Source organism: Anolis carolinensis, chromosome 1, assembly GCF_035594765.1.
Source record: "Anolis carolinensis isolate JA03-04 chromosome 1, rAnoCar3.1.pri, whole genome shotgun sequence".
NCBI lineage: Eukaryota > Metazoa > Chordata > Lepidosauria > Squamata > Dactyloidae > Anolis > Anolis carolinensis.
The window spans coordinates 145,453,397-146,030,112 of NC_085841.1; the positions used below are offsets into that span (position 1 = coordinate 145,453,397).

Sequence of the window (576,716 nt, forward strand, 5' to 3'; positions counted from 1 at the left end):
GTATCTCCTCAGTTGAGTTAACACTGTTTGACAACATATATCTGGTGTAAGTACTGGTTAAATGAAGATAGCTATGGATCCTCACAAAGCTTCACACTTGCAGCCAAGTTATTGAGTCAGAATAGTTATTGTTATTGTTATTTCATAGGTGAAAATTGACACAGTAGGCCTTTTGGAGAGTAAAGATCTTTAATGGCACAAAGGTCATCTGGGTGACAGTGTCTAGTCACGTTCTGGCTTGGTTTTTAGGGGATTTTATTTTTACAAAAAAGGCCATTACTAATTTCAAAACATTTAACATACAGTAATACTTATATTGTGCTATAATCTATTCTCAGATCTATGCTCCCTCAATCTTTCAGAGAGTGGTATATACAATACAGCTTCCCAAGTTTCTCTCATCCCTCGTTGTGTCATCTCTTCTTGTTTTCCTTCCACCTGATATGCCTTGCCTTCTCTGTTTTATTCTTCACTCCCTCAGTGAAGTCGCTTTCATCCACAGTCTATGCTTGCTCTTTCTTGCCTCTTCTTGATGTATTGTGTCAGAAGCGAACCGAGGGTCCAAGTTGTAATGTATTTAAAAACACAAAGTTAAAAAACTTGGCATGATGCTAAATGTGCTTTGACCAGTAGCTGGCCACTAGGAGTGCCTCAGGTGTTGCTATAAGGAGGTCCTCCATTGTGCATGTGGCAGGGCTCAGACTGCATTGTAGTAGGTGGCCTGTGGTTTGCTCTTCTACACACTCGCATGCCATGGACTCCACTTTGTAGCCCCATTTCTTAAGGTTGGCTCTGCATCTTGTGGTGCCAGAGCGCAGTCTGATCAGTGCCTTCCAAGTTGCCAGTCTTCTGTGTGCTCAGGAGGGAGTCTCTCACCCGGCATCAGCCACTGATTGAGGTTCCGGGTTTTAGTCTGCCACTTTTGGACTCTTGCTTGCTGGAGTGTTCCTGTGAGTATCTCTGTAGGTCTTAGAAAACTATTTCTTGATTTAAGGCATTGGCGTGCTGGCTGATATCCAAAGAGGTCACTGCCTTGGTCGTTTCATTGCTAGTTGCTACTTCTCGGCGGATGTCAGGTGGTGCAATGCCGGTGAAACAGAGTTATTTCCCCAGAGGTGAAATACTGTGATAATGCGGCATGTCTCAGTATCAATCACCCTCCCAGCATTCCATTCTCTCCCCATCTGACCTCCTAACCAAGACATCTCAGACATACAAGAGCACTTCCCAGATCAAACTTATGGCATCATGCAGGGTAAGATGGGAATGACATCATAGGGGAGTGATGCATTGATCCTGCCCTTACAACCATTGCAGTGAAATTACTACCTTTTCTTTTTGTTCAGTCTGCATAAAGGAAAAGGTTTTCTAATCCTCAAAGGACATCTGTGGTCATAAGAGATGCCTAGCAATCCTATGAATACACAGCAATTTTCAAAAAGAGTCTTTTTCAATGAAAACAGAACTAACTCTAAAAAAAAAACCAATCCAAAGTCTAAACAACTTATCACACTGAGGCTCCTGATACGTGTGCAACTTGTGCATCCTTAATCTCCTTTTGAGGATCTATTAGTCCTTCTGCTTTCAACAAATCTGTGAAGATCCTTTTGAGGATCTATTAGTCCTTCTGCTTTCAACAAATCTGTGAAGAGCCAAAAATATATAGTGTTTAGCTTTCCTAATACGAAAACTATTAGGAAAACTAGAATGCTGTATTTGTTCTCCCTCACCACCATTCTCCCTTTCTTTCACAAGTTCAGTCTGCAGTCTGCAATATCGTTACTGTTTATTACATGGAAAAAAAGCTGAAACAGCTATGACATATAAAAACAAACTGTCTCAGCCCCCTCTGAACCCCACCAATGGTGGATCTGCACCCCACTTGGCACACAGGACCCCCATGATCAACAGAAAAGACTGGAGGGGATTGGGGGTCCTATTCCAACACAGCAGGAGTTGTAGTTCACCCTGCATCCTGAGATGCAATGCGTAGCACACAACATTGTGCAACAGGGACTTTCCTCAAAGGTCCTGTGCATTTGCCCATTTGCCACTTCTGTGTGATAAAGTCCCTAATACAAATAACAGTCTTAAATACATTTGCATAAATCCAATGGTCATGGGTTTTTTTGTGTTTGCTCCTCTTTAACTTTTCAGTCAGTGAGCCTATTCATTCTGAGACACTATGGGATCACCTCATAAACTGAAAGCATCGCAAGAGAATGATGGCTCCCAGGAGTGTGCTCTTATTAAAATGCAGTATAAAATTAGAACAGCAGAGATTTAAAAACTGCACAATGCTTAGCAACCTCTAGATGTCACTCAAAGCTTGACATGCTGCAAGCAAAAATATTAGAAGATTTGTGTGCAACAACTTGTTTTGGGTTTTCCACAAAAGACACAAATATAAAAAATGCTCAGGCTTTTAATCCAGTTTACTTCTTTGGAGCTCACAGAAAAATAACAAAACCAACAGAACACTGGTCCTAGTGATCTTTCAAAATACACTATTTATTTTTATGTTTGCTAAATGGGTGCTTTCTAGAGCCTGAATACCCCAAAGGCACCAATTCCCATCTGGTCTTGTGAGCTAAACATGGTTAGTACTTAGATGGCAGACCCCCAATTATTATAGTGCCAAGTGCTGTAGGCTACATTTCAAAGAAAGAACTAGCAAAATTACCTTTTAGGATTTGTCTAAGACATCCCTATGAAATTCATGGGGCCACCATAAGAAAAAAGATTAAAGCATGTGTGTGTGTGTGTTTCATGTGATGCTGTGTAATTTGGTTTGGCTAGATGGACATATGACATACTATAGTTTTAAGAGAACGGCCAACATTTAGCTTTTTCTTCCTGGAATGAAGCTTTTCTTTGTCTTGCATTGGGCAGTCATGGGAGCAAAGTCAGCATAATTTGGTAATATTCTCTCTCTCTCTCTCTCTCTCTCTCTCTCTCTTTTGTTTAAATTACCAAACAGTAAATTTTAATAGAACTGCATGTTCTCCATTTGTGAATTTTGGTAATATTTTCTCAATTGCTGTTATAATAAGGAGCGCAGGTATGAAAGCACTAGCCTCTTTTCTGTGTTGGCTGAATTATATTGCTGGGCAGGCAATGAACTCATTTCACACAAAACTCAGATATATGGCTTTAAACTGCCCAAATGTGGCATGTACAGTACCTATGAATCCTAATGTCCTGCTTTTTAAATTGCATTTAAAATGTCCCAGTTTTACTCTTCTCCTCTCATCCCCCCCATTGTCCTCAGCTTACTTCCACTGCTGCAAAATAAGATCATCGTGCACTTAGTTAACTCAAGAGGAGGGAGTGGAGAGAATGCAGAATCCTGCCCTTCCCCTTCCCAAGAGGTTCAGGCAAAAGCAAACTGCTGCAGTTTTTCCTAACTTGTCTGTCTTCCTTCTTAATAACTTTTGCAGTATTGACTACACTCTAATGTTGCTTGGCCACATGAGTCCCTTCAGCTGTGAAATGTTGGAGGTTATACAAGGTATTAATAGGACCAGAGATGTCTAGAGAGGTGTTCTTTCTAGACATTTTTGCAGGTCAGCGAGTGCAACTGTATAGTATGTTTCTGCCAGAAATAATTTGTTCAATTAGGACAGTGGTGTTTTGGACTTCAACTCCCAGAAATCCCAGCCAGCTTACCAGCTGCTAGGAATTGTGGAAGCTGAAGTACAAAACACCTGGAGGCCCAAAGGTTGGAAACTACTGAATTAGGATAATTACTAGCAGTTTTTATTCACATGAAGTGCTGTAATGTATCTCCTGCAGGTATGGGCCATCCAACGGTTATTTATAAATGTATATATGCTTTAGACATGTATAGCTGGATGACCATCTGTCAGGAGAGCTTTGATTGTGTGGCCCTTGTGGTCTTTTCTCACTATGCCTCTATATATGCCTTCTCTATAGCTGCTGCCATATTGTGGAAGTCCCCTTTAAAAGAGGTTGGGCTGGCTCCCATCTGCTATCTTTCCACCAGCAAAGAGCTTTCTCTTCAGGCAGGCCTTTGATGTTTCATTTACTAGGGCAGAAGGGTCTTTTAATGGAATGTGTTATATTTCCTCCCTTATTGTGTTGCAAGTGTGTTTGTGTAAACTCTTTTGATTAAGACTGCTTTTTTTTTAAGCCTTTGTATTAAATCATTTTTAGTTGTAATATTATAATTTGTTACCATCTGCCTTGGGTCCCACCTGGGAGGAAAAGTGGAACGTTAGATAAATAAAAGCCGTAATTCTGGCTCTTTGGTGCATAATGTGTAATCTGCTTCTTGTTATTTTTTTAAAATATTGTTACCCCAATAAAAGATGTATTGGAACACATACCTTACAGATGAAATCCAAATATTACAAAATTGATTTCCATGGGTCCATTCATACCACACACATACATTGCAATGATTCCACTTTAACTGCCATAGCTCTTTCCCACTGGAAATTGTAATCTGATAGTGCACTAGAGTTCTCTGACCAAGATCCCATCTACACTGCCATATAATCCAGTTTCTGAATCTAAATTATCTGCGTTGAACTGGATAATATGTCAGGGTAGACTCATATATTCCAGGTCAAAGCAAATAATCTGGATTCAGAAACTGGATTATATGGCAGTGCAGATCCAACCTAAGCATCACAAATATCTTTCCCGAAACTACAAACTCCAGTATTCCATAGGATGGAGCCATGGCAGATGAAGCAGAATCATATTGCTAAAATTATGTAATGTGATCCCAAGATTTACTGCCATTCTGAATAGCATCCTTAAAGTTATGAAATGTAAAAGGCGAAAGGTTTATACGATCTGAAGAGAAACCAGAGTATATGAAATGAAATTCTAAGCACACAAGAAATGCACAGCTGTGCTGGAGTACTGTGCACCATTCACATGAATTTCAATTACATATCACTTGTGTTGCTAGTCTTCAGATATCCATTAACTATTTCAATTATCCCCCCCCCCTTTTTTTTTTTTGGTCCCTTTTGCAAAATTAGAAAAGCTAATGATTTCAATCAATCATCAATCAGTCAAAACTTTATTTTCAATATAAACAATCATAAATGCAATCGTCATAAAATCAATAAAACACAATTACACAAACCACATTAAAACAGTAAAACAAGGTTAAAAGCCATTGTTGAAGATAACCTAGCACACCACAGCCCTCTAAAGAGAGGTGGGAAACATTTCTTAGACTACATTTCCCATCATACTCCATCACTGGCTATGCTGGCTATCAGGGATGGGAGCTGCAGTGTAATCATACCCGGAAGACTCACATATTTCCCACTCCTGCTCCAACCAACTAAAAATTACCTACAGACGGAATATGTTCTTCTCTGTTAATTATAAAGACGAAATATGCAGGTTTGAATTTATCTTTACTATTTGATAGAGTTGCTTTGCTGTAGAGTAAGGTCGATTCTTCCTAATCCCTAAAGAAGACTAGAAATATACTGACATATTATGTCAGTTCTTTTTATAGATCTGTATTTCCCCATTTTTAGTGCATTACCGACAGTCTGGCACACCCTGGAATTTTAAAGCTTACAAGAAAAGAACAGGCTAAACTGGAGACAGATCTTGCAGTTTAAAAGGATATTACTTTCAGCTGCAAAGTACTGCAGTGGAAGGCTCTAAGCAACCACAGGAAGCAAAAATTAAAGAATCTGAAAAGAAATGAGTTGGTTCCTCTTTCTTTTAAATCACATATGTATAATATGGTCATCTGCTGTAGTGATTAATTTGCTTAAACTACTAGCGGCTAAACATTGGTTAAAGGATTTCACTCTAAAGCTACCTAAGGGCCCTTCCACACAGCCATTTAACCCAGAATATCAAGGAAGAAAATCCCACAACATCTGCTTTGAACTGGCTTATCTGAGTCCACACTGCCATATATATATCAGTTCAAAGCAGATAATGTGGGATTTTATTCAACTGTGTGGAAGAGGCCTGAGAAAGTAGATAAACTTAGAAATACAGATCTCATCACTGGGTGCATCTACATTGTAGAATCAATGCAGCTTGACATCACTTTAGCTGCTAAGGCTCAATGCTGTGGAATCAAGGGAAGTGCAGTTTTACAAGGTCTTTACCTTTTTTTGCCGAAGAGTGCTGGATTAATCTTTTCCATTTTAATTGCAATGGTAGAGTTAGAAGATACCACCAAAGGGCATCTAGTCCAATCTCCTTCAGTCATGATGGAGGACACAATCCAATCCTTCCCAACAGATGGCCATCCAGACTCTGTTTAAAGGCCTTCAGAGAGGTATAATCCCTACAGAAGGGGATTGCTGGGTAGCCTCAAGGTTCAAGGGTAGGAACTGCTAGAACATTTATAATCTGCACAATCTGTGGATGGAGTTGTCATTACCACTAAAATGGATCAGTTTCAAATTAAGAAAAGGAAATCTGTTAACAACAGTGTTTGTGATGAAACAAATGGAGTGCCTATAGAGGAAACTACGTAAGAGTCAACTTAGTATTCAAGTGGAAAGAAAACATTTCCAAACCTCATTTATATAGTAAAAATTAGAAGAGTTTAATGCAATATATAATAAAATATAATGTAATATATTTTATTATATATTGCATTAAACTCTTCTAAGGGGTTGATTTAACCTCAAATTTCTAGTAAAATTGAAAGGACGCAGGTCTCAAAGTGTGTCACCCACATAGAAAGCTTGGAAAGCTCTGGTGTAGAAGGACATAAAGACTTATCTGAAGACCTACAGGTTGGGGGCCCTTCCACACAGCCATATAACCCAGAATATGAAGGCAGAATAACCGAAAATATCTGCTTTGAACAACGACGTTGGAATGAGGAAGTGCCGTCACAGTGGATGATGAAGCAGCTGCTTCCCCTTGAGGCCAGAATCGAACATCCCCTCAGGAGAAGGTTAAATTGCCTCTGCGTATGTCTGTCTCTGTTCTATGTGTATATAGGCATTGAATGTTTGCCCTATATATCATGTGATCCGCCTTGAGTCCTCTTCGGGGTGAGAAGGGCGGAATATAAATACTGTAAATAAAATAAATAAATAACTGGAATATCTGACTCCACTCTGCCATATAGTTCAGTTCAAAGAAGATAATGTGGGATTTTATTCAGTTGTGGGTGTAACTACACATGGTAGAATTAATGCAGTTTGAAACCACTTGAGCCACCATGGTGTAATGCTATGGAATCATGAGAACTGTTATTCTGCAAGGTCTGTAGTTTTCTCCTCCAAGGAATGTTGGTTCCTTACCAAACGATGCCTCCCAGGATCTCATAAACATTGAGCCAGGGCAGTTCGAGTGTCGTCAAACTGCATTAATTCTACAATATATATAGAGACACACCCAATGTGCACTAACATCCCTTATGTTGACATCCCATTGCTACCAGAGACCCTCTACTTTATTCTCTTACATATATAAACTCTCTAGAGTTTGAAAACCCTCAGAGGAGACTTTGAGGTTTTCTATACTGCCCTATATCCCAGGATCTGATCCCAGACTATCTGCTTTGAACTGGATTATATGAGTCTCCACTGCCATATAATCTGGGATAAACAGATAATCTGGGATCAGATCCTGGGATATCCTATATCCCATTTCTGTGTTCTCAAGTAATATGCTGTGTCCAGGTTGCTTCATCAAGTGCTCTGCTATGGCTGACTTCTCTGGTTGGACTAGTCTGCAGTGCCTTTCATGTTCCTTGATTTGTGTTTGGGCAATGCTGCTGCTGCATTTGGTATTCCCTCTGTAGACTTGTCCACAGCTGCATGGTATATGGTAGACTCCTGCAGACGTCAGAGGATCCCTCTTGTCCTTAGCTGAATGTACGTAGCATTTGTTGGATTTTTTTAGTGGGTCTGCAGATAGTTTGTAGGCACTGCAGACTAATTCAACCAAAGCAGTCAGACATAGCAGAGCACTTGATGACATATACTTAGGTGATCCCTCGTAGCGTGAGGATGATGGCCCTCCAAGTGTAGTGTCTTGGCAGTGGATGCAAAGGTGGCCGTGGAGACCTATTCATGACCTGCATGTTCTTCCGTAGTGAAGACATTGGTTTACAGACAGAAGGCAGTCCCGGTCAAGGTTGGCTTGATGTGCCACCGTTTCCCCCTTAAGCTCTCCATTTGTGCCTCTTTGAATTCTGCAGCACTGCTGGTCACAGCTGACCTCCAGTTAGAACTTGATGAACCAGCCTGGACACAGCATATGATTTGAGAAGACAGAAATGCTGGACCACTCTTAACAACCGTCTTTTCAGGCTATACAGAGAAGCTATTGAAATCCACAAGCATGGGGACAATTTCAACAGAAAGGAGGAAACCATGACAATGAACACAATCTGGCTCCCAGAATTTAAAAAAACTCTAAAACCAAGACAATAAATAAAGAACAACGCTCGGAAAACAGCAGAATTCCAAATAAGAAATAATCAGGGCCAGCTAACACCTCCTAATAAAGGATTCCCCAGGCAGGAAGCAGCCTGTCCTTGAAGCTGAAAGGCCATTCAATGCTAATCAAGGTGGCCAATTGCTACATTCACACCTGCCTCAAACAGACAAGAGTTTTTTTTTTCTTTTAACCTGGACTTTCCACCTCACAACCTCTGAAGATGCCTGCCATAGATGCAGGCGAAACGTCAGGAGGGAATGATTCTGGAACATGGCCATACAGCCCGCAAAACTACTCACAGCCAACCCAGTATCACTGCTGTTATTATTATCATCCACATCATCCAGCGACTGGGAGCAGATCGCCTTTGGCATGCGGCAAAATAGGCAACTTGGGGTGAATGAATCCACACTGTAGAATTAGAAACAGTTCGCGCCCACTTAGCTCAACGTTATGGGAACTGCTGTTTTGGGAAAGAGCTGTCGCTTTCCCCGCCCTGGCGCCGCTGCAAAGGGGCAACTCCTCCTCAGCCTGTGCTGGTGTGCTTGCCCACGTGGCCCACGAAGGCGGGTCTGTCTTGCAAGCCTCCTCTTGCTCCTGCTGCTGCTGCTGCCGCCGCGGAGTCGGTCCTTCTTGGCCCCGGAGCCGCGATGGGCTCGCTGTTGCTGGACGTGGCCAACGGGAGCACCCTGCTGGCCTGCCTGGTGCTCAAGCTGCCCCAGGGCCTGGCCCTCCTGGCCGCCAAGTCCGCCCGGGGAGTCAGCCTCGAGAGCCTCCTCCTGGAGCTGGCCGGGTAAGGCAAGCCTCCCTGTAGGCGTCGCCCGCTTCTGCACTTGGACTGCCCTGGGATCCTTCGGCAAAGAGGGCTGCGCCAAGCAACAACTCCCATGATTCCACAGCATTGAAAGTGCGTTAAATCTGCAGTGTAGATCCAGTAGAGTTGTTAACCAAAGGCCTAGGCCAGGCATGGGCAAACTTGGGCCCTCCAGGTGTTTTGGACTTCAACTCCCGGTAGGCTGTTAGGAATTGTGGGAGTTGAAGTCCAAAACACCTGGAGGGCCCAAGTTTGCCCATGCCTGGCCTAGAGTCTATAGAATGACTAGGAATGTAAGGAATGGCGTTTCGTTTCTAAAGTGTTTCTAAAGCATGGTTAGTGAAAAATTCGTTACTGTAACGAGAGTAACGAACATTCGTTACTATTTCGTTACAGCAATTGCGCATAATTAATTCCTATAATTGGGGGGCTCCTTTCGCCTCCATTTTTAGTTATTTTTACAGTTATTTTTACAGTTATTGGGGTGTATTATGTTTTAATTGTACATCAAACTGATTTTTTTAGGGCTTGTCCCCATGTGAGCCGCCCCGAGTCCCTTCGGGGAGATGGAGGCGGGTTATAAGAAATAATTTATTATTATTATTATTTGTTACAGTGGTAGAATACATTTACCACTGTTAGCCCTCCAAATTTCAGAACGTTTCGCATATCCACGGATTTTTGGGGAATTTTTTATGTTTTTTTATAAACATGTTTTTGGGTTGCTGTGAGTTTTCCGCACTGTATGGCCATGTCCCAGAAGCATTCCCTACTGATGTTTTGCCTACAACTATGGCAGGCATCCTCAGAGGTTGTGAGATCTGTTGGAAACTAGGCAAATGGGGTTTATATATCTGTGGAAAGTCCAGGGTGGGAGAAAGGACTGTTGTCTGTTTGAGGCCAGTGTGAATGTTGCAATTGGCCACCTTGATTAGCATTGAAAAGCCTTGCAGCTTCAACGTCTGGATGCTTACTGCCAGGGGGAATCCTTTGTTGGGAGGTGTTAGCTGGCCCTGATTGATTCATGGCTGGAATTGTCCTGTTTTTTATTGTTATTTATTTACTGTCCTGATTTTAGAGTTTTTTTTTAAAAAAATATAAGCATGTGGACAATTTCAACAGAAAGGAGGAAACCATGAAAATGAACACAATCTGGCAACCAGTATTAAAGGATTCCCCCAGGCACTCAGCAGCCAGAACTTGGTGATCAATTTCGACATTCACATTTGCCTCAAGCAGACAAGAGTTATTTTCCCACCCCCTGGACCTTCCACAGATATATAAACCCCACTTGCCTAGTTTCCAACAGACCTCACAACCTCTGAGGATGCCTGCCATAGATGTGGATGAAACGTCAGGAGAGAATGCTTCTGGAACATAGCCGTACAGCCTGGAAAACTCACAGCAACCCAGTGGTTCTGGCCATGAAAGCCTTTTAATAACAAAGAATATATTATTATTATTATTATTATTATTATTATTATTATTATTATTATTATTATTATCTGCATTTCTATACCGCTTTTCTCACCCCTGGGGGGACTCAAAGCTGTTTACAACATAATAAATGGCAAAATTCAACGCCTTACAAATATATAAACATATATAACATATCTAAATAAACTGTAGATTAAATCCATTAAAACATCAAACAAAGACATATGCATAAAAACATGCTATTACAGCAATTAACATAGATCCCTTCTCTTCCCCCAGCACCACCCCCCATCTAGGAACAATATATGTTCCTAGTTTGAAAGTATTATTTCCTGTTTAATTTTGTGGTACAGTAGAGTCTCACTTATCCAAGCTAAACGGACCGGCAGAACCTTGGATAAGCGAATTTCTTGGACAATAAGGAGGGATTAAGGAAAAGCCTATTAAACATCAAATTAGGTTATGATTTTACAAATTAAGCACCAAAACATCATGTTATACAACAAATTTGACAGAAAAAGTAGTTCAATACGCAGTAATGTTATGTTGTAATTACTGTATTTACGAATTTAGCACCAAAATATCACGATATATTGAAAACATTGACTACAAAAATGCCTTGGATAATCCAGAACCTTGGATAAGCGAGTCTTGGATAAGTGAGACTCTACTTACTTTGAATGTAGTGTTTCTATGTTGGGAACTTTGTTTTTGTGCCCAAAACTTTGTTAAATGGATGGATGGCAATGTTAAATTGGTGGACTGGAGAGCAAAATGTGCTATAACATGATGTCCCTCATGCAAAGACAAGGTTTTGGCAGTTTAATAAATTTTCACCATGTTTTTATGATAGAACCAGTTAGGAAGAGACATTTATAACCCAGGAACAAAAATCATGGTGTAGAATATAAAATCTCTCTGATGCTGAGTAGTGCACTATATTCTTGGAAATGTAGTTTAGGGTAGGGCCTTTTGAATTCTCTGGCATAGGGCTCCTCCCTTCCCAAACTACATTCCCCAGAGTTCTGTACTGTTCCCAGAAAATGCTGCTCCCTCTTTTCCCCACTCCCAGTGGTGAGACTCCAATAATTTACAGAAGAAAGGCAAGGCAGTAAGGCAGCTTTGCTTTGCTTCCTTGTACTGAATATGAAACTGACTTTGGGAGCCTTCCGACATTTTCAAAAGTAAAACAAAAAGGTATGGGGTAAGTTTTGATTCTTAAATTTTTGGTTCAGGCTACGCCCAAGTAGCGCATATTGTCTCATAAGTACGAATTTAACAGATTTGATTAGAATTATGAGGACTAACGAAAAAAAGCACACCTCTACTGAATATGAGTTTGTTCTCAAGTTGAATTTATATGTAAGTCAAAACAGGTACATTTTAAAAGTGTGACTCCAGCCATATAGCCATATGAGGTGAGATCTTCTGAAGAGGGGCACAGACAGAAAAACAAACCCCATCTGAGGCGCTAACCCTTCCCTACACTATAAAAAGTGTGTGTGTGTGTGTGTGTGTGTGTGTGTGTGTGGAGCCCCGGTGGCGCAGCGGATTAAACCGCTGAGTTGCTGAACTTGTTGACTGAAAGGTTGGCGGTTCAAATCCAGGGAGCGGGGTAAGCTTCTGCTAACTTAGCAGTTTGAAAACATGCAAATGTGAGTAGATCAATAGGTATCGCTCTTGCATAAAAGAGGGGCATTCAGCAAGTGTTGTTAGCTACTAAAATTCCCTATTTTGTGCTACCATTAAAAGTAACAGTGTGGGGTAATGGTTTCAGTGTTGGACTAGGACTCTAGAGACCAGGGTTCCAATCCCCACATAATCTCAAACCCACTGGGTGACCTTGGACAAGTCACACTCTCAGCCTCATAAAGGCAAAACCCCTTTGAAGGAATATTATCAAGAAAAACCCATGATCCTCTGAAGATTCCTGCCACAGATGCAGTCAAAACGTCAGGAGAAAATACTGCTAGAACGCAGCTTGGAAACTACACAACAACCCCCCTGAAAAACCCATGATAGTTTTGCCTTAGGGTGGCCATAATTTGGAAATAAAATCACAGAACCACAAAAGGAAGCTGACAAACGGGATGGAAACAAAGTACACATTGTATTAAATAGTGATAATTGTTTTTGTGGTGATCTATCTTGGATCCCGTTATGGGGGAAAAGGTGGGCTATTAAGAAATGAATACCTTCTTCTTCAATTACACAGTTGTTTCCAACTCTTCCTGACCTCATGGACCAGCCCACGCCAGAGCTCCCTGCCGGCCATCCACCCCCAGTTCCTTCAAGGTCAAGCCAGTCACTTCCAAGGATATAGAAATAAATATAAGGAAAGAAAATCTGCTTGTATCTCCCCCTCCTTTTCCATTTCACTTGTTAATTGCATTGCCAGACAGTCCCCAAATCTTGCGACTTTTTTGCCTCTGACATCAGCATGTTGAATGTGGATATCTGCAAAGGAAGGGCTTTAATTCCTTGATGTTTAATGTGAATTGGAATCAGGTGGTGGGCAGAACTGCATCTTGTGTCGAAAGTTTTTTGCATCTAGGCCAGCTCATCTCAAACCTTTTACCCTGGAGAAATCCTTGAAATGCTTGGTTTTCAAGTTCCAGGGATTCCATAAAATTTACAGCTCAGAAAAACTTTTCAGCAAATCCTGAAGTCATAGCGAATGCTGGTTGAGAAACTCTGGCCAAGACTTTGCTGCTGATGTTTTCACTGAATGTGGATGTTGGCAATAGGAAGATTGCGAGAAACGGTAGGCAGGCCTGTTTCTTATTAATCAGAATATTGCATGTTGTTGCTGTGCAAGTTTCCAGAACTGCAGCTTCAGAAATGATTAGTTTTCTACAAAGTTTAATGTTTTCAGTTCAAACATTGACTAGTTGTGTAATTGAAGAATTCCTTATGGAGTAGCTGCCCAATTCTTGTTCAGCGAGTCCGGTTCCTCAGTTTACTTAACAATTCTAGTGTAAATAATGTTTCTGACTTTCAGTGCTCAGTGATTTGAATGTCACCATAAACAATACTTTTGGAGAATTCTTGGTTAATAAGAGCAAGGGATCATGGTGATGCAATAAACCACGGCTATTTGGCCAGTCATTTATTTCTTACTAGCTTGGGTACCTGGTGTTGCCCGTGTTATTAGAAGAAGTCATTTTTTTATTTTACAAAATGCATAAAGTTGTGGGTGTACTACAACTCACGTCATGTCAGATTAACCCCCTGAAACTCGTATCAGTACTTACAGTTTGTCATGTTGGGCAAATGTGCTCTAGCTGCATTATTGGTGGGGTTCAATATGCTGTCTAGCTGCAGGATGAATTACAACCCCCACCATGGTGGGTCAGTCCCGTCAGATCCTTTCAGTACGTTCAGTTGGTCATGGGGGTTCTGTCTGCCAAGTTAGATCCAGGCCCATCATTGGTGGGGTTTGGAGTGCTCTTTAAACAGACATTAAAACAGAATTAAACACAAACAGCACTAAATCACAGTTAAAATCCATCAAAAACATATTCAAAGTTAAAAACCATGACACAGTGTTGATGTACCCTTGGCCCTCTGATGTCCAGATAGATTGCATGTTTCCATTTAAATGTGCTTAAGACAGTGACTGAAGTTACACCTTTCCTTTCAGCTTCCTTGTATGCCTGCGGTACATGAATTACTACAGCTATCCCCTGCCAACGTATGTAGAGTATCCCATCATCATTGTACAAGGTAGTATATGGATTCAGCCACTTCTTTTTGCCTCACCCTTTGTGTTTCTGCCATGTAATTATTTTTCTTTGTTTCAGATATCATTCTTTTGCTCTTTGTTCTACATTACAATGGCAAACTGAAGCATGCTTTGCCTTACACAGCCATGTATCCTTATTTATCAGTTTCTATATTACCTTTGTATCAGTGGGTTCTGCATTCATGAATTCAACCATAAAATATTAATGGGATAAAAATTAAAAAAGCAAACCTTAATTTTGTCATTTTACTACATCATTGTATGCAATGGGAATTGAGCATCCATGGATTTTGGTATCCACTGTAGATTCTGAAACCAATACAAACCTATTTATACAACTGTTCTGGATGTTTCTTGTGCTTTCCACCTTCTGGAATTAAGTGATGTTTTCTAGTGTGAACTTTTATAATTGGACATGCCCATTTTTGTATCCAAATAATTTCCTGTGGATTACATTGATAAATGCACAACTGAGGTTAAATGCAGCCAGGTAAGGTCTGGCTGAATAAGTCAAGAATTTGGTAAATATCTCCCCTACAGAGAGAAAAAAAAATCCAGGCTGCCTTAAGTTAGGTAGTAGTATTAAAGCTGTCTGATCTTGGAAGCTAAATAGTATAAGTTCTGGTTAATTCCTGGATGTGTATTAATGAATACTAGATGCTGTGGGTTGTGTTTCAGAAAAAAGAAAAGGAAAAACTAATTTTTAAAAAGAAAGAAGCACACAACAAGAAAAAAAATACTTTGAAATTGATGGGGTCACCATAGATGTACTGAAAGCTTGGAGGCTCGCATATACACAAAGCTGTTCAATAAGCTAGTCACCGCTCAGGTATTCCATTCTTGGGCAACATGCCTGAGTGAATAATGCTGACTGGAATTTCCAAACATTGATCGTGGAAATCCATTTCTAGAGTTTAGAAATAACAGGTTACAAGTAATTTAGTTACCTGTAACCCATTCGTTTCCAGAGCCAAAAATAATGAAGAACATTTGCTTCTGGAGACAAAGAAAGAAGCCTAAAAATCCCTGTTTTGGGATTTCTGGGAGTTGTAGGCCGAAAACATCTGGGGACCCCAGGTTGAGAACCACTGACCTAGAACATACCAGGTTCTCTGCAGTGAGAACAAAGTGTTTGCCATGAACCATTTTGGGGGTGTATTCACTCCCTGAAACTCACTTGGGGTGTGTGTGTCTTCTCGTTGCTTGTATACTTACGCAAACACATATTCTACCTGAAGAAAAGGAATAATTTGGGTGCTCATTCAAATAACAGTGGAACCAAGTGCCTTTTTAGTATAACTTTCTAAGCTCTGTTCATTTCAGTCATGTTTTTAAGCTGGTTTCCAACTGAGATGGTGATCCTGATACATGATTTATAATGGGAGCTGGCCAGGCAGAGCCATCCTTGTTGCTTCGGTGGAGATAGAGAAGCATTTGATATCATCCACCAAGGATCCATCTGCATTGCCCTTGCAAGGATTAAGTTTTTTCATAGGGTTTCTGGTTTAGGGGTAGGAATTGTGGAAAGGTGGCATCCAAAGATCACACTAACACATCTGAACTGGATGGCAAGTTATTTAGGATTTAATTTTTGGTCAAGATGTATATGTGTATTCAAGCCAACGTGGGGCTATCAGCTAGTAGAATCATCATGTTCTCCAATAATTATACGTTGATTCTGCCTCCTAAATTTGCCAGTTTGAAACAAAAATGGAAGGCCTGGAGCTGCAAAATGAGGTCCCATCAGTTGCATTTCTCCAGGTGTGCAGTTTTGGGATGTTCCTGGAGATTCTCAAAATGTTGGTATTTACAAGATTTCTTTTAAAGCTTTCCGTGGCACACTCACAAAGCACAGACTTGGGCTTTCAAGTGCCTTGCTTGCGCTGAAACATGTTTACCACATTGCCCTTTATCTGTGGTTGCTTCTGAAACTCAGTGGCAAGCCTGCAAACGGGTGGGCTTTTCATATCATGTGACCACTTTGTGACCTTAATCATGTTGGCTGTCCATTAACTTCTGAGCCTGGTTCAAAATGCTGGTAGTTATCTTTAAAGCACTAAATAGCTTAGGAACAGTCCATCTAATAAATCCTCTCTGTATCATCTTTTCCAAACTGTGAGGTCATCTGTGGATGAACTTTTAAATGTCAGGACTGCATCTTACGTGTTTAGCTGGAACAACAAGGTTCCCTCCAGCATCAGTTGAGTTACCAATTTCATGGAAAGTCTCATCCAGAGATCTGCATTTTTCCGTTTTAGCAGTATATTGTTGCTTATTTTTGAATTTAAAGTAATTTAGGCAGGCTTTTGCTTTGCAGGTTGGATAAATGTAATGTTTCCTGCAATTGAAAAATGTTCAGTTTCTAGTGATTTCATTGACTGCTTTTGTTGTGCTAATGCTTTAGTCATTTCTTTTCCTTAATCACGCAATTTTCAAACCGCTTTAGCAGTCTGACTTTCAAGTGAGAAAGGTGGGATGTAAATAACATTCATAAATGATAATCAGATAGTTTAAGATTGCCAAGTGTCCATCTAATGATTAACATGGTTATGCAACTTAACCCACATGAGTAGATTTGCGTCAGGGTGGTACATGCTAACTCTGCAGAAATGGATATTGGATCTGACTATGGTAAGTATTTGAAGGACTGTGTCTCCGTGTGTAATGGCTCTCATTTTGTGATTCTGGTTTTGGAGAGAAGGTCCCATTCATTGTCTGTTTGGGGAGATTATTGACCTTAAAAGCTGGAAAGTGGTTGTTCCAGTCTCATCTGTTATTCTTCACTTACCTTAAAAGCCATTGCAATGAAGTGTTGGAGAATATCTCTTGAAACCTGTGTTCCTCTGAATTGGGGATGTGGAACAAGTAGTCGTATGAGTGCGGTATCAGTCATTTCTCATCATTGGCTACGGCTGATGGGGACCTATTGGAACATGTTTACCATTCCTACTCTAAATTTTATATCAGCTAGGTAGATTTTATAATGTAGGCTTTCTTAGCCTGTATGTGTCAAGCCAAAAAAAAAAGTGAATCCTTCCGGTTAAGGAAAACTACCCAAAAATATAGCAGAGCATCTGAAAATCAAACAGGATACAAAAAGTTGAGCATTGATCTCATTAGCCAGCAAAGCATGAGGTGCCGTGTGATGTGGCTGTAAAGAATTCAAAGCTTAGGCAGGTAAAGATACTGAGTCCAATCTTAAAAATCACAAAAGGTTTATTTACAATAATAAACCTATACTAAGTCTATACTAAGCTAACTAAACTGTTCCTCACTAAGGGCTTGAGATTTGCACAGTGTGGGGTTGAACTCCCAACACTTCATGCTCAACAGATCATGGAAAAGGAAGACAGCACACATCCCAGCTACTGATGCCAGGAAGGAGCTGGGGAATTTCCCCTTTGTATTGTAGAATCATAGAATTGTAGAGTTAGAAGAGACCTCATGGGCCATCCAATCCAACCCCCTGCAAGAAGCAGGAAAATCTCATTCAAAGCACCCCCGACAGATGGCCATCCAGCCTCTGCTTAAAAGCCTCCAAAGAAGGAGCCTCCACCACAGTCCGGGGGAGAGAGTTCCACTGCCGAACAGCCCTCACTGTGAGGAAGTTCTTCCTGATGTTCAGGTGGAATCTCCTTTCCTGTAGTTTGAAGCCATTGTTCCGCGTCCTAGTCTTCAGGGCAGCAGAAAACAAGCTTGCTCCCTCCTCCCTATGACTTGCCTTCACGTATTTGTACATGCCTATCATGTCTCCTCTCGGCCTTCTCTTCTGCAGGCTAAACATACCCAGCTCTTTAAGCCACTCCTCATAGGGCTTGTTCTCCAGACCCTTAATCATTTTAGTTGCCTTCCTCTGGATGCTTTCCAGCTTGTCAACATCTCGCTTCAACTGCGGTGCCCAGAACTGGACACAGTATTCCAGGTGTGGCCTGAACAAGGTAGAATAGAGGGGTAGCATGACTTCCCTGGATCTAGATGCTATACCCCTATTTATGCAAGCCAAAATCCCATTGGCTTTTTTCGCCGCTGCATCACATTGTAGGTTCATGTTTAACTTGTTGTCCACGTCTTTTTCACACACACTGCTGTTTGAGCCAGGCGTCCCCCATTCTGTATCTTTGCATTCCATTTTTTCTGCCGAAGTGAAGTATCTTGCATTTGTCCCTGTTGAAGTTCATTTTGTTGGTTTCGACCCATCTCTCTAATCTGTCAAGATCATTTTGAATTCTACTCCTGTCTTCTGGAGTGTTAGCTAACCCTCCCAGTTTGGTGTCGTCTGCAAACTTGATGTTAAACAGAACCGGGCCCAGGACGGAACCCTGCGGCACTCCACTTGTCACTTCTTTCCAAGATTGGTGAGCACCTTTTGGGTTCGTTTGCTTAGCCAATTACAGATCCACCTTACCGTATTTTTGTCTAGCCCACATTTGACTAGCTTGTTTGGCAGAAGGTCATGGGGGACCTTGTCAAAGGCCTTACTGAAATCCAGATACACTACATCCATGGCATTCCCTGCATCGACCCAGCTTGTAACTATCGAAAAAAGAGATCAGATTACTCTGGCATGATTTGTTTTTGGTAAATCTGTGTTGACTATTAGCAATGACTGCATTTGTTTCTAAGTGTTTGCAGACCACTTCCTTAATTATCTTTTCCAGAATTTTGCCTGGTATCGACGTGAGGCTAACCGGACGGTAATTGTTTGGGTCGCCCTTTTTTCCCTTCTTGAAGTAGGGACCACATTCGCCCTCCGCCAATCTGCTGGGACTTCTCCCATTCTCCAAGAACTCTCGAAGATGATTGCCAGTGGTTCTGAAATAACTTCCGCTAGTTCCTTCAATACTCTTGGATGCAGCTGATCTGGCCCTGGGGACTTGAATTAGTTTAGAGAGGCCAGGTGTTCCTGGACAACTTGTTTCCCTATTTGGGGTGGGATATCCTCTAATCCTTTGTCCATTCCATGTTGCTGAGGTTGAAGACGGCTTTCTTTTTGTGAGAAGACCGAGGCGAAGGAGTTCTGCCTTGTCCCTATCCCCTGTCAGAATTACCCCATCTTCTCTCGCAGAGGCCCTATCGCCTCCTTATAATAATAATAATAATAATAATAATAAAACTTTATTTATAACCCGCCACCATCTCCCCAATGGGGACTCGGGGCGGCTTACATGGGGCCATGCCCAGACACCATACAATGTAACAAAATAAAACAATATATCATAACACAATATAATAGTACAAAAATAATCATATACATTACAACACAAATCAGAGCAGACAGGGCGGGCCACATGAACATTTAATTAAAAACTCGGGAGAGAGAGGCATATAAGAGAGAGACAGGGGTATAAGATGGAACAGTCCAAACAGTCCAAAGGATAAAATCCAAGGGGAGTAATCAAAAAGGTATATAACATTTACTCCCCGAAGGCACATCGAAAAAGCCATGTTTTTAGATCTTTCTTAAAAGCCAATAAGGTGGGGGCTTGCCTGATCTCAGAGGGCAATGAATTCCACAGTCGGGGGGCCACAGCAGAAAAGGCCCTCTCTCTCGTTCCCACTAGACGGGCCTGGGATAAAGGCAGTGGCGAAAGAAGGGCCTCCCCGGATGAGCGGAGGGATCGAACAGGTTTATAATAGGAGATACGGTCACGAAGGTAGGTGGGTCCCAAACCGTTTAGGGCCTTATAAATGATGGTATTCACCTTGAATTGGGACCGGAAGGTGAACGGCAGCCAGTGGAGCTCTTTGAACAGGGGAGTAGATCTCTCCCTGTAGCTCGCCCCTGTAATTAATCTGGCCGCCGAGCGCTGAACCAATTGTAGTTTCCGGGCCGTCTTCAAGGGAAGCCCCACGTAGAGCGCATTACAGTAGTCCAGTCTAGAGGTAACTAAGGCATGAACCACCGTGGTCAAGTCAGACTTCACGAGGTATGGTCGCAGTTGGCGCACAAGTTTGAGTTGTGCGAAGGCCCTCCCGGCCACCGCCGACACCTGAGCCTCAAGCGTCAGCGCTGAGTCCAGGAGGACCCCCAAACTGCGGACCTGTGATTTCCTTGTTCTTCCTTTTCCTACTGACGTAATTAAAGAAGCCCTTTTTATTGTTTTTAATGTCTCTGGCAAGCCTGAGCTCGTTTTGCGCTTTAGCCTTGCGAACCTTTTCCCTACAGGAGTTGGCTATTTGTTTGAATTCTTCTTTGGTGATTTCTCTCTTTTTCCACTTCATGTGCATGTCTTTTTTAAGTCTTAGACCAGTTAGAAGTTCTTTGGACATCCATTCTGGCTTTTTTGCACTTGTCTTGTTTTTATTCTTTGTTGGCACTGTTTGCATTTGCGCCTTGAGTATTTCACTTTTGAAAAACTCACATCCATCCTTAACTCTCTTGTCTTTTAGTATTGGTGTCCATGGAATGCCGCTCAGTATTTCTTTCATTTTTTGGAAGTCAGCTCTCCTAAAGTCCAGAATGCAGGTTTGACTTGTCTTCGTTTCGGCCTTCCTTTGTATCGCAAACTGCACATGGTCGCTTGCCCCTAAGGATCCGACCACGTCAACTGCATTGTAATATTTGAAGAATCCCTTGGTCATCAAAAAGGGCTAAATGTATATGAATCCCTGGTTTGGTACAGAAGATTAACACAAACAGACAAAGACAAAGAGTAGAGTCTAGCAAGAACTGGTGTTTTGGTAAGATATTCAGTGGCTGAAGTTACTCTGTTTTTGTTTTTAATTCTGCTTTTTTATTGATAAATCTTGCTGGGAAGGTTTAATTAACACACAAATATATGACTATATCCTCATTCAGTACCTTATACATCTCATGCTTTAGGTGGCGTTCAAGTTCCAGTTGGTTTTCCAAAGATATCCAGGTTTGAGGAGAAGTTGCATCTGTGTTGTTTTTACTCCTGCATTTCATTTGGCCTGCATGGTTTGGACAGGACAGCCCCTGCTTTGGGAAGTTGCTATCTGAAGTGCTATTTGCTTTTAAGTGTAATATACATATACAGTAGAGTCTCACTTATCCAAGCCTCGCTTATCCAAGGTTCTGGATTATCCAAGCCATTTTTGTAGTCAATGTTTTCAATATATCATGATATTTTGGTGCTAAATTTGTAAATACAGTAATTACAATATAACATTACTGCGTATTGAACTGCTTTTTCTGTCAAATTTGTTGTAAAACATGATGTTTTGATGCTTAATTTGTATTATAACCTAATTTGATGTTTTATAGGCTTTTCCTTAATCCTTTCTTATTATCCAAGATATTCGCTTATCCAAGCTTCTGCCAGCCCGTTTAGCTTGGATAAGTGAGACTCTACTGTATTTGTCTTTTGGGATACAATATCCTGTCCTATTCTGATTTGTATTAGTTGCCCATCACATCCAGGGCCACCTATTCGGACTAGTGGAAAATCTCAAGGACTCAAGTAAACATTTCTTTCAGCAGCTAGTGCTGGTGATCTTTTCCAATGTCAGTGTCAGGGATCCAGTTTGGTATCTTGCATTGCAGCTGACATGTCTGCTCTTTGTTTAACAGTTACACTGTTTTCTCTGGCTTCTCTGCAGAACCTGAGCACTCTGATCAGCGCAGCAAGTAAACTGGTGCAGCTCCGATATCTCTGGCAGACTAAGGATTCTGGGCAAGTGAGTGCCACGACTTGGGGCTTAGCTATCTACACATGTGCAAGTAAGCAGTCTCTCAAATTCCTCTTTCTATCTTAATCACAAAGGCAAAAGTTAATTCAGTATTTAGATCACCTCACAAGACAAAATGTAACATGAGGTGGAGAAAATAGTATTTAAAACTAAACTTTGATTAAATACAGACTCTTGGATGCTGCATGTGGCATGGTCTGTACGACGCTGCTCATTAAGAAGAGCATCCCAATTTTAAAATACAAGTGGTCAAAGTACAACCTACAGCTGCTTGGAACAAAATTAAAATAGACGGAAAACAATTTGCGATGGATATAGGATTGGATGTAAAAATGTTCTTAAATAGATAGTACATTTTGCATCAAAGATAATTTCTATAAGCCAAACTAGAAAGCCATTGAAGCCCCTGTCCTTTCCAGATTTGGTTCAGGGTCCAATACAGTCATTCTGATTCTAGACTAATTTGTTTTAAAGACCTGAAATCAAATCATAGGTCCTTTCATGGACTTGCAATGGAAGATAAAATAGCTACAACATTTTTTCCATGCAGGGGAGTATTTTTATGGAGATGTGCTTGCAATTGAAGGAGAGAACAATTTAGTTGAATTGCAGATAGATAGTTAATGATGGGGTTTGAATGCTTTGAAAAAGCAGTTTTTAAAAAAATACTGCTCAGTGCTCAGTTATACATATTTATTTATTTATTATTCGAACTTATATGCCGAACAAGAACAGGCTAAAATCTAAAACAATTTAGAAATAGCATTAACAGAAATCAAAAGCCTGCCTAAACAGGTGTGTCTTACATGCCCTGCGAAAGGCTGATAAGTCCCATAAGGCACGGACTTCAGGTGGCAGAGTGTTCCAGAGTGATGGCGCCACTGCTGTTTAGGCTGCTTTTATTCTGATACAAACCCACTAATATTGGAGCGTGTTTGTGACACCTCTAAGGTCTTCTCAAGGTTTGAAATTGGCACCAAGCAGCCAGTCAAAAGAGCAAGCATTTAGGATTTGCTTCATTTCTGAATTAAAAGGAGCATAAACAGGCTGGATTTCAAAGCCGTGAGCAGGTCAGGACAGGTGCTTCTCAAAGTCGGCAAATGGTTAGATAATTCAAGGAGGATACAGACTCAGGAAATCTGAAGATGGATGAAACCAGAATATTTGCTTGACCTTTAGTTTCTGAATCTTTAAAGTATGCTAATCCTTTCTCTCTCAATTACAGCAAGAATATATACAACTTTAGTGACAACAAACGATGCCACAGGTAATGCTATATTACCAAGTTTTTGTGTGTGCACATATATGTGTGTGAATTTAAAAGCAGAAGTTGAATTTTTTCCAGAGTCTATGGCTAAATACTTTGGTAGTTAGTCCAAAAGCCAATACTGTAGTAGCCAGTTTTGTAGTGCTAGCATAGGTAATGTAATTGAAATTTATAATGAAAGAGAAACCAACAGGACAGGGGTGCCGTGTGCGCCCTCTAAATTTTCTCCCCAATAATTTGCCAGTTTTGGTGTAGCTTTTCACCCCTAAAATGGCTAACACAGCCCAAAAGCACATGTAGTATCCCAGTGTAGAACTAGGTCACACCACTTCCCAAATCCTTGAAAGCAAAGTATAACAAAGGAAAGAAACCAGATCTGGAAGCAATGGAGTATCATTTCGAGGGGTACGTGGATGCATCGCTGGGATGAGGGGGTTCTCATAGGTGTAAAAATTGCCCCTGTACCACCTGTGTAGTAGGGAAACGTTCCTCATTGGGCAGCTGCTTTGATAGTAAAATAGACATAAGTGTTTCCATTTACAAATCTCTCCACTGTCTCGAATAGGATGAAAAATTTAAGTTGATCATCCCTTATCAAGAAATAATCCAACTTGTCCACATAGTTGACCATTTTAGGCCATGGTACCTTTGCTTTCATATGATTCAGTGTACACAAGCTTTGTTTCATACACAAAACTAATAGAAATATTATATACAATTACTTTCATTATATGTGTATAAGGTGTACATGAATCAATGAATATGGTGTTTAGAACTGGATCCCATGTCAAGAATATCTTCTTATACAAATACAGATACTCCCCTTCCTTCACAGTATCTGAAATTCAAAACATTTTTGACCCCAAGCTTTGGATAAGGGATACAACCAGTTTGAGATGAGGAAAATGCTGGTTAGAAATGTAATCCCACTTGAGCTGTTCTCATTGAAGGGAAGCTAGCCAAGCCCTTTCCCTGTCCAAGTGCTCTCCGTTCTTTGGAGGGTGAGGCCTACAGTAGTTTTAGGTTTTAAATTATCCTCCATTGCTTGGCATTGCTGGTCGCAAGAGACCCGTAGGAGTGTGGAACAGGTTGGGAGATGTTCCCTCCTGTAATTCTGACCATGTGGGGCTTTGAAAGCCCTCTTATAATCTCCCAGTCAGCTTTTATAATCCACTCTCAGTGTCCTGCTTGTTCAGATGAACAAATTGGTCTTTGCTCCTCAGTACAGACAATTATAGGCATTTGGAAACCAGTTAGGGATTTTTGTGTGTAAAATTTTGTAAAAGCAGTTAGAGCGGCTTCCTCATCTATTCTGAATAAATCTTTTAACTCTAGTCCAGGAAACATTATAGCTGATGTAGGGGTGAGTAATTTGAACGATCATTTTATTATTGCGAATGAATACTGCCTGGAAAACTGGAATGAAACACATTTTCCAGTGCATTCTCTGTAAATAGGTTTTGAAATTGAGTGCATAGTGCACAGTAGTGTTCATCACAATTTGTTCACCTCACCCTTAAACTAACATACCAGTATTAACTGATTACCAGTCCAGCAAGGCAAATCTGCTTCTCTTTTTGGAATGGTCTCCTTTGCTTTCATCTTGTTTGATGAAGGCAAAGGAGCACTGGATAAGATTAATCTTTAATCTTTTATATCTCTGATCACAGAGCTATAGTGTGACCTAGTGATTTGAGTGCTAGACTAGGACTCTAAGGTCCCTTCTGCACTGCTATATAATCCAGTTAAATGCAGATAATCTGGATTTTATAGGACAGTGTAGAAGGAGCCTATCCCAGTTTGAATCCCAGTTCAGCCCTGGAAATGCATTGATGGCCTTGGGCAAATCACAGCCTCAGAGGAAGGCAATGGCAGATCACTGAATAATTCTTGCCAGTGAAACTCTGGCAAGAGCATTGGGACTGACTTAAAGGCACCTAACCACAAATCTCTAAGCATACTCGTACATTTTGACAGCTTATAATAAAACTCAAAAGGGAAGACAAATCTAACGAAATTCTTTCTCTCTCAAAGTTCTTATCCGTTTCATAGTCATGTTGGCTCTGAATACTTGGGTCCTGGCAACTGTGCTATACTACAGGAAGACAACTAAGAAGACTGACTAAGAGCAAACTCTTCAGCCTCTTTCAACTAGTGTGGACCAAAAAGGAAGAATGGAGTCTAAGATAAAGGCCAAAATATAATCTTCTTCAGAATACTGACACTCCATGCAGGAAGAAGTTTCTGATAGTTTTGTAAATAAAGATGTCAGTATGAATATAGGAGCGGAGTTTTGAAATTTGATGGGATACATAGCCAACAAGCATTGCATTATGAGAAACCATAATTAATGGATAATATTTTCAGACTGAACTACTTAAGAACGTATGTGTACTTGTAACTCCTCTGAGATATGTCTGGTCAGCATTTCTAGACCAGTATCTCAGGATCTTTCCACGAAACAACAATTCTTGCTGAAGTTGTTAGTATATTTCTCAAGACTCATTTGTCATATTCAGAGCTGTTATTGTGTACCATGAAAGGATGAGTGATGCGTCATCTTAGTGGATGATGGGGTTACATCTTCTTGAATAGATGTTTTCAGTTATTTTCCATCTTATCTGGGAAAAGAATACCACAATTGTAAATGAATTCATAATTCAATCTTATACTGTGTATAAGCAGTAAGCACTCCTGGACTGATGTCATGTTGGACGGAGAAGTAAATGAGAGCACCTCTTTTAGTAGCCTTTATTGTTATGCTTGCTTGATAAAGCAATTGTCTCTGTTGCTGGAAAGTTAATTGTTCCTAAGTCCCATTAACTACAAAAAAGATTTAAGGTATTGCTACTTTTTATTGGATTGGAGTCCTGTTTTAGAAGCATTTTCCCCATGCCATTATCTCTTTTGTTAAAGTCTATGAAAGAAATAAACAATATGCATGCTTCCACAAAGGTTCTTTCAGAACGGCTTCAGATATAAGAATGTTTCAGCTGAAACATGAATTGAGTCTTCTTATAATAGGGGTAGTATGAAAATCCCTGTGCTCCATGCATAATCCTGTGTTCTGTTTCTCCATCTGCCTCGCTGTAAACTTTGCATAGAATCTCAACTGCAAATTTTGATCACACCAACTCAATTAGAGGACTACTTCTTCAGCTGGAATGACAGCATGTGTACCAGTACATGTTTTTCAGCTGTTTTATGATCTTTTTGTACAAGCCATGGAAATGGTTATGGATAAAAAAGCCCACCATGCAAATAAAAGGTTTTTCTATATTAAATGCAATGTTTATGTGGTTTTAATTCTATACGCGCGGGGAATATTGCTACTTTTGTGTGGTAAGTTGCGCATTTCACATGGACACTGAACATTTCTGTAGTTTTGTTGACAGCCAGTAGATATCCTTGCCAAGACAGCTTGAGACAGTTGGGCAATTCTTTCTTGACGAGAGTGAATGTCATGTAGGAATGAGAGAATTTGTTATTGGAGATCCACTCTCAAAATATAGAATTTATTTCAGCCCTAGTTTGGGCAAGCCACACATCTCCAATCTAGCTTAAACTGCTGGGAAATTCCATTTGGGAAGTCATCTGTAAATATTTCATTCTGAACTCTTTAAAGCAGTGGTTTTCAACCAGGGACCCCCAGATATTTTTGGCCTTCAACTCCCAGGAATCCTAACAGCTGGTAAATTGGCTGGGACTTCTGGGAGTTGTAGGCCAAAATACCCGGGGACCCACAGATTGAGAACCACTACTTTAAAGAGAAGATGGAGCCTTCCAGGAGTTTTTGAGGTAACTCCCCGAGTTTTGGCTCACTGACCATGTTTATGACCTACCCAAATTATCTGCAGAGATTGACTGATGACTCCTGCCTTAGAAATGAATTTGAGATGAATATGACAAAATATTTGATTTACAGTACCAGATGGAAAAGTAGTTCTCCTTTACCAAGGCACTGGGGTGCAAGTATATCTCTCTTGATCATAGTATTCCTTATATGAAATAGTCTTGTCAGCTATTTCTTGAGAATATGTTGGTTATAGAGCCACTTTTGTTTTAGAAACCCCCATCATATATGTGAGTGAGGCCATTTTTACCTCACAGGGCTGTTGTGTTTTTTTTTTCAACAGGAAGTGATTTACAAAGTAACTTCTGGATTCCTCCCTGTTGAAAAAAAAAGGTTCTTTCCTAAGGTGAGAAGTGGCAAAATAGTCTCCATACTCCACAAAGATGAGGTGGAAGCAATTTGTAACCCTTTTTAAAGCAAGATCCAAAATTTCTCCTAGTGACCCCTGCTTTAGGGTGTTGTGGGTAAACAAAAGCAGTGTACTTTCCCACTGATTATATTCAGACTTCTTTCAGCAAAATACACTGTTCTGTTTCCCATTTCAGAAATACAGGATAAGCACTGAACCTCTTTAACCAGCCTCCTTCAATTTAGCATCCAGCAGGTGTGTTGGACAGCAACTCTCATGAAGCCCAGGATGTAGCCAATTCTAGCCAAGCAGCTTGATTGGGGTAACCTCCAAACTAAAGGAACATGAATCATGAATACCTGAATCATGATCACCGCATCTATGGATACCAGTGTTTTCTGAACCTTAAATTCCTGTTACAAAGAGATACTAAGTCCTCATGGCAGGATTATACTATGGACCCTTGTCTGACTACACCTTCACCAGTTCTGTCTTCATAAAACTTCTGCAAGTGCAGTGACATGTCAATTCTGTGGTTACTCCATCCAAAAGTCTCTACTATAAGCCGAGGGTTACTGGAATAGAATGAATTCATGAATCCACCTCCTGCCCAACACTGATGACCGTAAAGGACATACCAGATTCTTTATAGATTCTGGAGGTTGTAACTACGCCAGTCTTTTAGCAACAGGTTACTTGCTGTATTTTCACACATTAGAGCAAGGTATCTTGATCAAGGTCTCCACAAAATGTCATTAGAGTTTCTGAAGATAAAATAATTGGTTGAGCTGCAGATACAATACATTGTATGCAGAAGACCTGAAAAATATTTTACGGATACCTCCTGCTGAGAAAAGCTGCACTAAAGAGCATCTAAACATCAGGAAGCCAGGTTCAAGACACTATCAAAGAATATAATGTGCAAACAAACGACCTATCTGAATGTTTGTTAAAAATGTAAGTCTACTGATTTATTCTGAATTAAGTATGCATCTGATTGAAGTCTAAGACAGTTTTGTTTGTCCATTATGAACTTTATGGCTCAGTGGCCCATTTCTTGCATTTCTTTTCATGCTGGTCAGACCAGAGAGATCACTCTTCATTCTGTGTGCCCTACAATATTTTTTTACAGATTAAGACAAAGGTGGGAATCATGTAGCCCTTCAGCTCCCAGCATCCCAGTGGTGTAGATAGCTGGGAGTTGTAATGCAACATTGGGAAGGCCACCTCTAGATGAGGTTTATACAATATCACTGGCAAATATTAGTGATCTTTTAATAGTTCTGCTGACTATGAGGTTGTGTCCTTCTCTGGGAAGAAAATGTAAACATTCTAACAACTCTACAAATACCAATTTCTGGCATTTAGTGTCTCCTAATTTTGGTTATTCTCCAAGCATTAAACATAAACATTTCTGAATTATATAAGAGCCACCTTTTAAAATTTTGAATCCTAGAAGAAGAATTCTATCAAAAATGTATATGCATACTTCAATTTTTTTAAAATCAACTTGCCAACAACATCAAAGAATATTTTATCTTACTGAAATAGTTTATTTAAAAATATATATATATATTTCGTCCAATCCAGATCTTCCCACAAGTAACAATTATATAAAATATGTATGCCTTCAGTGAAAGGAAGCATTTTTATTGTATACATGTTCAAACAATATGCATTTCTTAAAATATGCTGGATTCTCACTGTGATAAATACTCTTTTGCTTCATCATGGGCTTTCAAGATAGCTGAAAGAAGGTACATTTAAAAATTTTACGTTATGGGTCACACATCCTTTTTTAGATCATCAAGTGTATATAAATAACATAATTGAATACAGAGTGGATAAATCACAGTGTATTGATGGGAGGGGTGCTTCCAAGCTCTGGTCCACTGGTAACATCTGTCATATATGACCTGCTAAAGTGAATTCTAATTAATCTCAAAGGGGTTTAATAAAAGGAGATCCCAGTGTAAAGCAAAATCAAATTCTATGCTTCAAAGCTTTCCAGACCCAAAGAGGAACTGCGCAGGAATCCTGTTTGGTGAACTCTACTATGTAAGGGGAACTGCAAAGTTCACAGTTAAGATATCAAGCAATTCCTGGTCTGCTTTAAACTCTTGCTTTTACTAAAAAAAAACACCTAGTGAAATGTCTCATGCTCTTCACTTAAATGTTAGATTTGTTTATCATAAGCACACAGTCACACAACATATTTATATAGAGATGTGCATATATATGTATGTATACATAGAAAAAAAAAAGAACCCAAGGAAGAAGGTAAAATAATTCTTTTCCTTTTTTACTGCCATCATGTTTAACATTATAGTATATTGTAGTTGTATAAAACATGCATTTTCCGGGATAAATTATGGACATGGTATGAATGAGATCACATAAATTATATTTTATACAAAATTACAAAATAAAATCAAATTAAGTGCCTTCAAGGCCTTTTCCTCCCATCTGTTCTCAAAACACATGCAACTTAAATCACCTTCCTATTCCTAAAGTTATGTGCTAAGAGAACAGGATTCAAAAGAAGTTTAAAATACATCTATAATTCGTTCCATTCTTTAAGGGTTTGTAACAGTTCTTCAATATGTGCGATGAAAAAGTAAAAATAGTTAAAGGTTTTTTTTTCTTCAAAAATAAAAAACCAACTAAGATATAGTATGCAAAAAAGGCAGAATGAAGTTTCATAGCACTTAGTAAGGGTAATATAAAGTTACAACCAAAATGAAGTTTGTACAAAGGGCTGGATGGAAAATTGTGTCTATGTATGAAAGCTATATATTAGGTTCTAATACTAATGGTTCATTGTTTCACGAATCAATACTAAGCTGACCGTCCCTTTCCAAACCCATTAGATATACATTCAGAACAACCTGACATAGATATAAACTATTATTTGTAAACATAGTGCACTATATGGTTCTGCCACAAAGCAAAATTGCATTCTAAGAGCTGCATCCATTTTTCTCTCTCTTAAATATCTAGAATGGGCACAGACTTGAAGGGAGCAAAATTAATTTAAGGCATTCAAGACTGGTAAAACAGGATTGCCCATTAAGTAGTAACTGAAGTGAGGATATACTTGGAGCTTCTCATTATACTTCGTTGCTGAGCACAGACATGCAGCTACACAGTTATGAATGATATAAACAATATGGCTTTATACAAGTGCATAGTTGCAACTGCAGTTCATGGTATATGAATAGTATGTATAAAAATAAAGTGGAAAGTTTTTTTTAAAACCCTCTTGCAGCATTACAGTACAATGTACATATTTACACACCAAAACACGTAACACACACAGTATAATGGTCACTTTTTAAAGATGCAGTCTTCATCAGTGTGACACACCCCTTCCCTCCCACCACCCAAAAACCCCACCCTTTTCTGGCAAACTTGCTGGTGTCGTTTCTCTAAAAAATAATAATAATCAGAACAGGGATAGATTCTTCATGTCTTTGCTTCCTTTTGTGAAATGTAGTGCAGGTCAGTCCAAAAGGTAGGTTTTGTGGAAGAGTTTCAGCGTATCCTTGCACTATGACCAAACATTCCTCATTTCATTGGCCAATCAGCCAAGTTACATTAAGAAAATGCACACAGGATTTGTTAGTAAGCTGTATTGCAGCAAAACGAAACAAAAAAACCACACACCTCCCTGTAAACTTCTGATATATATATTTATATATAACTGTCTTTCAGGAACATATATATATATACTTTTCATAAAATTTTGGGATATGATGTTTCAGTCTTATTTCAATAGGAAGAAAATCACCTTCAACAATGGCTGCATTCACAGAAGGCAGTTAGCTGAAAAAAAAGAAGATGATTGAGTCAGTAAATGCAGCCAAATGTATGGAAAAGCAGGAGAATTAATTCTGGAGAAATTAAGGCGACTGACAAGCCCTAAGACAAACTCCAAGTCAGAAACAGTATGAGGAAATTACTTGATTTCCACCAAGCAGGAGAGAGGCCGACAAAGCAGGGCAACGTCCTGAAATGGCTTTTTTTATGCCTGAGTGAAGAAACGCAAGTCCTTTCCTTTTGACATCGAAACAAGTGACAAGTCAATTCAGTTCCAATTAGTTTAATGGGCACCAAGCAAAATGTGTCCCTCTCTTTCCCCCGTTTCTGCATCTAAAAATGTCCACATCTGCTTCTTTCGAGTTTTGTTTTGGATGGCGAGCCATTATTTTCTTCCAAACGGACTGGTGTAGAGACACCCATTTTGTTCTTGCAAGGAATTATACAATGACTGTTGCAACTGAGATCAATCTACCCTGAAAGTTTACACCTAATACTTACTACATCTCATGGGACAGCGCAATTTCTTTTCTAAAGGGAATATAGCGGGATGGCAACCCCATTAAGATCTAACAGGAAAACAATACATACTGATAAGAAGGCTGAGAAAAGGATTTCTCTCTCTCGTTTTCATTTTTAGCCCTTTCCATATTCATACATGTAAATGGCATCCTTTTTAAGGCCTAGGCTATATTCTCTTTTGAGAATCCGAAAGCACACCCTTCTCTAAGGCAATGACTAGTCTTAATGATAAAATGTGCATAAAAGAAGGAAGATAAGAAAACTATCCTTCCCCTTCTGCTCTAATGTGATAGAAATTTATCTAATGAAATAAAAATAACTGCTAAAATTTGTAATTCACTGTTTTTGCAATGCGACTTCGATCACACATGAACTGTTAGAAAGGCACACCAATGCAGAGAAAGCCAAGGCATAGCGATACCTCGCAGAACAAGCTGCCAGAATGCCATGTGCAAGACACTAGTAAATATGAAAAATTGCACTACATTTCAGAACATTTATGTTGCTGCCTGTCTTGGGCCTGCAACAACATATAAAAAACTGAAAAAGTAGGTAATTTGATTTTGCTCAAAAATAGATAAGCAGAACATTAGCAGCACACGACAAACTACTGGACATGTGGATTTTTAAAAATGATAATTTCAAGATACTTCAGGAGTCATGCATCGTCAGAATGATTTTGAATACTGTTTAAGTCATGAAGTTACTTTCAGGGAATTCTCAACCCACACATTTCATCTACTAGGAAAAATGCAGCATGCTTCGTTTTAAGAAAGCCAATCCACGCTCCTCTCGATACCCATTTACCTCTTCAGAACAAACACGTTATCATCATCGCTATCGTCAAGATCGTTATCGTTCCCAGCATCATCAATATTAAACTCAATATCAAAATCAATATCATCAAATGACCAATCCCAGTCTCTACATGCCATCTCAATCAATCTGTAAAATGAGGTTTTAAAGTTTGTGAGCCACAGTCCACTTTAAAGGCTTCTCAATACGACAGCTATGGCAACACACATTTTTTCTCCTTTTGCATCGTTATTGTGACATACTGGCTGTTGCCCAGAATCCTTATAGATTGTATAATTTTCTATTCCTGCCCATTAGAATAATAAATCAACAACAGTGATCCTATTCAATGGCTATTGGCCAACTATTGGAAATAACTCGCAGTTGCAAAATATATTCATTAAAACAGCAAGCTACATATTTGGAAGTGTATAATTATTATGGTATTCAGCTTTAGAAATCGTTCAAACAAAAGAAAGAGTAAAAACATGAAACAGCAGGGTCAGACTAATAAAACAGAAAAACTACATACAGACTGCTTGACAAAATGATTTTTATCTAATCACATAAACTGAAAGATAACTGCCTGAAAGTAACTACATGAGAACAGATTGTGGGAATAATTTGCACAAGGCTCCTCATGTCTATGTAGCCATATTCAATATGTTCCTGAAAGAGGATGGCATCATAAACATTATCATTAAAATATTAGTATTAGGAAATATTTGTACTCATCCCTAGACTTAATTTATGTATCACCATTTTTAATTCCCATCTTCTGAGCTCCTGCATAAGTCTTGGATGGTATTGGTTATACAAGATTGTGTCTGATTAGTTTTAGAATCTTTTTTCATTTTCTGTATTACCTCTAAAGCATTTCTTTTGTAAACAGAAATGCAATATTGGAAAAAATAGAAATATTATGTCGGCAAAATATTGGTGGTTTATTTCAATAAGGGTTATGAGCTTGAAAGAAAAACAAAAAATCTGTCTACGTGCCTTCAGGTCAACTGTTGACTTCTGCTGATCCCATGAATTTCATCAGGTTTTTTTTAGTTAAGCAAAACCAGAGGAAGGATTTGGTTCTTTCCCCCGAGATCCTTCCTCTGAAATGGAGCTACGGGACCTGGTACTTCTTGGCCATCTCCCACCCAAGTATTAACCAGGACTTTAACTTCAAAAATCAGACAGTATCTGGTGCCTTTAGGACATTTAGGCCAAAGCTGAATGTTTTATGCAAGTTTTGTGTGCTCCACTGCTTTTAATGGAATTTAGAAATGTAGCTAAATTTTTCCAATTGGATTTAAATCTTTCATGTTTAAACAAATTAAATCAGCTTTCAGTTTTACTATACATTTACTGTTATTTTATATGCAACAAGTGCCAAACAGGAAAAAGCATGAAATGCACAGAAATCGCTTTTTATGGCATTTGAGTCATACTAGAATGACAATATTGTTTTTGTTCTCCAGCTAAAGCCACATCTATAATCCTGGTTAAAATGTAAAAGCACTATAACCAATATATTTAAATATTAAAGAAGCGTCCACTTTTTAAACATTTATATTCTCAAGTGATTATTATTATACCAATGTCTTTTAAAATATTGTCATTTAGGCTTCATAGCCAAGTTCTCATGGTTAGTTCTCACAATTAGCGTGCTTCAGCCACAGTCCCTATTACTTACTGTTGAAATGTTAAAAAACAACACAGTACAGAAAAAAACACAATTCAGTGAAGGATAATTCGAAGGAGAGGCCCAGAACTAAAAAATAAATAAATAAAATTACAACTGTCATAAAATGATAACAAAAAAAGCATAACATAATTAAAAAAAATAAATAAAATAAAATGATAACAATCAAAATATGGTATGCGCTATATTAATTTCAAAGGTTTATCATAAGTGAAATAAATTCAGATCCAGAAATCAGTATTTAGGTTTCCAAAATTTCCCATTGAAACAATAATGCCACTAGCTATCCTTTTGAAGGTAATTAAAAGATGGCAGCTAGTATTTAAAAAGAGAATCAGAAAGACCTAACAGAAAGAGATTCAAAGAAAACTTTAACTTTATAGACTTTCAAATCAAATTGAGGATTACCATTTTAATCTACAAAAAATTATGGGATGTCTATCTATCGCCAAATGCACAATGTCACAATGTCACACAATTGTCACTTTCTTAAATGAAGAAAATTGGCATGCTGAATTCTGGCACCTTCAAGAGACCTCTTAATTATTTTTTTCCAGCAAGGAAAACATTCAGGATTGAAAAGCAGTCTACGTTACAGAGTGATGAGTCTATCCTCATCTGAAATTGTAGAAGGGATATAAACAGAATAGCTACTGCCACAACCATATTCTGATATCAGAAAAATTCCATTTACAAAATCTCTGCTATTCTATATACTATTTAAACAGCAGAAAACACTAAAGGCTTCTTTACAACTCTCCCCACCATAGATACTAAATGGGATGCTCTACAGGACCTTGTCTGATCTTTACTGTCTGTTCTGGTACAATGTGGATTATAAATCAAACAGATTTTAAATATAGCTCTCACTTGATTTCTTGGGACAATGAAGAAGTCTCCTTCAGGCTCAGGTAACCTTAACTTTAAATAGAAGACATCACAGGATGTACTGCTAATTGACATCATTAAAACAAAGCATTCTACTGCTTCAATGCTTCAACTAATGCAAAGCCAAAAATAATAGTTCTACTGCTTTGCGAAGTAAGTGGGCTTGACCTGGACTTTGGATATTCTATAACAGCTCCTTTTAAGTATTGACCATTTCTTCCTTTTCTGCAAACACTTGCAAAACAGATTAGAGCAGACATGAGCAAACTACAACCTCCCAGGTGTTTTGGACTTCCAACTCCCACAATTCCTAACAGCCTACCGACGGCTAGGAATTATGGGACTTCAGGTCCAAACACCCTGAGGACCAAAGCTTTCCCATGCCTGGATTAGAGTGTCTCCTGAGAATTATTTTACCAGCAGAAGCAATAAAATGCTCTCATGATGGATGTTAACACTTCAGAGGCACTCAAACGTACATCTAGAAGTCACTAAGTGAAATTTCCAGAAGAGCTACCAGAAGCCTTCACCATTTATACCGCCCATAATAATAAGCATTTCCCATAAAACACTGAGGGGTTCTTAATTTGTTTTTACCTTGGAGGGAAGCCTTCCTTTTTATTTGGAGGAAGCTGTTTGCTTGGCCGTCTAATAGACTGGTTTGGCTGTACCTTCATGGAAGTTCTTGGTGAAGAGCGTGCAAATGGATCTGGTGCCGGGGGTTTCTTGGGGATCCTTTTCCCCAGGCGGCTCACCCATTTCTGTTGATCCTCCATGGAATTGGCTAACAGCAGTAGGTTCTTTGCAGTTGATATATCATAATTCACTGAAACACATTTAAAACCAGCAATTTAGAATGCACATACAGAAAGCCAACTCACTGAAAAAATAAGATTACTTACTTCTTATCATGGGCATGTATGTCCTGCCAAAGTAGGCTAACTTTAAACATGTGCTCAATTAACTCTCCCAAGCAGGCATACATTAGCATGAAACACAATCCAGCCAAATAGCAGTCAAATCACAAAACAGCTCATATAACGACTATAAGGAACGTTTGGAGAGGAGGGGATGGACAGGGTAAAAAAAATATAGTTTGATACTGTCATGCTAGCATGTGCTTATATTTTGAATGCTGCAAGCTTTTAAAGAGTTGTCCCTCCAAATTTGTGTATTAAATTTTTACAGATTTGATTAATGGTCTTTCCTCTTCCAGGGCGACTACCATCAGCTTCAATCAGAGGGATGGAGGGATTTCTTGAGATGTGTTTTTTCAGGTAAAAATGCATTTTTTCTTTCATTTACAGTGGAAGGTCTACTGAACTGACACACAAAGGCACAATGTGGAAAAAATTTATTAACACACATTGTTGGATGAGGGTCAACAAGCTGAAGCTCAATCCTGACAAGACAGAAGTCCTCCAGGTCAGTCGTAAGGCCGATCGGGGCATAGGGTGGCTACCTGTGCTTGAAGGGGTCGCACTCCCCCTGAAGGCGCAGGTCCGCAACTTGGGGGTCCTCCTGGACTCATCGCTGTCACTTGATGCTCAGGTGTCGGGGGTGGCCAGGAGGGCCTTTGCACAGCTAAAGCTAGTGTGCCAACAGCTACCGTACCTCGAGAAGTCTGACTTGACCATGGTGGTCCATGCTCTGGTTACATCAAGGATGGATTACTGTAATGCACTCTACGTGGGGCTGCCCTTGAAGACGGTCCGGAAATTGCAGTTGGTACAACGGTCGGCAGCCAGGTTACTAACTGGAGCTGCTTATAGGGAGCGGTCAACCCCCCTGTTCAAGCAGCTCCACTGGCTGCCGATTATATTCCAGGCCCAATTTAAGCTCTAAACGGTTCGGGACCTGCCTATCTTCGTGACCGCATGGTTCCCTATGAACCCACCCGATCGCTGAGATCTTCCGGGGAGGCCCTTCTCTCACTTCTACCTTCCTCACAACTGCATTTGGTGGGGACGAGGGAGAGGGCCTTCTCGGCCGTGGCCCCCCAACTCTGGAACTCCCTCCCCAGGGAGATTAGGTTGGCTCCCTCTCTACCTTCCTTCAGGAAACAACTGAAGATTTTGATGTTTTGGCAGGCCTTTGGAGATACAGTCATTAATTAATCAGCTCCAGAGGGTTTTTAATAATCTATCCTGTATTTATTATGATTTTACCATTTATGTGTTTTAAATGCAATTTTTTATCCTGTATTTTTGTTTTAATTGATAATTGTATTACTGTTTTATTTTTTTATAGTGTGATTTGTATTATGTTGCCTATATTTTGTCCTATGTTGTTTGGGCCTCTGCCCCATGTAAGCCGCCCTGAGTCCCTGCGGGGAGATGGTGGTGGGGTATAAATAAAGTTTTTTTTATTATTATTAGACTTTTAATAAGCTAATCATTCCTGGCACTTCACAGGATGCAGGAGTTTCACCTGAGTGGTCCAACAGGCCAACCCAAGTAAATTCTGCTGTTATCAGCTAGATACCTTTGCAAGGTGCTATGATCTCTTCTTTTTTATCCATGTGATCTTTATGGCATTTGATGTGGCAGCGACGGCACTCCAGGGCAGGAGGAGGCTTAAACATGTGCCACAAGGGCTTCATACAGGCCTCACAGTTGGTTGGGAAGTGATACAGTGTAGGTATGAATTCGTGTCCCTTGTGGCAAGTATAGTTGGATTTATCTCCTGCTAATTCCGCTTGGAATTCCAGCTCCTTCTTGCTTTCCCCTTCGTTATCATATAGGATCTGAATAATACACAAATAGAACCACATCATTAAAGGTTTTTCAAAAGAATCAAATAGAAAAGAGAAATCTGAACCTCAAGATAAAAAAGGATTTATTCACTTAAAAAACTGTGATGCACTTCAGCCAATTAATTATACTGAGGTCTTCTTTCAAGGCAATGCACTAATACCACTTCCAAAGATGTCCAGCAATCCTTGGTACAACTGCTTCCAATTCATGGAAGATGTCAGTGGGATAAAGAGAAGTGGATAAAAACACATTCCGTGTATAAACTCTCCTCACTCCCACTCCCATTGTGTAGTGTTTAGGGTCTACATACCCATCAACTCAGAAATGAAAAGAGGAATGAAACTAATACAGATTATGAGAGGCTAATTTTTATTATTTAGTAATATATAGACTGGAGCCTCCGATGGCTCAGTGTGTTAAAGCGCTGAGCTGCTGAACTTGCAGACTGAAAGGTCCCAGGTTCAAACCCGAGGAGCGGAGTGAGCGCTCGCTGTTAGCTCCAGCTTCTGCCAACCTAGCAGTTCGAGAACATGTCAATGTGAGTAGATCAATAGGTACCACTCCGGCGGGAAGGTAACGGCGTTCCATGCAGTCATGCCGGCCACATGACCTTGGAGGTGTCCAGAGACAACGCCGGCTCTTCGTTTTAGAAATGGAGATGAGCACCAACCCGCAGAGTCGGACACGACTGGACTTAAAGTCAGGGGAAACCTTTACCTTTACTTAATATATTGACTACTTGTAATGTGTAAATTTATTTGATGTAAAGCATGGATGTTTGTTGTGAAAATACTTTTTTGTTGGTTGTTTTCCACTATACAATGGAGAAGTAAAGGCCAGGAAAAGAACTGGAAAAATATAGGAGGAATAGTTCCCTGTACTTCTGCATATTTATCTCTAAGGACTTTAAAAAATAGTTTCCAATGGAAAACGTGGTGCAATGAAGAAAAAAACACATTTCTTCTCTTCTAGTGCTTTATGTCATTCTGTGCCATAAAATATGCTCTTTGGGACTAGTGGACTTTCTGGAGCAGGTATGGGAAAAAAGATGATATGGTGAGACTCTCCCCCCCCCCCCCTTCACAAAATGACCCTGTGGAATCCATACCCACCTCCAGGGGAAAGTGGCCTCTCGAGAAATTTGCTCGGCCCTCCATGATGATTCCATGGTTCCTCCAGCACAAGCCTATGGTATACTGGGGCTTGAAGTCACGTAATACTATGTAACAAAATTCCTGTTCCTGGTTTGAAAGTGTTATTCCCTATTTAATTGTGCAGTACTTACTTTGGAAGTAGTTGTTATACTCCAGAAACTTTGTCTTTGTGCAACAAATTACGTTGAATTGGTTGAGACTCTATGAGATATTCATTGAAAAACTATACTAAAATGTGCTACAGAATGTCCCTTACGCAAAAACAAAATTTTTGCAGTTTAATAAAAGTTTTCTATGTTTTTATGATAGAACCAATTACAAAATGCCATTTATAACTCAGGAACAAAAATTGTGTTATATAGTGTAATTTAATGGGATTTGGACTTATCTGCAATTTCAGGTAACCGTGGTCTGGCCGGGAACACATCCCTTGCAGATGCATGGATGTTACTGTGCTTCTGCATCATGAGCAAAAGTCTACTTGTGCAATATTGGATTTCTTTGACCATAAATATGCCAAATGCCGCAATTTTACTGAAGTATAAACCAGACATTGGTATGTTATCCAAGTAGTAAAGAAAATTTAGTTTGAAGTAGCAACAATTAAATATAGCATTCTTTATTTCACTAAAAATCACACTAGTTCCCATAGTTTTCTCCTTGACTTAATAAAACCTATGGGGACAGATGCTTGGGCAACACCTCTAATGGAAAAAGACAGAAACAAAAAATCCTTTAAAACAAAGGGGGAGAATTCCTTTCACCCTTCTCCTCCTGGGAGGTGTTCTCTAGGCCCACTTGAGCTTTGGAGGTGTACTCTAGGCCCACTTACCAATGGCGGGTGGCACTTAAACGCCAACAGACAAGATCAAATATAGCAGCAAATTTTAGTTCTGCGAGTAATTAAACATTAAAAGATGCATTTCCAGCTTTTGGAAAGTAAAAAAGAAGTTAACAAAAGCTGGGATACCACCGGCTGTGGAACAAGACTAACCGGGGAACATGACTATCTGGGGAACACTACAGGGCTGGTGTGAGACCTCAAGAGGGCTATATTAGACAATGGAGCTAAAATTCGCCACTTAGTGTAAAAACACCATTTTAAATAAAATTCTATTAGAATATTCTGATTAGTTGCAGTATATCTTCCTCTTTTGCCCATCTTAATCTTCTCGCTAACATTACCTGGAAAATCCTGGGAATATCCTTTGAATCCGCTCTGTATACATCTGTTTGCGTGACAGGCCGGACATGAAATAGTTTGCTGTAATAGCAAGAATGCAGATAAATAATTTTAAAATGTATGATATGAATATTGAAGTACATAATTCTAAACTATAGTCTGTATGGAAACTTTCTCATTTACTTCTTATGATCTTAGATCCTAAAAAACAAACTTAATATTAAAATTGTACTAAAGTAGATTCTACAATTTGTACATTTTTGAAACTGGCAAATACTACCTCCATTAACCTTTTTCTATGTATTCTTCAGACAGTCTGAAGTAATAACAAAAAATGGCTATAAAATGTATGCCATTCATGATTAGACCCAACAAGGAGTTAAGAATCAAAATGAAAATGTACATCAGCTTCATTCTGAAGGTTTAGGCAATAACTCACACAATGCCCAGGCCTTGGTTATGCTTACTGGAGAAGCTGGATGATGCAATTAAAAGCATCTAGAGAGATCGCAGTTATCTTTCCTCCCTTGGGTCCCTTATCACTAGAAGGAAGTAAAGGTGGCTCAAGTAAAGGATTCTCTTTGACCATTTCTTTTCCAACGAACATGGCTCAAGGATGCAGTAACCCACCCATAAATTTCTAACAAGTGCAATGATTCTTTTGACAACTATGGGCTAAATCCAACTTTACAGTTACAGCTAGAGTGGATGCAGTAAATCAGGGAAAACTTTTAAAGTCAACTTTCATGTAATTTCCAAATATTTAATATGTCTACTTTAGCTGGACCTACCAACTGAGTTGAAACCTATTATGCTGTTGAAGGCTTTCATGGCTGGGATCACAGGGTTGTTGTGTGTTTTCTGGGCTGTATGCCCATGTATGACCTCACTATTTCTGAGGATGCCTGCCATAGATGTGGGCGAAACGTCAGGAGAGAATACTTCTGGAACGTGGCCATACAGCCCGGAAAACATACAACACCCCTGAAACCTATTATGTCTGCCCTGTTATTTACAAGTGTTGCTTATAGAATGGAAGATCTGTGCTCAAAAGCGCTGACTATTGGGGACATGCTTTTTTAGCCAAGTTGTTTCTAAACAAGAATTAAAACGATGCATAATTTGCTTGCCCAGTGTGAAATACAAGATAATTGGTATGTGTAAAAAATACAATTCTTTCACCGCTGTCACACACTCTGACTTTTCCATAATCCAAGTAACAACTAACTTTGTAAATCCTTCTTTATAATGAAGGTTAGTACAAATATAAAACTCAACCCTAGCTAAAAACCAATGGTTGGAAAACACAGGGAGAAGGGAGGGATTGGAGTATGTGGTCATGGTTTCTTTGTAAACAGAGACCATTGTGGGTGAACAAGCTGTACAGCAGTACTATATACAGTAGAGTCTCACTTATCCAACATAAACGGGCTGGCAGAACGTTGGATAAGTGAAAATTTTGGATAATAAGGAGGGATTAAGGAAAAGCCTATTAAACGTCAAATTACATTATGATTTTACAAATTAAGCACCAAAACATCATGTTTTACAATAAGTCTGTCACTTGTTTGGGAGTATGGCTGCACTTGTGTTGTTGTTGGGCATGTTGGCCTGCTGCGCGTTGCTGCCTAGAGAAACAGTTGTGGATCCGGGCACGAGGCAGACTGCATTGGATAAGACAGAATGTTGGATAAGTGAAGGTTGGATAAGCGAGACTCTACTGTAATACATTCAGCTTTGTTAACTTCCACTTTTAATTTAACATTCATTCCTCTAATATCTTCATTCAGCCACTGAAACCTATCAGGTGACCTTGGTCAAGTCACACTGCCTCAGCCTCAAAGAAGGCAACGGCAACTGTCCTCAGAAAAAAATCATACCAAGAAACCCTTGTAATATTGTCGCCTTACATCAGAAATGACTTGAAGGCACACAAAAAAGCAACTCTAATATACCGTATTTATCAAAAACAAATCACTTAAAGACATAAAGTCTTATAGGCAATACATACTCAATGTCTAAGACCATGTAAGGGTTTGATTGTTCTTTATCTTGCTCACTATGGTAGAACAGGACCTTCTTGCTGCTAACAACCACATACTGTTAGGAAAAAAAACAAATCACAAATTTTCATTTTGACTAACAACCTCTCTCTTTTCCATGGCAATATTTATGCAGTGTGAAGATGTATCTTACAATGTTTTTTGAACATATTTGGGCACTATTTACATTATTTCTTACTACTACTATACTTATGGTTACTGTTTCCCCTGCTCTTCCCACTTCTCATCCCCTAGGAGAAAACTAATCATTAAGAAGGGAACTATAGGGATACAGACAACCAGCTGGGAAAAGGCAACAAGAAACCCCCCTCCTTTTCTATATCCCATCCCACTCTGTCTAATGGCAGAAGACCCTTTCTAAATTCTTCTGAATATCAAAATACCCAAAATCTTGCATGTTTTAAATGCAGTATGTAACCAACTTCAAAACAGAAAAGCAACCACAAGTCAAAAGCACTAATGAAATTCTGTGTTTTGCTCAGGATAAAGTTACAGAAAAATTTTATATATCAGAAAAACACTTTTAAAAATAGCATTTCTTACCTTTCTGACCCATCCAAATTTCTTTGTGTTGTTTCTGGCAGGCAACGATAGCCAACCCTCCAATCTTGACTCTGAAAGTTAATAAATGGGAGAAGCATTTAAAGCAATGCTATATTTAGGAGTTTTAATTTTATAAAGTCATGCCAAGCTGAGAAAAATGTTTTTTCTAAAAGAGATGTTTTCAGTTGAACCTCTTTTATAAGCTTTTACTGCATCTCAAACAGCTGATACACAAAGGCAAAACCAACAACATTCTAGTTATAAAACTGCCACTATGCATTCCTATTAGTAGAGATTTAACGTCTCATAGCAGACACATAAGAAGCTTTTATTACTGCTGTAATTCATTCCATTTTATTTTTCAAAAACATCAGAACACACACGTTAAAATTTCTTGCTGCCATACTTTCAGGATATTAAACACCCACACTTGTAGTGATGTAATCTTATTACTGAACATCCGCAGTAATACAATCTAAAAAATACTTTAGATAACTTGTTATCATGGTTATCATTTGACCTCACTAGAAAAACCTTTAGGTATGGAGCCATTATTGAGTTTCTTGGTTTTTAGCAGAGGATTCTACAAATTAATTCATTAGAGCTTTTTTATTGCACTTCTTCAATGAAACACCTTCAGAGGATTTTTTTATGGTGATTTTTCTTCAAAATACACATGTTCCTTGCTTTCAGTACTAAAACGTTTTTGAACAGAAATGTGGAAATTATGGCTAGAAATTCTGCAACTCAGGGCCACATCTTGGCCAGCTGCCCATGCCTCACTATGAGCCATTGTAAGTTGGAAAAGGCGGCAATTTTTTGCCAGGTTTGTTTTTGCTTCAATATTTTTCTAACTATTTGCTTGCTAGCGGTTTCACAACAAAAGTCACAAATGTATTCTAAGACAACGTTGCTAATACTGTCTGAAACTCGGAACAAATATATGTTTTACTCAACCATTCATAAAACACTGCAGTTTCTCAAATTTTGATTCTTCTTTCAGCACTGCATGTATGTAAGTAATTTTAAAAAGAGCATAATCTTTTAAATTTTTGGAGGAGGACATTTATGTCACACTGTGCAAACAATCTGGTCATCATTCATTAATTAAGGAATGAGACCATGACAGGAACAGAAGCATGTATGGCAAGGCTGACAGAGAATCTCCTTTTGAAAAAATCCACCCCAGTTCCTTTACTCTGCAGCAAAACAAGTTCAGCCCAAGCTTTTTTTTTAATCAAAAGCATTGGTTATTTAAATATTCTACAGTAGGCCAAAAAACTCTGCTCTGGCTTCAAAAACATGAATGCTATTTAGCTTAATTTAATTAGACATTCCCCTCTCATCCTACAGAAGCAAAAGGTCTGTTTAAAACAGGGTTGGAAAATTTCAGATATTACTGTTATTATTCCTGATTACTGGCCATGATGTCTGGAATTCTTGGGAATTGGTGGGTGCATCTACAATGTAGAATTAATTCAGTTTGATACCACTTTAATTGCCATGGCTCAGTTGTAGTTTGGTGTAGTATCAGTGTTCCTTGGCAAAGAAAGCTAAAGACCTTGTAAAACTATAACTCCCAGGATTTCACAGCATTGAGCCATTGCAGTTAAAGTGGTGTCAAACTGCACTGATTCTACAGTAGGTGCACCCAGGGTTCAACTTCTAGATAGCCACAGCTGCCACATCTTATCTAAAATATGTTCTTCAATGTCTAAACTTCACAGACCTTTCTAATGCTTTCTATGTTGGGTGAATGTGACATGAATGGAAAGCCATCACTAGTTAACTTCCAAAGTTTGAGGCCTTGTATCACACAATTAACTGATGTTGATCCATGTTCTGCTTGAGTTCAACAACTTGGGAGAATAGCAGCTCAATAGGGCATGCCCCCTCCAAATAAACTACACAATTTAAAAAGAAGGAAAGGTAAGGGAAACAGTGTCAAGGCAACAGGCAACACCCAATTAACTGTCCGGTGAGGAGACCTGCCAATGCAAATGTGTAAAAAGTTTACATATCTTCACACCTGTAACAACTGGAAGATCAGGAATGAAAGTTTTTAAGTGGTGGGCAGCCTGTTCCTTTAAATTTGTTGTCTGTAGAGTCATTTTGAATGTGCAACATCCAATCTCTCTGCTTGACACAGTGCGAAATCTGGGAGCATACATGTTTATTACAGAATACTCACCTATCAGCAGCAATTCCTACTGAAGAGTCCCAAGTCATGCTCAGTACAGCTAAATTATATGGATTTGGTGTGTGTCTTTCTGACTACCTTTAAACCATTTTGCTAATCGCCAGCAGCTCACTGCAGGCTTTTTAAATTTGATAACTCTGCTAATACACAATCTGATAAACAAATGTTGGGATTGCAGGGCGAACTGCTCAACGCTCCTCCCCCCCCAATTAAAAATGTCTGTCACTAGATATTTAAAAGATTAAGTCAAATAAGGTTTGGAGCCGTAAGTCTGTTATCAATAGCTTTGGATGGGTAAATGAATGGCTGATAAGGGAATGAGTGTGTGGCATGCATTTCCCTTAATGGCACTCACAATGACCAAAACAGAGATTATAATCAGTGGCTATTGGCAATAACAAGGGGCTATCCTTTCCTCATGCAACACACTTTGGCTTTTCAATTGCTTTCCATGTTAGTAATGCAGAATTAGAGGAATGGCCTTCAAGCAACAACATTTCAGCACTACATTGCTTTCAGGAATGTCACCTGGATTATCAGGCTCTGAAGGGACTTGTGCAGGAGGCAACGGTTCTTCCTCTGAGTCAGAATCAGAGCTGAGAAACACTCGAGAACTAGAGGGCTTAGTGGCAATACTGACAGAAGTAGAAGAGTGTTCGTAGGTAAAGGACATAGACTCCGAAGTGTGGGACTGAGTGATACGGACTGAGCACCCAGCATGAGGGGGAATTCAAAAAGAATTAATGAATAGTAGCTCTGAAAATTTCTACAACAGGGTAATAAAACAAATTTTAAAGAGAAAATCTAATCTTTTCAAATATTAGAAAATGACTTGTTACTTACAAGGTTTAAATATTGGCAAGAAGACAGGCTACAGATCTCTCTGCAACTTCCAAGATTTCAGAGCAACCCATTTAAACGTTTTTATTTCTGTAACCGCCCCCCCCCCCTGCAAAAAAGGAAGACTAACAAGGGATCAATCTTACCCGGAAATCCATCATCCGCCTCTGCTTCCCCTGGGCCACAGCCTATACTAGTGCTGTCTAAACCAATGTGTATTGATTGAAGTTGAGAGCGAAGCTGCTCGATGTCACTATCTTTGCTGTCCAGAGCCATCTGCAGTTCGATTCTTATCTGGCTCTCATCGGCTATTTGCTGGAAAAGGAGATATAAAAAGTACACTCTAGCCTTACCTGCTAATAGAGAGGTTTACCATGTTATACAATCTTGATTAAAGAACTTTATTGGCCTGTTTTCAACTGCTAGAAAGAAGAGGGGGATAGAGGGCCTATAAAGGAGCTTCTATTTCAGTACAGTTTGGCTGCCCAACTCTAAATATTGAGAACAGTGGGAACAGGAGACAGATGGCAATGCAAACACTCTAGTGCCATCTCTCCTGATCTGGTTCACTCAGATGGCTTGGAAAGCATCTAAACACTGACAGAAAGGAATGAGCGTTGTGGTCCAACATCTAAAGGGCATCCAATTAAGGAGAAACTACTGTAATGGTTTTAGTAATGAAAATTCGTTTCAAATAATCAAAGGACCACTAAGTTTGGGAGTGTCTGAAATACTACATGGGAGCCTTCGCCCATCTCCCCGCACTACAGTAAGCCTAGCAGAAGTTTTAGAATGCTTTATGTTTACATTTAGGTACTTACCGCTTGCATTTCATTGATCTCCCTCTGATATTTGATCATCATCTGAGTTAACTTTTCACGTTCAGACTTGAGTTCCATGTGCAGTTTACGATTCTCTTTTTCTTTCCTTCTGACATCAGTGTCAGCTCCTCGTTGGATTGGGTTCTTGCGATTCATGACTTCAGCCAGCTTGTTTACAGCCTGGTTGGATGGGAATAGGAGCACATCAGAAAAAGCAACAGCATTAGGATTACAGAATCAGAAATGATCATTTTAATCTTCACTCAGACATTATCTTCCAAGGTTTTTCTACCTAATCAATACTTAATAGATTTTGGGCTAAGGTTGTATGTAGTCATTATCTAGTGTATCAAAGAAGGATTTAAAATGAATGTGAACATATATTTGTTTGCTCATAGTTCTTATTAGGAAAACAAAACAGAATTTCATTTATCGAATGAGGCTTTGGACAGATTAGGAAAGTAAGCAACAACAAAAACGATAGGACATTAAGAAATTGTTATAATTTATAAAAGGGCTAACTGCCATGGTTCCATACTCAGATACAGTTTTATAGTATTTTGTGTGAAAATGGGTAGAAAATTTGAAATTTCATATATCATAGTCTCAACATATCCAAAATATATTAAGTTTGCTATGGTGAGGATCATATTGTGTTCTAATAGAGAGACATGTAGTTTTTAGCATATCTTTGTTGCTTCTTTCTTGCAAATGACAAAAGAGATCATTTCCTATATAGGGAACTGTTTCCTATCTAACAAAGGCAATACCTTATTGCTGATTAAAAAGTTACAATGCTTAGTATACTTTGTGGGTCACAAGTCATACCCACTCGTTCTATATTGAAGAATAAAGCTGTGGATATTTACAAGACTTCTGTTATATTAATGCCGATTTCTCTGAATTTTCTCTGAATATGAACTAAACCATTCTGTGACAGATTAGAGATGGGAAGGCCTGGAAAAAAGTGGTTTTTTAAAATTTCTTTCCCCAATTTTTCCAGTTTTTTTCGAGGCCTTCCCCAACTTTATGACAGATGGAAAAAACACAGAATATCCCTTACTGATTTTGGGCTCTTGAAAGTAAGGCTAGAGGGAGGCTCTGACTGAAGGAGTGAACATCTGCCCTGAGTCAGGGAAAGAGTTACCTCCCGGTTCAAGAGATCAGAGGAAACTTAAATTATGGGGAAAAACTAGTGGTTGTTCAAAGGAGCATTTGAAACACTCGAAACAATGAGGGCCCTTTTTGTGAACAACGTTCTCTTCATAAGGAAGACCCCTTCTTAAATGACTGCAATTGAAGTAATGGGAGCACAGGCATAAAAACTTCAGGTGTGGATGAGAAAGACTGCTGGGAACAACATCTCAACTTGGCTGTAGCTCCTTGATTCCTCGACTCCTGTTTCTTCAGTCTCTCATCATGCTTTGTCTTGGACTGCCTTGTAACACGTTTTCAAGCTGCCCTTATCTGGTATAGTCCTCTGACTACTTGGACCCATCACACCTGGAATATTTAATTTGGCAGTGATAACCATTTCCCCCTTCTTTGTCACATTGCTCATCTGTAATTTACCTGGGTCTTCATGGTTCTTTCATAAGCCAACTGTTTCTCATACTGAGTCTTAAGCAGATCTATATCATTTTCATCCTCATTAATACGAACAATTCCTGGAAAAACAAATAGTGCCAGTTAAGTTAACCTTAAAATCAATCACTGATCAAAGGAAAGCCATTTTTTAAAAAAAGAGAACACTCACTTTCTTGGACTTCTTTAAGTTTATTATTGAGCTCTTCTTTTTCATTTGCCAGATTTGCCACATCACTTGTTAAAGTCCTATTTGCTTCTTCCAACTAGATCACAGAAATTAAAAGAAGGAGGTGTTATTCATAGGCTTAAAAAACTAGTCAACTGACTTGTCAAGTGAGAGCTGATGCTGCCACCGGGAAAAGCGGGGAGAGAAATGCTGCTACTAAAAGAAGTCATGAAAAAGACTGAGTGGGAGGTGTAAGGACAGGATTGTGAGAAAGATGGAACAAAGGGACCTTAGTATTAAATAAAAAATGTTTCTGAAGGAGAATGTTTCAGAAAAAAATAGCCACAGTTAAGTAATGAGGTTTAAGGGTATGACTAAATGACAAGATAGAAAAATCACAGATTAAGTTCAGAGCAGAATGTTTGTTGCTACTATAAAATTCATTAGAATTAACTGCTGAGGGTATCTGCATTGTGAGTTAACTCTCATAAAGAAAGTCTGCCGACAGAAACCACGCCAGCAGCTTCCTGAGAATTACTTACTGATCCTATGGTGGCATCTTTTTCAGAAAGCTCTTGTTTGTGCCTGGCCATCATTTCTTTAATCTCCAGCTCTTTCATGATCTTTTCTTTTTCCAAATCCGAATATTGCTCCTCAGCAATAGAACGAGCAAGCTGTTCCGAATCTGCTTTGGTTAAGGTAATTTCAAGTTGGGCTGCCAAAGAATCCCTGCAAGACAAAGAGAAGTGAGTGGCACAGTTGAAGGAACTGCAAGGTCCCCAAATTTATAAACAGCCAACCAGCAAAGTTTAACCTCTCGTCTTGCAATTCTTGTATCTTCTGCTGCATTTCTTTACAATGTTTGGTCTTTTCTTCACATTCTTCCTTAAGTTCCCGAACTTGGGTTTTATACAGCGTCTGAAATGTTTTTATGAAGGAAAATTTATGTATCTGTTGTAGGAAGATTGTTGTGCTTTCACTTCAAAATGTGGAAACTTCATAGAGTTTGAGAAAGGTGCTCACATCAAACACAAGCTTTCTGATATTATAAAAGTCAGGGTTCTAAAATATTGTACTGAACCAGAAGTTTCCATTCAACCAAATTGTATTTTAGTTAACAGATCTCTCATATATGAATGTCAGGATAGTCACTTGCAGTAAATCATCATTCATTCCCAGTTCTTGGGGTTCAAAACTGGGAAATTTTCATTTTGAAACCAGGGAAGTTACACAATGTCAATGCTCTTATTGTAATTAATATTTAGAATGACATAAACTGGCAAAGGCATGCTATTGGAAAGCCACACACACCACTGTAAGACTAGTAATTAATCATGGGGAAAATTGGTATTCGCTGCAATGATACAATCACAAAACATATTGGGCTCTATGCTTAAGAGACATAAAAAGATGCCATCCAATACGTACTGAAAAATACTGTTCTGCCTCAAGTTGGTCTTGAAGTTCTTTCATCTGGCCGTCAGCATCCTGACGTTCTCTATTAGGAAAATAAGATATAAGCACATTTTAAAGTACATGTCTTTGACAAGTACTACTTAACAGATTTTGTTAGACTATGTAACAAAATTTGAAAAAAAAATCTGTTCCTGTTTCAAAAGTGTTATTTAATTGTGCGGTACTTACTTTGGAAGTAGTTGTTATACTCCAGAAACTCAGTTTTTGTGGCTGCCACAAACTATGTTGAATTGGTTGAAACTAAATGAGATATTCATTGAAAAACTATAGCAAAAATATGCTGCAGGATGTCCCACAAGAACAAAGTTTTGATGTTTAATAAACTTTGTTCCACGTTTTTATGATAGAACCAATTAGGAAATGATATTTATAATCCAGGAACAAAAACTGTGCTACATAGTGTTATTAATTAGATTCCTAAATTAGATTTCCCCAATCTTCCACTGGTTCTTTTATTCTGTAATGTCTCTTAAGACTCTTGTCACAGAAATAGGCTCCCCCTTGTGAAAAATGCTTATTTAACATGTAATCAAAGCCACTTGTCAGTTTCTGAAAGTAGATTTGACATTTGACAGATACAGCACTGAATTGCATTTTAAAGCAATTAAGATGCTGTAGTTCATTGGATCAGGGAAGAAATGAAATGGAAAAGTTTTGGATTCCACTGCAAATTCTGATTTTTAAAAAATGTTGGAGGGATGGCGCAAATACAACAAAATCAACTACTTGCTATGCCTCCAGTTCTTTATTAATCCATTATCTGTTATAGGACCAACTCTATCCTGTCTGACACCACATTAGCAAGTCTTATGTTATGGATGTCAGTTGAGAGTCATCACTGCTTCAATGCAATACAAAAAATGTAATTATCAATGTTCCTCTTGTTAAACTGACTTACTTGCGAAGTTCATTATTTTGCTTTTCCAAACTCAATTTGATTTCCAAAAGATGGTTATTCTCCTGTTTGAGCTGCTTCTCTGTCATTTTCAATGCATTGACATGCTGGGTTTGCATCTTAAGGTCGTTTTGTGTGAGGCTACGTTTTTGTGTTTCCTGTTCTATTTTCAATGTCAAGTTTTCAACCTAGAAGATAAATTGATTTGTTTAGTACACAAAAAAATTACATGTGTATATAGTTGTTATGATGTGCCTTCAGGTTGTTTCAAATGTAACGGCGACCCTAAGGTGAACCTATCACAGGATTGTCTTGGTAAGATTTGTTTGGAGACGATCTGCCTTTGCCTTCCTCTGTGGCTGAGAGAGCATGACTTTGACAAGGTCACCGAATGGGTTTCCATGGCTGAGTAGGAAGGACATAAAACAAGGAACACCAAATTCAATGTTTGACAAAGCTTTCAGTAATCTAAGGATGTTTCTTTGTTGGCTAGTAATCTGTTTACTTGCAGGAAAATGTCCAAAAGGTCAAATTTCATAATCTGTAGCCAACATAGCTAGCAGTAAGAGATAATGCTACTTGTACTTAAACATCTAAACACCACAAAGTCTCCACTTTGGTACAGTGGGCTCTTGACATCTACCAAGCTTTGGTTATTATTATTTTGATTTGCATCTCACATTTTCTCTCTACAAAAAGAGACTCATAGCAGCTCACAGTAAAACCAGTACCATCTAAACCTAAAACTATACAAACATTAAACTAGACTTAAATATTAACAGTATTAAAAAATAAACAGTTACAACTCTTAAAATTGATTAAAAACCTAACACCACAGCATCCCCTAACTTGATCTTAAAAATCTCATTCTTTAAAAGCCTGCCTGGTTACAGGACTCCTTGTGGATATTAAAATGTATGGATGTAAGTCCCATTACATATAATGGCATAGTAAAATGACCTCCTATACATAAAATGGGACAAAGCTGGCTTTTTGGAATTTTGTTTTACTATTTCCAAGCCATTGTTGGTGGTATGTGAGTACCGAGGTCTCACATAAGTATAAGTAGCAACCTTAAACAGTTACAACTTGTTTAATATTTGTTCATGGACCAAAAATTCAGTTTCAGGATAAAGCATACTATCTAATCATTAGCAATAATAAGATAATTGTTCCTTCAGGTTCCAATCACAGAACTGCTTTCAGCAGGGATTAATGCCACTTGATCCTGGCATAATAACTTTATTTGAAAGACTCACTGACCTCTAGAACCTTTTGCAATAGTGTGTTTAGAACATAGACTTTACAGCTCAATCCTATGCACATTTACTCAGAACAAAGCACCATTATGTTCAATGGGGCTTACACCAAAGTAAGTATGCCATAGATGCAGCATCAGGTCTAAATCTAAATCAAATACGTGAAGGGAAGTCATAGGGAGAAGGAAGCAAGCTTGCTGCCCTGCAGACTAGGACGCGGAACAATGGCTTCAAACTACAGGAAAGGAGATTCAACAAGGAGATTCCTACTACAGGTAAGGAGATTCCTGTAGTTTGTAGTTCCACCAAACTACAGGAAAGGAGATTCCACCACAGAATTTCCTCAGTGTGAGGGCTGTTCGGCAGTGGAACTCTCTCCCCCGGACTGTTGTGGAGGCTCCTTCTTTGGAGGCTTTTAAGCAGAGGATGGATGGCCATCTGTCGGGGGTGCTTTGAATGCGATTTCCTGCTTCTTGGCAGGGGGTTGGACTGGATGACCCATGAGGTCTCCTCCAACTCTACTATTGTATGATTCTATGATTCTAATTTGTTCTGTTGTATAGCATTCAGTTCCATATTTTTTTTATTAAGATGTGTATTAAGATCTGTATTGTGTTACTATCTCACTGTTTATTTGTACATATTCTGTTATCCAAAAGATAAAAAGCTTTTTAAAAATAAAATTTCATATATAAACATTTTAATCAATTAATTAATAAGTAGGTTTAATAAATAATACATGTTTTGCTATTTCAAGTATGGTTCATTTCCTTTAACTTCTTTTGCTTCACTGGTGAATGCCAGAGCACCAGATGGCTCAACTGAAAAAAAAATCTTGGATCCTGCCATTCTGGTTGGAGTGCAAGGGTGAAAGAAATCCAGTTGTAGTGGATTGCTCCTCCTGACCATCCTGAGAATGGGCAATTTTCCAGGCAGGCACTAATATTTTGTACAGCTTTTGAGCTATATATGCACACATATATCCATTCTGCTAATTGTAAACATACAGCCAGTTTTCGAACTAATTTCCATTATGGCTGTGGGAATATTTAAATACACTGACAAACAAATACTGTTTTGCCTTGTCTTGCATTTAATAGTTCACATTCTAAACAACTTACACAGAATATAAGAGTGCAGATTCAGAAATAATGGCTAGGATCCAAAGTACATGCACAAAACAGTTTTCTAGATATAATTAACCTGTGCAGCTAATTCGTTTTACTTTTACTTGTTCTTTCAAGAAAAAAAGCTTCCAACAAAAATTATATGGAAGAAAAAAGAAAACATCAGCAGAAAATTATTTTATCTTACCAAAATGATGCTACATAGATGTAACCAGGACTAAGCTCTAAAAATATTGAAAGAATCCTATTACTTACATCCTCGTTTAGTTTATCTTTCTGCTTAAGAAGTTCATTTATTTTCTGCTGCGATTGTTTCAGATCACAGTCCAACATCGAACATCGCTTTTCAACTTCCAACAAGCAGTTTTCCACTTTTTGTTTGGAAACTCTCTCCTCTGAAAGCTTCTTCTCCATTTCTGGGAGGGTGGGATAAAAAAAATCAGTACTCATCATTTTTAAGAATAATATCTTGGCACAAAGAACTGCTGGGAAGTAAAACATTATATTTTATGGCTTAACCTGAAAACAGTTATTAATAAAGAACCTGCATAACTGGAATCCTCTTTAATTGGGCAGAAAAGGCTTTGAAGTTCTGATTTGTCAAATGCTTTTGAAATTTGTGAAGCTTGAAGCAAACAATTATTTAAGATACATTATATAAGGAAAGCTCCTCTCTTTCAAACTCACTGTCAGCTTTGTACTCGAAGAGAGGTTTGATTTGCTAGCTGCACATACTTCCAATACTTTGTCAAGTAAGGATGTTTGTTTGATGCATGGGTGCCCTAAACTTTTAGGTGGCCATTGTCTTTGACTATGTGTCTGGGAACATCTGTAAGATCATGAACAATTAATACTGTCACTGATCTGAGAAGAACCCAAACTAGAACACAAACACCTTCCCTCGAGTGTTTTAAAATATTATAATGCATCATTCGGCTTCTCTTGGAACTAACAATATACAGTCATCCATTCTTTTTAACTGTGGGGACAAAATTTTAGAAGGATTCAGAGACAAATTCTGTTATTTATAGGAAATCTTACCAATGTTTTAATATCCTCAATCCAAATCTAGATGCTGATGATTCAAATATTCTGATGTGGAAGAGATTTAGCTCAGACCAATGTATATAATAATATAATAATTTATATTAATAACAAAAACAATTAGTATTAGCTAATTAGTAACTTATTAGCAATCAGCTATCCATCTTGACCAGAAAATCTTATTGAGATGCAAAAAATCGATCTCCACCGAACTAGGAAATTAGTTGGGCAGGCTAAACTATTTTATATTATCACTGTAAAGCTAAAGTGCTGCTCTGACTCACTTGCAGAAAAAAATACACAAGTAATGTATAAATGAGTTTACAGAACTCAATACAGTTGATCATCTCAATTAGAGTATACCTGCCAAATCAATGGAATTGACATAAGTGCTGATTTATCAAGTCCCCTTTTGATTCAATGAGCCTATTCTCCTTGGGTCTAGTAACTGGATGCAAGCTATAGATACATGGCATTAAATGCCTACCTTTCATGGCCTCAGATTTGGCTTCCTCAATGGATTTATAGATTTTGTTTTTGTCTGCTAGCCGGGCTTTTGTTGCCTTGTGTTCAACCTCTTCTTGTTCCAAGTTCTGCTGCATGACTTTGAGCTTGTATGTCATGTCAATTTCCATGTTGCTCTTCTCCTGTTAAGAGAAAAAGTGTAATTGTTTGCATATCATCCAGTTATGTGCTATAAATTATGTTAAAAGAACACCTAATAAGTACTGCAGGTGTGGAAGTGGTATCTGACTCAAGGTTTCTAATCTTTTCATTGCTTAACAGATTAAATATGACATACATTTAATATGCTAAATGTACTGCTTAAAACAGCTGTCACTGAGAAATCTTAGATACAGTATATCCATCCAACTGAAATGTCTATTGGGGCACAAAGTAAAAAGGAGGAGATATTCAAGGGGAAAAAGGATGGGACAGTTGAGCACGTCTATATATCAAGTAAAGTATACAAGCCACAGTATGCTTGGAAATTGGACAGCATCAATACTGAGTGAAATGGCAACCCTGATATTTTTGCACATGGCAGTCCATGTCCCCATATCCTAATGTTTCAATTTCTATGTAATTTGGGTAGAGGGGAAGCACGGTTCTTAAAAGGGTGCAGTCTGCCTAAAAGGGTGGTCAGAACTGGCCAGAACTGCCAACCCTGATCTAATCTGCCACAGGTAACCTAATTACTATTAATGCCTATAACTACCATCTCCTATTTGCATTATAGTTCTCTGAGTATGGACTTTATATACTGCCTGAACATCAAAGCTACATTACATTTGATATTAGCTAAAAATGTTCTTAGTTCACGCAGTTGCTTGAAGGAAAAGAGAAAAGCTGCAAGAGATAGCCTTGTGAGGTTGTATAAAATAAAACCGAACACAACATATGCCACACAACATTGGTATATGCAGAAGACGGTGAAGATTACAAAATTACTCTGGAGATTAATATAATAGATAACAGATTAAGAGTATATCAAGAAATAATGTTTTCTCAAATAGACTATATATAGCGTGGCTATTATCTGACCATTATTATCTGTTTTTGCATAAGAAGTCATAAGTAAAACAGAACATAGTGGAAACTCAACATTATACATGTAAAGGAAACCCACCAGTCACAAATTATATCTCTATATCCTTACTATGTATTACTGCTATCAGGGCAATTCAATGTTTTCAAGCCATGAACACTGGTGCATACCTTTTCCAGATCTGTGAACATGTCCTGTAATTGCCTTTTCTCGGTCTCCATTTTAGCTAATGCAATCTTTCCATTTTTTACTTCTTCTTCTAAACTAGATATGCGGCCTAAGGAAAAGATGGATAAATCAAACAGAAAAAAAACTGTTTAATACACACATTAAAGTACAACATTTCGTGAATTTTTAAAAAAGAAAGTACGTACCTTCCAGGTATCTTAAAGAAGTTCAAATAACCTAACAGCAACATCAGATAGAACTTTGGGACCAATTACACAATTATAAATATTATGCTAAATAAAAAGGCAGCCATGCAACATTTCCTATTGGAAGTCCCATCTTTCATACCTTGTAGATCACTGATAATCTCTGACCCGTGATTCCGATCTCTTCTTTCTGATTCTAGAACTGACTGCAGATTGAGGAAGTCCTTCTCAAGCCTAAGCTTAGTATTCTCCAGGGCACAGTTTTTATCTTGCAGATCTCGGTTATTAGCTTCCAGCTGTTGGATCTGCTTTGCACTTTCAGTTTGGTTCTTCCTCAGCCTGGCTGCTGTATCAGACTCTGTGCGCAGCAGAACATTGGCTTCATCCAGCTATTGAACCATAAAAAAAAAAAAACACCAATGGATACACATCAACAAAAGAAGAAAAACTTTAAAGTGTGTCCAAGGTGGCATTACTGCAGCAAAGCGTGTCACCACAATTTTTCTCTAATTGGGATACTAAATCATTCCTCAGAAAAATAAACAGATGGCTTGCCTGTCTTTGTAGCTGAATGATTTTTTCATTTGATATTTGAGAGTTGTGATTTCTCTTTTTCAAATCTTCTAGCTGGTCCTTCAAACTGTTAACTGTAATAGAAACAAGAAATCAATGCAGACTCATAGTAGACTTCTTACAAAGGTCAAGAAACAAAGAAACAATTCTGTGCCTCCTCTTCTCCCTACTGCCACCCCTGTAAAGAAACTGATCTATAATTTTGTTCGTATACCATCATTTTCCAGATTGCGCTTTTTATCTGCTTCGTGTTCTGCTTTCCGCTGGTATTCTGCATTTTTGTGCTGAAGAAGAGCTTTCTCCCTTTCCAATTGTCTTAAGGCAGATTCTAGATTTTTTCGTGAGGTTGCCTAGACATATACATTGAAGAACAGAAGACATATTTCATTTAAAGGAAAATGTCTGAAGTCCGTGACATCTTCCTAAAGTTACAACAGGGAGCACATCAAATTGAATTAATGCACCAAGTTAGCTAAAAATGTTTCTCATATGGCTACAGTAAATATGCTACATAACGCTTGACAGATGTGCTCATGCAAATTTGCAGACAACCACAGAATTTCAAAACAGCAAAGCAGTCACACAATTCTCTTTATGAGAATTGCAAAAAACGAACAAGCCATCTCAGAGCATTGGTGTGAAGACAAAATGTACAATATTGTTCAGCCACATGAAAGTCAATACAAGAAGGGTGAGATGTAAATCTTTCTCATACCCTTCTCCATGAATTCCATTTATAAGGTGATCTCATTGAACCATGAATGAATCACAAATACCTAGATTTAGAGTTTGTGCAGAAAGTAACAAGAGTCAACAAATCACTGGCTGGCTCTACCTTTAAGAATTGACAACGTGATACTACTTTACCTGCCATGGCTCAATACTATGGAACCCTGGGATTGGTAGTTTGGTGCATTCTTTGGCAGAGAAGGCTAAACTCCTTGCCAAACTATAACTCATAGGAATCTATTGCATTCATTCATGCCAGTTTAAGTGGTCAAACTGAATTCATTTTAAAGTATAGATGCACTCTCTGAAACTAGCTTGGGTACTCCCAAATCTTCACAGATGACTTAAAGGGATATAATGTGTCCCCAAATCAGATGCTTTGTCTAAATGTCAATATATTTCCTATGCATCCCATAAGACTGAAATCTCTTAAAACTTCACATACTCAGATGAGACTATTGTTTCCAATCAAATTCAACAGGGAAGAATGAAATCTCAAACTTCCAAAACAAGAAACTGGCTCCTTTTCAAAACTGAAAAATGGGCTGAATCTTAACATTGCTGCATAGCTCTACTGTATTTCCCCTCTCAAAATTCACTTGTGAGCTAGGCAAACATTGATTATAAAAGTATATCATAGTTTGCTACTCTTTCATCAATATACTGTAACTGAAGATTTTTTAAAAATGACAGAGAGACTGAATAAATGCTAAAAACAGATAATGGTTTACCTCTTCATCCAACTCCTTTATTATCTTCTCTAGGCGATTATTAATAGTTCTGGGGAAGTAGTAAAATCAACATTATAGGAAAATTATGGAATAATGCATAAACGTAAGAGTCACTTCTTTTCTCTACTGGAAAATCCTCTATACAACAAAAACAATCCATGCATGAAGCTTATTAGCAGATGCTATATTATATAAAAAGAACAACAAATCCCGCTATTTCTTATTGGTTTCAAAGCTTTTGGATAGAACAGTTGCCAAAAAACTGACCTAAGCTAAGTGGTGAGGGGGTGGATGAGAACATGAGGACTTTATTTCTAATACTCATTCTTATACTCTTAAATGTATAGACAGACTTTAAAAAAAAGGAAAATAACAAGAACCAGCAAAGGTAACATATATTGGAACATAATTAATTGAAAATTAGTTTCCTTTGCTAAATTTGATAAGAAGCAAAACAGTTAAGTTAATACAGAATAGAGAAATTTGTGGTTGTTGATGTGGAAGGAAGAACCAACCACATGGCCTGAGCAGGTATGAGATGGACACAAATGATATTCCCTTGAGCCACACAGGAAGCCTTTTTCCAGGAAGGGTATTAAGCTCAAGAAATACTAGGAATCATGAGATACCAATATATTTGGTTGTGCATTTGATACCACATTATATTTTTTGCTAGAGAACTTTTTCAAGTAGAAAGAAAATAAAATTCTACCTGCATTTTTGCTCAAGCTCCTCTTTGGTCTGTACTTCATTATGAAGCTGATCTTCTAATTTGTTTATTTTTTCCTGAAACTGTGCAAACTAACAGAAGAGAAAGAATAATAGAATCATAGAGTTGAAAGAGACCTCACGGGCCATCCAGTCCAACCCCCTGCAAGAAGCAGGAAAATCTCATTCAAAGCACCCCCGGACAGGTGGCCATCCAGCCTCTGCTTAAAAGCCTCCAAAGAAGGAGCCTCCATTCAACCTATTTATCGGAATGAGCCCAACAGGGAAAGTTAGCTTAGATAAATCTATCAATCATTCAAGTAGAGCCAAAAATTATTTCTACATCGTATATCTTATTGTGTTTTCTAAGATACCACAACTAGTAGTCCATGGGACCATCTAGGGTGACACATTGTATTATTTTACATGTAGATTGTGTATCTATGAATTGTATGAGACAAAGTAAGGCAGAAAGCTCAGAATCATTTATGCCTGAAACTCCTATTTAGCTAACTTTGCACAATTGAAAATCAATTTTTTAGAAGTTGCAAATGTCCATATGTTTTAAGTTTCATTGATAATTTTTCCATTGTTTTGTGCCTTCAAGTCATTTCCAAGATTATGGTGGCTCTAAGGCAAATCTATCATGGGGTTTTCATGTCAAAATTTGTTCAGACGGGTTTTGTCTTTGCCTCCTTCTGAAATGTAGAAAGTGTGTCTTGTCTACAGTCACTCAGTGCGTTTTTACAGCTAAAAAGATATTTGAATCCTGGTCTCTTAGAGTCCTAGTACAAAACTCAAATCACTATACCACACTGCTCTATTAATGATTTACTGCACGTAAATTTGCAAATCTAGATGCATGTTATATGGCCCACAGAGAAATACTTTAAGATGAAAACCCATATTATTTTATACAATATGATTTTCATAGGCACATTCAAGTTCTGTATTTTAGCTGGAAAAAATTCCACTAATATACTACTGAAAGTTTGCCAAATACTGTAAAATCTTCTTAAATAGTCTCCATACTATTTTGTAGACAGGTAGTCTACAAAATAGGGATGCTGCAAACATTTTGATCTGGATGATAAGTATATCAAAATGATATACTTTGTACCACTTTTAAAAATGTGAATGCATAAAATAGATGGCAAATCACAAAAATTAACATTTTCTCTAGTATTTTACCCCAGTGTATGAAATTTTTAACATATGATCTTCTACTACATAGTATTTTAAAATTTTAAGCCCATATTCAAGACTGCTAGTATTTAGCTACTAAAACGGGTTCTTTAAATGTCATCCCATTAAAAATGCAAAAGAGCAACTTCATCCATAGTTTTAAGATCATGTGCTTACCTCTTCGTTGTCCTGTAAAAAAACCCAAAAAATCAGGTAAGTGCAGTTAATTTAAACAAGTCTTTCCAGCTATAGTCTTCAATAGTCCAAGTAGACTGACTATCTTGGTGTTTTAGATTTAAGACTGTTACTTCAAATGCTTCTAAGAACCACTGGTCTTTCTAACACAATAACCATATAATGACCAACAGCTCCAGTCACTATAATAGGACTATTCACAAATTGTTCCTGATTTATTCAGTTAATTCTAACTATTGAAAAACTAACATATATGTCTTGGTCCAAGAACCCACTATGCATAACAAATTTCTTATGTGTATGTAGCACTTATTAAACAGAGAGTACTTGCCTCATTTTTCCTTAGTTCATTTTTCCTTGCTCCATTGTTATTGCAGGGTTCGGCTTCTCTAGAGACCTCAGAAAAGTCACTTAGCAACCTGTTGAAAACAACTCAAGTTCTCAAAAACTCCAGCAACTATGCCAATCAACTCATTTTAATCAATTCTCTCAAGTCTTAATCCCCACTAGTCTCCTCTCAGAATGAAAGCAGTTTTGTTCAGGACTAGTTCTCTTTCTGTTCATTGTAATTGACCCAAAAACCTTTCAGTTATAGGGAAAAGAGGCAGACCCTTTCTCCAACTCACATAAAAATGATAAATGTTTTAAAAAAAAACACTCATTTCTTCATGTATTTTAATACATTTACATATAGGTTCAAAATATATAGTTTACTATGAAAGTAAACTTTTCTAACACTGCATTCTTCCCTGCCCCTCTCTGTCAAAAATAATGGCAGTAGCATGGAAACTTCAAAGTACAATCAAAACTACTGAAATAATATTTCCGACACAATCCTGACAATAGAAGCAAGAGTAATGATCATGAACATGTTTACAGGTATCTCACATACAGGTTGTCTCTAAAGTAAGTAAATCCTATGAAAGGCAACTGGTTTCCAACGAAGGCTTTAGGGACGGGAAAAGTTTCGACATCTCCTTTATCATCTTCAACATCTTCAAAATTGCTGCTATCTATGTCACTACTCAGCTCAGGGACAACTGGTGCTGCAGCTAAATTGGAAATACAGAAAACTATATTAGAACAATATGCGCTCCCCATTAACATGTACACTATCTTCTTTTTTGCCTTGAAAAAATAAATGCTCTGTGTAAGGTGCTTGCTATGTCCTGCAGCATACCAGGGTCCTCCTTATTGAGAGATCTTGCAAAACAAGAAGCTGAAATCCTGAGAATTGCAAGTGAAATGAGACTGTTTTTCCTCATTCCAAAACATCTAATGAGAGGGTAGGCATATGCTTCTGAAGAACATGGCTGGGGAGGAACTTGTGGGAAGCAGGAATAGCTCAACTTTGGGTAGAAGCAATCGGAACAAATAAAAATCTGAAGAGGATGTTCAAGACATCCAAAAGGCTGCAAGCAGGAGTTCTCTTCTGCAAGCTTCCTTCTGCTCACATTTCTCAGGATCCATGTGAGAGGGCTTAATTCAAAACGGCAAAGTAGGATGGCTGCAATACACAACTCTTATGCTACCTGCTGGGAAGGGCTGAAACAGCTCCAAAATAATAATCTGAACAATAATGTTCATATTTCTCTTGCCAAACAAATGACTAAATGGGCTTTGGAACAACCAATCCTTTATCCTGATTTACGCCAATCGGCATAAATGTTTTCAGCAAATGAAAGCAGAACTCAAACTGTTCTGAAAGCCTCTGTCAAACCAATGAATTCATGCTGGATTTTAAGAATAAGCATTTGGGTGAATAAACGTGACATGGTAGGTGTTTTGTCCAACCACCTCTCAAACCACATGGGTGATTTCAAGCTGATCTAGAGTACACTATGCTATTCACAAAAAGGAAGCAGCAGGTGGCTTGTTAGCCTCTTCTTTAAGGATCTAGCTGTAGTGTAACAATCCACTACTCCCTACAATTGTTAAAGCTGTCACTGATTTTTTTTAAATTTCTGATGTCTCAGCACATTCCAGGGACTACAAATGATTATTTGGTTAAGGGCTCTACCATTTTTGCAGCCACATATTATTGCCACTAAGCCCCCTCAATCCAAATCCTCTAGTAGTATTATGCCAAGAGCTTGAGAATGAACACAAATCTGCCCCAAAACAACTTATGTTTACCCCAAAGCAACACAAAACATGTGTCTGCCTCTAAAGACAATGGGCATGCCTGCGCACAAATAAGATCTTTGAGTATATCACACTGGCCTCTGTATAAACAAATACATTAACTACAACCAATAATTACAAGTACTAACAGAGTCATGACAGAATACATAAACTGGATTATTTTAGAATACATAAACTGGATTATTTTAGAATACATAAACTGGATTATTTTAGTAGCTTCTCTGATCTATAACTCAGCTATCAATCAATCAATGTTTATTATGGTCCAAAGACCAAATTTGTTCAGCAAGGAAAGTGCACAGCAGACTCATAAACTGATAACTCAGCTAGAATAGACCATTATGCAAATATACAATAACAAAATCATGTTTCTATCTGGATTTTTAAAGAGTTCTTGCACATATAAAATTCATGCAAACTAAAACAAATCTTTAATGAGTAAATTTTTAAAAGTTTTTTTTAAGTACTTACTGTCTCGAATGTTACCCCAATCCCATTGATCATTTTTAAAGAACAGATGCGATTTAATTTCTTCAACTCCATTCCTTCCGAGACGCACCTCCCTAAACAAAGCAATTAAATCAAATTTTATACTGTAGTCAATAGCTTTCCATTTTCAATTAATGCATTTCTACATTCTATGCGAGTGCTGAGCATGCCTATACACTAAATAAATATGATATAGTTGTGCTTTTTCATTAAAATTTAGTTTGAATCCCCCTGTTGCATACATTGTAACATTTCTCAGAGCTTTCATATACAGAAAATAAAGCAGCTGAAAGTCTCGGTCTGCCACGTGTGGAGTAAAAGATATTTCCAATTGGGTTATGCAGGAAAGGAATGCAGAGGAAAAATGTTCTTTTAAAAAATGTGAACCTAAAGTTTGCCAAACCGCAATACAAACATCTGGATATAAGTGACCAAAGACCTGGCTTCCAAACATAGAGGAGTTGTTCAAACCCTCCTAAAGTATTTCAAAAATTGTATCATTTGCCTCTAAAAACACCCATACATGCATACATATGTACACTTTCCCATAAAATTGTACAATGAAACAACTATGAATGTGACACACTCATTTCTTTTCAAAACAGCTTTTTGGGTGTGTTGCTAAAATCTCTCACAAGAACACACTTGTGTGGGTGAGGTAGCATATCACAAGACAGATAAATCACTCCTTTTCACTTCAAGTGTTTTCAGTGGCAATTGTATATGTTTAAAAGTGGCCTGTTTTAAATAAATTTACTTAACAAGACAATTAACATACATAGTAAGATATATGCACTAGGTGAAAAGAGAGCAGAAATTAAAAATGCAGTCCAGTGTCCATATCCCAAGGGCTGATACCTGCAGTTTGGCTTACCATTAACGGCTCAAGTCCTTCCTCACCTTTTCAATCCATTTACTCTACTGCCTCAGCCAAGCAAGAGGCCTTCATCCCTTTATTCCACTAAGACATGCCAGTCAGCCACGTCCCTCTCAGTGGAATAAAAGGACAGAGGCTCCATGCTTGGCTGAGAAGCCACACAGTCTGTCTATGCCTTCTTGATGGAGTAAAGCAATAGAGGGCCTTTGCTGGAGTAAGACAGGTGTTAGCAGCCTAGCTCCGCCTCTAATGGTGGAATAAAGGGATGGAAGCCCCTTGCTTGACTGAGTCAGGAGCCTACAAAATGACCCCAGCTAGCAACTCTGAGTAAAAAAAAATGTATAAGTCACTATTACCACCAGTTTTGTTTATCTATGCAGTTATGGAACCTATACCCTGGCATCCTAATCCATCTCATTTGCCACCTTTCCACCACTCCTTCACCCTTGAACTTAGACAAAAGTTAATACTACACTTGATCTTACCCAAAAGGATGAGAAGCGACAAAAGTAAATGCAATTATAAAAAATGCCTTTCCTTGAGTTGCTTGCATAGTTGCTTAGCAGACAACATCACCTCAGTTACATTGGCTCAAATCCATAGGGAGAGGTTTTATGTTCATTTCCACTTTTTTCATATTTCCCCAATATTAAACAAATAATGTAGCTATTCTGTGGTGACATTTTAACTAAAATGGTTAACCAGAAAGGTCAAGGACAACACGGTAGAAAATGAGTTGCTTTGGTTGCAGTCAGGCCACAGTCTGGGGAATAACTTTCCTCCTGCAGAATCATTCATGGATAGCATCAGCCCCAGAAATCCTATCAAACACACATACTAAACCAGAAATGCTTGGTTTGGCATTGGAGGATATGTTGCGGGGATGGGGATGTCTGTGCCCTGTCCTAAGCAAAACTACAGCAGCTTCTAGAGATGTCTCGCATTACAAACACGCATTAAAAGCAACTGTCCCCCTACTCTCAATAAAGGGCCTTTGTCATTGCAGAGGCACGGAAGAACCTCTTTGGAGGCTTTTAAACAGAGGCTGGATGGCCATCTGTCGGGGGTGCTTTGAATGCGATTTCCTGCTTCTTGGCAGGGGGTTGGACTGGATGGCCCATGAGGTCTCTTCCAACTCTACTATTCTATGATTCTATGATTCTAAGACCTACAAAAATAGCCTTCAGGCTACAGATAGCCCACAGCTTGTGTTAGGCCATCTACAGGCTGTTTACATTTAGAAATTTGGTTGGCTTCTGTACCATCTTCAGCTGATGAAAACCTCCTTACGTGAGATCTACTTCTCCCTTGCAAATGTTCCCCTTCTGGGCAAGGTGCTTGACCGTTTGCTAGCTGGATGCCTTCATACATTATGAACTATTTGGAGGAAAGATAGGAGAGCACTGCCCTGTTCCTACCCCACGATCTTTCCACAGGTTTTGATTATCTTATGCACTGGTTCTTTAGAATGGGAGTAGAAGACACAGCTGTGGTCGCAATGGTTCCACACTCTCCTTTAGAGTCTATTACTGTGAGGCACTGGGACACAAGACTCCATTCTATCCCCCATGCAGTTTATCATCTACGAAATCAATGGGCGAGATCATCACAAAACAAAAGTTGGTGTCATCAGTATGCTGACACATAACTCTTTTCCTTGTCATCACAGTTAGGCGAAGCTCTAAAAGTGCTGATATTATAATGGTCGTAATGAGAGCCAATAAGCCTAAGCTGAATCCTGATTAGATAAAGGTTTTATAGATAAGTGGAGGAGTATCTTCCCCTGGATGGGGTGTCCACATCAGAAGGGGCAAGTGCACAAATTTTGGGTCCTTCTGAATCCACCTCGAGATCCAAATTACTCAAAATCCAAATTACAATCCATTTATCAGACTATCTGAGCCCAGTTTTACCATTTGCTAAGGCACTATATCCTGTCTGATAACCAGGGGTCAACCTTGCTTAGTACTTGGATGGGAAACAACCAATGAATACCACATGCTGTAGGCTACATTGCAGAAGAAAGAACGGATAAAACCACCATATTTTGACACAAGAGTTAACATGTGGCTTTTTGCTTAAGTTCCTAGGGCCATTAAGTTTCTGGAATCATTGATTACATTGTGATGCTCTGCTATATTGCTTTTAATTTTTTGTACTTTCTGTACATAATCTGAAATCTCAATTCATTGCATAAACATTTCAATTTTTAAAAATAAAAATGACAGGAAAAAATAGAAGGTCTCTTTTGATATTTGAAAAGTAATGTCTGCTTAAAATTATGGATTCCCCCCCCCCCCCAACTTCTTTTACTTCAATGGGGCATAGATAGCACTTTTGAACTAGTTGTATTTCAGTAGATCTCATCAACATCCAGGAAGTGATGAATAGAAAAAGATCATCCCTCTTACTCGGTCATTAGCCAAGCTTTCTAAATAGGTTCAGAAAATAGTGGTAGGCTGAGTGTACTTAATCGCCCTCTATCCCAAATCCATCTCTACCAACACAACCCTTCCCAAAGCAGGACCAGGCAAAGCTCTGGATTGTGCTGGAGACCAGCTGACTAAGAAAGTAAATATCAGCAAAACAAAAATCCACCCTCCTTCCAGGGCTATTCCTTCACATAGCATTCACATCTTCTCTTCAAAAAGCAGATAAGTCAACAGAGTAATACAGAGTTCTCCCTCTTTTTTTCTCCTCCCAATTATTACTGGCCACTTCCCTACTCAAGATTGTGTCTTGAATACTTATAGAGAATATGAAGACTTACTGAAATAACCATGTGAATTACCTCCCAAATTAACTATTTGCTAAGCATGCAGCATTTGATAAACATTGCCAATGCTGCTAACTAGGTTACAAATGTACATTTCATGTTTCTTACACATGGAAACTCATCTGTTACACTCACTGTTTTGTATACAAAGTTATCCTGAAAACATATTATGACAGGAAAGCTTGAGGCAAAAAGTCCAGTTTATTGAGAAAGAAATACCCATGCTACATGCCTGTCTGTTAAAAAGGCACAGATAAGATCCTTTGCATGCTTTGAGATTTCCACATCTTCTGGAAAGTGCAATGAATTTTTGTGATCCATTATTTTACTGTATGTTCCAACCAATGAATCAGCATAAAATGGAGTATCTCCTGAAATTAAATTGAAGATGCACAAGCATTAACTTCAGTCATTTAATTGCTAAAAGTGAAATCAGATAATCAAACATAATTAGAGATGATAAACCAAGTACTCTATGTACATAGGTCTAGAATACATACAATGACTGAGACCTTACATGTACATGCAGCTACACATGTATTGTTACTTACAGGAAGGGGGAGGCAATTCAGACCACAGAGAAGCAGCTGATCTCAGCTCAGTCAGGGGAAGAAATGAGACCATGATTTCAAATGGAGGTCATCTATCTTTTCCTTTTTCCAAGAGCTCAGCGCACCAAGTACTTTGTGATCTGAATTGCCTCCATTCTCCCTCTCTTTCCCTCCAGTAAGCAGCAGCAACCCCTTTGACAGCTTGACAGAAATTGGGCAAAAGAACGGCTCTGTGAACCTTGTCCAAAAAGCCAACTGGAGTTTTCTGACTTAACACTAAATGATGGTTATACTTCCTAAAAGAAGGAACTCACTTCAACATTTCACTCACTCCTCTCTTATTATGTAAGTAATAAGGAACAGATCAAAAACAGGAGCTAACACTTCCAAATTACATAGTCCCACATTTTAACTATTAGTTGAAACAAGCCAGGGTCAAGTCATACTGCACAACTGTGGTTTTTTAAACTAACAACTATTTTCTTGAATTCAGATACAAGGGGGAATTCAGTCTAAGTTCCAGGGACTGATCATGACGTTCAAAGTTCTAACTACCTTGGGACCTAGATATCTGAGTGCATCTCAACACACCCAGTTGTCAGGACCCAGGCTACAGAGCACCAATAACCATGCGCAGAGGCCGGATTCTATCTAATATCTTTATTATAGGAATATATAAAGTCAATAAAAACAAGTGAAGAATAAAGTTCAGAAATAGACCTTTCAGGAAAGGTCAAATATAGTCCAGGAAAATAATGTCCAATATGTGATATTAAGGTCCAAAGTTATAATCCAATAACCGAAACACACACTTTGCCAAGCAAAGTGTGGGGAAATGACAAGGTCCTTTAGTCCATAGAACTTGACAACAAGGCTGGAAACAAACTAGATTCTTGGCAAAACAAGGCTTGATACGAGGCAACAAGGAACAAGAACAGGGTCCGTGGCGAGGTCCGGGAAACAAGGCAGGCTTGGAACTTGGTCTTGGAAACAAGGAACTGGAGTTGCGTAGTCCACACACGATCTCACTCCTCAAGCTGACGAGTTGACTCCACAAGGTTTCCTTCGCGGTAAAACACCTAAATAGGGTCTCGTTTCCCGCCAGAAACCCACTTTCCCTGGAGAACTAGAAGAGAAACCCAACTTTGTCCAGATGCATGACTCCTTAGAATTTCCCAAGGGAAGCAAACCTAATCAGCTAATTGTTTGGCTGCGATTCTGGCGCTCCGGCGTTTCGCCTCCCTATTTCCTCTATCTCTATTATAATTGTCTCTTCGAGAAAACGGGGGAGAATTCTGCCCAAGGCTTGTTTGGCTGACTTCTTGAGGGCAAACATCCTCCAGGTGCAAGGGCTCCAATTCTGGCTGAATCGGTGGGAAACCCAAGTTTTCCTCTTCGTCTGTCACCATAGTACTAGGAACGGGACTACAAGGCCCATGAGACATCACACCAGTGATCTATGGTAGGAAACTGTTTGATGTCCCACCACTGAAAATAGCATATTGAAGGAACACACAGGGTATCCTCAATTTTAGTCACTGAATAATGAGATGACCTTCACTTAGGTTCAACTACCACTGACATGGCCTTCGTTTCAAAGCTAAATTAAAATGTGGCCATTTCCACAAACATTTAGCAACTAATAAGATCATGGTTCTAACTCTAAGCTTTTAGACTGCGGGTTTTTGTTTGGTTTGAAATGTAAAAATCCTTTAAGGTTTTTCAACTGCTTTAAAGTAGATTTCTTAACAGTTTCCAATCTGGGATTTCTTGATCTAGAGCAGATTATATAGTTAATCAGACACTCTGAATAATCAAGTGGATACTTCCAATATCCATTTTGATATTGCAACAAGAGGAACAGAAAGGGGGAACCCATAAGCCTAAGGCATATGAAAGCTTAATGCATGTAACACAAAACCATTAATTTAGTGTTATGTTCAGCCTCAATTATGGGTAGCATCCAGTATGATCATTCTACTGAAGGAACTGATTCCTTCTGCAGAAATGGAAGAGGGATAATCCTCATCTGTATCAGGTCAGCCAGAGTCCTCAAGACCTGCTTTACATGGCTTGGAAACCTTGACATTTTCAGCAGTATAGCAGCACACAAGAATAAAGAAGCCCATACTTTGCAAGGGCACATCTAGTAGCCCTCCCTCTCCTTATGTCTTGATGCTTCTGTGTTTCCTTTCCACACTGCCAAAGCAGGATGGGCACCCAGGAAACAACTGTGAAGGCACATATGGAGTGGCCTCACTGGTCAACACCACCATCCGGTTGAGAAAGAATGAAAAAGACTTAGGGGGTGGGGTCCCCTTCCATCCTGGCTACTTTGTTAATGATGTGGAAAGTGTGCTGATAACTCTTAAGGAAAAACTCTGTTGGTTCTTGGTGCATTACTGTCTTTGTTGTAAATGAGTCTTCTGAGGCTGTGAGTGATAATGGTAGGATCAGGAGAGAAAGGAAGAATCCTCGCGAGGAGGGCTCGCTGGAAGATTTACATAGGAAGAGAATCGGAGATAGATGAGGAATCCTCAGATGAGGATTAATTTGGGGGAGTTGGAAGGGAATCCTGAGGGGGAAATGACTGTTGAGGACCCGGTGGTGGCGGAAGGGGTTGGCATAAACTGGGCATGGGGTCTGGAGGATCTTGGGGAGGAAACTGGGCCCATGGATGCTGAGGACGCTGGAGAGGCTTGGGTTTCTTCAGAAGCAGACCCCACATGGTCTGCCTGGAGGAATGAGGGCGATTCCGCAGGTGTGGACAGGGTTGGGCATAGGCAGAGTGATTTTGACTCTGATGATGAACTTGGGACGCCTGATCCAAATGCGTTGGCTGTTTGGAGCTCGGATTCTGATGAGGAGTTTGGGACACCTGATCCTAAGGCGTTGGTTGTTTGGACGCCCAAGGAAACCTAAATAAAATGGGGGGGGGGGTTGGCCATTGTTCCTTGCGTGTGGCAAGGTGTTGCTGGGCGCCACTGGGTTTCCTGTATTGACTCCGAAGACTGGCTTGGGATTTTGCAACCAATGTAAGTTTGATCCGGGTTATTCTACGACGGAGGGCTGGAACTGTGTGGGCTTTCTGTGTGGACTGCATTGTTATTACTATTTTGCATTAGCTGCTGCTTGCCTCCGTTGTCTTGGCTCTTTGTGTTATTCCGCAACGTGGACCTCGCTGTGATGACTTCACCCTTTGGATCTTGGACGGGAACTTGACTTGGCATATCTCTTCGCTCTTAAACTCGGCTTGGCATCATTCCCATGTTCGTGGCTGACTTCTGTTGCTGACCGCTGGCTTCACCTTCGACTCAGACGCTGTTCTCCAATCCTGACTCTGGACCGGTTTGACTTTGCTACGATGTTTTGTTCCCCTGACATCTGGCTTGGTTTTTGACTCCGCAGCGGCTCGTCGCCATTGCCTCAGCGTTTTCCAACATTGTTTGCCTGCGCCGCTTTTGGCAAAAAACTTTAGCCCGGTTTGGGCTTTCTCTTTAGTTTTGGTCTTTTTGCTGTACTTTTGGGTTTTGGGGAGGTTTTGAGCCTTTGGGAATTCTTGCCCTTGTTTGTTTTGATGTTTTGACTTTGCCTTGCAATTTTGAGCTGTTTTCAAGCACTTTGGTTTTAATCCGGATTATATCCCCGAATAATCCGGATTATATTCTGGTTTGCGTTTTTGAGGTTTCTTGCTCTGAACTGTTTAATCACACTGAAGTTAAAGTGTTGTGAGCTCTCTGGACTTTGTGCTGAGGTTTTTTGAGTTATTTTTGAATAAACTATATTTATCTAACTGGATGGAGTCTGACCTTTGACAGTCTTCCCATCCTGCATTTACTATGTAAATGCCAATACCATACAAAGTATTCCAAAATCTGAAAAAAATATGTTAAACCTTTTGTCCCGAGCATTTTAGATAAGACACACTCAATCTGTAATTAGTGAAGAATAGCAAATGCATTCCACATGCCTAAAGTGTGGATGCTTCACATATTCAAAACATACATGATCCTATTAATCTGGTGATCCTGAGGCAAGGTATACATCAGTTTTCTTACTCGGGAAAACATGATTCACTTACACAACTAAATTGTTGGGTTTTTCAGTTTTAAAAAATAGAAATGCAATAGAGTCTCACTTATCCAACATAAACGGGCCAGCAGAATGTTGGATAAGCGAAAATGTTTGATAATAAGGAGGGATTAAGGAAAAGCCTATTAAACATCAAATTACATTATGATTTTACAAATTAAGCACCAAAACATCATGTTTTACAACAAGTCGACAGAAAAGGCAGTTCAATACACAGTAATGTTATGTTGTAATTACTGTATTTACGAATTTAGCACCGAAACATCACAAGGTATCAGAAACATTGACTACAAAAACATTGACTACTTAGAGGCAGATTGTGTTGGATAATCCAGAAAGTTGGATAAGCGAAGGTTGGATAAGCGAGACTCTACTGTATTAAAACATAGGAAGCAGGGGATTTTCTATAAAGGAGATTGCTATAAAGGAGCAATTTATGATTTCTTTATGATATCTATAAAGGAGATTTTCTATAAAAGGTCCCCCTGGGGGAGAAGAGCAGTATATAAATTAAATAAATAAATAAATGCATTGCTGCAAAGGATGTGAGCAATGGTATTTCACCACATTATTTCAGTAACTCATCAACAGTTACAGAAGAAGAGAGTTTGGAACAGAGTAGTTCATACTTTCCATAAAATTTTCCTTGTCTTCTTAGGCAGCTCCACCTCATAATAGAAGAACCCAGACTCTGATATAAAAAGTGTAATACCCCGTTTCCCCGAAAATAAGACAGTGTCTTATATTAATTTTTGATCCCAAAGATGTGCTAGGTCTTATTTTCAGGGAATGTCTTATTTTTCCATGAAGAAGAATTCACATTTATTGTGGAACCAAAAAAAAATGAACGTTTATTATATACTGTTCAGTAGTTGTCATCACAAACCAGCATGACCAGATGAACTGTGAATCCTATCAAGAATTTCTTGTTACTACCACTATTTCCATGTACAACAATCTATGGTACATACATTTATCGATCCTGCATGCTCTGGTGTTCTGTTTGGAAGGCATGCTTCCAAACAAAAACTTTGCTAGGTCTTACTTTCAGGGGAAGCCTTATATTTAGCAATTCAGCAAAATCCCTACTAGGTCTTATTTTCAGGGGATGTCTTATTTTCGGGGAAACAGGGTAGAACCAAGTTAATTTAGGGACCAAAGTAATTACTATCCTCTCAGGGCATCAGTAATCTATCTAATACATTTGGAGCAATGCATAATCTTTTGAGATTCAACAGAGAGTAAAGGAGGAATTCACTACTTACCAACTAGCATCTCAAACAGAAAGACTCCTACAGACCACCAGTCACATTCCCTTCCATAATAACCATCACCACCTTGTGACCTCAATACTTCGGGTGATATGTAGTCTGGTGTTCCAACAGCTGTATCACAACGCACCATTCCTGTCTATACAATGACACAAGAAAAAAAGTTTTTAAAAAACATAACAATTAGATCCTGTAATTTCATTAATTTTAATTAATTTAAAACACACTAATTTGATTTTTTTGCAAACAATGCAATGAATATAAAGCAGTTAGCTATACTTCTTTTGTATCAGTGCCATTATTACCTATAGGCTGTTTCATAAAACTTATGCCTAAGTAGAAATAAATTTTGTTATGGTAACTGAACAGTTAATGTTAGAGCCAGACAAAGTAAGCAAATGCTGAGAATGTATGCTATGTCCGATTCATGGCCCACAGAGAAATTTCTGTAATAAATTGCAAGAGAGATTTGGAGCTGGTCCTAAAATAGCAGAAGACAATAAATAGGCACACCTCTGTTCAGAATGAGTAACCGAATGAAGCTAGGGCTGCTGTTTCTGTGCTCTTGTAAAAAAAGACCTTTTATATACACAGGCTTAATGAGGATGCAAATATAAAACTTAAAATAATATTTGTCTTTCTAGATGCTTCAATATTTCAATATTTTATTAAATTATATTGTAGCATAGCAGTTAAAAATTAGAACAGTGAACCAGAGTTACTGGTTCAATTCTAGGAGCTAGCAATTGGATTTAGGCTATAATATTCTTTGCTTCACACTGCTATGTTTCAGATTTAACACAAAATTATGGTTTTGTTATATGCTCAAACTAGGCTACTATACCCTACATTGTACAGAAAGTCCTAGCTATAGAATTAGGAATGGTCTGTGTATTTCAAATAAAGGATGATGCCCTTTCTCTTTAGGTTAAACCAACAATAGTCCAAACTAAATGTTGAAATTCAGTGGATATTTTATATACAATTGCAAAACTCAGAACAAATATTTCAAATGACATTTGCCGTATTTAAAAACATCGTGAAAAAAAGAATGAAAATGTGGCCAACAGGAGCAATTTGTATTGGACTGTGATGCTAGAGGCCAGATTATGAATCCCCAACTCTGCCATGGAAACCCCCGAGGTGACCTTGGGCAAGTCTCTTAGCCTCAGCAAATCTCATCTGAACCAATCTTGCCAAGAAAACCCTGTGGTAGGTTCATCTTGTGGTTGTCATAACTGGGAAACAGCTTGAAGGGTACGCAGGTACAACAGGTATCACTTCTCTGGATATGTTGTAAAAAGAGAAGAGACAGGTACTGCATATGTGTTTAAACTTTCATAAGCAAACAATTCATAAACATACTGAGAGTGAGTGGGCTAGTCATCCATCAAGTGCACTATGTTGAAAGGAGTGCAAATAATTTGGAAAGCACGGAAAAGGGGGGTTCAGTGAATATAAAGGAAACACCCAACAAACACCAACACTATTGGAATTAATTTCCAATCATGCTACTTGAATTTGCCCAGGAAAGTGTGTAAGAGGGGCACTGCTCTGTAAAAGGATTTTGCTCTTTCTAGTTTATAAAATGGCTAGCTGTGCTCGGCCACGCGTTGCTGTGGCGTTGTCTAGTGGTGTTGATGAGAAATTTGAGTTAGTGGTGGTATTGAATGTCTGTTGTAAGCTTGTCTTTATGTTTAGTATGTATTTGGTTGTATGTGTACTGTGAAAGTGGTGAGAGTAGAGGGGGTCTTTGTCCCTGTGTAGTATTGTATAGTATTTATACGTTGTCCAAGTGTTGTGAATGCTTAGATTGTGTCCTGGTGCATAGTAGAAAGGGTTGGGGTGGATGGCCCTTAGGGGTGTCCAAACTATTGGATTCTATATTTCTATTATTATGATCATCATCATCATCATCATCATCATAATCATGATCATCATCTTCATTATCATCATTATTATTATATAGTGGGTGGATGGTCATCTTTCAGGAATGGTTGGATTGTGTCGTCTCGCATGGTAGAAGGAGGTTGTACTGGATGATCCTTAGGGGTCTCTGCAAACCTTAGGATTCCGTGATATTGTTATTTATTATTATTATTATTATTATTATTATTATTATTATTATTATTATTATTATTATCAAGAGGCTGTATGGCCATCTGTTGGGAATGTTTGGATTGTGTTCTCCATGGCAGGAAGGGGTTGGACTGGATGGCCTTTAGGGGTCTCTCCTATTTCTGTGACTGTAGGATTCTATTACTATTTTTATTGTGGAGATTGTGGAGATATTGGATGGCCATCTGTCAGGAGTGTTTGGATTGTGTCCTCCTGTATGGTAGAAGGAAGTTGTACTGGATGATCCTTAGGGGTCTCTGCAAACCTGGGCTGTGGGCCCGGGCTGTGGCGCAGGCTGGTGAGCAGCCAGCCAGCTGCAGCCAGCTGCAACAAATTACTCTGACCAAGAGGTCATGAGTTCAAGGCCAGCTCAGAACCTATGTTTGTCTTGTCCTTGTTCTATGTTAAAGGCATTGAATGTTTGCCTTATATGTGTAATGTGATCCGCCCTGAGTCCCCTTCGGGGTGAGAAGGGTGGAATATAAATACTGTAAATAATAAATAAATAAATAAATAAACCTTAGAATTGTATGATGTTGTTGTTATTATTGTTATTATTATTGAGAGGCTGGGTGGCCATCTGTTGGGAGTGCTTGGATTGTGTCCTGCATGGCAGATCGTGGGAAGGGTTAGCTGGCCCTGATTGTTTAGTGTCTGGAATTCCCCGTTTTAAGAGTGTTGTTTTTTATTTGGTGTTCTGATTTTAAGCTTGTTAAAATATTAGGAGTCAGATTGTGTTGATTGTCATGGTTCATAGCATATATTTAAAATATTGAGTATTAAAATGGGTTGGATATTCTAGAAGGTTGGATAAGGGAGAGTGTAGTGGAGATAAATAATATAAATAAATAAAGTGTGTATATATATAATTATATATATAGTATATAATTGTGTATCTTGTAGAGCTTCTGTGTGTCTTTGTGGAGTAGTGCTTCTGTGTGTCTTTGTGGAGTAGTGTAGAATGACTGGTGGCCGGGTTTGCGTCTCTTTCTTTCTGTTGTAAGTGAATAATTCGGATGAGGGGCGGGCTCTAGGAACCAGGGGACAGCTTTTTCCCATTGCCTGCCTTTCCTCTAGCCGGCAAGCTGGATTGTTCTGGTCTGGCCATGAAGCTTCTCCTTCCCCCCAGCATGGCTCCCCGCGTACGTAGTTCTCTCCTTTTAATGAGGGAAAGTGGGTGCCGCCATTGTTGCTCTCGTGGTCAGGAGAAGTAGGAGGAGCAGGGAGAGTGTGGTTGACATGCTGGTCATGGAGGAGGCCAGAGGTTCTGCCGTAGGTGAGACGTGTGGGGTGGGAGACTGGGAGAGGAGAGGGAGGTGCGTGCGCAAGAGGGGTTGGGTGAGTGAATGTGGCGCCATGGCGGGAAGCGCGAGGAGGGCATCTTTGCGCAAGCATAGATGGTGCGTTGTGGGTTTGTGTGATTTTCTTTCCGTGTGGAAGTGTGTGACGTGATCTTTTGTTGTTTCAACCTTAAGGCGTGGATGTTGTATTGTGTGGTTAAATTGATAGGTTGGGGGGTGTTTAGTTTTGTTGTTTTGCTCGGCGCCGGGATTCCATTACCATTTTATATATATATATATATATATATATATATATATATATATATATGTTTATCAACACTTTAAAAACTGGTCACACTAATAGATACCAAAAGCCAGTTTCATGTTCTGTCTGTTAATCATTGCCTCAAGGTGCACAGGAAGGTGAAAACGTTGCTTTGTGGGAGGTTACATGTTAATCAGAGTGGAGTTACTTTTTTAAAGGAAGGGAAACAATCTAGCTTTCAACAGGTCTAACTTCCTCTATTTATAATATAATGTTTTATATGTTGAGAGAAAAAGACTAAAATCAAAAATTTCATTCTGTACTTTCTTTCCCAGTTCCTAAATCTTTGGGGACAATATTCCTAGACTTAGAAATACAGATTAGCTTCTAGACTAGTAGTTCCCAAACTTGAGTCTTCCAGCTGTTTTGGACTTCAATTCACAAAAGGTACAGTCAACTAGACCAAAGCCAGGAAGTCTGGGATCTGAAGCCCAAAACATCTGGAAGACTAAAGTTTGGATTGCACTGTTCTAAAATTCTTACTACACTCAGCTATTCTAGTGCATGTTAAGATGCTTGATGGTGGGTCCAGCAACCCTCTTTTCCAAATATGGACCAGGTCCATATTAAAACTTATTGACTACAATTGTTTATTTCTCTCCAGAAGCCTCTTTTGCATTCAGCAGCAGATAAATTGGGGACTACCACTAGAATGAAGAGTTATGTCCAACATGTTGTATTAAAGTGGCTCTAGCATAGGTAAAGTGGCAAAACTGAAATATTGATAAAGCAATCTCATCATTCTGTATAACATTATATATTCTAAACAGCTAACGTGACTACTGCCTGTGCAATGTACATAGTTCTCACACAAAAAAATATTGCTAGAATATTGTTGCTCATGTGAGGGACAGATGTCACAAATGGCCTAAATTGTCACATACCATCAACAGCTTTGCCTTAGGAGTAACAATCTGCTCACTTTTATGCTGCACACATGTGGAAGATGGAGGCCTACATGGAACAAGCCGTCATTTTGGTTATAAAAAGGGGAACTGCAAGAGCAAGCTATTCCATCACAAGTAATGCAGGAGCCCTCCATACACTAAGCAAACAGCTGTGACACAAAGTGCAATGGACCAATGTCTAGCCTGCTAGCAGGAAACTGTGAATTAGGATTCCAAACTGTGCCAAAACCTCGCCCACTATCAGGCTCCCATGCAAGCAAATCTTAGCTTTCGAATCACACGCTCAAGGTGTGATAACGCAGCTTAAGACATTTTAAATCCAGTATTTGGAATCCGAATAGGAATTAAAAATTCTAAAAGAAACACTTGCAGCTCATATTGGAAAATGGCAAAAAATAATACCAAAATAAAATCACAATATGTAAGTGCATATAACAAACTCATTTATATGATTTTATTTTTAAAGAGGTATTTTTCTATAGTGTTCACAACCTTCCATCAAAAATATTACATATCTCGAATTTAATTTAGGAAAAGAGCCTGTGTTTCAGTGCTGGAGAAACTATTTGAATATTCTGCAAACATCTTTGAAATACAGTAATGGGAAAAAAATGGCAGTTGGGAAGTAATTGTATATAAAGTCATGCTCAATAGAGAGGTCTGCTACAAAAGAAAACAATACAAAACAAATATGAAGTCATAGTCTGCTTTTAAATTGGAGTTATTGCCACAACAGCTGTTAGTATTTTACCAGTTGATAAGATGCTTAAACAGTTCTGGCAAAAAAAACCAAAAAAAAAAACAAATGCAGAAAGGATCCCAATATTAAATCACTATACAAAATGATAAAAATAAAACACACTAGGACGTAAACATCTTGGTGAATATCTCATAAAGAGAATTTTATTTGTACAGATGTGAAACATTCTTGCTTTTCAAGAAAACTACACACAGTTTGGAAAGATGTCAAATTCTTAACACTGGAATGTCCAATTCTGTAGAAAATAAAATGACTGAGGCCAACTGGACAAGGACATGTAAAAATCTTCAACTGTCGAATTCTAATATTTGCATGCCACAGTTAACTGTATTTGCCCCATTTTCAGTCCAGAAACAGATGTCAAAACAGGCAGTGGCTACCTACAGAGGTAGGCAACCAGGTAGAGGATTTCATTGGGGGTCAAAGAATCGGTGATTACATGGATGGGCAGGTTTAAGAACAGCAGTGAGAAAAAAATGGTGGGCATCCCCATTCACCCATCCAGTCCCAAGCTATTAGATAGGAAGGGAGGACTTGAAGATGGTTGTGCACAAGCTGGTAACCTCAAGGTTGGACTTCTGCAATATGCTTACATTGGACTTAATCTGTACCAAGTTTGGAAATTCCAATCAGTTCAAAACATGGCAGCCAGATTGGTTATGGGAACATCTAGGAGTGAGCATATTATACCTGTGCTAAAGTCACTCCACTGGATGCCAATTAGTTTCCAGGGAAAGTTTCCTTTAAATCCCTACATAGTTTGGGTCCAGGTTACCTACAGGATTTCCTCCTCCCATTTTATATGCCTCAAACAGTTCATCTGAAAGATACCTATTGCAACCAGCCAAAGCCTGACTGGCAATGTTCACCCAAAGGACCTTTTCATCGGCTGCCCCACAACTGTGGAACGCGCGGCCAGAAGAGCTCCAACAGCTAAATGAATTGTCAGAATTTGAAACAACTAAAAACCCATTTCTTCTGGCAGGCCTACCCAGTAAATTTTAAACCATGCATTTTAAATGTACATTCTATTCTAATGTATTTTAATCTTTGCACCATATAGTTTAATATATATGGACAGGTTGCTTACCTGTAACCATGTTTCTTCGAGTGTACTCTGTGAATTCACACTAATGGAGAAGCTGCGCCTGCGCAGGTTCCGATGGAAACTCTTCCAAGCTGAAGTTCAAATTTTGGCGGTAACCACGCCCCCCTTCCCAAGGGGCATATAAGGCAGCCCCGGGCGCCCGCTCTCCAGTTCCTACGCCGCCAAGGCAACGAGAAAGGGAGAGGTTTGCCAGAGGGGAAGGAAGGGCGGGTTTGTGTGAATTCACAGAGTACACTCGAAGAAACATGGTTACAGGTAAGCAACCTGTCCTTTTTCTTCGTGTACTCTGTGAATGCACACTAATGGAGACTGACACGCTAAGGTCCCGGATGGTGGGACAAGGCAAACTCGACAACCAGTGAATGTCCAAACATAAGTTTATTAGGACACATAGAGATAACAGTCCCAAGAGACCAGTGCAATAATTTGTCCAAAAGGACCAGTGCAATGCTAGCATGAGCATAGTACAAGAAAACAGAACATATTAGGAAATACTGAATAAACGTAATAGAAACACAGAAATTGCGTATAGTGCATATAAACACTCTCCCAAGGGAAGAGGGGAAAACATCACACAACTTGACACCCCCGTCAGGGTCAATAGAGTGTTACAGAGCAACAGAACAACTTCCCAACACAATTAGGGGAAAAAACATACCCCCAGAGGCAGGTATGGGGAGAAAAACTGGCCCATAACTTGAAGGAGAGGTATAGAGAGTCACCTGCGGGTGAGTATAGGGAGAAGAAGGACGTTTGAGAGTCAGGATAAGCAAGATGAGAGTACTGATCTTGCGAAGGCCGAGTCTTTTAGGGCTTTATTGTCTAGCCTGTAGTGAGAGACAAACGTAAGTGGGTTCGACCAGATTGCCGCTTTACAGATGGAGTCAAGCGGGATACCTCTGAGGAAGGCGGTCGAAGCCGAGAGGCCCCTCGTCGATCTCGGACGGATGGATGGAGGGGGAGGGCGTTTGGCCAGCTCGTAAGCCAACTCAATGGCCTGAGCAATCCAATGGGACAACCTTTGGGAGGAGATGGGATTACCCAACTTGTCCGGGGCATAGGCGACAAAGAGTCTCTGGGTCTTACGGATGCCCCTGGTACGGTCCTTGTAGAAGAGGAGCGCCCTGCGAACGTCGAGAAGGTGCAGTTTTCGCTCGAGAGGAGAGGAGGGGTTAGAGAAGAAAGCCGGTAGAACAATGTCCTGATTGAGGTGGAAAGCTGACACTACCTTAGGGAGAAAGGTAATGTCCGGGCGAAGGACAGCACGGTCGTGGTGGAAACGTAGATAAGGCTCATCGACCCTGAGGGCAGCAAGCTCAGATGGCCGTCGTGCCGAAGTGATTGCCACTAGAAAAGCCAGCTTCCACGAAAGCAAGCGGAGATCAGTTGAGCCTAGTGGTTCGAAGGGAGCAGAAGTGAGTTGAGAGAGTACGAGTTCGAGGTTCCAGCCCGGCGTAGGTGGTAGCGACGGTGGGCAGATGTTGTTGTAGCCTCGAAGAAATGTTTTGACCAAGTGGTGAGAGAAGAGAGACGGCTGACCATGGCGTTGAAAAGACCAGGAAAGAGCTGCGAGGTAAGCCTTAATAGAAGCGAGAGAGAGTTTCCTCTCGACGAGAGTCATAAGGAAGTCGAGGACCACCGATACCGAGGTTGGAAAGGAGTCGATATTACGTGATCGAAGGAAGGCGTGAAAGCGAGAAAGTTTGTAGGTATAAGCTTTGGTTGTAGACGGCTTATGGGCTGCCCGAAGAACCTCTTGTAGGTTTTGCGGAAGGGAGGTTAGGTAAGAATCCTCCATGCAGTGAGATGAAGAGAAGGAAGGTCCGGGTGAAGAATCTGACCATCCTCTCTCGAGAGAAGGTGTGGCGAGGGAGGCAGCGGGCGAAACGTTCCTCCGGAGAGGCGAAGAAGGGCTGGATACCATGGTTGGCGGGGCCAGGCCGGAGCTATGAGAATCGCCGTGACCGAGATCGAGAGGAGTCTTTCGAGGACTTTCGGTATGAGGGGAATAGGGGGAAAAAGATAAAGCATCTCCGCTGACCAGTCCAGCAGAAAGGCGTCCCCTAGGCAGCCGGGAAAAGAGTTCGGGGGAAGCCTCGCTCCGTAGCGGGGTAGCTGAGTGTTCTGGGGGGATGCAAAAAGGTCCAGAGTAGGTCGCCCCCAGTCGAGGAACAGATTGTGGAGGATCTCGGGATCGAGCTTCCACTCGTGAGAGGAGGATGTCATCCTGCTGAGGGCATCTGCCAAGTCGTTTTGGGCACCCGGAAGGTGAATCGCTGAGACCTGGACGTCGTGGGCTATGCACCAAAACCAGAGGCGAGAGGAGAGGTGCATCAACTTTCTCGAACCCGTACCGCCCTGTTTGTTGATGTAGAATACTGCTACCAGATTGTCCGATTGAATGAGGATGGATTTGTGGCAGATGAGGCGGGAGAAAGCTTTCAGGGCTTTGAGGATGGCGAGAAGCTCGAGAAAGTTTATGTGGTTGGTCTTCTCGGATGGGGACCAAAGATCTTGGACCGTCAGGCCGCTCATGTGGGCTCCCCAAGCATAGGTGGAGGAGTCCGTGGTTATGGTCATTGAAGGTAGGGTTGGATGAAATGGAAGGCCCCTGCACACGTTCCGGTGAGACGTCCACCATGAGAGGGACTGGCGGACGTTTGACGGTATCGACAAGTACTTGGAGTTGTGGTGGTAGAGCGGCTTGAAAGTGTCTATAAACCATCTTTGTAGAACCCAAAGATGCAGCCTGGCGAAGGGGGTCGTGAGAACCGTGGAAGCCATATGGCCTAGAAGGACTTGAATGGCACGGGCTCGGATCCTCCGGGCGGATCGACACAGGGCGATCTGGTGGCGGAAAGCTAGGAATCTGTCGCGCGGTAGCGAGACAGTCTCTGCGACGGAGTCGAAGAGAGCTCCGATGAATCGGATTTTGGTCGACGGGGAGAGGTTTGACTTCTCGGCATTGAGTTGAAGGCCGAGAGATTTTAGAAGACGCAGCGTGAAGGAGACGTGGCTCTCGAGAAGAACAGGGTCGGGCCCGACCAGAAGCCAGTCGTCCAGATAAGGAAAGACCGTGATGCCATGCAGCCTGAGGTGGGCCGCTACGGCGGCGACGACCTTGGTAAAGACCCTTGGAGCCGTGACAAGACCGAAGGGTAAAACGGTAAATTGGTAGGTTTGGTCGAGGATTTTGAAACAGAGGAAACGTCTGTGAGCCTCCCGTATCGCCACGTGGAAGTAGGCGTCTCGTAAGTCTATGGAGGCAAAGTAGTCTCCCCGCTGCAGCATCGGGAGAATAGAGGCAATAGAGACCATCCTGAATTTGGAAGGGCGAATGAAGATATTGAGGGCCCTTAGGTCCAGGATGGGGCGTAGCCCGCCCCCCCCTTTTCGGGACTGTAAAGTATCTGGAGAAGAAACTTTGAGGATCCAGTTCGGGAGGAGGGACGGATGGCCCCTTTTTCCAGGAGGGCATCGATTTCGGCCAGTATCTCTGGGGAAGGAGTTGAAGAGAGAATGTGACCTGTAGGTGGGAGCTCTGTGAACTCTAAGGCGTAGCCCTCTTGGACAATGCGAAGAACCCAAGCATCTGAAGTAATGGACTCCCATTGATTGTAAAAGGGGGCCAGGCGGTCGGCGAAGGCACAGGAGGGACGAGGCAGCGTGGGCTCTACATCGATAGCGGACGAGGAGCTTTGGCAAAAGGGGATGGCGTCAGGTACGCCGGTTAGCCTGTGGAGGAGCGGGGGTGGTTCGGCCCCGTTGCTTTTGCGGATGAGGTCCCCGACGGGGTTGGTGATGGCTTTGATTGCTCGAGCCCGAGGGCCGCTTGAAAGATTGGTGCCGAAAAGATTGCGGCGGGAAGCGACGGAAGCGGTGAGGGAACCAGCGGGTGCGCTGTGGCTGCGGTTGGTCGCCACATTTAGACGCAAGAATTTTAAAGTCATGATTAGACTTGAGTTTGTCATCGGTACCGGAGTTAAATAGTCCGAGAGCATCAAAGGGGAGGTCCTCAATGACCTGTCTGGAAGATGAGGAGAGACCTGACGACCTCAGCCAGGCGTGGCGACGGATGGCGATCGCATGAGCAATCATCTTGCCCGCCGTGTCCCCGCTATGTTTCGCCATCTGGATTTGATGGTGGGCAAGCGAGTCAGCCTCTTGTTGGAGGGTGGTAAGGACGGAACGGTCTTCATCTGATAATTTAGCGAAGAAGGGCTGCGCCTTCTCCCAGATAATCTGCTGGTAGGCACCCATGCAGGCTCCATAGTTTGCCATCCGGCAAAGTAAAAGGGCTCCAGAGTAAAGCTTTCGACCCACAGCGTCGAAGCGCTTCCCTTCTCTGTCGGCCGGAGTGTTCAACTGACGACCTGAGGATTGGGAGGCCTTGACGACCAGGGAGTTGGGGTCGGGGTAGTGTTTCAGCCACTCCAAGGTATCGTCGTCGGTACGGTACCAAGTCTCGATCCTCTTCGAGGTCGGAGGAATGGAGGAAGGGGTTTTCCAGGAGGCCTGGATAACGTCCAAGAGATAAGGCAGGAAAGGGAGTAGCGTGGCCGGCGGAGCTTGGGCCTGCACCCTTTTGAAAACTGGATCAGACACTGCTTTGGAAGTCTGCTTGATCTCCAAACCCAGGGCGTCGGCCATTCTGACCATTTGATCAGAGAAAGCACGAATATTGTCCGTAGGAGAAGGCGGGTCCGCCTCATACGCGTCGTGAGGAGGAGAGAGGTCGAGCCCGAGAGAGACTACCGAAGCCGAGAGGACAGATTCTGGGCGGTCAATGTCAACATCTTCCTCCTCAGCCCCTTGGGGGGACTGAGGGGGAGAAGAAAGCACAGTCTCGGGGGGAGGCATGGCCTCACAGGAAGAGAGGGCCGGGAGCCGAGGATCTTTAGAGGCTGAGGCCTGGGCTGCTCGAGCCAGGCGCGCTGTTTGTCTGCCACGCTCCGGTGTCGAGGTGGGAGGGAAGAGCTGTTGGCGCGAAGAGTGAGGCGGCGCAAGAGGCTCCGGCATCGGCACCCTGACCACCGTTTGGGTAGAGTGGTGGGGTGAGTCCTGCAGCTCCCCGTCAGACAGGGGGTGCAATGGAGATTGAGAAACATCTCTAGGCCTCTGGGCTGGCACAATTGGAGAAGACCTTCTCGAGGAGGTTGCCGAGGAGGACGGCGGGTCTCTCCTTGAGGAGGCCGAGGAAGAGGAGCTCTGAGTCAGCCGTTTCTTTGTCGGCGGTTGCTTGGATGCAACCCTCAAGGACTTGCCAGGTGTGGGAGGAACCACAGCTGAGTCAGATTGCGCTCGACGAGACTCCTCGTGAGCCCTTTTAAAGGCTATTTTGATAGCAGAGGAGGACGGAGGGGAGCCGATACGAGAGCGGATCGAGGTCACCGAAGCCAGAGAGCTCGACGTCGAGGAAGGCCCCACCTTTCCGGAGCGGGTCGACACGGTAGCCGTCGTCACAGTACACGGTGGCTTGACCGGTTTAGCGGCCCTGGAGGTCCTGGACGCTCTGGACGAGACCGAGGAGGCTTTAGCTGTCGGAGGCTTAGCTGGTGGCGCCGACATAGCTCTCAGAGCTGAAGACGACGACGTACCCGACGTCGACGGAGTCGGTTCTGGCGCGAGAGATCTTTCGTAGAGCGCCGCTCTGAGCCTAGCGGCTCTGTTCTTTCTGGCCTGAGCCGTGAGAGCTAGGCAGAAGCGGCAAGTACCGACCACATGAGTCTCGCCAAGACAGAAGAGGCACTTGGCGTGGCCGTCTGAATCAGGAATTTTAGCAGCACACTGCGTGCAGCGTTTGAAGCGAGTAGTAGACATGCTGTGATGAACCATGGGCCTTGTAGTCCTGCTCAGGACATTGTAATTCCTGATGAAGATGAAAACTTGGGTTTTTTACCTTCCCAGTCTGAACTGGATTCCTCTCAGCCAGATCTTTCCCAGGCAGATCTGGGAACCTTGCACCTGCAAGAAAGTTGTGCCCCAGAAGTATGTCAAACAACCCCAGAGCCTACTTCTCCCGTGTTCTTGCGCCGGGAGTTTTGTAAACAACAGAGAAGTTTGGATTCAGCTTCGCGCAGGAGTGCGAGGATAGCAGCTAAGAATGTTGCCAATTAACACTGGTTCTCGTGAGAATCTTTAAGGAGTTTAACATCTGGTCTCAGAGTTTAGCTTTCGTTTCTGATTCCCAGAGAACCGCTTTGGTGAGAAAGTTGGACTCTATATAGGTGTTTTGCCCGCGTAGCAACTTCGCGGAGTCAATTCGTCAGCCTACGGAGCGAGTCGTGTCTGGACAGCGCGTTCCGATTCAAGCCTCGCTCATGCTCAAGCCTTGCCTTGCTATCCAGCCTTCGCCTTGCTTCCCAGCCTTGTTTACCTGCGGACCTTGCCTTGTTTCCCAGGACTAATCCTTGCCTTGTTTCACGGATTTTACCAAGTTATTCCACGGACCTTGTTCTTGTTCTTAGTTACCTTGTTCCACGTTCAAGCCTTGTTTCTAGTATCAAGTTATTTCCTAGCCACGCTCAAGTTTTATGGACTAAAGGACCTTGTCATCTCCCCTCACTTTGCTTGGCAAAGTGAGTGTTTCGGTTATTGGATTACAACTTTGGACCTTAATATTTCATATTGGACATTATTTCCTTGGACTAATTTTGACCTTTCCTGAAAGGTCTGCTTCTGGACTATCTTTTACATTTGCTTTTACTAACTTTATATATTTCCTTAATAAAGATATTAGATAGATTCTGGCTTCTGCGTATGGTTATTGGTGCTCTGTAGCCTGGGTCGTGACAGTTTGACTCCGCCACCCTAAGCACCAATTAACCTTGGCCAGAATGTCTACCGGAACCGTACCCGGTGGGCAGCCACTGAGCTACACCATCAGCAAGGACGAAGTGGATCGCATCCGCGACAGACTCAACGCCCAGGATGGAGAAATAAAGGGCTTGCGGGAGCGCGGAATCCGCCTCCCGGCCATGGCGTTGCCTACCAAGTTTACTGGAGAAGCTTCCAAGGTTCATGTTTTCCGTCGCCAATGTCAAGCTTATCTAGAGGCCCGTGATGCCGAGTTTCCCCAAGAAGACATCAAAGTGGCATGGGTTTACAGTCTTCTAGACGGGCCAGCGGCCAACTGGGCGACGGCACTGTTCGACCAAGCCTCTCCACACCTAAGATCAGCGCAACATTTCTTGGACCACCTCAAGGAGACTTGGGGAATCGAGGACAATTTGGAGGCAGCCGGCCACAAACTCCGTCGCCTTTTCCAAGGAGACAGACCTATGTCTCAGTATATAGCCGAGTTCCGAGTGCTGGCCCACAACACCGGCTGGAACGATGTAGCCCTCAGAGGACAATTCCGGGAGGGTCTCAACATTGAAATGCTGGAAGAAATCTCCAAGGTGGATCCTCCCCAGACCCTCGAGGCACTCATTGATCAATGTTTACGGGCTGAAGTCATGATTGCCAACAGGAAACAGTGGGTTCGAGGCCAGGGCAGTAGAGCCGGGGCAAAACCCCCCGCTCCCGCCAGCGTTCAGCCACGTCCAGTGTGGAGACCCCCACCGCCAACCCCATACCCCAGAGGAGGCGAGGAGGTGCCGATGCAGTTGGGCAATGTGCGTCCCAGACTAGATGCCGTCGAGAAGGCCCGTCGTCAACGCTTAAACCTCTGTTGGTACTGCGGGAACGGGGGCCACTTCGCCAGAGAGTGCCCAGCCAAGGGGAAGCCTGCCGCCCGGCTTGCGGCGGCGTCCTCCACGGAGACGAAGACGTCTGAGCCGACTGGCACACAGCCGGCGGGGGAAGCCAACGACCGGGTGTAGAGAGGCTCGCCAACCCGGTCAAAAAATCCATTCAAGAGCCGCCAACCGGGGTCCTGTTCCTTCTCGTGGTCACATTATGGTCAGCAAAAAGGGGACCCGTCATGATCCACGCCATGATAGACTCTGGAGCTACCAACAACTTCATTGATAGAGAGTATGCCGACTCTCTGGGATTACAATATCATGATTTCAAGAATGCCCGTGTGGTGCAAGCCATAGACGGCCGCCCCCTCAAGACGGGCCCCGTAAGTCAATGGTCGGAACCCACCAGGATGTGGATAAGAGAACATATGGAAGAGATTTCCTTCTTTGTTACCGAGGTTCCCCATTTCCCTGTGATTTTGGGAATTCCATGGCTGACTCTCCACGACCCTAACATCTCCTGGTCCAACAGAGAACTGCAGTTTGCTTCACCGTACTGCCAAAACCATTGCCTCGTAGCCAAGGTATGCCATGCCACAGACACCGAGCCCATCATCACCTTGCCAAAGAAGTACTCCGAGTATTGGGATGTATTCAATGAGAAAGAAGCCGAGAAATTACCCCCACATAGACCTTATGACTGTGCCATTGACTTGGTGGAGGGGGCCCCGATCCCGCGAGGGCATCTCTACTCCCTGACTGAACCAGAGCAAGAAGCTCTCAGGGAATTCCTAGAGACAAACCTTCGCAAGGGATTCATCAGACCCTCTCAATCCCCAGCCGCCTCTCCAGTGATGTTTGTGAAGAAGAAGTCAGGGGAACTACGATTGGTGGTGGACTACAGAGCATTGAACAATATCACCAAGCGGAACAGCTATCCCCTGCCCTTAATCTCGGATCTACTGGATCGGCTTCGAGGAGCCAAGGTTTACACCAAGCTGGATCTTCGGGGGGCTTACAACTTAGTTCGCATCAGGGAAGGGGACGAGTGGAAGACCGCCTTCCAGACCAAATTCGGATTATTCGAGTCCCGAGTTATGAATTTCGGTTTATGCGGAGCCCCCGCAACGTTCCAGCATTTTGTCAATGACATTTTTCAGGACTATCTGGACAGGTTCTTGATAATCTACCTGGACGATTTTTTGGTGTTTTCTAGATCACAATCAGAACATGAGAACCACGTCAAAATGGTGTTACAACGATTGCGGGATCATGGACTTTATGCCAAACTGGAAAAATGCGCCTTTGATCTACAAGAGGTAGATTTCCTTGGTTACCGCATCTCGCCTTTAGGGCTCTCCATGGATCCAGCCAAGGTTTCAGCAGTATTGGAATGGCGGGCGCCAACTAACAAGAAAGAGGTGCAGCGTTTCTTGGGGTTCGCGAATTATTACCGCAAGTTCATTCCAGATTTTGCCCACTGGTCTGACCCAATCACTAGCTGCATCCGTGGAAAACAGCCCTTCCGCTGGACTGATCAAGCAGAGAAAGGGTTCCAGCAACTAAAGAAATTATTCACGTCCCAGCCAATTCTACAGCACCCAGATCCTGGAACCCCTTTTGTTGTGCAAGCGGACGCCTCGGATGTGGCAATTGGGGCTGTACTCTTACAACCGGTGGGAGACCACCTTCATCCCTGTGCCTTTTACTCCCGTCAACTAACCACACCAGAGAAAAATTATACCATTTGGGAAAAAGAACTACTGGCCATAAAGGCAGCTTTTGAAACTTGGAGACATTGGCTAGAAGGGGCCAAATTTCCCATTGAAGTCCACACTGATCATCGTAATCTAGAACACCTAAGAACTGCCCGCAAACTAAACCAGAGGCAGCAACGTTGGGCTTTATTCTTTGAACGTTTCAACTTCCAGATCCATTATGTGACCCCAGCCCAAACCAAGCAAGCAGACGCCCTGTCACGTAAACCGGAATACGCTGCAGGTCGCAAGGAGACCTTTGAATCCCAACTGCTACAACCCGAGAACTTTGCCACGCTCACGGTGGGGAACACCAAATCCATTCCCATTGGTTCAACTTCCCCTACTCCAGGACCCATCTGTGCTCAAGAAATCAGGGCTAGTCAGCAAGCAGATGCCTGGGCGCAGGACCAACTTCGCCAAGGTCTGCATTTTCCCTTTTCGCTTAAAGATGGGCTGCTCTGCTATAGAAATCATGTTTATATCCCACCCGGACCGGGCAGGGAAAAAGCGCTTCGCCTGTGTCATGACTGCAAACCAGCAGGACACTTCGGACTATTTAAAACTATGCATTTGATCCTAAGGGATTTTTGGTGGCCCAAGATCCGCAAGGATGTAGAAAAATATGTCAACACCTGCCCAGTATGCCAGCGCTCCAAGATACGAAGGGAAAAGCCCTCAGGGCTTTTACACCCCCTTCCTACCCCATCTCGCCCATGGGAAATAATTTCCGCGGATTTCATCACTGACCTACCACCTTCCTGTGGATTCACCACGATCTTAGTGGTGGTGGACCTTTTCACCAAGTTAGCCCATTTCATTCCCTGCGAAGGCCTCCCCACGGCCAAAGAAACTGCGGATCTATTTCTTCAGCATGTTTTCAGACTACATGGATTGCCCAAGAGTTTAGTCACAGACCGTGGATCTCAATTCACCTCTCGTTTTTGGAAGGCACTACAAAAACTACTGGGCATAGACTCTCGCTTATCTTCAGCTCATCATCCCCAAACAGATGGGCAAACGGAGCGCACCAATGCCACTTTGGAGCAGTATCTTCGCTGTTATGTAAACTACCAACAGGACAATTGGGCTTCTCTGTTACCACTGTCTGAGTTTGCCTACAATAATGGAGTTCAAGCTTCTACAAAAGAAACGCCGTTCTTTGCAAACTACGGCTTCCATCCACGTTTCTTTCCCCCTGTCATTGAAACTTCAGAAGTTCCCGCAGCAGAGGATTGGTTGCAGGAACTCACAGCGGTGCAACAACTTTTGCTCCAGCAACTGGACCAAGCCAAAGAGGACTATAAACGCCACGCTGACAAACACCGCCAGCCGGGCCCTGAAATCAAGGTAGGAGATCGGGTTTTTCTGTCCACTCGCTTTTTGCCCTCCCACCGCCCTTGCCGGAAGTTAGATGCCCGTTTCATTGGCCCCTATCCAGTGGTGGCGCAATTAAACCCCGTGACTTTCAAACTCCAACTTCCGCGTTCAACGCGCATCCACCCAGTGTTTCACCGTTCCCTGCTCCTTCCGGCGGATGGTGTGCGTCCTGATACAGACCAACCGGCCCCCCCTCCTGTTTTGATGAATGGGGAGGAGGAGTTCGAGGTTGAGGACATTTTGGATTCTCGCTTTCATCGCCGCCGCCTACAATATCTCATTGACTGGGTGGGTTTTGGGCCTGAGGAACGCTCTTGGGAAGACGCCTCCACAGTCCATGCTCCTGATCTAACCCGTCGCTTTCATCTGACCTATCCCACCAAACCGCGACCTCGCGCCTCGGGGAGAGGATCCCAGTTTGGGAGGGGCCCTGAGGAGGGGGATAGTGTGATGAACCATGGGCCTTGTAGTCCTGCTCAGGACATTGTAATTCCTGATGAAGATGAAAACTTGGGTTTTTTACCTTCCCAGTCTGAACTGGATTCCTCTCAGCCAGATCTTTCCCAGGCAGATCTGGGAACCTTGCACCTGCAAGAAAGTTGTGCCCCAGAAGTATGTCAAACAACCCCAGAGCCTACTTCTCCCGTGTTCTTGCGCCGGGAGTTTTGTAAACAACAGAGAAGTTTGGATTCAGCTTCGCGCAGGAGTGCGAGGATAGCAGCTAAGAATGTTGCCAATTAACACTGGTTCTCGTGAGAATCTTTAAGGAGTTTAACATCTGGTCTCAGAGTTTAGCTTTCGTTTCTGATTCCCAGAGAACCGCTTTGGTGAGAAAGTTGGACTCTATATAGGTGTTTTGCCCGCGTAGCAACTTCGCGGAGTCAATTCGTCAGCCTACGGAGCGAGTCGTGTCTGGACAGCGCGTTCCGATTCAAGCCTCGCTCATGCTCAAGCCTTGCCTTGCTATCCAGCCTTCGCCTTGCTTCCCAGCCTTGTTTACCTGCGGACCTTGCCTTGTTTCCCAGGACTAATCCTTGCCTTGTTTCACGGATTTTACCAAGTTATTCCACGGACCTTGTTCTTGTTCTTAGTTACCTTGTTCCACGTTCAAGCCTTGTTTCTAGTATCAAGTTATTTCCTAGCCACGCTCAAGTTTTATGGACTAAAGGACCTTGTCATCTCCCCTCACTTTGCTTGGCAAAGTGAGTGTTTCGGTTATTGGATTACAACTTTGGACCTTAATATTTCATATTGGACATTATTTCCTTGGACTAATTTTGACCTTTCCTGAAAGGTCTGCTTCTGGACTATCTTTTACATTTGCTTTTACTAACTTTATATATTTCCTTAATAAAGATATTAGATAGATTCTGGCTTCTGCGTATGGTTATTGGTGCTCTGTAGCCTGGGTCGTGACACATGCGAAGAGTCCGAAGTGAACCTTGCGGCGGAAAAAAAGGAACTGGAGAGCGGGCGCCCGGGGCTGCCTTATATGCCCCTTGGGAAGGGGGGCGTGGTTACCGCCAAAATTTGAACTTCAGCTTGGAAGAGTTTCCGTCGGAACCTGCGCAGGCGCAGCTTCTCCATTAGTGTGCATTCACAGAGTACACGAAGAAAATTTTTTATAGAAATATGTTTAAATATATTTATCAATGCTGAAGAGGCTGCCAGGAAGAGGTGGTACTGCAAATTTATTTTTAAAATTCTGGGAAATAGTTTTTAAAGAAATAAGATAGATAATAAAAATAGAGATAAAATGTACCAGAAATAGTATTGTTATCAATATTTACACAAGAACAACAAGAATTGACCTCTAGTCTATTAATAGCAGCAGGATTGATGGTTGCAAAGAATTGGAAAGATAAAAGGGAAATATTTTAGAAGAATGATATAAAGAAATTTGGAATATAGCGATAAATGACAAACTGACCTGTGACATTAAAGTAAAAAAGGGTATTTAGAAACAAACAGATTTTTGGGACATATGGGGTAAATTTATTGAATATATTGAAGGAAAGGGGAACAAACCTGCAACAGAAACAATGAAATTTTGGGAAAATTAAATAAGATGAGTTGGTCCAGGTTAAGGTGGCACAAAAGGAAGGGGGATATGGGAATAACAATAAAATATAATATACATAATTGGATAGAAAATTGTAATAATACTATACAAATAATATTTTTAAAGAGGGGGAAAAGTAAAAACTAGATGGGTAGCAGGTTATTGTTATGTTCACTATTATTTTAGAGTATGCCAAAGGCTAATATGCTCAATGATGGTATGTATACATTGTATTAAGATGTTAAATATATGTATATGTTTTTTCCCCAAAATACCATGTACCTTCCCATCATAGATATTGGTGTACCTTTGGAAAAATTGTTAACTCTATATTCTGATATTAAAAAATAAATATATATATATGCATCTTCTTGTTTGAATTGTATGGTGATAGCTTTTAATTGTGTTGTGCCCTGCCCCCGAGCTGTGAGGAAAGATGGGTAACAAATTATTATTATTATTATTATTATTATTATTATTAATAATAATAATAAGTGTGCCAGGTCCTCACTCCTTACAGAACAAATGGGAAGTCATAGCATCAATGGTAATAGTGGTTACTGCTAGGAATCATTAAAGAAATATCAATCAACCCTAAAAGGATGGTTTTAGATATACATGTGTGCATAGGAAAAGGATGGATTCTATATATGGGAGATCTGCAGGAAGGAGCTGCCTACAGATGTAGGAGACAAAAGGCTTTGGGTCTTTCAATAAAGTGAACTGTTAACCGATTTGCCTATAAAACAGAAAGAGGAGAAAGCCAGACATTGTACAATGAGAAGCAATGTAATGCCTAAAAGTGTAGGTCACCTAATAATTACCCTGCTTTTATCAGGAAGGTAAAAACCTAGAGCTCCATATAGGGGTTGATGATTATTTGTCAAGATTGGCCATAGGAACCATTTTTGTAAGCACAATTATATGAAATGATTTAAGAAGGCACAAGGCTTGACTCATCTCCCTGACAATAACAAAACCGGATCATTATAAATCATGGTTAAAAGAATGCTGTAGAAATTTTAAATGGCTATTTTAAAATAAAACAGTGAAAAACAGAACTTTCAAACTATTGCATTTAATCTTAATGAGTAGTATAATTGAAAACACATTATCAAAGTTTAGATTTCTTTTTTTATGATGTATTTATCATACATACAAGTATTTACATTTGTATCTTTTAGTAGGACAAAGTACTGGTTTAAATTAACTTTAGGTGCCATATTTGTACTCCCTAAACATTGACTTGTGTTCACATATGCACAGTAAAATTGTACAAGCTACAAACCCAAAGTCTGCAATGAAGATGCATAAAATCCACCCAGTATCATAAATATGTTGTTAGATATGTACAAACTGCAGTTCACGGTGATTTCCTACATTTCCCCTTGTACTCAAGTCCACCTCCCTCCCATTCATACCAAATGGTGTCAAAAATCATTTTTTGACCTTAGGCAACTGAATACTAAATGTGCCTATTTGAAGGAATAGCAGCTCAAATATAACCCCTTGATTCTAAACCACATTTTTTTAGTAAATTGGTAGCTGTGTTAGTCATGAAGTATTCTAATATTCCAATTATACTTGACTGGCTTCAGTAATACACAGTATGGAATATTTTGAAATAATTACAGTTACAAATGAAAATGATATTTCATTTCAAAGAAGCACTATTAATAACGGTCTTGATGACACTGAATTGGAATAAGCTGGAGGATAAATCTTAATCAAATTGTAAAAATATTTTACTTCAAATACAGCTGTAGTGGGTTGAAAGATTTCTTTTAAAGACACATTATTTGAACATCACTAGGGGATGCTGCAAGTGTGCCTGTAAGCAAAATTACGCAAATAATTGTTTTCATTGGGAAGCAAATATTGACACAATACAGAGTTCTCCTTCACCTACTTGGAAGTTAGGTCCCACTATAAAAAGACTGATTTCCAAGAAAAAGCTGTGTGAAATTCAAGAGCAGTCAGTGTACCATGTAGCATGAAAAATCAAGTATTTTCTATTTCCACAAATAAAAAAGTGAACTCTACTAAAGTGTTTTTTTTCTTTTCATCATTAGAAGCAGTAGCATGACTCAATTCATCATATCAGTTAAACAGTATTATTCAATTCAATGAACATTTATTTCTTGCTAATTAGCAGAATTGCAATGTAGGGTGTACAGGAAGTTCAGGGGCTCATCTACATTGGAGAATGAATGCAGTTTGATACCACTTTACCTGTCATGGTTCAATGCTATGGAATCCTGGGAGTTGTACTTTGGTGAAGGACAAGCATTTTTGGGCAGAGAGGGCTAAAGACCTTGTAAAACTACAGTTCCCACAATCCCATAGCATTGAGCCATGGCAGTTGAAGCAGTGTCAAACTACATTAATTCCAGAGTGTAGATGCACCTTAAGATACACTTTTTGTTGTGCTACAAATGTCCTGTTGGCTTTAATTTCCTTGTAGCCTCGTTACATGGCTGCCCCTATCTATGTGTGTGTGTGTGTGTGTGTGTGTATATATATATATATATATATATATATATATATATATATATATACACACACACACACACACACACTAGCTGTGCCCGGCCACGCGTTGCTGTGGCTTAGTCTGGTGGTGTTGGTCAGTCTACATTAGGTTGTATTTATGCTGTGACCTCCACCCTTCTTTATACTCACATTAGTAGTAGTATTTGAAGTCTGTTATCTTCTTCAATTTTTGTGTTGATCGATAATTGCTTGAGATCCCTGTTGTCTTTGGTTTGTTGTTAATCGTGACGTCTGATTCTGCTGAGTGCGGTTTACATCTTCTTGTGGTACAATAGTGTTTTGTTTTGTTTTTTGCCTGTGTAGGTGTTTATTATTATTGTTGTTGTAGAGGTCATGAAGGCTGGATAAGTTAGATGCTACTGTATTGTTTTTTGGAGGCCCAGTGTAGCACTGACTGGCCTCTCAGCCTCAGTGCCTGGCTGCTTCTTGCCTGTGATGGTGTTGATTCTTATTTTTGTTGTTGTCATTGTTAATATTGTAATTGTTTTTTTTGGAGGCCAAGTGTGAATGTAGGGATTGGGGAGGTGGATGAGCACTGAATGGCCTTGTAGACTCAGTACATGGCTGATTCTTGCCTGTGTAGGTGTTTATTATTAGTGGGTGAGTGGATGGATAGATGAGTGGATGGATAGATAGAGTGGGTGCTCTCCTTGTTTCCTTTATTCCTATGCTGTTCCCTTTCTCTGGTCTGATCCTGAGCTCGCTGATAAGAACACACTGGTCAGAAAGGAAGGTAAATATAACCGGATCAATGGCCTTTCTCTCCCTTTTGCTCTTGGCCTTCCGGGCAGAGAGGGAGGGCTCTTGTCCTTGGCGTTCCTTCGCTTCCCTTCCCTCCCTCCTTCCTTCGTTCTATTCGTCCCAGCCTTTCCTGCCTGCGGAGCCATGGAACTGGGTCAATGGGTTGGATGGTGGGGAAAGGGAGAAGGAAGAGGCCTTTAATTGAAATGCATGGACTCCATGCCATGGGGTGCTGGAATTTGTAGTTTGCATCCAGTCCAACCCCTTTCTTTCTTTTTGTCATGGAGGAAGAACCCACCCAAACCTTTCAGACAGATGGCCATCCGGTTTAGTTGTGTTGTTATAGTCACGATGCGTTGTTGTGAGTTTTGTGGGTCCAGATTGTGGTTTTGTGGTTTGTTTGTATTGTTACAACCGGGAGGCAAGGCTTTTGCGTTGTGTTGTCAAGTTTTGTATTTCTGGGGTGTTTAGTTGTGTGCCAAGTTTTGTATTTCTGGGGCGTTTAGTTGTGTTGTTATAGTCACAATGCATTGTTGTGAGTTTTATGGGTCTGGATTGTGGTTTTGTGGTGTGGTTGTGTTGTTACAACCAAGAGGCAAGGCTTTTGCATTGTGTTGTCAAGTTTTGTATTTATGGGGCGCTTAGTTGTGTGCCAAGTTTTGTATTTCTTGGGCGTTTAGTTGTGGTGTTATAGTCACGATGCATTGTTGTGAGTTTTGTGGGTCCAGATTTTGTTTTGTGGTGTGATTGTGTTGTTACAACTGGGAGTCAAGGCTTTTGCGTTGTTTTGCCAAGTTTCGTATTTCTGGGGCGTTTAGTTGTGTTGTTATAGTCATGATGCGTTGTTGTGAATTTTGTGGGTCTGGATTGTGGTTTTGTGGTGTGATTGTTTTGTTACAACCAGGAGGCAAGGCTTTTGCATTGTTTTGTCAAATTTTGTATTTCTGGTGCGTTTAGTTGTGTTGTTATAGTCACAATGCGTTGTTGTGAGTTTTGTGGGTCTGGATTGTGGTTTTGTGGTGTGGTTGTGTTGTTACAACCGGGAGGAAAGGCTTTTGCGTTATGTTGTCAAGTTTTGTATTTCTGGGGCATTTAGTTGTGTGCCAAGTTTCATATTTCTGGGGCGTTTAGTTGTGTTGTTATAGTTACGATGCATTGTTGTGAGTTTTGTGCATCCGGATTGTGGTTTTGTGGTGTGGTTGTGTTGTTACAACCAGGAGGCAAGGCTTTTGCATTGTGTTGTCAAGTTTTGTATTTCTTGGGCATTTAGTTGTGTGCCAAGTTTCGTATTTCTGGGGCGTTTAGTTGTGTTGTTATAGTCACGATGCATTGTTGTGAGTTTTATGGGTCCGGATTGTGGTTTTGTGGTGTGGTTGTGTTGTTCCAACCGGGAGGGAAGGCTTTTGCGTTGTGTCGTCAAGTTTCGTATTTCTGGGGCATTTAGTTGTGTTGTTATAGTCATGGTGCGTTGTTGTGAGTTTTGTGGGTCCAGTGTGGTTTTGTGGTGTGATTGTGTTGTTACGACCGGGAGGCAAGGCTTTTGCGTTGTGTTGCCAAGTTTTGTATTTCTAGGGCGTTTAGTTGTGTTGTTATAGTCATGATGTGTTGTTGTGAGTTTTGTGGGTCCGGATTGTGGTTTTGTGGTGTGATTGTGTTGTTGTAACCGGGAGGCAAGGCTTTTGCATTGTGTTGCCAAGTTTCGTATTTCTGGGATGTTTAGTTTTGTTGTTATAGTCATTGCGCCCGCAACTTTATCCTTTTATATATATAGACTAGCTGTGCCCGGCCACGCGTTGCTGTGGCGAAGTATGGTGGTATGGGAAATAAAGTATTGAGGAATTGGTGGTAGTTAAGGTCAAGGGTAAAGGTTTTCCCCAGACATTAAGTCCAGTCGTGTCTGACTCTGGAGGTTGGTGCTCATCTCCATTTCTAAGCCGAAGAGCCGGCGTTGTCCGTAGACTCCTCCAAGGTCATGTGGGATGACTACATGGAGCGGCGTTACCTTCCCGCCGGAGCAGTACCTATTGATGCACTCACATTTGCATGTTTTCGAACTTCTGGGTTGGCAGAAGCTGGGGCTAACAGTGGGGGCTCTCTCCGCTCCCCCAATTCAAACCTGTGGCCTTTCGGTCCAGAAGTTCAGCAGCTCAGCGCTTTAACACGCTGCGCCATCAGGGGATATTATTTCCTAAAGGTTGTGAATATACAATATTTCTGATTGGGTTTTTTTTTGTTTCTTGGAGGCAAGTATGAATGCTGCAATTAGGAAAAATGATTAGGATGTAATGGCCTTGCAGCTTTAAAGCCTGGCTGTTACCTCTGAGTGATTTTTTTGTTGGGAGGTGTTAGCTGGCTCTGATTGTTTCCTGTCTGGAATTCCCTTGTTTTCAGAGTGGTGTTGCTTGCGATATTTTATGTGCTTCTACTGTCTGTGGCCCTGAGAAAACAGGATTTGCCAGACTTTGATGATGGGAATACTTTGTTGGGAGGTGTTAGCTGGCCCCGATTGTTTCCTGTGTGGAATTCCCGTTTATTTACTGTCCTGGTTTTAGGGATTATATTGTTCTGCATTATTCTATCCCAGTAATTATGTCATATTAAAGAAGAATCTCACTTATCCAACATTCGCTTATACAATGTTCTGGATTATCCAACGCAGTCTGCCTTTTCATAATCAATGTTTTGTAGTCAGTGTTTTAAATTCATTGTGATATTTTAGTGGTAAATTTGTAAATACAGTACAGTAGAGTCTCACTTATCCAACATAAACGGGCCGGCAGAACATTGGATAAGCGAATATGTTGGATAATGAGGAATTAAGGATAACCCTATTAAACATCAAATTAAGTTATGATTTTACAAATTAAGCACCAAAACATCATGTTAGACAACAAATTTGTCAGAAAAAGTAGTTCAGTACACAGTAATGCTATATAGTAATTACTGTATTTATGAATTTAGCACCAAAATATCACGATATATTGAAAGCATTGACTACAAAAATGCGTTGGATAATCCAGAACGTTGGATAAGCAAGTGTTGGATAAGTGAGACTCTACTGTAAATACTACATAGCATTACTGCGCATGGAACTACTTTTTCTGTCAAATTTGTTGTATAATATGATGTTTTGGTGCTCAATTTGTATAACGATTACCTAATTTGATGTTTAATTGGCTTTTCCTGAATCCTTTCTTATTATCCAACATATTCACTTATCCTGCCGGCCTGTTTACGTTGGATAAGTGAGACTCTACTGTATATTGATAATCTTAAATTATCTGTTTAGAACTGGATTATATGAGGCTCCTTCTTCACAGCTGTATAAAATGCAGTGAAGTGGATTATATGGCAGTGTGGAGTCAAGATAATCCAGTGCAAAGCAGATAATATAAGATTATAAATGGGTTATATAGCTGTGTGGAAGGGCCTTGAGTCTACACTGCCATATAATCCAGTGCAAATTAGATAATCTGTGGAAGAAGTCTAAGTGAGGCCTAAATCTGCCTGTCCCCTAACTGAAACCTGGCTGTCCCTTGGTTGCTAGGCAACCAAGTGGGCAGAGATTAGCCCTCTAAACTGGCAGCAATTGGATAAAAAAAATTATTGCTCTCCCTCTAATTAGGACTTTATTTTTCTTTTCTTTTTGTTGTATCAACCTTGAGGTGTGGATGATGGGTTGTGTTGTCAAATTTTGAGGTTGGGGGGCCTGTACTTTTGTTGTTTTGTGAATTGCCGTGATGCCATCACTCTTTTATATATATAGATGGGTGCATGTACACATTTATGAATAACAATCTAAAACCTAAATATCTGAAAGGCACCAGACCTCATGTGATCTTGGAAGATAAATAGGCCCCGGGTAGGACTTGGATGGGAGACAGTCAACAACTACTAGCTGCTGTAAATTATTTTTCAGATGGAAGAATGGCAAAGTCATCCCTGACTATTTCTTGACTAAAATACCCCTATGGAATTCATGAGGTTGCCATAGGTTGATAAGCAACTAAAAGGCACACATATTTCCATATCTTACTTAGAATCATACCCATAGATTTGGAAGAGACCCAAAAAGCCATTCAGTTCAACCCATTCTGCCATGCAGGAAGACATAATCAAAGCATTCCTGACCTCCAAAGAAAGAATTACTATCCTACCATAAGGCAGCGTATTCCAGTGACATTTAACGGCAAAGACTGGTAAAGTAAGTATGTGAGGATAGAAAAGACAATAAAAAAGGGAAAATAAATCAGAAGGTGTACTCAGTGAGGACAGGCAAATAAGATGGGTGGGAACAGAGGGAGAGATGGAAAGGACAGAAGGAAACTTTTTCTTCTGAAGAAGTCATACATAAAACATTCACAATGTGCAATTTTATAACAGCTACGAACAGGAAAATAAAAATTGCACATGCTGTGGGTTTATAACTCATGAAGCTATTTGAATATAATTGATGGTTCAGTTACAAAGCAAATGATTAGTTAAGTAAAAGCACTTTGTTCCAAGATGTAAACAAATGCTAGTAACTATGGGACATGATACAAAGGCTATATATAGTTAGGGTTTCTAAATCTCCCCTTAATGTTGGCAGTGGAATTGGTGGAAATGTTTCTTACACCTTACAGACCAGTGATTCCCAACCTTTGGGCCTCCAGGTGTTTTGGACTTCAGCTCCCACAGTTCTTAACAGCTGGTAATATAGCTGGGATTTCTGGGAATTGAAGTCCAAAACACCTGGAGGCCCAAAGGTTGGGAACCACTGTTATAGACCATTTCTGATATTTGGGGGATGTTGGCAGTGGAACTGGCTGAAAAGGAATAACCAGAAATGAACATAGGAAACATTGCCACCAGGAACATCTGGATCCCTATCAACAGAATGTTTCGTTACAAGATTTCTGAAAACTAACAAAAACTGATAAACCAAAACATTTGCAATACCTTTCCCCACAATAAAAATACTAATAATACAGTAGAGTCTCACTTATCCAAGCCTCGCTTATCCAAGCTTCTGGATTATCCAAGCCATTTTTGTAGTCAATGTTTTCAATATATCGTGATATTTTGGTGCTAAATTCGTAAATACAGTAATTACAACATAACATTACTGCGTACTGAACTACTTTTTCTGTCAAATTTGTTGTATAACATGATATTTTGGTGCTTAATTTGTAAAATCATAACCTAATTTGATGTTTAATAGGCTTTTCCTAAATCCCTCCTTATTATCCAAGATATTCGCTTATCCAAGCTTCTGCCAGTCCGTTTAGCTTGGATAAGTGAGACTCTACTGTACTTACAGAGATTGAGTGTTGTTTACAGTATGTTTTAGAGGTTCCCTAATCTATTAAAATGTTGACTTGGATTTGGTGTTCATTATTCAACACAGAAGTTCAGGTTGTATTGTAAATGAATATACCAACTTTTACTCTTTCTCAATCTTCAAGAACGGTGTTCTACTACAATGCATTTTGCATTTTCTCAGCTCCTTCTAAGAGCAGTTATAGGGTAAACCAATTTCCAAAATATGTCATCCCAAATATGCAAACCAAATTTCATTGGTGTATTTCAGATGAAACAACATAGACTGTTAAACAGTGCTTTAAAAACTAAAGACCTCACTTTGCTCTGCCGATAAAATTTAATAAAATTACATATTGCTTTAGTCCCTGAAATATGTCCATCCCTGCATTTTTCAAATTAGACTGAAAGAAGGCAATTTACCTGGGGAAAAGTGTAAGAAGAACTGAACCGGAAACTTTCATAGCTCTCTTGAAGACTACATTATGTACTCATTGTTAAAATAAGATCTTTTATATATCATCAGAACGCAGACACAGCCCAATACAATGTTTTATCAGGTTCTTTACACATTAAACATTATTTTTGACGCACATCCAGTGAGCCAAATACTTACTTCATCCATTTTCATACAGGTACCAAAATCTGCAAGCTTCAGATGTCCATATTTATCCAAAAGCATGTTGTCAGGTTTCACATCTCTGTGTATCAAGCCCATGGAATGAATTGCATCAAGGGCAAGAACAACTTCAGCAGTGTAAAATTTGGCCCACTTCTCAGGCACATCATAATTGCTCATGAGGTTGACAAGATCTCCACCTGGCATGTATTCCATTACCATGTATAGGTATCGGTCATCTTGAAAGGCACTAAAAAGCTACACCCAAAAGGATGGAAAGTTGTAAGAGACATTTAAAAAAACAGATCAATGTTCATTAACATCCCCGCATGCACAAACATGCACATACTAAATTATTGCAGAATTAAGGCACTTTTCCCCTCATGGCCTTTAAGAATACTTTTGGTGTGGTAAAACAATCATTAAAAATCTCTAGGAGTTTCAAAAAGCTCAATTTACCAACATTCAGCCAAAGAAATAAACTTCTTAAATGCCACTAAACATTTTGGCAGGAAGAACAGTCAAGAAATGAACAAACTTTCCTCTGACTGAGGCAACCATGCTGCGATGAAACTATCACCATTCACAAGTAGGTAAAATGAGAATACTCTTGAGAAAATACTCTCAAGAACAAATCATATTTTCAGAATACAGTAGAGTCTCACTTATCCAACTTAAACGGGCCGGCAGAACATTGGATAAGTGAATATGTTGGATAATAAGGAGGGATTAAGGAAAAGCCTATTAAACATCAAATTAGGTTATGATTTTACAAATGAAGCACCAAAACATCATGTTAGAAAACAAATTTGACAGAAAAAGTAGTTTAATGCGCAGTAATGTTATGTTGTAATTACTGTATTCATGGATTTAGCACCAAAATATCATGTTTTGAAAACATTGACTACAAAAATGCGTTGGATAATCCAGAACGTTGGATAAGTGAGTGTTGGATAAGTGAGACTCTACTGTATTCTCAAAAAGATTATACTTTGACAATTTGTCCTGACATAGGAATCCCAACTAAAAACAAACACTATTTTTTAAAAATAAAAACAAGTAAACTGCCTTATTTTTAAGCACCTGGTATCAAAATAAAATAGAAGGAAAACCTTCAATGCCACCACCAGAGACTGTTCCATGCAGAGCAAGCCACTTCCTGCCTGTGGATCTAGACAGAGACTGCTTGGAAAACTGTCTCTGCTGAACCCACAAACTGTCTGAAATATATTTAATGAAATCTAAAGGGAAAATTCCCAGATATTCTTCCTATGAAAAAAATACCTGAGAATATTTTCCAAAAGATTGTTCTTGAAAATTTTCCTATTTCAGAAATATCATAGGCTATGGCTAATGCCATACTTGAAGCTGATACAGAATTTCTGATAAAAGGTTTTCTCTTTTATTAATCCATATGCCTTACTCCTTCTGGCACTGGCTTTATGTGGCAGACTAAACAGCAAATGTACATAGGAGGAGGGGAAATTTCACCAATCTTCTCCTTTGTGTTTATCTTCCTACAGCCTTCAATAATACAATAATAACAATATAAAATATTTTCCTGGTTGAATGGGCTAGTACAGTGGCTCCCAAACTTATTTGGCCTGCCACCCCCTTTCCAGAAAAAAATATTACTCAGCTCCCCCTGGAAAGGGGGCGTGGCTTAGAGGGGTGGGTGGTGCTGAGCCTCTCCCGTAGTCCAAGATGCAGAGCTGTGAGGGGAGGTGGGCAGGGCCACAAATGGGCGGCCAGGACTGGGATGGGCGGAGTTACGAGCTCTGAGGCAGGGCTGAGCTTCTATCCCTGTCCTGCGGTGCCTGGCAGGACACAGGAAGTGGGGCTACAGGAGGGGGCGGGGCCTCATCCCAAGTGCCTGACAGGGCCGAACCTCTATACCCCACCCCCCTGTTCTAACAAGCGCCTCAGGGGAGGTATACAGAGGCTCAGCCCTGTCTCGCACTCTTGGGAAGAGGCTCCGGCCACACCCCTACCCCCGCCCTTTAGTCCTAAAAGGCCTCTCAGGAGAGGTATAGAGGCTCAGCCCTGTCTCAGGCTCTTGGGAAGCCACGCCCACTCCTCTAGCTCCACCCCCTGTGTGTCCTAACAGGCGCCTTAGGTGCTCAGCCCTGTCTCCGGCACTTGGAAAGAGGCCCCTCCCCTCCCCTGGCCCCGCCCCATGTCCTAATAGGTGCCATCACCGCCCCCCTGGATCGCTACAGTGCCCACCAGGGGGCGGTAGCGCCCACTTTGGGAATCACTGGGCTAGTATAATAAAATGAGGTGGTTTCTAGATGGAGTAGGGTTCAAAGTGACCTCTGCTCTTTGAAGCTCTAAAACAAAATATTTACAAACTGCATGTACTGAATTGTTGCTAGTCCTATCCTATACACACAAATGGAAACTGAAGGAATGTGGCTTTGTTTTCAAAAGAAGCTATGATATTTCTATATGACAGTCTGCTGGCTCTATTCCTTTCGAAAAGTATTTACTTTTCTGGAAACTTCTTGAGATGTAGAAGTATATACTACAAATTCTGGGTACTACTAGCAACTACAATAGCAGCACTATCATGCAAGGATTTAGACTTCTGTTTAATATAACACTATACCCCCAAACTAAAATGGTTGTGGATGGGAAGGGGGGGGGGAGGTTGTGAATTTTAAATATAATTTTAATTGTATTTATTATATTTTCATTTATTTATTTATTCTATTTATATCCTGCCTTTCTCTATCCCGAAGGGGACTCAAGGCAGCTTTACACATGGCAACTATTTGATGCCTTTAGGCAACATACAATTAAATACATTTAAGTTAAAATTTAAAAAATTAAGAGTTAAAAAGCAAATTAAAACATATAAACATTATAATCACTGTTAAAATCACACCATTCATATTCGTAATTTGGGGCCCTGAACATTTTAACTACATTTTAACTGTAAATCCACACAATACTATTTAATTTTTTATTTGCTTTGTTTTAAAATGTGACTACATTATGTGTTTATTAGCCGCCTTGAGTTCCCGCCATGGTGAGAAAGGCAGGATACAAATAAAGTAAATAAATAAATAACAACAATACTAGAATGGAATCATAAAATAATAATTTTCGTTTTTTAACAACCTGTCATTACCAGTGCTTCAAAAAATCCCTATTTTTTCCAGTTTAAACTATGATAAACAAGTCACTAAGTAATAGTACAACCTTTAATACCTGTTTCTAATGAAGAACACACCCTTGTATACTGTTATAATGAAAGTCATCCTCAAAAATTAAACACTTGCATTTGAATATTTAGAAAGAAGACAAACACAGACTTCAAAGTAGCTGCAAGGGGAATTTATTAATATAAAGATAAGGGTAGGTTTTTAATTAGATATTAAGTTCACACTGAGTGGTGTTGGAAGTAATGGCTGGTGGTTCACGGCTATGAAGAGGGGGTGGGTCTGGTGGATAGATTAATCTTTATTGTGTGTATTTGCATTTTTCTCTCTTTTGCATTTTGTATACCACCTTTACATAATAACAATATTTTAAAAATTAAAAAAAATTAAACACATTTTTCACCTCACAAATTTAAACCTACAATTAAAATCCCATTCGACACACTTGTTTATGTTTTCACTATACAGATTGAAGATAATGAGCACTATGAGGTACATAAGAAAATCTAAGTTTTTGAGAAGCAGGAAATGAGAACAATTTTCCATCTGTACACACATTTTACAACATGCATGTTTAAAGTCAGGTGACTACATCTGAAAGAAACATATACATCACAGCTTTGTCTTAAGATGAAGCCCCCTTCAGACACAAAATAATTAAATTAGATAAACATATTGCTTTACATTTTCAATAGTAATTTAAAATTCACATTTGACTACAAAATGTTATACAGGTACACTATTCTTACCTGAACTACCCATGGACTGTTGGCGAAGGCCATAATATCTCTCTCCTCCCAGAAAAAGGCTGAGTCTGATCTTTTGAGCATTTCAAATTTACTAAGAAGTTTCATGGCGTAAGCTTTCTGTGTTACTTTATGACGAACCTGCCAAGAAAGAAACAATTTGATAAGTTTTTTCCTTAATCAATGCCTTATAAAAGGATTTAAATTAAGTCTTTGGAATTTTTATCTTTGAAACTCAGTCAAGAGTAACACAGAAGTCCAACTCTCATCAATAATAGATGTCGCCATATAGGTACTGCCAGTAAACACATAAGACACATAATGTAGTTTAAAACATGAACAGTAATGAAGAATATATAATCAGTGAAAAGAGTATTAACATCCATTTTAAAAGCATGCATATTAAAAGCAATACATTCATAATTCAATAGACTTGAATAGGCCTGCTGGAAGAAAGAGTTCTTGTATGCTGTATTAAACTCAGACACCATCCACATTGACCATTTAATGCAGTTTGAAACTAACTTCAGCCAGATAACTCCCACAAAAGCGTGTGAAATAAATACGTAATATGTATTAGTGTTCTATGGTTTGTGTCATCACCATATGGACCTCAATCTGGTTCCAGGATTTCCTATGTAATTATCTGCACAGCAAAACCACACTCTTCACTGCCAGTTTGAAACTGCATTAAACAGTGGGTGTAGATGGGGCCTCAGACAGCTCTTCAGCTGTCAAAGCTTTTCTATATTTTTGAGAGATATACTTAGAAACTGACATTCAAGTGAAGAAATCATGTTCTAACAAAGAAAATATCTCAATAATGGTTTTTACTGACTGGCAAGAAGGAAGGAAGGAAGGAAGGAAGGAAGGAAGGAAGGAAGGAAGGAAGGAAGGAAGGAAGGAAGGAAGGAAGGAAGGAAGGAAAGAAAGCCAGCCAGCCGAAGTATGGTATCTACCCCAGGCACATTAGACAAAAAATTGCCAGTTCCTTCCATATCTGATTCCTTAAGAAGCACCGCCTTATCTTATCATTTATCCAAGCATCCATTGCCTCTCACTTAATTAATTTGTATTCATAAATTATTTATTAATTTCTAAGAATGAATCCTCAAACAATACTGAAAGTAATCCAAACTCCCAAAAGGATCAAAACACACATAAATTCTCTTTCTCTCCCTCTCCCTCTCCCCCTCTCTCTCTCTCTCTCACACACACACAAATAACAAGGTAGGCGTTACTAATTGCAAACACCTATTGGGATACACAAGTAACCAGTGATAGCACAAAAACTGTAGAATGTGTCAAGATTATAAAATCTAATTAGCCTATTTCTTTTAGACTTGTATCTCTTAATAAATAGAAAGGGTTTCCTCATCATTGGGTTACATCCAGATTTACAAATGTGAAGGTGTCTTCTCTTCTCCAGAGAGCAAAGCTCCTTTGTTGAACCAAGAACCATGACAGCACTAAAACTGTGGAGTGAGCCAAGATATGCAAATCTAATTTGCTTACTTCTTTTAAGCAAAGGAACAACTCTTATTTTAGAAAGGATTTTTAGCTCTTAGTTCAACCCAGCAGCTTTCCTTGATACTTTCACTGGAGAAGAGAGAACAGAGAAGCCCACGTCTTCAGTTATATCACACTTACATCTAAATTTAACCTCCTAGCATAAATCTTTTAGTTAATTCTTTCTGTTAATTCTTCATCAAAAGATGAAATTTGTAATGAGTCCTATGTTCTTGAAGTGCTTTAAAAGATAAAACAGCACTGATATGTGAAACTTATTACACTAGCTTTAAAATAGCTTGCAAATCTTTTTACATTCCAGTGCCATCTGTGACAATGAAGACAGATTTAGAGCATCACGTCCTCAATGTTACAAAAGGATAAAGCATTAGAAATGGAGCAGTCATCTTCTTTTACAAGAGAGCCAGTATATAAAATTAAGCAGCAGGCATTAATTTTATCAGGGACTCGATCCAAAAATAAACTTAAGATCAAGAATCTGTTACTTTAGGGTCATGGAGGGAGGCTCATCAGCAACATGCTGCCATCAGAGCAAGGTACGTGAGATAAACCATGCAAATTCAACAAGAGCCTCCAAACTGTAGGTTAGGAGGACAGAGAAACAATTGCTATCATCATCATCTTTATTTGAATCTTGCTTCCCCCCCCCCCCCAAAAAAAAGGGGGACTTGTGGCGGTTTACAACAAGCCTCAAGTAACATGTATATTGACTGCAACTCAGGCCTTAAGTAACTCGTATATTGAGAGTATTAATCTAGCGGCTTCATATAACGTTAAATAAAAGAGGTGATGTCACTAAACCCAGGAGAGGCCCACACAGTAGCTAAGCAGGCCTTTTCCTGGATTAAGCAGTCATCTTCTTTAATATGTACTAAAAAATTCCATAAAATGCACAAAACATTATAATGGGAAAAGCCACTAAGTCTAGCTAGTGATTCAATTTTATCAACAACTCATGCTGTAGCACTGATATCACAAGCAAAATATGATAGTTAATTCAGGCAAAAATACCAATGCACAGTAAGGAATTTCACACACAGTATTTTTCTCTCACTCGCTACATCTAAAGATTAAATATGATCAGTGGAATAGAAAAAAATGATTTCTAATAAGGGGCCAATTCCTGCTCATGACTGAAACTAGTTATGCTTTTTTAATCTTCTGAGGTATACCTCCTATAATTCCTCATAATAGGCCATTTGGACATTATCAAGTTGCCTATGCTGTAGAATCAAGCAACGACTTCCCTGCTATCTACTGCAGACATCATATTTATTTTAAAATGTTACAGCTTCCCTTTCTATATTGTAACTATAGCAACTGACAGGTTTTACAAGCTGACAATATTGCAATTTTTATGGATCATTATGGCACTTTTAAAAAGCAGAAATAAGCCATTTCATTGGTTACTTGTCAATGGTTTGGTTATAATGCTGACTTAATTGGTGTGGAACTTATTTAAAGACCGCTGATGACTTATTACCTCCTTTTGATATAGGCACATGAGCAAGAGGAAAATTTTGTAGCTGACCTGATGCTGTGCCCCCAAAATTGGTCCAGGCATACCATCCTGTTATATTTACTCCAGTAAAAAGTGATGTACAAACTATTATAAATGAGCTCTTGGTCTGGCCTGCTGTCATTTTATATCTCATTTACTGAGAGTGTTCCCAACACATAGAGCAACCACCTCAAAAGAAATATCCTGCATTATAAGATGTAAGATTTGTTCCTGCCTGTTTGCATACACAGTATACGAGTCCTAAAATTAGAGGGGAAATGTTCAGAACCAGGCAGGCTCATACAATCAGTCCTTCATATTCGCTGGGGTTACAGGTGCAGAATCCCTGTGAAAGTGGAAAAACTGTGAATAAAACGTACTTTTTCTAATCTGAGAGAACAACTCTCTAGGAATCTCTAGGTCCTCCAGTGCAATTCCATGGCCAACTTCTGCCGGAGGTTCACCACAGAGATTTTGGAGGAAATTTACCATAGTCACATTATAATATTTAGAGATTCCTACAGAAACCATATTAATCAAAATCTGTGAATAATCAAATCTGCAAAAGTGAAACCTGCACATGTGGAAGTGTAGCATAGATACTAAGAGTTTTCTAATACAAGAAAACTCTCTTCTGTGTTGTTCTCCCCACTTATCATGAAACTCTTGGGGAAAACCAAATCTAGTTTCATGACCCAAACTGTTTAAATTAAAATCCCAAGTTGTTTCAATATATGTGCTTCAGCAAATATTCACTGAACCCTGATGAGATGGTTGCTTGATTTGGGATATGGAAAAATCAACACTCAATACAATCTCATGGTGGCAGTTTGGTAGGCTCTAAAATTCTACTAAGGCATTAGTATGTTAGTAGCTAGGAGTGTAGGATTAGTTGCCCACAGTTCAAAATATTATTTTAGCCATGAACTTATCAGATAAAATGGGTTGCTTATTTCTAACGGTGGTTATTTGAAAGGTCATATGTGAACTCACACATCACCTGTATACACTATGCACTTTACCATTTTAGAACTTCCTAGTGCTGAATGACCATTTTGCTGCTTCCAGGATGGACATTTAACCCTGTTTCCTGTTCAGTCTTCAAAGATGAAGCAGTAGCCCCAGAATAAAGGAAACACAGGACATACTAGCAGGGTCAAAAGTGGACTGAATGAGTTCACAAAAGACAATTCATAGGACCACAGGATTTATTTTATTTTATTTTATTTTTTTTATTTTTTTGCAATCTGTTCTTCTTATGGTCTCTGTGACTCAGAGGGAAGACTTTTCACCAGAGGAGAATCAGGGTGCTGTTCTGGAGACATAGGGAAAAGAAACGCCTTTGAGGAATATAAAAGAAGCAACTGATACTCTCAAAAGCCCCCAAAAGCAGCCTCATTAAAAAAAAAAAGTTGGTATGGGTCTTTGGCAGGGCTACAAAGGCCAAACTTAAGCATCCCAAATGCTTCATATCAACCATGGACTGTACATTTCTAGAAAATAATTATATATATTTTTCAAAATGTAACCTTGTTAATTAAGCAAAGGATGGGATGTTAAGTTTTTGTGATGTTAGTTGTTATTATCAATGAACTATTTAAGAATTTCCCAAAATGAACCAAAAGTATCAAACACAGATACACAATATCACAATAAAACAATCAAAACAAATGCAGATTGTAGCAGTAAGAGTATCAGAACCAGGAGAACATTAAACATAAATCTGAAGTCCTAGTTTTCTGACCTCAAAAAGAAGTGATATTTTTGGGAAGTCAAAACCTGCATGCAAAAATATATTCCACATTATATGGCAACAGCAGCTGAACAAAGATTTTTAAAATCTGAATTTAAAATGAGAAAATTGACAGGTTTCTTATCTGGAACTAATTCTTTAAATGGTCAGTGAACTCACATGTTAGAACTCTTATTTAAGTGTTTTGGCTCATTTTCTGTGCACTATAAGTTTCTCACCTAAATCCACAGTTCTCTGGATCTTAACAGGAGCCAAGGCTCTAAGGGCAGGAAAGACATGATGAGAGGGTGAGTGGAGTCTGAGTTTACAATTGACCACATGACGAACTAAAGTTACAGAAAGTCAAACCTTCCTCCTTCTTCATGGTCTCTGTAACTCACACAAATGGGAAATTAGCAAATTACTATCCATAGGAGGAGGGAGTGTCATGCCACACAGGAAAAGAGAGAATTCTCCCTAATGTGTCCTCTAATGTGTCTAAGACTGGGCAGCAGCTTTATAGATGTCAGTCAGAGGAATCCCTTTCAAGAAATTGGCTGATGCTACAAACGTCCTAATTAATTGAATTTTGATTTGATGAGCAGGCTGTTTGTCTGCAAATTCATAGGCCAGATGAATGTCTGCTGCAACACATTTTGAAAGACTGTGGTGAGGCAGGAAGTCCTTTCCTGGCAGCTGAGTAACAGGAAAAGGTCTTTGTGACTTCCTGAAAGATGCACTCCATGTGAACAATTCTGGAAATTGTTTGGAAAGCATAGTGGGGCCAGAATGCCATGGCCAGAATGCCAATCAGGAGCAGTTATGGGGACCATATAACTTCTTGTTAAAAAGCTATGCTGACCACTGGTTCATTTCTAAGCACAATTCATATTGCTGGCATTAAAATTCGTATTGCTGGCACTTAAAACTTTTGGGAGGAAATGTTTGACCACAGAACCACTCTATCTCAATGGAAATGGAGGTGAGGCTGATCACCTCACAGAGTATAAACCTATCTGAATCTTCTGGCTGAAGTGAATGTAACATGGAATGCTTCCTTTCAGGGTTGTAATCTTAAGTCACATGAAGCCATAGGCTCAAATGGCCTCTTAGACAGCTAAGACAGAAGTAGTTCTAGGCATATTGGGCCATACACTCATCCACAGCCAGTTACTGATTTTCCCCCCTTTGACTAAGGTTATAGCCAATAAGTTCTGGAAACAGGAGGACTTGACAAAGCATCAGAAATACCAAAAGACAGCCAACAACTAACAGCGACAAGTCCTTGTCCAAAAAGGAACTCAGGGTTTAGGAGGAAGGGAAGTAGACCGGGCCACTGCTAAAATATGAGAGCTCTAGAGGGCTCTGAATTGATACACTGCTCAGTTAGCACATTGAGCCATAACAGCAAAAAGAAAAAAAGGAAAAAAAAGAAAAAAAAATTCAATTAAATCAGAGGCATTTAAGTTAAATTTTCAGAGTATGCAAAAATGTAGCAGCATCTCATAAATCCTTACCAACTGTACTTCACCAAATGCACCTCTTCCAATCACTTTAACAACTTCATAATCTTCTGCTTTCATCTGGAGACCACGGATCTTTCCGACAACTTTCTCATCTGAACAGTTGTAGAGAAGATCATTATAATTTACAAGAGCAGCGGAGTACAAATAGTAACAGTGATTTGTTATCTAGGCAACAAGTTAACATTTTACAAACATATAATTTTTTAATCTCTCCATACAGAAAGTACAATCAAGAACACTCTACACTGATCATTTATTTGTTTTCTCTGTATTATTTGCATACTACAATTCAGTTAAATTTGACAGTGCAACAAAACTATTTTTAGTTAGAAAATTCTACAATTCTACAATTCTATGCAAACTTAATTCTTTATTTTAACGTTACAATTTACAAAGCTTAGGATTCAATGGTGTACTTTAGCAGGATCACACTTCTTCCAGTAAAATTAGCAACACACACACACTCACACCATACTCTAAACATCTGGTCCACAGGACTAGAAAACAAAGGGACAGATTTTGTTGCTAGAGAGGGCTGCAAAGAGGGGAAGAAAGCCCTAATTCATCTGGCATTGGGACAAGGAAGAACAACCACTAAAATACCAATGCACATAAGAGTACAGAAATATGTTGGCCAACAGAAAAAAGCAAACTGACCATGAATCAAAACACACCCACAAAAGGGAACAAAATATCAAATCTGAACATTCCCCAGTGAAGCAAACTAGCAAAACAAAAATATAACCTACATGGAGCTTTTTTGGAATACCATTAGACGCTTGCTGATTCACTGAATTAGTAAACAGATTTGGCCAGCAGAGCTCTTAATAAAAAGGTGCCTCGGCAGAAATGTAACTTTGGCATTTTGAATGATTAGGTTTGGTTGAAGTTGCTCAAAATGCAATGCTCCAAATTCATCATATAAAAATAATCACCTTGGCCTTTGATCTTCTTGTAAAGTATTAGACTCAAAGCCATTTTGGAAAATAATTAAAAGAGTTTATTATGTTTTATAGGTTTCACTGTCAATTAATGAAAGAAAAAAACACAATTTTAGAAATTAGGGTGAAGTCTATTTAAATGGGTAAATAAAAACAAGAGTAACTTCATTTATAGACCAGTAGACACACAAGGGAAACTTACATCTGTTTAAGAAGTTGTCAATATTCTTGTTCTTCCTCAGTGCTGGATAATCCAGATCAAGAACTAAAGAGTTCAAACTATCCTAGAAAAAATATTTTAAATAAAAGATTAGTTGCAATTATACTTTACATAAATCACTTTCTTCAATCTGGCACTTCTTGAATAGATATGGCCTCATTCAAGATTAAGTAAGCTAAAAACAAAGGAGTATATAAAAAAGAAATATCTGCCTAATCTGTAATCCAATTATATGAGTTTCATCTTTTCTATCATATCTTTTAAATTACAATACAACTCCCATTTCTATGGGACTGGTACTTGTAGTTTGACTTGTGCACATCCAACAATATATGCCCTTTCTAGTAGTCTCGTGAATTTGTATGAAATGCTATTAGTTTCCTTTTGTCCCATTCATTTGGTCCCATTTCCATCCGCTGCTTCCAAAAACGGGTGCCTATATGAGTGAGCTTTTCTGTCCAAGGTCCGAAGAAAACCCGAAGATTTTTGGACCTTGGGCAGCTAAGCACCAGGGCCTACATCCGAGCGCATTACGTGCCCAGTACCTGGCTGTAGGCCCTGCCAGCCAGGCCTATAAGCGTTGAGCGCTCAGGACTCAGCTGTAGGCCCTGCCAACCGGGCTTACAAGCGTTGAGCGCTCGGCCCTGCCAGCCAGTGCAGGTCTGGTGCTTGGCTGTAGGCTCTGGCTGGCAGGGCCTACAGCTGGTGTGCCAAAACTCAGCCGAACAAACAGCTACTCTCCCCCCCCTTTTTTTTTTTTGTTTCACTGCTCTTTCCGTTTCGGAGGGACTTACACCATTCCGTGCCATCTGAATGGACGGAACGGTACTAAAACATGAAATAAACTGACGAAATGGTATCCAGGCTCATGACTACTTTCTAGGCATTTCAAGTTCTTCCTGCATGTCTCTATAGTACCCTTGAACTTTGAAGATCCTTCATTTCAATAGGGTTTGCTATTATTGCATTTCCATAACATGAAGTCTGGAAACTTATTTCCCACGGATATAGGGTCATACTGTATATATATGCAATATATATAGCAGTTAAAAATTCATTTTTACACACCATTTAAAAATAAACTGAAAAATAAAGAACACAATAATAAAGGTAACACACTTAAATCCCCTACACACTTGATACTACAATTCTCTATAACAATGACAACTGCTTTCCTTCTCATCCTTCTCATCCCACATCTGCCAGATTTTTTTGGATGGTTTCTAAATATCCTGGACAGGTTTTAAGAGAGAGGGGGAAAGTGACAAGAACAGGGAGATTGGTTTCACAGATAGATGCAGTTCAATTCACAAAAAGGTACTGTCAGATACATCGTTTGGAAGATTCACAAATGGGACTTTCTCCCATTAAATCAGTTGTGTTCTAATTGTTTCTTATTTTTTCAAGGGGAAAGGCTAGAATTTGCTAGTTTTAGTTGGCAGGGAAGAGGGGGAGGGTAATGGGTGGGAATATTTTATGGGGTTATTTTTGCAATTTAGTCTTTTGTTTTGTTTTTTTAAATAAATTATTTTTTATTTTTAATCTGTTGTGAAAATGTAATAAAAATTAAGAAAACAAAGGACTAATCCAAAGGACTTTTGCATCCCACTACATTCTACCCCACTCACACAACCCTGTAACTGTGCTCTATATTCTGAGGCCAGGATAGCACCTTGCAATACAACGAAGAAGTGGTGTATATCCACAAGAGATCAAGTTTTTAAAAAATCAGTCTTAAAGGTAGTGCCATATTCTATTCCTCTTCCTTCCCCCTTTCAATGCTTCAAGAGGCTAAAACAGCTACATCTTTAAAACCTACTCCTAATACACATGTTCATTAATAATGAAACAATTCATAAATGGGAAAAATTCATTTTGCCAGTAAGTGCAACAGGGACAACACACTTTTGGGGTTTACAACATCAGTTTCAAAATTCAATTATCACAGGGGTAGAAAGTGAGGCGAAACGTCTGAACAGGGGCCCAGACAGCAAAACAAACACCACAGGAGTGTCAGCCCTTTTATTATGCTATCCAAAGCATGCATGTATGTATATGGGGGCGGGGGAGCTGGAGTTACACTGAAAAAATGCATTACTCAAGCATTTGCGTCCTCTTGAAGTGGGGGGGGGGGGGGGGAGGAAAGTCCCCATAGCATGTAAATTTTCAAAATATATATTTCAATACGTATATGTAGAAAAATGTTATTTTAACGTACTGGCCGTTTCATAAATTTCAAAGTCTTGAGGTTTACATAGTAAATAGGTTTGCATGATAGGTGAAGCAAACAAAAGTGTGATGCTGCAATACATCCAACTGTTGAAAGAGGACCTTGCCATAGTCATTTGATGTCCTTCCTGTTTCTAAGTTAGTTAAGGGATTCACTGAGGGGAGCCTCTTAAAAATATTCAGGCTAGTAAAAGTTGTTATTGTAAGGATGCTGATTGAAGTGAGATGATTGGAAAAGAATACATAGTATCTGCTATGTTTGATCTATACTTGCTGCTGCCAGGCTGTTTCCTTCTCTCTATACAGTAGAGCAGGGGTCCCCAAACTAAGGCCCGGGGGCCGGATGCGGCCCTCCGAGGTCATTTACCTGGCCCCCGCCCTCAGTTTTATAATATAATATATTGTATATACATATAATATTGATAATAATATTATAATGTAATACAATATAACACTAATAATAATACCATATAATAATATTAATTATATATTCTATATTACATATAATATTACTAATAATATTACAGGATAGTGGTATAGTTCAACATAGTAATATATAATGCTAATATTGTGCTATGCTAATAATATATATATTGTATGTACATATAACTTGTAAGCCACTCTGAGTCCCCTTTGGGGTGAGAAGGGTGTGATACAAATGTAGTAAATAAATGCAGTAAATAAATAATAAATAAATTTTAGACTTAGGCTCGCCCAAAGTCTGAAATGACTTGAAGGCACACAACAACAACAACAACAACAACAACAACAACCCTAATTAACTTGACTATCTCATTGGCCAGAAACAGGACCACACTTCCCATTGAAATCCTGATAAATGTATGTTGGTTAAAATTGTTTTTATTTTTAAATATTGTATTGTTCTTTCATTGTTGTTGTTGTTGTTTTTGCACTACAAATAAGACATATGCAGTGTGCATCGGAATTTGTTTGTATTTTTTTTCAAATGATAATCCGGCCCCTCAACAGTCTGAAGGATTGTGGACCGGCCCTCGGCTTAAAAAGTTTGAGGACCCCTGCAGTAGAGTCTCACTTATCCAACACTTGCTTATCCAACATTCTGGATTATCCAACGCATTTTTGTAGTCAATGTTTTCAATATATCGTGATATTTTGGTGCTAAATTCATAAATACAGTAATTACTACATAGCATTACTGCGTATTGAACTACTTTTTCTGCCAAATTTGTTGTCTAACATGATGTTTTGGTGCTTCATTTGTAAAATCATAACCTAATTTGATGTTTAATAGGCTTTTCCTTAATGCCTCCTTATTATCCAACATATTCGCTTATCCAACATTCTGCCGGCCCGTTTATGTTGGATAAGTGAGACTCTACTGTATTTCCACTCTGGTTTGAAACAAGGTTTTGAAATGCAACTTTAGATTGAGGTTTCTGTTTTTATACTGTTTTTTATATCTATGATTTTTATGATTATGTATTATATTATTTGATCTATATTTTATTGCTGCAAGCCACTATTTTGGCAAAGAAAGTGGGCTATAAAATAAACATATCAATGAATGACTTATATTCACTTTGTACATCAAAAATGTAATGCTGAAACCAAAAACAGATGCAGCCAAATCTTCTAACATTTTAGGATTTTGCTCATGACTCCAGCCCAGTGTTTCTCATATTGTGGGTCCCGAAATTTAATGGGTCATAAAGAGTGATACTCTTTTATTTTCTGATGTAGTGGGATAAGGCAGGGCTTTAAAGGTAAGTAAATTCAGAGAAAGTCTTCTTAAAAACATTTGAGAAGCACAGCTTCAACCACATGACCACTGTTGAGTGATTCCTAAGAGTATCACCATCCTAATCCTGAGGATATTTACTTACATATGTCCCACTAATTTCACTGGAGTTTATCTCCATATTAACATGTTTAAACTCACTACCTGAGGTCACAGATTTCACCAGGCAATTTGAAAGTAAATGTTTCAAGTTACTGCCTACCTTTCTACTACAATTATGAACCTTGATAAGTGTTTGAGGGATAGAGATTAAATAGTACAACAGCCCATTCATACTAAAGATAAGTAATCTAGTAAATGACATATCCTCTAAGTTTCATAGATTTTTAGAAAAACATTGCAAGCAGGAAATATGTTATTAAAGTGATTTCATTGTTCACTTCCTCTTTCCCTTTTTTGTAGAAGTTTAAAGCCAACCCAAACTAAAAATAGCATTGTCTTGCAAAACACATCCAAAGATATTCCAAACACGGCACAATAGCATATATGTGCTTTGAATAATGAGAAAGGTTTTATTTTTCCCTCTCACTACAATTTCTTGAACTAGAACATACCAATCTTTGGTCTATCCTGCAATTCCACCAGGATACAGTAATTTTTTCATGCTTATATACTAATACAAATGATTTGCTCCAGATTCTTCAACATCAACCTATCAGTACTAATGAATATCCAAGTACAGCACAACTCAACACCAAGAAATCTCGCAGGTAAGGTTCAAAATCCTCAGTCGCCCTTTCAGGTGACTCTCTTCGATTTTACAGTTTTGACACCACTTTAGCTGCCGTGGCTCAATGCTATGGAATCCTGGGACTTGTAGTTTCAAGAGGCTGAAGACCTTGTAAAACTACAGCTCCCATGATTCCATCTCATTGAGCCATGGTTGTTAGGGTAATGTCAAATCGCATTAATTCTATCGTGCAGTACACTTTAACTGATTTATTTTAGTATAGGCTTTCGTGGATATTAATTTACTTCTTTCGTGTATCTTAGAATATCACTGAAAAATGCTGGTTTGTGAGGGTTTTTTTTAAATGACACTGTAAAAGACAACCTTGTGAACTTACTTAAAATTAAGATTTTTGCATAGGGCTAAAAACCCAATGAAGATTTCATTTAATCATGTATGAGAACAGAAATAACTTCATGTCTTTATGTTTCTTTATTTTTTTACTTCCCACACTTCATCTGCTATACGTTTTTCTTCTTACAACGTCATAAGTCCTTCTATTTCTACTGCAGTCACGAAGACTGGGTTATCTAACTTAATCTGTTCTGTGCAGATGCCAATATTTTATGCATTCCTTGGTTGGAATTAATTTTTAGACAGCTTACTGACAGAAAATCAGTTAAGAAAAAAATCTCCAAAGAATACCATTACCAGAATCCAAAATTGTAAAATGAGTTACATAAACGGTATGATAGATTCAATATAGGGAAACGATGTGCTATTTAAAGAGAATTGGTCTTCCAGTTATTTCAAGAACCTCAAGAGATGAGAGGAAGGTCATTTGTCTCTCCTGTTCTTGTAACACACATCTTATGAAGTGCTCTGGAGTGCAACTGCACAGATTTCATGAGATGTGTGTTACCAGACTCATGAGGTTTTGGGGGGTGGGGGATGGGGAACGGGGGGGGGGGGGGAGAAAAGCAATTAATACACTAGTTCATCTCGTCCTTTTCAATAGAGTTGTGCTAAAGCAATTTTAATCACTTGCTATTAGTTTTGGATTGCAATCCGACAGGTTAATTAAACCGCCTCCTCTTCTGAGAACATTGTTGAAAGTACAGGCAATCCCTGAGTTACAAACATCCGATTTATAATCCACTCATGATTAAGAACAAGAGTGAAACAACAGGAAGTGTGAGAAATCTACCCCTTGGAAGGGAAATTCACCCCTTTTTCACAAATCCTTGTTTCCACAACAAGCCAAATTTTCCAAAAGCCCCGCCCCCACCCCTTTTGGGGACAGAAAGTGAGATGAAATCTTCTGAACAGGGGCACAGACAGCAAAACAAACACAACAGGGGTGTTGACCCTTCCTTATACTATCCAAAGCTTGCATACACACACACACACACACACACACACACACACACACACACATGAATGAATGTACCTGTTCCGACTTACAAACAAATTCAACTTAAAACAAATCTACAGAATCTATTTTGTTTGTAACTTTGGGACTACTTGTACTTTCTAAGTTTGATTTTACCATTACCTGAAGTTTATTCCTGCCTAATAGTAAAAAATAGGATTTCTGCTATCCCACCTTAAATCCTGTGGGTGCCTCCTTCTAATTTAGTGAGGCTCAGAACCTCTTAGTCTGAGAATTTAAAAGGCTCCTCCCAAAACTGCACTAGATTAAGCAGAGAGAAAATGCAACTAAGAACATGGGTAGAGTTCATTTGGAAGTTGCATCCTAAGATTCAACAGGAGGCAGCCATATGATTTAAAATGGGATAGCTGCACTTTAACAGTGTAGTGTGATAATCTCTCAGTTTCTTCCACCATTTAATTTGGCTTAATTGAAATATGGTTCCAACAGAGACCTTCTGATACCAATGTCTAAAAGTTTTCTGCATGCATCCACATACGCTTTGAAAAGGTTAAATACATGTCAAGTTGGAAGAGACCTCATGGGCCATCCAGTCCAACCCGCTGCCAAGAAGCAGGAAATAGCATTCAAAGAACCCCCGACAGATGGCTATCCAGCTTCTGCTTAAAAACCTCCAAAGGCTTGCCAAAAGGTCATGGGGGACCTTGTCAAAGCCTTTATTGAAATCCAGATATGCTACATTCATAGTGTTCCCTGATTCTACCCAGCTTGTAACTCTATCGAAAAAAGATATTAAATTAGTTTGGCATGACTCAGAACAGAGGAGGGGGTTTTTTTACATTAAAATGTGACATAGAAGCTGACCATTGCTTTTTTTTTAAAAAAAAAAAGTACAAATATTCCAAAATAATTTCTACATAAGTTTCGGATGTTTTGGAATATACAAGTATTTCAAACCAAAAATTCTTAATCAGATAATGAGCTAATTTTTTTGGCTTTGGAACCATTATATGTATTACAATGCTGTTAATGCTAACAATGGGGCAAGTAGGCTTTTTCATACTTCTCTCTCTCAACTGTTACTTTCCTATCAAGAAGGACCAGGAACTCCTTTTTGCCCCAGAATTGTTTCCCTGCTCCCAAGTAGGCAACACTAATATAGCGACATTTTTTTTTGTTTTTGTTTTTTAAAAACATTCTACTTTTATTTCATTTTAGCCAGTTTTTAGACTTCTTTGGGGGGTTTTTTTGGAGGGGGATGTAGCCAGACTTCCACATTTTGGGTTGTTTTGCATTAGTTTGGGTAATTTATCACTTTAAAAAAAAAAGAAATTAGAAGATTTGGTTTGAGGTACATACAACACACCTCTCACAACACTTCTTTAAGGATAGTTAAGATGAAGCAGAGAGAAAATGCAACTAAGAACATGAGTAGCGGTCATTTGGAAGTTGCATTTTCCACACACTACAACTATCCTGTGACTAGTAAAGAAAATATTTCATTAGGTAGTCAAAAACATACCTATCCTTGCAGAATTAGAGCCAGGTTTACTATATATAAAGTTATAATAAATCATTAGCTAAAAATATTTTGAAGAGATCATGGCATACATTTGCTGCATTACTTTAAGTGAAGGACATGTACAATCCAGTATTTTTAATCTCATATACTCACTGCAATGTTTTTCACTGACTATCTAAATAGATTTCTTTTAAAAAAACTTTCTTTGTAATGATTCATGATCTGAAAATACAACTCACACTTCTTTGGAATCACACAGACAAATCTTCAAGTTGACTCATGATTTAAGACTTTGATTCTTATGATCCATAAAGAAGGAAAGCAAATTATTTTAAGAAATCTATCTTATATATCTCCAACTATCAAAATACATTTGGCAATTATGACATTTGATGAAGTGCCAACAAAGAATCTGGCAATAAGCCATACTACACTTATTTCCATTTAATTACAGATAATTAAGGAGCCATTTAAACACAGTCAGACTGTACTGCATTACATATATTAACACCATGGAAGTATTCTGAAAAAAATACTACATTTTACTCTGTATATATGTTCCTTCACATTCATAATATAGCAACTAGTTATTTTCACCAATTCACTTAATTGCCATAGTGCAGTCCTCTTACATTATATATACTGATTAGCATCATTTTTATTTTAAATAAAAACCTAACATGGCTAGCATAAGTATTCCTTTCTCTATGTGACTTAGAAAAAATCCAAGGCTACTGAGAAAGTATGTTTCTATTACTTGGTAAAGGGTACCAAAAATACTTTATACATTCACCTTAAAAGGGGACCTGGAAGTGTTCTGTGCTTTCAGAGGACATGGTGCAACGTATATGGAGATTACTGATAATGAAGTACTGAACTCTGGCTTACAGGGTTCAGTAGAATCATAGAATCATAGAATAGTAGAGTTGGAAGAGACCTCATGGGCCATCCAGTCCAACCCCCTACTAAGAAGCAGGAAATCGCATTCAAAGCACCCCTGACAGATGGCCATCCAGCCTCTGCTTAAAAGCCTCCAAAGAAGGAGCTTCCACCAAGGCCCGGGGGAGAGAGTTCCACTGTCGAACAGCCCTCACAGTGAGGAAGTTCTTCCTGATGTTCAGGTGGAATCTCTTTTCCTGTAGTTTGAAGCCATTGTTCCGTGTCCTAGTCTGCAGGGCAGCAGAAAACAAGCTTGCTCCCTCCTCCCTATGACTTCCCTTCACGTATTTGTACATGGCTATCATGTCTCCTCTCAGCCTTCTCTTCTGCAGGCTAAACATGCCAAGTTCTTTAAGCCGCTCCTCATAGGGCTTGTTCTCCAGACCCTTTATCATTTTAGTCGCCCTCCTCTGGACGCTTTCCAGCTTGTCAACATCTCCCTTCAACTGCGGTGCCCAAAATTGGACACAGTATTCCAGGTGTGGTCTGACCAAGGCAGAATAGAGGGGGAGCATGACTTCCCTGGATCTAGACGCTATTCCCCTACTGATGCAGGCCAGAATCCTGTTGGCTTTTTTAGCTGCCGCATCACATTGCTGGCTCATGTTTAACTTGTTGTCCACGAGGACTCCAAGGTCTTTTTCGCACACACTGCTGTCAAGCCAGGAGTCCCCCATTCTGTATCTTTGATTTCCATTTTTTCTGCCGAAGTGAAGTATCTTGCATTTGTCCCTGTTGAACTTCATTTTGTTAGTTTCGGCCCATCTCTCTAGTCTGTCAAGATCGTTTTGAATTCTGCTCCTGTCTTCTGGAGTGTTAGCTATCCCTCCCAGTTTGGTGTCGTCTGCAAACTTGATGATCGTGCCTTCTAACCCTTCATCTAAGTCGTTAATAAAGATGTTGAACAGAACCGGGCCCAGGACGGAGCCCTGCGGCACTCCACTTGTCACTTCTTTCCATGATGAAGACGATGCATTGGTGAGCACCCTTTGGGTTCGTTCGCTTAGCCAATTACAGATCCACCTAACCGTAGTTTTGTCTAGCCCACATTTTACTAGTTTGTTTGCCAGAAGGTCGTGGGGGACTTTGTCGAAGGCCTTACTGAAATCCAGGTATGCTACATCCACAGCATTCCCTGTATCGACCCAACTCGTAACTCTATCAAAAAAAGAGATCAGATTAGTCTGGCATGACTTGTTTTTGGTAAATCCGTGTTGACTATTAGCAATGACTGCATTTGTTTCTAAGTGTTTGCAGACCACTTCCTTAATGATCTTTTCCAGAATCTTGCCTGGTATTGATGTGAGGCTGACCGGACGGTAATTGTTTGGGTCCTTCTTTTTTCCCTTCTTGAAGATAGGGACCACATTCGCCCTCCTCCAATCTGCTGGGACTTCTCCCGTTCTCCAAGAACTCTCGAAGATAATTGCCAGTGGTTCTGAAATAACTTCCGCTAGTTCCTTCAATACTCTTGGATGTAGCTGATCTGGCCCTGGGGACTTGAATTCGTTTAGAGTGGCCAGGTGTTCCTGGACAACTTGTTTCCCTATTTGGGGTTGGTTCAGTAACTTTCCTGGTGAGATACTCTATCCTAGTGTAAATGTTATCAGCAAAAATTAGCAAGTTATCTGCAACACAGGAGATACAGCAGTGTGAATACATAAATTACATACACACACACACACCACGCCTTTTCAATGCCTTGCTTTTCAATGACGTGTTCTTTCAACCATTCTAAGTTACTACCCAATACATATATTTGACCACATGTTGAATTAATGAGTTCTGGTTTCATCTATTTTTAATAGGGTCAAAAGAGTGGTTTGGCAGCTGCAGCTACCACTGTTCTCAGATTGACACTTTGTGCATCTCTGCAGTCTGTATAGTGTTCAGTACAATGGACCTTGTGGCCTCTCCCTTGTTCTCTTCTCCTCTGATGCTGAGGAGAAAGGTTGGGAGGGATGCTATTCAGCCACGCTCAATAGCACTTGGGAAAGTCAGTAAGCGACTTTGAAGGAGCATTTGGAAGAGAAGAAAAGTGTTGCAAAGGAAAAAGCAGAATAATGGAGTAGGCACTGTAAATGGAAACGTTTGTTCCCCGTGGCTCTGGAAGGTGGGGGCAGATTTAGAAATTGGACCTACCATGAAGATTAATTCTGGGATGACCAGATGAGTAATCCATAATTAGGTTTTCCCCCACATACCAATCCAGAGTTGGATGCGACTAGACTTAATGTCAAGGGGAAACCTTTACTTTTTCCCAACCTGACAAGGCAGGACCATGTTCTTTTTCTGTTACTACCTTTGCTCCACTCCCCTTCTTCGCCAGCTAAAACTTGTTTCAGTACTACTACTAACTACAATGATAAATCTAACTATTAATTTTCCTCCTGCCAAAGGTGGGTGTGAATTATTCCTCCAGCCATCTCAGAATGAACCTTCATGGTAGGTCTGCACTCCTACTCTTGAGATGGCACGGAGGAATAATTCACCACAAGTGGTTATTTTTTCAATACTGCTATTTGTAAAACTGCCTTGCTTGATTTATTCCTTCCTTGTTGGGTTGGCACATAGGAAAGAACTCAATCATGGTGGATTACTCCTTCATGCCATACTGAGAATGAGATGATCCCAACGCTAAAGGAAGGTGTAGAGACAACTGGGTGTGCATGTGTCTGTCAAGGGAAAGAGAGACCACAGGGAGGTAAATTGTGAAAGGGTGGCAAAGATGAGAAAGGTGACGGGGGATTTTAAATATAACGAGTAGTTGAAAGTGGGTACTTCTCCGCTATTGAACCTTTCCTATCAGGAAGGCACTCCCTGCTTATTTGACAGATTAGGGACCATAGTACTATAAAGTCTACATTTCAACCATTTCTGCTTTTTGACAGTGCCCTGGTCCCTAATCTGCTGAATAAGCAAAAGAGACCAATAAGGTAAAGATCTATTACAGGTGAGCATCCTAATATACAAATATAACACCCTAAAATCTGTTTTTAGTCCTGACCCATTAAATCAACATATTTCCTGCATGTTGACTTACCATTCAACAATGGATTGAATGGGTTTATGTTAGCTCAAGTTAGATAACATGTCAACCCATGTTTGTCTGAGTAGCTGGGTATTATACCTACATTATGACATGATGGCCAGGGAAGATGTGTCAAAACGTTGCATCTTCACACAACTCCACAATTGAGCAGTCTCTACAGAACATTCAAAAAGTCACATTAGTTTGTTTTTTAATACAGTGACATTACACAAGGGGCTAGGTCTGTAATAGCTTAATTCTGGAAGCTTGGCAACCTTGTATAACCAAGAGCTTCCTGAAAAGACCCTAAAAGCCAAACCTACCCATCTGGTTAGGAATTATCAAAATTGGCATCAGGGCATGTATGAAAAACTGATAAATTTTGCCAGAAGCAAGCATACTACAGATTTGGCTGCATCTATACTTTGGCTGGGCCAAGGGCACATTGGGGCTGCCACGACTTCACTGTCAACAAACAGCTCCCAACCAGAGACTTGCTGGTACCATTGCTTGTCTAGTCACATGGCTGGTCACCCTGGTATGAAATGTGATGTCACCAACAATCCTCTGGTAGTGAGCTGCTAGTTGGCAGCAATGGGTTTGTCAGAGGTGTGGGCAGTAGATCGACCTGCATTCCAGACCAATCTAGCTGTCCACATCTCTGAAACTTTAGGATCTCTTCAGAGCTTCCTGGAAGCTCCAGAATTAATCCCCTTGTTTTCTCAAGTCACATTAATGGCCTGATGCAGTGTTTCTGCTGCAAATCCTCCCAGGAGTGAGACCTATTTATTCTGGCCACGCAGACACAATTTTTGATATTTTACAGCATCACGTGCTACATATATTGTGTGAAGAGCTGGATAAAATCTCACAGGATCTTTGCCCTTTTTAAAGAACACTTTAAAGTAGTCTACAGTTGGTTACCTGACATATCTGCAACCCATAACTGAAAACTTCAGGAAAGTCTTTCTGTTAAGATGGAGGTATGGAGAAAATTGCTTTCATTTATTAACAAAGAAGTAAAAATTCCAGAAAATTTGAAGACAAACAGAAAAGTTTTCTATGTATTTCTCCCTATGAAAGAATCCAGAAGCTTTTAAAAACTTGGGAAAATGAGATGTTAATGTTCCTGACAGACTACAAATCATTTTGTCACTAGGGGAACGTAAAATACATTCTATACATATGCTACAATTATGCAAGTATGTTTAGCATACATTTATCCTCTTTTGCATATTTAAAAGGAAATTCAGTCAGAGAATAGTTTCCATGTGAATTTCCTTTCTAAGTTTTTAATTTTTGTTACAAATGGAGCCCCAATGAAGCTGAAATACAAGGAACCTCCGTTTTGCCATTTTATTAGGAGCAGGCAAAAAAATCAATAAAACAGAAGAAACCATAAACATTATTAAAACAAAGAAAATTGTTTGGCTCCTCTAGCCTTCCACATTGAAAATCAGTCATAAAGCATACACTTCTAAAAAAATTCCTGAGAAAATTGCAAAAATCAGATGCTATACATCATCGTATATAAGTCTTCCTGTTATAAAATTTTAAGACATAATTTTGGGAGAGGAAATATATTAATACCTTATCTTAAACATTTTAGTCATCACTCTAAATCATTTCAACTCCACATTTATTTTCAATGAAAATAAAAACTTTTGGGGAAAGAAAAATTGGTGGGAGGGTTCCAGAATATTTCCCTTTTTCCCACTGGGCCTTTACATCTCTTCATTAGTATTTGGTTTAAGCTAAGCACAGCAAGAGATAACGGTTGTTTTCCCTGAATTTATATCCTTCCTTTTTGCATATATGTTAACTGAAAAACCATATAATTTTTTACACTGCAGCAACATAAATAAAACAAAATCTTAATACAAATCAGCAGTTAATAGCAATAAAAACTATACCATCTTCTACAAATTGGGGGGAGGATAATGCTACAGTGAGGAAGGAGAATGCAGCAAATGCTGAGATTGCTGATTCAACTACAGTTTACTTGTCAACAGCCATTCCATTCCCCTCTAGGCAAAAGTGTGGCCCATGAAATAAACCTTTTAAGGAGAAGCTTAAAGGACCATTTACTACTATAGATAATTACCTCTAACTGACTTGAAGATACAGGAATGTAGACAGCATTGGGAATTAACACAATATCAGACAACAAAGACACCAGTAAATAATTTCAATATAATTCCATATGAAACAGAAGTTTAAACTTTAGTTGGAGGGAAGATTATAAGGCTTTATTTAGGAGTAGGCTATTCCTGCTCCAAAGTTCTCTAGCATGAAAAACCAAATTTAAGACTCACTCTGTAATTTTTATAACAGATTCTTGGGATGAAATATAGAGGAAAAGGTAAAGGTTTTCCCCTGACGATAAGTCCAGTCGTGTCCGACTCTGGAGGTTGGTGCTCATCTCCATTTCTAAGCCGAAGAGACACCTCCAAGGTCATGTGGCCGGCATGACTGCATGGAGCGCCGTTACCTTCCCGCCGAAGCAGTACCTATTGATCTACTCACATATGCATGTTTTCGAACTGCTAAGTTGGCAGAAGCTGGAGCTAACAGCGGGTGCTCACTCAGCTCTCTGGATTCGAACCTATGACCTTTCGGTCTGCAAATTCAGCAACTCAGCGCTTTAACACACTGTGCCATCTGGGGCTCCTGGGATGAAATATAGCATCTAATAATTTAACACCACATAGAATATGTTTTAAGAATCTTTTGAATAAATAAAGTTTTAAATATCTAAACATTCTGGAATGGAATCTGGTATCTTGAATATTCTTAGGAAGTATGTTATTGCTAAATTGCCAACTCTTTTCTAACTCAAGAGAAGCACTGAGATTTCCCCCAAAAAACTTCAACATAATGGCAAACAAGTTAGAAGTTCTCAGCCTTTCTATAATAGATGTAATGGAAAATATTTTTGAGTTAGATACTGAACAAAGCCAACTCATACTCCAAATTCCAGAAAGGAAGTTTGTCATACCAACACATTTTAAAACAGACTGATCTGTTTTTTGGAGAAGAAAAAAAACACTTTTCCATCATGATGCTTTTAACAGAAATATTTGGGATCATAAAGTTGAATTATAATATTTACCTTTCACAGTAAGTCTTACAAACAAACTACCTCTAAATCCTAACTAGTATTCACAGAACCAAGCCTAACTCACTTCAGTGACCTTATGGTCAATATGGTTTTAATTATGCTTTCCCCCCATCTAAACAAACAAATAAAACCCTGCAATTTTCCTTTTCTGGAGTAACTACAATCTGAAGGCTGTTGCTTGGTAGTATAATCAGTCCCACAGGTTCATTTAGGTTAGGGGCATAGAATCACCATGAAAGTGAAAAACTGCTCAGAAGAGCACAGAGACTGCTAGAGTGGTGTTCTCTCTAGAAATCTCTAGGTCCTCCAGCATGACTGCAGGAAGTTGACTAAGGGCCCTTCCACACAGCCCTATATCCCAGAATATCAAGGCAGAAAATTGAACAATATCTATTTTGAACTAGAATATATGGCAGTGTGGACTCAGATAACCCAGTTCAAAGTAGATATTGTGGGATTTTCTGCCTTGATATTCTGGGTTATATGGCTGTGTGGAAGAGCCCTAAAAATATTCTTAAGAGACAGCAAATCCATAAAAGTCAAAATCACAAATGTGGCAGGACAACTAAATATCTAAGCAAAATTATTTATCCATATACAGTAGAGTCTCACTTATCCAACACTCGCTTATCCAACGTTCTGGATTATCCAACACATTTTTGTAGTCAATGTTTTCAATATATCGTGATATTTTGGTGCTAAATTCATAAATACAGTAATTACTACATAGCATTACTGCGTATTGAACTACTTTTTCTGCCAAATTTGTTGTCTAACATGATGTTTTGGTGCTTCATTTGTAAAATCATAACCTAATTTGATGTTTAATAGGCTTTTCCTTAATGCCTCCTTATTATCCAACATATTCACTTATCCAACATTCTGCTGGCCCGTTTATGTTGGATAAGTGAGATTCTACTGTACCTGGCTCTATCAGAACTTGTCTGAGGTAATTTAAGGTCTTACAGGTCACACTAACATGTTCAGAAGCAAGATATCAGCAACAAGGAACTAACTAGGAATCTTGGTTTGAGAGAGTAAATAGTTTCTTCAACACTGATGTACTCAAATGGAAATAACCTGACCTGGATTTCAAAGTCATATACGGAGAGAAGCAAGAGAAGATCACTCTCTGATACATGTGTACAGGGTTTAGACTGAGTATTCCTTATCCAAGTCACTTGGGACCAAAGTGCTTTGGATTTTAGATTTTCTTCAGACGGTGGAATACCTGTATTTGCATATATGTATGTAATAAGATTCCTTGGATTAGGATCAACTCACCATCTATAAAGTGTCTCCACACGGCTGAAGAAAATCTCACATTATCTGCTCTGAACTGGGATATATGGCAGTGTGGACTCAGATAACCCAGTTCAAAGCACATATTATGGGATTTTCTGCCTTGATATTCTGGGATATAGGGCTGTGTGGAAGGGCCCTCCCAGGATCCTAGAGCCTTGAGCCATGGCAGCTAAAGTGGAGCCAAACTGCATCAATTTGGCAGTGTAGATGCACCTGAGGGCCCTTCCACACAGAAATGTAACCCAGGGCCCTTTCACACAGCTGAATAAAATCCTACATTATCTGCCTTGAACTGGAATATATGGCAGCGTGGACTCAAATAACCCAATTCAAAGTAGATATTGTGGGATTTTCTGCCTTGATATTCTGGGTTATATGGCTGTGTGGAAGGGCCCTTTGTGAATCTCAAACTGAAGTATTTTGAAATTTATTTTAAAAGGCAGCTATAAAGAGATTTCGCCCTTCAATGTTGGTCTAACTAACTGAGGTTTGTTTGCTTACAAGAGATACAAATAATTAAAGCAACTTTACATGAACCAGTGTTCCAATATACTACAGTGCTAGACAGTGTAATTAGTTAAGGTCTGTCACAGCACAGTATTTCCTGACTAGGCTGAAACTGAAAAGGGTTACGTAAACATTTGTCTTGTTTTTCAACTGCTTCTGTCCATGTCATCCACTCAGCAAAAATCCACATGTAACCCAGGAGCCTCTTTTGCTACCAATTAACAGAACATGCAAAGTACCCTTGAAAATCTATAACACAAGCTTTTCAGTTCCTGTCTTGTAGCCTGTTAATGCAAATTCAATAATAGCATTTAACTTTGGAATGCTATCAGCGCCAATACTTCCACAAGCTCATATTTACAAACCAGAGAACACCATGTTATGCAGACATTAACTTAATGAAACTATCATTATAGTATTTGAGCAGACTCGTTTTTTCCAGATTCCTAAATTAGTTAATATGGTCCAACCAATAAAAAATAAATAGGTTCTGGAAAAGAGATCAGAAAAATATTTTCAGACAATGCTCCACAGCTTTTCCAATTGTTAGGAAAGCAATTGACTCTCCCTTTCTTTAATATTATAAGGAAAATAGATGTCAAGATACACAATCTAACAAATGAAACTTTGCCAAATATTAAAGGTCCAGGAATAATTTATTCTGAACATGAAATTGATCCCCAAATATTTTTAGCTGGTAGAATATGCATATGGGCGAGGTCATTCTACCCTTCTCTCTATATGAGCAAAGCCAGTAAAACTCAGTAAACTATTGTTTCCCACTGTAGGTGAGCAAAGTATTAAGGCTAAAAGTTTTCAAACAAACCTGCATTTAGAATTCATGTTTGCTCTGCAGCCACAGACAATACTTTCTGGTTTGCAAATAACAAAGCTATGGTTAACTGCAATTTCCTGCTTTGTGGCTGCACTTAACTAAAGAAAGGAGCATCCCGAAAACCAGAGATGTTTCACTTGGCTTATCGTACTAAAGCTAAGATTTCACTATTCAAATATAACTTTCTGGGAGGAAAAGGTACTGCAGATACAGTGTGATGGTATATATTGTATTTTAATATGTTGTTTATTGCCCTGATCCAGGAGGAGAAGCAAGTAAGAAATACTTACCATCAAGAGCTAACCAAAATGTGTAGCTCTGGCATATTATCACAATGTATCCTTATATTGGGAACAGGCTGAAGTTAAACTACAGTTCAGCCTCAGAACAATCATGATTTTGATTCATTTGAATACAAGTTTATCTTCTAACTCATTATATATTATAGAGTAAGGGTCAGACCTGTAGTCATTCAGGTAACTTTTTTCCAGATGATCATCTGGCACATATATAGAGAAACAATTCATCATGCCATCTGACTCATCCACATACCACTAGTTCAAAAAGTACCTCTCTCCATGCAACTGCTTCCAAAGAACAAAGTCAGCATGAAAAAAGAAATAAGCACCCACACAAAATAAAATGTGAGATCTGACCTGCAAATAAGAGCACACACCTAAGTTGAAAAATTTAGATTACAGTTCAAGTTTGAGTAAAATGCAAAATCAGATTTTACTTTTTAAAACCAAAAACTCTTATCACAAGAATGACCAACTTTGGCAGTGACACTGAGTTCCAGACTGAGAAAAGGGTGGATATAAATATCAGCTATCATTATTTTCAACAACAACATATTACTACCAGATCCGGATAATTTATAAAATGTAGCATCATTTGCTGCTTTAAAAAAACCCAAATCATTCCTTGGTTTATTTAAATTCAAAGTACTGTACAGTTATTTTTTAGTGGGAAGAACACTTCAAGAAGTCTGTTTTTATATTTTTCTGCCATAAGAATCAGGAACAAGAGAGAGAGAGAGGGGGGGGGGGAGGGAGAGAGGGGGGAGGGGGGAAGACAGATCCTGAAGCAGAATGAACAAATATGGTTTTCTTGTTCTCAGACTTCCTGACATCACAACTAGAAATAGTCACATAGTGTATACATAGTCTTAAGGTCAATATCCCTCCCATATAACACACAGAGTTGTATTGAATAGACCTAAGCTTAATTTATCTATCTATCTATCTATCTATCTATCTATCTATCTATCTATCTATCTATCTAAATGGCAAGGTATAATCTATATTTAACTTACAAAGAGAATCACTGATATATCTAAAGACTAAGGGCAGTTTTGCAAAAGTATGTGAAAATATTTTGTATGTTCATCACATAAAAATATGAAGCACCCAATATTACAAGTGACAAAGATTTTGCCACAAAATCAGAACTGTTTCAAGCCAACACAATTATGACAATTGTTGCCAATTGCACTGACAATTACACATTTCATTAAACACAAATTTATTCCTAGGACAGTCAGAATCATCTGCATGTGAAAGAAAACACAGAAAACTGAATGAAACAATCTTGCTTAGCAGCAAATAAGTCATACGACAAAAATGCAACAGGCAATTAAACGAAATTAGGGTGAACTTCTGAGGTGAGTTGACAACATTGACTACACTCTGAGACAAGAGCTATGTGTTATTTGACATTACAATGCCTTCCTGTAGAATCAGAAGCATTCCTTCATGTAATGAACATCTATTAAGGCTGCTCTCACAAAATTTTAAAGCAGAAGTTTTAGTACCACTCCTTGGTTTCCATAGCACAACAGTGACATGTGTGCATGTTTTTACACTGTAGAAGCATTCCAACACAATAAAAGCTGCATCTAATTAGTGTTAGATGTTCACATAGGTGAAAGGTAAACCTTATCAACAGACCTCCTCAAAAATAAAGTAATTTACATTAGCACTTTCTACTGAACCTTGAAGAACCATTTAGACAAGATGCCTTCTGTGACACTTGACTACAGTCAGCTGGCCATATCTATGAATACTGTACTCATTATAATCATAGAAACATAGAATAATAGAGTTGGAAGAGACCACAAGGGTCATCTAGTCCAACCCCCTGTCATGCAAGAAAAATACAATCAAAGCACATTGGCAGCTTGAAAGTATCTTTTAAAAATCTAAAACGCAAACCTTGATTTTCCCATTTTATATAAAGGGCAGAATTCTATTACATCATTGTATATGATAAAACTACAGCATCTATAGATTTTGGTATCCACAGTGGGTCCTGAACTCTAACCCCTGTAGATACCAAGGGCACACACTATATGTTAAGTCTAGCATGCACAGTTCTACTGTACAAATTGTTCTCCTGTCAGAGTTAAAGAATATATGGAACATCGCTTCTTGCAACCTCTTTACTTGCACAGTGTTTTCAAGCATATAGAATACTCCTGAGGGTGTAGCTCAAAAATTATGTTTCATGATAAAACACCACAGCTCCCAAGAGAAAGGCATCGTGTGAGCTATTTAAATACCCACATCAAGATGATACGAGAACGAACTGTCAGCACCTCTTTGCTTTCACAGACAACTCATATCGTCATTTTCATTCACCCACTGCACAAACAACAGAAGAAGGAGAGAAGAGTAAATAATTATCTAAAACTGTTGTCAATAACCAAGGAAATATGCTAGCCTATTAATTTACTGAGGTATTAAAACATTACACCACCACCAAGCTGGAAATGTTGCTTTAGAATAAATACCCAATACTGCAATGGGGTGCAGATTTAGAAAAATGATGTGTCACTACCCACAGCTTAGGTAAAGAACAATGAAAAGAAACAAATTAGAACTGACTATCTGCAAGTAGAGAATTACAACATTTTACCTTCTTGATTGCTTCACAACTGGGCTTTTAGGGTGGGGGTTATATTGCACCATATTAGTTGGAAACATTTCTTTGCCTATTATCTACAACTTCTGTTTGCATGCTACTTAATGACACATATGAATTAGTTGTGGCCGTTAGCTTATTGTATTACAAGATCAGGGAAAAATAATTCTCCTGTCTTAAGATTGGGTAAGTGAATGCCAATATTTGGCAGGTTACCTTCATTTTTTAAAAAAAACAGTAGCAAACATTTTCTTACTTGTATCAATACAAACTTCAGATGTGGAGAGGGATAAGAAATCTATTTTTGAATACTTTCCCAGAATGACTTCTTTTTTTAAAAAAAAAACAAAATCTATATGTGTAGAAAACTACATATCAAATAGGAGCTTCTATCTTAGATTTCTTCCAAAGTTCTATTTGTTAGATATGATCACTTTTAGAAAGTCAGACTTGTACTATAAATTACTGCCTATCATTACTGAATCATCATTAAATTATCTAGTTGGACATTGGTAGAAAGAACATACTCAATAAATTCATGGGCATGTTAATATATGAATGAAACTGGAGGAACAAGCAACTTGCTAAGAAGATGTGGAGAGGATTCTTGAAGAGAGAACCAGCATATGTATGTTAGATTCCCACCTTCCTCGGTACAGTATATCAGGAAAGACAAGGATCTAGCACAGGTAGTAGGTATAATTTCTGAACACATCTAGAATTTTGGGACGATATGTATGTAATATGTAGATGACATTTAACTGTCCTACTTTAACCCAAAGAAGGTGTTTCAAGTTCTAAAATTGTGCCTATCATCACCAACGACTGTTTTTGGAGGAACAAATTGAAATTGAATCTAGGTAAGAAAGAGATGCATTCGGCCAATTGACAAGTTTATCGGGGAAGAAATAGATGATTCGGACAGTGCTGGATGTGTTTACATTGCCCTTGAAGACAAAGAGTGGATATACTCCTAGATCAGTGGTTCTCAACCTGTGGGTCCCCATATGTTTTGGCCTTCAACTCCCAGAAATTTTATTATTTATTTTATTTCCAATATTTCTATCCCGCCCTTCTCACCCGAAGGGACTCAGGGCGGCGTACAATTGGCAACAATTCGATGCCGACACATCATTAAAAACAAACAGCATATAAAATCTATTACAAACAGTTAAATACAGGGATGAATGGCAGGGATGGGCAATTTTGAGCGTCTAGGGCAGTGGTTCTCAGTCTGGGTTTTCCAGATGTCCTTGGCCTACAACTCCCAGAAATCCCAGCCAGTTTACCAGCTGTTAGGATTTCTGGGAGTTGAAGGCCAAAAACATCTGAATCCTAACAGCTGGTAAACTGGCTGGGATTTCTGGGAGTTGTAGGCCAAAACACCTGGGGACCCACAGGTTGAGTACCACTGTCCTAGACTCACTGTCCTTCCTTCAACATGGAAGCTCAGATTTCTGCACAGGCCATAAATGCAGTTGCACAGTTAAGGTTGCGTGCCAGCTGTACCCATTCCTAGAGATGTTGGATCTGGTTCCAGTGACACATGCTTTTGGTTGGGAATTCTGCCTAGTCCAAAGAACTACAGCTAAGTTGTCAACTGAGGTCGGCTACAGAAAACATCTTTGTTACAATGGCTTCATCAACTACTGATTATTATCTATATATATAAAAATGTAATGTGACATTTTACAATGGAGTAAACAACAAAACCACTGAACCCAAATTTGGACACAAAAGACATAGTCATCCAAAATATGTCTTTCAAACAAAAAAAAACTAGAAAAATGAAGTCCAAATTACAGGGAGAGGAAGAACTGTTTTTTCCCCTTGCTGCCAGTTAGAAGGGTAGGCCCCACCCACTTCATCTCCTAGCAAGCCACTCATCCAGAATGGTGCCAAGGGCCTCTTCACTCAGGTCTCTTCCACACTGCCTATAAAATACAGATTATCTGATTTGAACTGGATTATATGGCAGTGTAGACTCAAGGCCCTTCCACACACCTATATAACCCAGAATGCCAAGGTAGGATAATCCACAGTATCTGCTTTGAACTGGATTATCTTGTCCACACTGCCAGTTCAGTGTGGATTTTATACAGCTGTATAGAAGGGGCCTCATATAATCCAGTTCTAAGCAGATAATATAAGATTATAAATGTAATATATAATAATTGCTGTGGTATAATAATACAGAACAATATAATCCCTAAAATTAGGACAGTAAATAAAGAGCAACATTCTGAAAACGGGAATTCCAGAAAGGAAACAACCAGGGCCAGCTAACACCTCACAAACAAAGGATTCCTCCAGGCAGGAACGGCTCTCTGGATAAGGGTGAACTATAACTCCCAAAATCAAGGTCCATTCCCACAAATCCCTGCAGTTATGTTCAGTTGGTCATGGGGCTTCTCTGTGCCAAGTTTGGTCCCAGTCCATTGTTGGTGAGGGTCACAGTATCAGTGAAGGTACTGGAAGTCCCATCATCCATGGCAAGTTTGGTCCAGATCCATTGTTGGTTGGGTTAAGAGTGCTTTCTGAATGTAGGTCAAGTACAACTCTTGTCAATCATGGTGAATTCTCCGAAACCTCTTGTCCAGTTACTGATCCATTCCTCTGTTAACTGTGTGCCATAGGAAAGGGTAGGAAAGGGTTATGGGAGAGGCAGTGGGTGGGGTCATGCAAATTAAGGAACCCTAGGATATCCATTCTAGAAGAAAAACAGAACATTTAGGATGAAATTGTCCCTGAATGAAAGCCTTCATTTGGGTGGGGGCAGAATAGTGTTTGTGGAGGACACGGGCAGGGTTTGGGCTACATGTTCATGGTGCTCACTATAACCTGCATGTCAGTGGAGAGAGGGCCATTGGTGTCTCCAGCTCAGTGGGAACTATAACTGTCTGTGGAGGCGGGAGGCTGTCTGTGTAAGTAGATACTTCTACCACATACGCACATACACATTTTCTCTTTTATTATCTTTATAGATTATAATTTAAACTGCTTACTGTGATACATTAAGTCTTATATGGCTTAGCTCATATTCTCTCATATGATCATGCCTGTATGTAAAGATCTTCAAGTGAGATTCTTCTCTCCACCCCAGTGCCTTAGCAAGTATATATGGAAGGAACAAAGTAAAGGGCCTTCTTGGTGGTTCCTTGCTGCTCTGGAACTTTTTTATTACGGAGGGAAAGGTGAGGACTTTTCTGTCTCAACAGAATGGATTATTCCCGGGGAAATGAGCTTTTCAAAATCAGCTGCATTGTCTACTCCTGCTGTTTTTTTTTAAGTAGTTATACTTTTAAATTGCTTTTAATTACATTTGTAGTTTAATTATACTTCAACTTCTGTATAATGTCAACTTTTATTTGCACCGAGCCCCAGGGCCAAGAAACAACCAGGAAACAAATAAATGCAAGTTTCCATTCTGTCACAGTGACAAACCTGACACTTGGACACAAGAGCCTGGTGGGCATCAGAACTTACAAACAAGATTCCTCTATGTCATACTTGCTGTAGACAACTGTCTGGTCACTATAGATTGCAAGTATCTCTAAATAAACACCCAAATTAGAAATTGCTCTTGTCTAAACTGAGGATTAGAACTATATGCATGGCTGCTATAATACTATGCTCTTTAGGACAAAGGCACATTTTCACCGCTGAATGTGCAGATTTTCTCCATACAGCAAATTGCAACACTTGCAGACTTCATATCGCAACTCACTGATTAGTACAGACACACAAATGATGTACATACACCACAGGCATTTCTGCACATACATGAACACTTCATTTAAGCAGCATGGTCAGTGTGACATTGCTCAACTCAAGAGGAGGGGGATAAAAAAGTAAAATAGTGGTCCAATTTATTACCACACTATCTGAATTAACTATAGAGCTGTAGTCCAGAAAGGCAGCCTGATTCTCACCGACTCTTAAGAGTTCATAACCAAAGAAAGGTAAGAGGAAGATTTGTAAGAACAAGGAACAAATAAGTTGCTTCTGAATGTTTAGTTGCATTGTTACTCTTAGTTCAGTTTTCTTATTGTCCTAACTTCCACTAACTGGAAGGTAGGACAATAAGGAATACTAATGTCATCCTTAGGAATGTACTGTACTGTAACCTGAGTTACTGTTTGTAGGAAGCTGTTTATCAGCCTATTTGTATAGAACAGATTTCTATTTACTAACATTTAACTTTTCTTGCAATAAAGCATGAGGATTTTCCAATTACTCTCGCTGACATCTCTCAGTGTCTTGCTGGCACTATTGTATTTTTCCTCGTTTTATTTTAAATAGTATGTATATATACACATGTTCATCATGAAACTTATAGACTAGTGTACAGAAATAATTAAAACAAGTAATTTAGATCCACTCCACTGAACTTTTTCTACTTTCTCTTTGCTCTCAGCAGTTTTGTATGTTCCCCAATTATGATAGAGAGAATAGCAAGATTTCTTTCCCCTAATGTAGCTACACTCTATTTTCACATCTGTCAGGAAAACTTGTGAACCCCACGCCATTATAAGCTCTTAAGATATTAATTAGTAAAAATGTAAACATTTATAAACTTTTTACAAATTGTAAACATTGTAAATATTTGAGAAATTCCCAAATAAGTTAAAAACAGGAATATCTGTTGTCCTGTAGTCCCAGAAGTTTTGTTTTAGTTATGTTTTTCACAAATATCAAGGATTTTTTTTAAGTAGCCTTGTAAATAAATCCATAAAACTTTCTAATAATCCTATACTCATCCATTCAGAAACAGACTCTTCTCCTGAATTTAACTGGACTGCAATTTTAATATTTATTTCACAACTAATAAGACAGCCTACGTCTACTTCTTGGGAGGAAAGCAATAGCCAACCTTGATAAAATAGTGAAGAGCAGACATCACACTGGCAATGAAGGTCAGCATAGTGAAAGCAATGGCATTCCCCATAGTAACCTATGCATGCAAAAGCTGGACCATAAGGAAGGCTGAGTGAAGGAAGATAGATGCTTTTGAACTTTAGTGCTGGAGGAAAATCCTGAGAGTGCATTGGACCGCAAGAAGATCCAACCAGTCCATCCTCCAGGAAATAATGCCCGAATGCTCACTGGAGGGAAGGATACTAGAGATGAAGTATTTTGGCCACATAATGAGAAGACAGGAAAGCTTGGAAAAGATCATGATGCTGGGGGAAATGGAAGGAAAAAGGAAGAGAGGCTGACCAAGGGTAAGATGGATGGACGGTATCCTAGAAGTGACTGGCATGAACTTGAAGGAACTGGGGGCAGTGATGGCCGACAGGGAACTCTGGCGTGGACTGGTCCATGAGGTCACAAAGAGTCGGAAACAATTATGTGAAGAAGAAGAAAGACAGCCAGCATAATGTAGATGTTTGAATATTGGACCCTGGATGAACTGGGTTCAAATCCCTGCTCAGTCATGGAAACCCGCTGGATGACTTTGGGCAAATCACACTGTCTCAATCTCAAAGCAAGGCAAGAGCAAAGGGCCTCAGATCAAATCCCATGATAGGTTTGCCTTAATGTTGCTGTAAGTTGGAAACAATTTGAAATAACACTACTAATAGGCAGGGCCGGCCGGAGATATTTTTAAATGTTAAGCGGGGGTGCTAAAAAGCGCCCCCGCCACCGGCCCCGCCTCCCAAGCCCTGGCCCCGCCCAGCATGCCCTGGCCCCGCCTCCCACGCTGCGTGGGAGGCGGGGCCAGGGCGAATAGTGCTGGGGGTGGGGCCAGAGTTGGCCCCGCCCCCCGTCCAGCGTGCCCTGGCCGCGACCAGGAAGTAAGGGCAAAATGGCCTATCTGTGCTGTGCGCATGCGCACAGCCAGATAGGCCTTTTTGCCCTTACTTCCTGGTCGCGGCCGCCGATCGCCCGGGCGATCGGCGGCCGCGACCAGGAAGTAAGGCCCAAATGGCCTATCTGTGCTGTGCGTATGCGCACAGCACAGATAGGCCATTTGGCCCTTAGTCTACAAACTAAGGGCAAAAAGGCCTATCTGGCTGTGCGCATGCGCACAGCACAGCTAGGCCATTTTGCCCTTAGTCAACAAACTAAGGGCAAAATGGCTTATCTGGCTGTGCGCATGCGCACTGCCAGATAGGCCATTTTGCCCTTAGTTTGTTGACTAAGGGCGAAATGGCCTATCTGTGCTGTGCGCACGCGCACAGCACAGATAGGCCATTTCGGCCTTACTTCCTGGTCGCGGCCGCCGATCGCCCGGGCGATCGGCGGCCGCGACCAGGAAGTAAGGCCGAAATAGCCTATCTGTGCTGTGCGTGTGCGCACAGCACAGATAGGCCATTTTGCCCTTAGTTAACAAACTAAGGGCAAAATGGCTTATCTGGCTGTGCGCATGCGCACAGCACAGATAGGCCATTTTGCCCTTAGTCAACAAACTAAGGGCAAAATGGCTTATCTGGCTGTGCGCATGCGCACAGCACAGATAGGCCATTTTGTCCTTAGTTTGTAGACTAAGGGCAAAATGTCCTATCTGTTTTTAGCGGTTTGGCGTTGGCGCGGGGATTGAAGCCCCGCGCCAACACCGGAGGCGTCGGTGGCGCTACGGGCCGCTGTCGACGCCTCGACAGCGCCCCTAGCGGCCAGCGCCCGAGGCGGCCGCGTCAGCGGCCTCTTAGGATCAACCAGCCCTGCTAATAGGCTTGTAAGGGGCTGATATCTTTATTTTTCATGCAAAGGGGGGGGAGCATGCTTTTAAAAAATCTTTTCTCAAGAAGATTAGCAGGAAATCCATTTCCTCACAGCTTACTCACCTGTCCATATAGAACTCCTTATGCCCTGTGACTACCATGTAAGCTGTAAAGATATGACACTTTTAAGTGACTTTCAGCTTGCAACAAATTTTTCCCATCTAGCACAGGGGTGAAACTATGTAGACTGTGGATCACATATAGCTCTCAGAAACATTCAGTACAGCCCTTGGTATCCCCAGAGACTATCCCACACACCCCTGAAAAAATTCAGCTAAAAAAATCCCTAGTCATTTCAGTCCCAGCAGCATGAGGAGTAAAATGCTTCCTGCCTCCTGCTCAGAAACAAGAAACACTGCCATGGCACAAAATCACATCCATTCACCCAAAATGTCAGTTGCAATAGGGTACCTACCACTATTGGAGAGTCAAAACTTGGCTAGTTCTGTCCCCTGGGCCACAGAAACTGTTCATTCCCCCTCTGAATGGGGAATAACTTAATAACTTTTAAAAACTAATATTAATAAAAGGCATTTTGAAGAGGGTCAGTTCTTATACTTTCATTGTCTGACAGCTGTATGGTTCAAAAGAGAGCTACTGTTTCCAGGACCAGCAAAAGCTTACATGTGATGGGAAATTTAGCAGTTTTTTCCTGTAGAGACGAGACCACATAAGACCTATACTGTAATTAAATAGTGCATTCATTTTTACCCAGATCAAACATAATCAAAAGTTTTACAAAAACAAATAGCATACTTATCCTAAGTATCATGACATCTTACGGCAGGTGACAAAATACCACAGAACAGAGGGCCTAGATTCTAGTACGGGTACCACAGATTTTTGGAAACTAAAGGAAAGGAAAAAATGAGCCCAGACTGTCCATGATATCTAGAATGAGACATTAAGATGCATCTTTCTTCATTTCATGGCCTTCGGATTTTGGGCTATACTTCCTATCAAGCTCACAGTGGTCAGGGATTATATATGACTTGTAATGCAGAACCTTGACAAACACAATACTGGGGAATCCAGTCTCCTGTATTTAGCAGACGCATAGAAAATAATTAGAAAAGGAGAGCAATAGAGGACTAGAAAGAGGCAGGAAAAGCTAGGCACTGTTTGCTTGACTCATATAGCAATGCTACTGTCTCCCTGAATCATCAACAGGGACTTGTACCACAGCAGCTAAAGGCAGGAGTCAACTGTGTGGGAATCAAATTGGCTTAAATTCAAACACCCTTCAAGAAGAACATAACCACGAGTATGGCATATCTTCTATAGGAGTTTCTAGAAAACCTTGGCGCCCACAAAAGCAAATAAAATGTCTTTGCTCTCTATTTCTTGCTATGGTTGGCAAGTAAAAGCTTAAGCATGTGTTGATTGGAACTTTACTGTTACCTCAACTACTTTGTTACTTCAAGCAAAAAGCAATAAAATATTTGGATCTAGGTTTTTTATGAATAGAACTATAAGAGATAGTTTAGAAATGTTTGCTATAAAACATGCGAAAACATGCTGATTTCAGTTACATATTTCACAATCCCAATAAAGTCACACTAGTGAACTCTGCTTCAAAGAGAAAGCAAAACTAAAATGTGAAATATTAGCATGTCCACACAACTACTTTTTCTTATTCCACAGCACTCTTAATGTAGTGCAAAAAAGAACTGGATACCATTAGAACAGCTGGGGGAAGGGAATATCCCTTCTATTAAGTTTATGAGCCCCAAGTATATAGCAATGCCTTAGCAGCCCTGAAAGCAGTGCTCAGTGTTGGCTGGGATCTTCTAAAATGAACACACGTATCAGCAAAACAGGGACAGAAACGCCAAGATATACTATTTTTCTCTTTTAGAACTCAAGTTAGAAAAGTTGGTGGCACCCTATTAGTGTTGGAGCTCAAACAAGAAGTGGACAAGGAAGGAATACCTCTGCTATACAGATAGCCCTCATTCTTTACAATTCCCAATGCACAGAACATCTTCAACAAGACCAAAAAAAAAAAAAAGCAAACACAAAGTAGCTGCATGCAACAACATCCTGCAGAAACTTACTGGCAATGCCTGTGGTGCAGACCCACAATTAACAAGAACATCAGCCATGGCCTTGTCTTACTCAACTGCTGAGTACGCCTGGCCTGTCTGGCACAAGTCTGCCCATGCGAAGCAGGTGGACATAGCACTGAAGAAAACATGCAGAATAATTACAGGATGCCTTTAACTTACACCTGTTGATAAATTCTACAAGTTAGCTGGCATTGCCCCCCCCCCCCCCCGATGTGAGATGGGAAGTTGCTACTAACTGTGAGAGAAATAAGGTCAAACATTGTGAAAGCCATCCACTGCATGACTATCAGCCTTCCCCAGTAAATTCAAATCAAGGAAAAGCTTCATGAGAAACACAACTTCTCTTAATATTCTTCCAGCAACAGTAAGAGTATCCCTCTGGGCAGCTAAACCAAGCAATTCCAACTGGATGGCCTCCCATGAGGGTCTGCCTCCAGGGGCAAACCAAAAATGGGCAACTTGGAAGTCCCTGAACAGACTCAGAAGACAACCTGGCAAGATGGCACTACCTGGAGGAATCCTTCACCTTGTGTGACTGTGGAGCAGAACAAACAACTCCGCATATGTATGCTTGCCCACAATGTCCTTCCTCATGTATGGAGGAGGAGTTGTTTAAAGCTACGGATAATGCGGCCACTGTTGCCCGCTTTTGGTCTAAAACTATTTAGCTGCTTGTGATTCCTTTATTTTATCACTTTTAAACTTATTTATTATGCAATACTTTTGACACAAAATAAATAAAAATAAATAAGCCAAAAGCCAATGCTTTCCCAGAAATTACTTTCTATGAACTTGGGGCTATTTCATATTACTAATAAATAATTTGAACAGTATTTAGCTGTAAAAGCAAGATCCCCCAAATACATTTAGCCATTTGTGCCACATACTGTTACAGCCACAATCACATCTAGATAGAGCTGTAGAATCAGAACTCTTAATTTGTCCATCTGAATAGAATTTTTTTAAGGTCTGACTTGGGCAATCCTGTAAAAGACACTGGGCCATTTTGGAGAAGGGTGGCTGTATTGCCACCTGCTCTTGAGGCCAGTGGGGGCTAAACCTAAACTTTGCTACTGAATTTGCAGTTGCAAAGGGATGTACCCTCCCACATATTATTTTAAAACTAAAACACAGGAAGGTTGACGCTGCTGGGTCACCATAAGAAAATTCAAGAGCAGCATAAAAAAAAGCATGGGAACCCATGGGCCATCTAATTCCATATATGAAGTACTGATATTTTAAATACGACCCAGGCTTTCAATTAATAATCCTGCCAGCATGGGTTGCATTCTTCAGCAAATCAAGCACACTCAAATTCTATTCATTCCAACTGAAATTACAGAGCAGCAATTTACTAAATTTTAGAAGTGACAAATGAAGTAAAAAATAAAGGAATCAAGCTTATAACAATGGCCTGATTTATTTAATTTTGGGTAATCTAGATTTTACAGCAAAGCAGCTGCTTCAGTCTTCATAGAATCCGTTTTCAGAACAGTGCTTGAAGAATTAATCTAGCAGAGCATTATTTTTCTTCCCAACTTTCAATAGATCTTGAGATCTTTCAGTAGAGCTTAACTGCTTCCTTGTTCCTACATCCTAGTAATATAAAATGAAGTCGTTTGATTTGTTAAGGTATCGCAATAACAAATCTCACTTCATATACTACTCTAATTTCACTCTAAAAATACCCAGTAAAGATGTTATAATTACACTGGTTTTCTGAAAAGGTCTGCAATTCTAGCAAATAACTTGAAATTCCCTTAAAATCAAGAGCTGCTTCAATTTAAGGTTCAGATTCATGTTTATTCAAAAACAGCAGTCATTTACAAACAGAAAATGTTTAGGCTAATTATTCTACTGAGATAAAAAGACGCATCACACTGTACTGCTTGCTGCAAAAGTACAAAGTATAAAATGTAGCATACTCACTAATTCTCAATTCACCTGAAAATTTATTTACAAATAACAAGTTGTTTCAATATCATTTTTTCTTTTCCCTTACTGAAATGACTTTACTTCAAGCTAGTATCTGTTTATCCAACAGCCTTGTATTACAACTGTTAATGGATGGAGTGGCTGGAGGGGGGGAAAGTTAGCTAGAATTAACTTTTTAATCTGAAGACTGTGTTATCTACTTTGCCACTGTCAGTGTTGTTCAATGGATGAAGAGGAAACTAAAAATAATGATATTGGAGAAAGAACTCTTTCTGCTAAACAGATGCATAACTCACTGAAACATTCTGAAGTACTTCCATCAAGTGTCATTAATGTCATTATCAAACGTGGGTGACTCTCTAACAAGCGTAGATCCTCCAGCATACACACTGTTCAGTCAATTCCTGTACTTTAGCCAAACAGGACTGAGTCATTTTTGCAAATGACTCCAGCTGCTTCTCCCCTCACCCCTCCTTCCAAATGCCTGCAGGGAGAAACTCTTGGAACAGAAACAAAAATCCCATTCCTCTTTCCACCATTAGGAATGAGGTCTCTGTTATCCCCAAAAATATGTTCCTACACAAGATCCTGTTGACAGCATCCTTTTCAAAGTCTCATATTTAGAACTGTTGAAATCACAGATCTATCTTCCTTCCTAAAGGAAGAACTTTTTGTATGCATACGTCCTTAAGAAGAAAATGCTTCTGTTCATACTTGTAGACAAAGTGGAACATTACTTCAAAGCCATTACTCCTCAAGATAAAAGTTATTTCTAAAACATATCCACAAATTCTATACCACTCTACAATGTTTGCAAGCAAAAGTTAACATTAGTTTCCCATTAACCAAAACCAAGTTCAATAGGAAGAGAAAGAGAAAGGATCAAAGATGACACCAAAATATTCCTGACATAGGCTAATGTCTCAATGCAAGCATATTTAATCAGGACTATTTCTCAATCACTCAACAAAACTTTCAAAACAAATGGATCAAAGTGAAGTCTGAAAAGTGAAGACTGCTACCTCAGGGCCACTCAGAAGTATGTTCTGCAGGGAGTTCCCTAAAAATTAATATATCCAGCAATTATGCAAAAAAAAATCTGTTTCAGGGCACTAATATTCTTCTCTTCCTACCATCTCAGATCGTTTATCTGCAGACTCAAAGGCACACTTCTTTACACCTCGCCCATCCCAGCTTTCACTGAACCACTTGAATGTAACAATTGTTATTACCTTTTGCCTTTTCTAAGCACACTCCCTGAATAAGAGAGGTTTTCATTTTCCATGTCTATCCAGTAAAATAACTCAGCCAAAAAACCCACCACTTCTAGGGTTGCTTTTTCCCCCCTTTCCTGAACAGATGAAAAGCCAACATAGGGTGTGTATGGTGGGGTTTTTTTTAATCACTGGCATAAATACAGATCCTTAACCCTTTCGAAAACCATCCAGACAGAACATTTTCCAAACTCATCCATATTGAGAAACAGTACTGGTTGCATCCCCTCCCCGCCCCACCCTTCCAAGGGAAAAGTGAGCACAAGGTATTTCCTAACCATCCAGAAGTTTCTTCTTCCATTTCTAACACTTAAAATTCCAGAATTTAAGTCTCTCAGGCCCCTTCTACACAGCAGAATAAAATCCAGATTATTTGCTTTGAACTGGATTATCTGGCAGTATAGACTCAGATAATCCAGTTCAAAGCAGATAATGTGAAATATCTGCTTTGATAACCTGAATTATATGGCAGTGTAGAAGGGGCCTAAGATTTAGGAAGGGATAGGGATTCAGACCTGCTAAAGGAAATAATCTTGAAATACTTTTGGGTGGGATAGTACATCTAGATCCTGCCTTGTAAAACTATTATGACCCCTTCTGATGAATGTATGATTTTAAGATATTTTGCAATTACATGTATACAGTGAGAACCCAGAATCTACTGGGGTTTGATTCTAAGGATCTATTTTATATACCACTGTCCTATTAATGGAGCTAGAGCATCCACTGCTTTGGTATTCATGGGGAACTTGGGGTGCATCGACACTGTAGAAACAATGCATTTTGACATCGCTTTAATCACCAGGACTCCATGCTCCATAATCCTGGGATTGGCAGTTTGTTGAGGAAACAGCACTATACGACAGAGAAGGATCAAGATCTCCTCAGACTACAAATCCCGTGATCCAAACAGCATGAAACCATGGTAGTTAAAGTGGTGCCAAGCTGCATTAACATTTTTTACAAGGCACCCCAAGTCTCCCTTGGATACTAAATCACTGGATGCACAATTCCCATTACAGTATTCCCTGAGACAAAATGGGAAAAAACAAAGTTTGCTGTCTGGATTTATTTTCAAGCCATGGAAACAAAATCAGCAGATGAGGAGGGCCGACTATAGCTGGGACTTCCACTACCAAATAATGCAGTTTGAGCTGAATGATATGATGAGTGTAACCAGGCATGGGCAAACTTTTACCCTCCAGGTGTTTTGGACTTCAACTCCTACAAGTCCTGCTAGGAATTGTGGGAGTGTTTCCCAAACACCTGGAGAGCCAAAGTTTGTTCATGCCTGGTGTAGACCCACATAATGCAGTTCAATCTGAATTATATGGTAATGCAGTTCAATCTGAATGATATGATGAGTGTAGACCCACATAAAGTGGTTCAATCTGAATGATTCCTAACCAGCTGTTAGGAATTGTGGGAGCTGAAGTCCAAAACACCTGGAGGGCCAAAGTTTGCCCTTGCCTGGTGTACACCCACATGATGCAGTTCAATCTGAATGACACTGTGATGCAGTTCAGTCTGAATGATATGGTGAGTGCAGACCCACACAATACATTTCAATCTGAATGATATGGTGAGTGGAGATCTACATAATGCAGTTCAGTCTGAATGATGTGGTAAAGCAGTTCAGTCTGAGGGCCCTTTCACACAGCCCTATATCCTAGAATATCAAGGCAGAAAATCCCACAATATCTGCTTTGAACTAGGTTATCTGAGTCCATACAGACATATATTCCAGTTCAAAGCAGATCATGTTGGGGTTTTATTCAGCTGTGTGGAAGAGACCTGAATCATATGGCGATGCAGTTCAATCTGAATGATAGGTAAGTAGAGACCCACATAATGCAGTTAAATCTGAATGATATGGTGGAGACCTACATAATGCAGTTCAGTCTGAATGATATGGTGAGTACAGACCCACATAAAGCAGTAGTCTGAAAGATATGGTGATGCTGTTCAATCTGAATGATATGGTGAGTGTAGACCCACATAAGGCAACTCAATCTGAATGATATGGTGATGCAGTTCAATCTGAATGATATGCTGACTGTAATAATGCAGTTCAATCTGAATGATGTGGTGAGTGGAGACTGAGGGCCCTTCCACACAGCCCTATAACTCAGAATATCAAGGCAGATAATCCGCAATATCCGTTTTGAATTGGGTTATTTGAGTCCACATTCAGATAATGGGGGATTTTCTGGCTTGATATTCTGGGATACAGGGTTGTGTGGATGGGCCCTGAGTCCACACTGCCATATATCCCAGTTTAAAGCAGGCAATGTGGGATTTTATTCAGCTGTGTGGAAGGGCCTCACATAACGCAGTTCAATCTGGATGATATGGTGAGTGCAGACCCCCATAAAGCAGTTCAGTCTGAATTACTGTATATGGTGAGTGCAGACCCACATAATGCAATTCTGTCTGAATGATATGGTGAGTGGAAACCCATATAAAGCAGGTCACTCTGAATGATCTGTGATGCAATTCAATCTGAATGATATAGTGAGACCCACATAAAGCAGTTCAATCTGAATGATATGGTGAGACCCACATAAAGCAGTTCAATCTGAATGATATGGTGAGTGTAGACCCACACAATGCTGCTGAATGCAGTTCAATCTAAACGATAGGGTGAGTGGAGACCTCCACAATGCAGTCCAAGCCGCATGATGGAGCAGTGCAGACCCATCCCGTGGGGAGAGGATGCCCCTTCCTGGCGCTGCCTTTGTTTCTGGCCGGCCGGCTGGCTGTCCCGCCCTGCGGTGGGAAGAAAGGGCGGCAGGGCGAAACGCTCTCTCCACCCGCCAGCCCAGATCCCGCTGCTTCCCTTCCCTGCCCCGATCCCTTCCCTTGCAACTCACCAGCAAACTTTCCAAATTGACCGGCGAGCGGGGGTCCCGGATCATGGCCTCCAGCTTCCTCCGCCGGCCCGGGAGCAGCGCGTCCTCCCCGACGGCAGGCGCTTGCGGGGCGGGCATTTTCCCCGCCGAGGCCGCCGGCTGCTGCGGGGGCCGGTGGTTCATGCCTTGCCCTTCCTCCTCCTCCTCCTCCTCCTCCTCCTCGCTAGCTTCCTGGCGATGGCGGCTGCTCGGCCTAGAGGGGGGAGGAGGAGAAGGCAGGAGCAGCGGCGGCGGCGACAAGCGAGGGGCGCCTCCCGCCGCCAGCGCCTCCTGCGGGGCCTACTCCGAGAAATCCAGGCAGCGGCTCAGTCCCGGCCTGGACCGGCCAGGCCTCTCTTCTGCCTCGGAGGGAAGGGAGGGAGGCGAAGGCGAGAGAGAGCGAGAGAGGCCCGCCCTCAGCAGCCAGGGGAGGAGGAGGAGGAGGACGGCCCCTTCCCCCGCTCGCTCTCAGTTCCCAGAGCCAAGGAAACGGGCTCAATGGCGCCTCCCAAACTCTCCTCTTCTTCTTAGGCGGGAAAACAAGTCGCGTCCCTTCCCCTCAGGGGGGCGGCCTCGGCCATTTTGCGCGTCAGGTCAAGCCTCCTCCTCCTCTTCTCCAAAAAGGGACATCTCTCTCTCTCGCTCGCTCGCTTTCTTTCCACCTCCTTACCCTGTGGAATTGATGCACTTTGGTACCACTTTAGCCGCCCTGGCTCGGGGCTACTTTTCCTCCTCCGGGACACAGAAGGTGGCTCCAGTCAGGAGAGGCTCTGCAGGCAGGCAGTCCCCCAGTTACGAACCTCGGTCGGTTCTTGAGTTGGATTCGTATGTAAGTTGGAACAGGGTCATTTCGAAAGTGTTAACTTCACTCAGGGCCCTTCCACACAGCCCTATAACCCAGAATGTCAAGGCAGAATAACCCACAATATCTGCTTTGAATTGGGTTGAGTCCACATTGCCGTATATCCCAGTTCAAAGCAAATATTGTGGGATTGTCTGCCTTGGGTTATAGGGCTATGTAGAAGGGCCCTTACTCAGCTGTGTAAAAGCCACATTGAACTGGGTTAAATGTCTGTGTGGATTCAGGGACCTTCCACACAGCCATGTAACCCAGAATATCAAGGCAGGAAATATCACCTTTTCTGCTTTGAACTGGAATATGTGTGGACTCGGATAACCCAGTTCAAAGAAAATATGGTGGATGACCTGCCTTGATATTCTGGATTATATGACTGTGTAGAAGGGGCCTTAGATAACCCAGTTCAAAGCAGATGTTGTGGGATTTACTGTCTTGATATTCTGGGTTATATGGCTGTGTGGAAGGGCCCATAGATAGATAGATGTGTTTTGCTTCAAAAATGTACCAGTTCCTACATACATACATAATAGTGACAAAAAACCTTTATTTATACCCCACCCCATCTCCCTGAGGGGATTTGGAACAGCTTAGAACAGTGTAAATAACAGCAGTAATCTAAATAAAACATGATAATAAACCAATAACCAATTGAAAGAGAATCAACACAAGTAACTAAACAAAACAGCACAAGGATTGTTATACACACGCACAGTATATATAGTTTTGAATAGCATAGGGAAGGTTTGACACTCCTGTGGTGTTTGTTTTGCTGCCTCTGCCCCTGTTCAGAAGATTTCACCTCACTTTCTGTCCATGGGCCCTTCCACAATGTTGTATAACCCAGAATATCAAGGCAGAAAATCCCACAATATCTGCTTTGAACTGAGTTACTTCAGTCCACACTGCCATATATTCCAGTTCAAAGCAGAAAATGGGGGATTTTATTCAGCTGTGTGGGAAGGGCCTAAGGCTCCCTCCTTCCCTTGCATAGCGATGCAGCCCGTCACGGGGCTAACTATAGACGCCTGAGCTCAGGCCGTAGAGGCAGGTTTCTGGCCCTGAGCATGTTTGGAAGGCATTTCATTCCAGTCAGACCCCTGAAAAGAGTTGCTGACTGAGGGCCATGAGAAAAAGCAAGCGTTGCCCTTTCTAGCTCTGTGCTCATGCAGGGCCAGGCATAGAGGTAAATGAGTGAGTGAGAGAGAGGTTGTGTGTTTGTTATTTGTACCCCACCTTTCTCTGGGGACTGTGGCCCAAATATGCTATGTATATAGAGCAGCTTTGGGTCTGGGTCCTGAGAGAAAAGTGGGGTGCAAATATATATATCTATGGCAGGTTTGGGTTTCAGTCCTGAGAGAAAAGTGGGATACAAATAAGTACAGTATATGGATATGGCAGTTTTGGGTCTCAGTCCTGAGATCCATACTTCCGGCTATAGCAGCTATGGTGATTACATAAGTACAGTAGAGTCTCACTTATCCAAGCTAGACGGGCCGGCAGAAGCTTGGATCAGCAAATATCTTGGATAATAAGGAGGGATTAAGGAAAAGCCTATTAAACATCAAATTAGGTTATGATATTACAAATTAAGCACCAAAACATCATGTTTTACAACAAATTTGACAGAAAAAGCAGTTCAATACGCAGTAATGTTATGTTGTAATTACTGTATTTACGGATTTAGCACCAAAATATCATGATATATTGAAAACATTGACTACAGAAATGGCTTGGATTATCCAGAAACCTGGATAAGCGAGGCCTGGATAAGTGAGACTCTACTGTATATACATTTACTGTGTACTGAAAAATGTTACAATGCAGGATGAGGCCCTCTTCCGACAAAATACTTGATTCTCAAGGTTCACTGCACTCAAGCTTTTTTTCCTGTATAAAATTATTTAAAATATTGAGTATCAAATTACCTTCAGGTTATGTGTTTAAGGAATATATAAGAAACATATATGACTTCTGTGTTTAGACTTGGGGCCCATCTCCAAGAAATCTCACAATGCTTATGCAGATATGCCAAAATCACACACACATACACACACACAATCTGAAATCCAAAACACTTCTGGTCCCAGGCATTTCAGATAAGGGATGCTCAATTTGTAATAATTTGGTCAGGTATTATGAATGCGATCTTAAATTACAAGTTTATGTAAAGTGTTCAGTTCATTGAATCATGGAAAAATAGAGTTGGAAGAGACCTCACGGACAATCCAGTCCAACCCCCTGCCAAGAAGCAGGAAAGTCACATTCAAAGCACCCCCGACAGATGGCCATCCAGCCTCTGTTTAAAAGTCTCCAAAGAAGGAGCCTCCACCACACTCCAGTCGCCCTTGCACTTAAATGCATTGTTGACTGAATTACATGAATGGCATGTGTGCATCTAAGTTTTTGTATACATGCTTATATATATATATATATATATATATATATATATATATATGGTGTATATATACATGGCAGGGGGTTGGACTGGATACACACACATACACATGCTACTATTGGACTCTAATCCTGTCAAGCGAGTTTACATTTAACATTTTGTTTTAGGAATGTATATATTTTTGGTTTTTTCAAAAATATAAATTATATCTTTATAAACTGCTCAAGGGTATCTACACTTTTGGGACACCCTATTTATATATGTGTGTAATATGTATAGGCAGTCCCTATGTTATGAACAAGATAGGTTCTGTAGGGCTGTTCTTAAGTTGAATTTATATGTAAGTCGGAACAGGTGCATTTCTTAAGTGTGACTCCAGACATATATAGAAACACACACGGGGCCTCTGGTAGCACAGTGTGTTAAAGCGCTGATCTGCTGAACTTGCGGACCAAAAGGTCCCAGGTTCAAATCCTGGGAGCTGAATGAGCACCCGCTGTTAGCCCCAGCTCCTGACAACCTAGCAGTTCGAAAACATGCAAATGTGAGTAGATCAATAGATACCGCTACGGCGGGAAGGTAACGGCTCTCCATGCAGTCATGCCGGCCACATGACCTTGGAGGTGTCTATGGACAAAGCCGGCTCTTCGGCTTAGAAATGGAGATGAGCACCAACCCCCAGAGTCAGTCACGACTGGACTTAACGTCAGGGGAAAACCTTTACACACACACATACATATACAGTAGAGTCTCACTTATCCAACACTCGCTTATCCAACGTTCTGGATTATCCAATACATTTTTGTAGTCAATATTTTCAATATATTGTGATATTTTGGTGCTAAATTCATAAATACAGTAATTACTACATAGCATTGCTGCGTATTGAACTACTTTTTCTGCCAAATTTGTTGTCTAACATGATGTTTTGGTGCTTCATTTGTAAAATCATAACCTAATTTGGTGTTTAATAGGCTTTTCCTTAATGCCTCCTTATTATCCAACATATTCGCTTATCCAACATTCTGCCGCCCGTTTATGTTGGATAAGTGAGACTCTACTGTACATATATACATACATATACACACACAACCTCTATCTATCTATCTTTGGATATCATAGGGAAGGGTTAACATCCCTGTGGGGGTTCCTTGATCTGAAGATTTCACCTCACTTTTTGTCCCTGTGATCACTGGATTTTTGGAAAATTTGGCTTGTTGCGGAAACAAGGTTTCGGGGAAAGCTTCAGTGGAGACTCCTTTTGCCGATAATAACTGTTTCAGGAATGGATTTCCCTTCTGATTTCTCTTACTTCCTGTTGTCTCACCCCCCCCCCCCTTTAACTATGAGTAATTTGCAAGTCAGATGTTTGTAACTTGTGAACTGCCTGCATATGTCTATGTATATATGTATGTACACACACAGGTATAAACAGACACAAACTATACATATGCGTTGCATAGGTATACACTATTATTTTACCAATCTGCAGTTTTAGTTTTTGCTTGCACACACCCCAAAAAAGGTATACAAGATTAAAGTCCAATAGCAGAGAAGTGTTGGGATATCAGAGGAGAAACTTTCAAGTGAGGTTGACAGCTCTGTGCTCTGTCCATGGGATCAGTGCATCCAGGGACAACGCTTTTGCACACCCTGCGTAAAACTCAAGGTAATACGCTGGTGTTGTGTATAGGAAGATAGAGAGGATTACGGAGCCCTGGAGGCACCCGAAACAGCAGGGCGGCTCCCCGGGCTGGCTTGCTCGCTTCCTCCAGCCTCCGCCCTCCTCCTCCTCCTCCTTCTCCTGCAATGGGCTGATGATGAGGAAGGAAGACAACGCCACAACCGGCGGAGACGCAAAGCGATTAGCCTCAACGAAGGGGCGGTCCTTCAGGACTGTTTGCTCCACAAAGGCACGCAGACCATATAAAGCTCTGCGGGGAGAGGTCAGAGCTGCGTCTCTACACTGAAGAATTAATGCGGCTTGACACCACTTGAACTGCCCTGACTCAAGGCTATGGAATCATTTGGGGGAGAGTAGTTTGGCCAGGCACCAATTCTTTTGGGCAGAGAAGACGAGAGGTGTTTTCTCTGCCCCAAACTGCAACTTCCACGATTCCATAACTCTGAAATTAGGAATATCACTATGCAACATGATTTTTGTTCCTGGGTTATAAATGCCATTTCCTAACTGGTGCTATTGTAAAAACATGTGAAAAGTTTCCTAAACTGAACATCCTGCAGCACATTTTACTATAGTTAGTTTTGCAATGAATATAATGATGATGATGATGATGATAAAAACCTTATTTATATACTTCCCTGTCTCTTCAAGAGGCCTCAGGGCGGTTTCCAACATAGCAAAACATTCGATTTCCAAAAAGAAACCATACAACAAATTAAACATAATAAAAATAATAAACATACAACAAGAACATACAATGCAAAACAATCACAAAAATTAAAATTTAGTTACAATATGCTCCATCAATAGGGCCAAAATACAATGACCAGGGCTTTAGGGTGGGCATGGCCAACTATAAAGTGCTAGGCAAGACTGACAAGACTTCACTCCATGAATGAATATCTCATTGAGTCTCAACTAATTCAACTTAGTTTGTGGCAGTCACAGAAACGAAGTTTCTGGAGTATAACAACTATTTTCAAAGTAAGTACCACATAATTAATCAGGAAATGACACTTACAAACCAGGAACAGAAAAATTGTCAAATTTTGTTACATGGTGTGATATCAATTAGGAATTGTGCAAACCCCGCTCTCTCTTTTCTTAAATTTTTTTGGTGATACGGAGAGACAGTGATACCTGGCATACACAGCTGGTCCTTAATTTCTGGAAAGGGGTTGGAGTTCAAACAATAATAATACATTTATTACCCACTTCTCCTTGTGGCTAGGTGGGGTATACACCATGATTGGTTTTTTCTCCCCGTGTCAGGAGCGACTTGAGAAACTGCTAGTTGCTTCTGGTATGAGAGAATTGGCCGTCTGCAAGGACGTTGACCAGGGGATGCCCCGGATATTTGATGTTTTTACCATCCCATGGGAGGCTTCTTTCATGCCCCTGCATGGGAACTAGAGCTGACAGACGGGAGCTCACTCCGCTCCCTGGATTCGAATCGCCAACCTTTCGATCAGCAATCTTGCTGGCACAAGGGTTTAACCCATTGCACTACCGGGGGCTCCTACATCATGGTAAAACAACACTATTAAAATACAGTGTTCCCTCACTTATCACGGGGGTTACGTTCCAGGACCACCCGCAGTAAGTTAAACTCTGCGACGTAGGGACACTATATTTATTCTATGTGTGGAGGAGAGCAAACCACAGCCCACTTACTACAATGCAGTCTACTTTATTTTAGCAGTTACAATACTCAGTATACCGGCAGAGAAGAATGGAAGCTAAATAACCCTTTTTTTATTTCCAGCCCTTCCCTACCCCCCCCCCTTTATTTCTCCCTTTGCACACCAAACCCCTTTGCACACCGTGAAAACCCATGAAACAGTGAAAATACCACAATATATGTGTACATTCATATTAATTGAAAACCTGCGAAACAGTGAGGGAGCGAAATAGCGAGGGAACACTGTACATATAACAAATACAAGACCACATAAGCCTTAATGGAGATGTTTTCTACAGTTGGGGTGAAGTTGGGTGTAGTTGTAGTTTGTAAGTAAATAACGTAGATCCTCAGAAAACCTACCTATGTCCTAAATTGGGTGGAAATCATGTGATCTTCCAAGTGTTGTTGGACTGCAACTTCCATTCTCACTATTTACGATGCTTTTATGTCTGTTGGGACTTGATCTCCTACTGCTTCTGAAAAGTCTCTTATTATTGTTACTATGTTTGTTTTTACCCCACTTTTTCTCTCCACAAGGAGACTCAAAGTGGCTGAATTCCCAGCTCTAAATACTAATAAAATCACCTTTAGAAAGGCACCTCAGATTTTGTTCATAAGAACATAAGATCAGCCAAAAGACCTGTCTAGCCCTGCTTCTTGTTCACAAAGTTACCAAGTTGATGGCTATGGACAGCCAAGACAAGACAGGCACAGTAACACTTTTTCCATTTTGGCTGATATACAAAGGTACAATCTTGTCCATAATTTGGATGGAAGATAAGTGGAAATGGTTCTTTGGATTCTTATTCAATATGTTTGCTGCATTTGCTTAAAAGGCTTATCTTTTTTCTTGACTTGATAGAACAAGTTTTACAATTCCGGGCACAGCAGTGGTGGAGTAACAAGAATTTCCATCAAGAATAATCAAGACTGTAACCCCTTGTGTTGTGTCATCTTTCTGTTTTGAGGTGAAAAAAAGAAACATGCCTGATAGCCATATCAGGATTAATATTTTCAGATAATTGTGCTTACTTAAATGAATGCCAAAGCACTTTTTACAATAGTAACATGGCTATTAGCATAGTAAATTCTTATATATTGTTCTTTGTTGGGATTAACATCACTTTCTGACCAAATGGCAGTTGGTTGCATATTCTTTTGTAAATGGAGACAGCATTTGGCACCTTCAGTCTTCAGGGACCTCACCTGTTCTCAAAGTGTTCTCTAAAGACTTCTATATTGTGTATAAATAGCCTTAGGCTATGTGTGTAAGGCAGAATTTTCAAAACATTTCATCCTGGTGATATGCTTTTTAGACAACATGGTAATTCAGTTTTATTGCCAAATCAACTCTTTATAAGAGTTTAATACAATATATTTATTGTATTATATAGATTACTAGCTATGCCCGGCCACGCGTTGCTGTGGCGTTGTCTGGTGGTGTTGGTGAGAACTTGTTGAGATTGTGGTGGTATTGAATGTCTGTTGTATGGTTGTCTTTATGTTTAGTATGCATTTGGTTGTTTGTGTCCTGTGAAAGTGGTGAGGGTAGAGGGGGTCTATGTCCCTGTGTAGTATTGTATAGTATTTATACGTTGCCCTTGTGTTGTGAATGCTTGGATTGTGTCCTGCTGCATAGTAGAAAGGGTTGGGCTGGATGGCCCTTAGGGGTCTCTCCAAACTCTTGTGCCTGTCCCCTGGGCTGAGTAGGTTGCTAGGAGACCAAGTGGGTGGAACTTAGCCTTGTAACTGGCAACAATTGGATAAAAACAATTATTCCTCTACCTCTAATTAGGACTTTATTTTTCTTTTCTTTTTGTTGTATCAACCTAGAGCCGTGGATGATGGGTTGTGTTGTCAAATTTCGAGGTTGGGGGGGCCTGTAGTTTTGTTGTTTTGTCCGCTGCCCTGATGCCATCACTCTTTTATATATATAGATATTATAAAATATTATAGAATGATATGTATGTTTCATATAATCTTTACAATGTAAATGAGGTGTAGAATTTTTTTCCTTTACACTTGAACAGCATTGGCCTTTTTCATTTTCAGGGATGCATTTTTCATGCAACACACCTAGGGACTATAGGTGCCACACTAGTGTGTCCTGACACAGTTTGGAAAGCTGTGGTCTAAGGTAAATATGACACATTAATGGTGTGTTTAAACTCACGTCCCAGCTACAAGCTATCTCATTTATGCAAATATGGGTATTCCAAAATCCAAAATACTTATTCTGTTCTCAGGCATTTTGGAAAAGGGATAATCAACAATTCTGGGCACAGAATTATTTAGTTGTAAATGTGTGTGTATTAGGAAGTGCTAGCTTATGGACCTGAAGATTCTAGCAAGACAGATACATCACACAAACTTAAAAGTTTTTCCACTTATAGCATGTGGAGTGGTCAGACCCATGTTGTTGTTTTTAGAAATCTCTCATTGGGTTCCCTTGGAAGGCCAAGATTAAAATTCTTACACAGAGACCATGTTCACAAGCCTGAGAGCTCCAAGGAATACAAATTGCCGGCACAAATTCACATTTTTTTTCATTAGTCAGGACCAGATAATCCAGGAAGTCTGGCATACGTATCTGTGTGTTCATTTAGTGTCTTTCAGATCTAGTCTAGCACAATTACAGATTAATTAATTTGCCACTCTTCTAATGAGTAGAACTGTAGAACTGAAAATTAGTATGAAATTTAATTAGTAAGCCTCACAATAGTTCTGATCAAAAGGTTCATGCCATTGTCTCTAATTTACATGTCCTGTGCAGGGAATCTGTTACCACCTGATTTGTTCAAGGTCACAGAGAACAGCCAGTAGGCCATAACTTGATTGTAGCTGAAGGGGCGGGGGGAAGCCTTGGCAGTAAAGTATGAAAAAGCAATCAAACTAGTATCCAAGCCAAATAATTGTGCCTTGGAAGCTGCCAACATAAAGCTTCATGCTCTGCGGACAAAAATATCCACAGCCTAGCATTTCTGCCTACCACTCCTGCGATCAAAGTAAAGAGGAACCATAGATGATCTGATACCTGGGGTGAAGTACACTTGTATGGAATTACTGTAATTGTGTTCCTTCAGCCCATAGTGATCCTGTGATGACCCCATCTGAGGGTTTGCTTGGGAAAAAGGGAGGGAATTTGCAGTTGTCATCCTCTCAGGATGAGAGAATGTGACTTGACAAAGATCACCCAGGGATTTCCATGACTGAACCCTGGTCTCCTGGAGTCCTAGTCCAGCACTCAAACCACCATACTGTGCTGTGTCATATTAAATTACGTAACTGTTGTGTGACTTCAAGACATTTTGGACGATTGTAAGGATTTTCTTGGCAAGATTTGTTCTGAGGAGGGTTGTCTTTGCCTTCCTCCTGAGGTTGAGAGAGTGTGACATGCCCAAGATCCCCTAGTGGGTTTCTATGGCTGTGTGGGGATTCAAACCCTGATTTCCAGAGTTACAGTTCAGTGCTAAAACCGTCACACTGCACTGGCCCTAAGTCAATTGACGGTGTACTTAGAGTAGCTGTTAGACTTTTACTATGTGCATTTATAAGTGATATTGACCAAGAATTTTAAAAAATGGGCACTTCTGGTTGGATTGGGAATTCAGAAATTGCTAGTTTTATACTGTATATAGTTCCTATTGGAGAACTAAATTCTTTGTCAAAAAGAGAATTGAGTATGTCAACATACAGAGGTCCATGTCTAAGAAATCCTAAGAAGTATTGGCCCTCATTTTATCTCTGACTTCTGTATCATGCAAACAGATAAAGGAATGAAATAAATTGTTTTCATATGTCTTAAGGTACTCATATATGATCCCAACAAGACATCTGTTCAGGTGTTTCCTTTGACTCAGAGTTGAAGCACCTTACCTTTCCAAGTTTTGTGTTAAGAAATGAATTACAGACGACCTTGTATTTTTGGTACAGTGTGAAACCAAATCAACAACCTGATATATTCTCAGAAAACCAAATGTCAATATATTTGAGTCTAAAATACTCCCGTTGCCACTTCAAACCGAGCTGCTCTGTATCTCAAATTAAATAAGCATTTTGGAATGGCAGTACTAGCACTTTTGTACTTTGAGCCGTAAATGTTCAAATGGCTGGAATTTGTGCACTGTTGGTTTTGTAGCTGGATACAATCTGAACAAATTGTACAGCGAGTTGAAATCTTCCCCATCTTCAGCCCCAGTGTGCCTGCATACACTCATTCACTGCAAAAAGACTAGCAAATCCCCCTTTAGCCCACATCATTTCAGCCAGATCTATACTTTTGAAAACATCATGTGCTCATCTGCTGTTGCAGGGGAAAGCAGAGGAAACAAAACAATAGGATAGGGAAAGTCTTTTTAATCAAGCTACATGCAAGCAGTTTTTGTTAGGTTGGCTTCATTAAAAAAACAACAACAACATACATTTGGAGATAGAGATAAAATTTCAAGAACATATGGGCATCGTCATGCTTCCTTGCCACTGCATTTTTTAACATTTGGAGATGCCACAGTTAAAGCTTAAAACCAAAATTGTCTCCATAAAAATGCAGTGGATGATAAACAGGCAAAGTATAATATTATACATTTTAAATGTACAGTCACACAAATGACCTTTTTGGAGGGTCGTTTATAAATGCTATCATTAGCAAAGGAAATGGGGGCAAAACAGTTGTGTGTTTTTAAATAACATTCTGTTGAATGTGGGCTTGAGCTGTAGTCCTACATGTGCTCTGCCTGCCAACAGTGTACAGGATTGCAGCCAGCAGTCTAAATTCAGCCTGCTTTGCCCCAACTAAAAATATTCTCCTCCTAATTAGGATATTGTAGACCTGTACCATGCAAAATCTGCACACAGAAACCGTACAACTGCAGAATTATAGGATGGAATGCAGAGATCCCACAATTGCAATGTACTAATCCCATGTGCGCTATACAGCAGATTCTATGTATCTCATTTCCTTTGTGCTTTCAAATGTGGCCTAGGTAGTCCCAGATAGTTCACTGAAATCAGTGGGAAATTTATTGAAAGCTACCGGAAATGGATATGACTCCATCCAAGCATACAGCTCATTGCTGCATAATTCTCTTCCTAGAAATGTAGCCTTTACTTAGGAAGACATATGAGAACTCAGTATGTTCAGTCTGCTAATGGAAAAACCTGATTGCTGTGTTCAAATATCAAAGTGCTGTTATGCAGAAGATGGCATCGATGTTCAGAGGTCAGGACTAGATTAAATGGGTGGAAATTATGCAAGGAAATATATTTTGGTTAAGCATTAGGAGAAATTGTACAAAGTGACAGTGGAGCAGACTGCTTCCAAGTGAGGCTACTGTCCAGTGTTCTTTGCTAGACAGCCAGCGGCCCAATATATAGCAGGTGATTAGATTAAGGGTGCATCTACACTGTAAAATTAATGCAGTTTGAAACCCCTTTATCTTCCAGAGTTCAATGCTATGGAATCACAGAAGTCTGTCCTTTTATCTTTCTCAGACAGAGAGTGCTGGTACCTTACCAAACTACAACTCCCAGGCTTCCATAGCATTGTGCCATTGCAGTTGAAGTGGTGTCAAACTGCATTAATTCTACAGTGTAGGTCAGGCATGAGCAAATTTTGGCCCTCCAGGTGTTTTGGACTTCAACTCCCACAATTCCTAACAGCCAGTAAGCTGGCTGGGATTTCTGGGAGGTGAAGTCCAAAACACCTGGGGGACTGAAGTTTGCCCATGCCTGGTGTAGATGCACCCTAGATTACCTTCAAAAATCCCTTCTAATATCATGATTTTGCAAATGCATGACTTCAGGCTACAGATGTGGAATAGCCAAAGAAGTCAGCATGTCATGAAAAGAGCCAAATCCCTCTGACAGTTTTTCATGTGTAGCAATTTCTATATTTATATGGAGGTCATACACAGGGTTTGAAAACTGCAAGTAATAAGTAACAGTTATAGATCCAAACACAATTGAGGAAACTCACTGCTCTAAAACTTCCCGAATCTTCTATCCTGTATGGCTTGGGGCCTGTGTGATTTCTCTGCTAGCAATCTGCAATTGTTTGGGAGCAGTCTATCATATGATGAGTTATTTGTCTAGACCAGTCATTTGTCATGACTAACAGCTCCTGTTCATTTCAGTAGAGCTTGGCAGCAAATAATCTTTGCTGCCAGATTGTGTCCGGTGTATTCAGGAATTACTGTTTTGCAGGACCGCATACCTGAGAAACCACAGCAAGCATGTGACAAGAGTTTATATTTTAACAGGTAGCTCGGCATGTTAAATTGCTGGTGACTGGACTATAATATGAAGGAAAAGCTAGACATCAGGAAAAATTAGTGTAAAGAATGTGCTTGGCATCAAATGTTTCCCAAATAAAACACAACTGGTAATCACTTCTCCTTGTAGTCTGCTCTTGCTATCTTCTTTACCTGTTAAAAGGTGAGTTAATCTGAATGCTGCACAACTTCTAACCCTTTCTTGATTTTCCTCAATTTTTTCCATCAATGAAGTACTGTAGCGGAACCTTCGTGCTACGGTTCTTGTTGGCGCAGTGGAGGAATTTGAAGACGGACAACTGAAGGAATTCCAAGAAAACAGTTTTATTTCGCTAATGGCCACTAGGGTTCCCCCTAACACAAAGTAAGTGCTTCTCCAGGGGAACCCCCAGTGGCAGGCTGAGTAAACATTTATACACACTACAGGGTTCGGGTTATGCCCGCCCACAAGCAAATTCATTGGCTTAGAGTTGTGACGCTGCCCAATCAGTGCTGACCAGCAGGCCGGCTGCACTCTTTTGTGCCGTGCTCACAAATCTTTCAGAGCGCCTGCGTACGCATGCGCTGTTTGTTTATCTTTAGCTTTCATTTCTTCAGAAACACATGATTTCCCAGAAGTCACATGTTTCTGTGAGTTTATGCACCCGGGTCGCTAGCTGTCGCCATCTCTGCCCATATATGGTATTTCCTGGGGTTCCTTAACCTCCCGCCTCACTCCCCCATTTTCTTTTTGCGAAGCGCATGTACAAAAGCTGAAGCAAAGCATTATGGTTCCATCCAATCCCGCTTGGCTTGGAGTATGGCTATCTTTTTTTCAGGTAAAGATTGTGTGACACACCTAGTACACATTTGCATCATTATTGGAGTGCAACACATAACTATGAGAACAATGAACAATCCTAAAATCCCTACCAACAATATGTTCTTCAACCATTCTATTGAGGGTAACCAGCTAGTCACCCAGGAGAAAGGAGACCAACCTTCTATCTCCTGGACATTATTGTAAATTAACTTTTGTAATGACTCGATGTCATCTTCAATAGTATTATTCAAGTTATGAAATTTCACTACACAACGCCCTCTAACCATGGCGCATAAGCCCCCCCTGGCCGCCAGTAGGTAGTCAAGGGCCAACTTATGCTGTAGGGCCATCTGGCTGATTTCTTCTACTTCAGACTGGATTTCCCGGAAAATTTTACCAGTGGCATTTATGGACTTTTCAAGGCGGCAAGTCAGGCCTAGAACACTTCTACGGTTTGCTTGAGCTACAATCCCTGGGTAAGCACCCAGTGTCAACAAGCCTGTGATCAGGCCTCCTCCTACACGGGAGGCTTCTGAACCTGACAGAGCCTTGTTAATAATGACCTCATCCGAGCATTCTGGTCCTAGAGGGCCTGTTTGCACAATGTCCCGTTTCAGGCGCTGATGCCTTTTGTGTAAGACCTGTACTGGGAATGTCAAATAACCCACACCGACACACTGGTAGTTGCCGGGGTGATAATTTGTGGCCCATTTATCAAAGAAAAACCATAGATTTGGATCCCTAATTTGCCATAACGGACAGAGGCTTTTACCTAGGCTCAGTTGGGTTAATTGTTGCAGTATGTTCATATAAGATTTTAGGCCCTCAATAGAATCATTCACACTAAATGTGGGATAATCTGGATACATGCTAGCCCACTCGGTTGCGGTTAGATTTAATCGTGAGACATAAGATGTATTAAATCGTCCATGTAGATAGAACCGGTCTCGACAATGGGAATAATTGCCTAATCGGGAAAAGAACGCCTGCCTAGTTCCCCAGTGTTTCCACTCAGAATTCCATATTCCCGATCCTCCACAACAGAAGCACAAACCCCTGGTGGAGGTATGGTATCTAAACCGTCGAAACCGAGTTTTATTTATCCTTTGCGGTATGCTAGAAAACACGGTAGGTGGACCCTCCTGAGCCTTGGACAATCCCTCCAACACAATCTGTGGTTCATCAATTAAATCGGGAAGAAATGAAAAATCTCCTACGGTGAGGGGGTGTTCATATATTAATGCTACCTCTTTCCCGTGCTGCTCAAACATATAATTGGCATGTTCTTTTATCCAATTCCCATGTGCTCTTTTTCCAAAAGAGAGAATAAAACTCAGCACAAATAATATACCAAACACAGTGCGCTTTCCTCCCCTCCTCATAACTTGTCTCCCACTTTTTCCTCTCAAAATGTCTAGCCACCATCTCCCGGAGAGCGCCTTTGTTGGGCCATGCTGCGACATACTTGACCACCGACGCTCCGTTGCACCCGAAGGGATCAGCTTCATGGCCTTGTTGACCCCTTAGGGAGTTGCCGGATGATCCTGAGTCTCAGGTCCTCACCAGGAACTCGCTCCGTCCGCCACTCCTCAGGTGCTAGCTTTACACGGGTGTAATGTATCCACGGCTTAATCTCCTTCACCTTCACTGCAGTGGGGGTAGACAGGAGCACAACATAGGGTCCTCGCCACTTGGGTCCCAATGGCTCAATCTTCCAATCCTTGACCAGAACCTCGTCACCTGGTAAAAAACAATGTAGAGGTGTGGTAGGGAATGGTGGGTTCAATTCAGAAATGTATTTTTCTAACTGCTGCATTTGTCTGCCCAAAGCCTGAACCTGGGCCAATGTCTGTTTCTCTCCTATGAGGTGCTGCTCAGCTCCTGTCTCTAAGGCTCCCTTCAAGTTCAAAGGGGGTCGTCCATAGAGTCTTTCAAAAGGGGAGAGTCCTGTCCGTTTGTGTGGTGTACATCTGATTCCTAATAATGCCATGGGCAAAACCACCGTCCACGGCAATCCTGTCTCTTGGCAAAGTTTCCCAAGCTGAGCCTTTAATGTCCTATTCATTCTTTCCACTTTTCCAGAAGATTGGGGTCTATATGCACAATGTAACTTCCATTTTATGCCCAAAATTCTACATAATCCTTGCACAGCCTGTTGAATATATGCGGGGCCATTATCTGATCCAATTTCTAAGGGTATGCCAAATCTGGGAATAACATCTTTCATTAGAGCTCTTGACACCTCTACAGCCTTCTCAGTCCTTGTAGGGTAAGCCTCCACCCATCCTGTGTATGTGTCCACGAACACCAGTAAATATTTGTATCCTTTGTATGGGGGCATTTCTGTAAAGTCAGTGACTAAAGCTTCAAAGGGTACCCCACCCACATGTTGGACTCCTGGTGGCTTGAGGGGTCCTTCTCTGGGGTTATTTTTGATACATGTCCAGCATCTTCGGGCTGCTGCTGCCGTTAGGCTATGTAATCCATCGATATACAACTGTCGTCCTAGCAGATTTGCCAATGCCATCTTTCCTAAATGTGTGTTTTGGTGCATGTGTTGGACTAAGTGCCATGCCAAGTCCTTAGGGACGTAGACACGGGCGTCTGGCATCACTATGAGTTCTCCTGACCACTGACCCTTCTCCTTTAAGGCCCATTCTTCTTCCTCTGGTGTATATGTAATGTTATGTTCAGTTAATTCTACCTGTAGGGCCATTACCTGATGTTCAATATAGGGCAGCCTAGCTGCCTCTTTGGCTGCCAGATCAGCCTGCCTATTTCCTTGCACTACGGGATCGTCTCCACGTTGGTGCCCTTTACAATGCATCACAGCCACCTGCCTTGGCTTCCAAACCGCCTCCAGGAGATCCACAATCTCTCCAGCATGTTTCACGCACTTTCCTCCAGACGTGAGGAGCCCGCGCTCCTTGTACAGTGCTCCATGTGCGTGGAGGGTGGTGAAGGCATATTTTGAGTCTGTGTAGACGTTGACCCGCTTTCCGCTTGACAATTCCAACGCTCGGGTCAGGGCAATCAATTCGGCCTTCTGGGCAGAAGTCCCCGGGGGCAGTGACCCTGCTTCCAGCGTCTCTCCCCCCCACCGGACAACCGCATAACCTGAGTGTCTTTGATTATTTTCCATAAAGGAGCTTCCATCTGTGAACAGAGTGTCATCCACCTTAGTTAGTGGCACATCCTTCAAATCCGGTCGACTGGAGAATACCTCATCCATCACCTGGGCACACTGATGGATCGTGGTGTCTCCTGGAGTCGGGAGCAAGGTGGCCGGATTCAGAGTGGAGCAAGTCTCCAGGGTCACCAGTGGGTTGTCACACAACAATCCCTCATATTTCATTAACCTCTCACTTGTGAGCCAGCGCGGTCCCTTAATGTCTAACAGTGCCTTAACGCTATGGGGCACCTTAACTGTCAGTGGCTGTCCTAGGGTCAATTTATTTGCTTCTTTGATTAAATCTACTGATGCTGCCACAGCCCTCAGGCAAGGTGGCAATCCACGAGCCACTGTGTCCAATTGCTTTGACAAGTAGGCAATCGGCCTCTGCCATGAACCTAGTGGTTGGGTCAATACTCCAACCGCTGTTCCTTCCCGCTCTGCAGCGAACAGAGTGAATGGTTTTTCCAAATCGGGCAGTCCTAATGCTGGAGATGACATCAATGCTTCTTTTAATGCCTTAAATGCCTGTTGACATTCTTCTGTCCACTCAAATGGATCTTCTCTTCCACCTCTCGTAGCCTGGTACAGTGGCTTAGCCAACACGGCGTAGTTGGGGATCCACTGTCTACAATATCCTGCTGATCCCAAAAATTCCCGCACCTGTCGCCGGGTGCTGGGAGTGGGGATGGCACAAACAACTTCCTTTCTTTCAGCTCCTAACATCTTCTTTCCTTCGGTCAGATGGAACCCCAAATATTTCACCGTGGGACAGCACAACTGGGCCTTTTTCTTTGACACTTTGTAACCCTTTTCTTCCAATGTCTTGAGAAATCTCAAAGTATGCTCTTTACAGCCCCCTAGTGTCCGGCAAGCGATAAGCAGGTCATCTGCATATTGAAGCCAAATTCCCTCTTCTTTAGGTATTACAAAATCCTGTAAGTCTTTGGCCAGGGCTTGACCAAAAATGGTCGGGCTGTCCCGGAACCCTTGAGGAAGGCGTGTCCAAACATACTGGGTCCTTTGCCCTGACTGCTGAGATTCCCACTGGAAAGCAAAGATCGGTTGGGATACAGGGGCCAATCGAATGCAAAAGAATGCATCCTTTAAATCCAATACAGTAAACCATTTGGCAAATGCTGGTACTAGACTCATCATGATGTATGGATTTGGCACTACCGGGGTTAGGGGAACGGTGACTTGATTTACAGCCCGCAAATCTTGAACTGGGCGATATTCTCCTTGTCCTCCTGGTTTCTTGACTGGGAGCAGGGGCGTGTTCCATGGGGAACTGCATGGTACCAATATCCCATGCTGCAGAAGTCGCTCTAGATGCTTTCTGATCCCCTGCACTGCCTCTCGACTGACGGGATACTGTGGCTTACATATGGGTCCCATTCCTCTTTTCACTTCCACCACCACCGGTGGAACATATTTAGCTAATCCTGGAGGATTATCTTCTGCCCACACTAAAGGAGTCTCATGCCATGGCCATTGTATTTCTTCAGTAAAAATCCTAACTTGAAACAGTCTCCATTCCTCTTCCATGGGAAATGATAGCTCCACTTGTCCATTCTTCATGAACTGGAGTTGTGCTTGTAATTTTGATAAAATGTCCCTTCCCAATAAAGGGACTGGGCAGTCTGGGAGATATAACATCTTATGCTTGACCTGATGTCCGGCCAGATTGCAGGTGCGTTCCTTAAGGAAGGGGCACTTCTGGGTCTTCCCAGACACCCCTATTACTTTCGTAGTTTCCCGAGTTGGTGGACTAATTTTTGTATTTACTACTGATTTTTCGGCACCTGTGTCCACTAAAAAGTCCAATTGTTGGTCCCCGATTTCAAGTGTGACCATCGGCTCCCCGGGGTCCAACAAAACAAGAGCCTGGCTTCCTCATTCCTCTCCTCCATCCATATCTTCCCATTCTTCTTCCATCACAGCTGCTGCAGCTATCACCTCTCTTGCAGGAAAAGGTACGTAGTTCCCACGTCCTCTTCCCCTTCCTGGGTTTCTTCCTCTCTCAGGCCTTCCTCTTTCTCTCGGTCCTTCCTGACTTCCTTCTCTTCCTTCTGGGCATTCACCTTTCCAGTGTCCAAACTTCTTACATTTAGCACATTGGTCTCGACCTAACCTCCGAGGGGGCCCTCTTCTTCCTCCTTGTCCCCCTCTGGCATATCCTCCTCTTCCTCTCTGTCCACTTGCACTTTGTTCCATCATGGTAACTAATGCTTGGTATTCCTGCTTCTTCTTCCTGTCCTTCTTCTCTTCTTCTACCTGGTCCCTCGCCATATAAACTTGATCTGCGAGTGCCAACAATTCATTCATAGTCTTTCCTAGAAATCCTGGTTGCTTTTGAATCTTTCTCCGGATGTCAGGAGCCGCTTGACTGATAAAAGACTGTTGAATCGCCCTCCTACCGTTTTCATCCTCCAAATTATACGGGCTATACTTTCTATATGCTGCCTCCAGCCTTTCCAAAAAGGCTGTTGGTGACTCAGATTTTTCCTGTACCACTCCCTGAATTTTTACAATGTTGACGGGTCGCGGCGGGCCCCTCTTTACCGCTTCTACCAATATACGCTGGAATCCTCTCAGTCTCTGCAAATGTCCTTCTTCTGCGGTGTCCCATTGGGGATCTATTTCCACAGGAAACCTCTGTGCTCCCCACTCGGCTGCATCACCATCTTGTGGGGCACCAACCTGGGCTATGGCTACCCCATTATTCAACACTGCTCTTCTCTCCTCTGATGTGAACAACATATTCAACAATTGTCTGCAATCTTGCCAGGTGGGATTATGGGTTGCCATAATCCCTTCCAATAGCCTAGCCATAGCTTGGGGTTCTTCACTATAAGGTGGAGTATTATTTTTCCAATTCAAAATGTCACTACTACTGAAAGGCACTACCTGGTATGCTTGAACTATCTCATTCCTGTTGTTTATCACAGGCACCGTTCTCAAGGGCATCTGGAGGGCCGGTCCGGTCGGTGAATCACCAGACCACACCGGAGCTCCATGTCTCCGAGTTTGTGCCGGAGAAGCATCACTGGGCATCCGTTGTGACTTCTTCTTTTCCTTTGTTTCCTCCTGATATTTTTCTAGGCTAGGATAGTGTTTCTTGGCCGCTTCGGTTGACTCCGAAGAGTAGGGTGGGGGTCTCGTTCCTAGTGTAGGTGCACCGGGGGCTGTTCCCTGGGGTGGGGGGGGCGGTGGCAAGGGTGGCGGCAATAATTCCTGTTGTCTAGCCTGTACACTCAACTGTAAATCTGGGTAGTCCTCCTCATTGGATTGGAAAACTTCCTTCTTTTTCCCCTCCTTCTTCACCACCATACATTTGCCATTCCTGCACTGTCGAACCCAACCTGGATCTTCTCTAACTACCCGTTCCCACGTAGCAATATAGACCCACTGGTTCGGATGATTCACAGCACAATATTCTTCCACTGTTCGGATCAGTTTCAGATCCCACGTTCCTTCTACTTGCCAACCTAAACCAAACTCTGGCCATTCTCCCTGACACAAATTTCTCAGTCTATAATCTCTTAGGTCCCTTGGATTCCCTGCTACGGCTCTGTTAGCAAAAGAGCCAAAATTATCTAAGATGCATTGTAAGGGAGTGGAGCTCTTTGAATTTTTCCCTCCCATCCTGCCTAATAGAGGGGACTGTCCTGGCCTGGGCACCTGGCCACTCAATGGCATGCGTCAGGAAACACAAGACAGAACCCCTTTCTACCTCCCTGGGAACTTTTTTTGTCCCTCCCAGCGCTGGCGTTCCCTTAATATCTCATGCAAACCCCTATACTTGCCAGATTTCTGTAGACGTCGGACCAACCTTCGCCCCTGGGCTTTTTCCCTGGATCCTAGCTGGTTTCTATGGAACCTTGCTGGTGTTGCAGCTTCCACCGTCAGTCGGCGTTGGCATCAGAGGCAAGCACCGCAGCCGGTCGTATATTATTCAGGGGCCCCTTCTCGTCTCACGGTAGTTGCCTCAGGCCCCCACCGCTGAGTTGAGGCCGTCCCGCCAACGGGATCCGTCTCCAAATCTCCTGGCCCGTCTTATAGGAAAAAAAAATCACGTCGGGGTCACCAGAAAATGTAGCGGAACCTTCGTGCTACGGTTCTTGTTGGCGCAGTGGAGGAATTTGAAGACGGACAACTGAAGGAATTCCAAGAAAACAGTTTTATTTCGCTAATGGCCACTAGGGTTCCCCCTAACACAAAGTAAGTGCTTCTCCAGGGGAACCCCCAGTGGCAGGCTGAGTAAACATTTATACACACTACAGGGTTCGGGTTATGCCCGCCCACAAGCAAATTCATTGGCTTAGAGTTGTGACGCTGCCCAATCAGTGCTGACCAGCAGGCCGGCTGCACTCTTTTGTGCCGTGCTCACAAATCTTTCAGAGCGCCTGCGTACGCATGCGCTGTTTGTTTATCTTTAGCTTTCATTTCTTCAGAAACACATGATTTCCCAGAAGTCACATGTTTCTGTGAGTTTATGCACCCGGGTCGCTAGCTGTCGCCATCTCTGCCCATATATGGTATTTCCTGGGGTTCCTTAACCTCCCGCCTCAGTACATTGGAGAGAAAAAAAGGGGGGGGGGAGGGAGAAGAAGAAATAATCTTGCCTAGTACTTTCTATCTGTCATCATGAGGAGACCTCCATCGGAAGATGTATCAAGCATACTATCAGTCTTCCTCAATTTGGTGCCCTCCTGATATTGTGGTCTACAACCTCCATAATCCTTAGCCAGAATGCAATTTCTACAGTTTTGACTAGAAGTTTTTGCACAGATAATATCATGCAAGTCTTAAAAACTAACCAATTAAAGGTTCTGGTATTCTCTTTTAAAATTTTAAAGTCTTGCATGTGTATATATGTTTCTGTCAATTTATGGCGATACAATGAATTTCATAGGGTTTTCTTAGGCAAGAAATACTCAAAGGTGGTTTTGCCAGTTCATGCCTCTGAAATATAGCCTGGTAACACCTGATAGTCTATTGCGCAGTGGGTTAAACCCTTGTGCTGGCAGGACGGCCAATTATCTCGCACCAGAAGTGATTTTCAGTTTCTCAAGTCGCTCCTGACACACAAAAAAACCCTGATATTCTTAAATGGTCACCCATCCAAACCCTAACCAGGACTGATGCTGCTCAGCTTCCAAGATCATTCAGGATCTGGTACCTTTAGGGCATTTAGTGATTTAAGGAAGCATCTCCATCCATTCCAACTTGCCTGTATATTAGCCAGTCATAAAACGGTTCAGGTCCAGGTCAGGTGACAGGGTAAAACCTTTTTAATCAGGCAGGCTTTTAAAAAAGGTATTTAAGATTGTCAGGAGCTGCTGTGATTTTATATGCTTTTAATGATGTTTACTGTTTAATACTTGTATATTTGTATATTTTAAGTTGTATCGCAATGTTTTTAGTTGTGAGCCGCTTTGAGTCTCTGTATGGAGAGAAAGAGTAGGATATAAATAAACATAATAATAGTAATAATAATAGTGCAGTTTTCTGGCATTGTATATTTCTGCCGCTTCTGTGACTGTTCATTTGTATTTTGATTCTGTAGCCCACTTGTCGATGGATGTCCAGAATCAGCAGCATCCACCGCGGTCCTTTTTATCCTGGGCGACGACCGAGCCAGTATAGACTTCGTTTTGATTTGATTCTCCATAATACCAATGGGTTAGGTGCTCTTAGTTCTGCTCCTCAGCTGAGGCCTCTCTGGCTTGGTTGGACCTGCCGGTAGTTACACTACCGCCAGCACAGCCCTCAGTCATCATTGGAGCAGTTAAGTCCCCGCACCACGTCAAGTATTGGAAAATGAGCACGCAAAGATACTGTGGGACTTCCGAATCCAGACTGACAAAGTTCTGGAACACAACACACCAGATATCACAGTTGTGGAAAAGAAAAAGGTTTGGATCATTGATGTTGCCATCCCAGGTGACAGTCGCACTGACGAAAAACAACAGGAAAAACTCAGCCGCTATCAGGACCTCAAGATTGAACTGCAAAGGCTCTGGCATAAACCAGTGTAGGTGGTCCCGGTGGTGATGGGCACACTGGGTGCTGTGCCAAAAGATCTCAGCCGGCATTTGGAAACAATAGACATTGACAAAATTACGATCTGTCAACTGCAAAAGGCCACCCTACTGGGATCTGCACGCATCATCCGAAAATACATCACACAGTCCTAGATACTTGGGAAGTGTTCGACTTGTGGTTTTGTAAAACGAAATCCAGCATATCTATCTTGTTTGCTGTGTCATGCAATAAAATAATAATAATAATTCTGACTGGCAGCCCAAGTGGTTTTCCACAATATCAGGCAGGATTTATCCCTAGACATACCTGGTGTTCCCCGTAGTCTTCCACCTAAATACTAAGTCTGATCTTGTTTTAGAATATTTCAGAGTGTCTTTGGGATAGTACAGGGGCTAATTAATTGCACTGCTGTATTGAAATTTTACAAGAGAAATCCTACCATATTTGGCAGTGCAGAAACAGTTAAACAAAGTAGATTCCAGTTAACTATATGAATATGTTCAGATTCAAATTTTGTTTACACTTCCAAATTCTCTGTTGGGTAAAACAGAACTGTCTTTCCAGCTACTGCCCTGAGTCCTTTTAATTCTAAATGGCATGAGTGGCTTGAGGTCCAAGTAATGGGGCGCATCTCCATTCAGACCAGTAGTGCTTGGGGAGGAAAGTTTTGGGATGATGGGAGAAGGGAAAATGTGCTTGCTCTGCCATTCCAAGCCTGACTTGGAACTACAAGTCATCAGTTCCTGGTTGACTGGACTCACAAACAGAAAGGCCCCTTTTACACTGCCATATAAAATCTGACTTATCTGTCTTGAACTGGATTATATGGTAGTTTAGATTCAGATAACCCAGTTCAAGGTAGATAATGTGGATTATCTGCTTTGATAATCTGGATTATATGGCAGCGTAGAAGGGTTCCAAGAGTCTTGTTAGGAGTGAGGGATACACAGCAATCTTATTGCGATTGTAGGCCCTTCTAATGCAGTACTTCTAATATCAAACTTGAGATCGCATGGTACAGTGGTTTGAACATTGGATCAGGACTTTGGAGACCAGGCTTTGGGTCCCTAGTGGGCTATGGAAATCCACTGGATGACTTTGGATAAGTCACACTGTCTCAGAGGAAGTTAACAGCACCCCCACCCCAAATCTTGCCAAATCTATCCTTAACCTATCCTTGACTTGAAGGTGCAAAATGATGTCAAAACTGACCAGGTACCTTTTAATTCAACCACCAAATAGGACAAGCCTCCCAACAAGAGAGTAGTTTCTAGATATCTGAAGGCAGGAGAGGCATGCTTTCCAGATGTTCACACTGCATGTATGGATATTGAAAGAGAGGACTAGGGGTGCATCTATACTCTAGAATTAATGCGGTTTGATATCATTTTAATTGACATAGTTCAATGCTATGACATCACAGAGGCTGTAGTTTTAGAAGGTCTTTAACCTTCTCTGTCAAAGAGTGCTGGTGTCTCACCAAACTACCCTGTTTCCCCTAAAATAAGACATCCCCAGAAAATAAGACCTAGTAGAGGTTTTGCTGAATTGTTAAATATAAGGCCTCCCCCGAAAGTAAGACCTAGCAAAGTTTTCGTTTGGAAGCATGCCCGCCAAACAGAACACCAGAGCATGCAGGATCGGTAAATGTACGTACCATAAAGTGTTGTACATGGAAATATTGGTAGTAACAAGAAATTCTTGATAGGATTCAGAGTTTATCTGGTTATGCTGGTTTGTGATGACAACTACTGTACAGTATACAGAATATAATATAATATACAATAATATATAATAATATAATATATTGGCATCTCCATTTCTAAGATCAAGAGCCAGCATTGTCCATAGACACCTCCAAGGTCATGTGGCCATAGGCATGACTGCATGGAACGCTGTTATCTTCCTGCCATTGTAGTACCTATTGATCTACTCACATTTGCATGTTTTCGAAGTGCTAGGTTGGCAGAAGCTGGGGCTAACAGCAGGAGCTCACCCCGCTCCTTTCGGTCATGGCCACATGACCTTGGAGGCATCTACAGACAACGCCAGCTCTTCGGCTTGGAGATGGAGATGAGCACCAATCCCCAGAGATGGACACAACTAGACTTAATGTCAGGTGAATAATAATAATAATAATAATACAGTAGAGTCTCACTTATCCAACATAATATTACTAATAATATTACAGTAGAGTGGTATAGTTCAATACAGTAATATATAATATTATAATATATAATCTGTATTTAATTGCTTATGTTTTATTCTTTTGTATTGTTGTGTATTGGCATCGAATTCTGCCAGTTTTGTAAGCCGCCCTGAGTCCCTTCGGGTGAGAAGGGCGGGATAGAAATGATGGAAATATATAATAAATGTTCATTTTTTTGTTCAACAATAAATGTAAATTCTTCTTCATGGAAAAATAAGACATGCCCTGAAAATAAGACCTAGAGCATCTTTGGGAGAAAAAATTAATGTAAGACACTGTCTTATTTTCGGGGAAACACGGTATAACCCCCATGGTAGTTAACCCCATTATCAAACCCCAATAATTCTACAGTGTAGATACACCTCAGGCCACAGGATACTTGGGATGGGATTGGTTATCACTTGAAAGAAACAGTTCTCACCCATTTTATTTTACTCTGCAGAAAGCTCTTTAGAACATAGCAGCTTAGGCCTCTTAGAGTTGTTCTTTTATGCAATGCTCCCTTCCTCTGAAGCCAGCACTTGAAAATCCCCCAAATCTCAGAAGCAACAAGAACTCAAAATAATTTTGACTTCCATAAAACACTCTTCTACTGTTCTCATTTTGCATGTACAGTCCCAACTGATCCTTGTTTAGTTGTTTTTACAATGTTGCAGTTTTTCTCTTTCCTATATACTCCCTCTGTCCTCAGCTTACTGTAATTGAGTTCAAGATGAGTTCAGAGTGCAAAAGTAGTTTGCTTTGACTTACCTTAGCAGGGAGAAAGGCAGGATGGATCAAAATCCTTCCCTTCCCAGGAGGCTCATGCTGCAATCTCTCCTGCTTGTGTGTTCTTTCTAAATAATAACTTTTGCTATCTTAGCCACATTCTAATGTTGCTTGGCTGGACATGTCCCAGTTTTCATCTCTGAAATGTTGGAGGGTATGAAAGCAGGAAAGAATGAGTTCACATGACTTTTGATCTAAAGACAAATCTGGAATTACGGTAATTCTTTATTAATGTGATAATTTAAAATAGAGCTTTTAAAGCACTTTACATAATTGAAGTAATCAAGGCACCAGATTCCATCAGATCTTGGGATCAAAGTAGGCTTAGCCCTTGTTAGTACTTGAATAAGCGACTCAATGAATACCATTACAGTGTAATTGTATGCACGTCTAATTAACACTAAGTACTACTCACTTTTAGAAGGAACTGGCAAAACTTATTCTGAATATTCTTTGCCTAAGAAAAACGTATGAAATTCATGGGTCAACAGGTTATTTGAAGGCCCATATACATAATAATATTTAGCATTTTTTTGCCCTTTTCAAGAAATCAGAATATTTCTTTTGTGCCACTTCATTAAGGGCATAATTTTGGAAATAAACTATTGAATAAAGATCAGAAATACTTAAGTACAGTTCTGTTAAGAAGAAAATCGCCATTAACTTAAATGAGCACAGAACCTGCATATTTAAACATCTTGTTCAGCTCTGTTATGATTTGGCAATGAAACATTTCTGTTTCTTCCCTGGATAAACAAAAAGTTGATATCGGCTGAATTTAGTTTTCTCTTGAACATTCTTCATAGGACATTCTTCTTGCTCATCCACTGCAATTGAAGCTCGATAGTGCTTATTATAGTGAAACTTGTTTCGTCAAGCTGAGCAAAGAGATATGACTAGAAGCCTGATGAACTGGATAAGAATTCTTGTTACCATTTCCACGAAGCTGCTGTAATATAAATTAAAGTGAGTAACAGTTAGGTGAAATAGTTCAGTTAAAAGAATAATTGAAGTTAGTTGTGTATACATATTTCAGTTATGCCCGATTAGCATAGTTAATTGGGAAGGTCTAGTGGTTCATTATAATTGAGCAAATTTCTCTGCAGTTTTGGAAGATTTACGGTGCAGTTGCTCCACACTAAGTACCACTTAGTTTAGTGGGAATTGAGTGTGTGTCTGCCTTCAAATCACCTGTGGACATATATGAATTTGAATTTCATAGGGTTTTCTTAAGCAAGGAACACTCAGAGTTGGTTTTCCCAGTTAATTCTTCTGAAATATAGCCTACAGGACCTCGTATTCATTGGTACTATCCCATCCAACCACTAACTAGGGTTGTCCTTGCTCAGCTTCTAAGACAGTGGTTCTTAACCTGTGGGTCCCCAGATGCTTTGGCCTTTAACTCCCAAAAATCCTAACAGCTGGTAAACTGGCTGGGATTTCTGGGAATTGTGGGCCAAAACACCTGGGGATCCACAGGTTGAGAACCACTGTTCTAAGACCATACGGGATTGGTCCTATTTAGACAATGGGCCCCAACCTTTTTTTACTCAAGGAGCTCTTTTTAGAGTAAATTTCTATGGTGGAGCCCCAAGTTAATAGTGTTTAGGCATAGTGTTACAGGAAGAGGAAGAGGGGATAGATAGTAAGGGAATGTAAAGAGCTCTCTAAACAATTGTGAAATGTCCATGCAGTGAAATTGTATTTTAAAACTTTGAAATTTACCAAAACAGCTGTTTATTCTCAACTACTAATAGACATGATTTTGTCCAAACTTGACCATACGTAAAAATTCTTCCAAAGTTCAATAAATCAAACCAAATTTCTGTTCAGAATGTAATTTCTGTTTTTTATTTTGATTCCACTTTTTATTTCTTATTCTTTGATTTCATTCAGTTTTTATTTATTTTATTTTCCTGGAGTGGCCAGAGCCCGAGGGAAGGAACATAGGTTGAGAACCACTTCTTTAGGTATTTAGATAATTCTTCAGTGGGAATTACTACCCAGTAAATGTGTATAACTTGTTCAGACTAGATGGATCTCGCTTAAATCGCCCTTGTTGTAAACCCCCTATGTGTTAATGCCTTTGCTTTACCTAATAGTGGATTCTTTTAAAATGTACTATGTCCTCCTGTATTTCAAGCCTGGACTTGTGACTGAGCTGACCTGAGTAGCACTGAAAGTATCAAAGGTGACTTCAAAAAGTTCACCTCTTCTGAGTGCTTTCCTCCCAGCTCTTTGCTGACATCTGGTGTACAGAAAAGGCTAAGCATTTTAAATAAAATATTAATACAGTAGTCTCACTTATCCAAGCCTCGCTTATCCAAGCCTCTGGATTATCCAAGCCATTTTTGTAGTCAATGTTTTCAATATATTGTGATATTTTGGTGCTAAATTCATAAATACAGTAATTACAACATAACATTACTGCGTATTGAACTACCTTTTCTGTCAAATTTGTTGTATAACATGATGCTTTGGTGCTTAATTTGTAAAATCATAACCTAATTTGATGTTTAATAGGCTTTTCCTTAATCCCTCCTTATTATCCAAGATATTCACTTATCCAAGCTTCTGCCAGCCTGTTTAGCTTGGATAAGTGAGACTCTACTGTACATAATTATGTCGAAGTAGCCTAAATGCCTGGTCTTGGAAGCCCAGCAGGGTCAGCACTGATAGAACTTAGATGAGAGGCTACAAAGGAAGACCAGGTGCTGTAGGCTATATTTCAGATGAAGGAACTGGCAAAACTATCTTGAGTATTCCTTACCAAAGAAATCTGTATGAAAGTATTGGGGCCATCATACTTTCTTTCCATCCTTAATACTATTAAACTTTCCAAATTAAAGGATGCTTGACAGCAGCTTAAAAATATCACCAATGAAGAAATAATATGAGATGCAAGCAGGGAACTGGATCTACCCAACAAACTCTTCTTTTCTTATTGACTGGCTTAAGCAGTATACAGTTATGGACAAATGCTACTGGTGCTTAAACAAATATTCTATTCAGTGTATTATCCTTCCTTATAATTATCGTATCTAGCTGTAAAGTTAAAAAGAATTCATGGAAATGTCCCAGTGATTTGCACTATGCTAGTTATTTTTCTGTCTAAAGAAAAAGTTCAAAGGAAAAAGGCAGATTTAAGAGTGGTGCTTACATGTAAAGGTAATGGCACTCCATGCAGTCATGCCGGCCACATAATCTTGGAGGTGTCTACGGACAACACCAGCTCTTCAACTTAGAAATGGCATTGAGCACCAACCTCCAGAGTCAGACACGACTAGACTTGATGTCAGGGGAAAACCTTTTACCTTTACCTATATATAAAATAATTTGTGGTGATGATTAGCAGCTTACCAATCCAACTCAAGTTGGGAGATCTGGCAGCAGCTATCAACTATGGCAGCTATTCTGAACCTTTGTATCACAAGAAAGGGCTCTTGCCTCTTCATACCCTCTGAACTTCTTGGATGCACCCGGTGGACAACATCTGAAAATAGGATGCTGGATATAATTGATCTCTAGGGTGATCCAGGCATTTTTTTTTATCAATGCTGAAGAATCTCCATGTTTTGGTGCCATCTTCTTTTGAATACCACTTGATATGGGGGCAGCCGATGGGCTCTCTCCACAGAAAAAGATTAATGCTAGATTATACCGTGTTTCCCTGAAAATAAGACAGTGTCTTATATTAATTTTTGCTCCCAAAGATGCGCTAGGTCTTATTTTCAGGGGATGTCTTATTTTTCCATGAAGAAGAATTCACATTTATTGTTGAACAAAAAATGAACATTTATTATATACTGTACAGTAGTTGTCATCACAAACCAGCATAACCAGACAAACTGTGAATCTTATCAAGAATTTCTTGTTACTACCAATATTTCCATGTACAACACTCTATGGTACGTACATTTACCAATCCTGCATGCTCTGGTGTTCTGTTCATTGGGCATGCTTCCAAACAAAAACTTTGCTAGGTCTTACTTTCGGGGGAGGCCTTATATTTAGCAATTCAGCAAAACCTCTACTAGGTCTTATTTTCTGGGGATGTCTTATTTTAGGGGAAACAGGGTATGATACTGTAGAGAAGTTGTGTGTTAAACAGAGATTATTGATATGATTTTATTTGTTTGTTTGTTAAAAGAAAAAAAAGGGTTATATATTAGCAAGGAAAAGCCTAACATGGAAACTAGCTGGAAGCAGCATTTGGTAGGTTGCCATGGTAACACAGCTTCCCTTGGGAGAAAAGGGGCGTGGCTAAGATGACAGTTGGAGGATATTCCCTTTTAAAAGTTCAGTTGCTGTGGGGGTTTAAAAAAGGACGGTTGCGGTTAGGTTTCGGAAAGATTAGGAGCTGGGGAAATCAGCTAAGGACGGCAGCTTATGGTCACTCAGGGGAAAGGCTGGGAATATAAGCTGACCGGGGGAGTTTAGTATACTGTATTGAAGAGAAGTTATTTAAGAAACATCCATTCAAGAAAGACTACATTGTAACTTAAGATCCGGAACGTTTACTGATTGAAACCATACGCTTATGTACCAAAAATAAACTTGAATTTTGTTATTGTTCATAAAGATAAGTCTCCTTGCCTCTCTGTAAGCCTGTTACCTCACGTTGGTGGCAGTTACCGTACCTATCTATATAAGTTACCGTACTTTCCTATATAAGTTACCATCTTTACTCATTTAAACCCAATCAGTTCCGTTATCCTTCCTTATCCACTAAATCATCCCTGTCATACATTCACACATCCTCCATCCCTCCCTCTCACACACGCGCACATCTCCTCAATTGGAGGCAGTAGTGGGATTTAGACAAAGATTTCCCCCTGCCTGAGTTGAGTATCACAAATTGGGCTCTCTTCAATTGGTGCCAAGCGGTGGGATACGTTTAACATCTCAAACTAAGTGCCTTGAGACCGCATAGTAAGAAATCGTGAGGTAAAATTTAAGGAAAATGGCTACTAGACTACAGAAGAAGTTAGCAGGAGAGGCTAGTGAATACCAAGGAGATAGTTCGGACTCTGAGCAAACCCCTGAGACAAGGGAAACCCTTAAATATAAAATTGAATTGAGAACATTAGAATTGGAGGATAAACAAAGAGAAAGGGAGGATAAGCAAAGAGAGAGAGAATGGGAGGAAAAACGATGGGAACAAGAGAAGGAATTGAAAATAATGCAGCTAGAGAAGGATAAGGAAATAGAACTGAGACGATTGGAATTGGAAAAAGAGAAATTGGCACTGTCTCAACCACACATTATTAACCAAGAAGGGAATGGTAGGACTGAAGCGTCTGATCTACTTCTGAAGAGATTCCCAAAGTTTAATAAAGATGATGATGTGGAAAAGTTTTTGATTTCTTTTGAGAGGTGCTGCAGAGATTTTGAAATTGATGAGGGAAAATGGATGCTTTATTTAAGACCCCAGATTTGTGGGAAATTGTTAGAAATATATGGTGATGTACCTGAAGAGTCACACCGAGATTATAATTTCTTTAAAAAGCAGGTACAACAGAAATTGCAACTCACACCTGAGTTTTATCGTTTAAAATTCAGATCTCTGAGGAAAGAAAAGCACCAGAGCTTCGCACAAGTAGCTTCAAAACAAGCTCAATTATTTGATAGTTGGCTCAGAACCTCAGAAGTGGAAAATTTTCAACAGCTGAGGGAATTAATTAAGTTGGAACAACTGTTTCAATTAGTGCCCTCAGATTATCGGTGGTTAGTTCAAGACAGAAAGCCATCAACTGCCGATAAAGCGGCTTCAATGACAGACCAATTAATCACTCTGAGGGAAGGATTTAGGAAGGATGAGGGACTAAGTGAGAGAAGGCAGAATAAACCGCCATTTTACAATTATCAAACACACACACAATACAAAAAGACGCCTGCAGTAGAAAACACCGCCTACAGGAGGCCTGAGGTAATTAATCAGACCAAACCTGAGGTAAAAGCAAGGTGCTATCAGTGTGGGAAGTCTGATCATCTAAAATACCAATGTCCTCTTTTAAGAAGAGATAAAACATCCTTCTTTATGAATAAAGAGCCCAAAGAAAATACTGTTAATAGTGATATTAAGTTGCTAAGCAATACTGAAAAAGTCCCTAGGGAGAAACAATGTTTATTTATTTTATCCGATGAATTTTCTGAAGATTATTTAGAGCCTATCACTATTGTGAACCAACAAAAACAAGGTTGGAGGGATACAGGATCCCAGGTGTGTGTTATCCACCCAAAATCGGTACCTCAGAAATATCAAAAGCCCACCTCTGAGATAAATCTAAAGGGTTTGGGACCAGCTGTACCAGCTGAGGTAGTATCTCTCCCAATTGAATACAATGGATGGAAAGGGATCTGGGACGTTGCAATTAGTTCAGATATCCCTCATGAATGTTTAATCGGCAATGACCTAGCTAGACAAGTTAAGAACTGGAAAAAGTTGTGTGAGGAGAAGGAAAATTACAACAGAAGCCCTATTCAGGAAGCAGTGTGCTTACCTATTCAGCCAGAATCTGAACAGGGTCCAGAATCCAGTTCCGCCATTATCGAAATTGTTAGTAAAACAGGGGGAGCACAAGAAATTAAACAAGCTCCGGAGGAAGATGAATCCCTGAAGCCTTTGTTTAAGCAAGCTGAAAGTTTACCAGATTCAGCAGAAGAACTACCCAATAAATTTGTTACAAAAGATGGTGTGCTTTATAGGGAAAGCAAAAGTGTGAAATCAGAAGACAGGTCAGGAGTACATAGCCAGATTGTAGTGCCAGAGAAGTTTAGAAATCAGATTATGGGGGTGGCACACGATAACCCTCATGGTGGACATTTGGGAACCAGAAAAACTACAAAGAGGATTGCAAGAAACTTTTATTGGCCAGGCATGTTCCAGAGTATAAAAAAGTTCTGTCAATCATGCAATACCTGCCAAAGATTGAGCTCTGGTAGAGACAAGGTGAAAGCGCCTCTGATTCCAGTGCCAGTGATAGAGGAACCATTCTATCGAGTGGGAATAGACATTATAGGACCTCTTTGCAAGCCAAGTAGACGTGGTTATAGATACATTTTAACCATGATTGACTATGCTATGAGATATCCAGAGGCAGTAGCTCTCACCAATATAGAGACTACCACCATTGCCAATGCATTACTATCCATTTGGGGAAGAACTGGATATCCTAAAGAATTAATATCGGATTTAGGGACACAGTTTACCTCAAGACTCATGAAAAAACTGCTTGAGTTATGTGGTATTAGACATATTACCTCTACGGCTTACCACCCGCAAACAAATGGGTTGGTGGAAAATCTGAATAAGACTCTAGTAAAAATGATAAAATCATACAGCCAAGAGAGACCACATGATTGGGACATCGAGCTACAACAACTGCTATTTGCTTACAGATCTGTCCCACAAGACAGCATGGGCTATAGTCCTTTTGAACTTTTATATGGCCGGAAAGCTCGAGGTCCATTGGATCTAGTTAAGGAGTACTGGGAGGCGAGACCAGCAGCTGATGCAGTTCCAGTGGCCGAATATTTGACCGATCTTCAGTCAACCATGAGAGTGGCGAGAGACATCGCGCACGAACATCTAGCCGTAGCCCAGCAGAGACAGAAAAGCTACTACGACATTTCAGCCAAGCCAAGATTCTTCAGTGTTGGAGATGAAGTTTTGTTTTTATCACCCACCAAAACTAATAAGCTCCAGATGGATTGGACGGGACCTTGGAAAGTCACAAAGAGACTTAATCAAGTGAACTATGACATCCTAGATGAACAGTTAAATATTGGGAAAAGGGTCCATGTAAATATGTTGAAACCCTATATTGGAAGATCAGCTAATGTATGTTTTATGATTTCAGAAGAATCTGTTCCTTTTTCTTTTTGGGAAGGTGATCGCACCTTATGTAAAAATTTAGATCAGGTGGAGATTAATTCTGATTTGGCCCAATCTCAACAGAAAGAACTAATAGGAGTTTTGAATAAATACAAAGATATGTTTTCTGATTTACCGGGAAGAGTCCAAGGAGTGGAGCATCAAATTAACACTGGTGATGCAACTCCCATAGCATCCCCTCCTTATAGGGTAACTGGGAGATTCAATGAGTGTATCGATAGGGAGGTAAGGGAGATGCTGGATTTAGGTATTATAGTACCTTCCAGTAGTCCCTGGGCTTCGCCAGTTGTCTTAGTTCAAAAGCCCGACAAGACTATTAGGTTTTGTGTTGACTATAGATTGCTAAACAAGGTGACCCAAACAGACACTTACCCAATGCCCAGATTGGATGATCTTTTAGAAAGAATTGGAAACTCTAAATTTATTAGTAGTATTGACCTTACTAAAGGGTTTTGGCAAGTGCCCATGGCACCACAGGACCAGCAGAAAACGGCTTTCAGGACCCAAGGGGGACTCCACGAATTCACAGTTCTTCCTTTTGGACTCAAAAACAGCCCCGCCACCTTTCAAAGGTTGGTTGATAAAGTTTTAAGCGGCCTAGGAAGTTTTTGTGTAGCCTATATAGACGATATAGGTATCTTTAGTAATTCATGGGAAGACCACCTGAAACATTTGGATTTGGTGTTAAAGCGATTGAAAGAAGCAGGCCTAACCATCAAGGCTTCTAAATGCAAATTAGGGAATAACACCACTAAATATTTGGGACATTTAGTAGGAGGTGGTTGTATTAGACCAGACCCTACTAAAGTAGAAGCGATTCATAATTGGCCAATTCCTAAAACTAAAAAACAAGTAAGATCTTTCCTTGGATTGGCTGGGTACTATCGCAAATTTATCCCCTCCTTTAGTGATTTGGCGGCCCCTCTTTCGGACTTAACAAAAAAGAAGAACCCCAACCAGATAATTTGGACTCCAAATTGCCAATCTGCTATGGATAAATTGAAGAAAGCCATCACCTCAAATTCAGTTTTAAAGGCCCCAGACTTCGAGATTCCTTTTATTTTAACATGTGATGCGTCTGATGCGGGTTTGGGTGCTGTCCTGAGTCAGAAAGATCCAGAAGGGGAAGACAGACCTATATTGTTTTTAAGTAAAAAGTGGCATACGCATGAATACAGCATGTCCACAATTGAAAAAGAATGTTTTTCTATTATTTGGTCTATCAAGAAACTTAAACCTTATTTGTGGGGTAGGAAATTTATTTTGCAGACTGACCATGCACCATTAAAGTGGTTAGATAATGTCAAAGGAACTAACAATAAATTATTAAGATGGAGTCTAACCTTACAGGATTTTGTTTACGACATTAAACATATTACAGGTAAAAAGAACGTGGTAGCGGATGCACTATCTAGGGTAACTTGAATGATGAAGGTTTGTATTTTATGATTTATGTATTGTATCTAACTTTGTGTTTTATTTCAGGAATACTGTTATATATGTATATATGTATGTACTAATTATTTTTGCCATTCTAGGCATAGAAAAGGCAAAAATAATCTTTCTAAGGGGGGAGGTGTAGACGTTGTGTGTTAAACAGAGATTATTGATATGATTTTATTTGTTTGTTTGTTAAAAGAAAAAAAAGGGTTATATATTAGCAAGGAAAAGCCTAACATGGAAACTAGCTGGAAGCAGCATTTGGTAGGTTGCCATGGTAACACAGCTTCCCTTGGGAGAAAAGGGGCGTGGCTAGGATGACAGTTGGAGGATATTCCCTTTTAAAAGTTCAGTTGCTGTGGGGGTTTAAAAAAGGACGGTTGCGGTTAGGTTTTGGAAAGATTAGGAGCTGGGGAAATCAGCTAAGGACGGCAGCTTATGGTCACTCAGGGGAAAGGCTGGGAATATAAGCTGACCGGGGGAGTTTAGTATACTGTATTGAAGAGAAGTTATTTAAGAAATATCCATTCAAGAAAGACTACATTGTAACTTAAGATCCGGAACGTTTACTGATTGAAACCATACGCTTATGTACCAAAAATAAACTTGAATTTTGTTATTGTTCATAAAGATAAGTCTCCTTGCCTCTCTGTAAGCCTGTTACCTCACGTTGGTGGCAGTTACCGTACCTATCTATATAAGTTACCGTACTTTCCTATATAAGTTACCATCTTTACTCATTTAAACCCAATCAGTTCCGTTATCCTTCCTTATCCACTAAATCATCCGTCATACATTCACACATCCTCCATCCCTCCCTCTCACACGCGCGCACATCTCCTCAATTGGAGGCAGTAGTGGGATTTAGACAAAGATTTCCCCCTGCCTGAGTTGAGTACCACAAATTGGGCTCTCTTCAGATACTAAACCAGATGAAACGGGTTTAGTAGAACCCAGGATTCTCCTTTTGTAACTGTTTGTCTGCATGTGACTGCTTTCTTGGAAATCAGTCCCCAAACAGTGCTTACTTCTAGGCGAAATACGAATGGGATGGGCCACTCAAGGATTACCAGTCAGTGTGTGACAGGTGTCTATCAGACATAAACCAACGCAGCTAGATAGTAGCTTCCACTGAGACGACTACTAAGTAGAAAGAAACTTTGTGTTGGCATGTGCTAATACGCTGGGATACACAGATGTTTAGAGGCTGCCTGGCATCTGAAGATGGAGGTTCCATTATCCAGCTGTCAGGTTTTCTTACCATCATCTGATGCTTCCTCAACATCTCCTATCATCGATGGTACAGAATTGTGTGTACACACAATAGCACTTATTGACTTATGAAGACCCCAATAATTTCTTAAGAGTTTTCACAGAGGTATTTTTTCCTATTTCTTCTTCTTAAATACAGCCTGGTATTCATTGGCAGTCTCACATCCCAATACTAACCAGGACTGATCCTGCTTAACTTCCAGATCAGACAAGATCTAGTGCCTCTTAAGGTATTTAGTCCAACTATTGTATGTTAATTAAGCTTTTATAACAAAGTAAAAGATCTGTAACATCTAGTGTTTAATATTTACAAATTTACGTTTATTGTTTCTGTACAGAGGCAAGCGTGCTGCTCACACTGGCAAGATTTCCATTAGTGACCATTTAAACATGATACACAATATATACATATGCACACACAAATACATATGACCCAAGCCATTTCAATTTTTTCAAAACTTAACAGCCATGATTCCAAACTGAATTTAATGCCTCTCATATGAACACATATAATATAGTGCATAGTTTTTTCCTAATCTATTCGAGTGCACGGTATCTCATCTCCCAAATTTTCAATATTTTTAATATATGTTCAATAATTCTGCCTAGCAGGAGTGCTGTTTCAGAATAAAAGTGCATTTTTTCAAAGCTATCCCTTTCTGAATACATTTGGCTGCAGATTCAGTTCTGACAGCTAAGCCATAACTGCAACTTTAATTATTACCACTTCCACTTAAGTGGCAACTCACAGGGAACTAGGGGATCTAGTACAGTATATACATTCAAACTTATACAAAAGATAAACCCAAGCTATGATTTGGGAATGTAGCTTAAGGCTGTCTTACATGACAGAACTGCAGTTCTGTCACTGCCATTTGGTTGGTGGGAATGAACCAGAGCAAAAAAGCTCTTTGTGGGAAGAGTAGTCTAAGGAAGATGATTCTTTATTGAAAATAGACGATTAGCTTGATGTGGAGAGGAATCTTGTAATTTTAGTCTCCTCTTGATCTCTTTAATGCAGGCATGACAAACATTTCTTCTCTTTGTGCAAGCCGTTAGGGAATTAAAGCCTGTGAGGTCCATGAAGCTGAAGTTCAGAAATCAAGTATTTTAGCAGTACAAAAATGCTGTTAATTTCTCATGTTGCTCACTGTGGACATAAAAAAGGAGATACCCCATTTTAGAATGATGAGCACAAGCTAAGGAAAGAAAACATATTAGCATAATCAGTCAGAAATCTTTACATATTAGGTACAATTTAGAAAATAATTCATGTTTTATACCCTATTGGAAATAATGGGAACAAAAGTACATCTCGGTTGCAGTGATATATGACTCGCTACATTTTCCAGTTTTATTTCTAATCAGTATTGAATTCGTGTGTGTGAAAAGACTGCTAGTATGGGGTCTGGAAGAGAGCAAAACAGCAACATAATTAATGCAATATTCAGTAAGAGGTGTGGTGCCCCTCTGGATTGGCAGGATCTGGATCTGCAATTTTAAGTGACCATTGATCATTGCGCCTCATATTAATAAATCAAAGTGATATGAATGTGGACATGTTGAAATGTGTGCATTGACATTGCCATCTTCTAATATAGGATGTGATGGTTAATTTTTTCTGTACTTGCAGTGGGTCCTGAAACTGAACCCTTGTGGATACAGTGAGCCCACTGTAGCGACACCTTTCAGCTAGTTCAGTGATTTGTACACAATTAAGCCTCTTGCTTCCCTCTTCTTTGGGTCCCATTTTCAAAGCTCCCTTCCAAAACAGTTAATTCCAAATAGTACACACTTGAGGTTTCAGGTTTCTTACTTGCATTTGTAAATGCATTTTATTCATCACCACATGGCAATTCCCACCAGCAAGCACACTGCAGAACAGCTTAGTTGTGTCACAGGCCAAGATCCTCAGTGGGTATAAAACGAATTTGGGTGATATAGTTCTCCAGTTAGTAAAAGGTGGTTAAGTAAATAGGCGAAGCAGCAATTGCACATGCCACTTCTTTGCTTGTAATTTTACCTTACTAGCAAAATTTCACAAGAGACGTGTGGGCTAGTATCTTGTGAGTTTCACTGGATTGACAAATTCACTCTCAAAGTCAGTACATCCCTAATTCCCAATCTGGTGCTTCATACCATCGTTAGTTGTAATGATTTAAGGAAACACTGCTACAAGCACCGCATGCAAAGTTCTTTTCAGCAACACCTCTTGTTTCCTACTGCATTAGACCCTTTCTCATTTCCTGCTGGACCGGAAATCTAAATTGGGAGGGAAATGGTTATTTAAAAAACCTTCCTCTCCCCTGTGCTTCTAAATTTCTGTAGTTTGATGCCATAAGGTCACTTTCAACAACCTAACACACAGATTATAACACAGCAAACACTGCAGCGCTAGCAGAGTTATTGTTTCTGAATGCATATTGGTCAGCAGTTGCTTATGCAGGCTTTAATAGGGCAGACAATTTTCATTCTTGAACTACTGCCCAGAACTCACCAAACCAATAAAGGATTCAGATTCCCACCCACCCACCCACCCACCCAAAAAAAACCCCCAAGCCTTCATAAGTATACTGGTAATTAGAAAAACATAAAGGTCCTTTGTTTCATAAGTGATGAACACGTTTTCAGGCTGAGAGATATTGGAACATGATCCAGGTATTGTTAAAATACAGATACAATTGAAGCCAGAATTTTATTTGTTGTGGATTTTGAATCAACGATTTGAGCATATGAGGTTCATGGTGATTCACTGCATGGTATTAGCTGCAGAAGTGTTATAAGCCCAAAAATGGAAATCCATTATACTCCTCACAAAAGACAAATGGATTTTGAAGGTCTCTGAAACGGCCAAAATTGACAAATTACATAGCACAAGGAAAAAAAATCTTGGTGTCTTGGTTTTTAGGCCTGCTATTGGGATTATTTGGGGTGCTGTTTCAAAAAATTGCATTGAATAGACTAGCTCCAGTTTCTTAGACATGGTTATCATGATTTTCTATGGGCGAGCAGATGGCAATTGGTAGATGGCATGTTTTATATCTTAAAAACTGGAGCTGATAGGGGAAAACTGGTGACATTTTTGAGATCAGCAAGTCAAATATATTAAGAAAGTCAGTATTATCTAATTTATGAAAGAGAAGTCAGCAGACAAATTTCTGAAAAATTGGGAGCTTTTAAAGATTTATATGATGAAGAAAGAAGGGAAGATTATGCTTGCCTGACTTGAAGACTGATATATATGGCAATAGTTTTGTTTTACTCAGAAGAAAAAGTAGCTTAGCTTTATACTGAAGAGAAGTTTAAGAATTTTATAGATTTAGATCTTGGGGCTGGAGGGTAGAAAATTAATTTTTACATTAGGGGGGGGGGGGAGAAATCCAGCTGCTAGTGTCTAATGTTAGTTTGGGTATTATTTTTCTGTTTGCCTTCATTTATTAGTAATGGTAGATTGAGTGATTTTTTTAAGTATGTCTATGCATTTATAATATACTTTCTTTCTAAAATATTGTATCTATCTATCAGGGTGTGTATGTTTATCTTTTTTCATCTGCATTATGTAACTCATCCTAAATGTGACAAGGCAGATACACGCCAAGCACCTTTATTAAGATCCCATACTACATTCAGCATGTCACCTAATAAACAGCCCAAAGTGGAGTGTCCATAAACAGCAGACAACAAAAAGTCTTTAATAAAAATGGGTTTTACCAAGTTTCTAGTGAGTAGAATAGCTAACTGCCATGTAACATATTTCAGTAATTACCTCCATCAGTAGGTGTTAACTTTTTACTTATGGGCTGTTGTGTGGTTTTCAGGCTGTATGACCGTGTTCTATCAGCATTTTTCTCCTGATGTTTCACCTGCATCTGTGGCTGGCATCGTCAGAAGATCCTTTGAAGATGCCAGCCATAGATGCAAGTGAAAAGTCAGGAGAAAAATGCTGCTAGAACAAGGCCATACAGCCATAAACCACACAACACCCCAGTGATTCCGGCATGAAAGCCTTCGACAATATATTTACTTATGCATGAAAGGTTTGCTACCTTTTCCAAAGCATCGGCTTCTGGTTTCTGTGGTGGCACCTCACATAGAAAAACATCAATAGGACCCTTTGTACTCTTTATACAGACTTCTATACAGTTCTGCAAGAAATCAATCTTTGTTAAGAACATGAAGAGACACAAACGGCAGAACATATTCCAGTAAATCAAGAACAAAGAACCCATAGTCCATAGGCCAAGCTCTCTGCTCATTCTGCAAGTTCTTTTCCAAATCTCCACTTGCCTTCCTACAACTTCACCATTGCCAAGTTCCTTTTGGATCAACACAACACGAAAGGTAACTTTTCTGTTGCAGGAAACTGAGGGAATCTTCAGCTCAAAGATTCAATCAAGGATCAGCAATAAGAGCGGAGATTCTTATCTCAGGTCACAGGGATCTCCTGAAGTTGTGAGCTGGGAATTTATGCCTTTAGGATGAAGGCCTGAGACAGTTTCTACCTTTAAGACATCACAGATATAATAGATTTTGGATAGTAAGGAGTGTTGCAAGACTCATGCTTAGAGAAGGGTTTGAAATCTCTTTTGTCATAGACTTTACTCATATTTTATGTCTGGAATTGACAAGTGGGGAGCACAAACCAAACACAAACAGGATATGGTTCCACAACCATTGCTTGCTGATCCCTAACTGATGGGCACACACTTTAAAGTGAGTTTTAAGAAACAGTTTGTATAACTAATTTTAATCCCAGACCAGTTTGTGCAACTTCTGATTAGATTCTGATCAATTGCTTTTGAAGATATTCAATTGAAATTCTTGGCTAAGTGTCGCACTGTGGGATTTTAGGAGTATATAGTGAAACTTTTTATTTCCATAAGAGGAAAATCGCTGATTTCAGGTGGTACTTATAGTGTACTTAACAAAAGAGACTGTATTTAAAAACAGCAACAAATATTTTTGAAATACTGTAAGAATGAAAAGGATTGTGCTAATCTTTGTAAAGAGGTTTTTTTTTAAACATCCACCCACCGAACTAGCTCCCACTGATTTGAAACATTTTTCAAGCAGCTCTTACCATTTTAGGAGGTGGCACCTCCATTCTGGTTTCTTCAGGTGCCTTAATGGCAATAATAATCTGGTCTTGAAATGCCTGAATGCTACGAATATCTTGATAGGTGACGTAAGCTAATGTACACAGCTGTTAAGGTGTTTTCATAGGAGCCTTTAGTAGAACATACACTTTGTTGTGAAGTTTACACACACACCTCTCTGTGGGTATGTCCCTTCAAGGTGCTGGTCAGGTTATGGTTATGGCACTGATTTCATAGGGTTTCCTTAGGCAAGATTACCCAGATATGGTTTTTCCACTTCCTTTCTCTGAAATATAATCTACAGCATCTAGTATTCATTGGCAGTCTCCCATCCAAGTACCAACCAGGGGCAACTCTTCTTAGCTTCTAACTAACACCACATTTATCATTGTATAAGATAAAGTCTTGAGGTTTTTCAACTCCAGCTAATAAAAATGTCTGTTGATGCTAGAAAAAGGATATCTTGAGTTTTCTTTATCGTCTGTTAAATCAAACAACTGGTGAGCACAGTCCTTGATTAATTCATCCAGTGCTTCTTCCATTATTGTTAAATCATAAATTTCATCTCGTAACTTTTGCTGCTCTGGTGTCCTTCTAGTGATGTTCTTAATATCTGATCCACTAAGACAAAACAAAATATTTTTAGTTTTATAGTTGGAATTCTCCCTACAGAAAAAGGGTATCACTGCCCCCACTGCTTGTCCTTTTTCTCCTCCTCCTCCTCCTCCTCTTTGATTGCCAGCCCGCCGAGGAAGAGGAGCCTCTTCCCCAGCAACAGGAGAAGAGGTTCCTTCTTCTGCCACCCTTCCTATTATCCAACAGTTTCGCTTATCTGATATTCTGCCCGCCAGTTTATGTCGGATAACCGAGACTCTACTGTATTTCACAAGACAATGGATGTACACCAGCCGCCCAATTCTATTTGGAGTTTGGCAGGTGTAAGTCCACTGAAGTCTTTGCAGGCTCTATATTGTCATGCATCAGTGGCTGCGTCTGCTGTACATAATATATTGTAGTGCAATTAAAGCTGCCATGCCATATCCATGCTTTTAACTCAATGAAATTTGTTTTGGAGTAAACAATAAAGGCATTTGCCCCATATACTCATGTATATGTCGACCACAAGTAAAAGTTGAGGTTTTAGGGCCAAAATGATGAATTTTGGTGTGACTTATGAATAAGTCGAGGATCATTCTGCATAAAGGGGAAACAGCAGTGACACCCAGGCATTTGAAAAGGCTAGAAGTAGCATCATGTCAGAGACGGATAGGTCCTTCTTTTAGCTTATCCTGGGATGGACTAAGCTCTCATCTTTCACCACTCAGCTCAGAGAAGGAAATGGTTCATTTTCTGATAAGCTAAGGTACAGTACTTATAATTACCCTGTGGATAAATTGGCCCAGTTTTTGGGAGTTTTTGACTAAAATTTCTAGACGTACACATGAGTATATGCCAGTGGTTCTCAACCTATGGATCCCCAGATGATTTGGCCTTCAACTTCCAGAAATCCTAACAGCTGGTAAACTGGCTGGGATATCTGGGAGTTGTAGGCCAAAACACCTGGGGACCCACAGGCTGAGAACCATTGGTATATGCAGTACTTTGTTTTTTTTTAAAAAAAACCCCACTAAGATACAGTATTACTATTATTGTGCTTCACCTCAAGTCCCCCAACTCCAAGTAATTTAAGTGATTTTTACAGCAGCTTTTACAGATTTTTACATGAAACAGGCTGGTGCTATTGCACCCATACTACAGATAGGCTGATGCCAACATCTAGGGCAAAATGATGAACCAAGTTCTACAGAAGAGTTATTTCAATTAATCTCATAGTTTTGATTTATACACTGATACCTATTTCTAACAAAATAAAACTCTGTTTGGTATAAATGTCACTCAGCTAGTGCATGACACAAACTCAAGTGTTGCTTGAAAATTAGGATTGTCAACTTACACCCACTCAATATGATTCTTGGATCTTTTCTGAATAAGATGTATTCCATCTAGCACATTTGTGATATCATACACTCTTCGTTTCCGCACTCCGAGCTTACGGGAAACCTCATTCAAATCGAGGACACCTTGTGGAGCAGTTCTGAGAAGCTCCATGAATCGCTGGGTCAAATGAACTAGAGAGCCGTCATAACGTGTTTTGTTTTTCCCAAACTCTGCATGGGTTTAAATAGCAGTTTTAGTCATTGGAAAAAAACCAGAAGACAGACATAAAGTTTGCAATTATACACATTTATCAAGTCTACAGTCCATACGAAGCAGATGAGACATTGTGCAGCCCTCCTTTCCTAGCCTTAGGTCATGTACAAAAGGCATACGACACTCTGATGCCTGGTAACAGTGTTGTCATTATGATGAGCAATGGCTATGGCCACTGGCAGTGATCTCATAAACAATGGGAGCATATTTATCACTGTCATCTGGCACTCCACTTTTTAGAGTAGTGTTGTCCACTTTCCCATGCCCCTCCCCAATTTCAGGGTGATTGTGTAGAGAAAACAGCAACCATTGCACAATCATGGCAACATTTTCTCTTTATCTCTCAGAAAGATTTAGCTATAGGCTCACTTAGTTAAAAAAAACTAGAGACAACTGCTTACTTTCAAATAGTTACCATACTTTGACACAGACAAGACTTTTCTTTAGGTAGATTTAAATAGTTATCATAGTTTGACAAAATGCTAATTTGCCACCTGACTAGGCCTTCCATATTCACCAATATGATTATTTGTGGGTTTGTTACCCCTTCTCATGAGGCCCGAGGCCACCATGTCTACATTTCCACTGCAGCCTTGCATTTCTGGAAGGGGAACAGCAGCGATTACCATAGTAGTGTGAATGTGCAGCAGCCTCGGGCTTCAGGATGGCGTAGGAATTATGATGTCCTTTACCAATCACATCTGAACTTCGCTGCTGCAAGGATTTTAAAAGCTGGTTCGCAGGCCATTCCTGTGGCTCTACCTATCCCTTGGTTTTGGAAGAGGCGGGACAGCAGCAAGTCCCCCCCCCCCTCCCAACCAGGCTCCACAAGGAATCCGTGCCCTGCCCCAGGGATAACTGTAGTTTTTCCACTTTCTTAGTATTCCTGTGCTCTGAACCCTGTGAACATGGAGGGTTGTCTATTCTTCAAACCACTGGTTGTTGATAACTCTCACTATAAATACCCCTACTATGTAAGTGATTATCATTACTATTAGAATTATTCTCAAACTGCACTGTGTTTAAATAGCAATAATTTTGTCTTTCTTTCCCCATTCCCTGCATTTGACAACAATTGCTTCATCTGTTCCATTTTCCCTACAAAGCCAGAGTCTCACTCAGGCCTTCTACATAGCTGTGTAAAATCCAGATTATCTGTTTTGAATGGGATTATCTGGCAATTAAAGAGCTGGGCATGTTTAGCCTGCAGAAGAGAAGGCTGAGAGGAGACATGATAGCCATGTATAAATATGTGAGGGGAAGTCATAAGGAGGAGAGAGCAAGCTTGTTTTCTGTTGCCCTGGAGACTAGGATGCGGAACAATGGCTTCAAACTACAGGAAAGGAGATTCCACCTGAACATTAGGAAGAACTTCCTCACTGTGAGAGCTGTTCAGCTGTGGAGCTCTCTGCTCCAGAGTGTGGTGGAGGTGCCTTCTTTGGAGGCTTTTAAGCAGAGGCTGGATGGCCATCTGTCAGGGGTGCTTTGAATGCGATTTTCCTGTTTTCTTGGCAGGGGGTTGGAATGGATGGCCCATGAGGTTTCTCATCCAACTCTATGATTCAATGTAGACTCAGATAATCCAGTTCAAAGCAGATATCATGGAATATCTGTCTTGATATTCTGGATTATATGGCAGTGTAGAAGGACCTTCAGGTATCTCACTTTCCCTGTCCAGATCTGATTCTCTTCTCCCCACAACCCTAAGTCTCTCTTTGAATGCTCCGCTAGGCAAAGAGAGGTGGATAATAAAATTACTATTATTATTATTATTATTATTATTATTATTATTATTATTATTATTGGCCAACCTCCATCTCTTTCCCTAGAAACACTCTCATTTGAGTAAGCATTGGCAGGCAGCAAGAGAAACAGCAAAGGGCTTTTAAAAATCTGCCCAGACCGAAATTTTAGCTCTGATGATGAAGTCTTATCCTGGAAAAGGAGATCACAGATTTGGAAAATACCACAATGGCCATTGTCCAACCCCCACTAATGCAGGAACACAAAGTGCACCCCTGATAGATGGTCATCCAGTCTCTACTAAAAAACTTCCAGAGAAGGAGACTCCATCACACTCCAAAAGGCAGCATATCCCACTGCCAAATAGTTCTTACCATCAGGAAGTTCTTCTTAATATTTAGGTGATAATCCTAATTCAAATGTATTTGAGTAAGTGTTCTAAATATTTTGATTGCAAATGCTATATAATTTAGAGAGAGAATGTAGTATCTAGAGTTTTGGAACAATCAAGATAGATTTTGGGGGTTTGGGTGGAGAGCACACTTACTTCTAACTCTCACAAAAGTTGCACCTTCATCTACTTTCTGATTGCTGACAGATAGAAACTGCAGATCATCTTCATTTTCGGTTTTAAATCCCGACTGTGAAGATAAAAGAGTAATTACAACAGTGTTCCTGGAAATTTACTCATTGCTTCACATAGTTTGTAAACTGTAGCCACATAGCCTACCTGTGATAACTTGGAGACCTTGTTTCTGCGGAACATCCTGCAGCACATTTTGCTATAGTTTTTCAATTAATATCTCATCAAGTCTCAATCAATTCAACATAATTTGCGGCAGCCACAAAAACGTTTCTGGAGTATAACAGCTACTTTCAAACTAAGTACTGCACAATTAAACAGAAAATAACACTTTCAAACCTGGAACAGATTTTTTTTTCAAATTTTGCTACATAGTGTTATTATAGCTATACCTCCACTTTCCTCTTTTAAATGAGACTCAAAGCTGATACAGGGGATATAGGTACAAAGACTTTATGGACAATATATTACAATGTTTGCTCTTAAAATAATTCCTCTGACAAAAGAGATAGGAAAACTGGCATGAAAAGTGGACACAAAGGTCCTCCACAAAGGTAGTGAAAAGTGAGAAGATCCAGCTTTTTCTGTACAAATAGCTATAGATCTTTCATGTTCATGACATTGTTCCTCAGCTTTCTAAACGTACACATGACAGAAAAGCAGAACACAAATAATGAAGCTACTAACATTCACAGCTTTCCCTTGCTGTTACTCTTCTCACTGGGCTTATATGCTTTGTTGCTTTTTCCCAAAGCCAAAATTGGACAGTTGCCTAAACCGAGCGCTACCGAGCGCTACTTTTGTGTCTTCATGACACTCTCCCTACAAAGACAGCATTCCCAGCCTGTGATGTCAACCTAGGAGTTGAACTATTGGGGAAGGGATGGGTAGACGGATAGAAAATAATGCGTGTTTTTATGCCATTAGGAGCTGGGGCTTTATTATCAGACTTCACTAGGGAAAGCTACACAATTGGGGTTCTATTAATTAAACAAACAAAACACCAGAATATACCATCTAAAATATACATGCAGTCAAGTTACGAACAAAATCAGTTCTGTTGGTGTGTTCTTAAGTTGAATTTGTATGCAAATCAAAACAGGTACATTTTTTTCAGTGTAACTCCAGCCATATCGATCTATCAGGCATAGGCAAACTTCAGCCCTCCAGGTACTGGACTTCAATACCCACAATTCCTAACAGCCTAACAGCTTTTAATTGTTTTCATTGATGTTGTTTAATGTGTTTTTATTGGTCTTTTATGTTATTGTTTTATGTATTGCTTAATTTATTGTATTGTATGGCATTGAATATTGGCCTTTTTATTCTGTAAGCCACCTTCAGGCCCCATGGGGAGATGGGGAGGGATATAAATAAAGTTTGTTGTTGTGGTTTGTGGCTGTTTGGTTGTGCATTTAAGTAAATCAGATCTAATTTGTCAAATAGTCACTGTTGAATGTTTTTATATTGTGGAATGATATTTTAAATTGTAAGTCGCTCGGAGCACTCTGGTGGAGAGCGACTAATTAAGAAATAAAGTGAAGTGGTTGAAGTACAAAACACCTGGAGTGTTGAAGTCTTCCCATGTCTGATATAGCTGGAGTTACACAGAATACACACACACACAAAGCTTTGGCTAGCACAGGGAAGGGTTAACACCCCTGTGGTGTTTGTTTTGCTGTCTGTACCTCTGTTCAGAAGACTTCACCTCACTCTCTGTCCCTGTACTATAATTGGATTTGGAAAAATTTGTCTTGTCGTGTAAACAAGGATTGGTGATAAAGCTTCAGTGGAGGTGCCTTTTCCACATGATAACTCTTCCAGTTCTCAACTATGTACGTTGGATGTTTGTAACTTGGGGACTGCTTGTATTTATTTTATTAACTCTCTGCACCAGAATTTTTAAAAAAATAAGCACAGTTCTTGAAATTAAAAGACTTGTGGGATATGTAAACTAGGAATGATTTGCAGTTTACATTATTTTTACTCCTTTGGCACAGGCAACGAAATGAGGATCTCAGGCCCATTCTGCACAGCTGTATGAAATCCACACTGAACTGGATTATAGCAGTGTGGACTCAGATAACCCAGTTCAAAACAGATATTGTGAATTATCTGCCTTGATATTCTGGGGGCCTTTCCACGCAGCCATATAACTCAGAATATCGAGGCAGAAAATCCCACAATATTAGTTTAGAACTGGGTTATCTACGGGCCGTTCCACACAGCTGAACAAAATCCCACATTTTCTGCTTTGAATTGGGTTATATGGTAGTGTGGACTCAGATAACCTAGTTCAAAGCAGATACAGTAGAGTCTCACTTACCCAAGCTAAACAGGCCGGCAGAAGCTTGGATAAGCGAATATCTTGGATAATAAGGAGAGATGAAGGAAAAGCCTATTAAACATCAAATTAGGTTATGATTTTACAAATTAAGCACCGAAACTTCATGTTATACAACAAATTGGACAGAAAAAGCAGTTCAATACACAGTAATGTTATGCTGTAATTACTGTATTTACGAATTTAGCATCAAAATATCATGATATATTGAAAACACTGACGACAAAAATGGCTTGGATTATCCAGAGGCTTGGATAAGTGAGGCTTGGATAAGTGAGACTCTACTGTATTGCGGGATTTTCTGCCTTGATATTCTGGTTTATATGGCTGTGTGGAAGGATCCCGAGTCCACCCTGCCATGTATTCCAGTTCAAAGCAGAAAATGGGGGATTTTATTCAGCTCTGTGGAAGGACCCTAGGTTACATGGCTGTATGGTAGGGCCCTAAAGTGCATCTACACTGTGGAATTGATGCAGTTTGGGCCCGCTTTAGCTGCCATGGCTCAAGGCTCTGGAATCCTGGGAGGGCCATTCCACACAGCCCTACAATCCAGACTATCAAGGCAGAAAATTCCATAGTATATGCTTTGAACTGGGGTAGCTGAGTCCACACTGCCATATATCCCAGTTCAAAGCAGAAAAAGTGGGATGTTATTCAGCTGCGTGGAAGGGGCCTAGGGGTTGCAGTTTGGTGAGCCCCTTCCCCCTTCCCCTCCAACCAGAAATGGCAAGGGTGCGAGGCCCATCAGGACAGAACAGCGTGAGGTAAGTGAAGGCAGTGTCAAACTGCATGAGATGCGAAAGGCACGCTTTGTGGCGCCGAAAAGGACGGAATGAGGCCTCGTCCTGGTTGTTTTCAGACCTGACCCAGAGAACGGGAACCCCCCCCCCCCTTCCCTCTTTGTGGGTTTTCTCCCTCCTGCGTGAAGACTCCCAGAGAAGCCCTTTCCGCGCCCTGCCCAAGGAGTGGCGCTTCCAATCGACCAAGCTGAGGAAAGCGAGAGGCTCAAGACTCACTTCCTGACAGTCCAGCGGCTCCTCCAAGCTCTCGGGCGAGACGGGGGCCGCCATCTTGGCCCGGCCTCTTCCTCTTCCTCCTCGGGTGGGAGGAGCCCCGGGTGACGAGGCAGAGGCAGCAGGGCCCGCCTTCATTGCTCTCCCTTTCCCCACAGAAACGTGAAAATTGGTTGTTGGGAGTTTTCTGGGCTGTATGGCTATGTTCCAGAAGCATTTTCTCCTGACATTTCGCCCACATCTATGAGGTGGTCAGGTCTCTTGGAAAATAGGCAAGTGGGGTTTATATATCTGTGGAATGTCCAGCGTGGGAGAAAAAAATATTGTCTGCTTGAGGCAAGTGTGAATGGTGCAATTGTCCACCTTGATTAGCATTGAATGGCCATGCAGCTTCAAGACCTGGCTGATTCGTGTCTGGAAGATCCTTTGTTGAGAGGTGTAAGCTGGCCCTGATTGTTTCTTGTCCGGAATATCCGTGTTTTCTAAGTGTTGTTCTTTATTTAAGTAAAGGTAAAAGTTTTCACCTGACGTTAAGTCTAGTTGTGTCTGTTTCGGGGATTGGTGCTCATCTCCAGCCCCCCCCCCCCCTACAAACCTGTCAATATCTGCTTGAGATAGTACCTGGAGGGACTCTTAATGTTTTACATCTCATAGACTTAGCATGGGGATTTGGTTAACCAGTTAAAATTCATGAGTAAACCAGGTTTTTTTATAACCTGAAAAATTTCGCTACAGGCCTGCTCATCTCTATTTCTAAGCCGACGAGCCAGTGTTGTCCATAGACACCTCCAAGGTCATATGGCTAGCATGACTGCATGGAGTGCTGTTATGTATTGATCTGCTCATATGTACGTTTTTGAATTGCTAGGTTTGCAGAAGCTGGGGCTAACAGCAGGAGCTCACCCTGCTCCCCAGATTCAGACCGCCCACCTTTCAAGTTAAGCATCTCAGCATTTTAACCGGCTGCACCACTGGGGGCTCCTGTTCTTTATTTACTGTCCTGATTTTAAAAGATAAAGGTAAAGGTTTCCCATGACGTTAAGTCCAGTTGTGTCCGACTCTTGGGGTTGGTGCTCATCTCCATTTCTAAGCCGAAGAGCCGGCATTTTCCGTAGACACCTCCAAGGTCATGTGGCCAGCATGACTGCATGGAGTATCGTTACCTTCCCGCCACTTATTGATCTACTCACATTGGCATGTTTTTGAACTGCTAGGTTGGGAGAAGCTGGAGCTAACAGCGGGCGCTCACTCCACTCCCGGGATTTGAACCTGGGACCTTTTGGTCTGCAAGTTCAGCAGCTCAGTGCTTTAACACACTTTGCCACTGGGGCTCCAATTTTAGAGGGTTTTAAAAATACTGGTAGCCAGATTTTGTTCATTTTCATGGTTTCCTCCTTTCTGTTGAAATAGTCCCCATGCTTGTGGATTTCAATGGCTTCTCTGTCTAGTCTGATATAGCGGTTGTTAGAGTGGTCCAGCATTTCTGGACAATACCATACATCAGGGGAACCACTGACTACATAGGGAAGCTGATGAAGAAACACAACATACAAACTATCTACAAACCCACTAAGAAAATCCAACAAATGCTGCATTCAGCAAAGGACAAGAGGGATCCTCTCACCTCTGCAGGAGTCTACCGGATATCATGCAGCTGTGGACAAGTCTACAGAGGGACCACCAAGCACAGCGCTGCCCAAACACAAATCAAGGAACATGAAAGGCACTGCAGACTATCTCAACCAGAGAAGTCAGCCATAGCAGAGCACTTGATGAACCAACCTGGACACAGCATATTATTTTGAGAACACAGGAATGGGATATAGGGTATTCCAGGATCTGATCCCAGATTATATGCCAGTTGAGGTTCATATAATCCACTTCAAAGCAGATAATCTGGGATCAGATCCTGAGACATAGGACAATGTAGAAATCCTCAGAGTCTCCTCTGGAAGTTTTCAAACTCTGAGGTTTATATAAGTAAGAGAATAAAGTAAAACATTTCTGATAGCAATGGGATAACATAAGGGATGTTAGTGCACATTGGGTGTGTCTATATATATTGTAGAATTAATGCAGTTTGACGACACTCGAACTGCCCTGGCTCAATGCTTATGAGATCCTGGGAGGCATCATTTGGTAAGGAACCAACATTCCTTGGAGGAGAAAACTACAGACCTTGCAGAATAACAGTTATTTCAGTTAGGATTTTTTCAGAACTGATGTGCTGCAGCAATAAACGACTTGGAGACAACTGACAATGGACACGCCTTCTTGTCAGACATGGAAACAACTGCTTCACAGTTGTCTACTCCTTTCAGAATATTGACACGATTTTGCAAGATTTCAAAATCACCCAATGCAAACAATGACTTTACATGTTCATTTTTATGTAAAATACAGAGGATTTCCACAAAGTTATTCCTCCAGCCCCAACCAGAAAAAATTGCCTGGCAATGTTGCCTGGAAACAACAAGAATAATTCTGTTGTTTCCAAGATTCACCTCCAAGCTGTCTTCCTGAACAAGTAATTTAGCACTCTAGAACTTGAAAACACGAGAAGCTGGCCTCAGTTTGTGTTTTTTCTGAAAATAATCTGAAAATTATGTAAATTGTGACTGTTTTCAGAAGCATCTGACATTTTAGAGTCTTGCAACATTCAAAAGACGTGCAGAAAAATGTTTCAAAATGACAAAATCAATTTTACCCTCATATTTTCAATTAGTGGATCATTGAATTCAGAGATGCAAAACTTGTGGTTGTGGATAGCCATCTGAAGTGCTAGCTATTTAGAGATTTATTGTTCAATCCTAGGATCCAAAAATCACACACTTCCACTGTCTGGATTTTGTTAGGATGGTCCCAATTAATCCTTTGTCATCCTATGGGCCGGTCCATATCTAGAGTCTCCCAGAGTTCACAGTCCTGCCCAGTCGCCATTCACTGATCACCATGGGACTTACGTTGGTTTTAGTTTGGTTGGAAATCACCTATGCAGGAATGTTTTTTGTCTGGGGATTCGTGCACAGCGACCAACACACAATCTTTGTAGAAAGAGGCTCTGATCCAAAGGCATGGACACCATGATGAGAGTTGTCCTCTGTTGCAGCCTTCATCCGCCCTCACAGCCGTTGACTTACTGGCCACTAGAATGCCAGTTGGCGAGAGAGGGAGGGGCTCCCAGCTGTGGCTACCGAGGAACCAATGGCATTGTGTCTGGCTGGAAGTCCCCCTCCCACTCAATGTCCACCAGAATGTCAGTTGATGATAGAGGGAGGGGCTCTTAACAGGCTCTAATTTACATCTTCAGTTTCTTCATAGTCTTTGTTTTCCTAGAATCTTGGCTCAACAGAGCTAATATTAAACATTAACATATTAAAATGTCTTGGGACCAGTTTACCTAAAGGGAGTTTCTCCTCCCATATACACTGTACAGACCCTTCTCTCAATACCTGTGAAAAATTAGAAGAGGCGGAGAGTTGCAAAAGTGTGTATGTGTGTGATTGTGTGTGAGAAGCAACACTATATTTCTGTAATACATAGTTACGCCAACTTATTTTACAATCAGGAATCTGTCTGTTGCAAGTGATGTAATGGAAGCAGCCACCCATCTATTAGAGATAGCAGGAGAAAAAGATTTATGGAGAAAAGTCTGATAAAACTTGATGTATGTTTAACTTGGTCAATGAAAAGAATATAGACAGTTGACAGGATAGTCTTCAAACATGAAAAGGCAGTCTGTAATCCTAATCCACTCCATTCTGAGGATCTGAGTAGATAAGACTTTAAAAAATAATATCTATAGTTATTCTTCTGATTTGCATTTGCTAGTTTTAAACTCCTTAAGGGAGGGTCACATTTCAAGAAACCACCAACTACAACTTGAAACAAAGAGAATAATGGTGCATGTTAGAAATGGCAGGCACAAGTGGGCAACAGAAGTTGGTTCACTTGTGGTAAACATTTCCATGACCGACTCTGTAATGTGGAAAGCATTCATATCAGAACAAGAGCTTGTGAAGAGTGACCCATGACCCATATAGAAAGCAATGTAACCTGCAATGACTCTCCCAAAACTCTGATTCTATAATTAGGTAAAGCAGTAAATAATGGCTTGTTTACAGCACTGTCTTTAACCTGCAGCAGAATATGGAATGTGAACAGTTTAATTGTTCTTCTATCTGAACAGAGAACTATCATACTGATTGCACAAGTCCTGGATGAGGGATGGATTCTGGGCATCTTTAAAAAGATCACCAAAATATCTTCTGGGTTGCTGTCAGTTTTCTGGACTGTATGGCCATGTTCCAGAAGCATTCTCTCCTAACATTTTGCCCACATCTATAGCAGGATCCTCAGCGGTTGTGAGGTCTTCTGTTTCTTCTCACAATCCTCAAACTTTACATCAGTTTGTAATTATACAGATTAATAGTCTTTCACATTTTGTACAAAATATGTGGAATACAGAATTTGGGTTAGACCTTTTGAAGGGAGAAATCCAGATGATCTGGATTCAAATCCCAGCATATAGCTGAGGCATTCCACCAAAGAGAATTATGAATACAACCATTTTGCTCATTATACATGTCCTATAGCCTATGCATTCTTCAACCCAGTACATCAACTATGCTACAATCCTTTTTTACCTACATTTGCTTGTAGTCTATCAAATGTGTGGCTCTTAAGCAGCAATATAAATGATACTGTCTTCAGAAATTGTTGGACTGCAACTCCAAGCATTCACCATTGACTGTGCTAGTTAAGACTGCAAGGATTTGCAGATCAATAACATCTGAAAGACTGAATAAATGGAAGATGAGATTGTGAAAGATCTAAATATACTAGGGGGAGAAAAGATCACGTTCTTCCTATTTGATCTTTGATCTCCCTACCTCCTCCTCCTTGACTCAGAAGTGTAAGAGACAGAATTGACAGACTTTTATGTAGGAGTATTTTTACTTCTTGCCATGAGTGACTACTGCTTCTGTGTAAGAGGAGGCAGCAAACAGATCCTCCAAACGTGGGAGACTGAGAAGAAACTTTCTTTCTCCTTTTTTCGGCAACTGAAGTGTAGATGTGTGAGTGGGATGTAGACATGCATGTGCGTTCAGAGGTTTTCACTCTTTTAACTTTTTCTCCTTCCCTTCTTCTCCTTCAGGAAATACTTCTAAAGGTTATTATAAATAATAGTAATCCCAGCAAACAAAAAGAGAAGTCTACCTTTCCTCTAGAGTAGAAAGTAGAAGCGGCTTTAAGGAAGAAAAAACTCCCAGCAGAAAGGAGATTGCAGCATTGCAGGCAAGTGAGGTAGTCTAGGGAGGATACAGATCAACTGAGCTCCAGGTCATCCCTCTTCCTTCCCTGGGCCTCCTTAAAATGCCTTGGAAGCTGCTGGTGCTGGGAGAGAAGAAAGTGCCCGCCGCCTGCCTCTCGTCTAGAGTAGAACAGCTTTAAGAAGCAGTAAACACAGTCTCCTCTTCTACAAACAGAAGGGAAAGGATCCAGAAACTTAAGAGTGGTAACCTTGATGCTTTCTTAAATCCAGGTCTTAATGAAGGCTATGGAAGGGGGGCCTGAGGGAAATCCCCCCCCCCCCAAAAAGTAGAATGGGCTGGATAGGGTGCTTTCTTAACCCTTTTACTGACACCCAGGCTCCCTTGAAGGGAAGAAAGGAAAGGCTCCCAGGAGAATGGGGAGCCTCTTAAGTTCCCTATTACCGCCAATGAGCTGAAAAGAGCCAGGTTTTTTTTTTTGGATGGTGAATGAAAACAGCCATTTGGCAGCGTGCCTATTTTCGGGAGGCGCTGGAAAACAGATATGGGGGGCCTCCGGTACTTGGCAAGCAGAAACGGATAGCAATTCACCTGAAATGCAAAAAGCCTAGTTGGATGTTGCAAGTCACTCTAACATTTTGTGCCTTATCATCCTGTCACTGTAGATCTGATTTGTGGCAATTTTAATACAATGCTAGCCTATATAGTGAAGGGTGGCAAAGTCTGTTGAGAAATTGACTGCTTTCCCCTTATTTATTATTATATCTGCTGCAAAACAGCATAACTAAATCTCTGTGCCATGTACGGACTAATTAAGCCATCAATAATGCCACAACGTGCCCAACAAGAAGCAATCAGAGGAAAGAAATGGCAAGGAGGAAACTTCTAGTTACAGCTCTGTATTAAGTGCTGTGTGGAACTAATGCTTCAAATTGAAATATGAGGAAATGTATGAATATTTTAGGATGAGTGTAACCATTGACAGAATATTTACTTGTAGACACACTATAGCTTATCATACAGTTGCAAAGGAACTCTTTAAGAGAACATTAGGAAATTATAAGCACAGTTTTAGTTAAAATACTGCTTAATACATTGTACTTCCACTTGAATGCACAAAATAAATCAGTAGTCCTAAAGTTTTAAATAGTCAGCCTCTACTGAGCTGCTGAATTTGCCAACCGAAAGGTCGGTGGTTTGAATCCAGGGAGCGGAGTGAGCTTCCACTGTCAGCTCCAGCTTCTGCCAACCTAGTAGTTTGAAAATATGCAAATGTGAGTAGATCAATAGGTACCGCTCTGGCGGGAAGGTAATGGTGCTCCATGCAGTTATGCCAGCCACATGACATTGGAGGTGTCTACGGACAACACCGGCTCTTCAGCTGGTGGAGATGAGCACCCACCCCCAGAGTCGGACATGACTAGACTTAATGTCAGGGGAAAACCTTTACCTTTACTAAAGTATAAAATAAATAAATAAATAAACAAAAGTACTAAAGGGCTGTGAGTATGGAAGCAAGCAAGTAAGCAACAAGGCCATGATCCATATGTTCTACTTCCCAGTTGCAGAGGAACAAAATAGGGAAAGACACCCTTTTCTAGCACAAGATTGTTATATGCAGCTATATCTACGAATGCAATAATTGCAAACAGAACTACCATACTAAACCCAGGATCGCAGTGGCTGTGATAGTTTTCCTATGACATGTTAATTCAGATGTGTGCGTTTTCCTTTTGTAATAACTATTTGTATGATCTCGGGCTTCTGTGCCATTCTTTGTATGCTAAACTTTCAAAAGTGCTTGCATATTTCCATATATTGGATTACTTTCGAATACTACCGGTTCTTGAAGGAAATCTGTATTTAAACCTTTTACAAATATTAAAAAGTATTATGCAGGGGAATAAAACCCTACTTAAAATTGTGCTTTTGTTGTTTTTAATCTTTCTTTTGATTGGAATAGTTTCATAAAGGAGTTCCTCTCCTCCCCCAATTCCCATTATCTGGTGTGAATGACTTTTGGGGGGCGGGGATGGGGACAACAGATCTAAGTAAAATATTTAAAATACACATATTCACAATGATGTGCTAGTATCAAACATTAAATAACATTTAAAAATCAGAATTGAATTGAAAGGAAGTTAATGGCCTGGCGAACATCTTAAAAGTCTGTTGACAATGGTATAGGTTTCCAGCAAGCCCTCCTTGGGATAACATGTCACAGTCAGAGTCCCATTATGAAAAGGCCCTTTCCCCACTCTGAACCTGGCAAAGAAACTTGGAAAGAGATTTAGGAGAGAGAGGAGGGGCAGAATCATATGTTCCCTGCCAGGCACGTAGCCAAAAGGGTAGTTTAGAGGTTCAAACCACCCCTGAAAAAATTTCAGGTAAAAAAAAATCCCTGATTTACTAACGAATTTTACCTGGTTCCCAAAATCCCCCTGCCAATTATATGGGAAGCAAAAATTAAGAGTCCCTCCAGAACTACAAGCACTATCTCAACACAATATTGATTAGTCACACTATAATTGCCTACCTTTCTACCAATTTACATTGCAATATTAGCAAGAGCTGACATAGTGGAAGCAACCAAGTTGGCCTACCCATAGCTGGCAGACAAAGCCTAAGGGCTGGGCGGTGGAATTTGACCTGGATTGCAGGTGGAAAAGGAGAAAAATGTGGAAACCGAGGTGTCTCCCATTTGTTCATCTAATTCTTTATATGACTTTATATGAACAAGATGGTTTCCGATGACCAAGTGAAAGCTCAATTAGTGCAAAATATACAGATTCCATTGCCAGGATATGTGTGTCTTGTGTATAGGAAGAGGCATCTAAGATTTCAAATTAAATGGTTCAGCAGATTTCCCTGGTTGGCCTACTCATTTCATGTACAAGGGGCACTCTATAATTACATTGTGGTGTTTGGAGGAGAAACTGGGAGTGAACGTGATCATCAGAAGCTTGGTGCATTGGTAGCTAAACCATTTGTGCAATGGAGAAATACAATAGAAGTCTTCAATAGAGACCAATAGAGTTCCATCAGGACAACTTGTTCTTGGCTGAATACTTCGTGCTAATTCGCAGTGGAAAATGTCTTGATGTTACTTGTCATCATGATAAAGGAAATAAGAAAAAAGCAGAAAGAAACAGAAAAAAGTCTGCCAATTGTGGAAACTATTGTTCTCTGTGGCTGACAAGAACTGGCTTTAAAAGGAAACAGTGATTCAGGACCTATTATCTGTGAAGAATCTTTGCACAATTGTGGTAATTTCAGGGCTTATCTTGAGTAAATACATATGATTTCACATGGACTGAACTAAGATTTATGTATGAGGATTTTGGATGAATGGATTTAAATTTATATATGTTTTTAAATTTTGTATAATGCGTCTTTACATGTATTGCTATTTGATTTGTATGAGCTGTTGTTTTTAATGTATTGTTCTGAGCATTGAATTTTTGCTAATTTATGTGAGCTGCCTTGAATCCCCTCAAGTGAGAAAGGCGGGGTAAAAATGCTGTAAATAAATGAATAAAAATATCTTTAAAGGAACATTTATTGCAGTGGTTCTCAACCTGTGGGTCCCCAGATATTTTGGCCTTCAACTCCCAGAAATTCAATCAGCTGGTAAACTGGATAGTATTTCTGGGAGTTGTAGGGCAAAACACCTGGGGACCCACATATTGAGAACCACTGGTTTATTGGGATGCTTTTCCTGTCTCAGCTCCTAGACAAAAATCAACATTTGATTCATATGTTTAATTTCTATCCTTCTGGAGTCAAGTGGGGAAATTGTTATCACTCAGACTCCAGCCTCTTTACAGAAAAATCCGGGGGGCATTCAATACAAAGCTTCATCCTATTCTGACATGAACTTCTACCAGCTGATATCAGGACAAAAACCTAAGCTACTGATTGATGGAGTTACCAGCCATTTTGAGGGGACCCCATATGGCTTCAGTGGCCGAGGAAGTGGCACTGACAATGGTGAGCGTCCTGAGGATGAAGGGGAGTATTTCTGTGGGCAACACTACAGCACACTTCTGCAAGACTTAGCCAGACTCCTAACACAATCAACCTTGGGATCCAAAGGTAATAAGCACAGCAAGTGATAACAATTCAAGAAATAAATTTATTAGAGAAAGAGATATGGTGACAAAAACAGAAGAATGAAGAGCCAAGCAAGTTCTCCTCAGTCCATTGCTGGGAACCCCTTGAACGGCAACGAGGACGACCCCAGGCTGGCCACCAACATGCAGCATTCTCCCGGTCTCAGCCTGCATCGAGGTTCAGTATTAGGCTGAGATATAAGGATTTTTCTATCTTACTCAAGCCAAGAGGCTAATGGATCACATCGGTTTTACATCAGCCATCGGGACTCCCTCTCATTCCATTCCAATTTGTTCTTAACAATGAAGTAGGCATAAGAAAGGGAAAAAAGTGACATTTTCCCTTTAAAAGATTTTGTTCCTTTAGGGTTTCTTTTAAAGGGGTAATGGGTATGGAAAAATGGGACCACTGAGCACCCCACCTAGCTTGCCTCGAGATAACAATAGTCTTCCGCGAGTGCCACCTAGACTCCACCCCCTAGGTACACAGTGGTCCACTTCAGGCCCATTTGCCATCTGCCCTATTTGGTCAGATGAGGATTTGTATAAACCCCCTGAAAACAAAACTAGCCTGATTCCAAAGAATTGAGAAATACAATCTTTGGCCTGATATTATCCACTTGCCTGCCCTAGTAGCATTCATACAATATCCAGCAACCATGGTTCCTGTGACAAAATGTGTTGCTTGCACAAGGATCGGGTGGTCACGTTGCCTACTCCTTGCAGGAGGGGTACGGACACTTTTTCTTGCACAGACAGCATCCAAGAAGACACTAGAAGTTTAATGTGTTGTAGAAGGCTTTCATGGCCAGAATTACTGGGTTGAAGTGAGTTTTTCAGGCTGCGTGGCCATATTCCAGTAGCATTCTTTCCTGACGTTTCTCCTGCATCTGTGGCAGGCTTCTTCAGAGGTTCTGTTGGCAATGATGCAAGTGGAGTGTATATATCTGCGGAATGTCCAGGGTGGGAGAAAAAACGTCGTCACAAGTGTGAGTGTTGCAAATTAGCAAGCTTGAATAGCATTGTGTGGCCATGAACCTGCAAAGTCAATCAGTGAGAGTATCTGCATAGAGGTAGCCTGGATTTTGTTGCCTGGAGGCATACTCTGTTTGGGAGGTGTTAACTGTCACTTGATAGTTTGCTGTCTTGAGTTCTCTGTTTTCTGAGTGATGTTCTTTATTTACTATCTTGTTTCTGGTGTTTTTTTAAAAATGGCATCCAGATTTTGTTCATTTTCATGGTTTCCTCTTTCTGTTGAAATTGCCCACGTACTTGTGGATTTTAATGTCTTCCCTGTGTATCAGAGTGATCTAGAATTTCTGTGTTGTCAAAATAAATCAATGTTTGTGTCGAAGTTGTTGATGTGGTCCAAGAACTTGTTCAGTTTTTCTTCTCCATGGCTCCAAATGGTGAAGGTGTCATCCACATATCGGAACCATACAAGGGGCTTTTTTTGGTGCTGTTTCCAGGGCTTTTTTCTCAAAGTTTTACATGTAAAACTTTCTATGACACGGTTAAGAGGTCTCCGTGTGGCTACTCCGTCTTTCTGTTCAAATAATTCATTGTCCCACTGGGAGTAGCTTGTGGCCAGGCAGTGTTGAAACAGGGCTGTGATGTCTTCTGGGAAAATCCAGTTAATGAGTGTTGGCTTTTCTGGTGATTTGGTTGTGTGGGTCCTGTTGAAGCTTTTTGTATGTCATGGGATCCAGGAGTTGTCTGCTTTTTTTCTTTGGTTGTTCTGTTTTCATGATGACTTTGGCATTCCCCTTGTCTGCTGGAAGAATGATGATTTCTGGATCTGAACTGAGGTCTGTGATGGCTTTTCTTTCTTTTCTTGTTATGTTGCTGGAGGATCCTCAATGTTACCCTCTAACTTCTGCCACTTCTTCCTCCTTTTGCTCAGATGAATACTTCGCTGCCTGAGGGTTGCCCATCGATCAGATAATAACAGTCTGCAAATTATCCAATTTACATTAAGGCTGGAAAACGGTACATCCGGGTCACTGGCCTGGGAGGAGGGGAAGGTGATGGGGTTTTTGCGGGAGAAGAGCGTGGACCTGCTCGAGGGAGGGGAATTATTTTTGCTGGGCTCCACTGGTCTGCGCTCAGAGGCATCTTCGGGAGAAAGGATTGTTGTCTCTTCACTTCCGTCTCTTCCACATTTGCCAGCCGGTGCACAAATCCAGTCTGGAGATCCTTTTTGATGGGATGGTGTTCCATCTGGTCTTCCTGGCAGATCTTCCCATGAGGCTTCTTTAGTAAGACTGGAGGCTCCTGTTTTGGCCTTCGCATCTCAGGATTTCGGCTTGGGCCGCTTTTTGTGGGGTCAGTTCCCACAAGGGGCGCCTCTGCCTGCTCAGCCGCGGTTTCTGCATGGGTGGCACTGGCCACTTGATGGGGGCTTCCTCCGGGTCAGGGGGGCGTAAATAGATCACCCTGATTTCTGGAAGCAGCTGGCCGGTACTCAGTATGTCATATGCCTCCATTACGTTTCCAAAAAAACAAAAACAAAACTCAAAACAAAAACAAACAAAATCAAAACAAAATAAAACAAACAAAAAAAACAAATAATAATATAAAGAGAATAATATAAACAAAATAAAAAGGATACAAACCAATAAATAAAAGTAATAAAATAAAATAAATATATACTATATACTAAAGATTCTAAACTCTAGCAAATACTACAAATAAATTTACTAAACACCAACTTAATAATAGGAATAAGAATAAATAACAAACACTATGAAGAAATATATTAAAAAAACTACAAACTCAATAACAAAAACAATTAACAAACAGTCTAAAAAGTAACAAACAAACCAATTATAAAAACAAATAACAAATACTACTACTAAAACAACAACAACAACAACAACAAGCAAACCAATAAACATAAACTGAACACAAATACCGGGAAGCGCAATAGGAGGCAAGGACAGAGGCTAAGGGTAGGCAGGGCAGGGCAGCGATGAGCAGAGGACGAGGGCAGAATGAGGCCAGAGGAAGCCCGGAAGATGCTGAGAGGCAGCAACCGTCCAATCACCTGGGGAGACATTGTGACATCAGAGGGAGGGAGGGGAGGGGGAATCAGTTCCCATGATTCCATAGCACTGAGCTATGGTGGTTAAAGTGGTGTCAAACTGCATTTTTTATTCTCTTCCCTAAACCAGTTCTCTTCAAAGCAGATGACTCAGGGCGCTTCAAGACTGCACTAAATCATGGGTTTTACATGGGGGTAAAAAATCCCAGGACTTCAGAAGAGATCCACATACAGACCTGTTAGCCCTGGGATTTCTTGCTCTATTGTCTACACTTGCTGCTTTGTTCCGAGATTTAGAGGATCCCAAGATGACCGCTGTGCAACTTCCGCCGGAAACCTCAGCAGCTTTTTAAAAGGCGGATACATGATATGCGGATCTCTGCAAAGTGCTGTTCTTTGTCCTGGCCAGACAAATTGTGCCCTCCAGATGTTTCATGAAGTATCTGCCGCACAAACAAACCTCATGGGGTAGGACCACTTCTGCCCAAGCCAGCACTGCACATTGAAACAGGAACACACACTTTCAAGCCAGGAAAAGAACTGTGTCATTATTGACACTTTTTAGAGCCTGGCTGCCTGACCATCTGTCCAGACAGATTTGGTTGTGTACTTGCGGCTTGGGACAGTAGGGTCCTGTGTCTGGGTTATACATGGCTGTTCCTATTAGCCACATGCCTGACCTTGGCTCTCTCTGTTTACATTCCTCCAGCACATCCATGTCCCAACAACCAGTGGTACGTTTTTGCCATTTACTAAACTGTACCCATGTTGTCAGCATACACCCAATGAGGAACTGACATGTATAACTCAGCAACATCATCCTCAGCAACACCATCCTGCACACCACAAAACTTGTCTGCACAGATGGCCATGCAACAAGGTCTGACTAATTAAAGTAATGATGACATTCTGTTCCTGGTTTGAAAGTGTCTGTTCCTGTTTCATTGTGTACTGCTTAATGTGAAAGCACTTGTTGAATCTCAGGAACTTCATTTTTCTGCCACAAACTTCATTAAATGGAAAGGACATAGTTCCTCTTCCCACGACAAAGTTTTTGTCTTCTACTCAAGTGTCACCTTCTTTTTAGGAACCGACCCATCAGGAACAAACATCTAAAGCCCGGGAACAAATTTGGTGATTTCCAATTGCTGGGACATACAGACATGCAAAGACCCTGATACTGGGTAAAAACTGAGATATTCCCGTATGTTTTTTGCCTTTTGTAGCAATTGCTTCTGGGTTTACTGGGAACGGCGTCTGGCCACCCTCCTGATTGCTGTGGGAGCTTCTGGGATAAAGGTACTGTCTGGACGGGCCGTTGAAAAGAGGTTTAGGAGATAGAGGAGGCACCGAATCATACCCTCCCACAGCATGCTTTAGCAAACGCAAACTGGTGCAGCATCCTAGCTTTTGAACAGGTATATTGCACCATATGACTCCAAATTGCTTCTTGAGGATTCTGAAACTGGATTAGACAGTAATGTAGATCCAGCCTTAGAAACCATTCACACTGCAGAATTATAGTAGTTTGCTACCACTTTAATTGCAATAGCTACATCTTATGAAATCCTAGGATTTGTAATTTGTTGTGACACCAGAACTCTCTGACAGAGAAAGGTAAATAATATCTCACAAAAACACAACTCCCAGAATGCCATAGCATTGAGCCATGGCTGTTAAAGTAGTGTCAAATTTTATTAATTCTATAGTGTAGTTGGCAGCGTCAGTTTTGATGTGTGCTTGCCAGGAGCGGCCCTAGGTTTTTTCAGTATGTACGCAAACCTAGGGCCGTGTGCCCCCTCCCCTAAATTATGCCCCCCCAACTTACCGGCAGTGGCGGCGGTGACGGCGGCAGCGGCAACCATTGGGTTGCTCACCGCGGAACAAGGAAGTACTTGCTATTCTCGCAATATTGGCTGCAGTCAGAGTCTCACTTGCAGTCTCCTCCTTACAACCACCATCTACGACCTGCCGCCTGGGCCTTCAAGGAAGCAAGGAAGGAAGGAAGGAAGGGAGGGAGGGAGGAAGGAAGGAAGGGAAGAAGGAAGGAACCCACCTCAGGCAAAGGGAGTGGGTGGGAATGGCAGTCTGGGATCTTTCATTCCTTGCTTGGACTTGAGGCTGTCGTGGCTAGAACCCCATTTCCAGGCCCAGGCGGCAGCAGGGAGCTGGATTGCAAGGAGGAGACTGCTAACAACTATTCATCATTCTTGTGAAAACAATCAATTTCTTCTAGTGCTGCAGTTCTCCAGTTCTCTCTTTCACCCATTGGTAATTTCTGAACTTCATTCCAAGATGATGGCTCATGGGTCTCCCTTGCACTGGCAAAAGAAGCCAAGCTGGATTCTGTCTTTGTGATCTCCTGGCTTCCACCGGGTCATCTGCTCTTCAGTTACTGGGAGGAACCATTTCCACATCGCCTTCTGAAATCTCAGGCCCAGTTGGAGGGGTTTCAAGCCTGTAGACAGGCCTGATTGAACTATCAGTTGATTGAACATTGGCATCAAAGAGGATCACATTTCCTAGAGCAACTCTTCCAGTGTGTGGGCCTAGAATTTGGTATCATTTGTTTCTAATTCCTTCTTGTGGTGTTCTGACAATTTTACCTTTTTGACTTTTGGAACAGATTGATTAGCTTTGCTGCCAAATCCTCTCCAATGTGCCATGCTTTGAGGACATCTTTGCCATAGTTCATTGGACATAAAAGCCTTTGCTTTCTTTGGCAATATCTTTCGTAAATTATTAGCTGCACTAATGACTTCAGCCCATCGATTCTTTGGCATCGTAGAGACCAATAGCATGCACATGGTCAAAACTTTCCAAAAGATTCTGAACTAATTCTCCACAAGTTTTGCCTTGATTGTTGGTTCTTAAGGTTTGCGGCATTAGGTTGATCTTGTTGCTTAAAGCTGACAAAAATTCCTGTAGCCTTTCATAAATTTCAGCTTTGCTCTTGATGAGATATACAAATGAAAATCCGCTGCAGTCATCCGTAAAAGTCAGGTAATATCTATTGCTAGTAACTGATGAGACTCCCATAGATCCACAAGCATGACCATGAGTGAGCAGTAGAAAGGGCTCTGTCACCATCTTGGTTTTTGGAGAGGGGATGTGTGCTTGTCCCTTAGCTTCTATCCAAAGTGTGCATTTTTGATCGCAGCAATTTTGCAAATCCATGCCTCTGTATCATTGAACAGCCTCAGACCAAAATTTTTCATTCACATGTCTGAGTCTTTGATGCCACAAACTGAAACAATAATTATATTTGCAATGCATTTCCCGTTCAATGCTCTCTTTCCTTTTCCCAGCATTGGGCTCTTTCTTCCTTATCTGTTCTTGAGGAGGCTGCTGTCACAGCCCCACTTGCAGTCTCCTCTTTTACAACTCAGCCCCCCTTCCCCCCCGAAAAAAAACACACATACCACCCTGGGCCGCCTCTGGCTGCAGGGAAGGAAGGATCCAATGGTGGGCCAAGGGGGGGGGGGGCAGCAATAGGAATATAGGATCCCTCCTTCCCTGCTTTTGAGGCAAGGAAGGAAGCTCCCTTTGCAGCTTGGATTGCAAGGAGAAGGAGGCAGCCAAAGCCAGAAGATCAGAGAAGGTGCGGGACAAGGGCAGCTCTGTCATCCCTGGCTCCTCCTGAGGAACCAAGGGAAGGGAAGGACGCATGTGGGTGCTCTCCCTCCTTTTGGCTGGGCCAATGGGAGAGGAGCACTCGGAGTCCATTCTCCCAGGCTGGCCCTTGAACCCCAAGTTTTAAAAGGAGCTTGGTCTCTGTTTGGGAGGAAGACGGACAGATGGGTGGACGGACGGATGGGAGAAGGCTGCTGAATACAGATGGAGGGGGCATGCAGCCACTCTGCAGAGGGCAGCTGGGACTCAGGAAACATCTGGGCCTGTGAATTGGAAAAGGTGGAGGTGGCGCCGCATGTACCATCTCTAGGACAGCCATGTCTGGTGGTTGCTTCCTGGCATGCTCATCCCACCCGGTTGCCTAGGTCTCTCAGGCTGTTTTCCACAAGATGAAGAAGAACAATAGAACGGAAGAAAGGGAGGACTGGAGACCTGCCACAAGAGACCAGATCTCTTGGCCTGACCCTTCTTGGCTTCACTTGTAGCTACACAAGTGGAGAAGACTGATGTCTTAGTGGCCATGTTTAGGTGGGGGGGGGGGGGGGGAGGATGGTGAAGGGAGGAAGCATTGCAGAGGAATGGAAAAATGCCAGCCTGTCATTGATGGGAATGAGGAAAATAATGGATAATTGTGGTTTTGGCATTAAATTGATCTACATAGTCAATAGAAACAGTGTATTTGGAGAAGAATAAGTTTGTTGTGGTTTCTTAAAATGTTAAGAAACTACAACATTGATTTGCCAGCAAAAGGATATGGGGTTTGGAATTCTATCAAGGTTTGAGATATCAAAGTTTTTTTTACAAGAAACACATATGAAAAAGGGAGTAAAAAAGCCCTATCTTCATTTTATTTTGCAGAACAATTTAGTTCAGAATGGATTGGGCGATCTAGAGGGTTAGCTATATTACTCTTTATATATTGTAATCTTGAAGTTACATGTAAAACCAATGGTGAATTCAACCCACCAAATGATCAAGAAAGACTGTGGGTGAACAAATAGAAATTATATTATGGCAGTTCTATGTAATTGATGAAAGTCGAAGAAGTAATCTGAATGACAGAGTTGTATTGTATATAAGACTCTCTGAATGATGAGGAGGGGGATACAAATCTGGGAACAGATGATGTCACAATATATGTTTTATGTGTAATGTTTTGAAATGAGCAATGAACCCTTTTGTAAAAAATCCCCTAAAAGCTAAGCCAGAACATGACTGGACACTGTCACTCAGAGAACCTTTTTGCCATTGAAGACCTTTATCTTCCAAAAGGCCTACTGTGTCAATTTGCACCTATGAATTTATACCTACATTTTATTAGTACAAATGGTTTCAATGTGTTTTAATCTGTGTGTTTTAAATGGTTATTTTTATCTATGATACTTTAAGGACTTCCTCCTGTCCTATGTTTTGAGAAGAGGCGAGTCAGAAATAAGAATAACAAGAATAACAGTAACAATTGATGATGATAACGACAACGACATTGATGTTGCAAAACATGCAATTGTGAGTAGATTAATAGGTACCACCCCAGTGGGAAGGTAACTGTGCTCCATGCAGCCATGCTGGCCACATGACCTTGGAGGCGACTACAGACAACACCGGTTCTTCGGCTTAGAAATGGAGATCGAGCACCAACCTCCAGAGTCGGACACAACGAGATTTAATGTCAAGGGGAAACATTTACCTTTACTTAATTTCTGCCAAGATGTGTGGGTGCCCCACCAAAAAACAAATCCCAGATAATTCAACATACAGTAAAGTCTTACTTATCCAACACTCGCTTATCCAACGTTCTGGATCATCCAACGCATTTTTGTAGTCAATGTTTTCAATACATCGTGATATTTTGGTGCTAAATTTGTAAATACAGTAATTACTACATAGCATTACTGTGTACTGAACTACTTTTTCTGTCAAATTTGTTGTCTAACATGATGTTTTGGTGCTTAATTTGTAAAATCATAACCTAATTTAATGTTTAATAGGCTTTTCCTTAATCTCTCCTTATTATCCAACATATTCGCTTATCCAACATTCTGCCAGCCCGTTTACGTTGGATAAGCTAGACTCTACTAATATTTCACATAAATGCTTTGCTTCACCAAGGCTTTTTATTGATAACAGCAGTACAATTCAATTCATTTTAATGAGAAATGGTGGCATAATAGAACAGTGGACTCTATTGCACTGAAGCACTACAGCACTATTATTCCACTTTAACTGCAATGGTAACATCCTGTAGAATCTTGGAGCATTCTTGGGCCTCACTAAATGCAAACCCTAGATTTTAAGGAATGGTGTCATGCCAGATAAAGTGGAATAACAGTGCTATAACTATTGTCCACCAGAGGGCAGTAATGTTATTTCCTAAGAGTGTAATAACACTATTGTAACACATTTTTTTGTTCCTGGGTTATATATGTCATTTACAAATTGGTTTATTCATAAAAAAAAAAACATGGAAAAAGTTTATTAAATTGCCAAAGCTGTGTTTCTGTCGGACATCCTGCAGCACATTTGCTATAGTTTTTCTATGACTATCTCATTGAATCTCAACCAATTCAACCTAGTTTGTAGCAGCCACGAAAATGAAATTTCTGAGATATAATAACTGCTATCAATGTGCCACACAATCAAACAGGAATAACACTTTCAAACTAGGAACAGATTTTCCCCAAATTTTGTTAAGATAGTGTAATGCCTATTCTCAGTCCAGAAGCATGTCTGGACATGTCTCTCTGTTTATATGTGCTAATGGAGAGCGAAAGTTTGCCCATGCCTGTTCTACACTGTCCATATAATGCAGCTCCAAACTACAGTATATCGCAATGTAGATGGGGCCTCAGAAGCAGTTTTGCCAGTATTTCCACTCAATGTAAGACGTTCATTCCATTTTATAACTATAACTATGCTTGTTCATTTCGGATGTCAAATCGTTAAAATTAAATTCCTAATATAAAATAGCTAGTATTATTTGTCATTATTGTTCATCACGGACCAATTGATTTATTGTGAGCCATGACATTTTCAAGCAACGCTCCAGCTCCTCGATGTTAATTTCCTGTCAGACATATTGCACAGCAAATATATTGTTGAACGATGTCTAACATGACATGTGAAAGCATGAATGACACACAATTTGTCTTGTGATTTATGGCAATATTTGTGGCAATCATCTGTGAACTGAAACACACACAAAAGGCTTCAGGGCTGGTCGCTCACCATCAATAATGTAAAAAAATATTGATTTATGCTTGAGCTGCTAAACAAGGAGAATTGCTTTATCATTTGGCCATGCAAGATATGGAAAGCATAATAAATTAATTTACAGATGTATCTGTCCTGTCTTTGGAACTGAAAAATGACAAATTCAAAACATAGCCCAATTAAGGAATTCAGTTGACAATGGAAAAGTTCCTGATGGCCTGGAAACCCTGCTTAGGGAAGTTTTTATTGTTATTGTGTGCCTTCAAGTCATTTCTGTCTTATGGGGACCCTACAGTGAAAGTCTCAGCAGGTTTTTTTGGGCAAGATTTATTTAGAGGGGCTTTTCTTTTGCCTTCTTCTGATGCCAAGAGAGTGTGACTCTCCAGGATCAACCAGTGAATGTTTGCAGGGATCCTCTGCTCTTAACCATAGTGAATCGAAGGGCTATCAAAATCTAGTTTTTTTACAACTTTTCCTCCATTTGCCAAGATTCTTCAGTCTATGAGCTGAACACACAATTAACTTGGGGAAGTGCTGAGCATCTATAGTGTTGAATTAATTCAGTTGGCACTCAATGCGATGGAACCATGGGAGTTACAATTTTACAAGATCTTTAGCATCCTCTGCCAAAGGCTATTGGTGCCTTACCAAACTATTGCTCCCATAATTCCACAGCATTGAGTCATGGCAGTTAAAGTGGTGGCAAACTGCATTAATTATTCAGTGTAGATCATTCTAAAAGAGCAAATGTTTCCAGAGTAACGTTAGCTAAAGTAATGCTTTCAAACTGTTCATTTTTTTCTTTCAAAGTGGTTACTAAGAATTGTATTCTTCTATACATGGTTTGCATATTCCTAAAGTCTGACTACAGATCATCTTAATGTATTTCTACACAAAATGCAAATCTCATCTCAAAGCTTAAGAGCTTCAAAATAAGTTTAAACCTAGAAATTATATTGTAAGTGGTTATCTTGAATAGATTTTATGGATTTCTAACCATCATACTCAAGATTTCAGTAATATTTTCCCCCTCTTCTTATTTCAGATTTCTTGACATTCTGACTTGACATTAAATGCACTAGCAACAACAGTATTTTCAGACAGAGATATGCATGTGGGAAGGGGGCAAAAATAAAGGAGAGTTCTGCCACTACATCACATTTCCAAATACATACCCCAACCCCATTTCCTAGCATTTCAGTTTGAAAAAACCACTGAGCATACATCTTGTTGTTACTGTGCCCAAGTTAACTTAAGACTCATGAAGACCCTATTCTGGATTGGCAATATTTGTTCAGAGGCTGTTTCCCACTGACTTCCTCTAAGAGAGTCTGATTTGGCCAAGGTCACTTACGGCTAAACTGGATTTGAACCCTGATCTTCTAACATCCTAGTCCAACACCCAAACCATGCTGGCTCACTGACTTTATCTGCTTGACTCAAATAGCCACATGGCATGCTAGTGGTGAGATTCAACACAATAACATGGTCCACACTGGGGAAAGAATATAAATTTCACCAAGATTCCTTGTTTTTGCTCATAGTGATATATTGCCATGACTCACTTACAAGGGATGCATTGAGATCTGCACAAAGAAGCATAAAGGTTGCATATGGTTAAATGAGATCTATATGTGCTTGTGTCAAACACTACTCTGAGGAAACATATCCAGGGGAAGCTATGTTGGCCATGCAGCAAAATGCCACAAATTCTGCAACACAGTGTTACAGTGAGTTCTTGATATCCACAGGGGTTGGGTTCCAGGACCTCCTGCAGATTCCGAAATTTGGAGATGCTTAAGTCCCATTATATGCAATAGTAAAGTAAAACGGAGTCCCTTATATTAAATGGCAAAAATTAAGCTTTGCTTTTTGGATTTTAATAATAAACACTTTTAAGCCATGGATGGTTGAATCCATAGACTCATCATACAAAAATATGGAGGACTGACTGGACTTTTAATGGCCAAATAAAATGCATAAAATATGAAAAAAGCTTTCAGAGCTTTGCTGGCATCTTCATAAGGTAAACAGGAGAGGGAAAATGTTACAGGAGAGGGAAAATGGTACTGTTCATGTCACAAGCCCACATCTTGTCTCAGATGTTACTTCTATTGTCAGTTAAGATGATCTTGAAGGATCTCAATGCAGGCAGAGGCTACTCCTGTTCCTGGCCATGTGGGAACTAGGGGCAAAAGACAATAAAAGACAGGTAATAAATGTTCAACATTGCTAACAAGAGGAAAGTAAATTCCCTTGAGGACCAGACTGTTCCTAAATGTACTAACCCTGTAGCAGAGTTTGGAAAGGTTACTTTTGAGGCCCACTGCTCCAAAAATGGGAGCCAGCAGGGACACTGATTGTGAGATTCCAAAAGCCCACTGTTGTTGTTGTTGTTTTGTTGTTGTTGTTGTTGTTTCCCTTCAAATAGTTTCTGATCTGACCTATGGTTACCCTAGATTTAAGGTTTTCCATTGCTTTCCTCCAAGGCTAAGAGAGTGTGACTTGCCCAAAGTCACCTAATGGGTTTCCATGAACGAGTGGGTATTCAAACCCTGATCTCCAGAGTCATTGTTCAGTGCTTTAAGATGGGATAATGGTACTATGTCATGATATCCTCTTATGGAATCCCCAGATTTGCTGTTTAGGGAGGGGCATTTGCTGTAGAATTCTCAGATGGAGAACTAAACTACAAATCCCAGAACCGGATGTTGCCGTGGCAGATAAAGCAGTATAATAGCAATATACTGCAATCATGTTAGAGCTCTAAGGCCCCATCTACACTGACCATCAAATGCAGTTCAAAGCTAGCTTCAAACTGTGGTGTCCAGAAAACACTCCCACAAAAACAAGTGAAAGTCCCCAATGTTCTCTGTGGTTTGTGTCATCATCACCATTCAGGTCTCAGATTGTTTCCAGGATTTGCCATGTAGGCTGGAGCTACAATGCCTTATATTCCAGGATCTGATTCCAGGTGATCGGCTTTGAACTGGATTATATGAGTCTCCAATGCTATATAACTAACCTGGGAATAAACAGATAATCTGGGATCGGATCCTGGGATATGAGGCAGTGTGGAAGGGGCCGTAATCATCTGCAGAGTGAAAGCACTTTCATTATGAATTTGAAAACTGCATTAAATGACGATCAGTGCCGAATGCCAGGATTCTAGGAACAGTCACTCACTAAAGTGATTTCCTCGGACTCTGACTAAGAATGCAGCAACTCTGGTCCCTTCTACACTACCCTATAATTCAGATTATCAAAGGAGATAATCCACACCTGCTTTGAACTGGATTATATGAGTCTACACTGCCATATAATCCAGTTCAAAGCAGGTAATTTGGATTTTATATGGCAGTGTAGAAGGGTCACCTGTAAAATTAATGAAGTTTGTGTTACTTTACCTGCCAGGGCTAGATGGTATAGAATCCTGGGATTCATAGTTTGGTGAGATTCTTTGACAGGGGAGGTTGGAGAGCTTGTACAATAGCTTCAGCTACCAGGATTCCGCAACCGCATTCACACTGGCCTACAACAGACAAGAGTTCTTTCTCCCACCCTGGACCTTCCACGGATATATAAACCTCCCTTGCTTAGTTTCCAATACCTCACACCCCCTGAAGATGCCTGCCATAGATGTGGGCAATGTAACGTAATGAAGAATCAAAATGTATAGTCCACACACTGCTTTGCCAGAGAAAGAAAATATGTGCCACGCAGGTGAGCAATAAGAACAAATTGTTTATTCTTCTTAAACTCAGAACAACATAATACAATGTATGCACCAACTCACATAATGTCCTTTTATGAGAGATTTAAAATAGTCTTTCCTTTGTCCATGTGGATAAATTCCTTCCAGCAGCTCAGGAAGTAAGAGCACACTTCAAACTCTCTCTCTCTCTACTTCTCTCTTTCAACTGTCTCTCTGCACCTCCTCAGTTTAAGCCTGAACAAAATTGCAACAGTATCAAAAACTCCCAGGCTTAACAGCTCTCCAGACATGGCTCAACCAATCAGCTTCATGCATTGTATTTTGCAGTTGACGCAGGCATATTTTTTACATATCGTAACAGGTGAAACATCAGGAGAATGCTTTTGAAACACGGCCATATAGCATATTTATTTTATTTATTTCAAATATTTCTATCCCGCCCTTCTCACCCGGAGGGACTCAGGGCGGCGTACAATTGGCAACAATTCGATGCTGATACATCATTAAAAACAACAACATATAAAAAATACAACCAATTAAATACAGTATAAAATATAAAACATAAAATGTGTTTAAAATCCGTTCGTCCAATATCCTCCAACTTTATCCATATAACAATCTGGGTCGTCTTTATCATTTATTCATTAAAAGCCTGGGCACAAAGCCATGTTTTTAAGGCTTTTCTAAAACTCAAAAGGGTTGGGGCTTGCCGTATATCTCTGGGGAGGGTGTTCCATAGCCGGGGAGCCACCACCGAGAAGGCCCTGTCCCTCGTTCCCACCAGCTGCGCCTGTGAGGCAGGCGAGACTGAGAGCAGGGCCTCTCCAGATGACCTCAGGGATCTTCCTGGCTCATAGGAGGAGATACGTTCGGACAAGTAGATTGGGCTGGAACCGTTTAGGGCTTTATAGGTCAAAACCAGCACTTTGAATTGGGCTCGGTAGCATATCGGCAGCCAGTGGAGCTGGCTTAACAAGGGGGTGGTACGCTCCCTGTAAGCCGCCCCAGTTATTAGTCTGGCTGCCGCCCGTTGTAGTAGTTGGAGCTTCCGGGCCGTCTTCAGAGGCAACCCCACGTAGAGAGCGTTGCAGTAGTCCATAGAAAACTCACAACAACCTTAATATTATTATTGACACAAAGACAGAGTATGACACAGTAAATGAGAGATATATGCTGGATTTCATATCACAGACTCACAAATCGAACACTTCTCAAGTGTTTAGAACTGTGTGATGTATTTTCGGATGATGCGCGCAGATCCCAGTAAGGTGGCCTTTTGCAGTTGATGGACCCCGTAATTCTGTCAATGTTTATTGTCTTCAAATGCCATCTGAGATCTTTTGGCATGGCACCCAGTGCACCAATTACCACTGGGATCCCCTGTATTGGCTTATGCCAGAGCCTTTGCAATTTGATTTTGAGGTCCTGATAATGGCTGAGTTTTTCCTGTTGTTTTCCGTCAATTCGACTGTCACCTGGTATGGTGACATTAATAATCCAAACTTTTTTCTTTTTCCACAACTGTGATGTCTGGTGTGTTGTGTTCCAAAACTCTGTCAGTCTGGATTCGAAAGTCCCACAGTATTTTTGTGTGTTCATTTTCCACTACCTTTGCAAGTTTATGATCCCACCAGTTCTTTACTACTGGCAGGTGATACTTGTGACATAAGTTCCAATGAATCATTTGGGCCACATAGATGTGTCTCTGTTTGTAGTCTGTCTGTGCGATTTTCTTAACAGCATCCGAGGATATGATTAATGGTTTCATCAGCTTCCTTGCACAGTCTGCATTTTGGGTCATCAGCCGATGGGTGCTACCTTGTCATGGTGGGGGGCTTAACTGCTCCAGGGACATTGAAAGCTGTGCTGATGGTAGTGTAACTACTGGCAGGTCCAACCAAGCCAGAGAGGTCTCAGCTGAGGAGTGGAATTAAGGACCTCATCATCACACTAGAGCTTGGATCCACTTTAAATCTGCTTTAAATCCAGTTTAGGGAGGGGGCTTTAAACAGCTCAGCCAGATAGGTCCTGGGCCTCACCAAACTACAAACCCCAGAATTCTGCAGGAGGCAGAAACCAGATTTAAAGTGGATTCATGCTCTAGTGTGATGAGGCAGTAAGAGCACCTAACCCATGAGTACTATGGAGAAACAAACCAAAACAAAATCTATATTGGCTTGGTCATTGCCCAGGATAAAAAGGATCGTGGTGGACACTGCGAATTCTGGACATCCATTGACAAGTGGGCTACAGAATCAAAATACAAATGAACAGTCACAGAAGTGGCAGAAGTATACAATGCCAGAAAACCAAACTATTGTAATTATTATAATTATTAGTGACACAAAGACAGAGTATGACACAGCAAATGAGATGTATATGCTGGATTTTGTATCACAGAATCACAAGTCGAACACTTCCCAAGCGGGGTTGTGTGTTTTCTAGGCTGTCTGGCCATGTTCCAGAAGCATTCTCTCCTGACGTTTCGCCCACATCTATGGCAGGCATCCTCAGAGGTTGTAAGGTATATTCCCAAGTGTTTAGGACTGTGAGATGTATTCACTTCCCAAGTGTTTAGGACTGTGTGATGTATTTTTGGATGATGTGTGCAGGTCATATTATTATTATTGACACAAAGACAGAGTATGACACAGCAAGCGAGAGAGATATGCTGGATTTCCTATCACAGAATCACAAGTTGCACACTTCCCAAGCGGGGTTGTGTGTTTTCTGGGCTGTCTGGCCATGTTCCAGAAGCATTCCCTCCTGTCGTTTCGCCCACATCTATGACAGGCATCCTCAGAGGTTGTGAGGTATATTCCCAAGTGTTTAGGACTGTGTGATGTATTCACTTCCCAAGTGTTTAGGACTGTGTGATGTATTTTCGGATGATGTCCACAGATCACATTATTATTACAGTAGAGTCTCACTTATCCAACATAAATGGGCCGGCAGAATGTTGGATAAGCGAATATGTTGGATAATAAGGAGGGATGAAGGAAAAGCCTATTAAACATCAAATTAGGTTATGATTTTACAAATGAAACACCAAAACATCATGTTAGACAACAAATTTGACAGAAAAAGTAGTTCAATATGCAGTAATGCTATGTAGTAATTACTATATTTACGAATTTAGCACCAAAATATCACGATGTATTGAAAACATTGATTGCAAAAATGAGTTGGATAATCCAGAATGTTGGATAAGTGAGACTCTACTGTATTATTATTGACACAAAGACAGAGTATGACACAGCAAAAGAGAGATATATGCTGGATTTCGTATCACAGAATCACAAGTTGAACACTTCCCAAGTGTCTAGGACTGTGTGATGTATTTTCGGATGATGCATGCAGATGCCAGTAGGGTGACCTTTTGCAGTTGACAGATCGTAATATTGTCAATGTTTATTGTTTCCAAATGCCGACTGAGATCTTTTGGCAGGGCACCTAGTGTGCCGATTACCACTGGGAGGACCACCTGTACTGGTTTATGCCAGAGCCTTTGCAGTTCGATTTTGATGCACCCCAATTCTGAATTAGGATCTGGGTGAAGGCAGAGTTTGGGAAGCAAACCAGTGTATAATGGCCAGGCGAGTTGGGAGCTCCTGGGATGCTGGGGAAGGGAGGGATACTGTCTGTGGCTTCTAGCTGGGAGGAGAGGAGGGCTGTAGCTTCAAGGGAAAGGAGAGAAAGGAGGGGCGGTGGGGAGAAGGGACTCCAAAGCAAGAGGTCAAGGAGAGCCCTCTGTGTCCGGCTGGGAGGGAGCAGAGAAGGGGGAGAGAGGGGAGGGAAGAGAGAGAGAGAGAGAGAGAGAGAGGGAGCCCCGTCCCTAGCCCTTTCTTTAGAGCACGCTGCGAGCAGGAGAGAGAGAAAAGGAAGAGGCAAAGGCTCTGCTGCGACTTTGTCATCCCTCGCCGGCTTCCAAGCAACAAAGAGCCGAGCCTTTTCCCTTCTTCGCCTCGCCTCTCCTCAGAAAGGGAAGGAGACAAACTCCCCAAGAGTCCCCCAAGAGGGAAGGTAAGACTCACTCCCAAGAGCTAAGAAAGAGGGAAAGTGGATGAAAGAGGGAAAGTGGATGAAAGAGGGAGGGAAAGCCGGGAGCAGGGGAGGAAAGGAGTTTCAGTAGCTCAGATAAGAGCATGGTTGTGCCTACAGAAGGGGAGGGAGGACTGCTTTTCTTCAACTGGAACTTCTTTGCTCCTTGCTTTCCCCCTAGAACAGGCATGGGCAAACTTGGGCCCGCCAGGTGTTTTGGACCACAACTCCCACAATTCCTAACAGTCTACCGGCTGTTAGGAATTGTGAGAGTTGTAGTCCAAAACACCTGGAGGGCCCAAGTTTGCCCATGCCTGCCTCAGAATGAACTGTAAGCGCTTTTGAGCAAAAGCTGGATCTGTACTGCCATATAATGTAGCCTGAACTGCATGATTTGAGTCTTCTGCACTGACTATATCATGCAGTTTCAAATGCACTATATTAGCAGTGTATCTGAGGCCAGAGATACCAGGTTTTTGTCTGCTTGGGGATTCGTCTTGGGGCGCATCTACACTGTACAATGAATGCACTTTGATACCGGGTTGTTGTGATTTTTCCATGCGCCAGAAGCATTCTCTCCTGACGTTTAGCCCACATCCATGGTAGGCAGCCTTAGAGGTTGTGAGGTATACTGGAAACGAAGCAAAGAGGTTTATACAGTAGAGTCTCACTTATCCAAGCTAAACAGGCCAGCAGAAGCTTGGATAAGCGAATATCTTGGATAATAAGGAGGGATTAAGGAAAAGCCTATTAAACATCAAATTAGGTTATGATTTTACAAATTAAGCACCAAAACATCATGTTATACAACAAATTTGTCAGAAAAAGTAGTTCAATACGCAGTAATGTTATGTTGTAATTACTGTATTTACGAATTTAGCACCAAAATATCATGATATATTGAAAACATTGACTACAAAAATGGCTTGGATTATCCAGAGACTTGGATAAGTGAGATTCTACTGTATATCTGTAGAAGATCCAGGGCAGGATAAAGAACTCTTGTCTGTTGGAGGCAAGTGTGAATGTTTCCAATATTCCTCACAGTAATAATAATAACTTTATTCTTATATCCCGCCCCATCTCCCCGAAGGGACTCGGGGTGGCTCTCATGGGGACCAAGCCCAGCAATACACAATAAAATGCAATCACATAAATACATTTGAAACATATAAACATAAAATCATAAAACATATACAGTAGAGTCTCACTTATCCAACACTCGCTTATCCAACGTTCTGGATTATCCAACGCATTTTTGTAGTCAATGTTTTCAATACATCGTGATATTTTGGTGCTAAATTCGTAAATACAGTAATTACTACATAGCATTACTGCGTGTTGAACTACATTTTCTGTCAAATTTGTTATATAACATGATGTTTTGGTGTTTCATTTGTAAAATCATATCCTAATTTGATGTTTTATAGGCTTTTCCTTAATCTCTCCTTATTATCCAACATATTTGCTTATCCAACATTCTGCCAGCCCGTTTATGTTGGATAAGCGAGACTCTACTGTAATACATTAAAACTTACTCAAGCAATAGCTACTAGTCAGGCACAGTGAACATATCTGTGAACACACCTCTGAGGATGCTTGCCATAGATGTGGGCGAAACGTCAGGAGAGAATGCTTCTGGAACATGGCCACACAGCCCAGAAAACTCGCAACAACCCAGTAATTCTGGCCATGGAAGCCTTTGACAATACACTTTAATTACCACTTGAATTGTTCAATGCTTGGAAATCTGGGATTTGCAGTTTGGTGAGGTACTAGCCGTCTTTGGCAGAGAAAACCACAGATCTTGTAAAACTGCAACTCCCAAGATAGCACAGCATTGAATCAAAGTGAGGTCCAATTTGATTGATTATGCAGTGTAGATGCACCCTTGCTTAGAGGGAAATATTTCTCAGCTAACTTTGTGGAATTTTTAGTTCATCCTCTGTGATCTAGAAGGAATTTGGGTGAACAAAGTGAAGGGCAGGAGCTTTAAAATGAACTCAGTAGAGGCGAGCATATGTGTCTGAAGAAGGTGTTTTTATGCTTCAGTGGCAAAGGGAAGCAGGGATTCTGAAAACTTTGTGTGCTACATATCTAACTGCCCTGGCCTAATGCGATGGGATCCTGGGAGTTGTAGCTATACTAGGCCTTCTTTAGCCTTCCCTGCCAAAGAGAGCTGGTACCTCAACAAATTACAAATCACACTATTCCATAGCATTGAGCCAAAGCAGTTCAAGCGTGTCAAACTGCATTCATTTGAATATAAATAAAGTTTGGGTTGCTGTGAGTTTTCCAACCTGTGTGGCCATGTTCCAGAAGTATTCTCTCCTGACGTGTTGCCCACATCTATGGCAGGCATCCTCAGAAGTTGTGAGGTCTGTTGGAAACTAGGCAAGTGGGGTTTATATACCTGTGGAATGTTCAAGTTGGGAGAAAGAACTCATGTCTGTTTGAGGCAGGTGTGAATGTTTCAGTTGGCCACCTTGATTAGCATTGAATAGTCTTTCAGCTTCAAGGTCTGGCTGCTTACTGTCTGGGGGAATCCTTTGTTGGGAGGTGTTAGCTGGCCCTGATTGATTCATGTCTGGAATTCGTCTGTTGGCCATACAGCCCGGAAAATTCACAGCAACCCAGTGATTCTAGCCATGAAAGCTTTCGACAACAGATAAATAAAGTTTATTATTATTATTATTGATGTGCCCCTTGTTTTTCTGTGCAGCAGGAATGTGCGTTTTCAAAGCAGCCAGGTTTCTAACTCCTAGCTCTCAGGATCATTTCCCCTTAGGAACAAAAACGGAAAAGAAAGATGGAATAATGAGGATGTGGGGGCGAAGTGAAAGGCTTTCCAAGTTCCAGGTTAATCGAGTGCTGGAAAGGGTCGGAAAGGCAGACGAATGGAACCAAGGCAGCTGGGGTCCTTGCAAATAAAGGGGATGGTGGCTACTTTAACGGCCATGTCTCACTCCTAGGGAATCCTTGGAGCTGCAGTTTGGTGAGGCACCAGCACTCCTTGGCAGAGAAGGCCATGTAAAACTACAACTCCTAGGATCCCAGAACATTGGCTAGGGGTAGAGGGCAAAGGAGCAAAAAGCACCTGTGGAAGCTTCACTGTCACTCCTTTTCAGCCATCTCTGAATTTTCCTAGACATTTCTGAACTTTCCTTTGTGACAAGTTGCTGGTGGTGTTTTTTCTTTCCTGAAAGCAACTTTTCACTACTATGTGTGTCTTTGCAACCTGTGTGGTGCTTTCACCGCATCCCTTTGAATTTTGGGCCCCTCTGTCATTTCTTATAAGGCTTGAAGTCATAGGAAGCAGGAGTAAATTTTATCTTAAAACCAACCCAGAACATTGGGAGGATCTACACTCTAGAATCAATGCAGTCTGACACCACTTTAATTGCCATGGCTCAGTGTTGTGGAATCCTAGGAGCTGTGGTTTGGTGATACATCAGCACTCTTTAAAAGAGAAGTCTGACGATCTTGTAAAACTACAACTCCCAAGGTTCCATGGCATTGGGCCATTCCTGTTCAAGAGGGGCGGATATAAAAATAAATAATAATAATAATAAAAATAATAAATCTACAGGGTAGATGCACTCATTGAAAGCATGGACATGTTTTATCGTAAAGTCAACCCAAACATCATTTTATCAGTCATTTAATAAGATATAATCAAAGGTTTTAATATGTTGTTGTTCTTGTTGCATTATATATTTTGGTTAATTCTTTAGATTTACATCCCTGATGTGTGACATCTAGGATATTCTTCAAATCTTGTTTTATCCTCATATCTCCCATTTTCTTTCCAACTTCATGGGATCATTATTTCAGTGCTCAGATTTATTAGGAAGAGGATTGATTGAAAAGTAGTTTGTAAACATCTATGATTTGGGGAATGGAAGGAGAATGGATTTTAAATGCTGCAATATTGTGAAGATTTATTAAAATTATATTAATTTTTAATTACTCAATGGAGCATTGAATTATTGCAGATGTTCTTTACATGGTTTCCTGTTTCTTCAAAGCTTTGAGTAATTTCTTAGTCTAATTTCACATTGGTCTATATCGCATTTGCTATTCTGCTTTCCTTTTGCTTATAATAGCTCTTTGGTGTGCATTTTTATGTTGATTTGGTTCCTCCAGTTATGTATCTTTAATGCAGCCCTCATCTGTTTGCTGTTTTGTGGATGCCATTTATGTTGTGTGTGTGTCGCCCTTGGTTTATCATTCTGTCTTCTCTGTTTTATGGCTTGTCACAAAATATAAATCTCTAACAAAAATCCTGTTCAAAAGAAAAACAATTGACGCGGCCTTGTGGCACCATAAAACACGTTTATTGTAGCCAGAGTTTTATTAGGAAAGAGCTTCTTTCTTCCTCTGCATTGGTCCTGTCGGTGGAATTCCCTCTTCCCAAGATTGAAAATATCCAACACTTTTCAGCAGACAGCCTTGGCAATATGAACCAGGGAAGGGAGGCAATAAAGTTGTAGGTCTACATCAGAGGAAGGGGTTAAAGAGCCCCCTTTGTTGTCTGGAAGCCAGCAGCCCAGTGCACAGCTATGTGTGCTTAATCCATGGGGCTTAAGTGTGCATAACTGTGCAATGGATTGTAGCCATTGTCTTCACAAAACAGTCCATCTTTGTCAGGCCAAAGGCTTGCAGTGATTGAGTCTATAGGCTTCTAAGCCACAGAGCTGCTATCAAATGTTTCTCCCTTTTTTCCTTTTGACCTGGAAAAGAATGCTTTCCAACACAGGCTCTGAACTTCATTATTTATACATGCTGGATTCCAAAAAAGGAGAGTTACCCAATATGAGGAATAAAGGAAAATAATTTTGATGGCCGTGTGTAGCGTGAGCAGAGTTTAGAAAAGTTAGTTTCTTGATTTAACTCAAACTTTATGGGAGTTTAAACAAAATTTGTGGAAAGCAATAAATGCAAGCAGTTTAAAATTGACTAGCTGGCAGCCTTAGTGTTATGGTTTTAAAATCTGGAAATCTAGGGGAAATACCTCAAATCATAAAACTATTTGGAATTATTCCTTAGTCACCAATTTGAAAGTGTAGGTATGCATACAGGAAGATACATCTCAAGGATTTTTTGTGCATTTCCAGTCCCACACACACACACACACACCTGCATGCCTGCCTGTTGACTTGTGGAAATTCTATCAATTTTGTAAGATTTTCTTAGCAAGATACACTCAGAGTTGGTTTGCCATCACCTTCCTCTGAAACGGGCCTACAGCTTTTTTTAAATTACATTGATTTATATCCATAGCCTGCAGGGTAGAGTATTGGGTTGTATTGTTAAATAACAGTATCATTTTCATTATCCTGTCCCTCATGGAAATACCCAAACCAATATATCTAGCTTCAATACTGTCAAGATAACATTCAGTTCTGTAGGAAATGGGTTTGGAGGGGAAAAAATATGGTTATGGATTAATTGGTTTGCACCTGACACATTAGCAGGTAAGCAAAAGAAGCCTTCTGCAAGCCAGAGAGCTGAGCCTAGCAGTGCCCAATGAATCGATGAGATAAATAACAGCAGCATTTCTGATTTCTCCTCTGCCTGGTGATGGCAGACATATAATGTCCAGCCATGTGCACTTAGTGCCTTCCATGTCAGTGAGACATCGAATCCACCCTAGATTTTATTCAGGGTTAAATGAGCTATTAAAAGTGCTGAATCTGTTTGAGGGGGACATGGTTCAGCACCTTCGATAACCCCATCAAAAGTCAGACTAAATCCTGGTTTCATTGCCCTGCTGACTTGGAAGCAACTAGCTGTGCCTGGCTAATCCTACAAATAGGCTAGAGCAGTGGTGCACCATCTGTGGCATTCTAAGTGATTGGGACTCCAACTCCCACAAGCCCTAGCCAGTTTTGTTCAATGGTCATGAATTTTGGGGGTACCCCCAGTGGCACAGAGAGTTAACACATTCAGCAGAGTTAGCTGCTGAACCTGCTGACTGAAAGGTTGGTGGTTCGAATCCTACAACTACCAGAAATCCCAACCAGTTTACCAGCTGTTAGGATTTCTGGGAGTTGAAGGCCAAAACATCTGGGGACCCACAGGTTGAGAACCACTTGGTTAGGGGGAGAAATTACGAATGGATTGCCCCTCACTTATATATTTTTTTCTTATGCAAAATTTTCAATGTAGTTGGATGGAGGATGTAATGAGTGAAATGAGATGTAATGGAAATGTAGAAAGCAGAAACATTCATTATCTCTTTAGTCTTTGACAATACATTCATTATCACTTTAACTGATCATTAACAAAAAACGATGGGATGTTAGCACAGACAACTTAGCACAGAAACCTGATTTTCACATGGGTAGGGATGGAAGGTCAGGTGGTACTAAGTAAATTAATATTTTCATGTTATAATAACATATTACATCCATGTCTCTGAAAGAAATCACTTCTTGTTTTTTTCCTCTTGCTGTTAACCTTTATCCTTATTTTCCCTTGCCTTTTGCCCTGTGGATTGGATGTCGTTCACTCTCAGAGGTGTCTGGTGTTATTTTACGGATCTGGTGATGGCCAAATGGTAAATTCCCTGACCAGGCAGGGAACTGAATATGGGTCTCTTTGTTCTAAACACAGCATGGCATTACTCTGATTCTGTTCAATCTGTGGTTACTATAAGTAGAAAAATAATATAAATGCTGAAATAGTGGTAGAAAAATGCAACACTGAATGTATTGAATTTGCATAATTAAAATGCAAGTTAGTATAACAGACATAATACTAATGATTTCCATCCTATTCAAATTAGGTGCCCAGATTTGAGGGACTAGAATGTGTCTAAAGTACATTCTAGTCTCTTAATACTTAAGTAAAGTCAAAGTATTGATCAAACTGTAGCATATTGTCTTCACAAGGCTGAAATTTTACCTGCACTCTCCTAAGCCATACACCCTTAAATGGGTTTTATTTGATTTGAATGCATAAACTTGCAAACAGTCCCGGGACTGAACTCTCCCTTCTACTAAGAGTCCAGGAAGATCTGAAGATGTTCAAGGTATAAGGACGGCTATGATAACTGACTGTCGGACTAGGAAACAACAGAAATCCAAGGTTGGGAAAGAGGGTGTGGAATGTGTCCTCCTGGCCAAAGCTGTGCTTGGCTGGCAGGAACACCAAACAGAAGCAATATATACTTCAGTCAATGGCCACAACTCAGAACTCACTTCTCTACGAAGCAAGAAAAGGGCTCAAGCGAAAATCTATTTCACAGAGAGGCAAATTGAAGCCTGTTTGCCAAATCGCTTGACTGATGTGTAGGTAGATCTGCCTGTAAAGAGGAGGGAGGACTAAGGGCCCTTCCACACAGCCATATTACCCAGAATATCAAGGCAGATAATCCACTATATCTGCTTTGAACTGCTTTATCTGAGTCCACACTGCCAGATAATCCAGTTCAATTTGGATTTTATACAGCTGTGTGGAAGGGGCCTAAGTAGCATGGCAGTATAAGAACCTAGCCTTTACAGTTGACAGTAACTAGCAGGTGGGGTTCACGAACTTGAGACCTGGCCAGGAAAGCGTGTGTGTGTGTAGGTAGGGGACAAGGGGGGCATGATGGAAGAGGGACAAACAGGATGGTACATTATTTTGACTACCAAGCAACCCATTTCCCAAAGAGTGAGAGCTGTGCCTCATAGCCTATAAAGCACAGGATAGGTGTCATAATAGTGATAACAGTGTGTGTATCCAGACTGACTGAAATGTCCAAAACGTCCCAGATTTTGTTCCTGTTCCTCCCAATGTTATTTTCTTGATCTATACACATTCTGCTTGTGCTAGAATATTTGCTGTTCCAGTCTTGGTACAATCAGATCTTTCTATGCTACCTCCCGAGATTGGTTGGTTTTAACCCATCATAAAACCAGAAAGAACAAGAACATAATCAGGGACTTTTCGTTCATTCTGGATGCACCTAATGACAATGATAATACAATCTACCGTCTGTATGCACCCAATGACAACGATAATACTGCCGACAGTTCACATTTGCATTTTTCTCTTTTCTGGGTTTAATTATTTTTGGATTTGATCTCTAGGAAGCTAGGTCTTCCAGTTTCATTTTATTGTCAGTTTCCCATGGAAGTTGACTATAGAGTCATGTTAAAGCAGTAGTTCTCAACCTGGGGTCCCCAGATGCTTTTGGCCTACAACTCCCAGAAATCCCAGCCAGTTTATCAGCTGTTAGGATTTCTGGGAGCTGAAGGCAAAAGCATCTGGGGACCTCAGGTTGAGAACCATTGTGTTAAAGGATCTGGGGATTGCTAGAAGGAATACTTTTCTAAGGCATTTGTAGGTTATCCAGTTGAAGTAGACCATAGCATCATGCTGGAGTATCTGGAGATTTATTATTCATACATTTGTATCCCGTTCTTCTCACCCCCGTTGGCGGCTTCACAACTGACAGTAATTAGATGCCAAAACAACAATTATAGAAACAAATTACAATTAAAACAATTCACTAAAACATCAACTATAAAACATTATTGAAAAATTACACAAGTCTAGGTCATAGTCCAGGGTCTGACCATTATCAGACACATAAATTATTTTTATTGTTGTTGCTGCGTTTGCTGCTTGAATGCCTGGTGCCACAGCCATGTTTTGAGGTTTTTCCCCGAAAGGACAGAAGGAAGGGGGCCAATCTGATTTCACTAGGGAGGGAGTTCCACAGATGGGGGGGGGGCACCACTGAGAAGGCCCTGTCTCTCGTCCCCACCAATCGCGCTTGTGAAGGTGGTGGGATCGAGAGCATGGCCTCCCTGACGATCTTAATCTCCGAGGTGGATCTGAGGGAGATACATTCGGACAAGTAAGCTCTCTAGATTCTTAGATGTTCTCTTAGGTAAAAAAGAATAACATTTTTTATTCAGGGTTTCTCATTTTTGAGGGTTCTGTGCCCCTAACCACAGCGAATATGAAGGGCTCAATGTACTACCATCCATTTCCATTGAGAAGTACAGAAACTTGTCTTAACATCTAGTAGATGGGAGATCCCATATAAATGGCAAACTGTTGGATTTGGGCTTTACAGTAATGCCTGCCTAGTAGAACAACTAAATAAAAACAAGGGTGGGTTGCGGACAACAAATTAAGAATTACCTGGTGATTGAAAACATTACTTTTTTGCACCACACCTTTGAAAACACCCCCGCCAACATGTCTATTTTAGACTGATGAGATCTTGCAGTCCAATATTTAGAATTAACACCAAGCAAGCAGAATCAGATGTTAAAAATTACTTCTAATGTCTCGTACCATTCCACTATAATTCCACCTTGCCTGAGGAATTTTGAAGGAAAGAACAAATAAGAACAAAGCAAATTTCAAAATCAAATGACATTCAAAAACTCAATCTTTAAAAGGGAGAAAGTCCATATAAATAGGAAATTTCTTAGCCAAGTCTCTCTCTTTTTTAAAAAATAGAATAATTTGTGGTTAGATTTTTAAAATCTGCTATCTTTAAAACAAATACATGTGGTCTGGTAAAAATTCAAAACATCTCCATTTTTGGTAAATCTAAACCTCCATACTTTGCACAATATTAGTCAAACTCTGACTTGTAATATAAAGCTATGTAGAATATGGGAAATGTTGAAGTTTTAAGCCTTGGAGATATATTGAGTCACGGAAGCACAAGGTGAGGTTTCAGATGTCTCTACTAAACCCTGACCACAATTCAAGCTGTTTATAGCTTCGGGTCATTGTAAATTTCAAATGTTACCACATGGTGGTGCCTTTGATAAAATTATGAATGCCAGGTGCTGTAAGCTATATTTCAGAGGGAGGAAATGGCTTAACCACCTCTGAGTGTTCCTTGCCTAAGAAAACCCTAGGAAATCCATGGGATTGCCATAAGTTGGCAGTCGGCTTGAAGGCGCCTACACAAAATTGGCATGCTGTGGCTTCCCCGTGTAAAAACCAAATACGAGAAACTGCAGGGATTTTTAGCATCTGATAATATTTTGTTTAAAGTGAAGGATGTTACAGGCTGTAGACTTGGACTGTTGAGAAAGTAAGTGCAAAACTCAGTAACTTCCGCTGTGGCCAACTCAATTTGTTTCTAGACGGAGAATTTCTGTCTTACTCTGATCAGTCCCTTGCAAATGTGAAGAACTGACTGTTCTCTGCTTTATCTTGACTGAAGTCTTCATAGCAAGGAGTAGTTTATTATCACAGGTCAGAAACCATGGCATGATGGCTGGACCCAAGCTCCTTGCACCTCATTCATGGACCAATAGATCGTACATATTAGGATTATACAAGTACAGATTCCGTAAAGTGCAGATTTGATCCCTGTTGTTGGGAAACATTTGAGTATAGATAAAAATGAGCCAAACCTAATAAAGGAAAGAAATGCAAAGGCATATACACAAGATTGCATAGTGTGGTACTAATGTGAGAGATGGAGCTCTAGTCCAGAAGAAAAGCAAAGTCAGTGACTATGTCATCAAATACATTTTTTAAAAAATCCAGTATAAATGAGAAAATCAAAGGGAAGGGGCGAGTTTTCCCACAACTATGTCTTATATGTAGGAATCCAGATTTTTTTCTCACTAGGCCTGAAAAAAAAAAATGAAAGCAGTATTTGGAGTTCAGAACAGAGTTATGGGAAAAGCAAAGTAATTCTTTGCTGAATAACTAAATTTTGAAAGAATTTTTGACATGGCTGACACATCTTCAAATGCTATCTTTGTGCCAGAGAACAGAGGTCAGCTTATAAAGCCCTTTAGGATATCAAAAGGTAGGGAGAAGAATAGCTGGGATTTCTCGTGGCCAGAGAGCTCTCTTTTGTTTTCCTGGGTCTGTCGCTGAGGATGATGCCTGCGGACTTCAAAGCAACAGCTCAAGGGTGTTATCTAACCCCATCCTTTGCCCCCTGCCAAGTAATTGGCCTCTTTTCATGGGGGGGGGGGGCACACGAGGGGAAGCTGAGAAAGTTAGCCAGGCTTTGCTATTGTGTTCTTCATTTCATAAGAGAGTAGATCAATAATGTTGCATCAATAAAACAATGTATTTGCAAAAACAGAAGCTGAGCGTCACTCATCTGCAAAACGGTTGTAGCAGACAGCAACTTTATTATAACCTCTAACACACTTTTAAGTGAAAGTTCTCGGTTTGTAAACTTTTTAGTAGATGTTGCTCTTTTCTGGCTGAAGTGGTATGCCAAAAGAGGCATGTGTGAAAGGAAAGGTAACCCAAACATACCCTTTTCTTTCATTTAAACAAGTTATGTAAATGTCACCTTATGAACAATATGAGGTATCATATGAATTCCATGGTCAGTAGTCGATTTAATCAAATGCAATGAATAACAGGTATTTAGAGAATACATATTATTGAGGGTGAGGCCAGAGTGAATTACTGTAAAGCGGAAAGTGACAACTGTGTCATCAACATTGACCATTCAGCAAAACTGGGATAACACAACAATTCTGGCCATAGACAAATCTATCAGCATTTGTTGTGTAATAAGAAACTGTTCTCTCAGTTCAAACTTCTGGTGATAGACTGGAACTTCCTAATCAATTGTAGCTCAACAAGTTCTCCCTAATCTCCCTTTGCATTTTCTTTGCTTCACAACACTCACTTTGAGGTGCTCACAAAGCATACTGGGAAGCTGAAACGCTCCCCCACTGTTTTTGAATACTTTGTCTCCTAATGTCAAAGCTATGTCCAGTTTTCCTTTTGTATAGTGGTTGGCCTCTTTGTCCTATGCAAAGTGAAGAAGGGCACTAGTGACAGAAAATGGATTCTGTCACATTAAAAATGAGCAAGTGAAGGAACCCCTAAAGGTAAACATTATTAGATCTTAATTGAGAGAACGAAGTTGGTAACATGCACTTTAATAGACACAGGACTGTCATATGAGGAAGGCAAACCAGCATTGCAGCTGGATGCAAATGCCACCAATGGTCCCTATTGGATGACTATTTCCATCTTTTTGCTAGCCTGCCCCCTCACCATGTTTATCCTGTCCCTAGGTATTGATGAGTTAAACCTATCAATAGCTTCCAACCCCACAATATTTCCATCACCTATCTTGGTGTAATGGTTGCTTTTGCTTTCTGTGCTGGCATATCAACAGTAAAGTGACAGTTGAGGATGGGATTTTCATCCTCGCTCATCCTCACTGTTCCCAAGTTGCCAACTTTCCATTTATTTTATATGCCATTTATTTGTTTTTTGAGAAATTGAGAAATTGTGTTAAAATAAGAAAAAATCAAATCAAAGTATGGAACAGCAGTAGTATGGTAATGAGATTATGCAGAAATGTGATTGCAGGACCATGAATTGGCAAATTGGGACAATTGTCTTATTGAAGAGAGGTACAATATCAAAGTTTCTCAACCCAGTATGTATCTGTTATCAGTGATAACATAACTGTGGCTTTGTGCGATAAAGTCCTGTTTACTTTGTCTGAATGTCCTCTGGAGTAGACTTGGTCTACGTAAACTGATGCTACCAACCTCTTTGTCTCAGGCTCTAGGGTGTTGCAGGATTCCTATGTTAGTTTGGAAGATATTGTTATTCCAAATTAACATAGTGGTATCTTTGAATTAGATCTTAAGTGTTGCTGAAGTGAAAATGGGGCTAAAGAGTGAGGAGCCTGTTGTAAAGTTTAGTCCCTGCATTTGTATCCTTCTGTGGTCTCCTGTTGTGGTTAGTGAGCAGTTGTTCATGGCTGGGGAAGAGGTTACCTATAAGCAATTATAGGCCTGCCACTGAAATCCCATGGGCGGGAGCATCATTGTCAAGAACAGCCTACAGGTTACTGACAATGTTTTGAGTCAGTGCTGGGATCTTCGGATAAATGGCAGATGGGATTTTTAGTTTTCTCCCCCACTCCATTAAGCTGGTCAACCTTACTGCTCCAATTCTACAAGTGCAGAGGAATCTGGGAGTAGGGGTTGTACTCTGACCTCATGCTGGGATGGAAAACATTATAGAAATGATGATAATCTCTTTTCCACTATTTCACAAAGAACCATAATGACTCACGAAGCTGTAAAAGCAGGGGCCAACCTTGCCATTCATAATGATCAACTGAAGCACCCCTGGGAGATGTCCATGAACCCCATTTTCAAGACCTCTAGTATACGATATGATCTTTTGCCTGAGTTCCAGTGAAGTTAGAGACATGCTGCCTCTCCTCATGCTGGTTTTGAAAGACCAAATCCAAGGTATAACTCTAGGAATGTTATATCTTGGGTATGAACCTGGCACTTAAAACATGAATTTGTCCACCAAATAAGGACTATTTCCAGCAACCATGACTGTTTATTGGAGATGAGTGGTGGGGCCAGGGAGTGCCTCAATATCTGATTCACACCTATTCTCTGCTTTGGCTATGTGATTTTGGAAACTATTTCCCTGTCTGCATTGGCAGTAAATCCCAAGAGAACGCTCTTTCTCTCTTGAATCCCCATCACAACTTTTGTTTTTTGTTTTTTCCAGTCACATGGAATCTCTCTCTCACACACAACCCTCCACAATGCAAATTGAACTTCTAATTCCTGCTTCTCTAGCTATGTGACCTATACGGGGAACCATCATAAATTGTTATTAAGGTCTACCATTGTTATGACTGCTTGGCAAGTCTTCCCTCTCCGAGAAGGAGAGACATGCCCAGGGGGACTGTCCTGTGCTCTCTGTTCACATCCTCCCATTTATGTCCTGTACTCAAAATAGTGATTGAGAGTAGCATGATGGAATAGAAACCTCTGATGGAGGGATTTCTTGAGAACTAACATTAGTGAGGTGATTGCTGGCTCTGTCACTACGGTGATGAAGTTGGAAGGGACACTCTGGCATTGTCTTCTAAGTTGTGTAACTGTGGTTTCAACTGTGTCCTGGCACCAATGGCCTTGCCCTTGTGAGTTCATCGGTAGTTTGTGGAGGAGCATGTAGCCATCTGTGGTGCCTCTGAATTGAACATTGAAAGGTCCTCCAGATTTATCTGCCCCTTGGAATTTCAGCTGGATATAAGAGTAGAGAAGGGTCAGCTTCAGTTTATTGTCCTAAAACTATTTTAAAAGAAACTGTTTTAGTTATTTTAAACCTTTTGAGCCTGCTTTTATCAGAGATGGGTAAAATGTTGTTCATGGACTGCATGCAATCCCAGCATCATTGTAGTGGGCATCTTACAAGCCATGATGTTTACCTTCATACATTCCATAGGAGACAATTTTGCTACTTTTAGGGGGTGGATTGGTGGCAAAATGGTCACACCCTCCCATTTCTGATATGAGAAATTTAGCAGATTATATTTCAGGTGCATTCAGGACATCGCCCTTCCCTCCCTATTTTTTTTTGTGGCAGGCAACCCTAATAGTTCGACTCTCATGATTTATATTACATCTTTTGTCTAACATTTGTATCTATTGTACATTGCTTTGGGGGTCTCAAGAAGCCAAAAAGTGATAAAGAAAAGCTTTAAATAAATAAGTAAATAAATAGGGTTGTTGTATGGCTTTTGGGCTGTGTGGCCATGTTCCAGAAGTATTCTGGAACATGGCCACACAGCCCAAAAGACATACAACAACCCTGTGATCCCGGCCATGAAAGCCTTCGACAACACAGTAAATAAATAGATAATGATGTGATGTAATGGAACTAACATGTTGTTTCATTTTGTTTCATACAAGATGAAAGGCTAATGTCTAATGAAATAACAATTTCTCTAAATTAATGTTTTTTATTTTCAATTTACATAATCATAAAAACAATTAAACAAATCTATATACATGTATATATATATGAACCAGCACAATACTTCCAAACATCTATACAATATTCGTATTTGGTTATACTCTCCCCTCCTCTCACCCCTTCCAATGTAGTGACTTCCCGTTCCTTGGGTTAGAGATGTTAATATATAATTCTTTGAAAGAACAATTTCTCATGAGCAATATAGACTTTGAATTTTCTCACAGCTTGAAACTACACTCAGCTGCACCAGGCCTGTTTTGGTGGGGTGGTTTCCTTTTGGCAAGTATTCAGGAGCCACTCTATTCAACACTGCATTTTCTTAGCTGAATACTGGAACTCCTAGGTCTGTACGATTTCCGATGGAGTACGAGGTGCTGGCTGAGCCGTAGTGTATGTGAGGCAACACTTTGTTCTGTACAAGCTGTCTCTTCAGAGTGCTGTTTCGTTCTCTCCTCTGTTTGCGTAATTGTTGCTTTTCAAGCTCTTTCCTTGTTCCTGAGAGGCTGGAGAGCATTTCTCTAGATTTCTGAAAAGGTTCATAGGCAGCAGCGTGAAGTTGAAAGCATTGCAATGAACCTGTAGATTAATTTATTAACGGTTGGGGCTGACCTGAATGTCTTCAAGAATCCAAATGCACAGCGAAAACAATCAGTGCTTCAGACATTGATTAGGAGGCATTAGAGTCCTTTAGTGCTAATGTTGTAATTTCACTTTAGCTACCCTGGTTGCTTTCTATGGGGTCCTGAAATTGGAGAGCTATTCAGTGATCACTTATCTTTCAAACAGAGCGGTCACCCAATGGGTTTAGCTCACTGAATTGTCCAGATTGAGCATCCCTTATCTGATCCAGGATCTTTTGGATTTCAGAACACCTGTACTTGCACATACAATGAGATATCCTGAAATGAGACCTAAATCTGAAAACAATTTTCATGTACTTTTCATCTGTACCTTATACACATAACAATAGTGTTAATAATTACTTTCCCTTTGAAAAATGCTGAAAGATATACCGTACATCACATGTGTCAGACTGAAGGCCCACAGGGCAAATCTGGCCCGCCATGTCATTTTATGTCCAGGTAGGGCTAAGCTCCTGTATTTTTCATCATTAGAAACCATGGCTAGAGCTGATGGGAGTTGTGATACAGTAACATCCAAAAGGTCGTAGTTAGTTCTGTTTAGTCAGTAGAGTGGTGTCTGAAGGTAAATACAAGGCTTCTGGAGATGATGTCTGAATTTAAAATGTCATTTGAACTTTTCCCCAACCTCAGAGACACAAGTGCTATTGGGTTGCAATTCCCATTATCCCCAGTCTGCATAATCAAAAGTGATAGGAGTTGTCATTCAATAACACCTGGGAATCCAAACTGGCTAAAAACTGAAGAGTACTAAACACTATGTAAAATAATTATAGTTGGCCTCTGTATCCACAGATTCTCCATCCTGAATTCAATGGCCCTTTGAAGTCAACCACAAGGCTGATGTGGTCCTTGATGAATATGAGTTTGATACCCCTGCTCTACATAAATTCATAGTGGTTCTTTTTGCATGCAAGCTCATGATCAAACTGTGATCATTGCTGTGAACTCAGTTGAGAGTGTAAGCAGAGGTAACGGGGATTGTCCTGCAAAAAAAGACTGTTAGAACTAGCTGTAAGAAAAATGAAATCCATGGTGCTTCCATGGGTTATGTTTTATTTTCAATACCTCATTTGTAAGATGGGAATAACAGCTACAAAAACATAACAAAATTGAATGAACTATTTATAAAGATAATTTTTAATTACTGGTAAGTGCATTTCTTTCAGCAGCCAGTGTTTAGAGAACTAGAATCCACCCAGGGACCCCACTTTGAATAGCATTGACATAAATGGAACTTTTCCTCATAAACAAGCATTTAAAAGAGTCTTATGATTCCCATAGCTTTAACTAGCACAGCAAGTCTTGTGTAGTGGTTTGAAATATGTGAGGTATCATTTTTGGGTTCCAATGGTATGGCTACACTAATGGACTATGACAGGCTTGTGACATATCATTTAATTCTTTATAAATACTGTAGTCTAGGACCCATTTATACAATCCTATGAAATGTTGGGATTTGCAGTTGAGGAAGGGACATTCAGAATTCTCAGCCAGAGAACTCTTGGGCCTCACTAAATTACAAATCCCTGGATTCCACAGGATCTTGCCATGGCAGTTAAAGTGGGTGAATAGTGCTATAATTCTGTAGTTTGAATGGGCCCATTTTAACATAGATGTAATGCATGAGATACTGGCATGCCAATTCAATCTGAATTGTATGTTCAGTAACCCGTCTCTTTCTCTCTGTACCTTTAAGTCATCTGTTGATATGTGGTAACCTCATGGATTTTATGGTTTTTTTTTAAGGCAAGGAACACTCAGAAGTTGTTTTGCCAGTTCCTTTCTCCTTTCACAGCTTACAGCCCGCAATATCCATTGCATTCGTGATCTCCCATTCAAGTAACCAGGACTGACTATGCCTATCTTCCAAGATCAGATGGGATCTGATGCTCGTGTACTCTGGCCATCTCCAAAAGCTCTTTTCTCTACTTTGACATTTTGATGGAGCTTATATGAGGAGAAAAGTATCCCAAATATACCTAAGAAAAGTATCAGCAAGAGGTTTCAGGAACCCCTAGCAAAGTGCAGAGATTGGGCAAGTTTTTGTTTTTTTTGTATTCCAAATTCCAATATTCTCCAACCATAGGGGTGGCCCGAGCATCATTTTTGCTCAGCAACTACATCCTTACTTTTGCATTACAGGCAGACCCCGACTTACAAACATCAAACTCATAGTTAAGAACAGGGGGTGAGACAACAGGAAGTGAAAGAAATTCACTTCTGAAAGAGTTATCATGTGGAAAAAGTGTCTCCACTGAAGCTTGATCACCAGTCCTTGTTTCTACAACAAGCCAAGTTTTTCAAAATCCAATTATTACAGGGGACAGGCAACAAAACAAACACCACAGGGGTTGACTCTTTCCTATTCTATCCAAAACACACACACACATATGTGGCTGGAGTTACAATTAAAGGTGTACCTGTTCTGATTTACATGCAAATTCAACTTAAGAACAAACCTAGAGAACCTACCTTGTTCATAACTTAGGGACTGCCTCTATATATGTTTAGAGCAGATTCTTATGGAACTACTAGATGGATCTGCTGTTGGTATGCCTGGTTTGCCGTAGCTCTGCTTTTCATATGGCAACTGGACATAAACACATCATATCTCCACATTTTTCCACTCATCCTGTCTCCCATAATTATCAATACACTGATGACAACACAAATTTAAAATATGGTTATGACTCTCTGAAATATAGGGTTTATATTGGCTTTTGTAACTCCTTTTGTATGGTTTAGGCAGGACTTTTTGCTTTGTGATTTTTCATATTTGCCTAGCATGCTTTTTTTTTTTTTTGGGTTTGATTTTGTGGAAATAAATCTTTAAATGAATATATATGCAACCTCAAAAACCGCAACCAGCTTTCTCAGCTACGAGAGGTCAGCATGCCCTTTCCACTAATGGAGCAGGATGTCCTCCTTTGCCATTTTTACAGAAACATTTGTCTTGTGGCTTTGTGGGCTTTCTTCTTTACCCAAGTGTAAATTGGTTTCTTTTCTTTGGCAACAGCTCAGAGTAGGGAATATAAACCAGCTGACTAGAATCTCTCCTGGCTTTCAATAGTCTTCCTGGGCAAGGTGTTGGTTTTTGTTTCTCTTAAGCCCCGGTTGGCTGTGTCCAACTTGTTTAGAAAGCTTCCTCCTTCCCCTGCAGCCTGACCAAGAATGCCATATGGGTGCCAGCTTGATGCCATAAAGCCACAGAAAGATAGATTGAGAGATGTTCTCAGTGGCTTCTCATGACAGGAAAAGATCATTGGAATTTCAACAGAGTTCCAACTTGTTCTTGAGGTGGAATTATGGCAGCTAACTGTGGAAACAAGGAGGGACATAATTTGCTTGTATGTTCAGCTTCTGGGGCTAAATCTAGACTGCCTGGTAAATCTGGGGCCAGTCTGAAGCAGAAATGATTGAGACTGGTCCTGGAGGTAGCCATACATACTCTCCTGAATCTGCTGTAACCACAGGTTGGAACCTCACATATGCCAGTCAGGCCTAGATTGCTTTGTCCCACCTGAACCATCCATCACCTTACTGTCTGTTTTGTTATTGCTGTTCCCAAAAGGCCACAGAGCTCTGTGTGAGCACCTCACCATTGCAGGTGCCCCATCTTGACATCAGCAGAGGTGCCATGTGATCATAAAGAAGGAGGGAGCTGATCCATGCCACGGTCATGTCTAGGCTGGACTATTGCAACGCCCTGTATGTTGGCCTTCCGATGTCCATGACCCGAAAGTTCCGTATTGTTCAGAATGCGGCAGCCAGGCTACTCACAAGAACACCCATGAAATGCCATATAACACCAGTGCTGCAGCATTTGCATTGGCTTCCAACTGATTACCGTGGTCTATATAAGTTGCTAGTTCTGACCTTTAAAATTCTTTACGGCCAGGGCCCATCGTACCTTAGGGATTGTCTCTCCTTCTCCCATCATCGGAGGTCGCAACGACTATCCCAATGTGACTTACTTTATATACCGGGTCCTAGAGAAGTGCACTTGGAAAGGACCAGATGCAGAGCTTTTTCTACTTCTGCCCCTGCCTTATGGAATGCCTTGCCTCCCTGTATGAGAGCCATGTGTGAGTTAGGGCCTTTTACCCTAGCACTTAAGACCTGGCTCTTTACTAGAGCTTTTGATCTATGTTAATTTTATCAATATTTGTATGTATGTATTTTTATCCTTTACAATTTTATCTTGTAAATCACCTAGAGAATCTTGGATGGAGGGCGATTAATAAGTAATTAAATGATGATGATGATAATGATGATCTTCTCACCTTCCTGCTCAGGCGGGTGTCTCTGTTGAAGTCAGCAAAGAGTGTCCACAATGACAAGGACCTCACACAAAGCTCTGCAGACATCCGGAATGGTAACAATTGTCCATCATGATCCATCCCATTTTCTTACACTGAAGAGTGCATATGGGCTGATCCAAATTGGACCCAATCCTACTGTCCATATTGCCCCAAAGCTGTGGGGTTCCTTCAAAGTTTTGGGCAAACTTTGGAGCATCTCTCAGTTTTTCCTATCATAGGGCAAAACTGGATGAATCCTGTTTTACCCATGATACTTACTGGAAGTGGTGAAACATTGTGGATGCAACCTAGGAGTGAACATAGGCTGCATCTAGGTGGATAAGCCCTAGGAGAAAAGTAGCACATTCAGTATGTGGAAGCAGTAGACATCGAAATCTGAGAGCAGTTTGATAGAACCACTTTTCTGTGATGTTGATATCATGTTGATGAGGTCGTATTGTGACAACAATAGCCTTTCCATACAAGACAGATAAAGAAATTGGGTGTTATAAAAAAAGATTAGGTGTTTTCTCTGGTTTCAACAGAGAAAATAGGCTTCTTAGGAATGAATATAAACAGTTTTAGTAGAAGTCTCCAAACAGTAATTGTGTTGGATGAATACCAGAAGAACATCAACAGAGGTTCCTTTTTTCATTCTGCTGCTACAAACATGAAACCTTCACTTACTCCTGTACTATCTGTCTACACTTTACCATGAGGAGCAAATGTTTCCCTTTGATGGACTGAAATATAAAAGCAGCTCCAGGAGATGACCTCTTTGAGTACAGCAGCAGCAAAGGACTTGGCTGTTTAACCTTTTCCCCTTATGCTGTCTGTCTGCTGAAAAATCTGCTCCTTGAAGCTGCTTTCCCACCGTTGGGTTTAAAAAATTCAGACACCATAGCTCTTCCGTCACCTTATGAGAAGAGCAAGTGTAAATTTGACTGGAACTATATCCCCTGTCCATAAAAAGGGAGGACACATATAGTACTTGAAATGGGGTGTTAAGCTCACATGTTAGTATTAGTTAATTGATTTTACTTTAAAGCATTCATTTCTAAGCATGCCAGGATTTGTTTTTCATTTTCTCTTCTGAATAAGTTTTCTTATTAAAAATATTATCTAGCCAGAGGGTAATAAGAATTTCTGGCTTCCTCTAAGCTTAGTTACTCCTTAGTATTCTGACAGTAGGAGGTTTGAGGCTAGAAAACCAATTATAGCAAGTAATTCCACATAGTATATCACATCAAAGTCATATCAACTCACTTTCCACTTGTAGTTTGTAATGTGAAAGTTAGTCCTATACTTGTCTATACTTTTTAACAGCACAGTCTTTTGCCAGGTTAAGCATACCTGAGCCCTTTGATTTAAGGGACAGTTTAGGGAAGGCAACAAGAAGCAATTGCATACACTGGATGCCTCAGATGAAGGAACGATTCCTCAGCAATATCTGGCAAACCTTTCAGAATATTTTTTAAGCCTCTGCCAAGCCTACAGACTGAACCAGCGTAGCACCATGGTTTGAGCATTAGTCTCTGATTCTAGAAGACCAAGGTTCAAATCCTTGCTCATCCATGGAAACCCAGTGCGTGACCTTGGGAAAATCACTAGCTTAAGAAGAAATGGTATAACTACTATGAATTTATCTTGCAAAAAACAAACAAACAAACAAACACCTTAGAATAGGATCACTGTAAGCCAGAGTTGACTTGAAGGTACATAACAACAATAAAAATTCCTGCTGATATGTACATTTCAGAATGGCGTGGAGCTCCCACAGCAATTTGTATGAAACAACAAGAAAAAATTCTTAATGCTGCTTCTGAGTTAGGATTGTACTCCGAATGGTTGTTATTAATTGCTGCCAAGTTGGCTTTGACGTAATGGCGACCCCTTGAATGAGAGCTCTTCAGGACACCTTGTTGATGACAGCTCCGCTAAGGTCTAGCAAAGCCTTACCTCAAAGGCACTGCCGTATAATCCAGATTTTCAAAGCAGATAATCTGGATTTTATATGGCAGTGTAGAAGGGGCCTGAGAGATAAGATGGAGGAGGAAAGGCCCCAATCCCAACAGCTCTGCTAGCCACAACCATTTTGTCCTTAGCCTCAGTCAGGTGGCTGTTTACCACCTGAGCTAAGCATCACTCCCTTCTTCCTCTGCATCCCCAATGGGACCATAGAGTTAAAAAGACTCACGAAGACAAGATGACACCCCCTTCTCACCCCACATGAAAGATTGTGCTACAAAACTAATTTTTGTAGCACAAACTAAAACTAAACAGAAAGAAGGTATTATGCATACAGGAGAAAATCTCAAAAATATTATAGAAGTATTTTTTTCCAGAATTGTAACTTCAGATAGCTTATATTTGATAGCACCTTAGATTCAATGAAATACGTATTATGTTGTGTGAGTAAATGTAACAATTAACTAGGTGGAAATAGAAACGTCTCTTGTGTTGCAAATAGCAGGCCATACAGAACCATGGCAAATAAAAGGAGTTCAACTTCCACTTCTTGACCTAACTTTTTTCCAGGTTCCTCTGTTGCCGTTTACATTATTATTATTATTTTTTAAAAATCTAAATTAATTTCGTTCCTGGAACTCACATCTCACATTGGCCCTAAGAGTGGTTTATTAGTCACTAGGTGTAGATTTCAACACAGAAAAGCCAAAAAGCTATGCCAGTGTCTTTTGTTGTTCTAACCATGGCAAACAAGAGAAGGAATTGAACTGCAACTTCATAACTCAAATTCTTTCCAGGTTGCTGAAGATTCCCCTCTATTCTTATTTATGTTATTTAAAAAAAATCTAAAGCAGTTTCATTCCTGGAACTAACATGCTCACTTTGGCCCCAAGAGTAGTTTATTAGTCACTAGGCATAGATTTCAGCACAGAAAAGCCAAAGAGCTATGCAAGTGTCTTCTGTTGTTCTCACCTCTAGGCAGAGGCGGTCCAACCATAAGGCGAAATAGGCATTTGCCTGTGGCGCCATCGTCCCGGGGGCACCATCGTCCTGGGAGGAGGGCACCACTCTCCACCTCCTTCTCTTTCGGGCCTTCCAGCGGCCGCGCTGGGCCTTCCGGCCAGCGCAGACCCACCTTCGCACCACGCAAGCCCACCTTTGGGGCCTTCAGAGATTGTAAGGTCTGTAGGAACTTGGAAGCTAGGTATGTGGGGTTTATATATCTGTAGAAGGTCCAGGGTGGGAGAAAGAACTTTTCTTTGAAGCAGGTGTGAATGTTGTAATTAATCACCTTGATTAGCATTTAATGGCCCTGTGGCTTCAAGGCCTGGCTTCTTCTTGCCTGGGAGAATCTTTTTTTGGGAGGAGTTAGCTGTCCCTGATTGTTTACTGTCTGGATTTCTTCTGTTTTCAGAGTGTTGTTCTTTATTTATTGTCCTGATTTTAGAGTTTTTTTTTTAATACTGAGGGCTATTTGGGTTATCTAAGTCCACACTGCCCTATATCCCTGTTCAATGTTTAGTGCTAAATTTGCAAATATAGTAATTCCTACATAACATTACCATGTATTGAACTGCTTTTTCTATTGATTTGTTGTAAAACATGATGTTTTGGTGCTTAATTTTTAAAATCATAATGTAATTTGATGTTTTATAGGCTTTTCCTTTATACTTCCTTATTATCCAACATTTTCGCTTATCCAACGCTTTTATTTTTCAGTGATTGGTTTGGGGGGGCGCCAAAATTCTGTTCGCCTACACTTGAAAAATACCTAGGGCCGGCTCTGCCTCTAGGCTATAATTTCATAAGGAGATAATAAATGTCAGTGAACACTCTGTTATAAAATCAACTATGGAAATGTCTCTTTTCCTGTACTTTAGTATTAAATATCTCAGGAGCGTGAAAAACTGTTTATTTAAAACAACCTCAACTCAAACAATTTCTCAATGGCCAAGCATACTGGAGATCCAGAGAGCTGTTTTCTAAAGAATTACCTCTCCCAAACACTGAATTTTGATTGTGGCAAGCAGAGGGATTTGTTCTATTAATATTTTAGGTCCTACAAAATGAGTTCTCCTATCTCAGTGGTTCTCAACCTGTGGGTCCCCAGATGTTTTGGGCCTTCAACTCTCAGAAATCAGCTGATAAACTGGCTGGGAAATCTGGAAGTTGTAGGTCAAAACATCTGGGGACCCACAGGTTGAGAACCACTGTCCTATCTGATGGTTGTAAAAAAGTTGGGAGAAGTTAACATGGTACAGTGCTGCCTTGCAATGGAATGTATACTTTAATCCATATCCTACTGAAAGTAATTCAGTGCGGTGACGTTAAAGATACTTGATACTGGAGACATTCAATTTCTTTGCTCTATTTTCACCTAAACTGGAATTTACATCCCTTGTGTGAGAGGAGATCAACTCGATTTGATTTGAAAGAGAGATATCTTGCACACCCACTGACATTTTATAGGGGAAATTGGGACACATGTGGTAAGCAACATTGGCATAAGATCAAGAAGGCAAAAGTTGTTCATGAAGAAGAACACATACTCTATAAAGGTCTTCAGCACTTTGTTTTTGCCTAGGCCTACTGGGAAGAGGATCCTGCTCCATCCTCTCCTCTCCCTTCTTCTGAATTAGCTGAACATAAACTACTTTTGCAGTTTGAACTCCAATTTGCATACATTGAAGTAAACCAAGGACAAAAGGGGGAAATAAGGGAGAAGGAGAAAAAAAGCTAGGATATTGTAAAAGCAGTTGAAAAAATAGGATGCCAGAGAATTTATTGAATCTGTCTCTGCCAAATTGGGATAGTTGGAGGATATGGACATGTCATCTCCTTAAGCAGGTAGGGAGGAATAACAGATGTGTGTGAAAGAAGTTATTTTCATGAACATTTCTGAGCCTCTTTAATGGTGTGATAAGTGAATTGAAGATAATGTCACATAGTTCCTTCTTTGTTAACTTAAAAATATGCAAAAAAAGAAGAGTAAATGTATTCGTGTTTTACAGTTCCCTCATTGCTTTTTCCATTCACGTGTCGCCCAGCTCCATTCCAATAAAACATTGACACATTCGAACATTTAGCTACACTAACCAGAAGGCAGGCTTTCTGCAGGAAGTGATAGATCAGAGGCAAAGATTGTCAGCCTGAGGACAATGGTTTGTTGGGTTTTTACTTGTAAAGCAACTTTTAGGCTGATGTCAATAATAATAGCAATAATGATGATAATACTGTATTTCTTCCATTCTAAGACATATTTGTTTCTATATAAACATCTCTAAAATAGGGTGTGTCTTAGTCTTAGAATCACAGGTGTATCTTATGTATTTTTGGTTGTGATTGTGGTACTAAAATTAGGGAATATCTTACAATCAATGGTGTCTAACAATTGAAGAAATACAGTACTGCTGTAATGATGGTGGCTTATATTTTATAATTACAATTATATTGAGGATAGCTTTGGCGGTGTGGTGAGTGAATTAGAACTAGACATCCTGAGGAGTTAGGTTGAATGGGCCTTAAGAAGCATTGCTAATTACATGCAGTAGGAGACAATAGGATCCTAAATGAACTGTTTAAAATCTTGAAAGATGATTCTGTCAAGGTGATGCATGCCATATGCCAGCAAATACGGAAAACACAAGAATGGCCATCAGATTGGGGAAAAAATCAACTTATATCCCCATACCAAAAAAGGGAAATGCTAAAGAATGTTCAAACTTTCATACAGTGGCACTTATTTCACGTGCCAGTAATGTAATGCTCAAGATCCTGAGAGGTAGATCAGCAATATATGGAACGAGAGTTGCTAGATGTACAAGCTGGGTTTAGAAAAGGCAGAGGAACGAGAGACCAAATTGCCAATATCCTCTGGATAATGGAGGAAGGTAGATAACAAAGGTCCACATAGTTAAAGCAATGGTATTCCCAGTAGTAACCTATGAATGTGAGAGCTGGACCATAAGGAAGGCTGAGCAAAGGAAGATAGATGCATTTAAGCTGTGGTGTTGGAGGAAAATTCTGAGAGTGCCTTGGACCACAAGAAAATCAAACCAGTCCATACTCCAGAAAAAAATGCCTGGCTGCTCACTGGAGGAAAGGATATTAGAGGCAAAGATGAAGTACTTTGGCCACATCATGAGAAGACAGGAAAGCTTGGAGAAGAGAATGATGCTGGGGAAAAAGGAAGGAAAAAGGAAGAGGGGCTGATCAAGGGCAAGATGGATGGATGGTATCTTTGAAGTAACTGGCTTGGCCTTGAAGGAGCTGCGGGTGGCAATGGCCAACAGGGAGTTCTGGCATGGGCTGGTCCATGAGGTCATGAAGAGTCGGAAGCGACTGAATGAATGAACAACAATTATATTTTAGGAGATATTTAACTACATACCATTTCTAAACATTCTATGTCCCTATAGGGTATTAAATTTCCAGTATCTTGACACTAGACATATTTATTTGTAAATAGGTGACGAATGTAATGTAATCATTTTGTACAGAGTATCACTGTGCCATCAGCCAGGAAATAAGAGAAAAGACTTGTCAGTACAAGGTATCATAATTCTTGACTGCAGTTTTATGATTCAAGGTTTACTTACACTGCAAAGAAAAGTGTTTTGAACTTATTGCTGTTCCTGACCTTTTGGTTAGGGCTATGCTCCAGCACAGGATTCTCTGCTAAATCCACTCCTCCTTTCTACTAAATATTGTATGCAGTCATGTATAAACCCAAGACTGACCAAAATGGTAAAAGGTCTGGAAGCCAACTCCTATGAGGAGCAACTTAAGGAGCTGCTATGTTTAGCCTGACAAAAACAAAGCTAAGAGGGGACATGATAGCCCTGTTTAGGTATTTGATAGGATGTCATATTGAAAATGGAGAAAGCTTGTTTTCTGCTGCTCCAGAGACAAATAAGACATAGAGCAACATATAGGGCAAAAGATTCCACCTAAGCATTGCAAAAAATTTCCTGATGATAAGAGCTGTTCAACAGTGGAATATGCTGCCTGGGAACATGGTGGGCTTTCCTTTTCTGGAGGTTTTAAAACAGTGGGTTGGTTCCCATCTGTCAAAAACGCTTTCATTGTGTGTGTTATGCATGCCAGGGGGTTGGACAGGATGGTGCTTTGGGGTCTCTTCCAGCTGTATGTTTCTGTGATTCTATTTTAAGTTGTGGTCTAGTTTTGGTGCCCAAATTGTGGATTTTGATATAACCCGTGGATAAGTGGAGGGTTCTTCTATGGAGTGGAGAAAGTGCCAGTGTTGCTTTCCTGCTTGGACATTAAACATGCTTTTCATGACTCTACTCAGAGAATGGGATAGTTCCTGGGATTTGAATTTTGGTGAGGTGCCAGTATTCTTTGACAGAGAAGGCTAAGAACCTTATAAAATTACAATTCCATACCATTGAGCCATGGCATTTACAGTGGTGTCAAGTGGTAAATTCTTACAGTGCAGCAGATGCATTTGTAGTCCAACACTCAAACCATTATACCAAGTTACAGATGCTATTTCAAAAGCTTCCAACCAAATTTGTGGGACATGAGCTAGTAGAATGAATGCATGTATTGTTGGAAAGAGTGTATCAGGACCACACTCATTGGCACTACCTTTATTTCCATGTTTACGCTTGTATCAGCTATACAGTAGTTGAATACATTCTGCTTGTCTGATTTTTCCCATCTTTATATCATATCCCAAGGCTTTAATATGGAAGCAAATTGTCTTTTGGCATTGACCCATATCATTTGTAAAATAATATGCCTGTCTAATAATACACCCTATTGAAAAGGAATAGGAAGGTATGCTTATGCATGATTCATCACTGTCTGTTACAATAATTATAAGTATTTTCCCCCTAGTTTCTCGGTCAAAATGACCTTGCTTTAAAAAAAAAAATAACCAGTGCCTGTTAGCCCTGCTGTGGGTTTTAAAAAAATGTGTTTAGTAACAGAGACATAACTTAACGTTTAGGTTTAAGTTTTGTACGTAAAGAGTTTATTTCCTTCCATGTTTCCCTTTGGTTTTGAATTTATGCCATAACATAAACCTTTGAACAATTATGTTTTAACCAGGGACCCATTCACACTACAGAATTACAGTTAGCTTTTCCCATTATCTGGTGTTAGTGGTGCAGGACCCCCATGAAAGTGGGGCAAAATCAAATAAAAAACAATTTTTTTTGCTTGAGCAAACACCTTCCTCATTAGGTCCTCCGGCACAACTCAGGCAAAAGTTTACCATAAAGTTTCATGATTTGTCTGAGTCTGAAGCATACACTACTATCCTTAGAATGCGTTATTTAAATCACACATTCTCAAAATACTGGCAATCAATAGAAAAGAGTTGGGCAACCTACTTCCATGACCTTTCCAAGTTGTTAGAAATATGCTCAGTGTGTCACATTTCTAAATAGATTGAGCCATTTAGCCTATTCAATCCAGGAAGGGAACAGTTGGTAAAGATACTTGAGAAAACCTGTGTGGATAGATCTTAGAAGTGTTATTTTTGGACTACATATTCTCTGGCTAGTACACGTTATGCTAGTTGGGGGCATTCTGATATTTATAATCCAAAATCCATAAATAATAAAAAATAATCTGCCCAGAATAATTTCTCCAAGATCATAACACGGATGAACTGTGATGATCAAGTACTTATTTGAGTACTGTACTTATAGAACTTAAGTGTCCAGGACAGATGATTTTGTGATTTTCAATTTTCAAGATTAAATTGCATCACTTCCATTTTATTTAATCTAGCAGTTTCTCTTCCAGCTAGTTTTCCTGCAAAGATGTCTCTTCTTTAGCAAAGCCTTTCCTGAATTAATCGTCTTTTCTTGTCTGCCACAAATTTTTCTATACTTTAACAAAGCCTGGTGATGTCATCCAGCAACCCAAACCAATTGTTGACATTTGTTGAGTTTGACAAACTGCTTATTGTTGGAACAGAAAATCGAAAGTCACCCTTAAATTGGTGCACACTTCTAGTCACTCCCAGCCACCCCTTCTAGCAGAAGCAGCAGCAAGCAAAAGTTATAAGCAAATCAACAAACAAATGTTTTCCTGTCCAGCCTGGCTCTGCCGCAGTGCTCCTGCTGGGGAAGGCTAAAAAATAAGAAATGTAGGGGGGTGATTGCCCTCTCAAGGGCAATCCTGTCCAGGAAGGTATGGCTCATTCGGTATTTTGCTACCTGAAGTAATTGCCTTGCCAGGCTTCGTGGTAGAGCCAACTCAGTCCTGCAACATCTACATTGTAGAATGAATGCAGTTTGATACCACTTTAACTGCTGTCTCTCAATGCTATGGAATCATGGGAGTTGTAATTTGATGAAACACCAGCACTCTTGGGCAGAGAAGGATCAAGACCTTTTACAGCTACAATTCCCAGGGCACTTAATGCAGTGTCATACGGCATTCATTCTACAGTGTAGATGATAGGTAGCAGAGAAGGTGATTGGCTTGATCTTGAAGGAGCTGGGGGGGGGGGGCACGGTTGACAGAGAGCTTTGATGTGGGCTGGTCCATGAGGTCATGAAGAGTTGGAAGCGACTGAATGAATAAACAACAATAGTAGAATAAGAAAGTAGAAACTTTTTTAGAAGTGATGATTCATGTAAAATGCAAATGCAGACTATCCTGTTGAGATACCAAGCAGTATTGTCAACAGAAGCAAACAACGTAATTGCCTGTTGTACCTGAGAAGTCTCAGCTCCCATCTACACTGTCATATAACCCAGTTTTTGAATCTAGATTATCTGGTTTGAACTGGATTAAATGGCAATGTAGATTCAGCTTCAGCCTCACAATTCATCTGTCACATAAGAGTTGCTCAGTATCTTCTGCTTCTTTCTTCAGCCCCACGTCAGCATCTGTATTTCGTTGGAAAGGCTATTAAGATTTTTAAAATAGTTCAAAACAACAAAAAGTGACCTGTAAGTAGCTTCATTAAATCTTCTCAGAAATCACTGCTTATGTCAAAGCATGTTAACCATACCACTTTGTGGGAGTTAAAGTCCAAAACACCTGGAGGGCCAAAGATTGCCCATGCCTGTTCTTAACATGCTAAGCTCTTGCTTCTTTTATGTTTTCCTGGAACATACTAAGCTCTTGTCTTTTGCCATCCTATTCAGAGGAGGAGATAGCTCCTTTTTAAAATAAGTATTGACCCATGCATACACCATCTCACGTTTTTGGGGTCAATATTTTGACTAAAGTTTCTAGATTTATACATGAGTATATATGTTTAGACTACAGTTTCACACAAAGTAATTTAACCAAGCTCTGCCAGCAGTTCTTTCTCTGGCATCCCGTTCCCCAGTTTCTAATCCTTTAATCCTTTTTCTTTTCTACTTCCACCACCCAATCACTGAGGCCCCATCTATGCTGCCACATAATGTAGTTTGAAACTGCATGGTGGTTAGTGTAGACTCATATAATATAGTACAATGCAGTTAAACTACATTACAGGCAGACCCCAAGTTACAAAGAAGATTTCACCTCATTTTTTGCCCTCAAGGAGAATGTATGGACGGAGGCAGCATGATTGAAAAACATTTCTTCCATACCCTAAAGTTCCCATCCTACTCTCAACGCCACCCATTCCCCCTTGTCTTTTATATCAAGTGGTGAACACGTAGCTCTCCTGATTTGTTCATATATGGTTGCCCATGAACCCTTCCTTTTATGTCATAAGCTGAAAGTACTTTTAAATGCCTACAATTTAAAACCTATTATTTAAAGTGGAGCCCTCTTTCTCCAAAAGAGAAGCAGTGTGTGTGAGACTGTTGACGTTAGCTGTGCCTTGGGCTGTCAGACTGTAAAGTACTTGACACGGAGCAACATGACCTAGCACAGTTTAATAAGATACAAGGGGTGGGGTGGGGGTTATCCTACCATTTATAACCCAGCCCTTTGGGCACACAAATCCTGGAACAGCTTGCAGTGTTATGCCGTACCCCTTATTTTGTTTCCGCCCTGGCCACGGGACATAACAGAGATAGCTTTGAATCCTTCCTCTGTTCTGCTGTCACAGAAGAATGTGCGTGTCAGGATGACCTGACCAAGTGTTCGGTTGCACACACAGCGGTGTTTCCAGCGGGTTACTCAGTCAGCCTGACAGCCACGCTCTCCAGAATCAAAAGGAGGCAAACTCAAGCAAAGCTTATTTTGGCAGCGGCTGTTAAGCACCTTTGCCAGCGCCCTGGCAGCAAAATGATTCAAAGCAAAGGGCTGACTCTCAAGGTGTAAATGGGAAGCCTGCACACCTACGCTCGATAAGGTATAGTATATTTTGCGCCGAGGAAACTAGTTTGGCTTTCTTCCTCTATGCCACTGAGATTTTCAGTGTTAAATCTTGTCAACTTTGTGTGCCTTTAGGGTACCCCTTGATTTATGTCAACCCCATGAATTTCATAGGTTTTTGTTAGGCATGGTGTACTCAGAAGTAATGTTGCCAGTCCCCTCTTCTGCATTACACCAGCTGCTGTTCATTGGCGGCGGCCCATCCTGTACTAACCAGAGATGACTCTGCTTAGTTTCCACAATCATATTACTTAGAACAGTCTTGTTCTATCCCCAAACAAATATGGTTTATTTTCTTTTCTTCACTAGTATCATGAAAGCAGGTGGAGTTCTGTCAGTCTGTTTTCAATTTACCAAATAGGAGTAAAGTGTTCCCTCACTTATTGCTGGGGTTAGGTTCCAGGACCACCCGTAATAAGTGAAAATCCACAAAGTAGGGACGCTATTTTTATTTTAATATTTATACATTATTTTAGTAGTTATAAACTATTTTAAGTCTTTATCAACCAATCATGTGTTGATAAATCTCCTCCTCCTCCTGTTGCCGCTTAGGCTCCTTTTCTCTCCCTTTGGCTTCTCCTTCCTCCCTTCCTTAGGCTGTAAACTGTAATTTTTTATGATTTATAATAGTCTTTTAGAGTTTATTGAAAAAGCACAAAACAGCGAATCCGTGAAAAGTGAACCGTGAAGTAGTGAGGGAACACTGTGATTTCTGAAAATTTGAACATAATTATGCATGTTAAAGGGTCCAGAGTGTGCACTTGTACCTGAAACTGTTGAGTTTGGGATTCTTTGAAGTCTTTTTGCTACTTGCAAAGTGGTCCACCAGTCTGTTGTGGTCCATTTTTGGAGGCGGCCATCCATAATAATAACAATGACATTGGTTGATAAGAGCATCAATTTGTTCCATAATAGTAAAACTGATGCTTGAGCATAGTTATAATGGCACAAAAAAGAGTGCATAATGTCATTTAATGAAAGATAGTTTCAAAGATGCATGCCTTTCTGATAACGTCTACAGCCACTGGTTTCTGCATATGTGTATGGGAGAAAGAACACAATCACTTCCTTTACACACAGTGAAAGGAAAGCATTTCTAAAGGAAAGAAATCACTGGGGATTTTCACTTCACAATGAATGTTAGGAAAGTAATGTCTCAACTTGATTTAAGAGAGTTTTTTCAACCAAATCTTTATGACATTTAAACCTGCGTGGGTGAGAAAAGATCAAGGAAGCAAATAGGATGTTATGTGCAAGTTTCTTTTAGAATAGAAATTGACTTTCTGAAAAGTAAAAATAGTCAGAATATTTTCCCCCTGTTATAATTTAGCTTTGCACAGTCTGCTCCTTGGTCTCAAGGACATGAGCTTAAGGATATGCTTGCATTAAGAGTAGTGAACAAATTTTTCCTTATATACTTCTCTCTTACCTTCAAATGGAAGTTTGGACCTCTTGATCCAGAATTCAAACACAAAGATGCAATTCCCAGGGTTATTTGAATGGAAGGTGGCTGTCTATGCAGTTAAAGCTATTTTAAATAGGCATATTCATAGTATTAATGTGCTGTCTATGCTCTCTTTGTGTGTGTTTGCATAAGACCCTTGCCAGAGAAGCTAATGTCTCAAGGTTACATTTATTTTACTTGGAGGTCCCTGTAGGACTATTTGGATTTTCAATGTGCTGTCTTGGTGTTTTGAAAAGCACATATTAGGCAGCAATGAGGCCAGTGTTCATTCATAACAATTCATAAATTTTAAACTCAAAATAGTGACAGCATGGAATGTAACTTCAACAGCTTTGTGGGAAGGAGGGCATGATTGAGCGAAAATAAAGAAGAGTAAATCACACCAGAATAAAATCACTGTAAATTTAGTGCAAGTATATATTTGAATTTGTACCACCCTGGCCAAATTCTTCCTGGCGCAGTTGTAGTTTCCAGAGTCTGTCACACTTCAGTAACACTCCACAACAGAGCTTTCCAAACATTTAGTCACACAACATTTTGTGACACAGTAATTCAGTTTTACTAGCAGGCCAAGGTGAATCCAACCCCTTATAAGAGATTCAGACACATACATAAATTGTAATAATGGAATGTAGGGGATACAACATATATCATCAAAATTCCTTTGTATTTTAAAAAAGATATGATTTATTGCTTATTTTACATAGACTCGTACTTTTCTTGTTACATTCTCATGACACACCTACACACTACAGCCCACATACCAATGTGTTGCCCCACACCATTTGGAAAGCTCTGCTCTAAAACAACAATAACCACATAGTTATAGAGAGAAGAGTCAAAATCACTGTAACATGCAGTAAGAACTTAGAAATCAAGACAGAGAATGAAGAATGTAATTTATTTTTGTTTGGTAAAGAATAGCATGGTTAATGGAGGTCATAGAGAACTGAGAATCATGCACTGTGGGTAGGCTTTGATGCCTTGGAGCACATTGGCAGAAGGATCAGATTTCAGTGGGATTTACTCCCAAGTAAGCACTTATAGAATTGGAGTCTGACATTTAACTACAGCTTTTTTTAACCTAACACAGATCACAGGTCTGCGGAGCTCACCTTGCAGCATTTTTAGAATGATTGTTACTCTCATGGGTCCCTATTTGCAAATATCTTGACATAACTGCCCATGAGGCAGATCTTAATTACTTCCATTTTTAAAAAAAGAAAGTATACAGCCCAATGATTGGGGAATCTGGGGCCCTCTGGATGTTGTGGAGCACGAACTCCCATCATTCTTGGCCAATGTAAGAGATGAAGACAGTAATAGTTCATCAGCATCTGTACAACCATCAATTCTTCATCTTTGTTTTCAGGAATTCAACATGAAATTGTCTTGTAGAAAGTAACTGTTGATGTAAAGCTGTAGTAAGAAAAAAGCTGTTTTTTGTTCCAATTGCTATGCTACCATTCAGCCTAATGGACCCATTCTTAGGATGAAAACTTGAATGTGATGCTTTCAGGACCCATCAAACTTTCTGCTTCAAAATAACAGTTGCAAGAGTATTACCAGTAAAGTGCTAAGGAAGTTTGCTCAGGACCCAGGATGCGTCTACACTGTATAATTAATGCAGTTTGAAATTTTTTTAAATACCATGGCTTAATGCTACAGAATCATGGGAGCTGTAGTTTTAAAATGCCAAATACTTCTCATAACTCACCAAACTACATATTCTATAGCTAAGGTGGCATCAACCTGCATTAATTGTACAACATTGTAGAGGCACCATATGTTCCTATTGTGTTCAATCAGGATTATTCACTAATAAGTGTGTTTAGGATTACAGGCTAAAAACTGAAGAGCCGTGGCATTTAAATTTTGAGGCTATGTGGATGATAGGCACAAAATATATTTAAGACGAACTGGGTCTTGTGTGTGAGCAATGATATGCTTTTCACAAGTTGATAACTGATGGGATGTGAACATGCTCAAATCAGAGTGAAGATATGGCTTAATTTAGTTATCTGAAGATTAGCCATTTTTTTAGTAAGTGGTGCTGAAACTGGCCCATTTATCAGGCTTTCCGTTTAAATCTGTTGATCTGTGTTATAAGTTATTGCAAACAGCTGGGGCAGAGAGATATTCTTAGGGTCCTTCCACGCAGGCCCTATATCCCAGGATCTGATCTCAGGTTTTTTGTTTATCCCCGATTATCTGGCAGTGTGAACTCATTTCAAGCAGAAAACCTGAGATCATATCCTGGCATATAGGGCCTGTCTGGAAGGGCCCTTAGATTGAATGCACATTATCTAACTTTTCTCTCCCCATTCAGAAGCAGAAGAGGAAGGTGTTTCTGAAAAAATGCTTTACCTAAAACCAGCCTTGGAAGTATTACTTCTTGGGATTATGCTCCCAGAATCCCACAACCAGCATGACTATGAGACCTTTTCACTGCTATATAAAATCCATACTATCTGCTTTGAACTGGATTATATAGCAGATTTATATAATACAGTTCAGAGCAGATAATGTGGATTATTTGTGTTGATAATCTGGATTATATGGTAGTGTAGAAGGGGCCTTAGAGGGATTCTTAGAGCTGAAGTTCAGAAAAGGAACTTTTCCAAGCTCTGGCCAGAAGCTCCAGGGGATGATTGAGGAATCCTGTTTGCAATCCGCTCACCACACTTTATGGATCCCTCCCCCTGTTTTTATTGGAGATGGCCACCGCTTCGCTTTTCTCTCCTAAAGCTGCTTTTATGAGTTCTATTTATTTCAAGCTTGTACGTCTTTCAAGACATAATTTGGTGGTAGATTTGGCAGGGTCTTTTGGAAAGATGCAGAAAAAGTGAATTGAAGAGAACAAAGTTAGGAGGAAAGGACGGAGAAGAGTCAAAGAGAAACTGGAGGAGTCTGAGCTAGGTATAAGGTAAAAAGCACTTTGGCCAGAAACACTTTTTACACCGTTATTTTTCTTTCTGAATCCACACCTGCAGTATTTATGAGGTCCTGTAAGGAAAGGCAAGAAATCTGCATTCGAATACAGCGTTTCCTGTAGGGGAGGCATAAGGCAACATTTACAGGATGCTATTTTATTGCCTAATGCATTTATTGCCATATCATATAGGGCTCTTTTAGTCTGTACCTCGGTTTCACTTCCCAGACCTAAAGCTTCTCTCTAGGAGTCTTTATTTTACGGCAAAAATAATGGGCTACTCTAAGCTGGAGATGCTTCCAATTTGAAAATGTAATACTAGGAGGAAGAGATAGTCGTGAAGCATCTTGGCTATTTTAGTCTCAGATATATCATCAATGGGGCAGGTTGGAGGGTATTCTGTCAAAGCTTTCAACTAAACATTTTTTAATTTTTTAATTTTCCACTACTGTACTGTATATGAGAAGCTCAATGGGGCATACCATTTCCTTTAGGGATGTTACACAGGGGCCAGAATGTTCTTTCAGTTTGTCAGCCACTTTAACCATCCAGGTCTGCATTTCATCACCATATAAACCAATGGTTCTCAACCTGTGGATCGTCAGATGTTTTGGCGTTCAACTCCCAGAAATTCTAACAGCTGGTAAACTGGCTGGGATTTTTGGGAGGAACCACCAAATAAACTATATCAGTGCTATCTAATTCCTTGTAGCAATCTGTGACAATTGGATTTTATGTGTTTGGGAGACATAAGAAAATCTATTTTGGGAGGACAGAATTCTTATCAGCTGGGCAATAATCTAATTTTGTCATGTATGTTGCTCCACCCCAGCCAGGCACTATTTGAAAGTATTGCTTTCAGAACTTTCAGCCAATAAACAGCATCTTCATACATTGAATATTTCCCTTACTGCTATTGTCACCCACTTCAGTAACTTTCTGTGGATGACTTCCTAACACTAGCCCTACCTGAGCTTTTATAGTCTTGTTCTTCTCTGGATTCTTCTTGAGTAAGCCACGGTATCTTCAGGAGGCAGGATATATCATCCAAGTTGTTTCCCTTCAGACTAAACTGAGCAACCAAAATCTGATTTTTGGAAAATGGCATTTATACCCATTTGGAGATCATAACCTTTTGGAAAAATTTTATCTTTCAGAGAAGAGCCAAAAACCCATTTGAATAGAATCTTCTCAAGTGGTATACAACCAAATGTAATATGAAAGGCAATTGGTTTCAGTTGTTAGACTGAACCTATTGTCTCGGATCTGTTTGGAAAACAGAGATTTGCCAGTGCACAAAAACAGCAGAGTTTCAGGAGTGTTTTTTTCAGTGTCCAAAAATATATCTACTCTCCCATAAAACAACTTGTTTTATATCATGCATTCAAGAGACAGAAATGAAGTATGGTAAAATAACATATTTGGTTTACTCACAACTTCATGTGTTCATTATAATACAGGTACATAGCTTATCAGCCCAGTTTCAGATGTTTGAAATAGTTTCTGTGTGCAGGTGGCACAGGATATCTTTCTTACAACAACAGCAGGTATGTGTTGGTCTTAGCAGTCCAAAGTCTAGTGGAGTTTGAAGTCTGAGCAGCCTCAGATCAGATCATGTGATCTTCAGCCCTTCCCACAATGTCTCAGGAAACATAGAGCAAAAGAAGCTGCATACCAGAACATGCATACAAAACAGTAAGCAAACAGAATCACAGATTAACAAATTGTTAGAGGAGGCTTGAAGAAAGTTTGTAATTTCCAACACAGATGTTGATTGAATTGGATTTGGCTTCTCTACCTGGTAGGAGCAACATAGTGTGGACCTCATCAGTTTGAAAATCTCCAACTCGGCTTATACAATCTCCAGATCGTTCCAAATTTGAAGAATGGCAGTCCCTTCGAGAAGTGTTTAAAAGAATAAATTTAAAATATTGGGTTTTTACAGCATTATGGGAAAATTAGTACAGGGTTTTAGGAATAACAAGAAAAGAAAGAAATAGAGGAGTTAAGAGACAAGAATAACAGAATCCCCAATGATATCTAAGGGATCCTAGAAAGTTAATCTACCAGAGATAAGATTTGTGACAGAAAGTGTGTGTGTGTGTGTGTGTGTGTGTGTGTGTGTGTGTGTGTGTGTGTATATATATATATATATATATATATATATATATATATATATATATAATGAAGACGACAGCAGAGACAGTGTAGAAACATTTTCTGTATTAGATAACAATGGAAGAAGATGAAGATGAAAGATGTTAAAATGCTCCTGCTCATTATCCATCCTTGTACTCTTTCTCATATCTTTGCAGTAAAAGTTTCATGGAAGCAAAAATCTCCTTTTTCATTGCAAATCACGGAACTGCTTGTTACATTTATTGCATTTAGCTGGAGACAGCAAAGGAAGCAAGTGCCACTTTACACTATAGTTATTTTTCTTGTTGTAGGAAGGGGAAAGCTGCTTCTTTATCAACTCTCTTGGCGATTGTAAAATAGTACTGTGCCATTCTAATGTATTATCTAAAGCTGCTTTTTGAAGAATGAGGTAGTTTTTTAAAAGTTGCTGACCAGTTCTCATGTGATTACAGTTCTCAGTAATCACTTCTTCCCAATCTCCCAAACAGCACAACTACAGAACTGTGCAATTGCACACTATCTACTATTACAGGACTGCCACTAAGTGACTATTAAAAACAACAGAAAAACTTGAACATACATACACACAAAAACAGACAAAAAGGTGATCTACAGGCATGATACTTTCAATTTAAAGTTGTCTTCATTTTAAAAATATTTTATTTGTATTCTTTCTGCAAACTTTGACAACGTGGTAGTGCTTTCTTGAGAAGCAGTGTTGTCCGTACTAGACTCCCCTCCCCACTTCCCATTCTATGGGTGTCCTTTTTATGAACACAGCAGTGAGCTTTTCTGGTCATTGTCTGGAATTTCGCAGACATTTGAAACCTCCTCTTGCGGCCACCCGCTTGAGTCTGGAAGTGACTGGAAGCCGTAAATCTGTACTGTTGCTACTCAACAGCACAAGAAATCAAGCCCACCTTGTAAACTTTCTGGTGCCATTTTACGGCTCAGCTAACACATTCAGGGTCATCCAGCATGTACATTTTCCCAAGACTGCTGACAAGAGATGACACTGTTGCGGTTTTTAAGACTTCATTTTGCACGAAGAGTAGAAATACTACTCAAAACAAAAGACAAATTTGCAATCTCCTAAGCCTGAATAACGTTCAATGAGTACTCAGTCCAGCAAATTGGAATCAAATTTCACCACTGTTCTTCATATTGAAGTTCATTGGTGGATTTCTCCTCACTTGGCTTCTTAGTGTTTATGAACTTGTATTTGAAAGTGTGAACTGATGATACACATTATATCTCAGATGATGTAGAGTTTGAAAGTGCTGTCTATGATTCTTCATAATAGAATCGTTTATTCATATATACAAGTCGCCATGTGATATTGCAATTATCAGATAATGCCTTGAGGAAAAGGGAAACAGAACGAATGAATAACATGCTTGTTTGGAGTAGCCTATAATCAATAGGATGTCATGACTAATTAACCCATCTTAACTCACAAAAAGTCCACATTAAATCCAATGGAATTCACTCTGACATCAGCTTGCCCATGAACAGAAGTGATCTTCGGAATCTCTAGGTCATCCCTCCACATTTACAGTTTTGACTTTTGTGGACAGGATTATTCATAGTTTTGATTAAAACAGTCTCTCTAGAGTGTTCTCTACACCTTCCAGGGCAATTCTATGGTCAACATATGGCAAAAGTGGCAATTTTAAGTTTGTCTTTATATCATTTGCTTTTAATTACTATATTTCAGTAGTAATATCAAGTCAATGCAGAGTTTATGGTATGGAATGGAATGAGGTGTAGTATTAGCTAACAACAACAACAACAACAACAACTTCTTTATTCTTGTATCTTGCTACCATCTCCCCGAACTGACTCAGGGTGGCTTACACAACGTACCAAAAACAGAACATAAAATAAAACACTATTTAAGATACAGTTGAATAAAACACATAGACATATTAAACAACAACTTAAAACTCAATTAAAACAGAGATCATTAACCAATGGCGGCAAGCTATTGTAAACGTAGCCAGGCTGTAAATGATCAGACAGGGAATGGGATAAGTCCAAAGCTATAACCATGGGATGAGAGCATGGCATAAAGTGCAAGGCTGCATAACAATGGCATAGATCAGCTAGGGATTAGGCATTTTCAAAAGCTTGTTTGAACAGCCAGGTCTTCAGGTCCCTACGGAAGGAGGACAGTGTGGGGCTTGCCTAATCTCCCTGGGGAGGGCGATCCTAAACTGGGGGGCTACCACCGAGAAGGGCCTCTCCCTCGTCCCCATCAACTGTGCTTGTGGTGGTGGCAAGATCGAGAGGAGAGCCTCCCCGGCAGATCTTAGAGCCCATACGGTTCATAGGGAAGGATGCGGTCACAAAGATAGGCAGGACCCAAACCGTTTGAGACTTTGTAAGTAATAACCTGCACTCGAATTGGAACTGGAAACTATCTAGGCCTGTTTCTAATAGTAAATCTCAAGCAATCAGACATCCAGCATGTTACCAATCTCCATGGGTGCTAGTTAACTGAGAGACTACTGTATTTATTTTAATTGATTTGTTTTCATAATTGTATAAGTTTAATTTCTTTTATCTTTGGTGGGGTTTTAATTGTTTTGCTTTTTGAATGTGAACTGCTTTGTGTCTCATTTTTCAGAAAATAGCAGGGTAAAATAACATCAATAATAATATACATGTCTATGTTTTGTAGTTTTTTATGATGCTTTGTTTTTATTTTGATACAATACAATCTAGCAAAGAGTAGATAAATTTAAATCGTGCATCTTTGAGAATGTGGGACCCTACCAGTAGACCACCGAGCTCTTCTTTGAACTGTTTAAGACAGCAGCATTACTTTATCAATGATTTTTTTAAACTCTGAAAACCTGAAAAGGATTTTCCCCAGAATTTATAGCTCCAAAGGCAAACACAGTTATACGGTTGTTTTTACTTTATTTCTTTGAATGTTTTCAAGAAGGTGCCAGATTCTGCTAATTACAGAAAGCTGTAACTTCCTGTCATTTATCTGCAGAACCGGTTTAGTAAATGCTGTTAACTTTCCATCCTTTCTGCCCAGGGAAAGACAATGTCAAACTCACTTCTAAGAGAAATGTCACTTTGACTGTCCGTTTTTTTCCTTGTTCTGGTTTATCAGAACAACACTTGATATTTATTCTTTCTCTCTCTCTTTCCTCCCTTCCTTTTTGTGAAGTAGTTAAAAAAAACAAAAAACCTCCATTCTCCTCAATTGGCATTTCTTTACGAAGATGGGAAATTCCTATGCTGGGCAGCTCAAGACAACACGCTTTGAAGAAGTCCTCCATAATTCTATTGAAGCCTCCCTTCGGTCAAATAATTTAGTTCCCAGGCCAGTTTTTTCACAGCTGTATTTAGAAGCTGAACAACAGCTTTCATCTCTAGAAGGTAAGAAATATATATTTTTTGTTCTTGCTCCTAATAATGTTCTAAGAAAGTGGTTCTCAACCTGGGGTGTCTTTGGCCTACAACTCCCAGAAATCCCAGCCAGTTTACCAGCTGTTAGGATTTCTGAGAGTTGGAGGTCAAAACATCTGGGGACCCCAGGTTGAGAACCACTATTAAGAGTATTTGAACTTACTCCTTATTTGCAGATGAAGCCATCATAATTAATATATAACCTATTGAAATGCATTTTGATTCAGTGCAGGATTGTGGTTTTTCCATTTCCTTTGGAAGGTTCAAATATATGACCTTGTTTACACTGAAAGGTAAACCTGAGTTTGCTAGGTACTATAAACTGAAATTCACATGTTCACAACCCTTGATTTTTACAGACTGAAATTGTTCACAGACCTTGATTTTTGTACATAGAAAACTAAGGCCCCTTCCAGACAGCTGTATAAAATCCACAATGACCTAGATTATAAGGCAGTGTGGACTCAGATAATTCAGTTCAAAGCAAATATTGTGGGTTATCTGCCATGATATTCTGGGTCATATGGCTGCATGGAAGGTAGCTTGGATGTCATTCAGAAGACTTTTTCTTCTGAAAAATGTAGAAATGGAAGGAATATGAAAAATGGCCAAACTCCCTGTATTTCTCAAGTATTGAGGAACTCAGATGAGAATCTTTGTAATTCAGGACTTGTTCCACACAAAATTCACCTGTGATTTTTTCACAGAAAAAAACAGTATTTCTGGGCAAGAAATAATATTTTAATTGTATTAAAAATATTTCTGTACACAGTGCTGCTCCTTATGCAGAAAATGAAATAGTTGTGGACTTATTCTGCTGAAAATTTCCACATAGAATTATAAAGCAGAAAATAGCATTGTCTGTAAAAGAAAAGGTTAATTTGTATGCAAAAATATCATTTTTGAATGTTGCACAGAACAGGTTTTGCAATATAAATAATACTCAAAAAGTGAGAAACCTCCTTTAGTTGTGGCTGATGACTTTAGGAGGATGATAAATCTGCTCAGAGTTTTCGTGTGAACTTCTTTTCTCTCAAACAGATTCAGCACCTTGGACAGTTTCTTTAAAGGTTGGTTTGACATGAAGACCACCAGCTATCACTGTAGAAATGTGCAGAGATTCAACAGTGGGTGTTAGGTTGGGTGGAGATGAGGAAGGAGTGGAGGTTGCCACTCCTGTTTTGTGTTTTTGAGCATTCTTCTTTCATTGCAAGCAGTGGGAGTGAAATCGTATAGGGCATCTTCAGTTTCCTCATGTTCAGGGATTAGGAGCTCTCTGGATTCTGTGTTCAGCAAAAACTAGGCCTAAACACACTGCATTTTGAACTATAACAGAGTTGAATTCGCCTAGGTTGATAGTAGTCTAGTTCAAGAAGCAATAATTCTCAATTTTCAGATTTATTTGGAAACTAATTTACATACCTAGTTGTTGGAGGGGCTGCTGCCTCTTTGCTTTCTTCCTTCTCCAGCTCTGAGAAGGCCTAACTCACATGGGAACATTGGGTTTTGTGGTTTTTTCTCTAGGCCCCAAAGGGATTTTTTAAAGTTTAACTCCCCCAATTATTTTAAGTTGGGTAACAAAGGGTATACGTGCTAAGTTAGGTCCAGATCCTTCAAGCCATGTAGGAGCCTTTATAGTACAAGCCAACCAAGCAACCTACATATATGCTTTGATTTTATTGATATAAGTATATATTATAGATAAGTAAGATCTAATTGGGGCTTACTGCCAAATAGTTGTTTACAGAAAACACCCACAATTCTAAGGCACAACCTGTGTTTAGAGATGTTTATATGGGGGTAGGAGTGTGTCTTAAAATGGAAGAAATACAATTTTTGCCTTTCTTTGGTATTCTGGGAAAAGGTACCAGATTCCTGATTGATCTTGGAAGCTAAGAAGGGTCAGCTCAGGTTAGTATTTGGGTGGGAGGCTGCCAACAAATACCATGTGCTGTAGCTACATTTCAGAGGAAGGAATGAGCAACACTACCTTTGAGTATTCCTTATCTGAGGAAATCCTGTAAAATTCATAGGGTTGCCATAGGTCAATATGAGACTTGATGGCATAGGTATGTATTTAGAGTTATAGGTAAAGGTAAAGGTTTTCCCCTGACATTAAGTCTAGTTGTGTCTGACTCTGGGAGTTGGTACTCATCTCCATTTCTAAGCTGAAGAGCCGGCGTTGTCCGTTGATTCCTCCAAAGTCATGTGGCCTGGATGACTGCATGGAGTTTCGTTACCTTTCCACCAGAGCGGTACCTATTGATCAACTCACATTTGCATATTTTCGGACTGTTAGATTGGCAGAAGCTGGGGCTAACAGTGGGAGCTCACCCTGCTCCCCAGATTCGAACCACCGACCTTTCAGTCAGCAAGTTCAGCAGCTCAGCGGTGTAATCCGCTGCGCTACAGGGGTTATAGAGTTATAGTATTATCTAATTACTATTTCAGATGACCTTGATTTTGACACACATTATTTTAAATCATTTTAGCAGTGTCTCAATGGAACATTAGTTTTGGGCTCTGTCTAAGGTCCTACCAATGGACCACAGATATTATAACAGAGTTTAGTATTTTATTTGAGTTCTTTCCCCAAGGCAGCCTGTGTTGATCATTGCTGCTTTTATCCTCAATATGACTTTGTGGGAGGTAAAATCAGTCAGATCCCCTCCCCCTTAAGCAGAGTCATTGGATCCTTTTTACAAGACATCCAGTAAATTTCTTTATTTTTTTACTGCTAAACTTCAGAAACCTTGACAGATCTGACAGTGTGCAGAGACCATTATCCTCCTGGCGCAACTATTTCCTCTGGCTAATTGCTGGTTTTTCCTTATCGGCTTGCAGAGAATTTCCTTTGTGCATGTGTCCTTTCAAAGCCATTTAACAATAGTGAGGAAAGATTCATTAACAATAAAATACAACAGCCTTTAATACGGGATGTTTCAAAAGAAATCAAAGAATTATTTTAAATAATCTGAAACTGTATAGCAGTTTGCTTTCCATTTAAAAATCCTCTTTAGGAACACATCTGTTTATTCTATGTCCATATTTAGTCCTCTTTTTCTATTCTTCCCTAATGGATAAGGACATCTGAATGGGATAAAAACTCCACCTTTGTTTAAGGGCCCATCTGCTTCTTCTGTTGATTCCCCATATAGACTGTTGGAGATTTCAAAAGCGTTTCCCTAGTAACAAAGTCTGATGTCACAAAGTGGATTATGACATCAGCTGTGGAAAAACCTTGCAAGGGCATGGCTGTTGTTCTGAGACAAAGAAGTCCTTTTCACACTTGTTCCAGTCTTCTCCTTCTCAAAGTATTTTAGAATAAAATTGTCTGATTGCCCTTGAAAAATTTGTGTGAATAAAATGTTATTCAGATCTGCTGAAATTACACCATCAGAGTACATTTAATTCTTTACTTGATTAAAATATTTAGGGCTAAATTCGCTGTGAGTCATGGCTAGAGTAGGCCTGTCAGGAGCGATGTGAGAAACTGCAAGTCACTTCTGGTATGAGAGAATTGGCCATCTGCAAGGACGTAGCCTAGGGGACACCCGCATGTTTGATGTTTTACCATTCTGTGGGAGGCTTCTCTCACGTCCCCACATGGGGAGCTAGAACTGACAGACAGGAGCTCACCCCGCTCCCCGGATTCGAACCACCAACCTTTTGGTCAACTATCCTGCCGGCACAAGGGTTTAACCCATTGCACCACTGAGGGCTCCTGTTAAATCAGTAAGAACATGGTAAACCCTAAATTTGGGCTAATTGATATGGGCTACATCTGCATTATATAATTCATGCCATTTAACATCACTTAACCCTTTGGCAAAGAAGACTAATATTGCAACCCCACCATCCAATTACATTGAATCATGGCTGTTAAAATGATGTCAAGCACATTCATTTTCCATTGTAGATACAGCCCTGGATAGCTCCCAAAATATTTACAACTGTCCTTCCCTAAATCTCTTGAGACCCTTTCACTGGGAGAGATTTTGAAGTTTGATGCCATGAGCATACTAATGACTCCCGACTCAATCCTTTCCATGAAATTCCAAGAAAGCTGTTTGAGTGCTAAACTTCTTCTTGTAACCAGTAATGGACTGGATGAGGCAGGAGAAATGGAAGTTTAATCCAGGAGATACAGGAGTGTTTCTTGTCAAAATATAGATCAGAGAAGAAATATTTGTTCAAGTTTTGGTGGCAGCCAGCAACTTTTTACATGGTTAACAATAATAAGCCAGTTGCACCAATTCCTGGAAATTTTAGACCTGCCCACAACCACACATGCATTATTCATGTTCCATTTGGATTACTATAGTACCTTCTATGTGGGACTGATCTGTTTCTGGGGAAAAGTTTTCATCTATACCAGTGGTTCTCAACCTGTGGGTCCCCAGATGTTTTGGCCTATAACTACCAGAAATACCAGTCAGTTTACCAGCTGTTAGGATTTCTGGGAGTTGAAGGCCAAAACATCTGAAGACCCACAGGTTGAGAACCACTGATCTATATACTTAAGCTGCTCTCCCTATGTAAGCCTACTTGAGGAGAGAGTTGTGTCTGCTGTAGAATCAATGCAGTTTGATTGCCATGAGTCAATGCTGTGGAGTTATGAGAGTTGTAATTTGGTGAGGCACCAGCACTCTTGCTCAGAGAAGACTAAAGACCTTGTAAAACTACAGCTCCCATGAACCCATAACATTGAGCCTTGGCAGTTTAAGTGGTGTCAAACTGCATGTAGATGCACTATTGTCAGAGGCACATTTGTTGCAAACAGAAGAGATAGACTTCTTGGTGGATGTTAACAAACATGTGGAGTTCCCTTCCACTTGTGGATAGACTGGCCTCCTTTCTGCAGACAAAAAATCTTATTTTTTTAAAGACAGAATTTTGACGGTTAACTGGTTTTTTGATTGGATGTTTTGTACTTTTTTGTTTGTAGTTGAGTGCCTTCACATACCTTCTGACTTATGGGAAGTCCTATGGCAAACCGATCCCAGTGTTTTCTGAGTCTGAGAGTGTGTGACATACCCAGGATCACCCAGTGGGCTTCCATGATTGAGTGGGGAATCACACCCTGGTCTCCAGAGTTGTAGTCCAATGATCAAAACACTACACCACATGGGTTATCTTTTATGCCAGGGGTCCTCAATTTTTAAGGCTGAGGACCAATTAATGGTCCCTCAGACTGCTGGAGGGGCCAGGCTATAGTTTGAAAAAGCATGAACAAATTCCTATGCACACATTGCACATCTTATTTGTAGTGCAAAAAACAACAACAACAACACAATATTTGAAATTAAGAGCAATTTTAACCAGCATGAGCTTACTAGTATTTCAGTGGGAAGTGAGGGCCTGCTTTTGGCTAACCAGATTGTTATGTTAATTAGGATTGTTGTTGTTGTGTGTCTTCAAGTAGTTTCAGACATAGGGTGATCCTAAGTCTAAAGTCTAGAATAAATGATCCTGAATAATGTGGAAGGGGCCCGATTCTGCAAATAATGGCAAAGCCTGGATCTACACTGCCATGTTCAGTTTCAGAATGCAGTTTAATTGCATTGAACTGGATTGTATGGCAGTGTAGACTCAAAGCCCTTCCACACAGCCATATAACCCAGGATATCAAGGCAGAAAATCTCACAATATCTACTTTGAATTGGTTTATCTGAGTCCACACTGCCATATATTCCAGTTCAGAGCACAAAATGTGGCATTTTATTCAGCTGTGTGGAAGGGGCCTCAGATAATCTATTTTGAATCTGCATTATTTGGCAGTGTAGATCCAGCCTAATATGACTTGATCAAAACCATAGTGTGTTTCATCAAATTTACAGTTATTTTATTTGTGTGTTTTGTCCTATAAATTATGTGCAAAGGGGTTATCAATATACATTTGAAGGTGTGCCAGGCCTAATCCAGTGCAATATAATTTCCTTTCCTCCCCATCAAGTATGGGGTACATCCTTATGCAACTCAGCAATACCGCATGGACTCAGGCTGGATCTACACTGTTGTGTAATCCAGTTTCTGATTCCAGATTTTTTGCTTTGAACTGGATTATATCAATCTACACTGCCATACAATCCAGTTCAAAGCAGATAATCTGGATCCAGAAACCTGATTATATGGCAGCATAGATGGGTGGGATGAACAGGCAGGTAGCAGAAGAGGGCATTACAGAAAATGGGAGTCTCCTCAATAAGATTCCCTCTCAGCACCAGCTAATAAGTACCAGTAACTCCTGGCACTTGGAGGCTGGCTCTACACTGCCATATAATTCAGATTATCAAAGTAGATAACCCACATTATCTGATATAAACTGGATTATATGATACTACTGCCATATAATCCAGTTCAAAGCAGATAATCTAGATTTTATGTGGCAATGTAGATTCAGCTGGAGGGGGATGAGGAAAGCACATCATTAATCTCTCATTGTATACCTTATCTCACTATCTGTATATGTATAACTCCTGTAATTTACGCTAGCTATTTGTAACTAGGTATTTCGAATTAATTCATCTCGTTTATAACTAAAACATAACTAAATTATATTGCAACATGATAGGGGATCACTTTACTCCTTTTGTAGAAGACCTGTAACATTTTATCACATATTTTTCAGTTACTTGGCATGTGTGGACTCACTACGATGTGCTTTGTATCACAGCTTTAGGGTATTTGCCAATGCTAGTAGCTTGCAAAAACTAACTAACTCTTTTAGTAATTTGGAGGCAAAACATGTGTCCAATTTTATTTCTATTTCCTAGTTGCAAAACTCCTGCTTCTTGGCAGGGGGTTCCTGCTTCTTGGCAGGGGGTTGGACTGGATGGCCCATGAGGTCTCTTCCAACTCTACTATTCTATGATTCCATGATTCTATGAATATGCTCAGGAAGGTGTTTGGAATGGTAACTGTGACTGATTGCTATTTTATAGTGATGTCCAAGCTCTGCCTCCTATGCAGTTATGGGGACAAATAGTCTTCTGTTGACATCTGTGGGACTCAGCCAACATAATTGGGTGTGAGCAGAAGCTGAAATGTTAAAGAGGTGTCACTGATAAAGGGCAAACATTTGTTTTAACCTGAGTTTGATCTGACTTTGGAGGTAATTGTGCACCCATGATACCTTTTAGCAGGCAATAGAGCTGATAATGATGAAGAGGAGGAGGAAGAAGAGGAAGAGGAGGAAGGTTCAGAATCAAATAGCCCCCCTGTCACTTATCAGATGAAACCACCTCCAGAAGGCTGTTGTACTACCGATGGTAAGAAATTCACTCAACATTAGCTGTCCCAGCTGAGCAAGCATTACAAGCATCCACAACAGAAGCTACTCCTTCATGTTAATGCCATAGATATTTTTCCCAAGATAAAATGAAACCAAAAGGTACAGACCAGAAAGAGGTAGACTTGATGGAATCCCTCTCAAATGGAACCTTAAATTAACACCAAGGTCCGCTAATACCTCCAGAGAGATTCAGACATGATTTGAGACTTGGGCCCCTTCTAGACTGGATCTACACTGCCCTGTATACCGGAATCTGATCCCAGTTCCCTTCCACACAGCTGAATAAAATCCCACATTATTTGCTTTGAACTGTGATATATGGCACTGTGGATTTAGGTATTCCAGTTCAAAGCAGATATTGTGAGATTTTTGCCTTGATCTTCTGGGTTATATGGCTGTGTGGAAGGGCCCCTAGATTATCTGTTTTGAACTGGATTATATGAGTCTACAATGTCAGATAATCTGGGATAAGTAGATATTGTGATCAGTTTCTGGAGGTGGATCTACTGTACACTGCCCTATATCCCAGGATCTAATCCCAGGACCTGGGATCAGATCCTGACAATATGGCAGTGTAGATCCAGCCCTGGGCCCATTCTACACTGCCATATAATACATATTATCAAATCAGATAATCCACATTATTTGCTTTGAGCAAATTATATATGAGTCTACAATGCCAGACAATCCAGTTCAAAGCAGATAATCTAGATTTTATGTGGCTGTGTCCATGAGGCCTGAGACATCTAGAGTTGAAATTCAAAACACTTGAAAGACTAAACACTGATCTACTTAGCTGGTTCTAACTTATTCTTCACCCTACCACATTTCTTTCTGGAGGGTATTCATTTATTTAAATTTTTGGGAGGGATTCAGAACATATTTCCTAGTTCTGATTTTATATCACATTATTCAGTAAGCCAGTATATTACTCAAAATATGAAGGTCTATAATTGACACAAGACCTACTCTCCAAACTAAAATGATAAAACAGAGCCAAGAAAGTAAGTTTTAGGCCCCTTCTATACCGCCATAAAAAATCTAGATTATCTTCTTTGAACTGGATTATATGGCAGTGTAGACTCAGATTATCCAGTTTAAAGCAGATAATGTGGATTATCTGCCTTGATAATTCTAGATTATATGATAATGTAGAAGGGCCTTTAGTGTTCCAAATTTTTCTCAGCCCCCCCTCTACACTGCCATATAAGATAGATAATGCACTTTATCTGCTTTGAACTGGATTATCTGAGCCTACACTGCCATATAATAAAGTCCAAAGCAGATAACTTGGATTTTATACGGCTGTGTATGCCTCAGAGACATAATATTTACCTCTTTATTTATGACTTCACCACAATTACTAGCAACTTGATTAGTAGCTATTATCTCTTGTTATTGCTAGTACAATAGAGTCTCGCTTATCCAACCTTCGCTCATCCAATGTTCTGTATTATCCAACACAATGTGCCCCCCCACCTGGATCTACAGTTGTTTCTCTAGGCAGCAATTCTATCTTTATTTGTAATCAATGTTTTAGTAGTCTTTGTTTTAGTAGTCAATGTTTTGGTGCTAAATTCATAAATACAGTAATTACTACACAACGTTACCATGTATTAAAATGCTTTTTCTGTTAATTTATTGTAAAACATGATGTTTTGGTGCTTAATTTGTAAAATCATAACGCAATGTCACGTTTAATAGGCATTTCTTTAATCCCTCCTTATTATCCAACATTTTTGCTTATCCAACGTTCTGCCGGGCCCGTTCATGTTGGATAAGCGAGACTCTACTGTAGTTATTAGCATTCTCCGAAAGTATTAAGTTATTAAGTCAACGTTGCTTTATATATCAATATTTTGTAATCTCTTTTTTATTGTATGACAACTAATAGTTGTTATTCTCCATTTTTATTAATATATTTTCTAACAAAGTTATTCAAAAATATTTTTTCTGTTAAATTTCTTTTAAAATTAAATGATTTCAAAATCCTCCCCCCTCCCCCAAAAAACTCATTTGATTACCTATTAAGCATTTTACAGAACATTTGGTCTTATAGTTCTAAAAAAATGTTTTTTTAGCACTATGGACAACTTGGAAAGAAAATACTGTGGCACACATTTGGTTCTGGATGGTCTGTTAAGAAGTAAATATAAAAATAGGGGAGTTTTAAATGATAAGCTTAGAATGATCCACTGGTTGCTTCAGTATGAATGGAAGAGTTCTTTTTTATTTCTTCTTCTAATGGTATATTCAGTAGCACCAGAATTTACTTGGAAATCAGTTTTAAGTGGCTTATTTATGGCAGTACATGGATCATGGACCAAGCAGAAATAGTAGGTTGAGCCTATCTCACGAGGTGCCTATGGTTTAAGGGGATGGCATCCTCATACAAGTTATTCTAACTGAAGTGCTGTACACTTTGCTGTATATTTTGTATTTATACTAGAATTCTTTTAGCAGATGCATTTCAGAACATGCTTTTTTTGTTCTTTGCCATACTGAAAAGATTACACTGAGCTGCTGGGGCCTCCTCCTTATTCTCGTGTCTCGCCCGCTTATTGTCTCTCATTATTGCTCCATTTCCTGGTTTCTCCATGTGAAATTTAGGACCTCATTAACGGGATACTAACCTTCCTGTGATGTCTCTGGCTTATGTTTGGACAAATGTCTCCCAGTTTCACTCAGCCTTGCTATTGTTCTTCCCATCTGCTTTCAGGAGCACCACCCCCACCACGTTAAAACACTTTTAAAAGCTGAATTTGCTCATCTCTTGGCAATTAATGCCTTGTAAAATATATTGACATATATTGCAGTGAGTTCCTTGAGAGATAAACACTGAACTCTTTAAAAAAAAAAACAGAATGAGAATCCTATTAGTCTGTATACAGTGTGAACATTTACCCACTGAGTCAAATTAACTAGACATGTGTACAGCCAATGGTGAGGAATGATTTTGAGCCACATTTCAATAATGTTAGGCGTGCTGTGTGATTTCTTCCCTGATTTAAAATTATTCTATTCAGTTATCTGTAGTGTTGTGCTTAAAACAACAACAACCATATACCATTATATCATTGTCAACAACAATTACTGAAGTCTTCAAATATATTATTATACTTTACAACTATGGTTCTCAACCTGTGGGTCCCCAGGTGTTTTGGCCTACAACTCCCAGAAATCCCATCCGGTTTACCAGCTGTTAGGATGTCTGGGAGTTGAAGGCCAAAACATCTGGGGACCCACAGGTTGAGAACCACTAGTCTACAAGAAGAGACCCAGTGCTTTTGAAAAACCCACTCAGATTTTAGTGTAGACAGGCAGGTAGTCTAGGAGCATGTCCAAAGCAATGGACAAAATATATGAAGGAAATGATTATAGATACGTTCAGAACACAATCACAAAATAAATGACTCAACTTGGAACATGCCTCATTTTCAATGATACATCACCGATTCCTGTATTATTGGATATAATCTGAACCATTTGTCGTTGAAAAATACCAGTCAGTAGCAACTGGTAGATTGTAAAACTGAGACAATATAAAAACATTCCGTTAAACCAGTCTATTCAACACGTAAGTTGTAAATTTGACTGAAATGTTTATTTCTCTCTCCAGGTTTCTGCCAGGCTGGCAAAGACTTGCGACTAGTATCTATTTCAAATGAACACATTGAAGTGCCTTCCGGATTTTTGCTTGTCGGTGCAAAGTCACCCAACATACCTGATCACCTATTGGTGTGTGCCGTAGATAAAAGATTCCTGCCTGACGACCATGGCCGCAATGCCTTACTAGGTAAGTGGTGCTCCCAGTGTCCCTGTCGGAGGACTTTGGCAGGAGTGGCACATAGCATTTCAATTGCTTGTCAGAGTTGGGGAAGTTTCTTCTTCTTTGGGAATGAGGGACTACAACTCCCAGAATTCCTTAGTCATCCATGGCTACGAGATTGTAATAGCTGCAGCCAAAAAGATAACTTCTCCCGGCTCGGTTATCCATGTGAGTGCTTCGGAGCAATCCAACCTACCAGAGTAGTTGAGTTGGAAAAATCATAAGCTCAACATGGTGGCCCACCATGGACCTACTCGTACTATATATTTATAGCACTAGGATTCCACCTATAACTTCTATGGTTATGTCTTTAGGAAACTTGGGGATTATAATTTGGTTAGAGATACAAGAAGTTGTTTCTGAGTAAAAAATTTAAATGTCCCTCCATAAAGTACCTGACAGATGAAGTGAAATCATAGTGGGTTTCTGTGCGTTTTCCAGGCTGTATGGCCATGTTCCAGAAGCATTCTCTCCTCTGACGTTTCGCCCACATCAGTGGCAGGCATCTTCAGATGTGAATGAAACGTCAGGAGAGAATGCTTCTGGAACATGGTCATACAGCCTGGAAAACTCACAGCCACCCAGTGGTTCCTGGGCAGGGCTGTACCCAGAAAAAAATTTCGGGGGGGGGGGGGGTTTGAACCCCTAGCACCCCCCACCCCCGCTACAAACCTGTCAATATATGCTTGAGATAGTGCCTGGAGGGACTCTTAATGTTTTGCGTCTCATAGATTTAGCATGGGGATTTGGTTAACCAGTTAAAATTCATGAGTAAACCAGGTTTTTTTTAATAACCTGAAAATTTTGGGGGGGGGGGGTTGAACCCCTAAACCGCTCCCCCTCGCTACAGGCCTGGTTCCTGCCATGAAAGCCTTCAAGAAAGCATTGGAATCGTAGTCCTATAATAGTGTGATGTATAAGACCGGATTAACTCCAGCCTAAAGTTATTTTTGTTAGGTTAGTTTTGTGTTCCAGATGCTTATTTCCATGTACAGAATTTAGCAGTCCACTGTCAAATATAGTACAGCCTCTTTATCCACAGGTTCAATATCCACGACTTCACTTATTTATGTCACCCCTAAATATATTCTTTCATCCACCAGAAATATTTGTATCTCTATGTCCTCCAGAGTGATTCTATGATGTGATTCTTGCCCAAGTACAGACAAAATAGAGGGTTTGATATTATCCATGGTTTCAGGTATCCCCATGTGTGTGTGTGTCTTACAATATTATCTCCTCTGGATACAGGGTCATGGTGGACTGTCATCATCTCTGCTGAAGGGAAGAATATTCTATTCAAGCTATCCTGAAAACAGCTCAGGCTGGATCTACACTGTCTCATATTCCAGGATCTGATCTCAGATTATCTGGCAGTGTAGAATCCTATAATCCAGTTCAAAGCAGATAATCTGGGATCAGATCCTGGGATATAGGTCAATGGAGATCCAGCCGCAGTATGCAGTGGATTGAATCTTGCTCTTGGACTTGACAGAGGATATCTGATTATGAATGGTGATGTTGAGCATCTCTCTGAACCTTCTTTGCAAAGTTGATATGAATAAAAAAAATGGATAATACATAAATAGTCCAATTTAAACTTTACCCAAATTAAACTTCTTGAAGGAAGGGGACAAAATAGATAAAAGGAACTAATGACTTCTATATTAGAATTTGGCTTGGAAACTGAGACTGTGAACCACACTTGAATAGCACCAGACCAGGACACAAAATACAGTAGAGTCTCACTTATCCAACATAAACGGGCCGGCAGAACGTTGGATAAGCAAATATGTTGGATAATACAGAGGGATTAAGGAAACGCCTATTAAACATCAAATTAGGTTATGATTTTACAAATTAAGCACCAAAACATCATGTTTAACAACAAATTTGACAGAAAACATAGTTCAATGCGCAGTAATGCTATGTAGTAATTACTTTATTTATGAATTTAGCACCAAAATATCATGATGTATTGAAAACATTGACTACAAAAATGTGTTGGATAATCCAGAATGTTGGATAAGTGAAACTCTACTGTAATGCTTTTTCAAAGGCTTCTACACAGATCTAGCATTTAATGCTAAAAAAAAGCATATTACTTTTAATGCCATTCAATGGTGTTCTGCAAATTGTTCCCACAGAATCTTTCTACATTATTTTCTCTTCCATTTTGAATGATATATTTCAGAGAAAAAATGTGTGAGGATTGCTATTTGCCATATTGCTAGGCAACAAGTATCTATAGAGGCCTCCCAATAGTAATAAAAAGAATGCAATGTGAACCCAGTATCAATAAATTTGGGATTTGAGTTTACAGCCAGCTGTATGCAATGAGGCCAGAGAGCATATAACTTTGTCTAGCATTAAGGTTGTTGTGAGATCTTGGCTAACTTTGATGGTTCACAATACAATTGCCCTGCAATGGTAAAGGAATTAAAGGGACTATAAATTAGCAATGTGTTGTCATTTTAAAGATACAGGCAGTAATGTTGCACTACTCAGCCTATTCATTGCTAGCACTATTAACTGTTCAGTGTTCCTAAGGGGTTGTTAACATAGAGGAAGTAGTATATCTGTTAATTGCACGCTAAACTAGAAGAGAAAGAGGAAAGGGAAGTTAAGGAACATTTGGCAACAATAGCTAAGGCTACAATCTTAAGGGGATTTACTTGGCAGTAAGTTTAATTGAATACTTCACTTTGCATTTTTGTAAATATACACAAGCCCGTAGCAGAGTTCCTCTTTACATTTCCCATCAGTAGGAGCCCCCGGTGGTGAGTGGGTTAAACCCTTGTGCTGGCAGGACTGATGACTTGAAGGTTGGGTTGCTGACTTGAAAGCTGCCGGTTTGAATCCAACCCGGGGAGAGCAAGGATGAGCTTCCTCTATCATCTCCAGCTCCCCATGTGGGGACATGAGAGAAGCCTCCCACAAGGATGGTAAAAACATCAAAATATCCGGGTATCCCCTGGGCAACGTCCTTACAGACAGCCAATTCTCTCACACCAGAAGTTACTCGCAGTTTCTCAAGTCACTCCTGACACGAAAAAAAAATCCCATCAGTAGTATCACTATGATTGATGTCACATGACGTTGTAACTCATGGTGTCACCCAATGGAGCTCCTACCATTCCAGAGAATACAGAATCCTTAGTAATGTTTTTGTAAAAATGTCCTCAATAAATCATAATTCCTGTGTCTCACTGAATGTACAATATCAATGACATAAATAACTGGAAAAATTAAACTGACATCTTTAAATTACAATGTCATACACACAGCCTAAATGTTTTTACATGAAGTATACATGTTCAATACCTACATCAGTGTTTAATAATGACATCAAAATAATGTTACATTTTATAATTACATGAGATACATAAATGGAATCAATTTGCATTCTCAATAACAATCCATAATGGAGACGTTGTGGACAAATTAATATGGAAATATACTTATCAATGAAATAATAATAAAAGTAAATAAACAGAAAAATACACAAACATTTCAACAGTTAGTAAACATGTTAACTAAATCAGAACTTTCCAGATCTTCAAAGCTGAGAATTATTTCATCAAAATCAATGACTGTTGCTAACTCACTTTCAACTGATAATATTGCAAGATTGACTGCCCCATTGTAGTTTGCAAATAGCCCTCTGTAAGTTTTAGCTCTGCTGAGAGGAGACATGATAGCCATGTACAAATACGTGAAGGGAAGTCAAAGGGAGGAGGGAGCAAGCTTGTTTTCTGCTGCCCTGCAGACTAGGACACGGAACAATGGCTTTAAACTACAGGAAAGGAGATTCCACTTGAACATCAGGAAGAACTTCCTCACTGTGAGAGCTGTTCGACAGTGGAACTCTCTCCCCGGGGCCGTGGTGGAGGCTCCTTCCTTGGAGGCTTTTAAGCAGAGGCTGGATGGCCATCTGTCGGGGGTGCTTTGAATGCGATTTCCTGCTTCTTAGCAGGGGGTTGGACTGGATGGCCCATGTGGTCTCTTCCAACTCTACTATTCTATGATTCTATGATTCTATGCAAAGTCCATTCGTATGAAACAACATGCACAGAGATATTCAGAATTGTTTTTTAGAGCTTTTGAAAAGATTGAAAGATATTCTAGAAAGTCCCATTCCACTGTGACTGTCAAAATATCTAAGGCCTTTCCTTTTCTGGAGTTCAGAATGAAAACAATCAGTGCACACAAGCATCACCCTATTTTTCTTCTTGCAAAGTGAGCCCACATCACTTACATTTTCTCTGCCATCCTCTTCTTGAACCTGGCTTTTCTCTTTATTGCAATTCCATATCATCTGATTTAAAATGCTTGTTCAGTTGCATGCTCTATTAGCATATCTAGTTATGTCACCACCTTATGACAGTTAAGCCCTTAATCTCCAGGAACTGCTATGTAAGGCCCCATTTACGCTGCTGTATAAAATCCACACTATTGGCTTTGAACTGGATCATATGGCAGTGTAGTCTTATAATCCAGTTCAAACCAGATTATCTGTTTTGATAATATGGATTATATGGCAGTGTAGATCCAGCCTAAAATAAACTTCCTGGAGCATCACACGGAAAAAATAGGTAACACAGGAAAGTGAAGCCACAGACAGCAAGTAAAATACCTTGTGTTTCGATTTTCATGTGGCTCACAAAGAGCTTCAATCGCTGCCAGAAACTTATTGAACTTTTTAAAACTGGTTTCACTGACATTTCACTATGGTTAATTAATGCATCCTATTGATTGGTCTTTCCCTTACCAAAGGCCTGCTCAGTGTATGTCTCTATTGTTCTACTTCAAGTAACATGTTACAGATGACAGCATTACTTGTAATGTGCTACATTCAAGTAGCATACATGCAACTGACATTGCAAGGAGATCAGAACCAAGGTCTATCTGCATCCTTTTTCTTACAATATTCAATCAGATGCCTTTGGGAAAGATGTTAAGACAACAGTCCTCACTCATGGTTGCTCCCAGTACAGAATATTCAGAAGCACCATGCTTCTGATTGGGAAGTTCTATATAGGAGCCTAGCTAAAAACCATCACAATCCTCCATGAATTTGCGAAGTCTTTCTAAATTGGCGACAGTGGACACATTCCAATATGACACTTTCAGATATTTACTCAACAAACCAGCAAAATGGAGTATTGCAAACAGCCCAACGGAGCAGAGCTGCATCTGAAGTAGAGGTCATTTTCCCGCTCCTAGGAGCCCTCCGCCCCATCCTTGGCCTCCCTCCTTGAAATGTCACAGCAGCACCAAGAGCGATGATAGTGTCTGTCAGATGTGGTCCAGCAGAGTCAGCCGATGTCATTTACATAGACCACAGAGCCTTCATCGAATTTAACAACCTTCGGTCACTATTGATGCTGGCTGGTTTTGAACCGATGACCTGGAGGTGAAAGGCCTTTATCTGTCGAACTACAAATATTGATCTCAAGCCATCTCGAGGTCTCGGCAGTATGACAGAGATGAATGGGAGCACCTTCTGCTTGTCTTGGCTCCCCTGACCTTTGCCATTTCTGCTATGTATATACAAAACCTGTTTTATTTAGATTGCTTGCAAAATGAGCAACCCTCCTTATTGTGAGCTTGGTCCAGATGTTTGTGTGTAAGAGAGGTATGGCATAGAATGAGCATTCATATATTAGTAAAATAAGTGGTGTCTTATCCTCTGTGTTTGCTATAACCATCCTATCATACTAGGCCTGCCTTGAATTCATATTGTAAGATAAAAGTGTATGTCTGTATGCATGAGAGAGAGAGAGAGCAGAATAAGGGGGAGGGACATGGGAGATGAGGTTTAACAACTCTGCCTTTTTCTTGTGCTGTTCATTGCATCTTTCTGGGTTCAGTTTCATTAAAAAACCAAAATCTTGAGATTTCTTCATGAAACAATCGCTTCCAGAGATTTTTATTATCGTGTCAGAAGTGACTTGAGAACATAATGCAAGTCACTTCTGGTGTGCGAGAATTGGCCCTCTACAGAGACGTTGCCTAGGGGATAACGATCCTGCTGGGAGGCTTCTCTCATGTCCCTGCAAGCTAGAGCTGACAGACGAGAGCTCATCCCGTCTCACGGATTCCAACCGGCAACCTTCAGGTCAGTAAACCAACTTTCAGGTCAGCAGTTCAGACGGCACAAGGGTTTACTCCATTGCGCCACCGCGGCTCCCTATCCAGAGATCATGAATGCAATATGGTGACGCCATGAGACACAGCCAGTTAGATTTAGTCATATGATAAACTAATGTAGTGAAAAACAGAATTTTAATTCTCAAGACTATCACATAAAACAGCTGTCCAATGTCATTTGCACAATCAAGAATAGCAGGAACTTATTGGGATAGGGTTTCTTGCTATGGCGCCTCTGTATTGTATACCTCTCCACAATATACTCACCATCTGTAGTCCTGCACCCCTACTTCTTTCTGATCAACAACATAACTCTGCCCTCCTGTTGTTCTTCTACTTTGGATTTTTTTAGAATGTAAAAGCAACTTGACAGTTTCACTGAAGGTTATGTTATATTTTAAAAAGCACGATGAATGAGTGCAAGAGGTGAATGGGGAAGATTGGGAGAGGAGGACAATCTCACTCCCCGACCTCCTTTCTGTGCCAGTATACCAGCACATAAGCTGCTGGGGCCTTATAGGGCTTCTGGTAATTACTGCAAACGTGCAAAATATATAACAGGGCTTGCTTGCTCTTTTATATCAATTTGTCATCCCTTCCCAATGATCACTCTATTGATCCCCCTGCCTAACAGCCTTAATTTAGAGAAATGGGATTTCTGTCTCTCCCTGAGATATGATTAAAACTACAGATTGGAAAGGTAAGAGTACTTAATAAATGTAGACTTTGATGTAGAAAAAGCTGACATTCAGACAATATTTTTATATCTTTTAGGGGGTGGCATAGGAAAAAATGGATGAAGTATGGTCTTATCACGCCTAGTATGCTGTAGTTGTTTTTATCATGTCAGCAGCGACTTGAAAACATATTGCTAGTTGCTTCTGGTGTGAGAGAACTGGCTGTCTACAGAGAGGTTGCCCAGGGGATGCCCAGATGTGTTACCATTCTGTGGGAGGCTTCTCTCATGTCTCTGCAAGCTAGAGCTGACAGCTGGGAGCCCAACCTTCAGGTCGGCAGTCCAGCAGGCACAAGGGTTTAACCCATTGCACAACCGAGGCTCCTAGCATGCTGTAGTGGTTTGAGTGTTGGATTACAACTCTGAAAACCAGGGAGAATTATTGCTTGTCCATGGAAAGTAGCTGAGTGACCTAACTCAAGTCACATTGTCTCAGCTTCAGTGAAAGGCAAAGCCTATCTGAAACAAATCCCCCCCACCTCCCAAACTGTGATAGTTCTCTTTAACTGCCACTCCAAACAAACAGAAGTATATAATCTGTGCTATTCCACTGTCACTTGTCTTTCCTCATTTTGGGGTATTGTTTATCTCTCCAGGTTTCTCTGGCAACTGTGTTGGCTGTGGCAAGAAAGGCTTCTGCTACTTTACTGAGTTTTCCAATCACATCAATCTTAAGCTGACCACTCAGCCCAAGAAACAGAAACACTTGAAGTATTATCTGGTCAGGAATGCACAGGGAACACTTACCAAAGGATCTGCAATCTGTTGGAAGGGAGCAGGTGAGATAATGATGCCGGCCCTTTGGAGTTCTGGGTTTGCTTAGGGAGGATTTAGGTGCCATCAATAAACAACTGCTTAGGAAGAAAGCTAAGATGTAGGAGATGCTAGCTATTGGAATAAAGTTAAGCTGTAGGAGATTGTAAAACACACAGATGCATTTAACAACGTTCCTCCTTTTTTGGAGGTGAATAAGAATCGGGCAGATTGCAACCAAGGGCTCATGGAAGGGTGTTTATATCTTTAAAAATTACTTCAAAGTGGTGTGAATTTGGCCATTATGTCACAACAGATGAGTTCTAGCTTATGGAACATTTCATTCTGAGGGATGAAGTTATGAAGGTCTGACACAGTTTGTAATTTTGTTCCAACAGACTCTGCTTGCATTGGAACATGTTGCAGAGAGATAGTGATGAATGTGTAGTAACCAACACGTCCATAGAGTACATGTCTAGATGATTTGTGACTCTCCTTCTATGTGCCTTTTGCACATTTTCAAATATGATTTAGTTTTGTTTGACATGTTAGAGAGCTTTATTCTACAAATGATTACTTATTTGTAGTAACTCCATCAATGTGAATTAACAGTTTTTTGGGGTAGGGAGGGTTAACCTTGCGCAATGCCTAATATGCTTCCATCAGACTTGTCTCACCACAGTGATATGAAGCTCCGTTTTTGTTCTGAGTTCTTGGAAATACTTGCAAAAACATAAAAGTACAGTCCAACAGTGTATAACGCAAGTTTGTATTAAACAGATTCAGTTATATATGAAGAGCAGTTCCAGTCAATGTCAGGTACAACCACACCTCAGAGCAGGGGTCCCCAAACCTGTGGGCCAGATGCAGCCTCCCAAGGTCATTTCCCTGGCTTCCGCCCTACACTTTAGACTTAGGGTCATCCTAAGTGAGGTGCCTACAAAGCACACAACAACAATCCTAATTAGCTTGATTATCTCATCAGCCAAAAGCAGGCCGACATTTCCCATCTAAATACTGGTAAGTTTATGTTGTCTAAAATTGTTATTCATTTTAAATATTGTATAGTTTTCTTTTTTTGCACAACATATAAGAGATGTGCAGTGTGCACAGGAATTCATTCTTCTTCTCTTTTTTTCAAACAACGGTCCAGCCTCTCAACAGTCTGAAGGACCGTGAACCATCTCTCTGCTTAAAACAGCAGTTCCCAACCTTTGAGCCTCCAGGTGTTTTGGACTTCAACTCCCAGAAATCCCAGCTAGCTTACCAGCTGTTAGGAACTGTGGGAGGTGAAGTCCAAAACACCTGGAGGCCCAAAGATTGGGAACCACTGGCTTTAAAGGTTTGAGGACTCCTGCCAGAGAGCAATACTGGAGAACCTAAACACTTCCTAGAGAGGAAACCTCTCTAAGCATTTTCTAAATTCTCCAGTGCGATTCTTTGACTAATTTCCTCTGATATTTGCCATATTGTAATGGTGTAGCATGTGGAAAATGTGGGTCTCAACCTGTGAGTTCCCAGATGTTTTGACCTTTAACTCCCAGAAATCCTAACAGCTGATAAACTGGCTGAGTTTTCTGGGAGTTGTAGGCCAAAAACCTGGGGACTCACAGGTTGAGAGTCACTAGTCTAGAGAGATATCATCTATGTGTATTTTCTAAAACATTCAGTGTGATTCTGTGATATGCTTTGTCCAGATGCCCAAGTTGTCAGATAAAAAAACCCCGGATTCCAGATTCTGTGTGAAAATTGTTATATGTGAAGATCCTGGAATGGATCTCTCATGTGGACTGTGTATGGAGAGATGGATGTAAAGATCACGATCTATTTGCAAACAATAACATATATGCTTCTTCCTGCACTGAAAGTGCAATACTCCAAAGACTGCATAAACTGTTTGAATAGCTCCACCTGAACATAAATTAATTTCCCTTTTTTTTTCTTTTTTTTTTAGAGTTCAGACCCCGGCAGTCCTCATCTAGCACTTGTTCTAACACATTATTCCCACCTCCAGAGAATACAGGCTCCTCAGCTACTGTCACAAATGAGCCTGTTTTAGCAGCACATCCAGTTGTTCAACCTGGGATGCATCAGATGGGTAAATATTAAGTTGCATTCTGTGTTTTTCTCTCTTGTATATATAAAATGCTCTTTGGATAGATAATTTTGAAGACTCTAATGTCAAGGTACCTTCTATGCACAGGTGGTCTCTGGATTTCAGCTTTAGCTCTTATTTGCTAGAAATGGCTGTATGCACTTCAAAAGCAAGAGCAAGATATCCTGATACAACCTCTTTAAGATTTTATTCCTGCTAGTATGGTTGGTTACTCTGGCCTCTGGACATCCATGCTGGATTGCAATCAGCTGCCATTTGGGCTAGTTCTACACTTTAATTATCATAGCTCAATGCTATGAAATCCTAAGATTTGTAGTTTGGTGAGACACTAGCATCTTTTGGGAGAGAAGGTTAAAGGTCTAGGTTTTTTTTTCATGTCAGGACCGACTTGAGAAACTGCAAGTCGCTTCTGGTGTGAGAGAATTGGCCATCTGCAAGGATGTTGCCCAGGAGACACACAGATGATTTGATGTTTTCACCACCCTTGTGGGAGGCTTCTCTCATGTCTCCGCATGGAGCTGGAGCTGATAGAGAGGGCTCATCTGCACTCTCCCCGGGTTGGATTCCAACCGGCAACATTCAGGTCAGTAACCCAACCTTCAAGTCAGCAGTCCTGCAGGCACAAGGGTTTAACCCATTGTGCCATTGGTAAAATTACAACTCCTATGATTCCATAGCATTGAGCCATGGCAATTGAAGTGCTAACAAAACTAAGTGTAGCCAGAACCTCAGTGAATTGAAAATAAGCATGTTGTGTCCCATCATGACCTCCTTCAGTTGCAAAGTAGTTGTATTCAATGGGAGGGTACAGACAGAGAAATGCGCTTTGGCTACATCCTTTCCAATCACAATTTTCCCATTGACAATGAGAAAGTCTAGGTAGAATGCATCCTCATTCACTCAGAAAGTGTTACAAAAATCCATCTGTTTGTAAAGTTTCTGTAGCTAAATTTCCATTTATTTCTGTAAAAAAAGATCCATAAAAGTGCTATATAAATCTAGCCTTTGAGAACCCATCTTTTAGAGTAGGCAAGCCCTTAAATATAGTAAAGTTAAAGGTAAAGGTTTTCCTCTGATGTTAAGTCTAGTCGTGTCCGACTCTGGGGGTTGGTGCTCATCTCCATTGCTAAGCCGAAGAGCCAGTGTTGTCCGTAGACACCTCCAAGGTCATGTGGCTGGCATGACTGTATGGAACGTTGTTACCTTCCGCCAGAGTGGTACCCATTGATCTACTCACATTTGCATGTTTTTGAACTGCTAGGTTGACAGAAGCTGGGGCTAACCGCGGGAATTGAATCACCAACCTTTCAGTCAACAAGTTCAGCAGCTTAGCGGTTTAACCCGCTGCGTCACCAGGGGCTTCCCTTAAATATACCTGGCACAAAATGATGCCAGATTACAGAGCCTTGGAAAAATATTCCCCCCTCCTTTGCTTTTCCATATTTTATTATTCTAAGGTAGAAATGGAAATGGCTTTAATTGTCACTGTTATCACTTGAGATATAGAAGATACTCAGCATTCTGAAAGTGCAAGATGTTTGTACTGAAACACAAAATTAAATAAAAGCAACGATAGTTGCATTTAGCTTGTTGTTTTGAGCTATATGGGCCAATTTGATTGTGGCAGGCGCAATGTGAATGATGTGAGCCATTTCTGTTGATGAATATGTATGTGTATGTATATCAGATATTTCCTAAATACCTGCTAGTTTATTTTAATTATTTTGAGTCACTTCTTATTCATTTGTGCTTATTACTTAGAAAATATCAAGATAGATACAATTTGATCTGTTGGTTTACTGAAAACCCTGTAGGGTTTGGGTTGCTGTGAGATTTCCAGGCTGTATGGCCATGTTCCAGAAGCACTCTCTCCTGATGTTTCACCCACATCTATGGCAGGCATCCTCAGAGGTTGTGAGGTTTTGAGGTTTTTGAAAACCTCATAACCTCAGAGGATGCCTGCCATCAGAACCGGCCTGAGGTAATTCTGAGTAGTAGGTGAACCTAATCCTGGCGCCCCCCCCCCCAATTTTTGGTGCCCGCCCACCCCACACAAACCAGAGGCCACGGCGGCGGTAGTGGCTGCAGAGGCAGCGGCGCACAATCTCGCGCTGCTCGGAAGGCAGGCCCAGGCAGCTGCGGCTTCTGGTTTGTGGGGGGTGGGCGGGCCCAAAATGGCTGATGGGACTCCTCTGCACACACACACGCAGGGCTTCAATCGCTCGTGCGGATGGGTGGCTGCCGTACCGCGCGAGCGATTGAAGCCTTGCGCATGCGCACCGGAGTCCCATTGGCTATTTTGGGCGATGGAACTCCGGTGCGCATGCGCAAGGCTTCGATCGCTCGTGCGGCATGTAAGGCACGGCAGCTGCCCATCCACGCGAGCAATCAAAGGGACTCCTCTGTGCATGCACGCGCAGGGCTTCGATCGCTCATGCGGACGGATGGCTGGTGTGCCGCACGAACGATCGAAGCCTTGAGCATGCACACCTGAGTCCCATCAGCCATTTTGAGCAATGGGACTCCGGTGCACATGGGCAATCCTTCGATCACTCGTGCGACTGGGCGGCTGGCGTGCCGTGCGAGCGATCGAATCTCTGCGCATGCACACAGGAGTCCCATCGGCCATTTTGGGCAATGGGACTCCTCTGCGCATGCATGTGCTGGGCTTCTGAAGGAGAAAGAAAGCATGGGCGATGGCGGCGGGCGACAGCGGTGCTGGGGCGGCACCATGCTTACACGGGAGTGCCTCGAGTGTGCCCCCTGTTGGTGTGCGCCACAGGCGACCGCTTAATTCGCCTCACCGTTGGACCGCCTCTGCTGCCATAGATGTGGGTGAAAAGTCAGAAGATAATGCTTCTGGAATGTGGCCATACAGCCTGGGAAACTCACAGCAATCCAGTGATTCTGGCCACGAAAGCCTTCAACAACACCTGTAGGCTTTGTTCAGAAGTTTTACTAAGCTCAGGCTCCCTCTACACAGCTGTATAAAATACATACTATTTGATTTGAATCTGGATTATATCGCAATGTAGACTAAGATAATCCAGTTCAAAGCAGATAATGTGATTTTTCTTCCTTGATAACCTGAATTATCTGGCAGTGTAGAAGGGGCCTCAGTGTGTCAATTCTAAACAAGATAGAGGCTTTTATCCACAGTTTCATGTTTATATGATACTATCAGGAACATAACTGTTACAGGTACTGTATGTACTGTATTTTTGAAAACTGTCTCAGTCTTAAAATATGTTGTTCAGCAGGAATGGCTCTAGGGTGCTCAATAGAACAGACCTTTGTCATTGAAGAGAGATTTGTGTTTAACATGCCCCATATACAGCTGCATCCATGAAACAATTGTTATTTTCTCATACTTTTCTTTGACACAGCCCCTGATCATCTCCCACCAGCTGCATGCCATGTGGTCTATAATGGAAAAGACTCTCCTCAGCAACACTCGGCGAAGAGTGGTTTATCTTCCATGACAAAACCACAAGTGTTAGGTATCTCCCTCTTTCCTTTCCTTCTTTCTCTTCCTAATATATTTCCATCCAATTAACCCACCATAAGACAATTTACAATAGAAAACATTGAAATAAAAAATCTAAGGAGTTAAGTTAAAAATAACGAAACAGTAGAATCTGGGAACGGAAAGACTATTTAAAAATATTCAGAAAAATACCAATAAACATGAGTGTCATGAAATTCTGATGAGAAAAATTCTGGACTGACTGGAATATTCACAATTCTGGACTTACTGCGTACAACATGTGCATGTGGTAGTTTTGCCCAAAAATAACCTTTTTTGCATAGACGTCTGAATAGAAAAGTTTATTTTCTATGCAAAAAATTGCTGTAATTAGGAACATTTTCCTAGCTAAATTATCATGTGTTTGCTTTGCCCAGATGACGATGTTTTCTGCATAGGAAACAGCCTTTTTAGCATAGAAGATAATATTTCCACACAGGAAAGGCTGTTTCCTCTGTAGAAAATGTTATATTATTAGGACTAGACTCTGGAATCATATTTCTTCAGTGACTTAACATATAGAGTGGATCTTGTCGTTTACTATCTCTAAAACAATTTCATTTAATGTACTTTCTGATTTCGTTTTACTGGCCAATTGCTTTGTATTTTTATTGTGCATGTTATCTTTATTGTAACCTCATCTGGAAATACTTATATTGAAGGCTCATAAACAAATACTGAAAATAAATGTTTTGAGTTTATGATATGTGTTGCACTGAACTTTTTTACATTGCAAATTCAATTATTACAGTCGTAAAAAGCCAAAAAATATATAAGTACCAGTGAAATTACTAGGACTTCTAAGTATTTATATTTAAGATCACAAGGTCAACTAAGGCTTCTGAATCTTCACATAGACAGACACACACTTTTGTTAATTGAGATGTTGGATCCAGTGTAGGACTTCATTGCATGGAGATGGTAAACCACTACAATAGCAGGAATGCCATCTTTGGTGGCAATTGCTATCACACAACATTATTGCCAGTCTGCCATCTCCCTTTAAATGAAGCTGTTAGGGGCTTGGATGGGCAAAGCTCATCAGTGGCCCTTGATCATGCTCTGGGGCCGAGACATACAGTGGTTACAGTAGTGGCATCCACTCCTCTTCCCTCAAGAATTTTTATACATTCTTTAAAGTTAAGCACTTTTCAACTGCAAAGTGCCTTGAACAAGAAAAAAATGGGACTGTGAGAGGGTGTAGTTCTGCTGCCCGCTTAGAAGTATGGCTTCACACAGCAGAACTACCTCTATTATGTGACATCAACGGCTATCCCTTTTCAAGCTGTCACAGTGATGGCAAGTAGCCACTGTCCTATCTCATAGGAGTGTCCTAGTATAGCAGTTCACTTGTTATCACATGTGATAATATCCTTAGCATAGACCTGTTGAAATCAGTGGGAGAGAGAGAGAGAGAGAGAGAGAGAGAGAGAGAGAGAGAGATATGTATGTATGTATGTATGTATGTATGTATGTATGTATGTCATAACTCATTGATTGCTATTACTAAGGCTGGATTTAACATACTAGTTCTTCTAGATTTTCAAGGCCCCTTCTATACTTCTATATAATCCAAATTATCAAAGCAGATAATCCACATTATCTGATTTGCATCGGGGCCCCTTCCACACAGCTGAATAAAATTCCACATTATCTGCTTTGAACTGGAATATATGGCAGTGTGGACTCAGATAACCCAGTTCAAAGCAGATGTTGTGGGATTTTCTGCATTGATATTCTGGGTTATATGGCTATATGGAAGGGCCCTGGATTATATGTGACCCCTTCTACACTGCCATATAAAATCCAGATTATCTGCTTTGAACTGAATTATCTGGCAATATGGACTCAGTTCAAAGAAGATAATGTGGACTATATCTGCTTTGATAATCTGAATTATATAGCAGTGTAGAAGGGGCATGAGTCTACATTGCCACATAATTCAGTTCAAAGCAGATAATCTGGATCTTATGTGGCAGTGTAGAAGGGGCTAAAGAGTCAGTTCATCTAATTGTTCTGAATAGTCCTGCTGAACATTTTTCTTTGTGATTTGGACGTAGTAGAATGGACTCTTTCTTGCTCAGAAATTGAGCTGAGCCACTCTGTACCTGTCCTATGAACAGAGAACGCAGTGCTAAGATTCCAAGTTCTCTTCATAACAGGCCTGTAGCGAGGGGGAGCGGTTTAGGGGTTCAAACCCCCCCCCGAAATTTTTCAGGTTATAAAAAAAAAACCTGGTTTACTCATGAATTTTAACTGGTTAACCAAATCCCCATGCTAAATCTATGAGACGCAAAACATTAAGAGTCCCTCTAGGCACTATCTCAAGCAGATATTGACAGGTTTGTAGCAGGGATGGAGGGTGCTAGGGGTTCAACCCCCCCCCCCTGAAATTTTCACACACACCCCCCAAATTTTTTTCTGGCTACAGCCCTGCTTCATAATACAAGTACAGGGCAATAAACATGAATGCAGTATTGAGTAGAAAGGGCTGGCAAACAGTTTCATTTATGCGTCTTTTCAGCCAAGGGCCATTTTTGTTTTCTTGCTTTTTTCGAAATCGATTTGAACAGTTTGCAAGTGTTGTGGTTTTTGATAGATCACCATGATAATGTGACAAATATTGTTTTATTGATACTGGAGCTTCCTCCTTCTGGGTTTGCTAGAAAAAGAGAAATGAATGGTTCAGTGGTAGCACAAATAGCTGAATGCTGCCGCCAAGTGGCAAAATTGTATCAGTGCAAGGATATTAACCTTCCTTCTTGTTAAAGTTGGTTGCAAACCTACATTTATGATGGTTCTCAAACTAATAATGGGTTGTTGGGTTTTAAAAACTATTTGCAAGTTGTTCACATGGCTGCTTTGAAGGCTGGAGAAATTTTATGTGAGGAGAAAGGCATGTTTCACTGTTTTCATCAATCTTAATATTCCCTTGCTTGAAAATTTTAGGAAACAGGAGATGAAAATATTAGTGGACTCTATATGCCAAGGGTCCCCAAACTAAGGCCCGGGTAAAGGCCTTCAGTGTCATTTACCCAGCCACTACCCTAAACTTGCCCTAAGTTTGAAATGATTTGATGGCAAACAACAACAATAATCTTAATTAATCAGCCGAATGTAGGCCCATACTTCCTACTGAAATACTGGCATGTTGGTTAAAATTGTTCTTCATTTTAAATATTGTATTGTCTTTTCATTTTTTTTTTGCACCACAAAAAAAGATATGTGGAGTGTGCATAGAAATTTGTTCATATTTTTTCAAACTATAATCCAGCCCCTCAGTAGTCTGAGGAATTAAGAACCAGCCCTCAGCTTAAAAAGTTTGAGGAGCCCATGCATTGGGGATATAATGGTGTCATGCCAACTTTTCACAGATGCAAACTGGAAATTGTGTGGCCAGGCATCACAGAATGTAGTCATGATATTGAAGCTATTATTATTAGGTAGAAAATACACAAGTTAAGAGAAGGCTGCAGCAGTTTCATATAGCCTAAGCCTACTGGAAAAAAATTCCACCTCTGTCTTACCCCCAACATCTGCTTCTACACCAGTGGTTCTCAACCTGTGGGTCCTCAGGTGTTTTGGCCTACGATGCCCAGAAATCCCAGCCAGTTTACCAGCTGTTAGGATTTCTGGGCGTTGAAGGCCAAAACATCTGGGGACCCGTAGGTTGAGGACCACTGTTCGACACCTTGAATTCAATTGGCAGAAATTGAAATAAGCTGAGGAAAAAGGGAGTAAGTAGGTGGAGGAGACAGAACTTGGGACATTTTAAAAGCAGTCACACAAATGGAATGACAGAAGATAAATCAGTAGTATCCTTGTTAGATCTAGCAAGTTGAAGTGTTCATAATGTCACATCTCAGGAAGCTAGAAGTCATGATGGAACAGTGTGAGTTACGTGCAAACAAATCCAGTTCGAATGAAAAAAAAGGCATATCCTGAAGCTAGAAGTTGAAATGGCATAAGGTAAATTGCCCTGCTCAAATTAAAAAAGCCTTGTGTATTGCCTTTTAAAAAATAAAAATGCCTGTCATAATGGCAGTGATCTTGCTCAAGAAATAGACAAATTATATCGGAGTGTATAGCAAACGTGAACTCAAAAGGAATTCAGTTGCTATGTGCCTACAGCATTTAATGTGCTCTACTTCATTGTCAAGCACTCCAGTATTGCTCTTTGTTTGACTCAGGGCAGAACCACATCTTGAAAAAGTTACTTCTCTAGACTACAATGTCCAGAATCCCCCAGATGGCATGACCACTGGCTATATTTTAGGAGGAGTTTTGGGAACTGTAGTACAAAAAGAATTTTCAGAAGCTGTGACCTGCATCATTCATCTTGGATAAGCTGAATGAAGCAGGTCAGCTGGTAAAGATGTCAAAATAACATCTCTGTTGTTCTTTGCAATGTCTGGAATGATCTTATCCAACTTGGTGGCTTATAAATGTATTTGTCAGTAACTTGCACCATCCCAGCCAGCATGGCATCTCATAACCACCAACTATTCCAATTTGGCAGACATAGCTCTGACTTTTCCAACTGCTTTTAAAAGAAGATGCTGGCCACAGATGCAGGCGAAACGTCAGGAAAGAACACTACTGGAACATGGCCATGGCCTGAAAATCTCACAGCAACCCACTCTTTTTAAAATGTTCCAGCTTCTCCCTCCTTCTCAATTTGACCACAGTTTACTTCAGTTTATGCAAACTGAGTTCAAAGTGCAAAAATAGTTTGTACTTGGTTGATTAAGTGGGGTGAGAGGACAGGAACCATGCCTTTGGTTCAGCCATGTAATTTCACAAAGGGGAAAATGTGGGTCCATTTAAAATATTTTCTTTTGGGTTCCTAGGCACTTTAACAAATCCAGGGCCACCTAAAAAGCGCCACAAAGGATGGTCTCCAGAATCCCCATCCTCCAATGAAGCTTGGAATTTGCAGCCCAACCCACAAATGGCAAATCGAAATAAAAATGGTGAGTACCTGCCTTGACTTGATTCTCTCTCAATCTCTTGAACCAATATATTGAATAAATATCTTTACTGCAGCCATATATTTATGATTAATCTTTCTGAATTGACTTGTAGATGGAGGAGGAGGAGGAGGAGGAGGAGGGCTGTCCTGCTTACCTCATCCTACCATGTTAGGACCAGCATCTTCTCCAGTGGTAGCTTCTGGAGAGCCAGTTTCAATTCCTGAAAATCTACTTAAAATATATAAAGCAAAGCCTGTGATATTTAAAGGTAACTATAGATCAAGGGATTTAAAACAGGTCTGGCCTGATTTTATTTGTGTTCCTATTATACGTTTACTTCTCTAGCACAGAACACAGGGAGCTCCAGTACTGTAATCTGTGTTTTTAATTCACAGGGCATGGAAACTTTCCTTATCTTTGTGGGAACCTTAATGATGTCATTGTGAGTCCTCTTTTATACACATGTTACAGAAATGCACAGTCTATCTCTAGAGCTTATGAACAATATGGAGCTTCTACCATACAACCTATTTCAGAGGAAATGCAGCTCTTGCTAACCGTCTATTACCTTGTTCAGCTTGGTGAGTCTTCTTCCTCCAGCTGATATGTCATCTCAAGTATTGCTTGTGCATATGTTGTACTCTCGTCTGGAATTTTAGTGTAGCATTTTATGTAGGATCTACAATGGAGACAAAACCCCTATTAAAACCAAAATCCTAATAAAATCCCTGGTACTTTTATTCTAAGAATGGACTTGAGGAGATTTTACTGTTTCCATGCCCAACTCCAGAGCTTGGAATCATTACCGGTCACGGTGGCTTAGGAATCTAAAAGTTGTGATCTAAAGAACTTAACATTTATGAGAACTTCACAACCAGGGTGTATTCTTATGATTTATAGGGTGTGGACTGTAACTTCTATTAGCCCTAGCCAATGGTGAAGGATAGTGGGAATTATAGACTGACAACACCTGTACATTCTCCATCCCAGAGGTAGAGAGTTTTTATTCTAGTGCGAACAAATATGACACTAGAAATGTCAATTCCTATTAAATTTGAATGTAAATGTTACCTGAGGTCTAATGAGAGAAATACAAACATTGCTAATGAAGAATGAAGTTTTTAATGTGTTTACATATTTTACATGCATTCTCTTCGTGCAGTAATGGAAATAGGACATTTGGAGTCTCTGAGGTACTTCATAACACTTAGGAATTGTCTAGAATGTGTGGGCTTTCTTTTTTACCAGTTTTATTCATAACAGTATTCTGCTGTAAATAAAGAAATCTATAAAGGACATTGAGGGCTCTGGGTTTCCACAAGGTTTTTTCATTTTGCAGAATTTATTTTGTCAATGAATAATAATAAGGGGACTCAGGTCGGATTACAGAACACATATACAGCAAACATTCAATGCTGTTATACAGATAACAAGGACAGACAATACATAGACAGCTGTAAAGGCTCCCCCCCCCTCCATTTTTCAATTTCCGGCATCTGGGGGCTGTGCTCGCCTCCTGCCACAGAGGTGTGTTGTTGCCCCATCTTCCATGCCGAGGAGCTTTTGTTGTCCTTAGACGTCCTCCGGATCGAATTGCCTTATGGGCCTTTTATAACCTCCCTGCTTTTTAACAAAGATAGACAATACATAGATAATATATAGAGAGAGGTAAAGGCTTCCCCCTCCCCCGCCCATCTTTCCATTTCTAGCATCTGGAGGCTGTGCTCAATTCCAGCCACGGGGGTGTGCTGTCACTCCATCTTCCATGCCAAGGAGCTTTTGTCATCCTTAGATGTATTCCGGATCAAATTGCCTTATGGGCGCCGTTTATAATCTCACTGCTTTTAAAAGCAGTACCCATTTATCTATTTACATTTCTGCTTTCGATCTGCTACGTGGGCAGGGAGCTGGGGCTGATGGTGGGTGCTCACCCCTACGTGGTCTTGAACTGCCAACCTTTCAATTGGCAAGATTTTCTACAGCTAGCGGTTAGCCCGCTGAGCTAAGCCTGGCCTCTAAATAAAGCAAAGCATTCATGGAAAGCCATAGAAGATCTAATTTTAGGAAACCTTCAGCCTGGGGCTCTCTATCTTCAGATTCCATTGTCCGTGCTGGGCAAGAATAATGGGAATTGCAGTCAAGAGCAGGTTGGGGGGGAAGGCTAGCTTGTGGCAGGCCCTGTGTGATAATAATAAGCTTAATTTATCCAGTGAGCTCATGAGAGAGAAATAGTTTTGTGAGCTGAATGACTCCTAACATTTGCCCATTTTTGATACCATATTGCTGCTTCCCTCAGCTTCAGACCAGGTCCCTTTGATCGAGGACTTGGAGCAGATCTTCATGCGTTCGTGGCGGGAGTCCCATCTTTCTGAAATCCGCCAGTATCAACAAGCCATTCCACAAGCTTTTCCTCAGGTTCCTGGCCCAATTGCCCCAGTGACTTCAGCTCAACTTCCCTGGCTGGCCGGACTGGCAGCCAGCTCTTGCAATGACAGTGTTCACATCATTGAGTGCAACTATTCTTTAGCAGAAGGACTCTCGGAAATGTTTAAGATGCTCATTGAGGGAAAGCTAGTGAAGACCAACTATGTGGTGATCATATGCTCTGGGAGGAACAGAACCATTGATTCTTGCATTGCTGTGACAGGTGAGCGGCTAAAGGAAAACATGGGACATGCTAGCATTAGAGTGGCCTAGAGCTTTTATGTCATTGTTGGGACTAACAGTTAGCAGGTTAATGGGCAAAGTATTTTAGCAATTGGCACATACATTTATTATAATGTGTGACAGAACACTTTTGTAAAATTCATTTGTTACACACCCTTTACAGGGATCCAGATGAACTCATCTGAGTACAATCCAGGTAACCCAGCATAATTGAGTGTGGCTGGTTCTTAATCCTTATTGCTGCCCCCCATGCATCCCAAAACCTCATTTTAAAGAGCTAGGAATTTCAGGTGGTAGAGAGGGTTGAAGAGAACAGGGAAGAAAGTTCTGTGCAAATGTGTCTCTTTATTTTTTTAGATTCCACTGAGGACTTGAATGTTCTAAATTAATTTCAAAAGGGAATTAAATGTCTCTTCTCATTAAGAAGCCTTTATCGTGTCTCAATAGGAGAGCCAAATCGAGCAATTCTCTACATTTTTCTGAAAACAAGTAGGGTTTCAAAATGAAATTGGAAACTCAAAGCTTATATTTGGCCAGTCCGTATTCTACTTCGTATTATAGTTCTAATAATATCATTGGGGCATATGAGTCAAATGTGAATAAGAAAAAGGACTGGTTGTTTCAAATTAATCTCACATTTTTGTCTTTGTTCTGTTGAACCTGGCAGCTGGCATAGAGTTTTGAGACAGTTTCCTATTTAAGTATAGCCAGGCTCACATCTGTTTCACTTCAGGAGCTTAACCATTCCATTTATTTTTCATTGATATCCTTGAAACTGATAAAATATTACTGAGATTTGTGTCATACTTATATATGAATTGAATTGCACATAACAGTAACTCCTTGCCTTTTCTCTTTGTATTTCATAGGGAAATATCAAGCCAGAATACTATCTGAGAGCATGCTCACTCCAGCAGAATATCAGAAAGAGGTTAATTATGAACTAGTTACTGGAAAAGCAGAAGCCCTGGGAGCCTTCTTTGGTTCTCTCTGTCCAGGTATGACGTGGCTTCTCCACACAGTGGCAGACTTTTTAAAGCCTTTCTAAGAACCTGAGTCAGCCTTCTCCAGCTTGTTACCATCCATATGCTTTGGACTATAGCTCCCATCATTCATACCTATTGACTCTGCTGGTGGAGGCTTATGACAATTATAAACCAAAACAGGCACCAGGTTGAATGGGTGTGAGCTGACTTAGATCATAATTAGGTAGTTTGATCATTTATGTGACATGCTTATAAATTATAAACTCTACAGAAGTTTAATTTGGAGCGTGTTCGCTTCAGTTACGTATTGTGAAATTGATAGAATGCCCTCTCATTCATATACTCTGAAAAACAATGCCACCCCAAAGGATTAGGCTGCTGGAAATGCAATTGGAAATACACTCCACAGGATGAATAGTTCATACCTCAGGTGAACCATTGCCCAATATTTTAAAAGGCTTCGCTTGTTTACAGTGCATCACTTGGACATTATAAATGTCGTATAACATTTTTACTGAATGTCGAAGTACTTTCTGTAACATGTCAGAATTCAGCTATTCATTTCAACTTTTCTTAATTAAGAATTCAGCTTTGAAAACATTAAACTTAGAAACTAAACTAAGCTGTTGCTTCTTTTTCTTCCACTGGTTAGCATCAGAAATATATTTGAAATATAATGATTTGCTTTACCAAAGATCACCTGGAAGTCAGGCCTATATGAAGAAATTTGTCGAATCTCATTTCTTTTGATGCCCTCTGAATCAGCCCTGCGAAGGTCTGCACGGCCAGCCTCTGAGCCACAAGAGTGATGGGAGGGCGTCTGCACAGCCAAGTACCGTGTCACCCTGGTAGTGGGGAGGAGTCCACACTGTCCAACAGCGCTAGTGGTTCAGCAACACTGCACAGCCACCCTTATTGCCCTCTCTAGGAGTGACTACAGAGTGCAAAATTACTGGTGGTTGTTGCTCATTGCTAGTGCTGATTAGTCATAGGCCCATTTTTTTTCATTTGTTTCATCCATGTTTTTGTTTCATGCCATTCGTTTGTTTAAACGGAAAAAGCAGTGAAATGAAAGGAAAATGGGAATGGTAACCATTTCTTTGCCTAATTTTCATCCCATTGGTGGCAGTGGGTGGGCTTCCCACGTTCCCCTCCCCTCAGTTTTAAGGCTAGAGGGTCTCACCATTTCACTGAAGAGTTGTGGGCTCTTTAGGCCTGCAGGCCACACACACACATTCAAAGAGCCTGCGACTGCCAGGGCTTGCAGCTGATCTCCGAGCGCCAAATGTCTAGTAAGAGGCGCTCCGCGCTCCGTTTGGCACTCAGCTGCAAGCCCTGGCAGTCATGGGTGCTTTGGGCCTGCAGGCCACACACACTCTTAAAGAGAACTTATTTCCAAGTTACTGTGAGTTGAAAAGTACAGGGGCGTCTTGCTACTCATTTAAAAAGTTAATGGAGCCCAAAGAAGAGCCAAGGGTTGCAAAAACAGCATGAATGAGCCACAGACTGCATTTTGCCCATCCAGATTCTGAAACGGGATTATCCCACCAAACCTAACAACTCAAATGAATGCTAGAGAGAGCCTGAGGATCAGTGAAATGGTGAGACCCTCTAGCCTAAAACTGAGGGGAAGGGGAGTGTGGGAAGCCCTCCTATGTTGGCCAATGGGATGAAAAAATTCATTCATTTGGATGAAAGAACAAAACAGCTCATTCAGAAAGGCCCCGTTTTCAGAAACAGTGCTTGGAAATAAATGAATGAAACAGACAGAAATGGATAGCAATTCTATACAAAAGCACAAGTCTAGTGCTGATGCAGGCCAAAGCACCAGTGTGACCTGGAAAGTGTGTCATCCTACAGTTTTGTTCAACTATATATTTATGAATGCAAGTAGAGCAGAAGTAAGTTGTAAAGGTAATAAACAGTTTTTAATTTAAATGCATGGTTGTATAAGATTTTAAAATTCGGTCCTTATAAACAGTAGATACAGCTTGCACAAATCCTCCTCTTGGAGAGTGGGGGTTACTTAGGGGGAATTCAGTCACCCCTTGGTTAGATTCTGCATTAATACTTTCATTTGCATTTGCCAGCTAACTTTAATTACGTCTCATCCCGAGTAACAAAAAAGTGTAATAAATTTTTGTTGAATAGTAACTTCACACATTTCTTGGCTATGGCTGAGGAATGCTACAACTGTGATATAATGGTGCAACATAAAATAATTCTGTTTTTCATTTTATAGATGGGGATACTGATGTTTTGTTGGAAAAGTTTTATCAAGAAAACCGAGCCCACATTTCACCATCTCTCTCTGCAGTGAATAAACAAGCAGCACTGGATGCAAGTGGAACAGCTGTGTGCACAAGTAAGTGATGTGTTCATGTACTACATGAACAAATGGTTACTGTTTCACAGTGATAGCTCTGCAAGACTTCCCCCCTGAGCATAGAACTGTTTTTTGTTTTATCCTTTGGAATTCTCAAAGAATTCCAAGTAACTTTTTTCAAGTAACCTTTTCATGTTCTGTGGTGTTCTCATGCTAAATGCAACATTTCTAAGCTCTGTTGCCATCAGTGAGTTTAAAATGGAATATTTACTCTTGCAAAAATTCAATAAGTGTGTGAGACAGTGACTGTCTTAATATTATCCTATATATTCATATGGAAGTCTATAGTTTTTAGTAAAAAATTCCACCAAAAACCTGTATCAATTTATCCATTGGTCAGTGTGATTACTGTTATCTTAAATCTTATATAAAGGAAGATGAAGGGAAGACAGTTCCATTCCTGAAGCACAGCATGTCCCCTTTATTCCTCAATTCGATATCCATGGTTTCAGTTACCCACACTTCAAAAATACCCCCTGCCCCGCCTGAAGTATTTGTGAGTCTTTCTAGGTCCTCCAGTGCTATTCTATGCTTCCAGCCCAAGTACAGTCAAAATATATTCTTCGCTATTATCTATGGTTTCAGGCATCTACAGGGAGTCTTGGAAAGTATCCCCTTCAGATATAGGGTGCTGGTGTCGTAGTCCACATTCTTGGATTTTGGCCAGAGCTTTGTCTTTGCAAGTGGGTTTTTGCCATTTCTTGGGGATACCTTGTTACAGTCGAGCTTTTGGATCCCTCTAGGTATCTCTATCAAATCCACTTTCTTTTTTTTAAGTCCACACCCTTAATTCATAATGCCCTTTAGGAAATGACCCACATAATGAGACTATGATATTGCCTGAGCAGAAGCAAACTAAGATGTGTCACATCACCCTCCTTCTAAACTGTGACACTATAGCTATATAGACACAAACAACATCTGTAAAACATGGTTGAAGCCTTTCCTTATCTCACGTTATTTTGGTTTCCCCCCATCTAGGTTATCACATTGAACGGCATCAGATCCGCCCTTTCCAGCTCGCAGTGGCTCAGAAATTGCTCTCTCATGTTTGCTCCATTGCAGACTCCAGCACTCAAAATCTTGACTTGGGCTCCTTTGAGAAAGTGGATTTCCTTATATGTGTTCCTCCTTCAGAAGTGACATATCAGCAGACACTGTTCCACCTTTGGCATTCAGGTGCATACTAAGAAAAAACTCTTGAAGGTTAGTAACATTGCCATTTGAATATCAATATTGCTGAGTTACATTCATTCTCTCTCTCTAGGTGTTTTATTAGAACTTGGGTTGGAGAAGGAACATCTTACAAAGCAGAAAGTGGAGCAATATGTGGTGAAAGTTGATGCTGAAGCCCAGACTAAGTTCAAAGCATTTTTACAAAACTCCATACAGAATCCACATACACTCTTTGTATTGATCCATGACCATGCTCACTGGGACCTTGTGAGGTAAGAATGGCTTTTTCTTTCAAGGCAGTATGGTGAAAGTGGTGTAGTTATTTGGAATACAATGATAAATTTATTGAGCGATTGTTTGAAAAAAAATCATTCTGCACATCTCTAACAGTATCCTATCTTACTCCTTGTGATAGCATACCTGTGATACTACCAGTTTAGGTGTATATACCTAGTGGTAGAAACACAAATACTTAATATAAATTCATATTTCAATAAATTACCATCACTGTTAAATCCATTTTGATTAGAGTTATGTTGATTAGTTTAGTGTTTTCTTTTACAAAATATTTACAAGAATGTGTACATTTCAAAGTGGTCAGCTACAACCATCAAATATAAACTGAAAACTATGCACAAAATGATGTTTTAATACCCTGAAATATGTGGCATGCCGAACTATGCTGGGAAGGCTATTCAAAAATAATATGTCTAAAAAAAGGAAAAATATTGTTGCATGTGTTATATTAGGCATAAGAAAATGCTACCTATTGGAAATTGGCGAAGTAAATTCCTTTATTTCTATTACAACAGAGTTTGAAACATATGGCATTACTATGGGGACAAAGAATACAAAGATTTCTCCAGTATCAATTTCACACTAATATTAGTGCCATAGCGACATTCTATGGAAAACTGGGATTGTTATTTTGATGATGTAATAGATCATCAAGTGCCAAATGTCCCTCCCTCAACAACAAGGATTTCATAGAATGTTGCCATAAGCAGTTATAATGAGATCATAGTGCTATAACTTTGTAATGCAGAGGCCCAGCAACCAAATTGAAAATTATGGGATGTGCATCTGTTTTACTTACTCAGAGTTAAGTATTTATACTAGTAGCCCTTGACTGCATATTCTGCTTTTTTACAGCGCTGTTCATAGCCTTTATCCTCAGTCAGATCCAGCCATGGGGTTTGTGGACAGACTGCTAAACTGTAGAGAAGTGAAAGAAGCTCCAAATATTGTGACACTTCATGTGACTTCCTTCCCTTATGCACTGCAGACACAATACACTCGTATCAGCCCTTATAATGAAATCCACTGGCCTTCATTATACAACAATGTAAGAAGATAATCTTAGGATCTATGTGAGCTTTTCTTTTTTCAATCTAGTTTGATTATCATAATCATGCTTTTTATGAGCTGTAACAGAACTGTTGTTCATAAAAAATGTGTTTTTACCACAGGACTAGGTTTGCAAAAATATACTTTTTGCCAGTTCCTATGTAGAAACATGATTTTGAATATCCACACAAAAAGTACTGTTTTTGTGCCAAAATCAATGCATTCTGCATTAAAATGCTGCTTTTTGCACCAGAAACAAGTTTTCTGTTGAATACTATGCGAATTTTTGTGCACTTTTTCTCCATTCAAGTCCCAAAGTGTGAAGTATTTCTGTATTTTCTTGATGATGGTGATGGATCTTAGATATTGGGATTCTGTTGTCCTTTGGGATATGATTCTTTACCAATTTTATTCTTAAAGGAAGCAATAAATAATGTTTTTTATCACTATAATAACCTCTTTGGAAACTTTTTTTTTTGCAGTTCAGGTCTTATTTTATGTGCATGCATACTATTTTTGTGCAGAAAGCAGCAATTTTTGCACATAAAACAGAATTTTCTGCATAAAAATACAAACAAGACCCAAACTATGAAAACTCTCATCAGTGCAAGATTATCATGTTTTTCAACATGTTGGCATGGGGCTGGTAAGAGTTGTAGTGCATCAACACTTAGAGATGTTCAGGTCTGCCACATACTTATTATCATCTTTTTAGCCTTTATTATCTAGATGAAATTTAAGGATGTTGAGAACTGAGGTTCTGTGATTAATTTCCATCTGTTGACAATATGAATGTAGTGTTTCCTGTTTAATATGAAGGAAAATATTCCAGCAAATATTTTGGTGTGTTTTCTCTGTAATTGAAGACACAAGTTATACAACAAAAGAAATATTGTCCTTATTGCATCCCCATCACTGATTTCATATCAATACTGCTGCTTGAAGTGGTTGCCTAATACGATTGTGTGGCTGAGCCAACTCTAAATAAGTATAGATGAGGGTTTTAGTTGAGACAAAAAGTAATATTAGTTGGTTGTATGTGAGTAAGAAGGTGTATTTGTAATAATATGATATATAGATTGACACCAGTCATATTTCACTCCTTTAATAGTCATGTCTCATTTATTCTAGGGTGCAGAGTTGTACCATGAAAACAAGAGGTATTATGGATTGTCTGAATTTATTGAATCTACTCTTTCTGGACACAGCCTTCCGTTACTCCGATATGATAGCTCTTTTGAAGCAATGGTCATGGCTTTGGGCAAAAGGTAAAATGAAAACTGTTTTCCAAGTTGACTGAAATTAAAATGCAGCAATGTAGCTGGGTCCAATTTTTGTTTCATGCACATATCACAGTGTTTTAAAGTGTGGGCATTCAACAGCGGTGGGTAACTTGTTAATCATTTTGCCTACTTGCAGGTACTTGCAGTGAGAGGGCAAATCAGTTCCCCAATCGTTATCATTCAAACATCCTTAAATAAGAAAACTCTTACATGTTCCATGGGTATATAGGCATACCTTCTGAGTGTTCAATAATGTTTACTCCCAAGTAAGTGTGCCTAGGATAGATTGCTGGCAGTCTTCGTTATTCCTGGGAAAGACCAAGGACAGTCACTTTTTATATTCCTTAGTTCTTTATTTATTATGCCTCTGTCCGATCATGCTAGAAGAGGGTCAACTATATAGGAGTCATATAGGTGTAATTTTGCAAGATAATTTTGAGGGGAGTTCACCCCACAAGTGTCTTGAGGATCCTGATCATACTTGTCCCCTATGTTGAAGTCCATGATGAAGGAGTTCAGTAGTTTGTCATCCAAGTGAAATTACAAGCATCTCTTGTTTTGTTTCAAGGTTTCCTAGACTACACAGCGCAGTGATCAGGACATTTGTTCTTGTTCAGCACTATTCTGCAGCCATGATGGCAGTCTGCGGTTTGTCACAGATGAAAAACTACACAACTGTTGAAACTCTGGAAATCGCCCAGAATCTCATCAATTCTTCACGACAGTGTCCCAATGGACATGGGCTAATGGTGGTCTTAAGGATACCATGCATCCCTCTGGCAACGGTGGCTTATGAACGCCTCAGCCATGTGAGGGAAAGACTTGCCCTTGAAGAGCATTTTGAAATCATCTTGGGCAACCCCAACTCTGGCATCACCGTAGGGAAGCACTTTGTGGAGCAACTCAAGGTATTGTACACAAGAGAGCCTCAGCTATCCAGATCATGTTGCTACTGACTGGAAGTTGTTACCAGACAAGAACTTCTGCTTTTGGGCTTAATAGGGACATGCACAAATGGATCAATTGGAATCGGTGTGAGATGGGCGATCATCTAAATATCTTGTCCACTCTACTTGAGCAACGTGTCTAATTGTCAAGTCCCACATTTTCTTCATGTGCCATGGCTCAAGACTGAGCCAGCTAATTAAATGTCACTGGAGAGAATTATCCTATGAAGGAAATGAAGACATGCCAGCCAGATGATAGTTTATACTGTGGTCATTGATACACTCTGATGGCTAGTTTGTTGGCTTGGGATAGCCCATTCCCTCTCCTTTTTCTGCTTGGAAGTGAATTCCATTTATCTTAATTAGATCTTTTGTCAGCAAAACAGTCGGCCAAACATTTAGTTGATTTGCCAGGCCAAATTTTAATCAATGGCAATTGAACATACCATATTTCTATCTTTTCTTTGGGTGTATGTGTGTGTGAGAGTGGAAGCTATCTTAATTTCTAAGATCTTGGTAGTTTTTCTAATACTATATGAGAACTTTTGCTCACTGGATTTTAAATGTGTTTGTTTTATGTATATTCCAACTTTCTCCCAACAAAGGACCAAAAAAATTAAGCATTACACTTCAAGGCATTACATATTTTTATGTAATGCAGTTACAATTCTTAAGTGGTCCAAAGGTCAGTATCCTGTTTATTATATTTTTATCCTAGATGTCTTCTGGGGAATTAAAGATGGGATGCAATAGGGTCAGAGGCTGAATGAGAACAGCTTCTCCAAGCTTACTTGGCTCTTGGGAAGAGGACTGCAGTTTGAAACAGGAGCTTAGAAGTGCATTAAAGTACTGAGTGCATTTCTTCAGCTCTCAAGTCGTTACTAGTTCCCATTGCTCAAGTGACACATGTATATGCTGATTAGTTAATTTCAAATATTATGACAGATCTGGCAGAAAATTGAAGATGCTGAATGGAGACCCCAGACATACTTGGAATTGGAGGGTCTACCTTGCATATTGATCTTTAGTGGCATGGATCCTCAAGGAGAGTCTCTTCCAAGGTAACGATATCATGAAGTAAAACCCAAATATTTATGTCTGTAATCTGTCTTTGCTATAACGATAATAGTAGAAAAATCTTGTAACAAATTGCAATTCTTCTCAAGGAAAAAGAGGAAACTCTTTAAAGTTTTGCATCTGATGCCTGGAACTGCAGTGGGCCTAAAAAAAGGAAGTGCTTATTTTGCTTTGTTGTGTCTGTTGAATGGGACAGAAATAACAATTAACTAAAGGCTTTCTATCATGCACACGTTCATAAACGCAAATGCCAGCAATTTGGAAATTCAAGGTCTCATGAAATATCTGTGCAGCCACATTGTCATGGCTGTTTTCATATAAAATGTTAACATATATACTCATGTACAAATTAACTTCATGTATAAATCAAGAGCAGGGTTTAGGGGCAAAATTTTGGATTTTAATATGATGTGTGGATAAGTCGAGGATCATTCCATGGAGAAGGAAAAGAAGCAATGCTTTGCCAAGGGGCTACCTTTTCTTACTTGCTGCCACCGTTTCCCTGCCCAGGCATTCAAAAAGGCCACAAGTTGTGCCATAGTGGAGAGAGTAGAGGGGATCTGTGATTCCTTTAGGTTGATTGGGGTGGACTAAGCTCTGGCCTTTTGCCATTCTTCTCAGAGAAAGAGATTATTCATTTTAAAAAGAGTCAAGGTACAGTATTCACACTGTCCTGTGGATAAGTCAATCCAGTTTTGTGGGGATTAATTTTTTTACTAACATTTCTAGACCTATATATAAATATATAATACTAACTTGGGGACCCGGTGGTGCCTGGGTTATTAGAAGAAGACCTTGTTTGTTTTGGGATGTTAGATAATATCACTGAAGCTTGGTCCAAATCCATCGTCGGCTGGGTTTAGTGCTCTCTGGATAAGGGTGAACTACAACTCTCAGATTCCCCAGGGCAATCACCCCAAACCCTGCCAGTATTTGCAGTTGGTCATGTTGGGTCTGTGTGCCAAGTTTGGACCAGATCTGACGTTACCTGGGTTCAGTGCTCTCTGGATAAGGGTGAACTACAACTCCCAGGTCCTAGGTCAAACACCCCCAAAACAAGCCTATATGCACAGTTGGCCATGTTGGGTCTGTGTGCCAAGTTTGGTCCAGATCTGACATCAACTGGGTTCAGTGCTTTCTGGATGCAGGTGAACTATAACTCCCAAAATCAAGGTCCATTCCCACTAACCCCTGCAGTATATTCAGTTGGTCATAAGGCTTTTCTGTGCCAAGTTTGGTCCCAGTCCATTGTCAGTGAGGGTCACAGTATCAGTGAAGGTACTCCAAGTCCCATTATCCGTGGCAAGTTTGGTCTAGTTCCATGGTTGTTTGTGTTATCCATTGTTCGTTGGGTTAACAGTGCTCTCTGGATGTAGGTCAAGTACAAGTCCTGTAAATCATGGTGAATTCTCCCCAAACCTCTTGCTCAGTTACTGATCAATTCCTCTATTTGTTGTGTGCCATAGGAAAGGGTAGGAAAGGGTTAAGGGAGTGGCATTGGACGGGGTCATGCAAATCAAGGAACCCTGGGATGTCTATTCTGGAGGAAAAACAGAACATCTAGGAGGAAATGGTCCCCGCATGAAAGCCTTCACTTGGGTGGGGGGCAGGATGGTGTTTGTGGAGGACATGGGCAGGGTTTGGGCTGTACATGCTTCTCACTATAATCTGCATGTCAGTGGAGGGAGAGGGCCATTAGTGTCTCCTGCTTCGTGGGAACTATTAACTGTTTGTGGAGGCTGGAGGGAAGCTGTCTGTGCAAGTGGACGCCTCCTCCACATGCACACATACACATTTTTCACTTTTATTATGTGTATAAATAGGGTAAATTATGTTATGCTCATCAGAACACATTGCTATAGTAATGAACTGTTTTACACATAACTGAACCAAGCAGTCCTCCCACCCCCTCCTGAATTCTGGGCAGTTTAGTCTTGCTGCTTTTATCAGTTCCTCATTCAGAATAGCTAGCTGGGATGACAAACCAGGACCAAGTTGTAGTTACAAGCCAGGGTTCAGTTGTAGTTACAAGCCATGGTTTAAACAAACTAGAGTTTAGAAGCCAGTAGCAACCTATGTCTTCTAATTATGCTTTTCATCTGGTGAAAAACCTGTGGTCTGCTTGTGTCGATGGGTACAAACATACAAAGTGAGAACTTGGGAAGTCAATATATGACTTAATTTTATGTTTGGAAGAAGCCTCAGAACAGTAAAAAAGCAACATTTAATTATACTCCAAAGACCCTTATTGAACCATAGGTGTACAAGGTATGCAGATTAATGAGATTGACAACATACAAATGAGTAAAATTTACAACAGTTAAAAACTGCTTTAAAATGTATTGGCTAAAAACATAGGTAAAAGACTACAAGAAGAAGTCAAAGTGAGAGTTTCTGATCTGGAAGCAAATATCCCCCAGTCTCTGAAGTATTGTAACTCTGTTACTAACACTCATGGACACTTTAATTGTTGACAGATGATCCAGTTCTTCTCTCTGTGTATCCCTCTATTCTGTTACTTCCTTGTAAAACAGTTCTTTGCTCAAATGAGCTCTGCCTTTCTTTTAAACTTGAGTGCACCCCCCCCCCCCCCGACTACCTGCTTTCACAATATTTGCTAATTTTCAGTATATATTGATTGCAATTATAGCAATGATTTTGTGGTGGAAATGCAACATACTTCGCTATATAATGAGGAAATAAAAAGGTAGAATGATGATAATCCCTGGAAGAATATTGCTTAGTTCACACGCTCCTCTTTCTGTCTGCCTGTCTCAACAAGGTCCCTGAGATACTGCGACTTGCGCTTGATCAACTCCTCGTGCTTGGTGCGGACAGCCTTGGAGCAAGAGCTTGGCTTGGCAGCTTATTTTATCAGTTCTGAAATCTCAGTGGAGAAAGTGGCTCCCACCAACGATGTCCTGGAGAGTGATCCAGAGAAGTTGAGCAGTACAGATAATGAAGATGAAGAAACAGTAATAGAAGGTAGAGATTGGAACATCAAGAGGACCATTGTTCTAAAACGCCCTAACCCAACCTGCACCCTAAAAGTCTCCTCTCATTCCCAACCAATATGATCATTCTGGATGGAAATTATACTTGAACACACCTGGTGGACCTGAAAGAAAACTGTCCTAAAAATTATCTGATTCACAGAGTGATATTTTGACACCGGTGATATAGATGTAATTCTAGCACTATGAAAATATAGCTCTTTTTGTTTGGGAAGTGCATCTCTTCCACTTGGTGTTTCTTTGGTTTCCTTTCCCCCAGTAGGTCCAAATTAGAACTTGGGTATAAGGTTCCAAGTACAAGTTATTGATTCCACAGATGAATCTTAGAGCTAGAAGAGACTTTAGATGCCACCTAGTTCAGCCCCTGACATGCAGGAATATATAACTAAAGCACTCCTGAAATATGGCCATCCGCATCTGTCACCTGCCAGTCACCTGCCAAAGCAGTCTATTATACTTTCAAGGAGCTCTTATAGAAAAGAAGGTCCTATTAATGCTTAGATGCATTCTCTTTTCTTGTAATTAGAGCTCTTTGGTTTGTGTTCCAGTGATGCTGAACATTGGATAATGTTAGCCCTTTGAAATAACATAACACCCACCAGCTTGCTTCGGATGGGAGCTGCTGGTGTGGAGATGGGCAATGCTGAAGCAAAGAAATGGCAGGCAGGGCCATGTCCCATTCCCATAGTCTTCTGTTCCTGATCACATTAAGACAGAGTGGCATTTCTAATTCATGATAGGCCAGTAGTCACTGGGTGACCAATGTATGAATCAGGACATAATGTACCACAAGACAACAAACTGGGAACAGGTTTACTATATCACCTCCCCTATGTAGCCTCCAAACCCCTTGAACGGAAAGCGGCCTCAATTGGACTATCCACATCCCTTTTGCTCCATTTGGGATTCAAAATGGCACAGGAATTCTTGAAGCAAAGGTTTCGGGACATCACCCTGGGAGAGCTTAGGGCCTGCTCAAACTCACCATGCTCCCCCAGTCTTAAACTTATCATACAGAGAGAGCTATTTAAGACATGCAAATACCTCAAAAGCCTTCAAGTGATCAAATATTGAAAATTCTTTACAAAGGCGACACTAAATGTATTTCCCTCAGAGCTACTAAGAGGCAGACTGTCTGGAATTCCTTACTCCCAAGGACTATGCCTCTGTGAGGAAAATGAAGTAGAAACAATAGAACACATTTTATTGCAGTGCTGCTATTAGACAGTACAACGCGGCCAACTTTTATATCCAATTGTGTCCCGCATGCCCAGCCATCCCTCGCAGGGGATTGTGAGATATCTTTTAGAGGACAAGTGCCACAGGGTGACACTCATAGTGGCAAAATTCCTTGCAGTGGCAACGAGGCTGAGAAAGGAACTAATCTCGGATAGAGGTATTAATGGAAACCATGTATTTTAATCCTGGAAAATGTACTTCTCCTGAGATGGGATAATTTATTAATGACTGTTTCTCCACTGATGGATCTATGGACCATAATAAAGCTGTACAAGACAACAAACAAACCTCAGTACCTTAGTGCTGACATAAGAAAAGAGAGAAATTAGTTTTTAAAAGTATAGTAATATCATTCATTAAGGATCCCATCTTATTCTGAAACTGGAAGCCAACTTTTAAGTTAACCTTTTCTGCAGGACAGAACTTGGAGCATGAATATATCTCTCTACAATATTTTCTTTCTTTCTTTCTTTCTTTCTTTCTTTCTTTCTTTCTTTCTTTCAGTATTATTGGCTTAGTTTAGTTGTTAATGAATGATGTTTCATTCTTAGTGGTAGGAACAAGTAATGTAAATATTCACGCAATTCATTTTTGCATTAAAAACATAATTTCAAAAGCTTTCTTCATAGTGTGTAAGAATTTCTGTTTATTTTAATTATATTTTACATTTGGGAAGTTTTTTTGAAATAAATTAGTTTGCCAGAAATGCTCTTGCATAAAAAAAACAGTGTGCTTTGGCTTAATGTGAAAAAAGTTGGATTTTTGCAGAAGAACAAGGCTGGGGGTGTTGCAGCCCCCTCCCCCAATTTTTTTTCAGGAAAAAAACTCCCCAAAGTTCAACGATCCCCCTTTTGTTGTTGAAGACTTTCATGGCCGGAATCACTGGGTTGCTAGTTTTCAGCAGACCTCACAACCTCTGAGGTTGCCTACTATAGAAATGGGTGAAACGTCAGGAGAGAATGTTTCTGGAACATGGCCATACATCCCAGAAAACTCATAGCAACCCAGATCCCCCTTTTCTTTGTAGAGTGTCTTGAGGTGTGGAGACAATCATTGGCATGGAGGAAAAAGATATTAGCAAAGGCTATTTTTGAGATTAAGCCATTTCATCTCTAGTGTAGAATCTTCCAGATGAAGTTTCAGAACAATTCTGCACAGAAAGTGGTGAGACAGATCGTGATAGCTGCCTGATAATAACTATCTGAAAGACCATATATTCTGGGTGTACATGATGAATATTAGCCTTTAAAATAGCAGAAAAACCGCGCATTTCTAACAGCTTGTAAATAAGGCAATACTTCTGTAGATTCTTTGCATTTTAAAAGTAGATAGGATGACCATGTCCTAGAAATATAATTCATATTCATTTCTTTTCATTATGGAACAGGCTCAGCTTCAGAAAAGAGAAGCCCTGTCAAACGGGAAAGATCGAGCTCACATGATTCTGCGGCATCCTCGCTCTCTTCTAAAGCATCAAGTAAGATTTCAGCATTAAGCCATTTTCCGTATTCACTCAGAACATCTAGGTGGTGATATTGATGCACTCCATTCACCCGATGAAGCAGGCTTTTTTTCTAAAAATTAATGCCTCTAACTTCTTTCTCTTGGTTAGTTTTAAAGGTAATGCAAGATGCCTTTGCATAAATGGTGATAATTTAACCCACGTTGCTATTATTGTTGCTAGTTGGGACTTCCCATTGGAAAAGTGGGTAAAATCTCAGTGTGGTAGAGGCAGCACAAATGCTTATGGGATTAGAAACAAACAGTATGTCCCCGTATTGTTCCTGCCTGCACTTACCACAGAAAGAGAATTGCTTCTACTGGAGATACCGTAGAATCACCCTGGAGGACCTAGTTTAGCTATACACATTTTACTATAGTTCAGTAGGAGACCCCAGTAGCGCAGTGAATTAAACCACTGAGCAACTGAATTTACTGACTGGTAGGTCGGCAGTTTGAATCCGGGGAGCAGGGTGAGCTCCTGCTGTTAGCCCCAGCTTCTGTCAACTTAGCAGTTCGAAAATATGCAAATGTTAATAGATCAATAGGTACCGCTCTGGCGGGAAGGTATCGGCGCTCCATGCAGTCATGCAGGCCACATTACCTTGGAGGTGTCTACGGACCACACTGGCTCTTCGGCTTAGAAAACGGAGATGAGCACCAGCCCCCAGAGTTGAACACGGCTGGACTTAATGTCAGGGGAAAATCTTTACCTTTACCTAGTTCAGTAACACATTTTAACATAGATCTATCTAATTGTTTTAATGTCAAAATATGTAGGTTGTGGAGCAGCTTGATAACGTGGTTTGTACATATCCTGTAATGAGACTGTTGCTTAACTGTAACATAAAATGTTAGCTTGCTCCCGTTTAGGGATTTTTGTGGTTTGGCAGTAGACTAGATATTTCTTGATTCCGACTTAACCAGTTTATTATAATCTAGATTTTGTTCACAGGCACAGCATTCTGCAGTGAAACATCTCCTCCTGTAGTTCCTGCAGGGGAGGTAGGAAAGTCACCCCATCAGGTCCTAAGCAACAGTACTGAAGAGAGTGTGAATAATATGGAAAAGCCCCAACAGAAAGTGGAGAAAGATTCAAAGGTGGCAGCGAAAGTGGCTCAAACTTCCATTGCATCATCCGCACCGTCCCCTTTTTCGTCTTCCTCGGCCTCTTCTGTACCAACCCACAATTCATTTGTCCTGCAGGCCTCTCAGTGCTCCATGGCCAAAGCATCCCGGCAGCCCCCCATTGTTTATCTTCCTAAACTGGTATATGACATTGTGACCTCTGCAGACAGCACAGGGCTTTCCAAATCATCATCCCTCTTGCCTTATCATTCGGTGATGTGGGCAAGTTCATTCCGCCCTCTTATGAGTAAAATGATGACTTACACAGAGCAGTCCCTATATTATCGCCAGTGGACTGTCCCCAAGCCCATCCACATGGACTACAACAACAGGAATGAAGGCAGAATGGACACCTTTCACCCACGGAGGCTGCTGCTGAGCGGCCCACCACAGGTATGTCACAAGAGCAAGATAGGCATTCTTAAAATGAAGTTTGTATTAATTTTGCCTTGCTATCTCATAAAAATGTATGTCTTGTCCTATAGGACATTTTTAGAACAGCACTGTGTTCCGTAGGGATGTGAATCTTTGTTTATTTTTGAATTTGAAATGTTTTCTCCCCATTTTGTGAGATTAGACTACCTTAAAACCCTATATTGGGAGAACAGTGAGATAATAATAAAATGAGTAATAAATAATAAATTGTGAGCACTTTTCCATGAGTTTTTGCCTTTGTAGGTTTTGGAGCACGAAATATTGGAAACCTTCGTATGTGACTATTTGCAAAACATTGTAAACCCTTTGCAACAGGAACCTGTTGTACTTAATCTAGAAGGCTGATGTAGATAAATAAAAGATAGCAGTGACAGCACAGAGAGGGTAATTAGCCAAGGATCATCAGTGTTAACTTGATGCAGTCTGCCCGCCATAGTCACTGAAATCAGGGGTACAGGACCCTTGAGGGGACACCTATCTAGGAGTCTCTGTCCTCCAGCATATCTTTATGGTCAACATCTGGTGATACTTGAGGACATATATATTCTTGAAGAGAGAACATATTAAGCAAAATGTGAATAATCAAATCTGCAAAAGCGAGACTTGCAAATCTGGAGGGCTGACTATATAGCTTTATTTATTCCCAGCATAAAAGTTTTAAGTATAGTAAAGTATGGAGCAGTTAGGAGCTGGAATTAAAATGTAAAAATATCAAGGACAGACTTTGAATTAGACTTCCTTGATCAATTAAAACAGGAAATAAATATATTCTGATGAATTTATTTATTTTTACAGATAGGAAAGACTGGTGCTTACTTACAATTTCTCAGCATCTTGTCCAGAATGCTAATTCGATTGACTGAAGTAGATGTTTATGACGAGGAGGAGATCAATACTGGTATGTTCTTCATCTTGAACCCTTGGCTTTGAGGAACAATCTACAGTTATTTGGTTTATAAGCAACTATTTTATGTTTTATCTTCCCAGGTTAATTTGATTTTTCACTAATGGAGCCCCTTTTCAACTTTTTTTTTCCAAATCAGTACTTCACTGTTGAGCATTTTACTATGTACTGTTTTTAATCTTATATTTTGAGCTTATGGCATTTTAAAGACTTGATTTGCTCTTGTTATTATTGTGTGCCTTGAAGTTGCTTCTGAGTTAAGGTGACTCTAAGCAATCCTATCATGAGATTTTCTGGGACTGAGAGTGTAATTCAATGCTCAAAATACTACTACATCATGATGGCTCACTTGATTTTTTTAGGGCCAATTTATTTGTTGTTGGGGTTTTTTTGACAGTCTTTGGTTTTCTAGTAATTGCACATGAAATCCAGGTTATGCTACATCATCGATTTATGTCTTTACCTTTATGAAACTTTCTTTCATTGCTGATGCCACAGATCTTAAAGGCGAGTCAGATCAGTATTACCACCAGCCAGGAGATGTATGGCCTGATGTAGAAACATTCAAAAAGATGCCTTTTGACTATACTATCCATGATCCAAAATATGAGGATGCGAGTCTCATTTGTTCAAGAAGCCAAAAATTAAAAAGTGAAGGTCAGGATTGTCACTCATTTTCATGTTTTCTGCTGGTGTTGATGCTTGCTTGGAATTATGAGCGGGGCAAATTTATATTCTGAATAAAGTAATTAGGAAGTTAGAAGTTATGAACAATGTAGCTGGAGAAATGTATATAAAATCTGTAAAATGTACACAAAACTGCATTACAGTAATGTGAAGTAACTGGGGAAAGCACTGTATATCTGTGTGTAAAAAATCAATACAGAATCCATACAGTAGAGGAACCCCAAGGAGTAGTGGAAGGCCACACCCTATCATACTACCTGCCACTCAGTTTGACAGATTTCAGGGTATGAGCCCTCTTCTCTAGTCCTGGCTCAAAAATGAGTGTTTACACAATTGTTATACATAGTTTTTATCTGAATGTCATACTCAATTGTGGCTTCTTCTACACCGCCATATAATCCAGATTATCAAAGCAGATAATCTGGATTTTATATAGCAGTGTAGAAGGGTCCTGTGACTGATGTTTAATGTAACCATATAATATCAACCTGCTGCTTGTAACATCAACTTCGTGACATCACCACAACCCACATTTTATGTCACCAGAAGTCCTTGAAATAGTCCTGACCTAGCAGTCCTACCCATCACTGTTATTATTATTGGGAAGGGATTTTAAAGAAGAATAAAAATATTTCTCTGTGACTGCATATATGTGCATTTCTATGATATGTGGGGAATCCAAGGAGCTTTCACAATCATGACACTCCCCCCCCCCCCACTTTCCCCACTTCTGGTCCTGTTAGCTCTACTAATTCTGCAGGTCTTCAGTATATGGCTGGAATGGAGAAAAGAAAGGACAGTGATTGATTTCAACTGCCAGAAAATTACACTGCATGTGACTGTCGAAATGTCATTTAACCTCGCAGATCTAATCTAAACAAAATGATTGCTGTATTTGTGATTATGATGGTGACACTTGTGTGTCAAACTGCAGTTAATGTTTTTTTGTAGCAGGTTCTGAGGTTGGCTTATTATAGACACAAGAGGATGCAGCCCAATTTTCATGTTCTATTGGAAAATCTGTGGCCTCAATCCAATATGGATTTCCTAAACCAATAGAAAGTTATTGGCCCTGTGCCTCATCTAGAGCACACCTATTGAATCAATGGGATTCTTTATTATTTGTCAGTTCTTCTAGTAGGGGCTTGCAATTGGAATTAGACCTATAATTTTCCAAAAACATAGTAGGTAAAGATAAAGGTTTTCCTCTGACATTAAGTCCAGCCGTGTCCGACTCTGGGGGTTGGTGCTCATCTCCATTTCTAAGCCGAAGAGCCGGCGTTGTCCGTAGACACCTCCAAGGTCATGTGGCCAACATGACTGCATGGAGCGCCATCCAAAAACATAGTATGAACATAATACTTAGCATAAGTATAGCACTTCAGAGCATTCAGGTCACTTTGCACATATTGTGTTAATTGGTTAATTTTAAATATGGATTAAAATGGGGCAAAATAGTTAGAACAGCTGTAGAAATTTAGAAAGTAGGTTGTAGGGTTGCCAGTTGAAATGTATATCAGCCAGGCTTGTAAGAATATAGTGTTCTACCTAAAAAACCAAATGACATATTCATTTCAGTTAATTTGGCCATGTGCATCTAAGCTAAATTAACATACTTCCCACATTTTCTAAACATATGTCACATAATGCACATTATACAAATACCTAATGTAATACAATATAATAATAATAATACACTATTATAATTGTATATTATATATTACATGTAATATTACTAATAATATTGCAAGATATGGTATAGCACAATATAGTAATATATAATGTTTATATTGTGCTATACCAATAATATAATATATTGTATGTACCTATAACTTGTAAGCTGCCCTGAGTTCCCTTTGGGGTGAGAAGGGCGGGATATAAATGTCGCTAATAAATAAACATTGTAGTTTCTTTTTCTTTTTCCTTTTACTATCTATTAGCAGTCCCGCATATCCTTTAGGGCCCTTCCAGACAGGCCCTTTATCCCAGGATCTGATCCCAGGTTTTCTGCTTTAAACTGGATTATATGAGTCCGCACTGTCAGATAATCTGGGATAAACAGAAAACCTGGAATCAGATCCTGGGATAAAGAACCTGTCTGGAAGGGCCCTCAGTCATATCAAAATGTCTGATGATTAAGGTTAAAATTCAAAGTACTGTAAACTAAATCTTAGAGTTGGTTACATTCACAGCATATCTGTTCATCTCATTATCCCCACACCTCAAAATTGGGCATTATTGGCATTTTGTTCAGTCTAAAAAAGGGAAAAGCTTAGTAACCCTCAAATAAAGGGCATCCCTAACCATAATAGACACCTGGCAATCCTAGTAGGCATCATACTCTGTATGATAGATATATATAATTCAGGTTATAGCATCTGTATGTCGAATATTAAGTCTCCTGAAAGCAAACTGAGGAGAACTGATTGTCACCACTAGAGGGGGATCGTAGCATTTAGATGGCTATAGCATTTTGTCAGGAGGAATGATTAATATCTTTCTAATCCCTTAAAAAAGCAGAGGAGGGGATACTTTTGATTGCAATCACTATAGTTTCTTTGGAAGAAAATAACACCTCTGTGTTGATGAATGCACACTCAGCTGATTCTCTCGGCCCCACGGTTTCTGTATCTATACATTCTACCATACACATTGAAATAATAAATAAAACATACAAAAAGCAAATATTGATTTTGCCATTTTATATATGGGACACTTTTTTTACTACACCATAGTAAATGATGGGACTTCAGCATCCACAGATTTTGATACTCACAGGGGTCCTTGAACTGAATCCCAATTGATACTAAGAGGCCACTGTACAGTGAAACGATGATGGTGATGATGATAGTAGTAATAATCATTTACAGATAGAGCAACAGCCAGAAAGCAAGAGGACTTGTACATGCGTCGTCAGACAACTCGGATGAGGTTATCTAAATATGCTGCTTACAACACTTATCATCACTGCGAACAGTGTCATCAGTATATGGGTTTTAACCCCAGGTATCAGGTAAGACTTACGTGACTAAGGCCCCTTCTATGCTGCCATGTAAAATCCAGATTACCTGCTTTGAACTGGATATGACAGTGTGGACTCATATAATCAAGTTCAAAGCAGATAATGTGGATTCCCAAACAATCAAGCAACAAGCAACTCCAGCTGAAATTCCCACTTCTACACAGCTATTAAAGGAGCCCTTTTTAGATAAAGTGAGGTCAAACGGCATTAATTCTGCAGTGTAAATGCACCCCCTATGAGTTTAGGTGCAATCCCCAACAGTCACTGGAGAGGAAGTGGGTTTTCTCAGCAACCATGTGTCGTTGTGAGCTGTCCCTGTTTTAATCTAAAATATTTGGGGACAGCTTGGTCATCAGTGGGCAATTAGCAAAAGACCTGATCATAATGGAGTGAAAGACAATTTCTAGTAGTCACCCAGCAGGATCACATATTATATATTTCAACACAGCTACTTGCATTTTTGGCTTTTCTTGATGGCGTTGCCATAGAGACTGTCAAGATGAGGGCTTGAATTTTAAAATTCTTTATTGTTTAACTCTCTGAACTTAATGGCTATATTTTATGTGTGGGAGAAGACTCTTTAGAAGGCAGTGTGTATTATTTTGCTGACTTCAAAATGTGGTGAGCAAGTTTTGCCGTATTTGGGGTGCCCTCCCACCCTCTGTTCAAGGGCATAGCATTTCTGTCCCCAGAGCCCTACCCTGATGGCACTTTTCCAGCACTCCTTTATGGAAAGTTTGGTTTTAAAGGAAATAATCCATGGCTGTCCCAATATCATTGTGGGTTTCATGGTTCTACCCGGATCTGAGGTCAGGTTCCTCCAGTGCGAGTTCAGTGCTCAGTGCACTACACCTGAGTATGAACGAGCAATTATTCGTGATTTCAGCTTCCAAACTCTCTCAATGACCAGGGAATTCTGTGAGTTGTAGTCCAAAATATAATAGTATTTCCAAGCTCTACCTATACCAACCACACTGGCTATGCAAATACTAGCTAAGCTCCAGATAGTAACTTTTGCTGGAGTACTTCCTATGTCCAATGTATGGTTGAAACCAGACCTAAATCAGCATTTAGATTCTATAGAGTAATCGCAGCATTAAAGAAAATGAATATGAATCCACTATAATAACCATGTTAATGCCTGACATTATTCTTGCTGAGCCTCTGTTCCATATATATCACCACAAATAGCCACTGATTCCTAAATAAATGCTTCCCTCTGGGACTATTAAGTCTTGTTTCAAGCTGAAGCATAATGTCTGTATTGATGGATGCATTTGTTTACAGCCTGTGGTCTGTGCTTTCACCACTGCCTTAATCGCTATTAGAGGCACATCAATATCGCAGCTGGTAAAAGAGAGCCAGTTGGTTCTAACACTAGGCAGAGTGAGGTGGCTGCCTCAGGTATTGAACTGTTGGGGGACAGAATTATGTGGGTTACTCTCAAGCTGTAGACCCCCTATTTTTTTTGCATTCAAATGCAATGAGAGTACAATGTCCCACAGCTAGTGTTGAAGTAAAATTGTTCAACAGTCCAGCTGAATGTGATTTTTTGGGGTGGGTGAGTGCACCAGGTAGAAAAATTGAGCTGGCCCTGGTGGTGTCACCATTCTTCTTCTTCCTCAGCTTTATGAATCTACCTTGCATGCTTTCGCCTTTTCCTATTCAATGCTTGGAGAGGAGATTCAGCTTCACTTTATCATCCCCAAGTCGAAGGAACACCATTTTGTCTTTAGTCATCCAGGAAGGCAGCTGGAGAGTATGCGATTACCTCTTGTCACAGATAAGGTAGATAATTTATGAGACTTGTATGGATCTTGTTAGTCCTTTTACAGGATCAGGAGAATATGATTTCCCTTCTCTGGTTTCATGTTTTCTGCTGATAATAGAAATGGAGTGCTTATTTCCATTTAGTGTCTTTGATGCAAAGCGATAATCTAAGGCAGTGTTTCGGACTTCAGCTCCCAGAAATCCCAGCCAGCTTACCAGCGGTTAGGAATTGTGGGAGCTGAAATCCAAAACATCTGGAGGAGCACAGATTGATAAACTGATCTAAGGGTCCTCTTTGTTTCTTTCTGCCATGTCTTAGATCCGTGGTTCCCAACATTTGGTCCTCCAGCTGTTTAGGATTTCAGCTGGCTGGGATTTCTGGGAGCTGAAGTCCAAAACACCTGGAGGAGCACAATTTGAGAAACACTGTCTGAGATAATCCATAGAACAAGTCTTGATGCTGCATGCCTTCAGTTATAGACATCTTTCTTTAAAATTTCAATTTATCAATTCTTCTCAAAATTAATTTTTGCCTATATGATTTTTGACACATTTAAGTACAAAATGTTACCATGAAATATGCCAATTGGACCGAGATGAGAAAATGTTCTTTCCTCCTCATATTTTATACATGTGCTTCTTTGGATGAAAATTGTGGGTTTTCACAGAAAAATGTGCAAAAATATTCCTTTCAAAAACACTTCTTTTAAGCAGAATTTGTATGTGTGTGAAAACTGTGAAAATTATCAAAGCATTAAAGAACGTATGAATGCCGGGAAACAACTGCGGATTCTGTGGATATTGATCACCTCTCTCTTACTCTTCTTTGCTCAGTTTCCCAAACGTTGGGAAGCCTTTTGTTTATTTTAATTTTATTTTTTGGTCAAGATAAAAATAGCAGCATATATTCTTTCCATCTCTTTCCATGCTTTTATGACTGTGCCATCTCCTTTGCTTCTCCCTAACATATTCCAATTTGGTTCTTGTTTTTGTCTGACTCATTTATTTTTTGTTTTATTTTTGCTCCCATTGCTATTCATAAGAACTATTTGCATTGGTCACTCTCTTGTTAATATTGAGGCAAACAAGGCAATTATGTTTTTTTTAAAACATTAAATGCTTGTGTTGAAATATTTACATAGTACCAGAACTACTTCCTAGTAAAATTGACAGAAGTATGAAAACTTCAATGGAATTTGACCAGTTCATTCATTGAGCTGTTGACCGCATTTTCTTATCTGGCCTACTGACATAATATTGGTAACTGCTTTCATAACACAGAGATTCCTAATTTTACAGAGTAATGACTACATAAAGAGTCCTACTTTTACTCCCACAACTGGTCGGCATGAACACGGACTTTTTAACCTCTACCATGCGATGGATGGAGCAAGCCATTTGCATGTTTTGGTTGTCAAAGAGTATGAAATGGCAATCTATAAGAAATACTGGCCCAATCACATCATGCTTGTTCTCCCAAGCATTTTCAACAGTGCTGGAGTAGGTAGGTATCTGGAGTAAATGAAATAAAGTATCAAGCTTTGATTGGCTGAATGAGTGTTATAATTAACTAAAACTATGGTTAATCGATGAGAGATTAATCATTACCAAATAGTGGGAATGCTTATGTATTTGTAGGGACTTTTGGCTCTGGGGACATATAGAAATATTAAAAAAAACAAAAGGGGGAAATGAGGCCTCCCTCCTTCTCTCCCTTCCTCACTTTCATCCCATTACAAGGAATGAGGAGAGTATTATTTATGCAAGCCAACATCAATTTTCTTCCAAAACCTTCCCTGATTCAGCCATACCTTACCATCAGTCCATTTCCTCTCTAATGTCTCCTGATATTGGAGTTTCAGTATCAAGTTACGAGATGCAGACTTAGGCAAGTGGGCAAGGCAGATGGAAATAATACATTGAAACAAGGCCTGCCTACACCTGGAACAAAATCCTTTTTCACCCCCATATTTTTTGATCCTGTCAGCACCATGTGCAGCAATCACATCTTGTTGAGTTGGTCTTAAGCAACCACATATGTCCCTTGTGTGAAGTGAAGCACGCCGTTATATGTAGAGTGACCTAGAACAGAATCCCATTCTTTCCCAAATTAAGCTTTATTCTTTGTTTACTACAGAAACAATGCAGCACCCTAACACTTATTTGGCCCTCCTTCACCATCTTATCAATACTAATTCTGCAGTCAATAAACAAACGCCTCTTCCGGATAGCAGAAGTCTAGAGAAGTGTGAGGTTGGGTTGGGCTCCCCAAATATGCTTTGTAAAAAAAGGGGCTCCTTGTCACAGGTTTTGTTAACATATGCATAGCTGTACAGAAAAAAAAAATTCGATGATATGACATTCCCAGTTCACCCACTACGTTGTAAAGTTTACTTCTGTGCTTTACTTTGATTTTAGGTGCGGCTCACTTCCTGATAAAAGAGCTGTCTTATCATAATCTGGAGCTTGAGCGAAATCGGCAAGAGGAACTAGGGATTAAACCCCAAGATATCTGGCCATTTATTATCATTTCTGATGACTCCTGTGTAATGTGGAACACCATAGAAGTTGATTGTTCTGGGGACAGGAAAAGGTAAAAGGTGATTTCTTTGGAATGGTATAAACTTTGTGTTGAATTATCTAGTTCTTAATTGTTTTCCCAACTCTTTCCCAGCGAATACACATGGACGGAAAGAAATATTTCCCTGAAGCAAATTCTTCAGCATATTGAATCTGTTCCAAATGTCACTCACTATGCTTTGATTGGGATGAGGAAGTGGTCGAGTAAAACCAGTGGTGGAGAAATCAAAGAGCCTTTCTCTTGTTGCCACGTTCATGACTTTGCCATGCTGAATGTGGACCTCACGCAGAACGTGCAGTATAATCAAAACAGGTTAGCCAAGTCTGATGAAGGAGACCTATGATTATGTAACAGATACTTGTTAGATCTAAAGCACTTTAGGACTCTTCTGTTCTTACATTTTTCCTTTGATTTCTAGTCAGAGATCATTGCTTCTTTGATGTTAGTTGGAGCAGTGCTTCAGAGAGGTATTGGTGGAAAATGTCTGGTGGTCCAGATGAGGGCCAGAGGATCCCTACCCTGCTTTGCATGCCACATTAGGCATTCAGACTATATATGTATGTGTTTATTTTAAAAAATGTAGATAGCAAGTCTTAAAGAAGCTGGTGATGATCAAAATCACAGCATTTGGGTAATTAATGCTTTCCTGCCCTCCTTCAGTCCTAACCAAAGAATTTTATCACACAAGGCAGTAAATCATACTCAAATCAATATTATTTCATCTTTGTCTGAGATTTATCATATGGTGTTGTCCCTATTCTGTTGTTCTCCTGATGGGAGACAGTTTGGAAAGCATTTCTCTGTGAATGATAGTTTGGAAAGCATTATATCTGTGAATGACTTCCTTTCCCGCTTCTGTTTTGCTACTATTTGCAATGTGACAATTCCATCATGCTTCAATGCCAATTTTGGGTGGTCAACAGATGGATTTTAGGAGTGGTTTAGATGCCTTTTGCTTACCAGTCACTGAAGAGACTAGATTAATTGTTGGCATATTACTGGGAACAGGGCAGGCCCAAGGTAATTTTCAAGTGCAGGAGAACAGAATTTTGGCACCCCCCAACCAATCACTGAAAAATAAAAGCTTTGGATAAGCAAAAATGTTGGATAATAAGGAGGGATTAAGGAAAAGCCTAAATAAAGAACAACACTCTGAAAACAGGGGAATTCCAGACAGGAAAAATCAGGGCCAGCTAACACCTCCCAACCAAGGATGCCCCCAGGGAGGAAGCAGCCAGGCTTTGAATTTACAAGGCCATTAAATGCTAATCAAGCTGGCCAATTGCAACATTCACACTTGCCTCAAACAGACAAGAGCTCTTTCTCCCACCCTGGAATTTCCACAGATATATAAACCCCACTTACCTAGCTTCCAATAGACCTCACAACCTCTGAGGATGCCTGCCATAGGTGTGGGCCTGGGCCAGGCCCTAAAGGCAAGTGGGCCCAGACCAAAGCCGAGAGGAGATGGGGGGTGCGTGCCCAGGTGCGTGCGTGCATGCATGCATGCGTGCGCACCCCTCACCTCCTCTCGGCTTTGGTCTCGGCCTGCTCAGTTCGGCTTGCTGAGTGGACCATGACCAAAGCTGAGAAGATGCGGGGGGTGCATGCCTGGGTGCATGCGCATGCATACGCACCCCTTGCCTCCTCTTGGTTTTGGTCTCAGCCCTCTCGGCTTCGGCCTGCTGAGCGGGCTGAGACCGAAGCCAAGAGGAGGCGGGGGTGCACGCGCACGCATGCGCATGCACCCGGGAGCACCTCAATTGCATCCCTTACAGAATGGCGCCACAGGCAAGTTCCTGGTTCGCCTGGCGATTGAACCACCTCTGACCGGGAATCCCTTTTGTATGTCAGTGATTCATCTAATGTATCCCTAATTAGGAAGTTATTATTATTATTATTACTACTATCACTATTATTTATTTATAACCCGCTTTATCTCCCCCAAAGGGGACTCAAAGTGGCTTAACATAAAAACATTAGTATAGCCATTTAAAATATACAAATATACAAACATTAAAATAGGATTAAATATAAATAGTATTAAAAATCCCCAGTTCTCTACTCCACCATTTTAAAATGTACAACTGTTTTTAATTTATATTTATGATGTATATTTCTGAAAGGAGGGATCTATCTGTGTGTGCATGGGAACCAGACTAGGAAAAGTGGGAGGTACTGGGTGGGCACTGGGCAGTGCTAAATGCTGATTGCGATAAAGCATTGTGTGAATGAAGGCTGCAATACCAGCAAGATCACAAAAGTGCAATGGGAAGAAAGCAGTCCCAATTGCATAGCAATTTTAAAAACAAGGTAGTTTTATTGGGAGAAGAAGCTGCTGTGATAAAATCCAAATTTATTCCACTGAATTTATTGTTTGTGTTGGGAGAAAATTACTCACTGATGTGCAGCATTTGATATTGTGGCTAGTTTGGTTCTTAGATTCATAACAGCATTATTGGAATATGCAGTCTACTTTATGTTGTTCCCATGCTGGGTGAAAGGCATGATATAAATAAAAACTATGCTTGTACCAGTTTCTTTGATATCAGTTGACCTACTTTCTATTGAAACTGGGACATGTTCTAAATTTTTATACTATGCCCAGCATTGGATTTTCCATACAGTTAGAAACATTTTGGTTAAGGAATGTACAATGTTTCCTAAACATTGTAACCCATTCTCTCCAACAGATTTATGTGTGATGATGTGGATTTCAACCTGCGTGCCCACAGTGCAGGCCTACTAATCTGTAGGTTCAATCGATTCAGTGTCATGAAGAAGCAAATTGCAGTAGGTGGACAAAGATCCTTTCATATTAAGTCAAAGGTGAGAATTCAGAAGCATCTTTGCAATTATGGACAAAGTAATGCATTTATGCATTCCACAATTTCAGTAAGTGAACCAGATGTGAGATCATTTTAAGGAATCCAAACTGAAGATTAGGAAGAAATTGAGTACTTGATTGCAGGTGATGTCCAATAACACTTGATCTATTATTTGTACATTCTGTACAAGTTCACCCTCTGCATATACAGCACTTTATGTTCAGGTTTTAAAGTCTATTGATGTGCTTTATGTTGTTTTATATTGTTACAATGTTTTAATCCATGGGCTGTGTTTTTAACCTATGTTGTGACTGGGCTCGGCCCCATGTGAGCCGCCTTGAGTCCCTTTGGGGGGATGGAGGCGGGGTATAAAAATAAAGTAGTTATTATTATTATTATTATTATTATTATTATTATTATTATTATTATTATTGGCACAACGATATAGTATGACATAGCAAACAAGATAGATATGGTGGATTTCGTATCACAAAATCACAAGTCATAGAATCATAGAATCATAGAATAGTAGAGTTGGAAGAGACCTCATGGGCCATCCAGTCCAACCCCCTGCCAAGAAGCAGGAAATCGCATTCAAAGCACCCCCGACAGATGGTCATCCAGCCTCTGCTTAAAAGCCTCCAAAGAAGGAGCCTCCACTACAGTCCGGGGCAGAGAGTTCCACTGCCGAACAGCTCTCACGGTGAGGAAGTTCTTCCTGATGTTCAGGTGAAATCTCCTTTCCTGTAGTTTGAAGCCATTGTTCCGCATCCTAGTCTGCAGGGCAGCAGAAAACAATCTTGCTCCCTCCTCCCTATGACTTCTCCTCACGTATTTATACATAACTATCATGTCTCCTCTCAGCCTTCTCTTCTGCAGGCTAAACATGCCTAGTTCTTTAAGCTGCTCTTCATAGGGCTTGTTCTCCAGACCCTTGATCATTTTAGTTGCCCTCCTCTGGACACATTCCAGCTTGTCAACATCTCCCTCGAACACTTCCCAAGCGTTTAGGACTGTGTGATGTATTATTATTATTATTATTATTATTATTATTATTATTGACACAACGACGTTGTATGACACAGCAAACAAGATAGATATGCTGGATTTCATATCACAAAATCACAAGTCGAACACTTCCCAAGTGTCTAGGACTGTGTGATGTATTTTCGGATGATGCGTGCAGATCCCAGCAGGGTGGCCTTTTGCAATTGGCAGATCGTAATTTTGTCAATGTCTATTGTTTCCAAATGCCGGCTGAGATCTTTTGGCACGGCACCCAATGTGCCCATCACCACCGGGACCACCTGCACTGGTTTCTGCCAGAGTCTTTGAAGTTCAATCTTGAGGTCCTGATAGCGGCTGAGTTTTTCCTGTTGTTTTTCGTCAATGCGACTGTCACCTGGGATGGTGACATCAATGATCCAAACCTTTTTCTTTTCTACAACTGTGATGTCTGGTGTGTTGTGTTCCAGAACTTTGTCAGTCTGGATTCGGAAGTCCCATAGTATCTTTGCGTGCTCATTTTCCAATACTTTTGCAGGTTTGTGATCCCACCAGTTCTTTGCTGCTGGGAGGTGGTACTTGAGGCATAAGTTCCAATGAATCATTTGGGCCACATAGTTGTACCTCTGTTTGTAGTCTGTCTGTGCAATTTTCTTACAGCAGCTGAGGATATGATCAATGCTTTCGTCAGTTTCCTTGCACAGTCTGCATTTTGGGTCAACAGCTGATTTTTCGATCTTGGCCTTAATTGCATTTGTTCTGATGGCTTGCTCCTGGGCTGCAAGGATCAGGCCTTCTGTCTCCTTCTTCAGGGTCCCATTCGTGAGCCATAGCCAGGTCTTCTCCTTATCAGCTTTTCCTTCAATTTTGTCAAGGAACTTCCCATGCAATGTTTTGTTGTGCCAGCTGTCAGCTCTAGTTTGTAGTGTGGCTTTCTTATACTGGTTTTTTGTCTGCTGTGCTTTGAGGAGTTTCTGATTTTTGACTTCAATCAAAGCAGGTTCTTCACTTTGCTTTACATATTCTGCCAGGGCATGTTCTTCTTCTTTGACTGCTTGTTTGACTTGTAAGAGTCCTCTGCCCCCTGATCTTCTAGGCAGATATAGCCGGTCAACATCACTGCGAGGGTGCAGTGAATGATGAATGGTCATGAGTTTTCTTATTTTTCTGTTCAAATTGTCCAGTTCCATCTGTGTCCAGTTTATGATGCCAGCAGTATATCTTATGACATTATGACGCCAGCAGTATATCTTGACAATTATTATTATTATTATTATTATTATTATTATTATTATTATTATTATTATATGACACAGCAAACAAGATAGATATGCTGGATTTCGGATTATTATTATTATTATTATTATTATTATTATTATTATTATTAGAGCTATTATTTACATGGGTTGGAAGTATGGCAGACATAGTGCCCCTGACAATGACTACTTTGTGTCACATTCTCCCTCACTTCTCTACAATATTACCCATGTTTTCTCAGTGGCCTGTTAACAGTCGCCTGTGATGGTAAACATACTGGAAAGATCAACATAAGGAAATGTATTAACTGATTAAACATTGGAGGATAAGAAGTCATACAGGGCAGTGTTCAGGAACAGCCCCATGTTGATACTTGTGCGCTGTTCCAACATTGCCATTCAGTTCCCCTGTCTTTTATATAAGCATTCTGGTATCATTTACCAGTCTTCTTCCATTATTTTTTAAGCAGTTCTGCCTACTCTACAATGTCCCCAGGAAGTTGTGAGAAAGACTCATGGGGAACCAAGAACTAGACTGCTTTAACTGAAATGATATTTGCTGCAGAAAAGTAGTTTGCATGCTCAGTAAAGAGTTAGGCACTGATTACAGGGTGTTTGAAAAAGAACTCCCTATTCACCATTGAAATTCAATGGTGAATAGGGAGTTCTTTTTCAAACACCCTTTATTTAATGATAAAATGCTGTTTTGGTACTTTTCCATATTTCAAATTCAGAAAGATCGTTGTATATTGAAGAAACAAAAGTCCATACAACCTTCTGGAACAGCTACCCCAGTTAGCAGGACATTTAGCCCCTGTTTTTTTCTGCTTCCATAAAGTCTGTGACTACATAAATAAGAGAAAACCCTCTGTTTCCTTTCCCCCTTAATCAATTATCTGGTTTCACAATGTAATTCCATTTTTAAAAATCAGATGTCCTCATGCTTTCCTTCTAGGTCTCAGATAACCCAGTGGCTATTGCTCCAGCTCAGTATATATGTGCCCCAGACAGCAAGCACACGTTCTTGGCTGCTCCTGCTCAGTTACTGCTTGAAAAATACCTCCAGTACCACAGTCATCGCTTTTTCCCTCTCTCCGTGAGGAACTACAACCATCCAGTTCTATCTGTGGACTGTTATCTTAATTTAGGACCTCAGGTAATAAACCAAACTCATTCAAAAACACATGTTCGTTTTTTACCATCTAGTTGGTCTAGAAGTTTCTGATCAAGTCTCTGATGGGAGAGAGGCTTTTATCTGTATGTCCTTTCCACTACTGTTTTTCCCTGCCCTTCTTTGTCCAGGAAAACTGGGTGCTACCAAGAATGGGCCAAATGGGTGGTGGCGATACGGGTGTTTCCTGATGCTGGGAAGAATACTTAACAGGGAACACTGCCTGGCTGTAACATTTCTCAGAGTTGAAAACTGGTATTACTGCCTAGGTCAATCATGGGCAAACTTTGATCCTCCAGGTGTTTTGGACTTCAACTCCCACAATTCCTATCAGTTGGTAAGCTTGCTGGAATTTTTGGAAGTTGAAGTCCAAAACGCCTGGAGGGCTGAAGTTTGCCCATGTCTGGCCTAGATGTATACGTAGGATCCCTTCTCCCTATATTGTGTTATTAATGTGCATTGGGCCTTGCAGAGTACAGTCTGGTGGGTTCTTACTCCAAAAAGTTTACAGACTAAAACTTGATGCAGCAGAATGAACAAAGGAAGGGGAGGTGGGGTTAAATAGCAGAAGCATACCCACTTAAGTTTGTTGCACATACTTAGGCTTTATAGGCTCCTGTACAAACCAGTCAAGAGGACAGTTATTCTCAGTGTGTTGTTAAATTATTTAGGAGAGTGGCTGCATGGCTTCTGTTGATAGAATATCAGATTATTTGCTATTGGATCAACAAATTCCTGCTTGGGCTTCAAATAGAATTTGTCTATGGTCCAGACTAAGGGACCATCTATGTATCAAAACAGCAATGTTGACCCAGATCCAGGTACTCTGGATCACAGGTACCAAAGTCTGATTGAGACCTAGTGGATATCCACAGCACAGCTCCAAGATGGTCCAGCAGATCAATAGAGTCTGCACAGCCTAGTGGTGCTGGAACCAGTTCAGTGCTGCTGAACTGCCACTCTTCCCTTCTCCATTGATCTGATCTTACTGTAATGGCAACCACTGGGAATGAAATGCTCACTGCCAGTAGTGATGCTAGCCAGAGCACCAAAGAGATGCAAGAAAGCGAAGGAGGAAATGCTCTCTTCTCTCCTTCCTCAGATCACTTTGCCACTCTGGCTAGCATCACTGCAGGCAGAAAGTGGCAACCACCACTAATTTTGTGGCTAGGTAATTATATATTTTAAAGTATTTGCCCCCAAACTCTGGTTACACTTGTGTTTTATGATACCCAAGAAAATATGAAACTGATGCAGAGATGTTCCTTTGGACAAGTAATTCATAATTGTGTTTTAGACAAAGAGGGGAATCATCCTGCCCATCCCTTTCTTCCCTCTTTTTACCATCAGACTGCAATTTGCTACGTCAGCTCCCGGCCTCATTCTTTGAACGTTAGCTGTTCTGATATGATATTTAGTGGACTCCTGCTGTATCTTTGTGATTCCTTTGTGGTAGCCAGCTTCTTGAAGAAGTTCAATTTCCTGAAAGGTAAGAAGACATTGCTGGCCCATATTGAGATGTGTGCCAAAAAGGAAAGAGGGAGGGATGGAAGATGGAGACAGGGTAACAATCTTATCTGGATTCATAATCTCTCTCCCTTCTACTTCAAATATATGGGTGTCATAATATGGAGAGCCTGTAGTTTTGTGTCCTCATTACAATAGGGCAGAACTCAGGAATGGTTAGTTCTCCAGCTGTTGAGGCATCTACTATAGCTGACACAACCACTATTGAGAAATGATAGTGTTGGCACTTTGGGATGCTACAAATTCTCCTTCTCTGCAATAGAAGATGGCTATTCACAGATTAATGGATCATATCCTAATAGACGAGTATAAGTTGACCTGATGTGTCAGTCAAGGGCAGGTTTCGTGGTCAAAATTACGGATTTTGCTATGATCCAAAGATAAATTGAGGGTAAAGGTTAGAAAGAAACAGAAATGGGAACACATATTTTCCTCCCCTTTTAAAATGCATAGATGGAACATACTTAGGAAGAGCAAAAGAGAAAGAGGGAATCTTTTTATTTAAGGGATTACAATTGGAATGTGTGTATGAATTGCATTGCTGAACTTAAAATATGTACATCAGCAAAAACACAAATGAGAGGGATACAAATAAGAAAAAAGAATGAAAATCTAAGCTGGGAACAAAGGAGAGAGGAGAAGAGCAAGAGAAACATTGCTTTATTAGGGGACCAGCTAAAAGGCAGTGATCAGAAGTAGAGGCAAGCAATGCTCCTATTCCTCCATTAACTCTTTGCTGCTCAATAAAGGAAGAAAAGGACCCCCCTCTTTCATCACCACACTGCTCCCTTTGAAGCATCCAAAATGACAGAGAACATAGAACATTTGTAGTATTGACCTATGGATCAGTTAACTCCGTTTTTAGGATACACACATATATACATATATACACACACATATTATTGTGGCAGTTTTCAGTTGAGATGAGGAAAAGGACTGTTGGGCCATATGTAGCCTGTTGCCTACCACATTCATTTGCGTGTTGGAGTCGCTATGTTTAACATTATTGTGTTAATATGATCTTTAATGTTAATTATTTCTATTTGTCTGCATTTTAGAATTGAAAGTCATTGCTAGGCCAGTTTTAGGATTCACAGGAATGGATGGATGGATGGATGGGAAAATGAATGAGAATACTAGTAACACCAATGACAGCACTGGTAATATCAATAATGGCAATCCCCACAGGTGCCACCTTATGTGTCATTTGCCAGGACAGGAACTCCCTGCGTCAGACAGTCGTCCGGCTGGAACTGGAAGATGAATGGCAATTCCGACTAAGAGATGAGTTCCAAACAGCCAACGCCAAAGAAGACAAGCCTCTCTTCTTTCTGACTGGGCGGCACATTTGATGGGAGGTGATCAGAAATATTTATTCTGGCTGCTCTACGTGTTTGCTGACAATGAAAAAAGATGATGGGAAAGGACTTTAATGTTCAGAGAAATTTCTCAGAAGAATTATGATGTAGGAACCAAAATGTAGGCAGTTCAGAAATACTTGTATTAAAATTGTATTTTATTTGATCAGTTTATGTTTATAGTTGAAAAGATTTTTGTAACTTTTTTAATTTAAATGAACTTCAGGAGGTAACTCGTGCTGTATTTAGACTGAGTGGGATGGGGAGAGGGATGCCTTTCATTCTTGCTATGATTGAAATGTTTCCTCACCTGCCTTTTTTGTGTGTGTTGTATATATTATACATTTTTCCAAAATGAAAGACTTGTGGCATATTATTATTTCCTCTCCTAATTTCTGTTAACCCAAAACTCAATATATTAAGGTAAAGGTTTTCCCCTGACATTTAAGTCTAGTTGGGTCTGACTCTGGGGGTTGGTGCTCATCTCCATTTCTAAGCTGAAGAGCTGGCACTGTCCGTAGACACCTCCAAGGTAATGTGGCTGACATGACTGCATGGAGTGTCGTTACTTTCCCACTGGAGCAGTACCTATTGATCTATTCACATTTGCATGTTTTTGAACTGCTAGGTTAGCAGAAGCTGGGGCTAACAACGGGAGCTCATCCCACTCCTCAGATTTAAACCAACGACCTTTGATGAGCAGGTTCAGCACCTCAGCGGGTTAACCCACTGCGCCACTTGGGGTTAATTGGGTGTTAACCCAGAAAGAACCCAATATATTACAAATGTTATAATCGGAGGCTTTGATCCTAGATGATCAGCCAATGCAGTAGGATTCCTGTAATCATGGAACCCATATCTGCAATTTTGCTTGCCCACGTCAAGATAAAATGGAATCTAGGAATTTGCTATGTCCTTCGGGCAGTTCTATTGTATGCTTCCCTGCTGAAGTTACCACAGGGTTGCCTGGAGAATCTAGCACATTCCTAGATCATCCAGCTCTCTAGAAATTCCTAGGTCTTTCAGAGATGATTATGGTGTGCTGAGACAGAAAGCCAGGTCTTTTAATTGTGTTTAGTCATATCTACCGTTTCAGGTAAACACAGTCCATTTGGGAATGAATCCCTATAAATATGCGGTGGTGATGGTCTTGCAGTAGAGCACAATATTAAATCTGCAGAATTTTTTGAAGCTGAGACCCTATCTACACTGCTATATGATGCAGTTTCAAAGTGCAGTTTAACTGCATTGTATGACAGTATAGACTCTTAGAGTCCAGTCTAATCCAGTTAAACTGCATTATGAGACTGCATTTTATGACAGTGTAAATTGGACCAGAGATTCTCATTCCAATTGCCATACAGAAAGGAAAAGGATTTTTGTGCTTTTTCTGAAATAAAACACCCATCCATTGAACAGTTGGAGACATGTCTCCTTTCCCCTCTGTAGATTATATCAGGTGCTTTCCAGTTCTTGTCACTTCCAGGAATCCAACATTGCAGTGCCATAGGAAACCTCAGGGAGGCATTCAATTGCTAGAGAGAGCTGGAGGACCAGAGAGGCTCCTGGATAGACACAGACTAAAGAGGTCTCCGCAAACAATGTTATCACTTACTAATACCAAAAAACAATGTTATCGCTTACCAATACCAAGTTTGAGAAGATAGCCTGGCTCTTCTCTGACTTCCACTCTGCTGTTTATGAGCAGTTGAATGACCAAGAGGCAGTACAATGCAGTATGATAGCGGGATCATTCACACAACAGAATTATGGTACTCGATTTCATTTTAACTGCCACAGTTCCATCCTTTGAATTGCTGGGATTTATAGTTGGGGGGCATTTCGAATTCTCTGCCAGAGAGCTCTAGTGCCTCACCAATCTATAAATACCAGCATTACACAGGATGGAACTCTGGCAATTTGAGTGGAATAATAGCACTATGATTGTGTAATCTGAATGGATCATTGACTTGTGTGCATGTATTGGGGGTGGCTTTAGACATTGGGGATGTGGCCGAGAGAGAGAGAGTTATGCAACTGTCTGTTAGATCTACATCTGTGTCACTAACAGAATCCAGCTCCTGTTTTGTGTTAATGATGAATATATTATATAGCTATATAGAACTGCTTTGGACAGAGTGCTAAAGAGAACATTACCTGGGAAATTATTTAGTGTCAGACACACAGAAACAACAATGAGGTATGCCAGAGTATGGCAGTGCACATTCATATGTAATTCTCTCATGGTTTGAATGGGAGAACTTCTCAGCAGTGTGCTTTATCTAGTCTTAAGTTAAAACTGACTTTCCATCCTAAACACATTGTTAAGGTTAGTACTGCATAATTTTAAAGATGCAAACATTTGCAAGATGTAGAAATGTAAGTAAGTAAGCAAATTAAGTAGTACTTGTTTTTGTTGATAATTATGGTTTCTATTTCCTTCCAGTTTTTTGTGGGAGTGGTGATTTTGTTTGGTTATATGCTGCGACTGGAGGTATCCATCAGTAGGAATTTTCTTCAGTTGGAGGTACAGTATTTCTAAAGAGATTTTGGGGAGCTGCAGTGTGTGCATACATCCCATGCAAAATGATATTTGGAGCCTGGAAAAAATTCTATGACTGATGGAGGGTGATTATACCCCTCGTTAAACGAAAGAGTGACAAATGCAGAGCATATTTCAGATTCTGCCAGAAAGAAACAGAAATAGAAACAATGACTGTTCCAACCTTGAAAATGTGCAGTTAGCTATCATTGAGATCTGCATCCATTGCTAAGTGGAACATAAGAGATTCTTTATAAGTCTGAGCACTCGTGGGGAGATAAATATCAGGACAGCTGGTATATCTATCTGCTACTGTGAGGACACAGGAGTGGGTCGGGGTGTAGTAGTGAACCTCCTGTTCCTTTTATCTTCATTTCTGCCACTGGTCTTCATTGCTGAGCAGGAACCTTTCCAGTATGAAACTATGGCCCAGCACCAGCAGAGCTTATCTCCACATTAGAGCAGCTGTGTGTTCATTGCCTTCATGATGATAGATTTAACAGCCTCTCGCTGCCCTCAAATGATAGTATTAAAATGGTAGTACTAAAGCTTGAGACCCACACAGTGAAAAAAGGCAATGTATTAATCATAGGTGACATGCATATGTGGGTGGAACATGATCCAGAGTTGTAATAATTTGCAAGTTGAGTCTTAGTGATAAATACATGCAAAATCTGCTTTAATTTTGTACTGCAGATACTTTGCTACTACTTCTAATGGTCCTGTTTGAAAAGCATCGGTAATATATTGGCACACTAGCTAGTTGGTGTACTTTTTTCACCCAAGGTCACTCAGTGATGAAGGCAGGCAGACAAAATCTGCCTGTTCTGGATAGAGCTGCTTACAGTAGGCTCATCATATCTGCTGGGTTTTGGTTCTAGGATCCTGCCGTGGACATAAAAATCCATGGATGCCCAAAACCCCTTATGTACCATTGTGGAGTAACATGATGTCCCTTAAAAAACATGGCAAAATCAAGATTTGGATAGTTGAATCTGTAGAAGCAGAATCTGTGAATACAGAGAGCCAACTGCGTTTCTCCGCCTTCAGGATACCTGTGTCCACTGAGTTCTACCTTTACTGCCTGTGCTGGCATAGTTATATCACTAAGGCTGGATCTACACTACCATATAATCCAGGTTATCAAATCATATAATCTACATTATCGGCTTTGAACAGGGTTATATGAGTCTATGCTGCCATATAATCCAGTTCAAAGCAGACAATCTGGATTTTATATGGCAGTGTAGATCCAGCCTAAGGCACATATATGATTCTGGCCATTGTGCACTCCAGTATTTCTTGATGCTACTCAATGTTCCGCTTCTACAAGGGTTTTATTATTTCTCAATATATTTTGTCTGACTGCTTGAAATGATTGGTTATTTACCTGCATAACCTCCCAGAATCCTTTTGAGCAGTTATGAATACAGCTAAGCTACTACTACTTACTACTACTTACAATCTCTACATGGTTTATTGTTTAGGGCCTACATAGAGATCATGGAAGTTCCCAAGTTCACTTACCCATAAGCAGTGGCTGGGATTAACAGAGATGCATTCTCTGGTCAACTGAGACATTATTGCCTGATGTTTCCATCCCACAACTCCACACAAACAATCTCCAGTGTGGAGGAGGATTTGCATAAGGGGTCCTTTTTCTGCCTATTATGCCACAGGTTGCTGACAGGAAACATGAGGCATCTACTTCTTGATCAAAGGGAAATGGACCTTGGTTGAACCCAACAATTGTTTACCTGTAAGAGGAATTTGAGATCATATCAGGTTCTGCTAACTGTCTGCACATGATCCTGTGGAATAGGCCAGGTTGAGAGTGATTGGCTCAAGGGCACCCAGTGAGACAGGCAAAGCACCTTAACATGCTCCTTCAACATTTTTAATGTTCCACAATATCAGTCATGTACTTAAATGGCCCAGACAGTTTGAATCTAACCGTTTTTCCTGCCACATTTGTCACAGAATATTGCTGAGATTGGAGTTCTTCACACAAGGTCAACAATTGCTGCTTGAAAGGAGGATAATGTCTCTCCTCCTGACTTCCTGAAACACAATTTCATGCCTCCTTCCATTAGTCCAATGATGGACATGCTTTTCATTCTATTGTTGTAACAATAGCTAGACCGCTGAGCCTTTCTAATGTAATGAACTGTGGGTGGGTCAGCTGTTCCAAAGTTCACCATAGTCAGTTAATAGCAACAGGCTTAAGTACGGGCTGACTAACACAAGCTTTTGAGTATGATGACTCTAACATATGACAAATGGCCATACTGGTCAAATGGTTTGCTTCCACGTGAGGCTTAGGCTTAATCTCTCATACCGTGTTTCCCCGAAAATAAAACAGTGTCTTATATTATTTTTTACTCCCAAAGATGTGCTAGGTCTTATTTTCAGGGGATGTCTTATTTTTCCACGAAGAAGAATTAATATTCATTGTTGAACAAAAAAAAATGAACATTTATTCTATACTGTACAGTAGTTGTCATCACAAACCAACATAACTAAACCAGACAAACTATGACTCCTGTCAAGAATTTCTTGTTACTACTATTATTTCCATATACAACTGGTATGTAAGCCTCCCCAAGTCCTTCTGGGGAGATGGAAGCGGGGTATAAAATTATTATTATTATTATTATTATTATTATTATTATTATTATTATTATTATTATTATTATTATGTACATTTACCAATCCTGCATGCTATGGTGTTTTGTTTGGCGGGTGCCGGGCATGCTTCCAAACAAAAACTTGGCTAGGTCTTACTTTCGGGGGAGGCCTTATATTTAGCAATTCAGCAAAACTTCTACTAGGTCTTGTTTTTTGGGGATGTCTTATTTTCAGGGAAACAGGGTAGCTACAAGATAGACACTGAAGAGTAATGGGATACTGATGGCTATAATACATGTATTATACTACATAAAGTCTGTAAAACTACATATAGAGGAAGGGAAGGTGTAACCCTCTAGATTTTATTGGACTTCAATTCCCATTAGCCCTAGCTAATGATGGGGGCTAATGAGAGTTGTGTTCTAGCAACATCTGGAGAGCTTTCCACCCAACTTGTAGGAGATATTTTATCCTTTTCATGTATATTGGCTTGTCACAGAACAGCTTCTGTGATGCAATTTTACTTGTTGCTCCTGCCAAATCCAGTTAACAGATCAATGAAATCCTACGTTTCTTACTTTAGAAATACAATCTTCCCAAATCTGCAGAACTTTTAAAATGTAGTTTCTTATAATCCAGAGTTAACTCCCAGTACAACAAAATAAGTATTTTTAAAATTTAGACTGAATCTCCATTTATTAAATAATGCATCCTTATCTTGATCTTAGCCCTGCTGGAACATACAATATTCCTCTCATTCCAACGTGAAAACACTTTTTTGGCGCTATTTCCAAAAATGTTAGGTTAAGAAACCATTGGTTTGTTTCACTGTTTTGGGGAAGAACATTTTTTTTAAAAAAAAATGTATTGTTTGATCCTTGAATTAGGATTAATTAACTGGTGATGGTCAGGGTAGTGATTGGTGACCAGTTGGTGTGTGTTTGTGTAATGCAGTAGTTGCCAACCTTTGGGCCTCCCGATGTTTTGGACTTCAGCTCCCACAGTTCCTAACAGCTGGTAAACTGGCTGGGATTTCTGGGAGTTCAAGTCCAAAACACCTGGAAACCCAAAGATTGGGAACCCCTTGTTGATGGTTGTAGAAATAAATAAATAGAAGCTTTACCACAGTTTCTGAATCAAAATAAGCCCTGCAGTATAATAAAATGTCACCAGGCCCGGTTCATCATGGACATCGCTAAAGCCCCCGCCTTGGGCGCAGCGCCTTCCTGGGCGCAACCAAAGTGGCGGCGGTGGTGGGCGGCAGCGGCAACCACTGGGTTACTCGTCGCAGAACCAGGAAATATTTTTGTATTCTCGCGATATTTTGCGAGATCTCACGAAATATCGCAAGATTTCTGTGAGATCTTGCGAGATTTCTGTGATATCTCGCAGAAATCTCACAAGATCTCGTGAAAATAGAAACTACTTTCTGGTTTTGCAGCAAGTGACCCAATGGTCGCCGCCGCCGCCCAGTGCCGCTGGCGGTAAGTTTGGGATGGGAGGGCGCAATTTCAGGCGGGGGCTTACCACCTAGAAAAACACTCCTGAATGTCACTCAGGCTTGTGCAACAAATAACAGTACCTTTACTGCAGTTCAAAAATTCAAACAGGGCAACAAAATATATACAGTATCAGTCTTTCTGAATTCACACAGAGAACATAGGAATAACCAGTCCCTTTAAATATGCCTCATTTGCCTTATAAATAACTAGGCTTCCGAGAGTATGGCAGCCATTTCCTCTCTGACCATTTTCAGTCAGTGCTCTCCTCCCCCTCCAAGATGAAAGTGGCAGTTCAAACCACTTATCTCTACAGCAAGCTAGAAACTGCAACCAATTAGAATTCTGGCTCATGACTGGCTCAGCCAATCAGCTGTCGCCACATGCCCTTTCCAGTTAACTTACCACATCATCGTGCCTCTTTTACAAACTCTCACACCACTGGTGTAATGGACTCACTGGAAATAAGCTGCCCAGGCTCCTGCTCACCAATGAAGGGTTGAAATGGTTAGAACCATTTTTTTCTTTATACTCTGGACAAGTGATGATGATGATATTTCTTACTGTTGCATGAGAAAACCATCCCTGGGTCCTTGGGATGTCTAGTTTACCTGGGCCAGGTCCCCACTAACTGAAGTCTCTTTTTTTCTCTTTTTCCTTCCTCCTTCCCTCTCCTTTCCTTCCTTTCTTCCTCCTACCCTTCCTTTCTTTCTCCTTTCCTCCCTCTTTTCCTTCCTTTCCCTTTTTCTTCCCCCTTCCTCCTCTTTTCCTTCCTCTTTTCCTTCATCCCTCTTTTCCTTCCTTTCTTTCCTCCCTCCCCCTTTTCTTCCTTCCTCACACTTTTTTCCTTTCCTCCTTTTCTTCCACTCTGCCTGCCTTCCTTCCCCTTTTTTCCTCTGGGAAGCCTGGCTTGTTAAAGGTACTTTGGGAAACTATGTCTCTCATGTATATAATTTGCCCCAAACATTCCATGTTTTTTCCTATGTATTCCTATTGCCTATATGTTGTGTTAACCTAATGTTTTATGCTCCTGAGGTCCCCATTCCTTCCCTTTGGGGGAACCTTGTTCCTGAACCCAAAGATGTCTTGCATCCCACACAATTGTATAGTCTGGGGGAAAGAAACTAAGCTGGGAACTTCCTCATCAAGTTCCCAGTTTCACCTAATTTTTTTGGACTTTACCTGGACATTGCAACACAATAGTTCTATTCGGGGGGGGGGGGGGGAGGGATCACTTCTCCCTGCCCTTGGGGAAAAACCAATTTCATCATTCTGCGCCTTTGATGAACGGGACCACTCGCATCCGAAGAAATCAGCATCTATACAGCCAAAACTCATCCTCTGTCATTTTTGCATGATTGTAATAATATATGATGTTTTGTTTCTCTAGGGTCTGGAATCGCCAGCCCAGCCCTATTAATGGGCCATGCCATGTTCATCTCATAAGACAATAGCATTCCTGGGTAGGGCCAGATGCCCTCAATTACTTTGTTATTTTGCCTGTTCAGTAAAAGGAACCTTATTTATTGAGGCTTAATCATCCATTGTCCCAGCCCATGCTGGCCAGTGAGCCAAGCCCCTCTTTGTGACTGGTCAGAATTAGAGGCTTGGCTGCAGCCTGCCACCTTGTGTATAAAAGGGGCTGTGGACACAAGACACAAGTTTAAAATTCATGATTAAAACTGTCTGGGGGGCCGGCTGGATCTTCAAATGTATTTTAAATTTTGACTGCTTGGTTAGCTCTACTAGCAGATCATTTCACAGTCTTGGAGCAGCCGATGAAAAGGTCCTTTGGGTGACGGTGGACACTTGGGTTCTGGCAGACTGGAGAACCTGAGGTTCTCCCCCCAGAGAACCTAAGTGTTCACGGCAGATTTTATGGGAGAAGGCAATCTTGTAGGTAACCTGGACCCAAACTATGTAAGGCTTTAAAGGTCAAGGTCAACACTTTGTACTTTGCCTGGAAACTAATTGGCAGCTAGTGGAGTGACTTTAGTATAGGTGTAATATGCTCACTCCTGGATGTTCCAGTACCTAGTCTGGCTGCCATATTTTGAACCAGCTGGGGTTTCTAAACTTGGTACAAAGGTAACCCAATGTAAGAAACCCAGCCTTGAGGTTCCCAGTACATGCACGGCCATCTTTAGGTCCTCCAAATCTAGGAAGGGGTGCAGCTGGTGTATTGGCCAAAGCTGGAAGTAAGCACTCCTCACAGTCGCATCTACCTGGGCTGATATTTGGAAAGACGGATCCAGGAGCACTCCCAAGCTGCGAACACAGTCTTTAGGGGTGGAGAGTTACTGGTTTATACACACTTCCATTAGGACCCTTGATGCCAAGCACCTCTGTTTTGTCTGGATTCAGTTTCCATCCCCCCCCCCCTTATCCAGCCTATTACCTCCTCCAGACATTCATTCAGAGGAGGCATTCTATCCTTAGCTGAGGCTTGTTTTTGAAGGAGAAATATATTTGGGTGTCATCAGCATACTGACAGCATCCTGCTCCATCTTCCAAATGATCTCTCCCAGTGGTATCATGTAAATGTCAAACGCACTGGGGATAGAAGGGCCCCTTGTGGGAAACCACATAACAGCTTTTTTTTTAGTAGCAGCTATCCCCAAGCACCACCATCTGGAATCTCCCAGAGAGGTACAACCGGAACCACTACAGTTCTGATTCCCAGCCCTCCCGCCTCAGCATCCCAGAAGGATACCATGGCAATGGTATTGAAAGCTGCTGAGAGATCTAAAAGCACCAACAGGCACATACACCCCTTGTCAATGAAGACGTAGTTCATCCACTAAGGCAACCATAGCAGTCTTCATAAACTGCTTTGAAGCCGGTTTGAAATGGGTCAAGGAAAATGTAAAGCTTTGAAGTGTTAATATTTTCATCTTTGAATATATGTTTGCTTTTAAATATCTTTTTGAGTAGAGTAATGGCAGGGGACTCTAATGGGGCAAGCACTATGAAACACTTTTCTGGGAGTAAACACTATTGAATTTGGTAGGACTTAAACCTGAGTAGACCTAAATAAGGTTGCACCATATGCTGTTAATTTCACATCCACTTTCTTGGGAGTAAAGTTTTAAAAAGAGACAGCAAATTAGAAGGTGGTGGAGGCAACAGATGTGAAGGCTGAGATAACTGCCCAGATATGCACTCAGGCTCCTTCTACATTGCCATATAAAATCCAGATTATTTGTTTTGAACTGGATTATATGGCAGTGTAGATTCATATAATCCAGTTCAAAGATGATAATGTGGATTATCTGCCTTGATAACCTGGATTATATGGCAGTGTAGAGGTAGCCTCAGTTCAGTGAAAGGTGGGTGGTCTGAACGACAGAAAACAGAGGCTATGAATATGTACATGCACGGTGGTAACAACACCAACAACAAACCAACCAACCAGTAGCCACAGTGGTCATGAGTCTGGACACAGAGTAATATGGTACATACCTACACATCCCCTTGTACTGATGCAATGGTATGATGAAACTCTGATGTAGCTTTTCCTACATATTTCAGTTTGGATTAAAACAGCTGTGTGTGGCAGTAAATATGTCAAATCAGGGTAGGATACTACACAATGGAAGTGAGATACAGACCTCATGTTGATTCACTTTTACTCTGCTTCCCAAATTGCTAGATTTGATTGCAGAATAAATGAGATGATTAACAAATTAGGACAAGATGTAATTTTTGAGAGAAATTTTAAGTTCAAACACCTTTTATAACAACCCATGCATTAGTTTCATATAAAAATGGCATCATATTATCCCACTATCCTTAGTTCTTCATTTTCTCTAAAATATATGTATCTCAAATCTTGAATGTATAATGTGTAATTTTGGCTAAATATTGGACTTCACTAAGTACATTTAGTCATCGTTATTTATTCAACACTAGCTTCAATAATCAGCTTGTACTAGACTGCTAAAAATAGTATATGTAGTTACATAACCTGGTGGAAAGATCTCACATTTTTTATGGACGAACAGTTGTATCAATAAGCATTAGTATGCCAGTCTCAATTCTGTTTCAATAAACCTGCATTAAGAGATTGACCTGAATTAGTCAAATGTGTACCATTAATCAGAATTTGTGAAAAACTGAGAATTGGACTGAGGGTATTTCAACAACTATAGCTATGATTCTATTAAAATCATGCTGATATAATTAAAGGAATTGGTGATCATATATTATCGAGTCTACAGTTCCATCATCTGAAGTTGGTATGAAATAGAACTGTTGCTATTCTGGTTTGTCTTCATATCATTTCTGATTTTTAGCAACAATAAATGAACCCATCAGGCTAGATTTGTTCAGATGAGGCTTTGCCTTCTCTTCCTCTGAGCTGAAGGAATGTGACTTGCCCAAGGTCACCAGTGAGTTTCCATGTCTTAGTGGAACCTTATGAACCTTGCTCTCCAGAGAAATCCTCAAAGAATGTATTACCTTCTCAAATTTCACTTCCCTTCTTTCTTAAGAATGCATGAAAACATGAAAAACGAAGGTCTAGGGTGATTGGATATGGAAAGTATGGATCCTCTGAAGAGTTCCATCCAACAGAGCCCTTTAAGATTATATGGAGGGATGTTCCCTCACCATTGAAGAGTGTGGGTGCCAAGAGCATTGGCTTTTATGAAATGGAGGGGAGTATCATGTGCAGAATGTGGATGCAGGGTTGTTTTGTCCCTGACATTTACAGATTAGATGCAGATGTCTGCAAGGACAAAGCTAAGACACCAGTCTTTAAACACCACAGGTGTCCCCTTGTTCATGTCCATCGTGTGGGTGTGAGACCAGCTGCGCTATGGGATCTTGAGGGCTGAACTAGAAGTGGATTCCCCTTCACATGAATGGAAGGGGCGGGAAAGTGTCAGGAGGACGAAAGAGGCAGTCCACCTCACACAACTGAAATGTGTGGAGGAGGACGCAGCAATCATATTGCATTTCTTGATGCCTTGGCTATTCTTTACCCCTTTGACAAAATTTACTCATAAAATAGCCCAACATAGCTTGAAACAGACTCCCTCTGGCCCCCATGAACAGATAATACAAACCACTCCATGTATACTGCATGTGAGCTATTTCTAATTTCTGTTGACAGGCATTCTGTACATTGCAGTTACAGATTCATGATCTAGAATTCTTGTTCTTATTGTTGTTTTGTGCCTTGAAGTCATTTCTAATTTATGGTGATCCTACCGTATCATGAGGTTTTCTGGGACTGAGAATGTGTGACTCACCCAAAGTCACCTACTATGTTTCCATGGCTGAGTGGGGAAGTAAACACTGGTCTCCAGGATCGTAGCCCAACACTCAAACCACTAAATTACACTGGCTCTAAGCACAGATCCATAATTGCTTCATATTAAGCTATGTTCCATATTGAAAACCGCCATCATCTCAAATAGCTCTCCCAAATTACCTTAACAGCCAGCAGGCGCAACAAATGATGGTGTCTGTTCTGCTAGGATTCAGGTTCCAGTAGGATTACGTTTCCAGCCTACTCTCATCAGCAATCTGTAACACAACAATCAGAAGCAGGATCCCTATTGCAACTCCTTGTTGCAGCACAGGTCATGAGTAGGATATGGGTGGGAAGGTTATCCTGCTACATCCTCATCACCAGCAAAATGGATCTTCATCACTTGATGAGCTGCTAGCTATTAAAGCAGGTCTGGGGAGCCAAGTTGGGAGATGAGATCTAGTTACACATTGAAACTCCATCTGTGATGAGCTTGGTGGTTGTTTTTAAAGACAGATGTAAGCATGCACCACTAAAACCAACAAGTCAGATAAGCATTTAACTACAGGGTCATACTGATGACATGGAAATATGGCATCCAAATCTACTTAGGAAAACACCCTTCTAGAATTTAGCTGTCCAAAGCATATTCTTGTAGCACATTCGAAGTTTGAAGCTCATATTATCCTATCAGTAGTGGGTAGTAAAGAGTTAACATGGTGTAGTGGTTTTAGCATCGGGTTAAGACTCTGAAGACCAGGGTTAAAATTCTTGCTCAACCACAGAAACCCACTGGGTGACCCTAGGAAAGTCACACTCTCTCAGTTAGAAACAGTGGGTGGTGTCTTCCATGTCTGTGGTAGATGAGTCCACTTTATATGACCAATGCAAGGTGCTAGACCCTATACTTCAAATATTTAGAATTCAGTCTGAAACTTAAAGCAGCAAGACATTCAACGCTGCATTAAGTAAGATGGATCTGCGAAAAAAAAAATTGGATGATCTATTTTATGCAAGTGGAAATACAGTAGAATCTCAGTTATCCAACACTTGCTTATCCAACATTCTGGATTATAAAACACATTTTTGTAGTCAATGTTTTCAATGCATCGTGATATTTTGGTGCTAAATTCATAAATACAGTAATTACTACATAGCATTACTGTGTATTGAACTACTTTTTTGTCAAATTTATTGTATATCATAATGTTTTGGTGCTTAATTTGTAAAATCATAACCTAATTTGATGTTTAATAGGCTTTCCCTTAATATCTCCTTATTATCCAACATTTTCGCTTATCCAACATTCTGCTGGCCCATTTACGTTGGATAAGCAAGACTCTACTGTATATGGTAAATGATAAACCCTTTCTTCTTTACTCCCAGTTTAAGGGCAGGTCTCTGAATAATCTATGGAAAATGCATCCTGCTAGAAGCTGTATCCTCCGTGTGTATAAACACCTCTGTTCTCAGGGAGCCTCATGATTTAACTGGGATACTTAAGGAGTCAGTTGAAAAGCAAGTGGGCAAAGTCTCATGTTTCTTATCCTGGCTGAGGTTCCGAGAACTTGAGTCGGCTAAATTAGCAAGCAAACATGATCAGTGAGAAATTTTCTCTGGATCTTTGTTGTCAACAACGTCTTCTTCTAAGGTTGCATTTTTGTTTCTGACGGAAGCCGGGACCAGTACAAAGTACCAGCCCTGGCAGCATAATCTAATGGCGATGGAGGAAAGAGACCACATCAAGATGTCGTCGGAAGATACAGAGTCACCTTGGTCCTGGGTAAGAAAGGAAGGCCTTGTAATGTCTAGCTATAGAAGTAAGGGTACTGTTTCTCCTTGACTTTAGTCAAGGTTTGCAGGTTTTTCAACTGGTTCTCATCTTTGTTCTGACTGAAGGTCGAGGAATATAATGTAATAATATAATACATGTTATGCCTTACAATGCGTTTGCAAGTGGGGGAGAAAAAGTATTTGATCATAACATTGCTCTTCATGCAATTGGATGCAGTGAAGAAACATGCCTGTGGATTTCTGTGTTTTCTTTAAATATAGCCTGTGATGTTCTTCCATTAGGCCACTTGGAAATAAATGTGAGACGGATTGCTTTAGAATACCATTGTTAGAGGCATCATACTGTGGAGATAGGAGATCAGACTAACCTTTCCACTGTGTTTCATAGTTCTTTTAATGCTTTCCACCATGGAAAAGAAAAGAGGGTCTTTACATTCTTTAGAAAGTGATAAGAATAGTTAAGATGCTGCAAGCTATATCTTGATTGCTTCTTTCTAGCCTTATCCCATAATCAGGTTGGGATCTGCTGGAAGATTTTTGGATGGAAGTCAGTCTAGGGATGTCAAATTTTTCCTTCTTTATCTTCAGAAGCAGGAATGAATTTTTTTCCACTATTCTTTGTCTTGTTACACAGTTTCATTTGGACTTTAAGAACTATTTATGCTTTGAAGCTTTTTATGGAAGTAGTTTACAAAGAAATACACTTCTTTTTCTACACAGAAAATGTTTACAGTAGAATCTCACGTAACTGGAACTCAAGCAAAGAGAACTCTCAAGCAACTGATGAAAAAAAGAGCAAAAAATACTTTAAACAATAATGAACGTTTAATACAGTAAAACTATGTTATATTATGTTTGCCCTTATTTGGCATAATTTGCTTTTAATTACTGTATTTCATATGATGCCTAGCATTAGTTAGGCCTATTTTAATGGTAACTCTCAAGCAACTGGAAACTACATTTATCTTGTATCTAGCAATCCCTATGGGTGCTAGTTAACTGAGAGTGAACTATATATATTGTCTAGGAAACACATTTTCTTCATTAAAAGGGGTTTTTCAGTGTAATTTTGTTCAGATTGTATTTCTGTTCAGATAAAGACTGTGAGAGACTTTGCAAAATATGAAGAACCTTTAGTAATGATCACAAATTCACTGACTCCTTCATTCCTAGTTGGTGATCATCTACTGTATTAGAGCCGTAGAGGCGCAATGGGTTAAACCCTTGTGCTGATTGAAGGTTGGGTTGCTGACCTGAAGGCTGCCGGTTTGAATCCATGAGATGGAGTGAGAACCCATCTGTCAGCTCTAGCTTGCTGGGACATGAGATAAGCCTCCCAGCAACACATCCCAGCATCCCCTGGGCAACGTCTCTGTAGATGGCCAATTCTCTCACACCAGAAGCGAATTGCAGTATGTTTTCAAGTCCCTTCTAGCACAAATTAAAAATCATCTACTGTATTTACTTGAGTATAATGTGCCATCGAATGTACTGCATACCTCAATTTTGAAGAAGGGAATGTAATGCACCCACCAGAGCAGGCATAGCACAGGGCAGGCAGCATGAATGAGGCTATTTGAGAAGCCACACTGCTCCATCAGGCTGAGGCTGTGAACAATTCCCAACTGGCCTCATTCACAAGGCCTTCAAAATGGATGGGGCGGGTGGGTTTGACGCCAGTTGGGAACCGCATGGGACTGAGCCGGGAGGGGGGAGGGGGGGAGACGGGGACAGGAACCACAATTAAGTGTCAGGATTTACTGGGTCACTACTGGGTAGTCTTCGTTCTTCATTCTTCCTCGGGCGCCACAGAACCCTGAGGCTGCCACCACAACTGGGAAAAAGGTGAATTCATTTTGAAGGCTCTTATATTGTGAACTGCCAGAGATTTGAAAAGTCACCTTTTTGGATTATAACTCCCAGAAAGCCCAATGTGAGAGTCACTTTTCCTATCCCTGATGCTGAAATGGAGCAAAGGCTTGTGTATTATACCTACTTATCTCCTGCATGATTCTGGAATGACTATTACACAACATATTCCATCCCTGCTTCTGGTGTGACTTCTTGATTTCCAATCTGGCCTACAAGAGAGTCAAAGGCATTTGGACTGGATATATGATATTAGAGTTGAATGAAAACGTACTGTGAGCACATGCTAAATCACATTCTGGGTTTACATACCTTCAGCCACATAAAAGACCTAGTCCAATCTAGCACCCTCCAGATACTTCCACATGTCAGGAGGGTATCGGATTGGGGAACACCACCCAAAATCATGCTCCCTAGAACAGAATTCTCAGTTTTTCTATCCATCTGGATGTTGGAGTTCAGCCCCATGCTGCCCAAGCTTCCAGTCTTCAATGAGGAGTAGTTAGTTAACTTTGAATAGGCTGAGTGAAATCCCTTCCGCCTAACACCTGAATTACAGTTGGAATTTCTTCTCTTCTCTCTGTTAATGCTCTCATTCTGATTGGTTGCGTAGAACAGATACGTTGTAGGTGCATGCCTTTTGTCTTTGACTTCTACTTTTACTTCTTGGTGTGTGCTATGTGTATTGAGATCTCTTTCTGCTTGTGAGTCAGGAGATGAAATGCCTAGTGATTTCCCCCTCTCTTTTGAACCTAAGAAGAGCTGGAGTTAGAGTAGCTAGGACCAGTTCTTTACTATTGAGAAATGTAGTTATTATTTTTGTAAATAAACCTTTTGTAATTTTAAGGATTGAACTCTGCATGTTTGTCTCCTAAGCTCTAAATTCTTTACAGCCACATGGCACTTTATGCTCTGCTTGCTATGAGCTGAATGCTCAACTATAAATATCCTGCTTTTGCATATTTTTGGATGCTCTGCTGTTTTAGGGTAGTTTTCTCTAACACCCAGAAAATCCTAACCCTGGATTCATTCATTTATTTATGCACTGAAGGGAGAGGATTATGTGTCCCCTCAATGTCGTTAGACTACAGCTCCCATCATTCTTCACTATTGCCTGTGTTGGCCAAGGCATAGAGAAAGACAAAATCCAAACGTTACTCTCATTATACTAAAAATGCAATAGTGCACTGAATATTTGATGAATATTTTCCCCTTCCTCATGGTACAACTAACTCTCATGTCCCTGACCAGCTGCCTTTTAGTTTTCCAGCAACCTTAAACCCTACTTCATGTTTTATATGTCAGGCAACGTGAACTCTGGTTTTTTACATTGTTCTACAGTTTGCTTATCCTCAGCTGAAGGGAAAAACTATGCTTTATGAGCTGCGAATAATCTGTAAAGAAACCTGGCAGAAAGTAGAGATTAAATATACCTTATACCAGGAGCGGCTAACTTATGGGGGTGATAGATATGTCCTGTTGTACCCTCTGAACCCACCTCTTAAGACTGCACAGTTTAACTTACTCTTTTGTATGCCAGTAATAGTTCATACCATGGCATGATATTTGGTCACTTCTGCTCTTTAGAAAAAGATAAAGCTCCTTTCTGTTCTGTTTTTTAAGGATTGGGAAGTTTTCCAAGAGACTCATCCCACCCTAGTCAACTGAATAGCCTAGGGGGCAACAGGAACTTGAACCTAACTGCTCATGACCTATCTCTTAGTAATTGTTTTCTGGAGAGCCAATGCAAATGGGTGCCTACTGACATGAAAATATTACCTCCCAAACCTGATACATCAAATAAAGTTATTTTTAATGTGACAGCTGTGCTGGCCTACACAGCAGGAAGTACAGCCTTCTGTTCTCTCTCTGCTGTAGACGGATGTTCCCAAACTTGGCAACCATTGCTGTGGCACCTGTCACACCCCAGCCTTACTTTAGTCTGAGATTTTGCACAAAGTATTCTTGATCCTACTAATCATAAGACTGGAGCCGTGATGGCGCAAAACCCTTGTGCTGGCTGAACTGCTGACCTGAAGGTTGGCAGTTCGAATCCACGAGATGGGGTGAGTTCCCATCTGTCAGCCCTAGCTTCCCATGTGGGGACATGAGAGAAGCCCCCTCACAGGATCCTCACAGGATCCACACATCCAGGCATCCCCTGGGCAACATCTTTGAAGATGGCTGATTCTCTCACACCAAAAGTGATTTGCCTCAATTTGCTTCTGACATGATAAAAAAATTGTAAGACTGCTTTGCCTTGTGCCTTTCCCCACCCTTCTGACAAATTAGCACTAGAAAATATATAAAATACATATGTAATGCAAAACAAAATACACTGACCAAAATTAACATTCATTACAGATCATTCATTCATTCACTTATATCCTGCTTTTCATTCAAAACAGATATGCCATTTAAATCAAAGCGTCCTTTGGCAGAGAAAGCTAGACCTTGTAAAGCTATCTCTGATTATTCCATTACTCCCACCCTAGTGGTGCAGCGGATTAAACCACTAAGCTGCTGAACTTGTTGACCAAAAGGTTAGTGGTTTGAATCCAGGGAGCGGGGTGAGCTCCTGCTGTTAGCTCTAGCTTCTGCCTACTTAGCTGTCCAAAAACATGCAAATGTGAGAAGATAAATAGGTACCGCTTCTGCGGGAAGGTAACAGCACTCCATGCAGTCATGCCGGCCACATGACCTTGGCGGCGTCTACGGAAAATGCTGGCTCTTCGGCTTAAAAACGGATTCGACTGGACTTAATGTCAAGGGAAAACCTTTTCTTTTATGATTCCATACACTGAGCCATGGCAGTTGAAGTGTTGTCAAACCACATTTGTTCTACAGTGTAGATGTACCTTAACTCCACATTAACATGGTAGATGCCTTTGAGGTTTATGTGTCTTCTCCAGGAATAATGCTCTTGAGGTCAGTAATTATTAGGCCCCATCAGTTGCTTCCACAGCCAATGATGCTGGATTGAGTTCTTGTTGCTTCCACTGTGCTTCCTTAATGCACATTTGTGAGAGACATTCCTACTTGACCCTATCACACTACACTATCATTGGGCTATTATTCCACTTGCTATGACAATATATATTTTTTTGGAAATCTGCAGTTGTTTAGTGAGGCTAATACCAGGATTCCATAATATGGAGCCATGGCTGTTAAGGTGGAATCATAGTGTTATACAGTGCAGTGTGGTGAAGCCGAACAACTTGAAGACATCAGTCACACAGTTTGTCTGTCCTAAAGTAGTTAAAAATAGAAGCCAAGTCATATTTTGCATGTTACAATGAGCAATGGTGGGCAGTGGTTACACTTAATATCCAAGAAAAGGCTTAGCTAAGATATTTCCAAAGGCAATTAAAGTTTCCCAGCAGCTTACAAAAAGTACAGTTTTCAGTGTTGTGTTGAATTAGTTTTATTGTGAGCTGCTTTGAGTCTCTTTTTTAGAGAGATAAAGTGGGATGATGATGATGATGATGTCTACAGGAAGAAATTGCAAAACACCCGATCAAATGTATGAAACACATGTTTGTGTTTTTAACAACCATCACAACAACAAAATTAGTAAAAGTAACAAAGTTACAAAGTTATTATCAATGATAATTGAATGAATAGGAATGAAAGGGCAGTCATCTGTAGGAATAAAAACATGTGGTTTGAAATTCAGAGCAGTCTCCAAATTGATCTTCCTAAAGATTACAACTGATGGTACATACATCCAAGAAATTATGCTGGTTAAGATATAGTTATACTCACGTCTGGTTTGCGTTTATCCCCTTTTGCCCACAGCAACGTTTTGAATAAATATAGAACATCAAATATGATCCTATGAATATAAATACCAAGTAGAAGAAGAGTGTGGAGGTGTACAGTTTGTCCTTCCCAGTTTATTTTTTCTGCTGTGATTGATCTCTTACACCTACAGAGAGCTGGTATTTTTAGAGAATGACCTTAGGTAAGTGAATATTTTCAAATGGCTAAGGATTAGATTTAGGAAGCTACTGCCATGGGCTCATGGCCTTCATACATTATCTTCTGACTCATGTTTTAAAATAAAATACTTATTTACGCAGTCATCAAATTACACTGGTTTTACTGAAGGTTTGATGCTCACCAAAGGTACTAAAGTGTTGACAAGCCCTTTAACTGTTTTCAGGCAGGACCCATAATTCTCTCCCACATGCACATTCAGTCTACCTGAGTGATCCTGTAGTTATGCTGCCTTTGTATTGTCATATGGCTTCAAGTAATTTCAAACTTATGGTGATCCTGAGGTGAACCCTATCATGGGGTTTTCATTGTAAGGTTTACTTAGAGCTGGTTTGCCATTGCCTTCTTCTGAGGCTGAGAGAATATGACTTGCCCAAGATTACCCAGAAGATTTCTATGCTCAAGCAGACATATGAACCTTGGTCTCCAGCATCCTAGTCCAGCAGCCAAACCACTGTAACACAGAAGCTCTTATATTTCAATTAATAGCAATGTCAAATCTTCTGTTGTAAGACATCCACTGATTTTACATGCTGCATATTTCCTTGGGACCTTATCTATCTTTTGAGTTGCTTGTGTGATAACTATACAATACCATACCCAGTCCCAATGTCAGCACCTGGTGGCCATCAATAGCTACCAGAGCACAAAAATCTAGGCAGCAGATGGTTGGGAAAGCCTTTGCTAAGACAACTGGGGACTTGTTACCAGTTAGTGTAGACAGCACTGGCAACATGGACCCTTGATATAAGATCTAGTTCATATGTAAGGCATTTCCTTATACCGTTATATTTAGGTTTGGTTGTTTGCTTAAAGCATTTTTTGATGATTGACCAATGGCTAATTCTAGGTAACAGCAAAAGAACCACCAAAAGAAAGGTAAGGAGAGGGGACCAGCCTACTAAGTGTGCAAATCCAGATATATACAGCGGTCAATCTCTCCTGCTTTCTCTCTTCTGACACTCATATAGTCTAACACCAGTAGAATCAGTATAACACACTGGTGAAAAAATCAATACAGGCTGGACATCTCTTAACTGGAATGCCAAAATGAAATACTCTGAAATTCAACATTGTCCACATTGGTGGCTAAACTAGTAACAGACATGCTTTCTGATGGTTCAGTTTACAAAAACTTTGCTTCATGCTCAAAATTATTTTGAAAATATGTGATTCAGGCTGTGTTTAAGGTGCATATGAAACAGAAATGAATTTTGTGTTTAGATTTGGTACTCATCTCCAAGATATCTCATCATGTAACTATGTGCAAATACAAGTATTGCAAAATCTGAAATCCAAAATGTTTCCGGTCCCAAGCATTTCGGATAAGGGATACTCAACCTGTACAAATGGCATGCAATAGGGGAGTGGGAATAGAAAATTAGTTAGAGAGAAAGGTTAACATTTTTAAAGCACCTTTTCTTTCCCACATGAGGTTTCCTGGGCTTCTCATCTTGTGCTGTGACAATCCTCCAGTTGCAAAGCCTGAAGGTATGCTTTTATGCTGTGGTTGCAGCACTCCATGTTTGATCTGGGTCTTGTGCCCTATTTGTTTGTTTAAAAGTGTCATTGCTCTGCGGTTTGGATTTGGATTGGAAGTTGCGATCGGAAGCCTCATGTGAGGCAATGTGAGGAATTATTTGATTGGCTGAACTGGATAAAGCTTGAAAGTGCAACACCCCCAAACGTTGTAGGTCAGGGCTGAAGTTTTAATTCCACGCTTTCAGCCTACCTAGCAACACATGAAAAGAGGAGTACTGGGCCTTTTAGACTCTGAGAAGACAACACAAGGCATCCCCCAAAGTGATCAGAAAGGATGCTGGTAAGCTGTTTTGTACCTAATTGAGTTATAGCCATACATATATACATCTCTTCCATCCACGAACAGAACATGAAGCCATTGATTTGGATTACAGATACTATAGCAACTTTGTACTTTGGAGCAATGCAGAATAGTCAAGGCTGGGATAAGGCATATTCTCACAATCCAGAACAGGGCAAAGAAGCATAAAGAAATGCTACATAACTGTCTGATGTTTATTGTAATTGTATTGCAATTGGAATGTGTGAATTTTTGGCATGTATATTTTAACACAAGCCCACATACTTTCGATGGGAAGGCTCATTTTGGAATTGCTGTGAATGGCATTTGGCTCCTAGACAGGAACCATTATGGTAATTAAAGCACAAAGATTAAAAATAGTAACTCCATCAAATCAAGGTGATAAATTTGTTATTTAGTAAATAGCATTTGAACTATATTATTGGGCATTTGTAAGATGCACACGTTTGAAGAGATAAATCTGTCCCTGAGAAGTTCCAGGGGATTTTTGTGTTTTAAAGGTTTGAAGAAGTTGGGTGTGTTTTGCTTGGAGAACAAGTGATTAAGAGGTGATTTATAGCATCTTCAAATACTTGAAAGGGTCGCATATATATATATTGATGGGTATTGAGATAGACAGTTTTTTGACTTCCGGGTGCGGCATCATGGCGACCGGTCGAGTGCCCTGAGAGCTCTCGGGCACTAGACTCTTCTTTGACCGAATAGGGGTTGAGTACACCCCCAACTCTGGGCGGATCGAGTTCTGGAGGCAGCCAACCACCACAACCTCTGCCAAGAGACCCAGAGGACGCTCTCCCTCAAGGGGAGCGCCCGAGAGGTCCGGCAAGGGGTGGCGGTAGCCGGTCGGAAGAGAACAGATGGGTCGAAAGAAGCCCGATAACGGTCGCCGGCCGCACTTCCCCAAATCTGGGAGAACTTTCTCACAAGAAATATTAACAAGAAAGGATCGACGCACAGTGTCCACGGTTCTGGTGTCTGACACAGCAAACCCGAAGAGAGGGAAGGAAGGGAAGAAAAAGAATGAAGATCGACATAAAGAGCAAGGTACTCCATTCCCCCCCCCTAAAAAGAATCTCCACAACTGATAAGAGGAGCGTTCAAAAAAAAAAGGACGGGAGGGTGTGAGAACCACAGTCAAACCAAGCTAAAACTTATACAAGGAAACATGGACCAAAGTAGGAAGAAACGGATGAATAAGGTCGGATCCATTTATTATATGGGAGGCTTTGAAATATTGAAAGATTAAAACCTACTTGGAAGATTGCCAGGTGGGAGGTGGAGAAGCGGAGGATCGACCTTGAGGCCGGTTTGTTTAGTCTAATAGAGCGTTGACATCACGGAGAGCCTGGACCCCGGATGAAAGAGAGAGAGCCGGAAAGGGTATATAGCGAAAGAAATAACAAAAAGAGGAAGCAAGAAAGCAAGAGAATACCCTGAGCCCCGCAGTAGATATATCATAGAGTCTGTGGAGGACTGAGGACTGTGATTAGGTGGGAGGCTCTGAAGAGGAAGATGTGAAACAAAAAGAAAGGCGCTGAGTGGGGCGAGAGCGGGGCGACGTGACAAGAGGCGTGAAAGGCGTGAAAGGCGAAAGAAGGATGAGAAGTAGACGAACGGGCGAAGAGGAAGAGGAAGGACGGCCCGGGAGGGAGGCGTATGGCGTGAGGCAAGGACGGGAAGCAGACGAGGTTGACGGAGGGACAGACGGCGACAGAGAAGAAAGAGAGGAAGCGAGGTGAGAAGCGAGGACGAGAAGCAGACGAAGTGGTGATAGAGGAAAAGGAGATGGATGTAGATAAGAAGCACAAGAAGCCGATTGGATGTGGGACTGAATATAAGAATAAGAGGAATAAGAGAGAATAAGGAGGGAATAGAAAGAACTTTTATAGACAGATAAAACATTGGGAAGGAATAACAGAATATAAGAAGGGTCAAGGGGGGAAGAAGAGAGGAGGGAAAGAGAGAGAAAAGGGGTGGGGAAAGGAACTTTTTTTTGAAAGAGGCTACAAGTTTTTTTTACAAATAAATAAATACATAGCCCCTTTCAACCTCATCATAAAATCCACAAACTGTATATAGTCTACCCCCCCCCCCCCATAGATCAATTGTGACACTTGGGTAAAGGGATTTAGTGTCTTTTCCCTGATAGTTCTTTCTCCCACAATAGACTTATAAAATCTTATGGTACAAAACATGAAATATTGTTAACTGTTTAACATTGTAACATAGTCTTCTGACTTAGAGAAAGCAAAGCTGATATTACACCATAAGAAGATGGCCACCCCAAAGGCGAAGATGGAAGACAAGAAATTCACCTCAATTAGAGGATCAATTCCAGAGGAAGTGAATCTGAAAGACGTGATGAGAGAACTTCAGAGAATTGTGGATAACCAAAAAATATTTCAGGATCAGATGTTAATGATGAAGAAAGAACTAACCGAAGAATTTACAGAAATGAAAAAAGAAATGAAAGGTCTGCAGGAAGATATCAAAGAGATAAAAGAGGACAATAAAAAACTAGAAACGACACAGGAAAATTTCAAATCTAAATTAGAAAAATTGGAATTAAAGAGTGCCAAACTGGAGGAAAGACAGGAAAAATTTTAAAGAAAAGAACTGGAGTGCCAAATAAGAATAAGAAATATAGTAGAAGAACCAAAAGAAAATATAAAACAAATTGTAACACAAATCCTAGCAGACCTGTTACAAATACAGGACGAAGAAATGGAGGATAGTTTAGAGAGAGCATTTAGAGTAACTACGAACTTCTCAAAAAGAAACAAAGTGGCAAGAGATGTGGTGGTTCAGTTCGAGAGAAGAAAGACAAGAGAAGAAGTGTTGAGGATTAGCAAAAAAAACACTATCCGATTTAAAGGAATAAAAGTAACAATTCTCAAGGAACACGCGTCGAGTACGATGCAAAAACGGAAGAAATATCTCTCACGGAAGAACTCAAGAAACGGCAAATCAGATTTAGGTGGGAACGGAAAGAAGGCATTATGGCCACCTACAAACAAGAACAACACTGGATAACAACGGAAGATAAAGCCAAGGAATTCTATAAAATGTTAACGAAAGAAAAAACAAAGCCTAATCCGAACATCAGTCCATTGGAAGAAGAACGAGAAAAGAAAAGAGCCAGAGCCATCTCACCAGAAAAGTATTCTACTAAACACGAGACACAACCACCAAATCTAATTGATCTAGAAGAACAAGAAGGAAAAGAAGACTAGAAACAAACTATGGAAATAAAATGTCACTCAAACAATATTAATGGAATAAATTCACCTAATAAAAGAAATAGACTATTCAACCACCTAAGGAAGTTGAGATTTGATTTAATCGCCCTCCAAGAAACTCACATCTGCCAGAGACACAACGCATTATTAACTCAAAAAGGTTTAGGCATAGAATTCTTTTCCTCAGCTAAGGAAAAAAAAGGGGGGTAGTTCTATATATAAATGAGAAACTAAACCCTGTGCCAGCCTTTAAAGATGAGGACGGTAGATTGGTGGGTGCAAAAATCAGGCTAGGTAATCAGACAATCCTAATTTGCAACATATACGCGCCAAATGGTACAAAAACAACCTTCCTAGAAAACTTAAAAAAGAAAATAGATGAGCAAGAATTTGATGAATTAATAATCCTGGGAGACTTCAACGGAATAATTGATCCAGAAATAGATAAAAAAGGAAATTCGTTAATTAAAAAAAAGAATAAATTAACAGGTAAATTACCAGCTAATTTAATGAAGGCACTTCAAGAGTGGGACTTAAATGATGCATGGAGATCCCACCATGACAAAGAGAGAGACTATACTTACTTTTCCAATAGACACTGTACTTGGACGAGAATTGATATGGTCTGGATGACCCCCCCATTGATCCCCAAAGTAGAAAAAATAAAAATTGCTCCCCGATACATCTCGGATCATTGCCCAATAGAATTTACAATTAATAGGGCCCAGAGGAACTTTAATTGGAGACTAAATGGAAATCTTATTAGAACAGAAGAAGATATTACTAAAAACAAAAAAATTCTCAAAGAATATTTTGAAATAAACAACACAACAGATGTCCCCACACAAGTGATTTGGGATGCGAGCAAAGCATACATGCGGGGACATTTTATCCAACAAAATGTCCAGAAAAATAAAATAAAAAATGAGATAAGGACCAAGATATTTGAAGAAATTAGCATAAACGAGAAAAAATTAAAACAGGAACCAACAAATGGGAAAATAAAACAAGATCTGGAATTATTGAAAAAACAAATGATCTCCATAGATTTAGAAGAAACCCAAAAAATTGAAATTTCTTAAACAAAAACATTTTCAAAATGCCAACAAACCGGGAAAATGGTTGGCCTGGAAAATTAAAAAGAAAAAACAGGGAAGTATCATATTGGAAATAAATTCAGATGGGAAGAGATTTACAACAGAGCAGGAGATAGCGGCCCAATTTAATAAATTTTATAGTAAATTATATTCGAAAGGCTACATCAGGAAAGACAAAATAGGGGAATTTCTTAGTAAGCAAAAAATAGCTAAAATATCAGAGAAACAAAGAGAACTATTAAACAAAAAAATATCGGAGAAAGAAATCCTAAAAGCGATAAACAATATGGAGAGTAATGAAGCCCCCGGGCCGGATGGATTAAACGGACTTTATTACAAGACCTTCGCAGAAGAAATGATTCCATTTCTAAAGAAAATCATGAATGACGTTTTAGATAATAAAGAAATACCAAACTCTTGGCGCTACGCAACGATAACAGTAATTCCAAAAGAAGGACAAGACCCAAAAAATGTGAAAAATTACAGACCCATTTCCCTGTTAAATTCGGACTACAAAATATTTGCAAATATACTCGCAGAGAGAATTAAGACATTTTTGACGGAATGGATAGGAGAGGAGCAAACGGGGTTCTTGCCCCAAAGACAAATGAGGGATAATGTGAGGGAGATCATAAATATAATTGAGCACTACGAATGTACAAAAAAGGAAGAATTGGCTTTACTAACAATTGATATGGAAAAAGCATTCGATAATTTAAATTGGGATCTTTTCAAACTATTGATAAAAGAATTGGATATGGGATACAAATTTACTAATGCGATTAATCAAATTTACGATAAACAAGAAGCTAAAATAAAAATAAACTCATTCGAATCTAAAAATTTCAAAATTCAGAAAGGAACCAGACAGGGCTGCCCCTTATCCCCCCTCCTATTTATTTTCTCAATAGAAATTTTACTAAACACAATCAGAAATGACCCCCAACTAAAAGGTACTAATATTAGGAAATGCAATTATAAAATCAGGGCATTCGCCGATGACTTGATATGCATAATAGAGGACCCAATAAAAACAATGAAACTATGGCTAGCAAAATTTAAAGAATTTGAAGAAATCTCAGGACTAAAAATAAACTTTGACAAAACTATGATATTAACTAAAAATATGACGAACTCTAGACAAAAAAAGTTAACAGAAAAAACGGGAATCCAAATCAGAAAAAAGATTAAATACTTAGGCATAACTTTAACGGCTAAAAATTCTCAACTTCTGGAAAATAATTATGACACCAAATGGAAAGAAATTAAAAGAGATCTAGAAAAATGGAAACATCTCAAACTCTCACTGCTAGGGAGAATATCAGCAATAAAAATGACCATACTCCCAAAAATGATTTTCCTTTTCCAAAATATCCCAATCATAAGAAGTACCCAAAGATTTAAAAATTGGAATAAGGACCTGAGTAAATTCATTTGGATGGGGAAGAACCCCAGAATTAAAAGAACACACTTGATAGATGAGAAAAAAAGAGGGGGATAAGGCTTACCTAACCTCCAGCTCTATCATGACGCATGTGGACTAACATGGATTAAAGACTGGGCCACACTAAAAAAAAACAAAAATTTTAACATTAGAAGGGGCGGATTTAAGATCAGGGTGGCACGCATACCTTTGGTATGACAAAAAATTAATAGAAAAAAATTTCGGGAACCACTTTATTCGATCTTCGCTAATGAAAATCTGGGATAAATACAAAAGGAGATTTCATCTAAAAACACCATTATGGATCTCACCACTCGAAGCCTGTCAAAGAAAAGAATTAGGAAGAGAAAACTGGCCAAGATATAAAGATATTCTAATAAGGGTGAACAATAATTACCAAGTAAAAAGTCAGGAAGGATTGAGTAAACAATTTACAAATATAGGCTGGTTTCAATACATCCAGCTAAAAGAATATTATAACAAAGACAAGAAACTAGGATTCGAGGACAAGGAAGGATATTGGGAAATGATCATGAAATTAGAAAAAAAGACGATATCAAAACTTTATAAAAAACTATTAGAATGGGAAACAGAAATGGAATTGATCAAGGAGTGTATGTTAAAATGGGCAAAAAATTTGGGAAAACCAATACAATTGGCAGATTGGGAAAAATGTTGGAATATAAGGCTCAAATATACGTATGCAACTGATTTGAAAGAAAACTGGGTTAAAATATTTTATAGATGGTGTTGGACACCACAAAAAATTGCAAAATTTAACAAAAAAGCCACAAATAAATGTTGGAAATGTGGAGTAGAAGTGGGGACGTTCTTCCATTGCTGGTGGACATGCAAAAAAGTGAAAGCCTACTGGAAAGAGATACATTGGAGAATTCAAAAGATGTTGCAAATTAGAATTGATCTGAATCCAAAACACTTCCTCCTGGGGATGTTAGACATAGATAGAGATAGAAATAAGGAAGTCTTATTTAATTACTTAACAACTGCAGCTAGAATGAATCTGGCCAAATCTTGGAAAGACAAGGAAATGCCGGAGATAAGAGGATGGATAAACAAAGTCTGGGAGATTATGAATATGGACAAATTAACTTATTGGTTACAAAACACTAATGGCAGACCGATGAAACAGACAAACTGGGAATTGGTCAAAAATTACTTGAAGGAAGAAAAATATAACGTGATTATCTAAAATGTAATAGAAGATAAGATATATTAAATACTGAAATATGCAAACAAAAACAAATCTTTAAACCAGAGACACTAGATAGAATTGAAAAAAACCAAACACAGCTTGAAATTAAATAATTGATACGATACTGTGTTAAGATGGAAGTCAATCTTATTTTAAGTGGGGGTGGTGGTTGGGTATTCTTTGGGTTTGTTTTGGTTTTGTCTAGCTATTACTTTGTCACTTTTCCAAACCCCTATTCCTTTCCTTCACCACTATATTCTTCTTTTGTGCATTTGGGTTTTACTATATTGTATGTAGAAAACACCAATAAAAATGTATTTTAAAAAAAAGAGATAGACAGTTTTTTTCAGTGTTGCCTTCCAAATGGTCCAAATATACTTGTGTTTCTGCTTCTCTACTGTTTCATGCTGCATCGTTGCACATTTCCTCTCTAGGGACCTCATTACATTAGTCTTTGACCCTGTCCTATGACACTTGCAGGACTGAGTCCACCAGAGCCCACAACATGCCACAGGGCTACTTCTGGTGGGGCTCTGCCCTGGCTTCATCCTGTAAGTGTTGTAGGAGGGAGTCCTGAGAACATGGAGGCTTTCGTGTTCTCATCCAGTAAATCGGGAAAAGTATGGAGGGAAGCTGGGCAGTGATGCTTTCTCCCATGGGATGGCAATGTGGGCAATGTGGGGTGCAGGGTGACGGGTTCCCACGCTGCCCATTGGATTTGTCCAGCTGTCCCACAGATGCTCCCACTTTCCCCCGGCTTGAGGACTTCCGTCTGATGAGGTCCTAGATTACTGTAGGGCTGTCTTTTCAGGATACTCCCTCTTTTTTCCTCAATGCACTACAAACAAAAATAGCACTGGTTACATTTATTTTTACATGGAGGAGGACCTAGCCTGACTTGCGTATTTGTTTGCTGAACATGATCTGTCAGTCTTTAAATCATGCCATCTGTCCCCTCTCTTCCCTTACATTCTTATTTTAATTTTTGGACTCATTTCAGAAAGAATATAGTGCAGGAAATGTAGTCTGGACTGACTGGGACAAGGTATTCATTGTTGGGATTCTAAATAAGAAAATGTGACGATCCATCCATGAACAACTCCCAGAATTCAAAAATTTACCTGATTTTCCTTATAAGTTGTTTGGTGTTAGATCAGGCTATAAGAAAAGAGCTTTCATCTAAACATTGAGAAAAAAATTCCTGAGAGTAAGAGATGTTTGACAGTGGAATATGCTGCATGGGAGTGGCTCCTCCTCCTCCAGCTGGCTGGCTATCTGTCAGGATGCCTTGATTCCTACATGACAGAATGGGTTTTGAATGAATGACCCTTCGGTTTTTCCAATCTTATGATTCTATGTTTCCCTTTTAGTGATTTTAATGCAGGTACTGGATAGCTACAGATCTGGGATGCTGTAGTTGCAGATTTCCTACATCAGCATGGAGCTGGAGATCTTTGAGGTTTCTTCTGAATCAATAATTGGCAGTGGTCAATGAATTTCTGAGCAATCACAAAATTGTAAAGAATTTGAAAGGCCTAAGGACATTCTTAGTTTAATAACTTAAAAGGTGTGCATATCTGAGAACGATATAACTGGTGTGATCCACAGATCTCTTTCTACAGGTTTCTTCAGCCTACCCTGTTCTCATTTATTCTATTGGTAGGGATAACTCTGATGCTAATAAGGTTAAGATAAAAAGAATTATATGAATGTAATGATGTCCCTCCTTTCCTACATTACCAAAAAAAATATGTTTTTTAAACTTTGGTCTGGTCAGTTTTAGTCTCTACTGTGCCATAATAGAACTCTATTTAGAATGGAACATTTTATACTACAGAAATAACAATAAAATGCCAATTAATACTGCCTGAAACATTTGTTAACCATCTTTGCCCCTGTGGTTTCTCCCTTGCTTACTGGCTGAACCACTGTGATGTTCAGCACAGTGTTATCATGAAATGTTCTCATTTTAACCCAAGACCAAACTGCTCTTGGCAATAAGGAAGATGGAAACATGAGGAGAGGTGAACTTCTTGTTTCCTCTGGAGATTCATATCAGCTCCTAGTGGCTTGCTCAATTTCAGAGGAAATAGAACAGAATCATTCTCAGAAGCATATCTTGATGTGCAACCATACCTCATCCATAAGGAGGTTCACAGAGAACTGAGACCACCTGTCAGAAACCAATCTGGAAGTTTTCATATTGTAGGACACATCCAATAACGGTACAGCTAAGATGGCATTTGTTCTCATTGTATTAGTTGAAATGAAACAGCTCCAACTATGATGTTATGATAGTACAGCACTTTGATACTAAACAAATGTACAGTAATAGAAAGAAAGGGAGATTTGGGTATACACATGCTTCACCAAACTGCAGAGGGACCTTGTAGCATCTTCGAAACTAACTGAAAGAAAAGTTGTAGCATATGTTTTTGTTGACTTGTATGAATCTCAGATACTTAAGTGTAGAAAAGTTCATGCTACTAACTTCTCACTATCAATTAGTTTTAAAGGTACTACAAGATGTTACTGTTCCATTATCTGGGCAGAAACAACAAGGGGGTGCTAGACAGAGAAGGATAGTCCATTTTACAGGGGAGGGGAGTATGAAGGAATAAAACCATTTCCCCCTGTTTTCCAGTTATTCCCCTCATCCACATCGCCATTGTCGAAATAAACATTGATTATGATATGGGAAGGGGGGGGGGGAGGGAATAACCAATAAATGGTTCCCAACTTTGAGCCTCCAGGTGTTTTGGACTTCAACTCCCAGAAATCCCATCCAGCTTACCAGTTGTTAGAAACTGTGGGATCTGAAGTCCAGAACACCTGGAGGCCCAAAGGTTGGGAACCACTGTTCTAAATATAAGGGAGAAATGGAAGATCATACAAAATAAGCTGAAACACAGGAGTTTGTGGTAGAGTTGGTCATTCTAAAGGGCACACCCAGAGCTGTGTCAACTTTGACTGAACGCAGTGACTATTTGTGAGCTATATATTCCATAAGTCAGCAAATCAGCAGTGTAGCAGGGGGATGAAGAACCCACAAAATAATTCTGCCCCCACCTTTCAATTTTTTTATCAGTTGTCAAACTTCTAGTATTGCAGTAATTTAAAATGTCAGTAGAGCATTTAGAAAAACTGTTTGGGTATCCAAAGGGCAGGAAAAGTTCCTAAGGGCATGTGAATACCATAAATGTTCTACGTTGCTTGGATTATCAGTATCTCACTCTCTGCAGTGCTAGAAAATTGAGGATTAAAGAAAATTTTGTGGGATGGGGCAGAATTCTTATGTGGGGACACTACCTTCCTTTCACACACACACCTTTTGCTATTCCCTTCATCAGTGAACTGATATAACATAGGTGGGTGGTTCCCTTAAACACTTTTACATTTCAAGGGGGTGTGAGAGAAGCTTGGATTGAAGTGGCATTACTTTGTGAAAGGAGATGAGTGGTATATTAATAGATATTTGGCAGACATGCTGTACCAACATTTCATGAAGCAGCAGAAACAACATCAGATCAAGTTGCTTGTTTCAGTCCCAGTGACGCATGGCCCTTCGGTAATAAGTCAAAAAGAATTGAAGTAAACCAGCATACTCAACATTCATATCCTTGATATATAATAGTTGTGCAGCTTATTTCTATTCATGTTTAGTTAGGCATATTTTTCATAGGTTTAAAGTAATCCAAAGAGTTTGAAAGATCAACCAGAAATCAGTTAGAAGTGCAAACCGCCATGTTTCAAACTAGAATTGGCCTTTCTCAAAACAAATTTAAAGCAAAGGCACACAGATAAAAGATAGAAGAAGAAGCACAATCAAGTGGGTGCTTCCATGTAAAGCAACAGTAGGATTTATGTCAGTATTTACTCAGGAATAAATCCCATAAAGTTCAGTATCCCACTCCCAATTGAAGGTGCAGTCTTACAGTTTAATGGGCAACATGGGATGTATTTGCATCAAAGAAAGAAGAATAAGAGCAGTAATTATTCATAGATCTAACAGTGGACATTGTAGGTGTGTTCTAGTGTGTTCACTAGATCTTTCATGATCTGAGAAGAATACGTAGGCTTTTTAGGATGGAGGTTCTGATGGGGTAAAACATTGATCCACACTCCTCCCTTCCTCCACCCAAGTCAATGCTTTGGATGTCAGCCCTCCATAGCCACAGATTTTACATCCACAGATTCTATCTCCTATTTATTTATTTATTTACTTACTTACTTATAGTATTTATATTCCTCCCTTCACATCCTGAAGGAGACTCAGGGCGGCTCACAATACACATATAATGGCAAACATTCAATGCCATTGGACAAACAACATATATAGACAATTACATATAGACAGAGGCACAGAGGCAATTTAACACTCCAGCTTTTGGCTTCATGAGGATATGCTCGATTCCGGCCACAGGGGGAGCTGCTGCTTCATCACCCACTGTAACACCGAGTCCTTTTGATGGAAACTTCCTCCTCTTTCTGCATACTGCTGGAAATTTTATGGCGTTGTAAATTAGTTAAATTAGCATCCCCGCATAAGTGGTACCTAATTCTTACTTGACAAATGCAACTGTCTTTTGGCTGTATGGGTCAACAGCATCTGGACTATTTATGGTCAGGAGCTTACCCTGACCTGAGCTGGCTTCGAACTCATGACCTCTCGGTCAGTAGTGATTTATTGCAGCTGTCTACTAGCCAGCTGTGCCAAAAAGCTGAATTTGAATTTGACGTTGTATACAAGGGACAGCATTTTATTATACCATTGTATATAATGGAACTTGTGTGTCCATGAATTTTGGGAGCCTAGAACCAACCCATCAGATAGCAAGCGTTCACTCTACTGGTCATTTCTTTCTTGCGATTTGCCTGCAGAAGTTAATGATAGTGAGCTTTTTGTGTTACATTCCCTACTCCTTTTAATCTGACACCTAGTTTTTTGGTCTTAGAGGCTGAGTCAGGATGTACCTGGAATGGAAAGCTCATTTAACCACATAATAGACGCTCCTTTCTACAACTGGATTCACATCGGATTCCCCTGTGTTTACCACTCAAAAACCTAATTTTATCTTCTCGCTTCAGTCAATTTTTTATTAAGAGACAGCAGGTACACTGCAATTTATGTAACAGAAACTTGTAGTACATGTGACCTCCCAGCCAATCATCAGCTATATATGGCAATCCATGGATAAACCTGCTGCTGTTGTTGCCTGGCAGGTAACAAAAAGTAAGTTGATTGCCAAGAATGTAACAGACCATAACATATGCATCAGATGGGTGGACAACAACTTGTGCTTGCCTAATTTAAGAAAACATGCATTCTGGGTTGGGTCAATTAATAAGCCCAGCCTAGAAAAACATTGACTTTGCAACTGTTGACAACACAGCTTTTATATCTGTGTATTGTATTCCATGATTAAGGGTGGAATATGGTTTTATAATGATTCCCAAACTCTCTGTTCTTTTGGTGACTGGGGCATGATGAGGCGGGCAGCAGGTGATGGGAGGGGTGCAGTGGATCAACTCAGGGCTTGTTGCATCCAAGAATGGGGACCTCTCAGCAGAAGTGAATCAAGTATGTGCCTCGAGCCACGCTTTTCCTTTTGCGCTTAACCAAAATCCAGCTAGATTGTATGCTGGGAGTAGAGTTTCCAGATTTCACAACTGGTTCCTTTTTCTGGTTGTCAGGGTGAGAAGAAGACTCTCAGGGCAAGACCGCTGCCTTGAAAGGTGTGTGTGTGTGTGTTGAATTTCCTCATTTTTGGACGTGGTGATTTTTATTTGAAAGGCATATTATGTGCAGCTTTGGTGGATGCTTAGTGTATTATGCTTCATGGCATGCTTGTAGCTTGGTTCTTGTGGCATCACTAGATGCTATTCTTAGGTCTGATCAGAAAAACAAAGAAAAGTGTGTCTTGTTCCAATTGTAATCAGCCCTGCTGGGGCCAGTATGGGCATGTCATTGGAGTGCTTTCCTGACTCACAGCAAGAGGACTAACTGTACAGACAAGGCAGCACCACCAGGGATCAGCTGAACTTTTCAGCATAAGTATTTCATGGTTCTCAAGTGTCCTCTTGCAGACATGAGTAGCCTTGCTTGTGCTCAATTTATGATTTACCAAGCCAAGAGTAGCCCAGCCTCTAGGGCAGTAGTTTTCAACCTGGGGACCCCATATGTTTTTGGCCTTCAACTCCCAGAAATCCTAACAACTGTTAAACTGGCTGGGATTTCTGGGAACTGTAGGCCAAAAACATATGGGGATCCCAGGTTGAGAACCACTGATCTAGGGTCTGGCAAGCAGGGGTGGCCTTACTATTAGGGAGAGAGAGGAAGTCAACTTAGGAAGAATCCTTTGAATGTCAAAAAGTGGCAGCAAGTTTAATTATATTATTACTTCCAGGGAGGAGTGCCTAAGTGATTTTCAGCTTCATGTGCCAAGATGACTTGTATTCTGCAATATCTAACTTAAACGTGCAGGTGTGTCACTTGCTGCTGTGCCTCAGGCAGAGCCTGAGGCGCCTTAAAGAGGACACAAACAATTTCTAGGTGAAAACTTGGCAACTCTATTCCATTTTGTTCCAAAGGGAGGGACACACATTTTAAGAACAAGTTTCTGTTTCCATTTTGGTTATGCAAAATATAGAACATTGCCCCAGGTAGCAAAATGTTTTGTGTTCACTTTACAGACAATTCTCTGCATTTGAAAGCTGACCTAGTTGAGGACTCGGAAAGTGAGCTGTGTATCTGGAAATCCCTGGTTTAAGCACCCTCTCAGTCACAAATTCTTTGGGGGGGGGGGTATTCTCTTTCTAACGTCCATCTGCAACAAGGGGGTAACAATGGTCAGGTACCTTAGAGATAAGAGCAGGCATGGGCAAACTTGGGCCCTCCAGGTGTTTTGGACTTAAGCGGCTGAGGGGGAAAAGGAAAGGGCCTGAGGTTGTTAGGGATGGTGGGAGGTGAAGTCCAAAACACCTGGAGGGCCCAAGTTTGCCCATGCCAGGATTAGAGAGACAGCATGATCTGGAAGATTTCTGCCCATCTAGCATTCTCCGCATCCCAGTTTCCTGGTCAAAAACCTGTATCAGCTATTTACCAAAGTTCCTCAAAAGTTCTACTCAATATTTTAGTCTTATTATCTTTGATTTAAATATTTTATATGATAATATTTATACTTTATGTGGTTGCCATAAGGTGTTATTTAGTATTTTTACTAGCTGGGGTTGGTATTTGTTACTGTTGTTATTGCTATTTTGTGCCTTCAAGTTGTATCTGATTGATGGTGAACCTAAGACGAACCTATCACGATATTCTCTTTGGGTTTGCCTTTGTCTTCCTTTGAAGCTGAGAGACTAAGAATTGGCCAAGGAATCCCAGTGGACTTCTATGACTGAGCGGGGATTTGAATCCTGGTTTCCTGAGCCATGGATCAACATACCAACTGTTATGCATACACAAACCAATCTGGTATACTGTCAATAATATTTGGCAAATCTTGGAATTCTGGCACTCTTGAATAATTGGCATTTCCTGGCGTTTAATATTTGGTAACTGACAAATTACCTTACCAATAAATTAGTGCCAAAGTATGAAAATGCACAATCTAGACTTCAAAATTGAAAACAAACAACAAATTTTCAAAATTCAAAACCTGGTCTAATATTAATTTTTCAATTAGCAATCATGGCTGCTCTTGCCAGCTGAAACTGGTCTGGCATATTACCATATTGCATAGTTTCAACTTAACCAATCTCTCAAAAAAACTTCAGATGACAAAGGTCTTCCTCCACCTGTCAGCCATATGACTCTTTTGCCAATTATTTGGCTGACAATGAAGATTTTCTGCATGGGAAGAGTTACAAAATATAACAAAGGTATTTTTCCTCCCTACTCTGTTTTCCAAAGATGAATCATGAGCAACGTGACCTCTGCAATTGCCTTTTTAAAGGTGCAACTTAATACTGTCATGCTATCATAACAGCTTTATATTTCAGGGCAGGAAACAGGGCTTGGAGAAAAATGTAGTTGTAATCTGTACTTCTCAAGTGTTTTCAAGGAGCTGTGGTAGTGCAATGGGTTAAATCCTTGTGAACTGACCTGAAGGTTGGATTGCTGACCTGAAGGTTGCCAGTTTGAATCCTCAAGATGGGGTGAGCTTCTGTCTGTCAGCTCTAGCTTGCAGAGACATGAGAGAAGCCTCCCAGTAACAGATCTGGATGTCCCCTGGGCAACGTCTCTGTACACGGCCAATTCTCTCACACCAGAAGCGACTTGCAGTACATTATCAAGTCAATCTGACATGATAAAAAAGTGGTTTCTAACACACAGAGTTGGGAAAAAGATATTTTTGTGGATGTTAGCTTAACTCGAAACAAACTGGCTGGAGGACTGAGGTAACAAATTCTACTGAGGTAACAATGGAACTGTGGGGTCTGATCCTTTTCAACAACTAGCTGTTGCTTCTATTAACTTCAAAACGTCAATACTCTGAAAGCCAATAGTCTCCCACACCTAAAAAAGTATGTTAAAATAGAAATAGTCACATTGTTCATGTAGAAAAATCTTCCAGGAATAAAAAGAATTAAATTAGACCCTAACTACATTGCAATATAATGTAGTTTGAAACTGATTTATATGGCCACTGTACGTACACTCATATAATTCAGTTGTGCAGTTAAACTGCAGGAGCAACCAGTGGCACAGCATGTTAAACCGCTGAGCTGCTGAATTTGCGGATGTAACGGAAAACTTTATTTTAATGGGTATTTTTGTCTATGTTATTTAATGTGGTTTAAATGGTGAAGGTGGACAGGAGTTAGCCACTTCTGATTGGCTGCGAATCGCCATGGTAACATAGCTGCTTCTGTAGAAATGTAACAATTTGGTGAGGCTAGTAAGAAGGGGGCGGAGCTAGCTGAGAGAAAAGGGGAGGAAACATTTTTAAGAGGGAGTTGAGTTGTGTGCAGGCTCTAGCGAGGGGAGCTAGAAGAAAGACTTCTGTGTGTTCAGTTCAGTTTCCAGCCTATGTGCTAGAGGGAAAATGATATGCATTTAAGTGTGCAGCTACAGATGCTGTATTGAAGTATAAAAGGACTAGCTCAGGTCCTGGTTCTTAGCTGGGTAATGCTGAGGGAAAAGTAAAGGAAACTGTTGAGACAAAGTTTCAGCCAAGTTGTTGATATTAAAGAATGAAAGATCCCTATTATATATACAGTAGAGTCTCACTTATCCAATGTTCTGGATTATCCAATGCATTCTTGTAGTAAATGTTTTCAAAACATTGTGATATTTTGGTGCTAAATTCGTAAATACAGTAATTACTACATAGCATTACTGCATATTGAACTACTTTTTCTGTCAAATTTGTTGTATAACATGATGTTTTGGTGCTTAATTTGTAAAATCATAACCTAATTTGATGTTTAATAGGCTTTTCCTTAATCCCTCATTATTATCCAACATATTCACTTATCCAATGTTCTGCCGGCCCGTTTATGTTGGATAAGTGAGACTCTACTGTAAGTGAAACTAAAGAAAGAAACCTTTGCAACAAGTTACGCTTATTGTGCTAAGGAAACTATAAACATTTCTGTGTTTTTAATAAAGACAGTGTCTTTGAGTGGTGAATTGCTCTACATAGAGTCAGTGAAGATTTGTCTCACATTCTTCCCCTCAGTGTCACATCACTTCATTCACGCGCACGCACGTGTTTATAGCTGGCAGTGACTGGGATCCTGAAATAAGGGTCGCCCCCCCTGTCCTAGTGGGAATTGAGGTCCCATGTTTAATGTTGGCAGAGGTGTGGGATATTAAGAAAAAGATTCCCTCAGCCTCAATATGAAGAGCTTTGGGCTGTGTGGGTGTTACATTTAATGGTGGCAGTGGTTGGGATCTTGAAACAGAGATTTTCTCCCTGCCTGTTTGTGAAGAGAGAGGTGTTTTTGCAGCGGACCTAAAGGTCGGTGGTTCGAATCCAGGGAGCGGGGTGAGCTCCTGTCTGCCAACCTAGCAGTTCGAAAGCATGCAAATGTGAGTAGATCAATAAGTACCGCCTCAGTGGGAAGGTAACAGTGCTCCATGCAGTCATGCTGGCCACATGATCTTGGACAATTCTGGCTCCTCAGATTAGAAATGGAGATGAGCACCAACCGCAAGAGTTGAATACAACTAGACTTAATGTCAGGGGGAGCCCTTTACCTTTACCTTTATGGGCCTGCTACACTGACCATACAATGCAGTACATGGCAATGTAGATGAGGCCCTAGATCCCATTCCTCAAGAACCATATGTATTTTGTTAGCACTATATACAAGGTGAGTAGGATACCCATGTAGACAACCCCTTAGAAAAACTGCTGTGCTTTGAAAATGCCCCATTCTGTCACTAGGTGCTGCTCTTTGAGTGCCTTGTCTGTAAAAACCTATTCCTGGTTAAAATGTATGAGCTCAACCCCACTGTCAATATATGTCTTGGGGACTCGTTTCAAAACAAATACAAATATTTACTCTCCAACCCAAGTAACACAATGCAGAAGTGTAAGCATATGTATTGATTGTAAAAACGGACAGATTGGTTCCCAATGAACATGAACGGAGTAATTTGGAAACAACGTCATCATCTGATAAGAACTGTGGAAACATTTGTCATGGAAAGGTTGCAGACTGCTCGGGTGACGTGCAATACTGTAAAGGGCCTCGCAGCATTTATTCCAAAGCAAGGCCCCCTGAGGTCAATGGAGTCAATTCCCTCAAAAGTGTGTTTGGTCTTGCAGTCTAAAGGATTTTAAAATTCAGTTTCATAATTTTTTGTTTTCGCAAGGGCATTCATGACTCTCTTTGGATGATCCGGCCTCCAGTTTCTTCGAAAGTGTTTTAATGAAAACATATTTACAGAAGAGAAAGCAGCCTCAGCACAGCAGCAGAAGAAGAAATGTTAACAGATAGTAGAGGGGAAAAGTTGAAGCTGGCAGGTCAGAAGGCTAAGTTGTTTTGTTTGAGACAGCCTAGTGCTCTGATTGGTCCAGATGGACCACCTCCTATTTCTTAGAAACCATTCGGAACAGACTGTAGATACAAGAAAAGAAATGTGCTTGGAAAGCAGGGACTTGGATATCCTTTTTGCTTGTAAAAGGAATTGCTACAGGACAAAGTGCACAAGATTGCTTTCACTGCTTCAAAACAGACACACCCCTGCAAACGCCCCCACATGTTCATATCCATTTCTGTTCATTTTAAAAAACATTTTCCGTTTTAAAAATAGTGTCAATTAAATGTCTTGTTTGCCTGGTTTGGCAATCTGCTACTTTAATGGGTGCAAGGTTAACAGTTGACTTCAAGTGGAACAGGATTTAATTAGGTATACTTTAAAAAGTTATTAAAATTATTTTATCCCACGGCTGCTAAAAACAATTTCCCATCTAAGGCAGACCAATGAATGGCTTTCTCTTCACTTTGCTGCTCCGCAAGTCAAGGGGCATTGTACCCAAGATCACCTGCTTTATTTTTGCCCATTAGGAAAATATGCACCCAACTGCAGTAAAAATACAGCAATAAATTAACCAACAATGGTTTAGGTTTAGGCTGCTCTTTCATTATATCTACCATGGCAGAAGAATTTGTGTTGCCTCATTCAGCCTAGTGTGAAGCTCAGGTTTTTTAGAGTCCTTGTAAACATTTTGGAGTTTTGAACTAAGAACTGTCTATTCATCATAAGAAAGGATGAGGAACACACAGTACTTTGTTCTCCTTTCCCCCATCCCTCCTGTTTGTGTCTTAATAGTTCAAGGAAATGGGACTCTATGTTTTGCATCTTTCTTACAAAGCATGTTTACAAGCCAGGCTCAAAATGGTTAGGGCACTTCTTGAGCTTCATGTTCATTCCCAGCTTTCAGGTATTTGATGTCTCAGGCCCCTTCTACACTGCCATATAATCCATATTATCTGCTTCGAACTGGATTATATGAGTCTACACTGCCACATAATCCATTTCAAAGCAGAAAATCTGGATTTTATATGGCAGTGTAGAAGGGGCCTCAGTGTGGTCACTCACATATACAAGATAGCTAATATCCCATTAACCTTTTATCAGAATCACCAGAAAACTAGGTTTTGCCTCAGAGGCCTCTTCCACACAGCTGTATAAATTCCACATTGAACTGTATTACATGGCAGTGTGGACTCAAATAATCCAGTGCAAAGCAGATATTTTGGATTATCTGATTTGATATTCTGAGTTATATGGCTGAGTGGAAGGGCCCCCAGAGAGAATTAAGGTTCCTTCTCACCCTTTTAATGTAAGGGTCAATGGCTTGATAAAAGGACTTTCTGATAGAACTTGATGTGTTTACATACAGGATGCTTCCAGGAAAAAAACAAAGTTATCCTACATCCTTCATGTGTTTTTCTAGCTTTTTCACCTGGGCCCAGTCTAGCGCATTATGCTGTGTGTGGTCCCTGGATCATGTGTGATGGAGGACTAAATCAAAATTTTTGAGATTTACAATAATTTTAAAATACAGAAAACGTTAATTTTTAAAGAACGCATTTCAAGCTCTGGCTGGACACATTCATCAGTGAATCTGACAACGTGTTGTAGCCATTCTTCATCTAGCCGCCTTTGAGGCTTGTTAGAACGTGCCACAAGTTTAGGCTTTGGACATAACTCTAAAGTTCTTCACTTATTTGAATTTAGATTATTTGCCTAAATACTGATTTGATATTTTAGACAATTTGCCTGACGGTATATTTACATATGTCCTGAACTCACTAAGTGTGTAGGGCATTGCTCTTTCTTCTGCAATACCTGGATCTCTGTTATAATTATTTAGATATATCAGACAAAAACATTGCTAAGGGTCTTTTCAAACAATTAAAGACTCGTTTTGGTGTTTAGTTTTTGATTTGGAATCTCAAGTCCATCTCCCTCTCCCTCCCTTTGTGCGTTGATTTCCATCAGACATTCTCCCCTCTGGCAAAACAATAAAGTCGAGTTTAGGCAGATCTAGACAAAGATCGCCCCAAGTTATCATCTTTTCTCTGAGTCTGACGCTCTGCTTAACACCAAATTTAATAGCATGTGGATAGAAACAAACAGCCACTGTGTTCTGAGAACAGTGCAATCTCAGAATGGACACTCCTGCCTGCTGCAATGAATACTTTTCTGACAGAGCTGTTGAGCCCTTCCTTGGTGCCATCGAACTTCGAGATCTCGTGCATATGTTTTCATGATTCAAACCTGTTTTCTGAATGCTGTGAACATGGGAGCAGATCCCAAACTGCTTGACTTGTTTGACCAGTCTTAAAACGGATTATGAATTTTTTTACATCTGCAAAATGTGTAGGAACAGGTTTAGTCCTGGTATTGTATAGAAGGAAATCTCAGATGTTATGGCAATGAAGTCAATTAGCAAGTGGAAAAAACAATTCTTTATCTAAGCCTAAGCATAACTTTGTAGACTGGGGGATTCTGGGATCTGTAGTCTAAAAATAACATTTGTGGGCGTTGTTCCTGGTACACGTAAACCACATTTTCCGCATAAACCCCTGAAGGAGGTACCTGATCTTTTGCCAGAAGTGTATAGTTTGTACATGCACGGAATCTGATACGGAGATCTGTGCAGACAGTACACTGAGTACAAAACGAGAGGAGGTGATTAAGTCTGCATTTAAAAGTAGTGCCCGATGAAATGATAAATCAAAGAAACCAGATTCAAGAGGTGGATCCTTTTTTACCTCTAGCATTTTGCAAATTAGTCCGCTTTTTAGTGATTGCTTAGAGATGATGCTCTGAAGAAATTACATTATTGGGGGGGGGGGTGAGTGGGTGGGTAATGGAGACACTCACCTTTTGACAACAGACTTAATTTCTTTTGTAATTTGGTTGCTTCAAATTACCCTACCCCTTGGTCCACTGTTCTACTTATATAATTTGAATTTCTACATATGATTAAAGAGAAGTTCCAGAAACTAACTACCTTGGGTTGTTTATTTGTTTCTTACCATACTGAGAAACAAAATGGCTTGCATTCTAGAGTTCTGATTATTTGGTACTCATACGACTGTTAAAATCCAATGTATTCAGCTTTAAAAAAATAAAAAACAACAACCTAAATATACTATATTGTGATCATTATTATTCCAATTTTCCCAGCCCTGGGGATCAAGGTGGCTTACAGATGTCAAAACAGATAAACAGCTAAAAGTACACATCATGCAAAAGTTAAAATGTAATTAGACCTTCGATAGAACTAAACACGTGCCCAATTTAAAGCAAAGCAACAACACATCTGGACTGTATAGCATGTTATCAAATGAGATGGAGATCTATTGTAGTTGTCATGGTTTCATAAAGTTTGTCCAATTATTGATTGTCTGAAAAGTACCAGTATGTAGAATTCCAACTCGGCTTCAATACATTTGTCCTTCCTTCCTTTTAAACTGAATACTGAAACATGGCAGCTTGGTGGGGTTTTTATTTCTTTTTTGGTTTACATAAAAGTTTAAGATCTACTTAACTGCCAACAAAGTTCACAAATAATGGGGTAAGAATAAGTAAATCATTGTCAAATATGATCTTCAGACTGGTAACATGGCTCTTTGTTGAGCAGCACTGTGGAACACACAGAACGTTACTCTAGCCTTCATCTTAGACTGGCTCATTATTAATCTTCCAATTACTTTGTGCCTAACCTGATTCCATCGTGTTCCAAAGAATTGAATTTACTTCATAGTTCTCCAGGCTTGTCTACATTGGCCAGTTCTTTCAGGGCTGGTCCAGATCAGAGATCTCTGAGCTGCCCTGGAGTTCTAGTAGGTGTCTATACACTCCATGCCTAGTTTGTGACAATCAAAGATGCCTGCCTGAATCCCAACGGAGGTGACAAACAATGCTCTACATCAGTGTGGTCCAACCTTTAGTTACCCAAGGACCAATCAAACTTTAGTATGGGAATGTGAGAGTCAGAGACATTCCAGAAAGAAAACCAATTACATAATTAATATTGAATTACATAATTAAAATATTTTTCCAGTAAGAAGGGCAAGGGCCAAAAAAAACGAATTGGCGGGCTGCATGTGCCCTGCTGCCCGTGGGTTGGGCCACACTGTTCTACATAATAAAACAGCCTAGTAATGGGAAATGCAATTTTTTTTGTCAGTGTAGATAAGCCATAAAGGTTAAAGGTAAAGGTTTTCCCCTGACGATAAGTCCAGTTGTGACCGACTCTGGGGGTTGGTGCTCATCTCCATTTCTAAGCCGAAGAGCCAGCATTGTCCATAGACACCTCCAAGGTCATGTGGATGGCATGACTGCATAGAGCGCCATTAACTTCCCGCCAGAGTGGTACCTATTGATCTACTCACATTTGCATGTTTTCGAACTGCTAGGTTGGCAGGAGCTGGGGCTAACAGCGGGTGCTCATTCTGCTCCTGGGATTTGAACCTGGCACCTTTTGGTCCGCAAGTTCAGCAGCTCAGCGCTTTAACGCGCTGTGCCACCAGGGGCCCCTCAGATAAGCCATAAGATAGAGGTTTCTCATATAAATGATTTCTGATCACTTGATCACTTAATATTGACATATTCATTGTCCTACACAATCAATACAAGGAGAGGCTATTCAACGGCATACAAATCTCTGTGAGACTATATAGTTGGCAAAACCTGGCAATACAATTTGACCAAAGAATGTTAGGAAGATTACTGGTATTTGAATCCTTGATGGGGTATATTGATTTGGATTTGTAATGTTATGTCTGCTTTTAATAGAATTGTTTTGGTTCTGTCTTATGATGTTGTTTATTATGTTTACTATGTTTAACTTTGTTGTATGGTGTTTTTTTGACAATTGAATGTTTTTTATGTTCATGTTGGAAACTGCCCTGAGTCCTCTCAAGGAGATGGAGCGGTATATAAATTTATTATTATTATTATATGTTAATAAACTGGCAGGAGCTAGTTCATTGGCTGCAATTATTATGTTTATATGATTTGGATAATCCACCATTTCCTCGTAATATGATGCTTTGGATACGTTGTAACAAAAGAAGTCATTATTCAATAGCTCCACATCACGATATGACTACTACATCATCCACAAACAGTATAGTTGCATCAGAAATCCAGTTGCATCAGAAATCAATACTGTAAAGAGTGCTGTGCAATGAAGTCCTACTATTTGACAAGCACAAGACAGTTGCTGATAGTATATTTTTCTAGACTCTCCTCAGATTTTCATCTCATTTGCCATATTAACATTCCAGGCCATTGACATCATAGTTACTCTCAAAGAACAAACTATAAGTCCTAGAACTTCCTAGCACTGAGTCCCAGCAATTAAAGTCATGTCAAACTGCATTCATTCAATTGTGGAAATAGATACACCCTCAGATTCCTTTCCCTTTGAATAAGATCACTGGATATATACATCTATTTAGACATAAATGTAGGTGAATGTACTCCTTTACTCCAGCAGACAACAAAATGGCGCTATTCCTGCTTTAGATGTTCAGCAACAGGCAATCTTACATCCCCTAATGCTGTTTTGCATTGCTCAAAAACTCAGCTTTTTAATAGCTTCTAATCATAGCATTTTCTGGTCTCAATCACTGCATTTTATGGGGCTTGACAGAGTGTTGTTCTCCTTTGTTTTTTAAATCCCCTTTTCCATCATTTTTTCTAACTTTGGGAAATCCTTTCAGGAAAAAAGACAGAACAGCTGTCAAGTGCCTCCTTTTATCTGCTAGTGTGACAAAAGCCTCATGTGAAACTTCTTTTCATCTCTGTCTCAAATAGGAGTTCCTTTTGTTGTTTTCACGCACAGATTGCTTCCTAAACCACATGACTATACTAATGGTGGTAACCCAACGAATCATGTCCTGTGGCTATTACCTAGCTGTCTGAACTCACATGAAGACAGAACATTGTAGGCTATCGGTACAACTTGGTGAAGTCTATCTATACCTCTGTTAACAAAATGGGAATGTTCCTGTGTATTCTTTTTTTCACAGAAAATTTGTTACCGGAGGTTAAAAACAAACATGGGTTGCATTTACAGTGTAGAATGAATGCAGTTTGATCCACTTTAACTGCCAAGGCCCAATGCTATGAAATCGAGAGAGTTGCAGTTTTACAAGGTATCTAGCTTTCTCTGCTAAAGAGTGATGGTGCCTCACCAAACTAAAAATTCCCAGATTCCAAACTGCATTAATTATACAGTATGGTATATATGCACCCAAAGTCAAGCTGCGCTTCAGTTTGAAAGCTGTTTTGTTCCCAATAGCAATGGTGCCATGAAAACTGGAAGTAAAGTGTTGCCTGGAAATATAGCATCCTCGCATAAAAGGGAAAGGTTTTCCCCTGACATTAAAACTTGTTGTGTCTCACTCTTGAGGCTGGTGCTCATCTCCATTTCTAAGCCAAAGAGCCGGAGTTGTCTGTAGACACCTCCAAGATCACGTGACCGGCATGACTGCATGGAGCGCCATTACCTTCCCGCCAAAGCGGTACCTATTGATCTACTCACATCTGCAAGTTTTCGAACTGCTAGGTTGGCAGAAGTTGGAGCTAACAGCGGGAGCTCACTCCGCTCCCCGGATTTGAACCACTGACTTTTTGGTTAGCAAGTTCAGCAGCTCAGCAGTTCAATCTGCTGTGCCACCTGGGGAGTATTCTTTTTCTTTTTTTGTTTAAGTTTCTGGTTTGCTCTCTCCTCTCTGCTTTTTTCTAGATTAACTCAGACTTTTTGATTGCTTGGAATAGTTTTGGGTGGTTACTACATGAAAATAAATATTTCATATTGATCCTAGGTACGCTTGTTGACTTTCTTCTGTCCTCAGATGTCTCAATCAATTTCATATCAATCTATTTATGCAGAAATTCCTTTCATGAACGTGAGTTATTATATGATTCACTTTCTACATGTGATGTAGTAAATACTGTGTCTGTTGATGTTCTGGGTTCACATGTGGCTGGTGGCTCTGTGGGGGTGGGGGGGAGAGGGAGGGGGGAGAGAGAGAGAGAGAGAGAGAGAGAGAAAGAAAGGGGGGGGGGAGAGAGTCTTCTGGAGTGTTATTTATAGCTGTACATTGTAAAAGAGTGTCAACTTGCATTCAACTATGCCCTCAAACCCTCGGCAGGCTGCCCAGTTTGTCACGGGCTTGTTATATCACAACACTGTGAAGAAAGTTGTTTTGCGACCGAGAGTACAGTGTTGTTTTCACAGAACCTTCGTCACTGCCTTGTTTCTAGGGGCCGTATGATTACCTAACTTATTGTGACATGCACTGCTCTTGTTGACTTTCTTAAACAGACTGTGTTGTTCCCGGTCGCAGTTCCTGTTTCAGAGCTTCAGAAGTGTATTTGAACTATAATGGACGGCTTAGGGACCAGGGTGAAGCTTTTTTGGCCAACTTCAGAGGGACCCTTTTGGATACCTTCCCCCACTCTGAGCAGTCTGGGTGGCTGCTCTGTGAGGAAGGGTTCATTCAGGGAAGAAGTAGAAACAGATTAGGTGTAAAGGGATGTGAACAGCTGTAGAGAGGAAGGGTGCATCAACACTGCAGAATACAGTCTGATGCCACTTTCACTGCCATGGCTCAGTGTTATGGAATCCTAGGAATTGTAAATTGTTGAGGCACCAGCACTATTTGGCAGAGTAAGCAGAAGTTTATGTATCTTCCCAGGATTCCATAGAATTGAGCCATGGTAGTGAAAGTGGCATCAGACTGCATTACTTCTGCATCAGGTATGGGCAAACTAAGGGCCGGGGGCCAGATGCTGCCCCCTGTGTGCTTACCTCAGCCCCCCCCCCCTCATTGTTCCTGTTCTCTTGGCATAAGGACATGGTGGCATGCTGCGTCCTTATGCCAAAAAATGGGAGAGGAAGGCATGTAGCAGCTGAGAGCCCTCTGGAGTGCTCTCAGCCACCATGTGTCTCACCCTCTTCCCAACATAAGGACAGTGCGAGTGATCCCATCCTTATGCTGGGAGGATGGCTTGAAGAAGGCACGCGGCAGCTGAGAGCCCTCCAGAGCTGTCGTCTGTCTTGCCCTCCTCCCAGCATAATGCCATCAGCACTGCCTGAGAATTGGGAGAGGAGGATGGAAAGGAGGATCGGGGCAGTCACCACGTGTCCCACCTTCCTCCCAGCATGGGACAAGCAGCCCCGTCTTTATGCTGGGAGAACAACCTGAGGATGGCCTGGGTCTTGCTCTGCCTCCACCTGGCCACATCCTTTCCTGGGCCGTCCCCATCCAGTGTGTGCCCAGCCCCACTCCTTCCTGGCCCAGCCCTCCCGGCCAGGCCCACAATGCGGCCCCAGGTCAAAGAAGTTTGCCCATGCCTGTTCTACAGCATAGATGCACCCAAAGTAGAACCGAACAAACTGGAAGGTTAATCAATATGGATATATCATGTGTCAAACAGGGATACTAAATGCCCGCTGTTTGCAGAGAAATGTTTCCAGTATTACTTCCTATAGTCAGCTACCATTTTGATTTTCTACATCCTCTGTAGTGGTGTGTTTTGTTGGAAAAGGTAAAACAGTGAGTCACAGTCTGATGCTTACAGCGTAAGACCCCACACTAGTAAAGAAAGGAATGCACCAGACTGGATTTTACTGGGGCCTTCTATTCAATTGCTAGACCTAGGTATTATCATCTTAATGTTTCTTACATTAATGCTCATTCTTTTGTACAGAAGCTTATATTGTAGAGGTTCCTGGCAAGGTCTTTTCACTGTTCATGTTTGGCCAGCTAATGATTAGAACATTTGGTTTTGTTCATTGGGTAATCTTTACAGAACAGGACCCACTACAGTCAACCTTTGTTGAAGAAACCACAAAGAACTAAACCTATAATGTACGGATTCCACAACATTGCAAGCAACACAGTAATAAATAGTTCTCTAATTAGTTCTCTAATTTCTGTGTACTTAATATTTTTCAAATAAAAACAGACGGTAGAACACTTCCCCCCAAAAACCTGCCTCATTGTTATGGGATGCTATAGTTTGGGGGACTGGGAAAAGATGACTGAAACACGCTCCTGATTGGGATGGGCAGCACTTTGCAACCAGGAGAGTCAAAGCTCGGCAGACTGATCTACAATGCTCCAGGAGCCCTTTGTTTTGAGTTTTGCCTGACAAAAGAAGTAGTTTTTAAATCTACAATCATAAGCATGAATTCCAAAATGTATGGCATTGTAACTCCATTTTACAGTTTTGGAAGTATTGAACAGGATGACAGCTAGTGTCCCTGCAGTTCCACTTAGATCTTTTTTAAAATTTGGTAAATGTCAATGAATTGGCTATCTCTCAACTTGTTTAGCTAGAACCCATATCAAAATTGCTCTTTTGTCCAGTGTGGAATGCCTTTATTTGGTTCAACATGCCTGTAGTGGAGTGGCACATGGGGTGCCAATCCAAATGTACATGTCCCAATGTGCATTGGGAACATAAATGTGCATGAACATTGGTTGAGAAATTTAGTACTTCATCATTGTGCATCTAAGGTTACAGTTATGTGTCATCTCATTTAAATGGCATCTCAACAGTTTTTCTGGTGCTCTCATGACTTTCCCACAAACATGAGGCACAGGCAGCCTGCCTTCTTTCCTTTACCTTTTAATGATATTTAATGTGATATTAAGCACTTCTTAACTGTTCTCCTGCATCTTCTGTTTTGTTGTTTTATTAGTGTCTGAAAAATAGTACCATAATATTAATCTTATTTCCATTTTCTTCTTGAGTTTGCTTGAATGCTTCTTTTAAACAGTCTTTTGTTTGACAAACTGAATTGCATGGGAGACTGGGGAGGAGAGGGGAGGAAGGAAGTGTGGCATACTGTTGCAGATTTCTTATGCATTTTATATATTGTGGAATCATGGGTGTAGAATTAATGCAGGTTGACCCCACTTTAAGTCCCATGGCTTAATGCTATGGAATCCTGACATTTGTAGTTTGGTGGAGTTCCAGCACTCTCTGGCAGAGAAAGCTAATACCTTGTAAAACTACCACTTCCATGATACCATAGCACTGAGCCATGACACTTAAGGTGGTGTCAAACTGCATTAATTCTACACTGCAGATGCACCTGAAGACTTGCTAAAATGTAAATGAAAACAAATAATTTCATTAGTTCAAAACCTCACAGGACACACTCTCCTACCCAAGAAAATCAACAAACAAGACAGTGGAGGATGTAGCTTAGGACTCTTTCAGGAGACCTTACAACAACAAAAAAAGAGCTCTCACATCATGGTATGTTATTTCTAGAAATGGACTACAATGGTCATCTGTGTGCTTTGTTTTACATGAGAAAGCATCCATTAAAATCAATGTCACTTATAAATGCTTAATTTTGATATTTTTGTCTGAAAGGGGGTAGCTGTGTTTGTTGCAGCAGAAAAACATAGAATCACTAATACTGAGCAAGCACTCATGAAGCATGGAACATATTCTTAGAGATTCTGATACAAATGGTGCTATGACATTGTCAACATCGCATCTTCAACCATTTGCAGTCTGTGTGTGAGTATGTACATATGCACAAGCACATTTGCATCCAGGTAAATTGTTCTCCTTCCCTCTGGTTTCTGAAAGGCAAGTTTCTCACTTATGTCAACAAAGCTGTTCATGAGACCAGCACTATACACAGATTTGTGTATAGGAGGGGCATTTTTGAAACAGCAATTTCCTTTGTTTTACATCTGCTTTGTATATGTTTTGTATAAAACATCAAAGTGAAGGCATGTGCATTTCATTATTAGTATGACAACAAAAGTTGTGACTTGCTATTCTTCCATCTCCTTTGTGGTTGTTATGGTGTGAATTCAACTCATTTCTGACTCATGGAGACCTGTATGCAAACCTATTATGGGGCTTTCTGGCGCTGAGAATGTATGACTCACACAAGGCCATCCAGTGGATTTCTGAAGTCCCAGTACAAAGACTATCAAATGGAGCTGGGGAAAATGGGGGAAAGCAGGAGAAATCGTCTTCTTTGCATGTAGAATCATCTTCTTTGTGTAGAATTTTGTCTTTAAAGAAGACTAAGAATGTACTTACCCCCATTACACAGGATCACCTCCTCTTGCCTCTAGCACAGCCACACACAGAGGAGATACAAGGCATCGCTCTAAAGGCAGACACTCCTTCTCTGGGCTCCTCTTTTCCCAATCTCATTACTCTCATTCGTGGAAGTCCGTAATAAAGCTAGCAGTAGTGCAATTTCAAAGCCAAGGTTACTATGAAGTAGAAATGACAGGATAAACAAAGTGGTAATATCATGAAATTACGGTATTCCTAGTGTTTCATTTCTTTAAAAGAAATTACAGTAGAGTCTCACTTATCCAACATAAACGGGCCGGCAGAACGTTGGAGAAATGAATATGTTGGATAATAAGGAGGGATTAAGGAAAAGCCTATTAAATGTCAAATTAGGTTATGATTTTACAAATTAAGCACCAAAACATCATGTTTAACAACAAATTTGACAGAAAAAGTAGTTCAATACGCAGTAATGCTACGTAGTAATTACTGTATTTACGAATTTAGTACCAAAGCATCACAATGTATTGAAAACATTGACTACAAAAACATTGACTACTAAAACGCAGACTGCGTTGGATAATCCAGAATGTTGGATAAGCGAATGTTGGATAAGTGAGACTCTACTGTACCATGCTAGGCTCATGAAACAGGATTTTGGGAGAGAAATGTCAATCCTTAGTAGGAGATCGCCCATAGGAATGCCCATTACTCGACATCACTGAAGCTATTCAACACAGGCAAATCTTGCAGATCCCATCCCATGTGTTTCCACCCGCTTTCTCCATTTACACGTGAATCATGAACTCAGAAGACAATTTCTCCCTGTCTCTTCTCACCTCTACACCCCACACATTTTTAAACGCTTCTGAAATAGTTCTCTGACGAAGCATCACAGACGACAGACAGAGGTCTGTCTGGGTTGTTTGATGGCCTTCATTAGGGAACTGTTTCAGAAGTCTTTAGAAACCGTGGTGGGGTGGAGATTTCATGTGATGAAGTCCCCACACTCAAACCACTACACCATGCTAGCTCTACAAGTCTGGAGATAGTTTGAATCCTTGCTTTGCCATGAAACCCACTAGTTACCTTAGGCTACTTACACTCTCTCAGTTTCAGAAGAAGGTAATGGCAAACCTCTTCTGAAAAAATCTTGCCAAGAAACCCCTATGTTAAGTTTCCTTTAAGGTCACCATGGGTCTGTCTATCTCACACTTGTTGTTTGAATTAGGTAATCTACCTTATATAGCAAAAAAAATGTACCAGTATGTTTAACTCATATTCATTTTAATGGGAGAGTCTTAGGCACAAACGTTATTGTTGACTGTTCAAATGATCAGAGCTGGAGATTTGCTTGGATCTTTCCCAAAGTATTTGCGCAACCTGCTGACATTTCATTTTCTACAAGTTAGTAGCAATGGCGCTAAATGTTTATTGTACTGGAATCAGTGTTCGCAGTTTTGCACAATGGATTTTCTGCCATTTTAAAACCACTACTTTATGGTGAAGGCAGTTAAGGATTGTTTGCATAAAATTTCCTGTAAAATCTTAAACAAGCAATGCAATAAATGTGGGAGTTCCTCATTCTATTTAACTTGGCTCCAGAAAGAAGGGTGTCTCAGACTTTAAAAAAATATTTATGACATTGCAATTTAAGTGTCTACAGAAATATGTGTGGTTGCTGATGATGGCATGATCTTTATTACTACTTACTATGCTTCCCTGACATGATGAAAAGCTGTTTGGCAAGCCCATGCTCTGAATGTATGTCTGTATGGTGTATGTGTCATCTCTTTGCTTATCAAAAGAGCTGAATCTCCTTAGCTCAATTGCCCCTTAGCTCTGTCTTTTGGTTTTAAATTTTGGTTTGCTGAGGCTGTGTTAGATGGTAATCTAAAATCACTGCTAAAAACTATTTTGCACATTGCTGAGCACTGTTAAAATGGGCAAAGAAGCTGAGATGTATGCATATATTAGCTGGGATAATTAAATGGAAGCTGGGAATCAGATGTGGGAATCAGTTGTTGCACCTACCTTGCATCTGGCTGGCCTCTGTTTGAAACTGAGCACAAGGAGGAGTTGGGGCATCTGTATCCAGCCCTGGGTCTACACTGACCATATAATGCAGCTCTGTTTGCATTATATGGCAGTGTAGATCCAGCCTCAGTAGACTCAGGCAAAAGCAAATGGTTGTAGTCTCTCTTACCTTATCTATTCTTCCTCATTAGTAACTTTTGTTTTCTTGACTGCATTCTGATGTTACTTTTTCACCTGTGGAAGGTTGGAGGGCATGCTTTGGTCTGATCTAGTTAGAGTTTCCGTTTTTACAGTTTCAGAAGCATTCATCTAGTACATCATTACTACCACTATCTGAATGTTTTATCAAAGCATCTGAATGATGTCTCTACAGATAAGATTGCCATGGCACAATTTCTAAGAGTGATACCATTTGGGGCATACCACTGGATATGTATCTGATCCTGATGTTATCTTCACTGGTTCTAAGATTCTTGGATATAGTCCCAATCACGGATGGTCACTGATGGTCAATAACATTTATTGGAATGTGAAGGCGAGCACATCACATGTCAATGAATCAATAATACCAATCATGCTTCTACTATCAAGGAAACACCGGGGGACCCTTGATAATTCAAGGACATTATCTGCAGGGACATCTTGGAAGCCTTAGGGCAGTGGTTCTCAACCTGTGTGTCCCTAGGTGTTTTGGCCTACAAGTCCCAGAAGTCCCAGCCAGTTTAACAGCTGTTAGGATTTATGGGAGTTGAAAGCCAAAACATCTGGGGATCCACAGGTTGAGAACCACTGCCTTAGGGAGAGTGCTGGCAGTAAATGAAATGGTCCCACACCAACTCAGTATTTTCAGACATAACAGCTACTGGATGGGGGATGTCTACAAGTGGAGCAGAAGTCTCAAACTTTTTAAGAGAAGCAAACATTTTCAGGAATTGTTGGATAACAGGTGTGTGGTGATCATGTGTAATGGAGCTGGGAGACTGGGAGAGGTTGTTGACAGATGCGTGCAATACCTATTGTAACGATGAATGAATCATGGTGTTAATTATTATTTCTCTTTGCTTCCAGATTCCTCTGATGAAAGATCCAGGATGGATCCGAAACGTTTGGACTCGTAACTTAAATGTGAGCATGGTCTCTTTGGGGTTTATGTTTAAAGCAATGGTTGTTTTTTCTAAGAAAAGGTAGCTGTGATCATGGTGGTATCTGTGATAATCCAGGCAGTTGAGTCATGGTCAGCAAATCTGGAGACTGTAGACATCTCAGGAAATCTGGCAGGGCTTTGCCTATGATGTTGTCATCTTATATTCATAAACAAGGAAGATTAGAATGTGCCAATCAGGTAGGATAAGGTCATGAGTTAGACTGATTACAAACTTCCCTTTATGTAGTACAGTCATCTAAATGATTAATCTTTGTCTTCCAATGTAGTTCCTGTATGGTCTGATAAGCTTATCACACAGTCACACAATATAACTGGCAAATAATAGAAATAATCATTAATAATGTTATAATACTAAGAGATATCTAGAAAAGATTTCCTTGTATATGGGGACTATGTTCCCACCCGGACCACAGTTATTTGTAACCACAGATATTATGGAACACTATTAAATTTGCTTATTTCTGGTACTAGCATACTACAGAGTTGCATTGGAGGAACTGGAGAGTCTTAGATTTATATCTCCTGAAAGTTAACTACAACTTCTAGGGCAGTGGTTCTCAACCTGTGGGTCCCCAGATGTTTTGGTCTTCAAGTCCCAAAAATCTTAACAGCTGGTAAACTGGCTGGGATTTCTGGGAGTTGTAGCCCAAAACACCTGGGGACCCACAGGTTGAGAACCACTGTTCTAGGGGAAGCATATTATAGAATCACCTGGTGAATCTAGCAAATTCTTGGAGACCATTTCCCCCTGGGCACAGATAAGAAAGACAATTGATGTGGGTTCTGGGCTTACATGGGTATCACTACACTGGGATTTAGGCAGATGAAGCTGAGGGATATCCCATTCTTGTCATTGATGTCACAGGCATTGTCTGATAGGTCAAATATGGGAATCATATCATTTCCTAGTGTTGTTGAACTGTACTTTCAAGCAGCCCTAGCCAGAACAACACATTGTGAGGAATGTTGGGTTTTACAGTCCAACATGATGATTCCCATCACTGCAGTAGAAGATGATGAAATGTGCACGCAGCATAGGATGCCATATTTAAACTACCTGGCTAACTAGAGAGAGATTGGAAAATCAGAATGACTGACGGCATGTCAGGAACTTTGTGAATGAGTTCAGAGCCAAGACTGATCCAAATGATGCTACTGGAGTGAGGAAGTAAATGTGATAGGATTAGTGAAATGTGGACTATATGTTTATCAGACTCTACTTTAAGAAATTGGACTCTATTTTAAGACTCTATGAAGTGATAGCGGAGGCAAAGGCTGCATCTATACTAACCTAAATAATGTGAGGCAGGGCCAAAGCCAGAAAAATGGGGGGGGGGGTTGAAATTTTTGGGGGGGTGTGTGAATCCCTAACCCCCCCCCCCCCCCGCCCTCTCCCTGGCTACAGACCTGTCAATATCTGCTTGAGATAGTGCCTGGAGGGACTTAATTTTTTTGCATCTCATAGACTTAGCATGGGGATTTGGTTAACCAGTTAAAATTCATGAGTAAACCAGGTTTTTCTTTAACCTGAAAAATTTCGGGGGGAAATTCGGGGACCCCTACCCCCCCCCCCCCCGGCTACAGGCCTGATGTGTGGTATTGTGCTCCAGAACTGGCCTAGATATAGCAGAGAAGGGTTTCCTGGGATTCTTGGGTGTCCAGATGGGGTTGCCACTGTTTTGTTTATAGAGCCTTGTTGGTGTCACTGCTTCTGATGAGGTCCTAACAGGGCACCCAGCCATGTGACCACCAGAGGCAACATCACCAGCAAGGCTCTGCAGGTGGGTTGCATCTAGCTGGTGACACAGCAACAGGTCTGTTTCAGTTGTGGACACTAGATTGGGACATATCCAGATGTACTCACCGCAGAAACACCAGGGTCCCTCTGGAGCTTCATGGACATTCTGGTTCTACTTGCACCAAATTAATGACTGGAAGCAGTGACCTGGGAATAATCAAGGGTTTATTGATTTCACAGACATTGTTATCAAGCACCAGACCAAATATGTTGTTACTGGTCAGACCAATAAAAACCATGCAGAGATGGGAATCTTGAAAATGATCTTTGGTGAAGGCACTTGTGCAATGCTGCCCTGAATAGTGGAAGAGTAAAACAGTGGTGGTGCAAGTGGTTCAAGGGGAGTGGCAATCTGACATTACTCTGATAGCTATCTGGAGAGGTTGTTTGGCTCAATCTAGATGCTGGATTGTCAGGGCAATGGAAGGGATCTGGCTGCGTGATGAAGAGTTCTTCTGGGAGGCAGACATGTATACAGATATGACTTTAGGATTCTTTTGGGTAGGACTTTGTTTTATTCCACTGATACCTTTCATATGTATGTGTGATCCTGCTGTGTGTTTTTTCTTGATTGTGCCATTCTTACTTAATATGCCTGGGCACTATAGAACCCACATCTCTCAATCTTATTCATGGACTATTGTAATACATCCTATGTAGGACTTTGGGCTGATTCAAAATGCTTTAGGGCTAGCAAGCCGACTGCGGTATGTTACACAGAGCCTACAGCTGCCTTGTTAAAAATAGCTTCACTGCTTGTTAGCACGATTAGCTGGTTAAGATTGATAAAAGCCCTACGTAAGTTAGATCTGTGGGATTGCGTTCTCCCACAGAATTCTTCCCTGGATTTCAGATTTTTAGGGGAGGCCCATTTCAGTCCCATCACCCACATCAATGTGTTTGGTCAAGAGATTTGAAGAAGCTTTCGATGATGGCTCTCAAGGCCTGAAACACTGAAGTAAGGCTGGTCCATTCCCTGTATTGTTTCTATTGGCAATGAAAGACCTTTTTGTTAAGGCATTCTGACCAGCTACTGAGAAAAGGACGTCATTGCACTTTAATATCTGAACTTGATCTATGTTTTAATTGTATTTGCTCATTTTATCTTATGAGCTGCCTCATTTCCAATGTTTGGAAGAAAGGTAATATATAAATCCATTAAATTCGCTGGTACATTGTCACTGGGACAGCCTAAACCTGTCTTACTTACTAATTGAAAGGATGAAATAAAGAATAGAGAGATGCATGTAAACCACCTATAGCTTCATACATGAAAGGTGGGATACAAACTGAGCCAGTAAATAAATAAATACAATGGTATCCACTGAAGTTTGGTTCAAGGACACTCCATGGATACCAACATTCATGGATGCTCAAGTCCTATTTTGTATAATGCCATAGTAAAATGGTATCCTTTATATAAAATGGCAAAATCAAGGTTTGTTTGGGGGATTAAAAATATTTTCATGTGATCAGTTATGATTGTATGGTTTTTAAATGTTTTAACTGTTTTAATTGTATTTTATTATTCTATTTTAAATGTCTATTTTACTTCTGTATTGTTTGTTAAGGTATCAAATAGTTGCCATTATGTAAAGCTGCTTTGAGTCCCCTTCTGGGTAGAGAGGGGCGGGATAGAAATATCGTGAATAAATAAATAAATAAATAAATAATGCTGCGGATGGTTGTATCTATGGGTATGAAGGGCAAATGGTAAATCTTGGAGTTTTGTTATTATGGTTGCTGTCCTTTAAACAAGTCTTCTGCTTTGGAGTGTCCTAAGCTTTGATGACATTTAAATGGGACATACATAAATTAGAGCAAATATGTAGTAATGCATTATCTTTAAGAAAACTGTGCTAATTTATATGCTGATCATTCTTTATAACAGCTGTTTTCAAATAAAGTGTCTGACTTTGAGACTGGAACTGATTTTACTCAAAAGTGTGCCATATTGCTTGCAGCAAAATGTGTTCATACATTCATTTTCCCCAGCATATGTTGTTTATCAGTCTGTTAGAAATTTGTCACAAACAATATATGTTGTTTTCTTTCACCATAGGTGCCCAAAGGTTTATTGTTTCTGTAAAACTCAACTGATCTAACAGACACCACTATTTCTTGCAAATAACCTTGTGAGAGTTCTCCATAAAAAGCAAACTACACATTAATTACATAAATATGGAGTGAATAAATAATTATTTCACCCCTGGGAACTACCTCTTAGCTGTAATTCTGATTAGGTTGAGACTAAGAATATCTAACAGAGCTCTTAGCATACTCATCAGACTGTAATTCCCAGGATTCTTGGGAGAAAAACGACAGCTAGACAGCAATTCCATCTACTTGGGAGCAATTATTATTACAATTATTTTTTCATTTATATCCTACCTTTATCTCAATAAGAAAGCTAACAACATATTTAAAACAATACAAATCAAAACTGTGAAAAAATAATACTATATATGTAAAGTTTACAAATAAAGTATTATTATTATTATTATTATTATTATTATTATTATTATTATTATTATTATTATTACACATGTAAGGTTTAGAAATGATTAAGCCACTTATAATGTTGAAACATTAAACATTAAAAATATTAAAATGCATTAAAAGATTATATACAGACCAGAAAAACAGAATTGCACAGCATTAGAAACCCAATTCTGGAAAAGCCTGATGGCACAAAAATGTTCTGATGTGCTAATCAAAGGCGAACAAAGATGGCCCATCCTGGTCTCTCTAGAGAGGGAGATCGAAAGTCTGAGAGCAGTCACTGAAAAGCCTCTCTCATGTTCCCATCAAAGAAGCTTGGGAAGGTAATATGACAGAGAGAAGGGCCTCTCCAGATGACCATAAGAGCTCTAATGTTCTCAAAAAGGGAGACAGAATTCTTCTAAGAGCCTGGACCCAAGGCGTAGCCATAAGCTTTATTGGGATTTAACTTCTAAGTAATGTATAGGTCTGTGCTATAAAACTGGCATAAAAGCTCATTAGGTCTGTGTTTTAGATACATACAGGTACAAATGCATTTATTTCCTTTGTGGCTGAGAAACCATGCTGAGAATATGGATGTGGGTTTATCACTGCAGACAAGAAACCCAGGAGAGAATTAATGTGTTGCCTCAGAGCACTTATGGATTTTTATGTGGCCTGTGCTGTTGACTAATATGGAATACCTAAAGTAAAAAAAAAAACCCAACCCAAAATAAAAATGGTATGCTCATGACACCTCTTCTGAAGCCAAGTTAGCTGTAGCGCCCCAGTTGTGCATTAACTTCACAATAACAACAACAACAACAACAACAACAACAGCTTTATTTTTGTATCTTGCCTCCATCTCCTTGATGGGACTTGGGGCAGCTCACATGGGGAAAAGCCCAAACAACATAAACTAAAATATAAATCAGTAAAATTAAACACCATAACTATGTAAAACAACATAAAACAACATCAAATAGCAATTAAAACCTGAACAGTAATGATTACTAAACATTCAGAGCGTAAGAATTTGTACTCTAAGTAGAACACTAAGTAGGGCTTGTTGGATGGTGTAAGGATAGATAGGGGAGGAACAGCAGTGTCAATGAACCACTAAAACCTATAGGGCAAGGGACAGTGATAAAGTGCAGTAGCTGGTAGTAAATTTTAATTAGAGCAGTGATTTTCAACCTGTGATTCCCCAGGTGTTTTGGCCCACAAGTCCCAGAAATCCCAGCCAGTTTACCATCTGTAAGGATTTTTATGAGTTGTCAAAACATCTGGGGACCCACAGGTTGAGAATCACTGCCTTAGAGATTTGATCAATGTCAATGTTGGCCTCATTTTTGGTATAAAGTTAACCCCTTGTGTTGGGGGTCAAAAATAACATTTTAAATTACAAAACAATGATTAAATATCCACAAATAACACTTAAAGAGTGTGGAAAATATTTCTGCTATGCTTGGAGACCCCTTAGTTTCCTGTGAGGTCATGATAAAATTTTACAAAATCTTTCAAAAACCTTTTCTCTCTCTTCAAAATGTCCCCGCCCCAATCCCTTTCAGAGGGTCGGGTGCTTGGGATGATGACACTGTCCCCATTTCCCCTATTGGGCATTTTAGGGAGTGTGGAAATTTGTTTTTTTCTTGTTGGTTTTTTTAAATTTTGGAACAGGTGCAGTGTGGAGTGCAGACCACCAAGGAGTTCTGGCAGTTTAATACAACCCTGAATTGGTCATGACAAAAATAGACAAGCACCATGTGGGAGAGTTATGGGAATAATACGAAAAAATGCTACAAACTGTGTACAGTGCCTTCTTTCTAGTTCTGCAGATAACGGCTGCTACTTTTTGTTTGTCAGACAATGCAGCAATATTTTGCCTTGCTATCCTATGTCCTTGGAAGCTGGCTCCATGCAAAAGTGGGCCAACCTCAGAGTAACAGACATAGAAAAAGGCTGTATATTTATTTTCTCATGCTCTGCTTTGAAAGATAAATGACAGTTTTGATGCGCCTAAGCAGGCTTATCAATATCTGGAAGTATTTTCTTGGACTTTCCGTGAGAAAATATACCCAGTAGCTCGCACTGTTGCTTTGTCCTCTTTCATATAAACAACATAATTTAAAGCCAAGTGTGTAGGTACAAGTAAAGGGACATTCATTTAAAGCAGAGGTTTTCAAACTTTTGAAGCTGAGTGCTGGTTCAAGGTCCTTCAGCCTTTGCGGGGGGGGGGGGGGGGGGGGGCGGCGGCGGCGCTGGACCATAGTTTAGGGAAAAAACAAATGAATTCCTATTGTACAGATCTTATTTGTAGTGCAAAAAACGTGAAAGAACAATATAATATTTTAAATGAAGAACAATTTCAACCAACATAAACTTATCAGTATTTCAATGGGAAGTGTGGGCTTGCTTTTGACTGATTAGATAGTCGAGTTAATCAGGATTGTTGTTGTGTGCCTTCAAGTCGTTTCAGACTGAGGACAATCTTAAGTCTAAAGTCCAGGGCAGCGGCTGGGTAAATGACATTAGAAGATCACATCTGGCCTCCAGGCCTTAGTTTGGGGACCCATGATCTAAAGAGATATTTCTTGAGAGTAACTACCAATAATTTCCTAATATTTATCAATCCAATGCTATTTCTATTTTAAGCAGCCTACTGAAATGTTGGGTATGATCCCAGCAGTCATGGGCATTGTTAGTTCCATTCTTTTGGAAGGTGTGACTGAGGTTCAGTAATAAAGAAAGTTTCCTGAAAGACTGTATTCTTCCATACATACAATCTTTCCCACACTTTCTGCTCTTCAGAGAAGGCACCTTTCTCTGCCCCACCATCCCAAAGACACATCTGGTGGGAATATGACACAAGGTTTTCATGGCAATAGGTCTGGGATTCCTTTACAAACTAAGCTAATTCTTTATGCACCACCAGGCAAAATACTTTGTGTGATGGCTATTGCCAAAGGGACTTCTAACAGTTGGCCTCTGTGTTTTCTTTATTGACACTGCTTTTAAGTTGTTTTTAATTCAAAAGCTAATCCATTTGTGAGACTCCTTAAGACTCATTTTCAGGAAAAAGGTAGGATATAAAACAATTCATTAAAAGATAATTGGAAGGCAATTGTTAAGGATGTTCACACTGAAAGTCATCTAGCCAGCCCCCAGTTTATTTGGGACCTTAGGCACTGAAATCTTTTTATGAGTCATAAGCCAATGGACACCCTGGAGCTTATTTCAGCACCAGCTTTGTCACACTTTGTATGTGGAGTCTCTTGGTATGCTCATCATCATACCTCCTAAACAGGGTGAAGTTCAAATCAGGGAAGAGAAGCACTGAACAGTTGAATGGCAACTTTCACAAAAACGATATACAGTGTTCCCTCTGTACTTTGCAGTTCGCTTTTCACTCCCTCACTGCTTTGCGGTTTTTTCCTGAAAGGTGCGCATTCGCAAAAGGTGCCAGTTTCCCTTTTGCTCATGCACTCTCCCTCTCATCGGCATTCAGCCGGGCCACTCTGGATGCCGATGAGAGGGAGGCACATGCACAAAAGGGAAACTGGCAGGCGCCGGAGAGGAAGAAGCTCAGGAAGAAGGCTTGCAAAGGGGAGAAAGGCCACCTAAATACTAATATAATGTGTAAATATTGAAATAAATATAGTGCCCCTACTTCACGGAATTTCACTTATTGTGGTCCTGGAACGTAACCCCCACGATAAGTGAGGGAACACTGTAGCACTATTCTCTTTATAGTGGCAGGTTGATGTGTCTTCCTTCTGTTCTCTAGAGCAGTGCTTCTTAAACTGTGGGTCCTGAAACCAAATGGAATCCCCTTAGCTCAATGCTAATGAATTTTTTTCTTTAATGTCACCTAGTGACATTTTAGACATTTACACAAATCTGCTTTGAAGTGTTTGCAGTGGACTCTGTAGAAGATGCATCAGCTGTACTCCATCGGAAGGAAAATTTGCCCATTTAGCAAGCCTTGCAAATGCTGACTTGTTATCAGTAAATGTTTGATTTTTATACCTATTTTATATACCAATATACAGTGTTCCCTCACTTATCACTGGGGTTAGGTTCCAGGACCACCCACAATAAGTGAAAATCCACAAAGTAGGGGCGCTGTATTTATTTTAATATTTATACATTATTTTAGTAGTTATACAATATTTTAAGTCTTTATCAACCAATCATGTGTTGATAAATTGCCTCCTTCTCCTTGCGTTGCCGCTTGGGCTCCTTTTCTCTCCCTTTGGTTTCTCCTTCTTCCCTTCTTTAGGCTGTATATTGTAATTTTTTATGATTTATAACAGTCTTTTAGAGTTTACTAAAAAACCGCAAAACAGCAAATCCACGAAAAGTGAACCGTGAAGTAGTGAGGGAACACTGTACCTGTGGTCACGTAAACATTTTTCAGACAGAAAGGGGTCCCAAGTGGAAAGGTTTAAGAAGCTCTGCTCTAGACTGGGCAACAACCAGGCATTTTTGTATTTACAACAAGAAGGCACAGTGGCAAATCATGGTGCGAACTGGAGCTCTGGACTGTCTTCCTTTTCTATATGCTTTTGAGACATGTGAAGGGTGCCAACACTGGATATTGCTTGAGTTTGGAAAAAAACTCTTTTGCCCACAGCTCTGCAAATCCCGTTCAGGTTATTATTTTCACCAGACAGAGAGAGGAGTGGGGCAATATTTGGAAATGAGTTTTGAAATCAGAATTTGGCTGAGAAAAAAGTAAATGAGGGCTCTAGATGAAGACATAGAATACTTGGTCTGATTTCAGATAAGCACAGTGGCTTTCTGAGAATTTGTTGCCAGAGCATTAATTTTAACGCCTTTTGTAAAGCTCTTGGTTTTTATTTTATCTGAAAATAAAACAATATTAAAAAGTCCTCCTAGACCTTTAGTGCTGATTCATTCAAAGGAAAGTGGGCTATACAGTGCTGCTCCTTCAACTATTTACTTTTTGAGAATGGTAACACAGTAGCTTCTTGCATACAGTTAATACTTACTTAACAGTTCTTAGGATGTTAAATGTATTCATCTTCTTATTGGTCTTTCATTTCTACTCATTTCTTACTTTCCTCTTGTAACTCTGATTTAAAGTCCTTCTGCAAATGTCAGTCTACTGAAGATGATGGCATAATGACACATGTCAACAATAGGTGTTCACAGGCCATAGGCAGTCAGGAGGTGTAGAGGGTAGGTTTGTGGAGACAGTGAGGACCAGGAGGAAGAGATCCTGGAAACAGGATTTCATAAAAGAAATGACATCCACCACAGAATGGGGAAGGCCATAGTAGACTGATTCAAATGGAGCGTGTGAAAGGGAGGGCTGGCGTTCATGAAGCTCAAGAATTCGAGCGGAGACTAGCTCAGCCAACTTGTCAGTCTCCAATAGCGATTAGTTTACAGGATAATTTGATGCAGTAGGTACAGCATGGAATACCTAAGGAATCAGGTGAGAACAATACTTAAAATACTATAATTTTGAAACATGTATGCATGCTTCCAGTTTGAAACAGGCAAATTGGACCAATTTCTAGAGGAGAAGAAAAAAGCAATTAGACATTCAGACATTTGAAACTGATGTGAAAACGAAAAACAGGCCAATTGTGGAAAAGCCAAGAAGCAACAGTATATTTGCATGTTGCTCAAGGTCATGGTGTTATTTTGTTGTGTTATGAAAATCCACCTCTGATAATAAATTGTGGTTTGTTAACTAGCCATAGACCATAATCTGAACCCGTTCTTCATTTGTGAAAATCAAATTATTGTGATTTCTCAGGCTGTCCCCAGATTCGTTTCCCTACCTTGAAACACTAGCTGACAAAACAAGAGGAAAGAGGGGAAATAGGCATATTTGATGATATCTGTGCAGTTATGGCCTATGGCATGGCTAACACTGTCCAGTGTATCTGAATTCAGCTTTGCTAAAGCTGGGTTAATATTTAGCTGTGACATTGTTTTGGAACAAAATCTTCCTTTGCTTTAATATGCATTGTGCATATGATGACATACTATGCTATTTAGTATTTCTTACAAATTTTACAGATCACACTACTGATAGATGTTTGTGAATGTCTTAGGGAAATATAGTAAGAAACTAGAACAAGTTCATCCTGACACTGATTTGTGTCTTATAATGCCTAGCTTTGTCTCCCTGGTTGCTTTGTCCGTCAATTTCAGCACGCGATTAAGCTGGCAGTGGGTGTCTGTGCCTCCTACCCATTTCCTGTATGGTAGTTTATACTCAGACAACCAGACAGACTAGTTCAAGAAATCTTCTTGGCTGACCTATCAGCAGGAGCAGAATACAGAAAGTGTGACTGTGCCTTTAGATAACTTATGGGGCAACTATGCACACCAGTAATCTCAGCATCTGAGCTGGTTCGGTTATGTGATATTGCTTTTACTTTTTTTAAAAAAGGAAGCACATTAATGGCACAGTAGACTTAAGACTGTCTACGGAAAAGTGAGTCCTGATAACTGGGAAAACTAGCACAAAATTCTAATGTTAACATTTTGGCAATGGGTTCTCAGAGGATTTATGCCCCCTTTCATGCAACCTGAGTAAAACAAGAAATATGGTTTCTGCAGGCTTCAAGCGCTACCTTGTGTAGAATAAAGTCTAATTTGGAGACACAAAAGTGAATAACAAAATGTCACATGTGACATTTAAAGACGGCATGTCCAGGCACTTAGAGACGGCATGTCACATGTGTGAATACACTCGGATTCCTGAGCTGCACATTCAGACCTAGGCTAGAAATGATCTACACAATGAAGTTGGATAAGAGAATGAAAAACATAGCTCTTGGGAATGGCTATGTAATTCCATTGTGCAGATCATGTGTACTTGAAGCAGAAGGTCTAGAGATTATGGGTGTTCTAGTTCAATAATGATGATGCGGTTTGCATTTTCCTCATTGACTCTCACAGAGAGAAACTCCAGCATCTTTAGATGTTAGCCCACATTTAGTGGACTGAATATATAAAGTTACATTTGAACATTATGAGAAATGATATATACAGAGACTGCTTCTAAATTCAAATCCAGTTGTCCCACATTTGTGGTTTTGATTGTGGATTTGATTATTCATGAATTTGATTACAAATGTTCCCTTTAGGGATCTCTAGCTCTTCTAGCGTGACTCTATAGTCATCCTCCTTCAATCACCTCATGTCTTCCATTGGGATTCTATAGCCAGATTCCAGCAGATGTCCTTAAAGTTATGCCGAAGACCTATACATTTCCAGAGAAAGGTTCCAGTGAAAAAAACAGAAATTAATTTTTTCAGTTTTTCACTTCCATGGTATTCCTATGCCCCAACCCAGAGAATGTGGAGAGTTGACTATAAAGAAAATTCATATGTCTGAGAATCAGTTAACACTACACAATGAAAAGACGATTCTGCTTCCATAGGTTCTATTCCATGGAAAACTGGGGTTTGGCAGGGCATTAAAGGATGAGATGAGAAGTCTAAATGGTCTTTCCTAAACTGCAAAGCCCCATGGCAGTGGAAGTGGAATCGTGCTACTATAATTGTGTAATGTGAAATAGGTTTTGGCAGATTAAGTTAGACCTAATGCCAAAAATGTCTGATGACTAGTGGCTGAATACAAACCTTTGCCTTTTCTCTGTAAATGAGTACCTTTGCATAAAATGATTGGTTTGGGGGGATGGGGGACAGTAAGGGAATAATCACCAAGAAACACTACATTGTACAGAGATTGATTTTCTAGGATCTTTATTTATAAAGTGCAAATGTTTTAAACAAATAATGCAGTACAGAAATAACTATTTTAATAGGCTGAACATTTTATTCTCTATGTGAACCATTTTGCTCCAGTTGAAAGTACAATTTTGGAAAACCACGATATCTGAAACTTAGTTACTGAACATAAAAATTCATTACAGAACTCTGGGAATTAACAAATCTGAGACTACTCCATACTGTATGGTAGTCCAAAAACGATGCTAGTTTTTCCAGCCTCTGCATCTAGATCTGTCATTTGCAAAGAGGTGCCTGCATGTGGATTAGTGCAGGAGCAAAGAAAGCAGGCTAACCTTCTGTTGGCATACCTACTCTGATCGAAATCAATAACAAAACTCCCATTGAATTGAATGCTGCAAGACTGCAGCCAACTCTACGCTAAATTCACCCATGCCTCAGTGTTGTTTTACCAGTGGAAGATGCATGTATAAAACCAGGTCAGGTTTTGGCACATAATCTGGTTTCCACCTGTTTATTTAAGCCTCTTCCTATTGAGAAATGTCACAAGGTGCTTTGATGGCACTTGCTGAGACATATTACAAACAAAAGCTCCCAGAACCTAGACAAAAATGATTTAGTAACATGGAAAGTTCTTGTAATTGTTTAATTAACACTATTGTATGCTTCTTCTGCCAACCTAGCAGTTTGAAAACATGCCAATGTGAGTAGATCAATAGGTACCGCTCCGGCGGGAAGGTAATGGCGCTCCATGCAGTCATGATGGCCACATGACCTTGGAGGTGTTTACAGACAATGCTGGCTCTTCGGCTTAGAAATGGAGATGAGCACCAACCCCCAGAGTCAGACAAGACTGGACTTCATGTCAGGGGAAACCTTTACCTTTTATGCTTCTTGAACAGCAGCTTCCTAGAACCTTTTCAGACAGGCACTATCTCCCACGATCAGATCCAAGGTTTTCTGCATCAAATCGGATTATATGGGTTTGCACTGCCAGATAATCTGGGAAAAATAGAAAACTTGGGATCCAATCCTGGGCTCTAGGGCCCCAAGACAATAATAGAACTTGGTTCCTAAACAACTAACTCTACCCCAACTCTGCCTAGCCAGCAAACCAATTTCCATGGCTGGCAATGGGGAACTCTTGGACAAAGTGGATTTCAAAGAGGGCATACCCAAACAAAGAAAAGTGAAGTGTGTGTGACCCATTTCCCCTGTCCATAGCTATGAGAATTATACAATCGGGTTGCTAAGAGAGACTGTTCATCCCCTCAATCCATTTCCTACTCCCGAGCTGCCAAATCACACCAAGAAGCATCAAACAAATCCACTCAATACAAACAAGCTCTTTCTATGCCAATTAATGTTTGACCACAATGTTAAAAATGATTCCAAAACCCATCCTTCTCATAGCAAAGGCCAAGATCTTTACCCTCCAGATGACTTTGAATGAAGCCTTTACTCTGCAGTTGTCATGGAATTTTACAGGTTGCTTGGGGTGTGTTCCCTCCAGTTGTAAGACTTATAATGATATAGGAAGCTGGTTGATAATGAGTCAGAGATCTAAACCAGCATTGTAAATTTAGATTGGGAGATAGCCTCCAATGTTTCAGGCTCAGTTCATTCCTCAGACCTATTGGGGGGGATTGTTGTTTTTTTCCATTCAAGTACAGATTGTGTTTTTCCTAAATAGCAAGGAGTTGGACTAAATTGCCCTTATGGCAGAGCTTTCCAAACATTTCATGTTGGTAACACACTTATTAGACAGACATAGTTTTACAACACAGTAATTCAGATTTACTAGCAAACCGGTGGTTAAACCAACCTCATGGGCACATACAGAAATATTAATAACAAAAGCTATGGAGACATAACATATCTTAATAAAACCTTTCATTCATATTTTTTAAAATATGATTTGTAAGATGGTAAGATACATTTCCAAGATTTTCTTCTGAAGTTCACACGGTACAGTAATGTGCCCCAACATACAGTTTGGAAAGTTCTGCCTTAGGGTCTTTTCCATCTCTGTGATCTAATCAATTTCAATCTGCTTAGCTTCCAAAAATCAGATGATGTTGAGTGTGTTCATAGCAAAACAGGACCATATTTTCTAACATTTTCCATTTTTTTCATATAAATAGATAAATAGGGTTTGTGTGTGTGTGTGTCAGGAGTGACTTGTGAAACTGCAAGTCGCTTCTGGTGTGAGAGAATTGGTCATCTGCAAGGACGTTGTCCAAAGGACGCCTGGATGTTTTACCATCCTGTGGGATGCTTCTCTCATGTCCCCACATAGGAAGCTGCAGCTGACAGACAGGAGCTCACCACTCTCCCCAGATTTGAACTGCTAGAAGGTAGATAGCTCTCAGGGATGTCTCAATGCTGTTCATCGCTACTGTTTTTCATTGATTCTAAGACACCATCGGTTCTAAGACACAAACTAATTTCTGTATCACCAACAGAAAAAAACTTTGTTTACATATATAAAAGCACCCACAATTGTAAGACACATCCCTTTTAAAAGATATTTATATGAGTCTCAGAAGCGATGAAATGTAGTACTTGTTATACCAATGTTTCAGGCTGGATTCTTTCCTCAGACCTATTGGGGAGATTGCTGTTTCTTTCCATCCAAGTACAGATTGGATGGGTTTTATTGTTTAATTTGCTTTTAGCAATGTCAGCTACCATGATTTTCCCCCTTTCTGTCTGTCTGTCTGTCTGTCTTTTTTATGGGTAAAATGGGATAGAGGTAGTTTTTTTTGGAAGCACTGTGGGATAAATAATGTGTTTTACACTCTCTCCTTCCTGACCTTTGAAGCGAGATGTCAAAAGGTGAACTGAGGTCATCTCGGTGTGTTCTCCCACGGGTCTGTGAACTACTTGTTTTCTTTTAAATAACACTATGTAACAAAATTTGAAATAATTTCTGTTCCTGGTTTGAAAGTGTTATTTCCTGTTTAATTGTGAGGTAGTACTTACTCTGAAAGTAGTTATTATACTCCAGAAACTTTATTTTTGTGTCTGCCACAAGCTATGTTGAATTGATTGAGACTCAATGAAATATTCAGAGAAACTAGAGCAAAATATGCTGTAGGATGTCCTGCAAAAGCAAAGTTTTTGCAGTTTAATAAACAGGGTAGTTGTATATTTTCCGGGCTGTATGGCCATGTTCCAGAAGTATTCTCTCCTGACGTTTCGCCCACATCTATGGCAGGTATCCTCAGAAGTTGTGAGGTATGGAGAAACTAAGCAAGGAAGGTTTATATATCTGTGGGCGAAACATCAGGAGAGAATACTTCTGGAACATGCCATACAGCCTGGAAAACATACAACAACCCTGTGATCCCGGCCATGAAAGCCTTTGACAACACAGTTTAATAATCCTTTCCCCTATTTTTATGATAGAACCAATTAGGAAATGACATTTATAACCGAGGAACAAAAGAGTGTAATGTAAATTACGTTTTGCAATGCAATCCAAAGGCAAAATTCAAAGATGATTTCTGCCTCTCCAATGATGGCATTGAAAGTTGGTTTCCTCACACCTTGATGGGTGGTAGCATTTCCTCTTATTTGCTGTTCTGTTTCCCTTGCTTTGATTTGTGGGTCCTTCAACCTACACTTTCCTACTCCGAACAAGCACACTTCCTTCCAGAGTGTGCAAGTGAACACACAGATAGTCCTCTGATCTTAGTCTAAAAGTTCTTTCTTTCTTTCTCTCAAAACTTTTGGCCATCAAGGGTGCTGCTTTAACCCACACATACTCTTCTTGCCTCGCTCTTGAGACCACTCCAGGAAAGTCTTTTTGCCTTGTTTCCCCATTGGCCTTTGCATCAGACAAAGAAACGCAATTGCCGGAGGGAAGTGCTGAATAACCAGTCACCTGATCGCACAGTCACCTTCCAGTTCTATTCATTCTTTCAAGTCCTGTCGGATGAGGAATGAGTAACTGGAGGTTGGGGAGTGCAACTCCTAGCAGCCTTAGGCCCCTTCCACATCTGAATAAAATCCCACATTATCTGCTTTGAACTGGAATATATGGCAGTGTGGACTCAGATAACCCCGTTCAAAGCAGATATTTTCTCCCTTGATATGCTGGATTAGATGGCTGTGTGGAAGGACCCTTTGAGGATGATGATGATGCTCAATGCTGGGAATTGCAGTTCAACACCTACACAGCTACCACCCAATGTTATAGATTCTGCTGTAAGTTCTTGAAATCTACCATTATGCTTCATCCTTTTGGCACGTCTACACTGCAGAATAAATGCAGTCTGACACTGCTTTAACTGCTCAGTGCTATGGAATTTTGGGAGTTATAGTTTGGTGAGGCACCAGCAGCCTTTGAGGGAAAAAGCTAAAAGCTGTAAAACTTCCATGATTCCATAGCACTGATCCTTGGCAGTTAAAGTAGTGTCAGACTGCATTTATTGTGCAGTTTAGATGCACTCTAGAGGACTTTCCAGGGTCTAGATAGTGTAGATACACCCTTTTGTTTCTTTCCCATTTTTACATGCGCAATCTCTTCGATCTTTGGGGAAGGCCCTCCTCTCACTTCTGCCCCCATCTCAAGCGTGGCTTGTGGAGACGAGAGAGAGGTCCTTCTCCGTGGTGGCCTCCCGGCTGTGGAACCCGCTTCCCAGAGAGATTAGGCAAGCATCCACCCTCTTAATCTTTAGGGAAAGCTTTAAAACCTGGCTTTTCGAGCAGGCTTTTGGAGAGTGAATACTCACCTCATGTCAGGTTCTCGTCTAAGTGACCATTACATATTTGATGCACTTTATCTTATCCCAACCGTCAGAAACAATCTTAATGTCTACCTCATCCCAAGTCTCCTATCAACTTGCAGCACTTTGGCTTCCTATTCCATTCTCTTGTTTACATTACATTTGGCCCAGTTCATTTTTTACAATTTTTGTTTTGGTTTTTAGATTATGTCAAGTTGCTATTACTGTTTTTAATGTTTAATGTGTATAACTGTATTTTTGTGATTTGTTTTTTATTGTTTCAACAATTGTAATTATCTGGGCTTGGTCCCATGTAAGCTGCCCCAAGTCCCCTTTGGGAGATGGAGGCGGGGTATAAAAATAAAGTTATTATTGACACAACGACATAGTATGACACAGCAAACAAGATAGATATGCTGGATTTCGTGTCACAAAATCACAAGTCGAACACTTCCCAAGCGTTTAGGACTGTGTGATGTATTTTCGGACGATGCGTGCAGATCTCAGTAGGGTGACCTTTTGCAGTTGACAGATCGTAATTTTGTCAATGTCTATTGTTTCCAAATGCCATCTGAGATCTTTTGGCATGGCACCCAGTGTGCCGATTACCACCGGGACCATCTGCACTGGTTTCTGCCAGAGTCTTTGAAGTTCGATCTTGAGGTCCTGATAGCGGCTGAGTTTTTCCTGTTGTTTTTCATCAATCCGATTGTCACCTGGAATGGCGACATCAATAATCCAAACCTTTTTCTTTTCCACAACTGTGATGTCTGGTGTGTTGTGTTCCAGAACTTTGTCAGTCTGGATTAGGAAGTCCCACAGTATTTTTGCATGTTCATTTTCCATGACCTTTGCAGGTTTGTGATCCCACAAGTTCTTTACTGCTGGGAGGTGGTACTTGAGGCATAAGTTCCAATGAATCATTTGGGCCACATAGTTGTGCCTCTGTTTGTAGTCTGTCTGTGCGATTTTCTTACAGTAGCTGATGATATAATCAATGGTTTTGTCGGTTTCCTTGCACAGTCTGCTTTTTGGGTCATCAGCTGATTTTTCGATCTTAGCTTTAATGCAATTAAGTTATTATTATTATTATTAATTATTATTAACTGGGACCTTTCAAAATCACTGTCTGCCCTTCACTTCTTACACAGCAGTATATTCAAGCATTGTCACCTGGGTACCTATATATGTATGAAGCAGTATGTATTTCTGCTACTGATGTCTCTTTATGGCTGTACCTAAGAGCCCTACTGTGTAACAAAACAGGGTGATCTTTAAATATATCCAGATGTCCACAAGATGTCCACAAGACGCAGACTGCAGCCAGGAAATCAGAAGACGTTTACTTCTTGGGAGGAGAGCAATGGCCAACCTCGATAAAATACTGAAAAGCAGAGACATCACACTGGCAACGAAGGTCCGCATAGTCAAAGCCATGGTATTCCCCATAGTAACCTATGGATGCGAGAGCTGGACCATAAGGAAGGCTGAGCGAAGGAAGATAGACGCTTTTGAACTCTGGTGCTGGAGGAAAATCCTGAGAGTGCCTTGGACCGCAAGAAGATCCAACCAGTCCATCCTCCAGGAAATAATGCCCAGCTGCTCACTGGAGGGAAGGATATTAGAGGCAAAGTTGAAGTATTTTGGCCACATCATGAGAAGACAGGAAAGCTTGGAGAAGAGCATGATGCTGGGAAAAATGGAAGGAAAAAGGAAGATAGGCCGACCAAGGGCGAGATGGATGGACGGTATCCTTGAAGTGACTGGCTCTACCTTGAAGGAAATGGGGACGGTGACGGCCAACAGGGAGCTCTGGCGTGGACTGGTCCATGAGGTCACGAAGAGTCGAAAACGACTGAACGACTGAGACGATGACGACGTCCACAAGAAGATGAAAATCCTCACCTTTCTCTTGAAACTCCATTAGTGCACACTTGGGTGCAATGTACACTGTAGAATGAACGCAGTTTGACACTACCTGAACTGCCAGTAGCCCAATACTATGAAGTCCTGGCTGACTGATAACTGGCAAAGAGAGGGAGAAAACGTGGAGACAGTGACAGACTTTGTATTTCTAGGCGCAGAGATTACTGCAGACGCAGACTGCAGCCAGGAAATCAGAAGACATTTACTTCTTGGGAGGAGAGCAATGACCAATCTTGATAAAATAGTGAAGAGACATCACACTGGCAACGAAGGTTAAAGCATAGTGAAAGCAATGGTATTCCCCATAGTAACCTATGGATGCGAGAGCTGGAACATAAAGAAGGCTGAGCGAAGGAAGATAAATGCTTTTGAACTGTGATGTTGGAGGAAAATCCCAAGAATGCCTTGGACCACAAGAAGATCCAACCAGTCCATCCTCCAGGAAATAATGCCTGGCTGCTCACTGTAGGGAAGGATATTAGAGGCAAAGATGAGAAAACAGGAAAGCTTGGAAAAGGTCATGATGCTGAGGAAAATGGAGGGGAAAAGGAAGAGGGGCTGACCAAGGGCAAGATGGATGGACGGTATCCCTGAAGTGATGGACTTGACCTTGAAGGAACTGGGGGTGGCCATGGCCGACAGGGAGCTCTGGCTGGGCTCGTTTACGAGGTCACAAAGAGTGGGAAGCGACTGAACGAATAAACAACAAAATGATGCTCTGGGAGTTGTAGTTTAGCGAAGCACTAGTGCTCTTTGGCAGAAAAGGCTAGAGACTTTCCCAAGCTACATCTTTCCCCATTCAACAAGATAGAGCCAATTGGGCAGTTCCAAGTGGTGTCAAACGCACCATCATTCTACAGCAGGCATGGACAAACTTGGGCCCTCCAGGTGTTTTGGACCCCAACTCCCATAATTCCTAACTGCCTACCGGCTGTTAGGGATTATGGGAGTTGGAGTCCAAAACAGCAGGAGGTCCCAAGTTTGCCCATACCCGTTCTACAGCGTAGATGCGCCCAGGGAAGCCACTGCTCTCCTCCACGTTCCTTTGCAATGATGATGCCTCCAGCATTTAAGCCACGCCCCTTTGCTCGACTTCCCCTTTGTTTCCCTCTCGCGCCAGCCCCGGGGCCACGCTGTTTACCTGCCACGTGCCCGCGACACTCATGCCAAGGGCATCCCAAACGCGGGAGCGAGCCTTTCCCCAACAGGCGCTGGCCCCGCCCCTTTCCGGCTCTCTGCGTTCGGCTGAGGCCAGGCAGCCCGCTGATTGGCTGGAGGGATCACCTCAGTTCTCCTCCTCTTTGCGTTGACTCCCAGGGAAACAGCCAAGCAGAGGGCTCCTGGGGCGGGATGGGAGGGGCCCTGCTCAGGGGGGATCCCGACGACCGACAGAAAGGGCTCCAATCAAGCCAGGAACTAGTTTGTTTTCTTTCCATCCTTGTGCTGTTTTGTTTTCTTTCTAAAATTAAACTTCAGTAGCTCTTAGGATAATTTTGCCCCCTTAGAAAAGTGTTATTATTTCTTTGAACCCATAAGGGTGGACCTACACTGTATAATTAATCCAGTTTGACACCACTTTTAATTGCCGTGGCTCAATGCTTATGGAATCAAGAGAGTTGTAGCTTTACTACGGTAGGTGTTAGCCTTCTCTGCCAAAGAGAGCTAGGGGCCTCACCAAACTACAACTCCCACAATTCCAACACACCCAAAGATATGCATCTGCCATGCTGGCTGGGGCCTGTGGGAGTTAGGCTGAATCCACACTGCCATATAACCTATTTTCTGAATCCAGATTATCTGCTTTGAACTGGATTATATGAGTCAACACTGCCATAGAACCCAGTTCAAAGCAGATACAGTAATCTGGATTCAGATACTGGTAGTGTAGATGGGGCCTTAGATGGCCACGGACTCCCTTTTTCCTGCACATGCTTTTCTCCCACTAGTCTGTGGAGTGTGGCCCCTTCCACACAGCTGTATAAAATCCACATTGAAGTGGATTATATGGCAGTGTGGACTCAGATAACCCAGTTCAAAGCAGGCATTGTGGATTACTTGCCTTGATATCTTCCTGGGTTATATGGCTGTGTGGAAGGGCCCTGTGTGGATTCCGGGCAATGGAAATTACCCGTTTGGGTTGCTGTGAGTTTTCCAGGCTGTATGGCCATATTCCAGAAGCATTTTCTCCTGACGTTTCACCTGCATCTATGGCAGGCATCCTCAGTCGTTGTGAGGTCTGTTGGAAACTAGACAAGTGGGGTTTATATATCTTATCATAGCAACCCTGTGATTCCAGCCATGAAAGCCTTCAATAACACGATTACTCCTGTTTATGAACTAATTTTCATCATTTTCATATGCGATCAAAGACCTAATGTACCCTCTTGAGGGTATTTTTATCCAAGCTTTTAAGCATTGTAGCTGACATGTGAATAGGTTTGCATGTGCCAGAGTTATTTTGGGAATATCTGACATGCCAGGCAGCAAATGTCAAATTATCCCCAAGATCGTATTCAGCAGTTTAGCTTGTACATGTGCACTTAGACAAACACTTCTGATTGCACACACAGCAATCAGGTTTTTCACCACTCCTTTTCCTCCTCATTTACATGTATATGAATAACAGACTAAAACAAACAACTGCTAACATTTCCTAACAGGTATGCAAAAAACGTAAAAGTAGATACTGATTTATTAGCTGTGTCATTGGCATGTCCTGCAAAAACTTTTATGAAAGAAACTGATTCTCCTAAAGTGTGGACAAGTGTTTTTTTTTTAAAGCTATAATTTCCAGGATACCCTAGGAAGCTGGGTTGTTGCGAGTTTTTCAGGCTGTATGGCCATGTTCCAGAAGCATTCTCTCCTGATGTTTCACCTACATCTATGGCAGGCATCCTCAGAGGTTGTGAAGTCTGTTGGAAACTAGGCCAGTGGGGTTTATATATCTGTGGAAGGTCCAAGGTGGGAGAAAGAATTCTTGCCTGTTGGAGGCAAGTGTGAATGCTGTAATTAATCACTTTGATTAGCATTTAATGGCCCTGCGGCTTCAATGCCTGGCTTCTTCCTGCCAGGGCAAATCCTTTGCTGGGAGGTGTTAACTGGCCTTAATTGTTTCATGTCTGGAATTCCTCTGTTTTCAGAGTGATGTTCTTTATTTTCTGCCCCGATTTTAGAGGTTTTTTTTAATACTGGTAGCCAGATTTTGTTTCATTTTCATACCCTTGGAAGGTTTGGGCTTTAGGCCCAAAAAGTAAGATTACTGCTTACTTTTTGTGATAAAATAATTCTAACTGAACTCTTAAATGGGTTGAATGTGTTGCTTTTACTATGAAAGCCACTTCCTTTATTTTGTACAACTTCACAAACACAATCACAGAATCATTTTTTTTTAGAGTTTAAAACAGGCATGGGCAACTTTGGCCCTCCAGGTGTTTTGGACTTCAACTCCCACAATTCCTAACAACCAGTAGGTGATCTAGACCAACTCCCTTCCATGCAAAAATATGTGGCTGCTTTATACCTGTTTTTGCTTCTTCTGCCTAATTCAGAAATTACACATTTTAAAATATATGGATGTCAGTTACTAGATTTCTTTGGTGATTTATGGCTTACAAAGAGCCATTATATAACAGTGGTTCCCAACCTTTTTATGACCAGGGACCACTTTGACCAGGGACCACTCTCCAACAATAGTACCAAAAGGGTTTTGGTCAACTTTAGATTTAGTTTGGTTATCTGGGGTGCTAATTCAGAAAATGGCATTGGATAGACCACATCAGATCTAGTTTCTGATACAGAACATATGCCACCAAGTAGTTGCCATCTGCTCATCCACAGAAAATCATATTTAATAATCTAGAGCTGATGTGGTCTGTCCAATGCAATTTTCTGAATCAGCACCCCAAATAACCCCAGGAACAGGCCTAAAAATGAAGACACCAAGAAAAATAATTGTTTTTGCTCGGGTTGTGCTATTATCCATAGTAGTAACAGTGAGGCTGCAGACCATATTTTAGCTCTTGTGGACCACTGGTGGTCCATGGACCACAGGTTGGGAACCACTGCTATACAATATTGGGAAGAGAAGTGGGGCATGTGCATCAAGATAGGAGCTATCGATTCAATGGAAGAATGGAGTTAGGCCAAATTGCCAAACTAACCTAGTTTAAAATGATAAACCAATTGAATATTTTCTGAAACCCTTTATGGACTTTTTGAGCAATAAGATACCTAACAATGTAATAAGACTTTGTAGCAAAATTTGAAAAGAAAATCTTTCCTGGTTTGAAAGTGTTATTTCCTGTTGAATTTTGTGGTACTTACTTTGAAAGAAGTTACTATACTCCAGAAATTTAGTTTTTGTGGCTGCTACAAACTACGTTGAATTGGTCGAGACTCTATGAGATATTCATTGAAATTGTCTGTTTGGCCACCTTGATTAGCATTGAATAGTCTGGGGAATTCCAGACGGGAAACAATCAGCTCGGAAAACTCACAGCAACCCGACACTTTGAAAGCTTGCAGGATGTCTTTGTGCATTTTGATTGATCAACAAAGTTATCACTGCTTTGTGAACTTTGGATTTTTAGTTGGATCTGTCATTGTGGAATAATACTTTTTATTGTGCATCTCCACTGTAGAATGAATGCAGTTTGACACTACTTCAATTTCTATGGCTCAATGCTATGGAATCATGGGAGATGTAGTTTGTTGTGGCTCCAGCACACTTTGGCAGAGAAGGGTAAAGACCTTGTAAAACTTCAACGGCCATAGTTCCATAGCATTCAGCCATGGCAGTGTAAGTGGCGTTAACTGCATTTACTCTACAGTGTAAATGCACCCTAAAGGCCCTTTCACATAGCCATATAACCCAGAATATCATGGCAGAAAATGCCACAATATCTGCTTTGAAAAGAGTTATCTGTCATATATTCCAGTTCAAAGTGGATAATGTGGGATTTTTTTCAGTTCTGTGGAAGAGGCCTAAATTATATGGGTTTTTTCTTTCCTTTTTTTGTTATTTATTTATTTTGTGTCAAAAACATTGCATAATAAATAAGTTTAAAAGCGATAAAATAAAGGAATCACAAACAGCTAAATAGTTTTGGACCAAAAGCGGGCAAGAGCGATCGCATTGTCCATAGCTTTAAACAACTCCTCCGCCGTGCATGAGGCAGGGCATTGTGAATTTTTTGTTGAATGTATATTTTACTCCATGAATTAGATTGAATTGTGTTAAAAACAAATAGGAAGAGGAAGATTCCCTATTATCTTTGGTTTATTCTGCTGTATTCTGCTGTGGTGAGACTTCACCTGGAATAACACTGTATCCGGTTCTGGACACCACAATTCAAGAGGGATATTGTCAAGCAAGAATGTATGCAGGGGAGGGCGACCAAAATGGTTCAAAAGCTAGAAGCCAGGCCTATGAGAAGCGGCTGAGGGAGCTTGGTATGTATAGTTTGGAGAAAAGAAGGCCAAGAGAGGGAACATGAGAGCCATATTTCAATCTTTGAAGAGTTCAATTGAGAGGGTTCAAGCTTATTTTCTGCTGTTCTGGAGATGAGGGCCCTTTCTACACTGCATTATCTACTTTGAACTGGATTATCTGAGTCTACACTGCCGTACAATCTAGTTCAAAGCAGATAATCTGGATTTTATATAACAGTGTAGAAGGGGCCTAAGAAGAACTTCCTGGCGGAGCCTCCTTCTCTCGAGGCTTTCAAGCAGAGGCCAAATGGCCATCTGTTGAAGGTGCTTTGTGTTGTCAAAGGCTTTCATGGCTGGACTCACTGGGTGGCTGTGAGTTTTCTAGGCTGTATGGCCATGTTCCAGAAGCATTCTCTCCTGACGTTTTGCCCATATATATAACAGGCATCCTCAGAGGTTGTGAGGTCTGTTGGAAACTAGGCAAGTGGGGTTTATATATCTGTGGAAGGTCCAGGGTGGGTGAAAGAACGCTTGTCTGCCTGAGACAAGTGTGAATGTTGCAATTGGCCACCTTGATTAGTATTGAATCATAGAATCATTGAGTTGGAAGAGATGTCACAGGCCACCCAGTCCAATCCCCTGCCAAGAAGTAGGAAAATCTCATTCAAAGCACCCCCGACAGATGGCCATCCAGCCTCTGCTTAAAAACTTCCTTGCAGCTTCAAGGTGTGGCTTCTTCCTGCCTGGGGGAATTCTTTGTTGGGAGGTGTTAGCTGGACCTGATTGTTTCATGTCTGGAATTCCTCTGTTTTCTGAGTGTTGTTCTTTATTTACTGTCCTCATTTTAGAGTTTTTTTTTATTAATACTGGTAGCCAGATTTAGTTCATTTTCTTGATTTCCCCCTTTCTGTTGAAATTGTCCCCATGCTTGTGGAGTTCACTAGCTTCTCTGTGTAGTCTGACAAGGTGGTTATTAGAGTGGTCCAGCATTTGTGTCTTCTCAAATCATATGCTGTGCCCAGGCTGGTTCATCAAGTGCTCTGCTGTGGCTGACTCCTCTGGTTGAAGCTTCCCCGGATGCCCTGCCACCTTGTCGTTGCAGCAGTGGGCGTGGGCTCTCCCGATTTCCCCTTGCTCCCTCCCTCCTGTCCATCACCCCAAGCCCCTCCTCCTGGGGGCAGGCCTTGCTGCTTCTGCTGCTGATGTGGGATGCCTTGCCCCAGCTCTCCCCGCAGAAGCGCTGTTTGCTCACAAAAGCCAAGCGCGGCTCCGGCTGGGCAGCGCCTCGCCTTGGGCTGCCTGCGCCCTCGGTAGCTTCTCCGAGGAAAAGCCCCGCCGAGCCAGAGCTGCCGACTGCTGTCATTCCTTCCCTCCCTCCTCCTCCTTTGGGAGAGAGACTGATGTTTCTCAGCCCAGGCAGGAGCAGCACTGACAGGTAGGCATTGCAAGGCAAATGGGCATATTGGGGCAGGGATATTGGGCAAAGGAGGAAGCAGTCAGAGCAAAAGAGGGGAAAGAGGGATATCATCATAGTGGCGGCTGCATTTGACTCCCGAGGTGGACAGCTTTCAATTTATTGATATTGTAAAACGAGTTGCATTTTCTATCCACGTTGCCGATCTCGTCTGTTTACATCCTATGGAACTGTCTGTTTGCATCCCATGCATCTCCTCTTCTCCCACATGCTCATTGCCATGCCATTCCAGGCAGGCCCTATATCCCAGGTTTTCTGTTTATCCCAGATTACATGGCAGTGGGGACTCATATAATCCAGGGCCCCTCCACACAGCCATATAACCCAGAATATCAAGGCAGCAAATCCCACAATATCTGCTTTGAACTGGGATATATGGCAGTGTGGACTCAGATAATCCAGTTCAAAGCAGATATTGTAAGTTATTATGCCTTGATATTCTGGGTTATATGGCTGTGTGAAAGGGCCCTGAGCTCATACTGCCATATGTAATCCAGTTCAAAGCAGAAAATGTGGGACTTTATTCAGCTGTGTGGAAGGGGTCCCAGTTTAAAGCAAAAAACCAGGGATCAGATTTGGGATTTAGGGCCTGTCTGGAAGGGGTCCTGAGTTGCCATTCTCCAGTGGGGTCTGTGATGGCGTGTGGAAACAATTTACGGCCTGATGCTGCTTCTAGGCCTCAGCAAAGGCTCATTTCTGAGAAGAAAATGGTTAAATGTATCTTCCTGTCGTCATCGGTCCCAGACGAAGGTGGCTGCTCTGCCTTTGTGGTTGGAGAGCTATGTGATCATTTTGAAGCATGAAATAATATGGTGTTGCTGTTATGTTTGCATTGTGAAACTACATTTTTCCTGCTCCCTCTGGATCTGTGCTAGAGGATAATTGTTATCTCACACACTTGTTTAATGTAGATAATCAAAACAGTCCAGAGAGAGAGATAGGGCCCTTCCATACCGCCATATAACCCAGAATATCAAGGCAGATAATCCACAATATCTGCTTTGGACTGGGTTATCTGAGTCAACTCTGCCATATAATACAGTTCAATGTGGATTTTATACAGCTGTGTGGAAGGGGGCCTATCCCAGGATTTGATCCCAGGTTTTCTGTTTATCCCAGATTATCTGGCAGTGGGGACTCATATAATCCAGTTTAAAGCAGAAAATCTGGGATCAGATTCTGGGATATAGGGCTTGTCTGGAAGGACCCATAGGTCTCTTCTACAATACTATATAATCCAGATCATCAAATTAAATAATCCACATTATCTGCTTTGAACTGGATGATATGAGTATTCACTGCCATATAATCCAGTTCAAAGCAGATAATCTGGATTTTAGATCACAGTGTAGAAAGGGCCTCATATTGCATTTGTGGGCTCCAAATGTCTCTGCTCCGTATCCAGGGCAGTTTACATTTCTCATGCCCTTTATTTTGCTTAATACGTGCCCGTTAATGTGCATGCTCTGTTTTCGTTTTCGTTATTATTTCTATGATGGAAATAGTTTTCAGCATTTCTAGACCAGAATATTTGCTGAAGATGGGGATTTGGTTTCAATAGGGAACATTGTTGAAATGGGTATGATTTAGGAAAGGGCTTAGATGTTGATGGATTTGCATTCTTTTTATCTGTTACGGAAAAACAGTAGAATTTAGAAACAATTTAGCTTGAAGAGTCCATGTCTATCAACAATCCATTTTTCTCAGTCTCTTTCTACATTGTCATATACATTTCAGATTATCTGCTTTGAACTGGGTTATATGGCATGTAGACTCAGATAATACACTTCAAAGCAGATAATGTAGATTATCTGCTTTGATAATCTGGGTTATATGGCAGTGTAGAAGGGGCCACAGAGAGAGAAAATAGTTCTCAGAGGAGAACTATTTTGAGATTCTTCTACATTGGTGGGTTTAGTCACCTTGGACATTTCAAAACCATATTATTTGTGCAACATATCTTGTAATAGAATTATTTGTCATGTTGTTGAAGTCTTTCATTGCTGGAATCACTGAGTTGCTGTGAGTTTTCTGGGCTATATGGCCATGTTTCAGAAGCATTCTCTCCAGACATTTTCCCCACATCTATGGCAGGCATCCTCAGAGGTTGTGAGGATGCCTGCCATAGATGTGGGTGAAATGTCAGGAGAGAATGCTTCTGGAACATGGCCATATAGCCCGGAAAACTCACAGCAACTCAGAATTGTATATCGTTATAACAAATATGTTTTTAGTCCTAACCTTTCATTTCATAATGAACTGGTTATGTATAGTTTTGAAAGTTTAAGTGTTGGACTAGTACTTGAGTTTAAGTCCCAGATCTGCCATAAAAACCTTCTGCATGAACTTGGACAGGTGACACTGTCTCAGCCCAGAGGAAGGCAAAGGCAATTCGCTTGTAAACAATTGGGCTAAAAAAAGAATAATCCTGTGATACGGTTGCTGTAATTCATAAATGGCTTGAAGGCACAGAACAACATATTTAATCTTAAAATTGAAACAAGAACCTAGACATTATGATCTGAACACTTCTCCGCGTTGTAAGGATTGTTGTTGTGTGTCTTTAGGGCACTTCTGTCTTATGTTGACCCAAAGACTGGATATACAATGCCATATAATCAAGTTTCTGAATCCAGGTTATCTGCCTTGAACTGAATTATATGAGTCTACATTGCCATGTAATCCAGTTCAAAGCAGATATGAGATTATATGACAGTGCAGATGGGGCCAAAAAGGAACCTATCATGGGGTTCCCATTAAAGTAATTCCCATACTCTTAGTCTCAGAGGATTTTCATGGCTGACCATGGGATTGAAACCGTGTTTTCCAGAGTCATAGTGCAATGCTCAAAATATTATGCAATGCTGGCAGAGGGATAACTAGGCACAAATCAATTGAAATCAATAAGACAAGTTAAAAACAACTAGCAAGACTTGCAGAGAGTTTATGTAGTGTACTAGTCCCAGGTTCTCAATATACAATATTGTAATCAATTTTTGCTCAGTCGTAAATTTCACTGGGTGATGTTTTATCCCACCCATCTTTCCTGTATGTTGGACCAGTTTCATCAAAGTTGTAGCTTTGGTGGGGGACCCTTTAAGGGGGGTGGGTGGGTGCAATTTATACGTACTAAATAAAATAAGTGATTTTAATGGAAATATGTAAACTGTATCAATGTGTTCTAGATTCTCTATTTGATTGGAATATCAATTTAAATAAATTACCCTGAGTACAGTAATGTTGGTTGTCAAATAAATATGTATTAATTGATTACAGCCTCAGGCATAGGTTAAAAGCACAAAAGCACACATTTAATAAATGAGGAAATGTACATTTCCTCACATGGAGTATACTTGCCTTATACAGAAGCAGACACTTGTCCAAAATATGTTGTTCTAGGCACGCTTATCCTTGACTCACATGGTTTTGTAATGATTTATATGTGACTTCTTTGATATCAATGTGAAGGGTTGTTGGTTAAGCTGGGAAGTTGACTGCCTGGTTTACATGATATTTGCAAAGACTTTTTGAAATCTGTGTGTAAATTTGCATGTACAAAAACTTGGGTGTGAATTTTTGTTGGTTCAGGTGTTCTAGGACCTTGTTTATACATTTGTTTTTCATTGAATTGAAGGTGCATCCATAGTGTAGAATTAATACAGTTCGGCATCACTTTGATTGCCAAGGTTGAATGCTATGGAGTCCTGGGAGTTGTAGTTTAATACAGTCTTTAGCTTTCTCTGCCAAAGAATGTTGGTGCTTCACCAGACTACAACTCCCTGGAGTCCATAGGATTGAGTGTTGGCAGGTAAAGTGGTTTCAAACTGTGTTAATTTTGCAGTGGTATATGCACCCTGAGATAGCATTCACAAATACAGCTTAGTGAAGGGGGCACAAAATAAGGATAAGGGGAAGAGGGGAAAAAGGTATAATAATGATAATGATAATGATGATGAAATAAAACATGTATAAGTAGATAAAAGGTGTGTAATAGAGATATATGTAATACAAGTTGTAATGGAAAGAGAAAAACTGATAAATAAAAAACAAATACATTACAGCTTCCACAGATGTTCTGCCACAAAACTGGTCTGTGCTGCTGTTTTCCACTCTAAACGTATTTCTTTCTTGTATTGCTTGGGAATAGAACAAGGACATTATTTGTATGATTAAATATTACAAAATATAATAAAAATGACTTTTGGCAGCAGTTGAGACTGTTGTTGGATACTGAAAATAGTAATAGGTCTAAGCGTGCCTATGCATGCTATTACTTTATCACATTCAGTAAACAAACATCAAGTATTTGAACAAGGACATTCTTGTTTGACACATGCGTTGGCTTTACAAATCAGACAATTAGAATTCTGGGCTCTTTACCAAGATTGCAGATACATCACTGAGCTGTTCTGTTTGTTGTAGAAACATTAAAAATAAAATTTGTGGCATACTGTGTTAGTCATACATAGTACAGAAGCAAGTTTAGATTATGGGAGAAATTAATTTGTGGAGTAATTAACTCAGATTGTGGTTGGGGATGTTGAGCTGTGTTGTTGGAGACACCTTTCAGATCATGCAGAGGGAAAGGATCGCATTTTGTGTGGGCTGATTTGTAAATTTGTGTAATGGAGATCCCTGCACATATATGTACTTAAGTATAAGTTGACCCCATGTATAAGTCAGAGACAGGTTTTGGGGTCAAAATTATGTATTTTGATATGACCTATGGATAAATTGTGGGTCATTCTATAAACAGACGAAAGCGCCAGTGTCATCTCAGGATACCAACCACCTCTGGCTGTCACCGCTGTTTCCCTGTCCAGGTGTTCAGAAAGGCCAGAAAGAGATGCCACAGTAGAAAGACTAAAGGAATTTGGTGTTTCTTTTAGGTTCTCCTTGGATGAACCAAGCTCTCGCCTTTTGCCAATCTACTTAAAGGGATGGTTCATTTTTAGGTAAAAGTTAAGGTACAGTACTCACATTGACCCATGGATAAGCCGACTCAGGTTTTTTGGACCAGTTTTTTTGACTAAAATTTCCAGATTTATACATGAGTATATTCGGTAAACTCTCAGATAACCAATATTGGAGGTGAGGTTGAAGAGGAGACAGTTTCTTTCCTATTTCTCAGGTCTCCATTGATCTTAACCAGTGCCAACAGCTCTTTCCTTTTTTGGGAAGAGCAAGTAAAATATGAATTGCTTTTCATCTGGTGCATTATCTAATCCGTAGTTGTATTTCTAAATTCCCAGGGAGGCACACACCTTGTATTCCTTAAGCATTAGGAAGATAAATGGGCCACTTCCACCATAGTACAGTTTTCTCTTGAGCTTTGATATATCCTGGGGAAGGTCTAAGATGATGATATATCCTTATGTGTGTGACAACTTACCATGAAATGGATATAATCTCTTCAAATAATGAAAACAGGGGAGTTCCAATTGTTTTTTTTTTTTTTGCATCTTGTAAATACAGTAACACCTTAATTGCTTTTAGTTACTGAATGACTTTGCAGTGGCAGTTCCTTTGTCTCTTGCATGTTCTGGGCACCGCAGTTGAAGGGAGATGTTGACAAACTGGAATGTGTCTAGAGGAGGGCGATTAAAATGATTAAGGGTCTGGAGAATAAGCCTTATGAGGAGCGGCTTAAAGAGCAGGGCATGTTTAGCCTGCAGAAGAGAAGGCTGAGAGGAGACATGATAGCCATGTACAAATAAGTGAGGGGAAGTCATAGGGAGGATTTTCTAACTTGATGTTGTGGGATTTTCTGACTTCATATGCTGGGTGATATGGCTGTTTGGAACGATTCTCAGTCATCAGGTCTCTCCTAAATTTGTTTTGCATTTTAAGAATATGTACACTGAAGTAGGATATGTCTTCTAAATTTACTAATTAGGAAGGGTCTTAGGGCCGATCTTAGGCCCTTCTACACTGCCATATAATCAATACCATCAAAGCAGATAATTCAAAGCAGATTATCTGCTTTGAATTGGATTATACGAGTCTACACTGCCATATGATCCAGTTCAAAGCAGATAATCTGGATTTTATATAGCTGTGTAGAAGGGACCTTAATCATATGATATGCCTGTGCCAGCAATATTAGGTAACCACTTCTTCTCACCTCCGTAATTTTGCTTATGCAGAGAAAATTGTATATAAAAGCTTCATGTTAGACCAGAGACTTTGGCCCCTTCTACACTGTCAGATAATCCAGGTTATCAAAGCAGATAATGTGAATTTTATACAGCTATGTAGAAGGGGCCATTGAAAAGTTTTGATTTTCCATGCGTGAACCTGACTTCCCGTCTTTTGACCAACAGACAATAAACCTTCTCTTTTTATACTTTTAAGTCAGAACTCTCTTTTTTGATTTTGATTTTAATTCTGTGTTAACTGGTCCATTTTACTTTGTGCACTGATACTCTGTCCCCTTTTACACTGCCATATAAAATCAAAATTATCTGTTTTGAACTGGATTATATGGCAGTGAAGACTCATATAATTCAGTTCAAAACAAATAATGTGGTTTATCTCCTTTGATAATCTGGATTATATGGCAGTATAGAAGGGACCTATGAAGGAAATACATACATAATTGAATTAGAGTATAAGGCAGGGGAAGAGGTGTGCGCTATGAGCATAATGTGCATAATGTGTAGGATGATTATTGAATTTTAAACTTTATAAGTACTGATGCATTAAGGGGGAGTAGCGCTCCCTGGCAGAACACTGAATCTAGTTACAGCACCTTAAAAAGTTCACATGGCAGGTTATGGGAAAGACCAGCGTGCAAGGGCACAGAGGCGAGCTCAGAAATCTTATTTTTGGAGATTACAACTCCCAGCATCCTCTGGGGTGGCCTTTTGAATTATGGAGTAGACTATTGTGGGAAAATGCCTCATGTCCAGCCCACATAGTCTTTGAGATGATTGGATTGCATCTTTGAAGGACCGCCCTTTCCGAGAAGAGCCTGCCCACCTGCTGAATGTTTCATAAAAGGCCTTGGTCTGTCCAGTGTTTAGCAGAGACTTGGATGGTTGCAATGCGTGACATAAGCTATCTGGTTGCAGCACCCAAATTATGGAACAACTTTTCTCAGGAAACTTGGTTGGCATCCTCCTCCTTAGCCTTTCAGCATCTGGTAAAGACATATGTATTTTGCTAAACCTTTTGTTTTTCCATTGTCCTGTAACTATAGGCAATTCTTTCATTCTTTGCTGTTTTGCGTTATGTTTTTAATTGATGATTTAGGTTCCCTTGAAGCCCATTTGGAGGCTCAAACGGTGGTGTAACTATGATCTTGTACATCATAAATCTTGCTCAGAATTTCCTGATGATTTGTTTGGTTTCTCAATAGTTTACATTAACCTGTTTTCTTTTTCTTTTAAAACTGAGAAAATAGTGAACCCTACAACTGTATTATTGAGAGCCAGTGTCATGTAATGGTTTCAAGGTTGGCAACCTGGGTTCGAATCCTTATTCAGCCAATGAAAACCTACTAGATGACTTTGTGCATCTGAGGTTGGATCTACACTGCCATGTAATCCAGATTATCAAAGCAAATAATCCACATTATCTGCTTTGAACTGGTTTATATGAATCTATATTGTCATATAATCCATTTGAATTTGAAAGAAGATAATCTGGATTTTATATGGCAATGTAGAAGGGGCCTCAGTGGGATAATGAAAGCAAGGTGTCACTTTCTCAATATTGTTCCCAAACATTGGAGGCTGCTGTGACCTGATTTGAAATGTCTCAAGAGTCTATTTCATTCATTGCTTTTAGTGTCTACAAATTTTTATAGATCATATATCAGTCATACCCTGTTTCCCCTAAAATAAGACATCTCCAGAAAATAAGACCTAGTAGAGGTTTTGCTGAATTGCTAAATATAAGGCCTCCCCCAAAAGTAAGACCTAGCAAACTTTTTGTTTGGAAGCATGCCCGCCAAACAGAACACCAGAGCATGCAGGATCGGTAAATGTACCTACCATAGAGTGTTGTACATGGAAATAATGGTAGTAACAAGAAATTATTGATAGGATTCACAGTTTGTCTGGTTATGCTGGTTTGTGATGACAACTACTGTACAGTATATAATAAATGTTCATTTTTTTGTTCAACAATAAATGTGAATTCTTCTTCATGGAAAAATAAGACATCCCCTGAAAATAAGACCTAGAGCATTTTTGGGATCAAAAATTAATATAAGACACTGTCTTATTTTCGGGGAAACACGGTATTTCCTTTTCCACCTATAAATTTTGAACCGTGTAGGTGAAGCGATGCAATTACTATAATGGTATCTTTTCAGATTTGCAGCACTGAAACATTACTTTGAAAATGCTCATCCAGGGACCTATCCGAATGGGTACCTCCCCTTAAACTGAAGAAACTTTCTGCATTCTTGATTGATTGGTACTTTCTTTCCCTGGCAAAGGAAAACATATGTGGGAAATACCATTCAGGAGGCTTGTAAAAGATTTCCTGTTTAATAATGCAAACGGCATTGATTGTTTGGAAAGAAAACCCCAGAAAAGATGGGTACTATGCCCAGTTAGGGCCTCCTGTTTCCTTGCTAATCCATTCTGCTCTGCATTCTTTGTTAGAGCAGCTGTAGCCATTGATACTCTTGCGTCTTTGTTTCAGGTCTCTTCTATACTGCCATATAATCTACATTATCTAGTATCGAAATCCAAACCCCACTATCCTGACTCATCAGAGCAAACTGCAGCCTTCCAGGTGTTATTGTACCCCAACTTCCATTGCTTCTATTAGATATGATTTTAATGATGAGGAATATAGGAGATGTAGTCCAGCATCTGGAGGGTCACATAAAATGACACTGAGGGCCAGATTCGGCCCATGGCCCTTGAGTTTGACACATGTGATCCAGGGGCATGGGGATACCTGGCACTGCTACACCATTTGTTTTCTGTGTCCCTGACAGCTTTGTCCTGGAGAGGAAAAATTTTCAGCTGCAGCTGAAAATAGCTCCTGTTTCTGTTTTCTCTCCAGTGCTTATCTTTGGCTGTTCCTTTCCCATCCTTCCTCCCTTAGCATGCATTTTTTCCTCTCTCTAGCTGGAACAGTCTGAAAAGATCTTCCTCCTTGGCCAGAAAACACTGGAAGGCTTGTCCAGTCCCGTTTTGAATTCTGAGCCATTTTCTCCAAACACTGCCAAATCCTTAAGATGCCTTGTCTGGTATTTTCTTGTACCTCCATTAGAGCTTTAAAGAGAAGCTCTTGGTAGAAATCTCAAACTTTGGAAAGCGAAGTTATTTGGAATATAGCTCTATCTTCCAGCCAGCCTACCTATCTGGTCATGTTGGATTCTGGGAGTCCTAAATAAAACAAATTTGTGTGTATTAGATAGTAATTAGTCATAGGAGTACACAATACGAGGTGCCTGCATTGGACTGTATTGTTTTATTCATTCTAGTTAGTCAGGAAATATTTCTTAAATCAGTGGTTCCCATACGTTTTTGGACATGGAATCCTTCAGAAGACATTTATTTTCCATTGAACCCTAACTCTATCCCTGATTTATTGAATCAGAATATATATTCTGGATTAAATGTTTCCCAATTTCCTATATAACCGACTAGTTTTGGATTATATATTCTGGATTAAATATGTTTCCCCATTTCCTATATAACCGTCTCGTTTTGGAGTAAATTTTACTCTCGATATCACTCTGGAAATGTGGAATCCTTGTAAAAATTGACTCTGTGTGAATCATGCTTGTTCAAATAAAATGATGAAAGTTGAAACCATTAACTACTTATCTGATCGCAATAGCTAAATAACTATTAGGGAAACTGTAAAACAAATAGTTGGCTTTGTGTGGTTTTATTTTAAAATCCATTGTAAATTTGATTTTGAATATTTTGGCGGAACCCTAAGGTTTAACAGAATACAGAAGTTTCCAAACGAAGTGTGTACATTCTCATTGGGGACTGAGAGATGTTCCTGAGTAAAGGGCAATCAGGAATTACATTTCCTCCTTTCCTTGAGTCTTGGGTGGGGAGAACACACAGCCACTGTTGCATACAACTAGCTCCTGTCTGCATCCTGCCCTATCTCATTGCCCTCCACACAATATATGCCCCTTGGTAGCCAATCTGAGCCAACTGGTAGATGAGTGGGAACTTTTTGGAGGCAGAGGAGCTGGAAAAAATGGGAGAGGTTTATCACCTGGGCTATCAAGGTGAAGGTGTTGCAGTTGCACGGTTTCTGAGAAGCTGAGGCCGTTGTGGACTAATTGCTTCTAGGTTTGTTTCCAGCCTCCTATTCTGTTGTCAGGGTCTTAAGCTTTATCTGTGGTTTCTTCTGACATTCCTTCTCTTCTTTACACTTGCTGGTGCTACTGTGTCTCATTGCTCACCTATGGCTTCCTTTGCCTTCATCTAGCCAAGTCTTGCTCTCATTTGCTCCAAGGACATACCAGCTGCATTTCAAAATTGTCTTGTACTATTATGTATAGTAAGACCCCTATAAACACAGAACCCATATCTGTGGTTTAATTTATTCATGCATGGGGGTGAGAATGGTTTCTCTAGGATTTTGCTAGGTTCTCTGGATGATTCTACTATGGGATACTTTCCCTGAACATTGCTATAAAGTTGCCTTAGAGGAAAAAAATCCTAGATCCCTCTTAACATTTTCTAGGTCTTTCAAGGCAACTGGATGCCATGACTGGAAGTCAGATAATATAATGTTGTTGAGGTAGATATGGGGATCTTACTGTATTTTTGTTGTTTATGTTGCCATTGTCTTTGAAATTCACCTCTTTTATAATGGGTTTTCAAAAAGTATACAGAGAGTGTTGCTATTGAGAAAGGGAACATATATTGTTGAATACTTGGCACTGTACTATAGTGGTTTCTTTCCAGTTCTCCCATCCATTCCATCAATCCTGCTAGGTCTTCTCAGATCCCTGATATATGTCTAAAGTGTAAATTCACATTATTTAGCTACAACAATTGTTGCACTTACCATCTGGCACGTACACAATCAAATTATTCTCATAGAAAAAAATATTTCTGCTGTCCTAACCTGCTATGCATAGCACACTCCCAAAGGTATATATTTACATAGAATATTTATCAAGTGTTCAGAGCATTATAAGATGGACTGTTAGTACCATCTTTGAGTTGTATATTTGGAAAAGAGAGATTTAGGGATTATTTGTTATGTTTGTGTTTCCCCCTTGCAAACAGCCCTGTTGAATACCACAGGAGTGTTCTTTTGCCCAAAAAAGAGCCCAAAACTACATTTACAGAGTTAGCTTCAAAAACTCCACTAACAATATGATATCAGGGCTATGAAGTGAGTGAAGGAGTGTCTGCCTAAGGTCATTTGGTGAACTTCTCTGCTAAGCAGAATTTGCACCTGAGGGTTCATGTACACTGTAGAATTAATGCAGTTTAACACCACTTTAATAGCCATGGTCCAATATTCTAAAATTATGGGAATTGTAGTTTTACCAGGCTTTTAGAATAAGATAGTGATGCTGGGGAAAATGGAAGGAAAAGGGAGAGGGGCTGGCCAAGGGCAAGATGGATGGATGATATCCTTGAAGTGACTGGCTTAATCTTGAAAGAGTTTTGAGTGGGGGTGGCCGACAGGGAGCTCTGGCGTGGGCTGGTCCATGAGGTCACGAAGAGTCAGAAGTGACTGAACAATAAACAATAACAAAGCTTTCAGTCTTTTCTGTCAAATTGTGTTATGCCTCACCAAACTACGTATGAATACCAGGATTCTCCAGCATTGAGCCATGGCAACTAAAGTAGTGTCAAACTGCATCCATTCTCCAGTATAGACACACTCTTTTTCTTCCAGCTTCTCACACACTGAGCTCAGTAGCACATTGATGCACTTCATATACTTGATATTTTACCTAATGTCTTGATATAACTGTAGCCCTAATTGCTGTGATGAGATATGGACCTGGGACTACCTGGCTCACTCCTTTATGGTTTGTTATGCTTGAACCAAATGTTCACAGCACCAAAAATGCCCTCTTAAATGAAGGGGCCCTTTACAGTAATAGACTCAAATTGCTTCTTGTTTTCTAACTATACTATGACTATAAGCCTGCCTTAGATTGCAATGCATTATACACTTACTAGGGATTGACTCTATGGGATATGCTATAAACTACAGGATGTATTTCTGAGTACTTTTGTGGAGGATTGTATTTTGAAATGCACAGTTTGGTTGTGATACCATTCTCCTTCTTTAATTTTTGTGTATTGGCTCTTAAAATGTTCAGAATTCACAATACTAATCACATTATAAAGTTTTCCTGTCCTGAACAATTGCACAGAGTGTATCTTTGGATATCTGTTCTGCAGCCGGATTTCTTGACGGCTTGCTTTTAGAACGGAATCAGGGTGGAGACTAATTCAGGAGTTGTTGTATAATAATTCAAATTCTGAAGCCTTCTATGTTCTGTTTTCTGTCCACAGGCACAAACTATGAATTACGTTGGGCAATTAGCAGGCCAAGTCTTTGTGACAGTGAAGGATTTCTATAAAGGATTAAATCCTGCCACGTTATCTGGATGCATTGATGTCATTGTTGTTCGCCAGCCTGATGGAAACCTCCAGTGCTCCCCTTTCCACGTTCGCTTTGGCAAGATGGGAGTTCTGCGCTCAAAGGAAAAAGTGGTAAGAAAGAAGACCATTTGCTGCTCTGTTTGTCTGTCTGTCAGATATGCCCTTTAGTGCCCCAAATATCTTGCACTACAGCAAGGATGTTGCCATTTCTTGTACTTCCAAGGCCAAACCTGACAATAAATGAAACAAGTTTGCTTATCTTAAAAGAAAAATTCAGTACGCCTTTCCCAATCACCAGTCTTCTCAGGCTTCATCTACACTGCTATATAATCCAGTTTCTGAATGTAGATTAACTGATGGAACTGGATCACAGGCAGTCCTCGAGTTACAAACATCAGGGGTGAGACAACAGGAAGTGAGAGAAATCTACTCCTCAGAAGGAAAATTCACTCCTGAAAGAGTTATTATCATGGGGAAAAGGGGTCTCCACTGAAACTTTTATCAGAAATCCTTGTTTCCACAACAAGCCAATTTTTAAAAAAATCCAATGATTACAGGGACAGGAAGTGAGGTGAAACCTAAACAGGGACAGAGATAGCAAAACAAACACCATAGGGGTGTTAATCCTTCTCTATACTATCCAAAGCATGTGTGTATTGTGTGTATATGTGTGTGTGTGTGTATATATATATATATATATATATATAGAGAGAGAGAGAGAGAGAGAGAGAGAGCGAGCCAGCCAGCCAGCCAGCCAGCCAGCCCCTGATGGCGCAGTGGGTTAAACCGCTGAGCTGCTGAACTTGCTGACCTAAAGGTCAGTGGTTTGAATATGGGGAGGAGGGTGAGCTTCCACTGTTAGCCCCTGCTTCTGCCAACCTAGCAGTTTGAAAACATGCAAATGTGAGTAGATCCATAAGTACCACTCTGGCAGGAAGGTAACGGTGCTCCATGCAGTCATGCCGGCCACATGATCTTGGAGGTGTCTGCTGACAATGCCGGCTCTTCAGCTTAGAAATGAAGATGAGCACCACCCCCAGAGTCGGACACGACTGGACTTAATGTCAGGGGAAAACCTCTCTTTCTCTATATACACACACACATACACACCTATGCACACACATATATACATATAATACGCATACGTACATATGTCTGGAGTTACACTTAAAAATGTACTTGTTCCAACTTACATACAAATTCAACTTAAAAACAAACCTACAGAACCTATCTTGTTTGTAACTTTGGGACTGCTTGTATATAGCAGTGTAGACTCATAATCCAGTTCAAAGCAGTTAATCTGCATTCTGAAACTGGATTTCATGACAGTGTAGCTCTAGCCCAAGGCATGGTGTATTGGCCTCATGTTATTTTCTCAGTTAAAAACTCATCTATCCAACTTATGCTTGCCTTAGGATTAAACATATTAAACGTACATATAGAAGTATCTGAATGTATTATTTGGAGAGAATGGGAATTTTCATTGGGAGAGCAGTACAGGAAAAGAAAGGTTAAATCTTTCTCTCTTTTCAGTACCAAAGCCCCAATGTTAAAATAATAAAAAATGAAAATGTTATCTTATATTATATATATTTTGTCAATGTGCATCCTGATGTCAGGGCTTGTATAAACCTATTGTCAATCTCTTAAAGAGTGCTGAAGACCTTCACTTAGTGATTATTATATGTGAAATTGCTTATTTGCTTGTTGAACTGTCTTGGTTAAGGATTTTCATTCCCAGATTGTTGAATCTAGTGTTGCAAACAAGTTTATTTATTTACTGGTTTTATGAATTGCTGATTACCATGGTCAACACTTTTATGTGTCTTGGATTCAGTGTGATTAAGGATTAAGATTATTTTAAATAACACTGATTTCAGTGGAATAGCTACTGGGATTAAGCATGGAAGAAACACTGGGATTAAGTATCTGCTTAATCCTAGTGCTTTTTCCTGGAAATAAGTGTGATTTAAAAGAACTCAGTGATTAGCATTACTTTCTTCTTTGTTTGTAGCAGGGTTTTGGAATTGGTAAACAAAATCTCTGACTCTTGACTCCAACCCTTCTGTTTTCCTACTCTCTTAATTCTTGACTGACTTCTTTATAAGTGGCAACATATGTTAATTAGTAATATATAATTATAAAAGTGAAATAGTACCACAAAGAATTTCATCATCCCCACATGATATATCAAGCTACTACTTACATTACTAGAACATATAAATATATTTATTTGATTTAAAATTCTGAACAAGAAAATTCCCCTAAATTCCTGTGAAAATAAAAATGTGACAAATTAAGAAATTAATATACCTTAAAAGGTGATATACTTACTATAAACAGTATGGCCTATCTACAGACTATAGCCACAATTTCACTTACCCACATTCAAAAAAATATTACACCTGAAAGTATATGTGGCTTGTCTAGGTCCTCCAGTTTGATTCTATGATGTGTTCCAAATATAGTCCAAGTATAGTCAAAATGTGGGGTTCTCTATTATTCACAATTTCAGATATTCACAGTGGGTCTTGGAACATATCACCTGAGGTCATGCTGCCATGTTATAATATTGTTAGCTTTTATTTTGAAGCCAGAATTGGAGTTGATACATTTCTGTCAACTTTGACTCCATCCAAAATTGTACATTGGCATTTTGATATGTAGGATTTATCCATTTCATGTGTGTGAGCTCACATGTCGCTGCATGGCTGTTACATCTATCTTTATTCAAATCTCTTTAATCTTCTCAAGGTTGACATAGAAATTAACGGAGAATCTGTGGATTTGCACATGAAACTAGGGGACAATGGAGAAGCATTTTTTGTGGAAGAAACAAATAATGACAAGGTAAAGTAATGTGACTCACCATGATTATTTTCATTTGTGAGAAATTGTGATGTCCAATGTTACTCTTACAATTCAGCAAGCATGATGATGTTGCCAAGCTGTGTCGTCAAGCAGTGGTAGGCAACCTGGTTTCCTCTAAAGACTTCGAACTACAGCTGTCTTAACCCTTTAACCCAGTCCTTGCTAGTTGGGGTTCTAGGTTGCTTACATTTATTTTGATGAAATTCATTTTAGAGACAAAGCTACTAGATTGCCCAATGTTTCTCAGCACTTCCTGCCTCTTCAGAACTTGCATTGTTTGCAGTGGCCAATGGAAGCTGATCTGGGCTATTGAAAGTTTCAGTCCAACAGCATCTCGTTGCCCACACTTGCATTATGTTATGTGAGAGAAGGTGTTCTCATTCATTGTAGTACATGGCCTCTGGCAGAGGAAAACATGCATTCAAGAAGACTGTTTACTATATAATTGATTGTTGCTATTGTGAGACTTGGCTAAGTCGGCAGGTGCTAATTCATCGTCATGCTGAGAGTCTTAAATTTCCTTCTTTGTGGCCTTTCTTAACTTTCCCTTTCCTAGAATACATGGCCAGTTACCCAAAGTCTTAGTTCTGCTAAAATTATGCAATGCAGGAGTATATTGTTGTCTGTGCACAGAGAAGGAAGTCAGATTGAGGAAGAAGAGCATGTTATGTGGGAGTGTAATACTGAGCAGGAGATGAAGGCATTATTTTCTAAATAAGAATTTTGACCTCCCAATGAAATGTTTCATCTGCCCCCAAATTTCTAACATTGTAGACAGACTTTGAAAATCCTCCACACCTAGAATTATGTGTTTGAAGTTTAGTTTGCCTCTTTTATTTGGATGCTTACACTGTATTTCTAAATGTTTTGGGGAAATTATGTACTTATTTGTGGAGCAGTGCCCTCAATTTTTCCCTCCACTGGTAGCTGCTGTTGTGTTTTGTTTGGCAGGCAGATGCAGCTCTTCACAACACTGTATCATGGGATGGATAGCATGCATGATGGGTGCTTGCATGACTGAGGTGGAAACCATATACACATTGGCTTAGGCAGTCTCTGAGTTACAAATAACCGACTTACAGATGACTCATAGTTAAGAATGGGGGTGAGACAACAGGAAGTTAGAGAAATCAATCCCCCTCCTGTAATCACGAGGCAAAGGTGTTTCCGCTGAAGCTTTATCTCCAATTCTTGTTTCCACAACAAGATAGATTCTTCAAAATCCAGTTATCACAGGGACAGAAAGTGAGGTGAAATCTCCTGAACAGGGGCACAGACAGCAAAGCAAACGTTATAGGGGTTTAACCCTTCCTTATGCTATCCAAAGCATGCATATGCATATGGCTGGAGTTACATTAAAATTTTTACCTGTTCTGACTTGCATAAAAATTCAACTTAAGAACAAATCTACAGAACCTATCTTGTTCATAGCTTGGGGACTGCCTTTATTACCTTGAAGGAAATGGGCCTAGCACCTAAATTGAGCCTTGTGTTCTCTAAATATGAAGCAGCTGAAAGGTAATGTTAACTTGCCAAAAGCACACATTGGACGATTTCTGTAAAGCCTAGACTGGGCATGTAGCCTTGGGCAGGACTTGAAAAACTGCTTGTCAAGAAGAATGAATGTAACGATTCACAGACTATCCATAACTGAACACTGGTTGAATTATCAAGGGGCACAAGAGCATTTTCCTACCACTGCTAAAGTAAGGATGGCTTATACATGTAATCTATATATATAAAAGAGTGATGGAATCCTGGCGACCAACAAAACAACAAAACTACAGGCCCCCCAACCTCGAAATTTGACAACACAACCCATCATCCATGCCTCTAGGTTGATACAACAAAAAGAAAAGAAAAATAAAGTCCTAATTAGAGGGAGATGAATAATTGTTTTTATCCAATTGCTGCCAGTTAAAAGGCTAAGCTCTGCCCACTTGGTCTCCTAGCAACCCACTCAGCCCAGGGGACAGGCAGAGTTAGACCTCACTTAGACCTCTTCCACAGATTATCTAATTTGTACTGGATTATATGGCAGTATAGACTCAAGGCCCTTCCACACAGCTATATAACCCATTTATAATCTTCTATTATCTGCTTTGCACTGGATTATCTTGACTCCACACTGCCATATAATCCACTTCAGTGTGCATTTTATACAGCTGTGTAGAAGGGGCCTCATACAATCCAGTTCTAAGCAGATAATATAAGATTATACATATACAGTAGAGTCTCACTTATCCAACATAAACAGGCCGGCAGAACGTTGGATAAGTGAATATGTTGGATAATAATAAGGGATTCAGGAAAAGCCGATTAAACATCAAATTAGGTAATCATTATACAAATTAAGCACCGAAACATCATGTTATACAACAAATTTCACAGAAAGAGTAGTTCCATGCGCAGTAATGCTATGTAGTAATTACTGTATTTACAAATTTACCACCAAAATATCATAATGAATTTAAAACACTGACTACAAAAACATTGATTACTAAAAGGCAGACTGCGTTGGATAATCCAGAACATTGGATAAGCGAATGTTGGATAAGTTGAGATTCTACTTTAATATGAAATAATTACTGTGATAGAATAATACAGAACAATATAATCTCAAAACCAGGACAGTAAATAAAGAGCAACACTCTGAAAGCAGGGAAATTGGAAATTCCACAAAGGAAACAATCAGGGCCAGCTGACACAGACAAAAAAATTGTATATTCACAACCTTTAGGAAATAATAGCCCCTGATGGTGCGGCGTGTTAAAGCGCTAAGCTGCTGAACTTCGGGACCGAAAGGTCGCAGGTTTGAATTGGGGGAGCGGAGAGAGCCTCCATTGTTAGCCCCAGCTTCTGCCAACCCTAAAGTTCAAAAACATGCAAATGGGGGTAGATGAATAGGTACTGCTCCAGCGGGAAGGTAACGGCGCTCCATGCAGTCATGCCACATGAACTAGGAGGAGTCTACGGACACCGCCAGCTCCTCAGCTTAGAAATGGAGATAAGCCTCAACCCCCAGAGTCAGACATGACTGGACTTAATGTCAGGAGAAAACCTTTACCCTTTACCTTAACTACTACCAATTCCTCAATACTTTATTTCCCATACCACCATACTTTGCCACAGCAAAGCGTGGCCGGGCATAGCTTGTTGTATTTATACTTTAAAATAACTTAAGCTGTTTTGCTCGTTCTTTGGAGAAATGAGTAGAACTATCATTCTGTCTGTACAGGGCATCAGTTGACAAAGACGTTTGCAGTTTTCACATTTACATATTTAATTATTTGCTGGTTTGTTCTACTACTTTATTAGTTGCACCTCCTTGTCCCAATTTTTCTGTTTCCTCACCTCTCTGTTGGTGTCATTCCAACAGTGCCAGTCCCTCACTCCTTTCCCCACCATCCCATTGGAGCCTCATCAACATTTTAAAATCTTTCTTCCTTGCTTCCTCCTCAACTTTGAACTTCTTCTTCCTTGCTTCCTCTTCACCTTTAAACCTCTTTCCTCCTTGCTTCCTCCTCACCTTCCCATCGAAGCAACAACCAGGTTTCAAATCCTTGCCTTCCTGTCTTCCTTCCTGAACTTTATTGCCATCATTCCACCGCAAGCCTCTGTCTTGGATTTAAAGCCCTTCCCCACTGATCCATCTCTTCTTCCACTCACCTAAATACCACTGCGTGTTCAGTCTGGTGGGATGACAGGCAATGGTGTCCAGAGTGACCTAGCTGAGGCAGTAAAAGGTAGAGGGACTAAGTGAGCAAGAAACAGATGGACAGGTAGGGCTGATCCATCAAAGCCATTGGCGTGTGTACTAGAATTATTCTTGCTTTTAACGCACGTGAATGTGGAAGCCTGATGGTAATGTTTTGGCTTTCTCCTTCTTTTCTCCAGGAAGCTATTCCATACCACCTGGCTACCTCTCCTATTATTTCAGAGGGGGCAGCCCTCATGGAATTACAGATTAAGAGAAACTCTATCGAAAGGATAAGAAACATCGATGCTGGGACTTCTTCTCAGCTGCCAAATGCCGCCTCTACATCTGCAAATGAATCCATGACTGCAGGAGGTTCTGTGAAGAAAAGGAGGAAGCGGAGAAGGAAATCTACCCATAAAATTGACATTTCAAAAAGAGATGAAAATGCAGATACCAGTGAAGATGAAAATGTGTTCGCTATAGAAATCTCTGATGAAGAAAATGAGCTGCTAGAAAATACAAGGTATGGTTGTTGATAAAACTCAGTAACATCATTTATTCAGATATATTAATGTTCTGTTAGAAAATAGCTATAAAATACAATAAATAATGCTTACCTCCATTTTTTGTAGTAAGTTTAACAACACCATTGAATATGCTGGCTAAGGTTACAACATTCGGAGAGTCTTAATTATGGGACATCTTTAGACACTAAATGTTATACTGGACAGGCATACTCTTATCATATCAGTCAAAGTTAGTTTATGGGATTAATTTTTAAGGTTAAGACTTTATAAAAACCAGATTCAGAAGAAAACTGGTTCATTTAAGGTTCATAGTAGCCTAACAAGTCCCCATATCAAGAGAAAGGAGGGATAAAAATTAAGTACACAAATAGGTGTTTTTAATCAAAGTGTAGGGACGTTCTGGAAACTAAATTTCTGACTTCCCAACGATCAGAATTCACACCTTTTTTTGCCAGGGGCATATATTCTCTGGATACTGGATATTGTTTTTGTTGTGACATTAGTTTAAATTCAAATTCAAGACTAACAACAGACCCATTGAAATAAATTGAAATTGAAACTAGTCATATCACTTTGAGGTTGTTTAAAAATTCCATGTTTGTCCTAAGGCTTCACTTCTGTCGGCTATTGTAGGTGGTATTGGTAGCAATATGGTATCCTTATACAATGACTATGGCTGCTGTGATTATTGAGGAGACAGTAGTGCAGTGGTTCTCAACCTTTGGGTCCCCAGATGTTTTGGCCTTTAACTTCCAGAAATCTAAACAGCTGGTCAACTGGCTAGGGACCCACAGATTGAGAACTTTCAGTAGTGGAAGTGGCTTCCAGGAGGAGAGGGGTTTTTTGGCAATAGAACCAGCTTGCTCTACCTACTTCATTCCCACTACATACTGCTTGAAAAAGTGCCATATGTCAATATAATTGATGGTTTGTCATCATAAAGCACAAAAATGTTTCTGACAATAGTATGACTAAATCTAGCTTCTTGGGTTCAACAGTTCATAAAATAGTATGGGAGGAATGACTATTCTTGCAGTGGTAGTACTACTCAAGGGATCAACTGAGATTATGAAAGATGGTGATTTCTTTTTTCTTTTGGTTTATATTCAGAACGTCTATTCCTGATCTGTGTAAGGATGAGCCACTTGAAGTAAACTGCTCTGCAATCAACATACTTTCTCATCCTCATTCTGATGGAGAATGGTCACCTCCACAAAGGTACAGTATATGTTATTGGAATTAGCTAAAATGCCTTCTTCCAACAAGTTCAGGCAGCTGAATGGAAGGAAGTTCTGCCTCACATCTAGTTTTCTGTATCTCAGGACTAAACTACACATTTCACATGTACTCTTTCAACATAACCAACCACTCCAGGCTTCATGGAGGACTCAAATGCACAGTTACATTTGAATATACACAAAAAACTGTCGCCAGTTCCAAGTAGTGGCAAGAGAGGCCATCTGTCACTGAATATCAGAATACAAGCTGCCCCCTTTGGTTTTTTGAACCTAATGAAATCCAGATTCAGGTTCCCATAGATCAGTAGTTCTCAACCTGGGGTCCCCAGATATTTTTGGCCCACAATTCCCAGAAATCCCAGCCAGTTTACCAGCTGATAGGATTTCTGGCAGTTGAAGGCCAAAAACATCTGGGGACCCCAGGTTGAGAACCACTGCCATAGAGCCACAAAACTCCGATCTGAGGCCAGCTACTTTTTCCCAACCTGACTTCCCAGGGCTGTTGTGAAGACAAAAAGTGTGGAGGAGAAAATGTGTCACATTCTTTAGAGCAGTGGATCTCAACCTGGGGTCCCCATATGTTTTTGGCCTACAGCTCCCAAAAATCCCAGCCAGTTTACTAGCTGATAGGATTTCTTGGTGTTGAAGGTCAAAAACATCTGGGGACCTCAGGTTGAGAACCACTGCTTTAGAGGAAAGTTAGGATGGAAATGTAACTTACAAAATAAGCAAATAAATAACATTTTCTCACCTCACACTATTTTAAAGTGAAAAAATGTTGAGATGGTGTGCACATGTAAATGGTCTGACATTGAAAATACTTGTTCTTCACTCTCCCTCCACCATTAGTTATAATGGAATATTCATTCCATATGGATGAAAATGTGTCAGTAGAAACAAGCTATATCAATCTGAGTGTAATCCTACAGCTCGAAGCAAGCCTTTTTATTCCTTCCAGAGCTTGGTAAAGTTACTAATTAGACTACAACTTTTTGCCAGCTTAGCCACTGGCCATGTTGACTGGAAGATACTGGAGAATCTGAAATTGATAGAATAACCTTTTGAAGCTCTGACTCCTCACATATATTTTAGGACATAGTAAGGCAGCTCTGAATGCCATACAGCTTCTCTCTTGTCAATAATGGGAGAATAAAGAATATTACTCGATTAGGAAGCTCTGATTTCCATAGCACCAAATTCACATGTGTGTCTTCCTATTGTGGAACATGTTATATATGGAAGGGTGAATTTTGTTGTTTACAGAAGCCTTGCTTCAAAATTATTATCCCATAAGAGCTAGTGTGTTTCCCTGATGTTTATTCCTGCCTTCCATATATTGTAAACAATGCCTGAAGTGTTAGTAAACAGTGGTGAAAGCTTTTGTGTGTAGCAGTTTTGTGTACAGTGGGCTTTCTGAGCTGTACTCAGTTTGATGCTTGCAACCATTTTCCAGCAAGAGGCCAAGTCATAGGTTTTATAAAAAATATGCCAAGGCAATTGAGCACTATTAACCAGTTTTGAAACAGTTTTATATAATTTAAAACAGGTCCAAAGTTTGTGCATTAAATTTTGGCAGATTTGATTCCTTACAAGTAATTTGTATATTGTACAGATTTGTTTTCAAGCATGTTAAATAGTGTTTGAGGGAGCCTAGATATTTTCACATTTTCTCTACTGTTCTGTGCCCCTAACTCCTGCGGATATGGAGAGACAACTGTAGTTTTATAATAGTATTTTTAATTCAGCATACACTTTTCACTAAAGAAATGCTAAGTATCTAAAGAGTATATTTGTGTGTTATATGCTTGTATATGTATATACACTCATATTACTGAAAATGTATATTTGCATGTCAGTTCACATTTTAACATTCTTTCCAAATTATGAAGTGTCACACCAAGAGAAACTGTTCTGTTTCCGTAGTGTTGATTGCTTCCTTTCCTGTGTTATAAATAGTTGCCTGCTAAGTTCACAGGCAAATGTGAAAGTTTTTGTGCACAGCACGTTGATGCCTTTCTGAAATGTACCGTAGTTGCTTTTCTGGATGCTTGCTACAGTTGTCCTGTATTTTATCACTTAAGAACTCCACCTTATTTAAAATGAATTTTTTGTTTTTAGGGGCCCCTGTGAGGGCTCTATTAGCATATGTTGATTGGCGTATATGATGGAATAATGATGCCTAATTTTTCTCTCTTTTACTATACGTTACCCTGACCAGTAAACCTAGAACATGTACAGGGAAGTCCTCTCACCTTACTGTTCCAGCAGAGGGAGGCTTGTCTAGTTCTTGTCCTCACCAGTCTTCTCACTATCCAGCCACACGCAGGTAGAACAGCTGCTTTCCCACTTTATTTGCAATGATAATTAACCCTTTTAATATTCCTAACACAATACAAACCTGGTGGTACTGATTAAACTACTACCTATGACTAACCCAGTAAGCCTACAGGTAAATGGTGAGTTTGCTTAAAACAACTTGGTAAATGTCCATTCTGCAGCAGAAATCTGAGAAATGTAATATCTGTTTGTTAGAATTGATAGTTGGCTTGAAAACTTTACAATGGTCTTCATTTTGGTGCCATTAAATAACATACCTACTCATGTTTGGTGACTTTGGGATCAAACATGACAATCTATGACATTGATTGTAGCGTGCTAAACAGAAAAACATGAAATCATAGCACAAGGGGTTTCAAAAAGATAGACCCGGTTTGAAATCATTTTTCTTCAACCATTCATTGCTCATGATTGAAACTCTTTACTGCTCGAAAGGGTAGGGATAGAGTTTCAAAGGATTGTGGAAGGCTTTCATGACTGGAATCATTGGAGTATTGTGTGGCTTCCAAGCATTTTCTCCTGATGTTTCACCTGCATCTGTGACTGCCCTCTTCAGAGAAACATCAGAAAAAAATGCTAATAGTAGACGGCCATACAATACTGCAGTGATTCCGGCCGTGAAAGCCTTCCACAATCCTTTGAAATTCTATCTTCAGAGGTCCTCTGAAGATGCCACCCACAGATGCAGATGAAACATCAGGAGAAAATGTTGCTAGAACACGGTCATATAGCCTGGAAGCCACACAACACTCCAGTTTCAAAGGATTGTTGTTACATGCCTCTCCCAGCGCACAAACAGCCCCTGGCCTCAGTTATTCAAAAGATGGTGATCCCGCAACATAAGCCTAATGAGATAGTCTCCATTTACAGAGTTATTTTTTTGATTTGTTTTTCTCTCAAAATGGTTAGTAAAACTTGATAACTTGATAACTCACTAATCCATTTGTAACTTCGTGTAATTATAACATGCGGCCATTGTGAAATATACTGCTTTGAAAATGATATGTTTTTTATTTTAAAACCATCTCTGTAGTATGGCTGGTAGATCAATCTCTGTGGAGCAATGGGTCTGCTCCGTATTTTACAGTCACATTTCCTGCAATTGCTTCAAGTTGAGAGGGAGTGCTGTTAGAGACCCTATATTAGCATCTGCAGAGCTCCCATTCAAATTGGAGAAGCTTGAGGAGATGTGGTGGTAAAACCCAGAGTGGATTTGCGGCCTCCATGTGGGTGGATCCATCAGTGACTTCCTTGCATGTTGCCAAGGATTTCATGCTAGCATTGTTGCCTTGGATGCCCATAACGTGCCCTCTTGGCCTTCCAAGGTAGCTTTGTTTAAGCATGGATTATGTGCATCCAAATGTCTGCACTGAAGTGTACATTTGCATGCTGTGCATCTGTGTGAAAGAACCCAGTATGATAATCTAGATCATTGGTGTCCAACCTTTTGTCCTCCAGGTGTTTTGCACTTCAGATCCTACAGTGCCTAACAGCTGGTAAACTGGTTGGGATTTCTGGGAGTTGAATTCCAAAACACCTGGAGGATCAAAGGCTGGGAACCCCTGATCTAGATGTAAGGGCACACCTAACGTTTTTTTTTTTACTACTTTTAGCCACAGGGTTCTTGGCATTTCAAAAATAGCAGGCAATTTAGCGTCCCTCAACAAAATCTGCCTCATGTTGAAATTTAATGTATAGAAATCTATCCCTTCTTGTCGACTTCAATGGAATTCTGGAGGAATAAAGATATCTTTCATGAAACACAGAAAGCAGACAGTCTAATATGAAGTCAACAGTGTTTTTCAGTGAAAGTTAGTTTAAAAGCAGTTCATGGTTCTGGTAAATAACACAGGAGAGAATTGAAACTAATTTTCCCAGGCGTCTTAGCTATACAAAATCCAGTCATTACTTTTGACAAAGAGAATGATCTTGATAGAAAATCCCAGAAGACAACTCATTGGTTGTTCTTCCCTTTGTAGAGCTAAAAGAGGAAACTCCTTTATACAGTCGTCCCCAAGTTACGAACAAGATAGGTTCTGTATTGACAGCTAAAGCCAAATCTCACTTTGAGAACCAGACCTTGATTGTTATCATCAGAGGCAAAAAAAGTTTCCTCTTTTTTGCTGGAAGGAACAATATCAGTAAGAAAATAGTATGATGGAGGTGTCCCTTTTAACTGGAATTGCCAACAGTTAGGTTACTGGGATAGATGGATGGAAAGAGCTTGACCATCTGCCTATCTTCCAGCCCCTTTTATCAAAGCATTTTCTCCTACTCATTTGAATTGTTGACCTTCATGCTTATTTAACTGTGTGGGAAAATATGTAGGCGGGCAGATCTCTTGTCTTAAACAATTCGTAACTATCTCTTGTGTATCCTTTTTTACTTCCTCTGTACATTTATAGATTCATAATTTCCCTTTCTGTAGAGTCTGTTGGTTCACTGTCTCTGATTTAAAAGATAGCAATAGATTTCCTGTTGCTGATTTTGTAAAGCTATCAGTCATAGATCACAGTCCTTGAACTCTCCCAGAAAGATATCTTTGGCCTCTTCAGAAGATGACATTTGTCTGTAAATTTGCACAAGAACTCTGAAATTGTTGTGTCCTTCCACCCCTCATTTGTATTGCAAAGAATACATATACATACATAGACATATTTCAGTTAACAAAGCCTCTAAGAGTGAAACTCTTTTTATAAATGGCATCATTCCTCCTGTATGAGTAAGTATATGTTTAAGTGCAGTTTCAGATACTGTATAAAACAATGAGGGCACTTAATTCTTCCAGATCCAGAACACGTTTTTGCAAAACTGTGATCTGTACCAAGGGAGGGATATATTCAGGACCGAAAGCTCACTAAACTTCTTGTTTGTGATGACACAGGCTCTCTTGATAGATTAAGGCAGGTGAAGACTTTTATATCCCTTAAAATCAGCTTTGGCATGAGAAGGAGACAATGAGCAATTTGGGGGAGGGAGCGGAGGAGGAATGGTCAAATTTTTCATAATTTGCACTAAATCCCCCTCTGCAGAGCTTCCCTTTTTGAAGCACACACAACAAGCACAGAAGGAATGCCTGTCTAATCAAAAGTACCAAACAATTCATCCAATGTTTCACATTTTTTTAAAGTTCATGCAGAACAAAAAGTAGTCATTCTGATTTAGCTACTGCTTTGAGAGTGGAACTGGCTGTAAGTTTGGAGCAGCTTGGTCCTCCAACTGGATACCCATCTCTGTTTTAAAATAAACTTTATTGTTGTTAAATGATGCTGTGGTGGTCAGTATTCCATCTGAGGAAGTGACAGAATTGGGCTCTTAAACAACTAACCCTACCCAGTCTGTCCCATGCATGGATCACCTACCCCACTCCAGAATAAGCTCAATGGAAAACTGATTCCCAAGGTTCATATAATGCAGAAAAACAAAGGAAATCAAATTGTGCAGACTTGACCCATCTCATATTGCAATAGGTGTGAGAACTGTGCAAGTAGATAGGTAATACTAAAACTTACTCCCTGGGTCAATTTCCAGCTATGGACCCTAAGCCTTCAAGCATCAGGCTAAAGTGAAACTATCTAGCAAGCTATGTTAAATACAAATGAATCACTTCTGTTCCATTGGACAGCAGTTATCATTTGCCAGTGATGTTAAGAATAGGGATTCTGTACTTGGCAGAAAAGACTAGGCTTACTACAGCTATACAATCTGTGCAATTCGTGTGTGTTGTGGAAAAATTATTGCAGTTTCTACCTTTCTGTTGTTCAATTCAGGATAGCTGGATGTTTTTTAAGGGGTTCTGGCATTATTTTTGGAGTTCTAAGGCTCTGAATCTCATGACGTTTGAAATCTAGCCTCTCTTGGCAAAGGCCTTTATCTTGTTATAGGTATCATTATTTTATTAGCTAAGAAGTGCATTTGGCATGTTTAGGTTCACTTTGATACTAGCACTGTAATGGGAGTGTGCAACAAATTGGACTGAAAAGGTACATTAACATTTCCCCTCCCTTCTCCTATTTTTCCCCAATGCCTTACTCTGTTGTTTTCCTTTCTTTTTACAGCCCCTCAGGGTCCCGGCCTCCCACTCCTAAAAGTGATTCAGAACTAATCAACAAGTCTTCGGAGAGAGGTATTCTGAAGAGTGACCCCCAAATGCATTGGGACTGGGGAGAACTACCTCAAGCCACAAAGGTAGGAGAACAGACGAGAGAACAGGACAAAATGTTTTCAAGTGAAAGTGATAAAGTACAGGTTGGGCTTCCCCTATCTGGAATTCTTAAATTTGAAATATTCTAGAATGGTCCACTTGAGTGTCTGAGACAGTGACACCTTTGCTTTCTGATGGTTCAGTGTACACAAACCTTTTCCAGGCAGAAAATGGTGGAATGATGAGAGGCAGTCTGTTGGGGATGATGTGAGTGGGATTTTGGATAGCAGTGCAATTTTTAAGTCTAGGTTTAATTTTAACAAACATTTTAATTTTTTTTGTTTTTATACTTACATTTTAATGCATTTGTCCTGTTTCTAACTGCATTATATCATGTTTTCTGTTAGCCATTTTGAGTCCTTATACAGTAGAGTCTCACTTATCCAACATAAACGGGCCGGCAGAATGTTGGATAAGCGAATATGTTGGATAATAAGGAGGCATTAAGGAAATGCCTATTAAACATCAAATTAGGTTATGATTTTACAAATGAAGCACCAAAACATCATGTTAGACAACAAATTTGGCAGAAAAAGTAGTTCAATACGCAGTAATGCTATGTAGTAATTACTGTATTTATGAATTTAGCACCAAAATATCATGATATATTGAAAACATTGACTACAAAAATGTATTGGATAATCCAGAACGTTGGATAAGTGAGACTCTACTGTATTTGGAGAAAGGTGAAACAAAAATAAATAAATAAATACATAAACAAACAAATAAAGTTTCAAGTCAGGTTTATGGAGAATTTTTACCATGCTTAACCATGCCTTACTGCAATGAACTGCCTCTAGACTTGCAGCTGACCAGTCTATCTAACACCCCTTCCACACAGCTGTATAAAATCCCACATTATCTGCTTTGGACTGGCTTATATGGCAGTGTGGATTCAGATAAACCAATTCAAAGCAGCTATTGTGGATTATCTGCCTATATTCTGGGTTATATGGCTGTGTGGAAGGGTCCTAAGGCTGATGAGAACTGAACTTTAGCAATGTCTGGGAGAGCAAAAATTTCCCAGGCCGGCCTTAGTTTTGGTTTCACAAATCATGGTCCATGGTCCCTCAGAGTGTTGGGGGGCCGGACTATAGTTTGAAAAAAATATGAACAAATTCCTATGCACACTGCACATGTCTTATTTGTAGTGCAAAAAAAGAAAAGAAAGAACAATAAGAACAATTTTAATCAACATAAACCTATCAGGATTTCAATGGGAAGTGTGGGCCTGTCTTCTTGCTGATGAGATAGTCAAGTTAATTAGGATTGTTGTTGTTGTTTGTTGTTGTGTGTGCCTTCAAGTCATTTTAGACCTAGGGTGAGCCTAAGTCTAAAACTGAGGGTGGGGGCCAGATAAATGACCTTGAAGGGCCGCATCCAGCCCACAGGCCTTAATTTGGGGACTCCTGCTCTAATCTTTCCCTCTTGACTAGTATCCCTGAAGAGGTCACAAGTTTCTATTCTCATTGCACCCTTTTATCAGCTTGTCACTTTGTGTAAATGAAGAGAAAGTACAGCTTGTCCAAACATTATCATTTCAAACTATGAGTTTCAATCCAACTGTTAGTCTCAGGTACAATAGACTCTTTAAAAAAGAGGCTGGAAAGCTACCTGCTGGAAATGGAAGGAGATTAAATTGTTTAAAAAGGATTCTGGGAGTTGGCAGAGTACATTTTTGCTCATTTGATCAAAATTGAGTTGTTTTTGGCATGCTTATCAGCTGAGTTCTCTTTTATGGACTGTCCGGCAGGTTACGCAATTTGTAAAAATATCATTTTGCACATCTTTAAGAAAGATACTCAAGTTTGTTCGGATCCTGCCAGTGCTGTAACATTTATACAGCTACAACTGCCTCAGGGCAATGTTGAGAGAAAGATAGGATGTAAATTAAATTAAATATATCCCCTTGGTGTCATGGATTTTCTCGTTAATGAATCCTGAAAACAAGAACAGACTCCTGGTGATGATGAGAGATTCTTGTCCTGTACTTCAGAATGAATATCGTTGAATAAATTTGCATGACTGCTAAGATTTTGTAGCTCCTCCAATCCTTCCAAAACTATGTTTTGGTCAGAACCCTGGATCAGTGTCACAAGGAAGACACAGTCACAAAAAGATTAAATTTACAACCCACCTTTCTTCTACCAAGGCAAAACACATGGGGACTCCAAGGCAGCCTCCTATTTACGCACTGGCCAAAACCAAACTCTATTAGCGTTCACAAAGCAGATCTTCATATACCTTAGATAGGACCTGAGACTAATGTCAGTAGATATTTGAAAACATGGTGTGAACTCAGCTATTCTCATAGAGCCCCCGGTAGCGCAATGGGTTAAACCCTTGTGCCAGCAGGACTGAGGATTTGAAGGTCATGTTACTGACCTGAAGGTTGCCGGTTCGAATCATGGAGAGCTCGGATGAGCTCCAGCTCCATGTGGGGACACGAGAAAAGCCTCCCACAAGGATGGTAAAAACATCAAAACATTGAGGCGTTCCCTGGGCAACGTCCTTGCAGACGGCCAATTCTCTCACACCAGAAGCGACTTGCAGTTTCCCAAGTCGCTACTGACATGAAAAAAGCTATTTTAATTAGTTAGAAAAAAGTATGAAAATTTTCTTTAGAAAATGTGCACCGAGTGTTGTATGAAACAATTTAACTTTGCACTTAATGACAGCAGTGCAGTGTGACCTGAAAGCAACATACAGTGTCACTATTCAAGCTTCACCATGTTCTCCAAACCTATTGTTAATAAAAAGGGTATGCTTGATTTTTCCCTTTCTAGACTTCTGCTTCTCTCAAGCCAAAAGAATCCAGCACGACAGTGAATGTGTGTCCTTCTGAAAGCACCCATTTCCGAATCATTCCGAGTAACAATTCGGAAGAACTTCCAAGTACATCTGCCTTATCTATCCCTGCGCAGGATAGTACAGTGATAGCTCTTGAGGAAATTGAACACCGGAGATCAGCTGGAGCTGAGATACAGGAGCCAGATGTGGACACTTTAGGGGCAGCTGCTCCTCCACTCCCTGCAAGCGAAGAAGTAAAACAGCCTGTGACGTGCACAATGCACCCAGTGAGCAAAACAGACTCTCCCTCCAGGAAAAAAGGCATGGATGGCTTTGTTCTGTACAGTTAAGATACACACACACCAGGGCCGGCCGGAGATATTTTTGAATGTGAAGCGGGGGTGCTGAAAAGCGCCCCTGCCACCGGCCCCGCCTCCCGCGCCCTGGCCCCGCCCAGCGTGCCCTGGCCCCACCTCCCACGCTACGTGGGAGGCGGGGCCAGGGCGAATAGTGAGGGAGGCGGGGCCAGAGTTGGCCCCGCCCCCCGCCCAGCGTGCCCTGGCCTCGCCTCCCACGCAGCATGGGAGGCGGGGCCAGGGCACGCTGGTCGGGGGGGCGGGGCCAGAGTTGGCCCCGCCTCCCACGCTACTCCCGCTCGCCCGTCTGGCCTTTTCTAGCTGGCCAGACTGCAGCGGAGGTCCCTACAGGCCGCGATTGCGGCCTGGAGGGACCTCCGCTGCAGTCTGGCCAGCTAGAAAAGGCCAGACGGGCCAGGGCACACTGGGCGGGAGGCGGGGCACCGTCAGGGCGGTGCCCCGCCTCCCGCCCAGCCTGACGGCGCCCCCCCGGGCCTGTGCCCGAGGCGGCGGCGTCAGGTGCCTCTATAGTGGGGCCGGCCCTGACACACACACACACACACACATGTGTACATACATACACATACTTGGGGATTATGAAACTGAAACAATTTGTAATTGGAGACTCTAACTGACCTAAGTGTTGAGAAAAAAGCAGTTTGTGTCATATAGAAACAAGAACATGAACCTGGCACTTCAGAGAGAAAAAAAGAAAGAGAGGAAAGTTTTTTTTTCCAGATTGAACCCAGGTTGCAAACCAACTTTAGCCAACACAAATTTCCAGCTGCAGATCTTTCTAGGTTACATCCTTTACTTGAAAGATTGATAATCACGACAGGGATGTGCGGCTGGACTGGACTGGTTCTTAAGGCCAGTAGGTGAGGTCTGTGTGACCATACCTCCTGATGTCACCAGACCTTTAGCACAAATGCTGGCTGGAGCTTCTCATCCCAAGAGCTGGCTTTTGCCCTTTCACCTTCAAAGCCATGCACACTTGCCTTTGAGAGTCATTTGAGCCCCATGGTTGTGATTCAGCCTCTGAAACACAACCTGAGAGTATTTTGCTACCGCTTCATCTTCCTTACCAGCCACTACACAGTATCACTGACTTCTTTCCCACATAGGAAGAGTGAAAATGAAAATTTGCCGCTGGATGAACACACTTCTCTTTTCCATCACCTCTGCAAACTCTTCTTTTTTACCCTGTTCCAGGAAGTAGGGGTTTCCACATACCCTCCTGTTGCAGTAATGTGTGTGCAACTGTATTTCATGAAAATTCAGCTAAATGTGCAAGTGGAGGTTTTGTCACCATCTCAGAAATAAGGCAATATTCATGCCACTCTGCTTTACAAGCGATTTTTTATTGTTTGCTTGCTTGCTTTGGGACTGGGCTGTTTGAAAGCGTCATCATCTCAAATACAAATGTGCATCTCCTGCCTGACCTCTTCGATGAAGGTGTTGATCCTTCTACTGATGTCATATGCTCATCCAATCAATCTGGAATCCACTAAGATTAGTACATCATGTTTGTTCTCACTGGGAAAGGCAGGATATTAAATACATCAATACATACAAATATTGTAAAGAAATTCCTATACATATTTTTTCAGTAGATTATTTTGTTGTCTGTTATTAACATTGCATATTAGATTGTTTAGAAGAATCCATGATTATCTGTGAGCTGCTTTTGTTATACCTTTGGGAGAAAGGCAACATACTATAAATAAATACATTTCCTCTTAAGGGGTATAATTACCATTGGGATTGATGACATTATATTAACGTTGTTGGTGCATTTCACAGATAAGCGGAACCGACATCTTGGTGCAGATGGTGTTTATTTGGATGACCTCACAGACATGGAGCCAGAGGTTGCTGCACTTTATTTTCCTAAAAAGTATGTATAATTAGCACTTACAGTGTTATTGCCTGTTGACAAAACATCTCATATATGCTCCCTCCTGCCCCCCCCTCCCCCCGCTAACTAAAAGTTCAGATTTCCTCCCACTGCAGGAAGTTGTGCCCAATTACACAAATCTGTGTACCTGTAGTGTACTTCCTTGGAATTGTGTATGCTGGCACAATGAGTTGCCTTGAGTCATCAGGAACTAAATGTTTCAATTTTATTTTCCTAATGTTTTTAACCTTCATTTGTTAAGAAAATACAATGGAAGTTGCAAATTGGCAAATAAAAGAAACAGGTTAACAAAGGGCAACTTGTTGGTCACAAAGGACATTAACAACATTAAGCATTGTTTTTAATGTACACAAAAATTAACCAAAATCAGTGAAACATTTTGCCATGGCAGTTAATGGAGAATAACAGTGCCATAATTTTGGAGTGTGAATGCTTTTAAATGCAGAAAACTGTAAAGCACATTTTCTAAACCTCATAGTTTTCAGATGTTTTGGACTCCATCTCCCATCAGCTCTATCCAGCATAGCTAGTGATCAGGAATAGGGTGTTTGGGAAACACCAGGATGGAAAAGGCTGCTGTAACAAAACGCAACATACCAGCTATTAGAGCATCTATATGAAGTGACTTGGAATGTGAATATGTAAGACAGAAAACTGCAGGAAATGCAATTAAGTGTTCTTTTTTCTTTAGTGGTGATAATATTGCCCACTTGAAGAACATGCATGACAATGGATCCCGCTCAGCGAATCAGTCCCCTCAATCAGTTGGAAGCTCAGGCGTTGATAGTGGTGTCGAAAGTACCTCTGACGGAATAAGAGACTTGCCATCCATTGCTATTTCACTCTGTGGAGGACTTGGGGACAACAAAGAAATTTCTAAAGGTGTGAAATCAAACTACAATTTTTAATACTGTGCCATCATGCCTTTTTTATTTGAGAAATGCTCAGATCTTTTCTGGGAAACTATACACTGACCTCTTGTGGCTGTGGTATGGTAAGACATGGCAGAGCATGCCACAGTAAAAATAAAAATGAAAGCACATGTTATGACAAAATATATTGGTCTGTAATTTCCCACAGGATACCTTGTTGCTCACGTGTCAAGGACCATTCATTGTTTGCTCTAAGAAAAAAAAAGAAATTAATGTAAATTGTTGCATTACTTTCCAGCATTTAGGGAACATTCCCATGCACATTCTGTTCAGAGACATGATAAGGAGGACTGGCATTCAATCTGTTCTCTAAAGATAAAACAACATTTGAAACATGGATAGCTGACTGGGAGCAGAACTGGAGAGAAACACAACCCACTCTGGGCAATTCCCTACACTGTCTTCTTGTCTCAACCTGCTCCGACGAGGCCAATTCTTTCTCTTTTCTGAAGGCAGCACTCTGCTGTATGCAGTCTAATAGTGCATCTTCACTGTAGAATTAATGCAGTTTGTCACCACTTTAACTACCATGGCTCAATGATATGCAGTTCTGATATTTGTTGTTTGGTGAGATACTAGCTAAGAAAGTGAAAGAGCTTGTAAAACTGCAGCTCTAGTGATTCCATACCATTGAGCTATGGCAATTAAAGCGGTGTCAAACTGCATTAATTTTACAGTGTAGAGGCACCCTCTATTGCCATGGCCAATTACTTTTGGCTGTAATACCAAAAATGGTTGGTGTGGAACAGAAAACAATTCACACCTGGAGATCCTCTTGGCCCAAATGTCTTCAGCACTTTGGCCCTTTCTGTCCTGCTTCAGTTATTTTCAGAAATTCAAGATCATTTACTCATCACATTCCAATCAGTGGAAAATGTCAGTAAATATGGTTTTTTTAAACCTTTTTGTTTAGTACTTTCAAACGCTGTGAAATGTTAAATCCCAAACACAGGAATGCTTGTGCTTTCCTCCTGCATATGTGTGACTGCCAAATGGACAGTTATTTGTTTTAGATTAAAATAGACCCAGTAGACAGTCATATTTTATCATTTAGAGAAAAATTGAAAGCTGCTATTGTGTGTGCGTGTGTGTGTAAAATTCTGGAATTTGAAAGTTTCATTCTTCTTTTTCAAACTTAAGCACCTGTTTCCTGGGATGCTTTGCTGCACAGTTGAGGAATGTGTTGTTGGCATCAATCCTAACTTATGAAACAATTGATGTAGGATTACGAACGCTGCATCTGCAAAGCCCCACAATCCCTATCTCTTCTTTATGTCCAATTCCCATATTTTTCTTTGAATTGTGTCCTTAAGGCATCCTGCACAGCTAGGGTGACCCCCTCCCTACACATGCTAAACATAATCCTCCACTAAATATAGCAACCTACTGGGGATCTGATAACCTTCTTCTTCTTTCTTCCCTGTCTAGAAATAAAGAAGGAGTTTCTTACTTATTTGACAAGCTGTAATATATAGTTGGCCCTCCACTTTTGTGCTGGTTAGGATCACAGGCAAATGTGGAGGGATGACTGTTATTTCAGATTTCTATTTGCTTTCACAGTGGAGACGCTGCAATTTATGTAACAGTTACTTTGTGGTGCCCCTTTAATTCCTTTGCTTGCTTATTATTCCAGTAGTAATGAAGGTTTGGTGCTGACTCAGGCCCCTTCTACATTGCCATATAATCCAGACTGTCAAAGGAGATAATCCACATCATCTGCTTTGAACTGGACTTTATGTGTCTACTACCATATAATCCAGTTCAAAGCAATAATCTGTATTTTATCTGGCAGTGTAGACAGAGCATCAACTGCATATTTCAGCATTATCTAGGCCAATTCATCACAGTTTATATATTCTAATTTTATTTGTTTTCCAGAGAGATTTTTAGAACAAGAAGTGACATATCAGCAGTTTGTGGACAATCCAGCAATCATTGATGACCCTAACCTTGTAGTGAAGATTGGAAGCAAGTACGTAAATCTTGGTGGGAAGAAAAGTGTATTTTGCCAGAAGTAGCATCCAAGCATGCTTAATGCCATTTTAATGTTGACAGCTGTAGTGCGGTATGACAAAAGATTGAATTTCTGGGACACTCTTAATCTTGTTCTCAATTATTAAACGTCCATGGTGGATTTAGTGGAATGTCTTTGTACCTACTCATCTGCATTATAAACATTTGGTGATGCAGTCCAATACATAGTAATGTTTTGCAGATTTTAACAATGGTGTATAAACTTCTCTGACCTTCTAGATACTACAACTGGACAACAGCGGCTCCCCTCCTGTTGGCAATGCAGGCATTTCAGAAACCTTTGCCAAAGGTGAGATTGACCAGATAAACCTTTTTGAGAAAGAAGGGCAGATACGTACATTATTTAAACAAGAAATGGAAAATGGCCATAGGCATTTGATACTATTGGGGAAAAAAATAAATGACTTGTTCTACTTTGTTTTCCTCACGAATCTTTTGCTTCTTTGCATTCTGGACTGAATTGTGCTAAAGTATTCTGTGGGGCAACATAGCCCAGTTGCTCCCTGACCCCAAAATGTTGCTATTCTTGGGTTTGGGTTGAATGGAGAATTGCCATATTTGGTTTGTTTAATATGAGATTGTTCTCTGTGATGAAATTTCTACTGTTGAATTGTAATTGAAACTACAGTTGTATTTACAGATTCCTCCAGTGCGATTCGTAAATCTTAAACATTAGTTTTTGGGTTTCTAGGGCTTATGGATGTCAGTGACAGTTTCACCCTGGGTTTTGTTAGGCTGTGAGCCAGCACTTCCTAGAATCTAGAATTTTCCTGAGACTAAATCCATTGTTAGCATGGATTTTATGTGTATTTGCTTAGCAAACCTTTAGGGCTGAATAATTCATCTTAACAGCTAAAGACTCTTTTTATAGCAAGCAGTTTTGACTAATGTGCATAAAGTACAGTTGCCCTGTCAACTCTGTGCTGTAGTTGGATGGCAGACTTGGGTTTTCAGCCTTCCTAATATATTGTGTCAAGGGGAAGAAGGATTGGAGTTTAACATCTCATGGAAAAAATAACAATTAGAGAGCAATTCCAACTTGAAAATGTGATGCACTTCACAAGATAGATTTATGTCCAGTTACACACCTTCCCTTTCTTGATGGCCATTCAACATGAGTAGAGTTTGACAATAACACACAGCTAATTCATTGTAGTTCTTGTTCTGTTTAGCTTATGAGAAGTTGATTGAATTGCTGACATGTATTTCCCTAAATGCCGCAGCAATTGTGGATCTGCATACTTCAGAAACTTTAAGAGATCCAACACTAAAATGTCAAGAGATTAATTCTCATCAAGGGCTAAGCAGGCTAGAGTGCAGTGGCATTTTCTGTAATAAGAATCTCCCTCTCAAGAGATAGAGGATATTGACTGGTCATGATCAGAAAACAGCCTTCGAGATTGTAATAGCTTCATGCTGTTAGTGGTGCTGAATCAGGATTTCCCAGAGCTTTCTGCTAATTTATATTTCAGACCATATTCCCTTCTGTACCATTGGTTAGACAGGGTTATTTAATTACTGGGACAGTGACTAATGCACATTATTTTATTTTTTTACTGTTATCCAGACCAAGGGAATGTTAGTGTGTCTATGAGATGAGTAATATAACAGCATTGGTCAATATAGGAGTATAATTCAGGATGATGCAGACTGTAGCCCCAAAATACCAAAGGTTCTGGTTTGAGTGGCCTGTGAATGTGAGCAGATTCCTTTGGAAAGCTCTACCATTAAAGATGGTGAGAGAAAATCTGGAGAATTCTGGTTGTAGTTTTGCTCCGGTGGTCCATTCATACTTGAGGGTTAGCACTCCTCAGAACATTACCTGAGCTCAGATATTTTAATACAAGGATGGGCCAAATATGCATGGATGGATTGCAATTCCCAGTTTTCTTCTCCATTGACTCTTTTGATTAGGGTTGATGAGAATTGCCATGACATTTAAAGGGCTACACTTTATTAATTGCTGTTTTGAAATATCCTCTTTTAAAATAAGAATTTGTTCAAAGTAAGTTTGAACACATGCAACTTTAATTTTTATACTCTTGTAAGTTGTTTTTAACAACAGAGGATGAAATGGAGGGACACACTGAAGTGAATATACTGACTGCACAATGTTTATATTTGTTTTTGTCAGAATAAAATTATATTTTATTTATAAATGTTCATTAACAAACATGCTGTGGAAACAGACCTCTTTTTCTTCATCAACAAGTGACCGGTGGAAATGCTGTGTGTCTGTGAGCCTTTGCATCACCTGTTTACTTATGGCGAGTAATTTCATAGATTTTCTTAGGCAAGGAATACTTAGAGGTGGTTTTGTGAGTTCCTCTGAAATATAGCCTGCAACACTTCTTATTTGTTGGTGAATTCCCAGCCAAGTACTAGCCAGGGATGGCCCTGCTTAGCTTCCAAGATCAGACAGGAAGACAATTAGGTCGAACACTGAAAATTATACAAAAGTCCGTTCTATTGTGTTATTTCATCTATTTTCACTGCCAACTAGCTTTTAAGAGATACTGACTAGGCCATCCTGCAAAGTTTCATTATGATTTAAGCAAGGACACCTTGCCCACCTGTGTTCCTACCAACAAAAACCCTTTTATGATTTTTACTAAAAGAGCTGAGAAGTAGAGACTTCTTTCTCCCCACTCTCCTAAACATTATACTAATGTCTTCTTATGCTTTTTTTGTTCCCATTATTATTTTCTATCTTTCTTTTCCAATTTCATAAGTGTTCTTGTTTAAGTTACTTCTACATAGTTCTGGATTACATTAGGTTTTGCTTTGACAAGATTTGTGGTCCACAGCTAGTATGTTTGCTTTGGCTTCTCTTTGCCTGAGTTTAAATTGTTGTGTGGTTTGCTTGTTCGTTTTCAAACTTTGGTTTGCATGAGTTAGATTACTTTTTTTGTTCTGTTCCATTATTTATGTTACCATCCATTTATCACAGGCCACTGTGGATTCTATAATGAGGGATAAGATGCCCAAAAAAGGTGGAAGATGGTGGTTTTCATGGCGAGGGAGGAATAGCTTTATCAAAGAGGTAAGTTCGGAAACTAGATAAACTGAGCTTTCCTTCCAGGTGAGAATGACTGTATTTGGAGCTGTGTGTACGCTATGTAGACAACAAGACTAACGTATCTCACTTGGTGTACAGGCAGTCCAAATTTTGCACTAAAAACAGAACTCTGAAATGTTTACATATTTATGAAAATCTGCATTTTTTGCATGGCTAATCTTTTGTATCCTTTGCTATTTTGCTCAATTGACTAGCTAGCTCACTGTGAGGAGGTTTAAGAAATTATACAAAGCACCGTAGCCTAGTTAAAATGCCATTGAATTTTCATGTTTCATTAGGTGTTGCTGGCATGTTTAAAAGCACGTTTTAATGAAAATTGAAATTCTTTTCTGCAATGCTGCAAAATAGCTCTGCGTATGTGTCTGCTCTCTAAGAACAGAAATGCTGCCATGCTATTCTAGGGCAAAATTCCATCTGACGGATCATTTTTTGTCAAATTATCTACCCTAAAATGCCCCTGAGAAGCTTTATGGCAAGGTCTCATGGTGGTGGGCATATCCATGTTTAAGGTAGATTGCTTTCGAACACAGAAGCAGTGTAATATGCTAATGTCAGCCAAATAGGACAGATAAGGCATAGTGGTGTTTTTCCACCAGCAAATAATAATAATAATAATAATAATAATAATAATAATAATAATAATAATAAAAAATACACATTGACAAAATTACGATCTGCCAACTGCAAAAGGCCACCCTACTGGGATCTGCGCTCATCATCCAAAAATACACCACACAGTCCTAAACACTTGGGAAATGTTTGACTTGTGATTTTGTGATACGAAATCCAGCATATATATCTTGTTTGCTGTGTCATACTATGTCGTTGTGTCAATAATAATAATAATAATAATAATAATAATATAATGATTTGTTACCTGCCTTTCCACATGACTCATGGCAGAGCACAATTAAAACACACAGATAAAATATCCTAGTCTCTGCTAGCAGGCTGAATGTACCTCCCTATACACCCCCTAAATTGCTCCAGAGGGTTGGATGTCCTTGTGGATGATATTGTGGCTTGCAGGGAAGAAAGAGGAAAAGGGAAGTTAGAATCCTGCTGGCTTAATGTTGTATTTAGGCCCATGATGAGAAGAGTCCTGGTAGATTTGTGCCGCAGCTATACTCATTCCTGAAAGTAGGGGGAGATGGTGTATTACAGTTTCTTCCTTTTATTGCTCCGAGACAGTTCAACTGTGCCTGTGGATCTAATTTGCAGAAACAGTTGGATTTTCATTCATATTCATGTTCTTGTACGTTCCCTGTAGGAATCAAAGCCTGCACAAGGTCTGGGTGGAAACGAAGAGTTGAACATTGTAGACAGGTATCAGCATTTTTCTTCTAACTTTGTGAAATGTTGTAGAATTTGAATCTTACTGTCGTCTCAAAAACTCCTGTGCAGTTTGTTGGTTAGGGCCTATGAATTCCTTAGAGATTTAAACCTTGATTTTTGTGCACAACTGCTAGGTTGCCAACTATTATTAATTCTTTCATTAGACTTCAAAGATGCAATGGTTATGGGTGAGACAAGATAATTAACAGCAGCAGGGCTTTGGACACAAATGTAACAGAACAATCATGTATCTACTTGTGATTGGGCATTTTCCCTCAGTCCAGAAAAATCAATTTAAGGATCAAGGTTTATATGCCTTTCAGGATCATTAAGTGATTCTCATTACAAAGGTGAAGCAACCAGACATTATGATAGAGCTGATGGTCTGTGGAAGTGTTCCACAAAGCAGACAGTGTAGGCCTACCAAGCCTACCTACTTCAGGGCCCAAGTAAGTAAGGGAACTCATAACATAGCACAGGGTCTCATTTGTCCTAAATCTGGCACTGTATGTAAAAAAACAGAAGTAAGCTTTTCCTTTCCCTGCCTTCCCCTTTCTTTCTCTTTTCCTCCCTCCCTCCATTCTTTAAAATAGCAAATTCCAGGATTATTTTCCTAGATTCCAGGAAAGAATGCTGTTAACTCTAAATATTTTAAATTCTTGTCTGCCTGAAAACAAACTGTATCCTAGGCCTGAATAGCTAAGTTCTCTAGTTCACTAAATTTGGCCAAGAAGCTAATTTGGTCTTTGAAGTGGTTACCTTTAAAGACCAATTGCTATGCTATTAATGGTAAAATTGAAAATTCATAATGGAGAAAAACTTAGTTGTGAACCATCAAATGTGTATAAGAGTGAATATATGAATCAACATTACGACTAATATGATTGAGAGCTAGTAAGATATAAAGATTAGAATGTCAAACTGGGATCACAGTGAACTATGTTGAAATCCCTAGACAGACTGTCATTATGCTGCAGACAAATCTACCACATAGAATTGTTATGAGGTATGCATTTTGCATGCAGTTCTCATCACCTTAGAGGAAAAGTAGCATACCATTCTAATATATGGAATAAATAGTGACTGAAAGTGACAAGATTTATATTTATGCACCTTACCTTCAATTTATATTTATGCACCTCACCAGTATAGAAAATGAGCTCATGCATTTTGTGGGTGATGTTTCAGAATCAAAGATGAGTCTTCTTCGAGTGATGAAGAACATCGAACTACAAATCAAGCACTTGGAACTTTAATGACAAATGCCAATCACCATCCTCTGTTATCTGGAGTAGGTTACAAAAAGAGCCTTCGACTCAGTTCTGAACAACTTGTAAGTTTTGTATTTACTGTTTGTTGATTTATTAGATAATACTCCCACTTTCCACCTTCAACTTCCTGGAAAGTTAAAGCAGGTGTCAGTCTTTCACATCTTTACCAGGATACATCATAGTTCAAAGGTGGCAGTAATGGCATACAGCATTGCCTCATCATGAAATCATACATAAGAAGACATAAATTAGTCTACCAAGCCCAGTTATGTCTACACTCATAGACAAGAAGTAAAAGTTGAAAAAAGAGAGCCTCTAAAGCAGGGGTCCCCAAACTAAGGCCCGGGGGCCGAATGCGGCCCTCCAAGGTCATTTACCTGGCCCCCACCCTCAGTTTTATAATACATTTTTATATCAGTTTTAATAATATAATATATTGTATATACATATAATATTGATACAAATATTATAATGTTATACAATATAATACTAATAATAATACCATATAATAATATTAATTATATGTTATATATTACATATAGTATTACAATATAGTGGTATAGTTCAATATAGTAATGTATAATGCTAATATTGTGCTATGCTAATAATATAATATATTGTATGTACATATAGCTGCTCTGAGTCCCCTTCGGGGTAAGAAGGGTGGGATATAAATGTAGTAAATAAATGTAGTAAGTAAGTAAATAATTAATTTTATACTTAGGCTCACCCAAATTCTGAAATGACTTGAAGGCACACAACAACAACAAACAACAATCCTAATTAACTTGACTATCTTATTGGCCAGTAGCAGGCCCATATTCTCCATTGAAATCCTGATAGGTTTATGTTGGTTAAGATTGTTTTCATTTTTAAATATTGTATTGTTCTTTCATTGTTGTTGTTGTTTTGCACTACAAATAAGACATGTGTAGTGTGCATAGGAATTTGTTCGTATTTTTTTTTCAAATGATAATTCGGCCCCTCAACAGTCTGAAGGATTGTAGACCAGCCCTTTGCTTTAAAAGTTTGAGGACCCCTGCTCTAAAGGATAATGGAAAAATGAAATTTTATAAAACAGGAAACTTTACTTCTAAAATAGTGAAATGCTGAATAGAGTCCTTCATTCATGGACAAAGAATCTAACTGTACTTTCTCCCTTACAAGTCTATGTGTAAGACTGTGTAGTATTCTGAACTATATAATTTGTCACCCTGTGCAGCTTTAGCACTGAATTTGTTTTGTGTGTACACATCTTTTTTTTTTTTTACAGAAAAGTCTAAACCTTAAGAGTGGCCCCAATGATGTAATCTTTAGTGTTACAACACAGTATCAAGGAACATGTCGTTGTGAAGGCACCATCTATTTGTGGAACTGGGACGACAAGGTCATTATATCTGACATTGATGGCACAATCACGAGGTGAGTTTTTACAAGACAGGATGAAAAATACTATTCAGGAAACCCTTTTTAGAACTTTTTGACAGTATAATTTCATTCGTTGTTACTCAGTGATGACTGTACCATACTAAATGGAATCCTGTCTACACCTAGCTTTTGTCTACATCCATCACATCTCATGGAGGATATATAAAATGCTTACAGATGTGGGTAAATGAAACTGTGGGTACTGGTCCTATGGATATGAGGATTATACTCTTTCTTCATGCTCCCTGATGTATTTGGTTGACATTGGCATGCTGGACAGTGGCCGATGCTTGGAGACAAACAGGAATCCACACAATACAAGCTACACATAACAGCAGGAGTTTTGATAGGTGTGCTAAGAGTGCGTTAGTTTTCACCACCACACTCTTTCACCATTACCACCACTGGGCTCCTGCAGCGTGTTTGTGGCAGATTAGAAGGGATGTGGCATCCCTTCTGATTTTGTTTTCAGCTAAAAATAATCCAGAATGGACTTGGGAAGGGGCCATAGGGACAAATGTAACCAACAATGTGTTTTTTGAGCTTTCTTTCATTATTTGTGGCCAGTTTTTCACCTGAAAAATATTAAACAAAATACAGAGACTTTGGGGGTGTCCAGGAGGGTCAAGATGCAAAAAAGGATTTGGGATTGGCTTATAGTTGCTTGGACATGCGTCCTCTACATCTGCATAACAATAACCATAACTTAGATTCCCACATAATTTGTAACACAGGAAATTACTGATTACTATACACCTTAGAGTTCTTACTTGTTTTATTGTTCAGTATTTATTTCAAAGTGGTATATGTCTTGTTTTATTGTGACAGTATATGTTTACATTGTTGTACATCATGTTGAGTATGCACTTCCTGAAGAAAGGTGACTGATGAGGAAGATGACTATAAGTTGTTAGCAGTTCCATAGAATTGAGCTTGTAATAATTCCAAGCTCAGTTCTATGGAACGACTAACAGGAAAAAGGGGGAAAGGGGGGAAAATGAGTGATGCTTGTCAACTTCCTGAATGCTCCTGTATTGTTAGCAATTGTAAAAATATTAAAATTGAAAGGTAGTTTCAGAAAGATAGTTTATAATAAAAATAAAATTTAAATAGCTGCATAACATTCTACAACCTTGTCCTTTGTGACAGCATATTGGTTTACGTCTTAGTCCATTTGTCTCATTTTTGTTGTTGTTTTATTTTCTTTCAGGTCAGATACGTTAGGTCATATTTTGCCTACTCTTGGCAAAGACTGGACACATCAAGGCATTGCCAAATTGTACCATAAAGTGAACCAGTGAGTATATTAGCTGATTGCCAATGAATACAGGCTTTTTTGAGAATGCTTGTATCCACTGTATGTTCTTGCGTAAAGAGAAACATTTGGAGATGTTACAGCATGACTCATCTGATCCCTGTATGGGGAGGATCAGGCTGACTGAAAATTATGTCAGCTGTCAATAGGTGAACAAAACTAATGCTAAAGGTTGTCAGGTGTTTTCATCTCTGCTTGCTGACTTTAGTTCTGCCTACCCATTGTCATTCTGCACCTAGCAGTTTCCCCCAGAGAGCATGCAACCTTTGGAAGAGGCTCCCCATCTTCCCTTCCCTGTGATTGAAGGGAAGATTACCTACCAGAATGCCGTTTTTCCAATCTGTGACACATACTAGAAATGAATGTCTTGAGTCTTGCCTGCTTCCATTTCTCACAGAGAACTGTATAGGAAGCCGTTTTCACTGACTCCTTTATCCATCCTACACTATTTCGGAGAGTCTTGGAACAGACTTTATGGTAACATAAGAGGCTCCAGGAGGAAAGGGTTTTTTGCTAGACCTTACTATCAGACAGATCCTCCCTTGAGGGAGGCTTTGGCTTATGGAGTGTTCATTGGGTTCCCAAACGTAGTCAACTCACACTGTTAAATGTTTAACATTTGGCTGATAACATGTACATGCACTTGCCCTTTATAGTTTGACTATGAGAATATTTGCAGAATGTTTGGTGGCAATCCTGATAACAGTAATTTTTCTCTCTTTAAAACAGAAATGGATATAAGTTCCTGTACTGTTCAGCACGTGCTATAGGGATGGCAGATATGACCCGAGGATATTTGCACTGGGTCAACGAGCGAGGGACAGTATTGCCTCAAGGTCCTGTCTTACTGAGTCCCAGCAGTTTGTTCTCAGCTTTCCACAGGTATGGTTACACTGAATCTTGTGAACCAGAGCTTTCCAGACTGTGTGCCATGACATATTAGTGTGCTGGCTGCATTGTGTAGGTGTGTCATGGAAACATAACGAGAAAGGACAAAAATCTTGGAAATATATGTTGTCTTAAAAATAATACATGTTAAAATATATAATGAAAGGTTTTCATAAGATATGTTGTGTCCCCATACATTTCATTATTACAATTTATGTATGTTGGCTGTATCTCATATAAGAGGTTGGTTTAACCTCCATTTTGCTAGTAAAACCAAATTACTGTCTGACAAAATTATGCAGGTCTAAAAAAATGTGTAACAGACATGAAATGTTTGGAAAGCTCTGCAGGTTGCTCATGGTCTCAGCAGATGGGATTGCCTTGCCCTAAACCTGTCCCCTGGATCATGGACTGCCAGTGCTCGCAATTATGAACATTTCATGGCTTGGAAGGGTAGGATAGGTTTAAAAACATCGCTCATTTGGGTAGCTACTGGATTTGGCAGTTTGTCTAAGATATTTTTTGAGCTTCAAAAACTATGCACTTTAATGACAAAATGAGCTGAATCTTATAACCCAGGGCTTTCCAAACTGTGTGTTGCAGCAAATTAGTGTGACGGTTGCAATGTGTAGGTGTGTCACATGAACATAATGAGAAATGACAAGAATTTTGGAAATGTATGGTATCATCTTACAAAGAAGAGGCATCCATAGCGGCTCCCTGCCATGTGGCAGTCAAATTCATTTTAGTCTTGGCTGCAAGTCGGTGCTTCATCCCTCTGGCCTGAGTCTGGCAGAAGATAAGTTGCTGAAAGCAAATTGCTTGGCTAATGTTTTCAGTGGAATATAGTCATGACTAGTTTTAGCTTAATTTGGGACTCACAGTCCAAATTTTGTCCATACGTGTAATTTTAGAATCCATAGTTAGGGAGAACATCTGTTAGGGTCACACAAAATGCCACAATGTGTGTGCAGGGTTTTTAGCTCTGCCAGCTAGAGGTACAAATAACAAGTGGTGGAGGAAGAAATGGATTAGTGAAAAAATAGGCCAGATGCTGTGCCCCTGTAGTCTGTCATTACAGCTGGATCTTTATGTTTTTAGAAGAGGGCTTTGAGGGACAGGCATTGCTTATCCATTTGAGAATTCTGCATTGGCAATGGGTAATTCATTCAGACGATAATCTCCACTTTCGGACTGAGTCTGAATTGCAGGCTTCAGGGCTTCAAAATCTGACTACAGTTTTGGCCAGCATTCGTTCCCCATTTACGATCATCACCCTCTCTGTGTGGAAAGCTCAAAATAAACATAGACGGAGAGTTAGGAGTTCATTAACTCCACTTTTGATAAATTGTAGTCCAGTCAATTGAAACCTTTCAAAAAGGCTAAGAAAATGGAAGAAAGTATGTAATGTTTATAAAGCTAAAGCATTGTCATTTTGTGTTCTTTATTTCAGAGAGGTGATAGAGAAGAAGCCAGAGAAATTTAAAGTACAGTGTCTAACTGACATCAAAAATTTGTTTCATCCCAACACAGAACCTTTTTATGCTGCTTTTGGCAACAGGCCTGCTGTAAGTGCCTTGTGTCACATTTTGTAATTAAGGTCTCATGCTGAAATAACTTTGCTGGGTTCACGAGGTCTTTTCAGGCTGGATCTGCACTGCCCTATATCCCAGGATCTGATACCAGATTGTCTGCCTATCCCACATTATCTGGCAGTATAGACTCATATAATCGAGTTCAAAGCAGATAATCTGGGATCAGATCGTGGGATATAGGGCAATGTAGATCCAGTCTCAAAAATATGAAATGCAGATACTAGATGCAAATAAATTGTAACACTTTATTCACACCTTTGTTATGTACAAATGTTTGGTCCTCATTAGAGTTGGGAAAGTTGTGGTCCCTCAGAAGGTGTTGAACCACAACTTCCATTATGTCTCAATATCAGCCATGCTGCTTGGTGGAAGTAGGGGTCCAGCTAAATCTGAAGGGCTAGTCATCTCCCAGGCATACATAAACATTAGGAAAAAAAAACATGACTTATTTTAAGAGGAACTTCATTTCTTTTTTCTCTTGTTTTAGGATGTGTATTCCTACAAGCAGGTGGGTGTCTCATTAAACAGAATATTCACTGTTAACCCCAAAGGGGAGCTAATTCAAGAGCATGCCAAGACCAACATTTCATCGTGAGTATCCCCTTGCTCTTAATGTAGCATGAACTAGTTAGTTGTCTTTCTGTAAGACCTTCACTAAAGTTATAGTAGGAATTATCTGTCGTGCCTTGACATTAGTTTTCATTAATATGATCCATATTACCAAGTTTTACCTTGATAATGTCAAGGTTAGTCTCTCTTTGATTTATAATATTAATTAAAGTTATTGCATTATTAAAAGACTGTGCATTTTTTGTAAAAAGAACCTTTTCCCGATAACTTTAAAAAATAAAGAATTAATGCAAGACGTTTTTCTATTCATGGATACAACAGAACCATGCAATAGAAACTCCTATGGATGAATTGCTAATTTCCCTTGCTTTTAGTTACAATCTGCACACACACTTATTCTTTCCCTTCGTTCCCCTTTCCCCAGCTGTTCTGTTCCTCCACCTACTAATAATATTGTCAGACTCATTTTCTTTATGTGCTTAATCACTCTGTTAAAATCACTTGTAAAAGACCTGTCTTCTCAAAAATTCAGTCTTTCTGTCAAATGGCACATATCCTTGTTCATTAACGATGCCACAAAGGAATAGATCACTAAGAACATTTGGAATTAAAGTTCAAAACATGAGAGAGGGGAAAAGATTTGGAAATAATGTTATATCATTCTGAACAAGTGAGTTTGTGCAAATTTGGCTACACTTGTAATGTTGTTTTAATGTGCTACTTAATTGTGTTTTAACTGTTTTTAGCTTGTCATATTTTCTAGCTAACATTTTTAAAGATTTTGAGCCATCAGGAGAAAGATGACATACAAAATGAATGAATGATTTCTTTCCCAAATCTTGTTTTGGCCTGCATCATAAGGTTATGCATCGGGAAATGGACTATTGTCGGCTTTCCACATTTGCTGGGGTTAAGGGCACAAGACCCGTGTGAATCTGTAAAAACTATGAATAAATAAATCCACTGCAGTAGAGTCTCACTTATCCAAGCAAAACGGGCCGGCAGAAGCTTGGATAAGCTAATATCTTGGATAATAAGGAGGGATTAAGGAAAAGCCTATTAAACATCAAATTAGGTTATGATTTTACAAATTAAGCACCAAAACATCATGTTATACAACACATTTGACAGAAAAAGTAGTTCAAATATGAACTAATGCAAATATGCAGTAATGCTATGTAGTAATTACTGTATTTACGAATTTAGCACTAAAATATCACGATATATTGAAAACATTGACTACAAAAATGCCTTGGATAATCCAGAAACTTGGAAAAGTGAGGCTTGGATAAGTGAGATTCTACTGTATTTTTTACTTGGTTGAAAACTACTTTAGGGATCTCTAAGTCCTCTAGCATGACTCTGTGATCAACAACGTCTGAAGTTGTTCACAGAATTGCACTGGAGGACATCAAGAACATTTTAATGAAACCCATAAATAATAATAATAATAATAATAATAATAATAATAATAATAATAATAATAACCTGCTCTGATTGAAGTCAAAAATCAGAAACTCCTCAAAGCACAGCAGACAAAAAACCAGTACAAGAAAACCGCACTACAAACTAGAGCTGACAGCTGGCACAACAAAACACTGCATGGAAAGTTCCTTGACAAAATTGAAGGAAAAGCTGATAAAGAGAAGACCTGGCTCTGGCTCACGAATGGGACCCTGAAGAAGGAGACAGAAGGCCTGATCCTTGCAGTCCAGGAGCAAGCCATCAGAACAAATGCAATCAAGGCCAAGATCGAAAAATCAGCTGATGACCCAAAGTGCAGACTGTGCAAGGAAACCGATGAAACCATTGATCATATCCTCAGCTGCTGTAAGAAAATTGCACAGACAGACTACAAACAGAGGCACAACTATGTGGCCCAAATGATTCATTGGAACCTATGCCTCAAGTATCACCTCCCTGTAGTTAAGAACTGGTGGGATCACAAGCCTGCAAAGGTTGTGGAAAATGAACACGCAAAGATACTGTGGGACTTCCGAATCCAGACTGACAAAGTTCTGGAACACAACACACCAGACATCACAGTTGTGGAAAAGAACAAGGTTTGGATCATTGATGTTGCCATCCCAGGTGACAGTCGCATTGAAGAAAAACAACAGGAAAAACTCAGCCGCTATCGGGACCTCAAGATTGAACTTCAAAGACTCTGGCAGAAACCAGTGCAGGTGGTCCCGGTGGTGATGGGCACACTGGGTGCCGTGCCAAAAGATCTCAGCCGGCATTTGGAAACAATAGACATTGACAAAATTACGATCTGCCAACTGCAAAAGGCCACCTTACTGGGATCTGCACGCATCATCCGAAAATACATCACACAGTCCTAGACACTTGGGAAGTGTTCGACTTGTGATTTTGTGAAACGAAATCCAGCATATCTATCTTGTTTGCTGTGTCATACAATGTCGTTGTGTCAATAATAATAATAATAATAATAATAATAATACTTTATTTATAACCTGCCCTATCTTCCTGAGGGGAGATAATCAAATCCAAAACAGGCAAACCCACAAATAAAGCATGTTTTGACTTGCTATTTCCGTTGAGGAGTATCCCTTTGTAGCCTCCTCGCCTCACACCCCAATTATTTTCATTTTTCCCACTACTCACTCAGGGCCAACAATTGAATTGTTGCCAGTTTGTAAGCTGCCCTCAGTCCCCTTCGGGATGAGAGAGGGCAGAGTATAACTATAGTAAATAAATAAATCAATCCCAGGATCCGATTCCAAATTATCTGCTTTAAATTGGAATATATGAATCCCCATTGTCAGATAACCTGGGATAAACAGATAATTTGAGATCCGAGCCTGGGATATAGGGGCCCTGTAGAAGGGCCCTCAGTCCTTGGTTGCTCCAATGATACAAATAGTCATTTGTATCATTCCTGTGAGATGAAAGAAGTGTGTATGTGTGGGGTAGTGGTGGGATATTGTCAGTTAGGAGGAATACTTTGTATCCATTATGGCTTGTGGATATAATTTTTGTTGTGTTAACAAAACCCAATCCAGATGTATTAGCATATTTAATTATTGACTTAACTGTGCTTTAACTTGATATACAGTAGAGTCTCACTTATCCAACATAAACAGGCCGGCAGAACGTTGGATAAGTGAATATGTTGGATAATAAGGAAGGATTAAGGAAAAGCCTGTTAAACATCAAATTACATTATGATTTTAAAAATTAAGTACCAAAACATGTTTGACAACAAATTTGACAGAAAAAGTAGTTCAGTACACAGCAATGTTATGTAGTAATTACTGTATTTACGAATTTAGCACCGAACATCACAATGTATTGAAAAGATTGACTACAAAAACATTGGCTACTAAAAGGCAGACTGCGTTGGATAATCCAGAACATTGGATAAGCGAATGTTGGATAAGTGAGACTCTACTGTACATCATGGTAAAGATCTTACATCATAGAAAACTATGTAATATCTCCTAGCTGAGCTCCCCCAGCCTATCTTATCTGTCACTAGCCACACCGAGTGGCAGAGGTCTCTTCTCAGGATGATCCAGGCACAGCAGGATGGCGCTGTCAGTCTTCTTCCACCAATGATCTGTGAAGCAACAGTCAGAAGCAAGATCCCTGTCACAATGCCTTGTCCTATGGCAGTTTGCTGGTTGGAGGAGGCTGAAAACATCATCCTGATCCCAGGGAGAACAGACCTCCATTGCTTGTTGCAGTCACTGAATACCAAAAAGTTACAAATGGATAGGAATATCTTACACATTTATGAATGCTCAAGTGGATTCCAGTCCAAATTTTGGAAAGGGGCTAAAATATTGTTATGATTCTGTTGAATTGTATTGAATGATCTTGTTTTAAATTGAGAGGAAAAAAGAAAGAAAGAAGGCTTTACTAATGTTCATTATTGGTAAATTCCAATAATTATCTGTGATTATTTTTTCTAGGTATGTGAGACTCTGTGAAGTCGTAGATCATGTATTTCCCTTGCTGAAAAGAAGCCATTCTTCAGATTTTCCATGTTCGGACACTTACAGTCAATTCACATACTGGAGGGATCCATTGCCACCTTTTGAAAATCAGGACGTTCATTCTGATGTGCCATAGTGGCTTATGAGTCTTCTTAGCGGGAGTTCAAGGATTCACTTCGGTTTCTGCACTGCAGCAGCATGGCTGGATTTTTGCCACTTACAGTTCGCCCAGAGTTTGGGATGTAGTGAACGTTTCTTAAATGCCAGTTCAGAAATTCCTTTATTGTCCTTCAAAGTAACATTTCTGAATGTTGCACTCCCGGCTCTTCTCCAGCATCATGCTCGAGATATACCACAAACGGTATGGTCTTATTATGCAAGGACATTTCTGAGTGCCATGATACTGTGCTTCTTAAGAGCAAATCCTATGTGGTCTTCAATTGTTCCATGATGGCTTCCATACCAGTGTGGGATTTGTTTCTAGTCTGAGATTATCATTGTGGGCTTCCAGCCTCTATGTTTTGAGTAGAGCAGGGGACAGTAATTATAAGTCAGTGAGCTGAATACTTATTTCTGTGAGAACCATAAAATATTTGATCAACAAAGAATGACCAAAGCTACTGAACAGAAATCAATTGGTCTGCAATCTAAACTTTTCTAGCTAATTCCCAGAGTTGGACTTAGTTTCCATTGGCTGGGTGTCTGGCCATGCCTCCCAGTATTATATATGGCAAAATGAAGCTGCCAGATTGCTTTGTACACTTGTGGTACTTCTCCACAAGAAGAACAACATTGAGTGCACTTATGCTACTACTTTGTGTGTGCTATCAGCGTCCCTGAATTTACAGAAAGAAAATGATAAAGGTAGAGATTGGCCAAGTCCCTGGAAAAGGATTTAAACTCTGTACAGCAGGTTTTGCTTTATTCAAGGAGTAATCCTGCTGAAGGTGCTGGAATAACTAGTTGCCCTGCCTTGGAATGCCTTCAGGTCATGTATTGAGATACATTTGTTTTTTGAGTGGGGAGATGGTGCTTAAGGCCTAGTTACTCAAACATAATATGAACTGTTGACTCTGCTGAGATGTGATGTACCCGTTCATAAATCAATGAGAGTGAGAAATCATTCCCAACATTATGTTTTTCACTGTGGTTTCTGGTCGTTGCTTCACCAAAAAGAATGAGTTCATTTAATGAGACCTGGGATGTTCTGAGCTGACAAATACAGCAGATGTCAGTATCTGTTCCTGAGTACAAACAATATGTTCCTGGAAGCAGTCTTTATTTGCTTGGTGAACTTCATGGGAGCTGCATTGCTTGGGTCCACAGATTTTATTTGCACTACTTTTTGAATCTTTTTTTTTTTTTTGCTGTCTGTGGATCCTTCTCTTGCCGTGGTTTCTCTTTTCTCCACCAAATTCCCTGGCAACATTATATGGATTCTGTACCATATAGGTAGTCATCATAGGGAGTTTGCATTTTAATTTTGCATTTCTTTTCTTTGTTCATGGTTCTTTTTTGATGCTTTGTAATCTTTGGTTGCCTTGAGGTTAATGATTATGTTACAAGCAAGTCTTTTTTTTTCAAGAAGTAGCTTTATAAGTTGCTGATCTTCCTTAAAAGAAAGGTTTCTGCTGCTCAAATGCCAAATGATGCTTGAAGCAATTTGGCTTTTAAATTTGTTTTTTAAAATAATATTTATTGGTGAGTGAATGATGGAGGCTAAGAGGCAAAGTGGATTGGATGACCGTCAACTTTGTGAATTGGTACCAAAGTCCTCTGAGGGGATGTAATACTTTGTGGAGTGAAAGAGAAGGAAGTCCCTGAATTCATCCTTCCCCTGGTTGTGTATTCCTTTCAGAAAGATCTCCCCAACCATTTCTTGCAGTTAATAGTGAAAGGGAAATAAGCATTTGGATTTATTGGCTCTTTACAATTCCCTGGGTTGTGTGAAATTCAGTGGGCTTTATGTGACCCACAGTCCTCCCAAATGATTATTCTGCTAGCTTTACAGTGCTGTGCTTGGCTTGTTTACTCAGAAGCTACTCCTCTGAGGTCAGTGAGACTTATTGCCAGTTAAGTGCCTATCAGATTACAGCCTTCATTCTGCAAGTTGTCTACTAAACCACACTTATTTCTGGTGTACTCCTCTGGTCAAGGCATATGCCATGGATGGGCTGGAACCTAATTTTGACCCCCCCCCCTTTTTCCTTGAGAGTTGTTACAAATAACATGTCTTTCTCCAATTTTGATTGTTTCACTTTTTTTGAAGAAATGCTGAAAATAGCCCTTCCCTTCCCAAGACTATTACCATTCTCTGCATCTTGCTTTGATGGGCCATTGCTGCTCTTTGAGGTGCTCAGGAGTAGTTGCTCTCTCCCACCTCCTTTTTTTCTTTTACTTGTGAACATCCATGTCCCAAATAATTCTCACTCGATATATGCCCTTTTGTGTATCTCTGTATATTTACAGACTCCGAGGGTGATGCAAAATCTTGCCTGAATTGACAGGACTGTGAGTATTTTCACAAGAGCAGTTCTTAGCTGTCTCACTCAGAACCTAAACCGATGTTGATTTTGCGTTCATATTTTATTAAAAAGTTCCCTGTGAATGAATGACTACTTCCTGAAGGAGTATATCTGCTGGCTATGTTTCCTGCTTCTCTGCAACCTAAAGCACAGATGCAGAGCGGAAACATTTAAAATCCTGCTGATCGAATGTTTGACAGGGCAGTAGAACTGGGCTTGGTAATCAATCTAATTTGCTTTTCCAAACCACTGACTAGCAGAATTATAGCATTTTTTTTTAAAAAAGGGAAATGAGGACAAGCTCTGTTTGCACATCTGGCTTCCTATCTAGCTATGGATACAAACATGCTGCTTGGTTATGTATTATCTGGATCATGATACTGTTATGATATCATAATGTACATAATGAGGTAGATTCATGAGCTAGAAAGGTGGGATTTTACTGAAGATAATGTTGGTTGCTGCAGAAGTTAAATTTGGGTAAAAAGGCAGTGCCCAAGTTACAAATATCCAATTTAGAAACGACTCATAGTTAAAAATGGTTGTGAGACGACAGGTAGTGAGAGAAACCTACCCCTCGGAAGAGAAATTCACTCCTGGAAGAGTTATGGGGAAAAGGTGTCTCCACTGAAGCTTTATCACCAATCCTTGTTGCCACAATAAACTAATTTTTTCAAAATCCAATTGTCACAGGGAGTGAGAAAGTGAGGCAAAATCTTTCTGAACAAGGACATATAGACAGCAAAACAAACCCCACAGGGGTGTTCACCCCCCCCCCCCTACGCTATTCGGAGGTTACATACACACACACACACACACACACACACAGACATACACAGATATATATACACATTCATACATATACGTACACACACACACACATATATATGGCTGGAGTTACCCTTAAAATTTTTTTGTTCCAACTTATAAACAAATTCAACTTAAGAACAAACCTATAGAATCTTGTTCTTAACTTTGGAGACTGTTGTTCGGCGTCATGATTTTATATGGGTATAGTTACCCCCCCCCCCCCCCGCCCCAAGAACAGACATTGATCCGCGGTTATATGTGCCTGTCACTTATTGAGACCTCATTAATTCAATTGACAAGGAATACTCTGGTGGTTTTGCCAATTTCCCCCCCCCCCCCTGAAATTTAGTTTACAGCACCTGTGATTCAGTGGAGGTCTCTCATCTCGGAAGTACTGATCAGGGCTTCGTTTGCTGATCTTCTAAAAATAAATGGGATCTGGTACCTTTATGATACTTAGGACCTCCAATAGCATGATATAATTTTTCACTTCTTATCTCTAGCTTCCTCCTATTATCAAATTTTCCATGAGTAAAGAAAAATGCAATTTTTGATTATCTCAGGCAGTTGTTCTAGAGTTTACAGTATTTTCGAAGTCCAGAAGTTTATATTGGAAAAGATGAAATATGGTGGGGGCATCTGCAAGAATATAACCCAAGTTTTAGGCTGGATCTAAACTGCCTTATATCCCAGGTTCAGATCCTAGGTTATCTTCTTATCTCAGATTATATGGTAGTATAGACTCATATAATTCAGTTCAAAGCTGTTTTTTTCCCCTTGTCAGGAGTGACTTGAGAAACTCCAATATGCTTCTGGTGTGAGAGAATTGGCTGTCTGCAAGGATATTGCCCAGGGGACACCCGGATTTTTTTTTTGATGTTTTAACATTCTGTGGGAGGCTTCTCTCATGTCTGGACATGGGGAGCTAGAGCTGACAGATGAGGGCTCACCCTGCTCTCCTGATTCGAATCATCAACCTTTCAGTCAGTAGTTCAACAAGCACAAGGGTTTAACCCGTTGCACCACCAGGGGCTCCAGTTCAAAGCAGAAAATCTGGGATCAGATTCTGGGATATAGGGCAATGTAGATCTAGCCTTAGAGAAGTGTGTCTCTTATTACAGGTTATATCAGCAGCTCCGTATCTTCTTTGACATTAATGTCTCACGATTGCATGTTGAATTTCAACAATATAGACGTTATTTTATGTCTGTCTTTGTTCTCCCTATGATCCTGTGACTTAGAACATCTTTGTGATGATCCATCCAAAATTAAGCAGTCCTTATTCCCATTGACTTAACGGGAGAATTTCTTAACTCTGTTGCAGATCAGTGTGATGCAGCATTTAAACTTGATCTTGTTAATCCTATCCCTATCCATCTAAGAAGCAAAGTCTCCATTTTTGTAGGCCATTAGCCATTAACTTTATTTTGTGAATGTTCTTTCATGCTATCATTTTCCGGACTTGCATTCCAGTGACCTGGGAACTGGGCCAGTCCAAATTTTGGAAGAGTTCTTTTAGGGAAGATTCTGGCAATTACATTCCAGAAATATAATTTTTTCAAACTCTGGTCTGGTACTGTCCTTGGCGATAATGCATTATCTTCCCCAGCTCTGATTGAAGCTGTAGAATTCTGCAAGTTCATGTAAAACTGCTTCCAGAAACCTCAACTAATGTTTACCCCTTCTACACTGCAATATAATTCCTGATTATCTGCTTTGAATTGAATTATATGGCAGTGTAGACTCATATAATCCAGTTCAAAGCAGATAATGTGGGTTATCTGCTTTGATAATCCGGATTATATGGCAGTGTAGAAAGGGGCATAGAAAGTTGTTACTTCTGCTGTTTGGCTCTTTCTCCAGTGGCATATAGGACCTGCAGGTACATTGCACTCAGCCAGTATATCCTTGACCTTGATAGATCATTGCTGAGAACAATTTAATTGCTGTTACTTAGGTTATTTAAAAAATAGCTGCAGGTCCACAGTTTCTAAATAGTTTCACTTTGGCTGCTCGTTTCTTTATGCACACCTTTAAACTGTGTTGTTGACTTCCCAAAGAAATGCAGCATCAGTAACCTTGGAATAGCTGATTGAGTTTTTATTCTTTCTGTGAAAGAATATATATATATATATATATATATATTTATATTTATCATGATTTTCCTTTAAATGTACTGGTGATTTTCTGTTATAGAAAAAAAAGGTACTTCTTCCAATGCACTCTGTATGCAGAAATAAAATGCCAACATTATGCTTTCTTTTAGACAATGCAAGAAACCCATCCCTGTTTGTTTCCATAAACGTGATGGCCATTTCCCCTCCACATCTGCTACATGGAAATAAAAAAATAGAAAATGCCAATGTTGGGATGGAATGGGTGACATTACGTTATTTTGTTTTGGGACTGTTGAATATCTCTCTGGGAATTACTTTTTCCATATGTATACACTAGTACAATGAATTATAGAAAACAATGTAACATCTCATTTTGATGATGGATTGAATGCAAAAAATATATATTGTAATACATGCAATCCTATTAAAATATGTTCTGAAAATCTGGCTTTGGGGTACAGTGTAAAACCTTTGTCATTTGTTGTTGTACTTCTGATTTATGGCCATATAATGAGATTTTCTGAGGCTGAGAATATGTGACTCACCCAAGGGGACCGTGTATGTGCGTGTGCGCACACACACGCACACCAGCAAGGCACAATTTAGCCCAGATTGTTATTTTAATTAATCTTCAGATGTTTTGGGGGGCATCTGCTATGGGAGTATTGAAATTGTAGCATTACAAATTCTTTTGCCTCCTCTGCCAAAGAGTGCTAGTGCCTCACCAAACTACAACTCTCAGGATTTCCTTGCATTCAACCATGGGAGTTAAAATGGTGTCGAACTGCATTCATTTTACAGTGTAGATCAGGCATGGGCAATCAAACTTCAACTCCCACAATTCCCAACAGCCTACTAGCTGTTGGGAATTGTGGGAGTTGGAGTCCAAAACACCTGGAGAGCCCAACTTTGCCCATGCCTGGTGTAGATGCATTTTGGGCTCAAATTTCCAGCTTGGACAATAGGTTGTGGGAGCTGTACTACAACATATTTAGTGGACACTGGATTGGAGGAGGCCTTCTTAGAAGTTGTTGAATTCTATAGTGATAAAGGTTTAGCAGATGATAAAGGAGTTTGAAAAAGAAAATATTAAGTGACATTATAGTTATCTTTAAATTTCTGGATATCATTACAGAAGATTCAGCAGTCTTGTTTTCTGCTTCTCCAGATAATATAACACAGACTAGTGGATTCAAATGACTAGAAGAGCAATTCTGCCTAAACATTAAGGAGAACTTCTTAGTTTGTAAGAATTCCTTGACAGTGCAATGGTCTGCCCCAGAGGGTGGTGAATTGCTTCTGGGCTTCTGAAATCATGTATCATTGTAGGTTAGGGGGTTGAACTAGATGACTCTAGAGGAGTCTTGAAAATTCTGATTCTGGGTGCATCCACACTGTAGAATTAATGCAGTTTGACATTGCTTTAATTGCCATGGCTCAATGCTGTTGAATCATGGGCATTGCAGTTTTGCTAAATATTTTGCTTTCTCTGCCAAAGAGTGCTGGAGCCTCACCAAACTACAAACCTCAGTATTCCACAGCACTGAGCCATTTCAGTTAAAATGGTGTCAAACAGCATCCATTTCACAGTGTAGATACACCCTCTGCTTCACTGAAAGAGATGGGCATTACTTGCTGTATCGTCCTGTGCACATGTGCAGAGGTATGTTCCACAGGACGTTGACCTAAGTAAAACCATTTAAAGTTGGGGTGTCTGGGGTGTAGCTAGATTTTTCCCACAGCAAGTAATATCCCTGAGCTTGGATTCCATTTTTCCTCAAAAGCTAATTTTCTGGTTTTAGAAATATATGCATGCACAAAATATGACATATTCCATTTACTGTATATTATCTCTTCCTTTGTCAAAAAAGGGCATGGATTGTCTCATCCTGTTTCTGACTTTTTCTATACCATTATCTCTCTTTTCCAGTGTAGGAAATGTGGCACTATCTTTTCCTCCGCTGTCTCTCTGCTGTGCCAAGCCTCTCTTTTCTGATGCCCCTCGGAGAAACACTGAAACATTTCTGCATTTTAATGGGATGCTCCATCTCCGCCAGACATACACCTTTACCTTGGTAGCTTTTAACAGAATGACTGATCTGTTCAATTAGCACAGACAGCATGCTAATAGAAAAAGGGGGTGGGTGGGTGAGACGAGAGGCTCCAATCCATTGGCAATCCTTATCTGACATAATGGAAAATGAAGGGGCTGAATTGCTTTCCAGAGCGGTTCAATTCAAGAGTTATTTTGAGTCGCCAGAGAAGCCTGGTTTCATGGCAGTCTAAAAGCCTCTTGCAATGTCAGGTGTTCCCTCTGCTGACAAGAGTCTGTTTATTGATTCCGGAAATCCATCTCGCCTGGCTTTTAACAAGGTCGGTGAGCAAGTGGCTTCTGGTTACTCGCTCAGGGTTTTCTGAATGGAGCCTATTGTAGTGTTCGGTGTCATGAGGAAGGGAAGTGAGGAAGCAGGACATGAACCCTGGTGCCCCTTACTTTTGTTCGCTGGGGCCTTCACTACCAAAAGGTATTTTTCAGAGGATCAACGTGGAAAAGTGTTGGAACCGTTCACGCTTCTTTAGCTGATTGCACTCATCCAGGGTCACCCAATGGATTTCCATGGCCAAGCAAGGAACTGAACCCTCATCTCTAAAGTTGTAGTCTAACACTCAAATTACTATACTAGACTATTTCTCCATGATAATATATAACCCTATAATGCTGTTTCTAACAATATAAACATTACTGTACGTTTACTGCTTAATCCAATCTACTAATTACACTATGTAAGACAATTTGAAAAAAAAATCTGTTCCTGATTTGAAAGTTTTATTTCTGCTTAAATGTGTGCAGTACTTACTCCAAAAACTTTTGTGGCTGCCACAAATTATGTGGAATTGGTTGAGAGCTGATGAGATATAGTCATTGAAAAACTATAGCAAAATGTGCTGCAGGATGTCCCACAAAAACAAAGTTTTTGTACTTTAGTATATTTTCCCCATGTTGTTATGACAGAATCAATTAGGAAATGACATTCATAATCCAAAGTCTGAAGTCAGGTTATTATTCAGGTTCCTCGGTTAAATGTTTCCAATCATTTATAAAGATCACAAATGATTTTTCTCTAATCAAAGTTGTCATTTTGTCCAATTCTGCTAGAAACAGCAGTGTCAACATATTTTCTTCACTTGTGAATATTGTTACATTTTTCTACTTCGGTGCTTATGATAGTCTTGCCGCTGTAGTCACATATCAAAGTAGTTTTCCATATTTCTACTCACCACCAGCAACTCCCAATATATACAATCCCAGTATCATTTGAGAATTAACTTTCAATATTTTTGGTAGCACATAGTGTATTTGATTCCAGAATTTCCTGTTCAAATCATGTCCATCACACAACATAAAAATCCCAACAAATTTCCAGCATAAATTTTGGGCAATTTTTCTGGGTTCAGATACCAATGATGCACTATCTTATAGACATTCTCTTTCATATCAAACCATAATTTCATTCCTCTGACTATAATTAGCTTCCTTGGTCCAGTTGTAAATATTGCATCCAAAATGTTGTGCCCACTTTATCATACAATCCTTATATTTTCCTCTCCCATCGTCATTTTAAACAAAAGTTTATACATCTGACCAATCAAATGTTCATCATTTGTGCACAGCCATGTCTCAAATTCCAATTTGTTAAATATGAAACAATATACTTTTTATTTTATTTTAAATCTTTCAGCATCTACTTATTTAAAAAATGGAAATGACAGCTCTCTTTCAACAATTCTTCACTTGACTTAATTTTAAGTTGATGCTGTTCAGCTTTCTAAAAGATATTGATACATCATTCATTTTGCATTTGCTATTGGTCATTGTAAAATTTAGATCCAAAGCGGCATCTCGCTTTTCTTAAGATACATAAAAAGGATTCTACCATTGCAGATGATGTTAACTTTGATTAATTGTTTAAATGAGCTTTTCACATATGTTTTATGAAGCTGTCTTGTGTCAAAAAACTTGTTTTTTTTTTAACCAATACTGATAAAATACCAATTAGGAATGGCTTCACATAGGTTTTCAAAATATTCACAGGGACAGGGAAACTTGAGCAAAGGGTAGTGGAAGGCTGCAGATAAGAGTGGGGACAAAAGAAAAACCTCTTGCAGTGCTTTTTTGTGTGTCAGGAGCAACTTGAGAAAACTGCAAGTTGCTTCTGGCATGAGAAAATTGGCTGTCTGCAAGGACATTGCCCAGGGGATGCTCGATGTTTGATGTTTTACCATCTGTGTGAGAGGCAGGAGCTGATAGAGGGATCTCATCCACACTCTCTCCGGGTTGGATTCGAACCGGCAACCTTCAGGTCAGCAACCCAACCCAGTCAGCAGTACTGCCAGCACAAGGGTTTAACCCACTGTGCCACTGGGGCTCCTCTTGCAGTTTTGAAGTCCAGTAGACCCACGCTGGATCCAAGCTGATGAGATTCCTTCCATTTCTGAGTTTTCCTTGCCTAAGAAAACCCCATGATATTCAGGGAATTGCCCTAAATTGAGAGACTTGACAGCTGGCTCAGAAATAGAGGCCATTCGTAAATTAAAAAGAGATCATCTCCAGGAGCAGAGGCAGTCTGCCTGCATGTATCGGTTGTGGAGGAACAGGAGACAATAGGTGTAGTGGCATTTAGACTCTGCTTTGTGAGTTTCTGAGTCAGGCATATTGTTGGTTGCTGTGTGAACAAAATGCTGGACCTGATAGGTCAGTGGACTGATCCACTAGGGATTTTTTCCTTAGCCTCTTGTGTTCCCAGGCCAAAGACAAGGCTACCGTTCCCTTTTATTTGTGCTACTCCTGTGCCTTTGACAGCAGCTTAACGCCACAGCATACTCTTCTCAAGGTTCATCATGGATTTTTTTTTTTTACAACAGTTCTGCAGCTGACTACAATGGGAGAAACCGAAGCATGTGGTTAACTGTCTCATTGAAAACAAAAGCTGCAGTTATTAGGTTTTTAAAATCTGCCTCTGGGGCCCTAGCAGGCTGAGAGGTGGTAAAAACTCCAGTAAATCATTTTGTTAAAAATTGGTGAGATGCAAGAGCACTTAACGTCAGCTAGTTCATGTCCACAGTGACTAAGCCAGTGAAGATTTCCCTGGCCAGCAAACAGTGTATTGGGAAAGCTTTGGTTGCGTAACTTCTATGTTGTGTTATTTCAAAGTTTGTGTCAGTTACTGGTTCTGGCAATTAAATAAAAATGAAATCAGCGCCAGTCTAGATGCCATCTTGTATCCTAACCAATAAACCTGGGTTAGGAAATAATAAAAATATATGAGAATAACCCAACCAGGCTGCTGGTTTTCCGTGCACAAAAGAACTGACACCAGATGCCAGACAGGGGTACCCAGAATGCATTTGTCATTTGTATATAATTTCAATATACATGCATATTTTTCTGCCATGCCTGGTTACTGTATGAAATTAATATATCTCCATGTTCTTGGTTCTATATCTAGTTATAATGCATAATAAGGCAGCCAAAAAACCCAGAAACATAAATAAAGGGAGCACAGACTAGTCTGAGTCAAGGTTTGCAAGGCAAACAAAGGTTCATGTGAGGAGTTTTAAACATTTGCACAAAGTAAAGCTCACTAGAGAAATGTTGCTTGGAAACTGTTCTCAATCTGACCATAGTCTGGTTGATGTTTGCTAGGGAATGGGAGTAAGATTTCCAAATCAGATCCAGGAGAACAGCTGAAATTACAAAGTGAATTTCACTCATAGGCAAGTTTTTGCACTACAGAGGAAGTGCAAACCTAAAGGGATATTTTAATTTAAAACTCACTTTGTGCTTGTTTGTCTGAGATATAAGTTTTATGGTATATTTTCCAGCTGTTCTATCCTTAAGGCCATGTCTACACAGCCAAAATAAATTAGATTCACCTTTCAGCTTTTGTGGGGGGGTCCTTTCAACGCATAGCTGGATTTACAGAAGGAACACCACATCCAGCTGTTTAAGAAAACATGGAATTTACTTTGGCGCTTCCAGGAAGCTTTGGGATGATCCCTGTTGGCCCCATTTTAGGAGGCAACCCCTGACAGTGAGACCAGGGAGAAGCCTGTTGGCAGAAACCCAGGCAAGTGCTGCCCATTTTAAGTGAGTCCCTGCTATGGTGAGCATTCAGATTATGCCCAATTGAAATTAGCCAGCAAGCAAGGAGAGAAGGTGATTTTCAGCCAAGGAAGATTTTATTACCTGCAGATAAGACGCTAGCTAGTGATACATTCACAAAGTAGATAGCATACAGAATACAGTTTCATAGCCCTTTTTATACATAGGCTGCAGCCAATCCTCTAATTCTGACCAGTCACAGCCTCTGGCCAGCATAAAGGAAGGTTTTTTGGGACAGGAAAGGTGTGCTTCTTAGAATCATAGAATCATAGAATAGTAGAGTTGGAAGAGACCACATGGGCCATCTAGTCCAACCCCCTGCTAAGAAGCAGGAAATCGCATTCAAAGCACCCCCGACAGATGGCCATCCAGCCTCTGTTTAAAAGCCTCCAAGGAAGGAGCCTCCACCACGGCCCCGGGGAGAGAGTTCCACTGTCGAACAGCTCTCACAGTGAGGAAGTTCTTCCTGATGTTCAGGTGGAATCTCCTTTCCTGTAGTTTGAAGCCATTGTTCCGTGTCCTAGTCTGCAGGGCAGCAGAAAACAAGCTTGCTCCCTCTTCCCTATGACTTCCCTTCACATATTTGTACATGGCTATCATGTCTCCTCTCAGCCTTCTCTTCTGCAGGCTAAACATGCCCAGCTCTTTAAGCCGCTCCTCATAGGGCTTGTTCTCCAGACCCTTAATCATTTTAGTCGCCCTCCTCTGGACGCTTTCCAGCTTGTCAACATCTCCCTTCAACTGTGGTGCCCAAAATTGGACACAGTATTCCAGGTGTGGTCTGACCAAGGCAGAGTAGAGGGGTAGCACGACTTCCCTGGATCTAGACGCTATTCCCCTATTGATGCAGGCCAGAATCCCATTGGCTTTTTTAGCAGCCGCATCACATTGTTGGCTCATGTTTAACTTGTTGTCCACGAGGACTCCAAGGTCTTTTTCGCACACACTGCTGTCAAGCCAGGCGTCCCCCATTCTGTATCTTTGATTTCCATTTTTTCTGCCGAAGTGAAGTATCTTGCATTTGTCCCTGTTGAACTTCATTTTGTTAGTTTTGGCCCATCTCTCTAGTCTGTCAAGATCGTTTTGAATTCTGCTCCTGTCTTCTGGAGTGTTAGCTATCCCTCCCAGTTTTGTGTCGTCTGCAAACTTGATGATCGTGCCTTCTAACCCTTCGTCTAAGTCGTTAATAAAGATGTTGAACAGAACCGGGCCCAGGACGGAGCCCTGCGGCACTCCACTTGTCACTTCTTTCCATGATGAAGACGACGCATTGGTGAGCACCCTTTGGGTTCGTTCGCTTAGCCAATTACAGATCCACCTAACCGTAGTTTTGTCTAGCCCACATTTTACTAGTTTGTTTGCCAGAAGGTCGTGGGGGACTTTGTCGAAGGCCTTACTGAAATCCAGGTATGCTACATCCACGGCATTCCCTGTATTGACCCAACTCGTAACTCTATCGAAAAAAGAGATCAGATTAGTCTGGCATGACTTGTTTTTGGTAAATCCGTGTTGACTATTAGCAATGACCGCATTTGTTTCTAAGTGTTCGCAGACCACTTCCTTAATGATCTTTTCCAGAATTTTGCCTGGTATTGATGTGAGGCTGACCGGACGGTAATTGTTTGGGTCGTTCTTTTTTCCCTTCTTGAAGATAGGGACCACATTCGCCCTCCTCCAATCTGCTGGGACTTCTCCCGTTCTCCAAGAACTCTCGAAGATAATTGCCAGTGGTTCTGAAATAACTTCCGCTAGTTCCTTCAGTACTCTTGGGTGTAGCTGATCTGGCCCTGGGGACTTGAATTCGTTTAGAGAGGCCAAGTGTTCCTGGACAACTTGTTTCCCTATTTGGGGTTGGATTTCCCCCAATCCTTCGTCCATTCCGTGTTGCTGAGGTTGAAGATGGCTTTCTTTTTCTGAGAAGACCGAGGCAAAGAAGGCATTAAGTAGTTCTGCCTTTTCCCTGTCCCCTGTCGCCATCACCCCATCTTCTCCTTGCAATGGCCCTATCGCCTCCTTTTTCTTCCTTTTTCTACCAACGTAAGCAAAAAAGCCTTTTTTGTTGTTTTTTATGTCCCTGGCAAGCCTGAGCTCATTTTGCGCTTTAGCCTTGCGAACCTTTTCCCTACAGGTGTTGGCTATACGTTTGAATTCTTCTTTGGTGATTTCTCCCCTTTTCCACTTCTTGTGCATGTCACTTTTGAGCTTTAGCTCAGTTAGAAGTTCTTTGGACATCCATTCTGGCTTCTTTGCACTTGTCTTATTTTTCTTCTTTGTTGGCACTGTTTGCATTTGCGCCTTGAGTATTTCACTTTTGAAAAACTCCCATCCATCCTTAACTCCCTTGTTTTTTAATATCGGCGTCCATGGAATGCTGCTCAGTAATTCCTTCATTTTTTGGAAGTCAGCTCTCTTAAAGTCCAGAATGCGTGTTTGACTTGTCTTAGTTTCAGCATTCCTTTGTATTGCAAACTGCAGGAGCACATGGTCACTTGCCCCTAAGGATCCAACCACTTCAACTGTATTGATCAGGTCTTCCACATTTGTTAAGATTAGATCAAGAGTTGCTGATCCCCTTGTTGCCTCTTCTACTTTCTTGAAAAACCTTAAAAGAGCACCTTCTTTGCAAGCATCTGCAAAACAAAAGAGCTATCGAGGAAGAGCGATCGGAAAGCTGAGCGCACCATTTGACAGCTGAGCGAAGGGAAACCAGCCTGGTTCAGGACGCAAGCCAGGCAGAAATCTTGGGGGGGGGGGGGGGAGGGCTTTTCAAACACTTTTATCGCTATGATAACTACCTAGATTTCAGTGGGGACTATGGTGAAAACTAGTATTTGGGTCTGGCTTTCAACTGAATATGGTATATGTTTTCTCCTATACTTTGTTTATTTTTAATTCCAAAACATACTGAACTTTCTGGATAACCCTCGTTTTAATACAATCATGCAAAAATGACAGAGGTTGGGGTTTGGCTGTAGACATGCAGATTTCCTTCCGATGCGAGTGGTCCCGTTCATCAAAGGCACAGTGTGGTGAAATTGGTTCTTCCCCAGATGGCAGGGAGAGGCGATTGTCCTGCCCAGGTAAGCTATTGTGTTACAATGTCCAGATGAAGTCCAAGAGAAGGGTGAGGCTGGTAATTGATGAGGAAATTCCCAGCTTGGTTTCTTTTCCCCAGGCTATGCAATTGTGTGGGATGCAAGACATCTTTGGGTTCAGGAACAAGGTTTCCTCCAAAGGGAAGAAATGGGGATCTCAGGAGCATAAAACATTAAGTTAATACAACATATAGGCAAAATAGGAAAAAAACATGGGGTGTTTAGAGCAATTTATATACATGAGAGACAAAGTACCTCAACAAGCCAGGCTTCCCAGAGGAAAAAGGGGAAGGAAGGCAGGCAGAGTGGAAGAAGAGGAGGAAAGGAAAAAAGTGAGGAAGGAAGAAAAAAGGAAAGGAAGGAAAAGAGGGAGGAAAGGAGAAAGGAAGGAAGGGAAGGAGAAAGGAAGGAAGGGAAGGGAAGGAGGGGGGAGGAAGAAAAAAGAAAAGAAAAAAAGGAGGCTTCAGTGAGTGGGGACCTGGCCCAGGTAAACTAAACATCCCAAGGACCCGGGGCTGGTTTTCTCATGCAGCATCCCAGAGTTTCCAATGTGTGGGCTGGTGGATCAGGCTGGATCCAGCCCAAGTCATGGTTCACACCTTCAACAGATGCATCGCTGCGTTGCTGCTTTTGGCAACATTGCTTTTAGGTCCCTTCTACACTGTATCCCAGGATCTGATCCCAGATTATTCACTTTGAACTGGATTATATGTGTCTTCACTGCCAGATAATTTGGGATAATCAGACAATCTGGGATAATCAGATAGTCTGGGATCAGATCCTGGGATAAGGCAGCGTAGATCTAGCCTTACTCTCTCTACAAGGCTGAACTGTCAGTGGTCCTGGGGAAAGGCTCTGGCTCTGGGCTTGGTTCTCTCCTTGGCTTGAACAGGTTGCCCTATAATGAGGCATGAATGTTAAGGAACATCAGGCTCCCAAAGAGCCACGGTTGTGCCTCGCAATGTCCCACCAGGGAGCTCCATTCAAAGCCCCGAACTGCTCTGGCACTGAGAAGGTTCAACATTACATTCAAACCAGCATGAATGGCAGTATACAGACCCAGCTCCATTATGTTGCAGGGAAAGAAACACAGCAGAGGCTTGGAAAGGAGGGAAAAGGTAGAGAGAGAGAGAGAGAGAGAGAGAGAGAGAGAGAGAGAGAGAGAGAGAGAGAGAGCAGAGAAGACAGAAGAAAGAATTAATGAATGAAAGAAATGAGGCAAGTTCTCTTCTGTTGCCCAGACTCTGCCAGTGTGAATAGAAGAATTTCTCTCTCCCGGCTCCATCCTCATTGCATCCACCTTCTGGAATCTCACCTTCAGTTCCTTTTAAGAGATTCTTACAATTCATCTCCAAATGTCCTTCTCCAAAACTGGGATCCAGTCAATTGAATCACTATAATGCCTGCAAATAAGGAGTAGGCTAGCTTTTGGGGGGACACCCAAAGAAAGAAATATCATTCCTCAGGCCAGTTGGATGTGAGCCAAAATCCACTCTGGACAAAGAAAACTTGGGCTTCCTATCCTGAATACCAGACTAGGATGAAGTGCACAGAGTTGGTTTTTTGTTGTAAGCAATCTGAAAGCTGATGGGCAATGGATGGCATGTTTACACGTTTATGGCATATGCTCTCAGAGTAGAAACAGACCAAAACAGACTTCCCTAGAATATGAAGTCACATGATTTCTGGAAGACCACAATTTATTTGGAGGGACATTTATTTCATAGAATCATACAGTTGGAAGAGACCACCAAGACCTACCCTCTTTATTTATCATGGATGCTTTCTGTTACCATTCCTTTACCTGTAAGTTTGCAAAATGGCTTTGTAAAGTAGCAATAATTATTTTCCTTCTTGAAGGGTTTCCTGATTGTGGAAATAAGCAATGTGGGAGTTGAAAAGATGTATTTGGGATCAGAACCCCACTTTCTTACTCATCTGTATGATATTACCGTGTTTAGGCTTCATGAATACCACAGTAGCTTTAATATGCATATGGAGATAACAAGTTCCTCTCACCAAGGATATTTATCCAAAAATTCAAACCTGGATGATTCTCTTGGGATAATACCCTATCTTTACCCATTTTTATTTTAAAATTGGACAGCAAATCGTGGTACCTGTATAAAATGTGTGTGCGCATATAATACATGTGTGTGTTCATGTGTGTAGGCAGAAAAATTACACACATATACTGAAATGATTGTAGAATGGTGAGAACACATAACATATATTAATTCAATAAGTCTATTTATGCATGTGTATCCACATACACACAAATACATGCACTTAAGGTGACTTTTTAAAGGCAAAGATGCGAAATGTAACAGTTCTCCTGTGCTGTTTTTCCATACCTTCTCCAGGAAAACAATGGTGTCATCTGTTTTTTAATAGAAACATCTGACTTCACCTAACTACTTAGTTTAAAGATGGCAGCCTCCAATTATTTGTTAGCCAGAGGTGGAGGGATGGGTGTGTTGTTTTTCTGATGTGTGCTGGAGAAAGCATTTAATTTCATTATACAATGTAACGTGACAATAAAGTTATTCTAATCTATTCTAAAATAATTTTCCAGAAGAATTATTTTAAAATAGTTTAGTCTTCAATCTTTTTTTTTTTGTACATTCACTCTTTATTTTTTACAGTTGTGAGTGTCTACAGCAAGGCATGTTGGTTTTGAGACTTGCTGAAATGCTAGGACCTCTAATCAGGGAAGCTCTTTCCTCACTACACATGCATCACACATGTACACAGTTTATCACATAACTAGGAGCTGCGGTGGCACAATGGGTTAAACCAGTGGTTCTAAACCTATGAGTCCCCAGTGTTTTGGCCTACAACTCCCAGAAATCCCAGATAGTTTATCAGCTGTTAGGATTTCTGGGAGTTGAAGGCCAAAATATCTGGGGACCCACAGGTTGAGAACCACTGGGTTAAACTCTTGTGCCAGCTGAACTGCTGACCTTAAGGTTGGGTTGCTGACTTGAAGATTGCCAGTTTGAATCTGCGAGTCGGGATGAGCTCCCATCTGTCAGCTCTAGCTTGCAGGGACATGAAAGAAGCTATCACATCCAGGTGTTCCCTGGGCAATGTCTTTGTAGACGGTATGTTCTCAAGTTGCTTCTGACATGACAATAAAAAAAATCACATAATTTCATGGTAAAGAGAAAGGCAATCTGCACACTCAGGGCCCTTCCAGGCATCACTGTATCTTCGTTCTTCCTGGGATTTGGTCTCAACGTCCACCCCAAACCCCAGGCTTTCCCTGAAGGGGTGGCTACATGCCCTCCTGGATCAGCTAGAGGAAATGAAGTGAGTAGGCTTACTAGATATACCTCATTTTAAGGGATGTCTTCTATTGGAGGTTTGGAAGTCTTGTCCTTTATAGAACTTGCAGTGGTTCCTTTTTAATAAAGGATGCCTCATTGAAAGATTTTTCATTTCAAATAGACTGAACAAGATGCCCCCAAATCTCGTATTTCTGGGCATAGAAAGCTAGACACTTCTTTCAGACAGAACAGCAGTTTGTGGCTGAGAAATATATTGGTTTTATAAAGAAATGCATGCTATGTTAACTGAAATCAAGACTTTCATTTGATATTTTGGTAGAACACAAATTCGTTAATAGGTAATTACAGATTGTCAATTCTACATATCATGAGTTTTGATTGTCCTTTAACACTTTTTTCTTTGAAAACCTGGCAACACTAGAAATGAGGAGAAATGCATCTAAACCCCTCCCCAGCTCCCACATCTGCACCCAGAGTGAGAGACGGTTACTGCGTAAGACAAAAGAGAGAGAGCCCATCAATCACGGGAGCCTGGAGTTAAAGCCATCTGGCTTGTTGGCAATAACAACACCAGGTGCTAGCAGCTAAGGCAGAATTCCTCTGTCGCAACATTGGCTCCAAGGGAGATGTGCCAGGCAGGCGGGCTGCCTATACTGCAGCAATGCAGAGAGAGCACGATCTGTTGTTGTTGTGATTATTATTATTATTATTATTATTATTATTATTATTATTATTATTATTATTATTAGTGTGTAAAAATAAAAATGGTGAAGAGTCAGGGCAGGCACAGAGAGTTGTTGCTATTCAGAACTGATCGTTTTGAGGAGATGTAGGCCATTCCCCATTTCAGTTGCAGAGCTTCTGGCGACAACAAAAGAAAAATGAATACCAGTTGAAAACAAAAGAGACACATCACAAATACAGGAAGACATCCCCATCAACATGTGTATTTTCAGCGTAGTTTAAAAGAATAATGAGGTCTCCCTTGAAATTTTGCCGCAATAGGATCTGACCATGAGGAAGGGCAGAAGGACTGCCGATACCTGTAAAAGAAGAACTGCCAATACCCGCTTTTAAGACCATTTTGATTTTTTAAATTCAAAGGTAACGGTTCTAACATACGTCTACCCAAGGTCTTGAAATAAATGGATTGTGTTTGTTACAACACACTGAAGCTCCAGAGCTTTCAATGTATTTGCTCCATGTAGGTTTCATACTGCATTTTGCCTAAGACTTTCCCAGCTCTCCCTTCCCCATTCCACAAGATAAAGGATAATATGAAGATAAGTCATAACAGAACAATTATCTCTACTGGTAGAATATGTAAGTGAAATCTTTTGGAAGGTAACTCATTTTTTACCTTTTTTTGTAATAACAATTTACATTTAATCTCTTTTCTATAATCTGCGGAAAGTCTCAAATAGATATCACTGCATATGTCTACGTTCTTTGGTTTCTATGGTCCCCAATTATGACATTATTTTGCATTTTGAAATATAGTGATCCCATGGTATCTGCTGGAGTTTGGTTCCAGGAACCTCAGATCAATGGCAAAATTCATAGGTGCTCAAGTCCCATTATATAAAATGACATAATACAATGTTGTCCCTTATAGCAAACATCAAAGTTTGGTTTCTGGATTTTCTTTGTGGATAGTGGAATCTGAAGTTGCAGAACCCATGGTTGCAAAAGGCATACAGTTTAGAAAATATAAGGGTGATGGGAAAAGTTACTAAGGGAGATAGCAAAGTTCTGGGTGAGAAAGATTTTCCACATCTTATGCTGTGCAATGCAAGAAAGTTGGAAACTGAAGCAACAATTCATTTGGGAGAGCGGGGAGGAGAGTACTCATTCGGAAGGACAATGCCCTCATTTTGCCTCCTTAATAGTTACACTCCCGGAGTATACAGTTGGCCCTCCATTATATGCAAATCCCAAAAGCAAAACTTGATTTTACCATTTTATATAAGGAACTCCATTTTGCTACACCATTGTATATAAAAGGACCTAGAACCAAACCCCAGCAGATACCAAGCACCTATTGTACCTCTTTTTACAGATGTAATGTTGTTTGTTTGCGGGGGGGGGGGGGGGATAATATGGGAAACTCAGGCTGGGACACATGTGCTTACAATGAACAAACGGGCACAATTGTAGAAGCAGCAAAGTCTTCAAGATGTTTTTGCCTTCAGTTCCCATCTCATTTAGCCATTAACCATCCTTAACCAGTCCTGTTCTGTTGAAATGGTTGACTTTCTCCATTTATCAAATGACATCTGAGTATCATCAGGTTAAGACTGACTTCTGTAGAAAGTAACTAGCATGCTATCAGTCAAATACAGAGATTGCTAGAATGATATGGAAGCAAGGACCAGTCAGTTGTATCTTTCATTTCTCTATCGTGATCTCTGTGAAATCGCACATATGGTATTTTTCTGCACTGCACTGTCAGTTTGGAATCTTCTAGAGCTTTAAGATACATTTTGAAAAACCTCACTGGCATCAGAGACAGTTGAAAGAATTGTTTACATCATGGGAACAGACTGTTACTCTATTTGTGTGATTCTTACATGTGATAGATGCTTCCTCCTCATAATTTTGGCTGTGTCTACAGCAGGGGAACTCCTCTGGATGCAATCTGGAGTAATCTGTTCCAGAACTGCCCAGGACACACCATAGGAGCAGCCAAAAGCTCTTTTGCAGTCCATGTGATCAGCCTGTTCTCCTGGGAGAACTGTTGTTTCACCGGCTAGAAGCAGCTCCCTGGCAGAGCCTTGTTGGCAATGATACTTCTGGTGAGGCTACAAAACGGGGCTTGGCTATTTGACCAACAGAAGCAACATCCCTAGTAAGGTTCTCCAGGGAGCTGCTTCTGGCTGGTGAAACACCAATGGGACTTTTTGACATGTGGTCACTGGATAGCCCTGAATCCAGTCTGATCCAGCTGTCCATACATCAAAAAACACCGGGGGTCACTTGGGAGATCATTGGAAGCTCCCAAATAACCTACAATTTTTCATATGATGGATGAAAGGCTGGAAAAAGCACTTCTGCTATGGAACTTGCCATATGTCGTCTGGACTGCTTGCAGAAGTTACAATGTGAAGAAGTTTTATTTGGCCTGTGAAGACAGAGGGAGTTATTCGGAAGGTTTTATCACCTGCAGTTTGCAAATTTGATCACTAGGTGCCACCATGTAACTCATGCTGAAACCAGCAGTAATTTTGTATTCTCTTTTCCATCAGTCTTTTTAAGAGGCCCACACCTAACATGTATTGTTTTGCAGCACATGGTACAGATTGTGCTTTCCAAGACCTCTGGCAGACTCCACTTTTGTGCTAATTGGATAACTACTTCAGGGCAAATTTGCATATTCATGCTGCCTTAGAAAGCCACATCTACCTTTTCATCATTATTTCTTATTCTTTATATGTAAATTTCTCCTTTCCTCCAATGAGCTCAAGGTAACATACATGGATCGCCTATTCCCAGCTTCTCCCTTGCAACAAACCTATGTTGCTGGGTACACAGATTGAAGAGACTAACTGAGCCAGATTTAGGGACTATGGTCCAGGAATACTCAATGTGGTTGGATCTTCACTATTGTATAATCCAGATTCTGAATCCAGATTATCTGAACTGGATTATGTGAGTCTACACTGCAATATAATCCAATTCAGAGCAGATAATCTGGATTCAGAAGCTGGATTATATGGCAGTGCAGATGGAGCCTGGGTTTAATGTCTTGAGGGGGATATATAACCACCCTGAGTCCCTTCAGGGAGAGAGAGTGGTCTAGAAAGAAAGTTTTATTATTATAAAACTTGGAGAAGGCTACACTTTGAAAAGAAATGGCCTACAACCTTCTTAATGCCATGATCCCTTAATACAGTTCCTCATGTTGTGGTGACCCCCAAACCATAAAATGATTTTCATTGCTATTTCATAACTGTAATTTTGCTATGTTGTCAATCATAATGTAAGTATCTGATATGCCGGATGGATTTTCATTCACTGGATCAAATTTAGCACAAATACCTGATACGCCCAAACTTGAATACTGGTGGGGTTGGGGACGACGATTGATTTTGTCATTTGGGAGTTGTAGTTGCTGGGATTTATAGTTCACCTCCATTCAAAGAGCATTCTGAACTCCACTAACGATGGAATTGAACCAAACTTGGCACACAGAACTCCCATGGCCAACAGAAAATGCTGGAAGGGTTTGGTGTGTTCTGGAGTTGTAGTTCACCTACATTTAGCCTTCTCTGCCAAAGGGATTCCTAAGACCACCAGAAATATGCATTTTCTGATGGTCTTTGGCAACCCCTTTGACACCCTCCTCACGACCCCCTGAAGGGTCCCTATGCCCAGGTTGAGAAATGCTGACTAAGCACATTCAGTTGTACAGTTAAATTTTATTTTTTCCAAAAAGTTATCACATGTCTAATTGAACTTGGACTGTGGCATCATTCAGATAAATTTTCATTTATCCAATGTTCTGCCAGCCTCTTTATGTTGGATAAGCGAGACTCTATTGTAATTAAGATCTGGGGTTAAATTTGCATTGGGGAGAAATGGGCACATTATCCAAAGTAAACTGACAAAATGCAAGAAAACTGAGTTTGTTTTCTCTGAGAAATATTTGCATAAAGATGTGTGAGCCCTACTAAGGCTTCTTTGGATTCCCCAAATGGCACTTTATTTCTGTCCACCACAACTCAAGGGTCTTTGCTTTGAGTCTTTCTACTTATACTCCACCACCATCTGAAGTCTGGTTGACATGAAAACGTAAGATAACATTTTCTCTGCTGTTTTGTTATTGTGGAGAGTGCAGCCTGGCAGATCCATTTTGCTCTCTTTGTGTTATCCTTTCTCTGAACGCTAAAGACCATTTTATTCCTGCAGGCTTTTGCCTGCTGGATGTCTGATTTAAGTTTATTTTTGTCTGATATCAATCTGTTCAGCTTTTATCTTCTGTTTCAATCTTTTGATCGTGGTGTGCTTTAAAAGTTTTTTTTGTTAAATTGGTTTTTTTGAGTGCATTTCTGTTAGAAGTCATGAGTGCCTCTGTCAAAGAAGAAAAGTTCAGGTATAAATGTTAGCTGACATCCTGTATTTCAGTTATGGATTCATAAACTAGAATTATGTATACCTGCTCTGTATTCAAGTATAGTATGTGTTCACAACCGTGACACTATTGCTATGATCATAAATATTTTCCAAACCCACCTGAAACTCTAGGGATCAGGCATTCAGAGTTCAACAGAATAATATTTCCAGTTCCTACCTGATAGCGAGCAAGTGTGTGACAATCAGAAGCAGGACCCCTTATTATTCCTTATTTCACCACAGGAGAGAGCTAGAGATACAAACCTACTGCACCCCGATTGACAGCAGAACAGATCTCCATTGCTCAGAGGACTTGCTTGCTCATAGCAATCCAGATTGAGTACCTTGTATCTGGAATTCTGAATTCTGATATACGGCAACATCCAAAATTGTTCATGTGAGTGGCTGAGATTATGATGCCTTTGCTTTCCAATAGTCTATTGAACACAAACTTTATTAAAAATTAGAAGTACTGTATTATATAAAATTGCTGTCAGGCTATGAGTAGATGGTGCATATGAAACATAAGTGAATTTTAGGCCTAAACTTTAGTCTCATCTTCAAGATTATTTATGGATTAATAATATGCCAGTGCAGCACCCCACCCCCCCACCCCAAGGATTCCAAAATCCATACTCAAGTCCCATTATATACAATGCTATAGTAAAAATGTGTCCCTTACAGAAAAAAGCCAAAATCAATATTTAATTTTTGGATTTTTTTTGGTGGGTGGGGGAGGATATTTTCAAGCTATGGATGGTTGAATCTGTGGATGCAGAATCTGTGAAGAGGAAAGTCAGTTCTATATAGGATTATGTATGTATGCATGTATGGTGAATGCTTTGAAATGACTGACTGCAAAGAACCCAGAAGAGGTACACATGTTTACTGTCAAAGGCAGACATTTGGCCAAGTTATAGTGTTTTGGATGACACCTCTCTAGCGTTCCCAGCCAGCATGGTCAACACGCTGGCTTGGGGTGAGTGGGGAGGAATTTAGGGAATTGTGCCAACTCTATTTTTTCTCCAGGCTATTGAAACTGGATGTATCTCCATTGCAGAATTAATGCAGTTTGACACCATTGCCATGGCTCAATGCTATGGTATCACAAGTTCTTTAGCCTTCTCTGACAAAGAATGTTGGTGCCTCACCAAACTACAAATCCCAGGATTCCATATCACTGAGGCAGAAAGTGGTGTTAAATTGCATTAATTCTACAGTGCAGATGCACCCTCCTTCTGCTGCCAGCTTGACCACGCAACTCAAGAGATGTGTGTGGGCACGCCTGCAAGAAAGGCCCGGAGCCATTCTTTCCAGCTTCCAGAAGATGGTGCCCTGCCACTAGGAAACCAACTGGGTGAAAACAGCAAGTCATTCCAGTTCACCAGCAGAATGTCATGCAGAAGGCTTTGTGTGTCTGTCAGCACATTCCTGGAAGGTCACAGCAAATGATGAATGCTCCTGTGTAGGAGCTGGAGGAAAAGGGAAAAAAAGAGAGGGAGGGTTTTTTCTTCCATGAGTTGCATCACTTAGAGGCCTTTTGGCATCTCTGTTCCCTTGATTCCTGTGGTTCTAAAACCTTTCCCAATTGTTCTTGGGCTGCTTCCTCTGGAAGCCTTCTGTGGCCAAGGCAGGATATTCATGACTGATGGGCCTCGGGAAGCTGGAAAAGGTCCAGCTCCTTTCCAGAGTGCGGTTGCTCATTTCCCTCCTCCCTCCCATTTCCCTCCAAGGACTGAAACAGCCTGCGGGTCTGGTGAGAGCGCTCTCTCCGGATGCAGATGCGTCCCCAGGCAGTGGATGCCCAAGACACTCTCAGCCTGGCTCATTAGCAGAGAGGGTGCATCTGCACTGGATATTTAATACAGCTTGACAATATTTTAACTGCCATGGCTCAATGCTATGGAGTCACGGAAGTTGTAGTTTTACATGGTCTTTAGACTTCTCTGCCAAAGAGTGCTGGTGCCACACCAAACTAGAAATCTCAAGATTCCATAGCATTGAGCCAGGGCAGTTCAAGTGGTTGTAAACTACATTAATTCTACAATGTAGATGTACCCTAAAAAGCTTTGTCTGACTGAACAGGTTTGGGCAAGCAATGCACGAAAAAATAACTCAGTACAGGAAAAATGCTTTCTCTTCTCCTCTGGAAGCAGCCACTTGCTCTCAAACTCTCACTGCAGATGCTGATCTGTAATTTTGACCTTACAAATTCAGCTCTAGGGATCAGTCTACCATTGCAAATTGACTTTACAGGTTTTTTTCAACCACCTTTTGGCCCAGTCTCCACCATAAACCCCCTCTCCTCTTTTACTAGCAAGGTTGAGTATTCATTCTCCAAATTTCTGAAGTATAAAATACCCAAAAATCAGAAACTTTCTTTATGAGCAACTGAAATAGTGACACTTTTACTTTCTGATGTTTCAGCGTACACAAAATTTGTCTCATTCACAAAACTATCTATTTATCTATACACATAATAAAAGTGAAAAATGTGCATGTGTGTATGTGCAGAAGGTGTCCACTTACACAGCAGCCTCCCGCCTCCACAAATACCTATAGTTCCCACTGAGCAGGAGACACCAATGGCAGGTTATAGTGAGCACCATGAACATGTAGCCCCAACCCTGACCGTGTCCTCCACAAACACCATTCTGCCACCTACCCAAGTGAAGGCTTTCATATAGGGACAATTTCATTCTAGATGTTCTATTTTTCCTCCAGAATGGATATCTCAGGGTTCCTTCATTTGCATGAACCCACCCACTGCCTCCACCTGAACCCTTTCATACCCTTTCCTATGGCACACAGTTAATAGAGGAATTGATCAGCAACTGAACAAGAGGTTTGGGGAGAATTCACCATGATTTACAAGAGTTGTACTTGACCTACATCCAAAGAGCACTGTTAACCCAATCAATGATGGCTCTGGATCACACTTACCATGGATGATGGGATTTGCAGTACCTTCACTGATATTGTGACCCCCACCGACAATGGACTGGGAACAAACTTGGCACAGAGAAGCCCCATGACAAACTGAACATATTGCAGGGGTTTAGGGGAATGGACTCTGGTCCTGGGAGTTGTAGTTTACCTGCATCCAGAAAGCACTGAACCCAGCTGATGTCAGATCTGAACCAAACTTGGCACACAGACCCAATATGGCCAACTGTGCATACAGGCCTGGTTTGGGGGGACTGACCTCAGATCTGAGAGTTGTAGTTCACCCTTATCCAGAGAACCCTGAACCCAGCCAACGACAGATCTGGACCAAACTTGGCGCACACACCCAACATGGCCAACTGCAAGTACTGACGGGGTTTGGGGGTGATTTCCCTGGGAACCTGGGAGTTGTAGTTCACCTTTATCCAGACATCACTGAACCCAGCCAATGACGGATCTGGACCTAACTTCAGTAATATTACCTAACATCCCAAAACAAACAATGCCTTCTTCTATAAACCCGGGCACTGCTGGGTCCCCAAGCTAGTTAGAAATATCTTCCAGATATAAGGCATATACAAAACATAAATGAATTTCCTGCTTAGACTTGAATCCCATCTCCAAGATGGGAACCAAAATATTTCATTTACATACATGCAGTATCAGGTATTCCAAAATCCAGAAAAATGCAAAACCCTTCTAGTCCCAAGCATTTCAGAGAAAGGATATGCAAATAGGTCTGTCTTTCTGCTTCTCTGTTGTTCTCCTTTTCCTCTTTAATCCATTTGCATCTCCATCTTTTGTTTTATATTACATCCCCACCACACTGTGTTTGAAAATAACTTACAAAGAAAATGGCAATGCTCTCCTCCGTGTTTGACAGAAGGAGGGAGGTCCTCTTCTGTAATTCAAAATGCTGCTGTGCCTTAAAAAAAAAAAAAAAAAGAGAAGCAAACATACACAGTGGGCCATTGGTATCTGCTGGGGTTTGCTTCCAGAATCCAGCCATGTATACCAAAATCAATGGATGCTCAAGGCCTATGATATCAAATAACATAATAATAATAATAATAATAATAATAATAATAATAATAATAATAATAATACTTTATTTCTAGACCGCCCTCTCTCCCCAGAGGGACTCAGAGTGGTTAACATACATATAAACTGCAAACATTCAATACCACAATTTCTTCATTAATATCAAAAGTATAAAATGACAATAACATACACAGTATAATAAAAATTAGAAAAAGCAATAAATTTAAACATGATAGTCAGTAAAAACATTATTGCACAGACCGAGCATATACCTGGACCAATTTAAGTGACCAAGTCGCTGAAAATGTTCAGTCCTTGTAAGAGGCTTGTACCTCTATAAAAATGAAACAGCAAAACATAGTAAAATTGTGTCCCTTATATAAAATAGAAAAATCAAGATTTGCTTTATGGATTCCCCCCCCCCCCCCCAAACCATGGATGGTGGGATTTGTGTTTATAGAATCCACAGATACAGAGGGCTGATGAAACTTAAATCCCCTCTTCAAGATGATTTGTAATGGGAGTAGAGCTCAATCTATACCCTGCTTCCTACCAAGAGAATCACCTACCCACTCTACTTTCCTTTTTCATTTCTTGAAGACATACAGACGCAAATGCACACCAGACTAGTGTGATGAACCTTAGAGTTTGGCTGGAGTAGACAGTCTACTTGTGGATCCCAACCTACATTGTGAAGATCAAGACAAACTGGAAATAATGAGAACTTCTGAGAAGATCAGTACCAAGAGGGACTTCAGTCAGCTTCAAGAAGAGAAGCTTCTAACTAACCTCATGTGAATTCTGTGTTGTTAGTTTGTTTTATCTCTCTTCTTTCTGCTAATACTGGTGTTTTATGGATTTCACATCATGTGAGCAGCATTTTTTGAACTGGGGCCCCCCATTCACAATTCACAATTGTAGGACCATGATTCCGCTTTAACTGCGTCCTATGGAATCCTAGAGATAATCTGGATTTTGTATGGCAGTGTAGAAGGGGCCTAAATGCCTCTCCTTACATGATAAATTGCAGAATTCCATAGGACGAAGCCATGGCAGTTAGTGGAATCATAGTGCTATACTTGTGCAGTGTGAAATGTTCAAAGAAATTACTTCCATCCCTTCACTCCCTGGTTCATTGCCAGTGAAGGTCAAATGTGGGAAGTGCCTGCCCACATTTAGATAATGTAACATCTGGCCTGATGATCATTTTTTGCTGCTTGTTTGCTTATGTGAACACTACTGTATAAAATCAGCCTCGAGTTATTAAACACAAGGCTGATCACAGAAACACTCAGAATTGCTGTAATTTTGGTAGCAATACAGAGACAGAAGATTTTATCAGAAGATGATGAACAAATAGTAGATATGCATTGACTGCTTCCATAGAATTTAGAGGTGCTTAAATCCCTGTTGTGTCCTTTCTGAGGTATGGCAACCCCAAGACAAACTTTCTTAGCAGAATTTGTTCAGAGGGAGTTTGGCCTTGTTTTCCTCTGAGGGTGAGAAAGTGTGACTTGCCCAATGTCACCCTTTTTATGGGTAGGTTTTAATGGTTCAGTAGGGATTCAAGCACAACTCTTCCAAAGTCTTTATCCCAACACTGAAATTTCCACTTTGGAAGAAATTCATAGCACAGTTCTAGAGAGTGAGGACAAATGAGTGATCTCTCATCGTGTAGCAGCAACACTGTGGCCAATTATTTGTGGTTGTTGGTCTCCATCCACCCTGGGTTGGTTTGAACTGCTCCTATATATCAAGGTTGTGACAGCTTTTTGGAAATCCGGTTAGATAAGCTAGAAGTCCACTTCATGCCAAACACCACCCATATGCTTGTATTACCATTGGCCACCCACATGCAGGCTGCATAAAGAAATGGGATCTGAATGGAAGCATTGGAATATTTCCAAGCAAGCCTATTTGGAGAAAGGAAGTTGGTGGTGGGGCACATGTGGCCATAATAGAAATAAATAAACCTGAGTGTCCCTTTCTTTCAAAGGAGTGCTCTTTTCCTGGTGTGTGGATTTCTTACTCATCTCTGACTTCAGCAAAGTACAGTAATCTATCTATACTTCTCACAGCAAAATATCTGCTTTCTTGGGCCAGTTGGAGCCCTGAGAAAGAATGAAAAGGCATACTGTGTAACTCAAGAATGTGTCTCTTTCATCGAATCTCCTTCAAAATTACCACTTTGTTTGTCTTCCTGACAACTTGTAAATTACTTAATGCCGTTGGCAGATTGAGCAGATTTCCATTTCTCATTCAAACCACATTTTCTACCATTTGTAGAAATAAATAATACAGAGAATGACAGCAGGGAGGGATGTGTCCACACAATCAGACATCATCAAAACCATTGCTTAGTATATAGCATCCCTAGAAAGGCTTCAGTTTCACTAGCTCAGAGAGTCTGGCCTAAAATACACATTTGACATGCCTCCAAGCTTTCCTCTGCCAAATATAACTTGTCCAAGCTCTAAGTAGAAACACATGACATATATCCTGTTTACACTTCCACAATTACAATAATTTCAAACTGCAGAAGAATTATGGAACAGCCTTCTCTTTTTAAAAAGTTTAAATCGTATCCACTGAGATAACCAGTTGTCAGCCCTTGCTATTTACTGGCCCACTGCTGTGAGTAAATGGTGCCTTGAGCATACCCGATACAGTTGACCAAAGGCATGTGAAAGGCCAGAGGGGGAAACCTAGATCTACAGGGATTTGGGCCAGCCAAAAGAAGGGCTATAGCTTAGCTCTGCAAGACATATGTTTCATGTCTCAGTCCCCAGCATCTTCAGATGATGGATCTGAAGTAGCAGAGCAGAGAAAACAATCTGTCTGAGATTGTGCAGAGCTATTACCAATCTGCCATAGTTGCATGTAACCTCAGTATAACATTGGCTATGCCTTACAGAGCTGAATTGGCTGATTTTGATGTTGGGTACAACAAGACTAATTTAATTTTAGAGGCCCCTGAAATATCTTGCAAATAGATGTCTCCATCCTTTGAAGTATCACTTTGCTCCTGCTTAATATCTCTCTTAGGAGCTCCTTTGGAAACTGAAAGAAGGTTGGGGATGCCATCTAGCCAACTTGATGATATTATTATCACCCTGCAAAGTACAGGCAGTTCCTGGATTACGAACAAGATAGATTTTGTTCTTAGGTTGAATTTCTATGTAAGTTGGAACAAAGTACATTTTAAAGTGTGACTCCAGCCAAAAGTATTTAAAAAGTTTTGTTCAATACAGGGAAGGAATAACAGCTCTGTAGTGTTTGTTTTGCTGTTTGTGCCCTGTTCAGAAGATTTCACCTCACTTTCTGTCCCTGTGACAGTTGGATTTTGAAATTTTGGGGTTGTCGTGGAAACAAGGACTGGTGATAAAACTCCAGAGGAGACATCTATTCCCTATGGTAATTCGTAGGTATGTGTGATCCAGAAAAAAATGATTCTAAACTCTGTTTGAAAGTAGGGGGCGCTGGCACTTTGTTTCTAAAGCCATTTCCGAATTTTGAAAAAAAAAGTTCAAAACTTCCCAAAACTTCTGAATCTTCGTATGTACCTTGTTAATGCCGGACGCGTATGCGCATGAAGGAAAACATTACTGTCAATGGGGAAAAATGAAGGGCTTCTCTCTTCCTCATTTATGAGCTATCCTAATGAAACTTGCTACAGTGGTAGAGCACATTTACCACTGTCAGCTCACCAAATTTCAGAACGTTTGACTTATCCTCTTTATGTTTACCTGGACTGGATATTAAATGAATCATGCAACTATTTGCTTTCCCTGCTTTCGGTCCCATCCCCATCTCAAGTGAGGCTGATGGGAACAAGGGAGAGGGCCCCCCCATCTCTGGAACTCCCTCCCTAAAAATAAAGATGCCCCCCTCTCCTCTCCTTCAAAAAACAACTGAAGGATCATCTTTGCTCATTAACATACAGAGAGCAGGAGGATTAGATAATGAGAGATCAGTACTGGACCTCTGATTGAAAACTATAGTGGTATTCGGGCCCTGCTAATCCATGTTGGCCCAGCAGTCATCACTGGCCATACAATCAACCCACATGTGAACTTTGATTGGCTCCTGTAAATCAAAATGGAGGTCTCATGCTTAGGTTTTATGTTGTTATATAATTTTGTTTGCTTACATTTTGCTTAATTTATTGATGCTACATTCTAATTTTACATTTACATGTGGGGTTATTCTGGATTATTTTGTTGCTACGTGTTTGTTTTTATTAAAGAATGGAAAGTTTGCCTTTTTGTCTGTTGGAATCTGCCCTGAGTCCCCCTGGGGAGATAGGGTGGAATATAATTAAAGTATTATTATTATTATTATTATTATTATTATTTTGATATCAACACATTCCTGGACTCACACCCCTCATGGCAGCAGACCTTTAAACAGACGTGGACTGTAAGCTACCTAACTGCAGCTGTTCTTTCTCCCCGCTACGAAGGGCATGCCTACAGCCAGTGACATCGGGAGAAATCCCCAGCCATAAGGAGCCTGGATCCAAACTGAACTAGCTTTTCGGCCAATCAGGGGATAGTGCAGGTATTCTGAATGATTGTCAAAATGATTGGATAAAATGCTCTATATCTCCATGCATGCTTTATGCCAGTTCTCTTAAGTGCAGACTCCGTACTGGCACCCTTTCTAGCCAGAAAGAATATACTTCTGTTTGTTTTGCCTTTAAAACTGGTTTGTGCCTTGATCTGGCCTTTGGAGTAGCAAAGAGCACTGGGATCTGAACCCAGTTTAACAGCTGAAATCAGTCAACAATGACATCTGCAAAGTTCAGCTTTTTTACATCCTAAATATATGGCTGCCATTTTTCCTGGCAGAAAAAAAGCAGGGTGCTTCTCTCAGGGGAACATGTAATGTGTTCAAAAACAAGGTGACCAGAAAATGACTTCCCAAGACCATACAAAATATTTGTCCTCACAGCATTTAGTCCCTACAAATAGGCAGACGCACACACCCTGTTTTTCAGCTAGTTTCAAAGCATTGCTGGCAATTAAACAAGCCAAAAGACATTATTCTCAAAGTAGTGAGTCATTTTTCTGGAGACACTTTGCATCTCTCAATGTGCATAAATAGTAGGCAAGGACTGCAGGCATCGTAAAGTCATATCGTGTCAGGGTCACAAATCACAGTCTTACCTTATGAATCAGACGATAACATATATAGTGAGATCAGACTCACTTGGCAAACATGGCGTATTACTAGCTGTTCTGCCATTTCAGAGGCAGATAAGCTGTATTTCTTGCACTTGGTCATTTTTCTCATTTATCGTTAAGGTTCCATATGTTAGCTCATCATGACTTTCTTGAAAAACAGTGAGAGTTTTTTTTAAAGCACTGAGATGAACATAGGGAAATGACCATTGTGCTTTTCGGATAACCACATTGCCTAAATGATATATTTCAGTAGCAACTTTTTATTGTTGTTGGCATAGCAACTCACTAGATCTAAACCAGATAAGTGAATATGCTTCTCCCTGTTCCCCTCCAAGGTATTCACAGCGGGAAATTCCTGTTCCATCTGGTTAACTGCAAATGCACATTATTATTGATATGTAGTATTGACAGCAGTTTTGATCACACTAAGTGGCACTAACATTAGCTGCATTTAGCGCAAAGAGAATGGGATTTAGTTTCTTCTAGAAAGAGATAACTAGCCTCAGAATCAGCAGTGAACCATGAATGCTTCTGACATGAAAACTATTTCCAAAATTATTTAGAAAGGAGAAAAAAAATCTATGCCTGGGCTAAGCCAGGTTTTGCACAATTGTCATATTACAAAGCTCAACTGAATGGAAAGCATGACTGGAATCCTATTGAACAATTATGAATGTGTAACTATAAGAGTTATGAAGCTATGCAGTGAATTCCACTCTAATTCCCACTTACCAGGAAACAGCCACTCTGACCAATGGGTGTCTGTCATTTGGGGAAATGACCCCCCCCCCCCACTCAGTTGACTGACATTCCCATGAGCTATTTGCATTATAACAGGCAGAAGCAGGATCTGTGTTGTAATCCGCCTTTGCAACAAAGATTGTTAGGAGTCCCCGGGGGGCGCAATGGATTAAACCCTTGTGTTGGCAGGACTGCTGACTTGAAGGTTGGGTTGCTGACCTGAAGGTTGCCAGTTTGAATCCGGGTAGAGTGTGGATGAGCTCCCTCTGTCAGCTCCAGCTCCCCATGCGTGTACATGAGAGAAGCCTCCTAGAGGGATGGTAAAAATATCAAACATCCAGGCATCCCTTGGGCAACATCTTTGCAGACAACCAATTCTCTCACACCAGAAGCAACTTGCAGTTTCTCAAGTCGCTCCTGACATGAAAGAAAAAATAAATAAAATAAAGATTGTTCATGTGAGGGTAGTAGTGGAGGTAACATCAGTTAGTTGCTTCTAGAGTGACAGTGGGAAAGATTCCTCTTGTTTGCAGTTGCTGCATTCTGGTGAATGGGAATTGGGTGACATGGGGATCATGAATAAGATACAGGACAGTTCTATACAACCATTTAAACTGAATCAGGATGCGGATTTAAAAGAACTGGTTCACTGCAGATACCCACACAGAAACCAGTTCCAGGTTGGGACTGGCCACAAATATCTGCTGATTGTGGATTGATCTGAACCCAGGAATATTTTTTTCTTACCTCAGCTGGCAGGATACATTGATGAGCATTGGTATGATGAGTACTGATCGACAGCAGGAAGACCAGCACTGATGGGCAGCAGTATGTCTGATAGGGATCAGCACTACAGCATAGTAGGGCACAGAGACAAAGGAGCAGAAAGCAGCTGTTCCCTTTGGAATAAGGTGATTTCCTCTCCATGGAGAGGTGTTTCTTTAGCTGTGTCTCTTTTTAAAAAAATGTGTCAGTGCTAGTTCTGTCCTGATGAGCACTCCAGATTTTTCTGTTTTAAATCCAGCTTGGCATAGGACATATATTGATCGACTGCACTGGATTTTATGGCTTATTCTGCAATTTCTGGTCAGTTTTTTTTAAAATACATTTTTTTTGCTGAATGTGTGCTGCAGAGCGTATTGAGGTGTACATTTTGTGGAAACCTCAATCATGAGACTGTGTGCTTGTGTGGAACTGCTCATAGTAAAGGAATGTGTAACTCCAGGTTATACATCCCAACAGGAAGCATAACACAACATGACCAAAACATTGGTCCCCATGTGAACCTCTCCGAGTCCCCTCATGGAGGTGGAAGTGGGTTATAAATAAAGATGATAATGATGATGATGATCATTATTATTATTATGAGCCACAGTCACAATTTTCTTATCCTGGATTAGAGTTTCTTGACCTATCTAAGGCAAACAAAAGAGAAAAAAACCTAACATACCTACAAAACGTTATGATTTCTTGCCTTTCTCAGCAACATTAATTAATCAACAAATTCATTTCACAAAAATGTATTTTGGATATCGTAGTGCATTTTGTGCAAACACTTTGTTTTGGGGCAAATCAACTCTTTATGAAACTTTTGTTATAAAGTCTAGTATTTTTTTAAAATGGAAAAAACCCTCTTATAATATCAGAAGGGAAGTCTTGAAATGATTCATCCTTTCATGTGAAAAAAAGATAAGTGAAGATTTATACACAGTATTAAAGAGCTACTTGCATCGAGTGTGTTGAGGCACATTTGTCTTTCTTAGACTGTGTCCTGTATTATCAGACAATTATGTTGTGTCTTGCCAAGAGGACCTCAACATAAGGAGGTTGTGTAACAGACTTGGATAAGACAGTTTCACTTTTGCTATACAAACGAGTGGTTAGTATCAATAGAATCACCACAGGGACCAGAAAAAAAATCCCTGAACAAATAACCATTAATCAGTATGCACAGTGTTTAATTAAGTTGCACTTGCTAATTCTCCAGGCTAAGGATTTACCTACACTACAGAGTTATAGCAGTTTGATACCATTTGGCTTTAAATGCTAATGGTTCCATCTTATGGAATCTAGAGTCTTGTAGTTTGTTGTTGGTACTTACATTTCCATGTCAGAGAACTCCAGCACTATGTTCAGAAAGTCTACCAGCAAGTGTACTAGCAAGTAAGGCTAAGGTTGTTGTTGTTGTTGTTGTTGTTGTGAGACTTCCTGTAATTTCTGACTTCTGGAGACCCTATGGCAAACTTATCATGTTGTTTTGGTTGGGTAAGATTTGTTCAGAGGGAGTTTGCCATTGGCTTCCTCTAAGGCTGAGAGATTGTGATTTGCTCAAGGTCATCCAGTAGGTTTCCATGGCCAAATGGGGATTCACATCTAATTCTCCATTTATAGTCCAGAGCTCAAACCTATTCTGTAGGATAGAGCTGTGACAATTTAATAGGCCAGAAATAATTTGGCATAATTTTCTCCAGGTGTCTGACCATCCCAAAGTGTTGTAAAGAATTTATTGTTTGGAAAAAAACACATAAGGTGTTTTGTACAAAATGGGTTTCCTACACACACACACACACACACAGACCCACCCACCTACCCCCACCCACCCAAAGTATTACAATGATTCCGGCTCTAATAGTCACAGCCCCATTGTGAATGGGGTGGAAATATCACCCACCCAAGTCCCGCTCACCAGATGAACAGACTCCCATTTTTCTGTGCAGCTTATGTTTCTTAAAATAGAACTGGGATGCAGTTACAATTGTGGCAAAATTGTAATGTAGCAATGCAGATTGACAACATGTTCAATTTCAAGACTAAATGCTATGGAATCTGGCGGGGGGCGGGGAGTAGTTTAACAATGTTTTTCATTTTCTCTGCCAAAGAATGCTGGTGCCTCACCAAACTCAATTCCTATGATGCTGTAGCAGGCATAGGCAAACTTCGGCCCTCCAGGTGTTTTGGACTTCAACTCCCACAATTGGAATTGTGGGAGTTGAAATAAAAAACACCTGGAGGGCTGAAGTTTGCCCATGCCTGTTCTATAGCATTGCCTGTCCTATAGGCAGTTAAAGTGGTATCAAGCTGTATTCATTCCACAGTGTAGATGCAATCTATGTAGGGATTATGAATATGGATTCATTGTAGACGTGTATCTCCAGGCTACGTATCTGTGACTATGAAACTGAATTCTGCCCAGGATTCTTGGCAATATGTCAATATATGTAAATATGGGCTGACAACTGCAGGGGAAAATTTGTTTTCTTCCTCAGCAGGAAGAAAATTACTACAGGCATGGAAAAAATAACCAAGGATTTACCTCCCTAGTTCATAACAGGTTTTTCATATAAGAGAATAATCTCATTTTTAGCTGTATTTTTTTCCTAGTCCAAGATCAGTTTTTAGCCAAATGTATTGTTTCCAGTAGAGAAAAAAGAGAGATGGAATAACAAGAATTATGTGCATGGGCCAAGATATGAAGATTCAAGTGCCAGGCTAGGATGGGAGGTGGCCTGTTTATCTGTGAAGTGATCTGTAGAACATAGGGCCTGTGGTGAAGGAACTGTTGGGAAGGTAGAGTATGCATAGCTGGCAAAGAGAAGACAGGGGGGAAGATAATATAGCTACCTTTAAATAACTGAAATGCTGTCATGTGGAAAATAGAGCGAACTTGTTTCTTGACATCACCTGCATTAGTAAATTCAAATTACAAGAAAGAAGATCCTGCATAGTGGAATGGCATACGTGTGGTATGGGTAGATGAGGGTGAAACATTTGAATCAGTGGTTCGTTCCTTTGCATTAGGACAGACTCACCTAGGCTGAATTATTTGGCAGTGTAGACTCATATAATCCAGTTCAAAGTAGACAACCCGGAACCAGATTTTGGGATACTGGGCAGTGTAGATCCAGTTCTAGTTTGCAAGGTTGTTATATGAATAAATGTAGCATGGAGGAAAATAATGCACATCACTTTGAGCTCATTGCAGGAAATGTGGGATACATAATTTTCATCCCTAGAGACAATGTGGAATACAAATACATGTATCAATTGAGATATAGGCGACCAGGCCACTCAGCTATCTATGAAAGTGTTTTTATGCATGACTTCCTGTGCTGGATTCAAAGTCAAATGCACATTCCACTGAAACAAATGCCGTGGAGATAAATGGAGTCACATGCAAGTGCACATCAAGATGCACTTCAGGTTTATGCTTCTAGGTCCTGAGCCAACAAGTGAGATGGATGCCAAATCCTGTTTCCAGGAGATGAAGGCTGTATGTGCATACAAATCCAGTGAAATGTATCAGTGTGAGAGACATTTTATAAATGATAGGAAAAACTTGTTTTTCTATTCATAATTTAACACTACTGTATTTTATAGTTTCTCATTTATATGTTTTTCTCCCCCCTACAGTGATAAACAACACCTTTTATGCCCTAGCCTTCATGCATCGAATACATCATTCGCTGTAATGTTCCCAAGAAGCATGGGATTGCTCAGACTTCAGCAAACTAACTGGCTTTGACAGGTAAATTTCCTCTTAAATATGTTTCAAACTTCCCCTATATAGGCGTGTGAGTCACTCTGACAGGTTTAATTTGTCCTGAAAAATGAATGTGTTAAACTCATTAGCCATTTAGTTGGGAAAGATTGTAAACAGTAGATTGATTACTTTTCCATGTGCTGGGTATGCTACAAATGTAAGAAATTCCTTGCCAGCTAAAATGAACACTGGTTATGTTATAGGAAATTAACCATAATCCAGTTTTCCCGTGCTAGTTTAATGTGCCCTGCTATATAACTTGTTAAAACGTAAAAATAATAATTTGCTAATATAGATCTTCCTGCTTTGTGGACACCACATTTTTGATACCTTACATATCTTTTTGCACCACAAAATAAGCATTATAGTAAGGCTGCAATCTATACATATTTTTCTAGGATATGCACAACTGAAATTTGCTTCTGAGTAACCATACCTGCATTTGATACATGCTGTCAATAAAATCAATTTATGGAATCAGATTAAAGTACCTTTTTAAAAAAATTAAAAAGCCCCAAAGATCTCAAAGGAAATGCAAGCTAGTTGGGTGATTTTAAGACTTACCATCATTCTGTGCGGAGCAAGTTGAACTGAGACCTGAGAAATGGTGGGTCTAAATATTTAACTTTTAGATCTAAGGGAAATATTCCAAGACCCTCCTGTGGATACCTGAAACAATGGATAATAGCGGACTTTATATTTTGACTGGACTTATGTTGGATTCATACCACAGAATTGTGTTGAAGGTTTCATCTAGCAGTTATGAGACGGGTAAAAAGAAATAGCTCAACTGATATGTGTCTGGGTTTTGATTTATCTCACATTCACTCACAAAGGGAGTTGAAATGTTTTCTTATTTTGTGTAAGTTGAAAAAGCTTGTCATACAATGGGCATAGCTGTGATCCATTTTTGTTGAGTTGCTTAAAATGTCCACATGCAAATCTGGCATCCTAATGATATAACTGCTAATTCGAAAACATTCAAATGTGAGTAGATCAATAGGTACCGCTCCTGCAGGAAGGTAACGATGCTCCATGCAGTCATGTTGGCCACATGACCTTGGAGGTGTCTACAGACAACATTGGCTCTTCGGCTTAGAAATGGAGATGAGCACCAACCCCCAGAGTCGGATACGACTAGACTTAATGTCAGGAGAAGACCTTTACCTTTATCTAAAGATATAACAATGCTCTGTTTCCATGTGGACATTAAAGGAAGGGATATAGGGCAGGACATCATCATGGATGCACAGAACCTTGTTTCCTTCATTATTTCAGAATAGTGGAAACATCTAAAGAAGAGAGGGGGCCCAAAGAGTACGAAGGTTTTCGGGAAAAATGGAAATTCCAGAAAGCTGGTCCTCTGGAAAACATGTCCTCTAGCATTAAATCTTGATTCTGAGTAATTGAGGAGGTTTACATTCATTAACGTGTGTGGGAAAATGTTCTATTTTTGATAGAGAATACTGTATCAGTTTATCAGCTTATTTTTGTAGCTGTGTATTGTTGAAGTTCAGTGCTGCCGTAGGGCCATTTCCTACAAGTGAAATCCCTCTGCCCATTCCAATATAAGCAAATAATTCATATTTGAAGGGTGAGTGAACTGCATATGTGTTACTCCCATGCTTTGAGAGAGCCTCACCAAACCCATCAATTCCTACTATCTCCACTTACCAATGGAGCCATAGAATTTACAGTGGGATCTCGGTATCCACCAAGGTTTGGTTCCAGCAACCCGTATGGTTACATAAATCCATGGATGCTCATGTCCTGTTCTATACAATGGTGTAATAAAATGGTATCCCTTATATAAAATGCAAACTCAAAGTCTGCTTTTTGAGGTTTTGGTGGCAATATTTTTGAGTCATGGTTTGTTGGATCCGTGGGTGCAGCGTCTATGGATGTGGAGAGCTGACTGTAAGTCCAATGCACTGGAAAATGCTGAGCTTTGGAAAGCAACTAAAAACTATAAAAAAATTTGCAGGCCCCAATAACAAAATGTTCTACTTGGGGGCAGTAGTGCCAATCAAAATATGCTATTCTTTATAAATCCCATGGATTCTTAAAAACTATTCAATTGACAAAACAATTAATGATAACACAGCAAAACTAAATTCCAACATGTAATTACAACACATCAATTTTTTCATTCCTATTTATCAATGCTAATGAAATAAATTAACAGGAACATTTCAAGTTCTGATAATGGCCCTGGACTCAGTAAGCTTATCCTTTTCAATCCCTATGCACTGATTATCACTCAAAGTAAGGTCTTATGTCCTTACTGAAGTATATGCAACTATGCTAGACAACCATTTATCAAAGTTATGGGCATCTTCCTAGTATATAACCATTGGTAGTGATTATGGTTATGGCAAAAATCAAAGGCTCAGTTCATATGTTAGATACTGTGATGACACCACTACTGACAAGAAGATGAACTGTATGCATGTCATTTTGTGGAGAGAGGACTTTGTCTAAAATGCCTTATATGTGGTTGGATTCAGCTTTGACTACAATGGATAAATTGTCTGCCCACATACCCGAATTGTACTTTCTAACCTGAAAAGCACTAACAGAAATGAAAAATGTCAGCAGAATCAACCTTGATCAAAGATATCCTACTCAGTTGTGAAATTAGAGCTGCATACTATACATATATGTCAGCCCAAAAGTGCACATTGACCTATCCAAGTGGCTTTGTTATAATCTGAACTGGACATAGAAATTGTTGTTTCTTGCCTTGAAGTTAATGTGTACTCAACCCCATTGTGCTGTTTCCTCAAGAAGATTTATCCAGGAACTTTTTTCATTGTCTTCCGCTTACAACTTATCTTCATGAACTGCTTGATCCAGGGCCACTCCAGATCGGAAATGCTCCAGACCGGCCCCAGAGGTATTCACGCACACCTTTCTCAAATCAAAGCAGAATGGAGTCCAGATAATCCAGCAGGTCCAAGACTGCTTCAGCTTTGCTGGACTGTCACACTACTGTTTGTGTTACCATTGTCATTGCCAGATAGATGCAGAGCTCCATAAGAGCTCCTGACCATCACAGATGCCCCCAAGCTGATGTCATACTGTACCTCTGCTGACATTAGAAGTGCTTGCATGACCACAATAAGCACCAGAGGTTCTGGAATATCATGCACACAGCCAGGAGCAGCCACACAATGAGTACGAGCTATCAAGCTCATGTAGACAATCCCTTAGTCTAAAATTGGATGGCTAGTGGATTTCCAACCATAAGTGAAGATTTGCACCCTGGTCTCACAGAGTCCTACAACTTCTTCACACTGAGCATTTTTGCCCCATTTTTCTGCTTTTAATTGTGGCAAGGACGGGGCCTGCCATGCTCCATCACACTATGCACGGTTGGAATTGCCCACATTCCTCCCAAAGTGGAGGGAAGTGTAGTTTATGTAGCTCTGATGGAGCTACCTGCACTTTTCTCCCCTTTTTGCCATGTGATGGCAGAAAGGGCGGTGGGGCAATGCACGTTGCCGCAGGTTGCCACCCTTTTTGCCATCTGATGAGGGGATGGAAGGGTGGCAAAGTACCCTCTCCTGTTCCCTCTATGTGATGAGATGGCGCGAGGGGCACTACGAGCCACCCTGTGTGCCCTCCCTTTCACCACTGACTGCTGGCGCAATGGCACAGCCCAAATGAGCTGTGTGAGAGGTCCCTAATCCAATATTGAGACCACTACATCATGCTGATTCCAATCAATTGATTATTTATTAATCTATTTATCAAACTTATATCCTGCCCTTCTCAACCCCAAAGGGGACTTACAAAGGAAATAATTCAATGCTTCATATAAAAATACATTGGTAAATAAATAGAAGCATTAAAACCTGGAATTCAAAACATAACGTTAAAACATCAATTAAAATCTCATAATCGAGATCATATTTCAAAGCCAGTCTGAGTTGTCATTTTGAAATTACAGTCTCTTATTGCACTGCTCCCATAATTGACCAAAGGCCTGATCCCAGAACCATGTTTTTAGTTTTTTCTTGAAGGTCAGGAGGGAGGTACAAAAGAAGTGGTTAGATGATAATACTATACCCTGTACAATGTGGCTTTTAATTTGTAAAATGCTTTTCTGCCATACTGAACCAGTGGTTATTGTAGAGGCAGGCCTGAAGGGATGCCTTCTGTGGGATGAATACTGGAGCAGAAATCAATATGTCAAGGGGCCACAGGCTTTGGGGTATTATGTCTTAGCTCTTGATTCTGTTGCAGGCAGTATTGAAACTGTGCAGAGTGTCTCTCAATTCCACTCAATCTAATATACAGTAAGAGGAAAAGAGAAATCTTTCTGGTCTACTGCTCAGACTTTTTAAAATGTTTGTTATGGAAACTTTCAAAATTCAATTTACTTCAAATTTCCCGTGGGCTAAGGAAGCAACTTTTGAAGAGTTTTATCGCAATTGTAAGTCAAGATAAATAGCAGTTCTTTATGCAATAAGAGATGGAAACTATTTTTCTCCCCTTCGAAGACATTCTCAGAGAAAAATGTTCACATATGGGAATGATTTTCTAAACATTGCTGCAATATGAAACAAAGGACAGACACAGTATTTGGATACCAGGGATAGAAATCAAATTTATCACTCTGGTAATGCCCCCTGATTACTACTCTGTTTGAGCAGTGAATCAAGATGGGGATCTGCAGATTTGGTCTTTTCCATTTCTTATATGTTCTTTTTATTCCTGGTGGAGAAACAAGCAAGGAATTGTTGATATGCCTTATGTGCTTACAATTCAGCTGTGCACCACACTAAGAATAAAACAGACAGATCTCTAGCTGAACGGCTTACAAATGTGACATTGAAAGAAGGACTACAGCCTAGTGGTAGGTCACATGCTTTGCATGCAAGAGGTGCCAGGTTCAATCTCTGGCATTCCTGGACAGGGCTGAGAGAAACTCCTGTCCAGAGACCCATGCAAGAACAACCAATAGTCTGACAAAGGAGATTAAGCAATTTCTCACAGAGCAATGGGAAAAAGAAGGAAACAAGCTCATGTACTCATCCCTGTCACATGCCTTTGCTTCTCCCTATTGACTGTTTTAGGTTGTAAGAACCCTAAAGAGAGGGTTTTTGGTTTTTGGTACTGTCTTCCAAGTCAAGTGCATACTGACTATACTGTATAGAATAAGAAATAACAACAGAGCTCAAACATGTTCACATAATGAAATGCCCATCTTCTGGGTACTAGAGCATTTTAGTAGATGATCCCTGCCAGGATCCTATAGACTGAATAATAAAACCACCCCAATTTTTGGTTATGTGTTTTAAAATAAGAAATGTACTTTATAAATAACAAATAACGTATAAAATGTTCAGAGATAGGTACAGTAGAGTCTCACTTATCCAAGCTAAGCAAATATCTTGGATAATAAGGAGGGATTAAGGAAAAGCCTATTAAACATCAAATTAGGTTATGATTTTACAAATTAAGCACCAAAACATCATGTTATACAACAAATTTGACAGAAAAAGTAGTTCAATACGCAGTACTGTTATGTTGTAATTACTGTATTTATGACTTTAGCACCAAAATATCATGATATATTGAAAACATTGACTACAAAAATGGCTTGGATTATCCAGAGGCTTGGATAAGTGAGACTCTACTGTAGTACTTGGTTCCATTCAGCCACTGTGGCAAGGAAGCACATTTTTGGCAACAAAATGTTTTGGAGATTGTACAGCAAGGCAAAGTGTCATACTGTAATTCCAACCTCCCTTCCTCTCTTGCTCCCCCCCCTCTCTCCTCTTAAAGCAAAACATACAGTACCAGGAATAAAAAGCACACAAGTGAACTAACCCAAGCTTCCCCAGTAGACAGCAAACTCCCAGATTGAAGAAGAGCATGCAGACAAAGGCACGTAGGCCAAGGCACTGAGCCACTGGGTACAATGGCAGCTCTGGTCTGGTGGAAGCCCTGTACTTGCTGTTTAGGCTGAGACTTTGCTGCACCAGGGTGGACTGCAATCTCTGGAGTGGAAACTCCGGATTGGACTACTCCCAGAACATCCAGGGGAAGCAATCACATAGAGCTGGAGTTTCGGCCTTGCAGGAAGAACCAAAGTTGCTCCGATTAGGAATCCAGTCGAGGTTTTATTTCTCTCTGCCTTCCTGTTAGAACTGGTTTAGGGGGAAAGAGGCTTCTTTCACACTGTTCATAGGTCACTCCAGACTGAGTAAGGATTTGTAAGTTAAAACATACTTATGTTGGGACATTCTTATGTAGGGGTTCTACTGTAAACAATATGACCCAAATATACATGGGGGATACATTCCTGAATTTACTGTGGAAACAGGAATCTATAGATAATAGTGAACCCTACTGAAATGAATAACTTCTTCCAGAAGTTATCACTGCGTCTCACTGAAGAACTTAGAAAAATCTCTCAGAATTTTCTTGGTTTACCAGTGGGAGTCTATCACAACTTTTGGATGGAAACATCCCATAGAATTGCCTGGAAGACCTAGAAAATATCTAGGGAGGACATACATATTATTTCAGATGTAAGTAACTGTGGGCAGCAGTTATGTATACTGTATATACATACAAACTGCTGCACCCTTTACAGATTCTACTAATACTTTTCTTGTTTTGATTAGCCAGGTCAAATGACTTCTTGTTTTGGAAGAAAGAACACAGAGGGACAACGGAAGGAGAGGACAAACTTTTCTGCTTCTCCTTTGGACTTCTCTAGGTGAAATTTCCACAGCTGATAGTATTTTCTGAGGGACAGGAGGAAAAAAAAACCCAAGAAAGAAAGTTAATTTTACAAGGCTGAAAGATTTTACAAGACTGAATGGTTTTAAAGGACAGATTTCCGGCACTTGCTAAACTATTGAACCTGCTTTTCTTGCTAGATAATAAAATATTGGCTATCAAAGTTGCCTAAATTGAAACATGTGTGATGATTCTGAAAATGGTGTCAATATTTACTTCACTCATTGAACAAAGCAATGCCTACCATATGGAACGGGGCGAGGGTGGGGAGAGTTGTTCAGTTTTAATGATTATTTAAGAGGAAAGCTGGGCCTGCTGCTTGAGTGAAATGTGTCCAAAAGGCATCAGAGCTGACAGGAATAGGTCTGCTGTGTTCATCTGTGATTGTCAAGACAATATAATGTGACAGGAGAAGTTAACCAGGCATAGCCTTCTGGCACCTACAAAGATTGACAAAGAGGGTATCGTCTTGCAAGGCATTTTCTAAATGGTTATTTACCACATAAAATGGCCCATGTTCTAACACCAAATGGAAAGCATATGCATCTCAATAGCAGTAGTAGTAGTAGTAGTAGTAGTAGTAATAATAATAATAATAATAATAATAATAATAATAATAGAAAGAAATGTCGGCTTAATAAGAGCATCCTCTTTACTGGCCCCAGGCTAGTCACCTAATAATATAACAGGTTCCTGTTCTAATACTGCCAATTAAATTCAGGTTTTACTGAGCTCTTCTCAACAGAGTTTGAAAACGGATGGATAGGGTAGTGATGGGGTAAGGGAAAAATAGCACTGATCCTACAGTAAAGATGGTATAATGATGAAATGATTTGCCTTCATTTGTAGTGTCAAATGTTCAAAATTACTGGTTTCATAGCTTATACAGAAGTGATCTAAACTGCTGCTATGCACAAATTTAGCATATAGGGATGCAGGAAGTTGCCTTAATATGATGTCCAGGCATTTGCTTACATACCCAAATATTGTCTAAAATATATTTCTTCTAAAGCCAGAGTGGTGGAGGAGTCTGTTGGACTAGGACTCTAGGTTTGGATCCCATGGTAATCTGTTGGTGATTTTGGGCATGTTACGTTTCCTCAGGTTCAGGCTGCATCTACACTGCCCTTTATCCCAGGATCTGACCCTAGATTATCTGCTTTGAACTAGATTATATGAGTCTACACTGCCAGATAATCCAGGATAAGCAAATAATCTGGGATCAGATCCTGCGATATAGGGCAGTGTGAATCTAGCTACAGAGGAAAGCAATGGCAAACTTCCTGAATAAATCTTGCCAGGAAAATATATGACAGTGGTGCCATAAATCTGAGTAAGAATATGTCATATAGGATCATTTATTTGTAAGGTGCCATGCTATGTACTTTGAATGGCCCATTTTTCTTTTGGCCATTTGAAGACACTTGTTCAATCACTTGGAAGAACATATGTCAGAATACTGTAACCCTGACACTGTTATTGCAGTATTCTAGTTTTGAGATAAGAAAACAGTAGAAATGGCAACTACAACAAACAAACATTGAGGATGTTATGTTAATTGGATTGCTTTTTAAATAAAAGTGCTGTTGCTAGGTAATCTGCTCCTGTGTTTAGTGGGAATTGTCAAGGATTCAGATCTCTGGAGAAATTCCTAATTCCACCTCATCCAATTTAAACATAAGTAGCCCAGTTATATCAATAGTTGTTACTATTTTATCTATCCAGTAAAGACACTGTTGTAAAACTTTGAAAAAATCATTATTGAAATTTTTTTTTAAAAAAAATGCAAACACTAATATAGAAAAGTTAGACAGAAGGGAACAATATGAGCAATTCAAGATACCTATGATCAGTTCAAATCTCAAAATAAAACTGAAAAGGGGACTGGAGTTCTGTAAATAAATCTTTCCTTTCTATGGGTCTCTTCTTGAGTCTGTAGCCTAGTGGGTTTCATGATGGAGTGGGAATTTGAACCTTGATATTCAGAGTCATAGTTCAATGCTCAAACCACCACAACAGGCCAGCTCCCTTTGCTCCTGCTAGAGAAGTCTGTTTTACATTAATCTTCAAAGATGGAAGTTTAAAAAGTAAACACTTTCATATGACTTATTGATTCCATGAGTTTCCTCTAACTGAGGATACATTTACACTGTAGAATTAATGCAATTTGACCCCACTTTAACTGCTGTGAGCCAATGCTGTGGAATCAGGGGAGCTGTAGCTTGGTGAGGCACCAGCACTCTTTGGCAGAGAAGGCTAAACATTTTCTAAAACTACAACTCTCATGATTCCATAGCATTTAGCCATAGCAATTTTTTTCATTTCAGGAGCGACTTGAGAAACTGCAGGTTGCTCATGTCCCTACATGGGAAGCTGGAGCAGACAGATGGGAGCTCACCCCCGCTCCCCAAATTTGAACCACCAACCTTACGGTCAGCAGTCCTGCCGGCATAAGGTTTTAATCCGTTGTGCCACCGGGAGCTCCAGTCATACCAATTAATGTGGTGTCAAATGGCATTCATTCTATAGTGTAGATGCCTTTCTATAGAAGGCAATGCCTCATGATCGTATCGGAAGTAGGCTGCTGAAAGGAAATAATATCTTTGCTAGCAATACTGGGAAGGTGTTTCAACAATATTTTGACCCCAGACAACATTCTGGCATTCATAAAGCAAAGGTAGCTTTTTTAAAAGGCAAAAAATATCATTAGGCCTTTAGTTCACATTTATCTGTCAGTAGGTGCTAGACTCCTACGTGCTAATTTTATCTTTTGAAATCCTCTTCAGAACAGACAGTAAAATGCCATGAGTGGGTGGCAGGGTAGACAGATAATAGGCTATATCTCAGACTGTTAAAGCATCTCATCTCATTCAGAGCCACAGAAATTCATGTGCAAATACTTTGAAAAGTTTCAGGATGGTTCAGTGTTTCAGAATATTCTTTAAACTACTAGCTATGATCCTGTTGGTTTTTTTTTAAAATACATGTGCAGTTTCCTTTATGGAAATCATTCGAAACTTCTGCCCAATGAGCAAAATCTGCACTAACTTCAAGTTTTCAGGAGATGAGTTGTGCCCCACATTGTGTATTTTGTTACAAAGTGTTGACATTCAACACAAGGGGTGATTTTTTCATGTCAGGAGCAACTTGAGAAACTGCAAGTTGCTTCTGGTGTGAGAGAATTGGCCGTCTGCAAGGACATTACCCTGGGGATGCCTGGATGTTTTACCATCCTGTGGGAGACATCTCTTATGTTCCCACATGGGAAGCTGGAGCTGACAGATGGGAGCTCACTGACTTTTTGGTCATCAATCCTGCCAGACAAGGGTTTAACCCATTGAGCCACTGAGGGCTCCTACTAGGGGTGATGTTGCACATAAACAAATGGGGAGATTTATGCAACCCCAATCTAGGATACCAGCCTATGCATTATAAGATGAGGTGGAATCTTTCCCTTAGCTCAGCATAAATGACTTGATCATTCTTATGGCTGATGTAATTAACATCAGGCTTAATTAGGTAAGTGATCATGCTTTTATGCAAATGTGCCTCGTTAAGAATCACTTACATGGCAGCGGAAATTAATATTTGCAGTTTGAGGACAAATTTGGGAGTGACCTATTCTAGAAGTAAACATGAAAGGTAATCTTTGTATGCAAATATAAGCTATTAATTTCAGTAGCCATGCCCAAGTATGAGTGAGAAGGAGAAATGATCTTCAAAATGAAGCAATTTGATAGCCATTAGCCTCATTAGATTGCTGCTTTAATGTTCAATCATTCAAAGAACACATCATGGGCTCATGATTCAGTTATATCTGAATCTCCACTTCTATCCTCTAATTGGAAGATCTATTGCAATAAAGGTGTGGGAACAGAGTGTCCGTTTAGTCTGTGTGCACACAAGTATGTGTGTATGTAGACACCCACATATATTTTAATAGAGTCCTGTTTGATGGCTTTGTTCCTTTACAGAGGGACGTTTCCTGCATAAGAGTTGGCATTGTATTCCTATGATGCTCTGGACTTTGATAACTATAGAATGAATGGAATTTGACACCATTTTAACTGCCATGGCTCAATGCTGTTGATTCCTGGGATTTGTAGTTTGGTAAGGCACTAGCACTTTTTGACAGAGAAAGCCAAAAACCTTGTAAGACTATCAGGATTCCATAACATTGAGCAATGCTTCAAACTGCATTCATTCTATAGTGCAGATGCAGCTTAGCTAATGGAACAGTATAGAGCAGGAACTCTCATTTCCTGCAAATCCAATCATTATCTATGACAGTGGTTCTCAGCTTGTGGGTCCCCAGGTGTTTTGGCCTACAACTCTCAGAAATCCCAGCCAGTTTACCAGCTGTTAGGATTTCTGGGAGTTGAAGGCCAAAATATCTGGAGACCCACAGGTTGAGAACCACTGGTCTATGCTGGCTTGGGCTGATGAGGGTTGAAGTTCAGCAACATCTGGAGGGCTTCTATAGAAAAATGTTGGAAGTTGGGAGCTCATTCTGACACACACTCACACATCCATAGCCCAGGCAACTATTGTGCTCTGTGTGAGCAAGCCAGTTCTAGCACTCACATTTTCACCAGGAGCTATTTATTTTAAATTTAGTAGGCTTAAACTTTTCATTCAAGACCAAGGGATTCCAAAGTACTTTATGTTGCAGCGGAGACAGCTTATAATAACATACTGTGGCTGGGAAAACCCACTCGCCTCCTGGACTGTGAAGTTCTAAGTAGCAAAGCTGCTAAAATCAGAAAGAACAGGAAGCTTGGAGGGGGTGTGGGGTGGGTGGAAGAAGATTAGATGTCTTGATTAAAAAGCCCTGGCACTTCAGCCTTGTTGATTCTGATTTCACTAGACTCCTACAGAATGTGAAGAATTAATATGAAAGCTAAGTTATTAACCAGCTAGCTAGCTAGGTAACAAGATCGATAACAAGCCAGCCATGTAGCTAGTTAGATAAAGCGCTTCCAGACAGCAATTTATTTGCCTGAGTTGCTGTCCCCATGGGCACCCAAAAGAACTGGGCTTTCCCAGGAATTGTCACCCTGGCATGGGGCCACCCCAATACAACCACAAAGCACTTGAATTAAAATAAAAACTTGAAGCACCATGTCTCCTCTCCAGGAGCAATTTTCCTCCTCGCCCCCACCTCTTGGCGCATCATTTCTACGTGCCAAGAGGTCTCCCAGAGAAGCGGCATGGCGCCCGGTGAGTTTTATTTTAATTTTAAGGACTTTGGGTGGGTGGAGGGCTGGGAAGGGGTGTTACTTATTCAGTGAATTTGAAAGTAAGCCATTCATCACTTTTTCAGGGAAAATAAAACATCCTGTTTATTTAGAAATCTAGCTATATACTGATGAAGTTCAGGGGTCCATTCACATAATACAAATTTAGTGTTATTGTTCGACTTTCAAGGCAACTGTCCTACCATACAGATCGGGCAGACCTTTAAGGTCTAGCAAGGAGACTCTCATCTCCATACAGCTCAGGGACAACCTACAATTAAAAATCACCAGAGAAGGCACTTTTTCAGGGGTGGCACCAAAGCTTTGCCAACAGAAGAAATCAGATCAGCTCTCACCCTCATGTCATTTAGAAAAGGAGTGAAGACTTTCATGTTTGAAACAACTTTTAATTGAGTCTTAACTTAAGCCTAGGACCTTATTGTCATGTGGGAATTTTAGATGGATTTCAATTTAATTTAATTTAATTTAATTTAATTTAAATTGTCTATAAGATAGATGATGCTATGGCGCATTTATGTAACTCTGAGTTGTTTTAACCAACGGTTATGTTACAGTGTATATTTTAAAGTTGTTGTAAAACACTTCGGATATGCCTGGAGAAAGGTGGATAGAAATTCCCAGAATAAATAAATAAATAAATAAATAAAACTGTTCTCTTTTATGGGATTAGCACTTCAGGGAGAGGCTTTTAGAATTCTCATCCATGACGTTCTCCTTTGAAGCCTTTGACCGAACTACAAAGCCCAATATTCCACAGGAGAGAAACTTGGTAATTTAAGTGGAATAACAGTACTATAATTGTGTAATGTTAATGAGCCCCAGGTTTCCTCTTCTTTATGAAAGAGTGTGTCTGTCCACTGACAGATAAAAATTGGATAGTCAACTTATTCTGTAGGAAAACTGACTTCTGAAAAAAGGAGGTATGTAGCTTCAGAGAACCGTGGGACTCATCTATGGGTGTTTATAAGCAGACACATAATGCAGCTCCAACCTTTATGAAAAATATTGGTTGGAAACTGCATTATGGCTACACAGGGTTGCTGTCAACAGCCTTAGAGGTGTGACAGTGGACTCTGCATTGCATTATCTGGCAGTGTAGAATCACTTTTGTTACTGAAAGATCTGCTGGCTTTGATTATACTTGGGCCATCTGTAGCTGGTGTGCCACATTTTTTCTTTACCAGAGATTGATTGTCCACAGTGTTTCATGTAGTTCTTTTTATGTGCCATCAAGGTGATTTTCATTTATGCTGACCCTATGAACAAATGCTCTCCAAAAGATGCTATTATTAACAGCCCTGCTCAGGTCTTGTAGGCTTAGGTTCACAGTTTTCTTGAGTCACTCCACCTGGAACATCTTCTTGCTTTCCTACTATTTTCAGTGTTCCCTTGCATTATCACATTTTCTAACATGTCATGCTGTTTCATGTTATGTTCAAAATAAGATAGCTTTAGTTTATATACTTTGGCTTCTTGAGGGAGTTTGGGTTTTATTTGCTCTTATTTGCATTTCTTCGACAACCTATTGTATCAGTAGAGATTTTCTCCAATGTCACTTTTCAAATCACTGAACTTCCTATGCAGATTACTGTAATGTGCTCTGAGTCAGATTGCCCTTGAAGACAACACAAAGAAACGAACATAGTAAATAAAATGTGGAGGTAGACTGTCACTACCAGCATATAGAAACCACATTACCTCAGTCTTCAAAGCTACCAATGAACATCTATTCCAAGTTTGAAATATTGATGATTGCTTCCAAAATCCTAAACAGTTTGTGCCTCCAGTACATGAAGGGGATGCTTCTCCTCATACGTACCTGCCCAGTCATTCAGTTCTTCCAGGGATCCCTTTTGATATCTCATTACTGCAAACACTACAGCATGTGGTGATATGGGAGAGGGATTTTTTCTCTGGAGCACTCCACTTGTGGAATGTCCTCCCTGTGATGACTCTATCTTGGCACTAAGTTAAAGCTCCAATGTTCACCCAGGGATTTGAGACTTACTGACCATAACTTAATGTATGGGCCATTGAGCTCAGGAGTTTGTGTTGATTTTGGGGAATTCTCTTCTATTCTTTTGATTTATTCAAATCCTTTAAAACTTGTTTGAAGTAGGATAGAAGTATCTGGGTAAATAGTTTCACATTTATTCCATTAATATCATCGTTGTCTCACTCGTTCAATCGTTTTCGACTCTTCGTGACCTCATGGACCAGTCCACGCCAGAGCTCCCTGTCGGCCGTCACTGCCCCCAGTTCCTTCAAGGTCGAGCCAGTCACTTCAAGGATACCGTCCATCCATCTCGCCCTTGGTCGGCCTCTCTTCCTTTTTCCTTCCATTTTCCCCAGCATCATGATCTTCTCCAAGCTTTCCTGTCTCCTCATGATGTGGCCAAAATACTTCAACTTTGCCTCTAATATCCTTCCCTCCAGTGAGCAGTCGGGCATTATTTCCTGGAGGATGGACTGTCTGGATCTTCTTGCAGTCCAAGGCACTCTCAGAAATGCACATATAATATAGAAATGTACAGTATGACTCCTGTTTCAGCAGGGGATACCTTCCAAGACAACTCCCCATCCAGCATGGATATTTGAAATAGTGGACAATAACAAACCATATATTTTGATTATACTTATGCTAGCAGATTCACAATAGAGAGGCCCACAAACATTTCCAAAGAAGGAGGGATAATTTTCAGAGTGTGGGTAAACAAAACCATGGGCATGCAATCTGTGGCCAAGGGTGCTATACTGTATGATGTTAGTCATGAATTCACTTACACTTTCAGATACTCAAATTATGCCCTCCTAGATTTTGTTCTCTCTTCTTCCTTCCTTCCTTCCTTCCTTCCTTCCTTCCTTCCTTCCTTCCTTCCTTCCTTCCTTCCATGGTATCTCCTCTCCGTGATAATCAGAGCACAAGGATCAATTAAGCACAGCATGGGCCCAGTAGAGAGTAAGCAGCAGCTGTTGTAGGAGTGAGTAAATTTAAATCAAGTGACAGCTTATGGGATGCTGCTGGCTTCCTACTGGCAACTGAGTGAAAATGTATCAAATGTACTAGGAACTATAAGTGAATGTTTCTTTGGAATACCAACAGCAATTATTTTCAATGTGACATTAATACCAGAATACTGGGAAAGTGTTCACATAACTGTCAAAGGAATCTTTCAACAATCATTAACATGGATCAGATTCTTGAATTCCAGATCAGATTCTGGAATACTGTGTCCAGTTCTGGGCATGACAATTCAAGAGGGATATTGACAAGCTGGAAGGTGTCCAGAGGAGAGCGACTAAACATGATCATTCTGGTGCCTTTGCAGTGTTAATTAATACAGCCCAATGTTTAATCTTATGTATGTCCAATTCCATGTAAATGGAATACAAAAATATATGTATTAAAAAGTCCAAAATAATGTTTATGTTGGAGAAAAGTTAAATGAAACTGTATATATTAGCAAGAATTGGCTTCTAAAGTTATATGTATTTGATCCGTTAATTTAGATCCCATCTTTCTCCCAACAAGCAGTGACATTCAGTATTGCAGATATGGATTTGTATCCTAGAGCTCTGCATTCAGTAAGACTATAAAACCTTACAGTGAAACTATACAGCAAGAAATCCGCATTCATGGGTATACATTTGCTTTTCCCTGTTTTCCCACTGCTCATGCGATAAGGTCCCCTACAAACACTTTCCTGAAGTATAGGTAAGTGATCTATCTGTGGTCATACTGTATAAAAGCACCCCCCCCCCCTCAAGCCCACCTTAATGGCCAGCAGATGCATTGGGTGAAGGAGGTCTGTTCAGCTGTCATTTGGTCTGCAAGGAGGAGGATACTCCTGCCAGTGAGTGAGACTTACAATTAGAAGCAGGATCCTGTCACTAATTCCTCATTACTGCAAGCAACTTCTTCCTTGAGTTCATATCACCTTCTTTCACCCAACGTGACTGCTGGGTTTTAAGGTGAACTGGAATTGCAAGCCAAGGGACAATACTTTGTGATGCATTTGTAAGTAAGTAGATAATGCAGAAAATCAGTGAAGCAACCCAAGACAGATTACATTTTTAAGATATATATATATATATATATATATATATATATATATATAGCCAAAGACTGGAGGATACTACTACTACAACAACAACAACAACAACAACAACAACAACAAAACTGGATGAACTACCATGCAAAAGGTCTAGAAATGTTCAGTGTACAATAATTTGAAAGACATAACAGTGCCCATAAAAGTGTAGTACACACTATTAATTAGGAGCCCTTTTGTACTAAATGCATGTTAGTGAAAAATGCACCATGTTTGTTTATATGAAGGAAAAATGTGTACAAAAATGTATACAAAAGATCAGAGTCTGTTGCGGAAATTGGACAGAATGGAGACAATGAGGACAATACTTCTCCCCTGATTGAATAGGTCCCCTGGGTCCTAATTTGCTTCCAAGGACAATTCAGAATGCTAGTTATGACCTATAAGCCCCGTGTGGCCCATATCTCCCTGTATAGAGTTGAAAGAGATCATAAGAGCCATCCAGTCCAACATATTGCCATGCAGGAATACACAGAGCACTCCCAACAGATGGTCATCCAGACTCTGTTTAAAAACCCCAGAGATGGAGGCTCCTACATCCTCCAAGGCAGCATATTCCACTGTTGAACAGCTTCACAACGATTCCTTTCACACGGACTGTTTTCAAGCCAGATGTTACTCATCTTATATCTGTGTATTTCAATTTTTTTGGCCTAAGTATAGGACCTTTCCTGTTGAAATTCATTTTGTTAATTTTCGTCCAACTCTCCAGTTTGTGAAGGTTATTTTCAATTTTGATTCTGTCCTTTGGGATATTAACTACACTTCCTAATTTGATGTTATTTGCAAATCTGATAAGCATGTCCTTTATTCCATCATCTAAGACATTGATAAAGTATGTTGGCTTTTAATACAGAAAGTTTTAAAAGAATGGCTGAGGGGAGTGCTGAACTGTTGTAAACTGAACTGTTTTTAATACCGTTTCAAACGTTTTTAATTGCATTTATTTGTTTTAACTAGAGATTTGAAGTGTTTTAATATTGTGACTAGTTTAATTCTGTTTTAATGTACTCTTCTTTTGTTTCTAACTAGATTGCTCTTTTAAACTGTAAGTCAGAACTGAGTCCCAATGTTGAGAGGAAGGCAGGATCAAACTGGGTTGCTGTGAGTTTTATAGGCTGTATGGCCATGTTCCAGAAGCATTCTCTCCTGATGTTTCACCCACATCTATGGCAGGCATCCTCAGAGGTTGTGAGGTCTGTTGGGAATTAGGAAAGTGGGGTTTGTATATTTGTGGAAGGGAGAAAGAACACTTGTCCACAGATATATAAACATTCCTTGCTTAGTTTTCCAATATATCTCATAACCTCTGAGTATGCCTGCCATAGATGTGGGTGAAACGTCAGGAGATAATGCTTCTGGAAAATGGCCATACAGCTTGGAAAATGCACAACAACCCAGAACTCTTGTCTGCTTGGAGAAGATTATTTAAGGATCAAACTATTTAATAGCAATGGCTACTACAACATTAATAACAACAGCAACCACTACAACTGAATACATGAGAACCAAGATAAACTGGAAATAGATTGATCTGTCCATACTTGTTTCTATATGGATCTCATCAAATGATGACTAGAGAAAAAAAGCTGAACCTGATAATGGAAATTACTTAAGAGTGGAAGAATAACAATAATTGAAAAGTCACGCCACAAAAACTATTATTTTGAACACTGTGTTCCTTTGGGGTGGGGAGAGAAGTAGACATTCTCACCCTTGTTTCTCCTGTGAACATAGTACATATCTTTTATTACAAATCCCAAAAGCTGCAAAATTATTCTCGGTTGTTAAGAACATTAAAAAAAATGAAGATAAAGGAGCATCAAATCCAAGAAAGGTTTTGAAATGCAGAATGGGTGGCTGCTTCGTTGGTCTGCAAGAAAGAACAATGGCAACCAAAATAAACAACAGCGTCAATAGGAATGGAGTGTTATCACGATGATCCTCACACAATGCAACTCAGCTCCATAATAAGCCTTAGAACTGGGGGATGGAGGGAATTAGAGTAATTTGTGAAATCATTGCCATGTGCTCTTGTTCTCTGTGTTCACTTCAATTGTGTATTTTATTCACCATGCCTATTAGTGCTGCTGTGGCAATCAGAATGGGGAAATGGTTTCCATCTATCATCCCGATTCTAACAAGAAAAGGAAGCAGACCGTTTTAGTTACAGTGCATTAATGTTCATTACTCCTCTAATGAAGATTTGTGTTGCTTTTTCAGGAACCTTGAAGCTAATTTGTAACTTATTTGTGGCAATCCAAATCATTCCAGTGCTTGTATTCATTTGAATTCAACTCACTGCGATCTGGTTTGCACATGCTCTGGGCAAGAACCACTACAAAAAGACCCGAATGGATAATCTCTCCCATTACACAAGATATGTGGCATGTAAGGGAAATCATGCAATGATTCTGCATGCAGTCATAATCACAATTGGTTCTTGTGTTGATTTTGCAAATGAGCATAGTCATCTTTTCTTCAGATTATTTTTCTATTCCTGAAAAACAGAGAGGCGAGCCTAATTTAGGGTGCATCTACAGTATGGAATTAAAGCAGTTTGACACCATTTTAACTGCCATGATTCAATGCTATGGAATCTGGGCTTTATAATTTGGTGAGGTCCCAAAACCCTTTGCTAGAGAAAGCTAATGAAGTATAAAACTATAACAACACTATACCATCTGTAACTTATAGCCCAGTTTAAAAATCTTCATTTGGGGACATTGATTCAATGTTCTTTTTTTTGGTTTCCCACAAATTGATGTTGTTCTTCCACCTGAGATGAAAGTGTCTTTGTTCCAAGAACCCGTAAAATAACCCAAACTGGAAAAAATAGTTGCTGTACTATAACCAGTTTCTTAAGGACATAGTGAAAAGCCAACAACTAATTGACCTCCTTGGAGACTCTCATCATAATAAAGTGGACAATAGTTTTGGTAGGTAAGTATTAACTGTATTTTTATCTCTTTCTTGGTGTGTATTTTTAAAATGGTTGTGAATATGTTTCTAGAGACTAAGATAGCTAGCCATATGTTCTTTTAAGATTTGAAAGCTTAATTCTAAGATTTTACTATACTGTTTGCAATAAAAAATTGGCCAAACATGATCTTGACCTCTGTCCAGTTCCAAATGAATGAAAAATCCTCCATTATAAGGTAATTGCTTGATCTTTCTTCTCTGATGCTCTCCCAAGTCAGTAACCCTCATATATATATATATATATATATATATATATATATATATATATAGCAACCACAAAAGCAACACATTTTAGATTTTCAATATCTATATCTATATATCTATATCCATCTATTTCCATCTATATCTAAGCTATATATCCACCCAAAATAAAAGTGAAAACCCGTATGTGTGTATGTGGCACAGGTGTCCGCTCACACACAGCCTCCAGCCTCCACAAACAGGTTATAGTTCCCACTGTTAAGGAGCCACTGAGTCACTATTTTCCACTGACATTATGGTTACAGCGAGCTCCATGAACATGTAGCCCAAACCCTGCCAATGTCCTTCCCAAACACTACGATCCCCCACCCAAAGAATGCTTTCATTTGGGGACCATTTCATCCTAGACTGTGCAATGTCCTCCACCACAGGCAGGCATCCCAGGGTTCTCCATTGGTGTGAAATTTGCATGACCCCGCCTACTGCCCTTCCCTTTCAAATCTGTCTGCAGAACAAACACAGCACAACTACACTTCTTGGAGGAGTTTGGGAGATTGAGTCAACATGGTGGAAGTTGTAGTTCACCCTACATCAGGTCAGAACACTGTGACTCCTACTGGGGAATGTAGAGGAGTTGTAGTTCACCTACACCCAGAATGCTATGAACTTACCCAAACAATGATGGTTCTGGGCCAAACTTGCCATGCATACCTGATATGCCCAGATTTGAATACTGGCGGGTTTTGAGGGGAATTGGCCTGGAGTAGTAGGTACTGGGATTTATAGTTCACCTGCCATGAATGAGCACTTCGAACCCCACCGATGATGGACCAGGACCAAACTTGGCACACAGAGCCCCCATAACCAATAGAACATATTGGACAAGTTTGGGGAAAAGAGAGTTATAGTTCACCTGCTTCCAGAGAAACTGGCCCACACCGACAATGGACTGGGACCAAAATTCACACAGAGAAGCATGACCAACTGAACATACTGCAGGAGTTTGTGGGAATGGGCCTTGATTCTGGGAGTTGTAGTTCACCCGCATCCAAAGAGCACTGAACCCAGCCAATGACGTATCTGAACCAAACTTGGCACACAGACTGAACATTGCCTGCCGTGGATACACACAGATGTTTCGAGACAATTGCCCCAGAAATCTGGGAGTTGTAGTAGTTTACCCCATCCAGAGAGCACTGCAGCCGGGCGATGACCACACTTGGTAAACAGACCCAAAATGGCCAACTCTGAATACTGGCAGGTTTGGGGGGGATTGACCCACGATTCTGGGAATTCTGGGGCCAGGCTGTGGCGCAGGCTGGTTAGCAGCCAGCTGCAAAAAATCACTCTGACCAAGAGGTCATGAGTTCGAGGCCATCGCCGGGTTCCCAAGCTAGTCTCCTTATATGTAGTGCTCATTGTTATAACTGTTCCTTTCTTTACTGGAAACTCCCCCAGACCTAGAACTGATTGCCTGTATGTGTGTGTGTGTGTATATATATATAAGTTGAAAATCTAAAATGTGTTCCTTTTGTGATTTTGTGGTTGCTATTAAAAGATATATATAACCATGTCATATTCTTTATCAGTGGTCCCCAACCTTTTTTTGACCAGGGACCACTTTGACCAGGGACCACTCTCCAACATTAGTACCAAAAGGATTACAAATCAGTTTTTGGTCAACTTTAGATTTGGTTTGGTTATTTGGTGTGGTGATTCAGAAAATTGCATTGGATAGACCACATCAGCTCTAGTTTCTGAAACAGAACATATGCCATCCAGTAGTTGCCATCTGCTCGCCCACAGAAAACCATATTTAATACTATAGAACTGATGTGGTCTATCCAATTTTCTGAATGAGCACACCAAATAACCATAGGAACAGGCCTAAAAATGATGACACCAAGGCTTCCAGGTGCCACATGGAATGGCTCTGCTCAACAGGAAGGAGGAGGAAGAGAAGCAGCAGTCAGGAGGCCTGTTGTTGCACTTTTCGTGCGTAGTCAGCCTCGCTCCTCCCGACATTCCCATTGCCTCGGCACTATAAGAGGGTTTTGTGAGACCAGTTGCTCTTGTTGCAATAGGAGAGCTCTCTGGAGGGACCTGCACTGCTGGCATTTAAGTTTTTTTGGGGGAGATATGAAGTGGGGATGGCTGGATGCCCTCCCAGGTCAAACTCTGAGCATCTACTCACTCTCCCCCAAGAAAAAGTCTAGGGTTGTGGAAGGGTGTTGGGGACAAAATCCCAGGAGGTACCTCTGGGGATTTAGTTACGTGAAAAAAGCCCCTTAGGCCTCTTTTGTACTGTCCTTATATTCTGGATTTGATCACAGATTATCTGCTTATCCCAGATTATATGACAGTGGAGACTCATATAATCTAGTTCAAAGCAGAATCATCAAAGGGACATTTGTCGGAATCTTGTTGAGTCCTTACATCTTTGTATGTGATGTACATCTGTGAAAATTAGAATTGTGGACTTGTGTGATGTCGCTATGCATTAGAGGGGTACTGTTACATTAATATGCAATGGCCAGTGAAGTGTCAGGTGTGCATTGGTACATGGGGTGCATCAGTGTATGATGCATATAGCTCATAATGGACAATGATATCCACAGCATAGTGATTTGCATCACATAATGATGTGAACTATGCACTAATGTATTTTGTACACCAGTATGCATTGTTTCAATGTGCTTTAGATCCTTAAACTAGTATCCCATCACACATCTTTGCAATTCAGAAAAAAAGTGTTTCTTAGCATCTTATTCTTAGCTAGTGAGTCTGTATTTCTCTACTAACCACACATAGTACTGTGCTTTCACACACAGACCCTCACTGGAGTTTTGTGATGACTAATAAATTTATTTACCTACAATTTGTTAAAAGCTGGAAATAGGAGAGGATGTATTTTATTTAGATATTGGCTGTACTGAAAGTCCTTCACAATTACATTAGTATTTGAAACAAATGAATCAAGCATAGCTGTGAATGTGAAAATTCAGAAATTAACAAAAAAAAGAAGTCCAATGATCCAGCTTGCTAGCAGCACTTAATTCACTTAGCTTGGACTTCATGAAACTCAAGGAGCCCATTGATGTCTGGAAGGGGACTGATAAAATAGCTTGCTTCCATGTATCCTCTTTATCAATCTAACAAAATATTTTCATTCTGTGTACCTCAGTAAGACTAAAGAAAGAGGTGTATTCAGAAGCAGAGCTTGAATGACCTTTTGATCCAAGCTTTTACAGTCTATTCCCCTAGCCCAAGTGTTGTTTAAATCTTGCTGATACATAATGCCTCCTTTCTAGGGAAAACAAACTTCATGGAGCTGAATCTCAGCGGTTCTTTGAAACACCTACTGAGGGATCAACATGCTACTTACTTTTGCAAGGTTAGTGTTTGCTGCCATAGAACATGGTATATTATGTAATCTAACGTGCTAAATCGAAACATAGTAGACCTACTGAATCATTGGGAATTTTATAAGTCAACACTCCATTTGTTCAGCGAGTGTACTATGCCGGGTAGTTTTAGATACTGATATCTAACTGCTAGCCAACATATTTTAGAGACCTGCATTGACTTCCTAGGGACTTTTTGGGAAAAGAATAATACATAGCTAGAGAGCCAGTGTTGGGTATAGCAACCTCCCAAGCCTCTCAGTATTTATTTGTTAACATATATAAAGGTTAAGGTAAAGGTTTCCCCTGACTTTAAGTCTAGTCATGTCCGACTCTGGGGGTTGGTGCTCATCTCCATTTCTAAGCCGAAGAGCCGGCATTGTCCGTAGACACCTCCAAGGTCATGTGGCCGGCATGACTGCATGGAACGCCGTTACCTTCCTGCCGGAGCGATACCTATTGATCTACTCACATTTGCATGTTTTCAACCTGCTAGGTTGGCAGAAGCTTGAGCTTACAGCGGGCGCTCACTCCGCTCCCCAGATTTGGAACTGGGACCTTTCGGTCTGCAAATTCAGCAGCTCAGCGCTTTAACACACTGAGCCACTGGAGGCTCCGTTAACACACACACACACACACACACACACACACACACACACACACATTTGCTAACCTGTATTCTATGTGTATGTTGATTTGTCAGTTTGACTGTATCTCTTTGGTGTGGGAGGGGTTATAGACATGCGATTGTACTGAGCATGTTCAGATTCAGGACTCCATTTTGTATTTAGTTTCGCATCAGTGGAGGCGGATGCATGTATATGCTTAGAAACTTAATGGATGCAAGTATGCTTATGGACTTAAGTGAGTTCAAGTATACTTAAAGACTATGATTAAGAATGATACCTTGGGTACTTAACACAGAGAGAAGCTATATCCTATCTGTAACTGAACTTTAATAAGAAATGTGCCTGTATGGTGAATTAATACAAGGTGTTTATGAGTAAACAAGATATGTTATTTTGCAAAGAAGACTTTTTAAAATCTCTTTGTGCATATTTTAAACTAAAAGGTTTTTAAAGGGAGTGTATATGATTTGGGTAAATGCAACTACAATTTCAACTTTAAAGAAACAACCATCCTCTGCTAACCAAATATATTTTTATAGTGGCATGTCTTTGTCCTCAGCAGTTCAAAGACATGGTTCTTCAGTTTAACAGCTGAGTTACCTGTGTGCCATTACATGAATGCTCGTGAATATCACTTGTTCAAAGGTCATGCTTTTCTTGACTAGTGGCTTTCAAAAGATGGTCGCCACATATTCATGGAGATTCACATTTGCCTAACAGTTATGACATCATTTTCCTTTTCAACAAGGTTACGATTGCCATTTATTTCCAAAAAGGATATGTGCCCAGAGATTGGGTACAGTTATTTTCCAATTGCGAGTATGGTGTTGTAGTTTGAGTGTTGAACAATGACGCAGAGACCCGGGTCCAAATCCCTATTCCTCCATGAAAAACCTGGATGACATTGGAAAAGTCACACTCTCCCAGCCTCAGAGGAAGGCCATGACAAATCTTCCAAGCTCTTGGATAGTGTACAGTGACTCATGTTTCATTACCCAAAAAGAATTCTCTACTTAGGATTCCATTAACTGAAATTTAGGACTTAATCACATGAGGTATTGATGGATAGCATCATATATTTGTGGCCTTTAGTCCTGTGGCGCTGAAATCACTATATTCTGTTATTCATTTCTTACAATATGTCATCTGAATTTGCTGGTTTCTTCATTGCTAACTGTTTTTATCCTTATCCCACAAGTGAGTGAATTGTCTGCTCTTTCCTCTTTAAAAAAAGGGCAATAGTTCGACATGGTAAATGATTAAACTCTTATAGTATCAATATTGGTGATAAAAAGGATAGAAAAAGAAGAAAACCTCACTATTAAAGGCAAAAAAAAAGCAATCTAGAAAGTAGCAATCTTTCTATATATATATATACATACTGATCAAGCAGTTGCATTATAGCAGAGTACCAGAGACTCACTGCTGGTTAGGAGACTGTCCACAGGACAGCCCATTTGCCCATGTCATATATTCAATTCAATTCTGACAGCTCCCCACGTGTTTTTGTACTTTTGAAATGAAATACCCAAGTTCCCAAGTCCAGAAGACGACCTCAGTCTGTCTTCCCCCCTCCCTTTTTTTGGACTGTTAAAGATGTTTGACTACCAAATCATGGCGGGCACAGGCAGGAAGTCACCCTGTGTTGTGGAATGGGCTCCATCACGTTTCATTGCCTCAATTGCTTAGAATGGCTTGAAAACCAGGGGGGTTGGGGGCATGCCGTGTGATAAGGTCCTTAGATATCTCAATAAATCTAAGGTGCATTTTCACCCTAAGTCTATAGACTTAATGTGGTTTGGCACCACATTAACTGCCATGGCTCAATGCTATTGAATCCTGGTTTTTGTAGTTTGGTAAGGCACCAGCACTCTTGGGCAGAGAAGATTAAAGACCTTGTAAAACTAAAGCTCCCATAGTTAAAGGTAAAGGTTTCCCCCTGACATTAAATCTAGTCATGTCCAACTCTGAGGGGTTGGTGCTCATCTCCATTTCTAAGCCAAAGACACCTCCAAGGTCATGTGGTTGGCATGACTGCATGGAGTGCTGTTACCTTCCTGCCAGAACGGTACCTATTGATCTACTCACATTTGCATGTTTTTGAACTGCTAGGTTGGCAGAAGCTGGGGCTAACAACAGGAGCTCACCCTGACCCCCAGATTCAAATAGCCAACCTTTTGGTCAGCAGTCCAGCGGTTTAACCCAGGGCTCCCATGATTCATCTTCATTCTCACTGCAGTCTTTTAAATGTTTTGAATTTATTTTAAATTAGTGTTTTATTAGAAGGGTTTATTTAACCTTGAAAAATGTATTTCTTTTTAAATAGTATTTTGTTATAATGTAAGGTGTGAGTCACCTTGGATTAATTAACAGAGCGAGTGAGTGTGTGAGTGGATAGTAATGAACCCGCCCATTACTGATTTATCTGCACCTCTGCTTATTATACCCTCACCATCATCTCCCCATAGTGGACCATTGGGAGATACACAAAATGTAAAAAAAAACAAAACAAAACCCAGACTCATGGGAGAAAGGACTGACATTTCAACTACAGCTACTTTTTAGGAGCAATTTTCTGAGAGTTAGAATCACATTAGAAGATGCTGTTGGCCCTGACTGATGGATGAGTCAACGAGTCCTTGTTTTTCATGGTCACATTTCATATAGTGTCACTTCACTTGTTTGTGTCACTTTGCTTGCTGTGAATCTAATAGGCATGTTTTCAGTTGCTACGAAGATGGGATGCACAGCAGACAAATGGGGGAGATGCTCCCTGGTTCCATCAAAATGATTATATTCTGCATAAGTTATTGAACAGCCACATGATTTCTTTACTCTGGATGGAAAGAAAGTTGATTTCACAAAACTTAGGATTTAGTTCCCTGAAAATGACACCGTAGTGAACGAGGTACCAAGGGAAAAGAAGGGAATGAGACAGAAAGAAGGGGGGGGGGGGGGGTAAAAGGAAGGAAATTGCCAATTTGTATGAAGCAAATATTTCTACCAAATGTGAATATCTCTATTAGTACAATTCAGGAGTATGAAAACCATTACTGTAATGTGAAAAGGAACCAACATAAAGAATTTATATTCAGCCACTCAGTATGTGGCTGCATGGAGGGTATGCATGTAATCACCAGTAGGCATTACGCTGATATCCACCCTCTTCTCACAATTATTTGTGTACCTAGCAACTTCCTGAGTGAAGGAAGATAGACGCTTTTGAACTGTGGTGTTGGAGGAAAACCCTGAGAGTGCCTTGGACCGCAAGAAGATCCAACCAGTCCATACTGCAGGAAATAATGCCCGGCTGCTCACTGGAGGGAAGGATATTAGAGGCAAAGATTAAGTATTTTGGCCATATCATGAGAAGACAGGAAAGCTTGGAAAAGATCATGATGCTAGGGAAAATGGAAGGAAAAAGGAAGAGAGGCCGACCAAGGGCGAGATGGATGGATGGTATCCTTGAAGTGACTGGCTTGACCTTGAAGGAACTGGGGGTGGTGATGGCTGACAGGGAGCTCTGGCATGGGCTGGTCCATGAGGTCACAAAGCGCCAGAAGCGATTGAACTAATAAACAGCAAAACAACAAGCAACCAATATGCCTGCCACAGAAAGTAACAGAGGTTGCTATGCTTAGAAGCTCTAGAATCATAAATTCAGCAATGCAATGAAAAAGGCACACACCAGAGAGCAAGAAAGAGCAGAACTACTGTCTGAAATAGTGGACCCAAACTTTTGGTCCTTGGAGGTTGTTAGATTTTGATTACCAGAAACCTAGCCGCTCTGGCCAATGATGAGGAGTTCTAGAAGATGTAATACAACAACATCCCATAGATTTTGGACCTATAGTTTGAAATGTAACTGAAGAGTTGGGAAAACAGGAGCCCATTATCCAATTATTGGAGAATTTGGTTTTGCCAGTTTGGCCAGAGGCCACAAAGCCAAGATGACAAGTTGAGGGAGGAAGTTGAGGCAAGAGTTTAAAAAGAGAGGAAGGTGGAGGGACCCCCCCCCCCCAAAAAAAGGAAAAAAAAAGAAAAAAGAAAGAAAAAAAGAGAGAAAGAAGGGGGATGGGTAGGTTATTTTTTTGTGGAGCGGGGATGATTAAAGTTTAATCCACACAAGTAGTTTCTATTAAAAATAAAAAGTTATATAATTTAAGAGAACTGTCCTCCAAGTCTATGAGTATGCTGAGAGGTCCTATTAGAATTGCTAAACAGCTGAAAAAGTATTCTGCATTTGATTTAGACTTAATAAAAATCACACTTGAAAATATATCTTTTTTTGCACTGTGTGCATAAAATGACAATAGAGAAATCTCTGAACAATTGTCTCAGTGCAGTTTTGCATCCTGTACTTATTGTAATTCAAAAGCTGATCTGAACATTCGATTAATATTGAATTAATTGCAATGTGTTATTAAAATGTAACTATCTCAAACATTTGCTTTGAACCCTGTGGCTGGACTAAAATTTTGGTTAAACTTTTAGTAAAACAATTTGTGGCACCTCAGCTCAATGGTAAAGCCAGGAGCTTAGATTCCAGTACTTAAAATGAGAACCTTCTGAGTCTCCTAGGCGATCACCAACTTTAATTAAACAAGTCTGAAACGGAAGGCCATTGAAGGTGCTGGACCTGAAATGCATTAAAATGATATAATGTTCTTTTGGAGAGCTTCCACTGATGTGTTCTTCAAGACAGTTTTTCAATGGGGATGGAAAATAAAATTAAAAATGCTGATGGAATATGAGTCATGCGGAAATGCGAGCTTCAATAGAGTTTGGACATCCGAGAATCATATTCCCCTAAATGCATTACTTGGAAATATCTTCCACTGATGAAATTTGTATGTGATTGACCTGACCTCATCCTCGGGTGCACATAGGGGGCTTCTAATGTGCACTTGAGCTTAGCATGTGGAGGATTCATGGCAGTTATATAAGCTGGGAAATGATTCATGCAAATGCATGTGTAGAATATTCTCTGACACAGAAGATAGCAGAGATATTATTTTTCACTAACTTTCTTTTTAAAGGGACCCATGAATAATTTAGCAAATTTTCCCACTGTGAGGTAGTCTTTGAAAACCAATTTCTGCAGCCTAGTCACAATTTGTGTCTTATTCTGTTCAATATTCACATGTGGTTGTTTTACGCAGAAAATAGCATTTTCTACATAGAAACACACAAAATATTTTCTATATAAATAAAACACATGTAAATTTTGCACGGATTCTACACAATTACAGCATCTTGATTGCAGGGAACACCCTTTTCTGCACAGAAATTATTTCTAAATACAAGTGCTGTTCCCTATGTGGAAATAGCTATTTTTGGACAACAAACCTAGGTACAAATTTTATGCAGAGCAAGCCTTGAACTATGAAATTAAAAAACAAAAACAAAATAATAAAAAATTAAACTAAACGAGAAAAGGAAAAAAGACAAAATGTTTTCTAAATTTTTGGGGGGAGTATTTTCAAATATTTATTATATCTCTGAAATAGAAGATGGAATTTCGTGGAGTTACTCAAGCCTCAGGATGATTTGCTTAGCGCCAGTAAATTTAGAACTGCCATCTGTTTCCAAGATTGTCTCTGTGATAGCTGAAGTAACAAGAAAAGTGGCTTGAATCCTAATGTGAGCAGAACTATTTTTACATGGCAGGTCTTTCCTACCGCCACTACTGCATGCTCTAAAAAGCTATTCTTGGGGGTCAGGAACCCACTGGAATAGCATTGTAAACCGGAGGAGCTGCAAGGTGGAGACAGAAAGTCTGTACAAAACAAAATAGCTATTTTGTTTTAATAAAACTAGATAGAGAATCACACTGCTTGCTATCTCCGCATTCACTCCTGTTTGCTTTATTTGTTTTAATGGTTACATTTCCTGATGTTTCCATCTTATCCACATATCTCTTGGGGATAGCCAGGTTGAGAAAGAAAGGGGGACTGATCCAAGGTCACCTGAAGAATGTTATGCCATAGGGTCTCCTCAGATGGGCAAAATTGCCCATCCTACTTTGCTTTTACCCCTCTTCAGGCACGGAGCCCATTGACTCCCATCCCACAATGTTGATATAATTCTGGCAGGGCTCTGTGCCCGAAGAGGGGTGAAATCAACATTGACTGTCATGGCAGCAACACAGGAGGCCTCCTGTGTTGCATAAGGAACAACGGGGGGAAACCGGGTGGTATATGCTTCCTCCTGTGGGATGGGGTAAGTGGCAAGGTGGGTGATGCTGGGTGTGGGATGACAGTTTCCCTATGCCCCCTGCCAGTCCCCGTCAGATTCGCCTATGGTGAATCCAGAAATTAATGTGATGAGATCCTTTGTGCAGACTCTTGGACCTGCACAAAGGATGAGAATATAGCCCAGTGATTCTTTTTCACTCTTGGAAAGAGTGAAAAAGAATCACTGGGCTATATTCTCATCCTGTTATTTTGGGTGCATTTGCACTGTAGAATTAATGCAGCTGAACACCAATTTAACTGCATTGCTCAGTGCTATGGAATCAAGGGAGTTGTCGAGCAGCCTTCTTCCCAAAATGGACTGGTGCCTCAGTAAACTACAGCTTCTAGGATTCCATAGCATTGAACCATGGCAGCTAAAATGGTGCAAAAGGGCACAATGTAGATGTATCCTTCATCCTTATGCAGTTGATTCTTTTCATACTTTCTTGTGATTTTCTGCTTCTTGTTGGGTCAGCAGGCCAAAAACTTAAGGAACTGTGTACTGAGGAGGAGAGGAAGGCAATGGCAGCAGAAAAAGGAAGCTTCAGAGAGTCTTGAGCTGCTGGTGGACAGTGGCAAAAGGAAACAAGTATTTATAATGGGAAGAGGAGGATGCAGCAAGCCTCTTCAGCATTGTCTGCTCTGCATTTAGTTCAAGCAAAAGTGGGGATAGAGACAAAGTAGTAGAGGAAATGGCTGCTGTGTAGCAACATGTGAAGGTCAACCAGTTTTTGGATCACATGTTCCTAAAGTGTGGCATGAGAGAGGATGGATGCATTTATGAGTACAAAAGATTATACATGACCATTGGTCTTGTTTCTGTTTTGGTAGAGAGCAAAGATATATTTATGAGGGGGAAAAGAGATAGTTAAACAAGGAATTCAGACAATTTCTTTCTACTCTCAAGGACACTGCTGGTGATGCAACCCTTGTGCCAAAAGACCTGCACAGCTTTCTTGTTTTTAATCTTTCCGGTCATGAATACTGATGCCAATCTTCCATTCATCATTTATTTACAAACTGTCTTTAATTCTCTCCCCTCACCAGCTCTGGTTTTTACAATCAAGAAACTTTAAAAATGTGAAATGAGAGCATTTGTTATGCTGACACCATTGTGCTGAAACTGAAACAAAGGAAGGCAAAATCAATACTGAACTTTATATGTCATCTTGGAAGTTCTCTTCACAGCCTCCTAACCCACTTGTCTGACTTGCAATCTATATTTATAACTATAAAAGCGATTTTACTGTGGTTTTATTTTGATTTCTATTATAATCACAATGGATAAATGGTTGTTGTGAGGAGCTACATACCTAACTATATTTCTAGGTGTTAATGTATAAAACCATTTCAATCATCTTGTAGTTCCCTTAGATCTGTATTTCAGATATCATACAGCTGAAACACCATGAAAAAACTACATCTCCATCATACAATTGCAGTATTTTGAGCCCTCTGCAACAGCATTTTGCAGAATTCTGGGATTTGTAGTTTAGCAAAAGGCTTAAAGTTCTTTGCTAGAGAGTACTAATGCTGCAGCTCAAGGGCAAATATTAAAGCTAACATTAAAGTATTGAATTAAAGTGCTTTATTTAGTGAAGACCTAAATTTGGACTTTTACCAGACATCCTTGTATATGTTCTGTATAATTTTCTATCCTATTACACACACTTTAATAATGATAAAAAGCAGTCATCAAATGAAGGGTTGAAAATATTATTTATTTGTTTTAAAAATTGTCAAAAATCTGCATGTGGTCACTTCTGTCCAGCATGTTATTTTTTGTACAGAGCAGAAACAATAATTTCTCTGCAGATTTTTTTCTGTGCAGAAAAAATAAAACCATGTGTGAATTTTGTGCAGAATAAGTCCTTAACTTCCAATAGTCAGTTTTCAAAGACTTTCTTGTAACTAGAAGAAAATTGCTAACATTACCCATTGCTTCTTTCCAGATTGAAAGCAGTGAAGAATTACATCCCTAACCAAAATGTGACCTATACATATTTTACTAACCTCACCACTAGTGTTAATAGTAATACTCAGATAACCAGAAAATAATAAAAGGTTTCTTTATAATAGCAACTATTTCTGTGTCCTATAATTTCTATGTTCTTTTTTCCAACATCATGACTAGATTGGGAACCTCACCATCAAAATGCACAAGCAGTCTTTAATACCAATTTAAATAATTTTTGGAACAAAAGACCTGACTGCACAGCAGCTGTGCACTTCATTTCTCACCTAGCTGATAGCCTCTCATTACATGGATCCTCTATTGTACTTCCATATGTACTTCTTTTGAGACAGGGGAGTAGTGTGTATTTTCTAAAAATTATCTTTAGTGAAGGAAAGGAGAGGGAAAAACAACTCTTTTAAACAGAACTATGTTGGCTCCTGATCAAGGACATGTTATATAAGAATGGCTAGGCAGAAGGGAAACCAGAAAGAGCAACATTGCTTACCCATATGCAATTGATTTAAAACTGGCTTCCTAGCCATGCAAGTATGGAGAGAGATGAGTCAGCTAAAAATACACACATGCTGTAGAATTACAGCGGATCCATGGTGAGCCAGAGGATTTGAAATGAAAATCAGAGCCAATGTGAGACATTTTTCACCTGAAGCAAAAAGGAAAGAAAATGCCACACACAGTCTTGCATACTGTGGTAAGAAAGAGGAGGCATGTGGATACCCATTCAGCCTACTGGAATTTACTGCTTGGGGCAGTAGTTTCACACAAATTCATGGCAAAGGCTGCCCCTGAGTGGAATTGGATATTGAGGACTTTATTGCACAAAGAAGACCAACTAGTATTGAAGCAGGAGCATGATCTTTGGTGATGGTCACTATTGTACAATGCTATGTGCTTCCTGTTGCTAGTCTGACTCTTGCCTGAGATTAACTAGTCCTCCTCTATTGATGGGAAAACCCCATGTATTAATTTGAATTTAATTTATTATTAATTTAATTTATTTTAAGCTTCTGTTTGTGTTTTAAGGCATCTAATAGTTGCCATGTGTAAATCGCCTTGAGTCCCCTCCAGGGCAGAGAAAGATGGGGTAGAAATAAGGTAAATAAATAAATAATAAATAGTCCCTATCAGTGATCTCACAGTTGCCCTGAAATGGTGGCTTCATGTAATAAAGTCCCAAAAACCAAAACACTGAACCATCCTCTTCTATCTACCTGCATTAAGACATGTCATTTAGCACAGCAGCACCTATTCCATGTATACCAAGGCATGGCGTTTGTGCAAAAATGCTAAAGAGACGTCTTCCATGCGGTTTGAATGCATAGGTTCCTTGCTCTGCCTCTTCAAGGGAAGACCATCTCTGAAAGTTAGTATTGATATTAACAAATTATCTGGTGTTCTAGGCATAGGAAAGCCAGTGCTTCAACATTGTCAGTATTTCATACAACCTAGGATTTTTGGGCCTGAATATCTTGGATTTGTTTGAGAGGACAATCATTCAATCACATCATTTAAATAAGTTATTCCCTACTGTCCAAATCTGCTCATAAACTAGAAGCAATTCAGAGCACATTCCTGAATGTTCAAAAGACCTTTAAAGATCTAATGTTGTCTCTGTATTTTCCCAAAATACCAGTGACTTAAGAAAAAGAAAGAAAGAAAGAAAGAAAGAAAGAAAGAAAGAAAGAAAGAAAGAAAGAAAGAAAGAAAAGAAGGTATCTGTTAGTGATTAATCTTATGGCTTTTTCCTTATTTTTCAACTGTCATTAGAATTACCATGGTCAGGGACTGTTTATGCATGAAAACAAAGGGGTTGATTGAATATGTATGATTTTCTGTGTCTCAGTGTTTTGGAATGATACTACATGCATTTATATATAAGACCTTGGTGTTTTATAAAAACCACTTTTCCTATCTGCTGAAATGCAGAAGATTAACACTGGCTTAGACATTTAAATGTACTTGTGGCATTAGGAAGTGAATAGATTTTCCAGTATCATTCACATACTTTTTTTTTTTTTAGCTTTTTCTCCAATACCCTCTATTTGGATTTAACTAAAACCAGGTCCTCATGGAAGCCTAAATTAGATGTGACTGAAATGTAAAGTATGGGCTGGCTTGGCAGACAAAACACAAGCAGAAATTACTAACATTCCAACATTTTGCTTGTGCCAAACTCAATAATGCAGTAGTTTCTATTTTCAAATGGGAGTCAGTCATTTGGATTAGAAATTGGACATTATATGTTCAGGAATTGCATCCAATCTTTCAGCAGTCTAAAAAATGTTAAATTAATTACATAAGATACCAAACCAACCCCACGGTACTTGGAATCAAAGACTATGGGTACATCTTCCACAGATATATAAACCTTCCACATATATATAAACCTTCCTTGCTTAGTTTTTTCCAATATACCTCACAACCTCTGAGGATGCCTGCCATAGATATGGGCAAAATGTCAGAAGAGAATGCTTCTGAAAAATGGCCATGCAGCCCGAAAAACACACAACAACCCCAATTTTATGCTGATGTATTGGTAGGGGACTTCAGTGGCATCTGTGAAGGCATGGGGTTTTGAAAGGGGCCATGGGAACTATATGTGGCCTGCTGATCTCAGGATTCTCAGCCCTGACCTAAAGCCGAGTTCTGCTGTGAAAAGTCCACACTTGGCTACCATATTCCTATAATAGCAGGTACTATCAGGTAGGCATTCTATGTCACAAGGCTGTGAAGGGTGGAATGTTTCAATCTGGTTGCAGACAGTGTAATCTAATTGAATCCAGAAAGCATTGTTGTTCTTGTGTGCCTTCAAGTAATTTTGAACTTATGGTGACCCTAAGACAACTCTATCATGGACTTTTCTTGGCAGATTTTTTTTGTGAATGTGTTTGGTTTTGCCTTCTTTTGAGACTGACAGAGTGAGACTTGCTCAAGATTACCCAGTGGCCCAGCAAAGATTTGGATACTGGTATCCCAGTGTCTTAGTCCAACCCACAAAGCACTCTACCATACTAGTTCTCTATTCAAAACATATTACCTCCTCCGTGTGAAGTTTCTTACTACAGTCTTCTTTTGCATTGGCATGTTAGTATATATTCTGAAAGATTGCAACTTCATAACCAATAATATACCAATGCATAAGGAACCTGTAGTAACAACGTTTATAATGAGTAAGATCTATGGTTCATGTATCTCACTATTGCCCCATTGGGCGTCTGGTATTAGTTTATTTCCAAAGCAGATGTCTTTTATTTGAGAGCATTTTAACTGGTAATGCTAGGGGCTGGACTTAGGAGCTGGAGTATGTACAAAACATGATTTCTATCACAGAGCTATGGTCTCTCCTTCAGCATTTTAGGTACCACAGGAATAGCAGAAAAGTTGGTAATAAATTCTTATATTGACCCAGTGCAAAGAAAGAGAAAATAGGCAAGAATTATTGCAGCTACTCTTCTGAATTTTGTCAGTCAAAAAACACGTTGCTCTTGGAAAATTGGCTGGAGGCACTAGTTTACGGGCAGGAAGGACTGCTTTTACAGCAAGGACTGGAAACATGAAACTATACCAATATTTGTATCATTGCAAGGACAACATTTATGTAAGAGTGTATGACTCACACACTGTTTCCCCAGGCTAAAATGCACACATGATGCTCTCCAACATCAGCCATACCTGATTCCAGCTTGCTTTCAAAATGCTTCTAGTTATTGTGTGAGACAGAAAAGAAGTGTTTTCTCCTTTACAAACTAGTTGAGATATTCTTCTGTAAAACTTAGTACTGTTTTACCGCATCTAGTTTTTATATGAAAACCAGCAAAATGTAGTGGTTTGAGTATTTAACTAAGAATCTGGTGAATAAGGTTTAAATCCTTGCTTGGAAAAGCATTGGGTTACCCTGGACAAGTTTCATTATCTGATTCTTAGAATAAGACAAAGGCAAATCCCCTCTAAACAAAAAACTTCTGATAGGTTTACCTTAATGCAGATGTAAGTTAGAAACAACTTGAGGAGCCAGAACAAGAATAACTGATCTTATATACATAATCAATGTCCTCATTAAATTGAACAAAGAGAGGAATGTGTTTGAGCACCTAGCTGCCCTTGGACTGCCTCTGAGCAGCTAGATTTTCTCACTTTTCTAAGCAATGCAGACTTGCTTTGCCCATTGTTATCTTTGGCAAGAAGGTTCCCTGAAGCTCACTTTGCATGTTGTTGAAAAAGGAGTGGATAAGTAGAGTTGCTGCCTTTTCAAGTCGTTGGTAGGCTTTTATCCAAACCACAATGTTATAAAGGAGAAAATAATCTAGGACAGATGTTATAGGGTAATATAAGAAGATTATCTACAAGAAGGCATAGGGACAGGAGAGGGTCTTTTCAGTGGCTGATCCCATATTTTGGAACTCCCTTCCTAGAAAGGTCAGGATGTCCCCATCCTCGTTCACCTTTTGTCACCAGGTAAAAACATTTCTCTGCTATCAGATATCTATAAACTGATGAGGGGCTGGGCTTTTAAAGCAGTTGTGATTGGGATTTTAAGATGGGTATAAACGTTTTATGCATTTTAATATTGTAATGGTTTTAATCATATAAAATGTATCATTATTTTATATTTATAGTTAGGCACCTTGGCAAAAAAGGAGGTATAAAAATGAAACAAAACAAAGCAAATAAATAAATAAATAAATAAATCTCACTCTTGTTTTTCTCCCTCTCCTCCACGAAAATGGGGACCATGGCTATATCTATGCTGCCATATAATGCAGTTTGAAACTACATTATATGGTCAGTGTAGACCCATATAGTGCAGTTCAGTGTTGGTTCCAAGTTGTATTGAGGTTACACAAGCTTGTGTGTGGCCTCAGTGCAGCTCTGAAGCACCACTGAACTGATTTAACCTGGGTTAAATTGCAATAGCCTGCGTGCATTATGTGGATGCACACAACCTAATGTGACTCTACATTGCATTATTTGGCAGTGTAAATGCACCCTAAGTCAGATTCCAGAAGTTACAGCTGACTGCTATTACCAATCTCAAACTACCGTTTGAAGAAACGGTAGAATGTCACCTTCAGATGACTGGGCAAAATGCAGATTCACTACATGGTTGTCTTGTTAGAAAATTTCATCCCTATAGTTTGACTGGTGACTTGAGGAGAAACAATTCTGTTTTCCCCCTACTGGATGAATGTTGTCTGTTTAATTGGGTATCTTATAAAGCATAGCAAAATAATATTGCACTGAATAATGGAGGAGGTTGAATTTTTTAACAATGAGATCCTTTAAGAACTCTTGGGGGAAGGAATGTTCTGTCTTCACATTTTTGAGGCTCTTCACCTTTTTCTTTGCTTTTATTTTCTGAGTGCCTTTAGCTGGCTAGTAAAGCTTGAGCAGTAGTTTTCTTTTGTATAACTTTTACTTTATTTTTACTTTCTTTTGTATAACTTTTGTATAACCTTTACATATGCATTTTAAAAAGAGTTTTCAACTTGAATTTTCAACTCCTAAAATATCAGTTGGAATCTGGTTAGGAAGTTATGAATGCATAACCTAAAGTTACACACTCATGACCATTTTGTATTCACAGACTCTCCATAGTTCATAGTTCCTGGTCCGTTCATACATCTGGACCAGGAAAGCCACCCATACCCTACTTGTCAGGCAGCAGCCTCTACAATTGACAAGTGTCTATTCTCCTGTCAATTAGCAAGCAGAAAGTTGCACAAGCAGTCTCCTGTGTGAGAGGAAATTATAACAGGGATTCTGTTTCTGACTATTGCTCCAGAAATCACTCATGAGAGAGATGTGATTGTGAGCTGCTTCCTAATTGGGGAAAGGGACCTTTTCAATTGCAGCAGCTGTTTCCCACAAAGCTGGGGCCAGACTGGTGGTGATAGTCAGGACAGGATTCAAACACAGCATCATAATTTCAGTGCTTATGCATTCATAACTCTCCAACAAGATTCTGACCAACCTCCTTTTAAAAAATGTAAATTGGAGTAGGCATCTACCATGGATGTAGGGTAGCAATTTTTGCCCCTATGGACCTGCAGTGAGTAGTGCCATCTGGTAGCAACATTGAGAGTTTCAGAGGTGTTTCTTGTTAAATCTCAACATCTGGAGGCCTTCTAGAATGGTAATTGACTATTTTTTAGCTTGGCAACTCTTAACTGTATACTATTCTGAATATTCTTTTGTTTGTTAAATATATATCTTGGATGCTTAACACAATTAACAATACTGTTGGCTGCCAGGGCCTCGGGGGCATTGTGGAATGCGGTACTGAATACCTCCTTCTGCAACATCCATATGTTGGTGTAAGCAGGGGTCACACCAGACCTGTAGTGAGGGGGGGGGGGTTAGGGGTTCAACCCCCCCCCCCAAATTTTTCAGGTTATAAAAAAAACCCCTGGTTTACTCATGAATTTTAACTGGTTAACCAAATCCCCATGCTAAATCTATGAGACGCAAAACATTAAGAGTCCCTCCAGGCACTATCTCAAGCAGATATTGACAGGTTTGTAGCGGGGGTGGGGGTGCTAGGGGTTCAACCCCCCCGAAATTTTCAACACTTCCCCCCCCCCCAAATATTTTCTGGCTACAGCCCTGGGTCACACCAACAGGAGACCAGCCAACTTGTCCTTATCTTGCTATCTCTGTGGTGTGCCTTATTTCCATTATGTAGACCTGAGCTTGAAATATAGCGTACCCATGTCCCATGTGACATTGGGAATTTTTAAACTGTCCTGTAGGGGAGACCCATGAATAGCTCACAAAAAATTGCTGGCCTTGTTTTGGTGTAAATGAAACGGCTCTTTATCTGGATGGTCTTGTTTCGCTCAGCCCAGTTTGGCAACCTACTTTGTGAGGACTGGATTTTCTCCCCTTTTCTAAGTACTAGTATCCAAAGCAATCTGCACACAGACAGTGGTGAAAAATAAATTTCCCTTGACTTCCCATTTGCCATGGAAGCAAAGGGGGAGAAGAAGCAACGCTTTTTACCACACATAAAATTTGTGTTGGAAAAGTTGCCACACAGCAGAGGATGTGGGAAAGTATTTCAGTATAAAGAGACCCACAAAAATAAGTAGTTCCTTTTTATTTTGCTTCTGTAATTATAGTTTACGATGCACACACTTCCTACATTTTGCAATATATATCAATTTAAATCAACATCACAAGTTTAAAATGAGAAGCTAAATAAGAGATGTGGGCACATGTTCAACTCAGTATTTAGTTGTTTGCATTTTGAAATGGAAAGTTGGCCTTTCAAATGGTTCAGAGAAGAGTTTTATTGAAGAAACATCTTCTTTTGCAAGGGGATTTGCCTTGGAGGTAATCGCCGCCAGGGCCAAGTCAAGGGCCAAGTCTCCGGAGGGGAATTATTGCTGAACACAAAAAAACTGCTCTTTTAGCTTCACTTCTTTGCCACTGAGTGCCTGTTGTCCATCATTCCAGCTTCTAGAGATAGTCATCCAAGGTCTTCATAATCCTGGAACAGACTCATACACATATATCAGGGCAGAAGCTTTCATAAGCTAGAGTTCACCTCATCAGGCACATGGAGCATTAACCTTATGGAAGATATACACAGGGTGTAGAAGGGGCAGTATGAAACTAAGGGATCACGAAACACATAGAGTAAACTAGGTGACAGTTCAATGCAATGATCTTCCACAACTGCAACAATAAAGGATGACACTATCAACCCTAGTGTTACAAAAAGAGAAGGAACAGGCCAGTGAAAACGAGGAAGAGTTCATTTAGAACACTTCCCACAAGCTCCTTTGCTTCTCCCAGATCTTGAGCTGGCATTACTCTGCATAGTCAGTATTAGAGATTTGCTTGAAATAGACTCTCTGCATTTTTTTTCTTTCTGGCTAAAATCCTGTTCAATAATGATGATGCTATAAATCTGCCTTACACCATTACAATTCATTTTCTGGTTACTGCATATATAATGACCAAAAGTCTTCCACAATCTACCCTTTAGTTCTTCAACATATCAATTTCTAGGTTGCTGGAGAACTGGGGTATGTGTAGAGATCTTTGTAGTCCTCCTCCTGTTGTTGAACATAGGTAACAGGCATCTTCAGATGCCTGTTGCATAGCATCCATCTGTAGGAAGATAGCTGGAGATGTAGGTACATCTCCCAATATAGTATCTTGGCCTTTTTGTCTTTGTCTCGATCATCTTTCTACATACGAAAGGCAGGAATATAGTGAGGGATCCAAATCACTTGACCCAACCCCATCCTATCTTCCAGGTATATCATGAGAGTCAATGTAGTAGTGCAACACCTGTTTCTTGCAAATCCAGCACCAAGAGCAAGCTTTCAGAATTTTTTTCATTCTGGGAGGAGTAAAAATGTGGAATAAAAGAGCAAGAAGACAGATGGCAAGAGGAGAGATGCATGGATCAGTGGCAGCAGGTGGCCTGATTTTTATTGTAGAGCATAAAAACTGTCCAAGGTGCTGAACCGTATTCACAAAGCTTGATTTCTTCTTTAGAGCCTGAACTGAGACCCAGAGTAGATTCCCCATTCCACTGACAGTGGTCTGCTTGGGAAAGCCAGAAGTTGTCTTCTACTCAAGCATGAAAAATCGATCAAAAGAAAAATATGCAATGACACATATTCCTTCTTAAGAAATACAGGCAATTGGGCAACATGTAAATGGAACCTGGAGAGGCTCAGTGATTACTGAGAAGTAGCACTGAGATTGAGTTCAAATGTGTGGGCTGTTCTGAGCCAATAGGGATAAGATCTTAAAGCACTTACCTAAGGAGCTTAACCTTTGGAGGAATTAGTATTTCCAGGTCATAAAAGGTGTCCACCCACACAAGGGTTAAAAAAAAAAACCACATCTCTAACTAGGATTCTGTCCCTAAGTGCAAGGAAATTGGGCTGCTATTTGTCCAAATAAACATGATGTGTTTTTAAGTTGCATCGAGTCCATTATGGCCGCAGAGCAAATGAAGCTACTATTACAGAACCAATGCAAGTGAATATAAAAATTGAAATGCATAACAAGAACACCACTAAAAGCAGAGACACTTTTACTGGTGTCTTTTTGTGTTATTTCCCAGCATTTATTCTAACTATATTTCTATCCATTATAGAGATACTTGTCTTTATTTTGTGCCCAGCAATTTGTTGTTGTTGTTGTTGTTGCTGCTGCTGTTGTTGTTGCTATTATTACTACTACTACTACTACTACTACTACTACTACTACTACTTCTCATAGGAGCCCCTGGTGGTGCAGCGGATTAACCCACTGAGCTGCTGAACTTGCTGACTGAAAGGTTGGAGGTTCGAATCCAGGGAGCGGAGTGAGTTCCCTCTGTTAGCCCCAGCTTCTGCCAACCTAGCAATTCAAAAATATGCAGATGTGAGTAGATCAATAGGTACCACTCAGGAAGGTAACAGCACTCCATGCAGTCATGCTGGCCACATGACTTTGGAGGTGTCTATGAACAATGGCAGCTCTTCGGCTTAGAAACGGAGATGAGCACAAACCCCCAGAGTCGGACACGACTAGACTTAATGTCAGGAGAAATACCTTTCCCATTTCCTATTACTTCTCACTATAGAACCCCAACATGGCTACTTGCATGCCATGAGTATGAAATCAAAGGTATCTTATTTTACTGGCCTCTATTTTCTCTTTTGCAACAACATCCAATTGTAGCAAGTGGCTGCAATAGAGGCTTAGTCTCCTTTTGTATTTCTGCCTCTCATTTGCTCCAAAATCTAAAGCACTAGAGAAGAACAATAAAAAAGTTCCAAATTCAATTGGTCTGGGATAAAGCAAAGACTATTAAAAAGTGATAGCATTAAGAGTGGGCCTCTGTTTCATTTTGCCCAAAGCGTCAAAGTCTGGTTGAAAGGAAGTGAACTTTTTCATCTGCTGCCGAAAAAGAAATGCCACTGCACACAAACAGTCTCTTTAGGGAACTTTCCATGGCTTCCCAACACACAGAGTACTACTGCTCTGGGTGAAAATAGATGATGATTCCTTCTCATGCAATTGAATTGAGTTTCATATCCCATTCCCCACAAAAGATGTTGTATCTTTATTTATATGTCCAAGTTGTGTTGCCAGCAGCAAGATGTACTCACTGTCGCACAGTAGTGATTCTGTTTAGGACTTTGGCCAGGGGCCAGTAACTCATAAACCCACCTCCAGAATAAACGTGTACTTCAGGGAATGGGAAACACACACACACTTCATGGGCCACATGGGCCCACATTTTTACTGCCCACAAGCTTCACTGCTGCCAGAATGTTTGTTACAACCAACTGGAACTGCACTCCTGAAAACATCTAAGAGTGTTTTTCCCCTCTAAAGAAGCAGGCAATGGTGGGAGTCTAAGCAGCTGTGTTAAAAACTATGCAAAAAACATTCATGACAGTTTCGCTGCGTAGAGTCACGTCGACTCCTTGGTTCACTGAGGAGCTGGCCATGATGAAGCGTGCGAGGAGGGGACTAGAGTGCATCTGGAGGAAATCTCGGGATGTGTCTGACCAAGCACGGGCGAAAGCCGCTATTAAGGCTTACTCCGTGGCTCTGCGAGCAGCCAGGAAAGCTTTCACGACTGCCCGCATAGCGTCTGCGGCCAACAGGCCATCGGAGTTGTTCCGAGTTGTTGGGGAGCTCCTGCGGCCTCCTGAGACCCAGGGGCTTCCTGATGACTTGGCAACTAGGTGCAGCGATTTTGCGCACCACTTTGCAGGCAAAGTTGCTCAGATACGCCATGAGTTGGACTCCAGCTTAATTGTAGTTCCAGCGGAGGTAACCGAGGCACCTGTCTGTCCGATTTTGTGGGATTCTTTCCGGCTTGTTCTTCCGGATGACGTGGAGGGGATTCTTGGGTCTGTGAGGGTGACCGCTTGTGCTCTGGATCCTTGTCCCTCTTGGCTGGTTAAGCAGGCCAAAGAGGGGTTGTTGGATTGGTTTGTGGCTATAATAAATGCCTCCCTGGGTCAGGGGTCATTTCCATCTTGTTTTAAGCAAGCGGTGGTAAAACCGTTACTAAAAAAGACCTCGCTAGACCCATCTGTATGTAACAACTACAGACCAATTTCCAACCTCCCGTTTTTGGGCAAGGTTCTGGAGTGGGTGGTGGCCACGCAGCTCCAGGAGTTCCTCGATGACACTGATTTTCTGGACCGCTCGCAGTCTGGCTTCAGGCCTGGGCACAGCACTGAGACGGCTTTGGTCGCCCTGGGGGATGACCTCCGCAGGGAACTGGACAGGGGGAGTGTGACCCTGCTGGTTCTCTTGGACATCTCAGCGGCTTTCGATACCATCGACCATGGTATCCTTCTGGGGAGGCTCTCTGGGATGGGACTCGGTGGCACTGTTTTGCAGTGGCTCCAGTCCTTCCTGGAGGGCTGTTCCCAGATGGTGAAGCTGGGGGACACCTGCTCGGACCCCTGGCCTTTGACCTGTGGGGTCCCGCAAGGGTCTATTTTATCCCCCATGCTTTTTAACATCTACATGAAACCGCTGGGAGAGGACATCCGGAGTTTTGGAGGGTGTTGCCATCTCTACGCAGATGACACACAAATCCACTACTCGTTCCCACCTGACTCCAAGGAAGCCCCTCGGGTGCTGAACCAGTGCCTGGCCGCTGTGGCGGACTGGATGAGGAGAAACAAGCTGAGGATCAATCCTGACAAGACAGAGGCCCTCCTGGTCAGTCGCTCGTCGGATCGGGGTATTGGGTGGCAACCTGTGCTGGACGGGGTTGCACTCCCCCTGAAATCACAGGTCCGCAGTTTGGGGGTCCTCCTGGATTCAGCGCTGATGCTTGAAGCGCAGGTGTCGGCGGTGGCCGGGAGGGCTTTTGCACAACTCAAACTTGTGCGCCAACTGCGACCATACCTCGTGAAGTCTGACTTGACCACGGTGGTGCATGCCTTAGTTACCTCTAGACTGGACTACTGTAATGCGCTCTACGTGGGGCTTCCCTTGAAGACGGCCCGGAAGTTACAGCTGGTCCAACGTTCGGCCGCCAGACTAATAACAGGGGCGAGTTACAGGGAGAGATCTACTCCCCTGTTTAAGGAGCTCCACTGGCTGCCGTTCATCTTCCGGTCCCAATTCAAGGTGCAGACCATCATTTATAAAGCCCTAAACGGTTTGGGACCCGCCTACCTTCGTGACCGTATCTCCTACCATAAACCTGCCCGACCTCTCCGATCATCAGGGGAGGCCCTCCTGTCGCCACTACCTATATCTCAGGCCCGCCTTGTAGGAACAAGGGAGAGGGCCTTTTCTGCGGTGGCCCCTCGCTTGTGGAACTCGCTGCCCATTGAAATCAGGCAAGCCCCCACCCTTTTAGCCTTCAGGAAAGATTTAAAAACATGGCTCTTCCGGTGTGCTTTCGGAGAGTAAATGTTCTATGCTACTCCCCCCCAATATTTATCCTCTAGACTGGTTCACTATCTGATGTCCCGTCCCTCGAGGTTTTATTCTGATCCCTTTCTCACCCAGAGTTTTAATTTTTAATCTAGTTTTTAAATGTAGTGTTCATGCGGCCCGCTCTTGTTATATTGCTGTTTTGATCTTATGTTGTACTGTTTATTTTATGTAATGTATTATTTAATTGTATTATGTTATGGTTTATTGTATTGTCTTGGGCATGGCCCCATGTAAGCCGCCCCGAGTCCCCATTGGGGAGATGGTGGCGGGGTATAAATAAAGTTTTATTATTATTATTATTATTATTATTATTATTATTATAAATATTCGATTCAAAATGATTAAATAATTTATGCAAGCAGTATTAGAGAAGCCCCCATTTCTCCCTTTTCCCTAATAAAGGAGTGTCAAGAGTCAGACGCCAGTTACAAAACAGAGTTTATTCCGAAGAGAAGCCAAAAAATAACATAAACACAGGAAATATCCTTGAAACACTTCACTTATCAGTGTTTCGAGAGTAGATTGGACAATAGTAACTCAAAAACGAGCCACGCTAATTTCCCATGCTGGCATTCAATAAAAAACTAAATAACGCTTCAATTCAGCTTTGGAAAACAAATAGAGTTAATTGCTGGAAAATAAACGAACTAGAAAAGCAGTAAAACTGCTTCCACGGTGCAGCTAAGCCGAGAGCCTCAAAGGGATGTTGAATAGCCGTCGTCAGAAGAATCCAAGGTCAGGTCAGGAGGCAGCAGAAATTCCGAAAGACAAACCAGTAGTCAGAAGCCGGGAGAAGTAGTCAGTCAGAGGGCGAAGACAGAAGCCAGGTCAAATACCAATCCAGAGTCCGAAGAGGGTGCAGTCATCCAAACCAGGTCCACCGAGGCACAAAGATGGTACCAGCAGATCCGAATCACAGTCCAAGTCCAGTCTTCACGAAAGCACAGAGATCCCAATGGCGCCTCAGCAACACCTTGCCACACGCAAAGTGCAATGGCCAAACATTCCCATTTTATTCCCCTTCCTCCTGGGTGACCAAACACCAGGTGTCCCAAATCTACTCAGAGTCTGAACTCCACACAGCTAGAGCTCGTGGATCTGGAGTACCTAGCAATTCGTCGGAGTCCCAATCACCCTGCCCACACTTAGCCCCATGAACACTTAAAGAACCATCCTCCCTTCTCCAAGCATCCCAAGTGGGATTAGCTCCTGCAGAAACCCCAGGTTCAGAAGTATCCATAGGCCCCAAATCCCCAGACATCTCCGGTGGCTGTGCCCATTCAGTGCCCGCTTCCCCAGCCACCACCTGTTCCTCAGCATCCATCTCCCCATCTGAATCTTCCTCAGAAGATCCCCCATATAGCTCTCTAAGTCGCTTCCTGCGCAACTCCTCCAGTGAACCCTCATCACGAGGGTTTTTTCTTCCTCTTCGAATTCCATCACCATCAACCATAATCCCCGAAGGGGCAGTCACAACAAGGAGTGTAGGTGGTAGGACAGAGAGAAGGACCTCATCTTCGAGCTCTACTATGCTCATAAATGGAGATTCCAATAACTTGGACCCAAATCATTTAGGGCTTTATAAGTCAAAATCAGTACTTTGGATTCTTTCTGAAATCTGACAGGCAGCAATAGAGTTGTTGCAATAAAGATATTGTGTTTTCCCTGTAGCCATCTCTTATTAACAACCTGGCTGCAACATTTGGGCCAACAGAAGTTTCTGAGCAGCCCCACATTGAGAACATAGAGTAATCTCAATGGGATGCAACCAAGGCATGAACCACCATGATCAGATCTGACTTCATCAAGAATAGATGCTGTTGGCAAATCAGTATTAACAGTGCAAGGGCACTCCTGCTCACTGCTGAAACGTGGGCTTCTGGTGAATCCAGGACTAACCCCTCATTAGACCCTTAAAAGACCTTTCTGATGTTTTAAAATAGGTTTCCCTCAGTCTAAAATGGCCTGAAGAGGGCCAAAGGTGGCTAAAATGTACCCCCAGGACATTTTGGAGACATTTAGGGACATTATTTAAACTTGGGTGAGTGGTAGGGTTAGAAAAATAGGCCTGAATGCATTTGTTTTTTTAAAGTCTGGAAACCTTTTGTTCATTTTTTGCACGAGGAAGAGAAAGACTTGCCCATTTTGATTTTTGAACAATAATTTGAGGGTTTTTTTTGTTCAAGAAAGGAGTCAATATTGGGAGACCTACAGGGTGAAGCTTATGTTGTTTATTTTTGTCCAGGTGAGGATAGATTGGAGACCATCTACTCTTCTTTCGTTTTGCTTTCTTTCTTTTTCTTGGCATTTTGGTGTTTCTATTCTATATTTCTTTTCTTGGTTCACTTTTTTTGACTTTTAATGTAACTTGTATTTTTTTTTTTAAAAAAAGATTAATTTAAAAGAAGAAATTAAAACAGGCCTGAGCCAAATGCAGCTTGAGGTCTGCATGCTGCCTACTCTTTCTCTAAAGCAAAGTGCTAAGCCTTGCTTTAGTAAACTGAAAGTGACATTTTGGTCATTTCTGCTTTTAGAAGCATAATGATTACAACCTCTTTTTCATTTTGGGAGTCAGCGATTAATTTTCTTTTGGGAAAAATCATATTGGGTAAGGATGGGAGGCTTAATTTTGAACTCTTAGTTCTGCATCAATAACATACATATGTTCCACTGCTGCTCATGCGATGTTTTCTTTTAAAAGTGAAATGAAGTTTTTTTTGGTTGGGATCATGGTTAGGGAAGGAGAATAACCCCCCTTATTGATGCTGAAACTCCCCCCTTCTGTGTTTATGTCTAAATCTAAACCAAAATTTGCATTTTCGTGGTGCCAAATATAAAATCCTCCATTGCCCACCAATAACAATGTCTTAGTGAATGACTTACTGTCCTAATAAGTAGTGATTTAATATTTTGATCACAATTCTGGAATGGGAATAGAGTTTGAAATCTTTTAAGCCCTGCAGGATTAATATTAAAGGAAGTTGTTGCAATTATTGTTGGTAATTAGAGTCAATTAGGCTAGATGGGCAGGCAACAGCAGCATGGGCACGACTGCGGAAACCTTCTCCCCTTCAGGCAGAGATGTAAACATTCTTCTTGGGTGGATTGGGGTGAATGCTTGGCCAAAGTAAATGGGGTACTGCTTCATTTTCCTCCTGAGACAACAGGAGATGTTGGGCCATGTCTGACAGTGTGCAAAGTCATAAAGGGTACCAGCTTATCACCTCTTCTCTAAGCATCTACTCTTTGCCTTTCAAAGATGCTCCAACTTATTCTGTATTGCTTTGCAGTCTAAACCTTAATGTATTGCTAGAGGATTCTTGTTATGAATTATCCTGTTGCCTGTTTGACATACCCCTCTGTTGTTTGCAAGTTCATGTTAACAGATATTGGGTGAAAAGAAGAGAACAGCATCCTCTGAGTTATCCATCTTTGCTTTTTCTTTGGAGTCAGAAAGATGCTAGAATTAACCTTGAAACTATGATGCTGTCCCTTGAGTTCTTGTGTCTACCCTTATGCTTTCTCTTTTGAGGTTCAGTCCTATTTATACAGAACTGAATGGAAAGTAGCTTGGTACATCTGTGGTTGATTTGCAGCAGATTATTCAGGGATCTCCAATAGATAGTTGAACAATAAATAGTTGTACAATCTCAGCAGGTTGGCAGCTGAAATCACAAAAGCTTGGGGGCAAACTCCCTCCCCCTCTTTCTCTGTATGTGCATGTCAGTTCTAGTACTGAAAACAAATTCCTGAGCTCAGCATCTGTGCCCAGAGGCATGTTGCTCTCCAATTCTATATGCCTGCCATCCTGTTTTGCACCTGACCTCATGATCCTAATGAACAACAATGGAATCTCAAACAAGCATAGAGTCTGCCATTCTCTCTGTAATAAATGAATGGACTACATTATCATAAAACCCAGAAAGCAAGTTTTTAAAAGTAATGGTTATAACAGAATTTGAAATGCTATCTATTTTTTGAAAAATAATCAGATCTAAAAATGAAACATTGCAACTCTGTGCTGGTTACAATGATGAAAATTAACCCATTATTGTCCTTATCACACTGATGGTTACTTTCTCTTCCTTTTCATTGCTGGGGGACAGTGGTTAGAAATGATAACAGACATCATCAAAAATCCTGTCAAAATGCCTCAAACAACCTTATCACACAAGGCAATAGAATTATTCTAGGTCGCTTCTGCTCCAATTTGTCCATGGAAGCCCAAACCAACCATCAAATGATATAGGATGATTTCTGGTGGGGCTTCATGGGCAAACTGGGATGGCAGCATGTTGGGATGTTGCCACCACCAATATGGAAGCTGCTCCTTGTTCCATAAGGAACATCAGCAGTTAGGTGGAATGACAACACTTCTCCACGTGGGATGGGGAAGCATCAGCTGGTGGCCAGGGACTGGGATTGTCTCGCTGCGCCATGATTTACCATGGAGACTGGTGAATCATGACACTGGACCTCATCCATGTGATGAGGTCCTACTATGCCTTAAATACCTTTTAAAATAATATGTGAACATAACTAGAAAATGTTTTCTCGAAGTAACCATTATTCTGCTAATCAAATTACATTTGAAATTTAATTTAGTTATTTATTCATTAAAATATTTCTATTTGTCTATTAAAATATTTCATCACACCCTTATTAACCCCCTTCCCCCCGGAAGTAACTAGTCACTTGTGGCCTTGTTGAATTGAATTGAATTTTATTTTTACGGTCCCACATCAAAAAGTATAAACATTAAAACCTTACAATCAGAGGGTTTTTTTAAAAAAAAAGAAAGAAAGAAAAAAAAGAAGAAAAGAAAATTAAAACCAGAAATTTAGCACACTAAAAGCAGAAAGTCCAGGATATGCAACCATTCTATGTGGCTCCAAATATGACACTTAATTGAAATCTGTGGATATAGATATTAAAATGAGTAGGTTAAAACATTATCCACTAAAATAATCTGCCATGTGCCTCCTTATTTTTACAGCTGCAGCACAAAATATGTGACTTTGTTATTCTTGGTGGATTTCTTCCAAGTTCTTGTTCTACGATGGTCCACAGTGCAAAAGGGGCTTGGGCTCTGTCATAGTGGAGTATGCTTTGTATCTTTAAAATGCTAATGAGTTAAGTATAGGTTCATTTTAGCAGTTAAGTCAGGCCACTGCTCGAGATGAGCAGTGTGCCTAATTTTAAGAATTTGGCTAACAAGAAACAAGAATTCATACCTAAATGCTTTAAAAAAACCCCTAAAGAAACATTCTTCTACACATATAAAAGTGCAATGCTATTTTTGGAACTCTACAGAAATTGGACAACAGCAGAAGAGATGCAGGCCTTCAGCAGATGGAGTATGATGACACTTGGCAGGTGTGCAGTTTCAAGAATACAACACTCACTATCAAGGTAAATGTTGGTCACTATCAAGCTATATGCTACATTGAAGAGAATCTGCAACTTTTCCTCTTGTTTGTTGCTAGTGCTTCCTCATAGATATGGAGGGATGAGACCACTTCAGAGCTATTTCTGAATGGAGTTAAAGCAAGGACATTCCAGGATCTATTTTAGTGAAAACGAAGGAAAGCAACATCCTATAAGTAGCCCACTATTTTCAATGCAGACCTAGCATGCCGTCTCTATTTATTAACTTTGGTCAAATCCACATACAGAAATGTATTTTTCACAGTTGTCAATGCTGCAGCATTTTAAAAACATTTCATCTTAAATTGGTGTTGCTATTCACATTATTTCTCAGAAAAGTCCTCTTTGTTCCTGCAGTCTGTGGAAGCTCTTTCCCATGCTCTTTCAATTGTTTTGATTCTTTCCAAGTGACAGTGACACAAATAACCTTGCATGATGACCGGTAGCTGTGCCACTATCAATGTGGTTCACTCCTTAATCATCATGAGATCTAAGCTTTATTAGCCTGATATAATCCTTTTCATTTATGATAAAAATATTATTGGTATTTTTTATTAAACTTCATTGATGCTTTGAATGCTGAGGCACACAGTGCACTTTCCCTAGTGAAAGTGGAGGGCAAAGCAAATTTGTTTCATCTTGCTCATCATCCATTTTCCCATGTGGAGAAAAGAGGGAGAGGATGGGAGGAACATGGGAACTGGTGGGAACTCTTAATTGGTTAGATAGACCTCAATTTTTTCTCTAAGTATTCTTTTGCCCTGAGAAACAAAGTGGGATAGGTTTTCCTCCTTCACAACTTCAAATCTGTTGTTGAAGGCCAATTTCTCCTTTCCTTTGTGTTCAGGAGCTGCTCCTATCGCCTCTGCTGTCAGAGACCTATGGACCTGTGGCATGAACTTCCACACACAGCTCACCTATTCTGCCTTCTATAAAGCAACCAGGGACCTCAATCACTTCCATAAATGACTAGTAGGCTTGTGCATTTTGGAAGAACCTCATGCTGTTTCTGCTTTATGTATTCCAGGTGGCCAGCTGATCTGTTTTCATTCTCCTTCTGAAAATGGGTGTGTGCCCAAATAGCTGTTTTTGGTCTGCAGCTGGAAAATGCAGCTTGATCCGGCCCCGATTTTTAGGATTTTTTTCTTTCTAGAAATAATATCTACCTAAAAGGATTGCCAGAAAGGTATCTCCCACTGGCCCTGTCCTGTAACTTCTCCAGGAGCACCATTTCTTCCTGCCAAATGTTAAAGATGCACTTTCACATCACACAGCCTACTATTACACTTTCGTTATTAATAAAAAGCAACAGCAACTTCTTCCGAAACATTTGCAGTTTGCATTTCTTGTTCTCACAACATACTGGAAGAGGTCAGCAGCCCACCATCCGCAAGCAAGCAAGCAGCATGTCCCCTTATTAGAAAACACTCCTGTATGATCCAGAAATTATTAGGTATTAGTGGTAAGTTTAGGTAGGTAGGTAGTTTTTCTGAGAATGAGCCTTTGCTGTTTGCTGGAATTCCTATAATTATTAATAACAATAATCTTTTAAAAGTATTACTTTGATGAAAGAGAGGAGGGAGGAGAGATAAGAGAAGAAGCTAAAGGCTTTAGTAGAGGCTAAGGGTGACTCAAAGCTCAGAGCAACCGTAAAAGAAAAGCACACCTACAAACACTGCACAAAACCCAGCCAACTACCCACCCACACTTCCCAACTCCCAGTCCCACTAAATAAAGAATCCAGAAAATAAAGGAAAATCAAAAGGATTCAGTGCTAGAGAGAGGCCAAGTCAAGCCAAAAGCTAAAGCTGAGAGAAAGCAGCGGCAAGGGATTCGGACTGAAACACCTCTCTCTAGACCAAGGACGCAACTGAGCAATGGAGGTGCTTGTCCTACTAAAAACACAGCTTGTGTAAGACACATCATGGCTGTTTCTTCTATTCTTATTGGCCCAACAGGCAGGGCTCACAGGGAAACCTATCAGCATGTCACATGATCCCAAATAGAGCAGAAGGAGTCATGACTGGCAGCCACATGATCTGGCTAAGTCAAAAAAAAAATGGTGGCAGAGCTCTTGCTGTTATGGGCATCTGAACAAGTTGAAGAAGCTGAAGGAAAACGAATCTATGTACAAATCCAATGATTGGTCCTCATAGAAAATTCCTGCAACGGGTTGGTTGCACAGAAGTACTCCATTTGTGGAAACCAGGGAATGGAGGGGGAGGATCTAAAGTACAAACCAAAGATATTTCTTTTCATTCCTTCTCTTAACTGGAAATCCTGCAGGGTGATCCAAACATTTACCACACCATGGAGTTATGAGGCCTTCAGGGCTGCATTTTCCAGGGTCTACTAGTTACTGCCTACCTTGGCTACAAGGATTTGGGACTTGTACTCTAAAAATTAAGTCTGGAGGTGGCCAAATGCTGGCCTTTTTATATTAATCTGATGTCTGTTTTCTTTTAATAGCAGCATTTTAACAATGTATTGCTAATTTGTTTTGTTAAATGTTCCAGAATAACTTATTAATGATTTTAATTATACCTAGTCATTATTTCATAAATATTAAAACAAAATATGCATAGATTATATATGAATGCATAAACTAAACAAGACCACTACTTGAAATGGATAAATTCAGTGTTCTTTGGCTTTCACCCTTCCTCAAGGAAACAAAGCAAATGTTAATATGGAAAATTGTTATTCATTGACGTGGGAGCGGGGAATGGAAAGCTAGGCTGATTTCATCATAATTGTTAGAGCAGACAAACATCTCCCGACATGCGTCCAAGTCCAATTCTTCTATTTTGGAAAAATCAAGAAAACAACATAAGGACTTTACAATGCATGACTGAACCTCAGCAGTGCCAACAATACAATTTCTTTTATGTTTTGAAAAACATGCCACCTTTACAAGTGGAAGGCATCTTATCCTTTTAATTTTTTGTGTGTCATATACATAATAATATAGTGTGAGAGAGACAGGGGAGGGGGAGACGGATGATTTCTTTAGTTAAATCTCTATAGACTGAGCCATGAACCAGGGGGATTTGAGTCAAGATGCGGAGCTCTATCAGATGTTTTTAGCCTTTCCAAACCACATTGGGCCCCATGGCTGCGAGAAAGATGTCATATAAAATAACTAAATACCAAGGCAGAGACATTTCCAGTTTTTAGAAAGGCCTCCTAAATCATCCTAAAACAACTGAGAGAGATTGATTGCCCCTCATGGCCCCTAGCGGATATAAGGAGCCTTTGTAAACAAATAGGAAAAAATGGGGGGAGGAGGGGGTGACAGGAGAAGCAGGCAATATCACCCATAAACCTCACTTTTCCCACATCTGCTCTGCCAAACATCCATGGACAACCTGTGTATAGTGTAAACACCCATATTTATATGCAAATGAAATCATGGACTGAGGGCCGGGATGACATCTATTGTCCCTCCTTCCACCCTCCACATGTTCATTGTCCTTTGAGTACTGGAGCCTATTCAGAAACTCATGGATGGTGATGGGACAATGCATAAATTTTACTACCTTTCTGATTAAAAAAAAAGTTTTTCCTCTCAAATATTAGAATAGCTTCACTGCTTAATGTTCTGCTTGGTGCACAATAACTATGTCCCACGAAGTCCTATACGACTTTGTCCAAACTATGTGAAAGATTGTATTTTCCCATCTGACATATTCCTGTGTGGCATGTGGGCATTTTTCTGCTGTCATCATCATTGGCTTCTTCACCTCTTCCTCCGTTTCTATGACAAGGTGCCGGGACAGGGAAAGTAAGGTTCTTCTGCTACCCCAGCTACTTCCTACTACAATGGGAGCGGTGGCTACTTCCTTGGAATGTTCCACCCTGCACTATTGCATGGAAATGATACAGAATTTAGGCATTCAGATAAATTTAGTGACTATAAAAATCTGGGAGCAACAAAACAAAATAAAAAAATAGCATCTGCTTATAGTGTATGCAACTGAAACTATCTGATTTGAAAGCATTATTATAATTGGTTTATTATGACAGCATGGGCCAGAACACATGAACATTATAAGGTTCATAAAGTAAATAAGCATCAAGTTTTACCACTACAAGTATATTGCTATGGTACATGTAAACTAGGCTGACAATTTTTTGTGGTTGTATCTAACTACAGAGAGTTTTTAGAAATAAAATTAACTGAAACTGCATCAAAATTTGATAGCAATTTTGGTGTCGCCCCTTCTGATGGTGTCACCCAGTGCAGTCCACACTCCTAGCAATGCCACTGTCCAGACCTTTCATATTTCTGAAATGATGCACTTACACTTTCAATAAGAACTGATAAGAAACACTGATTATATTATATTTCATTGGATAAGAATGGTCAACAAATTGGAGCGGTATGAAAACCTTAGTGTATTTATACTACAGCTAATTAAACTCTTCTAGGTTTTAATAGTGTGGGCATTCATTTGAATGTGGTCATTTAAAAATCTATTAAGATTTATGTCATTTCAAATACTTGTAATTAGCAGTTTAATGAAATAGCAATGTAACCATTATTGTATCAATTACAAGTGAAAAGAGCAAAAAAGTACTTTCAAAACTCACAAATTTTGGTTTGCTTGCTCTTGTCAATTCTGAGTCACTACGTATACTTGTTCTTTGGGAGATGTTAAAATGTATTACAGATAACAGACAAGACAATCAGAAATACTTTTCTTTTCCATCTCCTGTAATAATATCAGCCAGCAAAGTGGAGTCATTGTAATTGAAAATTGTCCCTGTAGATAGAATAGGAAAGGTATTTTCAGGATATGTAAATAAAACGTCAGTAGAATGACTCATAACTACTGTTATATTAATGATTATATTTATACATTGTCTTTTTTTCTATGACCTCTGCTAAGTTATACTGAGAGAGAGAGTGACTTTTTTTTTTACTTCATGGCTGCATAGGGATTTCAACCCAAGTCTCTCCAAATTTAGCCTAGCACCAAATAGTACACCATACTGATTACTGTGAACTCTAGATTCACAGCAGGGTTGGATGAGGTCCAGCGCTGTGATTCATCAGCCTACATGGTGAATCAAGGCAGCAGTGGGGTAATCCCAGCACCCCGGCTGCCAGCCGATGCTTCCCCATCCTACGTGGGGAAGTATCACTGCTGCACCAAAACCCCATTTTTCCTTATGCAATATGGGGCGGCGTCCTTGTTGGTGGTCGCAGCGTTCCACCAGACTGCTGTGTCAGTTCACTCACAGAGCCCCACTGGAAGTCCGTGTACATAGTTTGATGGGCAGCGTGGGGTTCCATGGGTGAGCTGGAGCAGAAGCATCGTAGTCTGCTTCAATTGTCCCATGTGATGAGGCCTTTAGTCCATTCCAGGAAAACCTATTGCGTGGGCATGTACAGATACTACATCCTGCCAGCAAACCCAATTATGACACACACATGACATTGAGATGACAAAGGCCACAACTTGTCTGTTGCTTACAGAAGAGAATCAGGGTTGGCAACCCTGCATGGGTTCTGGATTCGGGATTGGGCAGCCTGCTGTTGACTGATACCGCTTGACAACGCCAAGGTGTGCTACTGTTACCGACCGGCTCAATACTGGGACACAGTGACTGTCACACCCCTGCTAAACTGCCGTATACCCCCCTCTAACAGGGGGAAGGGAATAAACAAGCCAGATCCAGGGCCCATGCCACATGCCTGCAAGTTTTGACAAAGGAACAAATCTCAATGAAAACCATAACACAGTAAACATTTATGAAGGATGGGTGGGATGGGATACCGAAAAGGTGTGCTGCTTGGTGCGGCCTTGGGCAGCCTTAAGAAGGCTGCCTGCCACACAGCGGGCGGTTGCCCCCAGCCAATCAGGAAGCAAGCGGAAACCCCCTCCGATTGGCTGGCCACCTGTCCAACAGGATCTTTCTCGCTGCCAAGGGAGTTTCTGGGGAGGAGAAGCTCCCCATCGGGACCATGGTGGGTGGGAGGGCACCCAGTACAGCAATATCTCCGTCCAGTAAGTTGGGCAGAGTATAGAGAAGCACCAGATGCCTCTACTCTCTTGGCACTTCTTCGAGGGGCAGTGCCAAAGAGCTGCCATATTTTCCCCACCCAGGCATTTAAAAAGTCCAGACGCCGTGCCACACTGGAGAAAGGAGAAGAGATTGGTCATTCTTTTAGGTTGTCTTGGGATGGACTGAGCTCTTTCCTTTCACCACTCTACTCAGAGAAGGGGATGAATACAGTAATCACGTTAGTACCAATTTAATTTTTTATTTTGTATTCTATTTTTCTGATAAAACAAAGGTATTTGTGTTTGTGTTAAGTTCAGGTGCTGGAAGTTAAGTTTCAGACCTCAGATGACCTTTGTCTGCTACCTCTAATTCAAGTCAGATTTACATTTCCAAACCAGGCAATTTCTCTTCCCACTCATCCTTCCTACAAACTCTCTCTGCACACACAAGCACACATGGTTTCATATCAGGCACAGGCGACTGCGTCCAGTCGCTGTTCATTTGAGTGTTAAAATTCAATTTACAGTTCCACAGATGTTCTGGGATCCTTTGAATTTAATGAGGATGACTCAGAGGGATGAAAATGGACTTGGAGACCTCGAATGCTTTCTGAGATCAATGGGTTCCAGATGAAAACCATACAGCTTGATCACAGCTTTCATTGTGGTATATCCATTATAGCCTGTGCTCTTTCTCTCGCTCTTGCTCTTTGTGCTGGTTTCACTGCTCAAAATACGACACTTTTGGAAATGCGTGGGTTCCAAGAACATTTGCCTTCATTCACAGCAAAAGTAATAACCCTGCTTGGCTTGTTGCTCAATTAAATTATGAATGGAGAGTGGAGGTCATGATCAGTTTTGGCAAATTTTATTCAATGGAGAAGACAACTCTCTCCCCTTGTTTCCTTCACATAATATATTTGTTGAGTCATTAGTGAACTTTTTCTTCATCATCAGTTTAAACAAAAGAACAACCAACAGTCAAATCACCATTAAAAACAGCAGAGGCAAAAGGTGATGGTGGGAAGGATTTATCTTACAGTCCTAAGTAAAATCAATCCTAGCATTGCCAAGTGACTATATTAAACACAGTATCTTTGCCGTAACTCCCTCTTGTGGGCACCATAGGAGCTTGGGTTAGTGTAAGGATCCTACACACAAAAGCTGCTGAGATTCCACATGTGACTAAAGGCCATAGCCTTCCTACTCTAGCAATAAAATATGAGGCTTACACAGGTATTCCAGCTGCTCACATGAAGGCCACAAGCAGAGATATTACTATGGGGAAGAAAGGAAGAAGTCTGTTGAGAATTCTGCATCTCCAATGAAAATTTCCTCTAGTCCCCAAAACTGTAGCATTACAGAGAGTGAAGTGCTGAGAATGGTTCACCCTTAAGATGTCTATATTTGTTGAATTCTCATGCTATAGCAACTTGGCCTGTCCCTTGTCTTTGGATGCCTAAACTCTATTTCTAAGGACTCAACTGACGTTTAAATTTACTGACATGCTAGAAATTTGGAGACTGGAGGAAAAATTCATTGGGGAGCAGAATTTGTGTATGCAATTCCCTCACTTGGACCTGTCCTGGAGTTATAATCCATATAAAAATATGGAGGAGATATTGGTTTATATTCAATCAACCTGCTTCTGATGTTTATATCCTTGCCTGCACAAGCCTTAGCACACTTGCATTGATGGGGAAAGTATCACTTGCATTGATGGGGAAAGTATATAGGCATATAATAGAAACCTTTATTTCATTGGTAACCTGGTCAGAACAGATAAATCAAGAGCTACAAAAAACTAAAAACTAATAAGGATTCATACAGTTGGGATCCTTGGTGCAGCAGAAAAAAATAAGAGCTTATTAGCAAGGAACTAATAACAAAATCTTGTAATGTAAAATCTTTTCAGAGAAAAACAAAAGCAGCAGGGAAAAATAAAAGCTTAAATCAGAAATCTTAGCAAGTAATGCTTGAAAAATAAAGAAGGAAATATTTCTCTGTGACAGCAAATTCCCAATAACCAGGTGCTGCTACAAAAAAGGTCCTCTTGAAGGTTACTACCAGCTGGACTCAGAAACTTTGTTCAATATAGGGATGGCTGAAATTATTTCTGCTCTGTGTTTCTTTTGTATGCATGAACCCTTTTCAACATTTTTTCTAAAGAGCCTTCTTATAATATGTACTTAAATGTGTATTCTACAACATATTGAAATGTATATTTCCTGTCAAAGTAGTATTTAAATGGGTAGTTTAATGTGTTTAAATTGCCAAGCACTGCAATACAACATTCAGATAAGTGTGAAATCTGGTTGATAGCCATGACTGAGCCTTCACATTAGTTTAAATTGCATAGATCAGGTAATTTGGTAAACAAATGTGCAACATCAAAACTCCCAAGGATGGTCTTAGATAATCCTTTATGTAATGTATTTCTTTTCTCTTGCATTGTCATTTCTGTAATGTGGCAGTTAGAATGCAGCACTAGGATTTGCGGCTTTCCCTATTCTAGTCCCCACTGAGCTATGAAACGCTCACTGGGTGATGTTGGGTCAATCATTCTATCTCAGCACGATCACCTTTCAGGTTTGTAATGAGGAAAATATGGGGAATATCCCTTTTTGGATTTATTGGAAGCATAGACAGAACTAATCAATATATATTAATGATAAAATGGCAATTTTATTGTTTCGTTTTTAAAAAATGTTAGCTTCTCTGAAAGATTGCTGTTTGAACAGGGAGGTACATGTTCCCTGACTGAACTAATTGTTGGGGAAAATATTTGTGGCTTGTCCACACAAGATCCAAAGCCTAGAATCAGCCTGAATAGACTGAAGGCTGTCTCCACGACACACTGCAGCTTTGAGGGCTTTTCGGTTTGCTTTTACCTCTGAATTTGCTGGAAATTCTAGAGTATCTCAGAACTTCAGGACAATTTGGACAGAAGGATCTGTTCTAGATTGCAGTTATGCACTGCCTAGAATGGACACTGCCACCATCACCAATTCCCTGTACTGCTTCTAATCCCATCCAAGTTCTTGGCCATCATGGACATCTATATGGACTTTGCCAACATAACTAGGAAGATAAAGGGGATGATCTCCCCTCCTTCTTGCTACTCATGTGGGTGTCCCATTCTGAAATCAGCAAAGGCAACCGTAACAGCTAGGAGCTTGGACGGAACTTCATGGCCAACTAGGAATGATGGTGGCAGTGACATGAAGGAGATAAGATGTAGACCGTTCCAGAGGAGTGGATGTGGTCCAGGGTCATCTGGACAACAGCTCTGGATTCAGCATGAGAAATGTCAGATCAAGGGCTGCTCTGAGGAAGATTTGGCTAACTTACCTTGTGTAGATACACCCTTTGTTTTACCTCACTGATCTCCTAGAATTCATGTATTTCCCAGACCATCAAGAGGTCCATGAAATACATAGTCATTGGTGCTTTCCAGCTTCATGACTCAAAGGACCTGGATAAGCCCTATTATTACACAGTGACATTTTTGCAGTCAGGACTTTGGGTGTCCAAACTGGGCAGCAAGTTGTTATTTACTTGAATTATTATGGTTTTATCTTTTAGAAAGATGACCTTCTGGGATTCTTTTCTCAAGATGCCTAATAAATTGACTGACTTAAAATATTTATGCCCCTTGACTCAAGGCAAGGGATGTTTTCTTGTTGCTTTGCCTAAAGCAGGAAAACACCTTGAGTCAAACCTGTAATGAATGCCCTATTTAACAAAAGCCAAACATGAAACTGGCAGCAAAAAATTAGCATTTATAATTTGCATATGATACTTGAAAAGCAACCACTGCAAGAAAATAAGCAAATTAGTTCTTCAAAGACAGAAAAAAAAGTTCTCACATAGTAAGTCTCATTATCACTACTGTTCACACCCTAAAGATTTATATGGTAGCAATGGTGTTGTATGATTTGTACTGTGTACATTGCCACGAAAAAGCCCCAATTCTTACTCCCAAACACAACAGACTAATTGAATCAGCCACTGACTTATGTCAATCCTATAGATTCAATGGGTTTGCTCTTTCTTGGGACTAAAGGAAAGATAGGAATTGTGGTTTGTGATGTCTTTTGGTAGAGAAGGCAGCTGAAGACTGTAAAATTACAACTCCCTTGATTCCATAGCATTGGGCCTTGGCAGTTGAAATGATGTCAAACTGCATTCATTATAACAGGGCAGATGCACCCTAGCTGGCCAAAAGAGAGGGACAGTCTGCATGATACTTAAAAAGTGGAATCTTGGAACAGAATCTTGTTTAGAATTTAGAATACTGTACTTAGAATATAATGCCATTTAGAATGATACGGTGCTCTTTTATCTGGATGTGAGTTCATTTCAGACTTGGCTCACACTACTAAGAAAAAAAACCTATAGATTTTTAAAGAATGACTATATTTTCTACACGAAATGCTTTGCTGTATAGTTTTTCTATGACATCACAGGCCCCATATGAAGATATAGTTGGCTTCCTGGGAATTTCGGCACTCCACAGAAAGCTGCTTCTTTATAATATTTTTCTCAAAAAGAAAACCAAAAGCACCCCTCCTGTTCTCTTCTGAATAATTTCCATTGCTTTTTATCCATGCCTACATTGTTCTAGCCCAGCATGCTATACAATCTAAAAATAACATTGAGTTGGATGTGTTTCAGCTTCAGGTCGATGAAACATTTATTGATATTCTGCTCAGTTTATACTGCATATATTGTCACTGAAAAATGAGAGAAAAAGAAAGAGGGAACCATCAAGAAAGAGCAAAATAAAGCTCTCCACCCCAGGGTGCCATTTTGTTTGTGCATTTCTGGGGGTGTGTATTTTTTTTTTTAAAAAAGCATTAGCTTAGAGGTCAGACCATCTGCATGGCTCCCTGTAGTTTGATCAGTTCAGTTATTTTATAGTTACTCTTCTCATAGTTTAATGCTAGACTTTCAATTAAAAAAAATACAGCTGATATTTTGTGAATGCTAATGTTTTCATAACATAAGGTCTGTGTGCGTAAGTATGGAGACGTATATGTAGACAGCCTTTACATTTATGAGATTGTTATTGTGTGCCTTCAATTAATTTTCCAATATTGACCCCTCCATGGGTTTTTCTTGGCAAGATTTCTTAAGAGAGGGGTTGTCTTTGCCTTTCTCAGAGGTGGAGAGAGTGTGACTTGCTTAAGATTACCCAGGGTGTTTCCAGGTAGGTATTTATCCCAGGAACATCTGCGTTTAAGAAATGTGAATGTTCCTGGGTGCCTGTCCACACACACCCCAGAAAGCCCATGCTTTCTGGGAGAACACCCGGACACTGTCACCCCATCCCCAAAAGCCCCTCAAACCCCTTTGAAAAGTAAGAAAAAACTTACTGTGCCTCCATTAGTGTTCCTGCAACTCTCCTGTCACATAGCAATTATGCGCCAGGAGAGCGGGGGGAGGGGGGGAGCGATTTCCCCCCTAAATGACCTATAAAGCCCTACACTATCTCTGTGATCACATCTCCCCCTACAAACCAGCATGGGCATTAAGATCTGCTGGGGAGGCCCTCCTCTCGCTCCCACCACCATCACTGTCACAAGCATAATTGGTGGGGACGAGGGAGAGGGCCTTCTCGGTGGTGGCTCCCCGGCTCTGGAATGCCCTTCCCAGAGAAATCAAAAAAGCTCCCTCACTGTCTTCCTTCCGCAAGAAATTGAAAACTTGGTGGTTCCTGCAGATCTTTGAGCAGGATTAGTCCCTGGCCCTCCCTTTTGACCCCAGCTCAGCACTTTATCTACTTCCTGGCCCCAAGCCCTCCTGTTACAAAAGTCTTGAATAGAACTTTATAGTTGGCTATTCCAACGTTGAACTCTGGGTCACCATAACTTGCCTGTAAACGGAGTTTTGTTACTAGTTTTATTTTTCATTCTTTGGATTGTATGTTGTGTATTTATGTTTACCATTTGTATTATTTTAAATTGTTGTATGGTTCAGTTTATCATGTGTATTGTATTGCATTGCACTGCATTGTATTTATCATGTTTGAAACCACTTCCTGAGGAGATAGGGTGGTATATAAGTAAAGATGATGATGATGATTCTTGTTCTTGTTCTTCTTCTTCTTCTTATTATTATTATTTGCGCCAGGAGAGCTGCAGGAACATTAATAGAGGCATGGTAAGTATTTTCTTGATTTTCAAAGGTGTTTGGGGGGCTTTTAGGGAGGGGGTAGGTGTCCTCATGGTTTTCCGGGCTAATTTAACCCGAAAAACAGCAGGACTGCTCTCTGGACTGCCATCCAGACAGCAGAAGTAGTGGGTCTTTCCTGCGCCTTCCAGGAAGGCGTGGGATAAACCCACTGTCAAATTAGTTTGCCACAAACCAGGGGTTTCCTGGTTTGTGGTGATTTAATTTGTGTTTTCAAAAAATGTTGCCCAGACAGCCCCCTTTTTGATGCAGAAGTCCCGCATTAAAGGGGCTGTCTGGATGGGCCCCCAGTGGGTTTTCATGACTAACCTGGAATTTGAATCTGGATCTCCCAAAGTCATTGTCCAATGCTCAAACCATGATGCCACACTGGCTATCTGCATATATGGGACCTTCAAATAAAAAGAGGACCCTTTTCCCTGCACAGTTATATCCCCTCAGCTCTACTTTAACTGCATGGCAGGATCCTATGGAACTCTGGGATTAGCATTTTAGGGAGAGGTATTAAAAGAGGAACTAGAATTCCTCTAGTTCAGGAATGGACAAACTTTGACCCTCCAGGTAGTTTGGACTTCAACTCCCACAATTCCTAACAGACAGTAGGAATTATGGGAGTTGAGATCTAAAATAACTGGATGGCTGAAGTTTGTCCATGCCTGCTCTAGTGCCTCATCACCAAGCTACAAAACACTGAAATTCCATAAGATGCAGCCATGATAGTTAACGTGGAATTGTAGGACTATAACTGTGTAGTGTGAAATGGCTCCTTTTTCTTATACTGCTAGATATTAAGTTATTTTTAAAATGTAAGGATTTTGTTGTATCCAGTGGTTGCTTTTTAGTTATCAGAAAACATTTTGGCATTGTGCAAAGTTTGGTACTTGATAATGCACCAGCACTGACAGTTTTAAATGGTTATGGAAACTCCATGGAAGAGGGAGCTGTCAGCTTTAGCTTACCTTCAGTTGGAGATGCCAACCAGGACTACAGGATAAGACACAAAAGGATGGTGCAGTTATTCTATATTCTGTCAGTGAGGTTCCAAAAAGCCTCTTGTAGAACAGGGTGCTGACAAACCCCCAACTGTCCTGCTTTGGAAGGGGCAATCCCCATTAATTCATTGTTGCCCCTGTTCTTCAGCTGCCACTTTCTTGACATTGTCACACGGCTGCCGGAGGTGCCCCGCTTCATAGAGCAGTATGGGGAACTCACAGCACCACACCCTGCATTGCCTCATTCCAGCCAAGGGCGATCAGATGGGGGAAGAGTGAGCATGTGGAGCATGCGACTTCCCCTCATGCATTCCAATGGCAACACAAAGTCACGAAGCCACACTGGAGTCATCTGATGGAAGTCAGCTTGCTTGGTTGGTGACCAGGGCTAAACTGGCTCATGGTGCCAAATTTAGACCCATGTGAAGAGATTGTCTGTCTCTTCTCCCATCTTTTTAGTTTGTCCTCATTTCAATGCCTGCAATTTAAAAAGAAAAAGTAGTTTCCACTCATTTACCTGGGGGGGGGGGGGGGGGAGGAAAAGGAGGAGGCAAAATCTTGCCCTTCCAGCATGCCCAAGCATAAGCAAACTGTTGCAGCCTCTCCTAGCTTGTGTTTTCTTCCGCATTAATGCCCTTTGCTTTCTTGGCCACAATTAGATCTTGATTGGCTGTGTGAAATCAAGTTTTCATCTGTAAAATACTTGGAGAGCATGTGTTGGAGAAGAAAGGCTTGGGTAGAATGGCTCTATGCATGGTCATATTTTCATTTCCTAATTTCTATTTTCAAGCTGCTGATTGTTAAATGGAGAACCACTGATGCTGAAGTGTTTTCTTTCATTTAATAGGTTTAGTATGCACCCATACCACCTTATCACACTGGGGCATTTTGGTCCTTGAAACACTTTGGGGACAAGGCCTGCCAAGCACCATCACATGACGTGTGGCAGGCTCCTCCCCATTTATACTTGAAGTTCCAAGGAAGTGTCACAAGACGCTTCCTTGGCCATGACGCCTTGGTAAGTGTTTTTCAGGTAGCTCAAATGGAACTTCCCTGCACATTTCAGCTGTTTTCCCCATCTGATGTCTGATCCCCCACATGTGATGGGAGGAGGAGGGAGGATGTGCAGGGTGCTGTGAAACACCCCACGTGCCTGCCACTTTGCCAGCAAAACGCACACGGGGGAGAGGGGTCATCTGTATGATGAGGTACCTAGAAATACTTTGTCTCATTTTAACGAATATTAAAGTATTCTGTTGCCATAACATTGTTACTGTCTTGATGAGTAAAGACCTCATCACATTGGACTCCAATTCCATCCTTTGATGCTTTCAGGTTGGAGCCCCTCGGAGCCCATTACACGACGCAGGGCTACTTCAGGCAGGGCTCCATCCTGGCTCTGTCCTGGAAGCATCGTAGGACGGAGCCCTGAGAACACAGGAGGTTTCTCATATTCTCACTGTATAGGATAGGGACAGCGGGGGGGGGGGGGGGGGGAGGAACGATGCATTCCCCTTTGTGGTGGGGAAAGTGGCGATGCAGGTGATGCAGGATGATGGCTTAACCTGCTGCCAGCCAAATTTGCCCCATTGCCCCACAGATGCCCTGGCTGTCAATGTGATGAGGTCCTAGGACAGCCAATTATTGCATTCTGCACATATGAATAAAAGGTAAAGGTAAAGGTTTCCCCTGATGTTAAGTCCAGTCATGTCTGATTCTGGGGGTTGGTGCTCATCTCCATTTCTAAGCTGAAGAGCCGGCATTTTCCGTAGACACCTCCAAGGTCATGTGGCTGGCATGACTGCATGCATGCGTACAAATGCACATAGGTATGCTGCTGCTCCTTTCTTTAATCCCCTGTGCCCCTCTAAGAATAGTTAATCGATATGAAGCACTTTTCACCTTCCGGTTTCACCTTTTCTTCTTATCTGATCAAATTTTACATCAAGATGCTAAATTCCAATGTGTTTTCGAGAGGCAGGATAGAGGTGGTGGTGGTGGTGATATTTTCTCCTGGATAATTCTGACAATAAATCATTCAGAAATTTTTCCTCTGGTGTGTATATTTGATTCACAAATTCAGTCCAGCTAACATAGAGAAATAGGATGATAAGACTCTCCTGAATGTTAAACAATAGCTGTTGGTCATTATGCTCTTAGAATCCCAACTACTTTTTGGTAGGGGAATGTCTTCCCATTCATTTTACAAATTATTCTGGATTTTTCAAGTGTGCCAATACAATATACAAGCATGTTTCTGATACTTCCCAGACTCACTGAGAATGTGACGTTGACAGTTTTCACGATGCACAGTGACTTCTGGTGACTTTTCCAGGTTTTTTTTTTGGGCTTTTTTTTTGGTACTTTCATGGAGTATATAGTCAACAAGGAGCAGCAGTAGTGTCACAGAGAATAAGATGACAGCTCAGTGGGGCTATCTGGATCATGGCTCTGGGTTCAACACAATATGTTGGATCTGGGGTTGCTCCAGACCTGATTCATACTAGCCTACCTGCCAGGTGTAGATGCAGTCTGAATTTTTCATTCAAACATTTGAAACTTTTGGTGGTATACTCAGCTCTTGCTTCCTTTTTGGTAATATCCAGACCTATATACCTAGTTTTGAGCAAAAGGAAAAAGGAGTAGGGGTGAAGTTGTAGCAACGGGGGACTTCCATGTCATTGGGTCAATGAATTCACTCTTGGTTTTAGTTTCAGTTTTAAAGGAGCTAGGTTCAGTAAACTGGGAATAACTTGAAGGCATACAACAATTTAAGAAAACAATTGAAAGTGCTGCATCTTGATCCAAGAATAGGTTCAACATGCTAGCTAGCTTCTTAAAAGTTTATATTAAAACTCAAGACAGAAGTAACACTCCATTCTTGTGAAAGCTACTAGCCACTCCTCTTGTGAAGGGAATGGTGGGCACTTTCCTAAATTTGTGGAGTACCATAAGGTGTTGAATAGATGTTGTGGAGATCATTTACTATCAATAGAGAGGCGGAGCAGCAAAAAAGAAATCCTACTGCATTCAAAGTTAAGACATATAGACCCCAAAAGCCCAGCAAGTTATTTTGATAAAATTTGCAAGAAATTTCACAATTTTCTCTCCACATTTTTCCCTGTGAAAATTATAGAAGGATAAATTAAATATTTGACTGGTGCTTTCTCATGGCACCCAGGATATCCAACCTGAAGCAGTAGCCTCATCCAGACTGATGCAAGCTAGGACTGGTCCCATAGGAAAGCTTGCAGTTCACTCTGTCTGCCTTGATCCTCTCACAAGACTTTGGACAAGGTTGCGAGTTTATGTCAGTGTTCCTGCTTTGAATTCTTGCTGTGCTTCTAGCTACAGGTGCCTCATCCAATGTGGAACAGAAGTGTCTGAAGAGTACTCTCATTAACAGGGAAAAGGAAGAGGGCAGACATGATAACTCCTGAGCTGAATAGATATACCTGCACATTAGGAAATTGCATAGTAAAATGTTCTGCTTTTACTTATTAATGTGACTAAGGAGGATGTGTGACATAGAAAATGAGCTTCAATTCTCTATACTCTTTGTTATAAAATACCTAATACTAGGTATTAGGTATTCTCTCTTTTAAGAGAAAAAAAGGTGGGATTAACAACAACAACAACAACAACAACAACAACAACAACAGGGTCTTAATGGGCCACAAAAATGGCTCCAAAGTTTGCATGAGAGCCATGGGCTGTACTTCCCCTTTCATTGAGGTAAAGATCTAGAGTTTGGTCAACATATTTGCTGTTTCCATACCTTCAAGTCATTTCTGACTTATGGCAACCCTATCATGAGTTTTTGATGCTGAGAGAATGTGACCTGCCCACAGTCATCCAGGGAGTTTGGCTGGGTCATAGATCAATGCTCACACCACTATGCCATACTGACTTCTGGCCAATCTATACATACATATAGATAAATAACCTTTATCGGGGAAACATTATTAATTCCAAGTGACCTTCTTTGAGGAAACTGAATTCTGGATAAGCACTAAAACCCTGAATCCAGATTTGCCTCTCCTCAAAGAACAAAGAACTACTTCTATTGTTAAAGTGTTTGGAATCCAGCAGAGATTTCCCACTGGAGGAAAAGAGTGCATTCTCATCAAATTTTCTTCCACTTAGTGCCAGGGTTGCCTTGTTTCAGAGGCAAAAAATACAGGACAGGGAGGCCCCCGCATCCTTTCCCCCACCCCCTCCTCTTGCCTGGAGACTCCTTGCGGTGAAGATGTTGCCATAGTGTCTCCCGTCCACAACTTGGAGTGGAGGCTGCCTCACCTGGGTGCCCAGAAGGAAGGACACCACCACTGGAGGAAGAGGAAGAGAGAGAGAGTGGCTGGGCCTGGACTCACTTCCTGCCAAAAGGAAGCACATACTCTGATTGGCACATGCAATTGGCAGAAATATGGGACAATTGTCGTCCTGGCCCAGGATGTAACGAGATATGGGGCATTTTATCTAAATACGTGACTGTTCCTTAAAATCTGGGATGCCTAGCGACACTGCTTTGCATGCCACCACCCACACTGTTCTGGAGGATCCCTTTAGAGCAGCACTGAAGACTGTAGGGAGAAGGGAACTCAGAGAAACCATCCTATCCTGTTTACCGTATTATATCAGAACTCAGTGCAACTGAAAACTCAACTTAGGACCCCCCCTCCCCCCGGTATTCTCTCTGTTTTTGCTTGCTGGCACAATGCAGTCCCATGGAGGCCATCCTATGATACACTGCCAATTTCAGTGGTTGCCCGTGGACCTCTGTCTTGCCAGCGTGAATAAATGGAGAGAAGACTTGATTGAAGAAAGAGGGGGGAAGCTGGGGAAGAGGGAAGAAGACAGAACAAGGATGTAAGATGGCTGGCCATACCTGAAGACAGATCTTGCTGGGATAAGACAAGTCACCACTCTTCCAAACACCCCCCCCCCCCCCGCTTCACCTTGCTCGTGGGATAACATCCTCAGTGCAACCCTTATTTCAGTCCAGCAGACTGTAGCTGCTTCTTAGGGATCACACATGAGCCATGCTGGTAAGAACACCGGAAATTGACATGCTTTCAAGTTACTGTGCAAGAGAATGTCTTGCAAGTATCCAATTGATTTTAAAATACCTAGAGCTATTCCAGGGGGGAGATCGATACACTTCGGATATAACCACAATTAGCAATCATATAATTTTGTTATGAGATTTATAGTACAAAAAAGATAAATTTTCCAAGTTCTGATTATTCCTAGGGATGTGGCATTTGCCAGGAAGGTTTTTATAGTATACCTTTGAAATTTCTTATCATTCCTGCTCTCTCAGCCTTCTAACAGTGTCTCACTTGCTGCTTTCTTTAGGAAAATGATTTAGGATGCAAAGGTGGACAGAGGTGCTTGTATGCCTTGCAGGCACCTGAAACATTTTTTGTGCAAGGTTATAGAGAAACCTGGAAAATATGAAATCACCTTCCTGCCATTCAGTGTCATTAATGTATTCCCAAGCAGGGATTAAGAGTTGAGAAAGGCAAAATCAAAGCCTGCATTCTGAAGGTTGTGATTTCAACTCACCCTTTCTCTATAAACAATGTCAAGGGAAATCAGACGCACCTTGTCTGTAAACCAGTAAATTGTATGCGGTAGACAGGCACCTGCTTGTTTGCTCAAAATATTAAGCTGTCAAATGACAGGGATGTTTGTGCTCACAGACTTCCTTTGCATGATTGATGTAGGTCATGCCTTTGTTTGAGAAAGACCTGGGCTAGTCAGCTATAGGAGAATGCGCTATGAAGTAAGCATCTGAGGTCATCAGGGAGTTGCTGGCTTAGCCTTTAATATTCTTGCCACTCTCCATTTTTTGAAAGCCATCATTTGAAATGGGGATTATGAAGGGTCTGGGGCACTGACCACTGGTAGTTTGCCTTTTATTCATCCAAACATGACAAGAACTGAACCTTATCCTCAAAACAGATACAACATATTAGATAGCTCCTTTGAAGTTTGGACTAGAATCCAGACCAGATTTGCTGGCCCACTAATATCCAAGTCACCAATTCCTGTTGGTTCAGAAGCCTTCTCCCATGGAGATGAACCTCAGGTTAGAAGACAGAGATTCAAGGCAATTCTCAGCTAAAATTAGAAGAGAGCAAAAGGAGCATATGAAAATGAAGGTGCAGGATAGCTGGGCTGAAATGTGCTTTAAAATGTGGGGGGCACTCATTATTGGAGATAATTTTTGTCCCTCCACATATTGTTGTAGCATGGCCCTCATTAGGAACATAACCGATGGTAGAGGGTAGTCAGTCCAAAACAAAACAAAAAAAATATTCTGGCACATGAGACAGAATAATCATGTGAGCACTCTGAACAATCCTGGTTGTAGAGTCATGATTTTCAAGACACCTGAAACCTGCTGCCTGGAGCACTTCCCTCACTCTCTGTAATGGTAGGGCTGGCTCTGACCTGTCAGGAGTTCAAAGTCCTTTGCATACATTCTTTAAAAAGTCACAACAACACCCCAGGCCAAACTAGTATTATTATCCCCATATGGCAACTTCAAAACAAGAACAATGCATGCCTGAGGCTTTATTGCAATTTTGTGGCCAAAGTGAAACTTGCAGGTTGGGCTCTCAGCTTATCACCTTGACAGACATTAATTTCATTTCTTCATTTTCCCCATTCTTTCTCCTTGAGAAACTCTGGGAATGCCACTTGTGGGAGGGGGCTACCATTCTCCACTCAGACAAGGTTGTGTAACACATTCTTCAAAATATAGTAAGAGAAAGCCATGACAATTCATTGTTAGTGCTTCCCTTTGCACAATATTTGGATGCTGTGGTCATAGTATGGATGCTGCAGGTAGAGTGAGGACATTTTGGACATCTGGAGATTTTGGTTTGTTTCTTTTGGCCTTGCTGGCTGACACTAATAGGAGCTGGAGTTGAAGGGATTGGTGTTATAATCCAAAGCATCTTATGGAAGGCCAATGCTTTGCTAACTTTCTTGAAAGCAAACATTAATGAGGGAAACAAATATGTTGAACAAACCTTTCTGAAGGTGGGTGGAATCTACCCATGGTTCATGCTTGAATGTGAGAACTCTGTTTTATTCTCCCTTGAATATCAAATAGGAATCCTGGCAAGATATAAAAGGTGATCAAGTGTTTGGTTGGTACTGTCTTAACTGGGCACTTTATTTCTAATGGAAATATTAGCTCATTTCCACGTTGCAAGAGAGGAGGACATCCTAGATCAGGGGTGCCCAAACTAAAGTCTGTGGGCCAGATGCAGCCCTCCAAGGTCTTTTACCCAGTCCTTGCCCTAAACGTAGAGTCACTCTAAGCCTGAAATGACTTGAAGGCACATAACAACAGCAATCATACTTAGCTTGACTCTCTCATCAGCCAAAAGCAAATTCACACTTCCCATTGAAATACTGGTAAGTTTATGTTGGTTAAAAGTGTTCTTCATTTTAAATATTGTATTGTTCTTTCATGCAAACCAGTCCTCTGCTTTGAAGGTTTGAGGACCCCTGCACTAGATGCTCAGGGCAACTTACAAGCATGGGCATTTGCTTGTGTTATCATCCTGTAGAGTATCCCCCCAGGTTTAAAGAAGGTGGAATAAATGAGGTCTTCTCCCAAACTTTGTTTTGGCTTACTGCAGGACCAGAGTTTCCAAGTGAGCCGGAGAAGCCAATATTAGAGCTCCATCCACAAAAATAATCAAACTGGCAAGTTTAAAGGTTTTTTTTTATTTCTGAATCTTTCTGCACCACATCAGAGGAGAAAAAGGCATACATCTACAGAGAGTTTGAAGAGGATGGGGAAGAAGCTGTTGGACAGCAGCAGCAGTAACAGGATTTTCAGAAGCAAAATTCAGGTAGTATTAAAATCAAATGAAGTGCTAGTAAGTCTTGAAGAACAACTGGTTTTCAAAGAATGGTTTAAACATTGCCTCTGGTAGGAGAAGGGTGGGGAGGAAAGGTGATAGGTTTAAAAGAGAAAATTTCTCACATGCAGGAGCTTTGATAGGACGTTTAGACACTTGGGTTGAGTTCTTCCTTGATGCTTTTTGTTATAATTTATCCTGATATCAAAATGTCTTTTTCATTCTCTGTGAAAACACCGTAGCAATCCAAAAGATCAGTAATCAGGAGGCACAATTTTTTTAAAAAATTATTTGATTAGTTGCTTATTTGTTTGGGATGGCAGAATAGAGCCTGCCAACATTTCACTATTTTTTTCCTTATTATCCAAAGGAAGCTGCTATTATCACTGTATCATTCTTCCAAAGAACTATAGCACTTGTGTTGGTGTGTCTATATTTTTAAGAAACAAAACATTCCAAAATAGGAGGAAAATACATTTTTTCAAAGCTATTTTTTTTCTTTTATCCACAACCCCCACCATATTCGTGGAACAGAAACTCCACCATAAACCCTCCTGAGTGATGGTATACTAGAAGCTCACAGCATTATTCATTTTAAGTAAGAAAAACAGCATTTTAGATTATGACCATCATATCACACGAAGTGGCCTGGAATTAATCTCTCACATATTATGTTGACCTACCCTATTTGTGCTTACCCTTTTCTCCCTTTACTCTGTTGCCTGTTATGCTTTTATTTTTCTCTGCCTCCTTCTCTTGAGCGTCAGCATGGTGTAGTGGTCTGAGTGTTGGACTATGATTCTGGGGACTAGGGTTTGAATCCTTGCTCAGTCATGGAAATCCATTCAAAGTACACTCTGCATTTTGGATGCAGGTATGGGCAAATCCTCTGAACAAATCTTGCCATGAAAAACCTTGTGATGAGTTCACCTTAGGGTCTCCATAAATTAGAAATGACTTGAAGGCACATGGAAACAATAATAATAAGTTTCTTTCCCCTGCAACTGAAGCATTGAGGTATTCCTAGGTAACTTGCTCCCTGGAAACTACAGACTGCCACTAAAGGAGTTGGAGTAACTTCAGTGATCTTATATACACCTCTAAATTCATATTATTATTATTAAAGATGTTTTACTCTGATCAGATTATTTTGTTCTTTGCTTTGTCTTCTAATATATTATTGATTATCCAGGTACAGTAGAGTCTCGCTTATCTAACCTTTGCTTATCCAACGTTCTGTATTATCCAACACAGTCTGCCTCGTGCCTGGATCCACAACTGTTTCTCTAGGCAAGCAATGCGCAGTGGGCCAACATACCCAACAACAACACAAGTGCAGCCACGCTCCCAAACAAGTGACAGACTTATTGTAAAACATGATGTTTTGGTGCTTAATTTGTAAAATCATAACATAATTTGACGTTTAATAGGTTTTTCCTTAATCCCTCCTTATTATCGAACAATTTCGCTTATCCAATGTTCTGCCGGCCCGTTTATGTTGGATAAGTGAGACTCTACTGTACTGGGAAATACAAATTTGTATTTGTTTCCCAAGTTTATACACTTTGCTGAGATGGTTTCCAGCCTCTCAATTGTTGGCTTTGCTCTGGTTATGAATTACACTATTCCCTTTTTCTCAACAGGATATGGCTCCAAGCATCTTAGGAGCTCCTCAGACTATCACATCCTCACATCAACCGCTTGAGCCTCCTTAAATGTTTTAGCCACTTATCTTCTTGGCTTCCTGAGCACATGGCCCTTCTCTACACCTTTTCTCACACTCCATCACATACACATGTATCAAACAGCAATAACTCTTCTATTGCTCAGTTGCAAAGTTATATCAACCTTTTATCAAACAATGAGAGCTTCAGTTCCAGCACTTTGGTCAAACATTGGTTGCATTTCGATCTATCCAGGGAATACATATGAAATAGCTATGCATTTCAGAAATTAACAGCAAGGATAAATTACTTTTCTAACAAATTCTTACACATTTGTTATATATTTTCTGGTAATACAGCAAGGTACATAAAACATTTAATAATTTCTGAGAAGGCAGATAAAGGAGAAAAGGACTTTTTAAATAGTTCCATTTTGCTGTATGGAAGGAATGCTTCCTTTTGCATATCCTGAATATTCCACCATTCAGCTTTGGTGGAGCAATCTGGATTCTAATAAGAAAGAAGGAAAATCGCATATACGTACATAATGAAATATCTTGGGCATAGGATCCAAGTCTAAAAACAAAATTCATGCATGTTTCATCTTATACATATACACAATATTTTAAACAATTTTGAGAATAAAATAAAGTTTGTGTACATTGAATCATCGGAAAACAAAGGTATCACTATCTCAGCCACTCATATGGACCATTTTGGATTTTTAAAATTATTCTGGATAAGGGATGCTCAACTTCTACTTACCAGTAGGAATAATATCCATACTGTTTTCTTTCATCAAACCTAGGAAAATAAAATATTCCAACTATTTCATTGTGAGCCACTACACACATACAACACACACTGAAATAAAAATAGATTATTACAACTAAATAATAAAGGGTAAAAATGATTTCAGAAAAATTTCAAGATCATCATTGTTATGGTTACATTATTGACATTGATTTAAGTATTATCACATGCTTTAATGACTTATAGTTATTAATTTTAGAAGCCAAGTAAGCAAATGTGACCCTTCAGATATTTTTGGATCTGAAGCTCTAGTTGAATACTAACAGGGGTTGTAGGCCAAAAACAGCTAGAGGGCCATGATTGTCCATGTTCTATTAAGGACTATCAGCTAGTAAGCATGGAAGGAAAAGAAGAGAAAAAACACCCTGGAGAGTCAGTACAGTTTAAAAGACAACAATCCAAAATGGAGCCTATCATGTTTTCCACACTACCACAAAGCCGTGGGATACTCTGGAGTTTCAACAAACTCCAGAGTATCTCTTAACTTTTACTGATGTGGAGCAAAACTGGATTAACCTAGTTTAACCTGAGATCTTTAATGGAAGAGGAGAAATATCATGGGGACAGCCAACTCAGGGTGAGGCCAGTTTTAATGCCATGTAGATGAGCCCAAAGTGTGAAACCTGGGTGTCTCTCACAGGCAGGTCCTACTGATTTATACAGGATTTACTCCAAAGTAAGTGTAGGCTTCAAAGTGACATTGACTGATTATACCAATTAAAGAACTCCCTCCCCCAAGACAATTTTTTGACATTAACTGCATCATCCTTAAATTAAGATTTCCCACATATATTGCAAAGAATGGAAAATCATTAAGCCTTTCATTAATATAGTCATAATGAAAAAAAAAATAGCTGCTTATAATTTTGGATGAAAATGTTGTAATTGGAAAGGCAAGTACATTGCCTGTGGCTATTTCCATTTACAGGACTTGTTCCCCTTCATAGCTCTCTGCAGCTGACTGCACTGACGTCATCTCTACAGCCATTGACACATTCTTTTGTGTGCTGTGAATGAAGAAGTAAATTGATCCCAGTGGGGACTGCACTCACAATGAACAGAAGCTGCCGCTTTGCCAGCTCTAGATGGCATTAGTTATCTACCTCTGCAGCACACGACTCAACACCCAAATCATTAACAGCCAGGAGTTGTTCACACCCAGCGTGATCTTTCTTTTTTGACTATATTCACCCCAGGCACTTGAAATTAACAGCTAAACATTAATTAGGAACATTGATAATACCAATACTTTTATCAGCAAAGCTCAAAAGAATTTTGCAAAGAAAGGAAAATTGCTGCAGCTTTGGTACACTAAGGTATGAAACTATTTCAAGGCTGAGGAACAAAGCAGAAAGGAATAGACATTCAAAGGTCTGATATAAAATAAAGTAGTGCCAAACTGCATTATTTCTACATTGTAGATGCACCCTGAGATAAATCTGTTTATTTTGAAAGGGTTATAAAATTCTCTATTGTTTCATTTACACAGGATTGTGCTGTTGGTGGACAATGCTGGGCGGAGGGGTGTGCTTTGGACATTAACTGGGTCCCACTCTTGAGCTCTGATTCCCAAACTAAGGAATTCATTGCAGGATCTCACCCCTGCTAGTGGTGGGTGACTATGGTGGTCATTGATCTGTGAAGGTGTGCCCCCCACCAGCATTTATTCAGCCAAGAGGATCTGTGTTGGATATTACAAAAATGTGCTGGATGTACAGACTTACAGATTATTACATGCTAATAATAAGCTAGCAAGATTTGCGACAGCCTGTGATATGTTGGTGGGTGCCATCTAAAGATGTGTGGTGGTCCTCTGGTTTGCCTCTAAGGAACTCAGTGCATTTGAGGTTTCACTAGAACACCCTTTCTCTCATACCCCTTTCTGCTTCAAGAGACCCCAGATTTATTTGTAGCCAGCAGAAGAACTGGGGCAATAAAACTGAGTATGGTCAGGTGGATGACAGAGGTGGAAAGATCGGAATAAGATGTCTTTGGTTGGAGATGTGATTTTATTTTGCCTGTGGGGGCAACTTCAAATGCTCCTTAACCTGTGAAGGAATATATACTGAAACAGCACCCCTCGTAGTGCTGTTTTGAAGATAATAAATGAAAAGCTGGGAAAGTGGTATTTTGAACTATAGCTTTTTAGATCCTGATAATGGTGTCAGATATGAACGTCATGTTCTCAGGTCCTGGATACATATCATTGGTGCCACTCACAGCTACTATTTCAATACACACCCTTGTTGTTTCTCTGTCTAACATCAGACACAGTAGAAAGCAGCAAAGATTGGAAGTACAGGGCTAAGTACAAGATGGCTCACAGTCTGACAAACATCTGCTACATAATGGAAATTATAATTAAATGGTACAGCTAGGCTTGCAATGGCAGGTTAGTCCTGGACCCTGAGCTTTTAGGGCCAAAATGGAGCTCAAAGACTTGACACATTACAAGTTGCAGGCACTGATGATGTTAAAAGGTTGACGTTTCAAGGGTTGAATCTTGATGATAGTATTAAGCATGATTAATAAAGTATTAACCAAAGTTGCTGAGAGTATGCCATCCAAAGAATAAGCACCATGTATAACAAATGATGAAAATATACACACAAACTCATACACTTTACAGTCATACTTCCACATTTGCAGTTTTGACTTTTGAAGATTGATTATTCACATATTTGATTAAAAATGTTCTCTTACGACCTCTCAAACAGGGGTGTAATTGGTGCCATGTGCAGGTTGCCATCCCTTTCACCAAGGAGCCTGCCCGCTCCCATCCCATGACATGGCAACTTTCGGTGAGCTTTTGTGGTGAAAAAGAAGGCGAACAAGTTTCCTGTGTTGTCTTGGATTAATGGGGAGAAGCTGGGTTGGAGACGTTTCCCCTTATGGTCTGACAAGTAATTTGGGCAATGTGGGGCATGGGGTAATGGGTTCCTCACACCCCTGATGGGCACCGCTGGAATTGCCACAACCTGTGGCGATTCTGGTGGCATGTAGGTCACCCAGTGGGACTCTATGGTCAACTTCCTCCAATCATGTTAGAGGACCTACAGATTTCTAGATAGGTCTTTAGATCCTTCAATTTGATTCTATGTTCAGCTTCTAGTGGCAGTTGACCATGGAGTTATGCTAGAATACATATAACTTTCAAGAGAGGTGGTCTCCCAGTTAAAGAAATAGCAATTTCTTATTCACAGTTTTTCACTTTAATGGGACCTGTGTCCCTAGCCCCATTGAATGTGGAGGACTGAACATGTTTGGGGCCTGCAGAATAAGGGTTAAGTCCTGAGATTTGAAAAACCTAGACAGGACAAGAGAGATAGAGCCAAAAGGTAGAAAGGAATCAATGTAAGCCCCCCCCCCCCCCCCGCCAAAAAAAGAGGTTGAAGTGGCTTCTGTTCACACGTTGTTGTGTATCTGACGCTACATTTTTTTTTATATAACCTCTTTTCACTTGGCTGGCAAATCACCAAAAAGAGAAGTTGATTCTCATAGCTCTTAAGGTTATGGCATCTAAAACTAACAACATTGTGACTGGGCATTGTGGCACAAGAGTCCAGCAGGTGTCACAGCATGGATTAATTTAAAAAAAATTTATGAACTGCATTCCTGTGGGCTGTAAATTCCAGTCTTAGCCTTTGTTAGTGTTATATTCAGTTTCACACTCTACTGTTGCAGCGTCAGCACCAGAATTCTTTCTTCTAGAATATGTTTCAGACTGCTTGAGATGGTGATGGTTTCTCTCCCACCCCCATTTTTCCACTATCAATAATTTAATTTTCTGAGAGGAGTGAAAAAATTATTCTGTATCATTGCACATGAGATAGGATGTGTGTACTCTCTTCTCCACCCCCCTTTCTCTCAGGCAAGTGTGACAAAATCAATTTCTGTCAATACAAAAAGGCCAAATGATTTTTGAAAGAGAGTAATCCTCTGCATTAAAGTCTTCTTAACTGCAAAGCAATTGATTTGTCTGAATTAATTAAATCACAACAAAAGATTTTTCTTCTTCTTCTTTCTGTGGTCATATAGCAAATCCTTGCATGAATGACTTTGCATTAGTACTATTCATAAAGTGTGCAAATCTGAGGATTCCTTAAATGAAAATGTACTGGTCTGAACTGGCCTATATAGCAATAAATGTACAGTGGTGTATTCTCC

At 40.3% G+C, this 576,716-nt stretch overlaps 6 protein-coding genes and 2 long non-coding RNA genes across 26 annotated transcripts; 5 read left to right on the forward strand and 3 right to left on the reverse strand.

The window, feature by feature from the left end:
• Window positions 1-8,954: 8,954 nt before the first annotated feature.
• Window positions 8,955-26,618, forward strand: slc66a3 (solute carrier family 66 member 3). Its single transcript, XM_003215419.4, has 7 exons — window positions 8,955-9,211; window positions 14,313-14,395; window positions 14,473-14,542; window positions 16,988-17,045; window positions 21,978-22,098; window positions 23,293-23,334; window positions 25,369-26,618. The coding sequence occupies exons 1-7, from the start codon at window positions 9,069-9,071 to the stop codon at window positions 25,458-25,460; spliced, it is 609 nt and encodes a 202-aa protein (XP_003215467.1). The 5' UTR covers window positions 8,955-9,068; the 3' UTR covers window positions 25,461-26,618.
• A 2,448-nt stretch (window positions 26,619-29,066) lies between these two features.
• Window positions 29,067-148,064, reverse strand: rock2 (Rho associated coiled-coil containing protein kinase 2). 4 transcript variants are annotated; one of them, XM_008117429.3, is made up of 35 exons: window positions 147,703-148,064; window positions 112,555-112,636; window positions 111,403-111,503; window positions 105,126-105,263; window positions 101,210-101,470; window positions 72,610-72,754; window positions 66,934-67,072; window positions 63,031-63,122; window positions 61,307-61,466; window positions 60,746-60,833; window positions 60,397-60,408; window positions 59,039-59,127; window positions 58,327-58,375; window positions 57,081-57,216; window positions 56,849-56,940; window positions 56,436-56,682; window positions 56,090-56,196; window positions 54,858-55,017; window positions 53,582-53,742; window positions 50,944-51,128; window positions 49,998-50,067; window positions 49,384-49,487; window positions 49,112-49,298; window positions 48,573-48,666; window positions 48,389-48,483; window positions 46,817-46,996; window positions 46,142-46,310; window positions 45,684-45,860; window positions 42,956-43,026; window positions 42,361-42,449; window positions 40,352-40,430; window positions 37,741-38,002; window positions 35,854-36,082; window positions 32,685-32,822; window positions 29,067-31,361 (listed from the first exon to the last, which is right to left on the reverse strand). In XM_008117429.3, exons 1-35 carry the CDS (start codon window positions 147,862-147,864, stop codon window positions 31,358-31,360), a joined length of 4,554 nt encoding a protein of 1,517 aa, XP_008115636.1. In that variant the 5' UTR covers window positions 147,865-148,064; the 3' UTR covers window positions 29,067-31,357. The 4 variants fall into 4 exon arrangements, with proteins under 4 accessions (XP_008115636.1, XP_016852023.1, XP_008115662.1 ...); XM_016996534.2 differs by lacking the exon at window positions 60,397-60,408; XM_008117455.3 differs by lacking the exon at window positions 45,684-45,860.
• Window positions 148,065-148,272: 208 nt separating this feature from the next.
• On the forward strand, window positions 148,273-184,003 carry LOC103279995 (uncharacterized). Of its 5 annotated transcripts, XM_062983746.1 has the most exons (4): window positions 148,273-148,549; window positions 155,205-155,310; window positions 156,395-160,774; window positions 170,158-184,003. In XM_062983746.1, exon 4 carries the CDS (start codon window positions 178,577-178,579, stop codon window positions 182,933-182,935), a length of 4,359 nt encoding a protein of 1,452 aa, XP_062839816.1. In that variant the 5' UTR covers window positions 148,273-148,549; window positions 155,205-155,310; window positions 156,395-160,774; window positions 170,158-178,576; the 3' UTR covers window positions 182,936-184,003. The 5 variants fall into 5 exon arrangements, with proteins under 5 accessions (XP_062839816.1, XP_062839805.1, XP_062839811.1 ...); XM_062983735.1 differs by lacking the exon at window positions 156,395-160,774; XM_062983744.1 differs by lacking the exons at window positions 148,273-148,549; window positions 156,395-160,774 and adding an exon at window positions 148,564-149,762.
• Window positions 184,004-184,521: 518 nt separating this feature from the next.
• e2f6 (E2F transcription factor 6) lies at window positions 184,522-197,363 on the reverse strand. Its single transcript, XM_062983764.1, has 7 exons — window positions 197,216-197,363; window positions 193,820-193,913; window positions 191,273-191,486; window positions 189,779-189,939; window positions 189,303-189,415; window positions 188,269-188,367; window positions 184,522-185,372 (listed from the first exon to the last, which is right to left on the reverse strand). The coding sequence occupies exons 1-7, from the start codon at window positions 197,348-197,350 to the stop codon at window positions 185,370-185,372; spliced, it is 819 nt and encodes a 272-aa protein (XP_062839834.1). The 5' UTR covers window positions 197,351-197,363; the 3' UTR covers window positions 184,522-185,369.
• greb1 (growth regulating estrogen receptor binding 1) lies at window positions 196,865-332,202 on the forward strand. Of its 6 annotated transcripts, none has more exons than XM_062983699.1 (33): window positions 196,865-196,963; window positions 264,930-265,138; window positions 272,311-272,439; window positions 276,082-276,258; window positions 283,777-283,959; window positions 285,888-286,031; window positions 289,436-289,549; window positions 294,426-294,548; window positions 294,661-294,816; window positions 294,944-295,129; window positions 296,845-297,195; window positions 298,085-298,213; window positions 300,444-300,566; window positions 301,569-301,766; window positions 301,855-302,035; window positions 302,916-303,108; window positions 304,242-304,378; window positions 304,962-305,301; window positions 306,286-306,401; window positions 309,200-309,402; window positions 312,058-312,147; window positions 313,126-313,691; window positions 314,529-314,631; window positions 315,136-315,294; window positions 318,195-318,337; window positions 319,973-320,134; window positions 321,416-321,620; window positions 322,535-322,709; window positions 322,791-323,009; window positions 325,391-325,526; window positions 328,742-328,942; window positions 330,308-330,446; window positions 331,673-332,202. In XM_062983699.1, exons 2-33 carry the CDS (start codon window positions 264,982-264,984, stop codon window positions 331,834-331,836), a joined length of 5,802 nt encoding a protein of 1,933 aa, XP_062839769.1. In that variant the 5' UTR covers window positions 196,865-196,963; window positions 264,930-264,981; the 3' UTR covers window positions 331,837-332,202. The 6 variants fall into 6 exon arrangements, with proteins under 6 accessions (XP_062839769.1, XP_016852015.2, XP_016852010.2 ...); XM_016996526.2 differs by lacking the exon at window positions 196,865-196,963 and adding an exon at window positions 223,898-224,221 and having other exon boundaries at window positions 331,699-332,202; XM_016996521.2 differs by lacking the exon at window positions 196,865-196,963 and adding an exon at window positions 223,900-224,221 and having other exon boundaries at window positions 264,927-265,138.
• On the reverse strand, window positions 295,089-394,938 carry LOC134299858 (uncharacterized). Of its 5 annotated transcripts, none has more exons than XR_010007099.1 (5): window positions 394,811-394,938; window positions 387,381-387,461; window positions 384,521-384,585; window positions 382,333-382,511; window positions 295,089-295,227 (listed from the first exon to the last, which is right to left on the reverse strand). It is a non-coding gene; the product is annotated as an uncharacterized LOC134299858 (long non-coding RNA). The 5 variants fall into 5 exon arrangements; XR_010007102.1 differs by lacking the exon at window positions 295,089-295,227 and adding an exon at window positions 335,863-336,141; XR_010007104.1 differs by lacking the exon at window positions 295,089-295,227 and adding an exon at window positions 350,478-350,920.
• A 62-nt stretch (window positions 394,939-395,000) lies between these two features.
• lpin1 (lipin 1) lies at window positions 395,001-467,915 on the forward strand. 3 transcript variants are annotated; one of them, XM_062983752.1, is made up of 22 exons: window positions 410,835-411,058; window positions 423,577-423,777; window positions 426,421-426,516; window positions 430,435-430,760; window positions 431,875-431,982; window positions 434,221-434,328; window positions 438,398-438,527; window positions 441,330-441,654; window positions 443,493-443,586; window positions 444,299-444,489; window positions 446,418-446,511; window positions 446,793-446,862; window positions 449,306-449,383; window positions 449,524-449,616; window positions 450,923-450,978; window positions 452,176-452,320; window positions 453,532-453,680; window positions 454,897-454,983; window positions 455,731-455,883; window positions 457,343-457,457; window positions 457,972-458,075; window positions 461,993-467,915. In XM_062983752.1, exons 2-22 carry the CDS (start codon window positions 423,586-423,588, stop codon window positions 462,150-462,152), a joined length of 2,874 nt encoding a protein of 957 aa, XP_062839822.1. In that variant the 5' UTR covers window positions 410,835-411,058; window positions 423,577-423,585; the 3' UTR covers window positions 462,153-467,915. The 3 variants fall into 3 exon arrangements, with proteins under 3 accessions (XP_062839828.1, XP_062839831.1, XP_062839822.1); XM_062983758.1 differs by lacking the exons at window positions 410,835-411,058; window positions 449,306-449,383 and adding an exon at window positions 395,001-395,259; XM_062983761.1 differs by lacking the exons at window positions 410,835-411,058; window positions 434,221-434,328; window positions 449,306-449,383 and adding an exon at window positions 395,001-395,259.
• Window positions 467,916-499,351: 31,436 nt separating this feature from the next.
• On the forward strand, window positions 499,352-506,517 carry LOC134299837 (uncharacterized). Its single transcript, XR_010007077.1, has 2 exons — window positions 499,352-499,567; window positions 506,221-506,517. It is a non-coding gene; the product is annotated as an uncharacterized LOC134299837 (long non-coding RNA).
• Window positions 506,518-576,716: the final 70,199 nt, after the last annotated feature.

Bases quoted from the DNA above. Each gene is read 5' to 3' on its own strand.
- e2f6 (XM_062983764.1), bottom strand. From the start codon at position 197,350: ATGAAGGCGGGCCCTGCTGCCTCTGCCTCGTCACCCGGGGCTCCTCCC. The intron at 191,487-193,819 runs GTAAGTGTGCTC...AAACCCATGCAG, and splicing joins AACTTTTGTGAGAGTTAGAA to AGTTTGGGAAAAACAAAACA. The intron at 189,416-189,778 runs ATCCTTTTTCTA...AGCTGTGTACAT, and splicing joins CGATAAAGAAAACTCAAGAT to TAGCTTACGTCACCTATCAA.
- rock2 (XM_008117429.3), bottom strand. From the start codon at position 147,864: ATGAACCACCGGCCCCCGCAGCAGCCGGCGGCCTCGGCGGGGAAAATG. The intron at 46,311-46,816 runs GTAAGTACCTAA...CTCCTTTTCCAG, and splicing joins AGATCAATGAAATGCAAGCG to CAAATAGCCGATGAGAGCCA. The intron at 42,450-42,955 runs GTAAGAAATGCT...TTTTCCTAACAG, and splicing joins AATTTGGATGGGTCAGAAAG to TATGTGGTTGTTAGCAGCAA.
- LOC103279995 (XM_062983746.1), top strand. From the start codon at position 178,577: ATGGCTACTAGACTACAGAAGAAGTTAGCAGGAGAGGCTAGTGAATAC.
- greb1 (XM_062983699.1), top strand. From the start codon at position 264,982: ATGGGAAATTCCTATGCTGGGCAGCTCAAGACAACACGCTTTGAAGAA. The intron at 320,135-321,415 runs GTAGATAATTTA...CTAATTTTACAG, and splicing joins TACCTCTTGTCACAGATAAG to AGTAATGACTACATAAAGAG. The intron at 321,621-322,534 runs GTAGGTATCTGG...CTTTGATTTTAG, and splicing joins TTTCAACAGTGCTGGAGTAG to GTGCGGCTCACTTCCTGATA.
- lpin1 (XM_062983752.1), top strand. From the start codon at position 423,586: ATGAATTACGTTGGGCAATTAGCAGGCCAAGTCTTTGTGACAGTGAAG. The intron at 446,512-446,792 runs GTACGTAAATCT...CTGACCTTCTAG, and splicing joins GTAGTGAAGATTGGAAGCAA to ATACTACAACTGGACAACAG. The intron at 454,984-455,730 runs GTGAGTATATTA...TCTTTAAAACAG, and splicing joins TTGTACCATAAAGTGAACCA to AAATGGATATAAGTTCCTGT.
- slc66a3 (XM_003215419.4), top strand. From the start codon at position 9,069: ATGGGCTCGCTGTTGCTGGACGTGGCCAACGGGAGCACCCTGCTGGCC. The intron at 22,099-23,292 runs GTAAGCAGTCTC...TCTCAATTACAG, and splicing joins AGCTATCTACACATGTGCAA to CAAGAATATATACAACTTTA. The intron at 23,335-25,368 runs GTAATGCTATAT...TCTCTCTCAAAG, and splicing joins GACAACAAACGATGCCACAG to TTCTTATCCGTTTCATAGTC.